We start from the raw sequence: 493,441 nt of genomic DNA on the forward strand, positions 1-493,441 counted from the left end.
GTCACTGTTTAGGGGGGGATCTGTGGATGGCACTGTTTAGGGGAGGGGGATCTGTGGATGTCACTGTTTAGGGGAGGGGGATCTGTGGATGTCACTGTTTAGGGGAGGGGGATCTGTGGATGTCACTGTTTAGGGAGGGATCTGTGGATGGCACTGTTTAGGGGGGGATCTGTGGATGGCACTATTTAGGGGGGATCTGTGGATGCCACTGTTTAGGGGGATCTATGGATGCCACTGTTTAGGGGGATATGTGGATGCCACTGTTTAGGGGAGGGGGAATCTGTGGATGGCACTGTTTAGGGAGGGATCTGTGGAGGCCACTGTTTAGGGGAGGGGGATCTGTGGATGGCACTGTTTAGGGGAGGGGGATCTGTGAATGGCACTGTTTAGGGGAGGGGGATCTGTGGATGGCACTGTTTAGGGGAGGGGGATCTGTGGATGGCACTGTTTAGGGGGGGGATCTGTGGATGGCACTGTTTAGGGGGGATCTGTGGATGGCACAGAGGAAGGGGGGGGTTTACAGAGGAAGGGGTTTGGCCTTGATAGGAAGGGGTGGGTCAAATTTATATTTGTGCTGCCCTAGGCGAGTTTAGTCTCACCTAGGGCAGCACAAAACCAAGATACACCACTGGGCGTGACGTACTGCCAATATACATTAAATTACACTTCATACATGCTATGGTATAAACTACTCCTGAAGAGTTGCAATTCATTTTTTTAATTATAATAATTTTTTTGTTCCGAATCCTGAAAACTTTTTGTAGGAATTACATAATTACAGGTTTTGCAACGCTGGCTTCCACATCTATAAAACCCTTAAAATGTCAGTCATGTTTTGGGGGGACCTTTGGGTGCCGCAGAGATCATTGATGGTGACAGTACGTTGCTTAAAGTTTGTGCTTTTCTAGTTACTATATTACATACATTTTTTTGTATGGTGCGAAGGGCGGGGTCTTAATACAGTATTGGAAGGCATTCCAGTATTGTATTTTAAAAAAAAATTTAATTGACGACTATATGTTAATACCAGGACAGGTTTGTTTTCTTTATGTGCATATCTTTTTGTATTATTGTGATTATTATTTTTATTAGGTCTGGTTTTAAATAGAAGATTCTTCCTATCCTTATTTTTAGCTATTTTAGCCGCACGTTCTAACATCCATTCCGGGTACCCTCTTTTTCGCAATCTCGTCATAATAATCATGTTCTTCTCTACAAATGTCTGGTATGAACTACAATTACGTCGAGCCCTTATTAATTTGCCTACCGGTATTCCTTTAATAGTATGTACTATGTGTTCACTACTTGCTCTTAATATGGTGTTCCCCGTAACTTCTTTTCTATAAGTTTGAGTTTTTATGCTTTCCTGCACTTCTCCAGTTAATTTTATATCCAAAAAACTGATCAAAACAGGATCATAATTGTAAGTGAATCTCAGATTGTATGAGTTGTCATTTAAATACTGTATGAAGTCTGGTATGGCAGGTACAACAGCCCCCCCATATCATCAGCAGATCATCTATGTACCTGCCATGCCAGACTATCGCATCCCCATATGGATTGGCATCAGAGTATATAAAGTCCTGTTTGTATTCAGAAGAATTCATAGATTATATAATAGAAACAACAGAATACTTGCTTACTTATAATTATTTCTCCTTCAATGGTATCTTCTATTTGCAGAAAAAAAGGAGTTTCAATAGGGGCAAAATTCTCCCCATCACTAGCAAATTTAGTGATGTCCTATTGGGAGGAGAAATATACAGTCCTGATCAAAAGTTTAAGACCACTTGAAAAATGGCACAAAAACATATTTAGCATGGCTGGATCTTAACAAGGTTCCAAGTAGAGCTTCAACATGCTACAATAAGAAATGGGAGTGAGACAAAACATTTTTTGAGCATTCAATTTAATGAATAAACTGAAACAGGCTGTTTTTCAGCTGATCAAAAGTTTAGGACCACACCTCCAAAAAAAAAATAAACTCCCCCAAAACAGAAATCCAACTTCCAAACATGAACTCAGTAATGAGTAGCTCCGCAGTTATTATTGATCACTTCAAAAATTTGTTTCGGCATGCTTGATGCAAGCTTTTCCATGAGGTGAGTGGGAACATTTCTCCAAGTGGTGAAGACGGCTGCACGAAGGCCATCTAGTGTCTGGAACTGTTGTCCATTTTTGTAAACTTCCCTTGCCATCCTTTCCCAAAGGTTCTCAATTGGATTTAGATCAGGGGAACATGCAGGATGGGCCAAAAGAGTGATGTTATTCTCCTGGAAGAAGTCCCTTGTCCCCCCGGCATTGTGTACTGTAGCGTTGTCCTGTTGAAAAACCCAGTCCTTACCACACAGACGAGAGCCCTCAGTCATGAGGAATGCTCTCTGCAACATCTGGACATAGCCAGCGGCCGTTTGACACCCCTGCACTTCCTGAAGCTCCATTGTTCCACTGAAGCACCCCAGACGCCCCCTCCACTGTGGCGCATAGAAAACATCTCAGGTGGGATCTGCTTGCCATGCCAGTAACGTTGGAAACCATCAAGGTTAAATTTTTTCTCATCAGAGAATAAAACTTTCTTCCACCTTTGAATGTCCCATGTTTGGTGCTCTCTTGCTAAGTCCAAACGAGCAGCTCTGTGAGAGACCCTGCTTATGCAGTTCAACAACCCGACCACGTTCAAAAAGGGAGAGGTTTTTATGCCTTTGCCATCACAACGTGTGACTACCTGACAGAAAATGACAATGAATCCACATCTTTGCACAGATTTGGCCTTTTAACGGCATGTGGTCCTAAACTTTTGATCAGCTGAAAAACAGCCTGTTTCAGTTTATTTATTGTTCACATTAAATTGAATGCTCAAAAAATGTTTTGTCTCACTCTCATTTCTTCTTGTTGCATGTTGAAGCTCTACTTGGAACCTTGTTAAGATCCAGCCATGCTAAATATGATTTTTTTGCCATTTTTCAAGTGGTCTTAAACTTTTGATCAGGACTGTATATTTCTCCTCCCAATAGGACATCACTAAATTTGCTAGAGATGGGGAGAATTTTGCCCCCATTGACACTCCTTTTTTTCTGCAAATAGAAGATACAATTGAAGGAGAAATAATTATGAGAAAGCAAGTATTCTGTTGTTTCTATTATATAATCTATCAATTCTTCTGAATATCTGCTGTACTTATGCAAATGATACTCTAATGCCAGCATTGCTATTCTATGTGGTATCAAGGGATATAAAGCTGTGACATCACATGTCAATCATACATAGTTACTATACCATTTTTTTTTTATCAAAAAAACTTTTCAAAATATCAGACGTGTCACTAATATACCCTGGGATCCTTTTAACAAGGGGCTGCAAAATTGTATCCAGCCATTCCCCCAATACTTCATTGAGCGACCCTATCCCTGATATTATAGGTTGGAGAGGGGGGGGGGGGGTTGGTGCCTTAATGCACCTTGGGCAGTGCATGAATGATCGGAGTTACTGCTGATTCTATATCCAAAAATTCAGATTGTCTCTGTGTGAATATTCCCCTATTTGTACCTTTGGCTACCAGGTCATTGTAAATTTAGCGAAACCTGATTAGGGGATCACCACTAAGTTTGTCATATACACTTTCATCACCCAGCAGCTCTATCATCTGCTGTTGATAATGTGATTTATTCATCACACCACCCTCCCCCCCTTATCTGCCATCTTGATTATTATATCCCTCATATTGGTTAATTCTGATAAGGCTGCTCTTTGTTTGATACTCAAATTGTGTTTTTTATCACAGTGGAGTCGCACATCATGCAAGGAGAATGCACTGATATGGAACAAAAAATATTTACATTTATTAAAGACCTGGAAGAAAATATAATGTCCACAAAACAAAGCAAGTTTCAGAGGGACTTGTATGACTATTCACACGATCAGGTATATGAGTGGGGCAGAAGAGAACATATGCCTCACACACCAAAGTTTATTTTAAAGAAATATCCCCAAAAAAAGGTGTCACGTGATAGAAATAAATCACAGAAGGATTCAAACAAAGTCAGCTTCTCAGAAGCAGAAACCACAGACACCAACGATGAATCATACAAATCGTTTCAGGAGGACTTGTATAAGGAAATCCCAGAAAGCATAGGATCAGCTGTCTCATATTACAAAAAAAATTATAATCTAAAAAATATTCAAATACGACATCCTCAAAAAACGGAGAAGAGTGGGACGAAAACATAAAAACACCGCACAGCATGGGAACAAGACGCAAGTCTCAAAAATAGACACTGCTTTTCAGAACGCGGAAACATTAGATGTACTGAACCTGTCTTTATAATTTGACACAAGATCAGCAAGAAGTGCTACTATTGGGTCTTCATTTTTTGCTTATTTATGACTTTGATTTGTTTTTTACATTGCTGGACATAAACAAATTTATTAGAGACCTAACGGTTAAAAAACATTTTTGTGAACCGGATGGTCAGGTGGGACATATTCAGACAGATGCTGAAATACAACCACTTCCCAATGAGTTTGTGGGATTATCTTTCAAAGAACAAATAGCACTGCTATGTCTGAATGATCTCCAATCTGAAAACCCGTCTCCTTGCCCTGAAATGACAGGTGGAGGCTTTAGAATTGCCAACCCCAAATTTTATCCACTAGAGTCGCGCACTCCAGGCATGGAGGTTTTTCAAAAGGTATTGGAATGAGAATTAACCTCCTTGCATGATGTGCGACTCCACTGTGATAAAAAAGAACACAATTTGAGTCTCAAACAAAGAGCAGCCTTATCAGAATTAACCAATATGAGGGATATAATAATCAAGATGGCAGATAAGGGGGGGGGGAGGGTGGTGTGATGAATAAATCACATTATCAACAACAGATGATAGAGCTGCTGGGTGATGAAAGTGTATATGACAAACTTAGTGGTGATCCCCTAATCAGGTTTCGCTAAATTTACAATGACCTGGTAGCCAAAGGTACAAATAGGGAAATATTCACACAGAGACAATCTGAATTTTTGGATATAGAATCAGCAGTAACTATGATCATTCATGCACTGCCCAAGGTGCATAAAGGCACCAACCCCCCCTCTCCGACCTATAATATCAGGGATAGGGTCGCTCAATGAAGTATTGGGGGAATGGCCGGATACAATTTTGCAGCCCCTTGTTAAAAGGATCCCAGGGTATATTAGTGACACGTCTGATGTTTTGAAAAGTTCTTTTGATAAAAAAAATGGTATTGTAACTATGTATGATTGACATGTGATGTCACAGCTTTATATCCCTCGATACCACACAGAATAGCAATGCTGGCATTAGAGTATCATTTGCATAAGTACAGCAGATGTTCAGAAAAATTCGAAGGTTATATAATAGAAACAACAGAATACTTGCTTACTCATAATTATTTCTCCTTCAATGGTCTCTTCTATTTGCAGAAAAACTGAGTTTCAATGGGGGCAAAATTCTCCCCATCACTAGCAAATTTAGTGATGTCCTATTGGGAGGAGAAATATATATACTCTGATGCCAATCCATATGGGGATGCGATAGTCTGGTATGGTAGGTACATAGATGATCTGCTGATGATATTGGGAGGGGGGGGGGGGGGGTAACTGCCATACTGCCAACTCATACAATCTGAGATTTACTTACAATTATGATCCTGTTACGATCAGTTTTTTGGATCTAAAATTAACTGGAGAAGTGCAGGAAATCATACAAACTCAAACTTATAGAAAAGAATTTAAGGGGAACACCATATTAAGAGCAAATAGTGGACACATAGTGCATACTATTAAAGGAATACCGGTAGGCAAATTAATAAGGGATCAACGTAATTGTAGTTCATACCAGACGTTTGTAGAGGAGAGCATGATTATTATGACGAGATTGCGGAAAAGAGGGTACCCGGAATGGATGTTAGAATGTGCGGCTAAAATAGCTAAAAATAAGGATAGGAAGAATCTTCTATTTAAAACCAATCCTAATAAAAATAATCACAATACTACAAAAAGATATGCACATAAAGAAAAGTAACCAGTCCTGGTATTAACATATAGTCGTCAATTCGAAAGAAAGAAAAATACAATACTGGAATGCCTTCCAATACTGTACGAAGACCCCGCCCTTCGCACCATACAAAAAAATTGATGTAATATAGTCCCTAGAAGAGCACAAACTTTAGGCAATATACTCTCACTATCAATGTTCTATGCGGCACCCAAAGGTCCCCCCAAAACATGGCTGACATATCAGGGGTTTTATAGATGTGGAAGCCAGTAATTAAAACCTGTAAATATGTAATTCCTACAAAATGTTTTCAGGATTCGGAACAAAAATATGTGTATAATATCAAAAATTACATTAATTGCAACTCTTCAGGAATCAGGAGTAGTTTATACCATAGTATGTATGGAGTGCAATTTAATGTATATTGGCAGTACGTCACGCCGCTTTAAAACTCGGATATTAGAACACATCAACTATGTTAATAATTCCTCTAGTACAAGTATTTCAAATGCTGCAAGGCATTTTATTACAAAACATAACCGCAGCTTGAAATATTTCAGAACATTTGCAATAGAAAAGGTAACTCCACCACCAAGAGGTAAAAACCTGAAGAAAAAAAAAGCTATTTTTTTTTATTTAAGAGAGGCTTTCTGGATATTCTATTTAAAAACAAGATTCCCTAAAGGATTAAATATGAAAAGGGAGCTTTTGTATTTTTACTGAGTCAACAGCTCTGTACCCAGCATATAACCATTTCCAAAGGATGGAACTTAAGATAACATGTATCTAATTGGCAGGTTTATGCACAGTGTGAACAACCATCACCATTGTTGTTTTTAAAAGTTATATATTTATGTTTGTGATTTAGCAACACATGGGTTAATAATGATTTAGTGCAGTCTGTGCAGAGTAAGGCTAATTAACCAACATGCCTAGTGGAGGGGAGGGAGGGGGAGGTTTCAATTCCTTCATCTCTCACTTCCCTGCTTTTAAAAGGATGTGTTCAGACTGCACTTTAGTTTTGAAAAAGAACGACTGTTTGAAACGCGTCACTGTTGTGGTGGAGGTGGAGTTTTTTGTCTGCACTTGCTACTGCTGTTTAGAGAATTGAACAATAAAGTGCAACTACAAACACATTGGAACCGTGCTGGAGTATATTTCCTTCAAATTGCTACAATCAGCCGGAAGGTAGCCAGGAAAGACTGCAGATTAGTGGTCTCTGGACCTCCATATTCCCAAATAGGATTTTCCCAAGCAAGGGCTTCATCAAACAGCAAGGACACAATGAAGGTAACCTTGGACCTCTCAGTGGGAAACTTCTGCCCATGCAACTCCAAGTGGATCAGGCACTGGTTCAGCAATCCATTACAGGTTTTTGGAACTCCATCATAGCGTGATGGCAGAGGGAGTTGAACACCAGCGGCACACAAATCCGGATTCACCTGTATGGGTATTGCAGGGGTAGCAGCGACTGGCGACCCTGCAGTAGGTGGAGAAGAGATAGTATCCAGACGAGCAGCAACATTTTGCATGAACTGCGACATGACATCCTGATGTTCGCTCTGACGCCTCACTTCATGCAACAATTCCTGAATGACAGGTTTGGGGTGACCGGCGGAGTTCATGGCCTCAGAATACTTTCACGAACTAGCGGGTGTGAACCCACTGTGCCACATGTCCTACCCCCTCTAAGGGCGTTGTCTAAGTGAACCCCTCAATCTTCACAGTACCCCTGATGGTGTGGATAGACCTTCCCGAGGGGAGGATTGGCACATGAGGCAACTGGTCCAGGCAGACCAGTAGGTACCTGAGCAAGGTACCAGAAGTACAGACGTAGTCAGCAGGCCGAGTCATAACCAAGAGCAACAGTGCAGGACCGAAGGATGAGGCAGAGGCGAAGTCTAACAGGCAATAGGTCAGGGCAGGCGGCACAGGTACAGGTCAGGTAATCCGGCTCGGCAACAGGAGAGTTAGGGCAAGCAGGCAGGAATCAAACAGGTAGCAGAGTCTAGGAACATAAGTACGAGTCAGGTACACAGGACCACAAGCAGAGATAACACCAACCTTAGCAGCTCACTAGGACCTTGACGCTGAGGCATCTGGGAAGGGGACTGAGCAACTTATATATGTGCAGGAGGGCTAGGATTGGTCAGCAAGGTCACATGATCCAACCCATAAAGCACAGGAAGTAATGCGCCCTGTCCCTTAAGGAAGTGCTGCAGGAAACAAGCAGCAAGCATGCTGTGGCCAGGGCTGAAAGGAAACACTGGCAGGAGATCACCGCTGAACACGGCGCCCAGGACCGCGGTGGTAAGCATGGGAACAGCAGTGCACAGCAGCCACCGGTACACTAATGAAGAAAGTATGCACTTGAAGGTTATTTGTCTCTTTCATCTATACCTGAAAATAGCAAACAGAACTTAGAAAAGTCAACATAGATAAAATGGGAAGCCATGCACAGCATTACTCAAATCTAATGCTCAGATGTAGGTTTCCTTAGTAGGGTGAGAAGGACATTAGACAACCTCATCCATGGACAAAAGTAAGTTGGAATAATTAGACTAAACATAGCAGCTTTCAGCTATATGATGTTATGTTGTGTAATATGTTAAGTATAATGTGCATCGTACAGTTTACATACTCATTTCTATACATGATTGTGATTGAAAATTGTCATCATATGTGCTACTCAGAAATGATGACTTAGGTGTCCACATGAACAATAATCTCACCCAATGAACGAGCATATTGCTCATTCATTGGGTTATTTGCATTAACTTTAAACTAAACAATTATCGTGAATGAGGATTCCTACTAATGTTTATTATGAATAATTGCCCTGTGTAAACCTGCCATATAACTGAGTTTGGAAGCAAACTGGGCAATCCTTAGCACTTTTTAGTAGATGCACTGTACAAACTAATTAGAGATACAGCAGGAAGTGTCTCCAGTATCTTGACAATCAGATCAGTTGTGGACATACAGTACTTTGCAAAAGTTTTAGGCAGTGGGGGAAAAAGTTAATGAACAAGAGAATTCCAAATCAAATGTTTGGTCTGACCACCCTTCGCCATAGTTTTTGAAGGAACTTGGCACACAAGTTGTTCCAAACATCTTGGAGAACCAACCACAGATCATCTGTGGATGCAGTCTTGCTCAAATCATGCTATCTCTTCATGTAATTGCAGACAGTTGATGACGTTGAGTTCTGGGCTCTGTGGGGGCCATATCATCACTTCCAGGACTCCCTCTTCTTTTTTTTACGATTAACAGAGTTCTTAATGACATTGGCTGTATGTTTGAGGTGGTTGTTCTGCTGAAGAATACATTTAAATTATGAACTCTTCTATTTCTGAAAGCATTTTCATTTGCTGTATTTTTTCGACACCTACCTAAACCGTTTTTTACAGTAACGTACAACCCAGCAAGTGTAAAGTGTCTTCATTGTCCGGTCTCAGCAGGTGGCCATCAGGAGTAAGCCGCACTTAGCTGGGGAATATACAGGCAGTCTAGATCATCACCACCTCCTGCATTATTTGTCCAGGCTGTGGCAGACACAAATTGAGCAAATATACATAACAGTAAAGATACACACAGAACATAATTGAAATATGAACACATAAAATCAACATAATAACACAAAATCATCTTTCAAAATTAGCTAAACATAATGCACAATCACAGTAATAACATGTGAAAAGTGAATAAAAAGTGTGCTATAACAGTCAGTAACCTTCATGGAAACCTTTTAAGTCAACATTTGTAGGTTTCTAAGCTAGAGTAAACATGTTTCTCTCATAAACTGATAAGCTGCTGCAACAATTGTAATGAAGGTTTTCTGTTTTGCAGGTTTTTTTGAGTAGTAAATTGTATTGATCTACAGTCCCAATGGTGTCGTGCATGGGATCTCTCTGGGTCACCTTGTCCTTCATTTTGTCCCTCATCTTAGCATTCAGCTTAATGTCCTCTGCATGGTTTAAACATGACAAAACAACCTTTGGCGTGTTTGTTCAGTGTGCTGGGGAAATCAGCTCTCCGTGTAACCAAACTTGCATCACTTTCCGAACCTTAGAGGAAATTCCAGATATGTCTTGGAAGGTAACCAGAGAAATGTAATATACTTTCAATATGTGAAATATGCTAAACTTCGTTTAATTCGACTGTTTATTGTAAGGTTATATGGTAGATATGTTATAGTTGTGCCAGATACTACCCATCAGAACAATATAATAATACAGCATATGTCCCAACTTTTGAAAAGACGGAAGAGGGACACAAATTTGGCGCAGGAAGTACGCCACGGCAAATTTTTTCCACACTAGGCCACACCTCTAACTCTGCCCAAAACATAGCTAACATAAAACTAACATAACACCTAATCCCACCCAGTCCCCTAAATGCCCCCACATAGTAACTATTCCCCCTTTATGCCACCACACAGTAGTTATGCTAGCATTGTGCCCCCCTCACAGTAGTTATAGTCTGATATGTGCCCCTCACAGTAGTTATGGCCAGATATGTGCCCCCTCACAGTAGTTATGGCCAGATATGTGCCCCCTCACAGTAGTTATGGCAGATATGTGCCCCCTCACAGTGGTTATGGACAGTTATGTGCCCCCTCACAGTAGTTATGCCCAGATATGTGCCCCCTCACAGTAGTTATGCCCAGATGTGCCCCCTCACAGTAGTTATGCCCAGTTATGTGCCCCCTCACAGTATTATGCCCAGTTATGTCCCCCTCACAGTAGTTGTGCCTAGTTATGTGCCCCCTCACAGTAGTTATGCCCAGTTATGTGGTCCCTCACAGTAGTTATGCCAATATATGTGCCCTCTGACAGTAATATGCCCAGCTGTGCCCCCTTGACAGTAATTATGCCCAGCTGTGCCCCCTGACAGTAATATGCCCTGTAAAATGCCCCCTGACAGTAATATGCCCAGCTGTGCCCCCTGACAGTAATATTTTGTAATTAGCCCCCTGAGTCAATAGTTTGTAAGACCAACTTTCACAATTACAGCTGCAAGTCTTTTGGGGTATGTCTCTACTAGTTTGTACATCTAGAGGCTGACATTTCTGCCCATTATTCTTTGCAAAATAGCTCGAGTTCAGTCAGATTGGATGGAGAGCATCTGTGAACAGCAGTTTTCAAGCCTTGCCTGTGGGATTTAAGTCTGGATGTTGACTGGGCCATTGAATATGCTTTGAGCTAAACCATTCCATTGTAGCTCTGGCTGAATGTTTAGTGTTGTTGTCCTGCTGGACGGTAAACTTCCATCCCAGTCTCAAGTCTTTTGCAGCCCTAACAGGTTTTTCTCCAGGATTGCCCTGTATTTAGTCCATCCATATTCCCATCAACTCTGACCAGCTTCCCTGCTGAAGAAAAGCATGCTGCCACCACCATGCTTCACAGTGGGGATGATGTGTTCAGGGTCATGTGTAGTGTTAGTTTTCCACCACACATAACATTTTGCATTTACACTAAAAAGTTCAACTTTGGTATCATCTGACCACATCACCTTCTTCCACATGTTTGCTTTGCCTCCAACATGGCTTGTGGCAAACTGCCTGACTGAGACCACCTTGGCGTGGGTAGGCAGGCACAGATTTGTTTTGATAAAAATATATTAGCTGAGAGTCTCAGATTTTATCATTAGAGTAAGGGCTTAGTCTATATATTATCTTTGCATCTATTTAGTGCATTATTGTCCGTGACTTTATAAATGTAGCCATGCACATTCGCATATTTACTATCATATCGTGCAGGATGTTTTGTATCTTTTATCCATGATTTTTTTTATATGTCTTGAAGGAGCGGCACCTTCAGGTGTGAATGTGCTTCTAGCATGGAAGTAGCATTCATGTGCACTTTTGCCCCACCTATCTAATAGGCGACCTTGATTAAGGTGGTACATATAGCTGTGTGTGCTCCACTTCTCATTGGTTGCTTGATGCACAAAGGTGGCTAGGAGCAACACACTATATGTGCAGGGTCTGCTCTCCTGAATATTTATGCCCATATGGTAGGGGTGGGCGATATAGACGATATAGGCGATATGCGATATAAATTTGTGCCACGATATGGATTTTGAGCATATCGCCTATATCGCCGGACCGCGATATGATCGCGCTCTCTGCACGCACCATCTTCTCCTGAGCCGGCACAGTGGAGGAGAGAGTCCCTCCCTCCCCACTGTGCGCGGCTGCCGCTGACCACCAATGACAAAAGCGGAGGAGGGGAGGGACTGACAGTAAATCATTGAGTTTTCACGATCTCAGTGAGCGCGTGAAAACTCAAATCCGTTGGTATATTCTAACCCCCAGGCGTTCCCATGGTGACAGGGACGCTTGCCTGGGGGTTAGAATATACAGGGCCACGCCGCTGACAGTAGAACATTTAAAAACTAATCAGTAACTTTAACTTTATTAATTGGTGATCTCTTTACTGTATACCTTACTAGGTCTTAGCTCCCCGGTAACAGCAGGCAGTGCGGGCGGGCGGCGCTCACTCACTGACGTCACGCGCCTGCTCCTCCCACTAGGCGGCGCAGGCGCGTGACGTCAGTGAGTGAGCGCCGCCCCCCGCACTGCCTGCTGTTATCGGAGCTAAGACCTAGTAAGGTATACAGTAAAGAGATCACCAATGAATAAAGTTAAAGTTACTGATTAGTTTTTAAATGTATTTTTTAGGGGAGGGGGGGGGATCTGTGGATGGCACCGTTTAGGGGAGGGGGGGTGTCTGTGGATGGCACAGTTTGGGGGAGGGGGGTGTCTGTGGATGGCACAGTTTGGGGGGGGATCTGTGGATGGCACCGTTTAGGGGAGGGGGGGATCTGTGGATGGCACCGTTTAGGGGACGGGGGGGATCTGTGGATGGCACCGTTTAGGGGAGGACGGGGGGGATCTGTGGATGGCACCGTTTAGGGGAGGGGGGGGATCTGTGGATGGCACCGTTTAGGGGAGGGGGGGGATCTGTGGATGGCACCGTTTAGGGGAGGGGGGGGGATCTGTGGATGGCACCGTTTAGGGGAGGGGGGGATCTGTGGATGGCACCGTTTAGGGGAGGGGGGGATCTGTGGATGGCACCGTTTAGGGGAGGGGGGATCTGTGGATGGCACCGTTTAAGGGAGGGGGGGATCTGTGGATGGCACCGTTTAGGGGAGGGGGGGATCTGGGGATGGCACCGTTTAGGGGAGGGGGGATCTGGGGATGGCACCGTTTAGGGGAGGGGGGGATCTGGGGATGGCACCGTTTAGGGGAGGGGGGGGATCTGGGGATGGCACCGTTTAGGGAAGGGGGGGGATCTGGGGATGGCACCGTTTAGGGGAGGGGGGGGATCTGGGGATGGCACCGTTTAGGGGAGGGGGGGGATCTGTGGATGGCACCGTTTAGGGGAGGGGGATCAGCTCCCTGCTGCTGTGTGCACAAAGCACAGGGCAGCAGGGAAAGTGTAAAGTCCTATTCACCCTAATAGAGCTCTATTAGGGTGAATATGACAAGGGTTCTACGTTCTAGCCCTTAAGGAGACTAATAGTTATTAAATAAAAAGTAAAAAAAAGTTTAAACACGCCCCCCCAAATATAGAAAACAATATATCGCAATATATATCGCACATGCTTAAAATTATATCGCAATATAGATTTTAGGCCATATCGCCCACCCCTACCATATGGCATAGGTAGGTTTAAAGTAGGACCTGCCTGACTGAGACCACCTTGGCGCGGGTAGGTGGGCACAGATGTGTTTTGATCAAAATATATTGGCTAAGAGTCTCAGATTTTATCATTAGAGTGAGGGCTATATAATATATATATATATATATATATATATATATATGTTTGGATCTATTGTTTTAGTGCATTTTTTTCTGTGACTTTATAAATGTACCCATGCACATCTGCATATTTACTTATGTTTTGTATCTCTTCTCCGTGACTTCTTAGGCCTTCTTTCAAAAGTGGCTTTCTTTCTGCCATTCTTCCATAAAGACCAGATTTGTGGAGTACATGACTAATAGTTGTCCTGTGGACAGATACTCCCACCTAAGCTGTAGATTTCTGGAGCTCCTCCAGTGACCATGGGCCTCTTGGCTGCCTCTCTAATTAGTGCTTTCCTTGCCTAGGCTGTCAGATTTGGAGGATGGCTATGTCTTGGTAGGTTTACAGTTGTGCCATACTCCTTAAATTTTCGGTTGATGGCTTGAACAGTGCTTTGTGAAATGTTCAGAGCTTAGGTATTTTTTATATCCTAACCCTGCTTTACACTTCTCCACAACTTTATCCCTGATCTGGTGTGTTCCTTGGTTTTCATGATGCTGTTTGATCACCAATGTTCTTTAACAAACCTCTGAGGCCTTCACAGAACAGCTGTAGTTATGCTGAAAATAAATTACACACAGGTGGACTCTATTTACTAATTAGGTGGTTTCTGAAGGCAATTAGTCACACTGGATTTTATTTAGGGGTATCAGAGTGCAGGGGGGCTGAATACTAATGCACCAGATTTTTATTTATTAAAATGTTTTAAAACCATGTATTATTTCAATTCACACATACTTTCTACTTTGTGTTGGTCTATCACATAAAATCCCAATAAAATACGTTTAAGTTTGTGGGGGTAACAAGAAAAAAAGTGGAGAAGTTCAAGGAATATGAATACTTTTTCAAGGCACTGTAGCAGCAGCACATACCCTCTAGGATGCAGGTGCCCATTGACTTATGATAATGAATACACAGCACTTTAGTTTGAATGATCTTTGTAAAACAGAATGTATATTTAATATGATTTGTATAAAGCAGATTAGATCATTTTAATAGACACACCTTTTTATCAGTTTTGGTCCATTTACTTATGATTTGGAGGGATCCTACTAATCTGTAGACAATATATAGAGTTAATATAACATTATCCTATAAGTGGAATACATAAAGCATCACCTGACGTTTTGTTGCATTCATCATGATTTGACTGTGTATCTACTTGATATCTCAGCAACAATGTTTGAATGCAGACATATGCCCACTGCAGCCAATCAGTGGTGAGCAGTGGTGACCTCAAAGATGCATATATATATTGTGGGGTTTCGCTCTGGTAGATAGGGTAAGCAGGCGCAGTACAGAGGCAAAATCCAAGTTCTTAATTCACACACAATGGAAAGTTCATATAACACAAGTCACCTTGCTGGCAGTTCTACCTCCAGTAGTCCACAGCAGGCTTTAGTGGCCCTGTTTCCCCAGATTGCGGCTCTCAGCCCTCCAGCATGGCACAAAGCCTCAGATCCAAAAAACTGACCTCTTGAGCTCCACTGTCAGATGGAGGTAATCCTCCTCACCTGGCAGTGCTGGCTGATTTTTATACCTGGGAAAACCCGCCCTGGAATATGGGGAGCAGTCACCTACCCAGCACTTTGACTACTCCCAGTAAGAGCCGTCCCGGATCAGCTATTACAGCCATAATAAGTATAAAGGTGTCAAACAGCAACTGCTGCTGACACAAAAACCGTCTCTTACTCCACCGAGGCCAGGATCCTCAGTGACACGTACTTATAATCCACGATGATTCCTTGTACCTTCTTACAATATATATATTGTGGGGATTCGCTCTGGTAGGCAGGGTAAGCGGACACAGAACAGAGGCAAAAAAACTGTTTGTAAAACAAAACTTCAGTGTTTATTCACACACAAGGCAAAAACAATGCAACATTTTTCAGTCTTAGTGTTAGTTCACACAAAGTAAAGTCCAAAGAACAAAACAATCACCTTGTTAACAGTTTTTCACCAGCGGTCCACAACAGGCTTTAGGGGGCCTGTTTCCCGCATGCGTCTTTCAGCTCTCTAGCACGGCACCATGCCTCAGATCCCAAAACAGAGACACCTTGCTGCTGAGCCCAGCTGTCTTTTTTAAAGGGAACCTGTCACCGGGATTTGATGTATAGAGTTGAGAACATGGCTCTGTGTGATGTGTCCTGTACGTGAGATGAGTCCAGAGTGAAGGAGCGCAGCACGGCCCCGCATCAGACAGCCAGAGAGCCTTAATTTCGCGATGCGCGAGCTAGCGCATGCGCTGTTCCTTCCCTCAGGCTGATGCCAGCACAGGGAAGGAACACTATGAGGACACTGAGCATGCGCAAGCTCGCGCATCGCAAGATTACGGCGCTCTGGCTGTCTGACATCAGGGAGCAAGAAGGAGATTCTGAGGATGCGGGGCGGTTCTGCGTTCCTTCACGCTGGACTCATCTCACGTACAGGACACATCTCAGGGTAATTTGCATATGGATCAAATAGTTTTTTTCCACAATAAAAGCACACAGAGTTATGGGGACTGGGTATTGCGGATGTGCTAGCGGCCATCTAGCAACCCATGTCCTCAGCTCTATACATCAAATCCCGGTGACAGGTTCCCTTTAAGGACAGCGAGGTGTTGTCAAAACACGGACTGGCACTTAAAATCCAGTCCGGTGCTTAACCCTACCTGGCTGCAAATCAGCCCAGCAGCACACACTGGGAGGAAACTACCTGTCCTCCCAGACCATGCCCTTCACTGTGTCACATACCCCCCCCCCCCCCATTTGTTCAACCCTGAGGGGGTGAACACTCGCCAGACAATCTACTTGGGACACAGGGCATCCGCGTTTCCCTGTAACCAGCCTGCCCTGTGTTCCACTGTAAATTTAAAGTTCTGTAGGGACAGGAACCATCAGGTGACCTGGGCATTTCTGTCTTTGGCCTGGCTCATCCACCTGAGAGGGGAGTGGTCGGTCACCGATAGCCAGGCAATCTCTCTCCAATATACTGTACCTGGTCTCAGCTGGGGTGAGCTTACGGCTGAGGAAGACAATGGGATGCTCCTCCCCGTTGACTTCCTGGGACAGTACAGCACCGAGGCCCACCTCTGAGGCATCCGTCTGTACTATAAATTCCCGCTTGAAGTCGAGTGTCACCAAAACTGGGGACCCACACAGGGCCGACTTCAAAGCGGAGAACACCTCTTCCGCCGGATCAAAAGTCCTGTCAATGGCGCGGCTATCGTAGCAAAGTGGCGGACGAACCTCATGTAATAGCCCACCATCCCCAGGAACGACTTTACTTGCCTAGAGGTGACAGGTCGGGGCCAATCCGTATCGCCTCTATTTTGTTTACTTGGGGTTTGATGACTCCGCGCCCAACGACATACCCTAGGTATTTAGTCTCTTCTTACCCTATCGCACACTTTTTTGGGTTAGCGGTCAAGCAAGCCTTCCTAAGGAAGTCCACCACAGCATGTACCTTAGGTAGGTGACTTTCCCAGTCGGTACTGTGGATAATGATAGCGTCCAGGTACGCCGAAGCGTACCGATGATGTGGACAGAGTACAATGTCCATTATCCTTTGAAATGTGGCAGGAGCGCCATGTAGACCAAAGGGTAATACCTTGTACTGATACAGCCCCTCTGGTGTGATGAAAGACATTTTCTCCTTGGCAGACTCCATCAAGGGTACCTGACAGTACAGTTTGGTGAGGTCCAAAACAGAGAAATACCGGGCTTGGCCTAACTTTTCAATAAGCTCAACCACTCGGGGCATGGGATATGCATAATACTTGGAAACCTCATTAAGTTTGCGGAAGTCGTTACAGAATCGTAACGTCCCATCCGGCTTGGATATTAAGACTATCGGACTGGCCTGTTCACTTTTTGAAACCTCGATGACGTCTAGCCGCAGAATTAGCTGCACTTCCTTGGACACCATCAACTGTTCAATATGCTCACACTGTAGTTGATTTACCCGGTACAGTATCTCCTGTTGAACCACAAAATGGGGGAACATAGACTCGGCCCCAGTTGTTGCGGATCACCCTCAACTACTACCACATTTTCCCAGGCCCGAGATAGTCGGGTCCTGGTGCTGTGCGGTACCAAAATTGTCTCCAGAGACGTTAAGGTCTGCCAACTCCGGACCCGGCGGCAAATCCTCCACGTCTCCCACCATTACATTCAGTGGGGTTGGCTCCCCCCCTTCCACCGCAGTGACTTGTGACATCTGTCCAATACCTTCTGTGTGTCAGGGTCAGAGATTGGAGAAATATAAGTGAAAATTACTATATTTTTTCCATCATTTTCAATACTTTTTCTATAGAGGGTGTCTGCAGTGACTTGTGACATCTGTCCAATACCTTCTGTGTGTCAGGGCCTAGAGATAGGAAAAATATAAGTGAAATCTATTTTCTTCTGAAGAAGACGAGCAGTAAGAGACGGGGAAGTGGCCGTGATGCTGATGGTTCACGCAGAGGCTGTGGCCCAGGGTGCGTGGAAACTGTGCCTGCTGCCAGAGCACAAGAAAAACAATCATCCATGATACCTAGCTTCATGTCCCAGTTTGCAGGGCGTTGCAGGTAAAAACTCTTGAAGTCAGACCAGGGCGACCAGGTGGTCGGTTGGATTGCAGCAGATAATGCTTCCAGTCAGTTAAGCACCACCCTGTCTTCCACCAAGTCCAGTCTCAGTAGCCAAGAGTCTGGTCAACAGAATCCTCTCCCTGATCCTCCTTCCTCCTACCATGGAGAGTCTGGCCAAACAAGTGATCCCACACTCAGAAATTCCAAGGAGCTCTTTTCATCGCCATTACTTGAGTTTGCTCTCTCGCCAAGCACACTTGAAGAGGGACATGAGATCTTGTGCTCTGATTCCCAACCTCTTGAGTATCCATAGTCACAAGAACATGACAGTGGGGAACGGCAATTAGTGTTTAATGAGGTGGATGATAATGAGACACAGTTGCCAATGAGTCAACCGCAATTACTGTCTCAAGAGGTTGATGAAGAGGATGAGACACAGTTGTCAATCACTGAGGTTGTGGTTAGGTCAACAAATCAAGATGATGATCAGAGTGAGGAAGTGGAAGAGGATGTGGTGGACGATGAGGTCACTGACCCAACCTGGGAAGGTGAAAAGCTGAGCGAGGACAGCAGTACAGAGGGGGAAGGATCTGCAGCACTGCAACAGGCTGGAAGAGGCAGTGGGGTGGCAAAAGGGAGAAGGCGGGCCACACCAAACAGGCCCGCAACTGTTCCACAGAGCACCCCCTAGTGGAAATCTCCCTTGCCAAGGGGTAGATGTTCCGCAGTATGGCACTTTTTGGGGGAAAGTGTGGACGACAAAAGAATAGTAGTTTGCAACCTGTGCCACACCAAAATGAGCCGGGGCGTGAACACTAGCAACCTCGCCACCACCACCAGCATGATCCGCCACATGGCATCCAAGCACCGTAATAAGAGGGATGAATGCCTAGGGTCCACAATCTGTGTCTGCGATTCACACCACTGCCTCCTCTTCCCCTATGGTACATGCTGGCCAATCACCTGTCGAAGGCGCAGGTGAGAATGCCTCCTGCCCTGCACCTGGACCTTCGCAAGCACCATCAGCGACCACATCCACTTCTTTGTCCCAGCGCAGAGTCCAAATGACATTATCCCAGGCATTTGAACGCAAGCGCAAATACCCAGCCACCCACACACAGGTCTTAGCACTAAATGCGCACCATTCCAAATTACTGGCCCTGGAAATGTTGCCATTTAGGCTTGTGGACACTGAAGCCTTCTGCAGCCTGATGTCTGTGGCTGTCCCACGGTACTCTGTCCCCAGCCGCCACTATTTTGTAAAGTATGCCATGCCCGCCTTACATAAACATGTTTCCCGAAACGTCACACGTGCCCTGACCAACGCAGTTGCTGGGAAGGTCCACTTAACCACGGACACATGGACAAGTGCATTTGGCCAGGGACGCTACATTTCCCTGACGGTACACTGGGTGAACATTGTGGAGGCCAGGAGTGAGTCGTACCCTGGAATGGCACAGGTGCAACCGACGCCGAGGATTGCGGCCCTGATTCCATCAGGGTTTCCGCCAGTACCTATGTTAGTGGCTCTAACCCCCACTTCTCCTCCTCCGCCTCCTCCCCACTTCCACCTCCGAATTATCCACGTGCAGCACCAGTCAGCCATCAACCGGTAGCTGGAAGCAGTGTAGCACTGCAGTGGGGAAGCGTCAACAGACAGTGCTGAAGCTGATATGCTTAGGGGACAAACAGCACACCACCGCAGAGATGTTGCAGGGGATAAGAGACCAGACTGAGCTGTGGCTCTCGCCACTCACCCTACAACCAGGCATGGTTGTGTCTGATAATGGCCATAACTTGGTGGCAGCTTTGGAGCTCGGCAAGCTCAGACACATCCCATGCCCACGTCTTAAACTTAGTTGTTCAGCGGTTTCTCAAAACCTACCCCAATTTGCCTGAGCTACTGGTGAAGGTGCGCCGCGTTTGTGCACATTTCCGCAAGTCATCGACAGCTTCAGCCGGTCTGTCAATGCTGCAGCAGCGCTTTAACTTGCCAGCTCACCGGCTGTTGTGTGACGTGAGCACGCGCTGGAACTCCACAGTCCACATGTTGGCCAGGCTTTGTGAGCAGCAGAGGGCAGTAGTGGAATACCTGCTGCAACATGGTCATCGCCTTTCCAGTCAGCTTCCGCTAATCAGAAGCGAGGAGTGGGCATGGATGTCTGACCTCTGTGAGGTTTTAAGAAATTTTGAGGAATCAACACAGATGGTGAGCGACGATAACGCTATTAGCAGCGTAACTATCCCACTTCTGTGTCTACTCAAACGCTCGCTGCTCACAATTAAGGACGATGCTTTGCATGTGGAAGAGGTGGAAATGGGGAAAGAAGACATTAGACAGGCTGATAGCCAGACCACCCTTAGTTCGTCTTCTCAGCGCGAATTGGACGATGAAGAGGAGGAGGAGCAGGAGACGGTTGCCTCCGCTACAGAGGGTAGTACCCATGGAAGTTTAATTTAATCTGTTCAGCGTGGGTGGGCAGAAGATGAGGAAGAGGATGAGGAGATTGAGAGTGATCCTCCTGATGACGACAGCGAAGTCTTGCCTATTGGTACTCTGGCACACATGGTTGACTTCATATTAGGCTGCCCTTCCCGCGACCCGCGCGTTTTACGCATTTTAGACAACACAGAGGCAGGGCAACACTTTCCAAAGCCTGGGACAGTTTCATGACACCCTGCCAGCACCCTCACCCTGATGTGCGGTCTAGTGTCACAAGGAGGGAAAAGTTTTGGAAGATGGTGAAAGAGTACGTAGCAGACCGTATCAGGGTCCTCAGTGATCCCTCAGTGCCTTAAAACTACTGGGTGTCCAAGATGGACACGTGGCATGAACTGGCGCTCTACGCCTTGGAGATCCTGGCCTGCCCTGCCGCCAGCGTTTTGTCTGAGCAGGTATTTAGTGCTGCTGATGGCATTATAACTGATAAGCGTATCCGCCTGTCAACTGAAAATGCTGACAGGTTGACGCTTATAAAAATGAACAAGGCCTGGATTGCCCCTGACTTCTCTACTCCACCAGAGGAAAGCGGATGAACAAAGGCACTTTAAATGTGTTGTTTAATGTACTCAATACACTGTATTCCTATGTACCCTTCCACCACAAAAAAGGGTATATGGTTAAATCTTCCTTTTCTCCTCCTCCTCTTCCATCATATCAACATGATTATTTGTCGCATATAATTCCCTCGCATATAATTTTTTACAGGATCAGGTCAGCTAATTTTTGGCAGCACTTGCACTTTATATACAGGAAAGAATGTTTCTTAACTATTTTTTTTTTCCGGTTTTGTGCGTATTATTGTCAGTCTGTAAAAGTGGCGTAGTACTTGGACAACATGGTTCACAGCAGCAACCTCAGAGTCCAAGATGCATCTAGACATCCTCCCCATGCTGTTTCTGAACCCTTTCTGTGGTGTTCTCCCCATGCTGTTTCTGAACCCTTTCTGTGGTGTTTCCATCAATTTCTGACCTTTTCCTATGAACCAGGCACTCTCTCCTCTTCAGAGCAGGGGGTGCCTGGTTTAATGCTCGGGTTTTCCTATTGACTTCCATTATACTCGAGCATCCCGATGTGTTCGGCCAGAGCACCCAAGCACTTTGGTGCTCAATCAACACTACTCAGATCCCAAAAAAGAGACACCTTGCTGCTGAGCCCAGCTGTCTTTTAACCACCTCCGGACCGCCTAACGCAGGATCGCGTTCCGGAGGTGGCAGCGCTGCGCAGAGTCACGCATATACGCGTCATCTCGCGAGACGCGAGATTTCGCTCAAAGCAGGCCCGCGCATGCGCATCGCGGGCCGGCAAAATTAAAAGAAGTATTTCGTCACCAGCCTGCCAGCAACGATCATTGGCTGGCAGGCTGGCGATTTTCAAAAAATCCAATCCAAAGTCATATAACAGATCATATTAGTAAATATGATCTGTTATATGGCTTGTCTGCTCCTGTGCTGGTCCTTTTCGTCGGTTGGATCCAGCACAGGAGCAGACTGAACTGTGAGTACACCAAACACTACACCTTAGCCCCAGATCACCCACCTGCACCCCAATTAACCCTTTGATCACCCCTTTGATCGCCCCTGTCAATCACTAGTGAAAGGAAAAAAAGTGATCAGTGTAAACTGTCACTTTTTTTTTTTCACTGGTATTGGCTGTTAGGTTTTAGGGATAGTTTAGGCCCCTTGGTTAGGTAGTTAGCGTCAGTTAGCGCCCACCCCACCGCACCGCAGTCACTTTTATTCGCTGTTTAGCGTATCGCTAATCAGCATTTGTACTTTTATAGTATCTGTAAGTGATCAAAACTGATCACGGTCAGATCTATAATAGTATTAGTGTCACCTTAGCTCGCCCTCCACCCAAAACGCAGTGTTTGCCCGATCAGGCCTGATCGGTCGCCCACACGTGCGTTCACCCACGCCCTCCCCACCGCAGTGACAAAAAATATATATTTTTTGATCACTGCACATTCATTTTACACGCACTGCGGCGATAAAAAAAATCAGTTTTGATATTTTTTATCAACCACAGCAGCCTCCGGTACTTCGCTAGCCTCCCCTTTGTAAGACAGGTTTGCTTTTTTTCTTGGGTAGTCTCAGGGAATACCCCTAAATTTAGTAGTCCAAAATGTCAAACAGGGGGTATTCTTCTGAAGAGGCCTACAGGATTCTGACCCAGTCGGATGAGGAGTGGGAACCCTCATCTGACGAATCTAGCGGGTCAGAATATGAACCTGTGGAAAGCAGTGGCTCTCTGACCCAAAGTTCGGACGAGGAGGTGGAGGTCCCTGGCAGCACCAGGCGTACCCGGCCCCATGTCGCTAGACCACAGGTTACGCAGGATCCGCTTCAAGAGCAGCAGAGTGGGGCTGTCGCTGCCGGATCACGTGGTGAGGCATACACCAGCAGCGCAGCCCTTCCTGGACCTAGTACCAGCACTGCCGTACAACCTGGTGAAGTAGCGAGCACCAGAAGGGCAGTTGAAGCTGGTAAGGTGGCACGTGCAATAGTTACCCCGTCGCAGCCACTGCACAGACAGGCCCGTAGAGCCCCTAGAGTCCCTGAGGTGCTGGCAAATCCTGATTGGCAGTCACCAACTTCAGCCGCACCAGTAGTTCCCCCTTTCACCGCCCAGTCTGGAGTTCGGGTTGAGACGGCTCAAATCGGTTCGGCCCTGGGATTTTTTTAGCTGTTCTTGACTGCGGAGCTCTTGGACTTAGTCGTGGCAGAGACCAACCAGTATGCCACACAATTTATAACCGCAAACCCGGGAAGCTATTATGCCCAGCCTTTCCGGTGGAAACCAGTACAAGTTTCCGAACTTAAAATTTTTTTGGGCCTTCTCCTCAACATGGGCCTGACAAAAAAGCATGAATTGCGGTCATATTGGTCAACGCACCCAATTCATCACATGCCCATGTTCTCTGCTGCTATGTCCAGGACACGATTTGAGACCATCCTCCGTTTTCTGCATTTTAGCGACAACACCACCTCCCGTCCCAGAGGCCACCCTGCTTTTGACCGGCTCCACAAAATTCGGCCCCTCATAGACCATTTCAACCTGAAATTTGCAGATTTGTATACCCCTGAGCAAAACATCTGCGTAGACGAGTCCCTAATACATTTTACCGGGCGCCTTGGCTTCAAACAATACATCCCAAGCAAGCGTGCCCGGTATGGGGTCAAATTGTATAAGCTCTGTGAAAGGGCCACAGGCTATACCCACAAATTTCGGATCTATGAGGGAAAAGATCAGACCCTGGAGCCGGTCGGTTGCCCTGACTACCTGGGGAGCAGTGGGAAGACAGTCTGGGACTTGGTGTCACCCTTATTCGGCAAGGGGTACCATCTTTATGTGGACAATTTCTACACAAGTGTGGCCCTCTTTAGGCATTTGTTTCTAGAACGGATTTGCGCCGGTGGCACCGCGCGAACTAGTCGCGTGGGCTTCCCCCAACGGCTTGTAACCACCCGTCTTGCAAGGGGGCAGAGGGCTGCCTTGTGTAACGAAGAACTGCTCGCGGTGAAATGGAGAGACAAGCGTGACGTTTACATGCTCTCCTCCATTCACGCAGACACGACAATCCAAATTGAGCGAGCAACCCGTGTCATTGAAAAGCCCCTCTGTGTCCACGACTATAATGCGCTCATGGGAGGGGTGGACTTCAATGACCAGATGTTGTCTCCGTATTTAGTTTCCCGCAGAACCAGACGCTGGTATAAGAAGGTGTCTGTATATTTGATTCAATTGGCGCTGTACAATAGTTTTGTTCTCTACAGTAAGGCTGGGAGAACAGGATCCTTCCTCAAATTCCAGGAAGAGATCATCGAGAACCTCCTTTACCCAGGAGGTTCCGTGGCCCCATCCACCAGTGTAGTTAGCCGTCTACACGAGCGACATTTCCCCAGTGTCGTTCCTGGTACCTCAACCCAACCGTCACCCCGAAAAAGATGTCGTGTCTGTAGCAGGAGTGGAATAAGGCGTGACACCCGCTATTTCTGTCCTGACTGTGCTGACCACCCTGCCCTATGCTATGGAGAGTGTTTCCGGAAGTACCACACACAGGTACACCTAGCATAGGGATCACATCTCACCAGGACAGGCACACAGGGCTATTAGGGCCCATTCACTCACAGCTGCTGCAAACCTCTCCTTTCACCTGGGATAAAGTGCATAACGTACTTCGCCACATCTTTGGGCGATTTGCGCTTTGCACTTGTCCCATGGGGAAGGAGAGGTTTGTTCTATAAAGGTAAAAAAAACTAAACAAAAAAAAAAATACCGGTAAGTAAAAAAGTTAAACGTTCAGTTAAAAAAGTTTAAAAAAAGTTTCTATGTTCTGTTCAACAGTTAATAAATTTATTGCGTTGCGGCCTGGTTTTTTCTTTTTTGTTTTGTTTTTTTTACCTTTCAGGTGGACCAACCGATCGACTAGCTGCAGCACTGATGTGCATTCGGACAGAAGCATTGCGCTGCTGTCAGATTACACGCAAGTCGGTGTATGCGGCGCTGCAAGACGAGATTTCTCCTCTGCAGTAAAAGATACGTTTGCCGAGGCATATGAGCTGAGGAGGTGGCGGTGTTCATATACTTTGGCAAACACTTTGTATATATAAAAAGAAAAAATCCCGGCAATGATTTATTCATCCACATCGATTGATGTGAATGGAGAAATCTGGTTTGCCAGGGCATACGAGCTAAGTGGGTATGGATGTTGGGCGGAGCTCCTATGTCCTGGCAGACGCCTTTCCCCTCCTTTTTCTTTTTTTGGCAGAGATTTTTTCATCCACATTGATCGATGCGAATGAAAAAATCTGTGCCGTTCATTTTTTTCTTTCAGCCCAGAGGCTGAACGGAAAAAAAAAATCGCATTACCCGTATGCTCAATATAAGGAGAATAGCAGAAACTCCTAATGCTGGGCATACATGTAATGATTGCGGAGACCCTCAAATGCCAGGGCAGTACAAACACCCCACAAATAACACCATTTTGGAAAGAAGACACCCCAAGGTATTCGCTGAGGGGCATATTGAGTCCATGAAAGATTGAAATTTTTGTCCCAAGTTAGCGGAAAGGGAGACTTTGTGAGAAAAAAATTTAAAAAATCAATTTCCGCTAACTTGTGCCTAAATTTTTTTTTTTCTATGAACTCGCTATGCCCCTCATTGAATACCTTGGGCTGTCTTCTTTCCAAAATGGGGTCACATGTGGGGTATTTATACTGCCCTGGCATTTTAGGGGCCCCAAAGCGTGAGAAGAAGTCTGGTATCCAAATGTCTAAAAATGCCCTCCTAAAAGGAATTTGGGCCCCTTTGCCCACCTAGGCTGCAAAAAAGTGTCACACATGTGGTATCTCCGTATTCAGTAGAAGTTGGTGAATGTGTTTTGGGGTGTCATTTTACATATACCCATGCTGGGTGAGATAAATATCTTGGTCAAATGCCAACTTTGTATAAAAAAATGGGAAAAGTTGTCTTTTGCCAAGATATTTCTCTCACCCAGCATGGGTATATGTAAAATGACACCACAAAACACATTCCCCAACTTCTCCCGAGTACGGCGATACCAGATGTGTGACACTTTTTTGCAGCCTAGGTGGGCAAAGGGGCCCACATTCCAAAGAGCACCTTTCGGATTTCACAGGTCATTTACCTACTTACCACACATTAGGGCCCCTGGAAAATGCCAGGGCAGTATAACTACCCCACAAGTGACCCTATTTTGGAAAGAAGACACCCCAAGGTATTCCGTGAGGGGCATGGCGAGTTCCTAGAATTTTTTATTTTTTGTCACAAGTTAGTGGAAAATGATGATTTTTTTTTTTTTTTTTTTTCATACAAAGTCTCATATTCCACTAACTTGTGACAAAAAATAAAAACTTCCAAGAACTCGCCATGCCCATCAGCGAATACCTTGGGGTCTCTTCTTTCCAAAATGGGGTCACTTGTGGGGTAGTTATACTGCCCTGGCATTCTAGGGGCCCAAATGTGTGGTAAGGAGTTTGAAATCAAATTCTGTAAAAAATGACGAGTGAAATCCGAAAGGTGCTCTTTGGAATATGGGCCCCTTTGCCCACCTAGGCTGCAAAAAAGTGTCACACATCTGGTATCTCCGTATTCAGTAGAAGTTGGGGAATGTGTTTTGGGGTGTCTTTTTACATATACCCATGCTGGGTGAGATAAATATCTTGGTCAAATGCCAACTTTGTATAAAAAAATGGGAAAAGTTGTCTTTTGCCAAGATATTTCTCTCACCCAGCATGGGTATATGTAAAAAGACACCCCAAAACACATTCCCCAACTTCTACTGAATACGGAGATACCAGATGTGTGACACTTTTTTGCAGCCTAGGTGGGCAAAGGTGCCCATATTCCAAAGAGCACCTTTCGGATTTCACTCGTCATTTTTTACAGAATTTGATTTCAAACTCCTTACCACACATTTGGGCCCCTAGAATGCCAGGGCAGTATAACTACCCCACAAGTGACCCCATTTTGGAAAGAAGAGACCCCAAGGTATTCGCTGATGGGCATGGCGAGTTCATGGAAGTTTTTATTTTTTGTCACAAGTTAGTGGAATATGAGACTTTGTATGAAAAAAAAAAAAAAAAATCATCATTTTCCACTAACTTGTGACAAAAAATAAAAAATTCTAGGAACTCGCCATGCCCCTCACGGAATACCTTGGGGTGTCTTCTTTCCAAAATGGGGTCACTTGTGGGGTAGTTATACTGCCCTGGCATTCTAGGGGCCCAAATGTGTGGTAAGGAGTTTGAAATCAAATTCTGTAAAAAATGACGAGTGAAATCCGAAAGGTGCTCTTTGGAATATGGGCCCCTTTGCCCACCTAGGCTGCAAAAAAGTGTCACACATCTGGTATCTCCGTACTCAGGAGAAGTTGGGGAATGTGTTTTGGGGTGTCATTTTACATATACCCATGCTGGGTGAGAGAAATATCTTGGCAAAAGACAACTTTTCCCATTTTTTTATACAAAGTTGGCATTTGACCAAGATATTTATCTCACCCAGCATGGGTATATGTAAAAAGACACCCCAAAACACATTCCCCAACTTCTACTGAATACGGAGATACCAGATGTGTGACACTTTTTTGCAGCCTAGGTGGGCAAAGGGGCCCATATTCCAAAGAGCACCTTTCGGATTTCACTCGTCATTTTTTACAGAATTTGATTTCAAACTCCTTACCACACATTTGGGCCCCTAGAATGCCAGGGCAGTATAACTACCCCACAAGTGACCCCATTTTGGAAAGAAGAGACCCCAAGGTATTCGCTGATGGGCATGGCGAGTTCATGGAAGTTTTTTTTTTTTGTCACAAGTTAGTGGAATATGAGACTTTGTATGAAAAAAAAAAAAAAATCATCATTTTCCACTAACTTGTGACAAAAAATAAAAAATTCTAGGAACTCGCCATGCCCCTCACGGAATACCTTGGGGTGTCTTCTTTCCAAAATGGGGTCACTTGTGGGGTAGTTATACTGCCCTGGCATTCTAGTGGCCCAAATGTGTGGTAAGGAGTTTGAAATCAAATTCTGTAAAAAATGACGAGTGAAATCCGAAAGGTGCTCTTTGGAATATGGGCCCCTTTGCCCACCTAGGCTGCAAAAAAGTGTCACACATCTGGTATCTCCGTATTCAGTAGAAGTTGGGGAATGTGTTTTGGGGTGTCATTTTACATATACCCATGCTGGGTGAGAGAAATATCTTGGCAAAAGACAACTTTTCCCATTTTTTTATACAAAGTTGGCATTTGACCAAGATATTTATCTCACCCAGCATGGGTATATGTAAAAAGACACCACAAAGCACATTCCCCAACTTCTACTGAATACGGAGATACCAGATGTGTGACACTTTTTTGCAGCCTAGGTGGGCAAAGGGGCCCATATTCCAAAGAGCACCTTTCAGATTTCACTCGTCATTTTTTACAGAATTTGATTTCAAACTCCTTACCACACATTTGGGCCCCTAGAATGCCAGGGCAGTATAACTACCCCACAAGTGACCCCATTTTGGAAAGAAGAGACCCCAAGGTATTCGCTGATGGGCATAGTGAGTTCATAGAACTTTTTATTTTTTGTCACAAGTTAGTGGAATATGAGACTTTGTAAGAAAAAAAAAAAAAAAATCATCGTTTTCCGCTAACTTGTGACAAAAAATAAAAAGTTCTATGAACTCACTATGCCCATCAGCGAATACCTTAGGGTGTGTACTTTCCGAAATGGGGTCATTTGTGGGGTATTTGTACTGTCTGGGCATTGTAGAACCTCAGGAAACATGACAGGTGCTCAGAAAGTCAGAGCTGCTTCAAAAAGCGGAAATTCACATTTTTGTACCATAGTTTGTAAGCGCTATAACTTTTACCCAAACCATTTTTTTTTTACCCAAACATTTTTTTTTTATCAAAGACAATAGTTTTTTTTGCTAAATTTTACAACTGAAAGTGAAAAATGTCATTTTTTTGCAAAAAAATCGTTAAATTTCGATTAATAACAAAAAAAGTAAAAATGTCAGCAGCAATGAAATACCACCAAATGAAAGCTCTATTAGTGAGAAGAAAAGGAGGTAAAATTCATTTGGGTGGTAAGTTGCATGACCGAGCAATAAATGGTGAAAGTAGTGTAGGTCAGAAGTGTAAAAAGTGGCCTGGTCTTTCAGGGTGTTTAAGCACTGGGGGCTGAAGTGGTTAAGGATTGCTAGGTGTTGTCAAAACCCGGACCGGCACTTAAAATCCAGTCCGGTGTTTGACCCCACCTGGCTGCAAATCAGCCCAGCAGCACATGCTGGGAGGAAAATACCTGTCCTCCCAGACCATACACTTCACTGTGTCACAATATATATATATATTTGTTTGAAGGGGCTCACAAGCGGCCCCGAACGCATCCGTACTGCCCTAATGCATTCTGAGTGGACGCGGATCCGCTCAGAATGCATCAGTCTGGCAGCGTTCAGCCTCCGCTCAGCAAGCGGACACCTGAACGCTGCTTGCAGCGTTCGGGTGTCCGCCTGGCCGTGCGGAGGCAAGCGGATCCGTCCAGACTTACAATGTAAGTCAATGGGGACGGATCCGTTTGAAGATGACACAATATGGCTCAATGTTCAAACGGATCCGTCCCCCATTGACTTTCAATGTAAAGTCTGGACGGATCCGTTCAGGCTACTTTCACACTTAGATTTTTTTTTAAACTATAATGCAGACGGATCCGTTCTGAACGGATCCAAACGTCTGCATTATAGGAGCGGATCCGTATGTGCAGACATCAGACGGACCCGCTCTGAACGGTAGTGTGAAAGTAGCCTTAAAATGTCAGGTTTCTGTGCTGTAAAAAAATGACAAAGATAAATCATTTCAGAACTTTTTCCACCTTTAATGTGACCAAATTGAAATCTTGAAAAATAATGTGGTTGCATAAGTGTGCACACCTTCTTATAACTGGGGATGTAGCTGAGTTAAGCAATCACATTTAAAATCATGTTAAATAGGAGTCAGCATACACATGCCATCATTTAAAGTGCCTCTGATTAACCCCAAATAAAGTTCAGCTGCTCTAGTTGGTCGCATCCCACAGGAAAAGCTATGGTCCACAGAGAGCTTCCAAAGCATCAGAGGGATCTCATTGTTAAAAGGTATCAGTCAGGAGAAGGGTACAAAAGAATTTCAAAGGCATTAGATATACCATGGAACACATTATCAAGTGGAGAAAATATGGCACAACAGTGACATTACCAAGAACTGGGCGTCCCTCCAAAATTGATGAAAAGACGAGAAGAAAACTGGTCTGGGAGGCTACCAAGAGGCCTACAGCAACATTAAAGGAGCTGCAGGAATATCTGGCAAGTACTGGCTGTGTGGTACATGTGACAACAATCTCCCGTATTCTTCATATGTCTGGGCTATGGGGTAGAGTGGCAAGACGAAAGTCTTTTCTTACAAACATCCAAGCCAGGCTACATTTTGCAAAAACACATCTGAAGTCTCCCAAAAGCATGTGGGAAAAGGTGTTATGGTCTGATGAAACCAAGGTTGAACTTTTTGGCCATAATTCCAAAAGATATGTTTGGCCCAAAAACAACACTGCACATCACCAAAAGAACACCATACCCACAGTGAAGCATGGTGGTGGCAGGATCATGCTTTGGGGCTGTTCTTCTTCAGCTGGAACTGGGACCTTAGTTAAGCTAGAGGAAATTATGAACAGTTCCAAATACAGGTCAATATTGGCACAAAACCTTCAGGCTTCTGCTAGAAAGCTGAACATGAAGAGGAACTTCATATTTCAGCATGACAACAACCCAAAGCATACATCCAAATCAACAAAGGAATGGCTTCACCAGAAGAAGATTAAAGTTTTGGAATGGCCCAGCCAGAGCCCAGACCTGAATCCGATTGAAAATCTGTGGGGTGATCTGAAGAGGGCTGTGCACAGGAGATGCCCTCGCAATCTGACAGATTTGGAGTGTTTTTGCAAAGAAGAGTGGGCAAATCTTGCCAAGTCAAAATGTGCCATGCTGATAGACTCATACCCAAAAAGACTGAGTGCTGTAATAAAATCAAAAGGTGCTTCAACAAAGTTTCAGTTTAAGGGTGTGCACATTTATGCAACCATTTTATTTTATTTTTATATTTTTTCATCCCTCTACCTAAAAGATTTCAGTTTGTTTTTCAATTGAGTTGTACAGTGTTTAGGTCACATTAAAGGTGGAAAAAGTTCTGAAATTATTTATCTTTGTCTAATTTTTTTTACCTCACAGAAACCTGACATTTTAACAGGGGTGTGTAGACTTTTTATATCCACTGTGTGTATATATATATATATATATATATATATACACTGCTCAAAAAAATAAAGGGAACACTTAAACAACACAATGTAACTCCAAGTCAATCACACTTCTGTGAAATCAAACTGTCCACTTAGGAAGCAACACTGAGTGACAATCAATTTCACATGCTGTTGTGCAAATGGGATAGATAACAGGTGGAAATTATAGGCAATTAGCAAGACACCCCCAATAAAGGAGTGGTTCTGCAGGTGGTGACTACAGAACACTTCTCAGTTCCTATGCTTCCTGGCTGATGTTTTGGTCACTTTTGAATGCTGGCGGTGCTTTCACTCTAGTGGTAGCATGAGACGGAGTCTACAACCCACACAAGTGGCTCAGGTAGTGCAGCTTATCCAGGATGGCACATCAATGCGAGCTGTGGTAAGAAGGTTTGCTGTGTCTGTCAGAGTAGTGTCCAGAGCATGGAGGCGCTACCAGGAGACAGGCCAGTACATCAGGAGACGTGGAGGAGGCAGTAGGAGGGCAACAACCCAGCAGCAGGACCGCTACCTCCGCCTTTGTGCAAGGAGGAACAGGAGGAGCACTGCCAGAGCCCTGCAAAATGACCTCCAGCAGGCCACAAATGTGCATGTGTCTGCTCAAACGGTCAGAAACAGACTCCATGAGGGTGATATGAGGGCCCGACGTCCACAGGTGGGGGTTGTGCTTACAGCCCAACACCGTGCAGGACGGTTGGCATTTGCCAGAGAACACCAAGATTGGCACATTCGCCACTGGCGCCCTGTGCTCTTCACAGATGAAAGCAGGTTCACACTGAGCACATGCGACAGACGTGACAGAGTCTGGAGATGCCGTGGAGAACGTTCTGCTGCCTGCAACATACACCAGCATGACCGGTTTGGCATTGGGTCAGTAATGGTGTGGGGTGGCATTTCTTTGGAGGGCCGCACAGCCCTCCATGTGCTCGCCAGAGGTAGCCTGACTGCCATTAGGTACCGAGATGAGATCCTCAGACCCCTTGTGAGACCATATGCTGGTGCGGTTGGCCCTGGGTTCCTCCTAATGCTAGACAATGCTAGACCTCATGTGGCTGGAGTGTGTCAGCAGTTCCTGCAAGACGAAGGCATTGATGCTCTGGACTGGCCCGCCCGGTCCCCAAACCTGAATCCAATTGAGCACATCTGGGACATCATGTCTCGCTCTATCCACCAACGTCACGTTGCACCACAGACTGTCCAGGAGTTGGCAGATGCTTTAGTCCAGGTCTGGGAGGAGATCCCTCAGGAGACCGTCCGCCACCTCATCAGGAGCATGCACCAGCGTTGTAGAGAGGTCATACAGGCACGTGGAGGCCACACACACTACTGAGCCTCATTTTGACTTGTTTTAAGGACATTACATCAAAGTTGGATCAGCCTGTAGTGTGTTTTTCCACTTTAATTTTGAGTGTGACTCCAAATCCAGACCTCCATGAGTTAAAAAATTTGATTTCCATTTTTTTATTTCTGTGTGATTTTGTTGTCAGCACATTCAAGTATGTAAAGAACAAAGTATTTCAGAAGAATATTAAATTAATTCAGATCTAGGATGTGTTATTTTTGTGTTCCCTTTATTTTTTTGAGCAGTGTATATATATATATATATATATATATATATCACATGCTGTAATTTATTTATTTTATCTCTTTAGATTTCGGCTGTGATACTATTTATTGGTTGGCTACTGTTAAGCTTTGGAGCTGTACTTGTTCTGTCATGGACTGTTATTCCAGCTGGTCTATGTCAGAGAAGGCTCTGCACTCCAGCAAGACATACACAGATCATTGCAGGTAAATAAATGTATTCTCATACCCTTTTACATTCAAAAGACCTTGCACTTACCAGGTACCCTTTAAGTACAGGGTGTTTTGAGCTCAGCCCAGAATAAAGTGGAAAGGGTACATGTAGGTGTTATTGAATGTAGATATATGATTTTTGAAAATGTTTTACAGGGAATCTATCATCATAAAACCCCTTTAATAAGAGGTTTGAAGTGACGTGCCAAAGTGATTGCTAACTGCAGAATCTCTCTGCTTAGGCTGCGTTCACACGTCAGTTATTTGGTCAGTTATTTCCATCAGTTATTGTAAGCCAAAACCAGTAGTAAAGCCTACTCAGAGGTAAGGTAAAATGATTTGATTTGCACCTGTACTGTGTTTTTGTCCCACACCTGGTTTTGGCTCACAATAACTGATAGAAATAACTGATCACATAACTGAAGTGTGAACTCAATCACAGAAGGCAAGAATTAAAACGTAATTTTTAATACTAATAATTATAACAAGAGCCACTTCAAAGTACAGGGTCGGCCATTTATATGGATACACCTTAATAAAATGGGAATGGTTGGTGATATAAACTTCCTGTTTGTGGCACATTAGTATATGTGAGGGGGAAACTTTTCAAGAAGGGTGGTGACCATGGTGGCCATTTTGAAGTCGGCCATTTTGAATCCAACTTTTGTTTTTTCAATAGGAAGAGGGTCATGTGACACATCAAACTTATTGGGAATTTCACACGAAAAACAATGGTGTGCTTGGTTTTAACGTAACTTTATTCTTTCATGAGTTATTTACAAGTTTCTCTTTGTTTACAGCCATTGACATGTCGCCGAGGTTAACACGTGAGGAGCGGATAGAAATTGTGTTGATGTCTGGTGAACGCAGTAACCGGGTCATTGCAGCAGATTTCAATGCAAGACACCCTACGAGACCACCCATCTCCCATGCTACAGTTAGCAAACTGCTTGCTAAGTTTCGTGAAACTGGTTGAGTGTTGGATTTGCCAAAATGTGGACGCATGAAATCTGTCTCTAATGAAGAAACATCAGTGGCTGTCCTAGCTTCATTCAGCAAGAGCCCACAGCGTAGCACTCGCCGCATGTCACTGGAGAGTACATCCCTTCGGTGGATATTAGCTACTCACAAATGGCACCCTTACAAACTCCAGCTACTGCAGCATCTCAACGAGGATGACCCAGATCGGCGCACTGAATTTGCAGAATGGGCAAAACAAAAATTGGAACAGAACCCTCAGTTTACGCAGAAGATTTTGTTCAGTGATGAGGCAAACTTTTATGTGAATGGTGAAGTTAACAAACAAAACCACCGCTATTGGTCTGACACTAACCCACATTGGATAAATCCCTCCAAGACTGTTGGAACAAAAAAATTGATGGTATGGTGTGGTATATGGGGTACAAAGATAGTGGGGCCATTCTTCATCAATGGAAACCTCAAGGCCACTGGATATGCGAAATTGCTACATGATGATGTGTTTCCCTCTTTATGCACTGAAGCTGTTACGTTCCCGGAGTTTTTCCAGCAAGATGGTGCACCACCACATTATGGGTGTCAGGTCCGAGCATTCCTAGATGAACAGTTTCCTGGAAAGTGGATTGGTCGTCGTGGGCCAGTTGAATGGCCCCCAAGGTCTCCCGATCTGACCCCCTTAGACTTTTATCTTTGGGGTCATCTGAAGGCAATTGTCTATGCTGTGAAGATACGAGATGTGCAGCACCTGAAACTACGGCTACTGGAAGCCTGAGCTAGCATTTCTCCTGCGGTGTTGCTATCAGTGTGTGAAGAGTGGGAGAAGAGGGTTGCATTGACAATCCAACACAATGGGCAGCCCATTGAACACATTTTATAAGTGGTCAGAAACTTGCAAATAACTCATGAAAGAATAAAGTTACGTTAAAACCAAGCACACAATTGTTTTTCTTGTTAAATTCCCAATAAGTTTGATGTGTCACATGACCCTCTTCCTATTGAAAAAACAAAAGTTGGATTCAAAATGGCCGACTTCAAAATGGCCACCATGGTCACCACCCATCTTGAAAAGTTTCCCCCCTCACATATACTAATGTGCCACAAACAGGAAGTTAATATCACCAACCATTCCCATTTTATTAAGGTGTATCCATATAAATGGCCCACCCTGTACATCAAAAACAAATAAAAAACTAAAAATTATATCATATCCCCTAACACTCTGTTAGTACAAAAAAACAACAACAAAAACGGGGGAGACAGACAGTGGGCACGTGGGAACAAACTATCCCTACGAGGACCCTGATTAGAACCTCAACCCACAGGAACACCCTGATGGTGGGTGGACCGTGGTCTCGTGTCTGCCCTGACTCACCCTCATATTACCCTAAACATCCCAACGCGTTTCCACAAAAATAGGTTCATCAGGGGAGAAATACTAGGTAACAATAAACCAAGAATAGAAAGATTATGATAAATCAAAAATAAACCAACGAAATAGAATGAAAATCAATACATAATTCAGAAATGTAAAAAATTATTATATCAACATGATTGCTAATGTACCAGATGATAAACAGAGGTGATTTATATCAACATGATTGTTAATGCACCAGATAATTAATAAAGGTGATTTCTCAATGCACAAGCAGATTATAGGCCAACATGATTAGTGCCAGACTGATCAAGACTCCATGATTCCTTAAAGATAATTGAAGTAAACCATATATGCATAATTCATGATGTGCATCACTCACAATCAGCCCTCAGATACCTATACATATTGAATGCACATCGCTCCATGCTTTAATGGACTAAAAGTATTTTTCTCTGATTCCTCATGTTTAACTTAGTATTTGAAAAATAAAAAAAAGCTTTAAAAATGGAAAACCCACCTTAAAGGATTTACTGCAAACGGCACGGATACCCGCCACGTATGTTCCGCATTTTGCAGATCAGCATGTCCTGCCCTTTGTTAGAGATGCCTATTCTTGTCCACAAAATGGAAAAAAATAGAACATGTTCTAGGTCCGCTGAACACATCTTTTGCCGACCTATTGAAATTAATGGGTCTGCATCCGATCCTCAAAAAATGTGGATTTAATATGGACAGTAAATTCATATTTGTGCGAGTGCCCGCTTAAACCGGTGGTTTTAATGTTATGATTGATGGTGTATATTAGGCAGATATTTATTTTAAGCCTCAGCAGTTAAAACGAATAAATGGGCTAACAATTTTCATTTCTCCCTCTCACACCATATCTGCAATATATTCTGATTATTTTCTTCTGCTTTCTATTGACAGTGGCTGTTACAATTATTGGGCTACTCCTGTTTCCTGTCAGTCTTCGTTCCACATTTGCAAAACAGATCTGCAACTCTTCCCTGTCCTACAGAAGCGGCAGCTGCTCACTTGGCTGGGGCTACATGATGGCCATAATTACAGTGATGCTCGCTTGCTTTCTTCCCATCATTGGCCGTTACAATATAAATGAAATGAAGACAAAAGTACTGAGGTCCAGATTAACACAGCGTATGCTGGTTTGTGAAGAACATATGTACTAACTTTATCACTGCTAAAAGTGTTCATGCTGGATATTTCGGTTCTATTGCTATAAGAGGGTAGAAGAACTATGTGTGGCAGGTGTGAAGATGTAATTGGACTGTAGTCAATCAAGCATGATATATATTGGCATGCAGTCGAATCCAAAATGATGTCTTATCCTTTTGATTTGGCACTGTTATTCTTCAGTCTTCCTCACTGATCTCTGCATATCATTATTGGTCAAGTGTAGGCGATGCTCCATCCATGGTGACATTATGTGCCAATAACCATGTTAATACCGTATAGACTGCAGTGACATTTTGTGTACAACACTTTCAGTAGATGCAATGGCATTAGGGCCAAGGCACAACACTTGACCGAGAAGTGGTCAAAAAAAATGGTAGTACCAAGTTTGCATTTTTCTCATTTTTGTCTTATAAATTCAAGGGTTTTTAGAAAATATCAGAGACAATCCTTTCAAACTGAGTTTCAGAGGAGCTTTAAATAATTATGACTATTAATGCACATCCCATATACAGCAGGAGCCATAGCATATATTTCCAAGGAGTACATGCGGTTATATTGTACACATCTGGGTATCAATATAAAAATTGCAGATGCAGTTTGATCAAAGTGGTTGTCCACCATTTGTAAAATCCTGAGGGGAACAAGTTCCATCCATTAAACTTCTGCAGGTCTGATTCCTGGGACTTTGGTTCTCATCGGACCAGAAGTGAAGACTACACATCCATCATTCATGTGACCCCTCAACTCAGCCAATCCTTGGCCTCAGCAGTCACTTGTGCTTGAATGACACATGACCGCTGGGGCCAGTGATTCATGTGAAAGATGGATGTGACATCATCATTTCCAATCTGATGGGGACTGAAAGCCGGTGAAACCACAGCACTGGAACAAATGAACCTTTAGCTGCTGAGTTAAGCATTTTTCTTTATTTTGTTTTATAAGCCTACTCCCCTGAATATTTTAAAAACTGCCAGACAATCCCATACAATATTAATAATTCGCCACTATCAATGTAACCAGCTTACAGAGACATGAATATCAACTCAACTACTATAACACATGAGACCAAACGTTTGTTTGCTTTTAATGAAAGGCCCATAACCTTATGGATATTTTTTTATCATTGCATTTTACTCATTTGGGGCTAAATCATCTTTTCAATTGGACTTTATTAAAAGTTTTTAACAGTTTTTCCTCTACATCTTTCAGTTTCTGTGCATTCGCAGACTAGCAGGCTCTTGAAACTCCTGACAGCTCATAAACACTCAATGTAGGCTGATTCTTATCAGTTTGAAAACATTATAACAGCTAGTGTTTTAACTATCTCAAAAACCTGACAGAGACAGAGCCTATAAAGTCATAGAATGGGCAGAAATACTGTGATTTCTCATGTACACACACAGACAGCTCATTCTGAACAGTCACCTGAAATGACAGGTATGCTTTAACTTCTCTAAGCTCTATCCTTCAAAGTAATATCAGCTATTTGTAAGAGTCAATTCTTCGGGAACCATGAAAGATGAATAACTGGAATTGAAATCACTATAAGCATATTAGGCAATGGAGAATGTTCTATATTTCAACAAAAATGTAACTTTATTATGATGTGTTTTTTGTTTTATTTACCTCCCTGACTACTGTTGTCTGTTTAAGCTTTTACTCATTAAAAAAAATCCCCATTGACTCCATAAATGCATAGGCCAAACATGTTTCATCCGGGAAGCATGCTCTGTGTAATGGCTGCATTTCCCTGACTGAACACTGCTCCTGACCCAAACTCACAGCATTATGACAACTTATGATGCTGTCAGTTCCTGCCCGACCGTGGATCTACTGTACTGTAGTCAAAGCATTAGTGGCTATAGTACATGTTTATTTGTTGTTGTTTTATTGTCAAGATACTGTAATGGATCCAAGGCAGGAAAGGATTACTTTTTTTGCCACCCACTCCTTCCCAGAATATACTTTATTAATATAAAAAGTGTCAAACTTAGACCCCCATTTATTAATGTACACTCATTAACAACAACAAAAAATAACACACCCAGATACAAATGTCAAATTGCTGTAGGCTCTCAGGGGCTACTTCTGGGTAGAGTATTTCTAGATGATTGCTAGACATGCCTCTATGATGCACTCGAAGACATTTTGCCCAGTTGATAAACTATGATAGGGAGCGCAAATTGGATTAAGACAAGCACGATGATTGTTAAAATGAATTACCTACCATCTACGCCGTTCTGACCTAGCTATTAGGAGGTGTTGGGAATAGTGGGTACGTGAGGGCATGCACATACAAAGAACAGGCTCCAGATGGCCTACACAGACTACGAGTAGAAAGGATTGTTTGATCTGCTATCAAGCACAAGCAGCGCCCGCAGTTTCATTGTCCACCATCCATACACAGCTGGAGTCTTCACTACACACCCCTGTCTCTGGTTGGACCATATCCAGGTACTTAGAAGAAAGAAATTTAGGGTTATGATGCCCATTAAGTGTCCTGGCATTGACAGCGATCTACTATTGCCTTCATTTGCAGTGGTGTCATGAACGTTAAACCTGGTCTGTTACAGACTGGAATTGTATTGTCTTTGGGATCCGCTGACAGTCAGGTTTGAGTATTGAGACCTCATTGTTAGCACTTCAACCCTGCCTTTGTTGTTGAGTGACACACCAATCCAACTTGGTGTAATGATCTGGGGACCCATCGCATATGACAGTCGGTCACTTATAGTCATAAGGGACTCTAACAGCTTAGTGATATGTGCAGGACATCCTGTAGCCACATGTGTTGCCTCTCAGTGACGGGCTTCAAACTGGCATTTTTCAGGATAATGCTTACCCACACACAGCAAGTGTTTCCTGGGAATGTCTCCACCAGATTGCAAGACTTCCTTGGCCTGCCATCAAGCATTTATGAGAACAGCTGGGATGCCAGGCTCAGCAACTTGAGTTGTGAGTGTGCAGGATCCCCAGGACCTACTGCAACATCTGTGGACAAATGTGTAGCAGGATACCATACAGAACCTGTATGCCTCCATGCCCAAACATATCTCATCTTATATCTAGTCTAGAGGTGGCCCAAAGAGACTCTTTTCAGTTGTACGGTTTTCCCCATTGAACTTATGTTGAACTTATTCTTTTGCTCTAATATTTAAATCATTTAGGCCTAGTTCACATTTCAGTTACTGTTTTGATCAGATCAGTTATTTCCACCAGTTATTGCGAGCCAAAACAAGGTGCAGGTCAAAAACACAGACAACAACAACTTCTTCTTGCTGCATTATTTTATTTGTCTGTGCGTGTATTTACACTTTTGTATAGCACATTTACTTCATTTACACTAGAAATTACTGCCATTTGTGCCAGTTTGTAAAATTGGAGTGAAGATGGATGTGATTTGACGCTGGCAAGGATCTAGACAGAGTTATGAATTCCAACTTTTAAGCTGCTGCAAAATCTTTGCACAATCTCACTCCAGTCCGCTGATGACATAAAAACTGAATAAACCTCTTTTGACAAATTTGCTGTGAATTATGGCAATATTGACTACAGCAAAACTGACTTAAAAAATACCACACATGAAAATTTCCCCACTTAAGATTTAAGCAATTTACGGTCAGAAAATAACCTATTGTTTAAATAAAGCACAGGTCACAGTCTCAGAGCATGCCTAGAAAACTGTAACATAGAAGTTAATGAAAGTCACCCAACTATTTTGTTATGTCCATGTGACTGCTGTAAAACATCTATGAACTGCTGTTAACAGAGCACAGCAGCGACTCAGGTAAGATGGCTGCACAGAAAATAGAATTTTAAAAATCTAATCAGAAAATAAGTACCTGGTTTTAGTTGGTTTTAACTGTAGCAAATAGCATTTATCATGTAGAGAAAATTAATACAAGGCACTTACTAATGTATTGTGATTGTACATATTGCTTCCTTTGCTGGCTGGATTCATTTTTCCATCACATTATACCCTGGTTACGACCACCCTGCAATCCATCAGTGGTGGTCGTGCTTGCACACTATATGAAAAGGTGCCTCTGTGGTGGCCAGGACTATGGAGACGCACATAGGCTGGTGGTTCCTCTCCTCTGCAGTGCTGCACTGTGTTAGTTGATTGGTGGAACAGCAGTGGGCGGATGCTGCTGCTCTGTCAATTGTTTCAACTTTGAAGTTACACAGTGCCCTCCCAAAAGAAACACTATGTGGACCGTCGATGTGGACCCTTATAAGCTATAATGTGCCTCCTAATCTGTACTGTGCCCTCTTATACTCTATACTGTGCTTTTGGTCATATTCTGTACTGTTCCCGCTTATAGCCTGCTATTCTGTTTCTGTATGGCAGCATTATCCATTCACAATATGGTCACTGTATGGTGGTGTTATTTTGTCACTGTAATGCCTCTTGCACACGACCGTATGTATTTTGCGGTCCGCAAAAAATGGATCCACAAAAAATAAGGATCACATCCATGTGCATTCCGTATTTTGCGGAACGGAACAGCTGGCCCTTCATAGAACAGTACTATCCTTGTCCGTAATGGGGACAAGAATTGGACAACTTTTATCTTTTAGCGGAACGGATATATGGAAATACAGAAACGGAATACACACAGAGTACCTTCCTTTTTTTTGGCGGACCTATTGAAATGAAAAACAGAACAGAAATGGAATAAAAATATGTTTGTGTGCAAGAGGCCTAAGGCGGCATTGTCCCATCACTGTATGGCAATGCTATCCAGTCACTTTATGGTGGTGTTATCCAGTCATTGTATGGCAGCACATCATGTTTTTGCCATCTGTTTAATGTATACAAAAAAAAAACGTATGCGTTAACGAATTCCTCAGACAGATGACATACAGTGGTATCCGTCACCATACAGTTCCATTGTAAAAAAAAGTATACGTTAACATATGTTCTTTTTATGGACTCTGCAGGATACAAAAGCGTGGTGTGCTGTCCTTTTTTTCCCAACTTATATGTTATATACTTTGCCAAATGGATGGCAAAAACGTGATGTGAACCCACCCTTACACATGCACCCATGCGATGCCAGGATGGTCATGGGGGTGAGGGGGGGGTGCCCGTACAAAAAATTGTTGTGGGGCCCAGTCAGTATTAGTTACGTCCCGTTTCAGCATCTGTATCACAAACTGTTTGATTTTACCAGTTCAAAACTGGGCCATACAAGACATTTAGGGGGCACTTAACATTATTATTACATTTTTATTTCTCTTGTGACTAGGGCCCCAATTATAGAAGAAATGCAGTCTCCTGGTATTCACTGCAGAGCTGATCTGAGTCTGCTAAGACCCAGTGGCTCCTCCAGTTACCTGACACTTGGTTATCATGTGATCATTAGGACTGGAGCAGGAAGTGTATTTGCTGCTTCCTGATCCGCATACACATGAGTTCACTTGGCGGTGCTATCATGGCAGGTCCTGTCACTCCATGGCGGCGATGCCAGCATTGTGATGTTGCTGTAGCAGCATGCCCCACTGACATGGTAGCTGCACGGCCTATCAGGGAGCAGAGTCGTCGGACCAATCAGGAATTGCCCCGGCGTCATATGCTCTCTGCCATAGGGAGATTTAAAGAGGCAGCTGCTGGCAGCAGGTGCCTGTGATTGGTTTTCTAAGCCTCACTAGTGTGTATGGTACTTCTGTTTGGATCTCTGGTACTCTGGACTTTTGGATTGTCCATGACCTTGGTCCTGACTGCCGTTTATTGCATGACGTGATCTCCTTGCTCTGACCCTATCTTGTCTTGGTTCTGATGTACCTCTCTGGTTTAGACTCTGGTCTGATTTTGACTTTGCTTTTGGATCTGATCCAATCCTGGTTTTGCCTGTCTGTTATTACGTTTAGTATTTTCTCCATTTGTATTTTCACTCATAGGGCCGAGCACCTAGTGAGGAAGGGACTGTCATTCAGTTGTGGGCTGTCGCTTTAGGATGGATCGTGCAATTAGGTAGGGACAGTGGTGCGGGTGAGTTTAGGGCTCCACCATTCCCATAGTGCTCAATCAGCTTTGTGTATACAGAGGTAGTCAGGGTCAGCATTGGGGGGGGGGGGTCAAACTTGGTAAATTACGCAGGGCACCCTGGAAATGTGTGGGCACCAGATGGGGGGGAGCAGCACTTTTAAGCTGGTTGTGCACAGTTTACAAGTGCTGTGCTCACTTATATCCAGCAGAGTCATAGAGAATGAATAGAGCGGCATGGTCCTGTGAATAGGGGTATTCAGTGGAAAACTTGAAATCCCTTTAACTGTATTGGTGTCCTCGGAACACCAATACAGTTGGCACTGATGGCAGAACAACAGATTTCCTGTTGTGCCATTCTCTAGGCCACAGGCTAAATTGGCAGTAGTGTAGGATTGTGCACAGGACATCAAAGTCCCAGCACAGGACATGTGATAATGCTACTGAATTGCGCTGCATGTACTTAACCCGTCTCCAGAGGCTGCAAGATGTCTCAACCATATCATTTGTCGGGGGATGGGGCAAGGTTAGTATAAGATTTATTGTAACCTGTGAAGGGACACTGTAATATGTGAAGGGGGTAAACTGTGATCTGTAAATGGGGCACTAATAACTTCTGTGAAGCTGTGACTAAAATCTGTAAAGACTAGTGATGATTAAGCACCAAAAGTATTCGGGTGTTCGGCCCGAACACATTGCTATATTCGTGTGCTCAGCCGAGCACCCAAGTATAATGGAAGTCAATGGGAGACAACCAGGCACCCCCTCCTCTGAAGAGGGGAGGGTGCCTGGTCCATTGGAAAAGGTCATAAAGTGACAGAACCACCACCGAAATGGATCGGGAACACCATGGGGGACGATGTCTGGATGCATCTTAGACTCCTAGCTCGCTGCTGGGAACCATGTTGTCCGAGTTGTACGCCACTTTTACAGACTGACAAAAATATACACAAAACCCCCCCAAAAGATAAATTTTACAGGAAAAATTGTTAGGAAACATTCTTTCCTGTATATTCAATAGTAAATAAGGTGCAAGTGCTGCAAAGGAAACTGGGCCTGCTGCCGCATTGGTGACTCTAGATAACCTCTGGGCGATTGCACATCCCCGTGACGGCGACGTTCCATTCGGATGTCTGCCCTATCAACTTTCGTTCTTTTTTGCGCCTACCATGGTGATCATGGGTAACGGGGAATCAGGGTTCGATGCCGGAGAGGGAGCTTGAGAAAATACCACATCCAAGGGAGGTCAATGGCTGAAATATGATTAGGTGGAGAGGGTGAGTCAAGTTATTAAAGCAGAAAAATCGAAGGAGGGCAGCAGGCGCGCGGCAATTACCCACTCCCGACTCGGGGAGGTAGTGACGATAAATGAGAATATAGGACTCTTAAGATGCACTGTTATTGGAATGAGTAATACAAAATTACAGGGAATGTCACTGTGGTATTTTGGATGAGGAAACGTTATACAGGAGAGGCCCTGCTGCCGCTTTGTTGACTCTAGATAACTTCTGCCTGATCGCAAGTCCCCGTGACGTCCATGATCCATTTAAATATCTTCCCTATCAATTTTCGATTTTCTTTTATGCGCCTAACATGGTGACCATCGGTAATGGGGAATCATTTTGGAAAGGGAGCCTGATAAATGGCTACGGCTACTACTTCAAAGCAAGGCAGCATGAGTTGTGGGCCTGAAGGTGAGCTTACCCTGTAAAAGATTTTAGGTTCGGGCCGGCTGGTGAGCTGACCCTGTAAAACATATGCGAGGGCCTGCAGCTCAGCTGACCCTCTAAAAAGTTCTATGCGAGGGCCTGCATGTAAGCTGAACCTGAAAAAGATTTAAGCCACGGGCCTGCATGTGAGCTGACCCATTAAAAGATTTTAGGTGTGGGCCTGCTGGTGAGCTGAGGTGGAACCGACAAACCCAACTTGATTTTTATGGCTGCATTAATCTGCAGGTGACCATGATACAGCTCCACAGATTGTTTCCATCTGCATCTTTCTAAGCAATCTGTTGCCTTAGGCCTCATGCACACAACCGTTCAGTTTTTTGCGGTCCGCAAACCGCGGATCCGCACAAAACGGAAGCCGTCCGTGTGCCTTCCGCAATTTGCGGAACGGAACAGGCGGCCCATTGTAGAAATGCCTATTCTTGTCCGCAAAACGGAAAAGAATAGGACATGTTCTATTTTCTTTGCGGGGCCACGGAACGGAGCAACGGATGCAGACACCACACGGAGTGCTGTCCGCATCTTTTATGGCCTCATTCAAGTAAATGGGTCCGCATCTGAGCCGCAAAAACAGAAGCTTGGATGCGGACCCAAACAACGGCCGTGTGCATGAGGCCTTAGTGGCACAATGTCAGAGTCTGGATAAAAGACTATATGGCCTTGCCAATCATTTTTATCACCATGCTGCTGCTGATGCTGCTTAAAAGGCCTTAAACTGACCACCAGGCCCACAATCTAATTAAGGTTTTGTAATCGATAAACCCAACTTGCTTTTGTGGGCTGCATCAGTGGCGTAGCTAGAATTGACTGGGCCCCACAGAAAATTTTTGAATGGGGCTCCATCCCACAGTAATTTTTTAGCGACCCCTTCCTTTTACCGTCCCCATTCCTGTGGCTAGTAAAGATCACTCTCAGACCAGTGCTGGCAGCTGTTCCATCAGTTTTATACACTGTCTATACTGTCACTGTATATAATTTAATTGTGTAATACTGTTGAGGGGGCCGTGACCAAATCCTTTAGTCCTCCTCCTCCTGGATGGGCCACTTCTGGGTCAGGGCCCCAAAGCTGCAGCTTCCTCTGCTTACCCTAAAGCTACTGTAGCGGTCTGAGGAGGAAGAGACCGCAGGGCAGGATTCAAATACAGTGCAGCAGACAAGGAAGCTGAAGCATACACCGGCTTTATTAAAGAACACAATGTAACTGCCGGAAAATCAGATTAACAGTACAGTACCACAGCACCAGAGGCACAATGGATTAATGACAGCAATGGTATAAACAAATTTACATAAATAGGCTAGAATAGTAATAGAATTTTGCATGGAAACAGAATGAGCTAAAACAACAAACACAGCTTACAAGCTACTCTTCACTAATAGTTTCCTATCTACCTCTGCTACCCAGGGTACGCTTCTACAGCGCACCGGTGCCACTCACAGTTCTGCAGATTTTCCTTGGTCCGGTACGCGACGGAAGGTGCAGTCTGGCTCCGGATCCGGTCGCCCTGACCAAATCCTTTAGTCCTCATCCTCCTGGATGTGCGCCTTCTGGGACCAGGGCCCCAAAGCTGCAGCTTCCCCTGATTCTCCTATAGCTACGGCCCTGGTCTGCATTAATCTGCAGGTGACCGTAATACAGCTCCACTCATTGTGCCACTATGTGGCTTCCTCATGCTGCCATCTCCACACCATGTCACCTTGCCACTCATTTTTATCACCATGCTGCTGCTGCTGACGCACAAAACCAAAGTAAAAAAACTATTTTATAGGAAAAATGTATTGTAATCATTCTTTCCTGTATATTTACTTGTATATAAAGTGCAAGTGCTGCCAAAAGTTACAAGGAAGAGGCACTCCGATATAACCTGTATATCACATAAAGGAGGGCCTTATTCACATTGAGTTGTGGAACTGCAGGTGAGCTGACCCTGTAAAAGATTTTAGGTTTGGGCCTGCAGGTGAGCTGACCCTGTAAAAGATTTGAGTTGCGGGCCTGCAGGTGAGCGGACCCTGTAAAAAATTAGATGTGAGGGCCTGCTGGTGTGCGGACCCTCTAAAAAATTAGATGTGAGGACCTGCTGGTGAGCAGACCCTCTAAAAATTTGATGTTAGGGCCTGCTGGTGAGCGGACCCTCTAAAAAATTAGATGTGAGGGCCTGCTGGTGAGCGGACCCTCTAAAAAATTAGATGTGAGGGCCTGCTTGTGAGTGGACCCTCTAAAAAATTTGATGTTAGGGCCTGCTGGTGAGCGGACCCTCTAAAAAATTAGATGTGAGGGCCTGCTGGTGAGCGGACCCTCTAAAAAATTAGATGTGAGGGCCTGCTTGTGAGTGGACCCTCTAAAAAATTTGATCTGAGGGCCTGCTGGTGAGCGGACACTCTAAAAAATTATATTTGAAGGCCATATATGCGAGGGCATTATATGTGACGAATAAGCAATGCATGTTGATATGACGGAAGAGTCTATTAACTACATTAAAAACAACACATGTAAAGTGCCTTTATGTTCATCAGCATTCCTCTGGTGGAGTCGAGAAGTACGGACTCTGCCGCCAGGGTTGTCAGATGTAAAATTTTGGAGCAATTTTCCAACAAGGATCTTCTGGTATTGCACCATTTTGCTCGTCCTCTCCACCACAGGAATGAGAGATGAGAAGTTTTCTTTGTAGTGGGGGTCGAGAAGGGTGAACACCCAGTAATCCGTGCTATCTAAAATGCGTATAACGCAAGGGTTGTTGGAAAGGCAGACTAACATGAAGTCAGCCATGTGTGCCTGAGTACAGGTTAGACGTCGATGTCGACATCAGGATGACTCTCCATCTCCTCATCCTACTCTTGTGCCCATCCATGCTGAACAGATGAAATTAAAGTTCCATGGGTACTACCCTCTGTAGCAGAGGCATCTGTCTCCAGCTCCTCCTTCTCTTCATGGTCCAATTCGTGCTGAGAAGACGAACTGTGGGTGGTCTGGCTATTTCCCAGTGTAATGTCCTCCCCCATTTCGTCATCTGCCACATTCAGGTATTCGGCCGAGCATGCTCGCTCATCACTAGTAAAGACGTATTGTAACCTGTGACGGGGCACTCTTACCTGTTTGGCAGCACAAAGATATATTCATAGTGTGGGGGCACAAAGGAGGTTATTACTATTTTGGATCAGATCAAAGGTCATATTATTAATAATAAAACCTCCTTTCTGCCCCAAATCCTTAATAACAACCCTCTTTAGCCACTGTTGTACCCCACTACTGACTAACACATTTTGAGGATGTACTATTTATGACTCTTTATGCTGAAACGCTCCTCTCTTCATATTCAACTGCATCGCTGTATTTAGGACAGCAATACAGTTGAATGCTGCGACGGGGCACGGGAGCGATGTCTCCCTGGTCCACCATTTCCTTTAATAGGCTTTAGTCCTAGTTCCTGTAGCCTATCAGACGCTAGTGTCATCGTTATTGTGCTGCCTGAGCCGGGCTGCATAGAGCTCAGGGGGCAGACTAGAAGAGGTCTGTATCTTGCACTGCATCGCCGACAGCAGAATGGAGGTAAGTATTTGAGTTTATTATTTTTATTTGGCAGCATGATGTTAGGCCAAAATGGGGTGGGGGTCATTATTCTGTAATTGGAGAAAGCACTATGCTTTAGGTATGTGCATCACAGTATGTATGTATTGTATGTATATGTGTCACAGTGTTAAGGTGTCAGTGTATACGTTTTTGTGTATGCATGCATGTACCTTGTACAAAATCATGCATGTACTATTTACAATATCCTTTATATGCCCCTGAACAAATGTATTCTTAATAATAAAAACATTATGCATAATTCAATAAGAAGATTTAACATGGTTGGGAAATATGTTTCTTAGCTTGCTTACACTGAACAGGTGAAACCCCCTACCTTTTAGCCGTTATTTGCACTGTAGATAATGGAATGCAAACACTGCTGTAAAAACTGATTCATAAAATATGAGCTGTATGGGTGTAGACTAACTATGGCAGAGACTGTCAAAAATATGGAACAGAGGTGAGAAGAGTCAGAAGTCAAACTTTAGTAACAACAAAGTTTTATTTGTTTGAAAATACATATACCATATAGAATATATTCTTATTTTGCCCCTCTGAATAACAGTACAGAGAAATTTACATAATAAAAAATAAAATCTGAATAAAATCATATAAAAAGCATTCACCATGGCTGAGTCCTGGAAATGCAATATTACATGATCATTAAATATACTGTAATACTTTACAGCTTTTTATATTTTGGCTATCACATGGTGCCATGATGAATACCTCACCATGCTGAATAGTTTACGTACGGTTGAAAATCTCACTTTTGTAAAAAGTCTAGCTACAGCTGATAATTATTATAATGACTACTACAGGACCTAAAGAAATAGGACAGAGGTTTTGCAAATAATACTAGTACACTATCATACTGACAAAGAAAGCTCAACACAGGAACGCACTTCCATATGAGATTATTCAGATTCTTATAATGTACTCTAAAAGCATCACACTCTAGAAAACATAATCGCTACCACTTTGGAATGTTTCACAATTAATGCCAAGAAAGTACGCAGTATTTATTTGTTGAATCTTGATGAAACTCGCACTGCTTTATATTAAGGTGACTTCTATTGAAACTGTGAGATCGATGATGTTCCTTTTAATATACAAGTAAAAATAGTATTTGCAGGTGAAGTGATAAAGTGACCCCAATGGTAGCTTGCCTGTAAACTTGCATCATTAAGGCTACTTTCACACTAGTGGCAAGGAACTCCGGCAGGCTGTTCCGGCGGGTGAACAGCCTATCGGATCTGTGCTGCCGCTAGTGCATGCGTTCCCCCAGAGTACCGCACCGGCCCCATTGACTATAATGGGGGCGGGCCGGAGTTCCGGCGGCAGCACGGCAAACGTGCCGAGAGGAATAAAGCTACAACACGTTAGTCAATGGGGCCGGAGTGGTAGTACGGGGGCATGCGTGCACTAGCGGCAGCACGGATCTGACAGGCTGTTGACCCGCCAGAACAGTCTTGCGGAGTTCCTTGCCACTAGTGTGAAACTAGCCTTAGATGTTTGTTTCCATATACAATGGTGGAAAATAATTTAGATATAAGTCAGTTTTTCCCCCCGAAACAACATCACCCTATTCATGGCTGTGTCTGGTACTGCAGTTAAATTAAATAGGACTGAGCCGCAATACCAGACGCATTCCATAAAACAGTGCAGTTTGTGGGCAAAAAGGAGATACTTTTTTCTAATTACAGACAACCCCATAAGGCTTCCATCACACAGAGTTTTTTCTTCAGCGTACAAAACAGAAAAATACATGTTTTATGTGACATGCATTTTTTGTGTAATTTTTGTTGCTTAATTTTTACAAGTAGTAGCCCAGATTTACTAATGTATCTGCTCCAAAAAGCTGTCACAAAAAAAAAAAAAAAACTTTTTCCTTGACATGCTTGAAAAGGTATAGGACTTAGCAGAAAACAGATGGAGCTTTATGGAAAAGAGGGGGTGTCTAAAATGCACCATTTTGTGACAAAATTGGGATGCAATTCTGGCGTAAAAATCTGTCTCAAAGTAATCCAAAAAATTGTTACTATAGAGTGAGTGAAGTGTCTATCTCTGCACCAGTTTAATCTTCCAGCATAAATCTGGCACCATCTATAGCAGGGATCAGCAACCTCCGGCACTCCAGCTGTTCTGCAACTACAACTCCTATAATCCTCTTTTTACTTCTATGGGAGTTACAAGAATAGCCGAGTAAGTGTGCATGCTGGGAGTTGTAGTTTCACAGCAGCTGGAGTGCCAAAGGTCGCTGATCCCTGATCTATAGGCTTAGTAAATCTGGACCAGCATGTTATAGTGAATGTGTTGTTTAGGCTTTTTTGAAAGCCATGTGTTTTTACCCCCTGTAAAGTCACTTCCTCTGTAGATTTCTATTGAAAAGGCCACAGTAAGAAAAAAAAAAAAAGAATGCAACACACGTTGACTTTTGTTTTCAATACAGGGCAAAAAACCAATGCATGTTTATGGCACAAAAAATGCAAGCAAATGAGAAAATGTCATAACCAGAGTATGTTGCAATAAAAAAAAAAAATGACATGGACCCACAAAACACTAGAAAAAAATTATCTGATTGGCAGGGGTCTGACATCCCACTTCCCCACCGATCAGCAGTTCAACAGTAGCTCTTGCGCTGGAACGACACACCTTCATCCACTGGTTAATGCAGAGGTGCTTTCACTGAAGTGAATGGGAGCAGAGCTGCAGTAAGCAGCTCCGTCCACTAAACAAAGGACAGAGCTGTGCAGTTGTGGCGCTGACCGCCAGCACTAGAGCTACTGCAGAACAGCTGATCAGCACGGTACAGAGTTTTGGATCTCCACTGATCAGATAGTAATGGCCTATCCTATTCCCCTTGTAAAATTCTGGACAATCCTTTTAAACATTATTGTGTCACTATGTAAACAGTGCATACAAATATCTAAAATTGCCTAACAGGAACTATTTTCAGGAACATTGTAAAGATCCCTTTTAACTGTTCAACCACACTGGCAAAATGTACATTTGGCAGAAGTAATACAGATATACAGAGAAAAGATTTATGTAGCCCAATTTAAAAAAAAAATTAAAAAATTAAAAATTGATTCTCAGATATGAAACTTCTATTACTGAGTATCTGACATTGCAGATGATAGCGTATATCTAGAGCTGGAAGCAAATCTTGAGGAAGTCTATTGATGCCGGGAGATGGAAATATGAGGGTAGCTAGCTTTTGATCTCAACTATGAGCATATTGTGCAGAGTTTCTGAAGATGCAACAAAATAAACACCAAAAATTATAACACATAGAGAAAGGCAATACATTAAGTATATGTCTTATGATCTGTACCATTCATAAAAACAAAGTTGTCCTTGTAAAAATAACGCCACTCTTTATGTGTAGTCTTCTCTTCACACAAACAGAATTCTCTGAGCACATTTACAAGGTATGTTTGCAACATTTAAGAGATATCTTTACCGGTAAAATGATTCACACACACTGACATTTACAAAGACACACAGAAATGTACAGTAAATAGAATAAATAAATACTTTTTATCATCTTTATAAGTTATTCAAAAACACTGATATCTGAGGACACAAGATGTACTCTTAGTAAGAGCCTAGGATAATTAGCAGACTGTTTTTCAGTATATCATCGATTTATGGAGCCTCTGTAACACTGTTTAAGCTAAGGTGCCTTGCTTGTAAGACCCTGAATTCATGACTGAGATTGATATGTAAGTTCCATCAAGTGATTCCCTATGCTTACTCTGATATTTTAAATTATCTGTTCTTTATAAGTATCCACTCCACTAAGAAAACTATGATGATTTAAAACAAAAATAAAATATACTATACACAACCAAGCACACGTACATGCAGAACCAAAGCTGGCAAAAAGTCAATTGCAAGTCGTAATCAAAACTTAAAAACTAAAAAGTCTTTCTACCTCTTATCAGTCCCAAACCACAGTCAAAATGGATTCGTAAAGGTCACTTCTCTCTACACCACAAAGTAAGTGGAGTAGCTTTAGGTTTTTGCATTAAGCTCTTTACTTCTGAAGTTCCAAAGAGACGTTGCATCCAAGCTTCCCACTGAGCTCCACAACTCCTCACATCTTTAGGCGTCATGCCGTGTGCATGGGGCCTTAGTCCGATACAATCACTACCATTCAATAGCAGAAGGATTGTAGTGCAATATGCCAAATATAGACGAAAGCAGATTATGCTGATAAACCAAAGGGAAGAATAAGGATAGCACATATCACAATGTCCCTGTGCACTGTAGACTGCTATGTCTAAACTCCCCACTGAACACTGTGGTTCCACCCCCGCTAGACACTTGGTAAAGTTGTTAAAGTTAGTAATAGAGAAAACATACTGCAACATATCCAGTAATGATGAATAAAAATCTTTAATATAACAAACTTACTACACCAATCACCCATTACCAGCTTATTCCATGACATACTGGCTTCTTCTGATGGCCCCCAGCAATGCCAGATCCAGTGAGTTGCGGGAACAGCCTGCCGGAGCTCTCCAGCGCTAGTGTGAAACTAACCTAACTTTGTTGAAGATTTGTCATTTGTTGAGTATATTAATAAAGATTTTTATTCATCAGCACTTGATACGTTGCACTTGGTCGTTTACTGCTGAGCTTAAAGGAACCAACCTTTCCAAGCATCTAGCCAGGTGGAACCACAGAGCTCATTGGCAGTTTGGATATAGGGGTTTCCAGCGCACAGGGGCTTTTGGATATGTGCTATCCTTATGTTGCACTCTTGTGAATATTATCAATGTATTCTGCATTCATCTATATTTGCCATATTGCACTTCTGCTACTACGTTCTAGTGATGATATCGGGCTAAAGTTATGAGGCGTTATGGAGCTCTGTGTTAAGCTTAGATGCAATGTCTCTTTGGGACATGAGAAGTAAAGAGCTCAATGCAAATACCTAGAGCTACAAGTCAGATCTATTCCACTTACTTCGTAGTTTGGAGAGGAGTGACCTTTTTAGAATTCATTCTAACTGTGGGTCGAGACTGTTAAGCTGTAAAAGGACTTTGCTTTGTTTTTTTATGATAATTTAAGACAAATCGGTGATATTATCAGGTTAGGTTGAATCTTTAATTATGGCCAGAAGTCCAAATGGAAGCAGTCTTTGCAATATTTTCAGAATTTCATGCTAAGCAGTAATGCCAGACCCTATGACTAATTGTGTTTACCAGGAAACTATTCCACGGTACAACTGATCTTACACAGAAGTGAACTTTATGTTGTATAGTTTTATGTCACAAAGTATCACAGCACATACACTTATATGTAAATCTACAACTGCAATATTTAATCAATGGTTCGCACATTGAAAGAAAGCCTGTGTCCCATAATTATTCTTTCCTCCTTGGTATGATACTTAGTACATAATGTAGCAAAACAATGTAAAGGAAAGCAGATCTGTTGCCAACAGCAACCAGATTTCTGCTATTATTTTTTTAGCGCAATTTAGAAAATGAAAGCACTGACCTACTTGATATTGACAAGTCCTCTTCTTTTCTTGTGCACTAGTTTCCATAAATGAGCCCCATTGTTGGCGTAAAATCTATTTCAAGTTTTAATTTGCTAAAGAAATTACAAATATTATGAATGCTACTAAATGGAGACATGGCGTTGTTTTCAGATTCACGCTCATTCCCAGGTAGCACGATTTGAAAAGCCAGGTATCTGATATTCTGTTACATTTATTCCACTATAATATCTGCACAGTGCTTTTCCCATTTCATTTCACTTTAAAGGGGTATTCCCATCACAGACAATGGGGGCATATCGCTAGGATATGCCCCCATTGTCTGACAGGTGCGGGTCAGAGCGGGGAGAGCTGTGAGAATGGAGTGGGGAGAGCTGTTGCTCCCATAGAAGTAAATGGGAGCGCACCGAGCATGTGCGGCCCCTGCTCCCATTCATTTTTATGGGGCAGTCGGAAATAGCAGAGCCAGCGCTCGGCTATTTTCGGCGGCCCCATAGAAATGAATGGAGGGCGGCTGCACATGTGAAGGGCTCAGGTCTGATATGCTTAACATAACACTGAATGTTACTAGTCTCACGTATTAAAGGCCCTTGTTGCTACAATGCATCTTATTCAAATTAAATGGGTTGTCTCACTTCAGCAAATGGCACTTATCATGTAGAGAAAGTTAATACAAGGCACTTACTAATGTATTGTGATTGTCCATATTGCCTCCTTTGATGGCTTGATTCGTTTTTACAACACATTATACACTGCTCGTATCCAGGGGTTATGACCACACTGCAATCTAGCAGTGGTGGTAGTGCTTGTGTGCTAGAGGTATAGGCGCTGACCTCTCTGGATGCCTGGACCACGGGAGTGCACGCAGGCCAGTGCTTTTTCTTACAGTGTGCAAGCACGACCACCACTGCTGGATTGCAAGATGGTCGTAACCATGGAAGTGTATAAAATGATGGAAAAATGACTCAAGCAAGCAAAGGAGGCAATATGGACAATCACAATACATTACTAAGTACTTTGTATTAACTTTGCCTACATAATAACTGCCATTTGCTGAAGTGAGACAACCCCTTTAATGTAGAACAAGTGCTTCACCATTGTAAACTACGGCTGGTGTCAGTGCTGCTATGTGTCGCAATGGTGCTGCTTTTTGGGTGCAGCAAATAAACACATGTGGTTTTTGCAACAACATACCTGCATTTAGAATGTGTTTTCTTCCAGTAAGTGAAAACACACAGCAAATTTGAATTAAAAAGAAAAAGTGAAAAATGGTGCATCTTATAAAGCGAACACTAGTGAGCACTTCCATTGTTGAAGCGCTTACTAGTATGCATTAGGTGCAGGTAGTGGGTGAAGCGATGATAGCGCTGCTGGTATTTACCCTCCCTTGTCTTCTTCTCTGGGGCCGTGCTGCACTGCAGGTCCTGACCGCGTACAGCGTCAGCACATAGTGCGCACACTATGACCCGACACTGCACGCAGTCAGATGACAGTGCAGCGCGGGCCAGAGAAGACAAGGGAGTGCGATTGGAGGAGTGATTGCTGGATCGGGAGAGGAGCAGCGGAGCAGGAGAGGTAAGTGAAGTTCTTTATTTTATCTCTTGTCTGAGGTCTCATTGGGGTCTGGAATGGAAGTCCGATCTGAGGACTGATGGGGCTCTGGCATGGAAGTCTGATCTGAGGTCTGATGGGAATCTGGCATGGAAGTCTGATCTGAGGTCTGATGGGGGTCTGACATAGAGGTCTGGCATAGAAGTCTGATCTAAGATCTGATGAGGGTCTGACATGGAGGTCTGATGGGGGTCTGGCATGGAGGTTTGATGGAGGTCTGATAGGAATTTGACATGAAGGTCTGATGGGGGTCTGATGTGAGTTCCTGATTTGGGGGTCTGATCTGAGGATCTGATATGGGGATCTGATCTGATGTGACGTCTGATGAAAAATATTTTTTTCTTATTTTCCTCCTCTAAAACCTGGGGTGCATCTTATCATCAGGTGAGTCTTATAAAGCGAAAAATTTGGCAATTCAGTTTTGCTAAGTGTTTTTTTTTTCCTTTGCTGAAAGGAAACTCTGCATAAACTCAGTTTTGCCACATCCAAAACACAGCACACTTGCAATGTGTGGCAGCACTATATCACTGTGGAAGGGTTGTAAAAAAACATTTTTAAATTAACTCCTTATCAGCAATAAGCTTGTGTTTTTTTTTATATAATTTTCACAATCATTCTCATACTGTATATTCTGCAACATAAAACCATGTAAAACAATAAATTCAATAAAAAATATCTATCTATATATACATATATATTTATAAATTTTCTCTGCTAAAATCCAATAGATTGTGCCTATAAATCTTCCCTGTAATGATAATGCTGTGCAGCCAAATAGTAGGAAGTCAAATTCTTAATAAATGCAAGAGCAGGATCTCTAGACAGGCAAAACATAGGCCCCAAATTTGCATACAGTAATAAGCAGCTGGTCCTGGCAGATATTGAGAATAAGGCTACTTTCACATTAGCGTTTTTTGCAGATCTGTCACGGATCTGCAAAAACGCTTCCGTTACCATAATACAACCGCATGCTTCCGTCATGAACGGATTCGGTTGTATTATGTCTTCTATAGCCATGACAGATCCGTCATGAACACCATTGAAAGTCAATGGTGGATGGATACGTTTTCTATTGTGTCAGAGAAAATGGATCCGTCCCCATTAACTTAAATTGTGTCAGGATGGATCCGTCTTCCTCCGCAACACTTGGTGTCCGCATCCAGAGCGGAATGGTGACTGAATGGAGGCAAACTGATGCATTCTGAGCAGAAACTTTTCCATTCAGAATGCATTAGGGCAAAACTGATCCATTTTGGACCGCTTGTGAGAGCCCATGACGGATCTCAGAAATGGAAAGCCAAAACGCTAGTGTGAAAGTAGCCTAACTCATAATGGCAACATCACTGGATAGGAAAAATTGTTTACTCTGTGCTAATGTGTTTCATAAACTGTGGCTATGGCCTTAAGAAATCTGAAGTTCGTAAGGGGTCTTTTACAAGGAACGATTATTGTGCAAAATTTTGTAATATCGACTAAAAGTTCACAATCACTGGCCACTGTAGGCTTGCAGTGACTACACAATCAGAGATAAATTGCTTGTTTATCATTTAAGCAATCTTAAGGGTACAACCACATAGTCCAATTTCCTGACTCAGTTTTGGAAGCCAAAATCAGGAGTGGATCATAAAAGGAGAAAGTACACAGTCGAGTCACATTATTCTGACCACTTCCTACTTTCAATGTCGGCAGCGAGTAGCTCATGAAGGAAGCCACGTGTTGTGATCTGGCTTGGTAGGTATATAAAGGTGTGCATCATGGGTAAAAGGGGCAATTTATCAGAGTTGCAAAAAAGGGATTACTGGGTTTGATGCCAAGGGTGTCATTATTACTGAAACTGCGCAGTTTGTGAACTGTTCTTGTGCTGCTGTGATGAAAGTGTATCATGAGTGGACAAATGGCACCATTGCAAATAAGTGACATGGAAACGTTGACCACATGCTATTGATGTAAGAGGGGAACAATGGCTATGAAGGTACACAAGGGGGGACCAACGCGACAGTGGAGTAACTGACCACCAAAATAAACTAGTGGGCTACCACAAGGGTGTCTAAAACAACAGTTCAGCGGACCCTACTCTGTATGGGACTCTGAAGCAGATAGATGGTTACTGCACCTCTGCTAACGAAGTTGCATAGGCAGAAAAGGCTTTAATTTTCACAGCAGTATTGGAACTAGACCTTCGTTGACTGGCAAAGGGTTGCCTTCTCAGATGAGTTAATTTCTCTGCTTCATGGAACAGATGGATGTTGGCTTGTCAGGTGAGAACAATCAGAGAACAAACAACTGCAACCATTTCTGGAAGAACACAAGCTCGTGGTGGCAGCGTTATGGTCTGGGGAATGTTTTGTGTGGCAATCTCTAGGCCCACTCATCCACGTGGGCGGCATTCTCAACCAATTAGGGTATGAATCCATCTATGCAGATCACGTAATCCATACATGCTGATTATCTTCCCTGGCCCCTTAATGTCCCAGAACTGAACCTAATTGAGCATCTGTGAGACTACCTCAATCGTCATGTTTGCTATATGGATCCTTCCACACACACCATCTAGCAGCTGTGGCATACACTGCAGTCAGCATGGCTCCAGATACCTGAGACAACCTACCAGGACCTTATTGAGTTACTCCCTGCCCATCTAGCTGCTGTTTGTGCTGCACACAGCGGTTACCTTGGATATAACTGGTGCTCATAATAATGAGACTCGACTGTATATAAAGGACATGTATGAACTCTCTTTTTGAATTCCCTCCTGCAAAATTGCATCAGGAAACCTGATCTCTTGGCCGTACTCTAAAAGTGAACAAAATTTAGAAAAAAATAGGATTATTGTTACATATGGAAGTTACATGTAACCAGACCCTAACCCAATTTAAGTTATTTATCGATAGCACATTCACACTATTCTAAAATTTCCATGAGGGTTTTCTGAAATCAGCTAGAAGATCAACCTTGTATTGAGATCTTTGGTTTAACAATAAATTAACAAGGCCAAATGGAAAAAAAGAAACTAAATAAGGAAAAAACAGGAAACCCATTCTGTCAGCAGCGGTTTCCTCTGCTACTACAACTGGCTTCAGTTTCTGGCACTTGTCTAAGTAAATAATCTGGGTGTTACGATATTTTATAACCCTTTCACTTCTGTTGGGACTTGAATGCATTGGTAAAGAAATGAATTTCAGGGCTCCATGGCAGTGGGAGTGTTCGTGCTGCTGTGGATGTGGCTGTGCTTGTTTCTCTCCGGAGGCCCCTTTACTTGTTCTCAATCAGTGTCTGAACCTTATACACAAGATCCCGGGCAAGTTTCAGGATCTGTTTTATGTTGTGTCTCTCTGCCATCTCTGAAAAACAAAATGTAACAGTGAAGAGCTAAAGCAGGCTGCAGGCATATAGCTAATAAATAGCATTCTGAGTCAAGTCATCTAAAACCAGATTCATCACTATGGAGTAATGGTCATACCAGGCCATTACCAATATTTAAATAGTTAAAACCAGATAAAAACACGCAGCCCTTTGTCTATTCTGTTTTTATTTTCTGATTGCAGATTTTTAATCCTTTAAAGGGCTTCTGTCACCCCGCAAAAGTCATTTTTTTTTTTTTGGATAGTTACATTCCTTATAGCGCGATATAGGAGAATATAATGGTATTACTTACTTTCATGCGGCCGTTTCTTTAGAAAACGAAGTTTTATAATATGTAAATGCAGTCTCTACCAGCAAGTAGGGCGTCTACTTGCTGGTAGCCGCAGCAGAAAACCGCCCCCTCGCCGTGTTGATTGACAGGGCCAGCCGGGATCTCCTCCTCCGGCCGGCCCTGTCAGTAGTTCAAAAATCGCGCGCCTCTGGTCATTCGGCGCAGGCGCTCTGAGATGAGGAGGCTCGTCTCCTCAGAACTCCCTCAGTGCGCCTGTGCCGATGACGTCTTCTCTTTCGGTGATGTCATCGGCGCAGGCGCACTGAGGGAGTGCTGAGGAGACGAGCCTCCTCATCTCAGAGCGCCTGCGCCGAATGACCAGAGGCGCGCGATTTTTGAACTACTGACAGGGCCGGCCGGAGGAGGAGATCACGGCTGGCCCTGTCAATCAACACGGCGAGGGGGCGGTTTTCTGCTGCGGCTACCAGCAAGTAGACGCCCTACTTGCTGGTAGAGACCGCATTTACATATTATAAAACTTCGTTTTCTAAAGAAACGGCCGCATGAAAGTAAGTAATACCATTATATTCTCCTATATCGCGCTATAAGGAATGTAACTATCCCAAAAAAAAATATGACTTTTGCGGGGTGACAGAAGCCCTTTAAGTACCAGGCCCATTTTTGGTTTTTTTCTTCCCTACGTTCCAACTGCCATAACTTTAAAAATTTTCCATTCATATACCCCAATGAGAGCTTATTTTTTGGGGGTTATGTTTTTTTTTTTTTTTATAGGCACCATTTAATTTACCATGTCTTGTATTGGAAAATAGGGAAAAAAATCCTTGTGGGGTTAAATTGAAAAAACCCACAATTCCGCCAAGTTTTTTTTTATTTTGATACTATGGCATTCACTGCGCACTAAAAATGACACAACAACTTTATTCTGCGGCTCAATACGAATAAGGCGATACCAAACTTGTGTATTTTTTTTTTACTGCTATAAAAAAATAAAAACCTTTGAAAAAAAAAAAAATTCTTTGCATCGCCATAACTTTTTTATATTTCCATCCACAGAGCTGTATGAGCGGTGGTAACCAATCAGAGCCCTGAAATTTCACTGCAGGGGCTCTGATCGGAAGGTAGAGGGAGCCGCATCCCTCTGCCTTACCTCACAGATGCTGCAATTATGGCATCTGCAGGGTAAAATAATGGGATTCCGCATGATTGCCATTCCCGATTACTGTGTCCGGATTCGTACTGTATTATACAGCTGGCACCCGCCGTGTATGGAGTGAGCTCAGTGCAGCAACCTGCTCCATAAAACCCTGGGTACGTCACAGTGGTGGAAGGGGTTAAATTATTTTTCCTTAACATTATTGTGGGGGCAGCCATCTTGTAAACAGCAATCACAGATATGCTTTACAGCAGTCATCGCGGGCAATAGATATAATGGACAGGAGCTGACTCTTTAATCTCTATGGCAGAGTTTTTTTAGGCATGTTCTGCAGCCTATGTAGAGGTCAAGCGATAGCAGATAAGTTTTGACAATCATCTATTGTCAATTGTCTTCGTATGTCTTCCGTTTCCATATTTCAGTTCCGTTCAAACATGAAACATGTCCTATTATTGCCCACAAATAACGATCCATGGCTCCATTCAAGTCATGGGATCCGCCTAAAAAACTGAGGGTGCTCCGTATGCCTTCCGTTTCCATATTTCCGTTCCGTTCAAACATAGAACATGTCCTATTATTGCCCGCAAATAACGATCCGTGGCTTCATTCAAGTCAATGGGTCCGCAAAAAAAACGGAATGCATCCGTATGTCTTCCGTATACATTCCGTTTTTGAAAATGTTATGCCCAGCCCAATTTTTTGGGCTGGGCAAAAAATTGATAAAAAACAAAGACCAAACGGAACGGCAAAACGGAATGGAAGCGGAAACACTACTGAAACAAAAAAACTGAAAAACGGATCCGTGAAAAACGGACCGCAAAATACTGAAAAAGCCATACGGTCGTGTGCAGGAGGCCTTAGGCCTCTTTCACACGGGCGTTGCGGGAAAAGGTGCGGATGCGTTGCCGGAACATGTGCGATTTTTCCGCGCGAGTGCAAAACATTGTAATGCGTTTTGCACGCGCGTGAGAAAAATCGGCATGTTTGGTACCCAAACCCGAACTTCTTCACAGACGTTCGGGCTTGGGATCGGTGTTCTGTAGATTGTATTATTTTCCCTTATAACATGGTTATAAGGGAAAATAATAGCATTCTGAATACAGAATGCATAGTACAATAGCGCTGGAGGGGTTAAAATAATAATAATAATTTAACTCACCTTAATCCACTTGATCGCACAGCCCGGCTTCTCTTCTGTCTTCTTCTTTGCTGTGTGCAGGAAAAGGACCTGTGGTGACGTCACTCCGGTCATCACATGGTTCGTCACATGATCTTTTACCATGGTGATGGATCATGTGATGACCGGAGTGACATCACCACAGGTCCTTTTCCTGCACACAGCAAAGAAGAAGACAGAAGAGAAGCCAGGCTGCGCAATCAAGTGGATTAAGGTGAGTTAAATTTTTTTATTTATTTTTTTAACCCCTCCAGCGCTATTGTACTATGCATTCTGTATTCAGAATGCTATTATTTTCCCTTATAACCATGTTATAAGGGAAAATAATAATGATCGGGTCTCCATCCCGATCGTCTCCTAGCAACCGTGCGTGAAAATCGCACCGCATCCGCACTTGCTTGCGGATGCTTGCGATTTTCACGCAGCCCCATTCACTTCTATGGGGCCTGCGTTGCGTGGAAAACGCACAATATAGAGCATGCTGGGATTTTCATGGAACGCACAAGTGATGCGTGAAAATCACCGCTCGTGTGCACAGCCCCATAGAAATGAATGGGTCAGGATTCAGTGCGGGTGCAATGCGTTCACATCACGCATTGCACCCGCGCGGAATACTCACCCGTGTGAAAGGGGCCTTAACATGAGCCTAAGCTATGAAGTTCTTAAGGGGTTATCCAGTTTTTATAATGACCCCCAGAATGCCTGGGCCCTTCCTCTAGAGCATAATAGCCTGCTCCCTGGAACCTGCGTCCCTCCGGATTCCTGCACGACAGCCACTGCATCTCCCCGTTGCGGGGATCAAAACATCCGTCGACAAGCGGAGCTGCCAATAACAGGGTGCGACAGTGACCAGCCTCCCTAGCACAGGGATTCTGGGGGTCGTTATAGGGATTGGACAACCCCTTTAACTTTTTTTTATAATGGCACAATTTTGGGGTACATATAATTTATTGATTAGGTTTACTGATTTTTAGGAGGGGAGGGCAAATAAAAAAAAAACAGCAAATCCACCACTTTTTTTATTTTATTTTTTACATATTCTTCCCTATGGTTTGTTATGTGGTAAAAATAAGATCTGTATTTTATGGGTTAGTATAAATTCACTATACCAATTCAATACCAATAAGTAATTGTACATAATAAAAACATGTTTTATGGAAAAGGTAATTTGTTGCCCCCTTATTTTGCTTGGATAAACCCTAATGTCCACAGACCACCAAATTTAATGTATATGTTTTAACTATATGATTAATTCTTGTTTCTACACTGTTAGGCCTCCTGCACACGACCGTATGGCTTTTTCAGTGTTTTGCAGTCCGTTTTTCACGGATCCGTTGTTCCATTTTTTGTTTCTGTTGTGTTTCTGTTTCTGTTCCGTTTTTCCGTATGGCATATACAGTATACAGTAATTACATAGATAATATTGGGCTGGGCATAACATTTTCAATAGATGGTTCCGCAAAAAACGGAACGGAAACGGAAGACATACGGATGCATTTCCGTATGTGTTCCGTTTTTTTGCGGACCCATTGACTTGAATGGAGCCACGGAACGTGATTTGCGGGCAATAATAGGACATGTTCTATCTTTAAACGGAACGGAAAAACGGAAATACGGAAACGGAATGCATACGGAGTACATTCCGTTTTTTTTGCGGAACCATTGAAATGAATGGTTCCGTATAAGGACCGTATACGGAACGCAAAAAACGGCCAGTAAACGGGGGGAAAAAACGGTCGTGTGCAGGAGGCCTTACTGTGCCCTGGCATTGAAACTATGCCATTTCAATAGATGTTCCATTGTCTCTGCATCTAATTTTCTGAAGAAACAGAAGTACTTCTTTCTTTTTTTGGATCATCTAACTTTCAATATATCTTATCTTGTACAATGCCTTTGGAAAACACAGTATAATATAATAGCCACATTAATTACTACATTATCTACAATTACCGCTCTTGAGATGTTTTATATAGAACAGAGTAAAGGAAATGTACGTGACTTACCATTAAAGAACTTTATTATATCAGTAAAGTCCATATTATTTTCCAGGATAATATCACGATAAACTTCCACCAGTGCCAAGGAAATGAAAAGGACAAAGTGAGAAGACGACACTTGCTTAGCAGCCCAGATTGTTTCCCATACGGAGAACACATCATCATACACCAATTCTGTAAAACAGATGGATTGAATTGTAGATGAACAGATATATTACCTTGATTTATTCGTCATTAAAGGAATTAAGAAAATTAAAATGCTTAAATATTACTTTATTATAAATATATTCCCAAATACCGTTCATTAGTTATTAAGGTTCATTTTGTCTAGGGAGTAATCATCAGGGGAAATAAAATGGCCGCCGTCCTATTAGTAACACCAAACCTGTCCTAAACACACAGGAAGATAAGTTACTTCAGAGCACTGAGCTAAAGAGCTGCCTCATCCTCCTCTCCTACTTGTCAGGGATTATGATCCTGAATACAGATGATAAGATCTTCAGCTGAATCGCTGTAGGTCCATGAGGAGACATGAAGTACAGAGCAACACATTACCACAGTCTGTCCTGTCAGTCCTCTCTGTACTTCATGTTTCCTCATTAACATGCAGCATATGTTTACACCATCTACAGGATTTGTAAATCTTCCCAATGTGTTTTGGTGAATTAGTCCATAAAATAATCTTTAAGGTGACATTAGTAGTCAAATAACTAAATAATAAAAATAACTAAAACTTTGATCAGTAGTGAAAACTGGGTGGAATTTTGCATCAATTTTTAACATATACCTTTTGATCAAATTTACTGACAATCAGAAGACCCACCAAACAGCTCTTTGAAGGTTGGCTGCTTACATACATGAGTGACAATATAGGCTTCGATCAAATAACATATTCTGTCAAAAATAGCTATCAAAATAGTGTATCAAGCTGTGCTGTTTTGTCCGGTACTACTAAGGACACCATCTACAGACCACATTGTAGTCCATTTGATCCATCTAACACTGTTAGCGTCCATCACAGTATTGTTTTCAGCTTACATTTATATTTTTCTCTTATGACGGAACAAATGAGCGGAGTGCATGATGTAACCTTAATTGCCTGGGAACTTCTGATTGGCTCTCATGACTGTGGGAACATTTCTCTGATTGGCTGACTATGCTGTATTCTGTGAATAAAACCTAGTTGTTAATGTGAATGGGCAGGGGAGGGCACGTTACTTGGGGAACCAATAAAAACACACCTCCTGGTATAAAAGAATCAGCCAGAAAAGAAAATGGCAGTCCTATTTTGTTTCGGAGCAGGGATGTTGCTCCTTTTGTTTTGTTTTTATGTACCCTGGGTGTTCAGGAGCGTCCCCCTGACCTCCTGGGAAAGCAACTGGAAAAAAGGAACAAAGGTGATACTTGGTTTGACCAGGGGCTGGATGCAGCGATTATTCGGTCCACAACTATCTCAAGCCTCCTGGTAGGTTCTGCTTATGCAGTATTCATATAGTCGGAAATTACATTTAGCGGGCATTGCGCTCTGTGTATATCTTCCCTGGTTTCTCTCTCAGATACTAAGTATAAAGAAACTGCCGAGTGCTTCTAGAGTCACCTTCAGACTGGCTATGCAATTTAGTATGTATATGTATATAAAGAAGTAGCTGGTAGTATCGGTGATTGCCTTTCTAATACAGTACACATCTGTGGTGGTAACTGGAAATTCAGTGTATACACATATATAGGAGTGGCGGGCCAAAGCCTGAAGTACAGTAAACAAAAAAAGGAAGAAAAATTAAAAGTTTACTATAGGATTTCATAAATTATGAAAGAAAGAATTGTAGAGGCTCACCCTCCTATTCACTCTGGACCTGGTGCTCTTGTCAAAGTGACTCACCCCATTGCAAAAAGTGTAATTATGTATGTAGATGACAGGCCCTCATTGTTTGGAACCACTCAGAGATTCTTAACCAAGGTAAGTTCACTGCTCAAAAAAATAAAGGGAACACTTAAACAACACAATGTAACTCCAAGTCAATCACACTTGTGTGAAATCAAACTGTCCACACTGAGTGACAATCAATTTCACATGCTGTTGTGAAAATGGGATAGACAACAGGTGGAAATTATAGGCAATTAGCAAGACACCCCCAATAAAGGAGTGGTTCTGCAGGTGGTGACCACAGACCACTTCTCAGTTCCTATGCTTCCTGGCTGATGTTTTGGTCACTTTTGAATGCTGGTGGTGCTTTCACTAGTGGTAGCATGAGACTGAGCCTACAACCCACACAAGTGGCTCAGGTAGTGCAGCTTATCCAGGATGGCACATCAATGCGAGCTGTGGCAAGAAGGTTTGCTGTGTCTGTCAGCGTAGTGTCCAGAGCATGGAGGCGCTACCAGGAGACAGGCCAGTACATCAGGAGACGTGGAGGAGGCCGTAGGAGGGCAACAACCCAGCAGCAGGACCGCTACCTCCGCCTTTGTGCAAGGAGGAACAGGAGGAGCACTGCCAGAGCCCTGCAAAATGACCTCCAGCAGGCCACAAATGTGCATGTGTCTGCTCAAACGGTCAGAAACAGACTCCATGAAGCTGATATGAGGGTCCGACGTCCACAGGTGGGGGTTGTGCTTACAGCCCAACACCGTGCAGGACGTTTGGCATTTGCCAGAGAACACCAAGATTGGCAAATTCGCCACTGGCGCCCTGTGCTCTTAACAGATGAAAGTAGGTTCACACTGAGCACATGTGACAGACGTGACAGAGTCTTGAGACGCCGTGGAGAACGTTCTGCTGCCTGCAACATCCTCCAGCATGACCGGTTTGGCATTGGGTCAGTAATGGTGTGGGGTGGCATTTCTTTGGAGGGCCGCACAGCCCTCCATGTGCTATCCAAAGGTAGCCTGACTGCCATTAGGTACCGAGATAAGATCCTCAGACCCCTTGTGAGACCATATGCTGGTGCAATTGGCCCTGGGTTCCTCCTAATGCAAGACAATGCTAGACCTCATGTGGCTGGAGTGTGTCAGCAGTTCCTGCAAGACGAAGGCATTGATGCTATGGACTGGCCCGCCCGTTCCCCAGACCTGAATCCAATTGAGCACATCTGGGACATCATGTCTCGCTCTATCCACCAACTATCCACTTTGTTGCACCATAGACTGTCCAGGAGTTGGCAGATGCTTTAGTCCAGGTCTGGGAGGAGATCCCTCAGGAGACCGTCCGCCACCTCATCAGGAGCATGCACAGGCGTTGTAGGGAGGTCATACAGGCACGTGGAGGCCACACACACTACTGAGCCTCATTTTGACTTGTTTTAAGGACATTACATCAAAGTTGGATCAGCCTGTAGTGTGTTTTTCCACTTTAATTTTGAGTGTGACTCCAAATCCAGACCTCCATGGGTTGAAAAATATGATTTCCATTTTTTTATTTTTGTGTGATTTTGTTGTCAGCACATTCAACTATGTAAAGAACAAAGTATTTCAGAAGAATATTTAATAATTCAGATCTAGGATGTGTTATTTTTGTGTTCCCTTTATTTTTTTGAGCAGTGTATTTAATATTTCTAACATATACACAGTAAAATATTTAATAAAACATTCTAGAACGTAATTTTAAATAAAATAGTATAAAATGGAGTATAGATGGCGATATTAAACTGAGAACTGTATTTATGTCAGGTCGACCAACACACGAGATGGCCAAAAATGGAGCTGACCTCTACACAGTTACCAGTTATCACCAAAATATACCGTAATCTATATTACACATGAGATATTCTTTTTCATTAGTAGTGTTTGCTGTTTTTTTTCACTATGGAAAGTACTGTAACAGAAAAATTGTTAGATGTCTCTTATGGATCTTTCAGCATCTTTTAAATGTCACTTTAGATTCTTGCAGTATCATGAAGTGGATACATCATGGTAAAATAGCTTGGTGGATCTCTTATTTCAAACCAATATGATACCTTTGGATATTTATTATTTTAAATATCCGGTGTATGCATTAAATCGTTCCCACCTTAAATTATGCCCACTGTGTGGTTATATCAAATCCTGTGGCAGAGGAAGCTTATTTGTATTATTTGTTCTGACATTTGATTACCAAGAATTGATACCCACATAAGAGAGCCCTGCACATATATGTGCCCCTATTATATTATCCTATTTATTTATGCTAAAAAATTGCAGAAAAAAGATAATAATGCACTTAATAATATAGATGCAAGCATTATATATGGACCAAGCCCTCACTCTGATGTAATAAAATCTAAGACACTTAGCCAATATATTTTGATCAAGACACATCTGTGACCACCTACCAAGCGCCAAGGTGGTCTCAGGTCAGGCAGGTCCTATGCTAAACCTCCCTAAGCATTGGGCTTCTATGTTCAGGAGCACAGACACCACACATATGGTGTGCTTCTCCTAGTCACCTCCATGTGCATCAAGCAACCGCTGGGAGGAGGAGCAAGCACACCTATATGTACCACCTAATCAAGGCGGTCTATGAGATAGGAAGGGCAAAAGTGCAAAGGAATGCTACTCCCAAGATAAAATAGGAGCGCATTCACACTTGAAGGTGCCACTCCCTCAAGCATATACTACACAAATACTCCCGGAGGGAGAGCGTTATAGGGGTATCACCGGATACTTTTATAACCCTTTCCAGCTTTATGCAAGTCAACAATTCTTAATCGTAGGTCTTCTGAGAGCTCTTTTGTGCGAGGCATCATTCACATCAGGCAATGCTTCTTGTGAAAAGCAAACCCAGAACTGGTATGTGTTTTTTATAGGGCAGGGAAGCTGTAACTAACACCTCCAATCTCATCTCATTGATTGGACTCCAGTTGGCTGACACCTCACTCCAATTAGCTCTCGGAGATGTTATTAGTCTAGGGGTTCACATACTTTTTCCACCTGCACTGTGAATGTTTATATGGTGTGTTCAATAAAAAACATGGTAACATTTAATTATTTGTGTGTTATTAGTTTAAGAAGACTGTGATTGTCTATTGTTGTGACTTAGATGAAGATCAGATCACATTTTATGACCAATTTGTGCAGAAATCCATATCATTCCAAAGGGTTCACATACTTTTTATTGCAAATGTATATATATAAATATATATATATATATATATGTATATATATACATATTATACCTACATATACACTATATATTATTATATTTTACAAAAAGGGCAGGCAGAGTAGGAGTGGGGAAGATGTGGAGGGATGTGTGGAGAAAGGTTGCCGGGGAGGATCGGGCATAGTGTAGTGTCATTACGTACTTTAGGGTAACACTGCCATCTACTGGCCTTGTTGTGTATTGCTGTTTGAAAGAGGAGAAATTGCGATTTGTTAGTGACGCTATGCGAAAACAGTGATCGCTAGCGCTGCTACATCTGTAGATGTGAACAAAGCCTTAAAGGGGTTGTCTCACTTCAGCAAATGGCACTTATCTGTCACGGCTGAGGATGGGGAAAATCCTCAGCCGTGCGATGCCACGTGATGTTATGGCTGCTCGGCCAGGACAACAGGATTAGGGAGCAGGTCACCTCCTAAAGTGTCCCTAACCTGACCCTAACTCCTAGCTGCATGGGCCGACCTTTAAGGTAGGAGGATCCATGCTCCGGAACCTCGGATCCCTAACTCACCCTCCGACCGGTCCCTGGACTAGGAGTCAAGGTAAGACGGCCTGTTCCTACTGGACACGGAGGAACAGGGGTCTCACTGGCCAAGCTGCAGGGAAAAGGGGAACACAAACAGACTTACGGATATGGCAGGTGAACTATCCGAGTTCCACCTACCTGCCACAGCCTTGCTGACTGGATCCCTGTGCAAACAGGAATCCAGATCCATAAGCTGCACTAAACAACATAGGAAAATCCCAACAGACCATCACATAGACATCACACATAAAGATGAACATAAACTTAATGTGTGATGTCTATGTGATGGTCTGTTGGGATTTTCCTATGTTGTTTAGTGCAGCTTATGGATCTGGATTCCTGTTTGCACAGGGATCCAGTCAGCAAGGCTGTGGCAGGTAGGTGGAACTCGGATAGTTCACCTGCCATATCCGTAAGTCTGTTTGTGTTCCCCTTTTCCCTGCAGCTTGGCCAGTGAGACCCCTGTTCCTCCGTGTCCAGTAGGAACAGGCCGTCTTACCTTGACTCCTAGTCCAGGGACCGGTCGGAGGGTGAGTTAGGGATCCGAGGTTCCGGAGCATGGGTCCTCCTACCTTAAAGGTCGGCCCATGCAGCTAGGAGTTAGGGTCAGGTTAGGGACGCTTTAGGAGGTGACCTGCTCCCTAATCCTGTTGTCCTGGCCGAGCAGCCATGACATCACGTGGCATCGCACGGCTGAGGATTTTCCCCATCCTCAGCCGTGACATTATCATGTAGACAAAGTTAATACAAGGCACTTACTAATGTATTGTGATTGTCCATATTGCCTAATTTTCTGGCTAAACTCATTTTTCCTTCACATTATACACTTCTAATTTCCATGGCCACGACCAACCTACAATCCAACAGTGATGGCCATGCTTGCACACTATAGGAAAAAGCGTCGGCCTACGTGCACTGCCACGGTCCCAGCCACCAGAGAAGCCAGTGCCTTTTCCCATAATGTGCAAGCACAACCACCGCTGCTGGATTGCACGGTGGTCATAACCCCTGGAAATGAGCAGTGTATAATGTGATGGAAGAATTAATCAAGCCAGCAAAGGAGGCAATATGTGCCTTGCATTAACTTTGTCTACATGCTAAATGTCATTTGCTGAAGTGAAACAACCTCTTTAAAATGTTAAAGCAATTTTAGGAAAATTACACAAAGTAAGCCTTCAAAACAAATAACACAAGAGGTCTGAATATGAGGGCTGTCTCATTAAGAAGAACCTCTTCTATGAGTCAAATTGGACATGCACTTTGGCCCCAGGACTCAAATTGTGATACATCACTCCAGCAGTGGGCTTCCCATGCAAAATCATCTGTTTGCCAGGGGTGTCAGGAATGGGAGCTAGGGTGGTCAGCTGATCACCCTGTTGACTAAATTTTGGGGCTGTCTCTGATGAAAAGAATTGCAAATAGACAAAAATAGCAAGTGTTTGGTATTGGCACTTACAAATGCAAGTTGACAATTATATATGTAATGCAATGATTTCTGTTCACCTCTTTTGAAGTCCAGAAGGAACCAGCGGTAACAGAAGTAGAAGTGAGTATAGTCACCATTTTGATGCATGAGTTCAAAAAGCTCAGAATCCAAAATCTAATAAAAGAAATTAGAGTAAAATAAATCTAAACACTGAAATACTGTATATGCTAAATATAAACTCAAACAACAACTGAAAGCTAAATGAGACACATGCATATCTGGAACAATTTACACATTTTAAATAAAAGATGTAATTACTTATTTATTAACTAGATTTAAAGTGGCTTTCTGTGATTTTAATAATGATGACCTATCCTCAGGATAGGTCACAATATCAGATCGGCAGGGGTCCAACATCCCCGAAGATCAGCCGATTTAAGGGAAGGCCACGCTCCGTGGGAGCGCAGCCTTCCCTTGTTTGTTAACCAGCTCACTGTCGTCAGCGCAGCAGTAAGCAGGTGTAACTACAAGCCGTACCATTCATTTCAATAGTATGGCTTGTCCCTATACACTTAAATAGGAAGGAGCCGTCCTATTGAAATGAATGGAAAGGCTTGTAATTACACCTAGTGAGGACCATAAGGAAATCAACTATATTGAACTAAAAATCATCGGAAGAAAATACTCGCCACCGCGATATTCTTTTAAATTTCCCGCAGCTAAGAAGATTGGCCAATCAGGAACCTACTACCGTGTGACGTCAGGCTGCATCACCATCACGTGCAGCATCACATGGTAAGGCAAGTGATCACGTGGGACGCCACGCAGGTCCTTGCAGAACGGAAGACACCCTAACAGATTGAAGAGGGGTAAAGTAAATTACATCTTTTACTGTTCCTCCATAATACAGCATATGTACCTTGCCCACAATAACGGCTATATGTAACAAGAATATCGGGATAATTTACATCTAAATTCAAGTGAATTGGAAAACTGCCAGGAGAGTCGCTCTCTCTTTAAAAGGCGGACACTAACACTTGATAACCCGGTGAACACAGGACCTAATATTGCTGTATCCATACCAGCAGCTACTTTATAGCGTTATAATATATGAAGACTACCTAAATGGTATATAATTCACGTTTTAAGAACACATTTTTAAGAACACTCGTATGCTAAAAAATCTACTTTGTTGTGCACAACGTATTTTACTCAATTGAGCACTTTTTTTCATTTTTTTTTCAATTTTTTGTACGGCACTTAGTCTTATATTATATTTATTGGATTTTATATGCGAATATACTGCACAATTCTCAAGAACATCACTACCCAACTGAAGACAGTCAACATATACTACTGGGCTTCTTGGACTGTATACCTATTGATTCCAGGACCTTTTTGAAGAACTCTCTGAACATTTGGACATTATTTCCAATCCTAGGGAATCCTATTTCCCGCCCAACAATACCCATTGGAATATATACCTTTATATCAAAGAATACTAAGAGTAGTCACTCTATCGTAACATATATTATATATATTTTTATCTCATCATTTTTATTTCATCATTTTTATGTAATTTAAATCATCCTCAATCAAATATTTTACTTTAAAATAACATTAAACATCCCCTAATTTAATCCAAATGCGAGTGTGCCATCACAATTCTTTTCTAATTTAATATATCCTCACGGTCTTAGGTGTACCGGTGATTGAGCACCATACTGACCGTCTGGTGAGCCCCAGAAACCCTTCTATTTGTAATTACACGTGTTTACTACTGCGCTGTTGACGGCGAGCAGGTAAACAAAGCAGGGAAAGCTGCGCTTGCACTGAGGGTGGACTTCTCTTCAACCAATGGCTCGGTGGGGCTGCCAGTTGTTGGATCCCGGCAGATCTGATATTGTGACCTATCATGAGGATAGGCCATGAATATTAAAATCCCGGAAAACCCCTTTAAGTATATGGAGGACAAACAACGCGTTACTTTCTTTAAATACGGTAACTGCTTTTTATTTTCAAAAAGTTTGGTATGGGGCCATACTTGAGACGCACATTTCTTTCCTATATGGTCTATATAGAATGTACGGCAAGGTGTGTGTTATGGCAGCTGCAATTAACAGGAGTTAATTAGGGTGTTGCCACATGTTGCAGGGGTGCTGCATTTTAGAAATAAAAAAAAATGCATCAAAAACATAACTGCATTAATGCTCAGTTTCCTTCTGGCAAAGGAAAAGAAAAGCAAATCACAAACAGCAGAATTGAATTACATGAATTATGAAACTGATTTCCATTCATTACAAAATTGAGTTACATTAATGTAATTCAAGTTTGCTTTGTGTTTTCCTTTGCTGGAAGGAAAAGCAGCATAAATGCAGATATGTTTTTTAATGTGTTGTTTTCAATGCTGTTGCAAAAACTTAAAAAAAAAATAATGTTTTTTTTTTTTTGTTTTTTTTTTTTGCTGCACCACCGCTGTGTCCTTGTGGCAGCATCCTCAGGCTGGGCTTATAGGTTGCAGTAGTGTGTTGCTGGCTTTGCTGTAAGGTTTTTGGCAAGGTGTAATCTTAGCCGTAGTTTGCTGTGACATGTACTGGGCTGAGCAGACCAATGATATGGTCAAATGCAGCAGGGCCGAGCAGATTACTAAACAGATTCTAAAAAGCCGACAACAGGGAGGACAGGGATGGAACAAAAAGAGTGGACTTTGGAAAGGACTGTAATTGGGACAATGCAAGATACTGTATTGATTTTAGTAGGTTGAGAAAGAAGACTAGAATAGATCATCAGTATCTGATCGGTGGGAGTCTGAAAACCAGGACCCCTGCTGCTCAGCTGTTAGAGAAGACACCAGTGCTCGCAGTTGTGCAGCGGCCTTCTCTCAGCTCACCAAGCACAGTGCCGTACATTGTATAGTGGCCGTGCTTGGTATCGCAGCTCAGCCCCATTCAATTCAACAGGGCTGAGCTGCACCTGGGCCACGTGACTGATGAATGTGACGTACATGGCCTATGCTAAACTGTGAGAAGGCTGTGGCGCTACTGCGAATGCCGATGCTTTCTCAAATAGCTGATTGGCTGGGGTCTTAGGTGTCGGACCCCTACCGTTCAGATACTAATGACATATCCAGAGGATAGATCATCAGTATAAAAGTATCGGAAACCTTTAAGAGCTGCAATGCTGGTTGTTTTTTGTCAATTCATAACTTTCATAACAGAAAGTAGAAACAAGTATAACAGGTAAAGAAGAACGCACAAAAAGTTTAACAGAAACTTTACCAATGGAACAGAGTATTTGTTTTCCAAACCAGGTTCACCGAGAACCTTAGCAGAAAAGCTAGACAGGATAATATGCTCCCAACACTAAGCCATCTGAATAGTTTTATGAGATTTTAGATAAATAGATTCAGTTTACCTGTATAAGAGACCTCATGTTGGCAAAGTGTGTATCCATAGCACCTCCATGGGGAAAATTCTGGTTCATCCTCTTCATAAGCTCTGTAAAGCAGCTGAACGCCAGGGCCTCTGTGGGGCAGATATTTAGAGATGTCCATTATTATCCAAAATCAACCACCATAGCAAAATAACAAACATGCTTTTCTCTACATGCTAAATGACTCATAAAAAAACACACTGGCCAATTAGCAACAACATCATTTTAAGAGCATCTCAAAATTAGGATGTGGAAGCTCTACAGAAACATAACAGTGAAAGATCATCTTACTTTTTATGTCTCTATTAATATATTTCTGCAAACTGTTTAAGAGTTTGTTTTAGGCTGTAATTTTAGCAGTAATTTTAGCTGTGCAGTTCACATATCTGATCTGCAGCAAAAGTCTCTTGCCAGTTTTAAAAGTAATTTGACCTGTCCCTCTAAAGCAGTTGGAGAAAAGCTATACTTTTTCTTATAGCACAATAAGGGTCCATTCACACGTCCGTAAGTGTTTTGCGGATCCGCAAAACACGGACACTGGCAATGGAAACTGTGCAATTCGCCGGCACTATAATACAAAATGCCTAATATCTTGTCTGCAATTGCGGAAGTGCGGATCCGCAAATGCGGATGCGGACAGCACATTCCGGTCCCATTGAAAATTAATGGGTCTGCACCCGTTCCACAAAATTGCGGAACGGATGCGGACCCATTTTGTGGACGTGTGAATGGACCCTAAGGGATATTGTAAGCTTTTATGTGACAATGCCTGGCCACATACTGCCCATGACTTTGTGAAACTTTTTAGAAAGTTAGATGTGGGAAATTTTTATGTACAACAGCCTTGATTTGGAAGCATCCATCGCAATGAATCCTGACAAATAAATTTATATTTTGATGAATCCTGACAAATAAATTTATATTTTGATGAATCCTGACAAATTAATTGAGTTTCTTAACTCCTTAAGGACACAGCCTTATTTCACCTTAAGGACCAGGCCATTTTTTGCAAATCTGACCAGTGTCACTTTAAGTGGTGATAACTTTAAAACGCTTTGACTTATCCAGGCCATTTTGAGATTGTTTTTTCGTCACATATTGTACTTCATGACACTGGTAAAATGGAGTAAAAAAAAATATCAATTTGCAAATTTCCAAGTTTAAATTTCTCTACTTCTATAATACATAGTAATACCTACATAAATAGTTATTACTTTACATTCCCCATGTGTCTACTTCATGTTAGGAGCATTTTGGGAATGACATTTTATTTTTGGGGGACGTTACAAGGCTTAGAAGTTTAGAAGTAAATCTTGAAATTTCTCAGAAATTTTTAAAAACCAACTTTTTAAAGACCAGTTCAAGTCTGAAGTCACTTTGTGAGGCTTACATAATAGAAACCACCCAAAAATGACCCCATTCTAGAAACTACACCCCTCAAGGTATTCAAAACTGATTTTACAAAAGTTGTTAACCCTTTAGGTGTTCCACAAGAATTAATAGAAAATAGAGATACAATTTCAACATTTCACTTTTTTGGCAGATTTTCCATTTTAATATTTTTTTTCCAGTTACAAAGCAAGGGTTAACCGCCAAACAAAACTCAATATTTATGGCCCTGATTCTGTAGTTTACAGAAACACCCCATATGTGGTCGTAAAAACTGCTGTACGGGCACACGTCAGGGCGCAGAAGGAAAGAAATGCCATACGGTTTTTGGAAGGCAGATTTTGCTGGACTGGTTTTTTGACACCATGTCCCATTTGAAGCCCCCCTAGAGTAGAAACTCCAAAAAAGTGACCCCATTTTAGAAACTACGGGATAGGGTGGAAGTTTTGTTGGTACTAGTTTAGGGTACATATGATTTTTGGTTGCTCTATATTACACTTTTTGTGAGGCAAGGTAACAAGAAATAGCTGTTTTGGCACCGTTTTTTTTTTGTTATTTACAACATTCATCTGACAGGTTAGATCATGTGGTATTTCTATAGAGCAGGTTGTCACGGACGCGGCGATGCCTAATATGTATACAATTTTTTTATTTATGTATATTTTACACAATGATTTCATTTTTGAAACAAAAAAAATCATGTTTTAGTGTCTCCATAGTCTCAGAGCCATAGTTTTTTCAGTTTTTGGGCGATTAACTTAGGTAGGGTCTCATTTTTTGTGGGATGAGATGACGGTTTGATTGGCACTATTTTGCAGTGCATATGACTTTTTGATTGCTTGCTATTACACTTTTTGTGATGTAAGATGACAAAAAATGGCTTTTTTTACACCGTTTTTATTTTAATTTTTTTACGGTGTTCACCTGAGGGTTTAGGTAATATGATATTTTTATAGGGCCGGTCGTACTTTTTTTTATTTATGTAAGTTTTACACAATAATATATTTGAAACAAAATAAAAAAAATCATGTTTTAGTGTCTCCATATTCTGAGAGCCATAGTTTTTTCAGTTTTTGGGCCATTATCTTGGGTAGTAATGATTTTTGTGGGATAAGATGACGGTTTGATTGGCACTATTTTGGGGTGCATATGACTTTTTGATCGCTTGATATTACACTTTTTGTGATGTAAGGTGACAAAAAATGGTTTATTTAGCACAGTTTTTTTTTTGTTTTTTTTACGATGTTCATCTAAGGGGTTAGGTCATTTATGTAAGTTTTAAAACATATTTATTTAAGTTTTTTGGGCGATTGTCTCAGGTAGGGGCTCATTTTTTGCGTGATGAGGTGACGGTTAGATTGGTACTATTTTGGTGGGCGTACACCTTTTTGATCGCTTGCTGTTGTACTTTTTGTGATGTAAGGTGACAAAAAAATTGTTTATTTAGCACAGTTTTTATTTTTTAAGGTGTTCATCTGAGGGTTTAGGTCATGTGATATGTTTATAGAGCCGGTCGATACGCACGCGGCGATACCTAATATGTCTATTTTTTTTTTACCCCCCTATTTTTTACCAAATTTTTTTAACTTTATTTGGGGAAAATGAAGTTTTTGTTTATTTTTACTTGAAACTTAATTTTTTGGGGGGAAAACTTTATTTTTTCAACTTTTTTTTCACTTTATTTTTTGTCCCACTTTGGGACTTGAACTTTTAGGGGTCTAATCCTTTACAATGCATTCCAATACTTTTGTATTGGAATGCATTGGCTGTATGAGTAATACAGTGTGTATTACTCATACAGCTTCTGGCCTGTGAGATCCAGGGGGCTGGATCTCACAGGCATGTCACAGGAAGGCAGCGGCGCTGCCTTCCATGCCATCGGGTCCCCCCTACAGCCCCATGGGGACCCGATGGCGCCGCCATAAAAAGCTGCAAACCGCAGGTCTGAATTGACCTGCGGTTTGCGGCGATCGCCGACATGAGGGGGTCACAGGACCCCCCCGCGCTTTTAGCCGAGATGCCCGCACGGCGGTGATCGGAAATACACAGGGCGTACAGGTGTGTCCTTAAGTACCAGGACATCAGGGCGTACCTGTACACCCTGTGTCCTAAAGAGGTTAAAAGAGTTTTGCCCCCAAAAAATTTGCTATATATGCTATATTTTTCAAACCAGCAACTGGATCTGAATGCTTTTGTAATTGCATGTAATAAAAAAAATTGTATAGCCACTGAGCTAGTCAATAAAATGTGCCTTTATGGCGCCACCTGCTGTTCGTTCTTTCCCTCATTTCTCCATCCACCTCACTGAGAAGGTTGCATGCACTCAGTTTAAATCTTCAACTGCCTCCAGCCATATCTTCTGTTGCAGTCACAGGGAAACAGCTGCAGAAGAAATGACACACCCACTGAGCTGTGATAGGGAGAGAGCTGCAGCAGAAAGGACATGACCTCTGGGCTGTGATAGGGAGAGAGCTTCAGCAGAAAGGACATGCCCCCTGAGCTGCCAGCCTGAAATAACTCTAGCAGAACAATTGAAGCAATAATTGGGGAGAGCTTTGGATCCATGTGACGTTTAGGGATGGTTCTAGCTTTGTTAGAAAGAGATTGTCATGTACTATATAGAAACATAGAATGTGTCGGCAGATAAGAACCATTTGGCCCATCTAGTCTGCCCAATATACTGAATACTATGAATAGCCCTTGGTCCTATCTGATGTCTGATTTACATGATGTCTGATTTTCATCTTTTACATCCGTTATCACATAACTTCTTTAAGTACTTTTTTCAGTAGCCCACTAGAAGCAAATAGCTGGTTGGACAATAAACTTGGCTTTCAGTGAATATGTACTGAGCTGAATTATGGTGTAGTATGTTCTGCAGTTTGCTCTTTGCAGGAACTGTGTAATTATTTTTATTTTTCTTGGGAACTAACTTCCAGTAGGGTTTTGGTTAGGCTAGGAAATTTAGCTATGTTATGGGTAGGATGTTTAGTCATTCAAAAGACCCATATCACAACTGAAACAGTGAACAGATTAGAGGTTGGATGAGACAAATTTAAAGGGGTTGTGCTTCTTCAGCAAGTGGCATTTATCATGTAGAGAAAGTTAATACAAGGCACTTACTAATGTATTGTGATTGTCCATATTGCTTCCTTCACTGACTGGATTCATTTTTCCATCACATTATACACTGCTTTTTTCCATGGTTATGACCACCCTGCAATCCAGCAGCGGTGGCCGTGCTTTCACACTATAGGAAAAAGCACCTGCCTATGTAAGCTCCCAGAGTCCAGGCCACCAGAGAGGCCGGTGCTTTTTCCTATAGTGTGCAAGCACGACCACCGTTGATGGATTGCAGGGTGGTCATAACCATGGAAACGAGCAGTGTATAATGTGATGGAAAAATGAATACATCCAGCAAAGGAATCAATATGGATAATAACAATACATTAGTAAGTGGCTTGTATTAACGTCCTCTACATAATAAATGCCATTTACTGAAGTGACACTTCCCCTTTAAATTTCACTCGGTATAGTCGATGCATTCTAGGGCGTATGATTCTCATCCATAATTCAGCTCTATTTGAGTGAATCTCCTCATAACTATGGCTGCTTTCTTGTACTGCAGGATTTATAACATGCTGTGTATAATCGCTGCAATATATAATTCTTGATTCCCAAGGCCTGTGCTGCAATGATTATGATGCTGGTTCTCAGAAACCACCGACTTTTAGCTCATGAATGACACACCGCTGAAATCAGCATTTCTGTCACTAATTTATGCTATCCTCAGTGAGGTCAGCATAAAGTTGATGACAGGTTCCCTTTAATCAACCCTATTAAACCAGACATACTGCCTAGTAGGGTTGATCATGGTGAATTAAATGAGCCCTCTATTGCTGCAAGCAGATGTGCACTTGCAGCACAATATTTACTTTTGATTTTTATGCAGATTAGGCGCTCAAAGCACTGAGGGGCTGACCTAGCTGTCACAACCAGACAGCTGAGAAGCTCTGACAGAAGCCTTTCAGAACCTCCTCCTTGAGTTTTCTTTGTTTTGGTTTCAGTTCCTCATCTCGTTAGCCTCTCTCAGCTGTCATGCAGTTGGACTGATTGCTTCCCTTTAAATTCCTCCCCATAATGCAGTAGTGTGCGGCTTATACAACTTCCTGGAGTGTGTGTGCATGCTGTTCCTATAGCCCAGTCTTCTGCGAGATAAGTGCTGTATATTTATTTGTGATTTTCTGTTTGCTGGATCTTAGGAGACCCTGACTCCCTCCGTGTCTAGTGTAGGGAGCCGGTGGTCGTGTCCCCTGACTATTGTAGGGTCTTCAGGCGTTAGATAGTCGAGGTACGTGGATATGCGACCATCCACCTTTGGGGTGTTCGCATAGGCTGAGCAGTCAGGGAGAGTGTGCCAGGTCTCATGCAGGGGTCTCCCTTTTGTTCCTTAGTTGTGGATCCAGTGAGTCATAGATTATTTTGCATTGTCTTGTTTCCTGTACACCATCCGTGACATTATAAGCCGCCAAAACCGTCTTAAGCATGGATCCGGTTTCACTTTTGGCTGAACGCTTTCAGGGTCTTTCATTGGAGGTAGCTGATCTCCGTAAGACTTTTTCTCAGTTTCAAGTGACCGGTTCAGCTTGCGTTCATGGAGTTTGTTCTGAGCCTAAGATCTCGCTCCCGGATACGTTCTCCGGGGGTAGTGAGAATTTAGTGCGTTTTAGAGAGGCTTGCAAACTCCATTTTCGCCTTCTTCTCCATTCCTCTGGTGATGAGGAACGGAGGGTGGGGATCATTATATCGCTGCTCAGGGGTAACGCTCAGTCCTGGGCCTTTTCGCTGCCGGAGGGGGCACGGCCCCTCTGTTCAGTGGATGAATTCTTTTTAGCCCTGGGTCAGATATATGATGATCCGGATCGTATTGCTCTGGCTGAGTCTAGACTACGTCTGTTATGCCAGGGTAAACAATCCGCAGAGATATACTGCTCAGAATTTCGGAGATGGGCAGCTGATACTGGTTGGAATGATGCTGCACTCCGAAGTCAATTTTGCCATGGTCTTTCAGAGGGATTGAAAGATGCATTTGCCTTTCATGAGAGGCCTATCTCCTTGGACTCTGCTATGTCTCAGGCCGTTCGTATTGACAGGCGTCTTAGAGAGAGAGGAGAGATCTCTCCTTCCTGTCATACTCAGTCCCGGGACAGTGCAGCGGTCTCATTCTGTGCGCAGGGGTCTCAGTCGCTGTCAGCCCCTTCTGAGCAGGAGCCCATGCAGCTGGGGTTGATTGCCTCTGACAATAGAAGATTTAGCCCGCATGGCAGGGTTTGTTTTTGTTGTGGAGGTATAAATCATTTGGCAAATGTTTGTCCCTCTAGGAGATTCAGGCAGTTTTCTGGGAGTAATAAAGAAACAAAAAGGAAAAAATCTTTTAAAAATGTTCCGTCTGTTACTATAGGCAGGGTTGAGGCGGAAATTGAAGGTTTTCCGTTTGCTTGTAGTTCCCGTTTTGTCCTGCCTGCTAGGGTGGCACTAGAGAGCAAGAGCATTTTTTGTGAGATTTTTGTGGATAGTGGAGCAGCTGTCAATCTCATTGATAGTCAATTTGCAATAACTCATGGTTTCCAGGTATGCACTTTGGGAAAGGATATTCCTGTTTTTGCTATTGATTCCGCTCCACTTTCTCAGAGATCATTAAAGGGCATAGTTCACAATATCCGTTTAATTGTGAGTCATACTCATGTTGAGGATGTGTCATGTTTCGTCCTTAGCGGTTTGCCTACTCCTCTAGTGTTGGGGCTACCCTGGCTCACTAAACATAACCCCACCATTGATTGGCAAGCGAGGCAAATAAATGGTTGGAGTGAATTTTGCAGAGAGAATTGCCTCACGACATCTGTTTCTGAGGTTTCTACTAAGATTGTACCACCTTTCCTCTCTGAATTTTCGGATGTCTTCTCTGAGAGTGGAGTTCAGGATTTGCCCCCGCACAGGGAGTACGATTGCCCTATTAATCTCATCCCAGGCGCCAAACAGCCTAAATCTCGTTTATACAATCTTTCCCAACCTGAGAGGCTCGCTATGCGTACTTATATCTCTGAGAGTCTGAGAAAAGGACACATACGACACCTGTTGCCGCTGGTTTTTTCTTTGTTAAGAAAAAAGATGGTTCTTTAAGACCTTGTCTGGATTTCAGGGAGCTGAACAGTATCACTATTCGTGACCCTTATCCGCTTCCTCTGATCCCGGACCTGTTTAACCAGGTTGTTGGGGCTAAAGTCTTTTCCAAATTAGACCTAAGAGGGGCATACAACCTGGTCAGGGTCAGAGAAGGAGACGAATGGAAGACAGCCTTCAATACCCCTGAGGGCCATTTTGAGAATTTGGTTATGCCTTTTGGTTTGATGAATGCCCCAGCCGTTTTTCAGCATTTCGTGAACAGCATTTTTTATCATTTAATGGGAAAATTTGTATTAGTGTATTTGGATGACATTTAAATTTTTTTCCTGATTTCAAAACTTGCTCATCCTGCGGGAGAATAAATTATACGCGAAACTGAAAAAATGTGTGTTTGCGGTTCCAGAAATTCAATTTCTGGGGTTTCTTCTCTCCGCTTCTGGTTTTCGCATGGACCCCGAGAAGGTCCGCGCTGTGCTTGAGTGGGAGCTTCCTGAGAATCAGAAGGCGCTGATGCGTTTTTTGGGCTTTGCCAATTATTACAGGAAGTTTATTTTGAATTATTCCGCTGTTGTTAAACCACTCACTGATATGACCAGAAAGGGGGTAGATTTTTCTTCCTGGTCGGTAGAGGCGCGTAAGGCTTTTTCTAATATGAAGGAGAGTTTTGCTTCCGCTCCCATCCTGGTACAACCTGATATTTCTTTACCCTTCATAGTTGAGGTTGATGCTTCTGAGGTAGGTGTGGGTGCGGTCTTGTCTCAGGGTTCCTCTCCTGCCAAATGGCGACCATGTGCCTTTTTCTCAAAGAAACTCTCCTCCGCATAGAGAAATTACGATGTGGGAGATAGGGAATTGTTGGCCATCAAGTTGGCTTTTGAGGAATGGCGCCATTGGCTAGAGGGAGCCAGACACCCTATTACCGTGTTTACTGACCATAAAAATCTGGCCTACTTGGAGTCAGCCAAGCGTCTGAACCCGAGACAGGCCAGATGGTCTTTGTTCTTTTCAAGGTTTGATTTTGTTGTTACGTTCCGCCCTGGGGTTAAGAATGTGAAGGCAGATGCCCTGTCACGTTGTTTTCCGGGAGGTGGGAATTTTGAAGACCCGGGTCCCATTTTGGCTGAAGGTGTGGTGGTCTCTGCTCTTTTTCCTGAATTGGAGGCAGAGGTGCAGGCAGCCCAGTCAGAGGCTCCTGATCTTTGTCCTCCTGGGAGGTTGTTTGTGCCTCTCGCTTTGAGACACAAGATTTTTAAGGAACACCACGATACGGTCCTTGCTGGGCACCCGGGGGCAAGAGCCACACTGGATCTCATCGCTCTGAGTTTCTGGTGGCCTGCGCTTCGTAAGTCGGTTGAGGGTTTTGTGGCAGCCTGCGAGACTTGCGCTCGTGCCAAAGTCCCTCATTCACGGCCATCAGGTCCTCTCCTTACCTTACCCATTCCTTCCCGTCCTTGGACACATCTGTGCATGGACTTCATAACGGACCTGCCTCGTTCCTCGGGGAAGACTGTGATTCTGGTGGTGGTGGACCGTTTTAGCAAAATGGTGCATTTCATCCCTTTTCCGGGTTTGCCCAATGCTAAGACGCTGGCGCAGGCATTCATTGACCACATTGTCAAATTGCATGGTATTCCTTCAGACATAGTCTCTGATAGGGGCACGCAGTTTGTTTCCAGATTCTGGAAGGCTTTCTGTTCTCGCTTGGGGGTTTGGTTGTCATTCTCTTCTGCTTTCCACCCGCAGTCGAATGGCCAGACGGAGCGCGTCAATCAGAATCTGGAGACATATCTGCGCTGTTTTGTGGCGGAGAATCAGGAGGATTGGTGTTCTTTTTTTGTCCCTTGCTGAGTTTGCTTTAAATAACCGTCGTCAGGAGTCCTCTGATAAGTCACCATTTTTTGGTGCATATGGGTTTCATCCGCAGTTTGGGACTTTCTTGGGAGAGGGGTCTTCTGGTTTACCTGATGTGGACAGATTCTCCTCGTCTTTGTCATCTATTTGGCAAAAGATTCATGATAATCTAAAGAGCATGAGTGAGAGATATAAGCGTGTGGCAGATAAGAGACGTGTGCCTGGTCCGGACCTGAATGTTGGTGATCTGGTGTGGTTGTCTACCAAGAATATCAAATTGAAGGTTCCCTCCTGGAAGTTGGGTCCTAGGTTTATTGGGCCTTACAAGATCCTGTCTGTCATCAATCCTGTTGCCTACCGTCTTGATCTTCCTCAGACTTGGAAGATCCATAATGTTTTTCATAAGTCCTTATTCAAACCTTATGTTCAACCCATTGTACCCTCGCCTTTGCCTCCTCCTCCGATTATGGTTGATGGGAATCTTGAATTTCAGGTCTCTAGGATTGTGGATTCTCGTCTTGTCCGCGGTTCTCTCTAGTACCTCGTTCATTGGGAGGGTTATGGTCCTGAGGAGAGGATGTGGGTCCCAGTGACGGACATTAAGGCCACTCGTCTCATCAGGGCTTTCCATAGGTCCCATCCTAAGAAGGTGGGCTCTGAGTGTCCGGAGTTCACTCGTAGAGGGAGGGGTACTGTCACAACCAGACAGCTGAGAAGCTCTGACAGAAGCCTTTCAGAACCTCCTCCTTGAGTTTTCTTTGTTTTGGTTTCAGTTCCTCATTTCGTTAGCCTCTCTCAGCTGTCATGCAGTTGGACTGATTGCTTCCCTTTAAATTCCTCCCCATAATGCAGTAGTGTGCGGCTTATACAACTTCCTGGAGTGTGTGTGCATGCTGTTCCTATAGCCCAGTCTTCTGCAAGATAAGTGCTGTATATTTATTTGTGATTTTCTGTTTGCTGGATCTTAGGAGACCCTGACTCCATCCGTGTCTAGTGTAGGGAGCCGGTGGTCGTGTCCCCTCACTATTGTAGGGTCTTCAGGCGTTAGATGAATACTGCCTTAATGAATACTTCTGTTCAGTTTTTACAAAAGAAAAAGGAGAAGGACCTCCACTAGAAAGAATGACTAATAAATCGTTTGATGCATGTATCTTTACAGAGGAAGATGTTCTAAGTTTGCTGTCTAAGGTGAAGACAGATAAGTCACAGGGGCCTGATGAGATACACCCAAAATTATTAAAAGAGCTTAGTGGTGAGCTGGCAAAACCGTTAACAGATTTATTTAACCAATCATTAGTAACAGGAGTCGTCCCGGAAGATTGGAAATTGGCAAATGTCGTGCCCATTCACAAGAAAGGTAGTAGGGAGGAATCGAGCAACTATAGACCAGTGAGTCTGACATCAATAGTAGGCAAATTAATGGAAACCCTATTAAAGGATAGGATTGTGGAACATCTAAAATCCCATGGATTGCAAGATGAAAAACAACATGGGTTTACTTCAGGGAGATCATGTCAAACAAATCTTATAGATTTTTTTGACTGGGTGAATAAAATAATAGACGGTGGAGGTGCAGTAGACATCGCATATCTAGATTTTAGTAAGGCTTTTGACACTGTCCCACATAGAAGACTTATCAATAAACTGCAGTCATTGAGCATGGACTCCCATATTGTTGAGTGGATTAGGCAGTGGCTGAGTGACAGACAACAGAGGGTTGTAGTCAATGGAGAACATTCAAAACAAGGTAATGTTACCAGTGGGGTTCCACAGGGATCTGTACTGGGACCGATTTTGTTTAATATCTTCATAAGTGATATTGCAAAAGGCCTCGCTGGTAAGGTTTGTCTTTTTGCTGATGACACAAAGATATGTAACAGGGTTGATGTTCCTGGAGGGAAACGCCAAATGGAAAAGGATTTAGGAAAACTAGAAGAATGGTCAGAACTCTGGAAACTGAAATTTAATGTGGATAAGTGCAAGATAATGCACCTGGGGCGTAAAAACCCAAGGGCAGAATATAGAATATTTGACACAGTCCTGACCTCAGTATCTGAGGAAAGGGATTTAGGAGTAATTATTTCAGAAGACTTAAAGGTGGGAAGACAATGTAATAGAGCAGCACGAAATGCCAGCAGAATGCTTGGATGTATAGGGAGAGGTATAAGCAGTAGAAAGAGTGAAGTGCTTATGCCGCTGTACAGAACACTGGTGAGACCTCACTTGGAGTATTGTGCGCAGTACTGGAGGCCATATCTCCAGAAGGATATAGATACTCTAGAGAGAGTTCAGAGAAGAGCTACTAAACTAGTACATGGATTGCAGGATAAAACTTACCAGGAAAGGTTAAAGGACCTTAATATGTATAGCTTGGAAGAAAGAAGAGACAGAGGGGATATGATAGAAACTTTTAAATACATAAAGGGAATCAACTCGGTAAAGGAAGAGAGCATATTTAAAAGAAGAAAAACTACTACAAGAGGACACAGTTTTAAATTAGAGGGGCAAAGGTTTAAAAGTAATATAAGGAAGTATTACTTTACTGAGAGAGTAGTGGATGCATGGAATAGCCTTCCTGCAGAAGTGGTAGCTGCAAATACAGTGAAGGGGTTTAAGCATGCATGGGATAGGCATAAGGCCATCCTTCATATAAGATAGGGCCGGGGGCTATCCATAGTATTCAGTATATTGGGCAGACTAGATGGGCCAAATGGTTCTTATCTGCCGACACATTCTATGTTTCTATGTTTCTATGTTTCTAGATGGTCGAGGTACGTGGATATGCGACCAGCCACCTTTGGGGTGTTCGCATAGGCTGAGCAGTCAGGGAGAGTGTGCCAGGTCTCATGCAGGGGTCTCCCTTTTGTTCCTTAGTTGTGGATCCAGTGAGTCATAGATTATTTTGCATTGTCTTGTTTCCTGTACACCATCCGTGACACTAGCATCCTGGAGCACCACTTCATCTCCACCTCTCCCATTACCACTCCCCCTCATGGCCTGATTGACAGGACCAGGCATTCTCACTGTTTCGGATGACCAGCCACGAAATATCGTGCAGGTAATCTTTAGTGAGCACGTAATCTCAAGAGGCTCTCCTAACTGAGATCTTGACTGCGCAAGTGCCAATTACTTCAGTATCCTCATAGAAGAGAAGATGCTCAGCTCCCTTTTCCAGGGTTGTTGGGAAATTAATTAATGAAGGTCAAACCAGTTTTATGCTGTCCAAGACTACTGCTGTTAACCCTTTCAGGACGCACAAAACTATGGTGACATTGTAGTTTTTTCTTCCCCATCTACCTAGAACCAAAACCGTTTTGTTTTTTTTGTAGCCACATAAAGGCTTTTTTTCTCTGCATGAGTTGAATTTCTTCCCAACATCCACCCGACAGTTCAGGTCTTTAAAGATAGCACCTGCTAAGGAGATGAACATGTGCCATAGCCAGCAAATGCCTGCTGTTTTACACAGAAAACACCCACTGACAGTGTCTGTTATAGGAGACAACTCCCATCAGGGATATTTATACCCTCAGATGCCATGATCAACTGCGACCACACTATCTGAGCAGTCACTTACCAGGAGTGGGCTGCTCCAAGTGACCGAATTACCTACCCTTTTCCTCCACCCCTCAAGGAGTTGCTAAGGCAACCAAGAGCCCTGTGAAGGCTCCTAGGATTACTTTCCCATATACTGCGTTGGTAAGCTATGTTTATGTGTTTAAGTCTGCTAGGGGGCTAAAAATAAAGTTTAAAAGGAATCTGTCACCATTAAAGATGGTGTCTCATTTTAGCAAATAGTATTTATAATGTAGAGAAAGTTAATACAAGGCACTTAGTATTGTATTGTGATTGTCCATATTGCCTCCTTTGCTGTACATTAACACATTAGTAAGTGCCTTGTATTAACTTTACATGATAAATGCCATTTGCGGAAGTGAGAAAACCCCATTGCTCAGAGTTCTTTCTGCATTCCATGGCTGGTTTGCTGGCAGACAGCAGGGGAATAGGATGAGCATCGATATACAAATTACTGATCTGTAGTCAATGGGAGGTATTCTGTACATATACTACTGTAATTAGTAGGGTTTGTCAGAGATTACAGATTCCCCTTAAAAAAAATTTTTTTAAAAAGTTTGTAAATTATAAAATAAACATTCATATCACCCAGCTTTCGCATTTTACATTATTTTATGCACTAACGAATAAAACAGTATTTATTTCATACAGTGAATACCATAACATCCCCACACGCAATCTCCGATCCCCACAAGACCTCCTTCTCTCCTCTTATCACCTCTTCCCACAATCGCCTCCAAGATTTCTCCCGTGCATCCCCCACACTCTGGAACTCTCTACCCCAGTGCTTCTCAAATAGTGGGGCGCGCCCCCCAGGGGGGGCGCCAGGCTCCGTAAAGGGGGGCTTGTTCAGGGCCGGCCTTTGGGGTGTGTGGGCTGTGCGGCGGGTGCCATAGCAACAGGGGCGCCGGGCGGCCGACAGCTCGCAGTGTAATATGCGGCAGGGAGATGAGCGCTTCCATTGTGGAAGCGCTCATCTCCCGTCTGATCAGAGGCCGGCGCAGGCGCTGGACGCGATGTACGGAGCGGGGGCCGGGGGAGGGACTGGGAGGAGGAGCTGGGGGCCGGCAATAGCGGTGGGGCGGTGCGGTCACTGTACTATAGCCCCGCCCCACCGCTCTCTCCGGTATACTAATATAAAATGTATTATTGAATTAAAAGTTATTAAACATGCCCCCCTCACTCCTAATAGTACCGTATATCCGAATTTCTTCTGTATAATGCCGGCAGGCAGGCCGGGCGGCCGGCGCGTCCCTCAGTGCCGCCTCCTTTATGAATGAAGCAGGCGGCGCAGACAAGTGACGTCACTGAGGGACGCGCCGGCCGCCCGGCCGCCTGCCGGCATTATACAGAAGAAATTCGGATATACGGTACTATTAGGAGTGAGGGGGGCATGTTTAATAACTTTAAACGGCGGCGGCGGGCACACGGAATCTGTGGATGGCACAGTTAAGGGGTGGGGGTCTGTGGATGGCACTGTTATGGGCTGGGGGGGCACTGTGGATGGCACTGTTATGGGGTGGGGGGTCTGTGGATGGCACATATATAACAGTGCCAGCCACAGATCCCCCTGTAACAGTGCCAGCCACAGATCCCCCCATAAGTGTCCGTCATCCACAGATCCCACCATAAGTGTCCGTCATCCACAGATCCCCCCATAAGTGTCCGTCATCCACAGATCCCCCCATAAGTGTATGTCCGATCCACATTTCTTTCTTTTTTTATTCTCTTATACGTTAATAAGGATACAGTGTTATGCAGAGGTGTACTTATAACAATTTTATAGACAAATGATACTATTTACAGTCGCGCGGGGGGCGCGAAATGTTTTCTTCTTCCTAGGGGGGGGGGCATGACAGAAAATAATTGAGAAGCACTGCTCTACCCCAACATATCAGACTCTCACCTACAGTGGAATCCTAAGGCCCTTTCTCCTTCTGTACCAGTATGTAACTCGTCTTGTTCATGCTTAGTGCAATTGTCTGTATTATGTATATACCCCTTTTCATATGTACAGCGCTATGGAATGAATGGCGCTTTAAAAGATAACTGTCACATTTAGACCCTAATTTCCATTTTCATACATGTAGTTACTAATAACATGATATTCCAGAATCAGTTACTATTAGACTGACTTACCTCATATTTAATAAGATTCAGCCCTTAGCAACAAGTCTGCATAAAACTGCAATTTCACTATTCAGTTAAGATGGCCGCCACTGCCCTCAGCCTGAGGCTAATCCCGCCTGCCCTCACTAGCCAGTAACAATAGCCCCCCAAAAGTGTCAGTAACCAGAGCCCTCCCCCCTAAAGAGTTAATCTCCTGCAGCACAAAGGGGTCCTCTTACCACATGTTGCTTTCATTTATACACCGAGCAGACGGCAGATCTCCCTTCCCTGTTCTGCGCTGCTTCCACTCTGCATCCTCCAGCTCTGCTGAGTGAGGGAGCGTCTGCCAAGCGCAGGGACAGGGAGAAGTGCACACAGCCCAGGCACTGTTATCAGCTGCTGGGAAGGACCTGGCTTTAATCATTTACTTACAGTCCCTGGCTGTCAGTAATGTGACCTTGCACGCAGCGTCCTCCGTCCTACTATGAAGGACGGACCATGCCTAGCAACCCTATTTTAAGCACAGGTAAAAGTAGGCAGTACAGGGAACAAAAATGTGGAATTAAGGGGTTATTAAATACACAGTGAAAAGTTGAAATTGGGCCACCAAGGTGATATTAATCACCACAATCCAATACTCCAAAAAAAATATATACGACAGTTATCCTTTAATAATAAATAACAGGGGAAAAAAAGCAAAATGGCTGAATCGCTGTTTATTTTTCGCTTCGCCTCCCAAAAAATGGAATAAAAAAGTCATACATACCCCAAAATAGTATCAATAAAAACTACAGCTCACCATGCAAACAAAGAACATTTACACAGATTCATAGACAGAAATATAAAAATGCTGTGCGTCAAAATATGCAGATACAAAAAAAATTGTTCAAAGTTCTTTTAATTTTTTTTAAGTATTAGACATGACAGAAACTATGTAAATTTGGTATTGCTGCAATTGTGCTGCAAAGGTAACATGTAATGTTTACCATGCAGTGAACACCATAAAAACTAACCCTGTAAATCAATGGTGCAATAGCTTCTTTTTGCAATTTCACATGATTATTTATTTCTAGCTTCCCAATAAATCATAATTTATTAAATGGTGATGTTAGAAAATACAATTTGTTCTGCAAAAAACAAGTCCTCCTCATATGTGAATGGAAAAATAAAAAAGCTATGGCTTTTGGAAGGCAGGGAGAAGCTTTTGGGTTGTGGAAGGAGTTCATGGCACTATTTAATAGTCCATATAAAGTACTGTGAAACTGTAAGAAATTATTTGCTGGGTGGAAAGAAAGCTGTAATTCTGCTATAGCTATGATCTAACTTATTATAATGTAGTTTTAATGAATTCCAATATATATATATATATATATATATATTATTTTTTTTTAATTGCTTTGTCTCGACATATTCTGACATAACAACAGTTATCTACAAGGAGAAATGTAGCTTTTATTAGTACATATGTATGAGTACATATGACTTTGTCATACTTTGTTATTCCATTTCTTTTTTTAGATATGAGGTGACTAAAAACAGTAATTCTAGCATTGGGATTGTTTTTTTTTTTTCACGGTCACCATACATATGATAAATAATGTGATATTTCAATAGTTCAGACATTTTTAGAGGCGGCGATACTAATTATGCTATCATTTTTATGTGCATTTTTTTTATTTCCTAGGGAATTTGTACCTGTGATCATTTGATCACTTGTACAATACAATGCAACACTCCTGTATTGTACTGTATTGTAATTTTACCTGTATTCTGCTAGTGTAGTAAAAGTCTTCACACTGCAAGTCTGTGGTCCTTCACAACCACTGACAATCACTCATCAAGCAGGTAAGTAAAGGAGGATGATCCAGAGACAGGGGGAGCCTCCTCTGTCTAACTGCTCAGATGCTGCACCAGTTGGGTTAATGGAGTTATTCTGAAGGGGTGACGAGATCTGTGGATTTCATTATAGGGATCAAAGTTAGAAGATTAAGTTGGGCGCTTATCAATGGCAGATTATCATATGGTGGTTTGGACAGCCGCCCAGAGCCCGAAGCTTCCAAGGGCCCGAAGTTCCCACCTGATATGACCATATGATAATGCGCCACTGGTTTCCACCTATTTTAACCTGATGCAGCTGATCACCAGTTTAGGGCAGCTGCTGCTTGCTGATGAAAATTTAGAAGTTAAAAAGCCCCCAACTCGTGCTGTGGAACATCTCAGACACACCCTCTCTTCTCCTCTCCTCCTTTCAGCAGAGGGACATGCTGGCCTGTGGGGAGGTGTTGGAGACAGCCGCGGCCAGAGCAGCAGCGGGAAGAGATGCACACAGTGAGTCTGCACTCTCTTCGCTTTGGGAGGGATGGAGGTCAATGAACTCTTGAAGCTGCTGCCTGTCTGTGTTCTGTACAGGAAGCAGCTCCAATGCTCATTTAATAGTTATACTTCTTCACTAAGCACACTTTGTAATCATCAATAGATCCCTAGAAACTGGCTGTATGAGGACCAAAAATCCCCAATTTGCCACGTTGTGCCACTGTACCTGTTTTAAAATTTGGCTGTTTTTTTTTCTGCTGAATTAATCTAATAGCTAGTGACCGACAATACTTACCTTCTTATCTTCCATGTTTATCTTCAGGTTCAGGTACCCATACTTGAAAATAACCCAGGAAGGAGGGTATATATAGTCTGACCTTTTTTTGGGTTCTGGTTTGGGGTTTACCAGAATTAAACCTGGTACCACAGAAAGGTGGCCTTGATGTAGACATAACGTGGTACGGAGTGGGGCCCAAGTTTGGGAAACATCCCAGGGCCTATAGTCTACTTAATCCACCCCTAGTACTGATGATCTAATATATCTTTCTGGAAGATATAGAAGCTTTGCTAAATAGGTCAAAATATTCATTTTTTTTTATTTGGAAGAAAATTTGTGGTCACGAATGTTAAAAAAAATATTAGTTCTGCTACCTTTAAACTCTGGTCCCCCACTTGACTGTGAATTAATAAAAAAAAGTTAAATATTCAAAAAAGTTGAGGATTATGAACAATTATGTGTGGTTCCCCTTATTAATAAATTCAGAGAGAAATGTAAAGCTTGGCATAAGGCTAACTTTAAATTAACTAATAGTTTGACTTTGATTAATTTGATTTGGCTGCCATAACATTTTGGTTTTGGGAATTATCAACTTCTGTTCCATATTGCTGTATTTTCAGTACCGGACCATAAGACGAACCTAGGTTTTAGATGAGGAAAATAAGGGAAAAAACAACCAAATCTTCTTCAAATCTCAGATTCTTATGTTCATCTGAACTCAGATCAGACTACACATCTGTATCAGACCGCCAAATCAGACCCCCAATCTTCATCAGACCTCAGATCAGACCCCTAATCTTCATCAGTCAAAAAAGAATTAAAATAATTTACCACTCCAGCTCCAGACGGTGCCGCTACTAGGGAGATCCAGCGCGCTCTTCTTGCAGTGCTGCACTGTGACCTGGTGTCACACAGTGTCAGGTCATAGTGCGTGCTTTCCTGTCAGGACGCAGCACAATCAGGTGTTCAGAGAAAAATAGGGAGCAGTGAGCAAAGCCAGCACCAGTTATATTCACTGCTCCCTGGTCCTACCGTACTAATGATGGAAAGCACTCATTAGTATTCGCATTATAAGATGATTATATTGTAAGAAATACAGTATCCCTCTCAGTATATGTTATTTCACAGGGATTATACACTGGTTCTACTGAATAAGTTTAATGCTAGGATATTAATTATTTGTGATAACTGTGCTACTAAGGGTACTTTCACACTAGCGTTATTCTTTTCCGGTACTTAAATCCATTAAAGGGTCTCAATACCGAAAAAAAACTAATCAGTTTTGTCCTAATGCATTCTGAATGGAAAGCAATCCGTTCAGTATGCATCAGGATGTCTTCCGTTCCGTCCCTTGTACGGTATTTGACCGGACAAAATACCGCAGCGTGCTGCTGTATTTTTTTCGGTCAAAACCCCAGAACAATACCGCATCCGGTATCAAGTGTTCCGGAAAATGCTGCATCGCCGGATCCAGTTTTCCGGAGGAGGAGCTATTTTTGTTTTTGATCTTTAAATACCATATCCGTTATTCTGGATGATACTGATCCAGATTTTCGCTGGATCCGTCTAACGGATCAGAGAAAAAAAGCTTTCCGTTTGTACAATGCTTGCCAGATCCGGCAAGCAGTTCCGTTGTACCCTAACATGGGTTCTCTGATCTGGAACTGGCCAAAATTTTAAATATTGTGGACTGAGGTGATTCCTATGGTTAAAATGTAATTTCTATTTTGGTTAATTTTTAATATTGTGTTTGGCCCAGGTATGTTAAACATTTATGTAATATACTTTATTACAGAAAAGTGTTTCTCTCAGTGTAAAGAGTCTACTTAGCAATGGGTGTTGCTAAAAAGAGTAAAAATCTTCAGTGCTCTAAAGAGCACTGAAGACAACTATGTGGAACATACAGAGGCAGGCTTCCCAGTCTGCCTCCCAATTCATTAACACAGATCCTGTCTCCCTATACGCGCTCTCTCTGCTTGTTTCACTGCCTATCGCATTATCGTGAATAGGGATCCGCATGCATGGGATTCAGCCAGTTCCCTCCAGTTCTGCAGATTTGGTTGCTAAAATTACAACTGGATTGGAGAACTGTGTTACCGGCTGAGTCCCGATCCGGTGCTCTGGCGGCTGCAGGGCAGTTGGAGATGTTCACTTCCATTGCTTTGCGTGCCGCTGATAGTTTAGCTCCTTATTTGGGTGGTATGTGTGTGTAGTGTATATATGCTGTATTTATGTATATGTACCATGTATATGGTGTATTTATGTGCATGTGTGTTGAATATATATGGTGTATGTATATGTAAACATGTGTCCTGAATGGGGATCCGTAGGGCCCAGTGGGGTCCATCTTTGCCAAATACAGCAAGTGATTTCTGTTGCCATATCTGAAAACACCATAAAATAGAGGGAGAGATGCTGGGTTCTGTGATATGCAGGTTTATATGATTTGGAGTATGATTTCTGAGTAAAAAGCAAAGTAAGTCCTGTCAGGACTCCTAGAAGAGACAACAAGAGTCCTGATAACCCTGTACACATAAAGCAATTGACAGTATATACACACACTCAGATGACAATCCCTAGAAGAAAGGATGGCAGAATATGACTGATCCCACACTTTCAGTTGCAGTTGAATAAATACAGTGCTGCCCATAATTATTGACTTAAATTTACTTTTATTCGACCAGCATGTAATTTTTTGATGGGAAATGACATAGGTGTCTCCCAAAAGATAATAAGACAGTGTACAAGAGGCATTATTGTGGAAAAAAACATTTCTCAGCTTTTATTTACATTTGAGCAAAAAATACAAGATGTTCCGCACTGTGGAAAATCTCAGAGGACGTGGTCAGAAGCCAAAAGTGATACCTGTGCTGGCCAGGAGGATAGTTAGAGAGGTGAAAAAGAATCCAAGTATCACCACCAAGGCCATCCTGGTGTATCTGGGCTCTGCTGGTGGCAATGTCTCAAGGCAGACAATCCAATGTACACTGCACACTGCTGGGTTCCACTTCTCCAGATAAGGCACACAAAAGCTCGCTTGGCCTTTGCAAAAGCTCATCTGGACAAAGAAGACTTCTGGTCTTCTGTGTTATGGTCAGATGAAACAAAAATGGCATTGTTTGGTCACAATGATGTTTCCTTCATTTGGCAAAAAAAGGAGAAGCCTTCAACCCAAAGAACACCATCCCCACTGTCAAACATGGTGGTGGGAACCTAATGCTTTGGGGGTGTTTTTCAGCCAATGGACCAGGGAACCTAATCACAGTAAACGGCACCATGAAAAAAGAGCAATACATGAGGATTCTCAACGACAACATCAGGCAGTCTGCAGAGAAACTTGGCCTTGGGCACCAGTGGACATTTCAGCATGACAATGACCCAAAACACACAGCAAAAATGGTGAAGAAATGGTTAGCAGAAAACAACATTAACGTTTTGGAGTGGCCCAGCCAGAGTCCAGACTTGAATCCAATTGAGAATCTGTGGAGGGAGCTAAAGATCAGGGTGATGGCGAGAAGACCCTCCAACCTGAAAGATTTGGAGCTCAATGCTAAAGATGAATGGGCAAAAATACCTGTGGAGACATGCAAAAAGCTGTTCTGCAATTATAGGAAGCGTTTGATCGCTGTAATAGCCAATAAAGGCTTTTCTATTGATTATTGAGAAAGGTATGAATAGTTTTGGACTGGACACTTTTTGCTCAAATGTAAATAAAAGCTGAGAAATGTTTTTTTTTTCCCACAATAATGCCTCTTGCACATTGTCCTATTATCTTTTGGGAGACACCTATTACTTGCTGGTTCAATAAAAGTAACTTTAAGTCAAAATTTGCCTGGGGTATGAATAATTATGGGCAGCACTGTAGGTGACCACGTCCACAGCAAGCAGTTTAATCTCAGAGGTTCACTATTCTGGCAATAATGTCTGCATTAGACAATCCTGTCAACCAATCTCCATGAAGAAAGCGCAGCATGACAATAATCCACAGGGCAATTAAAAACTAAACTTGAACTATTAAAAAATAAAATAAAATAAATCCCCAAATATAAATTTAAAATATGTGGGTAGATCGAACATGTTGTCCATGCAAGACAACCAAAGAAAACAAGAATACAAAGTGTCGGTGTTTTCTGTAGCAAACCGATCAAGTGGCTTCTGTCATTTTCAAAACTGCTCACAAAATAAATGAAATCAGATTACCATGGGCAAAACTGTGCATATCAACGATTGCAAATTAAAGGGAACATGTCAGCGGCAAAAACCACCCCAAAACCGCCAGCAGTACCTTCAAGTAGCCGGCAGTGTGTTCCTAATGATGATTTTCTTCCTGCAGTCAGTTGCGGTAAAAGCAGGAAAAAACTTTCTTTTATCCCCCGAGCGCGCTATTTTTGAGTCACGCTTGAAGTCAAGCAGGCAGCGGCCTCCTTGCTTCAAGTCAAGGTAACTAACCGCTCTCCTTTCTCTTCCCCTTTGCCTGTAACTGACAGTCAGCTGTTCGGCAAAGCAAGCCGAACTCTCTGCATAAGCGCTGTCAGTCAAAGGCGCAGCGGCAGGGAAGGGGCGCGGTTACCTTGACTTGAAGCAAGGAGGCCGCTGCCCGCTTGACTTTAAGCGTGACTCGAAAATAGCGCTCTCAGGGGAAAAATAATGTTTTTTCCTGCTTTTACAGCATCTGACTGCAGGAAGAAAATCATCATTAGAAACACACTGCCGGCTACTTGAAGGTACTGCTGGCAGTTTGGGGTGGATTTTGCCGCTGACAGGTTCCCTTTAAGTTATTTGTAACTGAACCCACGACAGATAACGATTAGATGTTATAAAGAATGTCATACCATCATCCAGTATTACCAAGAGAGGAGCCAGCAAATCACACATTCCTTGCACATAGCCAGTCTCAATGTGCTGCCACACGTAACTGAAAAAAGTATACATGATATACATAACTTACATTTAAAGTGTTTTTATCAAAACATTGTCAAGATATTTTGGAAGAGTTAAAGGTGTTACTATAACTATAATATAATACAACCTCAACCCCAAAACTTTAATCAAATGGCCCTGCATGGAATTAGGAGAGGCACTTTTTAATTCCCCCCTCAATGAAATGCACAATTACAGTCAGGTCCATAAATATTGGGACAGTGACACAATTCTAACATTTTTGGCTCTATACACCACCACAATGGATTGGAAATGAAACGAACAAGATGTGCTTTAACTGCAGACTGTCAGCTTTAATTTGAGGGTATTTCCATCCAAATCAGGTGAACGGTGCAGTAATTACAACAGTTTGCATATGTGCCTCCAACTTGTTAAGGAACCAAAAGTAATGGGACAGAATAATAATCATAAATCAAACTTTCACTTTTTAATACTTGGTTGCAAATCCTTTGCAGTCAATTACAGCCTGAAGTCTGGAACGCATAGACATCACCAGACGCTGGGTTTCATCCCTGGTGATGCTCTGTCAGGCCTCTACTGCAACTGTCTTCAGTTCCTGCTTGTTCTTGGGGCATTTTCCCTTCAGTTTTGTCTTCAGCAAGTGAAATGCATGCTCAATCGGATTCAGGTCAGGTGATTGACTTGGCCACTGCATAACATTCCACTTCTTTCCCTTAAAAAACTCTTTGGTTGCTTTTGCAGTATGCTTTGGGTCATTAAAATCTGCACTGTGATGCACCGTCCAATGAGTTCTGAAGCATTTGGCTGAATATGAGCAGATAATATTGCCCGAAACACTTCAGAATTCATCCTGCTGCTTTTGTCAGTAGTCACATCATCAATAAATACAAGAGAACCAGTTCCATTGGCAGCCATACATGCCCACGCCATGACACTACCACCACCATGCTTCACTGATGAGGTGGTAGTCTTAGGATCATGAGCAGTTCCTTTCCTTCTCCATACTCTTCTATTCCCAACACTCTGGTACAAGTTGATCTTGGTCTCATCTGTCCATAGGATATTTTTCCAGAACTGTGAAGGACTCCAGGAATTGGTTGACCTAAAAGGATTCTCCCAATGGAATAATAAAGGGGTATGGAATTTAGGCCATATCTATTCTAATGGAATCTTAAAACAATATAAACAATTGTGCTCTGAATTTGGGCTGCCCACTTCACAGTTTTATCGATATCTGCAACTTAGGCATGCTTTAGAAGCTCAATCTAAGATAGCCCCGGTGACATTTATTTCAAATCAGACATTAAATATAGTGGTTGCTGCTGGATCAGTAAAGGGAGCAATCTCCATGGTATATCAAGCCCTATTGGAGGACTTTCTTAAGGGATATCCACTAACAAGTAGACGCCAGTGGGAAAGAGATCTAGGTGAACTCACGGATGAGCAGTGGATGGAGGTAGTGGAACTTAGCCCTACTCTATCCCTTAGTGAGGCAGCACGTCTATCCCATCTGTATTTAATACATAGGGTGTACAAGACCCCAGTGTTTTTACATAAAATAGGTTACAGAGATAGCCCGGCCTGTCCGAAGTGTGGAAGTGCTGAGGCTGATCTATTGCACATGCTGTGGTCGTGCTCATCACTGACATCCTATTGGAAGGCGGTACTGCATCTAGTGAACAAGGTGTATAGTGCTAATCTTAAGTTGGATCCCAAATTGTGCGTACTAGGCTTGATACCAGAAAATAATCTACAATCTGTTACAATTACTGGAGTAGGGAGGATGCTATATCAGGCTAGGAAAACATTGGCAGCAAAGTGGATCCAGTCCATACCCCCTGATATATCAGAGTATGTTGCTAGACTAAATGTAGTGATTCACTTAGAAAGGGGAGTATATCAAAAAAGGAAATGTCTGTCCAAATTTGAAGCGATCTGGGGCAGCTGGATCGACAATTCTGGGTGCTGTAGCTCCTGGTTAGCGCTTACAAGGAGTTTTATATGAAAAGGGGAGTGCAGTGAAGATGGAGGATACATATGATACTGAAGTGAATCTGAGAAGGGGAGAGGAAGAGGAGAGGCCACAGATGGTAGTAGGTGTGTGGTGCATGTACAGAAGCCTGTTGGTAATTGGTTTACTTGGAATTGAAATATGGCTGTATGGAAAGATGGATGCTGGATGGGGATGTTCTATGGACATATCGGTGGATGGAATTTGATGCTGGAGGATAGTTTACTAATGAGTATTATAGGGCCGACACCCCAGGAGTGATGATAAAAGAAGGTTGTTATAAATGTGTCCTGCTCTTGTAGGGTTTGGGAGGGGGGTGGGGTTATGGGTTTATTTGTTTATGGAGGATATTTATAATCACATTGGAGATGTCTTTGATACCTGAGTTTTTATGTAGATTCATGCCATGTCTTTTGTAGATATATGTTTCATAATGTATATATTATATATGACTGATAATGTACATGTCTGCTGTCTACAAAAAATGCCATGTTAATGTTATAAAAAATGACTGAAAACTGATAATAAAGAAACATCTGATTTAAAAAGAACTGTGAAGGCTTTTTTAGATATCGTTTGGCAAACTCTAATCTGGCCTTCCTGTTTTTGAGGCTCACCAATGGTTTACATCTTGTGGTGAACCCTCTGTATTCACTCTGATGAAGTCTTCTCTTGATTGTTGACTTTGACATACATACACCTACCTCCTGAAGAGTGTTCTTGATCTGGTCAACTGTTGTGAAGGATATTTTCTTCACCGGGGAAAGAATTCTTCGGTCATCCACCACAGTTGTTTTCCGTGGTCTTCCGGTTCTTTTGGTGTTGCTGAGCTCATCGATGCGTTCCTTCTTTTTAAGAATGTTCCAGACAGTTGTTTTGGCCACGCCTAATGTTTTCGCTATCTCTCTGATGGGTTTGTTTTGCTTTTCAGCCTAATGATGGCTTGCTTAACTGATAGTGACAGCTCTTTGGATCTCATCTTGAGAGTTGACAGCAACAGATTCCAAATGCAAATAGCACACTTGAAATGAACTCTGGACATTTTATCTGCTCATTGTAATTGGGATAATGAGGGAATAACACACACCTGGTCATGGAACAGCTGAGAAACCAATTGTCCCATTACTTTTGGTCCCTTAACAAGTGGGAGGCACATATGCAAACCGTTCACCTGATTTGGATGTAAATACCCTCAAATTAAAGAGGACCTTTCACTTGTAAAAACAATGTGAACTAACTATACAGACATATAGAGCTGCGTCCGGGGATCTCACTGCACTTACTATTATCCCCGGGCGCCGCTCCGTTCTCCCGTTATGCCCTCTGGTACCTTTGCTCTGTAAGTTATAGTAGGCGGTGTCTTCCCGTGTCCTGTGGGCGTCTCCTTCTCCTAGTCTGCAGCGCTGGCCAATTGCAGCGCACAGCTCACAGCCTGGGAGGTTTTTTTCTCCCAGGCTGTGAGCTGTGCGTTGCGATTGGCCAGCGCTACAGCCTAGGAGAAGGAGAAGCCCACAGGACAAGGGAAGACACCGCCTACTATAACTTAGGCTACTTTCACACTAGCGTTCGGGGCTCCGCTTGTGAGTTCCGTTTGAAGGCTCTCACAAGCGGCCCCGAACGGATCCGTACTGCCCCAATGCATTCTGAGAGGATGCGGATCCGCTCAGAATGCATCAGTTTGGCACCGTTTGGCCTCCGCTCCGCTCAGCAGGCGGACACCCGAACGCAGCTTGCAGCGTTTTCGTGTCCGCCTGGCCGTGCGGAGCCAAACGGATCCGTCCACACTTACAATGCAAGTCAATGGGGACGGATCCGTTTGACATTGACACAATATGGTGCAATTTCAAACGGATCCGTCCCCCATTGACTTTCAATGTAAAGTCAGGATTATACCATCAGATCGGAGTTTTCTCCAATCCGATGGTATATTTTAACTTGAAGCGTCCCCATCACCATGGGAACGCCTCTATGTTAGAATATACCATCGGATTTGAGTTACATCGTGAAACTCAAATCCGACAGTATATTCTAACACAGAGGCGTTCCCATGGTGATGGGGACGCTTTAAGTTAGAATATACTGAGAACTGTGTACATGACTGCCCCCTCCTGTATTTAACTTATTGGTGGCCAGTGCGGGCTTCCCCTCCCTCCCCAGTATTAATTGTAACTAGTGCGGCCCCCCTCCCTCTATATTCATCGGTGGCCAGTGCGGATATTAAATATGACCAGTGCGGTCTCCCCCTCCCTCCCTCCCTCCCCAGTATTAAATATGAGCAGTGCGGTCTCCCCCTCCCTCCCTCCCCAGTATTAAATATGAGCAGTGCGGTCTCCCCCTCCCTCCCTCCCTCCCCAGTATTAAATATGAGCAGTGCGGCCTCCCCCTCCCTCTATTCATTGGTGGCCAGTGCGGATTCAAAGTATTGTGATCAGTGCGGCCTCTCCTCTCTCCCCCCCCCCCATCATTGGTGGCAGCAGAGAGTACCGATCGGAGTCCCAGTTTAAATCGCTGGGGCTCCGATCGGTTACCATGGCAGCCAAGACGCTATTGCAGTCTTGGCTGCCATGGTTACTTAGCAACAAATAGCAGCATTATACTTACCTGAAGAGCTGCGATCTATGTGACCGGCCGGGAGCTCCTCCTACTGGTAAGTGACAGGTCTATAGGCAATGCGCCGCACAGACCTGTCACTTACCAGTAGGAGGAGCTCCCGGCCGGACACAGACATCGCAGCTCTTCAGGTAAGTATAATGATTCTATTTGTTGCTAAGTAACCATGGCAGCCAAGACTGCAATAGCGTCTTGGCTGCCATGGTAACCGATCGGAGCCCCAGCGATTTAAACTGGGACTCCGATCGGTACTCTCCGCTGCCACCAATGATGGGGGGGGGGGGAGAGAGAGAGGAGAGGCCGCACTGATCACAATACTTTGAATCCGCACTGGCCACCAATGAATAGAGGGAGGGGGAGGCCGCACTGCTCATATTTAATACTGGGGAGGGAGGGAGGGAGGGGGAGACCGCACTGCTCATATTTAATACTGGGGAGGGAGGGAGGGGGAGACCGCACTGCTCATATTTAATACTGGGGAGGGAGGGGGAGACCGCACTGGTCATATTTAATATCCGCACTGGCCACCGATGAATATAGAGGGAGGGGGGCTGCCAGTCTGCAGTTAAAGCACATCTTGTTTGTTTCATTTCAAATCCATTGTGATGGTGTATAGAGGCAAAAATGGTAGAATTGTGTCGATGTCCCAATATTTATGGACCTGACTGTATGTTTTCCTTCTCCCCTTTCTGTGCGGATAATGAGAGATTATTGTATTGTAACACTTAACACAGCACAAGGTGAAGCAAAAATAGTGTACTGTATGTCTTTGGAAATTTTAGCTGACAAATCCAAGTTTCTATCTTCAGAGGGAAAAGGGAATAACAGTTGTAAAATAACCATGGCAATTTTGATGGTCTGATGACTGTTACCTGCACATGACATTTCGAAGCTTTTCCAAGTTGGTTGGTGTGAAATACCAAAAGTTGCGATCACACCTCTGGACATCCTTCTCAATACGGTGCAAGTTGATAGTGTACATATCCAGCATTTCTTGCTACATAGTTTTAGAAACCGTGAAATAGAAAGATATCAACAAAATAATTAAAAAGGTATCAATGCAATGAATCATGTCAGTCCAGAAAAAGTGAGGTTCTTTTAGAAGGCATTGCTCACACTTATTGATGGGGGTACTTATACTGCCTGGCAAAAATGATGCCGTTTTTATGGAAAAGTGTTAACTGGTAAAAACTCTAAAGGCTTATTCACACCTCAGTGTTTCACGATCGTGTGCTGGTTGTGTCATGCACACAGATCCACTGAATTCTGTGTATTCAGACTGTATTTTTCAGTAGAACATTGGTTCTCAGGAAGCAAATGGCAAAAGGCAGAATACGTCCATTCTATTCAATGGGTTAGTGAAACCAAAAGATGCCATCCGAGTGTTGTCCATTTTGCACTGATCCCCTGCATAGGAAATTGATTCAAAGATTGTAAAAAAAAAAAGTTCAACCAAACGCTGGGAAAATGCTGACAGAACTTGGACACTCGGACGTGTGAATAAACTTTAAATATGATGATTTCCGAGGCTTGCATTTTTCCCCATTTTAGTCAATGGAGAGGAAAAAAAAACATGACAAAAATGAAAAGAATATGTTATGCTGCAGTCTCAAAAAGCCATTTGCTCAACTTGCTTAGCACAAACTACAGATGTACATGTATTGCAACCATGAAATGACATAAAGAAAAGTATCTAATTTCTCAAGTAAGCTGCACTAAAGTTATTATGTCATATGCAGCATTTTGTTGAATATGTAATTATTTTGCACCTTTTTTGCCAGACTGTAAATTGATGCCCCATAAACGATATTGTTAAATTTCTCCCAATGTCTTCATGTATTCAGTATAATCCATACGTGTCGTTACATGGAACTTATTACACTCATACTTTACTGGTGCGCATTGCCACCAAAAAGGTGATGAGAGTTTCATTGAAAAATGGGTTGTCCCACCATTGAAATTATGACCTCCTGCCCTGGGTCCCAGGTAGTGCAATGACGTAGTCACAAATGCCTGTGTCAGGACACAGGTGTTCATGATCACATCATCATGCTACTCAAGACATGACACAGGAAGCAGCGGTAACAACTCAGGCCATAGGCGGGAAGAAGCCTATAAATGGCGTAAGGGAACGAGTGTCAGGTACACTACTGGGGATCATTAATACAGGTTGGAGAACTACAAGGAGCATTATTATACAGGGGGCTCTACAGGGGGGCATTAATACAGGCCAGAGCAATACAGGGGGCATTATAATACAGATGCAGTACAGGGAACATTATAATACTGGGGCACTATAGATACTTACTGACACTACAGGGGGCACTGCAGGGATCATTATAACTACAGGGAGCACTCTAGGGGGGAGTTATAAATACTAGGGGCGCTACAGTACACTGTTTTGTATGATTGTCCCCGATGACTCCATTTTAATTTAAAATGATTCCAAATGAATATGCCTTTAAAGTATTTAGTGTAAGTGTGGTCTTTTTGTTGTCTTTGGTTTGCTACTAGCATTATATACTAATTAGAATTTTAGTACATGAGTCAGTATGTTACATAAATGCTGCCTCTGCCGTTTTAAAGTGTGCTAAGAGTGCAGTTATATCCTATTTAGATATAGTGTAACAGACTAAATTTCGCCCTATTTTTTCACTCACTAACAAGTTTAAACTTAACCTTTATTCAATTTCATTTTCTAGAATCATCCTTTGAATATAGAGGTAATGGTTCAAACAATCAGTGGGAGACACAGTATTTGCAGTATATATGTTTGCTTGTGTCACAACCATTTGACACAAGCATTTACATATACAGTATACTGAAAATACTGTGTCCCACTGAGTGTTTTAACCATTACCTCTATATTAAAAGGATGATTCTAGAAAATGAAACTGAATAAAGGTTAAGTTTAAACTTGTTAGGCTACTTTCACATTAGCGTTTTTTGCGGATCTGTCATGGATCTGCAAAAATGCCTCCGTTACAATAATACAACCGCATGCATCCGTCATTAACAGATCTGGTTGTATTATGTCTTCTATAGCTAGGACGGATCCGTCTTGAACACCATTATGTTTCTCCGACTGACCTTTTTTGTCAGAGAAAACTGATCCATCCCCATTGACTTACATTGTGTGTCAGGACGGATTCGTCTTGCTCCGCACAACATCGCGGACAGAAAAATGCTGCTTGCAGCGTTATTCTGTCCGCGATGGGAGCGTAACCAAATGGAATGGAATGCATTTTGGTGCATTCCGTTTCGTTCAGTTTTGTCCCCATTGACAATGAATGGGGACAAAACTGAAGCGTTTTCTTCCTATGACGGTTCTCAATAGCGGAATTGAAAACGCTAATGTGAAAGTAGCCTTAGGGCTCTTTCACACTTGCGTTCTTGTCTTCCGGCATAGAGTTCCGCCGTCGGGGCTCTATGCCGGAAGAATCCTGATCAGGATTATCCTAATGCATTCTGAATGGAGAGAAATCCGTTCAGGATGCATCAGGATGTCTTCAGTTCCGGAACGGAACGTTTTTTGGCCGGAGAAAATACCGCAGCATGCTGCGCTTTTTGCTCCGGCCAAAAATCCGGAACACTTGCCGCAAGGCCGGATCCGGAATTAATGCCCATTGAAAGGCATTGATCCGGCCTTAAGCTAAACGTCGTTTCGGCGCATTGCCGGAGCCGACATTTAGCTTTTTCTGAATGGTTACCATGGCTGCCGGGACGCTAAAGTCCTGGCAGCCATGGTAAAGTGTAGCGGGGAGCGGGGGAGCAGTATACTTACCGTCCGTGTGGCTCCCCGGGCGCTCCAGAGTGACGTCAGGGCGCCCCAAGCGCATGGATCATGTGATGGCATGGATCACGTCATCCATGCGCATGGGGCGCTCTGACGTCATTCTGGAGCGCCCCGGGAGCCGCACGGACTCTAAGTATACCGCTCCCCGCTCCTACTATGGCAACCAGGACTTTAATAGCGTCCTGGGTGCCATAGTAACACTGAACGCATTTGGAAGACGGTTCCGTCTTCAAATGCTTTCAGTACACTTGCGTTTTTCCGGATCCGGCGTGTAATTCCGGCAAGTGGAGTACACGCCGGATCCGGACAACGCAAGTGTGAAAGAGGCCTTAGCGAGTGAAAAAAATAGGGTGAAATTTAGTCTGTTCCAACTATATGTAAATAGGATATATTTGAATAATACGCCCATCACTTGCTAAGTGGGTCATTATTTGTTTATGTATTCTATTTAAAAGTGCAATTAAACCCTAAAATGAAATTCACTATTTTAAAATATAATTTAAATAAAATATAATTTTAAAATATAATTTAATTACAAATGTAAAAGTTAGCATCTCATTTAGAGACCAGTTGCTTCAACTTGACCTCTATATGTTTCAACAGCAATAATACATTTCAGCTGCATCAGTTAAGGGACAAAAAAGGGCACAATTTCCTATACAATATATAATCATGCTATTTTCAAAGGCAGCATAATATGAATATAACTATAGTGTTTGCATTTCTTTGTTTCTAGAGGGTGGGTGTCCCTCTAATTAGGCTAGCAGCACCTGTTCCTATATTTCGTTTGGAGTGAGCCACCATCTTTGATTTTTACATAATATGAATATAGCTTGTGTTCAAACAATAGCTGCCTCAGTTTGCTACAGTGTCACGACAGCAGGGGAGGCACAAGGAACAGCAAGCTTTCTTAGAGCTCACAAAGGATCTGAAAGTCTGAGGCAATTGCTTTATGTCGTGGAACAAAACCGGTTTATGTAGCAATTTCACCAATGTTTATATAGATTACCATGTAGTTGGTAATGAACTGTATTATGTCCACTACATTTAAATACATATTTCTAAGTATATTTAGAACAAGTTTCAGGTTAAGAATCATAAAGCATGTATGTTGTCTGAAGATATACAATGAAACTAATTTATCTAGGAGCATCCCTCTCAGCACAAATTTTCCTCCAGTCTATATTAGACATACTAAAAATACAACACCATATAGTAATTGTGGCCACAATGATGCTTGGGAAGCCACAAGCAGCTCACAGGCCTCTTTAAACTGGCACCTGTCCAGGATTCAATTAGACAGACACTCCTGGTCCTGGAATCTTGAACGTCTAAGACCAGAACATATCTACAATCTTTACTCTTACTTGTCTTCCCTAAGGCTGACCACTGGAAAAGAGCTATAGCTATATGACCAAAGTCAGCATAAATGATCTGTAATAAAGTCATAGAACCTGAAGGAAACAAGGTACATGTATGATACTGACATTCAATTCCTTAACATAGCATATGGGAAATATTTGGGTATATTTTCACTATAAATGTTAAAATGAAGCTTGGTTTCTGAGTGAATTGAAAAATATGTACCTAACCAGTCTTAGTATATTTTATAATTTAATGAATGACCATAAATAACATGCTGAAATACCCCCGTGCATTACTTACAGAGTATGTCACTCCAGTGGATGAGACTGGAGAAACTTCAGACATAGTTGCATCAATGACAATCAATGAATCAAGTTGTGGATAAAGACTCTCCATCTCTGGCTCTTCAGATAGGTTGTCTTCACTTCCCACCAGACTCTCTTTCTCAGCCTCACTGTCCGGCCAAGCTTCTACCACAGAAAGCACTGTGGTTTCCTTGTCAAGCAAGATGTCCTCAGTGCTTTCGGTAATTGATAGAAAGTCATCCAAACTTTCATTGGCTGTTGCTTCTGTTTCCATGCTGTCCTGAACTGCAAGTTCCTCTTCTACCCTTTTGTTATCTAATGCACTGTCCAGGCTGCTTTGTTTTTTTCCACTAGCCAATCCTGACTTCATGTGGAGGTAAAGTGCATTTTTACTGGTCTCCATTGAGGTATTATCATCTGTGCTAAAACTATGGTCTGAATACCCAGATGTGATAGAGAAGTTCCTGGAGGATGGGTGGCCTGAATCTGGAGAGCAAGTCCCATTAGGTACTGTTCCATTGGGTATTTTTGAAATTTTACTGTCCTCACTTTTAGGGTCTGCTTGATCAGCTTCTTCTACAGACTCGAAAACCTGGACAGGGAATGAATATGGTGCAGAGTTTAGCTTCTGTATGTCTGCATTTAGATACTTAAGTAAAAAATGTCAAACGGCAGTGATCCATAGATTAATAAAATATAGTATTAAAATATCAGTTTAGGATATAATTCATGCCACTGTTCCACAACAAATACACAAATTCAATAAGTGTTGGATCAAAGAGAACAATCAGGTGTGAGTGGGCAACCTGTTTTATTTAAAGAACAGGGATCTATTAAAGTCTGATCTTTACAACACACTTTTGTGGAAGTGTGTCATGGCATGAACAAAGGAGATCTCTGAAAACTTCAGAAGAAGATTTGTTGATGCCCATCAGGCTGGAAAGGGTTACAAAACCATATCTAAAGAGTTCTAAAGGATTCACAAACGTTTAAGTACCACTGTATTTCTATGAAAGTAGTCTGGTGACACTGGACAGTGGCACAATATACTACATGACTACAGGTATGTTCAGTGCCAGACTGGCGTGCCTTGGACCCACCAGTAAAATTTGTTTTTAGGGCCCATTGTAAAGCTACATCCAAATAGTATTTGCTCACATAGTGGCAGATAGCAGTTGATTGATTATGGGGGCCCCTGCAGCGATTACAAGAAGGCAAATCCCTGATGAAAGAGGATGCTGGCTGGCCTGCCTCTGTACCTACAAGTCATCTCAGCCACCTGATGGACCTATAATAATGAACTGGTAATTTGTAATATAATCTACTCAGCTTTTTATACAAATTGAGGCTGGTTGAGGTGATGTATACTGCCTGTTTATATGTAGTGCAGTCAGTGTACTGTGTCATGTGCCATCTGTGCAAGGAGTGGACTAGGGGCCCAGCTTGCCTCAGGGGCCCACTGGAGCATTCACCTGTTCTCCTACGGGCCAGTCCAAGCCTGACTATGTTAGGAGTTGAGAGGACTGTTTTATTTTAGGATGATTGATTTACTACCTCAACAAACTGTTTTTAACAAGGAATGCAGATACAAGATTCCACTTATGGAATAAAGGCCCTTTCACATGGTTCGATGCCCAGGCAATTATTAGGAACAAACTGAACGGTCCTGATAAATACCTAATCTAATTACCATGAGCGGAGGTGATAGCTGCATTTACATGCAGCAATGATGTCCTCTGTATGGGGACAAGCGATCGCTTTTCCCTATATGTATTCATTCATTGTTTGCCGCAGTACATCTCCATTTACATAGGATCATGTGCTGCCTGTAAATTATGATTTTATGTGCCACATAAAAGAAGCGGTCACCCAATGTACAAACGTTCATCCCCAATAACTGCCTGATCCTTGACCAGCGTGTAAATGGCCTTAACGGGCATCTGTAAGCAGATTTGTACCCATGAAACTGGCTGACCTGTTGCATGTGCACTTGGCAGCTGAAGGCATCTGTGTTGGTCCTATGTCTATACATGTACAGTATGTGCCCGCACTGCTGAGAAAAATTCAAATGAGCCACTAGGAGCAACAGGGCCATTGCCGTTGCACTTAGAGGTTTTACACTTAGATTTACAGGACCAGGCAGTGAAAACATCACGCCTGGCCCTGTCAATCAAAGTGCAGTGGGCACACCAGTTGCAGAGAAAGTGGAGCCTGTAGGCTAAACAGTAAAACCCCGTTGCTCTTAGAGGTTAATTTGCATATATCAAAACATCATTTTTCTCAGCAATGCGGGCACATATGGACATGCGACCAATAGAGATGTCCCGAACTATTCGCCGGCGACAGTTCCCGGCGAACATCGCTTGTTCGCGTTCACCGCGGCGGGCGAACATATGTGATGTTCGGTCCGCCCCCTATACATCATCATTGAGCAAACTTTGACCCTGTACCTCACAGTCAGCAGACACATTCCAGTCAATCAGCATACCCTCCCTTCCAGACCCTCCCACCTCCTATCAAAAAGGAAGGACAGCATCCATCTTAGATTCATTCTGAAGCTGCAGTGTTAGTTAGAGCAGGGAGAGTGCTGCTGCTGCTGAATTAATAGGGAAATCGTTAGCTAGGCCAGTGTTCTGTGACCACTCCAGTCCTCAAAGACTCATCTGCTGTAAGGACAGCGTCCTGACAGCACCCCAAAAAGCCCTTTTTTGGGCTGGTACATCAGTCTGCTTTTTTTTATTTTTATATATATATATATATATATATATATATATATTGCAGTTGCCTGCCCGTGTGTGAGAGGCCATAGGCCCACAGACTGTACTGTGTGCACACCACTCATATCGGGTGGCACAGTACCTTGCAGATGTAATATAATTGCAGTTGCCTGCCAGTGTGTGTCAGGCCCACTGACTGCACTGTGCCCACTGCCAGTGCCCACCACTCATATCGGGTGGCACAGTACCTTGCAGATAAAAAAAGTCATTTAATTTTTTCTCTGTAATATAATTGCAGTTGCCTGCCAGTGGGTGTCAGGCCCATAGACAGTACTGTGCCCATTGCCCACCACTCATATCGGGTGGCACAGTACCTTGCAGATAAAAAAGTAATTAAATTTTTTCTCTGTAATATAATTGCAGTTTCCTGCCAGTGAGTGTCAGGCCCACAGACTGTACTGTGCCCACTGCCAGTGTCCACCACTTATATCGGGTGGCACAGTACCTTGCAGATAAAAAAGTCATTACATTTTTTCTCTGCAATATAATTGCAGTTGCCTGCCAGTGAGTGTCAGGCCCACAGACTGTTGTGTGCCCACTGCCCACCACTCATATCGGGTGGCACAGTACCTTGCAGATAAAAAAAAATCATTACATTTTTACCCTTTAATATAATTGCAGTTGCCTGCCAGTGTGTGTCAGGCCCACTGACTGTACTGTGCCCACTGCCAGTGCCCACCACTCATATCGGGTGGCACAGTACCTTGCAGATAAAAAAAGTCATTTAATTTTTTCTCTGTAATATAATTGCAGTTGCCTGCCAGTGTGTGTCAGGCCCACTTTCTGTACAGTGCCCACTGCCAGTGCCCACCACTCATATCGGGTGGCATAGTACCTTGCAGATAAAAAAAAGTCATTACATTTTTTCTCTGTAATATAATTGCAGTTGCCTGCCAGTGAGTGTCAGGCCCACAGACTGTACTGTGCCCACTGCCCACCACTCATATCGGGTGGCACAGAACCTTGCAGATAAAAAAGTTATTTAATTTTTTCTCTTTAATATAATTGCAGTTGCCTGCCAGTGTGTGTCAGGCCCACTGACTGTACTGTGCCCACTACTCATATCGGGTGGCACAGTACCTTGCAGATAAAAAAGTCATAATTTTTTTTCTCTGTAATATAATTGCAGTTGCCTGCCAGTGAGTGTCAGGCCCACAGACTGTACTGTGCCCACTACCCACCACTCATATCGGGTGGCACAGTACATTGCACGGCGCATGCGCCGTGCCCCAAATTGGAAGTAAGAGGACCGACCAACCATCTTTTTCCATCTCCCAGTTCCTAAAATCTATTCCATACACCGGCCCCTGATAGGGGACGTAACAGGGATTAAAACTGATAGGAATAGTACTACTTAACACACCACTTCTATAGGGTGGCACAGTACATTGCACGGCGCACACGCAGTGCCCCAAATTGGAAGTAAGAGGACCGACCATCCATCTTTTTCCATCTCCCGGTTCCTAAAATCTATTCCATACACCGGCCCCTGACAGGGGACAAAACAGAGATTAAACTGGTAAGAACAGATTTGTTTATAAAAATAAAAAAAAGAGGACAGCCTCTGCGGAGCTGGGTAATTTTTGGTCGCGTTACTGAACGCTCATGCACAATGGCTGTAGGCTCATGCGTCCTTTTGCGGAGGTGACAAACCTGGTCAGTCAAACCCAAGGCAACATCATCGACCTCATCCCATATGCGTTTTTTCTGGAGCATGCCCTGCGAAGAGTGTTGGATCAGGCCGTAGATGAGCATGAAGAGGAAGAGTTGTGGTCACCATCACCACCAGAAGCAGCCTTGTCGTCGTCGATTGCTGGACCTGCGGCAACGCAGAGAGAGGAGTCTGAAGAAGAGGAGTCAGAGGAGGAAGGTGGCTTTGAGGAGGTGTAAGACCAACCACAGCAGGCGTCCCAGGGGGCTTGTTGTCACCTTTCGGGGACCCTTGGTGTTGTACGTGGCTGGGTGGAGGAAGAGACCTTCAATGACGTCAGTGAGGACAAGGAATGGGACATGGCTAGCTTGGTATCCAACCATGTGCAAATGGGGAGTTTGTGGTTGTGCAAATGGACTGTTTGAGGTTGTTTGCGGTGCGTTAAATGGGGAGTTTGGTCTGTCAGAGTTTGGTCTGTCACTGTGAAGCGCGCGTAACCCTTACACTACCTGATCGATACAACATCATACCTGATCGTATACACACACTGGATGTTTTAAAGCACGTTATTCCAAACGATTTAGGAATGTTAGGCGATTTATGCCCTTTATGGATTAAAACCCGACTCTGCGTCAACTACGTAATTTTCCATGGGAGTTTTGCCATGGATCCCCCTCTGGCATGCCACAGTCCTGGTGTTAGTCCCCTTGAAACAACTTTTCCATCACTATTGTGGCCAGAAAGAGTCCCTGTGGGTTTTAAAATTCGCCTGCCTATTGAAGTCTATGGCGGTTCGCGAACATTTGCGGAAATTCGCGTTCGCCGCTCGCGAACGGAAAATTTTATGTTCGCGACATCTCTAGCGACCAACACAGGCGCCTTCAGCTGCTAAGCGCACATGCAACAGGTCAGCCAGTTTCGTAGGTAGAAATCTGCTGAAAGATGCCCTTTAAGTTACTTCTTTATTTAGGATACTGTAGTAGAGAAAGAAAATCATAATCTACAGCAGATCAGAGCTTTTAATTTTCAGACTGTTATGCAAACACTATTTATACGCACACTTAATTTCTTATTCACTCCTGTGTGAATTTGTGCATCAAAGATTTTCAAAGACTATAAATAGAAGTGCCCTTTAAAGTGACCAGGATCATAATGTGATTGATGCACAACTAAAATAATTGCAGCATGCATCCCAGGCACATCAGAAATTGTGTGCAAGCATCTTCTATTTTCCAGCACATTGTTTAAATACTCCTTAATTAGGATAACATCATTCATGTGCAATGAGCTTGTCTCAGGCTAAAGGAGCTCCAAGGCAACAAAGTTAATGAGGATGATGCATTACTCTGGGTAATATTAAAACACAGTAAAATTACAATATCAGTCAAATTGTCTTAACCGGTTCAGGTCCAGGGTATTTGAGGATTTAGGCCCAGAGAAATTTTTGCCATTTTTAGTATATAATAGTTGTCAGACTCTTTTTATTATTACTGATATTATCTTAGCAGTGTTTTTTTTTTTTATCCAATGCAGTTTTCTTTTAATACAGAATGTTTGCTTTTATTAGAACTTTTAGGCTTGTATAAAATTACTAATAATCTTATTAACATTTTAGTTAATTTTTCTGGTAATAATATAATAATACCATAAAATAGACTGTATGCTATACATTTAGATGTATTACATATCCAATTAAAGTTAATTGGGTGACTGCTAGGGCTGAACTTGGTCTAGGTAGACCCATCAACAGCCTCCTGCTACTGGCAACCCTGTGGTCAAGTGATCAATCACGCAAACATCATGGCCAACAGGGTCCAGGACTTATTGTGTATGAGTAGTGCGTGATGAAAACCATTTCAGTCTTCTACGAAATCACTCAGGCAGCCTGCTTAAACCTGCGCCGTAAATATACATTGGTTTAAGATCTAGGGTCAGCCACTGTAAAAATTTAATTTTCATTTGCCTTTGGACAGTCTTCTACCCAAAGTAAAAAAAAATACACTGATCTCCTACCTGCTGCTTTGTTGCAGCACCAAGGCTCCATTCTGTGCTCTTTCCAGCCCCCAGCATGTAAACTCCTGGACAGGGTCATATGCACTGCTGCAAAAATTTTCTGGCCTCAGCTGTGATGTATATCTAAGTGGAACGTGATCCAGCAGTGACATGCTGTGTGGGGACACATCACCACTGAGGCCAGTTAATGACTGGGACATTGGTTTAATATACAATTAGGTGTGGCTTTAGTTTGAATAGATTCCAAAACTATCAGAATGGGGCAGACTTACTAAATGGAAATGAAAATGGACAGGTTTTTGGCGTAAATTCTTTACACTGCATTTATCGCATGTTTTAGACACTTTCTAGCCTTGTCCAAAAAAGTGCCATGGCTTAGTATAGAGGGGAGTAACTTCACAGAAAAGGGCACGGCTTAAATGTGATGCCATGCCACTTTTAAAGTAAATCTAAGCCAATTTATAGGTGTCATAAACTTAAACTAGAAGGGCTACAGATGCGACAGATTTATCATCAAGCATTATAAATTTGGCACAATTTAAGACTGTCTGTCTGAATTTACACTGTTCTCTTTACCTGCGTACTTGAACTGGAATCACTCTGTAGACGAGCATGATTTTGTTGATCAGAACCACAGCTTTGGGAAGACTGAAAAATAACATTCAACCATTGTTTAAATACATACAAACAAAATAAAGTATGTAATATTATAATGGATTGAATATGAACTATATTTCCCATGCAATAAGAAAATAGCTGGAAATGACTGATTTAAAAACACTTCCTGCGTCAAGTTCCTCTTTTTATAGAAAGTATATGAAGAAACGCAACCAATTATTCAATGTTGTTAACATTTTTGAATATAATCAGCACAACTTTAGAAATAGCTTACTTCGATCATATTTGCTTTACAGTGAGAACTAAAATGTATCAGGTATTTTCTTTAAGAAAGGTACACATGTATATTAAACATTTAAAAGTAAATAACAAAGGCAGCTAAGTAAGTGATCGTGTGGGACCGATCACTGGAATCCCCGATGATCCTAGGAACAGGGGTAAGTTTTCCCTGTCCGATGGAGCAGTAGGTCGAGCAGAAGCTACGATCATTCTCTGTAGGATTTCCAGAGATGGTTGAGAATGGCGCTTTTGAATGTTAAAGGGGTTGTGCAGGCAATATACACTCACCTAAAGAATTATTAGGAACACCTGTTCTATTTCTCATTAATGCAATTATCTAGTCAACCAATCACATGGCAGTTGCTTCAATGCATTTAGGGGTGTTGTCCTGGTCAAGACAATCTCCTGAACTCCAAATTGAATGTCAGAATGGGAAAGAAAGGTGATTTAAGCAATTTTGAGCGTGGCATGGCTGTTGGTGCCAGACGGGCCGGTCTGAGTATTTCACAATCTGCTCAGTTACTGGGATTTTCACGCACAACCATTTCTAGGGTTTACAAAGAATGGTGTGAAAAGGGAAAAACATCCAGTATGCGGCAGTCCTGTGGGCAAAAATGCCTTGTGGATGCCAGAGGTCAGAGGAGAATGGGCCGACTGATTCAAGCTGATAAAAGAGCAACGTTGACTGAAATAACCACTCATTACAACCGAAGTATGCAGCAAAGCATTTGTGAAGCCACAACACGCACAACCTTGAGGCGGATGGGCTACAACAGCAGAAGACCCCACCGGGTACCACTCATCTCCACTACAAATAGGAAAAAGAGGATAGAATTTGCAAGAGCTCACCAAAATTGGACTGTTGAAGACTGGAAAAATGTTGTCTGGTCTGATGAGTCTCGATTTCTGTTGAGACATTCAAATGGTAAAGTCCGAATTTGGCGTAACAGAATGAGAACATGTATCCATCCTCTGATGGCTACTTCCAGCAGAATAATGCACCATGTCACCAAAGCTCAAATCATTTCAAATTGGTTTCTTGAACATGACAAAGAGTTCACTGTACTAAAATGGCCCCCACAGTCACCGATCTCAACCAATAGAGCAATCTTTGGGATGTGGTGGAGCGGGAGCTTCGTGCCCTGGATGTGCATCCCTCAAATCTTCATCAACTGCAAGATGCTATCCTATCAATATGGGCCAACATTTCTAAAGAATTCTATCAGCACCTTGTTGAATCAATGCCACGTAGAATTAAGGCAGTTCTGAAGGCAAAATGGGGTCGAAACACCATATTAGTATGGTGTTCCTAATAATTCTTTAGGTGAGTGTATATTGATGACCTATCGTCAGATCGTCTGACCTATTGATTAGATCGGTGGGGGTCCGACACCCAGCACCCATGCCAAACAGCTCTTTGAGGAGGAGGTGGGGCTCCATGTGAGCGCTGCTTCCTGTTCATTACACTGCAAGTAGTCTCGTAAGTTTCAGCAGTGCAGTGTAAGGACAAGTACTCGCTCACTTTAATGGAGTGAGTACTTGTAATTACACTACGCCACCACTCCAGAGGAGACGAAGCGTAGTGTAATAAACCGGAAGCAGCGCTGGCATGGAGCACCGCCTCCTCTTCAAACAGCTGATGGGCGGGGGTGCCAGGTGTCGGACCTGTCAGATATTGTTGACCTATCCTGATGATAGGTCACAATATATGGCCTGCACAACCCTTTAACTCTTTTAATGCCAGTGTGCTAGACACCAACTTGTTTGATGCTACAGAGGGCAGAATGTCTCTGTGTGTACCTGTGAGTTATCAGCAATAGATTCTTGTTGGCTTAATAATATGGCACGTAGTGGCAGCATTTTGCATGGTTGCGTGGACTGGTTTTAGCCTAATACGAATGGTGTATGTAGTAAGAGTGAGCTTGAAAAATGGATTAACCCCACAGTCCAATGCAAGTCCCATGTGCAGTGGCGAGTGTGACAAGCATGTGGCCAGTGACTGGCTGCAGGGGTCTCGTGAGAGGACAGACACATCACTGCTGCAGCAAAATAAACTAAGACAAGCGGAGACCATCAGAGTGCCAGAGCTTGAGTGGTGGGGATTTATCAGGTGAGTATTGGTTCTTTTGTCATTTGTCCAAATTCTTTTTTCATCTCTGAAAACCCCCTCAGATATTGCATATATGTGGAGTACAGGTAAAACATGTAGGGGAGAAGTTATTCCCCCTGTGAGCCAGTTAAATGGTGTCAAAGAGTCACAATTCTTGCGCAAGTACCATGTGTGCATAAAAACGTGCAACTTTTTGGGCTTTTATGCCACTTTCCCATGCATGGGGCACACCGGGACAGAGTGTGCTGTCCAAAGCCTGGCAAGTTTACTATAATTTACACCTGAAAGTGGCATAAATTATAGCTCAAATTTTACTTTCTGGTGCATGGAGTGCAAGGGATGTGCCTAATTTATTATGAAACCTGGTGCCTAATTTATTACGAAACCTGAACCATTTAATAAGCAAGGTGGATCTTACTCCGTACACTTGACTACATTAAGATTGTGTAAGAAATAATAGTCTTGATAAATTCTCCCCACAGATTTCATAATTTTTTACTTTCACTTTAGATGTAAATGGAAAAGAAAATGACACATAGCTCAAAATGAATACAATATCGTCAAAAAGAAGAATTTATAAAACTTTTAAACTTTCTTTGTATATTTTAAATGTGACATGTGAGTTTTCTGTAAAAATATGTATGCTACTTTATTACAGTGCATTCAGAACTCTCTGCAACCAACCTCATTGCTGACTGTGGAGTCTCTATGCATCATTCTCTGGATTTGTATATCTAGACTGGCTCCAGAAGAACACTTCAAGAGAGCAGCTGCATGCGATTCCTTCTCTCTCTGTCGCACAATGGCCTCACAACCAAGCCACTCTGCCATTGTTTGTTCATAGCAGGCACGGATTTGATCATCCACCTAGCCCAAGGACAAACAAATGGAACAGAAAATGTACAGAATAAATTCACATCTAAAAATGACATAAATGACAGGACAGAATACAGTTCACCATGGGTTATTAGTGCCTATAAACCTACTAATTTTCTGATGATCAGGTCTGTGTATCATAGCAATATATAACACATTCCTATATTTGAACAATACCATATGGGCTCATGTATAACAGGAACTGCATAATCAAATCCTGTTAAAGCTTCTGGTTAATCAGCATTTGTCTATTATTAGAAAATAAAACAGAAGGGTAAAATAAAATGAACATGTTTTAAAAGAATGTGATGTAATATATAATAGCAGTCCTTAGTTGGTGTTATAGTTTCACTCTGAAAAATACCTCTTTTCTCTCTGCATCAGTCATGCCAAACTGATAATGTCCAAGAAGAAAAGGCCAGACTTCTTTCCGGATCTCATGCTGAATTCCCCCATAATAAATAAAACGTAAAAGTTCTTGTTCTTCATATCTCTGATTAAATGAGAAAAAATAAAGTTTAATCTTATTATATTTATAAACAGATATAAAGACTGAATTTACTATGCTATTCTTCTTTCCTGTGGTCCAAATAGCAGCACATAGATGTGAAAAGGTAAAACAAATTGAACATACCCTATAATAAGGGACTTTGCCCTTCCCCTTTGTGTATTTTTGAGACTAAAGTGAGAATATAAGAAAACAACAAATCTTTATTAAATAGGGAGGGTCATTTATGGACAACAGGAAAGAAGAATAGCATAGTAAATTCAGTTTTTCCTGGACGGCCTTCACAGTAGCACAAACATATGGTTATGTAGTTCGATCCATTAAAGGTGGATGATACCAGAAATCAAAACTGAATGATCATAGGAAGAATGCCCTCTTGCAGAGAACTCTAGCCTACAATGGTGGATAATTTCGGTATTTAGTGAGATCCAGGATGCAGCCCAGCAGATGCTGTCAGCTGGATTATAAGAATAACCTGCCCATTAAGTGGCTTTGCCTCTAGTGCAGTGAGCATGGATGCTTTCTGTGGGGCTTTAGTTCGCTCTTGTAACGTGAGCTGATAGCATCTCTTGAACACCTAGCTATGGAGTGTTTGGAGGTTTTCTCCTCTACATTAGGACAATGTGTGGTCTCTTTTCCAAAAGCTCTTACTCCGGAATAAGTAGATCTTCAGACACCATACAAGGCCAAGCACTTTTCCTTCTCTGAGAAGTGTAGGCTGGCAGGACCATTTTCTGGTTGATATTTGCAAAGGATGGACAACTGGGCCTGAATGAAGTCTGGGTCCTCAACACAGCTTTAACTTTCTGGAAGGTCATATAAGGTTCTTTGGCAGCCCAACCTGGTAGTTTGCTTATCCATTTGACTGATGTAATTGCCACTAGGAAACCACCTTTTGTGACATGAAGAACAACACTGCATTTTGTAGAGGTTCAAATGAATGTTCACATAACCTCTTAAAGACCAGTGGCAAATTTCATCTTTGAAAAGGGTTGACTATAGCAGGTCAGAGACTTTGAATAGCTACCAGGAACCACTTTATCCAAGGTACTCTAGCACATGATCAAGTCGAAAGAACAGAGACCAGACCCTTTATTGTATTGGGGCTCAGGCCCTTCTCCAATCCATCCTGCAGGAACTAGATGATATCTCATCTGTCAATAGCTTGCTTTTGTGACACCACCTTCTAAAGCAGATCCTGTTTCCAGCTGTTCCACTGGCAGCCAACAGAAAGAAGCCCAATGCAACAGATAAGCCCATGCTGCTTAGCAGTGATCTGTCACTTTCCATGCCGTCAGGTCAAATACCTTTAGGTTCAGAGACTACTCATCCAAGATTGATAGGAACCGGTTTTGAAAACGTGCCCACATATTCATTTCACCAAGAATGTGAATAACTGAGCAGTCTTCTGCATATGACTCTGTTCAGGTCACAACCCTTGCACTTTTTGTAGAAGAAGGGATCTTCTCCCTCCTTGATGATTTATATAGGCCACAAGCTGTAGCGCAATGGAAACAGCCCTCAGTTCCCTGGTGTGGAAGGATAACATGCTCTCCTCAAGAGTCCAGAGACCATGATTTGTAGTTCCAGCAACATGGGCAGCCCATCCTCTGATGGATACATTTGTTGTTTGGATCACCCACTGCAATCTACCACCAAAGAAGCTTGTTCTTGGTTCAATAAGAGACTGAAAGTCCTGTCCAGAGAATCCCCCCTTCTTCAGAAACTCCTTTTGAAGAAGGTCAAGATGCGATATGGCTCACGGGACCTCATCTATGGCTGCCATAGATTAGGTCTAACACTCGTATTGCCTGGCAAAAAAATACTGGTCTGGGTTATAGTAGCATCTGAACTTGGATGTCAATGAGGATACTCTCTGAGGAGTCAGGTTGACAAACATTTCCTTGGAGTCTACTATAATTCCCAGTAATTGGCAAGGTCTAGATTGAGTAGGGTTGAACTCCTTGTTCAGAATCCATCCCTGAGATTACAGAATAGAGATCACTCTGTTCATGTGAATACGCAGGATCTCCTCTGACTCTGCCTTGATAAGCATATTGTCTAGGTATGAGACGTCCTCTAGACAAAAACACCACAATGGTTTAGAGACAATCTTGGAAGCTGTAAAAATACCAGAAGGAAGGAGCTACAATTAAAAATGTTAGATCCTTGAACCCCGTCTGGTGGGTGGCATCTTTCAGATCCACAATATCATGTTGCCATGTATCTGTTCCAAAGTGCATGGTACAAAATAACAGAACATAATTTAAAAACAGGTGAATTTCTGAAGGTCTTATTGGTATCAGTTTATTGTCATCGCTTTTGGCCAGGGCACCATTATTAAGTGCATTTATGTCTGGGGCACCTAATGGGGGCATTCCAGCTGCTTCACCTTTTATTGGGGTACATGCTGGCTATAATTGAAACATTTTATAACTGAAGCAAATAATGGCCGCACCCTGGCTGCACACTGTTACTTGGGGCACTCTCTGTTATGGTTATTGAAGACATTTCTGGTCAGTTTACCATTAAGGAGCATACTAAGACTGATATACTGAGTATGGTAAAACTTTCCGGCGAGGTCACTGCATACTGGGGAACTCTCTGGCTGGGCCACTTTCTATTGGAGCATTTTTTGACAGGCATTTTGCGTTCTTCTCTTGTATGTTTCCAAATGCCCTGTACCAGTAATTGTGTGGGTCCCAACAGAGCAGACCAAAAAAATCTAGGATTTAAATGTTATTTATGGGAAGACCCCTATAACTTTTGATGTGGTCCATTTAAGTAGCACAATATGTGGGGTTGTGCACCCCTGGCCTATATAGTGTACATAAATTCCCCAGTAGAAGTTAAAATGCTATGAAGCTTAAATAATATCTACAATTTGCACTGTGTTCAAGCAACAGGAAGCAATTTTCCATGAAAACTTATTTACTCACCGTACTATCTTCCAAATATTGTTTCCACATATCTGAAGTAAGACCAAAGCTTGCATCAACTGGGACATTATGATACACTATTTTGTGATTTACCAACGCAGATAAATGTGTTCTCACAGTAGACAAATGTCTGCAGTAAGCAAGCCCTATAACAAAAATATAGGATTCATCTCTGAATAAAACAAGCATTTCTAAAATTTTTAGTTATGCATTCATCAAACCATATGGCAGCACACATGGCAAATTAACTACATTGAAAACCTGCCTTTAAGCACCAGTGCAATTAACATACGGCATAGTGATGATAAAAGCACAAAAGCTATGCCCACACCATGATCCAGAGGTAGACAGTTGTGACTCGCTGCAATCAATAGTGTCCACGGCATCTATGTGATCAAACCAAATTAGGAGACTTGTGACACAATTGCAAGGTCAAATGGTTAAATATGGCAATCAGGGGCCTAAAAAAAGCCTATATGTAGTTGCCTATTCCACTGTGCCTTAAGCAAGGCCTAATTGGTGTTTGTTAGTTTTTCACAGTCACTAATGAATTGGAATATGGTAATTTTATGTGTTATTTGATACAAGTTAAAATCATAGCTAGGAGAAGCTTAGTTGATGACTTGATCACCAGTATTTTGGAATTTGTGTAAACGGGGTAGTAATGGTGATTTTTAGTTAAAACTTAACTTTTAATTATTAAAGTAGAATAAGTCCCTAAGTGCTATAATTAGATACAAAGAAAAAGTGCATAATGACACAAGGGATACAAAAAATGCTTGGTGCACGGCGGCACCTTATAGATTCAAAATAAATTAGTGCACGGCGGCACCATAAGTAACCAGTGGTCCTACCGTTTCAGCCACGGTCCTCTGGTCTTTAAAGATGTCCAACGCAGGAAGGTTTGCTGTGGAAAAGAGCGAATGGGGCCCGGCGGGGATGTTAATGGGTTAAGAGTACCTAGACAGCCCTAATATATGGGTGCTATCTCGGCCCTAGCATCCTATTCACGGAGCACCCGTTCTAATAAGAACGACCCCGTCCGGAACCTTGCCCTTTTGCTACTTGGCCCTATTGTGCCCTAGTGTAGCTAGTCCCTAGCTACACTAGGGCACAATAGGGCCAAGTAGCAAAAGGGCAAGGTTCCGTTCTTATTAGAACGGGTGCTCCGTGAATAGGATGCTAGGGCCGAGATAGCACCCATATATTAGGGCTGTCTAGGTACTCTTAACCCATTAACATCCCCGCCGGGCCCCATTCGCTCTTTTCCACAGCAAACCTTCCTGCGTTGGACATCTTTAAAGACCAGAGGACCGTGGCTGAAACGGTAGGACCACTGGTTACTTATGGTGCCGCCGTGAACTAATTTATTTTGAATCTATAAGGTGCCGCCGTGCACCAAGCATTTTTTGTATCCCTTGTGTCATTATGCACTTTTTCTTTGTATCTAATTATAGCACTTAGGGACTTATTCTACTTTAATAATTAAAAGTTAAGTTTTAACTAAAAATCACCATTACTACCCCGTTTACACAAGTTAAAATCATAAATAAATCTTTCCAAGTGGGACGAAATCAATACATTTTAACCAAATTGAATCTAATTGTTAAAGACTATGTACACCTTTGGGGGCAATTTTTTTTAGTATTCTATTATACTAATTTTGAGCTAAATATAATTGTAATAACTTTATTAAGAATATTCAGCCGTTCTGTCACCATGGGTTAACTGTTTGTCTAGCTGTGTGAATTGTACTTTCACTTTGTGCCCTCATAAGATAAGAATTAAGCTATAAGAGTGTTTAGGAGGTCAGAGATTATAGATAAGGAGCTTGACTTAACAGAGTAAAAATATAGAGTCTGCTACTGGATAATCTCAAGGCTCTACAGAGAAAGTTGCTCAACATTTTTAATAAAGACAAATTGAAATATTATTTTTAGCTCAAAATGTGTACAATAAAACAAATAAAGTCCCTAAAGGTGTACATAACCTTTAAAGCAGATAAAATAGAGAATAAACACATTTTATATAATAAAAAGAGCATTTAAAGTGTGTGTGTCTTGTCATTTAGTCTTTTTTTTTATATGTAGGGACAATGTGACATATGAAGTATTTCTCTAATATACTTTACTGGGGAATTTTATTAGAAAACAGTAAAGTGTTCCCTTATCAACTACTAGTGAAGTATTTCTAAAAATTCTGTCTTCATCATTCTACTGAACACTGAAGATGGATAAGTGTATTAACTGGTTTCCCTTCCCCAGCCTCCCTACCTATGCATTGCATGTCTAATATATTTTACTAAAATAATATGCTCTATACTGCATCTTATCTGTTGTCAGCACTGATTGCTGGCAGCAATATTCCCCTCTATCTCTTCCCACTGCCTCTCTGGTTATCTCTGGGAAGATAAGGAAAGGAGTAGGGCTGCAGCTATCAGTGCTGACAGTAAATATATAGGAATATAGTACATGTTCCTCTCCCTATCTTCCCAGCATTAACTAGAGAGATGCTGGGAAGACAGAAGGGAGATGAAATGCTGTATGGAGCATAAAACATACCTTTTTAGTCAAAATAAATTAGACATGCAAGGCAAGGGTAGAGAGTTTTAGGGCAGGGACACCAGAGACAGGCTGGGAAGCATAGCATTATTCTTTTCCGGCATTGAGTTCCGTCCTAGGGGCTCTATACCGGAAACAAACTGATCAGTTTTATCCTAATGCATTCTGAATGGAGAGCAACCCGTTCAGGGTGTCTTCAGTTCAGTCTTTTTGCTTTTTCAGGACGGAGATAATACCGCAGCATGCGGAACACTTGCCGGAATGCCGAATCCGGCATTTTTTCCCATTGAAATGCATTAATGCCGGATCCGGCCCTGAGTGTTCCGGCAAAACGGATCCGGTATTGCGGTCTGCGCATGCTCAGACCGCAAAAAATGTGAAAAAAATAAATGCCGGATCCGTTTTTCCGGATGACAAATGCCATCAGTTTGCATACATTTGACGGATCCGGAAGGCAGTTCCGGCGACTGAACTGCTTCCCGGAATCCTCTACCGCAAGAGTGAAAGTACCCTTACAGTTATCTGTCTACACCGTTCAGTACAATATTGAAAACAAGTTTCTTAGCAATGCTCAGTTAGAGGGTTCGGAGGATAAGGGAACACTTTAGAAGCTGTTTTCTAACAGCTTTTAACAGTATTCTCTAATAAAGTATATTAAAAAACACTTAACATTACTGCCCCTACACAATAAAAAAAATAAACAAATAAAATGACAGTTACACATTAAGAAAAACTATACATATTAGATATCCCCATAAATGCCATGGCCAACAGAATAATGTTAATACAGTATTTGTGCTGCACATCAAATGAAAGCAAAGAGATGTATACCCCAAAATATTGCTATTAAATACAGATGGTGCCATAAAAAGAGCTCTCATGTACTGTTCATATGTAAATGGGAAATTTATAAAAAGTTATGGCCTTCAGAATGCAGTTGAGATACGGTAAAATGAAAAAAATACTGCATCCTTAAAGGGAGTCTTTCACCTATACTGACCATAATAGAACACTAACACCATTATCAGCATATAGTCCCCATATTTGAATGCTACTTACTGTTTAGCTGTCCGTCGCTTATTTTCTTCAAAAAACTGTTTTATTCAATATGCAAATTAGGTCTGAAGGTGGCAAGGGGCGGCGTTCAAGCGACCGGTGCCAAGGTCCCTCGTAGCTATTCATATGAAACCCCTCCCCTTTCACCTCTCTGGCCTGCCCTACGTTCATCATAAATCCAGCACCAGTGCCGTTCACAAGATCCGCCGCGCCTGCGCACTTCATTCCCCATTCTGGCACATGTGCATTAAACCCTCTTGTGCCTCTGCCCATAATGGGGAATGAAGTGCACAGGCGCGGCGGATCTTGTGAACGGCGCTGGATTTCTGAAGAACCTAGGGCGGGCCAGAGGGGTGAAAGTGGAGGGGTTTCATATGAATAGCGACGAGGGGCCTGGGCACCGGCCGCTTGAACCCCGCCCCTGGGCACCTTCAGACCTAATTTGCATATTGAATAAAAGTGTTTTTTGAAGAAAATAAGCGACGGACAGCTAAACAGTAAGTAGCATTCCAATATGGGGACTATAATGCTGATAATGGTGTTAGTGTTCTATAATGGTCAGTATAGGTGAAAGACTCCCTTTAAAAGAACACTAAGGAACAAATGAACAATAAAGTAAACTGGAGATACTATTGCCCCCACTGTTTGTCAGTCTGCAGGTTATTCTGTATATCATGGGTTTATCTTTTCTGATCTGTTCATGAACAGATTCATGTTAGCCAAAGGAGTGAGGCTTAAGTGGTTGTCCAGCCCCTTGAATTTTTTTTACCAAAAACTTTGAACTATAAAATAACAAAGTAAGTATACTTACCTTACCAATTCCATGCCGCTCCTGGCTGACACTTCATGGATCTCCTGCTAGTCCCTGCATCCTGTGCTCCAGTGAAGACGTTTTGACATGGACACGAGACTGCAGCAGCCAAACTCTGATTGTATTGTGGGGGATGGGTAATAAATTACTCAAGTTGCTATTTAATAGCTTGTAAACTTTTGGTAAACTGTTAAACTAAAGTTTTGTCAGTGGCAGTTTGTAGACAGAGTCTGAACTCCAACTTATGTGGCGTATTTCAGCAAAGATGACGGACACACGGTTTAAAGAGGAAATTTAAATTAAATGATCTGCTGACATACAGTATTTAGCTCAGATTAAAGATGCCAAAAGTTTTTTTCTTTCTCCTTCCCCTTTTAGAAATAAACCGAGGGCTGCAAATGTCCTTTTTGTGGATATCCTGCAACTAATAAAAATTATAATAGTGTAAATCCGTACGGTTGTTTTGCCCTGCAGTGCACAGATTGTACTTACACGGCACTCCACCAACAAAAAGCGTATCTACGATATCCTCCGCAGCTGGTTAGATTTTTCGCGGCGAAGATCCACGTTCATACACCACCAAACAGGGCTAAAACCACGGACTTGATTTCAGCACACACCAGATGAGTCTGCTAGTATTCCCAATTTCTTTTCCTTAAAAGTTTCTGTGGATACAAGTGGCTCCTACCATAGTGAAGCTCCGATGACTGTTTTAAAAGGTTTATTTAGTACATACTTACAAACATGCACTTTAAAATTCGCATTAAAAATCCCAGCGTCTTATTCTTTGCCCTCTGTATCCACAGAAACTTTTAAGGGAATACTAGCAGACTCATCTGGTGTGTGCTGGAATCAAGTCCGTGGTTTTAGCCCTGTTTGGTGGTGTATGAACGTGGATCTTCGCCGCGAAAAATCTAACCAGCTGCGGAGGATATCGTAGATACGCTTTTTGTTAGTGGAGTGCCATGTAAGTACAATCTGTGCACTGCAGGGCAAAACAACCGTACGGATTTACACTATTATAATTTTTATTAGTTGCAGGATATCCACAAAAAGGACATTTGCAGCCCTCGGTTTATTTCTAAAAGGAGAAAGAGAAAGAAAAAAACTGTTTATATACTGTCTTTTTATGACACGCGCGGTCCAAACCCTATATATATAGTGCATGAAAGTGTGATTCACCCCACAACACTCCTCGGACCTGAAGCGGAACATTTTTGCGGACTGGTGACTAGATATCTTTCTTTTTTACTAAAGATGCCAAAAGACTGATAATCAGGCTGATTATCAGGGATGAGCATTTCTATAAATGCTTGTTTCCAATAATTGACCAGTGTAAAAGGTAGGGATCGACCGATTATCGGTTTTACTGATATTATCGGCCGATATTCAGGATTTTGACAGTTATCGGTATCGGCATCTATTTTGCCGATATACCGATAACTTATTGGGAACACAGAACGCGCTGCTCTCAGCGCTCTCCATGTTCCCTCAGCAGCACAGGGGAGAAGGAAGCAATGTCTCCCTCCCCCTGTGCTGCTGCTGCCGCCAATTAGAGGAGAGAGGACAAAAGAAGGGGAGGGGCTGTGGCCACCGCTCCACCAATGAAGATAAGTCTTTCATTAATTCATATACCGGAGGCGGGAGCTGGCTGTAGAATCACATAGCCGGCTCCCGACCTCTATGAGCGGTAGCTGCGATCTGCGTAGTTAACCCCTTAGGTGCCACGGATCGCAGCTACCGCTCATAGAGGTCGGGAGCCAGCTATATGATTCTGCAGCCAGCTCCCGCCTCCTGTATATGAATTAATGAGAGATTTCTCTTCATTGGTGGCGCAGTGCGCCCCCCCCCAAGCCCCCCAGAATTAATCATTGGTGGCGCAGTGCGCCCCCCACCCCCATCCCATATTAAAAATGTTGGTGGCGCAGTGCGCCCCCCCCCCCAAGCCCCCCCCCCCCCAGTATTAATCATTGGTGGCAGTGGCCACAGGATCCCCTCTCCCCTGCTCCTCCAATCGGAGCCCCAGCAGTGTAACCCTGGGGCTCCGATCGGTTACCATGGCAGCCAAGACGCTACTGAAGCCCTGGCTGCAAATGTTTAGCTCCATGCTGCTGTGTGCACAAAGCACAGAGCAGCAGGGACAGTGTGAGATCCTATTCACCCTGATAGAGATCTATCTAGTCCCTAAGGGGGCTAAAAGTTAGTAAAAAAAAAAAAACACAAAAATATTAAGTATAAATGAATCAGAAAGATTTACAAAAAAAATAAAAAAAATAAAAAATTCCCAGAATATCGGTATAAATTATCGGCTATCGGCCTGAAAGTTCACAAATTATCGGTATCGGCCCTAAAAAATCTATATCGGTCGATCCCTAGTAAAAGGTGTTGGTGATCACCGATGAATGAGAAAATGCTTGTTCATCGGGCACCAGGCACCAAAAATCATTGTTATTGTGCACCACATTGTGCCGTCTAAAACACGATCTGCTGCCCAGAAACAATGGCTTGAGCCCATACAGCGGAAGTGAATGCTGCGTGTAAATGCAGCCCACATCTCCACTGACGATCAAGCAATTAGTGGGACTGTATTGTTCATTTCTGATCATTTACATCAACATATCTGTCCATGTAAAAGGACCTTGAAAGTCATGTCTAGAACAAAGGAGGTGCAGCTTTACAGAGTGCCTGACCTACTTTTGTCTTGCAATTTCTAGGACTGGAAATCTCTGACACAAAATTCTAGTAAAAGATACACTGACTTGAAAGGCTTTGCTTTCAGAAGTTGTGTCTGAGCAGTGCTAAATGGCTATGACATGTTTTAGTTTTGAAAAAAATGGAAAAGGACTAAATTCAAAAATTCCAACAATGCAATCTTCTGTATATCTATGACAGGTCAGCTATCACATCTAGGTGGATTTCTCCTTTAAGGAGCAACAATAAAGGTGGATTTAGACCCAAATATTCAGGCAGATTATCGGGAACAAACACTTGTTCCCAACAATATGCCCGTCTTAATGTGCAGCAGATCACCCGATAAACACGAAAAACGCTTGTTCATTGGGTGATCCTGTCGTTCCTGCAGGCGCATAAATTATGGCTTCTGAGCAGCAGATCGTGCTGTCTAAACAGAGATCTGCTGCCCAGAAATAATGCAACTGTATGAGGATGAGGGATCGCAATAGCGATCCCTCATTCTCATACTGTGAAGGTGATGCGATTCACCTCCACTGAACGAGCAGCCGACTGTTGGGATGTTCAATTCCAAACTATATTGGTGTGGAGTCACCAATTCTGCAACAGGTGAGTGGATGGATGGATAGTGTAACAAACATATTTCATTTGAAATTGATTATTTGTGTTTCTTATATTCATGCTCAAAGAGTTAATGGCCAAATTGTAGTCTTCTGGCCAATTAAAGACCTCCTAATGGATTATGGCCTCACATTCTTTCTCTGAGACTGGACAATGTGAGTTGAGGCTTATGGGATTGTTACACTCCATCTTGCCTTTGTTTGAAGAGACTGAAAATGAGCCTGGACCCATCTACCTCCGGGCACCAAATGGATTGGCAGAAGGGCAGGAACATCTAATAACATTATATGTTAACCGATTGGGCAAAACAAACATAGAATGTGTTTGCCCAGGAAAAGTAAAAAAAACAAAAAAACACCTGGATATGTGTGGGGGAAAGTCTGAATGTGTAGCTATGCATAATTGTAGCTCCCTGGATTAAAGGTGTACAAGAACTGAACGCCAAGGTCCACTGGCATGAATACCTGAACCACATCTTTTATGGACGCGAGTTCAGTTTTTATGTAAACCCTTTTTATTTTACCTCCCTTTCTATTGGTCTTCTGTAACTGTAACTTGTATGCACTGTTGTTAAATCATATTGAACCATTAAGTTATATAGTTGCTGTATTGTCTTTTTGATAGAATCTAATTATATTTAATTTTGCAATCTACTAAAGCAGTGTATTGGCTTGGTTGCAGTAGATAGGAAAATTCCTAGCATAGGTAGGAGTCCCAGCAGGTAAGTACGGGGTCCCATAGAGTAGAGTACCGCACCCGACTTTGTAAAGCCTGGGGAAGTATGGGCATAGCCCTCTGTATTGACTCACAGGAAAACAAGCATAGGCCTAGCCAAGAAGGAGTGAGTGAAAAGTGGTGTCTGGTGAAATGTGGCCTGACAGATGGATAGATAACTCAGTGGTTAGCAGTGGTGCCTGGCAGCGTGGGGGGCCCTGGGTTCAAATCTGACTATGGGCAACATCTGTATCTTCTCCCCATGTTTGCTTGGGTTTCCTCTTGGCACTCCAGTTTCCTCCCACATGCCAACTCCTGATAGGCAATGTAGATTTTGAGCTTCACTGGGGAAAGTGAGCGATGACAACAAAATGTTGGCACTACATAGGCTAGAAATACATGATACATAGACAGATCGATGAAAATAAAGACTAAAGGTTATAGACAGTCTATATAAACATGCTTAAATAATGCAGTAACAAGTTTCCCCATGTGTTTAAGGATCAAAACTAAACCAAAGGGTCTATTTGAGAACACAGTTGGCTTTTTTTCCAATTACAAATATTTATAAAACAAAACACTGTAAATATACTTACACCCATAGAATGCTCTGGAGACAATCTGATACTTCATATTGTCGCATAACAATTTAAGAGGAGCTCTTAAATGAAAATGGTTTCAAGTTAGAACATTTTTTATGCTAAAATACTAAAAGTCTTTAGTCAACCTACCATCTTTATATGTATATATGACCATGTTTACATTTTGTAAGGTGAAACTTTATAGTAGATACATATATATAGAATTAAACGGGTTGTGCAGGGGGTTTATGTTGATGACCTGTCATCCAACTCCCGGCCCCCTCACAGAGCAGCTGTTTGAAGAGGAGATGGCGCCCATGCAAGCAATGCTTCCCATTCAAAATTAAACTGCGTGTCATCTTGCTTGCAGCAGCACAATGTAATTACAATTGCTGGTCCCATTCAAGTGAAATTTGTACACTGCACCGCCACTACAAGCAAGATGACACGCAACATAATCTTGAATAGGAAGCAGTGATCGCACAAGCGCAACTACCCCTTGAAAGAACGTCGGGGTACAGAGAGTCAAACCCCCGCTGATCTGATAATGATGACATCTCCTCATTATAGGTCATCAATATAAACCCCCTGCCCAACCCCTTTTAATCTTTATTAAAAAATGAGTAATAATCGCCAGGAGCTGCAGGTTTCAGATCTAAAAATCTGCCAGAATTCCTTGTTATTTAAAGGCCCTTTTAAAAGGATAGGGACAATTATCAGCGAGCAATGATTATACGAATGCTCATTTTCAAAAATTGCTCTGTGTAAAGTTGCCACTGTTCACCTGACAAACAAGATTCATTGTGTCCTTAGTGATGTGGCAGCAAAAATCAATATCTGTGGGCAGCACATTGCCCTGTTTAAACAGGGATGTGTTGCTGACAATCAATGAATCTGTGATGAACGATTGCAGTATGTAAATGCAGCTGAGCAAACTGGCAAGAATTGGGTACGAACAATTCATTTCTGAAAACTGCCCTGGGTATGGCGCCATGTGAAAGGGTCCTAAATGCCTTTGCAATGCTTTCTCTAGTGATTTGTATTCTCGGAATTGTAGATTTATATCTATGAAACTGGCTGACCTGTTGTGCATGTGCGCTTTGCAGCTGAAGACATCTATGTTGGTCCCATGTTCATATATGCCTGCATTGCTAAGAAAAATTAGGGTTCAATATATGCAAATCAGCCTCTAAGAGCAACCAGGGTGTTGCCATTACACCTAGAGGCTCAACTCTCTATGTAACTGCCACGTCCTCTCCACTTTGCTTGACAGGGCCAGTGTCACAGCCAGTCAGCTGAGAAGCGCTCACAGGAGCTTCTCAGATCCTCCTTGAATTTCTTTGTTTTGGTTTAGTTTCTCATCTCGTTAGTCTATCTCAGCTGTCATGCAGTTGGACTGATTGCTACCCTTTAAGTTCCTCCCCATAATGCAGTAGTGTGCGGCTGATACAACTTCCTGGAGTGTGTGTGCATGCTGTTCCCAGTTCCCAGTTCCCAGTCCTCAGTCGTCAGTCGTCTGCAAGATAAGTGCTGTTTATGTATTTATGATTTTGTCTTTTCTGGATCCAGGTGACCCTGACTCCCTCCGTGTCAGTGTAGGGAGCCGGTGGTCGTGTCCCTTCACTATTGTAGGGTCTTCAGGTAATAGATAGCCGAGGAACGTGGATATGCGGCCATCCACCTTTGGGGTGTTCGCATAGGCTGAGCAGTGAGGGAGAGCGGCAGGTCTATTGCAGGGGTCTCCCTTTGTTCCTTAGTTGTGGATCCAGAGAGACATTGTTTATATGGTATTGTCTTGTTTCCTGTACACCATCCGTGACATTATCAGCCGCCAAAACCGTCTCAAGCATGGATCCGGTTTCACTTTTGGCTGAACGCTTTCAGGGTCTTTCTTTGGAGGTAGCTGATCTCCGTAGGACTTTTTCTCAGTTTCAAGTGACCGGTTCAGCTTGCGTTCATGGAGTTTGTGCTGAGCCTAAGATCTCGCTCCCGGATACGTTCTCCGGGGGTAGTGAGAATTTTGTGCATTTTAGAGAGGCTTGCAAACTCCATTTTCGCCTTCTTCCCCATTCTTCTGGTGATGAAGAACGGAGGGTGGGGATCATTATATCGCTGCTCAGGGGTAACGCTCAGTCCTGGGCCTTTTCGCTGCCGGAGGGGGCACGGCCCCTTCGTTCAGTGGATGAATTCTTTTTAGCCCTGGGTCAGATATATGATGATCCGGATCGTATTGCTCTGGCTGAGTCTAGACTACGTCTGTTATGCCAGGGTAAACAATCCGCAGAGATATACTGTTCAGAATTTCGGAGATGGGCAGCAGATACGGGTTGGAATGATGCTGCACTCCGAAGTCAATTTTGCTATGGTCTTTCAGAGGGATTGAAAGATGCATTTGCCTTTCATGAAAGACCTACCTCCTTGGATTCTGCTATATCTCAGGCTGTTCGTATTGACAGGCGTCTTAGAGAGAGAGGAGAGATCTCTCCTTCCTGTCATACTCAGTCCCGGGACAGTGCAGCGGTCTCATTCTGTGCACAGGGGTCTCAGTCGCTGTCAGCCCCTTCTGAGCAGGAGTCCATGCAGCTGGGGTTGATTGCCTCTGACAATAGAAGATTCAGCCCGCAGGGGAGGGTTTGTTTTTGTTGTGGAGGTATAAATCATCTGGCAAATGTTTGTCCCTCTAGGAGATTCAGGCAGTTTTCTGGGAGTAATAAAGAGACAAAAAGGAAAAAATCTTTTAAAAATGTTCCGTCTGTTACTATAGGCAGGGTTGAGGCGGAAATTGAAGGTTTTCCGTTTGCTTGTAGTTCCCGTTTTGTCCTGCCTGCTAGGGTGGCGCTAGAGAGCAAGAGCATTTTTTGTGAGATTTTTGTGGATAGTGGAGCAGCTGTCAACCTCATTGATAATCAATTTGCAATAACTCATGGTTTCCAGGTATGCACTTTGGGAAAGGATATTCCTGTTTTTGCTATTGATTCAGCTCCACTTTCTCAGAAATCATTAAAGGGCATAGTTCACAATATCCGTTTAATTGTGAGTGATGCTCATGTTGAGGATGTGTCATGTTTCGTCCTTAGCGGTTTGCCTACTCCTCTAGTGTTGGGGCTACCCTGGCTCACTAAACATAACCCCACCATTGATTGGCAAGCGAGGCAAATAAATGGTTGGAGTAACTTTTGCAGAGAGAATTGCCTCATAACATCTGTTTCTGAGGTTTCTACTAAGACTGTACCACCTTTCCTCTCTGAATTTTTGGATGTCTTCTCTGAGAGTGGAGTTCAGGGTTTACCTCCGCACAGGGAGTATGATTGCCCTATTAATCTCATCCCAGGCGCCAAGCTGCCTAAATCTCGTTTATACAATCTCTCCCAACCTGAGAGGGTCGCTATGCGGGCTTATATCTCTGAGAGTCTGAGAAAAGGACACATACGACCCTCGAAGTCACCTGTTGCCGCTGGTTTTTTCTTTGTTAAGAAAAAAGATGGTTCTTTAAGACCTTGTCTGGATTTCAGGGAGCTGAACAGTATCACTATTCGTGATCCTTATCCGCTTCCTCTGATCCCGGACCTGTTTAACCAGGTTGTTGGGGCTAAAGTCTTTTCCAAATTAGACCTAAGAGGGGCATACAACCTGGTTAGGGTCAGAGAAGGAGACGAATGGAAGACGGCTTTCAATACCCCTGAGGGCCATTTTGAGAATTTGGTTATGCTTTTTGGTTTGATGAATGCCCCAGCCGTTTTTCAGCATTTCGTCAACAGCATTTTTTATCATTTAATGGGAAAATTTGTATTAGTGTATTTGGATGACATTTTGATTTTTTCTCCTGATTTCAAGACTCATAAGGAACACTTACGTCAGGTCTTGCTCATCCTGCGGGAGAATAAATTATACGCAAAACTGGAAAAATGTGTGTTTGCGGTTCCAGAAATCCAATTTCTGGGGTTTCTTGTCTCCGCTTCTGGTTTTCGCATGGACCCCGAGAAGGTCTGCGCTGTGCTTGAGTGGGAGCTTCCTGAGAATCAGAAGGCGCTGATGCGTTTTTTGGGCTTTGCCAATTATTACAGGAAATTTATTTTGAATTATTCCTCTGTTGTTAAACCACTCACTGATATGACCAGAAAGGGGGTAGATTTTTCTTCCTGGTCGGTAGAGGCGCGTAAGGCCTTTTCTAATATCAAGGAGAGTTTTGCTTCCGCTCCCATCCTAGTACAACCTGATATTTCGTTACCCTTCATAGTTGAGGTTGATGCTTCTGAGGTAGGGGTGGGTGCGGTCTTGTCTCAGGGTTCCTCTCCTGCCAAATGGCAACCGTGTGCCTTTTTCTCAAAGAAACTCTCCTCCGCAGAGAGAAATTATGATGTGGGAGATAGGGAATTGTTGGCCATCAAGTTGGCTTTTGAGGAATGGCGCCATTGGCTAGAGGGAGCCAGACACCCTATTACCGTGTTTACTGACCATAAAAATCTGGCCTACTTGGAGTCAGCCAAGCGTCTGAACCCGAGACAGGCCAGATGGTCTTTGTTCTTTTCAAGGTTTAATTTTGTTGTTACGTTCCGCCCTGGGGTTAAGAATGTGAAGGCAGATGCCCTGTCACGTTGTTTTCCGGGAGGTGGGAATTTTGAAGACCCGGGTCCCATTTTGGCTGAAGGTGTGGTGGTCTCTGCTCTTTTTCCTGAATTGGAGGCAGAGGTGCAGGCAGCCCAGTCAGAAGCTCCTGATCTTTGTCCTCCTGGGAGGTTGTTTGTGCCTCTCGCTTTGAGACACAAGATTTTTAAAGAACACCACGACACGGTCCTTGCTGGGCACCCGGGGGCAAGAGCCACACTGGATCTCATCGCTCGGAGATTCTGGTGGCCTGCGCTTCGTAAGTCGGTTGAGGGTTTTGTGGCAGCTTGCGAGACTTGCGCTCGTGCCAAGGTCCCTCATTCACGGCCATCAGGTCCTCTCCTTCCTTTGCCCATTCCTTCCCGTCCTTGGACACATCTGTCCATGGACTTCATAACGGACTTGCCTCGTTCCTCGGGGAAGTCTGTGATTCTGGTGGTGGTGGACCGTTTTAGCAAAATGGTGCATTTTATCCCTTTTCCTGGTTTGCCCAATGCTAAGACGCTGGCGCAGGCATTTATTGACCACATTGTCAAATTGCATGGGATTCCTTCAGACATAGTCTCTGATAGGGGCACGCAGTTTGTTTCCAGATTCTGGAAGGCTTTCTGTTCTCGCTTGGGGATTCGGTTGTCATTCTCTTCTGCTTTCCATCCGCAGTCGAATGGCCAGACAGAGCGCGTCAATCAGAATCTGGAGACATATCTGCGCTGTTTTGTGGCGGAGAATCAGGAGGATTGGTGTTCTTTTTTGTCCCTTGCTGAGTTTGCTTTAACCACCTCAGCCCCCAGTGCTTAAACACCCTGAAAGACCAGGCCACTTTTTACACTTCTGACCTACACTACTTTCACCGTTTATTGCTCGGTCATGCAACTTACCACCCAAATGAATTTTACCTCCTTTTCTTCTCACTAATAGAGCTTTCATTTGGTGGTATTTCATTGCTGCTGACATTTTTACTTTTTTTGTTATTAATCGAAATTTAACGATTTTTTTGCAAAAAAATGACATTTTTCACTTTCAGTTGTAAAATTTTGCAAAAAAAACGACATCCATATAGAAATTTTGCTCTAAATTTATAGTTCTACATGTCTTTGATAAAAAAAAAAATGTTTGGGTAAAAAAAAAATGGTTTGGGTAAAAGTTATAGCGTTTACAAACTATGGTACAAAAATGTGAATTTCCGCTTTTTGAAGCAGCTCTGACTTTCTGAGCACCTGTCATGTTTCCTGAGGTTCTACAATGCCCAGACAGTACAAACACCCCACAAATGACCCCATTTCTGAAAGTACACACCCTAAGGTATTCGCTGATGGGCATAGTGAGTTCATAGAACTTTTTATTTTTTGTCACAAGTTAGCGGAAAATGATGATTTTTTTTTTTTTTTTTTTTTCTTACAAAGTCTCATATTCCACTAACTTGTGACAAAAAATAAAAAGTTCTATGAACTCACTATGCCCATCAGCGAATACCTTGGGGTCTCTTCTTTCCAAAATGGGGTCACTTGTGGGGTAGTTATACTGCCCTGGCATTCTAGGGGCCCAAATGTGTGGTAAGGAGTTTGAAATCAAATTCTGTAAAAAATGACCTGTGAAATCCGAAAGGTGCTCTTTGGAATATGGGCCCCTTTGCCCACCTAGGCTGCAAAAAAGTGTCAAACATCTGGTATCTCCGTACTCAGGAGAAGGTGGGGAATGTGTTTTGGGGTGTCATTTTATATATACCCATGCTGGGTGAGAGAAATATCTTGGCAAAAGACAACTTTTCCCATTTTTTTATACAAAGTTGTCATTTGACCAAGATATTTATCTCACCCAGCATGGGTATATGTAAAAAGACACCCCAAAACACATTCCTCAACTTCTCCTGAGTACGGGGATACCAGATGTGTGACACTTTTTTGCAGCCTAGGTGGGCAAAGGGGCCCATATTCCAAAGAGCACCTTTCGGATTTCACTCCTCATTTTTTCCTGAATTTGATTTCAAACTCCTTACCACACATTTGGGCCCCTAGAATACCAGGGCAGTATAACTACCCCACAAGTGACCCCATTTTGGAAAGAAGACACCCCAAGGTATTCTGTGAGGGGCATGGCGAGTTCCTAGAATTTTTTATTTTTTGTCACAAGTTAGTGGAAAATGATGATTTTTTTTTTTTTTTTTTTTTTTCATACAAAGTCTCATATTCCACAAACTTGTGACAAAAAATAAAAACTTCCATGAACTCACTATGCCCATCAGCGAATACCTTGGGGTCTCTTCTTTCCAAAATGGGGTCACTTGTGGGGTAGTTATACTGCCCTGGCATTCTAGGGGCCCAAATGTGTGGTAAGTAGGTAAATGACCTGTGAAATCCGAAAGGTGCTCTTTGGAATGTGGGCCCCTTTGCCCACCTAGGCTGCAAAAAAGTGTCACACATCTGGTATCTCTGTATTCAGGAGAAGTTGAGGAATGTGTTTTGGGGTGTCTTTTTACATATACCCATGCTGGGTGAGATAAATATCTTGGTCAAATGCCAACTTTGTATAAAAAAATGGGAAAAGTTGTATTTTGCCAAGATATTTCTCTCACCCAGCATGGGTATATGTAAAATGACACCCCAAAACACATTCCCCAACTTCTCCCGATTACGGAGATACCAGATGTGTGACACTTTTTTGCAGCCTAGGTGGGCAAAGGGGCCCATATTCAAAAGAGCACCTTTCGGATTTCACAGGTCATTTTTTACAGAATTTGATTTCAAACTCCTTACCACACATTTGGGCCCCTAGAATGCCAGGGCAGTATAACTACCCCACAAGTGACCCCATTTTGGAAAGAAGAGACCCCAAGGTATTCGCTGATGGGCATAGTGAGTTCATGGAACTTTTTATTTTTTGTCACAAGTTAGTGGAATATGAGACTTTGTATGAAAAAAAAAATAAAAAAAAAAATAAGCATTTTCCACTAACTTGTGACAAAAAATAAAAAATTCTAGGAACTCGCCATGCCCCTCACGGAATACCTTGGGGTGTCTTCTTTCCAAAATGGGGTCACTTGTGGGGTAGTTATACTGCCCTGGCATTTTCCAGGGGCCCTAATGTGTGGTAAGTAGGTAAATGACCTGTGAAATCCTAAAGGTGCTCTTTGGAATATGGGCCCCTTTGCCCACCTAGGCTGCAAAAAAGTGTCACACATGTGGTATCGCCATATTCAGGAGAAGTTGGGGAATGTGTTTTGGGGTGTCATTTTACATATACCCATGCTGGGTGAGAGAAATATCTTGGCAAAAGACAACTTTTCCCATTTTTTTATACAAAGTTGGCATTTGACCAAGATATTTCTCTCACCCAGCATGGGTATATGTAAAATGACACCCCAAAACACATTCCCCAACTTCTCCTGAGTACGGCGATACCAGATGTGTGACACTTTTTTGCAGCCTAGATGCGCAAAGGTGCCCAAATTCCTTTTAAGAGGGCATTTTTAGACATTTGGATACCAGACTTCTTCTCACGCTTTGGGGCCCCTAGAATGCCAGGGCAGTATAAATACCCCACATGTGACCCCATTTTGGAAAGAAGACACCCCAAGGTATTCAATAAGGGGCATGGCGAGTTCATAGAATTTTTTTTTTTTTGGCACAAGTTAGCGGAAATTGATATTTTTAATTTTTTTCTCACAAAGTCTCCCGTTCCGCTAATTTGGGACAAAAATTTCAATCTTTCATGGACTCAATATGCCCCTCACGGAATACCTGGGGGTGTCTTCTTTCCGAAATGGGGTCACATGTGGGGTATTTATACTGCCCTGGCATTCTAGGGGCCCTAAAGCGTGAGAAGAAGTCTGGAATATAAATGTCTAAAAAATTTTACGCATTTGGATTCCGTGAGGGGTATGGTGAGTTCATGTGAGATTTTATTTTTTGACACAAGTTAGTGGAATATGAGACTTTGTAAGAAAAAAAAATAAAAATTCCGCTAACTTGGGCCAAAAAAATATCTGAATGGAGCCTTACAGAGGGGTGATCAATGACAGGGGGGTGATCAATGACAGGGGGGTTGATCAATGACAGGGGGGTTGATCAATGACAGGGGGGTTGATCAATGACAGGGGGGTTGATCAATGACAGGGGGGTGATCAATGACAGGGGGGTGATCAGGGAGTCTATATGGGGTGATAACCACAGTCATTGATCACGCCCGTGTAAGGCTTCATTCAGACGTCCGGATGCGTTTTGCGGATCCGATCCATCTATCAGTGCATCTGTAAAAATCATGCGGACGTCTGAATGGAGCTTTACAGGGGGGTAATCAATGACAGGGGGGTGATCAGGGAGTCTATATGGGGTGATCACCACAGTCATTGATCACGCCCCTGTAAGGCTTCATTCAGACGTCCGGATGCGTTTTGCGGATCCGATCCATGTATCAGTGCATCCGTAAAAATCATGCGGACGTCTGAATGGAGCTTTACAGGGGGGTAATCAATGACAGGGGGGTAATCAATGACAGGGGGGTGATCAGGGAGTCTATATGGGGTGATCACCACAGTCATTGATCATGCCCCTGTAAGGCTTCATTCAGACGTCCGGATGCGTTTTGCGGATCCGATCCATCTATCAGTGCATCCGTAAAAATCATGCGGACATCTGAATGGAGCTTTACAGGGGGGTAATCAATGACAGGGGGGTGATCACCACAGTCATTGATCATGCCCCTGTAAGGCTTCATTCAGACGACCGGATGCGTTTTGCGGATCCGATCCATGTATCAGTGCATCCGTAAAAATCATGCGGACATCTGAATGGAGCTTTACAGGGGGGTGATCAGGGAGTCTATATGGGGTGATCACCACAGTCATTGATCATGCCCCTGTAAGGCTTCATTCAGACGTCCGGATGCGTTTTGCGGATCCGATCCATCTATCAGTGGATCCGTAAAAATCATGCGGACGTCTGAATGGAGCTTTACAGGGGGGTAATCAATGACAGGGGGGTAATCAATGACAGGGGGGTGATCAGGGAGTCTATATGGGGTGATCACCACAGTCATTGATCACGCCCCTGTAAGGCTTCATTCAGACGTCCGGATGCGTTTTGCGGATCCGATCCATCTATCAGTGGATCCGTAAAAATCATGCGGACGTCTGAATGGAGCTTTACAGGGGGTTGATCAATGACAGGGGGGTAATCAATGACAGGGGGGTGATCAGGGAGTCTATATGGGGTGATCAGGGGTGATTAGGGGTGATCAGGGGCTAATAAGGGGTTAATAAGTGACGGGGGGGGGGTGTAGTGTAGTGTAGTGGTGCTTGGTGCTACTTTACTGAGCTACCTGTGTCCTCTGGTGGTCGATCCAAACAAAGGGGACCACCAGAGGACCAGGTAGCAGGTATATTAGACGCTGTTATCAAAACAGCGTCTAATATACCTGTTAGGGGTTAAAAAAAACACATCTCCAGCCTGCCAGCGAACGATCGCCGCTGGCAGGCTGGAGATCAACTCTCTTACCTTCCGTTCCTGTGAGCGCGCGCGCCTGTGTGCGCGCGTTCACAGGAAGTCTCGCGTCTCGCGAGATGACGCGTATATGCGTGACTGTGCGCAGGGCTGCCACCTCCGGAACGCGATCCTGCGTTAGGCGGTCCGGAGGTGGTTAAATAACCGTCGTCAGGAGTCCTCTGATAAGTCACCATTTTTTGGTGCATATGGGTTCCATCCGCAGTTTGGGACTTTCTCGGGAGAGGGCTCTTCTGGTTTGCCTGATGAGGACAGATTCTCCTCGTCTTTGTCATCTATTTGGCAAAAGATTCAGGATAATCTAAAGAGCATGAGTGAGAGATATAAGCGTGTGGCGGATAAGAGACGTGTGCCTGGTCCGGACCTGAATGTTGGTGATCTGGTGTGGTTGTCTACCAAGAATATCAAATTGAAGGTTCCCTCCTGGAAGTTGGGTCCTAGGTTTATTGGGCCTTACAAGATCCTGTCTGTCATCAATCCTGTTGCCTATCGTCTTGATCTTCCTCAGACTTGGAAGATCCATAATGTTTTTCATAAGTCCTTATTGAAACCTTATGTTCAACCTATTGTACCCTCGCCTTTGCCTCCTCCTCCGATTATGGTTGATGGAAATCTTGAATTTCAGGTCTCTAGGATTGTGGATTCTCGTCTTGTCCGCGGTTCCCTCCAGTACCTCGTTCATTGGGAGGGTTATGGTCCTGAGGAGAGGATGTGGGTCCCAGTGACGGACATTAAGGCCTCTCGTCTCATCAGGGCTTTCCATAGGTCCCATCCTGAGAAGGTGGGCTCTGAGTGTCCGGAGTCCACTCCTAGAGGGAGGGGTACTGTCACAGCCAGACAGCTGAGAAGCGCTCACAGGAGCTTCTCAGATCCTCCTCCTTGAATTTCTTTGTTTTGGTTTAGTTTCTCATCTCGTTAGTCTATCTCAGCTGTCATGCAGTTGGACTGATTGCTACCCTTTAAGTTCCTCCCCATAATGCAGTAGTGTGCGGCTGATACAACTTCCTGGAGTGTGTGTGCATGCTGTTCCCAGTTCCCAGTTCCCAGTCGTCAGTCGTCTGCAAGATAAGTGCTGTTTATGTATTTATGATTTTGTCTTTTCTGGATCCAGGTGACCCTGACTCCCTCCGTGTCAGTGTAGGGAGCCGGTGGTCGTGTCCCTTCACTATTGTAGGGTCTTCAGGTAATAGATAGCCGAGGAACGTGGATATGCGGCCATCCACCTTTGGGGTGTTCGCATAGGCTGAGCAGTGAGGGAGAGCGGCAGGTCTATTGCAGGGGTCTCCCTTTGTTCCTTAGTTGTGGATCCAGAGAGACATTGTTTATATGGTATTGTCTTGTTTCCTGTACACCATCCGTGACAGCCAGGCAGTGAAAACATCATCTCATGCCTGGCCCTATCAATCAAAGTAGAGAGGACATGGCAGTTGCAGAGCAAGTGGAGCCTCTAGGTGTAACAGCAATGTCCCCATTGCTCCTAAATGCAAATTTGCATATATTAAAACATAATTTTTCTCAGCAATGCGGCCACATATGAACATGGGACCAACACAGATGCCGTCAGCTGCCAAACACACATGCAACAGGTCAGCCAGTTTCATAGGTACAAATCTGCTGACAGATGCCCTTTAAAAAGGGGTCTCTTAATTAGGCAAGCAAAAATACTGTAAATACAGTTCTAGGTTATAAAACATGAGGTATTTACTTAACAATATAAATCCTTAGAAAAATATAACACATCTAAAATAGAATAAAAAAAATACAGTACATCAATTAAACATCAATTAAAAAAACATGATCATTCCTGATTTTCAAAATGTGTATTCAAAATTAAAATGCTATTTTGCAATTTATAAAACTCTGAATGTAACCTGTAAGTAATACTAAAATGAAAAAAAAAAACAACACTGATGTTAATATTCTGTCCTGGCCTCGCGCATTCACTCCCAACATAAAACTCTACATGATGTGACCATGTGACAATACGTATAAGGCTACTTTCACACTAGCGTTCAGAGCGGGTCCGTCTGATGTCTGCTCAGACGGATCTGCTCCTATAATGCAGACGTTTGTATCCGTTCAGAACGGATCCGTCTGCATTATAGTTTGAAAAAAAAACTAAGTGTGAAAGTAGCCTGAACGGATCTTTCCAGACTTTACATTGAAAGTCAATGGGGGACGGATCCGTTTGAAGATTGAGCCATATTGTGTCATCTTCAAACGGATCCGTCCCCATTGACTTACATTGTAAGTCTGGACGGATCCGCTTGCCTCCGCACGGCCAGGTGGACACCCGAACGCTGCAAGCAGCGTTCAGGTGTCCGCTCGCTGAGCGGAGCGGAGGCTGAACGCTGGCAGACTGATGCATTCTCAGCGGATCCGCGTCCACTGAGAATGCATTAGGGCTGGGCGGTTGCGTTCGGGGCCGCTTGTGAGCCCCTTCAAACGGAGCTCACGAGCGGACACCCGAACGCTAGTGTGAAAGTAGCCTAAGGCATAGTGAATATCCAGGTCCAACTTTGAATTGGTAGTACATGGCCAGATTACTATAACATAAAAAAAAATTTTGGGGTATTTTGTACAGGTTGGTCCTATAAGAGGAACTGAAAACAATATGTACAATAACAAATAACGAGTGAATGGAAGAAATATGTATTGTTTAACCTCTTTGAGAACATTTATTCTATTGTGATGTGATTTTATTAAGGATAAAGATTTCAAACGTACCTCTCATGATTGCACCCATTGGATGGAACTCCGTCTGAAGATCCACTTTGAGAACATGAGGAGCAGGAGGATTTGCGAGTACTGGGCTGCCACACTGAAGGTATCCCAACCCCCTGAGGATCCATAAAATCTTGAGGCACTAAAGAGAAATCAAATATGAGCGAATCCAACCAAAATCCTTCTAAAAAGTTTTTTTCTTAATCTGGAGCAAATTGCAATTCACAGACTTGCTTTAATAAGGTATTCATTATACAATCATGAATGCGCACTGTCCATGAGAAATGGGAAACTGTCACTAAAGCACTATTATATGCCTTTATGTAGCCATAGTGCCTTTTATACAACAGATTGAGCAGTGATGTCAGTGAATCTTTAAGACACCGTATAAATCCATAGCACCTTCAACAGGAACCATTGTGGATTCACTCAATTTATTGTATTATATCAATCGAAACATAACCTTTTTTAACTGAAATTGTGTCCAGGAAATCCATTGAATGTGGTCCCAAATGAGTTTAGGCAATCTTCCAGTCTCAAAACAAAATTTGACTATAGACTAGATCAGGGATCACCAACCTCCGGCACTACAGATGCTCTGAACCTACAACTCACTTCTATGGGAGCTGTGAGAACAGCCAAGCATGTTTACATGCTGGGAGTTGTAGTTTCACAGCAGCTGGAGTGCCGAAGGTTGCTGATCCCTGGACTAGATATACAGTCATAATACCTGTGCTCTCCACTGCACATATCTGATCCTCTTACTCAGTCTTCACAAAATAACCACTAACCTTCCCTGCCCTGGGATCAACTAGTGCCAATGACAACCGCAAGACAGTGGAGGGGGAAGAGGTTGGTATATCTCAGACTTTTTGAGTGCAGTTCCATCAGCAAGCATTTTGTGAAGATGGTCTTGAGAAGTGTTCCTCAATCTGCCTGTCATGTTTTCAGAATTTGCTTAGTATTGAGCAGGTGATATTTTTAGTGTCAATGCATCAGGACTTACCACAGAACAGGTATTCATTCTGTGGGATATTCTAAAATCATGACTGTGGGATATTCTAAAATCATGACTGGCAGGTGGGCCCTGAGGACCAGATCTACACCATAATTTCAACGGATGGTACTAGGTATGATGACTATATATTTCTAAAGTATAATCACATTTTAGTGTGAAAATGGACACTAACTTTAAACATGCTTTTGTGATAATATATTATTTGGGGCTATATAATAACCAAGTCTGGAGGGTGCACATTCAGAGAAGTACAGGTGAAACTCGAAAAAATTTGAATATCGTGCAAAGTTAATTTATTTCACTAATGCAACTTAAAAGGTGAAACTAACATATGAGACTCATTAGACGCAAAGCAAGATATTTCAAGCCTTTATTTGTTATAATTTGGATGATTATGGCTTACAGCTTAGGCTGGGTTCAGACCTTAGTGTACGGGATGGAGCGCTCTGTATGCGCGATTGTACGCGCGCGAACAGACGCGGCTCCGGAACAAACGAACGCCTATTGTCGCGCGTTCCCGCTGAAGTCTATGTACGGGAACGCGCGACAAGGCGCCCCAAAGAAGCTCCTGTACTTCTTGGGGCGTCGGGCGTTTTACAGTGCAATCGTACGTGCTGTAAAACGCTCAGGTGAGAACCCTGCCCATAGGGAAGCATTGGTTCTTGCCTGTTGAGCGTTTTACAGCGCGTAGGAACGCGCTGTAAAACGCTCAGGTCTGACCCCAGCCTTATGAAACCCCAAAGTCACAATTTTGGGGTCCCCTTTGCTCAGGGGGTATGGATTAATTAGCTGACTAGAGTGTGACACTTTGAGCCTAGAATATTGCACCTTTTCACAAAATTCTAATTTTAAGTTGCATTAATGCAATTCCTTTTAAGTTGCATTACTGAAATAAATGGACTTTTGCATGATATTCTAATTTTTCGAGTTTCACCTGTACATAAAATGTTATCTATATACACCACATGCCAGCAAAAACACAAGACAGATTCACAATCAATATAATTTCATTAACATGATTAGGAAAACATATGATCCCATCAAATGCTGTGAATAAAAGCTGTCATTAGGAAATAAACCAGGAGTAGCAATCACTGTGATGCAGAGTTTTATGTTCATAACCATGATAAATATTGATTAAAAGAACCTGTATAACCCACATTTATTTAGAAACAGCTTATTATTTAACCATAATTTCAAGCACTTAAAGGGGTTGTCCAGCCTTTTTAAGCGACAACCTATCCTCAGGATGGGCTATCACTACCTGACTGCCAGGGGTCCTCTGACGGAAGTCAGCGAAGCATCTACACAGAGCTATTAACAGTGTAGTGGAGGGATCGCGCTACTACAGCTGCTCCCAGGACTGACTTCCGTTAACAGTGCTACACAGAACAACTGATTGCCTAGTAATGGCCTATCCTGAGGATAGAAAAAAAAATGGTAAACAGCACAAAAAATCCCACCTTGGGACAATATATACCAATACTCCAGGTACCCAGCGTATAAGTCCAGACGGTGGTGCACACGGAAGGAGACTCGGGCTATGGGTCCCTTCAATCAACAGAATAGTAAAAATGTCCGCAGCACTCTTCAGTTTGTGCAAAAGATCACCGCTTTTTTTATTCCATAAGCAGCATACAATGCAACGTTTCGACTTAAACAAGTTTTTATCAAGCAATTCCAATCATCATTATCAATTGCTTGATAAAGACTTGTTTAAGTCGAAACGTCGCATTGTATGCTGCTTATGGAATAAAAAAAGCGGTGATTTTTTGCACAAAGTCAAGAGTGCTGTGGATATTTTTACTATTCTATCCTGAGGATAGGACATCACTTAAAAAAAGCTGAACAACACCCTTATACATGAGCAAGTGTAAAAGCAGATGGAAAGCAGTATGAGCTGGTAGCCAGTATATGTCGCCATATATATATATATACGGAATTGTATATTCCATGATAAATTACAATACTGGATAAAATTACATGCCCATGTTAACAAAAGTTATCAGATATATTTGGAAAGTTGGTGGTACCAGCACACACAGTTAAAAAAGTACGCTAAGGCAGACCCGGCATGGTAGGGGCATGGAAGAGCTTCTCAGAACGTGTTTGGACCACTGAAGTCTGACTTGCTGGCATCACATGGTAAGTGGAGATGGAACATGGGAGATGTGTTAATGAAGGATGAAAATGATGGTGTACAGTAACTACAAACAAAGGAAAAGTACAATGAGAATACTATACATTCATGGCAGCTATACCACTCATCGGTGTTGTTTACTAAGTGACTAGTCTTCCTTCAGGCCAAATTCACATTTCCATGTTCTGGAACGTATTATACATCTGTATTATACGTATGTCTTAAATCGCTGTTAGTTTGGGTCAGACATATAACATGTCCAGAACACAGATGTGTGAATCCAGCTTTAGGCCTGATTTTTAGACTTTTGAAAATCAGGCCTAAAATGGGATTTATCTGGTAACAGTTTGTTTCTCTCTCCCCACTGAAAAAAAAACATTTATTGGCTTAGCTGAAGGTGCATGTTTATGGGGGAGTCAGGAGCAATGAACATTGGTCAAACAGTTATTTAAAGGAATTCTCCGTTAAACCACAAAAAAATATGAAAATACTGAAAAAACCTGCAAGACGTCCTAAGTCAGAATGGAGAGTATGGAGCAAATGCCGCATGGAAGCTCCATTCTCCGTCTGTATCAGCCCTGTAAAGCACTGTATTATGTACAGATCACAGCTGACATACTGACGAGCTGAAATGAGGGACCTCATTCCACGTCCAGGAATTTGACAGCAGCCATTTTAATTTCTCCAATAATTGTCTCTTACACAAAACAAGACATTTTATATTAACAGGTTTCAATATTTTTATTGGAGTTTTGTTCCCTGGAGAACCCCTTTAATGAATATGACCACCTTTAAACAAACTATAAGAAAACTGTTTATATGCACATTACTTTAACACAACATCTACAATTACGTATTTTCTATTGTTTCGCTTCTACACTGTTTATGTAGTTTAATTCAGTCATCAGATTATTACAATTAAAATTACTAAAATGCTAGTGGACAGGAATGGTATCAGGTAGGAAATGGATAAACCATAATAATAATTGGAAATTATAAAAAGATGTATAAATAGTAAAAAAATTGAGGTGAAAATTATTGTGTGGAGTCACAACTAATATATATATATATACAGTACAGACCAAAAGTTTGGACACACCTTCTCATTCAAAAAGTTTTCTTTATTTTCATGACTATGAAGGCATCAAAACTATGAATTAACACATGTGGAATTATATACATAACAAACAAGTGTGAAACAACTGAAAATATGTCATATTCTAGGTTCTTCAAAGTAGCCACCTTTTGCTTTGATTACTGCTTTGCACACTCTTGGCATTCTCTTGATGAGCTTCAAGAGGTAGTCCCCTGAAATGGTCTTCCAACAGTCTTGAAGGAGTTCCCAGAGATGCTTAGCACTTGTTGGCCCTTTTGCCTTCACTCTGCGGTCCAGCTCACCCCAAACCATCTCGATTGGGTTCAGGTCCGGTGACTGTGGAGGCCAGGTCATCTGGCGCAGCACCCCATCACTCTACTTCATGGTCAAATAGCCCTTACTTTCAAAGTTTTCCCAATTTTTCGGCTAACTGACTGACCTTCATTTCTTAAAGTAATGATGGCCACTCGTTTTTCTTTCCTTAGCTACTTTTTTCTTGCCATAATACAAATTCTAACAGTCTATTCAGTAGGACTATCAGCTGTGTATCCACCTGACTTCTCCTCAACGCAACTGATGGTCCCAACCCCATTTATAAGGCAAGAAATCCCACTTATTAAACCTGACAGGGCACACCTGTGAAGTGAAAACCATTTCAGGGGTCTACCTCTTGAAGCTCATCAAGAGAATGCCAAGAGTGTGCAAAGCAGTAATCAAAGCAAAAGGTGGCTACTTTGAAGAACCTAGAATATGACATATTTTCAGTTGTTTCACACTTGTTTGTTATGTATATAATTCCACATGTGTTAATTCATAGTTTTTATGCCTTCAGTGTGAATCTACAATTTTCATAGTCATGAAAATAAAGAAAACTCTTTGAATGAAAAGGTGTGTCCAAACTTTTGGTCTGTACTGTATATATATATATATATATATATATATATATACACATTTCTATTTATAAAACCTAATGAATTTGTCCATACTCATACCAAACTCAGATTGACTCGCTGGATATATTATTCTGAATACATAGTCTGTTGCTTCATCTTCTTCCTTGTCTGAGGTTGACTCCGAAGAACCCTGAGGACTTCTCTTTCTCAGCTTGGGAAACACTTTGCCCTATGTTACATAAAAATTATAAAACTTTAGATATAATTTGAGAACAAAAATAGTGTTAGTAGTCATGTTAGGCCCCGTGAAAATCAAATCTTGATTTTACTCTTTTCAACTACTGTATACAGTGGCATACATAGATAAGTAAGGGCCCCATAGCAGGAATTAGACCAGACCCCCCACACAGGACAGAAGGGTTTCTGCCTAAACCCTTTTCAATGACCCTTGGGCCTTTTTTTATACTGCCTCATTTGCTAAAAGTTGTTCCCTTAGAGGGTAGAGTCCTGACCAAGTTTTCACCCCCAGTAGAAGAGGGTATAATCCCAACTGGGCCCCCCTCTTGCCATGTGCCCCATAGCAGTCGCATGGTCCGCCGCTATGGTAGTTACGCCCCTGACTGTATATAAAGAATATAGTAAAACAATGAACAAAAAACAAGGTAAACCGTGTACAGAGATAAGCAATCTGTTAAAATGCACTATGCTGGTGCTTCAACAATTCCTGAGCCATATTTTTGCATTTTTCAGCATTTCGGCCTCTGCAATTTTGGCATTCTTTTTAATTCTTGTTTTAATGCTCACCATTTGGGATAAACAATGTGGTCACGTCATTTGATTGCATGGGTAGATATTAAAGAAGCAATGGCAGTTTTGTTTTTTTGTTTGTAGTGTTCTACAAAAATAAATACGGTACATTTGTATGTTTTTTTTTTACTAGAATCTTTTCATTATTTTCGAACACTACTTTCTACTTTACCTGTGATCCTCTGCTTGCCAACATAATACCCTGCAGTACTACTGACCATTACAGTAAATATGACAATACTTATTAGGCATCGATCCTAATAGGCATCAGCACATAACAAGCTAGGAGGTCATTGTTTTGCCCTAGACTGGAATAGCAATTCCAAAATCACATCTGAAATGAGCATGATGGGGTTGGAGAGGAAAAGTTCTCCCTCTCTCTTTAACTACTTAAATGCCATGGTCAGCATTGAATGTGGCTGTGTATGAGGAGGAAAGGGTCACAAGGAATGTTAAATTATAGCCACCTTAATGGCAGGAGGTCTTAAAAGGGTTTTTTGAGATTTTGCATTGATGACATCCTTAAAGGGGTATTCACAGGATATAAGAAGTCCTGTGGTTATAACAATCTCCTGTGGATAGTAGTTAACTATCAGATTGGCATGGGTCCTATGGCTGTAACCCCACCGATCACGAGAAAAGGGGCAGAGTACCCCGTGAGCCCACCTGAAATGGACGGAGCGGCTGGTTTGATAAGGGCTCAACCACTCCAATAATTTCTATGGGAGTGCCAGAGATAGCCGAGTACAGTGTTCGGCTATCTCTGGTGCTCACATAAAAATGAATGGAACGGCTGAGCCTTTATCCGACCAGCTACTTTATTCATTTCAGGTGGTTGCAGGGGCTACATGTCAACCATTCTCGAGATTGGTGGGGGTCCCAGCAGTAGGATCCCCCCAATCCTATAGGTATCCCCTGTCCACAACTTGTTATAACTGGAATACCCCTTTAATGGATGGGCAGCACGGTGGCTCAGTGGTTAACGCTGTTGCCTTACAGCACTGGGGTCCTAGGTTTGAATCTGACCATAGACAGCATCTGCATGGAGTTTGTATGTTCTCCCCGTGTTTGCGTGGGTGTACTCCGGTTTCCTTCTACACTCCAAAAATATACTGATAGGGAACTTAGATTGTGAGCCCCATTGGGGACAGTTGGATGCTAATGTCTGTAAAGTGCTGCGGAATATAGTAGCACTATATAAGTGCATAAAATAAATAAATAAAATGGATATTAATAGCAGTTTGATTAGAATGTTGTGTTATAAGATTTTTATTAATGAAGTGAGGGTGGAAACCCACAGCTTTAGAAATCAGTGAAGGGACACATTTACAAACTCCAGGATATAAACATACATTTTAGGTTGATTTTCCCTTTAATATTATGTAAACAGCAGCAAATACTGTGGTGTTTCTACTTAAAACACAGCTGACTGGAAGCCAGGGAGCCTGATGAGTTCCCTTTAAGAAAATCTCCAGAATGGACTGATCTAGAATACCTTTCCTCTTTGCGACCACAATGGAGGATCAAGTTGTCCGTGTGGAAGTAGACCATTTTCAAGACAGGAGAGAAACTGGAGGAGATGCCCTCCATGGGGGAACCTGAGAGGAGGTCTCTGTATTCCATCCTGACTGACTAATACTACAGTGCCACCACTGTCCACTGGATAATGAAAAGAAAGCGCATATTAGTATCTTCACTACTGTTGCATGACAACAACATGTTAGATATGAGGTTCTATCATTTCAGAAGCAAAATATCTAGGTTGAATACTAAGGCTACTTTCACACCTGCGTTAGGTGCGGATCCGTCTGGTATCTGCACAGACGGATACGCACCTATAATGCAAACGCTTGTATTCGCTCAGAACGGATCCATTTGCATTACGATGAACAATGCATGATAATGCAAACGGATCCGTTTTGACTTACACTGAAAGTCAATGGGAGGCAGATACGTTTTCAATTGCACCATATTGTATCAGTGAAAACGGATCCGTCCCCATTGACTTACATTGTAAGTCAGGACGGATCTGTTTGGCTCCGCAACGTCAGCGTTTTGGTGTCCGCCTCCAGAGCGGAATGGAGGCTGAACGGAGGCAAACTGATGCATTCTGAATGGATCCTTATCCATTCAGAATGCATTGGGGGTAAACTGATCCGTTTTGGGCCGCTTGTGAGAGCCATGAAACGGATCTAACAGGCGGACCCAGAAACGCCAGTGTGAAAGTAGCCTAAAGCTGCCGATACACATAAGATTTGAAGTAGCAGGCAGTGGTAACTTTGTCAAAGCCATCACAAACATACATGAAAGGATCTTCTAATTCTGCAAAACTGCAGTAAAATTTAAATCCAAGCCACTGTATATCTTATGGCTGACTACTGGCTAGAACAGCCATTGCCATGAAAGATTGTGCCCTCCCCCTTTTGCCTCTCTCATACTTCCTGCCACTCGGTTCCAGCTCCTTCAGTCCACCACTGTGTTTGCCGGGCTCGAGTCACCGCTTGTAAACTTCCAGCATGGATGGGGATGTGACACTGCAGTAAATGGCTGACTGCAGTGGTGATGTGTCCCCCAAACAGGAACTGGAGTGCCACGAATTTAGGGGTGGACTAAAGGAGCCGAAACCAAGCGGCGGGAGATCAGGTACAGTAAGTATGCTTCCCTCCACATGTCCAAAATTGGGAAAGGATGGGGGGGGGGGGGGGTTGAAACTGTTAAAAGCTGGACAACCCGTTGCCTTTAAATTTCTTTAAGCTGCCATTTTTTACACTTGGAAAGTGTAATTAATAATATTACTTTACTACTTACTTTATATTTACTTCAGAATTATAAATCATGAAATGGAAATAAAAGAAGAAAACAACTGGAAGAAAACAGGGTATTAGAGACAGAATATTCATGACAAGGTGTCATTAATATTCTGTTATTTTAAATGTGACTTTATTTTAAACACAGATTTAATGGCCATATAATTGCATCTACTGGTATACCAGCCCACTAAAGTAAATATCACCCAGTGATGTGGCAGCATGGAATAACTGTGCCAACTATGGTGGTTTTCAGTTCTCCCGGCAATATGTGTCATAACAGCAAAAAGTGTTCAGATACATTCTTACAGGCTCACTTAAACATCAGAAGTTAATATCGAGGTGGCCTCATAGAGCCAGAGTTAAGGGCACTCTGCTGAGAACAGTGCCCCTTTGGTTTCAGTTAATTTTCAAAGGGGGAGTATGAGCTGTAAACTGGAAATAACCATGTGTTAAGGGGATGGCAAAATGGTGGGATGTTTTAATGGCATAGAAGTATTGTTTTCTTGGTGTACATTAGCCCGTATTCACCAACTTATCGCCACAGTCTATGTATATCCTAATGGCTACAGAAAATTCAATATGTTACAAAGAACAGATCATCATGGTTGGATTTAGAAGCACGTTAAAGGGAATCTGTCACCTAGTTTGAGCATATTAAACTGTTACCATTGCAATGTTCAATAAACTACCTTCATTCCAGCAAGGGTCTTCTTTCTTTTATTCATGTTGTCACTTAGATAAAAAAAGTGATTTTTTTCAGATATGCTAATGAACCTTCAAGGTGCCCAGAGGGGCGTTATTCCTCTCCTCTAGAGCCCAGTAACGCCCCCCTGCAGTGCCCAGCCCGCCTTTATTTCAAGCCCAGCACGCCTCCTCATAAATAAATTTCCTCCCCCAGCCGAGCAGAATGGCGCCGCCCCCTCCGCTACGTCATATAATTTATTCAACAGACGAACCTTGCTTCATCTTTTCTTGCCCATGAAATCTCGCGCAGCCGCAGTATTGCCAACAGCCTGCGTCTGTCTGATCCTACGGCTCCTGAGGGCAACAGCGCTCTGATTAGTCACTGGGCTCGGCGCATGCCCAGTGACACTATTGAGGCTGTTGCCCTCAGGAGCCGTAGGATCAGACAGGCACAGTCAGTCGGCAATACTGTGGCTGCGCGAGATTTCATGGGCAAGAAAAGATGAAGCAAGGTTCATCTGTTGAATAAATTATATGACGTAGCGGAGGGGGCGGCGCCATTCGGCTCGGCTGGGGGAGGAAATTTATTTATGAGGAGGCGTGCTGGGCTTGAAATAAAGGCGGGCTGGGCACTGCAGGGGGGCGTTACTGGGCTCTAGAGGAGAGGAATAACGCCCCTCTGGGCACCTTTAAGGTTCATTAGCATATCTGAAAAAAATCACTTTTTTTTATCTAAGTGACAACATGAATAAAAGAAAGAAGACCCTTGCTGGAATGAAGGTAGTTTATTGAACATTGCAATGGTAACAGTTTAATATGCTCAAACTAGGTGACAGATTCCCTTTAATGAGTTCACTGTATGGCAGTGACCTTCACAGTAACCAGATCTAAATAAGAACATCTTTAGGATATGACAGAACAGGAAATCTCCGTCAAATACACAATACTATCTTGTCAACATGGACCACGACTTTTAAGGACAGTTTAAAAAACATTATATTATCAGTTGCATTAGGTGTTTTAGATTCTATAAAAAGTATACAAATGCATACCTTGTTGGTGACAATGGAGATACACAATTTCCTCAAAACGAATAGTCATTGCATAGTCCCAATAAACACTAGAAAATATTACCACAAAGAGGCAATAATATAGAACATGAATATATTTACTCTCACATCATTACACATATCTAACAAATTTTGTACAACATAATCCCTTAAATGTGTTCACCTCATGTTTGGTGTGTCTGCAGTACCCAGAATAGGGTACTTGCAAATTGGTCTTATTATGCAATGTTATTTAATATTTGAATAGCTTGTAATGTTCCAGCACATCTCCATATGGATCAATTGGAGTTGATAATCCTGACTCTGCCCCTGTAGTGGCTGGCTGATGGTCTTGGATCCACCTCTAGTTCAGTCTAGTGTTATGAGTTACGTAGCTGAGAAAGTGAGATGAAGCTACATGGCCCGAACTCAGTATCACTATGTCTAAGAGATCCATAGAGAGAAAACCATCTCTACTTCACAGTACTCCAGGAAAAGAGAAAGAAAAGAACTAGAAGGTCCAGAATCTGCATGGCCAAGTATTGGAGTCAGTCAAAAAGGTATTTGCTGCTTATGGCTGATAGAGACTTTATTGCAAATAGAGGGACATTGCTAAGACACCCTTTACGCTTGAAAATGGTCTGGCCCACCAGATCTTAATCCTGTACTCCCAACCTACAGCCACCACTGCAAGAATACTATTTCCAGTCTTAGATTGTGCAGAAAGATACTTCAGAGAGATAGAGGGAAGGAGTACTACAAACCGGTAAATGTACTACAACTCCCATTCTGCACTTAGACTCATTTTCTACAACTGGCCTGTTTACTGACTCCAGCACCATTCGCCAGCCACGACACCTGCATCTCCTGCCCTGCACCCACACCAAACCCACAACACCAAGAGCAACAATTAGGGTGTGGCCCGAGAGAAGAAAAGGTGCGCCCTATAGGCTTCAACAGAAGCCCAAAAAGTATTGTTTTGGCACACGTGAGTCAGGTAATTGTTGCCATTCCTTTTATTAAGTGCATAGAAGAATGCAGCCTGGGCATATGCCAGGAGGACAGTGTATATACCGGGAGACTAAGGCTACTTTCACAGTAGCGTTTTTTGCGGATCCTTCATGGATCTGCAAAAACGCTTCCGTTACAATAATACAACCTCATATATCTGTCATGAACGGATCCGGTTGTACTATGTCTTATATAGCCATGACGGATCCGTCTTGAACACTATTGAAAGTCAATGGAGGACAGATCCATTTTCTATTGTGCCAGATTGTGTCCGAGAAAACAGATCCGTCCCCATTGACCTACAATGTGTGTCAGGACGTCTTGCTCCGCACCACGTGGCGGACAGAAAAATGCAGCAAGCAGCGTTTTGGTGTCCGCCTCCAAAAAAGAATGGTGACGGAATGGAGCCAAACTGATGCATTCTGAGTGGATACTTTTCCATTCAGAATGCATTAGAGCAAAACTGATCCGTTTTGGACTGCTTGTGAGAGCCCTAGACGGATCTCAGAAACGGAAAGCCAAAACGCTAGTGTGAAAGTAATCTTACCTGGACTTAGCCCCATAATGCAATGTTACCAGGATCGACACGACACACCCAAAATGATCAGCTTATCTGCAACTGATCTGGCACCAGAACTGAGTGCGAGAAGTGCACAGCTCCATCCACTGTATACAGTGGACAGAGGTGGTCACTATAGCGCTGCTACCATTCACTTTGAAGAGAGCACCCCGGCTACAGCTGATCGGCGGAGGTGTGGGGTGTCGAACTGATAGTGATGGATTCTGAGGGTTGATCAACCCCTTTAAATAGGTTGCAATGCGATCACAGAATTTAATTAAGCCCAACAAAAACACTGAGGTGATCATAATCGGATGAGAATAGCGCTTAAACTGACCCAGAAATGTTGGTTTGTTTAAATATCAAGCTGTCATTTTCAAATCCCTTCTGCAATGTCCTGAGTTGTCATTTTACAATCGGTTTAAAAATATCAAAACAAGTTTCCTCAAAAGTAATATAATTGCAAAATTGTCAAAATGAATGGTTATTCATACAAATCATACAATGATAGCTTATCCTAAGGGTGGAAACCCTGAATAACCCCCTTACATTAGTAAATGTTTTCATTTTACAAGGTTCTACACATGAGAGGAACACATTTATTGTAAAAAGAATCACACAGATGCTCACTATGAACTGCTAGTGCGCCTGAATCCCTTCTTGTTTCATACATCTTTGTAGAGGGCTACCATTAAATAAGGGGAAATCCTAAAAGTCTCATAATTATCAAATACCACAAGCAAGGTTACAAAAAGATAATTAATAAGGATAGATTATTAATATCCAATCGGTGAGGGTCTGACACCACGCACCCCCACCAATCAGCTGTTACCTGCAGCCTCCAGGTGCTGGAACTAGCACTTTAAAGGGGTTTTTCGAGATCTTTATACTGATGATCTATCCCCTGTGAGAAGGCCACGGCGCTACTGCAAGCATCGGTGCCATCTCAAACAGCTGATTGGTGGGAGTCCTGGTTATCAGACCCCCATGATCAGATACTGATGACCTAGAGGCTGCAGGGAACAGCTGATTGGTGGAGATGTGAGGTGCTGAACTCTGACCGATCAGATAATAATGCCCTATCCTGAGGTTAGGTCATCAATATCAGGAGTCTGGAAAACCCCTTTAAATCAAAGGCAAATAAGCATTTTAGTACCAAAGCAATGTCCTATGGCATAAGTTCTACAATACCCTCTTTTTATTATGAATGTCCTTATATTACTGTAAGGCCTCATGCACACAACCGTATCCGTTTTCCATGTGCTGTTCACATACATATGTGTGTTCCGCGAATTATAGATCATGTCCTCTTCTGGTCCACAAAATGTGGCCCGCAGACCCATTGAAGTCAATGGGTCTGCTAAAAAATCCAGATGGCACATGGACAGTATCAGTATTTTATAGATCTATGGTTTGCAGACTGCAAAACGGATACTATTGCGTTCATGAGGCCGAATAGTAATTCTTTGAAATCAGGGCTGTATTGATGCTTTCATTCTGCATATTTTATGGCAAAGCCATTCACTTAATATATGTCTATCTACTTTGCTTCTATTTCAAAATTATAGTGTTCTCAGAATTTGTGAATATCACAAAAGATCATTCCTCCTTATTAACACTTTCACTCATATTGCCTGTCTGTACCAGGATAATGTCAAGAAACCTGCAAATTTTTAATTTTGTCTACATTCCCTTAGCATTAACATGTGGTTATTCATAGAGCATTACTTATGCAGACTTTTCATTAACCTTTTCTTTGAAAGAAGTGCAACAATCTTACAGTACATCACCAGACTTAAGTGCACATTAACTCCTTACCAGGGTGTTCCACATACCCTGTGTGAGGCAGTGACAGGCCTCATATATGAGGGAAGATATGTGTCTCCTAGAATGGTGCAGGAAACCTATTAGAGGAGTGTACATTATATTTGCTGTGTTTTCCCCACGATCACCTGGCCTGAGGTGAGGTCAGGTGCGATAGTCACTTGGGGATAAAGGAATCCTCAATGTGTGAGAGAAGGAGAGTTAATGTGATGAGTAATAGAAAATACTATAATATATCATACCTTGTGTTTATTAACTTAACTTAATTATTAACTTAATTATTAATTACTGAAATAAAAAAGCTGCAAGAAATTAAAATGTACTCACCTTTTTTCATAATCTAAATTGCCCACAGAGCCATTCATAAGTTGGTTTGGGGTCCATTTTAAGGTCATTGTATCTGCAGTTTGATGAAGAGACAAATATCCAGGGATAGCTTCCATATCATCTCTCTAGAAAGCAATGAAGGAATTTAGACTGAGCATTTCTTTATCTGACACCAACATTTTCATTTATTTTGCTGCATCAAACCAATTCGCACACTTTTCATCACTTTAAATATGTTGCCAATGACCCTTTCTTTACCTGAGTAATTTGAAAGGAAAAACTGCACATAACTAAACCAGCATGAAGTAAGTTAGCTATAATCCCCAGCTTTCCAATCAACTGGAGTGGAAACCCAAGCAGAACTGCATACTCACATATAAAAGGACTATTTTTTATACAATATTGCAGAACTATATACCAGTGGCATACGTGGGGGGGGGGGGATTGCCACTGGCGCCAAATTGCAGGGGGCGCCAGGCAGCAGGCATTTTATGGAGGGCCACGGGAGCCTATGGCTCCCATCCCCTCCGTTCTGCCTCATAGGCTTCAGGCCAGGCCTGAAGCCTATGAGGCAGTAGAACGGCGCAGGAGATCGCGATTACCTCATCGTGACCTCCTGTGTCGGGTCTCGCGAGATGACGTGATGACGCGGCACGGGAAGGCACAGTGAAACGTCCGTGTATCTACCCTAAGGCAGGCCATACTGGGGGCACTATGGAGGTGGGGGGCATTATCAGTTTAAATAGAAGAAAAAACAAAGAAGGCAGTTATATATTATACAGAGGGGCCACATTATATATTATACAGAGGGGCCACATTATACAGAGGGGCCAGTATACATATAAATTTTACAGAAGGGTCATTATATATTATAATTATACAGAGGGGCCACATTATATATTATACAAAGGGGCCAAATTATACAGAGGGGGCCAGTATATATATAAATTTTACAGAAGGGCCATTATATATTATAATTATACAGAGGGGCCATTAATAATGGCCCCTCTGTAATATTAGGATATACAGGGTGGGCCATTTATATGGATACACCTTAATAAAATGGGAATGGTTGGTGATATTAACTTCCTGTTTGTGGCACATTAGTATATGTGAGGGGGGAAACTTTTCAAGATGGGTGGTGACCATGGCGGCCATTTTGAAGTCGGCCATTTTGAATCCAACTTTTGTTTTTTCAATAGGAAGAGGGTCATTTGACACATCAAACTTATTGGGAATTTCACAAGAAAAACAATGGTGTGCTTGTTTTTAACGTAACTTTATTCTTTCATGAGTTATTTACAAGTTTCTGACCACTTACAAAATGTGTTCAATGTGCTGCCTATTGTGTTGGATTGTCAATGCAACCCTCTTATCCCACTCTTCACACACTGATAGCAACACCGCAGGAGAAATGCTAGCACAGGCTTCCAGTATCCGTAGTTTCAGGTGCTGCACATCTCGTATCTTCACAGCATAGACGATTGCCTTCAGATGATACGAGATGTGCAGCACCTGAAACTACGGATACTGGAAGCCTGTGCTAGCATTTCTCTCTGCACACAGACTCCCATACTAATCACATCACCTGTAGTTACCCTCTCCTTATCCGCAATGGTTTCAGCTGTGGTCCGCGTCCTCAAAACCACACTGCGCATGTCCATGTACCGACTGGCCCCACTCCACGTCACACACGCGTGCCCGGAGCGAAGTCCCGCGATAGCCGACATCAGAAACAGCTGACCACAGCATCATAGAGACTCCGCCCCACTCGCCCGTGCAGACATGGAGCTAGGCGTCGCGTTACCTAGGGGATGCAGCCGCGTCAATGAGTAGGGACCGCGTTGAGTGCTGCTCCTGCACTTTTGTTTCTACTACTTGATCCAGGGAGCATGCACCGTGGTGGGATACATCTGAATATACAGGGTGGAGACCCCCGCAGGTCCGGGTAAGAACAATGAGACTTCTATCAAGCATGCTTATGTGTACACTGATGAGGACATTCACCGCCTGATCAATACTGGGGAGGGAGATGCATCCTTCCTGAGTTCACCTTCCATTGATATGCTTAAAAGCAAATATGGTAAAACACCAAAAAAAGAGAAATAGGGCTCGCACTCAATAATATTATGAATATATAAATTTTATTAGTGTCTCCATATGAGACAAATCACAATAAAAACACATAGAACACAGTAGATGGTGAAAAAATGAGCACACAGAATGACACGGAGCACAACTGATACCTAAAATGGCAAATAAATAGGAACAAGAGGCTAAGAGACTTAGCACCATGGAGCTACACCTCATTACCTTGAGGGAATATTTTAAAAGTCAAAGGATCCTAAGGGGATTAAGATCCCATCTGCGCCCTAATTTGTTCCCCAATAACGCTGAATTTGGCAAAGCATTTAAGGCGGTGAACAACAAGTATTCGTTCGAACTTATGTTATTGAACATTGATTATTTACAAAAAGAGGTGGACACCATAAAGTTATCCTTAAATGCACTGGAGTGTCAGATCCAGGGTCTTCTGAGTACAGAGGACTTTGCTGGACAGAAAGAAAAAGTGGCACAGCATGTACAGCGGCACAGGTCAGAGGTTGAGCGCATGAAAAGGGAAAATCAGTCTGGTAAAGTCTATAATTGGCAATCATCACAGACACAGAATGTATCCAGGCGGAGAAAGGGCAGAAGATTTGATCATGGTCGATTTGGGTTCACCACAGGAGAATCAGATTCAACGGATGAATCAGTGTCATCTAATTTTTTAGGGGCAGCAAGAAAACCAGGAGAGGTGGATATCGAAGGGACAGAAAGAAACACCACCGGCCTCTTAAAAGTTCTACCACCGACACAGTCTGGGCCCCACAAAGGCAGACTGACAAGACGCAACCAGAGGAAATAAGGGATCTGGTAGTGAATATCTCTTCTGTTGAATTAAGTCATGACCAGACATGTGTATTGAGCCGTGGCCTTACCTTTTGTCCTACAGGTGATCGGGACTGGTTTGAGTTTGAATTAGACCTACTGTACAACGCTTCTTTAGGAGATTAAGATTGAAAGCATTTTTTTCTATGACTAATACTGTTAATGTTGGGTCCAATATGGATGATGTAAATGGGGAACTGTCATGTAAAACATATGGGTTGAGGAACAAAAGTAGCTTTTCACCCCCACAAAATAACCATGTGGTGGAAACATGCATCGCTATTGTAAAATGAAATATTTTAGAGTTACAAGGTACCAATTTGAAACAACACAGGTCCAACTTATCCATTGTAGAGAGGCATGCCATCAAAGAGTTGGAGTGCAATAAACAACTTACTATTAAGCCAGCAGAGAAGGGGGGAGCCATGGTTCTCATGGACACAGACAGGTATATTGGGGAGATTATGAGACAGTTAGGTGATGTAGAGGTCTATGAGGTTTTGGGAGGGGATCCCAAGTGGGATATTATGCGTATCATAGGCCCCCTATGGATAAGGCAAGAGATGAAGGGATCATTGATGCTGATCTCAATGAGTATCTCAGAGTCAGCCAACCGATTACCCCTGTGATATACATACTCCCCAAAATACACAAGAGCTTGGTGGATCCCCCTGGCCGGCCGATTGTGTCGGGCAGGGGCTCTGTCTTCAATACTGTCTCTATATTCCTGGATAGGGTCCTGCGGGTCCATGCAACCTCGGCTCCCTCATACGTCAGGGATACTGGCGATTTTCTCTCAAAATTAAAAGCAATTGTATTACCTAGTGAATTTAGGTTGGTAAGCTTTGATATTGTTTCACTTCATACCTCTATTGACCACACTTATGGTTTGAATGTCGTCGATGTGGCCTTGGCCGGCACGGGACTGTCCCTGGGCGCTTGCCATCTGATCCTCAACCTCCTGGAGGTGGTCCTGAGGAGGAATTATTTCCTCTTCAGGAACACCTTCTATCAACAGAAGCGGGGTGTGTCCATGGGGTCTAATGTGGCCCCCATTTATGCTAACATCTTCATGGCGGAGGTTGAGGACAGATTGGTTTATTGCTCCCATTTTTCTGGGAGGGTCCTATGCTGGTGGCGCTACATCGACGACATTTTCATGATTTGGGGTGGGACTGAAGATGATCTTAAGCGATTCCACCTCCATTTGAATAGTGGTGTTCCGGGGTTGGAATTCACATTGATGGCATCAATGGAAGAGTTATAATTCCTTGATGTACGTGTATACATTGAGAATGGAGAAATCAGGACTGATCCAGGACTGATCTCTTCCAAAAAGTGACCGACAAAAACACATTATTGATTTATGACAGTAATCATCCCCGACGCATGGTTGATTCTTTACCATGGAGCCAATAATAGTATTACGAAGAATAGTATCCGATGATGACAGATTCCTTACCATAACAGATTAGATGTGCAGGAAGTTTATGAGAAGGGGTTATCCTCGCACCATACTGCAGAGGACTAGGAGTAAAGTTTTGGCCGTCAATCGTGAAACGGTTTTGAGTGGATCCACACGGACAGGGACTGAGAACAAGATTCCTTTTGTGTCCATCTTCGGTGGCGATAGTGGTGCGATAACTAATATCCTCAGGAAGGATTAGCATATCCTCCATCGAGGAATGCCTGATACGAGGGAATTTGCATCGCCGCCGATGATGACATACAGAAGGCGTGTCTGTATACGGGACAGACTAGTCAAATCCGATGTGGGCGGAGCTAGTACAGAAAAACTGACTTTATTGGCACCTAGGAAAACGGGTATGTAACGGAACGCCTAGCACCCCGACCGGGTACCTCCGTTGATAGATGCTCCTAGTGCTTCCAGAGGACTCCAAGCACTCCACTTGACACCGTCAGCACTGCAGACTCCACGAACCGCCGAAGCTTGGTGGAGGTCTCGCCGTCTCCTACCCACCCTGGACCTACGACAAGGCTTCAGGCTCCAGTGGGTGAACCTCTCCTAAATGCAGAGAGCAGGAATCATGAACAAGCTCTTACAAGAGCTTATACTCAGGGGAGTATTGTGATATAGCAATCCCCAAGAGTGTAGTTATCCCATTTACCAAACATGAGCCAAAACTTCATGAAGGTATAAAAACAGGAACTCTTTATTTTTAACACACAAGCATTTTATACACATCTTCCAACAAGGTTACCACCCACAGGGTTTTGTAAAAACAGCCAATAACCACGTACAATACACTCAGACACTCCCACCCAAAATCCTCCCCTCTGCCTGTGATAGAATTACCTCACACTGGGTTGATGCAATCATCACAGGCAGGTGAATACACAAAATCCTCTGTCCTGGAGACAACCGAGACGTAATTCAATTATCTCTCAGGACAAAGGACATCGCCAATACACACAGAGAGACAATGGAACAGACCTCCCTACTCAACGTATACAATGTCCCACCCTTTTCAATACACACAGACATTTAACATCCCAAAATGGCACGAATTAGACCAGGGTTTCAAGTTAGTCCAAGTCCTTTGTGAACAAATGAGGCCTGGCTGATGAGAGGGCCCATAATCCTGGGGCAAGAGGCTGGTAAACAGGCCCCTCCAAAACCCAGTGGCGAGGTTGGTTTCGCCACAGGGTAATTTTCCATGTTTATCATGTTGTAACTGCAGTGGGATCATGAAAGGTGATGTATTTACCCATCCATATAGTGGGAAAACCTTCAGGATTAGGGAATACTACACCTGTAGATCCAGAGACGTAGTCTACATTATACAGTGCCCCTATAGCTACATTTATGTGTGAGAAACCACTATGGAGGTCCGGGAGCGAATAAATAAACACAAGAGTACCATTAGGAAGGCCATGATAGAAAAACCGGTAGCGAAACACTTTATTGACTGCGGGCACTCCATTAACCAGCTCCGTTTTCGTGCAATAGATTCTGTGGGGCCATAAAGGAGGGGAGGTGATAAGAATAAATTACTCAGGAGAAAGGAATTGAAATGGATCCATACTTTGAGATCGCTACAGCCCTATGGGCTGAATTTAGAGTTTAATGTAGCCAGTATTGATTAGGTTGGTGGATGATCCTCATCAGTGTTCTATATGGATAGTGTTTTTATGATATTCTATAGGGGGCTGAGGTCCCACCCATGCTAGGATTCTTTTTTTTTTTAAATGGTCAGATTTGACTATATCATGCATCACCATTTAATATATCTATGCACACAGACAATACACCTGTTGCCTGGTGCAGTGTAGTATGTTCTATACAGCGCCCAATCTGTATGATAATAGTATAAGATGACAGTTATTTACACTGCATTTATGGTTTGATCAGTATCCACTGTGATACGCTGTGGATATCAAGCATATATGTTGTCCCAGTGTGTTTCAGTTCTGGCCATAAATTATGGTTGCTTCATACGCGGTCCCTACTCACTGACGTGGCTGCATCCCCCAGGTAACGCGACGCCTAGCTCCATGTCTGCACGAGCGAGCGGGGTGGAGTCTCTATGATGCTGTGGTCAGCTGTTTCTGACGTCGGCTATCGCGGGACTTCGCTCCGGGCGCGCGTGTGTGACGTGGAGCGGGGCCAGTCGCTACATGGACATGCGCAGTGTGGTTTTGAGGACGCGGACCACAGCTGAAACCATTGTGGATAAGGAGAGGGTAACTACAGGTGATGTGATTAGTATGGGAGTCTGTGTGCAGAGAGGTAATGGGATGGGTGGATGATATGGCTATGATTAATTGGTTCTGACAATTGTGGGTGTTCCTTGGTGTGGGTATTTATATGCAATTTTGCCATATGTTTTTTATGCTTGACAAAGGCTGTTGTACAGCCGAAACGTTGGTGATTTTTTGTATGCTGTGAAGCTCTAATAAAGATGGAATGATGGGAGATGCTGCCACCACTGTTTGATTTTCTCATACATCACAGATGTCACTGGATGGATGAGGTATGTGGTGCTGTATTCTACTGTATATAATAATGTCCATCCACATATTTGTTTCACGGAAGGGTTGGATTGAGAATATGGCCCACCCTGCCACATCCTGGCCCCAGACTTCAGGTCACACTGTTCGTGTTCTGAATTCTGGGGCCTCAAACCTATCTACTACATTATCTGTACTCAGAGAGTTATCACTGTGTTATCTATGGTGTTACATAGGACTGCAGGTGACATCTACTACATTATCTGTAAAAAGGGACGTGTCCACTGGTTGGGGGGCGCAATACATGGCTTGCCCCAGGTGCTGGCAACCCACGCTACGCCACTGCTACACACTGACAGCTCATGAAACTGGAGTCATAATATCTGCTCTCAGACTGAAAAGGTTTTCTAATCGCAGACAGCATCTGCTTTCTTATCCAGATACAGCACACCACTGTAGCCCATGGGTCATGCATGGTGCTGCACACTGGAACAGGGCTTAGTTGCTAAAGACCACTTTTATTTTCCTCAATATTTGTAAGTTGAACCGAGGAGTGAACCGAGTACAAGTCATTCCATAGGTTCCATTCCCGGTTTTGGCTTACAAATACTGATACTAATTAATGACCAAATACTAATGACCAAATACTGTGAAAGTAGCTTACCACACACAGGCATACACATTAGAGCAGGGATACTCAACCTGCGGCCCTCCAGCTGTTGCAAAACTACAACCCCAAGCATGCCCTAATAGCTGTAAGGCTATCCAGGCATGCTTGGAGTTGTAGTTTTTCAACAGCTGGAGGGCCGCAGGTTGGGCATGCCTTCATTAGAGCAAACAAACATCTGGTGAACGATCATTTCACATACACGGCCATATACATTTTGGTATATATTGGCCGTTACAGTTGTTCAGATTGCCCATACAAGTTCAATAACCGGGTGATGGATGAAGGATCTTTCTTTTAAAGAAAGATCTTTCATCCACAAACAATCTTTCTTTGAACGGTCAGTTAAAACGATCATTTGTTGTTAAATGTCACCTGATGAATGTTCATTTTGGTTTAAATCGTCCATTTTGAACAACTTTAGACTATTTGTATGGCCACCTTTAGACAGGAGGGGGAAAGAGTGGAATAAAGCAATAATAGTGGCAGACACCCTCTCAAACATCTGTCTCAATCTCTCATTGTAACTCCTCTATTGAAACACTTAAAGGGGTTGTCCGCTTTTGTGACAGTATAACGTGCAACCACTCAAAAGCCACTAGGGCATCAATAACCCAATTTCCACTGTAGCCTAACAGCAGTAATTCATTCACAAGTGCACATATCAAATTTCACTTTTATTAACCATCTAAAACCTACAGGATAAAAATCCCAACCTATCACTGTTTGTTGCAGACCAATAGTTGTTTGTAATAATACTGTGATAAACTGGTCATTAAGTATAATGTGGATGCGTGCTGCTATATAGCCACTTCAGAATGCTAATGCGCCTGCAGGCCTCTATTAGCTAACACAAATATGCACTGTAAGGGATCGCTGTACTTGGGGGGTCATTCTCACAAGAATCGTCGTCCACCGCAGCTTTCGAGGCCAAACATTGCATTTATTGGGACATTTTTCATACACGGAACAGTCCAGTTAATAATCACTGGGGTGGTGAGGTTACCGCATACATCAAAACAAAACAAATACCTGCCCGGCTGGGCTCTCACTACACCTGTTAACGTGGCCCTGATTTTGTCTCAGCCCGTAGTTCCCCAGCCTCTCCGGCTGTAATCAGTCCCGTACCTGTATGGGGAAGTGTGGCCCAACAGTCCTCCCGACTCCGGCCTTGTGACCCTTGAATCCCGGCGTCACGGCGTTCCCCAAACTTCGGGCTGTCACAGTGCCCCAGGGTCTCTCAGCCTGGCGAGCTGAGACCACGCACAGAGCCTCTGCTCTGGGTCTCTGTATCTCACAGCGTATCTCTCCCCAGACTGACCTACTCTGAGGCGCTTTATGCCAGCCTGATTACAGCAGGCCTCACCTGCGATCACCTCAGGTAGAAAGGAAAACCCATACTGGAAGGGTGTGGACTGGCAACTCCCTCTACCAAGCCTAGCCACCAGTCCAAGTAAAATCCAGCCCAGAAAATGTATACAAAAATGTCTCAGCAAACTATGCTTTGATGAGACTACTGCCACTCTCTGGATTTTATCTGTCTGAAGTGGGACAACACACCTTCCAGCACTGTTCACATTACCACAGCACACAGTGCAAATCGCTGTTTGAACAGCTAAACACAGTGCCCCCCCAACATGTTTACCAAAGACCTGGCCTCTTCAGGGGTATGGGCCAGTGATACACAGAATCACCGTTCCAAAACGTGTAAGACCTTACATTAGGGGGCATTCACACAACCATATTTGCATACTGTCTCTCATAGACGTTTAATAGGTAAAGTAAGGTCTATAGGCTTGGAAAGTATAGTTTGTAATTGGATTGAAAACTGGCCGAAGAACAGTGCCCAGAGTGTTGTGATCAATGATTCCTATTCAGATTGGTCCCAGGTTATAAGTGGTGTACCCCAAGGTTCAGTGCTGGGCCCTTTATTATTTAAATGTATTTATTAATTATATCGAGGACGGGATAAATAGCACCATTTCTATTTTTGCAGATGACACTAAGATATGTAGAACTGTACAGTCTATGGAAGATGTCCATAAACTACAAGCTAACTTAAACACTCTGAGTGATTGTGCATCAACTTGGCAAATGACGTTCAATGTGGATAAATGTAAAGTTATGCATCTTGGTAGTAATAATCTCCGTGCTTCATATGTCCTAGGTGATGTAACACTGGGAGAGTCACTTATAGAGAATATTTGGGTGTCCTTGTAGATGGTAGATTAAATAACAGCATACAATGTCAATCAGCTGCTTCTAAGGCCACCAACATATTGTCATGCATTAAACGAGGCATGAACTTGCGGAGCAGAGATGCAACACTACCACTTTACAAAGCGCTGGTGCGGCCTCATCTGGAATATGCAGTTCAGTTCTGGGCACCAGTACATAGAAAGGACGCTTTGCAGCTGGAAAAAGTACAGAGGAGAGCGACTCAACTGATAAGGGGCATGAAGGGTGTTCATTATGAACAAAGATTAAAATAATTGAATTTATTTAGTCTTAAGAAGAGACGTCTAAGGGGGGACATGATTAACCTATACAAATATATAAATGGGCCATACAAAGAATATGGTGAAAAACTGTTCCATGTAAAATGCCCTCAAAAGTGGGCTCTGCCTCCGACTGGAGAAGAAAAAGTTCAGTCTCCAAAAACGTCAAAGCTTCTTTACTGTAAGAACTTTAAATCTGTGGAACAGACCTCCTCAGGACGTGGTCACAGCAGGAACAGTGGACAGTTTCAAAAAGGGTTTAGACAAATTCTTAAAAGTAAATGACATTAATGCCTATGAAAACGTGTAGAAATCTGACACCCACACCTATCCCTTGGTTGAACTTAATGGACTTATGACTTTTTTCAACTGTATCAACTATGTAACTATGTTTTGCGATCCGTAAAACACGGGTACTGGCCATGCGCATTCTGCAATTTGCAGATACGCACGTCCCACCCTTTCTTAGAAATGCTTATTCTTGTCCACAAAATGGACAAGAATAGGACGTGTTCTATTTATTTATTTTTTTGTAGGGCTCCAAAACAGACATATGGAATACAGTTTGCTGTCCGCATCTTTTGTGGCCCTATTGAAATGAATGGGTCCACATGTGATAGGCAAATAATGCGGATCAGATGAGGACCAAAAATACAGTCGTTTGAAAACCCCCTTAACATCACAACATGGGAGGCCCTAACTGAGCCATTTAAAACTAGTAACGTCACCTACTCTGCATCCTGGATTTAATTGACAGGCGAAAAAGCCAGTAGAGACCAGTGACTTCTGGTGTACTCGCAAGCTCTCTGTAAGTCAGAGCAGTCACAGGACTTAGAATCCCTATCAGTAACCATCGTTACAGGACTTAGAATCCCAGTCACAGGACTTAGAATCCCTATCAGTAACCATCGTTATTGTGCATGCATTCATACTTAGGCTCCGAGCAAGAGAATGTCAGCACTGCACATATATTATCACCCACTGTGCTATTCAATGCATACTGATCTATGAGAGGTGTATGCTACAGAGAAGATAGACTAACATTAAAGGGAGTCTGTCACCAACTTCAGTCATGTCAAGCTGTTAAAGGGATTCTGTCACCTCTTTTTACCCTATAGAAATGCGGACATGCACAGCTAAATCGCCGCTAGCATGTCCGCAATATACCTGTCCCATAGCTCTGTGGGGTTTTATTGAGTGTAAAAAATGATTTTATATATATATATATATATATATATATATATGCAAATCAGCCTGGTAAGGAGGCCAAGGGGCTGTACTAACTGTTCTGGAGCCCAGCCACGCCCCCTGTGAAGGAGCCCAGCACCGCCTGTAACCAGGAATCTCCTTCTTGCTCATGAAGTCAGAACGCTGTAATCTAGCGATGCGCGAGCTCAGGGAAGGAACGCTATGCCAGCACACTGCGCAGGCGCAAGCTCGCGCATCACAAGATTACGGCGATCTGACTTTGTGAGCAAGGAGGAGATTCCTGGTTACAGGCGGTGCTGGGCTCCTTTACAGGGGGGCATGGCTGGGCTCCAGAACGGTTAGTGCAGCCCCTTGGCCTCCTTACCAGGCTGATTTACATATATATAGAAAATCATTTTTTACACTCAATAAAACCACACAGAGCTATGGGACAGGTATATTGCGGACATGCTAGCGGTGATCTAGCCGTGCATGTCCGCATCTCTATAGGGTAAAAAGAGGTGACAGAATCCCTTTAATACCATGTTGTAGGTCACACACACAGATAACACATGGTACCTTTTTTTGCCACTTCTGTAGCTGCAATGTTCCAAAAATGAAGTTTACACCATATGCAAATAGGGTTTGCAAGTGCCCAGGGGCGGTGACTGCTGCTCAAAGTGCCCAGGACCCCCACGCTACTCAGAGAAACCCCCCCCCCTTCCTATCGCAGTTCGCCTGCCCAATATCCATGTGATGTGCCTATCAAGAACACCAGCACCGGCCCGTGCATGCACACCAGGATACCCACTTTCAGCAGCGGTACTGTCGACTGCTTCTACAATGAAGGTCAGTAAGTGGCACATGCGCATTAGGTTGAAGTATGCCGCTGCCCACAGTGGTTGTCGTGCGGTGCATCAGCAGGCCAGCGCTGGTGTTCGCAGGCACATACTGAAGACATACATGTCATACGGACACTGGGCAGGGGAACTGCGATAGAGGGGAGGAGTTTTCGCTGAGTAAAGCTGGGGGGCCTAGGCACTTTAAGCAGAAAACACCGCTCCTGGGCACTTGCAAACCCTATTTGCATATGGTGTAAACTTCATTTTTGGAACATTGCAGCTACAGAAGTGGCAAAAAAAGGTACCATGTGTTATCTGTGTGTGTGTGACCTACAACATGGTATTAACAGTTTGACATAACTGAAGTTGGTGACAGACTCCCTTTAAAGGGGGTTAGTATAACCATTATGAGGGGCTCGGGCATTTTGGGGGTTGTAAACCCCTTTGATCCCAAAAATATTTATAGAGGATGAATTCATGTAATTAGAGAAATTAGGTATATACAACTGATGACTGACAGAAAGATATATTTTAGAGAATTACAATTGCCATGCGTGGGGCCTGCAAAGGAGCAGTGTAGGTGGAGAGGATGGGAGTGGTGGCAGAGTTAATAAGGGTGTTGTAGTCCTTACTGAAAGGTAAGAGAGAAGAAGGTCTCAATACATATCACACCATAAAGCAGAGTTTAAGAACAGATATTTTACTTTCTACCTGAACTACCAATTCCGATAACACATCCATTCCATTGTTAACACTAATGCTAGCTGCTATCTAACATTCCATGATATGAAGTTCCATAATATGAAGACCTCTACTTACAGGCTGAACCATAACATTGTTTTTGCCATAAAGAAGAGTTGCCCTTGAATTCTGGTGTAATGACTCCACGTAGTCCCGCGCTGACAATGATGGTCTATCATCCATACTACCACTTGAGTGTCTTTTCTGAATCTGTATAGAAATTTTACATTTTAAATCTTTATGTCTCTCAAATGTATATAATCTACATATATATAACATACAAACACACACACATGCAGTATATACATAAAACTATATGGCATATGATTGGAGATTCCTGAATTAAAGTTCAATAATGGTTTTATTACAGGGGTTGTTGAACCCCAACATAAGCTTTAATGAGGGACAGGAGAGCGTCTAAATTAAAGAAAAAAAGACACTCACTTGCTCAATACCGCTCTGTTCCAGCAGCGAAGCTGCTGTCTCCGCTCCTTCCAGTCCCCTGTGAACTAGAATTGTAATGTCCTGTCTGTGGCCATGTGCAGTGCTGCAGCCCTTCACCTGCTTTAGCGGTAATGGGACCCCAGAAGCTTGGCAGTCACATATTGCTTTGGGACAGTGAATGGCTGCAGCGGTAACTATGACCATGGATGAGACATCACACTTCTTGACCACAGGGGACTGAAAGGAGCAGAAATGATGAGTAGGCGAGTGCCTTTTTATCTTTCATTTAGATCATCTTCCGGGCCTCGTTTAAATTTGTGTTGAGGTCGGACAACCCTTTTACTTCCTTCACATGACTAAAACAAATATAAGACATGTCATTTTAAGTTATCACCAAGCTTACTCACACACAGGGCAGGCCTCTTTGTGGGAGAGTCTTGTCGGCAGTGAGAACTGTGAATGCGATGTCTCTGAACAAGCTCATCTGCTGATGGGTCAGTCCAGAAATGGTCTGCTGTTTTCATTTTTGTATACTCCAGGGCACATGGACCAACTGAAAGGCATTGACAATATAATACAATTTACAGCAACAAAATAATAATATCAAAAATGTAATAATGAAAAAAAGCACATGAATGTGTAAATGATAACGTTTAAAAAAAAAATACCACTGGATAATCTCTTTAACCCCTTCAAGTGACAGCCTGTTTGGACCAAATGCCGGAGTCCCATTTTTCAAATCTGACATGTGTCACTTTATAACTTTGATACACTTTTACTTATCCAAGCCATTCTGAGATTGTTTTCTTGTTACACATTGTACTTCATGATAGTGGTGAATTTGAGTTGATACGTTTTACCCTTATGCATAAAAAAATCCAAAATGTGCTGAAAATTTGGAAAAATTCGCTATTTTCAAAATTAGAATTTCTATTGCTTTTAAGACGAAAAGTGACATTTCATAAAATAGTTACTTTACATTCCCATATGTCTACTTTATGTTGGCATCGATTTTGTGAATGTCCATTTTATTTTTTAGGAAGCTAGAAGGCTTAGAATTTTAGAAGCACATTATAACATTTTTAAGAAAATTTCCAAAATCCAATTTTGTTAAGGACCATTTCAGTTATGAAGTCACTTTATTAACCCTTTAGGTGTTCCACAAGAATTAAAGCAAAATGGAGGGGAAATTTTTAAATTTCATTTTTTTGAGGCAGATTATCTTTTTAAATCCAATTTTCCTGGAACACATTAAGGGTTAACAGCCAAAGAAACCTCAATATTTATTACCCTAATTCTGATATGTGGTCGTAAACTGCTGTATGGGCACACGGCAGGGCTCAGAAGGAAAGGAGCACCATATTGTTAACACAGGGCAGATTTTGCTGGAATGGCTTTCAGGTGCCATGTCGCTGAGGTACCCTGAGGTACCCCTAGAAAGAAAACCCCAAAAAGTTACCCCGTTTTGAAAACTACCCCTCACAAGGAATAAATTTAATGGTGAAGTGAATGCTTTGACCCAACAAGCGTTTCATACAATTTAGAAACAGATAGCTGTGAAAATGAAAAATTACTTTTATTCCAATATAAAGTTGCTTAGCCGCAATTTTCTTCATTATCACGAGGGGTAACAGGAGAAACGCACACCCACAATTTGTTATCCATTTTTTCCCCTGAATACGGCAACACTGCATATGTTGGTCATAGACCACTGTTTGGGGGGAACGGCAGCATTCCGAAGGGAAGGAGTCGCATCAGGATTTTCTAACATGTAATTTGCTGAAATTAATTTAGGGCCCATAACATTTGTATTTTTTCAACCAATGTAGCTGTGTGGGGGACTTGTTTTTTGTGGGACGGGCTGTATTTTTTTTTTAATTATGTCTTTTTGATCACTTTTTATACCAATTTTGTGGAGATGAAGTGGGCAAAAATGGCAATTCTGTCAGTGTTTTTTATTTTAATTTTTTATGGGGGCTCCTCTTGTGGTAAATATTAGATGATTATTTTTATTCTGTGGGTTAATAACGGTTATGGTGATACCACATTTATATAGTTTTTTATGTTTTACTACTTACTCAGCATAAAAATCACTTTTGTGTTAAAAATAAATGATATTTTGCATCACCATATACTAAAGTCCATAACTTTTTATTTTTTCACCAATGTAACTGTGTGGGGGGTTGTTTTTTGCAGGACAGGCTGTAGTTTTTATTTGTATCATTTTGGGGTACATATTTCTTTTTGATCACTTGTTATTTTTTTTTTTGTGGACGTGAGGTAACAAAAACAACAATTCCGTAATTTTTTCTACATTATTTTTTATGGCGTTTACCGCACGGGATTAGTAATATTATACTTTTATAGATCAGGTTGTTACAGACGCAGCGACACCAATTATGTGTATTTTTTTTATTTCATTTTTTTAATGACATAAATGAACGGATATGAGAAAAGACAATTTTTATTTTATTTTTATTTAAATTAAAATCTTGAAGATCCAGTGGGCCTGATGGCTATACAGTGCATTGCAATAGTCATCTCTTCTGATACCTGTACATCAGAAGAGACATCACTGGATGTAGGAGGTATGTGGCACTGTATTACCCTGTATGTTTTGTAGCGCTGTATGTAATGTTTTCCAAGTATGTTTTTAACAGTAGAGCTGGAGGGAAGGGGTTAGGTTGAGAATCTGGCATAGGGGGGTGTTCAGGCAGCAGAAATGCTAGGAGGTGCACCCCTGCATCTTGTCACAAAGCACTGAGGGAAGGGGGGGGGCCAAGCTGAACTTTTGCACCAGGACCTATGAGCCTTTAGCTATGCCCCTGCGGAGAGCTGATTATAGGGGTCGTCTTAGGTTAGAAATAGCAGAGATATAAATGTATAAATTACAGGTTTTATGGAATATTTTTTCCATAAATTATATATCACTCTCCTATGCTCCTCCTGCTCTATAAGATGCTGCCTGCAGATTGCATTGCACTTTGTGGTGACAGGTTTCTTTTTAAGGGCTGTCCCAGGATTTTTTAACCCCCCCCCTCCCACACGCACACACACCTGTGAAGAGATCTATACTTACCTGTTCCCTGCCTCTCTGTTTGGTATCCGTGTTTTGCGGATACGCAATCTGTGGATCACAAAACATTTACGGTTGTAGCATGGAGAGGGGGTATGACTGGCAATTATAGGGGGCTCTGGCTAATAGTTATAGTGCTGGTAGTCATGGGTACAGGGGGCTTTTGGCTGGCAATTGTGGGGAACTCTGGTTGAAAATTATAGGGGGGATCAGTGACTGCAGTTATGGGGGGGGAGGGGGATTTGCCTAGTAAAACTGTGGCTGGCAATCATGAGGGTGAACTGTAGCTGATAATTATGAGGGTGAAATTTGCATGGCAGATATACGACAGATTGGCTGGCAATTAAGGGATGTGAACTATGGGCTGATAATTATGGTGAACTTTATATGCAGAATGGGGTGACTGGCTGGCATTATGGGTGTAAAGTGTGGCTGACAATTATGGGAGTGAAAAATTATTGGGGTGCACTATGGCTGAGAATATAGCAGTAACCGAGTTTGTATCAGGTTCCTGTGGCCTGATACAAATGGGACAACTGTTCCATATAACTCCTATGTAACTATCCACATGTGGCCACATAATTGATAGCAACAGATTTACCTATAGTTCTTCATCTATGGTGGCACCTAAAGATAGCCATCTATGCAAGCACTGTGACTGGACAATATGAGGAAATCTGTGGTTGGACATATGTGTGTGTCTATAATAATGCAATTGACATTTTAAAAATGTTATTGAACGAATAAGCCTGTGTATGCTATTAAGCAATTAATGTATGCCATAGATTGCAATTTGGACCTTGTCTGGAAAAAAAAATCCTCACCTCGACAACAAGTGGGAGCATTAAACAGATACTGAGCACATACAAATGTACGTCTTATTGTACTGTGTGTGTGTGTGTGTGTATGTATGTATATATATATATATAATATATATATATATATATATATATATATATATATATATTGTGATAAGGTGGACAGTGCGGGAAGGTGTGTATATCCCAGGGTGTCAGTCTGGGGAAGAGAGAGTGACTTGGAAGCAGAGACCTGCCGAGGCCTGCGTGGTCTCAGTCAGGAGGACTGAGGGGGCCACAAGGCTATGCGACACCTGATCACTTCCCTGGGTGGACTATTTGGCTGAGAAAGCCGCACCGACTTGCACGTGTGAACGGTGCTCTACAAGAGAGGTAGGGGCGTAATTTGTATAGGTAGTGCCCAGACAGGCAGGTGTTTATTTTGTTTTGTTGATACTGAAGTGCCATAATAATCACAAGTTTGGAACTTAAACTTGGTGTCTGGCGAAGAAGTCTGTGAGTGTGACCCCCTGAAGTAAAGCGACCCCTTACAATATATATATATATATATTGTGACACAGTGAGGGGTTGTGTCTGGCAAGGCAGGTAATTTCCTTCCAGCATGTGTGGCTTGGCTGGTTTCCAGCCAGGTGAGGTCAAATACCGGACCGGAGTTTAAGTGCCAGTCCGGGTTTTGGCAACACCTGGCTGTCCTTAAATACGCAGCTGGGCTCAGCAGAGATGTCTCTGTTTTTGGGATTTGAGGCTTTGTGCCGTGCTGGAGGGCTGAGAGCCGCACGCTGGGGAAACAGGCCCCCTAAGGTCTGCTGTGGAATACTGGAGGCAGAACTGCCAGCATGGTGACCTGTGTTATATGAGCTTTCCATTGTGTGTGAATTAACACCAAGACTGCAAAGTTACATGCAATTGCCTCAAGTGTGAATAAACACTGAGATTTTGAGTTAAGAACTGGTATTTTATCTACCAGATTGAAACCCAACAATATACAGTGAGGAACAGAAGTATTTGAACACCCTGCGATTCTGCAAGTTCTCCCACTTAGAAATCATGGAGGGGTCTGAAATTCACATTTTAGGTGCATTCCCACTCTGAGAGACAGAATTAAAAAAAAAAATTCAGGAAATCACATTGGATGATTTTTAAAGAATTTGTCTTGCACTGCTGAACATAAGTATTTTGAATACCTGAGAAACAGCAAGAATTCTGGCTCTCAAAGACCTGTTACTGTGCCTTTAAAAAGTCCACCTCTACTCCACCCATTAATCTAACTTAGCGGCACCTGTCTGAGCTCTTTAAAGACACCTGTCCACCCCACAGTCAGTCAGACACCAACTACTACCATGGGCAAGACCAAAGAGCTGTCAAAAGACACCAGAGACAAATTGTGGACCTCCATAAGGCTGGAAAGGGCTACAGGGCAATTGCCAAGCAGCTTGGTGAAAATAGATCAACTGTCGGAGCAATTGTTATAAAATGGAAGAGGCTAAAGACGACTGACAGGCTCCCTCGGACTGGGGCTCCATGCAAGATCTCACCTTGTGGGGTATCACTGATAATAAGAAAGGTGAGGAATCAGCCCAGAACTACAAAGGAGGAGCTGGTCAATGACATGAAGAGAGCTCGGACCACAGTTTCAAAGGCCACTGTTAGTAGAACACTACGCCGTCATGGTTTCAAATCATGCATAGCACGGAAGGTTCCCCTTCTCAAGTCATCACATGTCCAGGCCCGTCTGAAGTTTGCCAATGACCATCTGGATGATCCAGAGGAGGCATGGGAGAAAGTCATGTGGTCAGATGAGACCAAAGTAGAACTTTTTTGTCTAAACTTCACTAGTCTCGTGTTTGGAGGAAAAAGAAGGATGAGTTGCATCCCAAGAACACCATCCCTACTGTGAAGCATGGGGGTGGTAACATCATGCTTTGGGGTGCTTTTCTGTTAAGGGGACAGGACGACTGCACTGTATTAAGGAGAGGATGAATGGGGCCATTTATTGTGAGATTTTGAGCAACAACCTCCTTCCCTCAGTCAGAGCATTGAAGATGGGTCGTGGCTGGGTCTTCCAACATGACAACGACCCGAAGCACACATCCGTAAGAAGCATATCAAGGTTCTGGAGTGGCCTAGACAGTCTCCAGACCTAAATCCAATAGAACATCTTTGGAACGAGCTGAAACTCTGTGTTGTTCAGCGACAGCCCCCCAACCTGACAAAGCTAGAGGAGATCTGTGTGGAGAAGTGGGCCAAAATCCCTGTTGCAGTGTGTGCAAACCTGGTCAAGAACTACAGCAAACGCTTGACCTCTGTAATTGCAAACAAAGGCTTCTGTACTAAATATTATCACAGATTTTCTCAGGTGTACAAATACTTATGTTCATAGGTGCAAGACAAAAACATTTTTGAAAAATCATACAATGTGATTTCCTGAAAAAATATATATATTCTGTCTCTCAGAGTGGGAATGCACCTACAATGTGAATTTCAGACTCCTCCATGATATCTAAGTGGGAGAACTTGCAAAATCGCAGGGTGTTCAAATACTTCTGTTCCTTTACTATATATAGACAAAGCACAGGTGAGGACTGAGCTACAGGAAGTGTGTCTACTGTTAATGTTCCAATAGCCAAAGTGAAAACTATGGGTGGGAATTAATCACTCCCTGTACTCCAGAATTCTGGCTTCAGAAAGTTGCAAAATAGGTTCTTTGTGACTTTTTGGGATCACTTGTACACAAATTTTGGGACTTTTTACATTTTTATACCACTCACTCCAGTTTTGAAACGTAGGTGGGAAAGTGGGCATGGTTATGATAATGAGTTTGACTTGAGATTTTTTTTAAAAGCTGAAAAAAAAGTTACAAACTCACTCTGTTAGGCTGATGGCATAGAACAACAGTAGTTGCATTTATAGACAAAAGTGTTAGCTTTAAAGACAAAATTTAACAATGTGCAACATTTGATGAATTTGGCACAAAGTATGCCTACACAGACTTAACCATAACTGATTTCAAATGTTACGGTCATGATAAATTCCATTCTATACTTAAAACTACCACCTGTTAGTCTTAATACTTTTGTATGCTTTATACTGAAAATTCCCTTATACTGCTCTAATTCCTCTAAACTTAAAAGAACCACCTGTTAGTCTTAATATTTTTGGATGCTTTAGGGCTCATTCAGACGGCCGTATGCTGTCCGCAAAAATACTGAATGCTATCCGTTTTTTTGCGGATCCGCAAAAAAACGGATCTGCAAAAAAAACGGATAGCATTCAGTATTTTGCGGACCATAGACTTCAATGGGGCCATGTCCTGATTTTCACGGACAAGTATAGGACATGTTTCATTTTTTTTGCGGATCCGCAAAAAAACGGATAGCATTCAGTATTTTTGTGGACAGCTTACGGCCGTCTGAATGAGCCCTTATACTGAATGTTCCTTTGGGCACACTTTAATGAAGACATCTAATTAGCATTTATGAAAACGCCAAATGCATCAAACAGACTGTTTACCTAGCAAAGAGGCAAGGATCGGTCCTTCCACGGGATCCATTAAAAGTGCTTCCTTCTCATAATACTTGCTGTTAAAAATAAAAAAAATAAAAATTTGATTACAGAGAATTCAGAAGCAATCTGAATAGAAAATATACTCACACAGTCTCTCATAAGGCTATGTTCACACTAGCGGCAGGACGGATCCGACAGGCTGTTCACCCTGTCGAATCCGTCCTGCCGCTATTTCGCCATTCCGCCGGACCGCCGCTCCGTCCCCATTGACTATAATGGGGACGGAGGCGGAGCTCTGGCGCAGCACGGCAGTGCACAGCGAAAGGCTGCCGGACTAAAAGTACTGCATGTCCCACTTTTTAGTCCGGCGGCCTCTCGCCGCGAACTGCCGCGCTGAGCCGGAGCTCCACCCCCGTCCCCATTATAGTCAATGGGGACAGAGCGGCGGCGCGGCAAAATAGCGGCAGGATGGATCCGACAGGGTGAACAGCCTGTCGGATCCGTCCTGCCGCTAGTCTGAAAGTACCCTAACTTCCAAGCCTACTCCTACAACGAAAGGTGAAATAAAATATGTATTATGGCTTGAGTAATCACAAACATAACTAATTATCACTGTATAGACTGTTATGTAATATATAATAATTCTTTTACCATACTGGTATCATTTGGAAAGATGACTGTGTTTTACTTTGAATGTTATTTCTACATACAGTAAGATGCAACTCATCACAAATCAATTGATCAAAGTTATACAAAAGATACTCACTATTAATTGGTCTCCCCCTCACCAGATTTTCCCCTCTCCAATCTATTCTTAATGCAGCAGTCAGGGTCACCTATCTGTCCAACTGCTACTCCGATGCCTCCACTCTGCTGCACCCCCCTACATATCTTCCCTCATATCTGTCTACCATGCTACCCATGCTCTCCGTTCAGCCAATGACTTACGACTGACTTTCACCATATTCTAAACCTTTCACTCCCGGCTCCAGGACTTTTACCGAGCTGCAACGGTTCTCTAGAATGCCCTACCCCAAGAAATCAGGTTAAATCACAATATACACAGTTTTAAGTGCTCCCCAAAAATACATCTTTTTAGGCTGGTCTATCACATCCCCTGATCTAACTCCTCTCCATATAGCCCATTTATCATTTCCTGAACCTGATCCTCCACCAATATCTCCACCGCACCCATGCACCCAGAAGCACTTCATATATTGGCTGCTGACCGGCTCATATAGCTTTATATCTGCTCCCCAACATGGCTGGACCATTGTACAAAACAAGCACTTTTACCTTTTGTGTCACCCCTATCTCCTCATAGATTGCAAGCTCTTGTGAGCAGGGTCCTCATTCCTCTTGTTGTAATTATTGATTTGTCTGTTGCTATGTTATTTATGACTGTCTGTACATGAACCCCTGAACTGTAAAGCGCTGGAATATGTTGGCGCTATATAAATAAAGATTATTATTATTATTATTAAAAATTTTAAAAACATGTGCAAAACTCAACACCAGTACCTAGGTAGAACAAAGGAAAATCATGCCTTTACCTGGAATTTTCCACTAAGTGAAGCACAATTTTATCTAGCACTTTCTCTATAAGTGCTGTACGAATCCATAGATGTTTGATGGCCTGTGGTGATAGATTAGGAAATCTCTGGTTCTTGCGAACAGTTTCCTGGGCACCTTGCATTTGATTCTTTCTAGAAATAAATTTTGGGCAGATCAGTGAGAATAAACGGGATAGAAAAATGATGAACAGTTTGCAATAGTAATAATGCAGTCTATCATGAGACCCTTTATGCTACCTAAGCCTTGGTTTTAGCCACTTATTTGGTGTATGTGTGTATATCTATATCTATATATATATATATATATATATATATATATAAATCCGGAAAAACCAGCAGCACTCCAATGGATAAAAGTAAGTGAATCTTTATTCACCCAGCTGCACCACCTGGGTGAATAAAGGTTCACTTACTTTTATCCATTGGAGTGCCGCTTGTTTTTCCGCATTTGTACATCGGGGTGAGAAGCCTATCCCCCTTGGGACGTGCACCCTATTTTTGTATTCATTTAAACCAGTGCCGCCATTTTTCTTGAACTATATATATATATATATATATATATATATATATACACACACACACACAACCCCTTTAATTTGTATTTTGTCTGAAGCAATGGAAAAAGGCTATGCTGTCATATGGCATGCGCTCCTTCTCTAATGGTCCTGATCGGCAGATGTGCCAATCCAGGCCATTTAACCCTTTAGATGCCACGGTCAATAACATATTTTTTTTTTATTTTCAAAAAAAAAAACTGTATAATAAACCAATCAAAAAGTGTTATGTGATCCGAAATAGTATCAATGAAAACTGCAAGTTGAAATGCAAAAATAAAGTCCTCACAATAACCCTGTAGAACAAAAAATGAAAAAGTCTTGGGATCTGGCAATGCAAAAACATTTAATTTTTTAAAATGCTTTTTACTGTGCAAAAGTAGAAAAATTAAAATAAATAATATTTGGTATCACTGTAATTGTACTGACTAGGAGATTAAAGTTATTATGTCATTTGTGCCCCAAAGTGAAGGTCACAAAATGTATAACATAAAAACTCAGTGGCGGTATTGTTGTTTTTCTCATCCCCAGAAATAGCTAAAAAAAAGTTAACCAGTAAATGATGTGTACTCCAAAATGGTACCATAGAAAACTACAACTTGTCCCGCAAAAAACAAGCCCTCATACAGCTACATTGATGGAAAAATAAAAAAGTTATAGCACTTGGAATGCAATAATGAAAAAATGAAAAAACTGCTTGGTCACTAAGGCCCCTATGCATAGGAAGGAAGGGGTTAGCATTCTGTAGATTCAAATAAATGCAAAAGTATTAATATATAAAAACTGCTGGTGATATTTATCAAAACTGGTGTAAAGGAAAACTGACTTAGTTGTCCATAGAAACCAATCAGAATCCATGTTTCATTTTCCAAAGTAGCCCTGAAAAACGAAAGGAGGAATCTGACTGGTTACTATGGACAACTAAGTCAGTTTTCCTTTACACCAGTTTTGATAAATCTCCCCCTGTATATTTTACCTGTAGGTAATTCCCAGAAGCACGGATAACATCTGAATCGGCTGTACCAATTTTGACACAAAAATATGGAGAAATCCAGCTTCCATAAAATTAAGTAGTTTATTTATGCAAAAAGATAAAAAGCCATACAAACAGACAACAGCATCTACTCATTTCAGGTCATTGCATACAGACCCTTACTCATGTCATGAGTAAGGGTCTGTATGCAGTAACCCAAAACGTGTAGACCCTGTAGTCTGTGTGTAGGTTTTTTTAAAAAATCTTTTTGCCTAAATAAAGTATGTATTTTTATAGAAGCTGGATTTCTCAAAATTTTCCTGTATATTTTATGCAATAATGTGCTGGCATACTGTTAAAGGAGATATTAATTATTTCACACCTATTTATGAATATTAATTATTGAGATTTGCATAAATATCAATAATTAATATCCCCTTTAACACATACATATACACTTACATGCTTAACCCCCTAAGTATGCAGACTAGCTCATTTTAATGCAAAGCCCTAACTTTATCTGTCCATAAAACTGTAAGAAAGTTTGTTTTTTGTATGATGAGTTGTATTTGTTATGGCATAATTTTAGGATACATCCAATGTACCTCAACAGAGATGCATGAGGGCTATAAAGGAATATTTTAAAGTTAATTTTGCCATTTACCGCATGATATAAAACAAACAAAAAAAGAACTGTTTACTGTACATTACTGGATAACAAATAAATAACTAAAATAATGACCCGTTGAAGGATGATGAGTAAAAAGTCAGTCTGAACCCAAGACCAAAATTAGTCCAGTCAATGCAGCAAGTTTGTAGCATGTATATCTGGTACCATTTTAATTGTAATACTGCTCAATAATGTCATGATTCCCTTTACTCAGCTTCTTGGGGCTCTTTTGATATTGCATGAAAGGAGTGGGCAATTTAAATTAGGTTAATGGGAGGTGCATGTCCACAATTTTCTACAAAAAGGTAAATTTCTTACTTGCTTTCCAGTAGTTGTTCAAGTTCCTGTACCTTCCTGCAAAGCTCTTCTGCAAGAGGAAAGCTTTTTCCCACCTTCATAAATAATGCGGCAATCTTGTTGCTGCGCAAAAACCCGGCAGCCCTGCGTCTCAGACCATGAAGTACACATGCTTCCACTGCAGCTGTAATCACACAAAGGAAAATGTTCAAGAAGTTGTACGAAAATACAATACGTGACAAATACTTTACTTTGTGTGTACCGTCTTTTTTCATTCTGGCTCATAATGTATGTTTTGTACTATTTTTATACACAGTGAAAGAGATGCAAATGAGCAGTAGAAGAGAAGACAACAACATTAATCCCATATGTTCAGATTGAGTTTATTTGAATTATTTTAACACAAATACTTTCCTAATCACCTTTAACAGATGCTGACACCCACATCCTAGTTATATATCAAATAGGAAAATTATGAATCATAGCAAAATTTTTGTGATATGATTCATTCATAAATTTGTATTAATATTTGTCAAGTGGAATTTCACAGTTTAGCGGACCAAAACATGAAAGAATTAGAGCCAGCATCAAGTCTAACATTATTACAAGTGGTGGGTTTAAAGGCAAACATTAAAAAACACCTCAATGTCCTTGAAAATCTACTCAATCTACTCACTCATCAACCACCTATCCTTAATGAACAAGCCTTGATTAGATCACACAGATGACACTGTATATTTATAAGGTCCTCATACTTGGGCCTCTATCAACCAGATGGGAGGGTCACTAACAAAGAGAAACTTTTGTCCTGCTAGACCCGGCTCATCTATGTATTACATTCAGCCATTCATATTATAGTTACATACAGTTTAAACCAGAAGTTTACATACACTATATAAAAAAAACACATATTCATGTTTTTCTCAATATCTTACATGAAATCAGAATAAACCTTTCCTGTTTTTGGTCAATTAGGATTACCATAATTATTATTATTTGGCAAGTGCCATAACAATGAGAGAAAGAATGTTTTAAGGCATTTTTAATACTTTCTGCAATGTCAAAAGTTTACATACACTAAGATTACTATGCCTTTAAACAATTCTGGACTTCCCATATGATGTTGTCATGTATTTAGAAGCTTCTGTTAGGTTTGTTGGCAACATCTGAGTTAATTAGAGACACACCTCTGGATGTATTTAAATGCAGACCTGAAACACACTGCTTCTTTGTGTAGCATCATGGGAAAGTCTAAAGAAAACAGCCAAGATATCAAGAAGATAATTGTGGACTTGCACAAGTCTGGCTCAACGTTGGGTGCAATTTCAAGATACCTGAAGGTACAAACAATTAAACGCAAGTACAAACAAGATGGAAATGTCCAGCCATCATACCGCTCAGGAAGGAGACAAGTTCTGTGTCCTAGAGATGAACGTGCTTTGGTCCAACATGTGCATATCAACCCAAGAACAAAAGCAAAAGACCTTGTGAAAATGATGGCGGAAGCTGGTAAGATTGTGTCAATATCCACAGTGAAACGAGTACTGTATCAACATAGGCTGAAAGGCCACTCTGCCAGGAAGAAGCCATTACTCCAAAAGAAACATAAAAAAGCCAGATTAATGTTTGAAAATGCACACAGGAACAAAGACTTACATTTTTGGAGACATGTCCTGTGGTCTGACAAAACTAAAATTGAAATTTTTGGCCATAATGACCATCGTTACGTTTGGAGGAAAAAAAGAGACGCTTGGAAGCCTAAGAACACCATTCCCAACTGTGAAACACGGGGGTGGCAACATCATGTTGTGGGCTTGTTTTGCTGCAGGAGGGTCTGGTGCACTTTACAAAATTGATGGCATCATGAGGAAAGAAGATTATGTGGAAATACTGAAGTAACATCTCAAGACATCAGCCGGGATGTTAAAGCTTGGGCGGAAATGGGTCTTCCAAATGGACAATGACCCAAAGCAAACTGCCAAACTGGTTATTCTGACTCCGATTGTTGTGATAGCAATCTATCCCTTGTAAGACCTCTATGCCTGGCCTGTATAAGCAGATATAATCACTGCGAACAATCCTCATCAGATAGCCGAACTCACCAATACTGGTTCATCAAAGTTGCTTTTTTCTGTACATCAGAAAACAGGATACAGCAGAATGAATGGATCTCAGTATTGTGCGGTCAAAAAATTATACTTTCTTTAGCGTACCATGCAGAATACATGTGTCCCTGTTACACGAGGCTTGTTAGCTGCATCCATGACACAGGAAGCGCTGTACTCAAGAAGAAGGGTGGAGCATCACACAAAGGAAATGTGTCATAGATCTCAGGGAGGGAACATGGAAAAAACAAGTGCATTACCAAAAAAAAGGCCACTAGATGGCAGCATATAACTAACCACTGAAATATCCATGGAAAATGGTACAAAAGAATAAACTATATAAATTCCGCTCTACATTAATGTAGATATTAACTGTGTAATAGCATACTCCCCGTCTGGCATTGTAAATGTCACTATTTATACCATAACGGTAGTTATACAAATGCAAATAAACAACAGTGCAATACAATTTGCTTTGATGTCTGAAGACCTGAAAGACATAAAAGAGATCATGCAATAATGCAACAACTATAATGTAAGCTTCAAGTTGTATCAAATAAAGTTCAAGACATTTCCTTCTTGAAGTCACAGGTAGAATCCAGCAGCTTACGCAAGCAAGTTTATTCTCAAAGGGAAAGAGCAGAATAAGTTCTGTGATACGTCTGATGAAAGTCTTTAAAGTACTTTGTCTTGCAATTTTCACCTTCACCTTGCGTACCTTACCGTCATCACTAGGAACGCTCTTTACAATAAGTCCCATAAGCCATTTGATTCTTTCGACTTGCTGGTCCTTGAGCAGAACGAGATCTCCAACTTGTATGTTAGCGTTCAGGCGTTGCCATTTCCTGCATCCTTGCAGAGTAGAAAGATACTCCATCTTCCAACGATTCCAGAAGCAGTTGGCGAGGTGTTGTACTCGCTTCCACTGGTCATAGCACAGATTTCCTGCTTTAAAGTTTCCAGGTGGAACAGGAACGGAACCAAGCTTCTGGGTAAGCAGGGTAGCTGGGGTAAGTATAGTTGGGATCTCTGGATCTGTAGACACTGGAAAAAGTGGTCTGGAATTGATAATGGCAGATGCTTCTGCCAGGAAGGTGGTTAGAATCTCGTGGGTGAGTCTTGTGGAGTTAAAGTCCATAAGCATAGAGTCCAGTATTTTACGTGTGATGCCTATAATTCTCTGACTTGTAGCAAAGGAAGCTGAAGTGTAGCAGCGTGGTATACGGATTTCATCTAAGGCATGTAGAGATTGTTTCCAGGACACCCACTTTGAAAGCTTGTCTGATGGCAGTGCAGCGTCCCAATCTTTAATAGACTCTGAGAGCTGTCTAAGTAATGCTTTACCTTGCATGGTGATGGGAGCCACAAATCCCCTTGGGTAGTATAGGCTGTTCACCACTGACAGAATACCACGCTTGGTAAATAGCTTGTCTGCAGAGCTGACTTAAAAGCCGAAGGTGTCTTTTAATAAGTCCCACCGTAGGCCCAGACTTCTCTGTACAGGTGGCATGTCCATTCCCAGATTTAAGTCTTTAAACCCTGTGGTATAATCGCCAGTTTGAAAGGCTTTCATAACGGCAACACTATTTGAGGCAATCTTGTGTAGTCTGAGGTTAGCCTCAGAAAGCATACCTTGTGTCATTTGGAGCAGGTCTATGGCTTCTTCGTCTGTAGGTAAAGACTTAAGTCCATCGTCAACATAAAAGTCTCTCTCAACGAAGTGTCGAGTATCCGTGCCATACTCCTTTTCTCCATCAAGGGCAGTCCTTCGTAAACCATATATTGCAACAGCAGGTGAGCGACTATTTCCGAAAACATATACCTTCATGTGGTATTCAATAATCTCATTGTCCATGTTGTTGTTACGGTGCCACAGAAATTTTTGGAAGTTCCTATGGTCTTCGCATACAATGAAGCATTGAAACATTTGCTCAATATCAGCAGTTATGGCAACTGGTTCTCTTCTAAACCTCATAAGTACACCTACAAGGTTGTTGGTTAGATTCGGGCCGGTGAGAAGAACATCGTTTAGGGATACGCCTTGATGCTTGACACTGGAGTCAGATACTACCCTGATTTGTTTTGGCTTACGTGGATGATACACTCCGAAGAAAAGCAAATACCAGCACTCATCAAGTCTTTGAAGTGGTGGCGCTGGTTCGGCGTGATCATTGTCAAAGATCCTTTTCATAAAAGCGATGAAATGGTCCTTCATTTCAAGCCTGTTCTTTAGTGTTCGTTGAAGTGGGTTGAATATGGATAGAGCCTGTTCACGATTGGTTGGGAGTTTGGCCTTTCCAGCATGAAGAGGTAATGGAGCAACCCAGCTGTTTGACTCATCTTGGAAGAATTCATTGTCCATTATTTTGATGAACTCTCTGTCTTCAACTGACAAGGCTATTTTGTTGTCATCACTTGTAGTACAAAACACTGTGGTACCTAGGTTGCCATCACAAAAGGACAGGAGTAATATCAGGTACTTGGATGATGTCAAGACGCTTCTCCTTTACTTCATAATGGTGAGGCCACTGTTTGAAGTGGGATGCACGTCCATTTCCCAAGTTTTGAAAGAGTGGATCTCAGATGACGTACGCATCCTGGCCAAGCATACATTGCCCACTATTACCCAGCCTAGGTCAAGTCTTTGTGCATAACGGGCATCGTCAAGTCCATCACACTGGTCGCGTACTTTATGTATTCTGAGAACATCCCTTCCTAGCAGGACCAAGATTTCAGCACTCATGTCCATTGCAGGAATCTCATGAACAAGGTGCCTTAAGTGAGGCTGGTGATATGCAACTTCTGGAGTGGGAATCTCTTCCCTTTCATATGGTCATACTCAACTAATGTTGGTAGGGTTACGCCCTCGTTGATATGAGAGACCATGTACCCATCGACCCTTCTGCAGATCAAAACAGGTTCTGAGAGTATACGGTGTGGTGTGACCCTCTATGCCAAAGATCTCAAAGAATTTAGGCTTAACCAGGGACCTGTTTCTCTGTTCATCTATTATGGCATACATCCTAGCAGCTTGGCACAGCATGTGTCATCCAAGCCTTCTCCACAGATTTCTGTGAATGAAGAAAAAACATTCACTAGATGAAGTACCACACTCCATTTCGGCTGGTGCCCGCAAGGACTTTGTAGTCGTAACACAATAGTAGAGAATTGCGGCACACAGCTTCTTAGATTTGCAGCCAGCCACCTGTGATCCAGCGTTCTCCACCACAATTGCTCCCAGATTTTGACCATTGTGGCCGAAACGTACGGTCATTGTACTCACCGATTGTGACTACCATTGTGATATGGGGATTGTAACTGGATCATGATGATGTAAAATTATACCATTAAAACTTGATTAATTGCAAATCTAAGAAGCTGTGTGCCGCAATTCTCTACTATTGAAGAAAAAACATTATCTTTGGCTGGAGCATGACTTTATTGCACCCCGCCATGATTTGAGACAGGGGTTGAGGTAGGTAGCTGCTGTGGGTTGTCTGGAAGTGGAGTAGGATGCATAGCAGTAATATATCTGTCGCTACTGCATTCTGTGCACTAGATGACAACTTTACAGTCTTTAGCAAAATGGCTATATGAAGCACAGCACTTGTAGCATATTCCAAGTTTCTGGAGAATCTCCCTGCGCTCTTGTAAAGTCTTTGCCCTAAGCCCACGACATTTTGTAAGAGGGTGAAGCTTCTTGTGAATAGGACACTGAGGATTAGGGTCTTTATCTCTGTCATCCACAACGCCCTGATCAGTAGGTGAGGTTGTGAAGGGTGAAATGTCTGTCCTTTTAACAGATATTGCTTTATTAAAATCTCTATGTTTAGCTGCTGTGCTATCATACCTTGATGATGATGAGGATGAAGCAGGCAAGTTGGGTTTACTGAAGCTGAAGCTGGGATCGTTTCTCGTCCAGGCTTGATCACTAATGAACTTGCAAAAGTATGAGAATGGAGGAAAGGATACATTATAGTCTCTTTTGTACCTTGAGCCCTGTTGTGCCCATTTCTCTTGCAGGCAGTGTGGCAGTTTAGACACCACTGAGTTGACACCATGAGCGGTGTCGAGGAAGGTTAGTCCAGGTAGACGTGGGTCTGTCTTTGCTAACTCTAGCTCCATGAGGTGGTCACTTAGATCTTGGAGCTCGCGATAGTCTTTGTTCCTTATTTTTGGGAAATTTTGCAGTCACTTGAACAGAGCACTTTCTATGACTTCAGAGCTACCATAGGCTTGCTCAAGTCTTGCCCATGCCGCAACAAGACCTGCATCTGGGTGGTCAACATGTACTGTTCTCAGTATTTTAACACGATCTGCAGATTCTGGTCCCAGCCCACTTATGAGCAAATCAAGTTCCTCCTTAGCAGTAAGGTTGAGATCAGCAATAGCAGCCTTGAAGGTTGTGTCATGGTGGGGAGTGGGGGAAACTCTCCATCGTACAATGTTGGGAATGGATGCTAGGATCAGGGAGCAGGTGACCTCCAAAAGCGCCCTTAATCCTCGCCCTGACCTCCTAACCGCATGAGCAGACCCAGATGGTAGAAGGGCTCATGCACCGGAACCTCGGACCCTAACTGGCCTCATGATCCGTGGGATAAAGGTCAGGAAAAGGAGACGACCAGTTCATCCACAACACAGATGAACCGGAGTCTCCAGCAGGCCTAACAGCAAGGAGAGGAGCAGACAGCAAGCAGAGGACAATCTTGACAGGTAACTTACCTGCTCACAACAATGAGTTGTCCGCACTACAACCACTGGATCCTATGAAAAGCACTGAAGCCCAAACACACAAATAAGGACTGAGTACCAACCCCAAACACAGGAGCAGTAGTAACTGCCTGGACCACCATGCTGCAAGATGCATGGGGGACCCAGACAGCGCTGCTTAACTGAGGTGTAGTTCCCACTCCGGGGAACCCCAGGGACCCGCTTCTGGAGGTACAGACAAACAAGGGAATGTCTAGCATACATGCTGGACAACAACAAACAACAGACCAGACATGTAACTACAAACTAGACATAACAACAAATCTCCAAATCAAACCCACACCAAACATAACAACAGATAAGGTAGGGAAAGGACAAGGAGGAGACAAAGGGATGACATCGCAAATTACATCGATGTCCCATAAGGTGGCCCTCAAGGACTGGGCAGATGGAAAAGCACCAGCTCCTCAAGACACTGAAGACAATCTGACCCCAGGCTCACAACTCAGAACAATAAAAGCCAAAAGGCCACACCCAGCTCCACCTTGCACACACCTTAACTCCATACACATCAGAAATGGGAAGGGAAACAGCCTTAAAGGGGAAGTGCACACGCATGCATAACAAACAACACGTTGCCACCGGCAACCATCATGCGTGGATAAAGTGTCACGGTCCACAGACACCAAACCATGACAGGTTGATCTCCAGACCCTGTAGCTCTCTGGAGAGTCATTAAACCTTGAGAGGCTGGTGTTAATGAGTTGAGAGTACTATATATCTGAAAAAGTCATTCAAGTCTGATCTCTCACTCTTTGGTCCCAAAGTAACTTGTGGAACCCCTTGGGTGTGAAAGTTCTCTGGTGATATAGGTTGAGGTTTACCAGGGTAAAATTATGTTGCTTGAGTGTTTAACTGTGGTGTAGTCTCTAGGGCTTGTGTTGGCTGTGGCTTGAGCTGCTGCTTGTCACTGGTAGTCACCTTGTTGTTGGCAGGAGTTGATGTGGTTTGCTGCGTAGCTGTACTTGTGTTGTAGACTTGAAGAGGCTTAGGCATATGGAGCTGAGAGGTCTTTGTGTTGAGAGTCAGAACAGTGTTGCTAGTAGGAGGTAAAGGAGATGACTCTGTATCTTTGCAAATGTTATGCTTTAGTACCTATTCACTGGTGTGTTCAACTGGATCTTCCAATTCTGCTGGGATAAGGCAGTCTGAATTAGTATTTTGTCCCACTGCTTGTTCAAGGACTTTCAGCCGTGCTAGGGAAGCTGCTTCCTCCTCTTCCATTTGCAGAATATTTATTTGCGAATCTGCCTCTGCTTGTTGAGCAGCCATTTGTGCTTGGAGAGCTTTGCTTTGAGCTTCCCTTTCGGCTTGATGAGCTACCATCTTAGCATAGCGACCTGCCTTGTGTGCTTCTACCTCTGCTTCCTTTCTGGTAAAAGAGCTTTGCGCTTTTTTTGATTCTGTATCAGCACGGGCCTCTATTAGCTTGTTGCTTAATGTTGAACTTCTGGAGCAAGAGTTTCTACAAGAAAGTGCAGTGTGCTTGGTTGAGGTGGATCTGTGAGATCTGGTCTCCTGCAGTTGAGTAATGCGGAGTTCTGCCTTAAGCTTAGCATTTTGCACTGCGAGATCCCTTTGTTGGTTCAGTGCATCAGTCCTGGTCAGTTCTGCTGAAGAATCCTCTATATAAGCCGCTGGTAGCGTTCATATGCAGCAAATAGGCGATTTATAGAGTCTCTTAATTCAGCTGGTTGATCATTAAAGTTTGACAAAACTGACATGCAGTGTGAGGTTCTGTCCCAGAGGTCTGACAGATTACTAGAGAACTAATGTCTACTGTAGTGGCTTCATAGTTTTCTCTGAGTTTCTGTGTCGGTTTTATTGTACGCTTGGGTCTTACACTCTGTTCGGTAATATCCAGGGCTGTGGAGTCGGTAGATAAATGGTCCGACTCCTCAGTTTTTGGTAACTCCGACTCCTCTGTATTTAATATGCAAATGTATTTTATACTATAAAATACATTTGCATATTAAATACAGAGGAGTCGGAGTTACCAAAAACTGAGGAGTCGGACCATTTATCTACCGACTCCACAGCCCTGGTAATATCTGCAGAATCTGCTCCCTGTACTTCTGCCATTTCAGAGGCATGATGTATCTGCTTTGGTTCGGCCATAAAAGAGTGTTCATAACCTTGTCTAGAAGTTTTTTACGGTTTTGCGGAAAATGGTACTGTCTCTTTAAGAAGACGAACAGCAGCTTAGACAGGTGAGGTAACACAGTTCAATGTAGAGAAACAACAGTTTTCAACATTCAAGTTTGTGCGACCATGTGCTTTCACAAGAAGGCGGATGGCACTGAGCTTAAATGCAGATTAGGCACACACATATACACAGCTGTAGGAATTCTGTGCATCTTTTGACTATTTTGACTCCAATTGTTGTGATAGCAATCTATCCCTTGTAAGACCTCTATGCCTGGCCTGTATAAGCAGATATAATCACTGCGAACAATCCTCATCAGATAGCTGAACTCACCAATACCGTGTTCATCCACAAAGTTGCTTTATTCTGTACATCAGACAACAGGATACAGCAGAATGAATGGATCTCAGTATTTTGCAGTCAAAAGATGATACTTTCTTTAGCGTACCATGCAGAATACATGTCTCTGTTACATGAGGCATGTTAGCTGCATCCATGACATAGGAAGTGCTCTACTGAAGAAGAAGTGTGGCGCATCACACAAAAGAAAAGTGTCATAGATCTCAGGGAGGGAACATGGAAAAAACTAGTGCATTACCAAAAAAAGGCCACTAGATGGCAGCATATAACTAACCATTGAAATATCCATAGAAAATAGTACAAAAGAATAAACTATATAAATTCCCATCTACATTAATGTAAATTTTAACTGTGTAACAGCATACTGGTTACAAAATGGCTTAAGGATAACAAAGTCAATGTTTTAGAGTGGCCGTCACAAAGCCCTGATCTCAATCCTATTGAAAAGTTATGGGCAAAGCTGAAAAGGCAGGTGCGAGCAAGGCGACCAACAAACCTGGCTCAGTTACACCAGTTTTGTCCAAAGAAATGAGAAGCTTGTGGAAGGATATCCAAAATGTTTGAGTTGCTATGGCTTGTCTGGCTCTGGCTAAGAAGACAGGAAGACGGAGGAGTGGTCCTTCACACTGCGTGCTTGCATTAGGCTTCAGAGTGAGGAGGCGTGTCTCTCAGTAATCCAATCTGATTGGCTGCCAGGGAGCTGCTGGCTACAGAAAATGTGTATGGAAAGTGAGGGAAAGCAGTTTTGGCCTCAGAGAACTGAAAGAGGAGCCATCTTGAGAAGGTACTCATATTGTAAATGTTTAAACAGCCGTCACTAAGGGAAAAACTCAAGGAAAACAGTGATATGTGAAGAAACAAAAAATTGCTTTATGCATAATGCTGCTGCAGCAGTAACATATGCTAAAATAGATTTTTTGATGAAAACATGACAGTTACCCTTTAATGAAATGTATGTAAACTTTTGACTTTGCAGAAAGTTATAAAAATGCCTTAAAACATTCTCTCTTGCATTATTCTGGCATTTGGCAAATAATACTAATTATGGTAATCCTAATTGACCAAAAACAGGAAAGGTTTATTCTGATTTCATGTCAGATATAGAGAAAAACATGCATATGTGTCTTTTTATATAGTGTATGTAAACTTCTGGTTTCAACTGTAGTTGATGTGGCTGAAAAAGAAAAAGGTCTATCAAGACTAACATACTAACTGCTGTGTTGAAATAGAGGAAGGCAAAACCCTACAGGGTGGTCGCCAATTACCCCATATTAGAAGAACATTTCAGTTCAAATATAGCAATCACAATAAATCCACGGATAAACATCCCATGGTCAGAAATCTAGAATTAGTGACTTCTAGGCCCCTGTTGAACTTGTTCAATGAACCAATCGTTACAACATCTTGTAGTGTCACTGATCTTACAGTAAAGAATCTCCATCCACCCAGTAAAGAATGCTCTCCTGCAATGTCAAGCTCATAGAATAGTTAATTCATATATTGTAATTTTATCCCCGCAAAGTTGTTGTTTTTTCCAAAATGACTACCCCACAGTTTAATAATCTGTCTTGGTACTGTTATCCTATTCCCTTAAATGGAGTCTGTCATATCATTTTCAGGCAATTATCGTGAGGGAAGCAGTCCTTCCCGGCAATCGCCCGCTCATTTGTGGAGGAGACCGCTGCTATTATATACAGCGATCTCCTCTTCAGTATGGAGAGGAGCGATCACTAATGCCGTCCCCATAATGGCAAGTTGTTTGCTGGCAGCAGATCCTGATTATAAAGTTCAATCTGCCCCCCTGAGGCTAGTATCGAAGCATCTCATGCTCCGATGCGCTCCCTTGCCCTGTGCTAAATCGCGCAGGGCAAGCGATCTTTTATTTACAATAACACGCTGCCGGGCAGAGGCTTCCACCCGGCAGTGTTTTCGGTGACGTCACCGGCTCTGATGGGCGGGCTTTAGCGCAAAATCCTGTCCATTAGTGCCGGAGACGTCACCGGGCTTCCTGGCAGCCCCATGGAAAGCCCCGATACGTCACCGGATCTCCAGAAAAAGCCTTTGCTCCGCTCTGAACCCGGACAACCCCTTTAACTAACAGCATTGCCCCACAGAAAATTGCAAACGCATTCCAAGCATACCTGTGTGTACTTTGTGTCTTTATTCCATGTCGAGGAAAAGCACTTTTATTTTGCTGAAAAACGGCTCCCAAGTGCCCGACTGGGTAGGCTTTAATTTGCTTTGGGCAATTGGAACAGCAAACCTGTCCAGCTGGGCACTTGGAAGCCGTTTCTGAGTAGCAGAATAAAAGTGCTATTCCTGGACATGGAATAAAGACACACAATACACACAGGTATGTAAGGAATGCGTTTGCAATCATCCGTGGGGCAATGCTCTTCATTATATTGGTGAAAATGACGTGACAAACTCCCTTTAATAACCATGGTCACCCTACTCTGCACAGGCTCCAGCTGAATCCTTCTTATTAACAGGTGTCCAAAATTGTGCAATTCATTCTGTGTGGTCGGACTAGTGATTTGTATAGAAGCAAGACTATGCTCTGTTCTTGTCAAAAGCATTTATGCCTCATTTTATGCATACCACGATTTTGATAGTATTGGCGGCAGCAGCTGCTTGGCACTGGATGTTAAATTTAGTTATTAACTTATCAAAGCAATTATGAGATAGTTTTTTTTGTGAAACATTGTGTTAATAGTAAACTTGGGTTGATATGTTGTGCCTTTATTTATTCAAGTTTACAAATAATTTGGAAAAAAATATCAATTTTGTACATTTTAATTTTTCTGCTTTGAGGCAGATAGTGATGTCACAAAATAGTTAATAACTGACATTCACAATTATGCTAACATAAAGCAGACATTTTCTTTTTTAGATACATTTTTATTGAGTTTTCATATAATAGTAAAACAAGGATTAATATTACATGTATGCATTGCAGAGTTTGCAAAAATGTACAATTGACAGAATACCATCAGAATGTGATCAATAAGGAGATATTCATTACAGTAATAGATCTGTACCCTACAAAGAACTGTATATATCAGCAAAACAAAAAAAAACAACAAAAAAAACAAAACTGACCTACTTTGGAAGGATAGAAATAGGGTACTGATGGGAAAGTGTCCAGATGGGATCCAGAGAAACATATATCAGGTCACCAGGATACATCATAGTATTCTTTATCAGTAAAGCAGTATAAAGAGTGACTGCAATATGAGACTTAGCATACCATCAAGGGAGACACTACATTACATTGTTAGTCTGGGATGTAGAGCCTGCCAAAGATTCAGTTCTGAAGTGACTTCTACTTCATAGACACCACCCACAAATGACCAAATTTTAGAAACTGTACCCCTCAAATTATTTAAAACTGGATTTAGAAACTTTGTTAACCCTTTTGAAAGCAAAATGGAGTGAAAGCAAAATGGAGCTGAAATAAAAAAATATATATATCATTTTATGCAAATTTTAAATTAAAATTTTTACTATAATACCGCAAGCCTTAAAAGCACAAAACCCTCAATCTTTACTATCCTGATTCTTCAGTTTATAGAAATATCCCATGCGTGTCTTTAGTGTGCTAACTGACTCAAACCCAGCCATCAGAAATAAAGGGGCACTTATGCATTTTAGGGCCTTGATGTTAGTATGATGTTTTTCAGGTACCATGTCAGGTTTGTAGAGGTCTTGAGCTGCCCAAATATAAGAAACAACCCTCAAAAGACTCCACACTGGAAGAGATCCATGAAACTTTTCCAGTCTACATTACAAAGCTAACAAGCAAATTGAAGTAAATGATATCTTACTGTTCCAATGGCTAGCATGAAAACAGCAATATTTTACATGGCTAGTTAAAAAAAAAAATATTAATCACCAACAACATAACAAAAAATGTACAGGAGTAGTGTGTTTTTATGCAGGAGGAGTTGAAGACATACACTCACCTAAAGAATTATTAGGAACACCTGTTCTATTTCTCATTAATGCAATTATCTAGTCAATCAATCACATGGCAGTTGCTTCAATACATTTAGGGGGGTGGTCCTGGTCACGACAATCTCCTGAACTCCAAACTGAATGTCAGAATGGGAAAGAAAGGTGATTTAAGCAATTTTGAGCGTGGCCTGGTTGTTGGTGCCAGACGGGCCCATCTGAGTATTTCACAATCTGCTCAGTTACTGGGAATTTCACCCACAACCATTTCTAGGGTTTACAAAGAATGGTGTGAAAAGGGAAAAACATCCAGTATGCGGTAGTCCTGTGGGCGAAAATGCCTTGTGGATGCTAGAGGTCAGAGGAGAATGGGCCGACTGATTCAAGCTGATAGAAGAGCAACGTTGACTGAAATAACCACTCGTTACAACCGAGGTATGCAGCAAAGCATTTGTGAAGCCACAACAAGCACAACCTTGAGGCGGATGGGCTACAACAGCAGAAGACCCCACCTGGTACCACTCATCTCCACTACAAATAGGAAAAAGAGGCTACAATTTGCACGAGCTCACCAAAATTGGACTGTTGAAGACTGGAAAAATGTTGCCTGGTCTGATGAGTCTCGATTTCTGTTGAGACATTCAAATGGTAGAGTCCCAATTTGGCGTAAACAGAATGAGAACATGTATCCATCATGCCTTGTTACCATTGTGCAGGCTGGTGGTGGTGGTGTAATGGTGTGGGGGATGTTTTCTGGGCACACTTTAGGCCCCTTAGTGCCAATTGGGCATCGTTTAAATGCCACGGGCTACCTGAGCATTGTTTCTGACCATGTCCATCCCTTCATGACCACCATGTACCCATCCTCTGATGGCTACTTCCAGCAGGATAATGCACCATGTCACAAAGCTTGAATCATTTCAAATTGGTTTCTTGAACATGACAATGAGTTCACTGTACTAAAATGGCCCCCACAGTCACCAGGTCTCAACCCAATAGAGCATCTTTGGGATTTGGTGGAACGGGAGCTTTGTGCCCTGGATGTGCATCCCTCAAATCTCCATCAACTGCAAGATGCTATGCTATCAATATGGGCCAACATTTCTAAAGAATGCTATCAGCACCTTGTTGAATCAATGCCACGTAGAATTAAGGCAGTTCTGAAGGCAAAAGCGGGTCCAACACCGTATTAGTATGGTGTTCCTAATAATTCTTTAGGTGAGTGTATATTATACACTACTCAGAAAAAGTTAAGGATATTTGGCTTTCAGGTGAAATTTATGGAAAACATAAAAAATTCCTGCTAGAGTGATATTATATCATGAAAGTAGGGCATTTAAGTAGAAGCATGCAATGGTGATTTCCTCATCTCAAACAATTTATTGAAACAAAAGCCAACAACAGTGGTGGGTATAACCCCACAGAACTCTCCTTGACGTCTCCAACATCATTGGCGGCTATAATTTCTGCTCAGCATGAATCGACTTTCATCAATGAACAGCACTGAGGCCCACTGGTCTATCGTTAAGCGTAGATGCTCCTTTGCAAGACGATGATGCCTGTGCCTGTTGGTGTGGTCAGATACCCTTGCAGGCCATCTAGTATGCAGACCACGCTGGTGTAAACGGTTTCAAATGGTCAGGCGTGGCACTTGGGTGCCTCTCACCTCCCTTATATGTGCCTGGAGTTGTGTGGCATTCATCACCCGGTTCCGCAGGGCACTGTTCATAATGAAACGGTCATAAATGTGGATAAGTCATCAGTATCAAAATCCCGGAAAAAAACCTTTAATAGTGAAAATGTCAACAAACCGTGCATTTTTATTTTTTTTTTTATCTAATTTTTGGTGTGCTTTCATGAGTCCATAGGTATAGCAGTTTTTTAAAGCACATGTCAAAAATGTCTGTCTAAAAATTCATGATTTTTTTTTACAAGCCAGAAAAAAGACACAAAAAGTGAGTGACAGAAGACTACATCTTGCTTTTGCATTTGTGAATGTGCGTCTTTGACAAATCAGATTGCAATAGCAAGCTAATTCAAGTGTAAAGATTACGTGAGTCACTATCAGCAAGAACATGGACTATATAAGTGATCTTAGGAATGATCCGTTAACATTTTCTCTAATCAACTATTTACCGATTTTAAAAAATGTATTAAAAAAATGTATTTCTCCATTTCTCTAAAGCCTCAAAGCGAAACCGTCACCATGAAAGTGCAGTGCAGTCTGCAGCCAGCATGTTATAGAGCAGGAGGAGCTGAGCAGATTGATATATAATTTGGTAGTATATAGAAGTTTTGTGGGAAAAACCTTTCCTCTTTCTATACTTAGGATTAATGTGAGCACTTTTATTGATAGTGATTGATAGCTAACACTGCATGATCAAGCATGCAGGGAAGCTCAGCCACGCTTCCTTTTCAAACATGCTCACTCCTCACTGCTCCTTTTGGCTGTCCCTAGTGTTGGCCAGCATACTGTCGCTATTCGACACTTGTTCATTATATATGTGTGCAGTGGGGTATAGTAAAACCAAGCATGCAGGGAAGACGGTCAGTCACTGAGTACTGTCCACAGGACTCCGAAGCACAGAAAGCGCCAAGGTTTCAATGAATAATTTACATGTTTTACTGAATCTATTAACAGAAAAGTAAATAGCGACCTGCACAGCTCCTCCTGGTCTATAACATGTTGTCTGTATATTTCACTGCATGTTCATGATGACAGATTCCCTTTATGTTTTGCATCAGACACTTCAATACACTATAAAAAGGCCTGTTTACAGTAACTGATTATTGTAATAACTCATTTGTGAGATCATAACAATAATTGGCCTTAGCAAATTAGCTACAAATGTTTTATTGCTATTGCTAATTTTGGTCAATTGTGCCAGCATTAAAATTATTACCGATTGGTAAATGTAAATTCTACTTATAGACAGACTGCTAGGTCTCATCTCTCATTAAAGAGAAGATTAGATAACTGATCATAGTATCACGGTGAAATCTCATGGTGCGGTTGCAGAATAGACAAACAGTTTTACTGCACAGTTGTCAGTTACTGACCACTGCGGATGGGCATAGCTTGCCTAATTAAAGGGGTTGTCCAAGTTATATTTATTGATGACCTATCCTCAGGATAGCAATAAACAAATGTAGATGTTGATGTGTTATTGTAGATGCAACAGCCTCACCAATGGCCCTGGATTGAACGGCCAGAACATATAGATGAATGCAAACAGTATCAGCAGCATCTCACATCATCGACTTGGGGTGTATTGGGACTTCAAAGCAACAATACACATAGCAGCAACGTTTCGGCTGATAAACAGCCTTTGTCAAGCCTGTTCACATTGTATTACATCCACATATTTATGGTAAAAACAAGCGCGCCACCCCCATCCAGATTATCCAATTACAGGTACTGGTATAATCTAACCAGTGAATATACACCTTTTTTCCAGCCCCTCCTTAACCTAATATGCATCCATGTCTCACCTGAGTGACAGCCAATCACACTACAAGCCAAAATGATCATCGCATGACGTCCGCCATCACTGAACCATGTGTGTAAAACATTACATCAATTAAACCGTTCGGCGTCCCTCACTGCTATGTGCGCATGTGCGCACAGCTGTCCAATCAACTACGTCATAATCTATGTTACCTCTGATGCGTCCATGGGTCCGCCTCCCCACTGCTCCGTCCCCTGCTGCCGACGTCATCGGGCCGCGACAAGCGCTCCCGGCCACATCATCACAGCACTGACGCGCAACCATCTAACCTCACAGAGGGCAGCCCGAGGTTGCCGTGGCAACCCAAAACGCCATCAGAGGCATCCAGGAGTCTGTAAATGCCTCTTAATCATGAACACCAATCAGCCACCTATGTATATATACCCCAAAGTTGTAGCAATCCACACTATATAATATAGATTGAGGGACATAAATGCCAAACTGCCCAAATAATTGTTCCACCTAATCCAGCAATGTCGGACCCATGAGTGTGATCAGGGCACGCTATTTATGTCCCAATATCAGGGGGCATTATATACATTCATTTATATATAGTAGGGATCGACTGATTATCGGTTTTACCGATATTATCGGCCGATATTGAGGATTTTGACCGTTATCGGTATCGGCATCTATTTTGCCGATATACCGATAACGTATTGGGAACACAGAACGCGCTGCTGTCAGCGCTCTCCGTGTTCCCTCAGCAGCACAGGGGAGAAGGAAGCAGTGTCTCCCTCCCCCTGTGCTGCTGCTGCCGCTGCCGCCAATGAGAGGAGAGAAGACAAGAGGAGGGGAGGGGCTGTGGCCACCGCTCCACCAATGAAGATAAGTCTTTCATTAATTCATATACAGGAGGCGGGAGCTGGCTGCAGAATCACATAGCTGGCTCCCAACCTCTATGAGCGGTAGCTGCGATCCGCGGTAGTGAACCCCTTAGGTGCCGCGGATCGCAGCTACCGCTCATAGAGGTCGGGAGCCGGCTATGTGATACTGCAGCCAGCTCCCGCCTCCTGTATATGAATTAATGAAAGACTTATCTTCATTGGTGGCGCAGTGCGCCCCCCCCCAAGCCACCCAGTATTAATCATTGGTGGCGCAGTGCGCCCCCCACCCCCATCCCAATAGTAAAAACATTGGTGGCGCAGTGCGCCCCCCCCCCACCCAGTATTAATCATTGGGGGCAGTGGCCACAGGATCCCTTCTCCCCTGCTCCTCCGATCGGAGCCCCAGCTGTGTAATCCTGGGGCTCCGATCGGTTACCATGGCAGCCAGGACGCTATTGAAGCCCTGGCTGCCATGTTCAGCTCCATGCTGCTGTGTGCACAGAGCACAGAGCAGCAGGGACAGTGTGAGCTCCTATTCACCCTGATAGAGATCTATCAGGGTGAATAGGACAAGGGTTCTAGTCCCTAAGGGGGCTAAAAGTTAGTAAAAAAAAACAACAAAAAAAACAACAAAAATATTAAGTATAAATGAAAAAGATTTACAAAAAAAAATAAAAAATACACGTTAACAATAAACATATTAATTTTCAGCAGATTTGTGTAGGAAATTTTTTTTTTCTCAAAAATAAAAATACCCAGAATATCGGTATAAATTATCGGCTATCGGCCTGAAAGTTCACAAATTATCGGTATCGGTATCGGCCCTAAAAAATCAATATTGATCGATCCCTAATATATAGCCTCACAAATGTCTTAATTCTGTACTGCCGAAAGTGCAAGCGAGCATAATCATCTGCTCCGCCATCCCAGCAAGACAGAATTACCATACACCCCCCTCAGATAATCATGGATGGGGAAAAGGCCACTGTATGTAAAAACAATATACAAAATTGTACACCAACAAAGACATTACACAACAACATCTCAATCAGTGGTGAAAACATTAAACTCAATGTTTAATCGATAGGGTATGTATCCATTTGAGTTATTTTTTCCTCAGAATCTTATTTTTGTCACCCCCCCCCCCCCCCCCCCCCTTCTAAGATAACCTACACTATCTATTGCCCGGAAACACAATTGATTTAACACTGTCTCCATCTTTCTGGATAGAATCTTACGTGTCCATGCGACCTCGGCCCCCTCCTACATTAGGGACACGGGACACTTCCTGACAAAATTGAGGGAGATCTCATTGCCCAATGAGTTCTTGTTAGTTAGCTTTGATGTTGTATCATTGTATACATTCATTGACCATACATATGGGCTTAATGTCATCGATGTGGTCCTGGCCACATCGATGTGGGATTTATTTTTAAAGCATTCACTATGTCTTATAAGCAGTATGATAACTATTTTGTGGGATTTATTTTTACAACGTTCATTAAATGTTATAAGCAGTATGATAACTACCATATTTGCTGGACAATAAGACTTACCGAACCATAAGACACACCTAGAATTTAGAGGAGGAAAATAAGAAAAATTTTTTTTCATCAGACCTCAGATCAGACCCCCAATCTTCATCAGAACTCGGATAAGACCCCAAAATCAGACCCCCAAGCCCCATCAGAAATCAGATCAGATCCCCCAAACCCCATTAGCCTCAGATCAGACCTCCATCACCCTAAGATCGGACCACCATCAACCTCAGTTCGGACTCCCATCAGACCTCAGATTAGATGTTAAAAAAAAAAAAAAATGACACAGTGCAGAGCGGAGCCCGGAAGAAGACCAGGTTTGGTGAGTACAGCCACCCATAGCTTTCCTTACTGCTCCTAGTGCATCCTGCATAATGGAAGCAGTCATAATGATTCGGACTATAAGAAGCACTGCCAATTTCCCCCCAAATTTGGGGGGAGAAAGTGCGTCTTAAAGTCCGAAAAATACTGCTATATATATTTTGTGGGATTTATTTTTACAGCGTTCACTATGTGTTATAAACAGTATGATAACTATTTTGTGGGATGTATTTTTACAGCATTTACCATGTCTTATAAGCAGTATGATAACTATTTTGTGGGATTTATTTAGAGTACGCTGTGTCTTCTAAGTAATATGATCACTTATTCTGTCAGTGTGATTATGGCAAATTCAGGTCGTTTTTATTATTTTATAATACTTGTATAATAAAAACACTTATTTTTACAAAATTATCAGTTTTTGTGTCGCTGCATTCCAAGACCCAGAACATTTTTATTTATCGGATGACATAACCATGTAAAGGTTAATATATTTGATGTAAAATGATAATTATTAGAGTTATTACTGTATCGTGTAACAGGTATCGCTAGAAAAGCAGTCCACATATTGTGTGGTAAGGGTAGGATATGGACAAGAGGAACAGCCTAAAATGGAAACTTTATTGATATTTGTGTGTATGGGTACACGTTTTTGGCATGATTTATTTGACTCTGTGATCTGGACGCTAGTAAACGTCTGGGTCATGGCATTAATAAATGGCCTAATTTGGTGAAGATGGCTGATTAGATGGCAAACACTTATGTTCTCAATTCTTTACAGGAAAAAAGACAACTATATATGACAATCAGAGAGCCAATATTCTGTCTGATAGATGAAGAGAGGGGGATAGGTAACATAGTAAGAAGTTTATGTTACATTCTCCCTGGGGTCATAAGAGATGTTTTTTCTCTTCTACTGCAGGCTATCAGCTCCCCAACTGCCCCTCTCCTCCAGGCCAGGCTGAGAACACAGCCAGAAAGGATGTGGGCTGATTTAACCATTTATGGTCCTGGTCTTGTTTGAAAGCTGACAATCTAAGCTTTATAACAAGGCAAGGATTGCAGCATTAGATATAGCCTTTAGGTACTGGTTCAGGATTGAAAGCAGCTGAAACCTGGCAAAACTGTCAGGGGGTTAAAACAAAGCTACAATTTTAGGCTGGGGCCACATGGCAACCTAGGACACGCTACCAAAGATTGCAGCACTGTGATGCCATTACACTGTACATTACAGAATAATAAAAGCCAATAGGGTAGCATTGCAATGTGTAAGTTGCACCAAACTTTGGAAATTGCCAGAATTCCTGCAGGTTTGGAATCCTGGTGACACGTGTGCCATGGTAACATGTGAGTTGCAACATGACCTTGTTCATTTTGTTAGTCTGCAATACACAATACAAAGTACAGTTGCATTGTCATGCTGGAATCTTTGTCCACATGAGGTGTGCCAAAGCCAAAGTTGCCATGCACTATCAGTCTTATAGATTGTATGTCACTGGTGTGTGCCCATCTACATACTTCAGTTCCCCACTCTTGCTACAATATTCTTATACTGTTCATTTTACAGAGTACTCTAATAATACACTAGCACACTAAAAGGGATTTTTACACTCTCTATTCTACTGTCAGCAGTATAGAGGCACCATTTATGCACCTTTGTTCCAGCAGATGGAGATATTAAAGGGTTGATATTTATTAAGCATTGTGCTCATTGTGTCTATACTATTAAAGGGGTTCTGCAGTTTGTTTAAACTGATGATCTAGCCTCTGGATAGATCATCAGCATCTGATCGGCGGGGGTCCAACACCCAGGACCCCCGCCAATCAGCTGTTTGAGAAGGCAGCGACGCCCAGGCCAGTTGATACTAGTCGTGACGTCACTGGGCCTGCAGTAAACAGTGAGAAAGCCGTGGCGCTCCTGGAGCGCCGCTGCCTTCCCAAACAACTGATCAGCGGGGGTCCCGGGATCAGATGCTGATGATCTATGTAGAACCGCTTTAATATTATAGACACAATGAGCACAATGCTTAATAAATATCAACCCTTTAATATCTCCATTAGAGATGTCCCGAACATAGAATTTTCAGTTTGCGAACGGCGAACGTGAATTTCCTCAAATGTTCACGAACGGGCGAACCGCCATAGACTTCAATAGGCAGGCGAATTTTAAAACCCACAGGGACTCTTTCTAGCCACAGTAGTGATGGAAAAGTTGTTTCAAGGGGACTAACACCTGGACTGTGGCATGCCGGAGGGGGATCCATGGCAAAACTCCCATGGAAAATTACATAGTTGACGCAGAGTTGGGTTTTAATCCATAAAGGGCATAAATCACCGAACAATCCTAAATTTTTTTGAACAACGTGGTTTAAAACATCCAGTGTGTGTATACGATCAGGTATGATGTTGTATCGATCAGGTAGTGTAAGGGTTACGCCCGCTTCACAGACATTGACAGACCAAACTCCGCTTTTAATGCACCGCAAACAACCGCAAACAGTCCATTTGCCCAACCGCAAACTCCCCATTTGCACAAGGTTGGATACCAAGCTAGCCATGTCCTGTTGATGTCATTGAAGGTTTCTTCCTCCACCCAGCCACGTACAACACCAAGGGTCCCCGAAAGGTGAATTGAATAGATTTTTCGAACGGAGAGATGGTTAAAAAACGCTGGCTCCCTTCCCTTTGTTTGAATCCACGGTCACTGCGTCTGCACCGTGCAATTTACTCTCACACCCGATATGAGTGGTATTTTCTGTAGTTCTCTTCTCATCAGTTTAATCCCTGTTATGTCCCCAATCTGGGGTCCATTTATTGAATTGATTTTTCGAATGGGGAGATGGTTAAAAAAACGCTGGCTCCCTCCCCTTTGTTTGAATCCACGGTCACTGCGTCTGCACCGTGCAATTTACTCTCACACCCGATATGAGTGTTATTTTCTGTAGTTCTCTTCTCATCAGTTTAATCCCTGTTACGTCCCCAATCTGGGGTCCATTTATTGAATAGATTTTTCGAACGGGGAGATGGTTAAAAAAACGCTGGCTCCCTCCCCTTTGTTTGAATCCACGGTCACTGCGTCTGTGCCGTGCAATTTACTCTCACACCCGATATGAGTGGTATTTTCTGTAGTACTATTCTCATCAGTTTAATCCCTGTTACGTCCCCTATCAGGACGTGTATTGAATGGATTTTAGACAACCGTAAACAGTTGTCAAAAGTTGACAAACTCCTTGCAGAATGATTTATCTGTGTGCGTCCTTCTTGTTACTTCCTATTTGGGGCACTGCGCGTGCGCCGTGCAATGTACTCTGCCACACGGTATGAGTGGTGTGTTAACTATTCTTATCAGTTTAATCCCTGTTACGTCCCCTATCCGGGGACTTGTGTTGAATTGATTTTAGGAACCGGGAGATGGAAAAAGCAGCTTGGTCGATCCTCTTACTCCCAAGTTGGGGCACTGCGCGTGCACAGAGCAATGTGCTGTGACACCCTATATGAGTGGTGTCTTAACTAGTACTATTCCTATCAGTTTAATCCCTGTTACGTCCCATATCAGGGATTGCCTTTTGTGAAAAAAAATTTAGGCCGGGTACCTTCGACTGCCTTCACAGTGACAGACCAAACTCTGATACACCAAACTGAATTGATTTTAGGAACCGGGAGATGGAAAAAGCAGCTTGGTCGGTCTTCTTACTCCCAAGTTGGGGCACTGCGCGTGCACGGAGCAATGTGCTGTGACACCCTATATGAGTGGTGGGCAGTGGGCACAGTACAGTCTGTGTGGGCCTGACACACACTGGCTTGCAACTGCGATTATATCACAGAGGAAAAATAAATTTACTTTAGTTTTATCTGCAAGGTATTGTGACACCCTGTAACGGTATGAGTGGTGGCCTGGCCAGTGGCCACAGTACAGTCTGTGGGCCAGACACTCACTGGCTTGCAACTGCGATTATATTTATTACAGAGAAAAAATAAATTGACTTTAGTTTTATCTGCAAGGTATTGTGACACCCTGTAACGGTATGAGTGGTGGCCTGGCCAGTGGCCACAGTACAGTCTGTGGGCCAGACACTCACTGGCTTGCAACTGCGATTATATTTATTACAGAGAAAAAATAAATTGACTTTAGTTTTATCTGCAAGGTATTGTGACACCCTGTATGAATGGTGTGCACACAGTACAGTCTGTGAGCCTGCAGCCTCTCACTGTCTGGCAACTGCGATTATATTTAAAAAATAATAATAAATTGACTTTTTTTTATCTGCAAGGTACTGTCTGTGACACCCTATATGAGTGGTGTGCACACAGTACAGTCTGTGGGCCTGCAGCCTCTCACACACGGGCAGGCAACTGCAATATATATATATATATATATATATATAAAAAGGCAGACTGATGTACCAGCCCTAAAAAGCCCTTTTTAGGGCTGGTACATCAGTCTGCCTTTTTATATATATATATATATATATATATATATATTGCAGTTGCCTGCCCGTGTGTGAGAGGCTGCAGGCCCACAGACTGTACTGTGTGCACACCACTCATATAGGGTGTCACAGACAGTACCTTGCAGATAAAAAAAAGTCAATTTATTATTATTTTTTAAATATAATCGCTGTCCTTACAGCAGATGAGTCTGTGGACACAGAACACTGCCCTAGCTAATGTTTTCCCTATTAAATCAGCAGCAGCACTGTCCCTCCTCTCACTAAGAATGCAGCTTCCGAATGAATCTAAAATGGATGCTGTCCAGGAGGTGGGAGGGTCTGGGAGGGAGGGTCTGCTGCTGATTGGCTGGAATGTGTCTGCTGACTGTGAGGTACAGGGTCAAAGTTTGCTCAATGATGATGTATAGGGGGCGGACCGAACATCGCATATGTTCGCCCGCCGCGGCGAACGCGAACAAGCCATGTTCGCCGTGAACTGTTCGCTGGCGAATAGTTCGGGACATCACTAATCTCCATCTGCTGGAACCAAGGACCCCCGCCGATCAGATTGATGATCTATCCAGAGGATAGATCATTAGTTTCAACAAACTGCAGAACCCCTTTAGGTATGATCATGAAGAGCAATTAAATAATTTCCCTTATGATTAAAATTCACAAAATTTTCCATACTAAAGCTTTAAAATTGACCCAAAGTGTTCCTTCTTTACTTTAATCAAGACCTAGCTGTCCATATAAAAATGTGTCTGACAACAAGATATGACCTTGAACGTGGCATCTGTCAAACTTTTTATTTATTTAAGGCACTCAAGCTTTAAAATAGAATTTTCCAGTAATCACATTTCAGGAGAAGCTTGGCTGCTTCGATTAATCTTTACAGCCTTGAGATCGAGAAGGCATACAGCCCTGTTTAATAAATGTTCAGTAATAAATCTAGTCATTAATGTCAAACTGCACCATGGAACTCTGCATTGTCTCACGGGTTTTATGCATAGCTCAGCAGGAAATCAAGCATTATCAACTGTTTTACTATTATATGCATAATTTACAAAACAAATAGTGCGTGTCCCTAAAACTACCACTTTATTTGCTTATCGATTTGTCACTCATATGTACAATTTATAAAATACCTCCCTTATTAATTTTCTAGGTTGTAAGATTTCAAAAGCTACAACCATTTCATACTCATATTTCTCTGGCACATTTGTGGATGCAAGGAGAACAATGACATGGCTCCTGTCTCCCATTATCACGACTCATGCATTTAATTGCTTACTTTGTTTCCTGGCTCCTCTAATATTTCCAGTTCTGCAGAAAATCCCATCGGCAAACAGGATTAGCTGTACAGATGCTGTGCTGTTTAACAAGGCATGGAAATGTTTTCATTTAGAGGGTTTTCCAGTAGGATTCAATGTAACAGTTAATGCAGGATTAACTGACTTTATTTTGTACCTGGACAAGCACACACCACAACTTTAATGATTTGCAGATTATCATTTTTATTATACTGATATATTATTATTTATAGACTTATTATATTGATACTGACCATTTTTGTAATATACTTTAATTACCGAAATCATACATTTCAATTAGAAAATAGCTCAAAAGTGGACAATTTTGAGCCTTAGCAACGCTTCTGTTTACATAACAGTGGAGACTTGCTAACTGCAAACAGAAGCGTTGCTAAGGCTCAAAATGGGCCACTTTAGAGCTATTTTTCTAATAGAAATGTATGACTTCAGTAACTAAAGTATATTACAAAAATGGTCAGTCTCACTGCACCAACACATTATACAAATAAAAATAGAACAGCAGTTAAACTTTGAGGATCTGTCCATGACAACAACACACGATGCTGAGATAACAGCAGATGTGCTCTAATATCATATCACTGTCTGTGCACTTTAATAATCATGTTGGAGAGATGCCAACCACACCCCTACCAATTAACCCCACCAACTTTTTAAAAGTCACACATTTTATTGCAAAAATGCCGACTTTTCTCACACATGAGATAATTCGCAACCTGTGATAAAATCTCTACCATTATTTCTGTCCTTGTGGGAGGGTAACACAATTGACTCTGAATGTACACAATGCAAGCACCCTTCCACTGACAGCAAGAAAAAGTCTTGAAAATGGTGAGAAAGTAAAAGAAAAAATATTAGAAAACATACATGAACATGTCTAACACTAATTTTAAGAATTTGTTTGCCTTAATAAAAATTCACTTGCCAGTGAGAAAAAATGGCCATTAAAAATGGACACACTGTCAGTTTTTCATGGTCGTTTTTTAAACATTTTGTGCATCCATTTTCTGTCCGTCTGTATGTTTTTAACAGCCATTTTGCATCCACTTTTACCAGCCGTGAAAAAATGGAAAACAAAAGCTGATGATTTTCATTGGGTTTTTAAGTTAAAACCCCAACCTCTGCAGTGCCCTCAGTATATATATAAATATATATATCTTATGGTTCCCCCCATGGTGACCCGGTATAAATAATGTACTCATTTGTACCCCTGTAGTTATAATGGTCCCCAGTTGTACCCTCAGTATAGATAATGGCCCAAAACTTTTCAACTACAGGCTGTCAGATGCCTTAGAAATAAAACCGATGAACTGGAAATAATAATGTATGTATGAGGAAAAATAAGATATAGTGGTAATAACTGAGACATGGCTGGTTAACTTACATGGTTACACTTTATTTATAAAATATTGTAATATCTGGAAGGGGGGGTTGCCTTTATGTAACATCCTGTCTGAAGCCCATACTATAGAAAAAAAAATAACATATGGAGTCGCTCTGGGTAGAAATACATAGAATGAAAAATAATGAAAAAATACTGATAGAGTCCACAGAAAATTAACAACTACAGCAAATAGATGAGTCAGCAAATTAAAATGTGGTAGCAAATCACAATTAGGAAGTTATTATGGGGAAAGTCAACTACTCATATATAAACTGGGAAACAGAAACCTGTGGATCTCAGAAACTGTTTTTGTCAATAACGAAGGATTACTGTAACGGCACCCCGGGCATAAAAGGGGGTAAAAGCCGTTTATGCGATATTCCCTTTGCAGATGCACAGGCAGCTACTAAATACTAAAGACGCCAATCTCGCGAACTGGAAACCATATGAATGCTGCATACAGCCGAATAGGAAAAACCATATGAAAGGTTTACACTCGTAGCAGTCAAACTAGAACAGCATACAATCCCCCCCCCCCCCCCCCAAGAATGAGACCAAGCTCTGTGTTGAGGGTAAAGCAGTGGACCACCAGAGCTGTGTGTTTATTGTTCTTATATACACATTCTTACACATTAGTACCACCCACAGGGTTTTGTAAAACAACCAGTAACCCCGTACAATACACTCAGACACTCCCACACAAAATCCTCCCCTCTGCTTGTGATACAATTACCTTACACAATGGGTTGATGTAATTAACACAGGCAGGAGAATACACAGTTTTACACAATGTCTTCTGTCCTGGAGACAATTGGGAAGTAATCCAATTTATCTCCAAGGGCAGAGGCAAAACTCCATTAGCCACATGGTAGCAAAAGATAATAAAAGACATAAGAATATTTAACTGTGCAGCTATTGCATAAAACATAGACATTTAACATATCCCCAGATAGCACCGGTCTGAGTGCATATTATTAGCTGAATGGCACTCAGACTACACGAATACAGTTCAATTGCCATGGAGCCAAATTCTTTCACATAGTCTTTGCAGGGGAAAATCAAGAGTTTCAACATGGGGCCATAGTCTAAAGGAAGCAGGCGGGCAACCAGTCTTTTCCAATGCAATGTGGCGAGCATGGTCTCGTCACAATTACCTTTCCCAACTAGTGCAGTAGTATATGCCATCAATGTCAGATAGGAGCAGGTCCCAGAGGTGGAACCTGCACCTATCTCCATAACGGGTTCCCTGAAGTGAAGGATCGACAGATCTTACTGCGCATCATCTAGCATTTGGGATTGTTTATGTCTATTACTTCATATAATAAACTCAGGAGATACTGAACCACCAGGGACCTGCATGTACATATTTTTCGCCCCATAAGACGCGCTCCCCCCCCCCACCAAAGTGGGGGGAAAATGCCCCTGCGCCTTATGGGGCAAATACTAATGAAGCGCTTCCATTATGGAAGCACTTCATTAGTACCAGAGGACCAGGAAGCAGTGAAGGCTCTGTACTCACCGCTTCCTGGTCCTCGGATCAGCTATCGGCTGTGCCGTGCTGCGCACAGCTTGAGGGCGCTCTGTGACCTCACACTGTGCACCGTGATACACAGCTGACAGCAGGATGAAGAGGATCACAATGCTGAGAGGCAGTGGCATCCAGTAGCAGGAGAAGTAAGTGAGTTTTTTTTATTTTATTTGCACTTGGGGCTGATATATGGTGCTTCTGGCTGACATATGGGGGCTGATGGCTGACATATAGGGGCTGCTGGCTGACATGGGGGTTGATGGATGACATATAGGGGCTGATGGCTGAATATATGGGGCTGATGGCTGACATATAGGGGCTGATGGCTGACATAAAGGAGTTGATGGCTGACATATAGGGGTTGATGGCTGACATATAGGGGCTGCTGGCTGACATATGGGGGCTGATGGCTGACATATGAGGGCTGATAGATGGCTGACATATGGGGGCTGATAGATGGCTGACATATGGGGGCTGATAGATGGCTGACATATGGGGGCTAATAGACGGCTCAAGGTTGGGGGGGTTGATCTGAGGCATTGGGGGTCTGATTTAAGGTCTGATTGACATTGGGGGTCTAATCTGAGGTCTGATTAACTTTGGGGGTCTTATTGCTGGTCTGGCCTGAGGTGTAATGGAAAATATTTTCTTCTTATTGATCTCCTCTAAAACCTAGGTGCATCTTATGGGCCGGTGCGTCTTATAGGGTGAAAAATACGGTAATTATTGTACCATCTGCTGCTCTGTTTACATATACGGCATATTTACTATCACAATTCAGTGTATTATATAAAGATATTACAGTTCAACAAATAAAGGTTATGAAAGGTACCTTAGTATGTGCTTACTGTATGTTGCTTGCTATCATCGTTCTGCCGAAAAACACTTTTAATCCATATGCAAATGAGGCTGTGAAGGTGACCAGGGGCGGCGTTACAATGGCCGGTGCCCAGGCCCCTGGGTCATTTTCATACGAATCCACTCCCCCTCCGCTGCGTCTGCCCGCCCTTGGTCTCTGCTCTAACCTCCCTCCTCCCGTCCGTAATCCCGCACATGCGCCGATGACCGCGATATCGGCGCGTGCACATTGAATGACCACAGTCTGGCCGGGGCATCACAGTTTATCGTGCTCATGCGCCGGCCCGGGCCTAATTTATGTTCTTGTCGTGATCACAGCATCAAGGCAAGAACGTAAGTTAGGCCCGGGCCGGCGCATGCGCACAGTAAACTGTGATGCCCCGGCCAGTCTGTGGTCATTCAATGCGCACGCGCCGATATCGCGGTCAGCGGCGCATGCGCAGGATTAAGGACGGGAGGAGGGAGGTTAGAGCAGAGACCAAGGGCGGGCAGACGCGGCGAAGGGAGAGTGGATTCGTATGAAAATGACCCAGGGGCCTGGGCACCGGCCATTGTAACGCCGCCCCTGGTCACCTTCACAGCCTCATTTGCATATGGATTAAAAGTGTTTTTCGGCAGAACGATGATAGCAAGCAACATACAGTAAGCACATACTAAGGTACCTTTCATAACCTTTATTTGTTGAACTGTAATATCTTTATATAATACACTGAATTGTGATAGTAAATATGCCGTATATGTGGGGGGGAAGGTGGACATGCGTCTTATAAAGCGAATAGAGCAGTATTACATGGCCAGCACATCGCAGGCCGTGCTTGAGGGCGCTCTGTGACCTCACACTGTGCACCGTGATACACAGCTGACAGCAGGATGAAGAGGATCACAATGCTGAGAGGCAGTGGCATCCAGTAGCAGGAGAAGTAAGTGAGTTTTTTTTATTTTATTTGCACTTGGGGCTGATATATGGTGCTTCTGGCTGACATATGGGGGCTGATGGCTGACATATAGGGGCTGCTGGCTGACATGGGGGTTGATGGATGACATATAGGGGCTGATGGCTGAATATATGGGGCTGATGGCTGACATATAGGGGCTGATGGCTGACATAAAGGAGTTGATGGCTGACATATAGGGGTTGATGGCTGACATATAGGGGCTGCTGGCTGACATATGGGGGCTGATGGCTGACATATGAGGGCTGATAGATGGCTGACATATGGGGGCTGATAGATGGCTGACATATGGGGGCTGATAGATGGCTGACATATGGGGGCTAATAGACGGCTCAAGGTTGGGGGGGTTGATCTGAGGCATTGGGGGTCTGATTTAAGGTCTGATTGACATTGGGGGTCTAATCTGAGGTCTGATTAACTTTGGGGGTCTTATTGCTGGTCTGGCCTGAGGTGTAATGGAAAATATTTTCTTCTTATTGATCTCCTCTAAAACCTAGGTGCATCTTATGGGCCGGTGCGTCTTATAGGGTGAAAAATACGGTAATTATTGTACCATCTGCTGCTCTGTTTACATATACGGCATATTTACTATCACAATTCAGTGTATTATATAAAGATATTACAGTTCAACAAATAAAGGTTATGAAAGGTACCTTAGTATGTGCTTACTGTATGTTGCTTGCTATCATCGTTCTGCCGAAAAACACTTTTAATCCATATGCAAATGAGGCTGTGAAGGTGACCAGGGGCGGCGTTACAATGGCCGGTGCCCAGGCCCCTGGGTCATTTTCATACGAATCCACTCCCCCTCCGCTGCGTCTGCCCGCCCTTGGTCTCTGCTCTACCCTCCCTCCTCCCGTCCGTAATCCCGCACATGCGCCGCTGACCGCGATATCGGCGCGTGCGCATTGAATGACCACAGACTGGCCGGGGCATCACAGTTTATCGTGCTCATGCGCCGGCCCGGGCCTAACTTATGTTCTTGTCGTGATCACAGCATCAAGGCAAGAACGTAAGTTAGGCCCGGGCCGGCGCATGCGCACAGTAAACTGTGATGCCCCGGCCAGTCTGTGGTCATTCAATGCGCACGCGCCGATATCGCGGTCAGCGGCGCATGCGCAGGATTAAGGACGGGAGGAGGGAGGTTAGAGCAGAGACCAAGGGCGGGCAGACGCGGCGAAGGGAGAGTGGATTCGTATGAAAATGACCCAGGGGCCTGGGCACCGGCCATTGTAACGCCGCCCCTGGTCACCTTCACAGCCTCATTTGCATATGGATTAAAAGTGTTTTTCGGCAGAACGATGATAGCAAGCAACATACAGTAAGCACATACTAAGGTACCTTTCATAACCTTTATTTGTTGAACTGTAATATCTTTATATAATACACTGAATTGTGATAGTAAATATGCCGTATATGTGGGGGGGAAGGTGGACATGCGTCTTATAAAGCGAATAGAGCAGTATTACATGGCCAGCACATCGCAGGCCGTGCTTGAGGGCGCTCTGTGACCTCACACTGTGCACCGTGATACACAGCTGACAGCAGGATGAAGAGGATCACAATGCTGAGAGGCAGTGGCATCCAGTAGCAGGAGAAGTAAGTGAGTTTTTTTTATTTTATTTGCACTTGGGGCTGATATATGGTGCTTCTGGCTGACATATGGGGGCTGATGGCTGACATATAGGGGCTGCTGGCTGACATGGGGGTTGATGGATGACATATAGGGGCTGATGGCTGAATATATGGGGCTGATGGCTGACATATAGGGGCTGATGGCTGACATAAAGGAGTTGATGGCTGACATATAGGGGTTGATGGCTGACATATAGGGGCTGCTGGCTGACATATGGGGGCTGATGGCTGACATATGAGGGCTGATAGATGGCTGACATATGGGGGCTGATAGATGGCTGACATATGGGGGCTGATAGATGGCTGACATATGGGGGCTAATAGACGGCTCAAGGTTGGGGGGGTTGATCTGAGGCATTGGGGGTCTGATTTAAGGTCTGATTGACATTGGGGGTCTAATCTGAGGTCTGATTAACTTTGGGGGTCTTATTGCTGGTCTGGCCTGAGGTGTAATGGAAAATATTTTCTTCTTATTGATCTCCTCTAAAACCTAGGTGCATCTTATGGGCCGGTGCGTCTTATAGGGTGAAAAATACGGTAATTATTGTACCATCTGCTGCTCTGTTTACATATACGGCATATTTACTATCACAATTCAGTGTATTATATAAAGATATTACAGTTCAACAAATAAAGGTTATGAAAGGTACCTTAGTATGTGCTTACTGTATGTTGCTTGCTATCATCGTTCTGCCGAAAAACACTTTTAATCCATATGCAAATGAGGCTGTGAAGGTGACCAGGGGCGGCGTTACAATGGCCGGTGCCCAGGCCCCTGGGTCATTTTCATACGAATCCACTCCCCCTCCGCTGCGTCTGCCCGCCCTTGGTCTCTGCTCTAACCTCCCTCCTCCCGTCCGTAATCCCGCACATGCGCCGATGACCGCGATATCGGCGCGTGCACATTGAATGACCACAGTCTGGCAGGGGCATCACAGTTTATCGTGCTCATGCGCCGGCCCGGGCCTAACTTATGTTCTTGTCGTGATCACAGCATCAAGGCAAGAACGTAAGTTAGGCCCGGGCCGGCGCATGCGCACAGTAAACTGTGATGCCCCGGCCAGTCTGTGGTCATTCAATGCGCACGCGCCGATATCGCGGTCAGCGGCGCATGCGCAGGATTAAGGACGGGAGGAGGGAGGTTAGAGCAGAGACCAAGGGCGGGCAGACGCGGCGGAGGGAGAGTGGATTCGTATGAAAATGACCCAGGGGCCTGGGCACCGGCCATTGTAACGCCGCCCCTGGTCACCTTCACAGCCTCATTTGCATATGGATTAAAAGTGTTTTTCGGCAGAACGATGATAGCAAGCAACATACAGTAAGCACATACTAAGGTACCTTTCATAACCTTTATTTGTTGAACTGTAATATCTTTATATAATACACTGAATTGTGATAGTAAATATGCCGTATATGTGGGGGGGAAGGTGGACATGCGTCTTATAAAGCGAATAGAGCAGTATTACATGGCCAGCACATCGCAGGCCGTGCTGTGCTGCATAGGCATAGCGGCCTGCGATGTGCCAGTGACATGTAAACAGGGGCACTATCAGGGTAGTAGCGGGGCCTGGCGCAGTCACTGAACTTCATTAAGCCTTTAACCGGTCAGAGCAGCCATCACATATAAAGTGTATGCAGCAGCCCCTAGCAGCGCTGCTTTGCTAAACTAGCTGTAATCGCTTTTCTGCAGTACTCACTATGCAGGCAGCAGGCAGGCCGGCAGCGCACGTCACTCACTGAGTCACGCTCCGGCCCCACCCACTTCATTAATGAACTGGGCAGGGCCGGAGTGTGACTGAGTGAGGGACATGCGCTGCCAGCCTGCCCACTGCATGCATAGTGAGTACTGCAGATAAGCGATTACTGCTAGTTTAGCAAAGCAGCACTGCTAGGGGCTGCTGCATACACTTTATATGTGATGGCTGGGCTGCTATAAATGGGGCCCAATGTAATGGTGTCAGATCCCCCCATAACAGTGTCCACAAATAAGTGTCCTCCACAGATCCTCCAATAACACTGTCCTCCACAGATTCCCATAACAGTGCCTCCATCATACCACAGACGCCATCATGCCACTGCTGCAGCCTGCCAACCATCATGTCCTGTAAGGCTGCTTTTGCCTACATCTTGCCACCGCCATATGCGCCAACGAATGGACAGAGTTTAGATTGGCCTGAACCTCGGCGTTAAGGTGGTGTCACGGATGGTATTGCAGAAAACTGGAAGTTATAAATAAACATCCGACTGACTTGATCCCAAACTAAGGAACATTTGGGTGAGCCCCATAAAACCCCTAGAGCTCTCCCTGACTGCTATGCCCATGCAAAGATCTTTATGATAGAGGATTGCATGCCCTCGTACCTAGACTGTGTGACACCTGAAAACCCTATAATAGTGAGGGGACACGACCACCGGCAGCCTGCACTTAATACGGAGGGAGTCAGGGTCACCTAGAATCAAGCCAGCACGGAAAAACAAATAAAGGAAAAAGACTTATCTGAGGAACCAGCAGTTGTAGTCCAGGAAGTAGTATAAACCGCAAAGTGAGGCAGTATGGGAGGGAATATAAAGGGAGGCAATCAGTGTAAATAGGTGACAGCTGGGAGAAGGAAAAGAGATGACAAAGTGAAACCAAAACAAAGAACATCATGCAAGAGGTACAGAAAAACGTCTACCAGAGCTTCTCAGAGAGCTGGTGGTGACAGGTGGGAGTTGTCGTCTTGCCTGGCATGACATGTGAAAAAACTGCTCCATCATGTCGAGGAGACTGAAATGGTTGCTGCGGCTTCTACTGTCTGTGGCAACAGGAGGGGGGTGATTCTGTGGGGGTGGAGAGGGGCCTCCCTTTAAGACACACAGGCGGCAAGTGTCTGTATGCTGTAAGCTGTGGCAAGCTGCATACACAGTGTTTGCTGGTAATAACGTAATTTGTCCTCCCTTTGTGCAGGAAGAAAACATTCCACCATTTTTCCTTGATACTGAGGATGTAAAAGCATGGGGTCTAGTAATCATCAGACTGCTTGATGTCAACGATACGCCTGTTACTGCATAAGCAAATGAGTATGCAAGTCGCCATTCTGGCCAGTGTGCCCGAGGAGCTGTTTCTTTCCGTCTCCGCCCCCATTGAGATGGTTAGGTGTCCAGGCCAGTGCCATCATCATCATCGTTCTCTTGCTTGCCCACCTTCGTCTCCTCCTTTTGCAGAGGCAGCTACTCCTCCTCCTCCTCCATGGCAGATTCCCTTTGTTTGTCCCAACAGCTATAGGGCAGACAGAAAGATGCGTTAGCTGTTCTTCTCCGCCATTGTCCCCTGTTGCATGAGCGTCAGCCTCTGTTCTGAGATGCCTCAGTTGTCCCTGCTGACAAACGTTGTGGCCTCTTCAAAGGGCTTCAGCAACCAACATGTGTCTCGGATGAGCTGCCACTGGCTGACCTTGAAGCAACACATGCTCCCTGCTGCTGAGGCTCTCTGATGTATGACAAAATCATTCACCGCTTTCTGCTGCTTATACAGACGTTCTAACATGTGCAATGTTGAATTCCGATAAGTTGGCACGTCGCGGATTAAGCTGTGTAGCAGCACGTCATTCTGTCACTGCAAGTCCAGGAGAGTGTTCCTTGTCAAGTAAGAATGACTGAAATGCTTGGACAGTGCCTTGCGCAAGACAGTTGGGGTAATTTATTATACTGAAATACGCCTATTAGGCGTATTGCAGGCAAAGATTTGTTGCGCCGCTATCTGTGACTTTTTCCCGCTCAACCCAGGTCTAAAATTGTGGGCGTGATGTGGGTGGGGAAGGAGACGGGCCAGCAGGCCCGTATCATTTATCATTTTATACGCCTATTTTAGAAAATGGTCTAAATGTAAGACAGCTTTTCATAACTTCAGCAGATACTCTGCCAGCTATGGGGCTTTTACCGCCATCTAAAACTCCAGTCTTAATAAATGTGCCCCAGTGTACTTATTTACAAAGCGTTGCACGACTAGGTTGATGACATGCGCCATGCAGGGAGCATGTGTTATTTCCACCAGGTTCAGGGAGGCCATTGTCGCTGACCACCTTGAACAGTTGGAGTTGGCAGGGTGACAGCCAGTGGGATGTTTGCTGCTTGATGTATATGCTCGCCAGTGTGGCTACTCTCACCCAGGCTGATCAGCTCCAACACAGCGTAGCAACACTTGACTTGACACATGTGATGGTAAGGAGGGGTAGTGTGACAGACCCTGTGCCCTACTGCTGTTGGAGGTGGGGGAGTGTCCATGGTGGAGGAGGCCAACACAATCGTGGGGGGTCAAAAGGACCTGGCTTCGTTGCTGGGGTGCTTTTACGCTTTTGCCGCAAATAACATTGAGCCAGTGGGCCATGAAAGACATGTAATGTACCTGCCTATAAGAAATGCTACAGGTGTCTACCGTAGTGTCAACCTTGCCGCATAGCAAGAATCACAGGGAGTGCCCAGGTTCTCTGCCATGTGAGAGTACAAGGCAGAGATCGCTTTTTGGGAGAAATAATGCTGGCCAGGTATCTTCCAGGGAGGATAAGCGCACCCCATTAGCTCCCTAAAGGCAGCAGACTTGACTAAATGGTATGACAGCAACTCCACTGCCAGAAACTTGGCCAGGTAGGAATTAAGCTTGCACACCATCGGATTGCTGGGCATGTCGAGTTACTTCCTTGCCATGCATTCTGTTATCGATGGCCAACGATGGAGCAGAAGAGGAGGAGGAGTCTGAGCGTTAGAAGCAGAAAGGGATGATGACAATAAGAAAAATACCGTACTTCTCATAGATGCGACTTGGCTACTGCAAGGGGGATCGGGAGGAGGAAGAAACTCCTGCTGCGGTAGGTGACTGCCAACTTTGCTTGCCCACGTGATGAAGTGATGCTGCTTGTGTTTGCCTGCCTAGGTCTTGTTTTGCTCTTGTACATCTTGCACATTGCAATGCTTCTGTTTTCCAGCACCGTGGAGAAAAACTGCAACTTGCACAGAGGTAGAGTCAGCAGAACTCGGCTTAGCTCTGGCACATTTTGGGTCTAACCCACCCACAGTGTCAGCTGCATCATCAGATCCAGATCCTGAAGAAGATGTGGTCCTGACATTTCTTTATTGCAGCTCCTCCTTGAATGTTGCCTCCTCATCGCCACCCCGATCCGGCTCTAAGGTCCTGTCCACCACACAATCGCCATCAGAGTCCTCACACTCCCTGACGATTCTATCAGCCAGACGCTTCTATTGGATTGATGTTCTTTGGCCCCCCTCCCCTGCGCTACATTTTTCCCGACACTGTCGCTGCCTCCAATGTCAATACCGCAGCTACGGGTGCCACTACTACCAGCACCAAGACAGCTATGCCTGAGGTCTGCAGCCTCCTCCTCAGGGCAGAACAAATGCTGGATGCTCTCACATAAGTCGTCAACAGGGAGAATCTCTTGACTATGTGTTGGGTTTTCTTGCCACTTCCTAGGAAAAAGAATGGCTCCCCACTAGGAAGGTGCAGTGAAGACTGAGACAACTCCACTGAAAGCCTTCTCTGGGGCTGCAAGGAGAAGCAGGAAGAACGCTGTGACTCCTGGCGTCATGGCATGGTGTCAGACTCCTCCAAGTCAGTTCTATGTCATCCTGCTGCGACTGAGATGAGGTACATTATCCAATCCACAATCTCATTCTCTTTCTCCTCAATGATAATGTTGTACCTTTCCGAAGCCAGCAGGGACAACTGCAGCCAATTACTAGTACGAATTCTGGCCAGATAGCTGGTGCTGCTACTATCCACATCCTGGTCTTTCGCTTGGAACCCTTCCATATCCCTGACATTTTTGGGCCTCTCGGATAATATTGTGCACTACTCTGTTTAAAAACGTCATCATGCCTAGCCCTGTCAAAGTGTTCTTTTTTGTCTGGTATTTTTAATGAAATTTTCAACGGAGGCTCCTAGTATTCTTTACAGCTTGATGGTTTTAATTAATCAACTGGTTTATCATTAATTAGTCCGCAGTGATAACTATGATTGACAGTAAAAATTGGCATTTATGCTTCAGAAGGCAGAAAGTTAATTGAAGTGGCTCTGTTTTAGCTTTTAGCTCTAGAATGATTTTAAGTGAGTTATAAAAGCTACACATTATTCACCCCAACTTCTATACTTTCTCTATATTGCCCCAGAAAAAAAGAAAAAATGGGTAGTTATGATCAGAACTGAGAAATTAATCATTCATATTTAATTCTATGCAGGATCAACCAATCTCACTCTTAAAGGAGTGGATCATAACAAAACATTATTTTAATTGTGTTTTATTACAATTTTTTTTATTAGTTTTTTTATTTAGTTTTTCATTAAAATATCTAGCTATAAAAAACTGAAACATTCCAGTTTTCACACTAATCACAAGGGCAGGCATAACAGGCTGAAATGTCCTGCTTAGCATCTCAGCTTTTCTGTGTAGACATGGACAGATTGAGCAGAGGGTGGGGAGTTAAAGGGGTTCTCTGGGAATTAAGAAAATGAAAATACTTAAAGGGGTATTCCCATCTCACCACTTTCATTTCCTGCTGTCTACTTTTGCTCCTCCTTGTTTCCCAGCTCTGAAGCTATGTGGGAGGTACTCTTCCCCTTTCATCACATGACATGTGCACACTCCTGATGCTCCTACAGAAACTTGTAATAGCAGTGCTTTAGGAGATGCTGCTCCTTGTAACCCTTGATAATGTTATGAAAAGAAGAACTTTTTGTGTGTGTGTATGCAGTTAGTAGGAGGTTGGAGAAGTGGCACTGCACATCACCAGTGTTATCTGCAGCCCAGGCAGCATCTGTTTCAGTGCTTATGGATGTGACAGCTCAGGAGACCTGAGCAGTAGGAATGCTTCAGACTGTTATCTCGGAGCTGCTCTCAGGTTTCCACTACTGTGTGCTGAGCCATCTTGTCTCTTCTCCCCAACCCCGTTCATACCAGATACAAGGGAGGATCCTGCAGTGCACTCTGCCGTCCTACAGACCATGATTCTGGATTACAGCATTGCTGTGCCTCCATGCTTATATGCTGTGTCTCCTCTGCTGCTCACCTCAATAAGCGCTGACGCTCCAGTGAGAGAGTTGCAGTGGAGTATGGCATGAAAGCTGTGACAGCGGGTCCCTGCTCTGTGCATGATGCTGGAGGCAGCAGAGGCTGCCCTATTTACCTGCACAGCAGAGGATCAATACAGAGCAGCTTCACAGTTTAGGGACTGAAAGCCGGCTGTTCACTTCTACAGCAGAGTGGATGGCCTGGGAGCTAGTGCGCATGAGAAAGCCATGCGTGGCCCCGTCCGCCTGGCCAGCCACATAGAGACAAACAGAGGCATTTGCCCAAGCGCGGCCACCAATGTAGCAGTAGCGCAATGGTGGACGTAACTAATGGAAACAGAAGATAAACATAGAAGAGGAAGGAGGAGGAATACCTAGAAAACAATTCAGAAAAAAAAATAAAAGGTAATTGCAAAAGTTTATAATTTACCATTAGGAACAAGTTTAACTATGATAATCAAGATTGAAATACCCTTTTAAATATGACTTTATTATTAATATATTGCCTTTCATTAGTTATAATGTCTAGGGAGCAATCATTAAGAGAAATAAAATGGCCGCTGTCCTACTAGTAATCACAAAACCTGTCCTAATCACACAGGAGGACAAGTTACTTCACAACACTGAGGTAAAGAGCTGCCTCATCCTCCTCTCCTATTTGCCAGGTATTATTATCCTGAATACACATGATGATCTGAGCTAAACCTCTGTAGGAATGGGAGGAGACATGAAATGCAGAGAGGATGGACAGCACAGACTATGGTAATGTGGGGCTGTGGTAATGGAGACTGCATACAAGTGCTGCTGCAGATCAGTCACATCTCCACCTCCTCTCTGTACTTAATGTCTCCTCATGAGCTCCATTCCTACAGAGATTCAGCTGAAGATCATATTAAACTGTATTCAGGATCATAATCCCTGACAAGCAGAGCAGAGAGGAGGATGAGGCAGCTCTTTACCTCAGTGCTGTGAAGTAACTTGTCCTCCTGTGTGATTAGGACAGGTATTGTGTGTACTAATAGGACGGTGGCCATTTTATTTCTCATAATGACTGCTCTCTAGACAAAACAAGAAGCCACTATAACTAATGAAAGGTATTTGGGAATATATTTATAATAAAGTAATATTTAAGTATTTATATTTTCTTAATTCCTGGAGAAAAAAATAAAAATAAGAATAAATTTTATATATATAATACATATACACCCCCAAATGATATATATACAGCTCCAAGTTATATATCAATATATATATATATATATATATATATATATATACACCCAAATGATATATAAAAACTGCCCCAAATGTTAAAAAAATGCAACTTACCTCTCCACTTTCCCACCAATCCAGCGCTGACACTCGGGAGGTTCCCCCAACTCTTTATTTAGAAGTGGCCAGCACATGACCGCTGCATCCAATTAGTGGCCTCAGTGGTCACATGCCATATGACTGGCATCATGGTTCCCAGACATCTAAATAATGAAACTAAAATTAAATACAAGAGACATTCTCCTTCGGGGTATTGCCATACGTGCCATATTTTCAGTGGAAAATCCATGACTAACCCTCTGCAAAATTCACCAGAGTTACATATGGATTTTGCCATGAATTTCACACAGATTGCAACCCCTGCATTGCAAAGGGTGAAATCCACCATGGCAATCTGCAGCATAAACTGACAAGCAGTGGTTTTAAAATCTGCACTGTGTGCCAAGTTACATGTAGGACATTTTCCAAAGAGTGGAAGAGATTTCTTTATAATCTCATCCACTATGGGGCATTTTCCACACTTGAAATGCGTAGACATTTGTACAGTTTTTAAACCAATGTGTATATGTCTTTAATAAAATATTGAATTTTACCCACCAAATTTCAGACTACGCGCATCTTCATATCCGCAGGAAAATAAATTGCGGAAAATCTGGTCCACTACACTTTTTGACATCTCAGAAGCGTTAATTCGTGAGGGTCCAGATGCTGAGACCCCAACTAATTGCTGAAATAAAGTGGCGGAAGCAATTACATGAGCAGTGTGCTCTTTTGGCTATATTATTATTAAAAATCAATGTATAATTAGTTATCCAACTTTTGATCTACAGTACTTGTGATTCATGCAGCTCCACTGTTATATAAAATAACTACGCAGAGAATAAACTATTGCATATTAATAAGATATTATTTTCACTAAACATATGTATTGTATTTAATTAATGAAAGTTCAGCTATTATGTTAATTTACCTACAGATATAGTGCCAGCTCTTTTGAAGTAACGGAAATACTGCTGTGGTTATCACTTTAGCTTTCCAAAAAGTAATGACCAACTATCATTTTGCCAACATGCTCAATCAAAAACAAAGTCACAGTTGTACATCAGTTGCCAGGGAGCCAAGCTCATCTTTCTAAAAAACTGAAGACATGTCCTTATCAAAGAACGTTGAAATTTGCTGTTGGAGTTGTAGTCACAGCTACCATACAGGGGTCTCTCCCACAGTCCCCCCAAATCTCTTGAAGCTACGTCATATTGCAACGCCAATGACACCGCAATGTGACATGCAATGACTATGACACAATAGCCACAAAATATATTGTCCCCTGATCTTGTCAAAGAGAGCTGTATAAACTGTATAAATGGTAGCTCCTTCAAAAGAAATAATGATTTTTTTTTTGTTCTGTTCGAAAACTAAAGTAGCAAGAACTCACAATTAAGAAACGTCTGTCCACTGAATGATATTTGATTGCATAAATGCTTATCACAACTGCCTTTGTGCGCTGGCAGTCCTGACAAAGAGATTTATCTAATGGGAAAAGATCATTATGTCACACAAAATTAATGCATAAAAATCTCACATCATATTATTTTAATGGTACAGAATCTGGTGCTGGAACCACAGTTTAGTCTCTATTCATAGGCGGAAACATTCTCAGACTTAGACAACAGAACACATACATTTATATATATATATATATATTTGGTGTACAGCTTTTTACTTATCCTGTGGAAATGCATAGTATGCCAATGAATACCCATATGTTTGGATACATCTGCCATTGATTTCCTTATTTTAAAAAAAAGTGTAATAGCTTATGCTTTTCAGTATTATAAAAAGGTAACCGGCTATGAACCTAAAATGCTGAACTGAAAATATGGGGGGCAATCGTGCTACTGATCATTTGCTCCCATCCTAAAAAGAACTGCCGCGTGCAGATAACAACTACTAATTGGCATGCTGTTATCGTTGATCAGTTCTGGTTACTGGGTAGAATATCTACCTGTGTAAAAAATCCCTTTGTAATGACAAGAACTACGTCTACCAATAAAGAGGGTCATATACGAACAGATATACGCCACTTTCTTGTATCTGGTGCAGATTCTGTTGCACTCCATGCGGCAGAATCTGCGACTTCTTCCCTGCTCATGCAAGGTCTAAAAAAGTGGGTGCGGCATGGCCGGGGAAGGGCCGGCAGGCTAGTCTCATTCATCATTTTCGCCTGGTTTAAGCATAGAAAATGGTCTAAATGTAAGACAGCAACGAAGCTGTCTTACATTTAGAATCAGCGGAGAATACGCCGCAGTTATGTATAGGCTGGCACCTCTACAAAACTTTGGCGATCCACCGCCAGTGCAGGGCCTTATTAAGACAGGTGTCTAAAACACCGGTCTTACTAAATGTGCCCCAAAGTCTTTTCATGCAGATATGAAAATATTGTGCATCTTTTTGGATGGCTGGCTGTGCAACTTCAAATACTGTCTGCTAAAACCATGACAATTAAAATATGGCATTGCAGCATTGCAATAGCATTGAAAAGTGGCATTCATGCTGAATAAAGTCAATGGAGACAATCTGAGAAAACGGGTGACAATTCTGCATCAGAAATGAACACGCTATGGATTAAACAATTTGCACTACGGGTCAATTTATGCACAGAAAATGTATGCAGCATGCATACGGTATCTAGACAGAAAATCCACAGCAAATCTGCTGTGTGGATAAGCCCTTACTAAAACATACTGAAAACTGGGCCAGTAAGGTTTTAGGCCTGATTTAATGCTAAAAATGTGTATGTTTGATACAAGTAAACCCACACGGCGTGCCTATATAATTTCAGATTTGTAGTGTGTCTATGCTGTAGCTTTTAACGATAAAATAACCACTACACTGTGTAGTCTATAGCACAGTAAATAAAATGTATAGAGTTGGAAGTCACAACAATTGTATGCATGTATATAAAGTATATTTGAACAGATTCAAGTGTTGAGGGAGAACAGGAACATTTTTAATAAAATGACAGCCTAATAATGCATTTTAGGGTCAAAATGTATACTCTCCATATATATATATATATCATATGAGCATCAAGGTATATTGAAAGGAGTCAATGCCATCTCCTACCCGATATGGTTTACATACATTTTGTGTGTACCGTATGTCCTATCAATCTGACAAAGGGGCTTGACCCTGAAACACATCATTATTGGATTTTCATTATAGTTAAGGTAGCTTTTTTACATTTATATATCAAACAGGTAGGACCACATCGCATAGGTCCATCCAGAAATATAGTGCAGGCAGGTAAAGAAGAGAAAAGCATTCCATTAGAAAAAATGCCCTATCCCCTCAAAAAGAACCCCCACCTTCACCCCAGGTCTGTGATCCGCTCTCTTACGCTCTGCTGTATAGTAAATCCATGTAACTCCATACATAGCCTGGAGCTCAGTTTTGGCGGAGCTCTTTCCAGCTCTGTGCACTGGAGTTTCAGCCATTTGTTCTTATTTCGACTCTTCATTTTCTTGCTATTACCCAACCACTGAATTTAGAGTAATTTTTTCCAATGATTCTTGACTTGAACCACTGATGGAAGGTGTCCTGCAGCATCTTACCAGCAGTTTGCAGTGTGACCAAAAAAAGGTTCTATTGTTTGTTTGTTTTTTGCAAATTACCACACCTGTTGTCAAACATGATAAAAATCACAGGATGAACTGGAAAAAGAAATCACATGTAAATCACATTCAGTGACGCTGTACATTATTTGACCAAGAGGCAAACTACTGCTGTGCGTAAAGAATTAGTATTCCTACAAATGTTATAGACATAACCACAAAAAGGAGCTTGAGGCCTTACCACAAAAAGAGATGATGTGGCTGCTGTCTTCATGGACAAATTTCCTTGTAACTGCTTCCTCCATAATCTGTTTAACCTATAAAAGACCAAAAACTGTTGAATTAAGGTGATGGAATAGCCTGCCCTATTATACCACAATAGTTTTTTCCACATGCATCACTCCATATAAACCAATCTTTAACTTCAGTGAAATAAATAATTGTAGCAAACTTTAACAAGTTAACGATTGTTAAATTTTGCATGGATATTTGGCTACTTTCCCATCAGTGTTGTGCTGTCTGGTTTTGAGATCTGGCACAGGGTCTCAAAACCACAGAAGAACGCTTCAGTTTTGTCCCTATTCATTGTCAATGTGGACAAAACTGAACAAACCTGAACGGAGTACACCAGAATACATTCAGTTCTGCTTTGTTGCGTTCCCATGCAGGACACAAAATCGCTGAAAGCAGCGTTTTTGTATGTGGCATGGGAAACTGAACAAGCTGGAACCGGCATCGAAAAACATGTAAGTTAATGGTTTTAGTGCCGGAATCCGTTTCTTCATTTTTAATATAATACAACTGGATCTGTTCTGAATAGAAGCAGCCGGTTGAATTATTAGTATGGAAGCGTTTTGCTGTGATTTTCAGATCCCCTGCTGGATCTCAAAACTGTATAACAATAATGCTGATGTGAAAGTAGCCTTATAAAAGTAGAATGCACAACACATATATTTTTTATAACATGGGTCCTAACTGAGATAGTCAGATGACTAGTGAAATGTATTTAAGAGGAAATACAAATTCAGTTGCTCTGATTTATTACTACTGATATACGATGACCTGGATGAATGAGAAACTTCACAGACATGGGTCCTCAACATAGATACAAAGTTATCTAAACACTTTCATTTCTTGAGGCTGTAACCAGGGATTATTATAGAGGAGAAACCAGTAGGGATGAGTGGACCCATGGATGTTCAGTTCGCCAGGTTCGGACAAACTTCGGGTCAAAGTTCGGGCTCGGGAGCCGAACTCGAATCCCATTGAAGTCAATAGGGACCTGAACTTTGGTGCACTAAAATGGCTGTAAAATCATCATAGTAAGGGCTAGAGGGCTGCAAAAGGAAGCAAAATAAGGGTAAGAGCAGGACAATTGCCCTGCAAGCAAATGTGGATAGGGAATAACATAGAATATAAAAAAAAATATGTAATAATAATCTTGAACTAGAAGGCGGAGGTCAAAGTGGAGTAGGACGTGGCGATGTAGGTGTAAGCGGCAGTTGAGGAGGAGGAGGTAGTCAAGACAGTTTTTTCTTTCCCCTTTATTTATTTATTTTTGCAGATGACACTAAACTGTGTAAAGTAATTAACACTGAAGTGGACAATATACAGCTACAGATGGATCTGGATAGATTGGAGGCTTGGGCAGATAAGTGGCAGATGAGGTTTAACACAGACAAATGTAAGGTTATGCACTTGGGAAGGAATAATGCAAATCACCTGTACACACTAAATGGTAAAACACTGGGTAACACTGACATGGAAAAGGACCTAGGAATTTTAATAAACAGCAAACTAAGCAGTAAAAACCAGTGTCAGGCAGCTGCTGCCAAGGCCAATAAGATGATGGGCTGCATCAAAAGGGGCATAGATGCCCGTGATGAGAACATAGTCCTACCACTTTACAAATCACTAGTCAGACCACACATGGAGTACTGTCTACAGTTCTGGGCTCCTGTGAACAAGGCAGACATAGCAGAGCTGGAGAGGGTCCAGAGGAGGGCAACTAAAGTAATAACTGGAATGGGGCAACTACAGTACCCTGAAAGATTATCAACATTAGGGTCATTTACTTTAGAAAAAAGACGACTGAGGGGAGATCTAATTACTATGTATAAATATATCAGGGGTCCGTACAGAGATCTCTCCCATCATCTATTTATTCCTAGGATTGTGACTGTGACGAGGGGACATCCTCTGCGTCTGGAGGAAAGAAGGTTTGTACACAAACATAGAAGAGGATTCTTTACGGTAAGAGCAGTGAAACTATGGAACTCTATGCTTGAGGAGGTGGTGATGGTGAGTTCATTAACCTCTTGCGGACACGGGGCGTACAGGTACGCCCTGATGTCCGAGTCCTTAAGGACACAGGGCGTACCTGTACGTCCTGTGTATTTCTGATCACCGCCGCGCGGCGGGTGGTGATTGGAACAGAGTGCCTGCTGAAATCATTCAGCAGGCACTCTGTGACAATGCCGAGGGGGGTCCTGTGAACCCCCCCCCCCCCCCCCCCCGAATCGGAGAAGTATTTGAATGCATTGTAAAGGGGATCAGACCCCAAAAGTTGAAGTCCCAGAGTGGGGCAAAAAATAAAGTGTAAAAAAAAAGTAAAATAAATAAAGTTTTACAAAAAAATTTAAAGTTTCAAGTAAATAAAAAAAAGTGTCCTTTTCCCAAAACAAAGTAAAATTATTATTTTTTTAAATTAGGGAAAAAAAGAAAAGTACACATATTAGGTATCGCCGCGTCCGTATCGAACGGCTCTATAAACATGTCACATGACCTAACCCCTCAGATGAACACCTTCAAAAAAACTAAATAAAAACGGTGTCAAAAAAGCAATTTTTTGTCACCTTACATCACAAAAAGTGTAATAGCAAGCGATCAAAAAGGCATATGCATCCTAAAATAGTACCAATCTAACCATCATGTCATCCCGCAAATAATGAGCCCCTACCTAAGACAATCGCCCAAAAACTTAAAAAAAATATGGCTCTCAGACTATGGAGACACTAAAATGATTTTTCTTGGTTTCAAAAATGATATTATTGTGTAAAACTTAAATACATTAAAAAAAGTAAACATATAAGGTATCCCTGCATCAGTAAGAACCTGCTCTATAAAAATAGCACATGATCTAACCTGTCAGTTGAACGTTGTAAATAATAAAAAATTTAAACGGTGCCAAAACAGCTATTTTTTGGCAAATTTTCCATTTTAATCCATTTTTTCCGGTAACAAAGCAAGGGTTAACAGCCAAAAAAAATCAATATTTATTGCCCTGATTCTGTAGTTTACAGAAAAGCCCCATATGTGGTCGTAAACTGCTGTATGGCCACACGGCAGGGCGCAGCAGGAAAGGAACGCCATATGGTTTTTGGAAGGCAGTTCTTGCTTGACTGTTTTTGAAGCCCCCCCTGATGTACCCCTAGAGTAGAAACTCCAAAAAGTGACCCCATTTAAGAAAATACACCCCTCAAGGTATTCAAAACTGATTTTACAAACTTTGTTAATGGCAAATGGAGATGAAATTTCTGAATTTCAATTTTTTGTTACTTTGCCTCACAGCAAAGCAAAAGCATGGTCATTCTGGAGGAGCTGCAGAGATCCACAGCTCAGGTGGGAGAATCTGTCCACAGGACAACTATTAGTCATGTGCTCCACCAATCTGGCCTTTATGGAAGAATGGCAGGAAGAAAGCCATTTTTGAAAGCAAGCCATAAGAAGTCCCTTTTGCAGTTTGCCACATGCCATGTAGGTGATACAGCAAACGTGGAAGAAGGTGCTCTGGCCAGATGAGACCAAAGTTGAACTTTTTGGTCAAAGCGCTATTTGTGGCTTTCCGCTAAGGCTACTTTCACATTAACGTTTTTTGTGGATCTGTCATGGCATCTGCAAAAACGCTTCCGTTACAATAATACAACCGCATGCATCTATCATGAATGGATCCGGTTGTATTATGTCTTCTATAGCCATGACGGATCCATCTTGAACACTATTAAAAGTCAATGGGGGACGGATCCATTTTCTATTGTGCCAGATTGTGTCAGAGAAAACGGATCCGTCCCCATTGACTTACATTGTGTGTCAGGACATCGCTGCTTGCAGCATTTTTCTCTCCGCGATGGGGACGCAACCAAACGGAACGGAATGCATTTTGGAGCATTCCGTTTTGTTCAGTTTTGTCCCCATTGACAATCCTATGACGGATCTCAATCGCGGAATTGAAAACACTAATGTGAAAGTAGCCTTACACTGCACATCACCCTGAACACACCATCCCCACCGTGAAACATGGTGGTCATGGTGTGAGATGCTTTTCTTCAGCAAGGACAGGGAAGCTGATCAGAGTTGATGGGAAGATGGATGGACCTAAATACAGGGCAATCCTGGAGGAAAACGTGGTAGAGGCTGCAAAAGACGAGACTGAAGCAGAGGTTTGCCTTCCAGTAGGACAACAACCTTAAACATACAGCCAGAGCTACGGATGTAGCAGTGTTAGCACTCAAACTCTTAACTCAAATTTCTTAACTCATTGTGATATCCTGAAATAAAAGCCACTGAAAAGCAATTGAAAGTGAAGATAACACGTCTCCTTAAGCATACAATGGAACGGTTAAGATCAAAACATATTCATGTGTTAGAATAGTCAGTCAGAAAAGTCCAGACCTAAATCCCATTATTGAGAATCTATGGCAAGACTTGAAAATTGCTGTTCACAGATGCTCTCCATCCAATCTGATTGAGCTTGAGCTATTTTGCAAATAAGAATGGGCAAAATTTCAGCCTTTAGATGTACAAAGCTGGTTCAGACATAACCCAAAAGACATGTATCATCTTGTTTTAACTTTCACTTGCTACTTTGTGTTTTGGACTATCACATAAAATCCCAATAAAATACACTTAAGTTTTTGGGTGTTGTGCTAAAAATGTCCGCCCCAGGTGCCCGCTGTCAGGAGGGTGCCAGAAGCAATGAGCGCTTCCATCAATACAGATGGGAGTTGTGGTCCTGTCACTCACTGACTGCTCAGCTCCCGCGCTCCTTCTCTCCTTCAGGCCGGCTGCACACAGAATGGTGAGGTAGGGAGACTTCTCCCTGCTCCACCATTCAGCCTGCAGGCACAGATCGCGTTGCCGGCCTGTGTAGGAGAAGCCTGTAGCCCGAGAATCTGTCTAAGCTCCTCCCACACAGGGTTGCAGCGTGATCTGTGTCTGCAGGGGATCCCGGTGAGTAGTTACTGTGTTTCTTGTGCATTGTTTTTTTTTTTTTTTAACACAGCGGGCATTACTACTACAAAGGGGGCACAGAGGAGAGGACATTACTACTACAAAGGGGGCACAGAGAGGGCATTACTACTACAAAGGGGACACAGAGGAGAGGATATTACTACTACAAAGAGGGCATTGCTACTATAAAGTGGGCACAGAGGGCATTGCTACTATAAAGGGGACACAGAAGGCATTGCTACTATAAAGAGGGAAGAGAGGACATTGCTACTATAAAGGGGGCACAGAGGGCATTACTACTATAAAAGCGCACAGAGGGCATTATTACTATGAAGGGGCACAATGGGCATTGTTACTATGATGGCGGCACAATGGGCATTACTACTATGATGGGGCACAATGGGTATTACTACTATGATGGGGCACAATGGGTATTACTACTATGAAGGGGGCACAATGGGTATTACTACTGTGAAGGGGCACAGAGGGCATTACTACTGTGAAGGGGCATAACTGTTATGGGGCACAGAGTGGGCATTACTACTGTGAAGGGGGCCCAGAGTGCATTAGTAATGTGAAGGGGGCACATAGAGGGCATAACTACTGTGAGGCAGAATAACTATTATGGGGGCACAGAGTGGGCATTAATACTGTGAAGGGGGCACAATGGGCATTACTACTGTGAAGGAGGCACAAAGGGCATTACTACTGTGAAGGGGCCACAAAGTGCATTACTACTGCGAAGGGGGCACAGAGAGGGCATAAATTCTGTCAGGGGGCACAATGATGGTATTACCACTGTGAAAGGGGCACAGATAGGGCATTACTACTGTGAAAGCGACACAAAGAAGGGATAAGTACTTTAAGATAGGCACAATGTGGATTGCATTATTGTGAAGGTTGTACAATGAAGGCAATGCTATTGTGAGGTGGTACAATTGTTTAAAGTATTTGGGGGAAGGGGTGCCAGAGAAGGACCCACCCCGGGTGCCAAAGCAGGCACTACTCCCTAGGCCCTAAGCTGGCCCTTAACCCTTTAAGAGTATTATTAGTGTGCTGTCTTTCTTTTGGAACCTATACAAACTGTAGAAATGTTTATTTTCAGTGCTTCATTCCAGACAAATATGCATCAGCCAACAAGCATTTCTCATTGATGCAAAATGGCGCTAGAACAGTGCATACAGTATGTGTCTGTCTACCTGTGATGAAGCATGGACAATTAAGACTGGTCCATAGCGGTGAGTGCTGTGGATTTCACTTCATTGTGTTTTGTTTGTTGTTTGACACTATGCACCACCAATGAATTGGCATTAGTTTCCTATGAGTAGTGCCAGCTGGAATAAAATGTCAACTGAAAGACTTCAGCAAAATGACAAATCTACATACATTCACATGATCGTATCCGTTTTGCTGTCTGCAGATCGCAAGTCGGCAAAATATGGATGCATCCCACACTTTTCGCATGCCCTATTTTAAAAATGCCTCTTCCTGTCCGCAAAACTGACAAAAAGAGGACATGTTCTATAATTTGTGACTCGGCCGGTTGACATCCGTGTGCTGTTCGTATTTTTGCGGTCCCAAAAAATGAATTGAGTGGGTGTGTGATCTGCAAAAAAGTCGGATCGGAAGTGGATAAAAAATACAGTTGTAGACTTGGAGCCCCTGGGAAGCCTTTCGCTCCTCAGCCTCATTTCGGGATGCGCAGGTCTAACCTCTTCTAAAGAAAATGTAAACCTTTCCCTTCTCCTTCCTTTCCTCCCCCCTGACCCCTTGTCTAATGTCTCGTCTGTTTTTCCACTATCATAAGCTACATGTCCACTTGGGCATTTCTACCTCATATTATTCCGTGATTTATATTGCCTTATGTCGGGTTTTATATACCCACTATAGGTATAGAAGGAGATCATACTTGAAATGTTCATTGCACTTGAATTTGCAATTGTTTTATATTGTTATACTGCAAAAACTTAATAAAACCTAAATTAAGAAAAAAATATACAGTTGTGTGAATATTCTTTATTCTTGTACAAATGCACATATGTAATTATAGTTATTTCTACTTGTGTGTCACAAAAGTTTATGTTGTCACACACATACAGTACATAGAAAATACAGCAGAAAAAAATTGCCTTTACAGTCTTTACATGATTTGCACACATCAAGGCTGTATCCTGCTTTATACCATAGAAACAAAATTATGTAGAAGCTTTCTGTAACACAGGTGTCTTCACAGATGCACTTGAACCAATTTGCTTTGAGCTACTGCTTTGATTAAAGCCACAAAGGGAAAAAAAAATATGAAAAATGACCGGTTTTAGAACCATGTAATAGACTAGTTTTATTACAAGTAGAGAGCGGGCACCATGTTTACACATCACTCCAGCGCCGTAGCAAACGGGTTAAAGGGTTTACCCCATGATTGATGTAAAAGATGAAAATTAGAGATCATACCGTACATGACAATCTATTTCTAACAAAGCTAGAACCTGCTTTGTGCAGGTCAAGGGGAGTGTCTTTTCTGCTGCAGCTGAGGGGCGTGTCCATGCTCTCCCTATCACAGCTCAGGAGGCAGTTGAAGGATGAAACTGAGCATGTGCGGCCTACTTAGTGAGTCGGACAAAGAAATAAGAAAAAGAACAAACAGCAAATTGCGCTATACAGATACATTTTATTGAATAATTCAGTGGCTATACAAAAAATTTTATTACATGCAAATACAAAAGTATTCAGATCTAGGTGCTGATTTGAAAACTGAAGAATATTTTTTGTGGGACAACCTCTTTAACTGGAATATTGACAGCAAATGACTGTTATTCCCAAGTCAGCATCATGGCAATGGATACAAATATTATGGAGGGAATGTATCATTGTAGTTGTATTTTAGGTTAGTTTTTACATTGGAGTTGCTATGCGCACCAGCACAAAATTTTTGAAAATGATGTACAGTAATAATAAATTTGGTGCAAGTGCAATGTGGTTGCACCTATTTCAGTAATGGGATGCCTGGGGGATGTTTGGTGTGAAGTTGTGACTTCTTATAAAGGTGGCACTTCATAAATGTGACACAAAATTGATCTACTCTGTAATTCTGACCAAATTTTTACTCCAAATCTGTAAATGGCACTGGTGCTCAAAAAGTTGCTAAGTTTTTATGGAAGTAACTCATAAAAGTCACAAAGCCTCTTTTAGAAGCCAGAAATTCATCGCTATGCGCAGAGTAAAATATCACACCCTGCACTCCAGAATTCCGGCTTCAAAAAGTCACAAAATAAGGGTTTATTGGGGGAATTTATCAGAAGGGTAATATTTGAAGTCAATATTCCTTGGGTCTGCATTGGCCTATTTTGTGACAAATTTATCAAATAGCACACGTTATTTGTTACATTTGGCACATCTTTAAACCTATCACTTTTGCCTAGAAATGCTACTTCAGTGTTCTGCACCATATTCTTATTGAGAGGCTTTGGTACTTTTTTTGCGACTTTTATTTAAAAAAAATCCCAGTAATAAATCTCATTAACATAGCCAACTACACCCACTTTCTCACCGACTTTTCAAAAACTGGAGTGAGAGGTATAAAAATGCTAAAAGTCATAAAAATGTAATCTGGCCCTTGAAAATCAAGCTAAAAAGATCTCATGTTGGACCTCAGGAGCAGGCATACAGCTACCAATAGTTACTGCTTTTGACTGAGATGGGCCACTCTCCTCTCTGGCCTCCTGTGCAAACCTGCTGCACAGATTGTATGTCCACACTGCTCCATTAGCAACCACTGATGTGAAACTTGGCAAAATGGCACCAGTGCCACCAAGTAGGCAGGTAGAGACCTAGTCAGATGGGCAGAGGCCAGGGTATGCAAAGTACTTTTCTACAAACAAAAAAAAGGCAGGGTCGGAACCAAGTTCTGGCAGAACTGTACACATGTGAAAGGTCCTGGCAGGTGGTGGACATTGTCAGCAATAGGTCAGGAGAAAACCAGTTTATCTTGGACAGAAGAACAGCACAGCACTGTACTGGAACCTAAAATGATTTAATGCTCAAGGAAAGGAAGCCAATGATCACTGGATATTTGCCAGAGGAAAGGCATCTCCTTCACAGAAGGCACAGTCATCGGAGTAGTACTGGGCCTCTCCACTTCACACTGGGGATGGGGCCTCTCACTTCCTGCTTGCAGTCCCCTCTGCCAGCAGGGTGCATATGAAATCTCTCTGGCACTTAAAAAGCAGTACACGTCCTAACCAGTCCCAAGCCTATAGCTGCCATTCCCTGGGTATTATAAAAAGGACATTTAATGGGATTATGTGTTACAAACTGGTATGCTTACCAGATAGGCTGGCCCCTACAGATGAAAGCACTTCATTTTTTTCTAAAATACCCCTCCATTCCGCCGCTGTGTCCCTGCTGTTTTTGGCGCCTGATATGTTAATTTAGACCATCGGTACAGGGAGAAGGAGACATTTGGTTTTCTCAATGGGCGTCTCCTTCTCCCTGGCTGTAGCGCGGTCCAATCGCAGCAGAGAGCGTCATAGTCAGGGAGAAGATGAGCTGTTTTTTCTTCTGCTGCGATTGGACAGCGCTACAGCCAGGGAGAAGGAGACGCCCATTGAGAAAACCAAATATCTCCTCCTCTCTGTACTGATGGTCTAAACGAACATATCAGGCGAGATAAACAACGGGGGACAAAGCGGCGGAATGGAGCGGTATTTTAGAAAAAAAAAGTGCTGGCATCTGTAGGAACCGCCCGATATTGATTTTTTAGAGCCGATACCGATAATCTGTGAACTTTTAGGCCGATAGCCGATAATTTATACTGATATTCAGTGAATTTTCATTTTTGAAAAAAAAAAAATAATTCCTACACAAATCTGCTGAAAATGAATAGGTTTATTGTTAACGTGTAGTTTTTTTTTGCTGTAAATGTTTCATTTTCATTTATACTTAATATTTTGGTGTTTTTTTTATATTATTATTTTTTTACTAACTTTTAGCCCCCTTTGGGACTAAAACCCTTGTCCTATTCACCCTGATAGAGCTCTATCAGGGTGAATAGGACCTCACACTGTCCCTGCTGCTCTGTAATTTGTGAACACAGCAGCAGGGAGCTAACTATGGCAGCCAGGGCTTCAATAGCATCCTGGCTGCCATGGTAACCGATCGGAGCCCCAGGGTTACACAGCTGGGGCTCCGATGGGAACTGCCACTGAGGAGGAGGGGAGAGGGGACCCTGTGGTCACTGCCACTAATGAATAATACTGGGGGGCTTGGGTGGGGGGGCGCACTGCGCCACCAATGTTATTAATACTGGGGTGGGAGTGGGGGGGGCGCACTGCGCCACCAATGATTAATACTGGGGGGCTTGGGTGGGGGGGGGCGCACTGCGCCACCAATGTTTTTAATACCGGGGTTTGGGGGGGTGCTCTGTCCCACCAATGAAGATAACTCTCTCATTAATTCATATACAGGAGGCGGGAGCTGGCTGCAGAATCACATAGCCGGCTCCCGACCTCTATGAGCGGTAGCTGCGATCTGCGGCAATTAACCCCTCAGATGCGGCACCTGAGGGGTTAACTACCGCAGATCGCAGCTACTTGTCATAGAGGTCGGGAGCCGGCTATGTGATTCTGCAGCCAGCTCCCGCCTCCTGTATATGAATTAATGAGAGAGTTATCTTCATTGGTGGCGCAGTGGCCACAGCCCCTCCCCTCCTCTTGTCCTCCCTGTTCTCACTGGTGGCTGCGACAGCAGCAGCACAGGGGGGAGGGAGACACTGCTTCCTTCTCCCCTGTGCTGCTGAGGGAACACGGATCGCGCTGACATCCGTGTTCCCGATTCGTTATCGGAATATCGGCAAAATAGATGCAGATACCGAAAACATTCAAAATCCTGAATATCGACCGATAATATTGGTAACATCGATAATCGGTCGATCCCTAGTAAGCATACCAGTTTGTAACACATAATCCCATGAAAGTCCCTTTTTAATGCATCTTCCCTTGTGGGAGAGTGCCTGAACAAAAAGGTTCCGAGCTTGCTAGCCTCTGCAAAGGTGTTTAGTGTTGTCTGATCTTCCTTGCTTGTCCTCTGTGTATTGACCGTACTGTACTTGTTTCGCCCACCCTGACCTCTGCCTGTTTATTTTACTGACATTGTGCTGTCTGCTGCAAGCTATATCCTGTTTACTCGATGACCTCGACTGTCTAGGCTTTTGATGCCATGCATCACTTTCTCTTGACTAGCCTTTGTCAGTAGTCACTGAACAGAAACTTCGCCAAATGGTGGTTGCTCGGTGGTTCTCCCACTGTGGAAACCAGATCCCTGTATGGGTTGAAAGGGTGTAGTTGGATATCTAAAATCTTTCAATCAGTCATATGAAGTATTTCAATCAGTTATATGTAAGGTAAATAAAATCCATATTTCACAGCATCTCACAATGAAACAAATAAAAGTCAATGTTGTATGGGTGCTTTATAAGTTAAAGCTGTGCTCAGTTTACATGCATATGAAGGATATGGTGAATGCTATATGCTGTATAATGTTGTGCTGTGTATGAACTCATAATGATCTAATCAGCGACTAAAAATAGAATGAAATTAAATCTGTTGTTAAATTGCCAAAATACTCATGAAGCCCATTACCAAGCTGTTTCAATGGGTCAGTGTGTCTGCATTGTGTGCAGATTGTCCTGAACTGCGGCACTGTAGTGTGGACTGGTTTGCATGCGGATTTCATCTACCATGACCCATCACCTTATGTGGGAGACCCCAAAACCTGCCTTGGCTTCTTGAACTAATGCAGAACACCTTTTGAATTACATACCCAACAGTTCCCTACAAATTGTGCCAACGTTGCCTTCCTAAGGCCCCTCCTACCTAGGTCACACCCCTCTGTCAATGAGGAGACTCCCTAAATTTTTGTTGACCTTGCGTAAGTTCTATGAGGAACCTGACCAGATGGCCTTTGCAGCATTTTCCTTGTCATGCCTTCACTAGGGCAACTTAATTGGCAGGCAGTATGCAATCCAGTTCCGTACCCTGTCTTTGGAGTTGCCCTATAACAATGATGACCCAGTGGGCCTTTTTTGGGGAGGGTCTGGCAGGCCAAATCAAAGACAAGTTGGCAGGTTGGAATTTACCATCTCTTTTGACGAACTGATCACGCTGGCCAGTCGCTTAGATCACCGCTTCAGGAAACTTCTCCAGTAATCTGTTCGGGAGAGAACTTCACTACTGGCACATTACTTCTAGAGGCCAATGCTCCCCTCCTCATCAGCTTCTCCAGATAGAGTTAAGTTGTGTATAGAGGAGCACCAGCACAGATGCTGCAACAACTTGAACCTATACTATAGTTATTGGGTAACATATACCCACAGTATGCCTTGAAAAATCCTTGGCTATAGTTTCCATCAACTGAGTACTTCTCTTAAAAGCTGTCCTATATGCTACTGTACCTATGGATCTCCAGGTGGGAGTCCTGCATTCGGAGATATCAATCTGAGCACTGGAGTTAATATGGCTTTGCCACCGTGCTCTGGTGATCGACTAGGACAGGCAGGTCCTACATTGGGTGTCCAAATGTCATGGTGTCTGGCTACAGTTCATCCTGTCCTGAGGCCTCAAATACCGCAAAAGTCTCCAGGGATTAATTCCTTAACATAACAGTTGTGTGGATGTTTTAAACAAGAAGGAGGCAGAGAAATATCTCACCTGATCCCTGCCTGTTCATTGTACTGGCCATGTGCTGCCTGTCAAAAAAATTTAACACGGTTACAGGATTGAACAAATTCTGCCAACCCTGATCTTGGCTTGTCCACTGACTGCCCCCTTTGGTGCCAAGCACTGCTGTCTCTTGACCAGCCTGGGTCAGCTGTCACTGAACGGAGACTACTCCAAGAGGTGGCAGCCTGGTAGATTCCCTGCAGCAGAGACCAAATCCCTGCATAGGGTGGAAAAGGTGAAAACCAGGGGCCACTTAGATAACAGCCTTAAGTTTCTGATTAATAGATATTTTCTATTGATGGGACTAAAACAAATTTAAACACTTTTAGACATAATGTAGGCAAGGGTATATTAGAAATTGTTCTGAAATGCACCAAAAGATTAAAAGTGAAATGTTTTTAAAGGGGTTTTAATTTTTTTTTTACCTGATGATCTATCCCCTGGATAGGTGATCAGTATCCGATCAATGGGGATCTGAAACCCTGTACCCTCGACAATCAGCTGTTAGAGAAGGAACCAGCAGTTACAGTAGTGCCACAGCCTTCTCTCAGCTTTGCCGTGACATAACGTTCATCAGTCACATGGCCTAGGCTCAGCTCAGCCCCACTGAAGTGAATGGGGCTGAGCTGCGATACCAAGCACAGCCGCTATACAATGTACGCCGCTGTGTTTGATAAGCTGAGATAAGGTCGCAGTGCTAATGAGAAGGCCCCAGTGCTAACAGCTCGGGACTCCCACTGATGACCTATGCAGAAGAGTGGTCATCAGTTAAAAAATCTTGGAAAATCCCTTTAATGGTTACACGCATAGTGGTTACATGTTCACAAATGCCCCAACATGAAAAAGATCTACTTCTAAGAAACCTTAATAGCATGGCAAAGAAATGTACACATTCTGCAAAGTGTAAAAAAGTATGTTAAAGGGTACCTAAAGCTTTCCAGAAATGACAAAGATTCACCAGCACATTGGGATTTCATTGTCTATGCTTGTCTTTTCCAATGTGTGGAGTATGGATCTCATATACTTTCTATGGGTCCGTACTTCTCATGCTATAAAATCTGGGCAGAGGCGTTGAAACCTAAACATGTAGAGTGCTCTGAGACGCACTGCTTCACCATCAAGGTTTTAGCAAATGTTTAGGTCCCCTTATAATGGTCACTGTGATTTCAACCAAGTTTGCATAAATCAATAGTACAGGTGAATATAAGTAACTTTGCAATATATCTTAACATAGAAAAATTACTTTCTCTCTAGCAGCATTCTTTCTCCCTCCTCATAGACTCTTTAAATAAGCTATTTGTTTCTTCTCTCTTACTGCTGCTCACTCCTCCTCCCACTCCCCTCTCCATAGTCTTCTATGTAATCTGATCCTTCAGTGAGCTGACAGCAGGAGAACTTAGCAGAGAATGTTAGTTTAGGATGGGGGGGATGAATAAGCATTTTCCTCTAAGATATATTACAAAATGTATTATATTCAACTGTACCACAGATTTATGTAAAGTTTGTTGAAACAACCATCACCATTAACGTTTAACCCCTTAACGCCCAGCAGCGTACATGTACGGCGCAACTGGACGTGACTTAATGCCCAGCGGCGCGCTGATCGGGCGGCTGCAGGAGCTGCGCCCGCCCAATCCGCGGCAGAGGTCCGGAAGTCACTGATAGCCGGATTCCTGCTGTATGCGCCGGAATCGGTGAAATCACCGATGCTGGCGCATTAACACCTGCACGACCGCGGTCAGCGCTGACCGCGGCACATGCGATGTCCGTGCAGGGAGGAAGCAACCATTTTTTTGTCACCTTACATCACTAAAAGTGCAACACCAAGCAATTAAAAAGGCATATGCCCCCCAAATATATGGCTCTCAGACTATGGAGTCACTAAAACATTAACAACCTGCTCTATAAAAATACCACATGACCTAACCCCTTAGGTGAACACCATAAAAAAATAAAAATAAAAACGGTGTCAAAAAAGCCATTTATTGTCACCTTACATCACAAAAAGTGTAATAGCAAGCAATCAAAAAATCATATGCACCCCAAAATAGTGGCAATCAAACCATCATCTTATCCCCAAAAAATTATACCCTACCTAAGACAATTGCCCAAAAAACTGAAAAAACTATGGCTCTCAGACTATGGAGACACTATAACATTATTTTGTTTTGTTTCAAAACTGATATCATTGTGTAAAACTTACATAAATAAAAAAAAGTATACAGATTAGGTATTGCCACGTCCGTAACGACCTGCTCTCTAAAAATATCACATGACCTAACCCCTCAGGTTAACACCGTAAAAAAATAAATAAAAACGTTGTAAAAAAAAAGCCATTTTTTTGTCACCTTACATCACAAAAAGTGTAATACCAAGCGATCAAAAAGTCATACGCACCCCAAAATAGTGTCAATCAAACAGTCATCTCATCCTGCAAAAAATGAACCCTACCTAAGACATTCACCCAAAAAAATAAAAATAAACTAGGGCTCTCAGAATATTAAGACACTGAAACATGATTTTTTTTAAATTCAAAAATGCTGTTATTGTGTAACACATAAAAAAGAAATAAAGTATACATACTGTATTAGGTATCGCCGCAACATGGTTATAAGGGAAAATAATCGCATTCTTAATACAGAATGCTTAGTAAAATAGTGATGGAGGGGTTAAAAAATATTAAAATTAAACATGGTGATGGATCATGTGGGGGACCATGTGATGAGCGCAGTGACATCACCACAGGTCCTTTTCCTCAAAGAAAAAGAAAGAAGAGAAGCCGGGCTGCGCGAACAATTGGATTAAGGTGAGTTTCATTTTATTTTATGTTTTAACCCCTCCATCACTATTTGACTAAGCATTCTGTATTAAGAATGCTATTATTTTCCCTTATAACCATGTTATAAAGGGAAAATAATAAAATCTACACAACGCCTAACCCAAACCCGAACTTCTGTGAAGAAGTTCGGGTTTGGGTACCAAACATGCCGATTTTTCTCACGCGTGTGCAAAACGCATAAAAACACTTTGCACACGCAACGCCCGTGTGAACCCAGCCTAAGGCTTCTAACGTCCCCAAAAAATAAAATGGCATTCACAAAATGATTCAAGCATGAAGTAGACATATGGGGAATGTAAAGTAGTAACTATTTTTGGAGTTATTACTATATATTATAACAGTAGAGAAATTGAAATTTGGAAATTTGCTAATTTTTCCAAATTTTTGGTAAATTTGGTATTTTTTTATAAATAAAATTTTTATTTTCTGACTCAATTTTACCCCAGTCATGAAGTACAATATGTGACGATAAAACAATCAATGGCCTGGATAAGTAAAAGTGTTTTAAAGACATGTCCTGGGTATGGCCTGGGTATAAAGGTGAAAAATGGCTTGGTCCTGAAAGGGTTAAAGATCTGCATAACAAAGTTTAAAGCTGAGCTACTATAACAACATAAGGAAATTAAGCTGTCAGAAGAATTAAATCACTGCCAAACATTCTTTATTCAAACAACAGTTAATGTGCCTAAAGTAAAATGACATTTGAATAAAGTAGCCCATGCACTGCAACTTCCATGTACAACAGAAATTACTACTAAAGACCAAGAATCATATAAAAATAGAACATTAGAGCTAAGCTAAACAGGCTACTTAAAGACAAGAATGCTTGTAAAAAGAATGGAATTTGAGCTCCAATGCATCACCAAGGCCACTGCACAGTGTAAGGAGCCTTCTGCTTCTGGCTCCATCCACTGTTATGTTTCCAGTGCCACATAAACAGCTGATTAGCGGGGGTTCCAGGTGTTGTACCCTCACCATTCTGATATTAATGACCTATTGGGAGCATAGGTGAGCAATATATATATATAAGGTTGAAAACCCTTTAATACTTTCCCTGTCAAGGACTTATGTCATATATCCTTGCGGTGTGGTTATTCGTAGCCAAGGATGTATTTCATATGTCCTTGTTAATGATGGCAGGATCTAAGGCTGTGTAATTTTTTTTTATTTATTTTTTTCATCAACAAAACATACAAAACATTCAGAGTATACATCTCTGAACACAGACTGACAATATGAGAGCAAAAGAAACATTTTAAAAGCAAACATAAGGGCATATAGTATACACTGATATAGTGCAGATCAAATACACAATCAATATATAATAATATATTAAAGCACCACTCCCACGTAAAGTTATGAAGAGTTCACAGACCTGAGCGACAGACGACCTAGTGTTCCCTTCAATTGTCCCACTAGATACCATTCTGTAAGTGTGAACGGTTTTATAATCAGCTGAATTTCTGCACTTGACATACAATGTTCAATAAACGGTTTCCATTTCTGAAATAACCCTTTAGCCTGTTTTTCCTTTGTCGCAAGAGAGTTCAGCCTTTCCAGAAAAAAGACACGTTTTAATTGTTCTATTATAACCTGTAACCCTGGAGTGTCAACTTGAAGCCAATGCTGCAGAGACTACGTTTCACTAACATACATATCGTATGAAACAACCGGGGTAACTGTCCTACCTCTCCCTCCTCATAATGGAATAAATATAATTTGGCAGACAATGGAAACTCCCTTCCCCAGATCCCCCGGATCAAGCTCCCTACGTCCTTCCACAACCTTTTACTCATGGGACATGACCAAATTCCATGGAATAGATCCGAGAAACTTAGTCCACATTTAGGGCAATTTGTAATCCTGTCTGGTTTAGCCGGATGAGGCGGGATATTAAAGCCATAAATAGCCCTATACATAAGTCCCTCCAAGACTCATTAACTACATGTCTCCTAACCACCTCCCATCCTTTTATTATCTTCTGCTCAATATCCCCATCTTCTAATTGCTCCGCCCATTTACCTAATGAATTATTCCTATCCACAGTCCCATCCTCTCTCCTCATGTCAGCATAAATTGTAGAAATCGAGATCTTCCCACCTCCCAAGTCTAAAATCTTATCCAAAATATTTTTGCGAACTTCCTTCTGCACCAACACCAACTGATTTATTACTGACACCTTCACTTGAGACCACTGAATAGTTTGAAAGGAAGACAAAGAGAACTTAGTAATCAATTCCTCTCCAGATAGCCACCTAGGCTCCGATTCATGTAATAGATGCTTCACATACAGAATCCCTTTCCGTCTCCATTCTTCAAACTGTTTATTCCTATAACCCTGCGGGAATTCAGGATTATTCCATAATTGAAGATGCTTGGAAATTCTGTACGACAACCAGAAGCCAGGTCCTGTTTTAAAACTGATATTCTCAGCTTCAAAACAATACCAGGCGCATGGGTAATAAACTGTGAGTTAAAAACCTTATTAAGGGGTCTCAGTGAAAGCTGCATATACATGCAACTTTTCCTCCAAACCCAATTTCTAAGTGATCTAACTCACGATTTATATAGTCCCAGATATGCCAGGAGAAAGCAGCCCAGCCCCCCTTTGGAGGGCTGAGATATCAGATTGTCTCTCTTTGTGTGGCTGTACATGACTACAAGAGAATTACATGGACTTCTGTGATCAACCTCCTTCACCCATCACATATGGAGGTCTTTTTTCTCCAAAATAAAATTGTGAATATGAGCTCTTGCTCATTAAACACCCCTCAGTGCCTAAATAGGCCATTAATAGACACCATGACCCAAACATTTACCAGTGTCGAGATCACAGAACAAAATAAGTCATACCAAACACATCACAAACACACAAATAAAATTTACATTTTACATCGTCCCTATCCTTTTCATACCCTTAACATAGAGTAAAATATGAAGTCCAGTAGTAATACTGATAACAATTATCACTAGAGAATAATATCTAATATACATTCACTGACAAAAAATAATGCACCAAGGGGTTGTTGGAATTGAATTCAACTTTGTGTGAATGTAATGATGATGTACAGTGAATTTAGAAAGTCTTCAAACCCTTTAACTTTTTCACATTTTATTATGTTCAGCCTTGTGTTAAAATAAAAAAAAATTAAATCTAGTTTTTCCTCAACATTCCTAATAATGACAAACTCCTCTTGGGTATGATGCCACAAGGTTTGCATACCTGGATTTTGGGATTATCTTCCATTCTTCTCTGAAGAACCTCTCAAGCTCTGTCAGGTTGGATGAGGACCGTTGGTGGACAGCCATGTTGAGGTCTCTCCAGAGATATTCGATTGGGTTCTAGTCAGGGCTCTTGTTGGGTCACTCAAAGACATTCACAGAGTTGTCCCTAAGTCGCTCTTGTCTTGTTTTGGTTGTGTGTTAAGGGTCATTGTCTTGTTGGAAAATTAATCTTTGGCCCAGTCTGAGGGCTAGTGCATTCTGTATCAGGATCTCTGTGCTTTGCTCCATTCAGCTTTCCCTCAATCCTGACCAGTCTCCCTGTCTCAGACACTGAAAAAGAACCCCAAATAACGATGATGCCACCACCATATCTTACGGTAAAGATGATATTGGGCAGGTGATGAGCAGAGTGTTTTTTTCCAGAGATGATGCTTAGAATTAAAGGATAACTGTCGTATTATTATTTTTTTGAGTATTGGATTGTGGTGATTAATATCACCTTGGTGGCCCTATTTCAACTTTTCACTGTGTATTCAATTACCCCTTAATTCCACATTTTTGTTCCCTGTACTGCCTACTTTTACCTGTGCTTAAAATAGGGTTGCTAGGCATGGTCCGTCTATCTGTTGAAGGACGGAGCACGCAGAAGCAGGCTGCTCGCAAGGTCACATTACTGACAGCCAGGGACTGTAAGTAAATGATTAAAGCCAGGTCCTCCCCAGCAGCTGATAACAGTGCCTGGGCTGTGTGCACTTCTCCCTGTCCCTGCGCTTGGCAGACGCTCCCTCACTCAGCAGAGCTGGAGAATGCAGAGTAGAAGCAGCGCACAACATGGAAGGGAGATCTGCCATCTGCTCAGTGTATAAATGAAAGAAACATGTGGTAAGATGACGCCTTTGTGCTGCAGGAGATTAACCCTTTAGGGGGAGGGCTCTGGTCAGGGGCATAGCTATAGGGGGTGCAGAGGTAGCAGTCGCTACCGGGCCCAGGAGCCTGAGGGGGCCCAAAGACCCTTGGACCACATAAGAAGACATTGGTATTATAGAAAGTGCATGCTGGTCAAGTTACACCTCTGGCTGGGGGGAAAGGGTTAGGTCAAGAATTTGACATGGGAGGAGTGCTGTTTCAATTTTTGCCTCAGGGAGCACAAAGGCTATGTGCTTCCCTGCTCCTGGCCACAAAGCACTGAGGGAAGGGGGACCCAAGCTGAACTCTCGCACCAGGGCCCATGAGCCTTCAGCTACACCCCTGGCTCTGGTTATTGACACTTTTGGGGGGCTATTGTTACTGGCTAGTGAGGGCAGGCGGGATTAGCCTCAGGGTGAGGGCAGTGGAGGCCATCTTAACTGAATAGTGAAATTGCAGTTTTATGCAGACTGGTTGCAAAGGGCTGAATCTTATTAAATATGGGGTAAGTCAGTCTAATAGTAACTGATTCTGGAATATCATGTTATTAGTAACTACATATATGAAAATTGAAATTAGGGTCTAAATGTGACAGTTATCCTTTAAGGCCAAAAAGTTCAATCTTGATGGTCGACCTTCTGGAAGTTTCTCCCATCTGCACACAGGATCTTTGGAGCTCAGCCAGAGTGACAATTGGGTTCTTGGTCACCTTCTCCTCCAATTACTTAGTTAGCTAAGGCTTCGGCCAGCCAACCCTAAGAGGAGTCCTGGTTGTTCCAAACCTCTTCCATTCAAGAATTATTGAAGACACTGTGCTCTTAAGAATTTTCAGAGCAGTAGAATTTTTCCAGATCTGTGCCTTCATACAATCGTGTCTTTGAACGCTACAGGCACTTCTTTCCTCCTCATGATTTGGTTTTTGCTCTGATATGCATTGTCAGCTGTGAGGATTTATATAGACAGGGTTGTGTCTTTCCAAATCATATCAAATCAACTGAATTTACTACAGGTGGACTCCAGCCAAGGTGTAAGAACATCTCAAAATAGATTACAAGAAACAGGAGGCCCCTAATGATAGATTTCAAGTGTCATAGCAAAGGGGGTGAATACTTAGGTCCATATTGAATTTTAGTTTTTCTTTTTTAACACATTTGCAAAAATTTCTAAAATTCCATTTTCACTTTCTCATTATGAGGTACTAAGTGCAAATTCATGAAGGTAAACTTGCATTTTTTATTTTAGCACAAAGCCACAAAATAACAAAATGTGAAAAAAGTGAAAGGGTCTGAGGACTTTCCGAATGCACTGTAAGTGATTACAATATTAGAGCAAAAGGATAAGTTTATTGGGGAAAACGGTACAATTGAAAGGAGGCTCTAGTACCCTGTTGGGCCACCTCGCCTGGATACAAGATGAGATATGGTTGGGCATGGACGCCAATGCCCAACCTTATGGTGTATTGTGGTACATTTGCCCACAAATGTTGCAGCTGGGCCTGTACATCCGGCACACTCGTAGGTTACCAAAGCTGGCCTCCCAGCTGGTCGCATAAATGCTCGATTGGCGATAAATCTGGTGACCAGGCAGGCCAAGGAAAAGTTGTAATCTGGTGCAGACATTCCTGTGAAACCCTTGCTGCATGTGGGAAAATATACTGCTGAAAAATGAGAGTTGGAAGCTCGGCCACGAGAGGCAACAACACATGTGTCCTGCACTAATTGGTGAGCTGTTAGCGTCTCTCATATCATTACTAGGGTTGACCGACTGGCATGCTGTGTGCCAGAAACTGATGTCTATGCCAGCTGCAGGCTAGCATAGACTTTTACTATAACTTTCGCCAGAAAGTCTTGACTGCAGACTATAGCAGATGTGGCGGGTGGCACAAAGCCCCACCCGCTGCAGCTAAGTCATGCCCCCTTTCCTCAGCACTTCAGAAAAGTGTTGAGAAGCTTAAAAAATCACAGATTATGGTGCATACTTGGCATGTGCCTTGATCTGTGAAAGAGCTTAATAAATGTCCCTCAGAGTGTTGGTCACATGACACAGCTGAGGACCAGAAGGGAGAGAATAACTTATAACTACAGTCACCTGTAAAAGGATTTTCTTATCTACAATTTATGTCATGTAGCTTTCTAACAGGCCAGAGAATAAAAATGTTTGTGGAAGTGCCTCTTTAATAAAAAAAAAGAAATGAATCTAGCTTTACATGCCTCCACATTAACTGAATATCTTAAAGTGCAGCATATACTATTCCAAAGAGGTGTACTTCAAGGTTCAGAGATGGGTCCACTATTATTTAAAGAAGTGGCCAGCCCAATTCTTTAAACCTGTGCCCAATTAAAAAAATAAAAACAGCACCTGTCTGCAGTCAATCACTGACCTCAGCAGTCTTATGTGCTAGAGTGGCACTTTTTTGGGGAATAATACACAGGACCCCAGCAAGATAAAGCCACAGTGCTCACCACAGACTCACCAGGCTGCCAAGAGGCTACCTGGCTACAAGCTGCTATGTAATTCATGCTGCTTGGGGTTCTGGCAGAATGAAGCTCCTGACATGTCCGCTTTAAAGTGTAGTGAATAGACTAAACAATTATTATCCAAAAGACCCAAAATCCTCTGTCTGCGGAACAATGACGAATCTGCTTTTCATTTCCTTCTGTCATATTGTAATAACTATGCTGATTACTTTTAGCCCGAATACCTGATTCTACTTACTAGAAACATTCCTAAAATTAAATATGTGCATCTACAAAATATGATTGTAAAGTGAAGTCTAGACAGTGAAAGCACTGATGCCTTGAATAAAGAAGCAAAGAGAAAGTTTTTCTCTTTATCCCTTCAGTACTGATTTGTGAAATTGCTAACAGACAGGGTTCACAAAGGGATCTCACTAAAAGAAGAGGCTGTTAAATGGATTCTTGCCAAAGTAATTGCAAATCACAGAGGTCAGACCCCCACTAACCCTAAGAACGAAGATGCTGTGGCGCTAAATTAGCTCTGTGTCCTGTTACTTGTTTTCCCTGCACAGCATCACTCCTGATCACCCCCTTCCCCATGCATGGAAAACTTGGAATGATGTTGCACTCTGTCCTTATCACGACTTTCTAGCTTGTAGGGTGGCTTGCGAAAGGTCCGCGAATACTTGAATGTCCTGGAATGGAGCTGGCAAACTTTGGTTTTTTCCTGATGTAGGTTACCAGATCTTCTTTCACACAATAAAAGTGGAATCGCACAATAACATCTTTAGGCGATGATGGTATATGCTTCGGTTTGGGCAAATGATGGGCCCTATCAATCAGGAGCAACTGGGGATTTTTGTCTGGAAATATCAGCCTAAGCATGTCTCCCAGGAATTGCTGCAGATTGGCAGGGGGTACTGTATCTGGGATTCCCTTAAGGGTCCATTCACACGTCCGTTGTTTCTTTCCTGATCTGTTCCGTTTTTTGCTGAACAGATCTAGACCAGATCTGGACCCATTCATTTTCAATGGGTCCTGAAAAAAAATCAGACATTGAGCTGTCCGTTTTTTTTCAGGACCCATTGAAAATGAATGGGTCCAGATCTGGTCCAGATCTGTTCAGCAAAAAACGGAACAGATCAGGAAAGAAACAACGGACGTGTGAATGGACCCTAAATTTTAGGTTGTTGCGTCTATTTCTGTCCTCCAGGTCGGCCATTTTGGCTTTCAACCCTGCAACCTCATCCTCCAGAGAGTAGTGAGCATCGATAAGCTCATTGTGGGAGTTGGCTAATTCACCCGTCTTATTTTCAATATGGTTCACCCTTGAGCCCATGTCGTCCACGGAAGATGTAATGGAAGCAGCAACTTGTTGCAATTGCGAAATAAGTGAATGATGGACGGCCGTCATCATGGCCTTAAGTGTATTCTCAGATACTGTTTGGTCGGTACATGAGAAGTTCTGCAGTGGGTCTGCCACAGCTGCCACATTAAATATTGCCTGGTCTAAGGCAGTACTCTGAGACCTATCTGCAGGACCTCTAATGATTGCAGCTGCGCCGGCTATAGTGTCACTCACCGGCGGCGTGGTCATCATGGCGTCCCCTTGTTCAGGCCCAGGGGAGTTGCGGCTGTAGAGCTCTTTGTCCTCTGGAAGATGAGGGAGAGCCGTCCTCGGCCGCCTGCAACGGAGGTGGAGAGGCCGCGTGTGCTGGTGGGAGGCCGCCATCAGACTCCTGTGTCGCGAAGAAATCTGTGAGGCGGCGGAGACCCGGACGGGAGGCTTTCTTTCGGGTCATCATGATCACCTCAAGGTAGAAGGAGGTTTGCATAGCGCTGTTACTCCTCTGCCAAGTGCTTATAGTCGCCTTCACAGGAATGGTGAAGCTGGAGCTCTCTCACCAAGCAGCCATCTCGGTTGGCAGAAGGCCACGCCCCCCCCTTATCACGACTTTGATCCCCACTAATCATAATGTGATTGCAATACCAATTTAAAGTTGTACCTCATAAACTCATCATTGACATTGCAACACCTAGAAGGACAAGCTGTAGGTTATACAAACTGAGGAAGTAGTAGGTGCCGCTAAAATCTGCAAATTATCAAATTTTCAAGCATCTAGTTCCAATGTGTGGCACGTGGGAAGGCATAAAAGCCGGATTGAAAGCAAACTTTTTTTATCCACATGAAACTTCAAAAATAGGATCAAGTCTTGTGGATGATTGTTGAGCATTCTGTTCCTGGATGTGGCAGTTATTGCCACTTGTCACAAACTAAGGCCCCTTGCAGACGAGCGATACGGATTAGCTCCGGATGCGTTCAGTTAAAAATGCGCAATTTTGCAAGCAGTTCATTCAGTTTTGCCTGCGTTCGCGTTCAGTTGTTCAGTTTTTATCGCGTGGGTGAAATGCGCATTGATGTGTTTTTTAAAAAGTGCTTGATAAAAAAACTGAAGGTCTACAAACATCTCTTAGCAAACATCCGTGAAAAAACACATCACTATCCGCACTTGCTTGCGGATGCAATGCGATTTTCACACAGCCCCATTCCCTTCTATGGGGCCAGCGTTGAGTGAAAACGCAGAATATACATGCTGTGATTTTCACGCAACGCACACGTGATGCGCGAAAACAAACGCCTCATGTACACCGACCCATTGAAATGAATGGGTCCGGATTCAGTGCGGGCGCAATGTGTTTCCCATCACGCATTGCACCCATGTGGAATACACGCTCGTCTGAAAGGGGCCTAAGAGAGACGGAATCCTTGAAACTGAGAGACCTTGGTTAGATCACTACGATCCTAGGCCCAAGACTTTTCAACGTTGTATGTCCTGGTGGCTTGGGAGAACAACGATTAAACTGGAATGACAGCAAGAGGTGCACACAGGTGAAACCTCTGCATGGACGGATCGTCTGATTAGAAGAATGGCGGGTAATGATTAATTTTATACTGCAAGTGAAATCGGGTGTCACATCCCAAGCCAAGGGCTGCAAACTCTATACAAATCATCAGAAGGCATTTGCACGACACTGGGCTATGAGCCAGACGTCCAGCAACTCATGCCACTGCTTTTAAAGCCTATCACAGTGCACAGCGAGACAGCAATGGAGGCTGAAATGGAGGTCTACCCTCTTCAGTGATTAGCCCCACTTTTGTCTCAGACACAATATTAGCTAGGAATTAGGTTCGAAACCACTTGAACAATGCCATGAAGTGGCCTTCACAAGAGATCCTACTCTCGGCTTGATTATGGTGTGGGGTGGCACAATATAATAACCCAACCTCTCTTACGTTGATTTCAGGTACATTAACAGCTCGGCATCACATCTGTCTGGTCTTGGAACCAGTGGTACGGATATTCTCCAAAGTGTCCCAAAAGCCGTTTTTTAACAGGGCAACTCCACATAGCATGTTGCTTGTGCTACTGTGAGCAGCCTTTGTGGCCTAAATGTGCTACCATGGCCTGCAGCATCTCTGGACTTGTCTGCCATCGAGCACATCTGTTATTGTCATTGGTTGGCAATTGCAAAGGGAGCTGCCATTAGCGGATCTTGATGATTTGTGTGCCCAAGTGTATTCAGCATGGCAGAACATTCTCTAGGCAACCATTAATGAACTCACTGATAGCATGCCAAGACGTGTAGGTGTGTGTATTTCTGCGCATTGCGCTCATATTGAATAAAACTAGATGTTTTGAATATTTTGCTTCATTTTTTCATCAGTTACATATCGCTGTTATTCCTGGTTGTCGTACCAGTGCATTACCCTCCGGATCCCTGTTGGTTTTTTGTTGTCCGCTGTTGTCGCCCACCTTTAGGCACGTGATCGGCGTACGGGTGAGGAACCCGTCTAGGGACGTCAGGGCAGTCAGGTGCCAGTCGCAAGGTGAGTCAGGGGTCACCACCTTTCCCTCTCCCTTGGACAGGGCCTTCCCATTTCCCTCCCTTTGCGTGACGCCGGTCATTACAGTATATCACCACAAACCTGCCAATAAGATGACTAAAAATATCGTTAACGAAATGTTGGAAGACAGCGGTAGCATTGGTCAGACCGAAAGGCATGACTAGATGTTCATAATGCCCCTCCGGGGTGTTAAAGGCTGTATTCCCACTCTCCCCTTCCTTGATACGAATCAGATTGTAGGCCCCCCTAAGATCAAGTTTGGAGAACACCTAGCACCCGCAATCTGATTAAACAGGTAGCACTGTCCTTCATTTGTTTCTGGTATATCCGGGGTCTCCCCCCTTTTTTCTTCTGATTAATTTTGTACTGTGTATTTCACAGATCCATTGACCTGCACGAACCATGGACTACAGGGCCAGAGAATTGTCCTGGCTTTCCCAACTTGATGCCGTCTTCAAGGATGAGGGAGCAGTGGGTGGTCCCAGCGGTGGCACAACTAAAGAGACCCAGAATTCACTCCAACAGCTTTTACATAAAAGAGCACGCACGTGGTGGAATAAGGCCATTTTGGAAAAATACCTCCAGAGAGGCCTTATACCGCGTGGCCTAAGGATACAAGTTTTTCCCTCTTTTCCCATTGAGGATGACACGTTTGCCTCTAAATGGGAGGAGATTTGCAACCAGAGCTCTTTTAAGTTTATTGAGCTTTTGATTGGCCACAATAAAAAGAGCCTGGAGCAAATGGACAGTGATATTGATTCACTCCAAGCATGTCTGTCCAGTAACTGCAGCGCAGATAATCAGAAAAATTTTCAAGAGCATTTAGATACACAATACCCAATTTGGGAAAAAGAGATCCAGGAAGTTAAAATTCAGAAGTTCTCCAGGGATAGCAACGACCTACAACAAAACCGTGTCTATAAATGGAAAAATAGAGAATTTAACAACCAAAGAAATAAGAACAGGTCCCGCAGTAGATCCACTTCAGTGTCCTCCGTATCATCTGCTGGAGATCTCCAGTTACAGGACATCAACCCCACCCGTCCATGACTCGTAACAAGGAGAAAGATGAAAGCATGGAATGTCCTGGGAGAAAGAGACAACCTGAATCCACCGCGACTGCGAGGCCACCCCACAATGAGCCTAAGGTAATTAATTTATCTGGCCATATTTTTTCCAAAATAGACATTTCTCTATTGGAGAAAGGTTTGTCGTATGCACCCAGCTGTGGTTTTGATTGCTTCACCGCCATCAAGGATCTGCACCTTTTTGGGCGTTCCTTGATGATGAAGAGGTGGTATGCTAGAGGTGATTCTATGGGAGCCCTCAACACTGAAGATGAGCAACGTGCTCTCCGTGTGTTGGAGGACCTATTAGTGGAACAAGAAGGACCAGCCACCAATGTTACCAATGTGATACCTTTGGAGATAAAAAAAAAAGTCTACAAAATTTCCCCCTCTGTCCTTGTGCCCGGCGATAGACCTCTTTGTCAAGACGGTCTGTAGGGATTTTAAACAAATACCCACGTCAATACGACATGATAACCTTCATAGGGATCAACGGCTTAGTCTTGACAGAATCAAAAACATCAAAGATGTGATCTACAAACCGGCTGACAAGGGGGGAAATTTGGTGGTTTGGCCCAGGAGTATGTACCTAGCAGAAGCATATCGACAGCTTAATGATCCAATTTGCTACCAGAAACTAACTTTTAACCCCTCCATTTCATTTAGAGGTGAACTGATGAAAATCCTGGATATTGGTTTGGAGAAGAACATCATGTCCAAACAATTGTATGAAGCCTTAATTATCCAGGAGCCATCTATCCCTACTCTGTACCTTCTACCTAAGGTTCATAAGAATACATCTGTACCTCCAGGTAGGCATTATTCTCTGGGTGCCAATGGCCTGGAGGAAAGTGTTGTAAACTATTGGATTTCCATCTAAACCCCTTGTGGAAACCTTACCATCCTTACGTGAGGGATACCTCTTGATTTCTTGAAGAGGATACAGGAATTCTCCTTGACGATGACAATTATCATGCAACATGTGATGTGGAATCCCTCTACACTAGTGTGGCGAAACCAACCTCGCCACTGGGTTTTGGAGAGGACTGGCTGCTGGCCTCTTGCCCCAGGATTATGGGCCATATACTAACTTTTAAACCCCTGAACCGATTCAAGTGAATTTTGGATAGGTTTGTCCCCACGTTATACTGTTTGAATTAATGTAAGTTATATGTATGGCCAATGTAAACTCACAAAGTTGTAACAATCTATAATAATGTAACTTGTCAGCTTGGGAGGAAAATGCTGGTGTGTTTCTATTGTGCCATTGACCCATTGTGTGTTAAATGGTGATGTCTGTCCTGTTGTATCTACATGTGTATTGGCGATCTCCTTTGTTCTGAGAGATAATTGGATTGGCTCCTCTGGTTGTCTCCAGACAGAGGGAGGAGACCATGATTGCATTTTGGGGGATATGTTGTCCTATGTCCCCAGTCTTCATTCTGGTCCTCTGGGGGCGTGAACGATGGTTGCTGTAGTGGCATTGTATGTGTGTTAATTACTGCTTGGTTGTATTTCAAACCCTGTGGGCAGTACTATGTTTTTGGTTTGTGAATAAATGAGGCTGTACGTGAAGTACAGTCAGTTCTGTTTCACCTTCAACATAGAGACCTCGTCTCATGTGTGTGGGGATTGCTATACCGTGTATACTCCCCTGGCTATAACTACTAGCTCTTTTAAGGGCTGTTCCTGATCTCTGGTTTTAGGAAAGAGGTCCACCCACTGGAGCCTGGAGCCTTGTCGTAGGTCCAGGGTGGGTAGGAGACGGTGAGACCTCAACCAAGCTTCGGCGGTGTTCGTGGGGTCTGCAGTGCGTACGGCGTCAAGTGGAGTGCTTGGAGTCCTCGGAAAGCACTAGGAGCATTCATTCAACGGAGGTACCCGGTCGGTGTACCAGGTGATCCGTTACATTGGTGGCAAGCAGTGGGATGGCGTCCTAGTGTGAGGAGAAGCAGCTCGGAGACACCGTTCGTGGAGTTACAAATTGAGGGCAACGCTAGTATCCGTACAGCGCCCCTGGGAGCAGAGGTATCCAGCGACTTGGAGCAGACAAGTATGGAAGGCTCTGAAGATGACTGGCTGGCCGAGGTGAGGCAGCGAGTGGCCCAGTATGGAGGTAATGTGTCCATGGATATATACCAGGCCATCTGGAACCAGGTCACAGCCAAGCGACATGCAAGGATGGAACGAGAATTCCGACTGGCGAAAGAGAGCGAAATTGCCCAGCGGAAGGAGTGTTACAGCAGCCGAGCAGAGGCTGCATCCGAGGAGGTTAGCAGTCTCCCCCTGAGGCGGCCAGAGGAACCCGAAGTAGGGGTCCTCATAGACTGGTCCTGTGAGGAACCACAACAGGCAGGTGGAGACGGGACCGAGGTCTCTCCACCGGGATGCTGGGCAGCTGGCCCAGACGCTCAACAGCAGCCGGAGTTGCCAGGTGTGGACGCAGGTGGTTCTTACTCGCAACTGTTGAGGGGACCTCACAGACTGGTCCTGGGAGGACCCACAGATGGCAGGTGGAGATGGGACCGAGGTCTCTCTACCAGTCCTACAGGTATGCTGGACGGTTGGTCCAGATCTCCAGCCATCTCCGCAGGGATACCAGGAGGAGGAGGTAAGCGAGCCCTCCCCTTCCCAGGTACTTCCCAACCGAGTTCTGGGGGCAGGGGATGAGCCTGCGATATCCACTGATCTCTCTCCCCAACCACAGGGGGACAGCACCCCCTAACTCGATGGCGCAGATGGGACCACGGTCCTCTGCACCAGACCCTACCGAGATACTGGACGGGCCGGTTCAGATCCCCCACCAACCCTGCAGGAATGCCAGGAGGAGGAGGTAAGCGATTCCTCCTCTCCACAGCCGATCTGCAACCAAGGTCCTGGGGATAGGATTCCCTGACCACATCCCAGCGGAAGAGCTGGCATCTGGGCAGAGCGCAGTCGGCCTCTGCCCTCCCCTATCCTCTTCTCCAGAGCCGGACTTCCCACAGGCTACCCCAGCAGAAGAGCTGGCATCTGGGCAGAGCGCAGTCGGCCTCTGCCCACCAAGTACCTACAGCTCCAAGCTGGAGAACCACAAGGAAGCGAGGAGTAGCAGATGCCCACTCAACAGCTGGGGACATACAGAACAGAGCCAGGCCCCAAGATTCAACAGGTCCAGTATTGGGTTGTGGTTGGACTGCCAGACTAACTCCGGTACTGACCGTGAGGTCAGGTATCTGGTTAGTCTTCCCTGGGAGGGGGAGATGTGTGGCGAAACCAACCTCGCCACTGGGTTTTGGAGAGGACTGGCTGCTGGCCTCTTGCCCCAGGATTATGGGCCATATACTAACTTTTAAACCCCTGAAACCGTTTCAAGTGAATTTTGGATAGGTTTGTCCCCACGTTATACTGTTTGAATTAATGTAAGTTATATGTATGGCCAATGTAAACTCACAAAGTTGTAACAATCTATAATAATTGTAACTTGTCAGCTTGGGAGGAAAATGCTGGGTGTGTTTCTATTGTGCCATTGTCCCATTGTGTGTTTAAATGGTGATGTCTGTCCTGTTGTATCTACATGTGTATTGGCGATCTCCCTTTGTTCTGAGAGATAATTGGATTGCTCCTCAGGTTGTCTCCAGACAGAGGGGAGGAGACCATGATGCATTGTGGGGATATGTTGTCCTATGTCCCAGTCTTCATTCTGGTCCTCTGGGGGCGTGAACGATTGGTTGCTGTAGTTGCATTGTATGTGTTGTTAATTACTGATTGGTTGTATTTCAAACCCCTGTGGGCAGTACTATGTTTTTGGTTTGTGAATAAAAGAGGCTGTACGTGAAGTACAGTCAGTTCCTGTTTCACCTTCAACATAGAGCCTCGTCTCATGTGTGTGGGGATTGCTATACGTGTATACTCCACTGGCTATAACTACTAGCTCTTTTAAGGGCTGTTCCTGATCTCTGGTTTTAGGAGAGGTCCACCCACTGGAGCCTGGAGCCTTGTCGTAGGTCCAGGGTGGGTAGGAGACGGTGAGACCTCAACCAAGCTTCGGCGGTTCGTGGGGTCTGCAGTGCGTACGGCGTCAAGTGGAGTGCTTGGAGTCCTCGGAAAGCACTAGGAGCATTCATTCAACGGAGGTACCCGGTCGGTGTACCAGGTGATCCGTTACAACTAGTATTCAACATGTGGATGGGTTGAGGGCAGTTGAGTTTTTCCTCTCTACCAGCAACCTACCTAGGGATTTTTCCACATTTCTGTTACAACTTTTGAAATTTGTACTCACAAGGAATTTTTTCTCCTTCAACGGGTCCTTTTTCCTGCAGCTCCAGGGGACAGCAATGGGGGCGGCTTGTGCGCCCGCATATGCCAACCTGTTCCTGGGGCTGTGGGAGAGGGACCTATTCCTGTCAGACGGACACGTCGTCATGGACCGCGCCATCTGGGAAATGGAAACATATTTATGTATCAGGGCTCCAGATGGCGACCAAAACGGTCGCCAATGCGCCTTAAAATTTGCAGATGGCGACAAGACTTTTTAGTCTTGTCGCCATTTGCGACTGTCCCGCCGCGATCCTGCGCAGCCTACGTTCCCTTCAGTAGCACACGGCACAGTGGAGAAGGAAGGAGTCCCTCCCTCTCCACTGTGACGCGGCCGCCACTACCACCAATGGGGATATAGCAGGGAGGAGGAGGGGAGGAGCTGTCGCCACTGCGCCACCAAGGAATGTAAAACATAAGTGTCGGCAGCGGTATCACAGACCGGGCACCCGGCCTCAATAACAGGGCATGCGATCCGCGGCCATTAACCCCTCAGGTGCCCCAGATAGCATGCCCTGTTATTGAGGCCGGGTGCCCGGTCCGTGATACCGCTGCCGACATTTGTATAAATGAGTCAAAGAGGACCTTTCATGGGTCCAAAGAATATGAACTAATTAGCAGGCTGCATAGAGCGGCGCCCAGGGATCTAAGTGCACTTACTATTATTCCTGGGCGCCGCTCCGTTCGTCCGCTGTGGCCCCCGGTATTTTCAGCATTCAGAGGAAGGAGGAGGAGACGCCAGTGTCTGTCCTTCTCCCTGACAGCAGCGCTGTCCAATCAGAGCGCAGAGCTAAGAGCCAGGGAGGTTTTTTCTCCCTGGCTCTGAGCTCTGCGCTGCGATTGGACAGCGCTGCTGTTATGGAGACGGAGAGACACTGGCGTCTCCTCCTCCTTCCTCTGAATGCTGAAAATACCGGGGGCCACAGCGGACGAACGGAGCGGCGCCCAGGAATAATAGTAAGTGCACTTAGATCCCTGGGCGCCGCTCTATGCAGCCTGCTAATTAGTTCATATTCTTTGGACCCACGAAAGGTCCTCTTTAAACATTCATTGGTGGTGCAGTGCGCTCTCCCAAAGCCCCCCCCCCCCCCCCCCATTATCACTGGCCACAAGTCGTCCCCGTCTCCCTCCCATTGTTATATGGTGGCCACAGCGTCCCCATCCCCTCCAGTGGTGGCAGTGGCAGATTACACTGCTGGGGCTCAGATCGTTACCATGGCAGCCAGGACGCTACTGAAGCCCTGGCTGCCATGTTCAGCTCCCTGCTGCTGTGTGCACAAAGCCCAGGGCAGCAGGGAGAGTGTGAGGTCCTATTCACCGTGATAGAGATCTATCAGGGTGAATAGCACAAGGGAAGAAAAAATCCAGGTTCTAGTCCCTAAGGGAAGAAATGGTTATTAAATAAAAAGTAAAAAAAAACACCAAAATACTAAAAGTTTAAATGGCCCCCTTCCCAGTTTTACATATAAAATTTACAAACAATAAAGAACATATTACATATCGCCACGTCCCAAATAGTGTGAGCTATTCAAATATTAAAAAATATTTCCGCTCGGTGAAGGCAGTAACAGAAAAAAAAAACTCTAAACCACGCAATTCGCCATTTTTAGTCATCTTGTCCCCCAGAAGAAGTCCCTGGATGTGAGAGGCATGTGCTGCTGTATTCTCCTATATGTAGTGCACCTGCGTCTCATCTTCTCAAAGTCCTTTTTTTTTTAATTACATGCATTTTAAATTTGGCGACTAAAAAATTTAATTTGGCTCCTAAATTTTTTAGTTTAGGAGCCAATGGCTCCTGGTCATTTTTTTTTGTCTGGAGCACTGTGTACTGTGGTACTGTATTGAATCTTTTGCTCTACATAATCATTACTAATTGTTACGATCACGATTTGGATTTAGTATTATTTCCAATCATGATGCGTTTCTGTGTTTACTTTAATTATGTTTTTATCTCGATTCTAATTATTTTAATCATGGACTCCAACCATACTCGGGATCCTACCATTATTCTTTGCCTTAATCATGATTTGTTTTGTACTCTAATCATGTTTATATTTAATCATGGATTCATTGCCCATTTGTATACTCTGTAAATGTCCATATTTATATGTTGAGCTACTATAAAAATCTGACATCATATGATAAGTGGACGGTTGGCTCTCATAGTATGGATATATTTGTTGAGGTGCCGCATGCATTATTCCGCCAATGGAAAGTATGCACCTCATTGCCGGGAACTAGTTCCTGTTACATTATCGTTCTGCTCCTCCTCCCCTTCTGTGATGCGTGCGCGCGTCATTCGGCACTGCCTCCGGCGCCTCACGCCTGAGCGTCCTCACGTCATGCCGCCCGATCAGGTGACTTTGTCACGTGATGTGGGCGTGTCGACGGGATGCCGGCCGTGGGGCTGCCTGATGCGTTAGTGCTTGACTTACGCGCGCCGGTCAGCAAACACACCTGGGGACGAGTAAGTGCTGCTCTCCTATTGGTCTAAGGAGACTTTAAATATCTGGTTCACAGTGATGGCGTTACCCCCTGACGAAGGCACGCCGAAATGCGCGTTGGGGTAGCGCCATCCTGGTTCTCTGTGTCCACACCAGGTCTACTTCTTAGGTAAGCACTAGGTCATTGTCTTCCCCCCACGGCTTTGTGCCGCCGATGTTGAGATTCCTCACTTGGCTTCTCTCACTGTTTTGCTGGTTCCATACTATCTCTGTATTACCTTTGGTCAGCATACCATGCACTACAGCCGTGGCTGGTCTTTTCATTGAGCTGGTCTTTTCATTGATCCCTACCTTACCTCATACCATTACTTATATATATATATATATATATATATATATTTTGTATCTGGTTCATGAGTTAGTCATTGTACCTTATATATTTATCTTTCATGACCCTATTATTATTATTTATGTATTTTGTGACCTGTGTGTACATCCAGGGTGGCGCTTGTTTTCTCCTCCCCCTGTTCCTCCCCACCCTGTCTTTGGCATCAAGTGTATATGTGTCTTTTTATTATGTTCTTGATTCAATAAAATATTAATTTTATTATCATTTTTGGTACTCTGAGCTTCCCTCTTTTCCTTTTCTGCTATTGTACTCGGAGTTTGCACCGAGTTATCTGTTTTTACGGATACTCCAGTACATTTACACTGTTAGGCACTGTCCTTCATTTGTTTCTGGTATATCCGGGGTCTCCCCCCTTTTTTCCCCCTAAGATCAAGTTTGGAGAACCACTTAGCACCCGCAATCTGATTAAACAGGTCAGGAATGAGAGTAAGAGAGTATGGGTCTCGGATGGTTATCCGGTTTAGTTCACGGAAATCTAGGCAAGGACGCAGGCCCCCATCTTTCTTTTTAACAAAGAAAAACCCTGCAGCCACGGGTGATGAAGAGGGTCTGATGTGTCCCTTAGCCAAGCTCTCGGAGATATAATCTTTCATGGCTTGTCTCTCGGGACCCGAAAGATTATATAACCTGGTCTTGGGTAATTTTGCAACGGGAATCTGGTTAACCGGGCAATCATAAGGGCGGTGAGGTGGTAACTTCTGACACCCCTTTTCAGAGAAAACGTCCTCAAAGTCCGAAACAAATGTAGGTAGAGTAGCTATGGAGAAATCTAAGCAATGGCTATTTAAGCAATTTTTTCTGCAATGCTCACTCCACTCCAATATCTCCCTGGCCTGCTAATCCACCACTGGATTGTGCGCTACCAACCAGGGAGGACCCAATACCACAGGAGAGGGAAGGCCCTCCAGAACATAACATGAAAGACACTCGTTATGGTGGTCCCCTACCCGAAGGTGTAAGTTATGGACAATATGAGTAAGGTTTCTCTGAGACAGAGGAGCAGAGTCAATAGCGAAAATGGGAATAGGTCTCTGTAGCGTACAGAAAGACAAACCCATAGTCTGGGCAAACTGTGCATCTATCAAATTTACTCCTGCTCCACTGTCTAGAAAGAAAGAAATAGTCTCCGTCTTAACACCAAAAATTACAACCGCTGGCAACACAAATTGAGAAGTTCGTATGGAAGAAACGTATACCCCCCTGCTGACATCCTCCACACAGCCTGGGGTTAGTAGTTTTCAGACGGTCTTTTGTTTTTGAGTATGGAAGGACAGACATTAATGAAATGACCCCTCCCCCCACAGAAAAAACTAACCCCACGTCTACGGCGAGCCTCAGGAGGACGGACCTGACGAGTGGCTCCTCCTAGCTGCATAGGCTCGTCTAGGTCCGTACAGACTAGCTGCTGCTTGGGAGGGGTTACTAATTGCTCAGGATCTTTCAATCTGTCCCTAAGACGTCTATCTATTCTGATAGGAAGCCACATAACAGCATCAAGGGAAAAGGGGGTCTCATACAGCGAAAGCGCATCCTTAACCCTTTCGGATAACCCAGAGCAAAACTGACTCCTGAGAGATGGATCGTTCCACTGGGTATGTGTAGCCCACCTACGGAACTCTGAGCAATACTCCTCTACTGGCCGCTCTCCCTGTAGGAGTCTCCGTAAGTTCGACTCAGCCAGGGCGACTCGGTCAGGGTCATCATATATGAGACCCAAAGCCCCAAAAAATTCCTCCACAGATCGGAGAGCCGGAGAATGGGTGGGTAAAGAGAACGCCCAGGATTGCGGGTCCCCCTGAAGCAGGGAAATAACAATCCCCACCCGCTGTTCTTCATTACCAGAGGAGTAGGGGCGCAGCCTAAAATATAACTTACAGGCCTCACGGAACGTCACAAATTTGGCCCTTCCCCCAGAAAATCTGTCAGGAAGAACAACCTTGGGTTCCGGAGCAACCTGGTTACCCTTAGCAACTGCTGGACTTGCGGTCTGCTGCAATTGCTGCTGTTGCTGGAGGACCGACGCCTTCAATCCTGCCACCTCCAAAGACAGGCCTTGAAGTTGCTTTGTCAAAGCAGCAATAGGATCCATACTGGATTCTAAATAGGCAGAAAATAAGGGCCAGTTATGATATCACGACCGGAGAGCCGATCACATACGTGACGCAAAGGGAGGGAAAAGGGAGGCCCTGTCCAAGGGAGAGGGAAAGATTGTGACCCCTAACTCACCTAGAGGCTGGCACCTGACAGCCCTGACGTCCCTAGACGGGTTTCACACCCGTACGCCGATCACGTGCCTAAACCCTGGCTTTCCTTAAGATGAGCCCTAAGTAGTGAATAGGGCGGTGGGAACACTAGTCCGCACCACTAACACTAAAGGGAAACACCAGGGAGAGGACAGACAATACTGACAAAACATATAATCCCAGGTGGGCGACAACAGCAGACAACAGCGGACAACAAAAAACCAACAGGAATCCGGAGGGTAAAGCTCTGGTACGACAACCAGGAATAACAGCGACACAGCTCCAGTGGGTCAGTATAGAAGTCCAGGCAGGAAGCTCTACAAAAGAGTTCTTAATCTTTTTGATTTGAGAAAAGAGTATGCCCCGAATGAATGCTTTCAGTGCATCCCAAACATAATGTACATGTGTAGAATTAAAGTTCCAACCCCAGAATTCCTGAATTTCGTCAGTTATTTTGTCATGTTCCTTGATTAAGTTAAACCAGTGGGGATTTACTCTATAACCTCTTGTCTTGGCAACGCCATCAAGGTCCTTTAACGTTAGCAAAATAGGGGTGTGGTCAGAGATGCTCTGAGCTTCGTATTTAATGCGCACAATTTTGTCTAGAAATTCGGGGCTAGCTAGTGCTAAATCAATTCTGGACATGGTTGAAAATGAATGACTGAAGCAGGAGAATACGGTTTCCCCCCATATAAATAGCGCCAGATATCGATCAATGACAATTTGCAGCATACATTATGTAGAATAGTATTGCCATTAGGTCTAGTCCTTGATCCGGTTGTCATTGATATCCTATCTTTCTCCTGGTTCATCACGTTATTAAAATCGCCCATAACCATTTGCCCCTCTTACAAATTCTGCCAGACAAGAAATGACATATAAGGAGAATGGAGGGGGAATGTTTGCACTCGACCCCATTCCAGTGACAGTGTAAAAAAACAAACCTGCCTTCCCCATCAATTTTTTGTCTGACAGGTTCGTACTCTACACCTTTATGTATGAGCACACTAACGCCCCGAGAGTAAGACGATAGACAGGAATAATATTCATATTTTATTCAACTTTTCCTTATACATTTCGCAGACTCTGGGGTAAGGTGGGTTTCTATTAGTCCGAATATTGCGGGGAGATGGATTCTGACTATATCATTAACAATAGTTCTTTTAGTTCTATCTCCCAGGCCTCTGACATTCCATACCAGTATTCTGTTTATCATTGTTGCGGTTCCCGGTGTGATAAGTCATACTAACGGCGAGTTTCTACACGTCTCTCCCCCCCCCCCCCCCCCCCCGCGGCCCCCAAGACAGCGAAACCCCCTTCCCCCACCCTCACCCCCAAATGGCTCGCAAGAGTGTGCATCTTGCAGGCCTCTTACAATCTGCCCTCCCCTCCGAACAGCTTTCATTTATGTCTCCTGTCCCTTTCCACTACTCCCTTAAAAGACCGTTTCTAGGGCTTATCTGTCTCCCAACTTAATGTAAACATGCGACAGAGGGGCGGTCCTTCACATTGCATGCCTGCATTAGGCTTCAGAGTGAGGAGGCGTGTCTTTCAGTAATCCAATCTGATTGGCTAGCAGGAAGCTGCTGGCTACAGTAAGTGTGTATGTGAATTGAGGGAAAGCAGTTTTGGCCTCAGAGAACTGCCAGAGAAGCCATCTTGAGAAGATCCTCATATTGTAGGATTCAAGACAGCCGTAACTAAGAGGAAAACTCAAGTAAGAAACTAATGATTATGCATAATGCTGCTGCAGCAGTAACATATGTTAAAATTGATTTTTTTATGAAAATATGACAGTTATGCTTTAACCTCTCACTGTTAGGGCTCATGCACAATGCTGTTTTTTGTGGTCCGCATATAACAGATTTGAAAAACACGGATACCAGCCAAGTGCATGCCGAAATTTCAATTTTTTTTCACTGCTGCAGAAATGTCCTGTTGTCCGCAAAATAAACAAGAATAAGACATGTTCTATTTTTATTTTTTTGCTGGGTCGTGTAATGAACTTACAGATGCGGTTATGACTTTTACTGCCCAATTGAGATGAATGGGTCTGCTTCCGATCCACAAAAAAACGCGACCAAAACTACTCCTGTGTGAGTGAGCCCTAAAACGGGTTGTCTGGTCTAATTAAAAAACTAATGACTGTCAGGACTGTGTTAAAAGGGTTATCCTGGAAAATATAATTATAACTTATCCTCAGGATAGGTCATTATTATCACATCAGCGGGGGTCGACGTCCTGGAATCCCCGCTGATCAGCTGTTTCCGGGAGCTGCGATCATCGAAGTTCTGGTGAGTGATGCGGGCTCCCGACACCTTTCCAAGGACATCGCCGTACATCATATAGTGGCAGCGTTTGGTATTGAAGCTCAGCTCCATTAACTTGAATAGGGATGAGCTGCAAATAGACCATGTGACCAAGATACAGTGATGTCACTTGCCAAGGAAGAGGCTGCAGTGCTCAAGGCCTCTTCTAACAGCTGATTGGTAGGTGTCCCAGGTGTTACGGCCCTGCAGATCTAATACTGATGACCTATCCAAAGGATAAGTCATAAATATCTTTTCCGGGATAAGCCCTTTATAAAAAATAATCAACTGCTAGTGACATGCCGTTCTTGCACACATGATCGCTGAGGCAAGTGAATGCCTGTAGTGGACTTGAGATCAAAAACGTGTCACATTCAGTCTGAAGGGCACAGCTGCCATGGAATGGAGAACACTTTAAAAGGTGTTTAGTTTTTTGAAAACCGTCCTGCTGGCCATATATTTTAATTATCAATGACAACCCCTTTAAGTGGCAGAATTATAGGAGGAAGCTAAAGTTCTTTCTATCCTTATGTTTTCCACAATCTATGTAGCTTTTGTCTTGCTTGGACTTTGATGATTACTGCTGAGAGGCAGCAGCGATACCCACTACCGTAAAAGAAAATCACATCTACCTGAATTTTGTGGTTGGATTTGTGGTTGGATTTGAAATGCTATTTATTTTTGTTTTTTTTTAAGGGTTTCTCTGAGAAGTGACTGCTGGACCGCTGGACGAGAGAAATGACTTGCTGTCTAACACGCATGTCACTACTGCTGGCTAATGAGTGGTGATGTCTGTAGGCACAACATGCAACCCCTGCCACCGCTCAGGCCACCAACAGCGATGACTTACCTGTAGATGAAGCCTGCTTGCCACTATCCTGCACATACGAAAAGGGGCCCCTAGTATTGTAGAACCAATTTATTTTTACTTACTAAAATATTTAATTTCCTGTCTAGTTAGGTATATAGTAAATCAGGAAACGAATACTTTATACGTAAGGACTGACGGCTGCAAGATGATAACATGTCTATGGGGCAGATGTCTGACACAGTGATATTTAATTTTATATACCTGTTCGTCACCAGGCAACTGGGGGTCTTTCAGTACTTGGCGGATGTGTGTTTGATTTAATGGCATTGATGAGTGTTGCTAGGAAACACTACTTATCTAAAAATGCAATGTTTCACATTTAAAGGGATCTGTACAGTTATAACATTTCTACCAAACAACATGATATAATTTTTATTAAATAGCCTGTTCGAAACAAGGTGAGATAATCAGCAGCTGCACAGCCACTAATCTGGACACTGTTTTCACACTGGATGTTACAAAGGTTATATATATATATATATATATATATATATATATATATATAGAAGACTTGTAAATGCACTCACTTTCAAGATAATGGGCAGTGTAATGAACAGGAAGCAACGCTCGCATGGAGCACCGCCCCACCGATCAGATATTGATGATTGATCAATGTATCTGGCCTGCACAATCCCTTTAAAAACTCATGCTATGCAAACAGAAAAAATATACACTGCTCAAAAAAATAAAGTGGACACAAAAATAACACATCCTAGATCTGAATTTATTAAATATTCTTCTGAAATACTTTGTTCTTTACATAGTTGAATGTGCTGACAACAAAATCACACAAAAATAAAAAAATGGAAATCAAATTTTAAACCCATGGAGGTCTGGATTTGGAGTCACACTCAAAATTAAAGTGGAAAAACACACTACAGGCTGATCCAACTTTGATGTAATGTCCTTAAAACAAGTCAAAATGAGGCTCAGTAGTGTGTGTGGCCTCCACGTGCCTGTATGACCTCCCTACAACGCCTGTGCATGCTCCTGATAAGGTGGCGGACGGTCTCCTGAGGGATCTCCTCCCAGACCTGGACTAAAGCATCTGCCAACTCCTGGACAGTCTGTGGTGCAACGTGACGTTGGTGGATAGAGCGAGACGTGATGTCCCAGATGTGCTCAATTGGATTCAGGTCTGGGGAACGGGCGGGCCAGTCCATAGCATCAATGCCTTCGTCTTGCAGGAATTGCTGACACACTCCAGCCACATGAGGTCTAGCATTGTCTTGCATTAGGAGGAACCCAGGGCCAACCGCACCAGCATATGGTCTCACAAGGGGTCTGAGGATCTCATCTCGTTACCTAATGGCAGTCAGGCTACCTCTGGCGAGCACATGGAGGGCTGTGCGGCCCTCCAAAGAAATGCCACCCCACACCATTACTGACCCAATGCCAAACCGGTCATGCTGGAGGATGTTGCAGGCAGCAGAACGTTCTCCACGGCGTCTCCAGACTCTGTCACGTCTGTCACATGTGCTCAGTGTGAACCTGCTTTTATCTGTGAAGAGCACAGGGCGCCAGTGGCGAATTTGCCAATCTTGGTGTTCTCTGGCAAATGCCAAACGTCCTGCACGGTGTTGGGCTGTAAGCACAACCCCCACCTGTGGACGTCGGGCCCTCATATCACCCTCATTGAGTCTGTTTCTGACCGTTTGAGCAGACACATGCACATTTGTGACCTGCTGGAGGTCATTTTGCAGGGCTCTGGCAGTGCTCCTCCTGTTCCTCCTTGCACAAAGGCGGAGATAGCGGTCCTGCTGCTGGGTTGTTGCCCTCCTACGGCCTCCTCCATGTCTCCTGATGTACTGGCCTGTCTCCTGGTAGCGCCTCCATGCTCTGGACACTACGCTGACAGACACAGCAAACCTTCTTGCCACAACTCGCATTGATGTGCCATCCTGGATAAGCTGCACTACCTGAGCCACTTGTGTGGGTTGTAGACTCCGTCTCATGCTACCACTAGAGTGAAAGCACCGCCAGCATTCAAAAGTGACCAAAACATCAGCCAGGAAGCATAGGAACTGAGAAGTGGTCTGTGGCACCACCTGCAGAACCACTCCTTTATTGGGGGTGTCTTGCTAATTGCCTATAATTTCCACCTGTTGTCTATCCCATTTGCACAACAGCATGTGAAATTGATTGTCACTCAGTGTTGCTTCCTAAGTGGACAGTTTGATTTCACAGAAGTGTGATTGACTTGGAGTTACATTGTGTTGTTTAAGTGTTCCCTTTATTTTTTTGAGCAGTGTATATTATTAGGCTTCCTGCCCATAGCTGCATAAAGTACATGATGCCTTACTGTACCTCTGTATGCCTCCATTCCCAGACAGAAATTAGGAATGCTCCATCAGAAACAATGGTTTGGTGTATATTATCTCGCTAATAGGGCACCCGGGAATAGCATCATACAGAATCTATATGACAACTTGTGTCGCTGTGCCAAGTGCGCAAGGCATTAAAGGAACACTTCAATCAAAATCATTTGCATTGAGATTTTATCTTATCCTGTGGTAGGAGTTAAAGGGGTTGTCTCACTTCTGCAAGTGACATTTATCATGTAGAGAAAGTTAATATAAGGCACTCACTAATGTATTGTGATTGTCCATATTGCCTCCTTTGCTGGCTTGATTCATTTTTCCACGTATTATACACTGCTCATTTACATGGTTATGGCCACCACTGCAGTGCAGATACGAGTTGGTTGGGATGTGAGCTGCTGCCCATTTGTGCTTATGCGCGCTCCCACGGTCTAGCCCACCAGAGAGGCCAGCGCGTTTCCTACAGTTTGTAAGCATGGCAACATCTGCTGGATTTGTAGGGTGGTCGTAACCATTGAAAATGAGCAGTGTATATAGTGATGGAAAAATAAATCAAGCCAGCAAAGAAAGCAATATGGACAATCACAATACATTAGTAAGTGGCATGTCTATACTATAAATGCCATTTGCTGAAGTGATACAATCCCTTTAAGGTTTTTAGAGGAGAAAAAAAAATTCTGCATGCAGGACTCTTTTCTCCACTATTCTTAATAAAGGGAACCTGTCACCGGGATTTTGTGTATAAAGCTGAGGACATGAGTTGCTAGATCGCCGCTAGCACATCCGCAATACCCAGTCCCCATAGCTCTGTGTGCTTTTATTGTGTAAAAAAACGATTTGATACATATGCAAATTAACCTGAGATGAGTCCTGACCCTGACTCATCTCAGGGACAGAACTCATCTCAGGTCAATTTACATATGTATCAAATCGGTTTTTTTACACAATAAAAGCACACAGAGCTATGGGGACTGGGTATTGCGGATGTGCTAGCGGCGATCTAGCATGTGCTAGCTAGGCCATCTAGCATGTCCTTAGCGCTATACCCAAAATCCAGGTGACAGGTTCCCTTTAATAAACCCCACCAATGCACATGTGAAATAGAAAAAGGGGGATACTGTTAGGCCCCTTTCACACGGGCGAGTATTTCGCGCGGATGCGTGAGTTGAACGCATTGCACCCGCACTGAATCCTGACCCATTCATTTCTATGGGGCTGTTCACATGAGCGGTGATTTTCACGCATCACTTGTGCGCTGCGTGAAAATCGCAGCATGCTCTATATTGTGCGTTTTTCAAGTAACGCAGGCCCCATAGAAATAAATGGGGTTGCGTGAAAATCGCAAGCATCCGCAAGCAAGTGCGGATGCGGTGCAATTGTCACGCACGGTTGCTAGGAGACGATCGGGATGGAGATCCGATCATTATTATTTTCCCTTATAACATGGTTATAAGGGAAAATAATAGCATTCTGAATACAGAATGCATAGTAAAATAGCGCTGGAGGGGTTAAAAAAATAATAATAATAATTTAACTCACCTTAATCCACTTGATCGTGCAGCCGGCATCGCTTCTGTCTTCTTTTTTTGCTGTGTGCAGGAACAGGACCTGTGGTGACGTCACTCCGGTCATCACATGATCCATCACATGATCTTTTACCATGGTGATGGATCATGTGATGGACCATGTGATGACATGGAGAGCGGTGCCCAGGGATCCCCCTGCACTTACTATTATCCCCGGGCGCCGCTCCGTTCGCCCGGTATAGGCTCCGGTATCTTCATATGTTCGGCTCCACCCAGTTGAGCCTGCCGGCGTCTCCTTCTCCTATAGCCTGAGAGTTTTTTTTTTCTCTCAGGCTATGAGCTGAGCGCTGCGATTGGCCAGCGCTACAGCATGGGAGAAAGAGACGCCGGCAGGTTCAACTGGGTGGAGACGAACATATGAAGATACCGGAGCCTATACCGGGCGAACGGAGCGGCGCCCGGGGATAATAGTAAGTGCAGGGGGATCCCTGGGCACCGCTCTCCATGTCTGTATACTTAGTTTAGATTTTCTATTCTAGTGAAAGGTCCTCTTTAAAAAAAAAATATTTTCTTTTAACCCCTCCAGCGCTATTTTACTATGCATTCTGTATTCAGAATGCTATTATTTTCCCTTATAACCATGTTATAAGGGAAAATAATACAATCTACAGAACACCGATCCCAAGCCCGAACTTCTGTGAAGAAGTTCGGGCTTGGGTACCAAACATGCGCGTTTCTCACGCGCGTGCAAAACGCATTACAATCTTTTGCACTCTGGCGGAAAAATCGCGCATGTTCCCGCAACGTACCCGCACCTTTTCCCGCAACGCCCGTCTGAAAGAGGCCTTAAATGGAACAAGATCTTCTATAATTATAAACAATTTCTGTATTCTGCATTTCTTTATATATTGGCATCTATATTAGCTGGTTTAACAGCTAAGGCTACTTTCACAATAGCGTTTTTGCTGGATTCGGCAGGGTTCAGCAAAAACACTTTTGTTACTGATAATACAACCATCTGCATCCGTTATGAACAGATCTGGTTGTATTATCTGTAACATAGCCAAGACGGATCCAACATGAACTCTACTGAAAGTCAATGGGGGACGAATCCATTTTCTAATGTGTCAGATTGTGTCAGAGAAAACGGATCCGTCCCCATTGACTTGCATTAGGGGTAATGCCGGATCCGTCTTGCTCCGCATCCCAGGACGGAAAGCAAACCACAGCATGCTGCGGTTTGCTTTCCGGTATGAGAACGGAACGGAATGAATTTTGGAGCATTCCGTTCTGTTCAGTTACGTTTTGTCCCCATTGACAATAGATGGGGACAAAACGGAAGCATTTTTTTCCGGTATTGAGACCCTATGATGGGTCTCAATACTGAAAAATATTAACGCTAGTGAGAAAGTAGCCTAACATACACTGAAATGCAGAGTTCTGCATGGATGTGAAAGTAACCCAGTAGGAGGTAGATGTAACCCAGTAGGTGTGAACCTGAACAGGGTTTCTCCTAAAGGCATTGTATTAGGGTGGGTCCATGTCACATTTTATGCCTCCGTTTGATGTATATGTTAGGAAAATAAGGTTAAAAAAATGCAGCACACCATATTCTTGTATCCTGCAGAGTCTGGAATGGAACTCTATGCTATGGCATCAGTCTGAGGCAGCCGTATAACCAATGTGATTTTTGTATACGGTACGTTAAACAGATGGAAAAAACTAAATGTGAACCCTTCAACCTTTAAGGCTACTTTCACACTAGCGTTTTAGTTTTCCGGTATTGAGATCCGTCATAGGGGCTTAATACCGGAAAAAAACACTTCAGTTTTGTCCCCATTCATTGTCAATGGGGACAAAACTGAACAGAACGGAGTGCTCCAAAATGCATTCCTCTCTGTTTAGTTGCGTTCCCATACCGGAGAGAAAACCGCAACGTGTTATAGTTTGCTTTCCGTCCTGCAAAGTCAATGGGGACGGATCCGTTTTCTCTGCCACAATCTGCCACAATAGAAAACGGATCCGCCCTCCATTGACTTTCAGTGGAGTTCATGACAGATCTGTCTTGGCTATGTTAAAGATAATCCAACCGGATCTGTTCATAACCGATGCAGATGGTTGTATTATCAGTAACGGAAGTGTTTTTGCTGAGCTCTGACGGAGCCAGTAAAAACACTAGTGTGAAAGTAGCCTAACCCTTGTACAGGGATCTGGACTACACCGCAGGGAAACTATCAGGTTGTTACCCCTTGAAATAATCTCAAGAGAAATAACAGAGAAAGGGCACAATGCAGAGTTACAGAATTGTTCTTTTTTCTATGTGGGACAAACAAGTATTTACAAGATCAAACATGTCAGGGACAACCAATTTAAGATCCCGCCACTACATGTCATATTCATTTGCCATTTTACATGCTGTGAAAAATGACCCAGTATAGAGTTTTAATATTTTCATAGACAATGTGGTGCCACTGGGTGTTCAGAGTGTACAGCAATGTGCACGTCCATTTACTGATGGTCACATAAACCAGTCATTCTCTACACAGCCAGGTCTTTGCATAATAATCCCGTGTTTACTGCAGAAGCATATAATACAAATAGCTTTCCACATAGAAGAGAGCCATTTTTTTTTAGCTTCTCTGGGGGGATTACACACTCCTCAGCATCAGTGTTTAATCAGCAGAAGGAAGAAGATATCCCAAACACAGTACAGGCATGAAACTGTGCTGATTCATGAGAGATGAGAGCTAGTGAAGGCAGCAGCACCAAAGCCTTCACAGTAACCATATCAAATTTTACTTTGACTGACTAATATGCAACAAATGAGAGAAGTTTCGCCTTCACAGCTTTTTCAAGGGTTAAGAGGATAATCCCCACTCCCCCTTCATTTTATAGTCAGCAAATTGATTAGGACACCTGTTACATCACAATGCTCCTCAGGGTGCTTCTTCTCTATTGTCTTGCCTCCTAAATGCACATCAAGGATAATATCAGTGACCATCCAGAGGAACTACATTGAGTACATGTGTTCATAGAAACCAACTGGTGGCCATACGTGTGTACAAAAGACTGTGGTTCAGCTTGTATGCTGCGCTTCAAGCTCATTGCTAGGAAGTGTTTGGCATCCATATGCAGTGAGATAGATTTACTTAGGACTTAATACAAAGTCGTGATTGCGGAGACTTTTTGGAGAATTGTGAGGGTGTTTACACCAGAGTACGACGTCAACATTTCTATACTTTTTATTTTTTAGGAATTAAATGCGCCTATGGCTGTGGTATACTGTCAAAACATATGCCAGGCACATCTAATGAAGACACATGTAGAATTTAATGGGCAAAGAGACACCATAAGGCCCCTTTCACACGGGCGTTGCGGGAAAATGTGCGGGTGCGTTGCGGGAACACCTGCGATTTTTCCACGCGAGTGCAAAACATTGTAATGCGTTTTGCACTCGCGTGAGAAAAATCGCGCATGTTTGGTACCCAAACCCGAACTTCTTCAAAGAAGTTCGGGCTTGCGATCGGTGTTCTGTAGATTGTATTATTTTCCCTTATAACATGGTTATAGAAGTGAATGGGGTTGCGTGAAAATCGCAAGCATCCGCAAGCAAGTGCGGATGCGGTGCGATTTTCACGCACGGTTGCTAGGAGACGATCGTGATGGAGACCCGATCATTATTATTTTCCCTTATAACATGGTTATAAGGGAAAATAATAGCATTCTGAATACAGAATGCAAAGTAAAATAGCGCTGGAGGGGTTAAAATATATTTTTTTTTAACTCACCTTAGTCTACTTGATAGCGCAGCCGACATCTGCTTCTGTAATCTTTCTTTAGGACCTGGGTAAAGGACCTTTGATGACGTCACTCCGGTCATCACATGGTACGTCACATGATCTTTTACCATGGTGAATCACCATGGTAAAAGATCATGTGACGTACCATGTGATGACCGGAGTGACGTCATCAAAGGTCCTGTAACTGTATTTAATGCTCACCATAGGTCCTTCAACAAAGGAGACACAAGGAGATGCCGCCGGGCTACGCGATCAAGTGGATTAAGGTGAGTTAAATTATTTTTAATTTTTTTTAACCCCTCCAGCGCTATTTTACTTTGCATTCTGTATTCAGAATGCTATTATTTTCCCTTATAACCATGTTATAAGGTAAAATAATAATGATCGGGTCTCCATCCCGATCGTCTCCTAGCAACCGTGCGTGAAAATTGCACCGCATCCGCACTTGCTTGCGGATGCTTGCGATTTTCACGCAACCCCATTCACTTCTATGGGGGCCTGCGTTGCGTGAAAAACGCAGGATATAGAGCATGCTGCGATTTTCACGCAACGCAGAAGTGATGCGTGAAAATCACCGCTCGTGTGCACAGCCCCATAGAAATGAATGGGTCAGTATTCAGTGCGGGTGCAATGCGTTCACCTCACGCATCGCATCCGCGCGGAATACTCGCCCGTGTGAAAGGGGCCTAAAGGTATCCTTTTCACATACATCTTGCAGAGTAGGATCCGATAGCCCCAGTTGTGTTGCATTGTGTAGTTAACTGCACATTTCAATGTAACTCTATATAGAACAAGTAGTAGATATAAACAATAGCATCTGACTGTATGCAGAATTCAATCTTTATTTGTAAGGCAACTTCACAATAAAGTGACGTTTCAGTCAAATATGACCTTTTTCAAAAACAAGTTGCCAGAGAAGTGAAGTAGTAAATGGGAGAAATTTCATATAGAAAGATCGAGCTTAGGAATGATGTATACACTTCTACGTGTAAGCTGTAGAAGATATGTGTAAGATATAGAACAAACAAGTTTTTGCCACTAACTGACAAAAAATAACGCACCAAGAAGGAGTTTTTAGAATTGAATGAAGTTTTCTATATGTGAATGTGATGATGATATATGTAAGTGATTACAATATTTGTACAGTTGGAAAAAACTGCACAAATGAAAGGATTCTCCAGTGCCTTGATGGGCCGCCTCTAGCCTGGATACAAGATGAGATACGGTTGGGCATGGAGGCATGCGCATGCCGTATGATATCCTGCGGAACATTTGCCCACAGATGTGGCAGCTGTGCCTGTAGATCCTGCACACAGGGCTGCCAACAGAAATTTTGGGGGCCCTTACAAAGCTCAAGTCCTGGGCCCCCAAACCCCCCCCTAGGTGAAAGCTAATTTTGCTGCCCCCCTTGACTCAGCCCATTGACCACACCCTTTAACCCGCCCCTTTTTGTCGGCCACCTATTTGATGATTGTTTCATGCAACTTTTTACTTGACCAGCTAATTTTAGATATTCTAGATATTCTTGGTGGTCATCTGTGCCATTTTGGCCTCAAAACATTACTTGGCCCCCTACACTACATTACATTATTGACAACTGTAAGTTTTTACCTTGACTGGTGGTGGCCTAGGTGTGTTTATCAGCAGGTCTGCTCCAGTCACTGTTATGGGGGGATCTGTGGATGACACACTGTTATGGGGAATCTGTGGATGACACACTGTTTAGGGGGCGATCTGTGGATGACACTGTTATGGGGGATCTGTGGATGACACTGTTAGTAACATAGTACATAAGGCCGAAAAAAGACATTTGTCCATCCAGTTCGGCCTGTCATCCTACAAGTTGATCCAGAGGAAGGCAAAAAAAACCCTGTGAGGTAGAAGCCAATTTTCCTCACTTTAGGGGAATAAAAAATTCCTTCCCGACTCCAATCAGGCAATCAGAATAACTCCCTGGATCAATGACCCCTCTCTAGTAGCTATAGCCTGTAATATTATTACACTCCAGAAATACATCCAGGCCCCTCTTGAATTCCTTTATTGTACTCACCATCACCACCTCCTCAGGCAGAGAGTTCCATAGTCTCACTGCTCTTACCGTAAAGAACCCTTTTCTATGTTTGTGTACAAACCTTCTTTCCTCCAAACGCAGAGGATGTCCCCTCGTCACAGTCACAGTCCTGGGGATAAATAGATGATGGGATAGATCTCTGTACTGCCCCCTGATATATTTATACATAGTAATTAGATCTCCCCTCAGTCGTCTTTTTTCTAACGTGAATAACCCTAATTTTGATAATCTTTCAGGGTACTGTAGTTGCCCCATTCCAGTTATTACTTTAGTTGCCCTCCTCTGGACCCTCTCCAGCTCTGCTATGTCTGCCTTGTTTACAGGAGCCCAGAACTGTACACAGTACTCCATGTGTGGTCTGACCAGTGATTTGTAAAGTAGTAGGAATATGTTCTCATCACGGGCATCTATGCCCCTTTTGATGCAACCCATTATCTTATTGGCCTTGGCAGCCGCTGCCTGACACTGTTTTTTGCAGCTTAGTTTGCTGTTTATTAAAATTCCTAGATCCTTTTCCATGTCAGTGTTACCGAGTGTTTTACCATTTAGTATGTACGGGTGACTTGCATTATTCCTTCCCATGTGCATAACTTTACATTTCTCAGTGTTAAACCTCATCTGCCACTTATCTGCCCAAGCCTCCAATCTATCCAGATCCCTCTGTAGTAGTATACTGTCCTCTTCAGTGTTAATTACTTTACACAGTTTAGTGTCATCTGCGAAAATTGATATTTTACTATGCAAGCCTTCTACAAGATCATTAATAAATATATTGAAGAGAATAGGGCCCAATACTGACCCCTGAGGTACTCCACTAGTGACAGTGACCCAATCTGAGTATGTACCGTTAATAACCACCCTCTGTTTTCTATCATTGAGCCAGTTACTTACCCACTTACAGACGTTTTCTCCGAGTCCGAGCATTCTCATTTTATATACTAACCTTTTATGAGGTACAGTGTCAAATGCTTTGGAGAAGTCCAGATACACGACATCCATTGATTCGCCGCTGTCAAGTCTAGTACTTACCTCCTCATAGAAACTGATTAAATTAGTTTGACATGACCGATCCCTCACGAAGCCATGCTGATATGGCGTTATTTGCTTATTTCCCATAAGATGCTCTAACATAGCATCTCTCAGAAAACCTTCAAACAGTTTACCCACAACAGATGTTAAACTTACCGGCCTATAGTTTCCAGGCTCTGTTTTTGGACCCTTTTTGAATATTGGCACCACATTTGCCATGCGCCAATCCTGTGGGACATTCCCTGTCAGTACAGAGTCCGCAAATATCAGAAATAAGGGTCTGGCTATGACATTACTTAATTCCCTTAGGATACGGGGGTGTATGCCATCCGGTCCTGGCGATTTGTCTATTTTGATTTTTTTAAGTCGCTGTTGTACTTCTTCCTGGGTCAGACAGGACACTTTTAATGGCGAATTTATTTCAGCATTCAGCATTTCATCTGACAGTTTATTTTCCTCAGTGAATACACTGGAGAAAAAAATATTTAACAGCTTTGCTTTCTCCTCGTCGCTCTCTGCGACTCCCCCCTCATTACTCTTTAAAGGGCCGACACCTTCAGATTTATACTTTTTAACATTTATATAATTGAAGAACATTTTAGGGTTAGTTTTACTCTGTTTGGCAATTAATCTCTCGGTCTCTAGTTTGGCCGCTTTTATTTGTTTTTTACATGTTCTGTTTTTTTCCTTATAGTTTTTCAGTGCTTCCGTGCTACCCTCCTGTTTTAGGGTTTTATATGCTTTCTTTTTGTCATTTATTGCTTTCTTTACAGTTCTGTTTATCCACATTGGTTTCTTTTTGTTCCTTAACCTTTTATTCCCATACGGTATGTACCTCTCACAATGAGATTTTAGGATGTTTTTAAAGATATCCCATTTTTTGGCTGTATTTTTATTTTTGAGGACTTTGTCCCAGTTAGTTAGGCCTATGGCCTCTCTTAGTTGGCTAAATTTAGCTTTTTTGAAGTTTGGTATTTTTGTTTCTCCCTGTAGAAACGCTCTTTTGAATGATAATTGGAAGGTTATTACTTTATGGTCACTATTTCCCAGGTGTCCCCCAACCTGCACGTCTGTTGTTCTGTCAGGTCTATTGGTTAATATTAAGTCCAGTATGGCCGTCCCTCTAGTCGGGTCCTGAACCAGTTGGGAGAGATAATGGTCTTTGGTTATTGCCAAGAATCTGTTTCCTTTATGAGATATACAAGTTTCAGTTTCCCAGTCTATATCTGGGTAGTTGAAGTCCCCCATAATAACCACCTCATTATGATTTGCCGCCTTGTCTATCTCGTTTAGTAGTAGATTTTCTGTGGACTCTGGTATATTAGGTGGTTTATAGTAGACTCCTATTAGTAATTTATTGTTGTTTTTAGCTCCATGTATCTCTACCCACAGTGACTCCACATGTTCATGTCCCTCACTTATATCTTCACGGAGTGTGGGCTTTAGACAAGATTTTACATAAAGGCAGACCCCTCCACCTCTCCGGTTTTGACGATCCTTTCTGAACAGACTGTAACCTTGTACATTAACTGCCCAGTCATAGCTATCATCCAGCCATGTCTCAGTTATTCCCACTATGTCATAGTCCTCCTCACACATCACTAATTCCAGTTCACCAGTTTTATTAGTCAGACTTCTGGCATTAGTATACATACATATGAGAGGTTTATGTATATTTTTTACCCTACACCTTTCCTTCTGAACTGTTCTTGTCCCTCCTTCCATTTCTCCCCCAGTCCCACTACCTGTTATGGGGGATCTGTGGATGACACTGTTATGGAGTGGGATCTGTGATCCACAGATCCCCCATAAGTGTCATCCACAGATCCCCCTCCCCATAACAGTGCACAGATCCCCCTCCATAACAGTGTCATCCACAGATCCCCCCCATAAGTGTCATCCACAGACCCCCTCCCCATACCAGTGTCATCCACGGATCCCCCTCCCTATAACAGTGCCGTCATCCATAGATCCCCTTCCCCGCCGCTCACAGTAGTATACATTTATAAACTGTAATCGGTATCCTGCAGACAGTAACTTTAACTTTAAAGGGACACTGTTAGGCCCAATAAGCAGTTTTAGCTATATATATGCAAGCATAGGTCTTCTAATGTGTATTAAAAACATATAAGTATACCCCCTGTCCACCTTATAAATACATGTTTGATAACCTGATAGAATCGCTCTCCTTTGCGCCCAAGGGGCGGCGTTTCAGCCCCACTTGTGCCCAGCCACCGTTTTCAAGCGCCGCCCAGCTCATCAATATTCACTTCACTGGCTGGCTTCTGCTGTCCCCGACGCAGGCACTTTTTCACACATATCTGCTGCAAGATAGTAGTGGCTGTGATCACAAAGCCGGCGCAGGCGCAGCTGAAGCCGTCTCAGCGATGTTTATGGGACGCAGGCGCAGTATCAATGTGGCCACTGGGAGTGCCGGGCAAGGTATCCCGCGCATGCCCAGAAGCTGCAAGTGAGGACGATGCCCATAGCTTTCTATTGGGCATGCGCGGGATCTCGGAGCATCGGGGACAGCAGAAGCCGCCCAGCGAAGTGAATATTGATGAGCTGGGCGGCGCTTGAAAACGAAAGTTAACACACTGACAAAAAAATATATATATATGGCTCGGGACCGGCCAGGCCCCCCGGGGTCCGGGCCCCTTACTGGGGTATCGGCTTTACCCCCTGATGGCGGCCCTGCCTGCACACTTCTAGGCTGCTAAAGATGGCGTCCCAGCTGGCCTATAAATCCTCAATTGGCAATAAATCTGGGAACCGGGCAGGCCAGGGAAGTGTTACATTCATGTATGTGGATGGGCATTAGCCTATTGAAAAATGCCAGTTGGAAGCCCAGCCAAGACAGGCAACACACATGGCTGCAAGAGGTCCTGCACATCTCTGAGCTGTTTGTGTCCCTTATATCACTACTATGGGTGACTGACTGTTATATGTGATGGTTCCTCAGATCATTACAACAGCAGTTGGGGCAGTGTGTCGCTCTACAGCAAAGTCTGGTTTAAAGGGCTCACGACATGGCCTTCAAACTCAAGCCCAACCATTATCATATCCCCAAAAGAACCTGGATTCATCGCTAAATGTGATACAGTACCAGCCCGTAGCAGTCCAGGTTTCTTATTCACGACATCACTACAAATAAAAAGGTAATGGCAGATGGCCATCAATGGCAGGACCTACAGTATAATGGGTGCCTCAACACCAAATATACTTCTGTTAAACGCCTGAAAATGGTTCAGCAGACACAGGGGTGTGTAATGGAGGTTTCACCTGTGTCTGGATGGTGGACAAGCATGCTTATTGGCAGATCAAACCATCTATTGGTAGTGTGTCTGGGCCGTCTGGAGCCAGTTTGCCATGTGTGCATGCCCTCATATAACCACACCTCCTAACAACTAGGTCAGAACGGCCTAGATGGTGGGTAATTCCTCGAAGCAACTATTCTGTTTGTCTCAGTCTAATGATGCGCTCCCTCTCAAAGTCTATGTACAGGGCAAAATGTCTGAGTGCGACCTAAAGATATGTCTACCAGTTAATGATCTCTCACCAAGAGGTACACTAGCCTTAAGAAGCCTCTGTGGGCCTTTTACAGGGCATCTAGGGAAGCACTTTTAAACATTCGTGAGATCCAGTGTCTAATCAGACCACAACTGTAACCATTTACATAACTGCATGCTGTGTTTTGCAGCAATCCGACATTTCTATCTTGGTACGTTTTTTTGTTTTTGTTTAATGAGTATATGTTGCAGATGTGTGCCACTGTAGGCACACAATTGGGTAAGTCTGTTTATCCATTTGGCAGGACTATTCCAAATAGTTATGCCTAATATAACCACTACGACAGAGCTGTGTGCATAGAGCCTGTACATACAGAGATGTCCTACTAGAATATACCTTCTAGCAGAGAATTCCTCCTTACAAACAGAGTCCTATGTGCCATGTCTCATTATTATTCAGTCGGAGTCAAATACATTCTGACAGAAAAAAACTCTAGATGTCTCCATGCAAAAGGTACAAATAAGTAGAGGCCTCATGCACTGCCTTCCCAGTACTAAGGGTATGGCTACACAATGATTTTGGGAGTGACACATGTCATGCACCAAGTATCGCTATGTAGCAGGGCAGACATAGAAATTAAGAGGGTCGCAGCACGGGTGTTTGCTGCAACCGTGACCCCAGAATCGCAAAAAATCCAACACAACTGGATTTTTTGCAATTCTGGGGTTGTGGAAAATCTGTGAGTTGTAGTGTGAACCTATTCATTTCTATTGCTGCCCTGCTACACTGCGATACTTGGACGTGTGACACGTGTCACGCCCAAAACCACCATGTAATCGTACCCTAATAAGAACCATAATACGACCATATGTATGAATTGTAAATGTGACTGACATCATGCTTGAAGTAGCACCTGGAAATGCATTAGGATACTTTCAGATGTGTGCGCTTTCCCTTTCCGCTATTAAGATCCGTCATGGGATCTCAATAGCAGAGGAAAAATGCTTCAGTTTTGTCATTCATTGTCTAAGGGGACAAAACTGAACTAAATGAAACGGAGTGCACCATAATGTGTTCCGTTTGGTTGCGTCCCCATCGCGGACAGGATAACGCTGCAAGCAATGTAAGTCAATGAGGACAGATCCGTTTTCTCAGACACAATAGAAAACGGATCCATCCCCAATTGACTTTCAATGGTGTTTATGACAGATCCGTCTTGGCTATTTTAAAGAAAATACAACCAGATCCGTTCATAATGGATGCAGACAGTTGTATTATCATGACGGCAGCGTTTTTGATGATCCATGATGGATCCAGCAAAAACGCTGGTGTGAAAGAAGCCTAAGTCAGCTTATTTGTTTGGACATACAGGGGAGGGGACCTTCTAAAATATACACTCACCTAAAGAATTATTAGGAACACCTGTTCTATTTCTCATTAAGGCAATTATCTAGTCAACCAATCACATGGCAGTTGCTTCAATGCATTTAGGGGTGTGGTCCTGGTCAAGACAATCTCCTGAACTCCAAACTGAATGTCAGAATGGGAAAGAAAGGTGATTTAAGCAACTTTGAGCGTGGCATGGCTGTTGGTGCCAAATGGGCCGGTCTGAGTATTTCACAATCTGCTCAGTTACTGGGATTTTCACGCACAACCATTTCTAGGGTTTACAAAGAATGGTGCGAAAAGGGAAAAACATCCCGTATGCGGCAGTCCTGTGGGCAAAAATGCCTTGTGGATGCTAGAGGTCAGAGGAGAATGGGCCGACTGATTCAAGCTGATAGAAGAGCAACGTTGACTGAAATAACCACTCGTTACAACCGAGGTATGCAGCACAGCATTTGTGAAGCCACAACACGCACAACCTTGAGGCGGATGGGCTACAACAGCAGAAGTCCCCACCGGGTACCACTCATCTCCACTACAAATAGGAAAAAGAGGCTACAATTTGCACGAGCTCACCAAAATTGGACTGTTGAAGACTGGAAAAATGTTGCCTGGTCTGATGAGTCTCGATTTCTGTTGAGACATTCAAATGGTAGAGTCCGAATTTGGCGTAAACAGAATGAGAACATGTAGCCATCCTCTGATGGCTACTTCCAGCAGGATAATGCACCATGTCACAAAGCTCGAATCATTTCAAATTGGTTTCTTGAACATGACAATGAGTTTACTGTACTAAAATGGCCCCCACAGTCACCAGATCTCAACCCAATAGAGCATCTTTGGGATGTGGTGGAACGGGAGCTTCGTGCCCTGGATGTGCATCCCTCAAATCTCCATCAACTGCAAGATGGTATCCTATCAATATGGGCCAACATTTCTAAAGAATGCTATCAGCACCTTGTTGAATCAATGCCACGTAGAATTAAGGCAGTTCTCAAGGCAAAAGGGGGTCCAACACCGTATTAGTATGGTGTTCCTAATAATTCTTTAGGTGAGTGTATATACAGTACAGACCAAAAGTTTGGACACACCTTCTCATTTAAAGAGTTTTCTTTATTTTCATGACTATGAAGGCATCAAAACTATGAATTAACACATGTGGAATTATATACATAACAAACAAGTGTGAAACAACTGAAAATATGTCATATTCTAGGTTCTTCAAAGTAGCCACCTTTTGCTTTGATTACTGCTTTGCACACTCTTGGCATTCTCTTGATGAGCTTCAAGAGGTAGTCACCTGAAATGGTCTTCCAACAGTCTTGAAGGAGTTCCCAGAGATGCTTAGCACTTGTTGGCCCTTTTGCCTTCACTCTGCTGTCCCGCTCACCCCAAACCATCTCGATTGGGTTCAGGTCCGATGACTGTGGAGGCCAGGTCATCTGGCGCAGCACCCCATCACTCTACTTCATGGTCAAATAGCCCTTACTTTCAAAGTTTTCCCAATTTTTCGGCTGACTGACTGACCTTCATTTCTTAAAGTAATGATGGCCACTCGTTTTTCTTTACTTAGCTGCTTTTTTCTTGCCATAATACAAATTCTAACAGTCTATTCAGTAGGACTATCAGCTGTGTATCCACCTGACTTCTCCTCAACGCAACTGATGGTCCCAACCCCATTTATAAGGCAAGAAATCCCACTTATTAAACCTGACAGGGCACACCTGTGAAGTGAAAACCATTTCAGGGGACTACCTCTTGAAGCTCATCAAGAGAATGCCAAGAGTGTGCAAAGCAGTAATCAAAGCAAAAGGTGGCTACTTTGAAGAACCTAGAATATGACATATTTTCAGTTGTTTCACACTTGTTTGTTATGTATATAATTCCACATGTGTTAATTCATAGTTTTGATGCCTTCATAGTCATGAAAATAAAGAAAACTCTTTGAATGAGAAGGTGTTTCCAAACTTTTGGTCTGTACTGTATATGTATAGCAAAATACACTGCCTGTCCCAAAAAAAAGTCACCACCAAAAAAAAGCCTTTAGCTTTGATTACGGCACACATTCGCTTTGGCGTTGTTTCGATAAGCTTCTGCAATGTCACAAGATTTATTTCCATCCAGTCTTGCATTCATTTTTCACCAAGATCTTGCATTGATGATGGTAGAGTCTGACTGCTGCGCAAAGCCTTTTCCAGCACATCCCAAAGATTCTCAGTGGGGTTAAGATCTGGACTCTGTGGTGGCCAATCATTTGTGAAAATGATGTCTCATGCTGCCTGAACCACTCTTTCACAAGTTGAACCCAATGAATCCTGGCATTGTCATCTTCAAATATGCCTGTGCTATCAGGAAAATCCATTGATGGAATAACCTGGTAATTCAGTATGTTCAGGTAGTCAGCTGCCCTCATTCTTGGAGCACATACTGTTTCTGAACCTAGACCCGACCAACTGCAGCAACCCCAGATCATAGCACTGCCCCCACAGGCTTGTACAGTAGGCACTAGACATGATGGGTGCATCACTTCATCTGCCTCTCTTCTTACCCTGATGTGCCATCACTCTGGAACAGGGTAAATCTGGACTCATCAGACCACATGACCTTCTTCCATTGCTCCAAAGTACAATCTTTATGCTCTCTAGAAAATTGAAGCCTTTTTTCTGATTTGCCTTACTGATTAGTGGTTTTCTTAAGGCTACACAGCTGTTCAGTCCCAATCTCTTGAGTTCCCTTCGCATTGTGCGTGTGGAAATGCTCTTACTTTCACTATTAAACATAGCCCTGAGTTCTACTGTTGTTTTTCTTCGATTTGAAGAAACGATTAAGTGATTGACGATTACGATCATTCAGGATTTTGTTCCCGCCACATTTCTTCCTTGAATACGATGGGTCCCCACTATCCTTCCAGTTTTTAATAATGCATTGGACAGTTCTTAACCCAACTTTAGTAGTTTCTGAAATCTCCTTAGATGTTTTCTCTGCTTGAAGCATGCCAATGATTTGACCCTTCTCAAACAGACTAACATCTTTTCTACGACCACGAGATGTGTCTTTCGACATGGTTGATTAAGAAATGAGAAGCAACTCATTGCACCAGTTGGGGTTAAATAACTTGTTGCCAGCTGAATGTTAATCGCCCATGCAGTAATTATCCAATATGAGGCTCATAACTATTTGCTTAGTTAAATCCAGGTGGCGACTTTTTTTTTGGACAGGCAGTGTACATATTATCAGACAGTCAACATTGCTCCATTCATTTTTATTACTTTGACTCAGTTAACAGTTAAAACAACGCATAATATCAAAGACGAAAGTAACTACAATACCTGTTAAAATATGTTAAGGCTACTTTCACACTTGAGGCAGAGTGATCCGACAAGCAGCTCCGTCGCCGGAACTGCCTGCCGGATCTGGCAATCTGCATGCAAACAGACAGCATTTGTAAACGGATCCGGATGCGGATCCGTCTCACAAATGCATTGCAAAAACGGATCCGTCTGTCCGTTTGTCATACGGACAAACTGATCAGCTTCTATTTTTTTCACATTTTTAAAGGTCTGCGCATGCGCAGACCGGAAGGACAGATCCGGCAATCCGGCATTGCAGTATTTTTAATGCCGGATACGGCACTGATACATTCCTATGGAAAAAAATGCAGGATCCGGCATTTAGGCAAGTGTTCCTTTTTTTTGGCCGGAGATAAAACCGCAGCATTCTGCAGTATTATCTCCGTCCTGAACAGTAAAAAAGACTGAACTGAAGACATTCTGATGCATCCTGAACAGATTGTTTTCCATTCAGAATGCATGGGGATAAAACTAATCAGTTCTTTTCTGGTATTGAGCCCCTCTCAACTCTATGCCGGAAAAGAAAAACGCTAGTGTGAAAGTACCCTAAAAAAAAAATTCGAGAGCAAAACGTGTGCTAAATACGTTTGGAAGCTATCTGCCTGTTTATGCCCCCCAAAAAAACATAATAAAGCCTATAATTCTCAAGGGAACGTCTCCACCTGGAACTAATTATTATAGGACACACACTTCAAAGTCTGAAAATGCTCGATAAAGTTTATTTGTCTTTTAAGATACATTCACATGCACATTTTCTGCCACTGCTACAACGCTGTAAGGCTACCTGCACAAATTGCAGATTACACATGTGCAGATTTTTGTGCAGATTTCACTATTATCAATGCAAATTTTAGTGCAGAAACACGCAGAAAACCTACAAAAAACTGCATGGATGTTCTGTTTTAAAACCAGTACCCGTGTGCAGGTAGCCTAAGGGCTGTTTCACATGAACGTGACCGACACAGGAAAAATGGGCCGTGTGTTGGCCGGATCTCCTGAGTCAACCGCACTCCCTTGACCCGAACTGACTGTATCATAGTGTTTTATGATACAGTCAGTTCATGTCTGATCGCAGAAAAAACACAGTTTTGACCCTAATGTTGTTTGGACAAAAAAAGCCTCAAAAACATCTGACTCAGGCCTCTTGCACACGACCGTATGCCTTTTTCAGTATTTTGCATTACACAACGTCTGCGCATTCCATTTTTTGCGGAACGGAACAGATGGCCCCTAATAGAACAGTACTATCCTGGTCTGTTATGCTGACAATAATAGGACATGTTCTATCTTTGAACGGAATACGGAAGGCATACGGAGTACCTTCCATTTTTTTTGCAGATCCATTGAAATGAATGGTTCTGTATACGGAACAGAAAAAACGGAATGTAAACTGAAAAAAAAAATTCGTGTGCAAGAGGCCTCAGGGAGCCTTCTCAAAAAACTGATCGGCGAAGGTCCAGGGTGTCAGACCCCCACTGGTCAGATACTAATGACATAACACAACAAAACCCGTAATAGAGCCAAAAAATACCTATGTAGTATCAATACCTGATCATGAGGGTCAGAGGAAGAGGCTGCAGCAAACCACAAAGCACAGTAGCCTCTTCAAACAGCTGATCATCAGGGGTGCTCGATTCAAACCTCCACCAATCAGATACTGATCCAGAGGATGGGCCATAAAAATCTAAATCTTGGACAACCTTTTCAACACAGCACACATTTTAAACCTGAGAGACCTGAGAGAATGAGCTTTTTTTCATTGTTAAATTCCAAAAGCTATAATTCTTAATTTTTCCTCCCTCTATCTGGCCATTGGCACCCCCAGTCATAGGGTAATGTTGCAGTACCATGGCAGTCAAGGGCCAAACAAAGGCCTCCAGGCCTGTCATCAGTATGTATCCATTAGGCCATAGTTGCCTGTCAGGCTATAATGCTTTTGAAAACTATGTACTCCAAAGCATTAGAAAAATTATCAAAATATGATTACTTAAAATAAAAATATACATATGGTATTTGTCTATAATTGTGACTTAGATAACTGACCACATATAATCAGTAATCAATGCAGAAATCCAAGTAATTCTAAAGGGTTTATTTATTTTTCTTGCAACTGTATTTTCTAAAGAGGGCCTCACACATTAGATTAAAGAGGACCTTTCATGGGTCCAGACTATATAAGATAAGGAGCACGTTAGGTAGGGCATAAAGCAGGGATCCTATAGTGCTTACTATTATTCCTTGGCGCCGCTTGGTTCGCCCGCTGTGCCCTCCAGTATTTTCCCTGCTCAGTATGCTAATTACTAGCATCGGAACAGGGAGGAGGAGACGTCAGGGTTTCTCAATGGGCGTCTCCTTCTCCCTGGCTGTAGCGCTGTCAATTCCTGGCTGTGACGCTCTGCGCTGCAATTGGACAGCGCTACAGCCAGGGAGTAGGAGACGCCCACTGAGAAAAACTCAGTCTCCTCCTCATTGTTCTGATGCTCGTCATTATAATACAAGGCGCCAAAATCAACAGGGGGCCACAGGAAATAAGGATTCTATGAGTCTGACCATTTGGTCAATTTATTCTTCAATTATCACTGAAAGAAACATGCACACATGACCAATCTCGTGTGGCAGGTCTGGCTGTGTATACAGAGATAGCTGTCATCACTGATAGGACCGCCTCCTTGACTTCAAAGCCAAGAATGAGCAGGAATTTAAAGGGGTCTTCCAAGACTTTTCTACTGATGACCTATCCTCTGGATAGGTCATCAGAATCTGATCGGTGAGGGTCTGACATCTGGGACCCCTACCAATCAGCTGTTTGAGAATACACCAGCACTTGCAGTAGCGCCACAGTTTTCTCCAAGCTTTGCCTAGGCCATGTGACGTTACCTTCATCGGTCATATGGCCTGGGCGCAACTCAGCCACACTGAGGTGAATGGGGCTGAGCTGCGATACCAAGCACAGCCACTATACAATGTACGGCGCTGTGCTTGGTGAGCTGAGAGAAGGCCGCAGCACTACTACAAGTACCAGTGCTTTCTCAAACAGCTGATTAGTGGATGAGATACTAATGGCCTATTCAGAGAATAGGTCATCAGTAGTAAAGTTTTAGAAAACCCTTTTAAATGTATACAACTTTTCCATAAAACTTTATATCAATCTGCTCAGCTCCGTATGCAGCACAGACACCATGTTCAGCGTGACAGGTTCCCTTTGAATAATCAATACATTTAAAGGGTAACTGTCATTTGTTTTTTTATTTGCTAGTTTATTAGAGCTAGGCATGTATACCTGAGTTAGTCTGTCAATGATTGTCAAAAGATCTGTAATTATCTTATAATAACAGCTTTCATTAATGTCCTCTGTCCCTTTCCACTGCTCCCTCAAAAGACCGTTGCTAGGGCTTGTTTGTCTTCCTTTTAGTATAAACAGAAGACAGAGGGAGGGTCCTTCACACCGCATGCCTGTATTAGGCTTCAAAATGAGGATGCGTGTCTCTCAGTAATCCAATCTGATTGGCTGGCAGGGAGCTGCTGGCTACAGCAAGGGAAAGCAGTTTTGGCCTCAGAGGACTGGCAGAGGAGCCATCTTGAGAAGGTCCTAATATTGTAAATGTTTAAACAGCCGTAACTAAGGGAAAAACTCAAGGAAAACAGTGGTATGTGAAGAAACTAAAGATTGCTTTATGCATAATGCTGCTGCAACAGTAACATATGCAAAAATTTATTTATTTGATGAAAACATGACAGTTACCCTTTAAAAGCATTTTCCACGAGTTTAATACTGATGACCTATCATCTGGATAGATCATGAGTACCTAGGCCACGTGACTGATGAACGTGGCATAGGGAAAGCTGAGAGAAGGCAGTGACGTTACTGCGAGTGGCACTACCTTCTCAAACAGCTGATCGGCGAAGTTCCCAAGTGTCGGACCCCCACGATCAGGTACTGATGACCTATCCAGAGGAAAGGTCATCAGTATTAAAGTCTCGGAAAACCCCTTTAAGGCTGCTTTCACACAGTGTTTGACCGCGATTGTCATCAGTGTGAGCCAGAACCAGGTCCGGGTCAAAAACACAGAACCGATGCAGATCTTTCCATTACACCTTATCTTCTCTGTGTAACCTCCACTTTTGGTTTTGGCTTACAACCACTGATGGAAAGCACTGATCAAATACTGACTGTGTAAAAGTGGTTATAGGAGACAGAATAATGTAATTTTAGTCTCGGCGCACTGACCTATATCAGAGACTGGCAGAAAGAGCGCTAATAGATTAGTGCACTGCATACTGCCACTTCAGAAAAACAAATTAATAAGCAGAGAAAAGAGGGTCAGACATTAGGATCCACTCTCACTTGTACATGCTGAGTGCTCTACATTGTAATATGGGCATTTATCTGAAATCAATGTTTCTTCTTACAGATCCCCAATTCAGGATGCATCTGTAACCTTTCCTAGGGTGCCAATCATTTCTTCATGTAGCTGTCGAAATGGGGAAGCATCCTTTATTGTTCACAATTCTCAGCAGTTGCAAATGTATAGTTAATAGTACCCAACATCAGAAGATCCTCTAAAAAGAATCAAGGATGCATGGCAGCAGCAGGAAATGAATCAGTCGCTCCTGCCCCAGTCGTGTTCAGTCATAATACACAGGCACCACAAATGACGAGGCATTACAAATAATAAGGTGTGATCTCAAACCCTGCCCACAGGAAGGCAAACCTCGGAGAGAAACAAAGACAAAAGACTCCCAAGGCATGAGTCACTCATGATTACACGGATGAACTGTATCAATGCTGTGAGGCGGCGCACCATGAGCCTCAATCTACTTTCTTCCCATTAAATAATGAAATGTAAAAAACAAGCAATGAGAGAATGGATGTATAATACAAAGGCTTGCTTCATTTTGTGACATGAAACGTCACAATCTATCCAACCTTCAGTTCAAAATAGCCTCCATTCAATAATACAATATGTTTAATAAAGGCGTACATCCTCAATACAACAATATACACATCCAATTTTTAGGTGCCCTCTCTCCCAAATCACGTACCAACAAAAAGACACTTAGGAAATTTCGTATGAGCATATTCAGTCCGGGAAACCATGCTCTATGTGACGGCTGTATTTCCTGGACTGAACACTGCTCCTCTGACCGAACTCACATCATAATGATTTATGATGCATTGTGTCCCTTTCTGTAATCGCCGTGAGTACGGTTCAGTAGACGTGTGGACATACAGGAACACACTGCATCATCAGTCATTATGATACTGTGAGTTCGGTAAGAGGAGCAGTGTTCAATCTGAGAATTACACCCGTCACATGGAGAGTGTTTTCCAGACTGAATAAGGCCTCCTGCACACAAACGTATTTGTTCCGTTCCGTGCATTGGGGATCGCAATTTGCGGTTCCCAATGCACAGGCAACCTCCGTGTGGCCGCTGGGACGGATCCAGACCTATTTAACTTGAATGGGTCGGCATCCGTCCCTTCCGCAAAAAGACAGAGCAAGTTCTATTTTTTTGCGGAACGGAAGTATGGAACGGAACCCCACGAAAGCACTCCGTAGTGCTTCTGTAGTGTTCCGTTCTGCGCTTCTGTTCCGCATCTCCGAATTTGCGGACCCATTGAAGTCAATGGGTCCGCATCCGTGATGCGGAAAGCACACGGAACGTTGCCCGTGTATTGCCGATCCGCATATGCGGTCTGCAATACGGCAACTGGACACCTACGGTCCTGTGCAGGAGGCCAAAGCTAGTGTGAAATTGGTCTTATGATGGTTTCACAGTAGGCTTTTTTTGCACCACTTTTTGTTCACTTTTTTGGGGGGGAGGGGGGACTTAAAAACACAGCAACCAGATGTTACAATCTAGCCAAAAGGAAAATATAACAAGCCCTGCAAAATTGCTTTATTTCTAATGCTCTTTCATGGCTACTTTCACACTTGCGGCAGTGTGATCCGGCAGGCAGTTCCGTCGTCGGAACTGCCCGCCGGATCCGCCGATCTGCCGCTGACTGAAAGCATTTGTGAGAAGGATCCGGATCCGTCGCACAAATGCATTGCAAGGACGGATCCGTCTCTCCGCTTGTCATGCGGACCGACGGATCCGTCTTGTACATTTTTTCACATTTTTACCGATCTGCGCATGCGCATGCCGGAACGACGTATCCGGCATTCCGGTATTCTGAATGCCGGATCCGGCGCTAATACATTCCTATGGGAAAAAATGCCGGATCCGGCGTTCAGGCAAGTCTTCAGGTTTTTTTTCGCCGGAGAGAAAACCGTAGCATGCTGCGGTTTTCTCTTTTGCCTGATCAGTCAAAACGACTGAACTGAAGACATCCTGATGCAAACTGAACGGATTACTCTCCATTCAGAATGCAGGGGGATAAAACTGATCAGTTCTTTTCCGGTATAGAGCCCCTGTGACGGATCTTTATGCTGGAAAAGAAAAACGCAAGTGTGAAAGTAGCCTAAGAACAGTTTCCAATTCCTAGCGTTTTGTGCTTCCTTGGAAATAATTTTTTAAATCACAACATGCACTGGTGTAGAGCTTTTTCAGATGATTTCCTATTAAGCAAAAAAAAAAAAAAAAAGAAAGAAGTAGTCAGGCAGCAGCCTTACATTAGTTTCTACATTATTTCAATTTTCTCATATTTTAAAGGTGCTATCTGGGGCAATATTAAGAAAAACTGGTGTGAAAGTAAAATCCTCCGTTACTTCTGCACTGCGGCTTTGGTGATTTGGCTAGTCTCTGTCCTATAGTGATGATGTAGCAACTACTAGCAAATGACTGCAGCACCCAATAGGCAGACATCACAGCAAAAGAGTCAGGCGGGAACACCCAAGCGTTGGGGCAGCTGGGGCTTAATGTTTATTTTATTTTATGCCATCTCCTGTAAATTTTTAAATGTCTTGGATAAGCACTTTAAACCCTTCCCATCCAGCGATATAATAGTATGCTGTGTGAGAAAGGTAGTTCCTCAGAGTGGATGTTCTAGTACAGCAGAGTGAAAGGTCTGGGCTCAGGAGCTGTTCCTATGTCATCACTTATACAGCTGGAACACTGCTCTCACTACTGGGATTGGCGTGATAGTAAGGGCTTATGCACATGAATGTATTTTTCGTCCACATCCAGTCAGCATTTTTTGCAGGTCAGAGGTGGACCCATCCACTTCAATGGGGCCGCAATGTGCGAAGAGCATACTGTGTGCTGTGCGTATCCGTATGTCCGTTCCATGCTGTCTGCAAAATGATAGAACATGTCCTATTATTGTCCGCATTACAGACAAGGATAGGACTGTTCTATTAGGGGCCAGCCGATCCATTCCGCAAATTAGCTGCAGGCCACAACATCTAACAAAGAGATTGCAGGAGAAGGATCCATACATGTACAATGCTCCAGATTAAAACCCAGTACCTAGCGCAGTACATGTACGGCGCTTAGTCGTTATGGCTAGAGATGAGCAAAGCGAGCTTCGGATGTTACATCCGAAGTTGTTTCGTTCAAAACTTCGTAATAATACTGTACGGAGATCTATAACTTCGGTAATTGATTTTTAAAGTGGAAAACAGCTTTAAAACTTGAAACCTAACTTGGCTTTGGTTCTGATTGTGCATAACACTCAATGGCACTTCCTCTATTGGACCCGAAAGCGAAAGCACTGCTCAAACATACATGCACAGGACAGCAGCAGCAGGATGAAACTTTCCTGGATCGGGGACATCGGATACAAGTAAATTTATATCTCTGCATTGGCATAATATTTTTAACTAGACATTAAGTCCGTTACAATAACGGGCACTAGAACAGTAGTGCATAAACATTAGTAGGAACAGTCTATATTAAATGGCAAGGGGACTTGACCACACTGACTGGTGGCTGAGACTGGTGGCTGTGGCTGGTGGCCGAGACTGGCGGCTGTGGCTGAGACTGCTAGCACTGACTGATGGTTGAGATGGCTGGCACTGACTAGTGGCTGACACTGCTGGCACTGTGACTGGTGGCTGTGGCTGTACGACTGGCACTGACTGCTGGTGCCGAGACTGCTGGTAGAAACTGGTAGGTCAGACTGCTGACAGGGGATCCTCTCTATATGGCTGATAGTGCTGTGATTGATGAACAGAAATGGCGGTTGCGACTGACGAAGAGAAATGGTGGTGCTCCGACCTGCTTGATGGCGCGCAGGTGTGGGCGGTGCAGGCGTGTGGAGCGCCATGTCCTGATTGGTCGGTGTATTATTATTAGGGTTATTCCTGCAGTATAGAAATCTTTTGCTAGTGGTAGTTGTGCATTGTGTGTGTGTGCATATATATTAATCTTTTTATGAGTCAAGGTAACCAAAAAATGGCTGTTCTGGCACAGTTTTTTTTTTTTTTTTACAATGTTCACCTGAGAGAGTAGATAATGTGATATTTTTATAGAGCAGGTGTCTTAACGATGCGGCGATACCTAAGTCTATTTTTATGTTTCAAAAATTCGGTTTTATTAAGGCACAAAATAAGGCAAGGTTACAGAAACCAAAAACAGTATTAAGGCTGATGTTAGCCTGTATTTGTGGGCAGGGCGTCAGTGCCCTATATATACCTACCACCCCTATCCACCGGTGGTGTGTCTCACTTACGTCCGTAGGAGGAGCCACATCTAGCTGCCGGCACGAGCAAGCTTCACGTTCGTTCCCACGTGCGACTCGCTATACGGTATAGCGCTACGATTCCATGAGAAGTTTGTTTCGGTCTCCAAGTAAGTATCTGGAGTACGGAGCATACCGCATACTCACGACCACGCGTAGGGCTCTCTTCTCGCGAGAGGTCAGAGCGGATAGCGTGCGGTCCACGGTGGAACGCACACACGTCCGCCGGCCCTCCACAGGCACTTCCAGCCGAGCACCGAGAGAGAGACCTCCCACACACGTCCGCCGGCCATTCCTTTGGGGCAGGGGGTAGGCAAAAAGGGGGGACAGCACTTCCCTGTCAAGGCAAGGGCGCAGGCTCTGGGTCTCCCCCCCCCCTTCCCCCGAAAGCGGCCAGGGGAGCCGCGCACGCCCAAGCACAAGCCATCCAGACCTCCCTTAAACTTTGTCTTAGACTGAAAAAAAAAAAAAAAAAAAAACAGCAGAGAGGCGCAATGTAGCAGAAGCGGCACAGGTAGGAAGTAGTGGGCACATCAGGTACCGGCAGCGAGTCGGGCAGTGGCAGCCCGGCACCCAGCCTGTGTTGGGGGGCAATATTGCATGCAAAAAAATAAATAAAAAATATATATATATATATTAACTTGGCAAGCACAACGGGTTAGTTAAGGTTTATTTGGACCATGCAGGCCGGGGCTGCTTCATGATATGGAGGAGGGGCCTCACAGTGTCAACAGGTACCAGGGGTCCACAATTGCGCGTAACAGGCTTCATCGCTTTCCAACGCATGTCCTAGCTGGGAGGAGTTAACAGTGGCGAGTGAACAGTTTTTAAACAGGCCGTATGTTATCTGGTCCGTCCAGGTTCAGCCGCTGCAGATACCGGCTATGTCATTCGATGTCACCTGGATCGCCCAGGCCGAGTTAAATGTTGTATGTCACCTGGATCGTCCAGGCCGAGTTTAATGTTGTATGTCACCTGGATCGTCCAGGCCGAGCTAAATGTTGTATGTCACCTGGATCGTCCAGGCTGAGCTAAATGTTGCATGTCACCTGGATCGTCCAGGCCGAACTAAATGTTGTATGTCACTTGGATCACCCAGGGTCAGCCGCTGCAGATACCAGCTATGTCAGTTGTTTGTTACCTGGATCGTCCAGGCCACGGAAAAAATGTAGTATGTCACCTGGATCGTCCAGGCCGAGTTTAAATGTTGTATGTCACCTGGATCGTCCAGGCTGAGTGTAATGCCGTATGTTAGCTGGACCACCCAGGTTCAGCCGCTGTAGATAGCAGCTACGTCATTTGTTTGTTACCTGGATCGTCCAGGCCACGGAAAAATGTTGTATGTCACCTGGATCGTCCAGGCTGAGTGTAATGCCGTATGTCACCTGGATCACCCAGGTTCAGCCGCTGCAGATACCAGCTATGTTTTTGTCTGTTACCTGGATCGTCCAGGCCATGTTAAATGTTGTATGTCACCTGGATCGCCCAGGTTCAGCTACCGCTGATACCATGCCATGTCATTTGTCTTGTCTCCTGGGTCGTCCAGGACAAACTAAATGTTTGGGGACAACTGGACCGTCAGGTTCAGCACCCGCTGTTACCACGCTATATGTCATGTTGAGTCTGCCACACCCCACTTCAGTCTATCCAGGCTCGGCCTTTAGTTAGGAGTCTCCCGGATGGTCAAGGGGTCTCGAGGTCCTCATCCTATTTCCACGGTTATGTTATTCAGTCTACTTAATGTTCCCCTCAGATTCCTAGAAGTGTCTTCCGGCCACTATCGTTCTCAAATAAGGCAAAGCCCCATAAGGTAAGAAATGCGCAACAAGGGTAAAGGCACCAGTAGGTTCTATTCATGCATACCCCAGTCTGTATATACTTTGTTAGTTCTTATTGTTGGTTTTTCTGATAGTGGCAATCCGGAACGGGTCATTCGACAATCTAGGAACAAGTCTGGGTTCGGTTTAAAGGCTGATTCACGATGTCACAGGTGTCCGACATAGAGGACAATGTCTCTACGCTGGGCTCATCGGTTTCGGGCCGGGTCAACAACAGGTCTCTCCGGAGCTGGACCATCCCAAAACTGATCGCCGAGCTGAACAAAAAAGGGATCCGGTATCCAGCATCTGCAAGAAAAGCAGAACTTTATAGACTACTAATGACAGAGGCCGGGCCCTCAGGGGAACAAACTTCCCTACCGTCAATTCAGCTTTCGTTGGCCCAACTCCAATCCTCCATTAGCGGCTTAGTTAGCTCCGTCTCAGACATCCAGTCCAGGGTTGGGGTCCTGGAATCTCAGCCATCAGAATCCGGTCAAAGCCAGGCATCAGCTCCAACTCTGCCCTCCCCACAGCCTCTCCCAGGTACTTACATGCCCACCCCCCAAATTGCCCCATCTCATTTTCTGGCAGACAATCTCAAGAAGGATATTGTGGCAGGGAGGGATATAAATTTGGCATCTATCCTTATAGCATCCCAAGAAGTGATCAATTGTGGGGATGTGTCGATAGTCCTGAAAGCAAAAGACGCACGCCTGAATAGGAAATTGTCCCTTCCTGAATTCGTGCTAGCTTTCAGTATATACAGGGACGTGGTCTGTTCAGCCCAGCCGGATAGGAGGGAAGAACTGGATAAATATCTATATCGGGTCACCGACCTGGGTCAGAAATATGGTGGATCGGCTTTCTGCGATTACCACCGGTCCTTTTCCGCCAAAGCAGTAGCGGCGCTCTCACAATTTCAGTTCCCCACTAATTGGGCGGAGATGGACATGGAACTATTCTGCCGGCATTTTGCGGGTCTCCGGGCTCCCACCTGCTCAAATTGCCAATCCATATTCCACTCCACCGAATGGTGCCCGAACTCCAATTCTGCTATCCTGCAAGGGGCGTGGCCCGGCCCCTCCGGCACTCAGGGGAACTCTAGCACGGTTGACAAACTAGGCAGACCCATAGTGTACCTCGGCAAGAGCCAACTATGTAACAATTTCAACCTGGGAAGTTGTGCATTCAACGCGTGCAGAGCTCTCCATATTTGTTCACTATGTTTTAGAGTCCACCCTCGTTCCACGTGCCCTAGGAAGGCTTCTAAACAGTTATGACTAACCGACGTCAATGTCGAACTGCTGTCGGTACTCCTAAAAAATCACCACGACCGAGTCTTCATAGATTTCTTGATCTCTGGCTTCCATGAAGGTTTCCATACAGGGATAATCACTGTTCCTCAAGCCAATTGGGAGGGTAGTAACCTGCTATCAGCTAGTCATTACCCAGAAACGGTCGAGACACTGATCCAGGCAGAGGTCAGCAAGGGTTTTTTGTTGGGCCCCTTCACTGATATTTCTTTCCAGCACTGGCGCATTAACTCAATTGGCATCGTGTCTAAACAGTCGTCAAATAAAAAACGCCTAATTTACGACTTGTCCGCTCCGCATGCTTCTTCGACTCCAAGCCTGAATTCGCTAATACCATCAGACGAGTATTCGATGCGATATTCTTCCATCGACCAGGCAGTACAATTTATCTTGCTCTCAGGCAAGGGCTCTTGGCTGACGAAGGCAGACATTGCCGACGCTTTTAAGCTGTGGCCTATCCGGCCGCAGCTTTGGGGTTATTACGGCATCAGATGGTCCAACAAGCTTTACTTTGCAAACCGTCTCACCTTTGGCTGCAAAAGCAGTCCCTGGATTTTGACCAGCTGGGTCTTGGTCCACCACGGTGATTTGCCAATGGTTATCCACTATCTGGATGACTTTCTGATAGTCGAGAAGCAGCATCCTCACCCGTCCGGCCTAGCTACGTTAACGGAAACCTTCAACCAATTACAGGTCCCGATAGCTTTGAAAAAGACAGAAGGGCCAGCCACCCAGGTCACCTTCCTAGGCATCATTCTGGACACGGTTCGGATGGAGGCCAGGCTTCCAGCAGAGAAGTTAAAGGGGTTGTCCGGGTTCAGAGCTGAACCCGGACATACCCTTATTTTCACCCCGGCAGCATCCCTGAGCCTAGCATCGGAGCATCTCATGCTCCGATGCGCTCCCTTGCCCTGCGCCAGATCGCGCAGGGCACAGGCTCTTTTGTTTACAATAACACACTGCTGAGCAGTAACTTCCACCCGGCAGTGTGTTCGGTGACGTCACCGGCTCTGAGGGGCGGACTTTAGCTCTGCCCTAGCCGTTTTACTGGCTAGGGCAGAGCTAAATCCCACCCATCCGTGCCGGTGACGTCACCGGGGTTCCTGTCAGCCCCATGGAGAGCCCCGATACGTCACCGGAACTCCTAAAAATGCCTTTGCCCTGCGCAATTTAGCGCAGGGCAAAGGAGAGCATCGGAGCATGAACTGCTCCGATGCTCATGTCAGGGGGGCTGCCGGGGTGAAAATGGAGGGATGTCCGGGTTCAGCTCTGAACCCGGACAACCCCTTTAATCAAGATCCGAGCAGCTATAGCCAAAGCCGTGTTTGCAAATTCCGTCACCAAAACGGAACTCCAGTCTCTTTTGGGGATGCTTAACTTTGCAACCAGGGTCATGCCTCAAGGCAAATCATTCATGTCGAGGTTACTTCAGCTTCGGCCCGAAGCTCAAGATCAAGACAGCACCATTCCCCTAGATAGTCATGCCAGAGCAGATCTGTCCATGTGGAAATCTTTTTTAGCAGACTGGAATGGCGTTTCGTTATTCATTCCCCCGCTCTCACCCATTGTTTTTTCGGACGCAGCAGGGTCAGCCGGGTTTTCAGCCATTTTTGGTAACCACTGGCTGGCAGATGGGTGGCCCCTAGAGCTGAGCTCGGACACAGAAGCATTAAAATCATCTCCTCTCATAGAGCTCTATCCAATAGTCACTGCTGCTCAAGTCTGGGGTGAACAGTGGGCTAACTCCTCCGTCTTGTTTGTCACTGATAGTCAGGCATTAGTCGACATCCTTGACAAACAAAGAGCTAAATCACCCAAGATCATGTCATTACTGCGCAGACTAATTTGGTTATCCCTTTCTCTCAATTTCCGTTTTTCAGGTGAACACATTCAGGGTCAAAAAAATATAGCAGCAGATGCACTGTCCAGATTTAATTTTCCGGTTTTCTTTCAGGCGATGCCCGACGCGGATCCCACGGGAGCCTCAATCCCAGCATACAACACCCTAGTTATGGGTTAGAATCTTTGGTTTCAACAGCGAAACACCTCATAATACAGTCGTTAGCTCCAAATACGACCAGGAATTACAGAGCTGGGTTGAAAGTGTTCGATAGATTTAGACTTCTCTATCCTCAGGGCGGCTGGGACGAAATATCTTACATATTGGCGTTCATAGCCTTCTGTTACTCCCATCAAAAACTTTCGTATAATACCATCAAATTATACCTAGCTGGCCTCCAACACCACTTCATACTTAGCAACCCAGGTCGCTTTTCCATTTTGTCCAACTAGGCCATCAAGGCGGCTCTCAGGGGAATCCAAAAAAATGCAAAACAGGCTTCCACCCGCAGACAGCCAGTGTCCAGCGAGTTGTTTAGGGAATTTTCTTCTACTCTTGACGGCAACCCTTTTGGGCCCTTTACCAGCACGGTAATACAAGCGGCCATGTTTCTATGGCTTCCTCCGGCCAGGAGAGTTCACTAGCAGCTCTCTGGGACACGGCTGTCTCCGCAAAGAACAACTGTCTTGGCATAACAACTACTACATACTCAGCATCTCGTTGACCAAGACAAGCCAGCCCACGGAAATAAAATATTTCCCCACCCAGAATAACTGGTGCCCAGTCCAGATCCTCAATAAATTATTGTCCCTGCTGCAAACGGCACCTCCTGACAGTACTCTCCTGCCCTTCAAGAACAAGCCACTCTCTTCAAACCAATTTATGTCCCATATCCGCTCCCTGGCAGCAGGTCTTGGGTACGACCCAAGAGTCATTTCGGGCCATTCATTCCGCAACGGGCCAGCATCGTCAGCTTCAAGACACCAAGTCACCGCTCATGTTATCCGATCTATGGGGTGCTGGAGATAGTCTTGCTTCAGCAGATACATTCCCAATCCACACAGGGAAATCTCCCAGGCTTTTCAGTTACTGGCGTTATAGGTCATGCGTGTTGGAAGAATACAAATAAACTGGTCTAGTCAACATAGTGTCCTTGACTTTTTGCCCTCTCCAGGCCTACCCATGCCCGTGGCTCCAGGCACAACTCAGCCATATAGTTCAGGTTTGGCATGCCTTGCCCACGACCAAGACGCGTTCAGCCCTGCCCATAAGTATCATTTAAATGCACGAATGCAGGAGGTGGTTAATGACAGATACATAGTACAATGGACGTAATATCTAACAACCAAAAACAAGTTTCACATACATCAAGGAACAAAAACATGGTATCCTTATGAGTGCTAAGTTGTGGAGTTCTCAGATAAAGGTATAGGGCAGGTGTGGCGGACATAGAGTATCTCAGGCAACCCGAAAAAGACTGTAGGAGAAGCCAATAACCTCTCAACAAAGTTACATTGACAAGTAGAGTATCCTATGACAAGTGTGGGAGGAGGCCAGCCACGGCTGCCAGAGTTTTAAGTAAGATTCAACCGTATCTCTGATAGTAGCTGTAATATTTTCATATATGGCCATTCTATCCATCCGTTGCACAACCTCAGCAAGGCCAAGGGCGTTGGAACACCATTTGGCCGCGATGTGTATATGTGCCGCTAGCAAAAATTATTGGGCCAGTTTAAATGGGGCGTATTTTAAGCTTACAGGTTTATCTCCAAGGAGACATACCGATGCGGTGTTATGAAAAGTGGTGCCCAAAACGTTTGATAAGATTGCGCATATTCCTGACCAAAAAGAGCTTGCTACAGGGCATGGCCACCATATATGGCACATTGATCCAATAATAGGTCTATTTTTTTTTATTTTTTTGGGATTTACGCAATAAATTTCTTTTTTTTTCAAATCATGTTTTCGTGTTTCCATTTTCTGAAAGCCATATCTTTTTTTATTTTTTGGGCGATTGTCTTAGGTAGGGTCTCATTTTTTGATATTATGGTTTGATTGGTACCATTTTGGGGCACATATGAATTTTTGATCACTTGGTATTAAATTTTTTGTGATGTAAGGTGATAAAAAAAAATAGCTTTTTTGGCACATGTGCATTTTTTTTAACTTTATTTTATTCAATCTAAGTATGTTTGAAAAAAAAGAAATCATGTTTTTGTGTCTCCATTTTTTGAAAGCCATATTTATTTATTTTTTGGACGATTGTCTTATGTAGGGGCTCATTTTTTGTGGGATGAGGTCACGGTTTGATTGGTGCTAATTTTGGATGCATATAATTTTTTTGATCACTTTTCATACCATTTTTTGGGAAGTGCAGTGGGCAAAATTGCAACTCCAACATACCGGTAGTTTTTCTTTTTTTTTTTATGGTGTTCACCATGCGGTAAAAGTAGCATGATCCTTTTATAGATCAGGTCCTAACAGACGCGTCGATACCAAACATGTTTAGTGGTTAAGATTTTTTTTTGGACCCAGACCCACTTGGTTCTTGAAGATCCAGTGGGTCTGATGGCTTACAATACACTGTAGTACACTGTACAGTGTACTGCATTGTACTGAACTCACACTAAGGCCTCATGCACACGACAGTATTTTTTCACGATCCGCAAAACGGGGTTCCGTTGTTCCATGATCCGTTTCCGTTTTTTTTTCCGTGTGTCTTCCTTGATTTTTGGAGGATCACCAGACATGAAAAGTGAAAAAAAAAGTCAAGTTTGCCTTGAAAATGAGAGGAAAAAAACAGACACGGATCACGGACGCGGATGACAATCTTGTGTGCCTCCGTGTTTTTTCACGGACCCATTGACTTGAATGGGTCCGCGAACCGTTGTCCGTGAAAAAATAGGACAGGTCTTATTTTTTTGACGGACTGGAAACACGGAACACGGACGCGGATGACAAACGATGCATTTTCCGAGTTTTCAACAGACCCATTAAAAGTCAATGGGTCCGCAGAAAATCACGGAAAACGGATCAACGGACACGGAACCCAACAACGGTCGTGTGCATGAGGCCTAAGCCTGATCAGGTTCCTGCCTTTAGCAGGAGCTTGATCAGGATATACCACGGCAAGCCAGATGCCTGTGAAGGCGTCCGGTTGCCATGGTAACCACCGGGACGCTGCCACGCTGCAGCGGCCCAATGGGAGAGGGAGCTCCCTCCCTCAGTTTACCCTATAAGCATCGGCCGCTGCCACAGCAGAGCAGGGGCCTGATGGTTAGCCCCTCCATACAGCGGTCCCTAAGGACCACTGCATGAAAGGGGTTAAACAGCCGACATCGGTGCCAGCACCGGTGTCGGCCGTTTCAAGCAGAGTTTTAGCTGTTAGCTGGGGGCGTGTGCTGCGCGCTCTGCCATCTTGAAAGGGGGGGCAGGAGTGCTGCACGCTCTGCATCTTGGCATCTTGAAAGGGGGGTGGGAGGGGTGTTGTGTGCGGGGGGGGGGGGGTCATTAACCCTTCAAGCAGCGGCTCGATGGTTAGCCCCTTCCAGGGTGTCTCAGAGATATCTATGGGCAGTCAGACTGCTGACACCCTGCAGGGAAACTTGTGTGTAGCGCTGTGTCCGTGTGCAGCGCTGTGTCCTGATTGGACGCCTCGCCGCGCATGCCCAGTGCAAAACTAGTGACACACACACGTACACAGCGCACTCACACAGGGATTTTATTATTATAGATAAGCATATTAGATATGTAAAGTGTATAATATATAGTGTTCAGCGAAGTGAGCTTTAGATGCTTCATCTGAAGTTGCTTTGTTCAAAACTTTGGAATAATACTTTACGGAGATGTGTCTCCGTATAGTATTAGAATGTATGGGCTCTGATGAGTCGAAGTAAGTTATTCGCGAAGTAGCACATGACTTCGTCGAATAACTTTGGTAGTTGATTTTTAAAGTCGAAAACCACTTTAAAACTTGAAACCGAACTCGGCTTCGGTTTCGACTAGTACCTCAGAAAAGAAGCACTTCGTCTCATCGGAGCCCATACATGAAAGTTTTGAACGAAGCAACTTCGGATGAAGCATTCAAAGCTCGCTTCGCTCAATACTAATAATGTATATTAAAAGTATATTAGAGAGTTGTTTCACTTTAGACAATGTGTTAGGGTACTTTCATACTAGCGTTTTTATTTTCCGTTATTGAGTTCAGTCACAGGGGCTTAATACCGGAAAAAAAACTAATCAGTTTTATCCTAATGCATTCTGAATGGAGAGCCTTCTGTTCAGTACGCATCAGTTCAGTTCCTCTTACGTTTCTTGGCCGGAGAAAATACCACAGCATGCTGCAATTTTCTCTCCGGCCAAAAATCCTGAACACTTGAAGGAATGCCGGATCCGGCATTATTTTCCATTTAAATGCATTAATGGCCAAGTGTTCCAGAAAAACGGATCCTGTTTTGCGGTCTGCACATGCGCAGACCTTTAAAAATGTGAAAAAGATAAATACCGGATCCGTTTTTTTCGGATGACAACCGGAAAGACGGATCCGGTACTGCAATGCATTTGTCAGACGGATCCGTAAATCCGCATACGGATCCGTCTCACAAATGCATCTGTTTGCGTCCGGATTGCGACGGAACTGCCTGCCGGAATCCTCTGCCGCAAGTGTGAGAGTACCCTTAAGGCCTATTGCACACGACCGTATGGCTTTTTCAGTGTTTTGCGATCCGTTTTTCACGGATCCGTTGTTCCGTTTTTTGTTTCCGTTGTGTTTCCGTTTCTGTTCCGTTTTTCCGTTCCGTTTTTCCGTATGGCATATACAGTATACAGTAATTACATAGATAAAATTGGGCTGGGCATAACATTTTCAATAGATGGTTCAGCAAAAAACGGAACGGAAACGGAAGACATACGGATGCATTTCCGTATGTGTTCCGTTTTTTTGCGGACCCATTGACTTGAATGGAGCCACGGACTGTGATTTGCGGGCAATAATAGGACATGTTCTATGTTAAAACGGAACGGAAAAACGGAAATACGGAAACGGAATGCATACGGAGTACATTCCGTTTTTTTTGCGGACCCATTGAAATGAATGGTTCCGTATACGGACCGTATACGGACCGCAAAAAACGTCCAGTAAACGGGAAAAAAAAACGTCCGTGTGCAATAGGCCTAAGGGCAATTATGCTAAAGGTGTTGTGTCACCGAACACCACAGAAGCCCAGTATCACAACTCCTAATTACGAGATACTGAAAAACAGCTCCCCATACCAATGAAGTTACCCAACTAGTGAATTCAATTTGCTACGGTACTTCTAAAAAAAAATAACATACCAAAATAACAGATCTGCATTATACAAAAACAGTTGGACTATTTGGATAGAAAGTAGATATTTCCATTAATGATCATCAGCTATTATTGAGAATCTGGACACACACATATCCACCAGTAGACTGTTGTATTGCACACAGAAGTTCTGTTGCTGTTCTGAATTTTGGTTTTGTTTTTTATTTTTTTCCTATCATTTTATTTTTATTTTTTATGGTTATTTTTTTTTTTATATACACAATGAGCTTATGTGGAATCAATCTACTGATTAACCAACTAGCAAAACAACAAAGCAAGAGCCTTTGAAATAAAGGTCAACACCATGCTCTGGATTAAGTACACTAATACCATTGTACACTAATTAAGGTTGTTAGAAATAATTCCGAACTATATTGCAGATTGCAATGTATTATATATTCTCTTTAGTATTCATTTCATTTGAAAAATTTATAAAAATGTCTATGTCTCGCAAAACCCCATCCAGAAACCTAATCGATTAAATCACTTTTCAAACAGCATTTAAAGGGAACCTGTCACCAGGATTTAGTGCATAGAGCTGGGGACATGGGCTGCTAGATGGCCGCTAGCACATCCACAATACCCAGTCCCCATAGCTCTGTGTGCTTTTATTGTGTAAAAAAACGTTTTGATCCATATGCAAATGAACCTGATATGAGTCCTGTGTCCGGGGATGAGTCAAGCGGAAAGGAGCCCAGCACCGCCCCGCGTCCTCCGAATCTCCTCCTTGCTGGCTGACGTCACAGAGCTGGAGCGCCGAAATCTCGCGATGCGCGAGCTAGCGCATGCGTAGTTCGTTCCCTGTGCTGATGCCAGCACAGGGAATGAACATGATGCCGACACTGCGCATGCGCTAGCTCGCGCATCGCGAGATTTCAGCGCTCCAGCTCTGTGACGTCAGCCAGCAAGGAGGAGATTCAGAGGACACGGGGCGGTGCTGGGCTCCTTTCCGCTTGACTCATCTCCGGATACAGGACTCATATCAGGTTCATTTGCATATGGATCAAAACGGTTTTTTAACACAATAAAAGCACAGAGAGCTATGGGGACTGGGTATTGCAGATGTGCTAGCGGCCATCTAGCAGCCCATGTCCCCAGCTCTATGCACAAAATCCTGGTGACAGGTTCCCTTTAAATGGTTCTCCACATAGCAGCTGCAGGGCAGCAGTGTGCCACGGAGCACTGCAGAGGTTGCATTTAGGCTTCGTTCACATCACCGTTCAGCCTTTCCATTCTCCTGCTCTGTTATAGTAGCAGAAGAATGGAAAGGACGGATTCGGCGCATAACTGAACCGAACGAACCTAAGGACCCCATAGACTATAATGGGGTGCGTTAGGTTTCCGCTCAGAGGAAGATTTTTAAAGCGGAGACAAAAGTCCTGCATGCACTACTTTTGTCTCCGCTCCAAAATCATCTTCTGAGTGGAAACCTAACGGACCCCATTATAGTCTATGGGGTCCTTAGGATCCATTTGGCTCAGAGCAGGAGAATGGAAAGGCTGAACAGTGATGTGAACGAAGCCTTAGCTTTCTGTTCTTCTGATCCATCAAGAAAAGAATGATTTTTAAAAAAAAGGATCCGTTATTTTGAGCATCAGTTATGATCAGTTTGTGTCACTTTGAGATCAGTTATTTTTGACATGAGAAAAAGTACTACATTCAGGACTTTTTCTATCGTCAAAAATAAATGATCTCTAACGGAAGTGACACAAACTGATCATAACTGATGCTCAAAATAACAGATCAGTTTTTTTAAATGTATCTTTATATCTTTCTTTTCTGACGGAAAAGCTAAATGGTGATCTCAGACTGAGAAGGTTAGTCGCCTGTACCAATCAACTGTTGCTAAGAGGCTGTCCATTGCCTAGAGAAAATGCAGTTTGCAGGTCATAGATTCCTGCAAGCTCGGTCTTGGTTTGGATAGACTGCATGCATCTTTAGCTGCCGATGTAGTTTCCTCAGGCTTCATAAAATAAAACTGGTGTGAAAACTAGTACCGGGCAAGTTATATAAGCATACATCAACTCTTATTTCTCATCATGGAGACCCACAAGCTTCTGAAAACACTGTTAAATAATTATCAGCATTTTATCCAATTTGTAGGTTATGTCTCATGTATTCAATACTAGTTTAATTACCGTACAAAAAAAAATAATGGGAGATTTATGAAAACTGTCTAAAGGACAAACGGTCTTTGTGGCCCATAGCTATCAAAGCAATTTTCATTTTTCAAGAGAACTATTAGAAATGAATGCTATGGGCAACCGTTTTTTTTTAACCCCTTAAAAGGTTGTTCTGGGAATAATGAGTTTTTAGCAAGTGCCCACAGCCTGCCTCTCTTAACAGAAGATTCCTACTTACCTGCTCCCTGTCGTTCTGGTCTTCAGTGCTGCCTCTGCTGTATCCTTGTTCTGGTCCCCATAGTGTTTACATCCAGTGATGCATGGACATAGTCACATGCTCCGCTGCAGCCAATAACTGCCTTTATCTTGGTAGCAAGCAGCACGTCACCACTGAAGCCAGCCATTAGCTGCAGCGGAACATGTCTCTGACCCCTGTGGGTTAGCTGCCAACTACTCTGGAACTTTTCAAGAGGTAGTGGTCTGGTGGTTCTCTGCAGCAAAGTTCAGATCTCTGCATAGGGGTTAGAGGTTGCATACCAGGAGACCATCAGGAAAGTCCCCTTAGGCCTAGTCCTAAGTCAAATTGGTTGGATTGGCATAGTGGTTCCACACCCACTGCTGTAACAGCCATTACACAGAAAGTGCTATGAATCACTGATAAGACAGCACCCATGTAGAAATGAAGTCAGAAAGAGCAGAGATTTAAATGTATAAATATACTGAATTTTCCCCCACAAAATGATATATCAATCTGCCCTGCTCTTTTTGCTCTATAGCATGGTGCTTGCAGATTGCACTGCATTTTATGGTGGCAAGTTCTCTTTAATAGGAAAGAGCTCTCTCCTCAACACTGTGCACAATATAGTTCTGTATAGTGCACGTTATTATAGGCTGAAATACAAGCTGAAGCCATCAGATGGGTTGATTGCAAGTGCTGCTCTGATTGTTCAAAAAGCCTCTACAAATAAGTGGACATTATGATCAGATCAGAAATCCTTTTTTGACAAACTATGTGACTATTAATGTAAAGCCCCACAAAGACAGGCAAAAACTACAACTCCCACTGTGCACTGCTGTAGGCTGTCTGGGCATGCTGGGAGTTGTAGTTTTGCAACAGCTGGAGAGCCGCAGGTTGGGCATCGCTTTAGAGCGACCGTACACCGAGCTACAGCAAAAAGAATAGAATGGATTGTATGAAAGCGTGTACACTGCAGCTGTCACGTGTTAGTTGAAGGCTATGTACACTTTCACAATCATTTTTTCCAATTATCCCAATACAACTACAATGAAATAATAAAAAACATTACAAGAGGTCTCAATTAAAAGTGAGTATTGTTTTTCTTCTACAGCTCCTTTGCAGACTATGGGTCTACATAGTAAGGGCTCGTGTACACAAACGTGTTCAGTCCATGCCCGTATTGCGGCCCGCAAACACCGGATCCGCAGTGTATGGGCACTGACCAAATTTTGAGGATCACTGACCCATTCAAGTGAATGGGTCCGCATCTGCAAACGGCGGGAACACAGTCGGTGCCCGTGCATTGTGGACAGCTATTTCTGGTCCCAGGGCGCATGAGCCCTTGCAAAAAGCAAACAAATTCTGTGTAGCCTAACCATGCAGCATTGCAATCTCATGCTTATTGCATACACACACACAGGATAAGGGGAATCTTCTATATATCATTACAGGGTGGGCGAATTAAAGACACATCTGTTATACCGCAGAAAGCCGAGATAATGCAGTACAGTAATACTAGACAAGCATCTCTGTATGTATGGTCTCTGAGGGAGGGGACACTACTCCACATTCTGTAGACTGAAATAATCAATGGCCATTTTTCTCAATTGACTCCCATTCACTTTAGCTAGCATAAAGCCCATATACCCTTGCTATACTCTCCTATACAAGAAGGACGTGTGATAATTCAAATATGACTACCTTCAAGGATGGTTTTATAGATAAACATAAATAACTATGTTTTAACAAAGACCAATCACATAATATAACATCCATATACTAATTAATAAAGCCAGAATGAAAAACAGAACACATTCCCTTTAACCCCTCAAGGACTCAGCCCTATTTCACCTTAAGGACTTGGCAATTTTTTGCAAATCTGACCAGTGTCACTTTAAGTGCTGATAACTTTAAAACGCTTTGACTTATCCAGGCCATTCTGAGATTGTTTTTTTTTGTCACATATTGTACTTCATGACACTGGTAAAATGAAGTCAAAAAAATTCAGTTTTATTTATAAAAAAATACCAAATTTACCAAACATTTTCAAAAAATTGCACATTTCCAAGTTTCAATTTCTCTACTTCTATAATACATAGTAATACCTCCAAAAATAGTTATTACTTTACATTCCCCATATGTCTACTTCATGTTTGGATCATTTTGGGAATGATATTTTATTTTTTGGGGATATTACAAGGCTTAGAAGTTTAGAAGCAAATCTTGAAATTTTTCAGGAATTTTCAAAAACCCAATTTTTAGGGACCAGTTCAGGTCTGAAGTCACTTTGCAAGGCTTACATAATAGAAACCACCCAAAAATGACCCCATTCTATAAACTACACCCATCAAGGTATTCAAAACTGATTTTACAAACTTTTTTAACCCTTTAGGTGTTCCACAAGAAGTAATGGAAAATAGAGATACAATTTCAAAATTTAACTTTGTTGGCAGATTTTCCATTTTAATAATTTTTTTCCAGTTACAAAGCAAGGGTTAACAGTCAAACCAAACTCAATATTTATGGCCCTGATTCTGTAGTTTACAGAAACACCCCATATGTGGTCGTAAACCGCTGTACGGGCACACGGCAGGGTGCAGAAGGAAAGGAATGCCATACGTTTTTTGGAAGGCAGGTCTTGCTGGACTGTTTTTTTTTTACACCATGTCCCATTTGAAGCCCCCCTGATGCACCCCTAGAGTAGAAACTCCATAAAAGTGATGCCATCTAAGAAACTACACCCCTCAAGGTATTCAAAACTGATTTTACAAACGTCGTTAACCCTTTAGGTGTTCCACAAGAATTAATGCAAAATAGAGATACAATTTCAAAATTTCACTTTTTTGGCAGATTTTCCATTTTAATAATTTTTTTCCAGTTACAAAGCAAGGGTTAACAGCCAAACCAAACTCAATATTTATGGCCCTGATTCTGTAGTTTACAGAAACACCCCATATGTGGTCTTAAACCGCTGTACGGGCACACGGCAGGGCGCAGAAGGAAAGGAATGCCATATGGTTTTTGGAAGGCAGGTTTTGCTGGACTGGTTTTCTGACACCATGTCCCATTTGAAGCCCCCCTGATGCACCCCTAGAGTAGAAACTCCAAAAAAGTGACCCCATTTTAGAAACTACGGGATAGGGTGGCCGGCAGTATTGTTGGTACTAGTTTAGGGTACATATGATTTTTGGTTGCTCTATATTACACTTTTTGTGAGGCAAGGTAACAAGAAATAGCTGTTTTGGCACCGTTTTTTATTTTTTGTTATTTACAACATTCATCTGACAGGTTAGATCATGTGATATTTTTATAGACCAGGTTGTCACGGATGCGGCGATACCTTATTTGTATACTTTTTTTTATTTATGTAAGTTTTGCACAATGATTTCATTTTTGAAGCAAAAAAAATCATGTTTTAGTGTTTCCATAGTCTGAGAGCCATAATTTTTTCAGTTTTTGGCCGATTACCTTGGGTAAGGTATGATTTTTGCGGGATGAGATGACGTTTTTTTTTGGCACTATATTGGGGTGCGTGTGACTTTTTGATCGCTTGCTATTACACTTTTTGTGATGTAAGGTGACAAAAAATGGTTTATTTAGCACAGTTTTTATTTAAATTTTTTTACGGTGTCCATCTGAGGGGTTAGGTCATGTGATATTTTTATAGAGCCGGTCGATACGGACGCAGCGCTACCTAATATGTATACTTTTTTTTATTTATGTACGTTTTATACAATAATATCATTTTTGAAACAAAAAAAAAATCATGTTTTAGTGTCTCCATCTTCTGAGAGACATAGTTTTTTCAGTTTTTGGGTGATTATCTTAGGTAGGGTCTAATTTTTTGCGGGATGAGATGACGTTTTTTTTTGGCACTATATTGGGGTGCATATGACTTTTTGATCGCTTGCTATTACACTTTTTGTGATGTAAGGTGACAAAAAATTGTTTATTTAGCACAGTTTTTATTTTTTACGGTGTTCATCTGAGGGGTTAGGTCATCTGATATGTTTATAGAGCCGGTCGATATGGACGTGGCGATACCTAATATGTCTACTTTTTTTTTCTATTTTTTACCAATTGTCTTTAACTTTATTTGGGGAAAATGAAGTTTTTGTTTATTTTTACTTGAAACTTTAAATTTTTTGGGGGGAAAATGTAGCTTTTTTTTTACGTTACTTTTTGTCCCACTTTGGGACTTCAATTTTTGGGGGTCTAATCCCTTTTACAATGCATTCCAATACTTCTGTATTGGAATGCATTGGCTGTATGAGTAATACAGTGTGTATTACTCATACAGCTTCCGGCCTGTGAGATCCAGGGGGCTGGATCTCACAGGCTCGTCACCGGAAGGCAGCGCTGATGCCTAAGGAAGGCATCGCGCTGCCTTCCATGCCATCAGGTCCCCCCTACAGCCAGCTGCCCGCCGGATAAGGTAAAACCGCAAACCGCAGGTCTGAATTGACCTGCGGTTTGCGGCGATCGCCGATGCAGGGGGGTCACATGACCCCCCCGGCGTTGTGACAGGATGCCCGCTGAATGATTTCAACGGACATCCTGTTCCGATTAACCCCCGCCGCGCCGCAATTAAATTTTAAAGTTATGACGTAACGGTACGCCCTGGGTCATTAAGGACTCGGCAAACATGGCGTACCGGTACGTCCTACGTCCTTAAGGAGTTAAAGGAGATTAAAACAGCATGCCCTCTAAAATACTTGATGTTCATTTTGTGACAATTGGAACAAATTTTCTCCTCCCTATTTGAAGAAAGAATTAGGCTAAGGGCTCATGCACATGAATGTAAGGGCTCATTGCTTCCCTGTTATGGATGTTGACCCACTGACTTAAATGGGTCCACGAACAGCAAGACACGACCAAAGATAGGACTTCACCTATCTTTTACGGAGTGGAGGCACGGATCGGAAGCCCACGGAAGCACTACAAAGCTCTTCCATGTCGGCTTCTGGTCTGTGCCTCAGCACTGCAAGAAGAAAGAAGATGCTCTATTTTTAGCTATAGGTTATGGATCGAGAACCTTTCAAGACAATGGGTCTGCATCCACACCATAGAGTGCACGCGGCCAGTGCCCATGCATTGTGGACCGCAATTTGAAGTCCGCAGCACGGGCACTGAGCCATCACTGTCATGTGCATGAGCCCTAAGTGGTACCAATCCTCTGTTCACTTATCTAGACCCATTTACAAGATTTTATAAATGTTTACTGATAATTTTCTTCTTAAAAAACATTGTAAAGGGTGTAAAATGTAAAACTTTCCATTATAATTTATTTGTTCACATTTTTCATTAGTTTTTTTTTTTCAATTCAGCCATTGCTGCAAAAGTGACAACAGGAAGTACAGCAAAATTTACATGAATAGGGCTGGGCTCATGGAGCGCACAGCCTCTTCTAACAGCCGGTCCGACACCAGGGACCGCTGTTGATCTGAAATCCTGAGGATGGGTCATCAATATTATTTCCCGGATAACCCCTTTAATGGGGAGAGAGGAGAAAGCTGCTGCTAGACACCTCTGGCTTATCTCCATGGAGAACAAAAGGTTGGGGGAAAACTCACTTTTCCCCATCCTTCTCTCTAAACTGACTTGGGCCTCCTGCAGAAGACCGTATGGCTTTTTCAGTGTTTTGCGGTCCGTTTTTCACGGATCCGTTGCTCCGTTTTTTGTTTCCGTTGTGCTTCCGTTTCTGTTCCGTTTTTCCTTTCCATTTTTCCGTATGGCATATACAGTATACAGTAATTACATAGATAAAATTGGGCTGGGCATAACATTTTCAAAAGATGGTTCCGCAAAAAACGGAACGGAAACGGAAGACATACGGATGCATTTCTGTATGTGTTCCGTTTTTTTGCGGACCCATTGACTTGAATGGAGCCACGGAACGTGATTTGCGGGCAATAATAGGACATGTTCTATCTTTAAACGGAACGGAAAAAACGGAAATACGGAAACGGAATGCATACGGAGTACATTCCGTTTTTTTTGCGGAACCATTGAAATTAATGGTTCCGTATACGGACCGTAAACGGAACCCAAAAAACGTGTGCAGGAGGCCTTAATCAGTCAGAAAAGTCAGAAAAGAGTCATGAAGTTGAGGAAGGCTGGACGGGCCGAAACGCGTCCTGTGTATGGATCAATCTGTGTATGGATCAATAAAGCATTGAAGAAAAAAATCGATACGCCTGCTGGGATTTTATTCCGATTTTATAGTGGGAGCGATCCCTTCCCGTGCAAGCGAATTTACAAGGTGGTGAGCTGTCTTTCTTCTATATAGAAAAGAGTCAGGAACTGTGCTATCACTGTTCCCAGAACCGGCCAGGAACAGATCAGTGGTGCAGGCATGGTGCGACAGGTGACAGGTAAGGCCTCTTTCACGCGAGCGAGATTTCTGCGCGGGTGCAATGCGTGAGGTGAACGCATTGCACCCGCACTGCATCCGGACCCATTCATTTCTATGGGGCTGTGTACATGAGCGGTGATTTTCACGCATTACTTGTGCGTTGCGTGAAAATCGCAGCATGCTCTATATTGTGCGTTTTTCACGCAACGCAGGTCCCATAGAAGTGAATGGGGCTGCGTGAAAATCGCAAGCATTCGCACGGTTGCTAGGAGATGATCGGGATGGGGACCCGATCATTATTATTTTCCCTTATAACATGTTTTTTTTCTTAATACAGAATGCATAGAACAATAGGGCTGGAGGGGTTAAAAAAATAAATAAATAATTTAACTCCTTAACCTTAATCCACTTGTTCGGGCAGCCCGGCTTCTCTTCTGTCTTCATCTTTGCTGTGCAGTAGGAAAAGGACCTGTGATGACGTCACTGCGCTCATAACATGGTCCGTCACATGATCCATCATCATGGTGATGGATCATGTGATGGACCATGTGATGAGCGCAGTGATGTCATCAAAGGTCCTTTACCCAGGTCCTGAAGAAAGAAGAGAAGTCGGGCTGCGCGAACAAGTTGATTAAGGTGAGTTCAAATTTTTTTTTTTTTTTTTTTTAACCCCTGCAGCCCTATTGTACTAAGCATTCTGTATTAAGAATGCTATTATTTTCCCTTATAACCATGTTATAAGGGAAAATAATACAATCTACACCCGAACCCGAACTTCTGTGAAGAAGTTCGTGTTTGGGTACCAAACATGCCGATTTTTCTCACGCGAGTGCAAAACGCATTACAATGTTTTGCACTCGCGCGGAAAAATCGTGCATGTTCCCGCAATGCACCCGCATCTTTTCCTGCAACGCCCATGTGAAACCAGCCTAAGGCCCCTTTCACACGAGCGAGTTTTCCGCGCGGGTGCAATGCGTGACGTGAACGCATAGCACCCGCACCGAATCCTGACCTATTCATTTCAATGGGTCTGTGTACATGAGCGTTTTTTTCACGCATCAGTTCTGCGTTGCGTGAAAAACTCAGCATGTTATATGTTCTGCGTTTTTCACGCAGCCCTGGCTCAATAGAAATGAATGGTGCTTCAGTGAAAAACTCATTGTATCCGGAAGCAAGAGAGGTTGTTTGTAAACCTTCAGTTTTTTATCACGCGCGTGAAAAACGCATCAAAACGCATTGCACCCGCAAGGAAAAAACGGAACAACTGAACGCAATCGCAGACAAAACTGACTGAACCTGCTTGCAAAATAGTGCGAGTTTCACTGAACGCATTCGGAGCCAACCCGTGTGAAAGAGGCCTAAGGCCGAGTTCACACGAGCGTGTGTGACCCGTGCCCGTGCTGCGGCCCGCAAATTGGGGGCCGCAATGCACGATCGCCAGCCGTAGGTCAGCCGCATCGGACATTAGATTGCGGACCCATTCATGGGTCCGCGATCCGCCCGTTCCGCAAAAAGATAGGACATGTTCTATCTTTTTGCGGAACGGAAGTACGGGACGCAACCCCACGGAAGCACTCCATAGTGCTTCCAAGGGGTCCCGTTCCGTGCGGCCGTTCCGCAATTTCGGATTTGCGGACCCATTGAAGTGAATGGGTCCGCATCCGTGATGCGGAATACACACGGAACTGTGGCCGTGTATTGCGGCCCGCAAAATGGGTACCAGGTTCGCCCCCAGCTATGCAAATTTATTCATGGCACAGTGGGAATGTGAGAACATCCTGCCTAGGCTGGTGTCGAGCCTGGTACTCTGACACCGATTTATAGATGATGTTCTATTTGTCTGGAGAAACACTCAAGAGGAATTGGATCTATTCCTGGAAGACAAATACGGCCACGGATCACACACGTTCGTGTGAACTAGGCCTAAGTGTTTTTGTTAATGGGGCACAGGTTAGGTGCATGGGGGTTGTCGACACCTAGGGCGGAAAACCCATTTAATATAGTATACAATAGCCTTTAAATGGTACCTGTTAGGTTAAACATGGTGTCTGAGCTGTAGGCAGCATGTTATAGCACAGGAGGAGCTGAGCAGATTGATATATAGTTTGTAGAAAAAGATTCAATAAAACTTGTATTTCATTCATTTATATTTCTACCCATTCTGGCCTTTGAAGTTAAGGAGACGGTCCTATCAGTGATTGACAGCCTTCCCTCTATAAGGGATATGTGTATACAAAGACAGCTGTCATCACTGATAGGACCGCTTCCTTGACTTCAAAGGCCAGAATGGGTAGAAATACACTGCTCAAAAAAATAAAGGGAACACAAAAATAATACATCCTAGATCTGAATTAATTAAATATTCTTCTGAAATACTTTGTTCTTTACATAGTTGAATGTGCTGACAACAAAATCACACAAAAATAAAAAAATGGAAATAAAATTTTTCAACTCATGGAGGTCTGGATTTGGAGTCACACTCAAAATTAAAGTGGCAAAACACACTACAGGCTGATCCAACTTTGATGTAATGTCCTTAAAACAAGTCAAAATAAAGCTCAGTAGTGTGTGTGGCCTCCACGTGCCTGTATGACCTCCCTACAACGCCTGTGCATGCTCCTGATGAGGTGGCGGAGGGTCTCCTTAGGGATCTCCTCCCAGACCTGGACTAAAGCATCTGCCAACTCCTGGACAGTCTGTGGTGCAACGTGACGTTGGTGGATAGAGCGAGACATGATGTCCCAGATGTGCTCAATTGGATTCAGGTCTGGGGAACGGGCGGGCCAGTCCATAGCATCAATGCCTTCGTCTTGCAGGAACTGCTGACACACTCCAGCCACATGAGGTCTAGCATTGTCTTGCATTAGGAGGAACCAAGGGCCAACCGCACCAGCATATGGTCTCACAAGGGGTCTGAGGATCTCATCTCGGTACCTAATGGCAGTCAGGCTACCTCTGGCAAGCACATGGAGGGCTGTGCCACCCCACACCATTACTGACCCAATGCCAAACCGGTCATGCTGGAGGATGTTGCAGGCAGCAGAACGTTCTCCACGGCGTCTCAAGACTCTGTCACGTCTGTCACATGTGCTCAGTGTGAACCTGCTTTCATCTGTGAAGAGCACAGGGCGCCAGTGGCGAATTTGCCAATCTTGGTGTTCTCTGGCAAATGCCAAACGTCCTGCGCGGTGTTGCGCTGTAAGCACAACCCCCACCTGTGGACGTCGGGCCCTCATATGACTCTCATGGAGTCTGTTTCTGACCGTTTGAGCAGACACATGCACATTTGTGGCCTGCTGGAGGTCATTTTGCAGGGCTCTGGCAGTGCTCCTCCTGTTCCTCCTTCACAAAGGCGGAGGTAGCGGTCCTGCTGCTGGGTTGTTGCCCTCCTACAGCCTCCTCCACGTCTCCTGATGTGCTGGCCTGTCTCCTGGTAGCGCCTCCATGCTCTGGACACTACGCTGACAGACACAGCAAACCTTGTTGCCACAACTCGCATTGATGTGCCATCCTGGATAAGCTGCACTACCCGAGCCACTTGTGTGGGTTGTAGACTCCGTCTCATGCTACCACTAGAGTGAAAGCACCGTCAGCATTCAAAAGTGACCAAAACATCAGCCAGGAAGCATAGGAACTGAGAAGTGGTCTGTGGTGACCACCTGCAGAACCACTCCTTTATTGGGGGTGTCTTGCTAATTGCCTATAATTTCCACCTGTTGTCTATCCCATTTGCACAACAGCATGTGAAATTGATTGTCACTCAGTGTTGCTTCCTAAGTGGACAGTTTGATTTCACAGAAGTGTGATTGACTTGGAGTTACATTGTGTTGTTTAAGTGTTCCCTTTATTTTTTTGAGCAGTGTATAAATGAATGAAATACAAGTAAGGGCTGCACACAAACATATTCTTTTCTGCATCCGATCCGCATTTTGTGTGGGTTGGATGCGGACCCATCTACTTCAAAGGGGCTGCAAAAGATGCGGAGAGCACACCATGTGCTGTCCGCATACGTATGTCCGTTCCGTGGCACCTGCAAAAAAACCGAACATGTCCTAGTCTTGTCCATTTTACAGACAAGGATAGGACTGTTCAATAGCGGCCAGGACGTTCAGTTCTTCAAAATGGGGTATGCACACGGCCAGTATCCGTCTTTTGCGGACCACAAAACAGACTACGGTAATGTGCATGAGTCCTTATGCAGAATTTTCTCTCACAAAACCATATATCAGTTGGCCTTTAACATGGTGCCTGCAGATTAATTTCCATTTTCATGGAGACAGGTTCCCTTTAATATCTCTAAGGAAAACTGAAAATGTGTAGTGACTCTATGGAAAGGAGAACGTCATCGAATGTACTGTTTCTGTGCTCTTTTGAAATTCAAAGGTGAGTGGCTCCCAGGAATAATATTTTCCGTCCTACTGTAATAATGTTGCATGAGAAGCATTAGACAGGTGCTATATGCAGCACACACGTGACATACTAGAGTCTCATCAGCAGTTACAGTCTGCAATCAAAGATATCCAACACTGTAGACCTTTCTTGTACTGAAATGTGTAAGGGAGTCAGCTCACTATTTACAGATATTAAAAACTGTTTATTTACTACATTAATACCCTTGGAGTATCACAAATGTCGTATCTGAAAAAATGAAATAAATAAATAAATAAATCGTTCATATTTCGGGAACATGTCAGAAGCCAAGCTGTACGGTAGCTCCTGGGATTCTCTGGGAATAATGACTTTTTATCTAATGCCTGCAACCTGCCTCCAGAAAGACGAGATTCATATTTGCTCTTTATTGCTCCAGTCTTCTGCGCTGGCTCCCACATGTCCATGTTCCAGTCTGCAAACTATTTACATCCATCGCTGCATAGGCATTGTCACGTACTGCACTGCAGCCAATAACTGGCTTCAGCGGTGACATGCCGCTTGTGTGCAAAATCAGCAGTGTCAGATAGTACCAGCTAAGTATACAGTACATGAGGTTTTCAAAATCTCAAGTACATACAGGGTCATATATTAAAGGGTTTCTGTCACCAGATTTAACCCTATTAAGCTAGCTGACATTAGCGATGTGCTAACGGCTCGGGCGTGGTGAGAAAGCTGGCAGCCTGCGAGCATCTTTCCCTCACCGCGCCTGCGCCGAATGCTGAACAGCGAAAGATTTCACCAGAGCACAGGGCTGGCAGACAGATGCGAGCGCTGCCTGGCCCTGTCAATCAGGACATGGAGGGAGGCGACAAAGGTGGGAGAACGGAGCCTCTAGGAGCAGGAACAACGCCCCCCCCCCCCCTCCATGCTCCTAGAGGCTAATTAGCATATTATAAAAGTTCGATTTCTGGCATAACGGGGCATAAATAAAAGTAGGAATAGGCTAGTTTGGTTCAGCTGACATTAGCACGTCAGCTAGCTTAATAGGGTTAATTCTAAACCCTTTAAGACCGGTGTTTTAGACCATTTTCTACGCCTAAAACAAGCATAGAGAATTATGAATGAGTTTTGCCTGCCTCCTTCCCCATCCACGCCACTTTAGATCTGATGTGAGCGTGGAAAAGTTGCAGACTGCAGCACAAATAACCTTTGCGCTGCAATCTTTGTCTGAAATACGCCTAATATAGGCTTATTTTTTATAGTAAATGTCCACCATAGTGCTGAAATAGTCCGCAAGAAATTAGCCTGCATTACAGATTTTGAAACTTGCAGCATGTGATTTGTTTAGGCAGATTTTTAGTACAGATTTTACCCTTAACAATGCAAAGGATGAGATCTGGGGCAAAGTAACACACACAGGTATTGGGGCGGATTTGGCGCGGAAGCGCAGTGAAAACAGCACAAAAAGCCACGTAAACTATACTGCCTTAGGCCTCTTTCATACTACCGTATGGCTATTTCAGTGTTTTGCGGTCCGTTTCTCACGGATCCGTTGTTCCATTTTTTGTTTCCGTTGTGTTTCCGTTTCGGTTCCGTTTTTCCGTTCCGTTTTTCCGTATGGCATATACAGTATACAGTAATTATATAGAACAAATTGGGCTGGGCATAACATTTCAATAGATGGTTCCGCAAAAAAACAGAACGGATACGGAAGACATACGGATGCATTTACCGTTTTTTTTTGCGGACCCATTGACTTTAATGGACCCACGGAACGTGATTTGCAGCCAAATATAGGACATGTTCTATCTTTGCACGGAACGGAGATACGGAAACGGAATGCATACGGAGTACATTCCGTTTTTTTTGTGGACCCATTGAAATGAATGGTTCTGTATACGGAACGCAAAATACGGCCCGCAAAACAGAAAAGTGTGAAAGAGGCCTTATACATATACCCTAAGATGATATTATTCCTCAAGCTGTTGTCTTAACACCAGGGTACTGAACCATGTATTTTCTACTGATATGCAAGCGTGAGCATGGTATTGTATTGTGGAGCCTACAAATCAGTACATCTGCTTACTGTCAAGTTTTAAATTTGTAAAAACATATTGTGTCTTTCCAATTTAAGGACGGTAGTCAAGGCAACGAGAAGTCTGTCTTTTCACACTACAAATTTACCAAAGGAGCAGCGCATAAAGGGATATGTCTTCCTGGCATATTTAATGCTCTGTAAAATGTCTAGCTGGTTTAGCTGACGCATTTATTCAATTCAATTGTCTAAACATAGAAAATGTAACTGAAATCTATCCTCAACAGTAATATTTTTTTTATTCAGTCTCATACACACAATACTGCAAACTCATCAGATGCACAGAGAAATGCGACAATTCTGTTTATCGTGCTTAAAAATGACAGCTTACGTCCTGGCGTGTTTTACGAATAACCACGTTTATCTGCAGAGCTGCTCTATCTGGCCGACTACCTACCTGGATTCAGCCTAGTAACATCTTTATAAAAATAACAGAAAGAACAGCATTGAACAAACAGACAGTAAATGGAGGTTGCATGATATTCACCGTCCATGGGTTGAATGCTGTGCTATTGTTACAGTAAATGGCAGGTTATTAGCCATGTTGACAGCTGGCCATACGTATCGTGCAGCCATCATCTAATCCTTGAATGAAACATCTGTCTCAATGATACAGCTCTCCCTTTGTACCTACATCACGTTTATGCAAAGCAGCCTTTTTTTTCCCTTGTCCTCAAGATGTAATCATTTCTAAAATGCTCAGAAACTCATAAGCAAGTCTTTTCTATAATAAACAGCTAATTGCAGCGCCAATAAACCACTCCTTGCATGATCAGGTGCTGGTTCCATAAAAGGCTATGTCCTCATTGACATTTTTGCAGTTTTAGATGAATCGTGTCGGCTGAACACCCTGATTGCAGGACTAGTAACCTACGAATGTGGATGGTGGTGTCCTGACTTCTGTCAGAAGAAAGAAACATCGGGCATGTTGGACTGTAATGTGCCCACCCTTTTTGTTCTCAAGAGGAATAAGCCACCACCAGAAGTGTATGCTTGTGGCTTATTCCCCTGTCCCTACTAAGAACACTTGACTAAGGCTAAGTTCACACGAACGTGTGTGATCTGTGGCCGTATTGCGGGCCGCAAATCGCGGGCCGCAATACACGGCCACAGTTCCGTGTGAATTCCGCATCACGGATGCGGACTTATTCACTTCAATGGGTCCGCAAATCCGGAATCGCGGAATGGCCGCACGGGACGGGACCCCTCGGAAGCACTACGCAGTGCCTCCGTGGGGTTACGTCCCATACTTCCGTTCCGCTAAAAGATAGAACAAGTCCTATCTTTTAGCGGAACGGCCGGATCGCGGACCCATTAAAGTGAAAGGCTATTTGCGGGCCGCAGCACAGGCACGGGTCACATACGTTCGTGTGAACTCGGCCTAAGCCAGGCATACATGTCTCTAGGGCGTGGAGAAGAGCGGCTGTCGGCTGAACAAGTGTTTGGCTGGCAGCTATCTGAGGCTGTGTTCACATTTTTTGCCACGTTTTACACATTTAGGGGGGCATTATTAAGACTGGTCACGAAGGCCTCAATTCCCTATGTGGTGCCTGAGGAAGCGCCAAAGTTATGTAGAGGTGCAGGCCTTTACATAAGTTTGGAGCTTTGTCCAGCAGGCTTTAAGCCTCATTCACACGCCCGTGCTCAAATCCGTGAAAAAGTAGTCAGTGATGCCTCCATGAAGACATCCGTGAAGGATCTGTGTTTCCTTCATGTGTCCGTTTTTTTTTGCTGTCTGTGTGTCATCAGTGTTTCGCAGACACTGTGCAGCTGAAAAATTATTTTGAAAAGCATCTCTTCCTAATGATCCGTGAAACACGGATGGTATCCATGTTGCATCCGTGGTTTTCACAGACCCATAGACTATAATGGGCATGATGGATCTGTTAACGCGGACAGAATAGAGCATACTTCCATGCTAAAACCATGGACCGCGATAAACCACAGATGTGTGAATACACACATTAAAATGAATGGGTACGTGTGCCGTGGAGAACGCGAATAGTACACGTCCGTGGAACACGGACGTTTGAATGGAGCTTAACTCTACCCCAGCCGTCTTGTCGGCGAAGATTTAAAGGTGTTGTCTCACCTCCCGCTTTCCTGTCTTACTTTCTGCTCTGTGACCCAGTTTTTGAGCAGGAGCATGGCAGAGGCAAGCAGGGCTGGGAACAAGTAAACCCGCCCCTTGCCTGTATGTGCATGCTCCTGAGGTCCTGAGGCTCTCCCGAGCTTAAGCATTAGAAATATGAGGTGGTCGGGGCCACCAGAAAAGCCAGCAGTATCAATCCAAGTGCATTGAAGCGGTTGCCGTAACCCCTAGAAACTAGCAAAGTCTAAAAGGCTGGAAAATGAAAGGTAATGGGTAACAGAAGCATTATTGAATATAGAAGAACTTTAGTAAATGACTTAAAGAAAAAAAAAGCACCTTCTGCCTGGCTCTGACGCTCTCCACTGTGATTGGACAGCGCTACAGCCAGGGAGAAGGAACGCCCACTGAGAAACAGGGCAGTCCCCTCCTCCCTGTACCGATGGTATGAATTTACATACCAGGCGGGAAACCAGTATGGGAGCACAGTGGGGCGAACGTAGTGGCGCATAGAGAAAATAGTAAGTGCTGTAACATGACTTCACTATGCCCTACACAGCCCACTACTTATATGATAATGTCTGGACCTATGAAAAGTCCTCTTTATAATATGATTATACACATAATAAATATGACATGATGAGGTGAGACATCGGAGAACGTCACAGCATAAACACTTGATTTAAACAGTAGGTAATTCTCTGATGACACACTCCCTTTAAAATTCTCTTTCCTTTTTTGTGTGTACCATATTCTGCAAAATGACGCAAAACACTAACAGAATACAGCTTACATTATGCAACTGTTATATGTGAGGTGATTATGAAAATTCTCGTCAGTAGTTTATATGCAAATCCACTATAGTCAATGGCCGATCAATAAAGCAGCCTCCAGTAAAGGACAAGCAGAGGTGACGAGACACAAGGTGGAATGGTTGTTGCTACTTTATTACAGTGATCATGAGGATCACAACAGTAAGACTCCCATAGGGCAGATATTGATGACATATCATAGCAATGTGCCATTAATGTTTGTACTAAGGAAACTACTTAAAGTCTGGTTTCTTCCTACAGTGGTTTTTAAGTAGTTTGTGGGGCTTTGCTGCTGTTTTTATGGTCAGTGGGGTCTATTCAAAACACATGCTTGGGGTATGCTTTTAACTTCTGGTGCTTTTCCCACGGGCTTCTGTATTGGGCTTGGAAAACATCAGAAAAAAATAATGTTACAATCATGTAACAAAATTAACAGCGACATAAAAAACACTTGAAATTCCTGGTCATTTTTTAAAAGTAAAAAAAAATAAAAACAGAACAAAAAAAAAAAAAAAAAAGTACGTGAAAGAGACCTAAAGCAGAAATGACAATTGTCAGAATTGATATAAGAATTTGCATTTGAAACTATATCTGTGTGGATGCATGCAGAACAGTAGCTATAGGGGCAGCTGGGCTAGCAGTCGCACCCAGTGCCTGGTGCCTGAGGCCCTCTGCCATATAAGAAGATTACAGATAACGCACTGCAGTCCAGGAGGTACTCGTTATTAGTCTCACATCCACAGTGCAGGCAGAAGTAAGTGAACCCTTGAATTTAATAAAATGAACATCCTTTTTTACCCCTTTAGCAACAATCACCCCCAACAAATGTTTGCTGTAGCTGTATATAAGATTTGCCCTCAGGTTATGCTACAGCATCTCGATAGGGTTGAGGTCAGGACTCTGACTTAGCCATTCCAACACACAAATCTCTCTCAACCATTCTTTAGGAGATTTACTTGTGTGCTTTGGGTCACTGTCTTGTTGTGTCACCCCCATATCTCTACAGCTTGAGGTCATGGACTGTTGCCCCTACATACTCTACAGCTTGAGGTCCTGGACTGTTGCCCCTACATACTCTACAGCTTGAGGTCATGGACTGTTGCCCCTACATACTCTACAGCTTGAGGTCATGGACTGTTGCCCCTACATACTCTACAGCTTGAGGTCATGGACTGTTGCCCCTACATACTCTACAGCTTGAGGTCAGGGCTGTTGCCCCTACATACTCTACAGCTTGAGGTCAGGGCTGTTGCCCCTACATACTCTACAGCTTGAGGTCAGGGCTGTTGCCCCTACATACTCTACAGCTTGAGGTCAGGAATGTTGCCCTTACATACTCCTGAAAAATGTTTTGATACAACTAATTGTTCCCTCAATGATTGTAAAAGCGGTCCCCAACTATGATGCTCCCACCACCACGAATCACAGTTGGGATAAGATGTTCTTGAAAGAGTTAGGCCTCTTTCACACAGGCGAGATTTCCACGGGGGTGCAATGCGTGAGGTGAACGCATTGCACCCGCACTGAATCCGGACCCATTCATTTCTATGGGGCTGTGCACATGAGCGGTGATTTTCACTCATCACTTGTGCGTTGCGTGAAAATCGCAGCAAGCTCTATATTGTGCGTTTTTCACGCAATGCAGGCCCCATAGAAGTGAATGGGGCTGCGTGAAAATCGCAAGCATCCGCAAGCAAGTGCGGATGCGGTGCGATTTTCACTCTTGCTAGGATGAAAGTCTATTCACTGTATTATTTTCCCTTATAACATGGTTATAAGGGAAAATAATAGCATTCTTTAATACAGAATGCTTAGTAGAAGGTCAACTGAGGGTTAAAAAAATAAAATAAAATTAATTCACCTCCTCCAATTGATCGCATAGCTGCCGGTCTCCTGTTCTTTCTTCAGGACCTGTCAAAGGACCTGTGGTGACATCATTGTGCTCATCACATGATACATCATATGATTCATCACCATGGTGATGGACCATGTGATGAGCATAGTGACGTCACCACAGGTCCTTTGACAGGTCCTGAAGAAAGAACAGGAGACCGGCAGCTACGCGATCAATTGGAGGAGGTGAGTTAATTTATTTTTTATTTATTGACCTTCTACTAAGTATTCTGTATTAAAGAACGCTATTATTTTACCTTCTAACCATGTTATAAAGGGAAAATAATAAAATTGACAGAATACAGAACCCAAACCCGAACTTCTGTGAAGAAGTCCGGGTTCGGGTCTGGGTACCAAACATGGCGATTTTTCTCACGCGCGTGCAAAACGCATTAAAACGCTTTCCACTCGTGGGGAAAAATCGTGCATGTTCCTGGAACGCACCCGCATCTTTTCCCGCAACACCCGTGTGAAAGAGGCCTTAGGGTACCAAGCAAACTCTGTGCCACACAAGTTCACAATCAGCTATGCAGACAGTGGTGAATAATTCAAAATAAAGTCCCATTTTTTTTACTTTATAAGGATGGGGTGTTGTTGTGCAGTGGTCTTTATCCTCAAAACAGCATTGTGCATTTGCGCTAAAAAGCTACAGTTTAGTTTCATCCATAGATTTTTCCGACAGCATTGTGGAACTGGACGTGGACTAGAGCAAACTTGAGACCTACTACAATGTTTTGTTTTTTGGCAACAGCAGATTTCTTTTTATTGTCCTTTCCATGAACACCATTCATTTGCAGTGTCTTTCTAATAGTGGAAGGAAGAACAGAGGTGTTTTCAATGTATTCTGTAGTTTGCTGTTAGGGTACTTTCACACTTGCGGCAGAGTATTCCAGCAGGTAGTTCTGTCGCCGGCAATCCGGACGCAAACGGATGCATTTGTGAGACGGATCCGGATGCGGATCCGTCTCACAAATGCATTGCAATACCGGATCCGTCTTTCTGGTTGTCATCTGGAAATACGGATCCGGTATTTATTTATGTGTTCTTGAAGTGATCTTCACAGGACACCCACTTCTAGGGTGAGTGGAGCTTATTTTCAGTTGCAGAACATTTTCTGGAACAAAAATCTGCAGCACGTGAAGGTTCCCAAACTGTGGATTAGTGTACACCCAAGTACAAAATGTTTTTTTTTTTGCATTTTCCAGCATCATGTGTCTCTTTAACACATTGTTTGAGGTCTTCTGAAAGTAGTTTGCTGGGTTCGCATTAACCAGGCTTTCTTGAGTCAGTAAACAGGTTGTGTGTTTTTTTTATCGGGCAAAGTGATTCTGAAACCTATAATTCCAGTCTTATTTCCTTAAAGGGGTATTCCTGGATTTTGTGATTGATGGCCTATCCCCTGGATAGGCCACCAATATCTGATAGGCCCTCGTTGCCACCCTAAACAATCTTCTCTAGTGCTGAAGCTGGGTACTGCAGTCCTGCTCCCACCGACTTCAATGGGAGCAGTGGCAAAATGACCAGCTCCACCACTACACAGTGGGTGGAGCTATGTCGTTCTAATGCCAAATTCTGGTGCTGGAGTTACACTGAAACAGATGATCAGCGCAGGTGTGGAGTGTAAGAACCTCGACAATGAGATACGGAAGGACTATCTTGAGGATAGTTGATCAAGAAAAAAATCCTGGAATACCACGTTAATTGAAATACCTTTTGTCAATTACGTAGGTCTTGGAGAAGTAATTAATATATAGGTTCACTTCCTTTTTCTCCCTGCAGTGTGGATGTTTACTTGATGTGTTCAATAAAATAAATGAGAAGCAAAACTGTTTAGTTACATTGTGTTTGTCTATAATTGTGATTTAGATAAAATCACGTCACATTTTGTAAATAATCAGTGCAGAAATCCAGGTAATTCCAAAGGGTCCACTCACTTTTTACACAGAAACACAGAAGATTGAGGTCAGAAAAAGTCCTCCGGGCCCATTTAGTCTGCCCTTACATTATATATCAGGTACATTTTAATTCATTTACTGTAGATTTCCCAACCACGTCTGAAGTTTGTTCCAAACCTCAACTACTCTTTCAGTAAAATAATATTTCCTGACATTTGTTCTGATTTTCCCCACAACTGTTTGTGCCCCCTTATTCTTGTATTAAGTTTTTTTTAATTAAAAACACTTCCTTTCCAAACCTTATTTATGCCTAAAATGTAACCCCTACATGAAGCAGCGGTTTTCAGTTTTTTACTTCCTGCTTTCCCAGAGCCATAGCTTTTTTATTTTTCTGTTCACATAGTCGTATGAGGGCTTGTTTTTTTGTGGGAAAAGTTGTACATTCTAATGCCAAAAGGGGTGGAATTAGAAAAAACACAATTCCCTCACAGTTTTATAGGTTTTGTTTTTATCGGCATTGGGGCATGTGGTAAAACTAAACAGTGCGCTTCAATCTCTGTGTCAGTGCAATTACTGCAATACCATATTTATATAGTTTCTATTGTGTTTTAATAATTATTCTTAATAACTTTTTATATTTATGTCTACGGAGCTAGGTGTGGGCTAATTTTTTGTGGGGTGATTTGCAGTTTTCAGTGATAACATTTTGGGTGTGTTTGACTTTTTGATCACTTTTTATTCCATTTTTGGGCAGGTGAACTAATGAAAAATGGCGAATTTGTCACTGTACAGAATAAATATGATTTATATTTTAATAGTCTGGGTGTTTTGGGACGCAGTGGTCCAAATGATCTTTATTTTTTATTGTTTATTTTTTATTATTGGACAAGGGGGTGATTTTAATATTATATATATATATATATATATATATATATATATATATACACTGCTCAAAAAAATAAAGGGAACAATTAAACAACACAATGTAACTCCAAGTCAATCACACTTCTGTGAAATCAAACTGTCCACTTAGGAAGCAACACTGAGTGACAATCAATTTCACATGCTGTTGTGCAAATGGGATAGACAACAGGTGGAAATTATAGGCAATTAGCAAGACACCCCCAATAAAGGAGTGGTTCTGCAGGTGGTGACCACAGACCATTTCTCAGTTCCTATGCTTCCTGGCTGATGTTTTGGACACTTTTGAATGCTGGCGCTGCTTTCACTCTAGTGGTAGCATGAGACGGAGTCTACAACCCACACAAGTGGCTCAGGTAGTGCAGCTTATCTAGGATGGCACATCAATGCGAGCTGTGGCAAGAAGGTTTGCTGTGTCTGTCAGCGTAGTGTCCAGAGCATGGAGGCACTACCAGGAGACAGGCCAGTACATCAGGAGACGTGGAGGAGGCCGTAGGAGGGCAACAACCCAGCAGCAGGAGCGCTACCTCCACCTTTGTGCAAGGAGGAACAGGAGGAGCACTGCCAGTGCCCTGCAAAATGACCTCCAGCAGGCCACAAATGTGCATGTGTCTGCTCAAACAGTCAGAAACAGACTCCATGAGGGTGATATGAGGGCCCGACGTCCACAGGTGGTGGTTGTGCTTACAGCCCAACACCGTGCAGGACGTTTGGCATTTGTCAGAGAACACCAAGATTGGCAAATTCGCCACTGGCACCCTGTGCTCTTCACAGATGAAAGCAGGTTCACACTGAGCACAAGTGACAGACGTGACAGAGTCTGGAGACGCCGTGGAGAACGTTCTGCTGCCTGCAACATCCTCCAGCATGACCGGTTTGGCATTGGGTCAGTAATGGTGTGGGGTGGCATTTCTTTGGAGGGCCGCACAGCCCTCCATGTGCTCGCCAGAGGTAGCCTGACTGCCATTAGGTACCGAGATAAGATCCTCAGACCCCTTGTGAGACCATATGCTGGTGCGGTAGGCCCTGGGTTCCTCCTAATGCAAGACAATGCTAGACCTCATGTGGCTGGAGTGTGTCAGCAGTTCCTGCAAGACGAAGGCATTGATGCTATGGACTGGCCCGCCCGTTCCCCAGACCTGAATCCAATTGAGCACATCTGGGACATCATGTCTCGCTCTATCCACCAACGTCACGTTGCACCACAGACTGTCCAGGAGTTGGCAGATGCTTTAGTCCAGGTCTGGGAGGAGATCCCTCAGGAGACCGTCCGCCACCTCATCAGGAGCATGCACAGGCGTTGTAGGGAGGTCATACAGGCATGTGGAGGCCACACACACTACTGAGCCTCATTTTGACTTGTTTTAAGGACATTACATCAAAGTTGGATCAGCCTGTAGTGTGTTTTTCCACTTTAATTTTGAGTGTGACTCCAAATCCAGACCTCCATGGGTTGAAAAATGTGATTTCCATTTTTTTATTTTTGTGTGATTTTGTTGTCAGCACATTCAACTATGTAAAGAACAAAGTATTTCAGAAGAATATTTAATTAACTCAGATCTAGGATGTGTTATTTTTGTGTTCCCTTTATTATATATACACCTACAGAAGCAATTATGACAAAATCGATCGGCATTAATACAGAGTTGATCCCCCATTGCAGCTAAAAAGGCCTCCACTATTCTGGCAAGGCTTTCTACAATATTTTGGAGCCCGTGGAAATTTTTGCCCATTCAGAAGAACATTTTTGAGAACAGACACTGATGTTGGATGTTAGGGTTTGGCTTGCAATCTCCATTGTAGTTCATACCAAATGTGTTTGATGGGGTTTAGGTCAGGGCTCTATGCGTTCCAGTCAAGTTCTTCCACACAAAACGCATCTAACCATGCCGTTATGGACCTTGCTTTGTGGCCTTCCCCAAACTTTTTCCACAAAGTTGGAAGCATACAATTGTCCAAAATGTCTTGGTGTGCTAAAGCGTTAAGATTTCCCTTCACTGGAAATAAGAGCCTATGCCAACCCCTGAAAAACAAGCCCATGTTATCCCTCCTGCACCAAACTTTACAGAAGCACAATGCAGTCAGCCAGGTAACGTTCTCCTGGCATTTGCCAAACCCAGACTGCCAAATAGAGAAGTGTGATTTGTCACTCCACAAAGCACATTTCCGCTGCTCAAGAGACCAGTGGCGGCATGCTTTACACTACTTCATCCAATACTTGGCATTGTGATTGGTGATGTGAAGCTACATGCAGCTGCTCAGCCATGGAAATTCATGCCATGAAGATGCCAGTCCACAACTTTTATGCCGATATTAATTCCAGTGGAGGCCTGGAACTGTGCGGTTATGGAGTCAGTAAAGCGTTGGTAACTTTTATGCACTTCTGCACTCGAGGACCCCGCTCTGTAACTTTACGTGATCTGCCACTCTGTGGCTGACATGCTGTGGTTCATAAATGCATCCACATTGAAATAATGCCACTCACAGATAATGGTGGAATATCTAGGAGGGATGAAACGTCACAAACTAACTTGTTACAACGGTGGCATCCTATATTATACACCTGTGGCAATGGGACTGAATGAAACTCCTGAATTCAGACATTAAGAGGTGTGTCCCAATATTTTGTCCATAAACTGTAAATATATACTTACATACAATGAATCCCCTCCAAAAGTCCACCTATTTGAGAAGACCAACCCCCTACACAGACTAGATGTTCTGTGGCAGATTTTGTGTTCCACCATATATTATGCATACTGGCCATCTTTTTTGAGAAGACCACTCCTCTAGAAGAATTTTGGGTGGTCATCTGAAAGAATTTTCATTGTATTTACATTTATCTGATGAAGACGCCTCTACAAAAACAAGGCTGATTATGATGTGTTTAATTAACATTTTGCACAAAATTGAAAGCTTGAACCACAACACTCATTTCTCCTTCTAAATTTACCCATTTCAGTTGTTCTTTCATGTTGGTAGACCCGGATCTCGTTAATAGTCTGACTTCTATACGACTATGTTTACACTGACATCATAGCTTTCGTTTTTACAGTAGGCAGGGCAAATCCATAGGGAACCATTTGGTAATTATTTTGAATCCCATTGACCTAAAATTCCATTTTTTACTGAATACAATATAGACCATCATATTACATTACTGAGGCTGTCAAAGAGCAACATAAGCTCAAAGGAAAAGAACAGAATATCATCTCATTTATAGAAATATAAAGCATAAAACAGTCAGTAATATATAAATCTCATTTACAGTGGTTTTCCAAGACTTAAATACTGATAACCTATCCTCTGGATAGGTCAACAGTCCCTGATCGGTGGTGGTCCAACACCTGGGACCCCCTCCCATCAGTCGTGGCCATGGCCTTCTCTCAGCTTTCCTTAGGCAGAGTGACGACACGTTCATGTCACTGCCTGCCCTGTGAGAGATCTGAGAAGATCGGATAGACTTGCAGCATGTGAGTCTATCTGACAGGTCTTTCTGTGTTTCCTTTCTGTTTGTTGTTGTGGGCTGGATTCCACCTCTCCACAGGTTCTGCTCGTTAGCTGTTTAAGAGGTTCTATTTTAGTCCGCCTCTTACTGCTGACTTTGCGGTTGATATTTTCCTTCTGGAGTTCTGTACTGGTTGTTTGTGGATCCTCTACTTCCCGCTCGTCTCAAGCTAAGTCCTCCTGTTTTCTCCTTTGTGTGTGAGTTGCTGCTAGGTCTCAGGGAGACGCTGGTCCCTTCACGGTGGAAGGTACCTGTTGTCTCATTCCCCTCTCCCTAAGTTAGGGTTTGCTACAGTGTCAGCAGGGCTTAGGTTCCAGCGTATGAGTTTGTTCACCATCAGGACTTGCTCATAATGTCAGGGAGAGGCTCAGGGATTGTTAGGAGGTTACCATTCCCTTCTCCCTAGTTTTGGGGCCTAGTCTGTTTACCTATTGATGTTTGTTACTTGGTGTTCCTCTTATCCCCACTTGCCGTGACAGTTCATCGGTCATGTGGCCTAGGAGAAGCTCAGCCCCTTAGAAGTGAATGGGGCTATGCTGTGATACCAAGCACAGCCGCTATACAATGTACAATGCTGTGCTTGGTGAGCATGGAGAAGGCCGTTGCGCTCACAGGAGTGCTGGTGCCTTCTCAAACAGCTGATCGGCAGGGGTCCCAGGTGTTGGACCCCCACCGATCTGGTCTGAGTATTTAAATCTCAGAAAACCCCTTTAAGGCCTCGTTCACATTTCCATGTCAGTGTCACGTCTGTGAAAAAAGCATACGTGTTTCATCCGTGAAGATGTCTGTGAAGGATTCGTGGTTGGTCCGCGTGTCCGTTTATCCCATCAGTGTGTCATCCGTAATTCACGGAAGTTGCTCAACTGAAAATTTATTTCCAGAAAATCTTCTATTGGTCTTCAATGAAAAACAGACACAACATGGATGTGTCAGTAATTTTCACGAACCCATAGACTTCAATGGGCGTGCTTGGTCCGCATCACGGATCAAAGTAGTGCATGTCCTTGTGATTTTTTTTACTGACCTATGGTCAGTAAAAAAAATGCTGAAGTGTGAACTGACACATAATGGGCATATGTGCGGTCCGTAAAAATTTGGACAGCAGTGAAAAACGGAAATGTGAACGAGGCCTTAAAGGAATCCTGTTACCATCATAACCCCTCCTCCCGAATGCCCACAGTACCTTACAGCTGACGATATCATGTCTCCCATGCTGTCTTTTGCTATTGGCCAAGTTTGCAGTAAAACCATTTTATTCCCCTCCCTCCGGTAATGTAAATGTACAGCTTGAAGTCAAGGGGGCAGCGGCCTTCACGCTTCAAGTCAAACTCAGTGCGCACCCTTCCTGCCTCTTCACTCTTGATGGCCACCTCTGTTTTCTTTCTTTAGGCGCATGCGCTGTCCTTTATCGTTTTCTGCACAATGAGCCTCTGAAGCTTCAATCTGCACATACTAAGCGGAGCGGGGGGGGGGAGGGGTAAATAATATTGTTTTGCTGCGAACTTGGCCATCAGATCAAATGGCAAAAAGACAGCATGACCGACAAAATGAGCTCAGCCGTAAGGTACCGCGGGTGGCTGGGGGGCAACATCTTGGTGACAAACAGGAAGAACCTAACTTTTGCAGTATATCTTTCTTACTGTACCTGAAAGCCGTAATTTTGGTGCAAATACCTGACATGATGCAGTGATACGTATGTTGCAACAATGTGACTGATTGGACACATCCCCTACTTAATAATACATCGATCCGCCCAACGCGTGCCCTTGGCACCTGATTTCCTCACATTTCTGCACAGCCTTTATAGCGTGCTACATAAACCCAATGACCTATATAATAAGTGAAGCCAGCAATTCACATGCATTAAATGCATGCTACACACTGCAACCCAGGGGAATAAGAACTAGGTGGGCTCCACAATGATCGATCATCTCTGCACTGCCTGTGCCAGGCTCTCATTGCACCCATGGGGACAGCTGTGTTGCACTGTACTACAGCGACACAAGTGACCAGAAGCTGCCAGCTGTGCAAATGTAACACACCCTCACAGGCTGCTCCGTACACGTCCATAGGAAAGCAGAGCGAGAAGATGCTGTGGTGGGGTCACCTACCTCCTTCTTGACAGTCTTCAGCAGCCTCTGCCTGGTCTCTGCCTCTGTGGACGACAGGCATGTTGGTTATTACGCTCACAGAGCTCTCATTATGTCACCATACGATACATACAGGCGGGCTATCGGTGCTTCTGCTCTTTTGCTCACCTGTCCCCGTTGCCATGTTTGCAGCTTCCCCGTTCCTGTCCTCCGCAGGCTCGGCTCTAGGAGGCAGTGGCACAGCTGCTCCTGCGCGTGCACGGTGGCTGCCGTGACGTCAGAGCGCTACCCCGCGCACTCGGGAGCGCGCGCCTGACTGGACGTTCACGCGCCCTGTTCACTGTATGACGCTGGTTGATGCGCTGAGCGATACTCGGGTGCTCAACGCTGTGGTGCTCCTACATGGCAGACATTATCATTGCTCTGTAGGATTTGCTCCTTCGTCAGCCACTGATGCTGAGTGAAAGGAGGAAGATTCTCTATGCACTGTATGCTTTGTGCTTCAGCTTTCTATGCAACGTATTTGCATTAATAACTCCAGTGTTCCTGAGAATAATAAGACCCTGTTCACACAGGATTGATGATCTCTGTTGTAATCTGCAGTGAAACTTTGTTTTCTGTTCCAGCTTAGAATTATTATTACTTATTCCATGGTGCTGTACATTAAGAGGGGGTTACCTATACATAATCTAATGGTACTTTCACACTAGCGTTTTTCTTTTCCGGCACTGAGTTCCGTCCTAGGGGCTCTATACCAGAAAAGAACTGATCCGTTTTATCCCAATGCATTCTGAATGGAGAGGAATCCGTTCAGGATGTCTTCAGTTCAGTCACTGAACTGCGTTTTGGACAGAGGAAATACTGCGGTATTAGGCTACATTCACACGTCCGTGGTGTGTTGCGGATCCGCAACACATCAGCCCGTCACCCCCATAGAAATGCCTATTCTTGTCCGCAAGCTGCGGACAAGAATAGGACATGTTCTATCTTTTTGCGGAGCTGCGGACCCAAAATCGGGGCCGCGCTCCGCAAATGCGGATGCTGACAGCACACTGTGTGCTGTCCGCATCCATTCCGTTCCCATAGAGAATGAATGGGTCCGCACCCGTTCCGCAAAATTGCGGAACGGATGCGGACACATTTTGCGGACGTGTGAATGGAGCCTTATCTTCGTCCAAAGTTCCAGATCAGTTGCCGGATCCGGCATTTATTTACATTGAAATGTATTAGTGCCGGATCCGGCATTAAAAATACCGCAATGCCGGATCGGTCCTTCCGGTCTGCGCATGCACAGATCGGTAAAAATGTGAGAAAAAAATAGAAACTGATCCGTTTGTCTATATGACAAATGAAGAGACAGATCCATTCTTGCAATGCATTTGTGAGGCGGATCCGTCTACAAATGCTGTCCGTTTTCATGCAGATTGCCAGATCCGGCAGGCAGTTCCAGCAACGGAACTGCTTGCCGGATCACTCTGCCGCAAGTGTGAAAGTAGCCTAAAAAATACAAGAAACTATTAACAGACTGGCAGAGAGGGGGTGAGGACCCTGCCCCCTAGAGCTTACAATCTACAAGGGAACGCGGAAGAACACAGTAGGAGAGGGTAAATGCTGCTCATGTGGCTGTGTGGTGGCAGCATTCTTAAAGGGGTTATCCAAGACCTATAATGCCCCCCCAAGTGCCCGGCCTCCTCACATAGATTGTATTTACCTCGCTCCCAGAACCCGCGTCGCTTCTGATGCCGGCACGCCCGCCACTGCATCTCCCCGTCACGCAGATAAAAACATCATGGGGGGGCAGCCAATAGAAGGTAATGTGCCAAATCCGTTCTTTCCGTTCTCCTGCTCCTATAATGGGGCTGAACGCTGATGTGAACTCAGCCTAACATCTATTACATAATTTGCACTGGTTGTTACCACTTTGTTAGATGATGTTACCTGCCGTATATACACTGCGTGCAGAATTATTAGGCAAATGAGTATTTTGACCACATCATCCTCTTTATGCATGTTGTCTTACTCCAAGCTGTATAGGCTCGAAAGCCTACTACCAATTAAGCATATTAGGTGATGTGCATCTCTGTAATGAGAAGGGGTGTGGTCTAATGACATCAACACCCTATATTAGGTGTGCATAATTATTAGGCAACTTCCTTTCCTTTGGCAAAATGGGTCAAAAGAAGGACTTGACAGGCTCAGAAAAGTCAAAAATAGAAAGATATCTTGCAGAGGGATGCAGCACTCTTAAAATTGCAAAGCTTCTGAAGCGTGATCATCGAACAATCAAGCGTTTCATTCAAAATAGTCAACAGGGTCGCAAGAAGCGTGTGGAAAAACCAAGGCGTAAAATAACTGCCCATGAACTGAGAAAAGTCAAGCGTGCAGCTGCCAAGATGCCACTTGCCACCAGTTTGGCCATATTTCAGAGCTGCAACATCACTGGAGTGCCCAAAAGCACAAGGTGTGCAATACTCAGAGACATGGCCAAGGTAAGAAAGGCTGAAAGACGACCACCACTGAACAAGACACACAAGCTGAAACGTCAAGACTGGGCCAAGAAATATCTCAAGACTGATTTTTCTAAGGTTTTATGGACTGATGAAATGAGAGTGAGACTTGATGGGTGAGATGGATGGGCCCGTGGCTGGATTGGTAAAGGGCAGAGAGCTCCAGTCCGACTCAGACGCCAGCAAGGTGGAGGTGGAGTACTGGTTTGGGCTGGTATCATCAAAGATGAGCTTGTGGGGCCTTTTCGGGTTGAGGATGGAGTCAAGCTCAACTCCCAGTCCTACTGCCAGTTTCTGGAAGACACCTTCTTCAAGCAGTGGTACAGGAAGAAGTCTGCATCCTTCAAGAAAAACATGATTTTCATGCAGGACAATGCTCCATCACACGCGTCCAAGTACTTCACAGCGTGGCTGGCAAGAAAGGGTATAAAAGAAGAAAATCTAATGACATGGCCTCCTTGTTCACCTGATCTGAACCCCATTGAGAACCTGTGGTCCATCATCAAATGTGAGATTTACAAGGAGGGAAAACAGTACACCTCTCTGAACAGTGTCTGGGAGGCTGTGGTTGCTGCTGCACGCAATGTTGATGGTGAACAGATCAAAACACTGACAGAATCCATGGATGGCAGGCTTTTGAGTGTCCTTGCAAAGAAAGGTGGCTATATTGGTCACTGATTTGTTTTTGTTTTGTTTTTGAATGTCAGAAATGTATATTTGTGAATGTTGAGATGTTATATTGGTTTCACTGGTAAAAATAAATAATTGAAATGGGTATATATTTGTTTTTTGTTAAGTTGCCTAATAATTATGCACAGTAATAGTCACCTGCACACACAGATATCCCCCTAAAATAGCTAAAACTAAAAACAAACTAAAAACTACTTCCAAAAATATTCAGCTTTGATATTAATGAGTTTTTTAGGTTCATTGAGAACATGGTTGTTGTTCAATAATAAAATTAATCCTCAAAAATACAACTTGCCTAATAATTCTGCACTCCCTGTAGGACTGCGGGTAATATCTACCACATTATCTGCAGTCATAGTTATCACTGTGGTGTCACATAGGACTGCAAGTGACATCTATTACCAGATTGCCCACCTTTCTCTATGTATGGCTCTGCTACCTATCTGCTCCGCTCAGCAGCTGCAAAGGCTTAGAGGGAACATTGGAGACAATGACAGCATAGTATAATGCAATGGCAAACAGGAGCAGGCAGTGGGTACGAAGACTCATTTGGTTTTAAGGGAATTTGTCATCATGGAAAACCCCCCTGAGCTATGGTAAGGACTGTATAGGTAAAAGACACATTCACAGTATGTAATGTTTCTGCTTATGTGCATTCTCTTGCAGTGAGCCCTCAAAGGGTTTGCCCTCTATGCTAATGCATAATGAGGACTCCTAAGGTTTGCAATATAATAGAGAGTACTTGGTAAGTCCACTGCAAAAAGTCTGCCCAGTGTGGCCGTGCCCTTCGAGTGACTGTGCTGTCAATCATTGGCCACTGTGGGGAAGCTAGTAGGTTTGACACATAACTGCTATTGCCATGGGTTTGTGAAGCAAGCTGCTGCAAAGTATCATGACACTGGCACAGTGCCTAATTTGGAACCCAGTTTGGGTTAAATTATAAGGGCTCATGCACACATGGGCCCGTATTATGGCCTTCAAACAGCGGGTCTGCAATATACAGGCACCGACATGTGTGCTCCATATCACGGCTGCGGACCCATTCACTGAAATGGGTCCGCAAGATGCAGAACGTAGGTACAGAGCGGAAGCACTATAGAGCGCTTCCGTGAGATTTCAGTCTGTGCTTCCGCACCGCAAAAAATGGACCCAACTAAAACTTGCGGATCGGGGACCTATTCACATCCGCAAACGGCGAGCACATGGCCGGTGCTGTGCATTGTGGACTGTGCAGGGAATGTATTATACCACGTACATCAGTTTTCTGGTGTCAAAAAAGTCGCAAATTGTGGTGCACACTTCACTTACACAAAAGCACACAAACTTTTGTGTTTTTTTTTTTTTCCGGGGATCTCGACACTTTTCATAAAAAGGGTGGGCATAGGCAGTTTGGCACATTATTATTGGCAGTAAATAATAGTGTTGATCGTGTACCAAAGTGATCTGGTGCTTACGTAGAACACTTTGGGATTTTTGGGTGCTCTACAGAGCACAATGGAAGTCAATGGGAGAACCCGAGCATTAAACCAGGCACCCCCTGCTCTGAAGAGGGGAGGGTGTCTAGTTCATAGGAAAAGGTCAGAAATTGATGGAAACACCACTGAAATGGTTCGGGAACAGCATCGGGAGGATGTCTGGATGCATCTTGGACTCCCAAGTCGCTGCTGGGAACGATGTTGTCCGAGTAGTACGCCACTTTTACAGACTGACAATAATACGCACAAAACCGAAGATAAAATCGATTTTAGAGGAAAAATTGTTAGGAAACATTCTTTCCTGTATACTTACTTGTATATAAAGTGCAAGTGCTGCCAAAAATTACAAGGAAGAGGCACTCCGATACAACCTGTATATCACATAAAGGAGGGCCTTATTCACATTGTGGTACAATTGTTCAGGTAGTGGGACTCCTACACTCATAAAGCCTATGCACTAAGTGAAAGGGCTGCCAAAAATAACAAGGAACCAGCTTTCCAATACACCCTTTATTATACACAAAGGAGGGCATCATACACATCCTTGAAAAATTAAGATTGATTGTCTGCTGGTGACCCTCTAAAACATTAGCGGCGAAGGTCTGCTGCTGATCTGACCATCTAAAACATTAGGGGTGAGGGCCTGCTGCTGATCTGACCATCTAAAACATTAGGAGTGAGGGCCTGCTGCGGATCTGACCATCTAAAACATTATGGGTGAGGGCCTGCTGATGACCCTCTAAAACATTAGGTCGTGAGGGTCTGCTGCTGAGCTGACCCTCTAAAACATTAGGAGCGTGGGCAGCCTAATAAGCATGTTGATATGATGGAGGAGGAGGACAAAAAAAGGAAGATTGGACCATCTACCCTTTTTTGTCGTGGAAGGGGTGTATGGGCATACACTATAAAAGCCACATTTGAAGTGCCTTTATGTTTAGCCGCTTTCCTCTGGTTGAGTAGAGAAGTCAGGGGCAATCCAGGCCTTGTTCATTTTGATAAGAGTCAAACTGTCAGCATTTTCAGTTGACAGGAGTATGCACTTATCAGTTATTATGCCCCCAGCAGCACTAAATACCCGCTCAGACAAAACGCTGGTGGCAGGGCAAGCCAGCACCTCCAAGGCATAGAGCCCCAATTCGTGCCACGTGTCCAGCTTGGACACCCAATAGTTGTAAGGCACAGGGGAATCACTGAAGACGCTGACACAGTCTGCCATGTACTCCTTTGCCCTCTTCCAAAACTTTTCCCTCCTTGTGAAACTAGGCCACGCATCAGGGTGAGGGTGCTGGCGGGGTGTCATGAAACTGTCCCAGGCCTTGGAGAGTGTTGCCCTGCCTCTGTTGAAACTGCTGTGTGTTCCCCTTGGCTCCCCTCCTTGGTTGCCCAAGGAACTACATACTCTGCCGCCAGCGTTGTCAGCTGGAAATGTTTGGAGCAATTTTTCCACAAGGACCTTCTGGTATTGCACCATTTTGCTAGTCCTCTCCATCACAGGAATGAGAGATGAGAAGTTCTTTTTGTAGCGGGGGTCGAGAAGGGTGAACAACCAGTAATTGGTGTTAGCCAAAATGCATGTAACGCGAGGGTCACCAGAAAGGCAGCATAACATAAAGTCAGCCATGTGTGCCAGAGTCCCAACAGACAAGACTTTGCTGTCCTCATCAGGAGGATGACTCTCAATCTCCTCATCCTCTTCCTCCTCTTCGGCCCATCTACGCTGAACAGATGGAATAAACCTGCTATGGGTACTACCCTCTGTAGCGGAGGCAACCGTCTCCTCCTCCTAATCATCATCATCATCATCCAATTTGCGCTGAGAAGACGAACTGAGGGTGGTCTGGCTATCACCCTGTGTACTGTCTTACCCCATTTCCACCTCTTCCACATGCAAGGCGTCCGTCTTCATTGTGAGCAGCAAGCTTTTCAGTAGACACAGAAGTGGGATGGTTATGCTGATAATAGCGGCATCGCCGCTCACCATCTGTGTTGATTCTTCAAAGTTGAGTAAAACCTCACAGAAGTCAGACATCTATGCCCACTCTTCGCTTGTGAAGACTGGAAGCTGATTGGAAAGGCGACGACCATGTTGTAGCTGGTATTCCACTACTGCCCTCTGCTGCTCACAAAGCCTGGCCAACATGTGGAACGTGGAGTTTCAGCGCGTGCTCGCGTCGCACAACAGTCGGTGAGCTGGCAATTGCAAGCGCTGCTGCAGCATTGCCAAACCGGTGGCAGCTGTAGAGGACTTTAGGAAATGGGCACACACACGGCACACCTTCACAAGTAGCTCAGGCAAATTGGGGTAGGTTTTGAGAATCCGCTGAACCACTAAGTTGAACACGTGGGCTAGGCATGGTATGTGTGTGAGCTTGCCGAGCTTCAAAGCCGTCACCAAGTTACGGCCATTATCAGACATAACCATGCCTGGTTGTAAGTTGAGTGGCGAGAGCCACAGCTCAGTCTGGTCCCTTATACTCTGCCACTGCTCTGCGGCGGTGTGCTGTTTGTCACCTAAGCAAATTAGTTTCAGCCCGGCCTGTTGCCGCTTCCCCACTGCAGTGCTACACTGCATCCAGCTACTGACTGGTGCTGCAAGATGAGAATACAGAGGTGGAAGTGGAGGAGGAGAAGGAGGGGTTGCAGCCACTAATGTAGGTGGTGGCGGAAATCCTAATGGAAGTAGGGCCCGCAGTTCTTGGCATCAGTAGCACCTGTGCCATTCCAGGGTAAGACTCACTCCCGGCCTCCACAACGTTCACCCAGTGTGCCGTCAGGGAAATGTAGCATCCCTGGCCAAAAGCCCTTGTCCATGTGTCAGTCGTTAAGTGGACCTTCCCAATAACTGCGTTGGTCAGGGCACGGGTGATGTTACGGGACACATGCTGGTGTAAGGCGGGGACGGCACACCGGGAAAAATAGTGGCGGCTGGGGACTGAGTTTCAAAAGCATCAGGCTGCAGAAAGCCTCAGCGTCCAGCAACTTTTCCAGGGCCAGCAATTTGGAAAGGTGCGCATTTAGTGCTATGCTCTGTGGGTGGGTGGCTGGGTATTTGCGCTTTCGTTAAAAGGCCTGGGGTATGGACATCTGTACGCTGTGCTGGAACACAGAAGTGGATGTGCTAGCTGGTGGTGCTTGCGAAGGTCCAGGTGCAGGGCGGGACGCATCCGGGCCTGTATCTTGGACAGGGGATTGGCCAGCACGTAACACAGGGGAAGAGGAGGCAGTGGTGTGACCCGCAGACACTGATTGTGGACCCAGGCTTTTGGCCCACCTATCATTGCTTTGATGCCATGTGGTGGATCATGCTGGTGGTGGTGGTGAGGTTGCTACTGTTCACGCCCCTGCTCATTTTGGTACTGCACAGATTGAAAATGACAATTGTTTTATCGTCCGCACTTTCCTTTTAAAAAAGCGCCAGACTGCGGAACACCTACCCCTTGGAAAGGGAGATTGCCACAAGGGGGTGCTCTGGGGAACAGTTGTGGGCCTGTTTGGTGTGGCCCGCCTTCTCTCTTTTGCCACCCCACTGCCTCTTCCAGCCTGTTGTGGTGCCTCCCCCTCTGTATTGCTGTCCTCGCTCGGCTTGCTACCTTCCCAGATTGGGTCAGTGATTTCATCGTCCACCACCTTCTCTTCCACTTCCTCACTCTGGTCATCCTCCTAACAAGAACCTCACTTATTGACAACTGTGTCTCATCCTCATCATCAACCTCTTGAGACACTAATTGCCGTTGACTTACTGGCAACTGTGTCTCATCATCATCATCCACCTTGTGAAACACTAATTGCTGTTCCCCACCGTCATCTTCTTCTGACAGTGGATGCTCAATAGTTTGGGAATCAGTGCACAAGATCTCCTCATGTCCCTCTTCAAGCTGGCTAGGCGAGAGGCCCAAATCAAGGAATGCCGCTGAAAAGAGCTCCTCGGAATATCCGAGTGTGGGATCATTTGTTTGCCAAGACTCTCCATGGTGGGAGGAAGGAGGATCAGGGTGAGGATTCTGTTGACTAGACTCTTGGCTACTGAGACTGGACTTTGTGGAAGACAGGGTGGTGCTTAACCGACTGGAAGCATTATCTGCTGCAATCCAACCGACCACCTGGTCGCACTGGTGTGACTTCGAGAGTAGTGTCCTGCGCCGCCCTGCAGACTTGGACATGAAGCTAGGTATCGTGGATGAGTGTGTTTCTTGTGCTCTGGCAAAAGGCACAGTTTCACCGCTCCCAGGGCCACGGCCTCTACGTGCACCATCAGCAGCACGGCCACTTCCTTGTCCCTTACTGCTCGCCTTGAGCATATTAAATGGTATATATGCTTGCAAGTATGTCACACGTACAGTAGCACAGGTTTTGCAAGTGTATGCGCAAATAAATTACACTGAATGTCACAGATATTTAGGATGCGCAAACATTGTACAGGAGATGTAGCGCAGGTAATGTCACTGTCACCAGCGGCTAAGAAAAAATGACACTAAATGTCACAGATATTTAGGATGCGCAAACATTATACAGGAGATGTAGCGCAGGTAATGTCGCTGTCACCAGCGGCTAAGAAAAAATTACACTGAATGTCACAGATATTTAGGATGCGCAAACGTTATACAGGAGATGTAGCGCAGGTAATGTCGCTGTCACCAGCGATTTTCCTCAGGACGATGATACAGTTTCATACTATGGCATGGGTGGCAGTATTTTGTGCTGCACTGCGGTATTTGTTCTCGCAGAGGCAGTATTTTGTGCAGCACTGTTTTGTTCTGCACTACAGTATTACTGGCCTACTTCTGCCAGTTTGAACCCCCCTACAAAATGAGGCCACTTTATAGTTTTTTTTTCCAGGGCTACTTTCATTTCCCAGTCGGTCCCTGTGTGAATCACTTAATAATTGTGGTGCATCTGACGCCAATAGGACAGAGACTAGGGTTGGCATATAATACCCCTATCCTAATTAATGTTCCCCCATGTGCTTCTGCCGTAAAGTTGAGACATACATATTTTACTACAACGTACACCCCTATAAAAGAGTTCAAATGGATTCATATATAGTTGTGTCCTGTTGCCATTAACAAGCATTGTAAAAAAAAACTATAACATATCTGCATACTGTTTTTTGACAGGACAATTTTCCATATTCTTTTATTGTTAAAAATTCTCAGGTTTCTACTGGTGCTTTCAGTCCAATTGTTTTAGCTCTTTGGTCCTCAGTATCTTGGTTTAGGACGTCATGCAGACAACAGTAGCAGGTCCATGTCCATATTGTGGGCCGCAAACAGAGGGTACGCAATATACAGGCACCGGCCATGTGCGCACCGCATCACAGATTCAAGTGAATTCGTCCACAACCCAGAAGATACGATGTGGAACGGAAACACGGATCGGAAGCCCACGGAACCACTACAGAGTGTTGTAATGTTTTGCGGTGCGGACCATTGGATGCCAATCGCGGACCCCATTCAACTGAAGGCTGTAAAGCAGCACATAGTGAGGCAGATGTATTAATACTGTCTAATAGACAGTGTAAACTTAGAGTAGACAGTCTTAAATTGTGCCAGATTTATCAAAATGGCTTCTGCTGGATGATAAACTTGGTGTGCCTGATTGTCTAGTCTAACTTTACACCACATATTTGTTGGCTTAGTTCATATCAACAAATTTTTGGCTCACGATGGCACATTTTAGGGGTCATGCACACGGCCGTTGATCGGCCGCTCTGTGCATTGGGGACCGCAATTTGCGGTCCCCAGTGCATTTGCAACATCCGTGCGGATTCCTCAGATGGATCCAGACCCATCGAATTTGAATAGATCCGTGATCCATCCGCACCCCAAAAAGTTGTGCATGCACTACTTTTTTGCGGTGCGGAGGCATGGACAGAAACCCCACTGAAGCACCTTCCCGATTGCGGACGCATTTGGGCAATATGGACATGGCAAGGCAATGGCCGTGTGCGTGAGCCCTTAGGCTCCTTTCACACGAGCGAGTTTTCCGCGTGGGTGCAATGCGTGACGTGAACGTCTAGCACCCACACTAAATCCTGACCCAATTCATTTCAATTGGTCTGTGTACATGAGCGTTTTTTTTCATGCATCAGTTCTGCGTTACGTGATAATCACAGCATGTTCTATATTCTGTGTTTTTCCCACAGACCTGTCCCCATAGAAGTGAATGGGGCTTCAGTGAAAAGCGCATTGCATCCGGAAGCAAGTGCGCATGCGATGCATTTTTCACTGATGGTTGCTAAGAAAGGTTGTTTGTAAACCTTCAGTTTTTTTATCACGTGCATGAAAAACACATCAAAATGCATTGCACCTGCGCGGAAAAAACTGAACGCAATCGCAGACAAAACTGACGGAACTTGCTTGCAAAATGTTGCGAGTTTCACTGAACGCACCTTGAACGCATCTGGAACCAATCTACCACGCTCGTGTGAAAGAGGCCTTAGTGTGCACCTTTTCCACAAAGCCATGCCCTCTTTTTACTAAGCCACAGCCCGTTGTCAGACAAGACATAAGCAAGTGTCAACAATAAATTTGGTGCAAGGCATGTATGTCAGCTTTTTTGGTGCTAATTGCGCCACAATTCTACCACATTTTAAATAGTAAATCTGCCCAATTATGCATATGTAAATATAATAACATTTCACATGTTTGTAGGTATCTATGTGGCATCCCGGCAGTTTAGATCACAGAGCATTGGTTAGGGATTTTTCAAATAGCGGGTCCACAATATACAGGCACTGGCCTGGTTTGTGCACCGCATCATGGGTGCTGACCCATTCATTTGCAATCTGAAAGGAGGCACGGAACTTGCTCTATTTATTTTCCGTGTGGATGGATCATGGGACCCATTGAGGTTGAATGGGTCTGCATCCGTCTGCGCCAGCCACCCAGACGCAATTTGTGGTCCCCAATGCATGTAACGTACGGCACACATTCATGTGCATGAGTCCTAACTAACAGGAATGGAGCCTAACAGATCCCATTGACAATAATATTATCCATTTTGGTTTCAGTTTGGGATAACTTTTTTTGGAAGAGAAAAAAGTTTTGCATGAAGGGCTTTTCTCTCCACTATTTTTTTGCCGGAGGTCACGAATGGAGCCTTCAACGCAGATGTGATCATGCCCTCAGAGTGGATACAATTGAGTTCACTTTTCAGCTTAGGCCTCTTTCACACTTGCGTTGTTGGGATCCGGCATGCACTTCCGTTGCCGGAGGTGCCTGCCGGATCCGTAACAACGCAAGTGTACTGAAAGCATTTGAAGACGGAACCGTCTTCCAAATGCTTTCAGTGTTACTATGGCACCCAGGACGCTATTAAAGTCCTGGTTGCCATAGTAGTAGTGGGGAGCGGGGGAGCGGTATACTTACAGTCCGTGCGGCTCCCCGGGCGCTCCAGAATGACGTCAGAGCGCCCCATGCGCATGGATGACGTGATCCATGTGATCACGTGATCCATGCGCTTGGGGCGCCCTGACGTCACTCTGGAGCGCCCGGGGAGCCGCACGGACGGTAAGTATGCTGCTCCCCTGCTCCCCGCTACACTTACCATGGCTGTCAGGACTTTAGCGTCCCGGCAGCCATGGTAACTATTCAGAAAAAGCTAAATGTCGGATGCGGCAATGCGCCGAAACGACGTTTAGCTTAAGGCCGGATCCGGATCAATGCCTTTCAATGGGCATTGATCCCGGATCCGGCCTTGCGGCAAGTCTTCAGGATTTTTGGCCGGAGCAAAAAGCGCAGCATGCTGCGGTATTTTCTCCGGCCAAAAAACGTTCCGTACCGGAACTGAAGACATCCTGATGCATCCTGAACGGATTACTCTCCATTCAGAATGCATTAGGATAATCCTGATCAGTATTCTTCCGGCATAGAGTCCCGACGACGGAACTCTATGCCGGAAGACAATAACGCAAGTGTGAAAGAGCCCTTAGGGCAGGACTTGTTATGCTGCCTCTGGAGCTAAAGAAAACAACTACCTTAAGAACTGTGAGAATTCAAACAAAGTAAATTACAAAGTTTTATAACTTCTCATCTAGATATTATACACATGTTAGTGTTTGGTCAATCATTTCCATCAGTGGTTGTGAGCCAAAACCAGAAGCCGGTCAAAAACTCAGAAAAGGTGAAAATGCCCTGTCAAAGGCCTCATGCACACGACAGGGTTTTTTCACGGTCAGTGATTTGGCTTCAGTGGTCCGTGTCCGATTTTGCTTCAGTTGTGTTTCCTTGTGTCTTCCTTTTTTTTTTGTCTGACGGGAAAAAAAAGGAAGGTTAATGAAAAGTATAATTTTATTGCACCAAGGTCTTGTAGAACAAAAACGGACAGGGACGCGGACATGAATGACATACCAGTTGTGCATACGTTTTTTTTGACGGACCCATTGACTTGAATGGCTCCGTTCTCCGTTTTCCACTGGCAAGAATAGGACAGGTTATATTTTTTTGACGGACTGGAATCACTGATCACAAACGCGGAGAAAAAACGGAGGACTATCAGGTTTTTTTCACAGCTCCATAGAAATGAATGGGACCTCCGCTAAACTGTGAAAAATGACGGAACGGACGCGGATGCACACAACGGTCGTGTGCATGAGGCCTTACTGTGTGAATAAGGCCTCATGCACACGACAGTGTTTTTTTTACTGTCAGTGATTTGGCATCAGTGGTCCGTGTCCGATTTTGCTTAGTTGTGCTTCCTTGTGTCTTCCTTTTTTTTTGTCTGACAGGGGGGAAAAAAGGAAGGTTAATGAAAAGTGTAATTTTATTGCACCAAGGTCTTGTAGAAAAAAACGGACGCGGACACGGATGACATACCAGTTGTGCATCCGTTTTTTTTGACGGACCCAAGGACTTGAATGGGTCTGTCCTCCGTTTTCCACTGACAAGATTAGGACAGCTTATATTTTTTTGGTAGACAGGGGCAGGGTAGGAAGGGTAGTGGCAGGGGACTGTGAGAGTGTCTAATATGTTTTAAGCACTTCTGAGCTCACTGCCACCAATTTTTATTTGGCTGGAAACCTCTCTAACAGCCTGGACTTCAGACAAATCCACAAACAGCAATCAATACAGCAAACTGTGTGAGAATTGTGCAGCTGCTGCCTGGACTGGATTTAGTTGTATCTACAGTAATTCTCATCTGAAAGCGAGACTAGATATCTACATGCGCGCAGCTATGTCGCCTGTGAATACAAACAAGAATATTCTCATTCGACAACAGCAAACAATCTATTTTAGCACAAAGTATGTTAGCAAGTTGTGTAACTTTTCACTAAAGCCTCATTCACACGTCCGTGTCCGTTTTTTATCCGTGGTAACACGGACCATCTTCAATATGTGTTTCTTCCCTTTAAACAGCTTTCAAAGCTGTTTAATTGACTAATCGCACTATACTTTACTAATGCAGAGACGGTTTACTAGCGGATGTATGGACGTATGAACTGGTGGAACCAGTTAATCACTTATTTGAACGCTTGATTAATGCATTGTCGTTTAGGAGCTTGCCTCTCTGATCCTTTACTTGATAGAATACTGTTGAGAGTGTTAAGGAGAGGGGTGTGAGGGAGAAGGAATGTTGAGAGAAGTGTTGGATTTAAATATATATGTATATATGCCCTTACATATATGCATATATATTGGCCCTTTTGCATGGGCCAGTCCAGGTGGTATGGGTGTATACATGGAGATGTATGTATGCCCCCTTGTCAGCATACATCTCTATGTATAATATATCCATATGCAGGTGGGCTTATTACTGCCCATTTATGCCCCAGAATTATATTGTGTATACCGTATATACTCGAATATAAGCCGACCCGAATATAAGTCGAGGCCCCTAATTTTACCCCCAAAAAATGGGAAAAATTATTGACTCGAGTATAAGACTAGGGTGGGAAATGCAGCTATAATGCAGAGTGTATGTGTATATAATGCACACACTCTACATTATATACACACATCTGCAAGAGGGTGACTCAGATTGATGGGAGTCTGACACTGACAGGCCCAATAAGCATATTTAGGTATATATATGACAGTACAGGTCTTATCAAGTGTATTAAAATCATCTAAGTATCCCCCCTGTCCACCTTATAAATACCGAAAACTAAAGTTTTATAACCTGCTTGTCTCGTCTCCAATCTGCCCAAGGGGCGGCGTTTCATCTCAAAATGCGCCCAGCCAGCCGCTCCCAACTGCCGTTCTGAAGCCCCGACCAGCTCATTAATATTCACTTCGCTGGGCGGCGGCTACAACTCTCCCCGACTCAAGATCCTGCACATGGCCAATTCAATCCTCTGGGCACGTCCTCCGTCTAATCTTCAGCGCATGAGCTCGGCCGGGGTCACATCGCGCCTGCGTACAGACAGTCTGCGTCTTAGAGGCCGCTGCAGCCTCTGCTTTATGCGCATGCACCTGGCACTTGAGTCGGGGAGAGTTGTAGCCGCCGCCCAGTGAAGTGAATATTGATGAGCTGGGCGGGGCTTCAGAACGGCTGGATGCTTATTGGGCCTGTCAGTGTCCCTTTAACAGAGGTGCCGCGTGGATGTGCTGGGAGCTGACCGGAGCAGCTGTAAAGGTAAGTAACAGCTTCTCCGGCCTCCAACATGTCATGGTCTGTATTATGGCAATGTAAGTTGCCATAATACAGACCTAGACTCGAGTATAAGACGAGGGGGCTTTTTGAGCACAAAAATATGTGCCATAAAAACTCATCTTATACTCGAGTATATACGGTATATACGTGCATATAGATGTGCCCCAGACATCTATATGGATGTATATACCTAAATGTGGGCCCAGTATATGGATCTGTCCAGGTTGTATGTATGTATATACATGTATACCTAAGTGCCCCCAGGTTGTGTGGGTATATATGTACAGTACAGACCAAAAGTTTGGACACACCTTCTCATTCAAAGAGTTTTCTTTATTTTCATGACTATGAAGGCATCAAAACTATGAATTAACACATGTGGAATTATATACATAACAAACAAGTGTGAAACAACTGAAAATATGTCATATTCTAGGTTCTTCAAAGTAGCCACCTTTTGCTTTGATTACTGCTTTGCACACTCTTGGCATTCTCTTGATGAGCTTTAAGAGGTAGTCCCCTGAAATGGTCTTCCAACAGTCTTGAAGGAGTTCCCAGAGATTCTTAGCACTTGTTGGCCCTTTTGCCTTCACTCTGCGGTCCAGCTCACCCCAAACCATCTCGATTGGGTTCAGGTCCGGTGACTGTGGAGGCCAGGTCATCTGGCGCAGCACCCCATCACTCTCCTTCATGGTCAAATAGCCCTTACTTTCAAAGTTTTCCCAATTTTTCGGCTGACTGACTGACCTTCATTTCTTAAAGTAATGATGGCCACTCGTTTTTCTTTTCTTAGCTGCTTTTTTCTTGCCATAATACAAATTCTTACAGTCTATTCAGTAGGACTATCAGCTGTGTATCCACCTGACTTCTCCTCAACGCAACTGATGGTCCCAACCCTATTTATAAGGCAAGAAATCCCACTTATTAAACCTGACAGGGCACACCTGTGAAGTGAAAAACATTTCAGGGGACTACCTCTTGAAGCTCATCAAGAGAATGCCAAGAGTGTGCAAAGCAGTAATCAAAGCAAAAGGTGGCTACTTTGAAGAACCTAGAATATGACATATTTTCAGTTGTTTCACACTTGTTTATGTATGTATATGTGTATATATTGGTCAGCCTAGTTCTGTTATGACGTAGGCATGTGAGGTGCTATGTTGTGGCATCTGGGTGGATGCTCTAATTTACACCTTGGGCAGGAAGTCTTTTGATTCCTAAGCTAACCTCAGGGGGGGCCAACTGATTCAGTTCAAGCATTCCGTCACACGCCCATGATGATGTCATCACCCTCCTGTTGAAGGAGGAGGGGGCTGCTTTTGGGCTATATTAGCCCAAGCAGGACAAAGGTGTGGCCTCTTGCAACTGGACTACAATCAGAGACACATGGGAACAGCTCCCTGAAGGAAGAGAGGCCACATGCCCCTGGAGATGGCTGAGTAACCCTTTCCCTCCAGACCCCTAAATACTCCTGCCCTGATTGACCCCTATTCCACCGACCATCCCCTAACCCCAGCTGCTGAACTCCTGCAGCATTAACCTCAGCCCTGTTCCCCTGCTCTGCCCTGACACCCCTGCAGTCTGCCCTGCAAGTCCCTGCAGAGCATTAACCTCTGCATTGCCCTGTCCCTGCAGAGCCTTGACCATTAACCCCTTCACTGCATACTGCAGAATTAATCCCTGATGAGCTCCTGTACCCTGGCAGACCTCTGCAGCAGTCCCTGTGTTAACCACTTCACTGCCTGATCCCTGCTGCAGTCTGCTGCCCTGATAACCCTTGACATACCAGGTGTTAACCCTTTCCTGGGTTACCCCTTGCCCTGCCTTTCCCATAGCCCTGTGGTCCTTGGCCTGCATGTAACCCCTTGTACCCCGTAGGGACAGTGAGTAGCCAGGCGGGTGGGTTACTGATATTTGTGTGAATGTAAGTGTATTATTGTAATTGTAGTTAGATCCTGGGGAGGACTTAGGACTGTGTTAGCGTAGTTAGGACCGTATTAGTGTGTTGTTATAGTGTGTTTACTTATATTGCTGTGTGCTGCTATAAATATATATCTATTCCATTGATATAGATATATATAATTATAAGCAAATATTAGACTGTGACGTATATAGTGTGTTAATAAATACCTTTTATTTAAGCACAGTGTGTAGTCTTTTGTAGTAGTAAGGCGCCGTAGTGTAGTTCAGTGGAGTGTATAGGTAACAGAGGTAGTTAGCTAGTTAACCTAGCATAGCTAAATAGGTTAGTTATTTATATATGATTTAGGCATAAATAGGCGGAGTCATCACTAGACGACTCACGCCTATTTATGAATATTAATTATTGAGATTTGCATAAATATCAATAATTAATATCCCCTTTAACAAGGAAAAAGGGGGCTTGTAGATAGCAGGGGAATCTTTAGAGATGGATAGACAGGGGGTAGGGAAAAAAGGCAGGGGCCAAGTGGAGCTTAATACCTCAATTTCCCCAATGCTTAAAAAACCAGAAAGATCTAAGCAACTATTCCTCACTAATATGCGTGGACAGACTAGCCCTTTAAAAAAAAAAAAAAAAAGAGGATATGTCTCAAGGCCAAGAGGGTGAGTCTGTGGTAGAGGAAAACCCTGGCCTGGGGATATCTGAGGTGAGTTTCCAGACTGAGGAGAGAGGCAGTAAACCGTTAAAGGAGCTGGAGGAAAATGCCTCTACAAAAGAGCAGCAGGTTCCTAGTCTGCAAGATATATTCCAAGAAATAAAAAAATGTACAAGGGTGGGCCATTTATATGGATACACTTTAATAAAATGGGAATGGTTGGTAATATTAACTTCCTGTTTGTGGCACATTAGTATATGTGAGGGGGGAAACTTTTCAAGATGGGTGGTGACCATGGCGGCCATTTTGAAGTCGGCCATTTTGAATCCAACTTTTGTTTTTTAAATAGGAAGAGGGTCATGTGACACATCAAACTTATTGGGAATTTCACAAGAAAAACAATGGTGTGCTTTGTTCTAACGTAACTTTATTCTTTCATGAGTTATTTACAAGTTTCTGACCATTTATAAAATCTGTTCAATGTGCTGCCCATTGTGTTGGATTGTCAATGCAACCATCTTCTCCCACTCTTCACACACTGATAGCAACACTGCAGGAGAAATGCTAACACAAGCTTCCAGTATCCGTAGTTTCAGGTGCTGCACATCTCGTATCTTCACAGCATAGACAATTGCCTTCAGATGACCCCAAAGATAAAAGTCTAAGGGGGTCAGATTGGGAGACCTTGGGGGCCATTCAACTAGGAATGCTCGGACCTGACACCCATAATGTGGTGGTGCACCATCTTGCTGGAAAAACTCAGGGAACATGTTAGCTTCAGTGCATAATGAGGGAAACACATCATCATGTAGCAATTTCGCATATCCAGTGGCCTTGAGGTTTCCATTGATGAAGAATGGCCCCACTATCTTTGTACCCCATATACCACACCATACCATCAATTTTTTTGTTCCAACAGTCTTGGAGGGATCTATCCAATGTGGGTTAGTGTCAGACCAATAGCGGTGGTTTTGTTTGTTAACTTCACCATTCACATAAAAGTTTGCCTCATCACTGAACATCAGCGCGCCGATCTGGGTCATCCTCGTTGAGATGCTGCAGTAGCTGGAGTTTGTAAGGGTGCCATTTGTGAGTAGCTAATATCCGCCGAAGGAATGTTCGACTAATGCCACTCTCCAGTGACATGCGGCGAGTGCTACGCTGTGGGCTCTTGCTGAATGAAGCTAGGACAGCCACTGATGTTTCTTCATTAGAGACAGATTTCATGCATCCACATTTTGGCAAATCCAACACTGAACCAGTTTCACGAAACTTAGCAAGCAGTTTGCTAACTGTAGCATAGGAGATGGGTGGTCTCGTAGGGTGTCTTGCATTGAAATCTGCTGCAATGACCCGGTTACTGCGTTCACCAGACATCAACACAATTTCTATCCGCTCCTCACGTGTTAACCTCGGCGACATGTCAATGGCCGTAAACAAAGAGAAACTTGTAAATAACTCATGAAAGAATAAAGTTACGTTAAAACCAAGCACATCATTGTTTTTCGTGTGAAATTCCCAATAAGTTTGATGTGTCACATGACCCTCTTCCTATTGAAAAAACAAAAGTTGGATTCAAAATGGCCGACTTCAAAATGGCCACCATGGTCCCCACCCATCTTGAAAAGTTTCCCCCTCACATATACTAATGTGCCACAAACAGGAAGTTAATATCACCAACCATTCCCATTTTATTAAGGTGTATCCATATAAATGGCCCACCCTGTAGTTTGGCAATACAGGGCCTCTCTATTCAGACTGGAACTATCAGGGAGTCGGTGGGGTTCCTCAAAGCGGATTTACAAAAATATAAAGACAGGTTGATAGAAATAGAGAAAAGAACATCTGAGGACCTCCTGCAGATGATGACTAAAGAAAAAAACTCCCTAAAGGAAGAAAACAGGGAATTTAAAAATACACTACTTGATTTAGAAAATAGATCCAGAAGGCCTAATCTGAGATGTCTGGGAATCCCAGAGGGTGTGGAGGGGCAAGACCCCAGTGTTTTTATACAAACTTGGCTTATGGAACAACTGGGCCAGGACATCTCGGAATATAAAAACTTTGTGGAACTGGCCTATAGACTCCCTTCAAAGTTGCCCCCAACCGGAATGAGACCAAGACCAATAATTCTCAATCTATTATCGGTTAGGGATAAGGAGGAGATATTGCGCAGGTCCAGGAAGAGAGGGAAGTTGGAATACCTAGGCGCAACAATAATGCTATTTCCTGACTACGCAAAATAAACGGTAAAAGAAAGAAGCCGGTTTATTGATGTGAAATACTCGATGATGTTTCCGGCTAAATTGAGGATTGAATGGGAAAGTAAAAATTGGCTTTTTGATACACCGAAAGCGGCTGGAGTATGGATTAAAGAAAAGATAAGGAGTTGAGGGGCACTTGGGCTGGGTGTGGGCTGGAAGGGGGAAATGCCAAGATAGAGAACCAGGAATGAAGTATCCTGGATCATTCAGAAGGGAGAGGGGGTGGGTAGGGTGGGTATTCCGATGCGCTGCTTGTTCTAGTTTTTTATTTTTTTATTCTCTTCTTCTCCCTTTCTCTGCCTTCGCTCCCCCTCCCCCCCTGGGTTTCACCCAAATATATTTGGAAATGGGTAGATATACAAATAGGCTGCTATGAGAATTATCTCATGGAATATTAGGGGTATGAGTAGGGGCCCAAAGAGAGTCGAGGTTTTTGATGCGATACATAGGACCCTCCGTGTGTCACGGCCATGGCTATGACCGTGACTCCTGAACCGCATGCGGTTGTCAGCGGTTTTCTTTGGTGTTCAATCACAGGTGAGGGCTGTGGTATTTGCCTCACCTGTGGTTGCCGCTGGCAACAGTGTGTATGTGGCAGCGTAGCAGGCTGAGCTGTGCCATTGCAGCTCGCTACGTTGCGCATGCGGTTTTGTGTGAGGTGTGTATGTGTGCACTTCCTTTTTATGTTATTGTGTGCACGTCTCCTTAAGTGGTGTTTTCCCTTCCCTGGTGTTGGAAGGGTTAATCTCCTTCCTAGTGTGTGTGTGCACTGGGTGTGTCCGACTGTGGGGTGTGGCTTCTTGGCCTATAAAGCCTCACTGCTTTTGCAGGCCTGCAGGTTGCTTCAGCCATGCTTAGCTGAGAGCAGCCTCATGTCTTTATTACCTGCCAGTAAGAGCCACCCCTGTGGTCATAACCATAATGTCGCTTTAAGTTATTTCTAGTTATGTGTGATGTCCGTGTGATGTTTTATATGTGATTTTGTGCAGCTATGGATCTGGGTCCCTGTGTGGGGATGCATTTGTGATCTGCACCCTGCTAACACAGGGATCCAGTCAGCAAGGCTGTGGCAGGTAGGTGGAACTCTTTGTTCACCTGCCATATCCATAGAGCTGTTTTATGTCTCCCCTTTTCCTGCAGCTTGGCCGTTGAGACTCCTGCTCCTCCGTGTCTAGGAGGAGTGGGCTTGTCTTACTCAGCTCCTAGGTGAGGGTCATCTTGAGGGCTAGCAGGGACTTTTAGGTTCCGGAGCATGGGCCCTCCTACCATCAAGGTTGGCTCATGTAGCTAGGAGCCAGGGTCAGGTTAGGGATGCGTTTAGGAGGTGACCTGCTCCCTAATCCTGTCTTCATGGCCAAGCAGCCGTAACATCACCGGGCTTCACACGGCTGAGGATTTCCCCCATCCTCAGCCGTGACACCGTGCTATAGTTTGTTTACAAGAAACACATTTGACAAGTGATACAACAAATGGGGTGCTTAGACCGTGGATACAGCACTCCTTTTACTCAGTCTATTCATCATATGCCAGAGGTATGAGTATATTAATACACCGCGATATAGATATTAAAATAGTGGAAACGGCTGTAGATAGGGAGGGCTGCTATGTCTTGATTGATTGTTTATTGGAAGGAAGACAATGGACAATAGCAAATGTCTATATACCGCCACCTTTTAAAACAGATGTCCTATAAAAAATTAACGATTTTGTGCTTAAGGTAGGGATAAACCACTATATAGTAGTAAGATAAATAAGAACTTGGCGCAAATACAACAGTTTCTGGATAGAACTACTATTTACAGGCTAACAATAGAACAATGCGAAACTTTGGAAGCCCCTTTAAATCCCCCAGAAGTGGATAAAACTCTATCTAGGATTACAAAGAATAGGACCCCAGGAATAGATGGCATCCCGTTTGAAGTTTATGTTCAATATAAAGAAATACTAATTCCGAAATTATTGACAATGTGGGATGATTCGAGGAAGGCAGGAAAATTGCCAGATTCTCTGAGAGAAGCTTTAATTACGCTGATTTTAAAACCGGGAAAAGACTCAGCTTTTCTGGATTCATATCGTCCCATTTCACTAATTAATACTGACAATAAAATATTAGCTAGGATTTTGGCAGCTAGACTCAGGAGTGTGGTCTCGGTGCTTGATCATGAGGATCAGACGGGATTTATGTCAGGCAAAACTACAACTGATAATATTATGCTCTACTTCGTGAATACCCAGCTTCAACCTACAAACTGTGGCGAACGATTGATTGTTACTATAGACGCCTAAAAGGCGTTTGATACTATAGAATGGCCTTTTTTGATTACAACACTGAAGAAAATAGGATTCGGTGACAACTTTATTTCATGGGTAAAGTTGTTATATACCGAAATCTCGGCAAGAGTGATATTAAACGGGGACTACTCCGACAATATATATATTCGCAGGGGGGTTAAACAGGGGTGCCCCCGTCCCCTCTGCTATTTGCTATAGCCATGGAGCCGTTAGCTGACATGATCAGGCAAGACGAAGAAATTGTGGGGTTCAGGTTTGGAGAGCACAAGGAAAAAATTGCTTTATATGCAGATGATATTATGCTGTTTGTAGGCTCACATAGATCACTTACTAAGATTTTCCAGGTATTTGACCAATATGGTAGGTACGCTGGGCTCAATATTAACTGGTCTAAATCGGCCTGTGTCCCGATTGATCCCTTGAACAACTTTACACCGGGACCACTGGAAATTAAGACAATTAATGAACCCGTCAAATATCTAGGCATTCAAATAACTCCAAACCCCAAGGATTATGTTCAGTTGAATGTGGCCCCCAAAATACAGGAGATTAGGAAGAAAATAGAGGTATGGAAAAGATTATATGTCTCGATGGCAGGTCATATCTCCTTGGTTAAAATGTGTCTACTACCCCCCCCCCCCCCCTGAATTATATCCTGTGGAACTCACCGGTAATAATCCCCCAAAAAACATTTAAAATAATAGCTAGCCTCTTAATGGATTTGCTATGGCGTGGGAAAAAACCTAGGATAAAAGCACAAATACTGTGCATCCAAGAGAGGGAGGGCGGACTGTCAGTCCCAGACGTGGAACTTTATTTTATTTCCGGCCATATAAAAAACATGATAATGTGGAGTAATACGCAAAGATACAAGTCCATGGTTACATGGATAAATAATAGGCTGGATAACTGCACTATCTTCCAATAATGGAAGCTGGTGTCTTGGCACAACAAGAAGGTAGCAGGATACCGTTATTTGAGTTGATGGACAGGGTCTGGAAGGAGGCAAGAGCACTGTGGACCCAGACTGGATTCCATGCCGACACCATAATGTGGGATAATACCCACCTTATAGAACTAAAGACAATTGAACAGACAATTTGGTGGAGACATGGAATCTACAAACTGGGCCAGGTATGGAGAGAGGGGGATATAGTAACATATGAAGATCTTAAAAAGGAATACAGACTGGGTAATATAGAACTGAGTTTCTTCTATCTATAAATAAAACAAGCATTGCGCACGACGCTAGGGAAGGGTACCCAAATTGTTACCCTTCCGCAGCCGCTAGTCAATATCTCTAAATTAGCAGCAGGGGGGAAATTAGTCTCTAAAATATACCAATGTCTGTTACATCAAAAGACTAAGAAAAGAGCAATTATTAGCTTAATGTATAAATGGCAAGACATTTTAAACCCCCAGCGAGAAGAGTTTTGGGAACTAGATATACAGGAAAAAAAATAGGGTTTCAAAAAACTTCTCCCATAGAATTATTCAATTTAATATACTATATCGTCTTTACTACTCCCCCAAGATTCTAATGAAATGTTACAAACTTAAAGCTTTTAGCTGTCCAAAATGTGGGGTGGTAGGTGTGGACGATGTTCATATTTGTGGACATGTATAGAGATTCAAGAGTTCTGGGAAAAGGTTAATGATAGAATAGAGCAATACCATCGGTTCAAAGTACCCAGGCAATTTGAAACATGTATATTGGGGGTGATGGATAAAATGGATACCCCCCCAACATCGAGAGATAGTATCCAAACTTCTATTTCAAGCTAGGAAATGTATTATTAGACATTGGGGAGGAAGTGCGGTTCCCACGGTCAGGGAATGGGAGAAGCTTACCAGAGCCTCGCTTGCCAGTGAGAAATTTCATCTGGCAAACAGTAAGAGAAAACATAGATTTGCCAGTATATGGCAGAAATGGCTAATATAGTGTTCTTCTGGGGACAGCGGCTATCATGAGTTGGAGCCATGGAGTGATGGGGGGGGGGGCGGAGGAGGAGAGAGGAGAGGGAGGAAAGAGAAAGAGAATTTTTTTTCCCCTTTTCATTTTTTATTTTTTTTTTTCTCTCCGAGAGGGAGCAGACAACGGATAGAGGAAGGTGGGTGGGGAATTGTATACACAATGCTATGTAACTAAAAGACTGTTAAAGTTTTTTTCTATAATATGTTACAAATCCGTGTCAGCTCTGTGAGTCCGTGTTGTACAATCCGAGTGCTGTTCGTGTTTCACGGATCGGAATGTGTGCTTAATAGAATTATTTTTTTCCCCTGACCATGTATGCTCTATTTAAATCCTGTTCACCTGTGTCTTGTGTGTTTTTTTTGGATGGTGTTTGGCAGTATGTTTAAAGGAGTTGTGTCTGTCTGTTGTAAAATGTCTGTGATGACTTTTGATCGACTTGCTCTACAGTGGCTCATTTCAAGGCGTTTTGGGGAGCGGCGTTTAATGTTGCAGGAAGATCCGCAGAGGCGTAAGAGGTTGTGGATACATCCTATTGTGGCTCAGCGGCCCAATAAAGGACTATTCCATCTGCTTTATGGGGACCTGCGCCGCCACCTGGAGAAGTTTGTAGGCTTCTGCAGACTCTCCATATTTTCATTTGACCGGCTTCTGGAATTGGTTCGTGCTGATTTAACCTTTCAAAATACCAGGATAAGGCGGTGCATATCTGCTGAGGAGTGGCTTCTTGTGACGCTTCGGTCATAATAGAAGTCTATGCGCTGCAAAATGGATCCGTTCCATTTCCGTTATGCAAGGGAGTTCTCTCCTGCATAATGGAAACGGGACGGATCCGTTATGCAGCCCACTGACTTCTATTATGATGAAATGAATAATGGAATGCCTCTAAAGGCATTCCGTTATGCATTCCATCATAGAATTCCGTTATGGTCCGTGGTAACCTGAAATTCGCTTATCTCTAATTATATATATCTAATTTTTTTTTATGGGTATCTTGCAACTGGAAACTCCTTTGCCTCTCTTCATTTAGTTTTTTTGCTTGGAACCTCAACCATTGCTGGCATTGTTCGTGAAACCTGTCATGTAATCTGGGCTCGTATATTAAGTCCATGGTTATGGCACAGGGATCTACTGACATGTGGCTTGAGATAGCGAAAGGGTTTTTGAATAATGCACAGGTCCCTAATTGCATAGGGGCCTTAGATGGGAAACATGTGTGCATCTAGAAGCCGCCAAACTCATGGTCCCATTTCTATAACTACAAAAGTTATTTCTCGGTAGTTCTGTTGGCATTAGTAGACAGTAACTACCGTTTTGTATTTGTAGACATTGGGGCCAATGTGCAGCTGATGCTCACGTATTTAGGGCCTCCCGTATGGGTCGGCGGCTTCTTGATAACCAGTTGGCCCTGCCTGCACCATGTGTGCTTCCCAGGTCTGCTGGCCCCCCTCCCCCTTTTGTAGTAGAGGCTGATGAGGGTTTTGCCCTTATGGAGAATGTCATCTTGCGCCCCTTTGCACTGCAGTTGTTGGACACCCGTAGGCGCATTTTTAACTATCGCCTTTCGTGAGCCAGGCGTTATGTTGAATGTGCCTTTGGTATTCTTTCGTCCTGGTGGAGTGTTTTTTTGACAAGCATTCAGTTGTCCCCCACCAGTGTGCAGTCAGTCATCAAGGCTTGTGTTCTCCTCCACAATTTTGTTTGGATCTATGATGCCACAATAGATCCCCTGGAGGATGATGCATCATTTTTGGACTCTAATATAAGTGATGGGATGCCAGTAGGAAGGCCCAGCCATTCTGGTCTTCGAGACCGGGACCAGTTTGCTGATTATTTTGTTTCCTCACAGGGTGCATTGCCTTGGCAGCAAAGTTGTCTTTTTTGGGGGAGGATAGGGATGTCCCCTTTTTATATTTTTTGTTAAATTCTAAAAATTACATTAGTTTTTTATTTAGGGACTCGCAAGTTGACCCTTGATGTGGGTTTGCGGGCTTATGTATTTTGCACAAAATATCTGTCATTTTAAACTGTATCTTAATTTTGTTCAAACTACAAACCAATACCTCATTTTTAAAAGAAAGCAATCTCTTACAGAGTTTTTTTTTTTGGGGGGGGGGGGGGGGGGTACTACTATCTAGAGACAGTGTGGATGTTTAGACTTTTTCTTTTTAAACACCGTATATTTTCCCTTTGAAAATATAATTATTTTAAAAAAATTAGAACTACCCTGTTTTATATATGCACCAGGTTTCATTATGGTATTTACTATGGGCAACAAAGCAATGTTTCACATAATACATTTATATACAGTCAGGTCCATAAATATCGACACAATTCTAACATTTTTGGCTCTATACACCACCACAATGGATTTGAAATAAAAAACGAACAAGATGCGCTTTAACTGCAGACTGTCAGCTTTAATTTGAGGGTATTTACATCCAAATCAGGTGAACGGTGTAGGATTTACAACAGTTTGCATATGTGCCTCCCACTTGTTAAGGGACCAAAAGTAATGGGACAGAATAATAATCATAAATCAAACTTTCACTTTTTAATACTAGGTTGCAGATCCTTTGCACTCAATTACAGCCTGAAGCCTGGAACGCATAGACATCACCAGACACTGGGTTTCATCCCTGGTGATGCTCTGCCAAGCCTCTACTGCAACTGTCTTCAGTTCCTGCTTGTTCTCTGGGCATTTTCCCTTCAGTTTTGTCTTCAGCAAGTGAAATGCATGCTCAATCGGATTCAGGTCCGGTGATTGACTTGGCCATTGCATAACATTCCACTTCTTTCCCTTAAAAAACTCTTTGGTTGCTTTTGCAGTATGCTTTGGGTCATTGTCCATCTGCACTGTGAAGCGCCGTCCAATGAGTTCTGAAGCATTTGGCTGAATATGAGCAGATAATATGGCCCGAAACACTTCAGAATTCATCCTGCTGCTTTTGTCAGCAGTCACATCATCAATAAATACAAGAGAACCAGTTCCATTGGCAGCCATACTGTAACGGTCGCGTACACATACACACAGGGGGGAGGGAAGTGACCACTGCGCTCCACCCTTACCCCTGGCCCTGCCTACTTGCCTCGTGAGTCCTAATGACAGGGGACAACTGGACGGCAATCCCTAGCTAGAATAAGTGCAGGGATGACAGACAGGCAAACAACAGAACGTGAACGGACCGAGTCAATACCAGGAAAGCTACAAAGTACAAATGGAGCAAGCAGAGAATTGTCAGGAGAAGCCGGGGTCATAAATACCAGGAGAGTCGTGAAGTACCAAAGGAGTCAGCAGAGGATCGTCAGGAGGATGCCGGGGTCAGAATACCAGGAGAGCAGCAAAGTACACAAGGAGCAGGCAGAGGATCGTCAGGAATTCAGCAGGAGGTAAGTACGCCAGGAAAGACCAAATCACAGGTGGAACCTAAATTAACAGGCAACCTGTGGCCAGCAGGCTGCCTGTATTTATAGTGGGGAGTGAGGGTCATGTGACGTGGCCAGCGTCACATGACCGACAGACCAACCAATCGAGCACCGAGTGATCAGCTCGGCGCTCAAGGCAGACTTAGGAGCAAGGGGCCTCCCAGCTAGCAAAGCCGCCCTGGGAACGAGGTCAAACACAGATCCTCGCTCCTGAAGCTAAGCAGCAGGTCTGCGGCTAATGGGAGACCGTGTGCACCTTCGGAACCCCGTTACACATACATGCACACGCCATGACACTACCACCACCATGCATCACTGATGAGGTGGTATGCTTAGGATCATGAGCAGTTCCTTTCCTTCTCCTTACTCTTCTCTTCCCATCACTCTGGCACAAGTTGATCTTGGTCTCATCTGTCCATAGGATGTTGTTCCAGAACTGTGAAGGCTTATTTAGATGTCGTTTGGCAAACTCTAATCTGACCTTCCTGTTTTTGAGGCTCACCAATGGTTTACATCTTGTGGTGAACCCTCTGTATTCACTCTGGTGAAGTCTTCTCTTGATTGTTGACTTTGACACACATACATCTACCTCCTGGAGAGTGTTCTTGATCTGGCCAACTGTTGTGAAGGGTGTTTCCTTCATGAGGGAAAGAATTCTTCGGTCATCCACCACAGTTTCCGTGTCTTTTGGTGTTGCTCAGATCACCGGTGCGTTCCTTCTTTTTAACAATGTTCCAAACAGTTGTTTTGGCCACGCCTAATGTTTTTGCTATCTCTCTGATGGGTTTGTTTTGTTTTTTCAGCCTAATGATGGCTTGCTTCACTGATAGTGACAGCTCTTTGGATCTCATCTTGAGACTTGACAGCAACAGATTCCAAATGCAAATAGCACACTTGAAATAAACTCTGGACCTTTTATCTGCTCATTGTAATTGGGATAATGAGGGAATAACACACCTGGCCATGTAACAGCTGAGAAGCCAATTGTTCCATTACTTTTGGTCCATTAACAAGTGGGAGGCACATATGCAAACTGTTGTAATTCCTACACCGTTCACCTGCTTTGGATGTAAATACCCTCAAATTAAAGCTGACAGTCTGCAGTTGAAGAACATCTTGTTCATTTCATTTCAAATCCATTGTGGTGGTGTATAGAGCCAAAAATGTTAGAATTGTGTCCATGTCCCAATATTTATGGACCTGACTGTATAGTTCTCCACCATTATCTTGAAGGATAGTCATTTGCCACCACAAAATGTTTAAAGCGGTTTTCATGACCAAAAATTACCTGACCTAGCCTTGGGATAGTTCCTCAATATCATATCAGTGGTGGTCCCTGGTGTTTGACCTCCACCAATGTGATATTGATTTCTTATGCTAGGTTATTCAATATAAAATGTATCCTTGAAAATACCACCAAGACATAAATTTTAGTTAATCCACATTTGGAAGAAACATACACTATAATTGAGTTGCCTATAGAGCAGCAATGTATTTTGGGCAGTCCCATAATATTTGAACGCTACACATTTATTTGAATGTGGAAAACCTAAAATTAATAAATACTGTTCATGCTGACCACAGTACACATTACATTATTTTAAGTTGAATAAAGTTTATGATTTATGTTTTGGAGTCATTACCTGTGTGTTGGAATATTGAAAACAGTTGAAGAGGATATTGCACCTCAAGTTCTGGACTGGCTAGGGTAATTTTAAATATACTGTATTTTAAAAATGTTAATCATGCCATTACTATCACTGTTGAGATTAGGTGCAGGTAATGAATACAAAATACTTTTCATCGGTATAAATCTTTTATCAAATAAAAAATAATCATTAAACACACAATGTGCTTAAGAAAAGTGCACATCCTGGGATGTGGGGCATAGTGATATTCTAAATTGTACAATCAACATGAGTCCTTCAAGGTCAATATTTGGCTGTTGCCATAATACACCAACTTCAATAAAGTGTTTTCAAATAAAATATAAACATTAACATTAAAAAAATGAAGCCCACATTATAAGTGCAAAATATCTAGCTCGCCACTGGTACCCACATTTCCAGATGACAAGCGTTCTGGGGCAGGAGGAGGAGCAGAGGCATATGTGTTCTGGGGTTGAAACTGTGTGGGAGGGGGCACATATGAAGGGCCATGGTATGGCTGACCATAATACTCTGGAGGTCTTTAACTGGACACTCCATAGGCATAATCCTGGAAATACATAGGCTAGGAACCATGGAACTGGAAGGGCAGAGAAGAAGGGGGGTGAAATATTGGGCCCGGTGGTGGGGGATTAGCTGGCCCATTCCTATTTATACGCCACTCATCAATAGCCCGCAGAATACTATTGGGGTTATTTGGTGGAGTCGCAGCTTCGAGAAGGGTCATAATGCCACAACACACTCTTGTCTGCATGGACTCCACGTAAAAGGGGGCCAGAGTACAGGCAAAACGGTCATACTCATCCTCTGAGCAGGCCTCATTGATGTATTGCAGTACATGCTCATCAATTACTGATGCATTGCTTGCAACATGGATGCGACGACGACTTCATGCAGAATGGATGGATGCACGTCCACTCTGACCAACTAATCTGGATAGTAGAATTTCCTGCCCAGATGTTAATGGCTGCTCTTCCACCTCAGGACCTTCTGACTCTGTAGCCACAGGAAGGTCAGATGTGGCATGGGGAGTGTCCTCAACCACCTCCTCATTCTGAAAACTGTCTTCAGTGCTGAAATAAAAGGCCGATTACACATCACATTATGACCCAAAAACAGCCAAGGTTTGACCATAATTGTTAGCACATATTTACCTACTTACAATGCCTTCAGAAACAGTTTGAAAGGTAAAATCGTTGACAAACTACAAAACCCAACATGACTATACATAATCGTCCAATCACAACATGCTGGAACTTGAGGGCTGGAGTTTGAGACATGTGATGAAGATAATGAGAAATTACATTAACATTTAAAAAAGAACAGGAAATCCATCCACAAGAAAAAAAAACTACATGTTCAGCTCCATCACATCACAAAGGAAACGTAGTTGCTGCAAATAAACGTAGGGTTTCTTCTTATGCCCACCAGAACCACTACTTGGTGCCTGTGTCTCACTCCGGAAGGTGTCCCTACACGTACGCCAGCGTGTTTTTACTACATCCACTATGTGACAACTAAAATACATATGATTACCCTATGAAAAGTAACACCACAAATACAGGCACATTAGTACCACTATGTAATATTTCTATGAGCTTGTGTGCCTTGGAATCTCTGAACAGTACTCATGTGATAACTGCACTGGCTACATTAAAAACGTATCATCTAAAGAAAGGGGTGGGCCAGAGGGTACGGAGCGGAGGACGGACATAGCCTCTTGCTCAGTCAGATAAGCATTTAGGAGTGGAACATTGGTTTAATTTATGAAATGCTCCACTCGTACATGCTAAGACAAAATAAAAGGAACTTAGCAGAGGAGATATGTGTGTTCAGCAATGTCTACTTGCCTACCACTTGAAAAGCCAATGGAAGAGAGTAGACATTTCTGTACGCAAAAAAGTCAATTTAAAAAATGCGCATTATGAAAGATAAAGGTGCAAATGTACAGGGTGGGCCATTTATATGGATACACCTTAATAAAAAGGGAATGGTTGGTGATATTAACTTCCTGTTTGTGGCACATTAGTATATGTGAGGGGGGAAACTTTTCAAGATGGGTGGTGACCATGGTGGCCATTTTGAAGTCGGCCATTTTGAATTCCAACTTTTGTTTTTTCAATAGGAAGAGGGTCATGTGACACATCAAACTTATTGGGAATTTCACAAGAAAAACAATGGTGTGCTTGGTTTTAACGTAACTTTATTCTTTCATGAGTTATTTACAAGTTTCTGACCACTTATAAAATGTGTTCAATGTGCTGCCCATTGTGTTGGATTGTCAATGCAACCCTCTTCTCCCACTCTTCACACACTGATAGCAACCCCGCAGGAGAAATGCTAGCACAGGCTTCCAGGATCCGTAGTTTCAGGTGCTGCACATCTCGTATCTTCACAGCATAGACGATTGCCTTCAGATGATACAAGATGTGCAGCACCTGAAACTACGGATACTGGAAGCCTGTGCTAGCAGTTCTCCTGCGGTGTTGCTATCATTGTGTGAAGAGTGGGAGAAAAGGGTTGCATTGACAATCCAACACAATGGGCAGCACAGTGAACACATTTTGTAAGTGGTCAGAAACTTGTAAATAACTCATGAAAGAATAAAGTTACGTTAAAACCAAGCACACCATTGTTTTTCTTGTGAAATTCCCAATAGGTTTGATGTGTCAAATGACCCTCTTCCTATTGAAAAAACAAAAGTTGGATTCAAAATGGCCGACTTCAAAATGGCCGCCATGGTCACCACCCATCTTGAAAAGTTTCCCCCCTCACATATACTAATGTGCCACAAACAGGAAGTTAATATCACCAACCATTCCCATTTTATTAAGGTGTATCCATATAAATGGCCCACCCTGTAGTTTTAATGCTTGACACTGTTTCTTTAAATACACTACTGGTATATTGGTTAAAAAATATTCATTACCTTTGAACATTCCTATAGACACATTGTTCCTGGCCTGGTCATACAAGCTAGTAGACAACTTAGCAAGCAGCAAAGAAGACAGACAAATCATGTCCAAACTATGCCCCTAAAAAAATAACTATATGCTCTTAGGCCACTTTCAGACGAGCGAGTTTTACGCTCTGGACTCGCAGTGCAGTACCCGTCCTGAACTTCCAGCACTGCCGGGGTCATATAGCATTATATTGATTTATGCTAGGTAACCCTTACAGTTCTGGAATGTATTGGATAACACTGACAGCATTATGTCAGCGTCATCTAATACATTCCAGAACTGTAAGGGTTAAATAGCATCAGAAATCAATATAATGCTAAGTGACCCCAGCAGTGCTGGGAGGTCAGGACGGGAGCTGCGTGGAGGCTGGAGTGTGACACTAGCTTGTCGAAAAGGGGCCTTAGTGTATTATAAAAGTTCAATAAACACACACATGCTATAAATAAAGGTGCATAAACAAATTTACCTAGGGTGATCCGCTCCTCAGATCGACTTGATGCCCAATCAGACGCCAGAAGCTCGGCCCTTAATAACGCATTTATTAAGGGCCTGTTGTGCCTGTTGTGGTAGCCCTCAATGCGGTTGTCCCACAATTTCGGGGCGGTCCTGCACTAAAGTTATTAATTGCTCCACATTTAAAGGACGCATGGCCAATGAAAATACTATTTTCTTTAGAAAAAATAATAAAATAGTCTCAAAATTGGAGCTCCTAAACTGCATCGAGCAGGCTGCACTTGCAGAGAAAATCAGCAGGAACTAGTTCCACCTGCTACTGCTGAGGCAATAGGGAAATCCCCAGAGTATCCCTAGCAACCATCTGTGAAAAACTGACCCGACACGGATGACATTCGTGAGGGATCCGTGGTTTTCATGGACTCATTGACTATAATGGGCATAAGGGATCTGGGAACATGGATCAAGATAGGACATGCATCTGTGCTAAAAAAAAACGGAACCACGGAAGTGGTGAAACACTGATGCCTGAACACACACATTCAATTGAATGGATCCGTGGCCTGTCCGTGCTACTGCGCAGCCTAGTATCAGAAAACATGACACGCGCCGCTTTCAGTGCGCATCATGTTCTCCTCAGCAGCACAGTGGAGAAGGAGGTAGTCCCTCCCTCCCCACTGTGCCCCTGCTGCCGCTGCCACCAATGAGAAGAGAGGGGAGGAGGAGGGGCTGTGGCCACTGCACCACCAATGAAGATAATTAACCTGTTAATCCAAATGTAGGATGTGGGTGCCTGCAGTATCATATACCCGGCACCCGCCCTCTACGAGAGGGCGCTGCGATCCACCGTACTGCGGCAATTAACTCCTCAGGTGCCGCACCTGGGGGGTTACTTGACGGGGATCGCGGCACCTTGTCATAGATATCTATTAGGGCGAATAGGACAATGTATTAAAAGATTCTAGCCACTAAGGGGTCTAATAGATATTTAAATCACCCCCTTTCCCAATTTTATATATAAAATATATAAACAATAAATAATAAACATATTAAATATCACCATGTTCGAAAAAGTCCAAACTATTAAAATATAAAAAAATATTTCCTATACGGTGAACGTTGTAACATAAAAAACAAACACGTGATTCGCCATTTTTTTGTCACCTTGTTCCCCCAAAAAATAGGATAGGACTGTTTTTTATTATGGGCCGGATGTTCCATAAAATGCAGAATGCACGTGGCTTTTTTGTTGTTTAATTTTTTTTTTGGTATCGAGTATCGCAATACTTTTTCATGGTATCGAAATCGAATCAAAATGTTGGTATCTTGACAACCCTACTCAGAAGTACTCACTCGCTCCATTCACTTGAATATGCGCAGTGCAAGGCCTGTTTGTTGTGAGCCGGTGACTTCTGCCTAGCAGGGAGCCCAGTGATGTCACTGGCTCAAGTGGGCAGTGTATAGCGCTCTTCTGGGAGGTTTTAGGGGCGAGTATCACTAGTACTAGTATTACTCGGAAGATCCCACCTAGCATAGTGTTGTGAAGCCTGATACGTAACCGGCTCACAACAAACAGGCCTTGCCCTGCACAATGCAGTGCAAGGGGTGCATCGGAGCAAGGAAATGCTCCGATGTTCCTATACTAAATTCTAAAAGGAGTGACGAGGAGCTTATGTCCGGGTTCAACCTGAACCCCAACAACCCCTTTTATCATTTCTGGTGGCTGTGAGATCAGGCCATCCACAGTCCTGCAACCGATCACTCTGCAGGCAACACTAGGAGAGAAAACACACAGTCAGGCAGCATAGGTGCCCTCTCAAATGTAGGTGGGTCTTTTTTTCAACCACATGGCTGAGAAGATGAGCAGTTGTACATATCATGGCACATAATCAGGACATTTTTCAACTCATTTTTTGCAAGTTTACGGCCATTTGGCTTACGGATTCTTGGTCTCTGCACATTCTGAACTTCCCATCTCAGGCACATATAATATGATTTTTTTTTATTTTATAATTCAGGTTTAAATGGGTCTGTACTGCTAATAAATTGAAGCCGTGGAAGCACACAGCAGACTCCTATGTCGTCATGAGTCCACTGTGTTCATGAAGAGGGCACCCCCTTCACCCCCCTGTGCAGTGGCTGACAGGTTGCTGTACCAGTTACCAGAGAGAGAGAGGAGAAGAGCACTCTCCACATGAATACAGTGGACTGCTGTAATCTTTAATCACTCCTATTAGCCAAATGGCAACTTTGTGTCATTTTGGCTAATAGGAGAATGGACCTGTATCCGTTATACGTGGCAGTTGCATAGGGCAGTTTATTCAGCTGACAAATCCACTTTAAAAGCAACTGTTACATGTCTTTTTGGAAACCGGTTCTACAGATTCATGTCTTAGTACTTGTAAAATCATATCACTTTCTTAATCTTTGTAGGGAGGATCCTTCTGACAATAAAGAAATCAACATTATGAGGGTTCGTGAGTGTAAGTTACATTCCTTATTCCTTTAAAAGCTGCAAAGGTCATGTACTCTTAGATTAACCCCTTCTCCCCCAGAGGGTTTTTGGTTTTAGCATTTTTGTTTTTCACTCCCAGCCTTTCTGGGGCCATACATTTTTATTTATTTTTCCTTTCACATAGATGTATGAGGGCTTGTTTATTGCGGAATTTAATATTGCATACAATGCAATGGGAAGCTGGAAAAAAATTCTAAATGGGATGGATTTGGAAAAAAAACAAAACGCCATTCTACCCAGTTTTATAGGTTTTGTTTTTACTGCGTTCCCTATACAGTAAAACTGACCTGTTACCTTCATCCTTTGGGTCAGTATTAGCGTTGAGCAAAGCGAGCTTTGGATGCTTCATCCCTAGTCACTTCATTTAAAACTTCGGAATAATACTGTACAGAGATCAGTCTCCGTACAGTATTAGAATGTATGGGCACCGGTCAGCCGAAGTAAGTTATTCGCGAAGTCGCGTGTGACTTTGTTGTATAACTTCGGTAGTTGATTTTTAAAGTGGAAAACCACTTTAAAACTTGAAACCGAACTCAGCTTTGGTTCTGAGGTATCGGTCGAAACCAAAGCCAAGAACCTTTCTGAAGTAGCCTCGGATCATTCAGCATGACCGAGGTCGCCACACACATCATCCAGCACCCCTCATCACTGGGAGCTCACTAGGGGGAGCTGTTGAATCCATATGGTCACATTAGCCCTGGGTGTCTGCTGCTCAAAACAGCAGGCAACCAGCAGCTATGGCGCTTGCAAGCTGGCTCCATCTTTAAAGACCTGCCCAGCATAGTACATTTACAATTTTGGGCAGGAAGGGGTTAAGTTATCAATTATTTCTGCTAGCAAACTTGTACCATTTTATCAGATCTAGAAAATATTAGTAATGTTAGGGTAAGTACTTACTGCAGCTGAAACAGGTGAGTGTTATTTATTTTACTCACTTTATTGTGATGACACATTCCACAGCACTTTACAGATAGTATCATCACTTGCTGTCCCCAGTGGAGCTCACAATCTAAGTTCCCTATCGGTATGTCTATGGAGTGTGGGAGGAAACCAGAGTACCCGGAGGAAACCCATGGAAACAAGGGGAGAACATACAAACTCCATGTTGTCCTTTTTAGATTCCACCCCAGTGCTGCAAGGCACCAGACCTAACCACTGAGCAGTGGTGCTGCCCCTTTATGACTCATTCTGAAAGTGTTTCATATTGGAAAAGTTATGTTTACTAGGTAAACAGGGAATGTGGATTAGTTTATACAGGTGAAACTCGAAAAATTTGACTATCGTGCAAAAGTTCATTTATTTCAGTAATGCAACTTAGGCTACTTTCACACCTGCGTTCAGGTGTCCGCTCGTGCGCACCGTTTGAAGGAGCTCACGAGCGGTCCCGAACGCAGCCGTCCAGCCCTGATGCATTCTCAATGGAGGCGGATCCACTGAGAATGCATCCGCCTGCCAGCGCTCAGCCTCCGCACGGCCAGGCGGACACCCGAACGCTGCAAGCAGCGTTCAGGTGTCCGCCTGGCCGTGCGGAGGCGAGCGGATCCGTCCAGACTTATAATGGAAGTCAATGGGGACGGATCCGTTTGAAGATGACACAGTATGGCTCAATTTTCAAACGGATCCGTCCCCCATTGACTTTCAATGTAAAGTCTGAACGGATCCGTTTGCATTATCATGAAAAAAAAAAAAAAAATTTTTTTTTTTGTTTTTTTTTGTTCATGGTTATGCAAACGGATCCGTTCTGAACGGATGCAAGCGTTTGCATTATAGGAGCGGATCCGTCTGTGCAGACACCAGACGGATCCGCTCCTAACGCAAGTGTGAAAGTAGCCTTAAAAGGTGAATCTAATATATGAGAGAGACTCATATTATGTAAAGCGAGATAAAAGCCTTTATTTGTTATAATTTGGATAATTATGGCTTACAGCTTATGAACACTACGCTTCTGACGTTTGTTGTTCAAGAGACGCTTGACAAAAGGAACACGACATTTGAAGCCCATGTCCAGGATCCATCTGTGTGTGGTGGCTCTTGATGCACTAACTCCAGCCTCAGTCCACTCCTTGTGAAAGCCCCCAACACTTTTGAATGGCCTTTTCCTGACAATCCTCTTCAGGCTGCGGTCATCCCTACTGCTTGTGCACCTTTTTCTTCCACACTTGTCCCTTCCACATAACTTTCTATTAATGTGTTTTGATACAGCACTTTGGGAACATCCAACTTCTTTTGCAATTACCTTTTGAGGCTTTCCCTCCTTATGGAGGGTGTCAATGATGGTTTTCTGCACAACTGTCAGGTCAGCAGTCTTTTCCATGATTGTGATTCCTACTGAACCAGACTGAGAGACAATATAAAGGCTCAGGAACCCTGTGCACATGTTATGGATTAATTAGCTGACTAGAGTGTGACACTTTGAGCCTAGAATATTGAACCTTTTTACAATATTCTAATTTTCTGAAATTGTGAATTTAGGGTTTTCATAAGCTTTAAGCCATAATCATCCAAATTGTAACAAATAAAGGCTTGAAATATCTCGCTTTGCATGTAATGAGTCTATCACATATATTAGTTTGACCTTTTAAGTTGCATTACTGAAATAAATGAACTTTTGAACAATATTCAAATTTTTCTAGTTTCATCTGTATAAACAAACCTTAGGAGACGTCTGCCTTATTGCAGAAAACTGGTGTCAAAAAGTTTCAAAGTTTGACACATTTCTAAAAAATGGATGGAGTGGGTAGTAGATGGTGCAGAGGCTGCAGGCTGCACAGTAATGGTACGGCCACACAGTCAGGTATCCTGATGCTGTTATGTAAGCCAAAATCAGCAGATCATAAAAAGAAAGAAAGTATAAAGGACAAATATGACTTCTCTTTTTTTAATTCATTCCTGGTTTTGGCTTCCAAAACTGCATCAGGTTCCTTGACCGTGTGGCTGTACCCGAAGATTCTCATATTGGTGATAGGTGTCACGGTTGGGAGTGGGGGAAACCCCCCCACCGTACGATGACTGGGGAATAAGGTAAGCAACTAGGCCTGAACACAAGGATAAGGGAGCAGGTCACCTCCTAATGCATCCCTATACCTAGCCCTAACTCCTCACCGTATGAGCGGACCGGGATGGTAGGATGGCTCATACCCTGGATACCTGAGGCCCTGAGAATCCCTCACAAAGGAGCTGAGGAGAGGCGCCCTGTTCTTCAAGGACACGGAAGAACAGGAGTCTCAAAAGGCCTAGAAGCAGAAAAAGGAAAAGACCATATGCACAAAGAGAATCGGCAGGTAAGAAAACAAGACAACACACCTACCTGCCGCTGCCACCACGACTGGAACCCGTGAATACGTATCGGAGCCCTAACACCAAACAGGACACCATACCAGCAACTCACACAGGTATCAAGCACACCAGACTCCGCTAGGACCCTCATGCCGCAAGGTGCATGGCAGCCCCAGGCGGCACTGCATACAGGCTAGTGGTTCAATTACAACACACCAAATCATAACCCCACACCAAACATACAACACATGTAAGGGAGGAGGACATCGCTGGAGACCTCGATGTCCCACTAGGAGGTCCTCACTCTGGAAGATGGAACATGAAGACCAGGAGCATAACTCCAGCACACACCATGGCTAGAGTACCACTGACCCCTGGCATCTAGCCACAGGTAAGATGAAGCACCTAGTGACCACGCCCAAGAAGGTGGTTAACCCCTCCAGCACCAGACAGAGGAGGAAACAACTGACAGGGGAAGTGCACACACTAGCATAAAAAGCTACACTGCCCCTGCATGCTGAAACAGCAACACGTTGCCACAGGCAACAGCAAGCGTGGCATAAGTGACAATAGGCCTCTTAATTGGGACAGATTTACTAATCCTATAGATCAGTGGTCCACAACCGTTTTTGTGCCAGAGATAGGGTTGAGCGATATACCGCTGTCCACGATATACAGCGGTATTAGGAAACAGCAATATCACTGTTTCTATGTGTGCTGACCGCTTCTAAAATGTCTATGTTCTGCCGCCTGCATACATTGCATGTCAATTCGCACAGTGGCCGCATCCTCCTATCTCCTACTTTCACATGACCCTGCCCACCGATGTCTGGAAATGGCCACGCACACGAGCCATGCGACCAACGTCAGCAGCCAGTGAGGGAGGCTAAGCCAGTCTCTCTCAGGGAGTTCTGGTCCTGGCCTCCACTGTCCAAGGCGTGAGAAGTGCGACAGCAGAGCAGGATGCAAGATAGTACTTAGGTACTCATGAATAAAGGTGTTACTGTCTAGATCTGCTCAGGCTTATCAGCGGCCCCTGCATAGGGAAGTCCCATTAGTAGAAGCCCCATACAGTATAATGTTTCCCTGTTGCCCCCATACAGGAGCTGTACTGTATACTGTATGGGGTAACAAGTAGACACTATACTGATGGGGGAAGGGGGGGGGGGGGTAAAGTTGTTGCCGCATGCACTATAATGTCACCATGTGGCCCACCCGATGCAGTGTAAGGTCTCCTTGGTCCCAGCCACCCCATTCAGTATAATGTCTCCTTGGCCCCAGCCACCCTATGCAGTGTAAAGTCTCCTTGGTCCCAGCCACCCCATGCAGTATAATGTCACCTTGTGGCCCGCCCCATGCAGTATAATGTCACATTGTGTCCCGCCTGGTGTTGATCGAGCACCAAAGTGCTCGGGTGCTCGAGTAGAACACTTTGGGATGTTCGGGTGCTCTACAGAGCACCCGAGCACAATGTAAGTCAATGGGAGAACCCAAGCATTAAACCAGGCACCCTCTGCTCTGAAGAGGCGAAGGTGTCTGGTTCACAGGAAAAGGTCAGAAATTGATGGAAACACCACTTAAATGGTTCAGGAACAGTATGGGGAGGACGTCTGGATGCATCTTGGACTCCTAGGTCACTGCTGGGAACGATGTTGTCCACATAGTACGCCACTTTTACAGACTGACAATAATACGCACAAAACCGAAGATTAAATCGATAAAAATTGTTAGGAAACATTCTTTCCTGTATATAAACTTGTATATAAAGTCCAAGTGCTGCCAAAAATTAAAAGGAAGAGGCACTCCGATACAACCTGTATATCACATAAAGGAGGGCCTCATTCAAGTGGCGTACTAAGGGGGGGAAGGCGTGGGAGGTGGTCCGCCCCAGGTGCCGTCTCTCAGCGGGGTGCCAAGAGCAATAAGCGCTTCCATCAATACAGATGGAAGCACTCATTGCTGGAGTGCAGGTAGCTGATGTCCTGTCACTCACAGCTCAGCTCCCGCGCTACTCCCCTCCTGCAGGCTGGCGGCGCACAGAATGGTGAAGCAGGAAGACTTCTCCCCGCTCCACCATTCAACCTGCAGACATAGATCATGCTGCCAGCCTGTGTGGACGGAGCCTGCAGCCCAGAAATCTGCATAAGCTCTGCCCACATAGTGCTGCAAAGCGATCTGTACCTGCAGGGAGGAGAGGTATGTGAGCTTCAGGAACGGGACAAGGTAAGTAGTTACTGTGTTTTTCTGTTTTGTTTTGTTTTTATACAGAGGAGATAAAGAGAGCTTTATTACTATGGAGGGGGCACAGAGGACTTTATTACTGTGGAGGGGGCACAGAGGACTTTATTACTATGGAGGGGGCACAGAGGACTTTATTACTATGGAGGAGGCACAGAGAGCATTACTACTATGGAGGGGACACAGAGGGCATTACTAATGTGAAGGGGGCACAATTAGCATTTCTACTATGGAGGGGGCATAGAGCCAAATGGCATTACTACAATGAAGGGGGCACAGAGGGCATTATTACTGTGAAGGGGGCACAGTGGGCATTATTACTGTGAAGGGGGCACAGTGGGAATTATTACTGTGAAGGGGGCACAATGGGGATTTCTTCTATGGAAGGGGCACAGAGGTCATTACTAGCACAGTGGACATTACTACTATTAAGGGGCACAGTAGGTATTATTACTATAAAGGGGGCACAATGGGGATTATTACTATGAAGGGGACACAATGGGGATTATTACTATGAAGGGGGCACAATGATGATTATTACTGTAAAGGGGGCACAAAGAGGGCATTACAACTGTGAAAGGGACACAGAGCGGGTATAACTACAGTGAGGGTGGCACAATGTGGGCATAACTACTGTAAGAGGGCACAATGTGGGCATAACTACTGTGAGGGGGCACACATCTGTAAAAAACTACTCTGAAGGTTGTACAATGAGGGCAATACTACTGTGAAGGGGTACAATTTTTTTAAAGTATTGAAGTGGGTGCCAGAGAAAAGACCCGCCCCGGGTGGCAAACACCCTAGGCACGCCACTGCCTCATTCACATTGTGGTACAATTGTTGAGGTAGTGGGACTCCTACACTCATAAAGCCTATGCACTAAGTGAAAGTGCTGCCAAAAATTACAAGGAACCTGCACTCCAATACACCCTTTATTACGCATAAAGGAGGGCATCATACACACCCTTGAAAAATTTAGATTGATGGCCTGCTGGTGACCGTGAAAAACATTAGGGCCGAGGGCCTGCTGCTGATCTGACCATCTAAAACATTAGGGCTGAGGGTCTGCTGCTGAGCTGATCCTCAAACATTAGGGGCAAGGGCCTGCTGCTGATCTGACCATCTAAAACATTAAGGGTGAGCGTCGGCTGCTGAGCTGACCATCTAAAACATTATGAGCGAGGGTCTGCTGGTGACCCTCTATAACATTAGGGGTGAGGATCTGCTGCTGAGCTGACCCTCTAAAACATTAGGCGCAAGGGCCTGCTACTGATCTGACCCTCTAAAACATTAGGGGTGAGGGTCTGCTGTTGAGCTGGCCCTCTAACACATTAAGGGTGAGGGCCTGCTGCTGATCTGACCATTTAAAACATTAGGGGTGAGGGTCTGCTGCTGAGCTGACCCTCTAAAACATTAGGAGCGAGGTCCTGCTGCTGATCTGACCCGCTAAAACATTAGGGGTGAGGGCCTGCTGCTGATCTGACTATCTAAAACATTATGGGCGAGGGCATGCTGGTGACCCTCTAAAACATTAGGAGCAAGGGTAGCATAATAGGCATGTTGATATGATGGAGGAGGAGGAGGACGAGAAAACAAAGATTGAACCTTATACTCTTTTTTGTGGTGGAAGGGGTGCATGGGAATACAGTGTATTCAATACACCATAATAGCCACATTTAAATTGCCTTTATGTTCAGCCACTTTCCTCTGGTGGAGTAGAGAAGCCAGGGGCAATCAAGGCCTTGTTCATTTTGATAAGAATCAACCTGTCAGCATTCTCAGTTGACAGGCGAATGCGCTTATCAGTTATTATGCCCCCAGCAGTACTAAATACCTGCTCTGACAAAACGCTGGCAGCAGGGCAGGCCAGCACCTCCAAGGCGTAGAGCGCCAGTTCATGCCACGTGTCCAGCTTGGACACCCAATAGTTGTAAGGCACACGGGGAGCACTTACGACGCTGACACGGTCTGCTACGTACTCCTTCACCATCTTCCAAAACTTTTCCCTCCTTGTGACACTAGGCCGTGCATCAGGGTGCGGGTGCTGGTGGGGTGTCATGAAACTGTCCCAGGCCTTGGAGAGTGTTTCCCTGCCTCTGTTGGAACTGCTGTCTGTTCCCTTCGTCTCCCCTCCTCGGTTGCCCAAGGAACTACATACTCTGCCGCCAGCGTTGTCAGATGGAAATTTTTAAAGCAATTTTTACACAAGGACCTTCTGGTATTGCACCATTTTGCTAGTCCTCTCCACCACAGGAATGAGAGATGAGAAGTTCTCTTTGTAGCGGGGGTCGAGAAGGGTGAACAACCATTAATCAGTGTTGGCCAAAACGCGAGGGTCACGGGAAAGGCAGCATAACATAAAGTCAGCCATGTGTGCCAGAGTCCCAACAGACAAGACTTCACTGTCCTCATCAGGAGGATGACTCTCAATCTCCTCATCCTCTTCCTCCTCTTCGGCTCATCCACGCTGAACAGATAGAATAAACCTTCTATGAGTACTACCCTCTGTAGCGGAGGCGACCGTCTCCTGCTCCTCCTCTTCCTCATCATCCAATTCGCGCTGAGAAGACGAACTGAGGATGGTCTGGTTATCACCCTGTGTACTGTCTTCCCCCCATTTCCACCTCTTCCACATGCAAAGCGTCCACCTTCATTGTGAGCAGCGAGCGTTTCAGTATCATCTGTGTTGATTCCTCAAAGTTGCATAAAACCTCACAGAGGTCAGACATCCATCCCCACTAGTCGCTTGTGAAGAGCGGAAGCTGACTGGAAAGGCAACGACCATGTTGCAGCTGGTATTCCACTACTGCCCTCTGATGCTCAAGAAGCCTGGCCAACATGTAGAACATGTAGTTCCAGCGCGTGCTCACGTCGCACAACAGTCGGTGAGCTGGCAACTGCAGCTGTAGATGACTTTCAGAAATGGGCACACACGTGGCGCACCTTCACCAGTAGCTCAGGCAAATTGGGGTAGGTTTTGAGAATCCGCTGAACCACTAAGTTTGAACACGTGGGCTAGGCATGTGTGTGAGCTTGCAAAGCTCCAAAGCCGCCACCAAGTTACAGCCATTATCAGACACAACCATGCCTGGTTGTAGGTTGAGTGGCGAGAGCCACAGCTCAGTCTGGTCCCTTATACCCAGCCACACCTAAGCAAATTAGTTTCAGCACGGTCTGTTGCTGCTTTCCCACTACAGTGCTACACTGCTTCCAGCTACTGACTGATGGCTGACTGGTGCTCCAAGATGAGAATTCAGAGGTGGAAGTGGAGGAGGAGAAGGGAGGGGTTGCAGCCACTAATGTAGGTGGTGGCGGAAATCCTGATGGAAGTAGGGCCTGCAATCCTTGGCGTTGGTAGCATCTGTGCCATCCCAGGGTAAGACTCGCTCCCGGTCTCCACAACCTTTACCCAGTGTGCCGTCAGGGAATTGTAGCGTCCCTAGCCAAAAGCACTTGTCCATGTGTCAGTCGTTAAGTGGACCTTCCCAATAACTGCGTTGGTCAGGGCACTGGTGATGTTACGGGACATGCTGGTGTAAGTCGGGGACGGCACACCGGGAAAAATAGTGGCGGCTGGGGACTGAGCAACGAGAGATGGTCGCCGCCATCAGGCCTCAGTGTCCACAAGCCTAAATGGCAACATTTCCAGGGCCAGCAATTTGGAAAGGTGTGCATTTAGTACTATGGCCTGTGGGTGGGTGGCTGGATATATGCGCTTTCGTTCAAAGGCCTGGAGTATGGACATCTGTACGCTGTGCTGGGACACAGAAGTGGATGTCCTAGCTGATGGTGATTGCGAAGGTCCAGGTGCAGGGCGGGAGGCATCCGGGCCTGCGTCTTGGACAGGAGATTGGCCAGCACGTAACACAGGGGAAGAGGAGGCAGTGGTGTGATCCGCAGACACTGATTGTGGACCCAGGCGTTCGGCCCACCTATTAGGGTGCTTTGATGCCATGTGGCGGATTATGCTGGTGGTGGTGAGGTTGCTAGTGTTCACGTCCCTGCTCATTTTGGTATGGCACAGGTTGCAAATGACAATTCTTTTTTTGTCCACACTTTCTTCAAAAAAGCGCCAGACTTGGCAAGGGAGATTGCCACAAGGGGGTGCTCCAGGGAACAGGTGCGGGTCTGTTTGGTGTGGCCCGCCTTCTCCCTTTTGCCACCCTACTGCCTCTTACCGACTGTTGCGGTGCTGCATATCCCTCCCCCTGTTGCGTCAGCCCTACACCCGGGAGAGAAGTCTTCTCTTCTGGGTGTAGGGCTGACGTCATCAGAGCAGGCGCACTGAGGAAGGAGCAGCCAAGCGAGCATCCTTCTCTCAGAGCACCTGCGCCGAATGACGACCGGTACGGCGCAGGCGCGGGATTTGAGCTGCAGGCCGGGCCAGCTGGAGGATGAGAGCGCTCGCTGGCCCTGTCAATTAAGTGGAGGAGGGGGGAGTTTTTTCAGACAGAGGATGCGGCGGCTAACAGCAAGTCCGCCAACTTGCTGGTAGTGAAAAAATTTACATATCACTAAAGTCCGATTTTTACTGAAATTACACCACAGCCTGAGGTAAGAGGGGTATATATCGAATCTGTAAACATTAGCAAATATATTAAGTCAAAAACTGAAAATTGGTGTTTGGGAGGTGACAGAAGCCCTTTAACCGACTGGAAGCATTATCTGCTGCAATCCAACTGACCACCTGGTCGCACTGGTGTGACTTCGAGAGTGGTGTCCTGCGCCGCCCTGCAAACTGGGAAATAAAGCTAGGTATCGTTGATGAGTGTGTTTCTTGTGCTCTGGCTACAGGCACAGTTTCACCGTGCCCAGGGCCATGACCTCTGCGTGCACCATCAGTAGCACAGCCACTTTTCCGTCCCTTACTGCTCGCCTTGAGCATATTAAATGGTATATATGCTTGCAAGTATGTCACGTAAGTACATGACGGGGTATTCGTTATTCTCCTCTCGCCCTCCTTGATCCATCACTTACTAACCCCTGACTCCCCCCACCCCCAGCCCGATCCCCATAAGCTGGCCTTGTCAGAACCCCAATAAGACACGGACACCAAGTTGGATTATATCGGCCACAGCAGCCGTTTTATTACAAACACATACATAAATAAATAACCTTAAGATATATCCAACTTATTCCCAACATATCCCTGAGTAACACGGGGGAGGTCCTGGAAGCCCCAAACCTAGGAATTTTCGCCAGTATCTTTGAGCCGACTTGCCCCCAGCCGTTAAGCGCCAGCTCGGAGGCACCACTGATGGCTTTCCCAAATTCCGCCACAACTGACCACCAGCCATAGGAGTCCAGCCCCAACCGTGGAGCCCTCCCATCCTCGTCACCTGAATCTCTCCAACTTCAAGGACCTCCCACCGCCACGAACACACATGCTTGACCCTTTAAGCCTGTGCGTCCCTCCACATCCGTAGAGCTGTCTCTATGCCCTCCTGTATCGCCAGATAGCACATGTCTATCCCCACTGTGTTCAAGTGAACGCCGTCAGACCGCAAAAAAGCCCCGACCCCTTTCTCCAGTTCGGTATGCCTTACTACCACTGCCCCATTCCTTGCCATGAACCGCCCTATGGCCCGGTTAGCTTTTATCCTAGCTTATAGATCCCTTCCACAGATCGTGCTCCCCCTCCACACTTTGCGGGGAACGATGTCCGACCAAACGGAAATTAAACCCGGGAACAACGCCCACAACCGGAGCAAGTCAAACTTTACATTCTTCACTAATTCCCTCAACGGCTGCACTCCCAAATCGTTGCCCCCCACGTGCAACACCAACACATTCGGCGCCCTGTCCAACCTAACAAACTTGTGGACCTCAGGCAACATGCCCCCACACACCATTCCCCTACGCCCCAACCATCTTACCAGCGCTACCGACCGATCAAACCCCAACTATTGACCATCCGGCCGAACTGCTGCTCGGATGGCTCCCCAGAAAACGTACGAGTGACCCATTATCCAGATTAGCGCTGGGTCCGAATCTGTAACGAAATAATAAGATCAAAGAAGCATACCATACGGGATGAAATTAAGTAAAACGCAGTATCACAATCGATCTGGACGTATATATGATCTAAAACGAATCGTTTCCCACCTCCCTATACGCTTTATCACGTCCTGCCCCAGCCCCCGTCTAGCTGCCTCCGCCGCTGCCCCGATTCTAAAGGAGTGGCTAGAGTAACCCGCTAGCTCTATGCCCAACTGCCCTAGACACCGTTTGAAGACGGCTGTGAATTGGAAACGGGAAAGGAAAGACCCGTCCGCATGCACCAAGAGAGGGGAAGTTGTCCCCCTCACCTCCACCCCGTACTCCCTCAAGCAGTATACCGGACACATTGAACAACCCGGGACTGCGAAAAGAACAACTTTGCGACCTCTTCCCTCCCCATCAGTTTTTGATCTTCTAATACGAAATTCCACCCTATCCGGAAAGAGGTCCACATCATCCCTGAACAGGCCTCCCTGTCTCTTAACCGATGGACAAGCGAATTCGCCCAAACGCAATGCCCCGAAAAATGCCAGTGAAAAAGCCAACCTAAACAAACGCAACTCCCACGGCGAGGCACAGACGTCGACTAATTGCTCCCCCAACCTTAAAAGCAAACCAAAAGACACTTGCCTACGATCATCCACCCCCGACTGAGAACGCCGCCAACCCTTTAAAGCCCTCACCACCAGAAAAGACTTGGTGATGTCCGGCAAATTCCTGAGGCGAAAACTGAAAGCCAAACCCGAAACGCAACTATTAATTCTAGAGATAGACCACCCCTCCTCTCTACAATGCCCAATGAACAACAGCATGGGGATTTCGAAGTCATCTGTCTCAACACCCAACCTGGTCTTCCATTCTTCCCAGCATTGCCATGCCACGTACCGGGTGCGAGTGAAGCCTGTATAAGACCCGCTACGGTGTCTCCAGGAGTTCCCACAGGCAACTTGGGCAGTCCAGCCCGCGTTCCTCTGCCTCTGGGGCCAGCTGGCGGAAATGCTCCCACTGTCAACGAGAGAGAGCATCAGCAATACAGTTGTCGACTCCTGGTACGTGCACTGCTACCACCCAAGCATTGAGTGACAAACACTCCAAGACTAGCCTCTGTAATAGGCGCACCACTAACGGTGAAGAAGCCGACAACCCGTTAATCGCCTGTACTACCCCCATGTTGTCACAGTGGAAACGGACCTTCTTGTTCCTAAAATCCCTCCCCCATAGCATTACCGCCACTACAATGGGGAACAGTTCCAGTAACGCTAAATTCTTGACCCAGCCTCTCTCCACCCAGGTATCGGGCCAACCCCCCCGCACACCATTGACCCCCACAGTAGACCCCATAACCGCCTCCCCCCGCAGCGTCGGAAAAAAGGTCGAAATCAAAGGTGTCCACCACGTCACCCATAAACATTTCCCTGCCATTATAACATTCCAGAAACGATGCCCAAACTTGCAGATCCGCCCTCAGCTCTTTTCCTAGCCTAATGTAGTGGTGCGGTGCCGCCACCCCCGCCGTTGCCACCGCCAAACTCCTACTAAATATTTTACCCATGGGAATGATCCCTGGAGTGACTGTAGGTTTCGCAATTGTATTTTTTGCAGTCGCCGCACCCTGTCCACTTCCTTTTTCAGGTCCTCAACCTTGTCCATGGGCAGCCTACATTCCATCCTAACTGAGTCAATCACTATGCCCAGGAAGCTCAATTCCGTGGTTGGTCCCACCGTTTTTCTGCCGCTAGGGGAACCCCGAAGGAATTAAACAACGCCTCCATCGTGTGCAACAGTAAAGAGCACACCCTGGATCCAGGGGCCAACACATAAGAAATCGTCCAGATAGTGAATAATTGATTCACATCCGGAGGAATCCACTACCGACCATTCTAGAAAAGAGCTGAACTACTCGAAATACGCACATGATAAAGAACACCCCATTGGTAAACAACGATCAACGAAAAATTTACCCTCCCAAAAACATCCCAACAAATGCAGGCTATCCGGATGCACCGGCAACAGTCTAAATGCTGACTCGATGTCCGTTTTTGCCATCAATGCCCCCCTCCCGAACTTCTTAACCCACTTCACTGCCGCATCAAACGAGGTATAGACTACCGAACACAGGGTCGGGTCAATACCGTCGTTGACCGACGATCCCTTTGGAAAGGATAGATGTTGAATCAGGCGAAATGTATTCGCCTCCTTCTTTGGGACCACCCCCAGTTGCGACAAACGCAAGTTCTGCAAAGGTGGTTCCAAAAATAGGCCAGCCATCCTTCCCCGTCTAACTTCCTTTTCCAACTTTTTTGTAACTACATCTGGGTGCTCCCTTGCCGACTGCAAGTTCTTTCAAAGCAGCACAGGCCCAGATGGAATAAACTGAATTTTAAATCCCACCGAAAAACCTTCCCGCAACAATTGTGCAGCCCCCCTAGCCGGATATCTAGCGAGAAACCAGTCCATCTTTTGCAGACGCACTGGTGTCTCCCCCTTTTCCAGAACCCTCGCTCCCCCTCTGCTTGGCCCCTCTAAAACACCGCGTGGCTCCGTGGGACCCACCACAATTGGAACATTCGTGCTTGAATTTGCACTTAACTCCAAATTTACACCCCCCTTCATTGAATAGGAAGCACAATCCCTTCACGGATGCTGCCGTGAATCCGGATTGTCCCTCCGCCCCCGATTTGCTCCGAAAGGGCTGGCCTGACCTAATCGGCGCCGTCACTTTTAGCCACAAAGCGATGTCTTTGTGGTCCCATTTTATATTAGGGCGTACCGCCTTCCGCTGCCTAAACTGCTCGTCGTAACGCAGCCAGGCCATACCCCCATATACACGGTAAGCTTCCCCGATGGCATCCAGGTAACAAAAAAGCGCGGAGCAGCACAGCGCTTTTTCCCCTATCACACTGGCCAATATCGCGAACGCCTGCAACCAGTTAGGGAACGTCCGCGGTATCAGTCGGTACCTACGCTTCTCCTCGTCCTCCCTCTTGCCCTCATCCTTTCACGCCCTATCCAAATTGAATTTGTCCAAAGGGAGAAGGGAAAATATGTCCACATACTCCCCTTTCCAGATGCGCTCCCTAACCTCCTGCTTCAAATGTGCCCCCAACGGGCCCTCAAAACAAACATAGACTTTACCCTTTGCCCTATCGTCTAACTCATTATATCCTCCTGTTCGGACCCGCCTGCTGCGTTTTGCACTGACGCCGAAGTACCCCTTGAAACCACCGTGGATGTCCCCGAAGCTGACGGCCCCCCCGTGGCCACGCCCACGCCGGCAATGGCCCTGATGTTACCGACCCGCCGATGCCCCCCCAGGCCCCCCAACGGTAATGCAGGATTTCCCACCGGCCCCAAATTCGCTAGCAACCCCACTAAACCCCCCCAAAAACTGTCCCCAGCCCCTTAATTAAGTCTGACTGGGGCCCCCAACCCCCCCAGACACTAACTGACATAAAGGTCCCCATGGTGTCTCACCTGGCTGCCTGGGTGCTGTGACCCATCAGCGAATGGTCCTTAATCCCAACGCTCGGTCCTCTGCGACGGTCCTGGCACAGCGAGTTCCCACGGATGTCCCCTGGCCCGGCTGGGACAGGGACGTAATCTTCCGTATCTTCCCTGGATACCTCTTGCGCGGCGAAAACCTTCTTCGTCAACTTGCCTGGCCAACGAGGGCCTGCTGCCGTGTGGGTCCGCAGCAGCCCGTGCGCTCTTGGGATACTGGTCAAGCTGAGGGGCCTCATCCACATCCTGATTCCTGGAGAGGGCCCGCTGTACCTGGTCCTGAACACAAGGTGGCTCTGCTGGGCTGCTGAAGAGGCCTCCTGTGGCCTGCACATGGGCTCCGCTACTGGCCGGATTCCTCCACGCTCGGGCGCACGGGCAGGAGCGGCAACCCGGCGCCTGCAGGCGTGAAGGGTCCTGGGAAGCAGGGCTCCGTCTTCGGCGCTGAGCCCGAGGGGAGGAAGTTCTGGGCTGAGGCGCGCCGACTGCCTGGACCGCCGCGGCCGGGAAGCAGTTGGCTGAGGCGGAGTGGGTGCCTCAGCTGCCCCTCTGAGACCTGCTCATCATTGTCCATCTCGCAACTGTGAAGCGCCAGTCCAATAGAGTTCTGAAGCATTTGCTGAATATGAGCATATACTATTGCTCGAAAGATTTCAGGATTCATCCTGCTGCTTTTGTCAGCAGTCACATCCATCAATAAATACAAGAGAACCAGTTCCATGGCAGCCATACATGCCCACAACCATGACACTACCACCACCATGCTTCACTGATGAGGTGGTATGCTAGGATCATGAGCAGTTCCTTTCCTTCTCCATTACTCTTCTCTTCCCATCACTCTGTTACAAGTTGATCTTGGTCTCATCTGTCCATAGGATGTTGTTCCAGAACTGCGAAGGCTTTTTTAGATGTCGTTTGGCAAACTCAATCTTGCCTTCCTGTTTTTGAGGCTCACCAATGGTTTACATCTTTGACACACATACACCCTACCTCCTGGAGAGTGTTCTTGATCTGGCCAACTGTTGTGAAGGGTTTGCTATCTCTCTGATGGGTTTGTTTTGTTTTTTCAGCCTAATGATGGCTTGCTTCACTGATAGTGGACAGCTCTTTGGATCTCATCTTGAGAGTTGACAGCAACAGATTCCAAATGCAAATAACACACTTGAAATGAACTCTGGACCTTTTATCTGCTCATTGTAATTTGTATAATGAGGGAATAATACACACCTGGCCCATGGAACAGCTGAGAAGCCAATGTCCCATTACTTTTGGACTCTTAACAAGTGGGAGGCACATATGCAAACTGTTGTAATTCCTACACCGGTCACCTGATTTGGATGTAAATACCCTCAAATTAAAGCTAGAGAGTCTGCAGTTAAAGGACATCTAGTTCGTTTCATTTCAAATCCTTTGTGGGGTGTATAGAGCCAAAAATTCAACACACAGAACACAGATATTTAGTATTTTTTTAAATCAGATATTTTTATTTGATTTTCACAAGCATATTAAGAACAAAGGTAACCCTACCTCCTTTCCCACCTCCCTCCCCCCCCCCCCTCCCCCTTTCCTCCCATTCCCAGAGTCTCGTGACCAATTGAGTCCAAAGTCCTCGGATCTTGTATTGAGTCCGGCAGTAAATCTTCATACACTCATCATGCATACATCGTTTTTCATATTCCAGGTCATATATCACATGTTTGTCTCATACTCATATTCATCCCATCAGCATTTATCATCCAAACACTCCATACTCATATCCTCCCTGCTCTTAATATCTAGAAGTATCAAGACAATACTGTACAGCATAACTGGCCTATGGGCTAAATATACCACTGTAATGCTGCATCCAGGAAAACCACACTGTCTCAAATTTTTTTATGGACCCTCTCTTCTGATAGACGTATTTCTCCAAATGAACCAGATTATGGACCCTAGCCTCCAGTTCCCGCACCGTCGGTGGCAATATATCTATCCAGTGGAATGCAATACCTTTCCTAGCTTGATATAAGACCCGTCCAATAGCCAGGTTCTTTTTTGCCATGCCCGGCAATATCTCAAAATGCCCTAATACACATATCAACGGTGCAACGTCAAGGCTTACTTCAAAAACAGTGTTTATTAGTTCTATGACCTCTGTCCAATACCGCCTTAGTCTTGGACAATTCCACATGAGATGAATAGGTCCGCCATGGATATGTCGCATCTTGGGCAGAGGTCATTGTCCCTATACCTCATTTTTTTCAAGACCACTGGCGTTCTGTAAACCCTATGCAATAAGTATAATTGGGAGACTCTCTGTGCTCACTAACAGCTAACAGCGGGCAGTCCTCTAACACTTTTTCCCACTGTTCCTCAGTGAGGTCCGATATATCCGATTTCCACTTGGCAAATAATTGTAAAGGTGTGCTTTTAACTTGCATATCAATAAATACATTGTAGTGAAGTGAAATAACACCATTAGTAGTACCACTTGTCGCTGTGAGATCTATAATACTGTGCTTTGGTGCAGGGGCAACTTTTTCAGTCTTATCTTGCGTTTTTATGGCGTGTCGGAGCTGCAAGTATAAATAAAAGAATTTCTTCGGGATATTAAATTCTTGTTGTAGCTGTGCAAATTCTTTCAATATACCCTCCGAATACAGCTGAGTCATTCTATTAAGGTTATACGAGTTCCACACCCGTAATTCCGCAAGTTTGTCCAACTCTTTGTACATATAATTAGGCCAAATTGGGGTATACGGCGTATACCCAGAGATCTTTGTTACATCCCTGGCCTTCCACCACACCCTGTGAATGGTGTTCAGTACTCCATAGCGACCCCCTTTAATATGAAAGGTACCATCTTCCAATGCAGACATCAAACATGTCCGTCCTACAAGAAATCTCACTATTTTCCCTACCGTATTCACTTTCTCCTATATCTCCCCATCCTCTAATATGCTGTAACTGACTCGACAGATAGTATAGCCACGGGTCCGGTAGGGCCAGACCTCCATTTGTTTTAGGTCGCCGCAGAGTACCAAGTTTAATACGAGGGACCCCCTTCTTCCAAATTAAGTCCCTAGGGCATTCACTTTATAGAAACACCGAATCGGGACCCAGCAAGGAGCATTATGGAGGAGATACAGTAACTGTGGCATCAAAATCATTTTTATAAGGTTGGTCCTTCCTACCATGGAAAGCGGCAGCTTGATCCACGTGTTCACTTTATCTTTGAATCTATTTAGTAATGGCGTTAGGTTTAGGTTTTCATAATCCCTAGTATCAGGGGTTATTTGGACACCTAAATACTTAAAGGATGTTACTATCGTTAGGCCCATGGCGTCCTCCGTGGTCGGAACATCTCCGTTAGTTAATGGCATTACTACAGACTTCGTCCAGTTAATACTGAGACCAGACATTGCTCCATAATCATTAATAATCTGCATGGCTTCTTTAAGGGAATTTCTCCAATCCTCCATGAACAGTAATAGATCGTCAGCATAGAGAGCGACTTTTTCAGTCAGCTCCCCATATTGAAAACCCCTCATCGAGATCGCCTGTCTCAAAGCCTCCGCCAAGGGCTCCACCGCCACCGCAAACAATAGCGGGGACAGGGGACAACCCTTGTCTTGTCCCCCCTATTGTAACTCAAAGGGATCCAACTAGCCCCTTTAATTCGCAGCACAGCCTTCGGGGATGCATACAAAAGTTGTATCCAATCAATGTATTGGCGCCCAAAGCCCTTCCATCTCCAGTACTAGCCATAAATATCGCCATTCCACACAGTCGAATGCCTTGGCCGCATCAAGAGATGCGACCGCCGCACACGAGGTGTGGACCTGACTCGCCTGAATATTTATAAAAAGTCTTCTGACATTGACAGCAGTGGAGGCATTTGGCATAAAGCCTGCTTGGTCTGTAGGAATAAGCATCGTAATAACCTGATTTAATCTGTTAGCCATCACTTTCGCCAGCAGTTTCACGTCAGTCTGCAGGAGCGAGATAGGTCTGTAGGAATCAGCTTCTTTGTCATCTTTACCGGGTTTCGGGATAAGCACAATGACAGCCTCATTCATCGAGGCAGGTAGGCGCCCCGTTTCCTTCGCCTCCTTACAGACCTCCAGCAACTGCGGCAAGAGTATGGCCGAAAACCTTTTATACAGTTCAGGTTGTATCCCATCTCTCCCTGGTGCCTTATTATTGGACATGGATCCCAAGGCCTCCTCCAGCTCCTTAATGGTTATTGGGGCATCTAACATATCCCTGTGTTCTCCCGACAGGGTATGCAGCGGCAACTGTTGTAAAAATTCACGAATTTCCTCATCTGAGGCAGTTATCTTAGATTCATACAATGAGGAATAGAAGGACTGCATAATATGAACTATCATGTCAGGGTCGTCCCTTAGTACTCCCTCGGAATCCCTAAGTGTCGCTATATATGATGTCTGCTGTTGGGCTTTAGAGATTAAGGCCAGCATTCTCCCCGCCTTTTCACTCTCCTCGTAGTAGGACTGCTTTTGAAAGAATCTCCTATTCTTTATGTTCTGCAGCAATTTCTCATTCAACTTTTCTTGCGCCTCTTTCCACTGCGCCTCAGTGTCCGCTGTTGGAGCAGCAACATGCGCTGCCTCCAAGAGCTCCACCGCGGTAGTCAGTTTTTGTACTGTTAGTTTAGTCTCAGTCTTTTTAGCATTGATATCCACTATTAGCAGCCCTCTTAGATAAGCCTTCATGGCATCCCATACCACTAATTTAGATGCCGATGGGAGATTAATGTCAAAATATTCCTTCAGTTTATCCCCTATTCCTCCCATGTCTGGTAACACATACAGCCAGTGTGGGTTAAACTTCCAAACCATATTTTTCCTTACCCTGCTGGGCTAAAAGTCAGCAACCGCCAGAACCGGAGAATGGTCCGATAATTTACGAGGTAGGTATTTGACATCTCGGATAAAGTGTCCCATGCTAGCATTCCCCAATATGAGGTCTATCCTTGATAAGGAATCATAGGTAGAGGAGACACATGAATATTGTTTTATCAATGGATTTTTCAATCACCAGAAATCTAACAAGAGGGACTCCTGCAGAAGCTTTCCAAACGGCGAGAGGCCACACCCAGGAGAGTGTGATCCCCCTCCCATCCTATCTAGTGCAGGGTTAACAATATTATTAAAGTCTCCCATAACTATGACCGGGACGTCCGGTGCTTCCGTCAGGTAGCTCAAAATAGCCTTAAGCACTTGCGGAGAGTAAGGCGGAGGGATGTAGACCCCTATTATTACACACAAGACATTATATAGCGTGCAATGTAGGCATATATATCTACCCTCCTTGTCTATCTTATTTGAGATGCATTTAAATGCTATGGATTTATGTACTAGAATACTCACTCCCCTCGCATATGTAGAGTATGTAGCATGGTAACAATGTCCAGCCCAATGCGGACTGAGCAGTTTTGTTTGGTCCTCTAGTAAGTGCGTTTCCTGGATGCAGCATATCACAGGGCAGTGTTGCTTGACATTATCTAAAATAGCCCTCCGTTTAATACACTCTTTCACCCCTCTGGTATTCCAGCTAAGGAAGTGGACTATCCCTGCCATAATAATATTTTAGTCATCAGATCAGTAAGACGGATGTAGCCTCGGGAATCTATTATTAAAGGACACAATAAATTCCACTTTTCATGCTTTAGGACTCTATCTGTAAAACTTTGAGAAATCATGGTCACACCTCACAGACTCTAACTATTAGAAGTAGGAACCCCCCCTTCCCTTCCCTTGTCAATAGACTGAACAAAGAACTAAACTATACCCCCCCCCTTTAAAACGGAAGGGGGCACTTTAGCCACCACAGCGGGGCCCCACTAATGACACCTGTATTATCAGGTACGTGGGATCCAATTAACACCCGCCGCAGAGGCCAAGAACCTATGTAGGCCTATTCACCCTAGATGTAGGGCAGAATCTGCAGTACCTATCTCTATAGGAAAAAAAACAGCAGCAACAGCGATAGAAACCCCCCTCCCTCCAAAGTGTACGTTAAACTTAACAAATATACGACATACACCATCACTCTCTGCACCTCACAAAACAGTAGGTATTGAACCCCATACAGGATGTCTCCCCCATTATCACCCAGCTTTTTAGACAGGAGTGATTACATTCTATACATTTGAACCCCTAGCAATAATAACAGTTTGCCATTCACACTGCCACCCATATCATCCAGCACATCACACATCCTTGTCAATGACTATGCCGATATCACCGCCTCTTCTGGTCATCAGTTCCCTTCTGCCGCCAGCTGTCCCCTCGTGTCGGTCCAGCCATTTCCTCGCCTCTTCCGGATTTTCGTGGAAAGTTGTAGTCCCCAGGGCCACTATCCGCAATTTGGCAGGGTACATCATGGAATACGCAACCTTCAAGGATCACAGTCGCTTCTTTATGTTTAGGCATTTCGCTCTCCGTCTTTGCACCTCTTGAGAGAAATCAGGATACAGGGACACCTTATTTCCATCAATCTTAAGATCCTCCATCTCCCTGGCCTTTCTCATAATAATGTCCCGATCTCTGTAATGCAGCAATTTTACCAGCATGGGTCTCGGAGGCGCCCCCGGTGGTAACGGTCTGGTGGGAACTCTATGAGCTCTCTCTATAGCAAAAAACTGTTGTCAGCACCCTCGCTCCAAACTGATTCTTGAGCCCTGCTTCAAAAAACTGTGCTGGACGATTTCCTTCAGCTTCTCAGGTATGCCAACTATTCTAATATTATTCCGGCGGGCCCGGTATTCCAGGTCATCTTGTTTGGCAGCAATTACATCCACCTCCTGGCGTACTCTCTCATGTCCCTTCTCAGGGGGGCAAAATATCTTCCACCGCGCCCATTCTGTCTTCAGGGCTGTGGTACGCTCTGCCAGTTTTCTATATCATGGCGGACAATGGTAACGTCCTCTTTTATGGCTCCCACCTTTTCAGTAAGAGTAGCCAGTGACTTAGCTGCAGCTAGTTATGGCTGCCATCACATCTTTCAGAGTGGGTTCATCCGCATCAGACTCTGCAGCCCCCATAGTGTTTGCATCTTGTCAGGGCACAGTGGAGAAAATCTGTTACTCCGGTCAATGCACTCCCCAGATGATTCCTCTATTTCAGGGTCAGAGTCCATTTTGTATGTCCCCCTTAACAGCCGCTTGCCTCTTTTGGGACCCTTTGCTCACCGCTCCGCAGAGGACCTGGCAAATCTTTCAAGCCTGGCCGCAGCGTCCCGCTGTGTCTCTGCTACCCGGCCCTGTCGGCCTGGAGTTGCCGCGCCGGCGCCATCTTGGGCCTCTCTCTCCCCAGCTCTCCCGTCCTTTTTCAGCTTCATCTCGCAAAAACGCAGCGACCGATGCGATCCAAAGGTCGGCGGTGTATTCAGGAGCCAATCCGGAGCCTTCCCCCAGTATTTGGTAAAGCTTTTGTTGGGTTTTCAGGATATTAATCAGATATTTAGTATTAATGCCTCCTTTTATGCCCCTATTTAATAATCATCCCTATTTAGACCTCCAGTAATGCCCTATGTACATATAATGCCCCTGAGTAGTACCCTCTTCATATCAAATGCCCCCCAGTAGTGCCCCTTCAAATATAATGCCCCAAGCAGTGCCTTCATCACATATAATGCTCCAGTAGAGCCCTCTCGCATAAATGCCTCCCAGTAGTCGCCTATTTAAATAAGGTGCCCCCTATAGTGCCTCTTTACATATAGTGCCCTCCCAGTAGTGCCTCTTTACATATAGTGCCTCCTCTCAGTATCCCAGTAGTGCCTCTTTACATATAGTGCCATCATTAAATAATACATCTAACAACTGCTCCATTATTGGCCCAAGTAGTGTTCATAACAATTTTATTTTTTTAAAAAGAAGCAAAATATTACCTCCCTCTGGCAATGCATGCTTCTTTCAACCTGCTGCCCCAGCTCTCTGCGTTACGGTACAGGCGGTCACGAACTTCATTACGTCCTCCTGTGCCGGGTCTCTTGGCAGCGTGATGACGCCAACTGTGAGCTCTGGTGCAGGAGGTCGTGATAATGTCATCATTGCGACTATCCTGCACCCTTAGGCACTGCTTCATAGGCCTCAGGCCTAGCAGCTTTCAGTCTATGAGGTCTAAGTGGTGGGGCACAGGAGCTAATTGTTTCCTGTCCCTGCCGTTCAACACCGACTCTCCCCGCAGACCAGTACCAGAGTGATCCACGGCCTGGTACTGTGTTTGCGGCCTAGTGGTTTGGGGTGCTGCTTAAGATGAGGGTAATATATCAAGTGTACTGAAAATTGGATGGCGAGTGAACCGCTGTAAAAGATTGTAGGTGAAGGCCTGCTGGTGACCCTCAAAAACATTTGGAGCAAGGGCCTGCTGATCTGACCATCTAAAACATAATGGGCGAGGGCCTGCTGCCGCTTTGGTGACTCTAGATAACCTGGGGCCGATCACACGTCCCCGTGACGGCTACGATCCATTCGGATGTCTGCGCTATCAACTTTCGATGTTATTTTCAGCCCAAACCATGTAGACCATGGTAACAGGGGAATCATGGTTCGTTTCCGGAGAGGGAGCCTGAGAAACATCTTACGGCTACCACATCCAAGCAAGACACACCAAAAAATAGGACTAAACGCATACATTGTTATAACATTAGAAAGTCTTATATTAAATTAGACATTACTTGTAACATGTAACAATCTGACATGCCCTTGTGTGTTGTGACACCCCGCCAGGGCCCTCTCTAGGGTTGGTTTTGTTCCTCATCTGAAGGTTTCCCCCGTTCCTTGCTGCTGTTTTTATACAGGTTACAAGTAATGTACATTTAATAAAGGACCTTTCTATTGTTTATACATGTATGGCGTTTATGTTCAATTTTTTGGTGTGTTTAGTATATTGAACTGTTTGGGCTGATCTCAGCACTATATATTTTCTACAACTCGGTGATCAAATCTAGTGGGCACAGCCAAGGAAGGCAGCATGCGCGCAAATTACCTATTAGGTATAATTAGGTGAGTTCCTGCAGGTGAGCTGACCCTGTAAAAGATTGTAGTTAAAGACCTGCTGGTGAGCTGACCCTGTAAAAAAAATACATGCAAGGGCCTGCTGGTGAGCTGACCCTGTAAAAAATTATATGCGAGGGCCTGCTGGTGAGCTGACCCTGTAAAAGATTTTAGGTGCGGGCCTGTTGGTGAGCTGACCCTGTAAAAGATTTTAGGTGCAGGCCTGCTGGTGAGCTGACCCTGTAAAAGATTTTAGGTGCGGGCCTGCTGGTGAGTGCACCCTGTAAAAGATTTTAAGGGCGGGCCTGCTAGTGAGCTGACCCTCCAAAACATTATATGCGAGGGCCTTTAGGTGAGCTGACCCTGTAAAAGATTGTAGGTGAAGGCCTGCTGGTGAGCTGACCCTGTACACATTATATGCGAGGGCCTGCTTTGAGCTGACCCTGTAAAACATTGTAGGTGAGGGCCTGCTGGTGAGCTGACCTTGTAAAACATTATATGCGAAGGGCATATATGCGAGGGCATTATATGTGACAAATGTGACACAGGCATGTGTTGATATGATGGAAGAGGAGAAGGAAGATGAGAAAAGGAATATTCAACCATATACCCTTGTGTGTGGTGGAAGGGGTGCATGGGAATACAGTGTATTCAGTACATTATAAACAATACATTTAAAGTGCCTTTATGTTCATCAGCTTTCCTCTGGTGGAGTCGAGAAGTCATGGTTCATTTTTATAAGAGTCAACCTGTCAGCATTTTCAGTTGACAGGCGGATACGCTTATCTGTTATAATGCCACCAGCAGCACTAAATACCCTCTCAGACAAAACGCTGGCGGCAGAGCAGGCCAGCACCTCCAAGACGTAGAGCGCCAGTTCGTGCCACGTGTCCAGCTTGGACACCCAGTAGTTGTAAGGCACTGAGGGATTCTTAAAGACACTGAGACGGTCTGCTATGTACTCCTTCACCATCTTCCAAAATTTGTCCCTCCTTGTGACACTAGGCCGCGCACCAGGGTGAGGGTCCTGGCGGGGTGTCATGAAACTGTTCCAGGCTTTGGAGAGTGTTGCCCTGCCTCTGTTGGAACTGCTGTATGTTCCCCTTGTCTCCCCTCCTCGGTTGGCCAAGGAACTACGGACTCTGCCGCCAGCGTTGTCAGATGGAAATTTTTGGAGCAATTTTTCAACAAGAATCTTCTGGTATTGCGCCGCTTTTCTCGTCCTCTCCATCAGAGGAATGAAAGATGAGAAGTTCTCTTTGTAGCGGGGTCTAGAAGGGTAAACAACCAGTAATCTGTTTTGTCTAAAATGCGTATAACGCGCCGTTTGTGGGAAAAGCAGACTAACATGAAGTCAGCCTGGCCAACATGTGGAACGTGGAGTTCCAGCGCGTGCTCATGTCGCACAACAGACCGGCTGAAGCTGTTGATGACTTTCGGAAATGGGCACACACGCGGCGTACCTTCACCAGTAGCTCAGGCAAATTGGTGTAGGTTTTGATAAACCGCTGAACACACAAGGTGTAACACGTGGGGTAGGCATGGAATGTGTGCGGTACGCCAGACCTGCAGGGTAATGGCGAGATGTGAGGTCACGGTCGTATGGGCAAGCGAGGGTCACTCACAGTTATTATATTGGAGCCCCTGGGCAGGCATACAGCAGTGAAGGAGAGGCTGGCATACAAAAGTCCTCTGGGGTAGCACACTCTGTGTTTAGGGACCAGGCCTGGTGGTGGTTGAGGTGCCCTGGGTGTTGCAGGTGTTTTATGTGCCTGGGGCAAAGGTCCCTTTGAAGTACGTGACGCCCAGTTGCCTGTAACGGTGCACACCGGTGGAAGGTCTTAAAAAGAGGAACACAGATGGCAGGGTGAACCAAACTTTGCTTTACTTGAATAAATTCCACTTGTACAGTTAGATGGCAACTCAGTTCCACATGTCAAACACACTTCACAAGCAGGTTTCACAATTATGGCAGGTATATGGTGGTTAGGCAAGATACACAGAGGTGAACATCCACATGCGCAGAATCAGGCTGTACAGACTCCTCGGAGATTAGTGTACACTGTCCCTTTCGACTCCTGTCTGGCTTTAATCCCAAGCCCAGATACCTTATGTAGGCTTTTATTCTTGGTAAATAATCCTCCTTAGGTGCTCATTCTTGCTGCCATACCTCTATTCTCTCTGCCCTTCAGCTTACTTGTATCAGCTGGACCGCTGGCTCTGCTCGACTTGGTGTGAACTACAGGGTTTCTCCCAAGAGGCAGCCTCTTCCCCTGGGTTAGATCTTCTGAGCTAACCATGGCTCTGTGGATCAGGAGTAGACTAGGATCCCTCAACTAGTCTCCTGGTGGCAACTAGAAGCCTGGGCTGTCTAGTTTGCATGTCAGTAGAAGGCCCTGACTGGTGCCTTCCAGCTTGTCTTTGCAGACTCCTGACCTTCAACTCCCTTCCCTGTCTGGGGGCCTGAAATACTTATACTAGGGGTACCCTAGCTCCCTCTAGCGTCTGGGATGACTAACTACAGGGCCAGGCCTGATAATGCCTATAACAGGGAAACATTGCACAAATACAAAAACAATACTTTACAATACAATACTTTACAATTTACATAAAATATGCACAATTGGAAAATGACACTCCTATACCAAGTGAAGAGAAGTCACACACACCCCAATTGACCCTCGTGTAGTGCCCACGCTTAGTCCGTGAGGCCACTACATGTGTCTGAACATGCTGAGCTCCAAAGCCGCCACCAATTTACAGCCATTATCACACATAACCATGCCTGGTTGTAGGTTGAGTGGCAAGAGCCACAACTCAGTCTGGTCTCTTATCCCCTGCCACAGCTCTGCGGCGGTTTGCTGTTTGTCCCCTAAGCATTTCAGCTTCAGCAACGGCCTGTTGTCGCTTCCCACTCAGTGCTACCTGCTTCCCAGCTACCAACTGATGACTGACTGGTGCTACATGCAAATAATTCAGAGGTGGAAGTGGAGGAGGGGGGCGGTAGGAGGAGAAGTGGGTTTGGAGCCACTAACGTAGGTGGCTGACGGAAACCCTGATCGACGTAGGGCCCACAATCCTTGGCATCGGGTAGCACCTGTGCCATCCCAGGGTACAACTTGCTCCCGGGACTCCACAACAGTCACCCAGTGTTCCGTCAGGGAAATGTGGCATCCCTGGTCGAATGCACTTGTCCATGTGTCCGTGGGTTGAATGGACCTTCCCAGTAACTGCATTGGTCAGGGTACGTGTATGTTACGGGACACCTGCTTGGTGTAAGGCGTGCATGGCACACCTTGAAAAATAGTGAGGGCTGGTGTGACAAACTGCCATTTGCCACTGGGCATTGTATAAAACTTATGGCTAGCCTCCTGCCCTACGACTATGGCCCCGGGACATATTACCCTTCAAGAACAATGTAACGGATCCTCTTCCGTTAATGGATGCTTCCTAGCTTGCGCCGAGGACCACAAGCACCGCACTGGACACCACAACCACCGCAGACTCCACAATCGCCGAGCTTAACTGGAGGCCGCGCCGTCTCCTTCCACCCTGAAAGAACCTCCAGCATTCAGGACCGTGTGGGAAAGATCTCTCCTCCAGGGAATATGCAGAGCAAACTATGCCTAATGTCAGGACTGTTAATAGACCGAAAGCGGTCAGCGGTGTATACGTAAAGATTCTGTGTAACTAAAATCGGATGCGCAAATACACGAACACCTCGCTGACCCTTACCTTCTTCCATACTGAACTTTCAGCTCCAGAGACTAAGTCCCGTTCGAAGATGGGACTTAAGTCATTTTTCTGTATGAAATTGACCGACCGCACAGCCCAAAAGCTAAGGAACTGTTTTGGGCAGGAAATTGTGCTTGCGTCGGTCAAAAGGGACTTCCACTTAACTTTTGATCCGCTGGAGGGATTTGTGTGATTTTGGAAGTGGTTATGTTTGATGTATTCTGAGTTTAAATATGTAATTTTTTATGGAGATGGAATGTATGGTTTTAAAGTTACAGTGTATGTTTAAAAACTGTATTTTTACTGTCTATGATAGTTTATGTTAATCCATAATTATATCACAGACAGAAGGGAGGATTTTTTGTATTTGTGGTGTGATTCCTGCCCTGTTGTTCCACATGTGTATTGGTGATTCCCTTTGTCCTGAGAGATAATAGAATTGGCTCTTCGGGTGTCTCCAGGGCAGAGAGGAGGAAACCATGATGCATTGTGGGGATGTGTTTGTATCCTGAGTGCTACGTGTCTGTCCTGTATCACAGTCCTCCTTCTGTCCCCAAGGGGCGTGTACACCAGATGGACCTGCATAAATACGGGCGGTAGCCCTCAATAAACAGGTCCAGTTCAGTTCATGTTTTTTCTAACCCTTCAAAACGAGCCTCGTCTCGTTATTGGAGGTAATTGCTGTAATCACGCTGGGGATTGCTATGCTCTGCATATTCCCTGGAGGAGAGATCTTTCCCACACGGTCCTGAATGCTGGAGGTTCATTCATTGTGGAAGGAAGACGGGCACGGCTCCAGTTAAGCTACGGCGGTTGTGGAGTCTGCTTGGTTTGGTGTCCAGTGCGTGCTTGTGGTCCTCGGCGCAAGCTAGGAAGCGTCCATTAACGGAAGAGGATCCGTTACAGCTGGGGACTGCTTATGCAAGACTGCCGCCAACATCAGGCTGCGGAAGGGCCTCAGTGTATACAAGCCGAAAAGTCAACATTTCCAGGCCAGTAATTTGGAAAGCTGCACATTATTGCTATAGCCTGTGGGTGGGTGGGGTATTTTCGCTTGCGTTCAAAGGCCTGGTAAAGGATATTGATTTGCGCTGGGAGAACGGAAGTGGATGTTGTCACTGATGGTGCTTGCGAAGGTACAGTGCAGGGCGGGAGGCATCCGGGCCTGCACCTTCGACAGGGATTGCACATAACATAGGGGAAGAGGAGGCAGTGGTGTGACCCGCAGACACAGATTGTTGGACCCGGGCGTTTGTCTCACTGTATTATGGTGCTTTGATGCCATGTGGCAGATCATGCTGGTGGGTGGTGAGGTTTCTAATGTTCACACCCCGGCTCATTTTGTATGGCACAGGTTGCAAACTACTATTCTTTTTCCGTCCGCACTTTCCTCAAAAAAGTGCCCATACTGCGGAACATCTACCCCCTGGCAAGGTAGATTTCCGCAAGGGTGTGCTCAGGGAACAATTGGTGGGCCTGTTTGGTGTGGCCCGTCTTCTCCCTTTTTGCACCCCCTTGTCTCTTCCAGCTTGTTTGCGGTGCTGCAGATCCCTCCCCCTCTGTACTGCTGTCCTCGCTCGGCTTTCCACCTTTACAGGTTGGGTCAGTGACCTCATCGTCCACCACCTCCTCTTCCACTTCCTCACTCTGATCATCCTCCTGATTTGTTGACCTAACCCCAACCTCAGTGATTGTGTCTCATCCTCCTCATTAACCTCTTGAGACAGTAATTGCGGTTGACTCATTGGCAACTGTTTCTCATCATCATCCACCTCATTAAACACATGTTCTTGTGACTGTGGAGGCTTAAGAGGTTGGGAATCACAAGATCTCATGTCCCTCTTCAAGCGTGCTTGGCGAGAGGGGGCCAAATCAAGTAATGGCGATGAAAAGAGGTCCTCGGAAAATCCGAGTGTGGGGATCACTAGTTTGGCCAGACTGTACAAGGTGGGAGGAAGGAGATCAGGGTGAGGATTGTGTGACAGAGACTCCTGCTACTGAGACTGGGACATGGTGGAAGACATGGTGGTGCTTAACTGACTGGAAGCATTAACTGCTGCAATCCAACCAACCACCTGCTCGCACTGGGATGACTTCGCGAGCATTGTCCTGCGCTGCCCTGCAAACTGGGACATGAATCTAGGTATCGTGGATGATTGTTTTCTTGTGCTCTGACAGCAGGCACAGTTTCTCCGCACCCTGGGCCACGGCCTCTGCGTGCACCATCAGCATCACGGGACACTACCCGTCCCTTACTGCCTCGCCTTCTTCATTTTAAATGTGATATATGGTTGAAAGTATGTCACACGTACAGTAGTGTAGGATTTGGAAGTGTATGCGCAAAAAAATTTACAAAGGTATTTGTGATGAGGAAACGTTATACAGGACAGTTACCACAGGTAATGTCACTGTTCACAGTGTCTACGGAAAAAGTACACTGGATGTCACTGATATTTTAGGGATGTGCACACTTTAAACAGGAGATGTGGCGTGGATAATTTAACTTTCCCCAGCGGACACCGTTTACAGAAAAAGTACACTGGATGTCACTGATATTTTAGGGATGTGCACACTTTAAACAGGAGATGTGGCGTGGATAATTTAACTTTCCCCAGCGGACACCATTTACAGAAAAAGTACACTGGATGTCACTGATATTTTAGGGATGCGCACACTTTACCCAGAAGTCGTGGCGCGAATAATTTAACTGTCCGCAGCGGCCTATTTCACGGTATTTATCGCAGGATGCGCTAAAAATATATATTGCGCTTGTCACACACACAATAGTCCTTAAAAGGACGTTTTGGTCTCTGAAAAGTGTTTTTGTATAAAAATCTTCCTATTACACTTCCTACACTGTCTTGTCCCTTCCTATGCACAGCTCCCCCTAACACTGAGCAATTTAGCGCAGGTTTGCGTTAACAAACATATATTGCTGCCGTCACACACAATAGTTCTTACAAGGACTTTTAGGTCACTGAAACATTTTGTACAAATAAAATATACAATACACTCCCTACACTCTCTGTCCTCTTCCTAGCTCAGCTCTCCCTGACTACGAATGAGCCGAACCATGCGTCATCGGGTGCTATATAGCACCCGATGACGCGGTTCTAGCCAGCCAATCCTGTATTGCCAGTGTAATGGGCATTACAGCGAGGGCAGTACTTACCTGCACATTTATTGGCTGCGTAGCAGCCAAGAAACGTGCGGGGAGGAGACTCAAGCACATGCGGTACTCAGCTGAGTACCGCATGCCTGAGCATCGGGATGCTCGAGCCAAACAGGTGTTTCGGCCGAGCAAGCTCGATCAACACTACCTATAATTCTATGGGGTGAATCAAGTTGTGTTTAGAAAAAAAATGCTCCTGCCATTAAAAAAGGGTACAAAAATGACAAAACCCCAAATGTTTCAGTATTTGATTATCGACTTTAAAGTAACATTTTTTACCTAAAAATGCAGCCAAATGTTGCCTCATCTGTCATAATAATAATAATCTTTAATTATATGTCATGGCTTACTTATGGCATTAAAATATGCAGGATTTATGCCATCGTCGTATGTAAACATACAAGTTATAAATCCAAACAGATGACTGTTTGACCTTTAGGCTGAGACCTAAATGGTGACAAGCCATGTGACAGCAAGTCTCAGAAAAGCTGCGCAACCAAAAACATTTTTGTGACTTGTCTGTAACTTGCTGTTGCACAACTCTTAAAGCTGTCACTTTGCAAATTGAAGTGCGGGTCTATGATACCACAGTGTGATTTGTGACCTGTAAACAAAATTTAAACAGCGTTAATTTTTTTCTTGCAATGGTTGCATTGCAGCAGGATGCATCCTGCATCACGACTCCATAGACAATTACATAAAATGCAACATCGCCATTTCTATGTCTCTCGCTACATGGCCATGTAGCCCCAGCCATATGGATTATATTCCCCTAACCAATTCAAGATAATGAACCACACATGCAATATGGACAAAATCTTCTTTATTAAATATATCAAAATAATATGCAAAGTATCAATATGACATAATAAAAGCGATGCATATGGAAAACAGATAATAGTTGGGGTATACAATCAATGCGCTCTATATATCATAGAGAAGGCTCAAAAACAAACCCAACCAAAGTACTGTACAAAGGTATAAATCAATCAGATATACAGACAATCATATGGGCAAAATCCCAGGACCAGGGAGGAACCAGTATTCCCCGACGTACGTTTCCTCAGAATTCTTGCTCTTCGATATGTTACAGTGAGGAACAGAAGTATTTGATTTAGGTCTGGAGCCATGAATGGGGCGATTTATTGTGATATTTTTGAGCAACAACCTCCTTCCCTCATTCAGAGCATTGAAGATGGGTCATGGCTGGGTCTTCCAACATGGACAACGACCCCTGCAAATCTCTCAGGAAGAGCGACTTTAGGCTCCCACAAATTTGACCTGCACCTTATGCCAGAGCATTCTGACACTGTGTGACCGAACTGCGCAGATCCGCAACCTCTAGAGATAATCCCTGCATGCGGTCAACTAGCGCATCAATTGACGCATTACAAAATCGCTGAGCAATGGCAGTCCACAGTCTGGTGGGTTATAATGTCACGGTCGGACAGGATATAAGATACACAGATTACCAAACAAACAAGTTTCTAGGCGAGAAGCTGAGGATATGTCACCTCCTAGCCAATCCCTAAACAGCTCTCCTATTCTGCTAAACCCACATTCAGACCCTGAAGGTGGGAATAATGTGTCCTCGTGCCTGGGCTGAAAATACCCTAGAATCCCTGAGATGTGAAAGGGGAAAAGGGGCAGCCTGCTCCCTCAGAACCAGAGGGGACAGACAACACTCAAACAGCCTAGACAGCAAACCAAAGAAATCTGAAACCAACTTATCTTATCTGAGCAGGAACAGACACCTTCCTTCCTTGCTACCACAGCCTGACTGAATCTATAACCACACGGCACACTGGGAGTGCGAGTAATTTAAAACCAACGACCCCACCCAGTGCACCTGAAGGGAGGGCGGATCTAGCACGACCCAAACAAAACAAATGACTAAACACGTGCTTGCCAATCTGGCAGACCTCCGCACAGAGTCTGAGCAGGGCATGACAGTACCCCCCCCTTCTACGGGTTGACCTCCGGACACCCCGGACCAACCTTATCAGGGTGGGATCTGTGAAAAGCCTAACCAGTCGCTGCACTGACATCCAGCGCCGGAACCCACATCCTTTACCTCAGGGCCGTATCCCCTCCAGTGTACCAGGTACGAAGGGAGCCCCGAAGAACTCTAGAGTCAAGAACCCTGGAGATCTCGAACTCTAAATTTCCATCGACCAGAACAGGAGGAGGGGGCATTGGCGATGGTTCCCACCGCTCCTCACATATTTTTGTCAATAAAGACCTGAGGAACACATCATGGATCTTCCAAGTCTGGCGGAAGATCCAGCCGAAACGCTACTGGATTGATCGCCGCAGATATTTTGTACGGGACCAATAAATCTTGGACCCAGTTTCCAAGATGGCACTCTCAGTTTAATATTTTTAGTGGACAACCACACCAGATCACCCACACACAGGTCCGGACCAGTCACACGTCCTTGTCATCCATTTGCTTATACCTCTCACCCATCTTCTCCAAATTCACTTGGATCCTCAGCCAGATAGAAGACAAGGCAGAAGAAAATCTCTCCTCCTCTGGCTCCCAGAGGAACTAGTCCCCAGAAAAGGGTACCAAACTGAGGATGAAAACCGTATGCCCAAAAAATGGTGACTTACCCGTGACTCCTGCCTACGGTTATTCAAAGCAAACTCTGCTAGGGACAAGAAAGAGGGTACCAGTCCTCCTGATTCTCAGCCACAAAGCACCTCAAGTAGGTCTTCATGCCTTGATTAGTACGCTCTGTCTGTCCATTCGACTGCGGATGAAAAGCCGAAGAGAACGAAAGTTGAATGTCAGAAGCCGAGAGCAAACGCCCTCCAAAACCTGGAGACAAACTGCGTGCCCCTATCAGAAACCACATCCGAAGGAATACCATGCAATTTCACGATATTATCAACAAAAATCTGCGCAAGAGACTTGGCATTAGTCAGACTAGTTAACGATATAAAGTGAGCCATTTACTAAAACGGTCAACTACCACCAAAATTACTGTTTTCCCCGGAGGAACTCGGCAGATCCGTAATAAAGTCCATAGACAAGTGCGTCCAAGGACGAGACGGAATAGACAAAGGAAGAAGTGAACCAGCCGGTCGAGAATGAGCAACCTTTGACCGTGCACAGGTTTCACAAGCTGCCACGTAATCCTCAATGCTCTTACGTAACCCGGGCCACCAGAACTCTCCGGGACACAAGTCATAGGTGGACTTACCACCAGGATGTCCAGCAAGGACAGTATTCGTGATGCTCCTTGAACACCTTGTATCGCAGTCCTTCAGGAACAAACAACCTCCCTGGTGGACAAGAATCAGGAGCCCCCTCCTGGGCTCCCAACACCTCCATCTCCAATTCAGGGTACAGAGCGGGAGACCACCACCCCATCAGCCAAAATCGGAGCAGGATCCTCTGAACCACAACCCCCAGGAAAACTGCGAGACAACGCATCTGCCTTGACGTTTTTAACCCTGGGCGAAAGTCACCACAAAATTGAACCTGGTAAAAAACAGTGACCATCTGGCCAGTCTAGGGTTCAGACGCTTGGCAGATTGCAGGTAAGCCAAGTTCTTATGATCCGTATATACAGTAACGGAGAGACGCCCCCTCCAACCAGTGACGCCATTCCTCAAAAGCCAACTTGATGGCCAGCAACTCTCTATCTCCCACATCATAATTCTTCTCGGCGACCAAGAGCTTCTTGGAAAAAAAAGCACACGGGACCCACTTGCCAGGAGATGAACCCTGCAACAGCACCGCTCCAACCCCCACTTCTGATGCGTCAACCTCCACCACGAATGGCTGAGAAACATCAGGCTGCACCAAAATGGGAGCAGACGCAAAACACTCCTTAATAGTCGAAAAGGCCTGCAATGCCTCATCCGACCAGACAGAGACGTCGGCGCCCTTCTTAGTCATACCAGTCAGAGGTCTTACAATGGTAGAATAGTTCAAAATAAATTTTCTATAATAATTAGTAAACCCCAAAAACCCTATCAAAGCTTTCTGATTCTATGGTCGGTCCCATTCCAGAACCGCCCGGACCTTTTCGGGGTCCATACGAAAACCAGAGTCAGAAAGCAGATATCCCAAAAACGGAAGCTCCTGCACAGAAAACACACATTTCTCCAATTTGGCATATAATTTATTCTCCCGAAGGATTGTCAAAACCTGTCTCACATGATCCTGATGGGTCTTCAGATCAGGAGAGTAAATTAAAATGTCATCCAAGTGAACTACCACGAATCTCCCCACCAAATGATGGAAAATGTCATTGACGAATCGCTGAAATACCGCTGGCGCGTTCGTCAACCCAAAAGGCATAACCAGATTCTCAAAATGACCCTCGTGCGTATTGAAGGCCATTTTCCACTCATCCCCTTCCTTGATTCTGATCAGATTGTAGGCCCCTCTCAAATCCAACTTGGAGAACACCTTTTCTCCAACAATCTGATCAAAAAGGTCGGAGATCAAAGGAAGGGGATACGGATCCCGGACTGTAATACGGTTCAATTCCCGAAAATCCAAACACGGTCTCAGCGAACCATCCTTTTTCTTTACAAAAAATAAACCTACTGCCACCGGAGACTTAGATGGCCTGATATGACCTTTTGCCAAACTCTCGGCGATATACTTCCGCATGACCTCTCTTTCGGGTTGAGAAAGATTGTAAAGCCGAGACTTTGGCAACTTAGCCCCTGGGATGAGATTAACTGGACAATCATAGTCACGATGAGGGGGCAATTCGTGAGCCCCACCCTCAAAATGAGTGAGACTCCTTTGAGAAAGAGGGGAAGAATCAATTGCAAAAACCGGAATCCCTCTTTCTAAAGTGCAAGTACTTAGGCCCAGATTTTGAAGAAAAAGCAAGTCAATAAGGTTTACCCCAGCACCACAGTCAATGAATACTTCAACAAAAAAATTTCTTGAGTCTAGCGCCACCATAGCTGAAAGGAGAAAACAGGGAGCTTGCATACCTGCTTGTTCCACCACTCTATTCACGCTACCAAGAGTCAGGACGGTTTTTATTTTCTCTTTCTTATCAACATGTGGTTTAACAAAAGGACAAACAAAAATAAAATGACCACTTTTCCCACAGTAGTAACATAGTTTATGCAATTTCCTAAAGTCTCTACAACCAGAACGGAAAGATACCTGACCCAGCTGCATGGGTTCCTCCCCTACCCCAGAGTTACCTGTCACATCACCCTGGGAAGCAGTAGAGACGAAACCACTCACAGAAGGGATCCCTTGCACAGAGGGAGCCTTACACCTCTCCCTAATACGTCTATCTAACCGTACTGCCAAAGACATAGCATTCTCCAAAGAATCTGGGTACTAATGAAAAGCAAGGGCATCTTTCAATATCTCAGATAACCCCTGACAAAACTGACTACGTAACGCGGGGTCATTCCACTCTGACTCGGTGGCCCATCTCCTAAACTCAACGCAGTAAACCTCTGCAGTATGTTCACCCTGTAATAAACTACGCAATTTAGATTCCGCCATCGAGACCCGATCTGGGTCATCGTAAATTAATCCCAGGACTTTGAAAAATTCTTCCACCGACCGGAGAGCCAGAGAACCGGGCGGCAGAGAAAAGGCCCAGGATTGCGGGTCCCCTTTAAGCAGAGAAATGATCATACCAACCCTCTGACTTTCATCACCTGACGAAGATGGACGCAGCCGAAAATACAACTTGCATGACTTTTTAAACCAGATAAAGTCATCCACACCCCCTGCAAATCTCTCAGGAAGAGCGACTTTAGGCTCCCCACAAATTTGACCTGCACCTGATGCCAGAGCATTCTGACACGTGTGACTGAACTGCGCAGATCCGCAACCTCTAGAGATAATCCCTGCATGCGGTCAACTAGCGCATCAATTGACGCCATTACAAAACCGCTGAGCAATGGCAGTCACAGTCTGGCGGGTTATAATGTCATGGGGGACAGGATATAAGATACACAGATTACCAAACAAACAAGTTTCTAGGCGAGAAGCTGAGGATATGGTCACCTCCTAGTCAATCCCTAACAGCTCTCCCTATTCTGCTAAACCCACATTCAGACCCTGAAGGTGGGAATAATGTGTCCTCGTGCCTGGGCTAAAAATACCCTAGAATCCCTGAGATGGTGAAAGGGGAAAAGGGGCAGCCTGCTCCCTCAGAACCAGGAGGGGACAGACATCACTCAAACAGCCTAGACAGCAAACCAAATAAATCAGAAACCAACTTATCTTATCTGAGCAGGAACAGACACCTTCCTTCCTTGCTTCCACAGCCTGACTGAATCTATAACCCGCACGGCACACTGGGAGTGCGAGTAATTCAAACCAACGACCCCACCCAGTGCCTCTGAAGGGAGGCGGATCTAGCACGACTTCAAAACAAAACAAATGACTAAACACGTGCTGCCAATCTGGCAGACCTCCGCACAGAGTCTGAGCAGGGCATGACAGAAGCACACAGCCAGGATAACCAAGGAGTGGCTCTGTAAGAAGCATATCAAGGTTCTGGAGTGGCCTAGCCAGTCTCCAGACCTAAATCCAATAGAACATCTTTGGAGGGAGCTGAAACTCAGTGTTGTTCAGCGACAGCCCCTAAACCTGACAGATCCAGAGGAGATCTGTGTGTAGGAGTGGGCCAAAATCCCTGTTGCAGTGTGTGCAAACCTGGTCAAGAACTACAGGAAACGTTTGACCCCTGCAATTGTAAACAAAGACTTCTGTACCAAATATTAACAGTGATTTTCTCAGGTGTTCAAATACTTATGTTCAGCAGTGCAAGACAAATACATTCTTTAAAAATCATACAATGTGATTTCCTGTTTTTTTTTATTTATTCTGTCTCTCAGAGTGGGAATGCACCTACAATGTAAATTTCAGACCCCTCCATGATTTCTAAGTGGGAGAACTTGCAAAATCGCAGGGTGTTCAAATACTTCTGTTCCTCACTGTATACGAGGATAAGGTGGAATAATTCTACCAAGTAGTGGGTCAATCAAGATTTCCCAATATTTGTTCAGTGCTTTACGAACTTCTCTCCATCGTGAATTATATGCCCCAATGAAACGTATTTCCTCTGTCTCATTTCTTTTCTCTTTTTTTTTATGGAGAAGATCTGCTCTCTTTGATTCGCGGGCCCTCCAATATCCCGCCTCAATAGATTTTCCACCGTATCCTCTTTCTTGGAATCTCTGGCAAAGTTTATCCTCTTGAAGTTCAAAAGATTGTTCACGTGAACAGATTCTGCACAGACGAAACTGTCCAACTGGAATTCCCTTAATGAGATTACCTGGATGTGCTGATCCTTCTATATATTTATAATTCATGTTATACTGTATATATTTTAATTATATGTGTTCGGTTCCAATTATATTTGACCCCTTAACATGATTTATGTGGGCATTTTTCCCTCTACTAAGATGTCGGTGTTGATAATGAGATACTACGATGGTGGCATAGTTGCCCGCCCCCTATTTCGGGCGGATGTATTGCTTTGTTATGGTGTGGATAGATTAGGATTTTATCTACAGATCATGTGAATTGATCACATGGTCGGGACTCTGGGCGTGACCCCGCTTGATATCACAGGATCGCGCCGCCATCTTTGGGTACGGGTTTAGATCACATGATCGGATCTCCGAGCGTGTTACCGCTGCGCATCGCGAGATCTTGCCGCCATCTTGAGGGATGAGATGCGCAGCGGCATATGTGGCGCACCATCCCCTTTTACTCACAGGTAATTTAGTGATTGGATATGAGGGGGAATAATCTTCAGCTGTTGTGGTGGTATAAATAAGTTGGGTGTAACTCAGAGGGAACATGCCCCTTTGAAATAGCAAGGCGAAACGTACATCGGGGAATACTGGTTCCTCCCTAGTCCTGGGTCAGTATATTATTTGATTTTGCCCATATGATTGTCTGTATATCTGATTGATTTATACCTTTGTACAGTACTTTGGTTGGATTTGTTTTTGAGCCGGCTCTATGGTATATATAGCGCATTGATTGTATACATACCCCAACCATTATCCGTTTTCCTTAGTATGATACAATCAATCTTAGATTGTTATACTATGTACTCTGCATTAGGCTACATGTTTTTTGCGTCCGCAAATTGTGAGTCTGCCAAAAAAAACTGATGCGGCATCCGTTTTTTTTTTGGAGGATCCGTTTTTTTCTACAGATCCCTTGTAATAAATGCCTATCCTTGTCCGCAAATGTGAAAAAAGTAGGACATGCACTATTTTTTTTGCTGAAGGGAAACACGGACAACGGACATGGAACACAAACGGATGAACTATCAGCATTTTTTTGCTGACCCATTAAAATGAATGGGTCCCCATCCTATCCGCAAAAAAAAACGGAACGGAGGCAGAGAAAAACAACTGTCGTGTGCATGAGGCCTTATTGGGCAATATATCATATTGTGTGTTACACCTTTTCGGCTTGTTGAATATACTTACAGTATAAATAGTAAGTTGATAATTTATACTAATATCAAGCCGTTATGTTTTCAACATATGCAACATATACTACCCTTGGTCTTTTGGGGGGACTATGTTTCATAGCATCTATCTGCATCGCTTTTATTATGTCATATTGATACTTTGTATATTATTTTGATATATTTAATAAAGAAGATTTTGTCTATTTTGCATGTGTGGTTCATTATCTTGGATTGATTAGTTGATTATGGTTCCACACATGATTAATTTTGTTATGCTTGTTGTTTTTAGTATGGAATATATTGCCTAACAACAATTGCTTTGTCAGTTGATAGTAGTCCATTTAGTTACAGAAGTAAATTCTGAAAGTAAACTGTAAGTTTCCATCAAGTGTTCTCTATTCTTTTATCACTAGAGGGCACTTAAGACCATGTAATACACATACATATTTATGCTGCTTGTCATGGAGATGAATTATTTTAATATTTGCGATAATGTTAGCTAAATCAGCTGTTTTTATGTAGTGCAAACAAAAAAGGTGTGAAATTTATATTTTTAATCATGATTTTTTTGTTTTAAGATAAATTTATGTGTTTAATTGCTGTAATGTGTTGCTATAATCTATAATATTCCTTATTTTACTTGATTGAATACCTTTTGCATTATAACGTATAGGCAAAAAGACATTGCAATCCAGTATTAGTAAATGTGGGCCACAAAATTCTGGGACTTTGCAAAGGTGTATGAGGCGTACTCAGATCCCATGGGGCCACATAGCAAAACTTAGTATGGGCTTCCTGCACCTAGTTTCCCAGAATACATGCTTTAGTCACTCCCAGACAATGCAGAACATGTGCAATGCCCTAGATTCCTGACAAATTTACCTGTTTTTTCTTTTTTTAATCAAGTGGAAGAAATTGTAATGAAATACAAATTGTAATTAATAACGTTTCCTTTGGCTCACCCACTTTATCTGACTTTTAGGTGCTTTTCATATATATGGTGCTCATTCTGAACACCATATTTCTCAATGTATTTACACAAAAATGCATAGATAAATCTCCTGCTTCTCTTCTATTAACAAGCTACCTGCTTGCCTGCAGCCACCACTAGGGGGAGCTCAGTGAATAGGTGTTAATACAATGACAATGGAAGCTGTAATAATCTCTTTGCATCGAGCCTCCCCTCCTGGCAGCTGACTGAAAATGCAGTGTTTTCAATTAGGGAAGAGAAGAACAAGTTCTGTGCCAGGAAACCCCCCCCCCCCCCCCCCATAGCAGTTGCGTGGTCTGCCTCTATTCCAGGTACATGACAATGTCCTTCAAGGATGCCTGTGTAAATTGAGAGGCAATTATGGATTCAGCAACAAAAAAATGCTATTTACATTGTAAAGAAAAGTTATATCATTTTCCAATATACAGTACATCCAATATAATTTTCCATAGTTTTCAGTTATTTAGTAGGAATCTTCATTGTTTTCTTCCAGTGAATACAGATGTGTCCTGGTCATGTGATGGACACACAGGTGGTCTGCTCTGTTCAGTGGCGTACACACAATCCATGGGGCCCCGGTGCGAAACTGATCCATGGGCCCCCCCCCCCCCCGGTCTCGGGAGGGCCATTTCCCCGGGCAATAGGAGATTATGGGGCCTCTGTGTCCCCACCCGCCCTCAAACCACACCCACACACAGCCCCACCCATAAATTGCGCCCGTACCTCTTACATCCAGTGACGTCTCCGATGTAGATGTTCTCTGTCCTCGCCTTCTCCTTTCAGACCAGACCACCATTTTTACGCCGTTTTTAATCTCTGCAGTTTGACAAAAAATAAATCTTAGTTTACTACTTTTCCATCATCCTACCATCTTCTGGACAAAACATCCTACTACCCCAATACTGTGCCCTGTGGTCCCCAATAGTGCCCCCAATAATGTGCAAATAACAAGTGCCTCTCTCCCCCCCATGTGCCAGTATCAAGTGCCAACCCCCCATGTGCCAGTATCAAGTGCCAACTGCCCCATGTGCCAGTATCAAGTGCCAAACCCCCCGTGTGCCAGTATCAAGTGCCAACCCCCCCGTGTGCCAGTATCAAATGCCAAACCCCCCGTGTGCCAGTATCAAGTGCCAAACCCCCCATGTGCCAGTATCAAGTGCCAAACCCCCCATGTGCCAGTATCAAGTGCCAACCCCCCTTCATTTGCCAGTATGAAGTGCCTCCTCATGTCCCAGTAAAGTGTCATGACCGGCGTCACGCAAAGGGAGGGAAATGGGAAGGCCCTGTCCAAGGGAGAGGGAAAGGTGGTGACCCCTGACTCACCTTGAGGCTGGCACCTGACTGCCCTGACGTCCCTAGACGGGTTCCTCACCCGTGCGCCGATCACGTGCCTAAACCCTGGCTTTCCCTAAGATGAGCCCTACGTAGTGAACGGGGCGGTGGGAACACTAGTCCGCACCACTGACACTAAAAGGAAAACACCTAGGAGAGGACAGACAACACAGACAAAACATATAATCCCAGGTGGACGACAACAGCAGACAACAAAAGTCCAACAGGGATCCGGAGGGTAACGTTCTGGAACAACAACCAGGGAACACAGCTACACAGCTCCAGTGGGTCAGTATAGAAGTCCAGGCAGGAAGCTCTATATCTGGCAACCAGAGAAGTGGGAGAGGGGAATATAAGGAGGTTGGGAGTGGCCGTTTTTAATCTCTGCAGTTTGACAAAAAATAAATCTTAGTTTACTACTTTTCCATCATCCTACCATCTTCTGGACAAAACATCCTACTACCCCAATACTGTGCCCTGTGGTCCCCAATAGTGCCCCCAATAATGTGCAAGTAACAAGTGCCTCTCTCCCCCCCATGTGCCAGTATCAAGTGCCAACCCCCCATGTGCCAGGATCAAGTGCCAACTGCCCCATGTGCCAGTATCAAGTGCCAAAACCCCTGTGTGCCAGTATCAAGTGCCAACCCCCCCCCCGTGTGCCAGTATCAAATGCCAAACCCCCCGTGTGCCAGTATCAAGTGCCAAACCCCCCATGTGCCAGTATCAAGTGCCAAACCCCCCATGTGCCAGTGTCAAGTGCCAACCCCCCCTTCATTTGCCAGTATCAAGTGCCAACCCCCCTTCATTTGCCAGTATCAAGTGCCAACCCCCCCTTCATTTGCCAGTATCAAGTGCCAAACCCCCCCTTCATTTGCCAGTATCAAGTGCCAACCCCCCCTCATTTGCCAGTATCAAGTGCCAACCCCCCCTCATTTGCCAGTATGAAGTGCCAAACCCCCCTCATTTGCCAGTATGAAGTGCCAAACCCCCCTCATTTGCCAGTATGAAGTGCCAACCCCCCTCATTTGCCAGTAAGAAGTGCCAAACCCCCCTCATCTGTCAGTAAGAAGTACCAAACCCCCCCTCATCTGCCAGTATGAAGTGCCAACCCCCCTATTGCCAGTAAGTGCCAAGTTGCCAACCCCCCCATTTGCCAGTAAGAAGTGCCAACCCCCCTCTATTTGCCAGTAAGAAGTGCCAACCCCCTCCCCCTCATTTGCCAGTATGAAGTGCCTCCTCATGTCCCAGTAAAGTGTCATGACCGGCGTCACGCAAAGGGAGGGAAATGGGAAGGCCCTGTCCAAGGGAGAGGGAAAGGTGGTGACCCCTGACTCACCTTGAGGCTGGCACCTGACTGCCCTGACGTCCCTAGACGGGTTCCTCACCCGTACGCCGATCACGTGCCTAAACCCTGGCTTTCCCTAAGATGAGCCCTACGTAGTGAACGGGGCGGTGGGAACACTAGTCCGCACCACTGACACTAAAAGGAAAACACAAAGGAGAGGACAGACAACACAGACAAAACATATAATCCCAGGTGGACGACAACAGCAGACAACAAAAGTCCAACAGGGATCCGGAGGGTAACGTTCTGGAACAACAACCAGGGAACACAGCTACACAGCTCCAGTGGGTCAGTATAGAAGTCCAGGCAGGAAGCTCTATATCTGGCAACCAGAGAAGTGGGAGAGGGGAATATAAGGAGGTTGGGAGTGCTGGACAAGAAACAGCTGAGGAGAAGGAGCTACGGATCCCTGAGTAAGCCCAAAAGGGTTGCAAGGCAAACTCAGAAAGCTACCATTAAGAATCAGCACTATCTTTATACATAGAGCGTGCAGCCACCCGCTGGGACTTCCTGACCCCGGGTATAACAGAGTCAGGCGTGGCTCTTGACACCCTTGTGACATAAAGTCAGGTATTAAAAAATAAAAATAAACCCTTTTACTTACCTCCTTAGCAGCGATGCGATGCAGGCCTCTTCTGGCCTGTGTCCCGCGCTGTACGGCTCAGGTGGCGCGATGACACCTGCGCAGTTCCATCCCAGTGCACACCGATGGAGAAGAAAATTTTTGAAGTTGACGCACATGCGCGAATATACACAGGATATAGCGAGACATAGCGGTCACCGGTAGAACACACCCCCAGCGCGTGACAGCCTATAGGAGTGATAGGGGTATAGCAAGAAGCGAGGGATGCAAGACTGAACGCCATCCCATTGGCAGTGGTGATCCCGTCACTGGAGTACGAGTCTTTAAGAGATGGTCTCCACCCCCAACACTCATACCTGCACGATCCCCTGAAGACGCTGGGTGACCAGTGAAACATGTTGGGATGCAGGGTGCATGAGTGTGTGTGTTTTTAGGTTCAGTGGCAGAGAGGGAGCTCCGCAATAGGAGTCAATTATAGTTAGTTGAGGTACAAGGATTAAACAGCTGATAGCCGCAAGACAGGCAGTTCGTATCAATACAATATAAATGCTGTGAGGTAACAGCAATAATACTGTGACATAGAATAAAGAGGGAGCGACCCATGTCACTGATAGTTTTAATTTGTCCTGTCGCGTAGCATTGACATATAAGTGTTCTTAAAATAAATAATAAATAAAGATAATGTTTTAAAGTAACAGCACATGACAAAAGACGTATATGGGTCCGGTTGGACCACCAGTTAGTTCACTAATTTAGTAAAACGTCAACATGTGCTGTGAGGTCATATAAAATCCTACATGTTAACTTATGAAGAGGCGCAGGCTTCAATATATATATGGCACATCGTCTGGCAGACCGTTCGCCAGAATGAAATCTATGGCAGTGCAAAATTTGTTGCAAGTGACATTTAAAAAGTTGCAAACATAATGTTTGGTCTTTATATCGCCACAAAAAGTGGTGCAAGGATTTGACAAATCTCCCCCTATGTATCCACTGGGAGTAAACAATAAAGGTTTCTATTGCATGACTACCAGCGATGATCTTGCAAACTGTGAAAAATTAATACAGGAAGGAGTTCATAAAATTATTAACATTTACTTGTTGAAACATACTAAGGCCTCTTGCACACAGTCGTTGTGCGGCCGTTCTATGCATTGGGGACCGCAATTTGCGGTCCCCAATGCACGGGAACCATCCGTGCGGCTGCCACGACGGTTCCAGACCCATTCAGGTTGAATGGGTCCATGATCCGTCCACACCACAAAACAAGTTCTATTTTTTGGCGGTGCGGAGGCATGGACATAAACACCACAGACACCCTCCGTAGTGCTTCCATGGGGTTCCGTGCCTCTGTTCCCCACCACAGCTCCGGATTGTGGACCCATTCAAGTGAATGGGTCCGCATCCGTGATGCGGGGAGCACACGGCAGGTGCCTGCATATTGCGGACCCGCTGTTTGCGGGCCGCAATGCAGTCTGAGGCCGGTAACGGCCGTGTGCATGAGGCCTAAAGGTACATCCACATGGTCAGGTTTCCGGATGCAGTTTTGAAAACCAAAACCAGGAGTGAATTAAAAAAAGGGTCCTTTATACTTTTTTTATGATCCATTCCTGATTTTGGCTTTCAAAACTGCATCAAGAAACCTGACCGTGCGGCTGTAACCTAACCCTTTAAGATTTATTGATTTAGAAAGTAATTGTAATAGTTTGTAGTTTGTAATTAGATCTACAACTGAAAAGGTGTATCCAGAGAGTTGTGGTCAGAGATTCATATTGTGGCTGCCAGTTATAAATAGTCATGGTTCAGCCTGGGACTGCTTATTTATAAATTATATAGAGGTTAGGAATAATAGCATTGTCTCTGTTTTTACTTATGACACCAAGCAATGCAATGTAATACAGACTATAGAAGATGTTTGTTAATTAAAATACTTGGTAAATTAGATTTAGAATGAATATGTGTAAAATTATGCATCCAGTGACTAATAATTTTACTAGTAAAAAAAAGATCTGGGTCAATATAGGCTATGTATCATAAAGGAAGCATCATGGACTGGAATAATAAGGATCTAGTATTACTTCTATACAATGAATTAGTGCTGCCTCATTTAGGATATGCAATTCAGCTTTAGGAAGCAGTTCGTAGTAAGTATGCCCTGGAGTAAGAAAAAGAACAAAGAAAAGCTACAAAAGTCAGTCTCCCGTTATAGAACACATTATGTTTTAATACATTTTTTTGTCTCTCTTCATGGGACACCAAAGTATTTACTAGTTTCTTTTCTATTTCCAGTTTAAATGCACTGGCTTCATTGTAAACATGTAAACTAATACAGGCATAAAAGTTTGTCCTCATACATTAACTGATTCAGAGCAGGCCAGTTATGGTATTAATTATGGATTTATTTTTCCTGCTCACCTTACAAAGACCATAACTTTTTTAATTTTTGTTTATGAGGGCTTGTTTTTCTGTGGGATAAGTTGTACTTTTTATTGGCAAAGTTTAATGTTCCATATACAGTAATGTATTGCAAAACTGTGGGGTGAAAAAAAAACACAATTCCACTCTTGTTGTTTGGGTTTAGTTTTTACTGCGTTGACTCTCTAGTAAAAATGACATGACTAGGGTTGAGCGAACCCGAACTGTAAAGTTCGAGTTCGTACCGAACTTTAGGATTTTTGGACCCGGACCCGAACACAAACTTTTCAGTAAAAGTTCGGGTTCGTTTTTGGTGTTCTGCAGCCTTTCAAAAAGTGCCATTAAATCGCCGAGTAGCCATTCGACAAGCGTTTAACTTGTGTGCCCTTAGAAGCCATCACAGCCATGCCTACTAATGGCATGGCTGTGATTGGCCAGTACAGCGTGTGACCCAGCCTCTATATAAGCTTGGGTCACGTAGCGCTGCACGTCACTCTGCTCTGATTAGTGTAGGGATAGGATGCTGCTGCTGTGAGGCAGAGAATAGGACAGAATCTTTAATCTTTAAACTTTTATCCATCTGTTAGTTAGGTGGGCGGCCGCGGCCATTTTATGCAAGTTCTGTGCACCAGCAGAGCATATGTGCTGGTGTCACAGTCAAATACAAGCAATACTGCAATTACATTCCGGGTATAAAAAAAATCAACCATTTTTGGCAAGACCCTACATTTGTGGCCTTTGCAGCATTTGTCAGTGTGCAATTTAAGCTTGAAATACTGCAATCATTTTCTGGGTTTTAAAAAGCACTCTTTTTGGGCAAAATACAAAATTTTACAGCCCTTGCTGCATCTGTCAGTGTGAAATACAAGCGTTATATACTGCTGTCATATTCTGTTATTAAAAAAACACCCATTTAGGGCAAAATCCTAATTTTGCGGCGTTTGCTGCATCTGTCATTGTTAAATACAAGCTTGAAATACAGCAATAATTTTCTGGGTTTAAAAAAGCACCCATTTTTGGCAATACCCTCCATCTGGGGCCTATGCCGCATTTGTCAGCGAGCAATTTAAGCTTGAAGTACTGCAATAATTTTCTGGGTTTTAAAAAACAACAAGTGTAATAACAAGCGATCAAAAAGTCATATGCACCCCAAAATAGTGCCAATCAAACCGTCATCTCGTCCCGCAAAAATTATACCCTACCTAAGACAATCACCGAAAAACTAAAAAAAAATATGGTTCTCAGACTATGGAGACACTAAAACATGATTTTTTTTTGTTTCAAGAATGCATTTATTGTGTTAAATGTAAAAAAAATAAAAAAAAGTAGACATATTAGGTATTTCCACGTCTGTAAGGACCTGATCTATAAAAATATCACATGACCTAACCCCTTAGGTGAACATCGTAAAAAAAAATCTAAACGGTGCCATGAAATACATTTTTTGGTCACAAAAAGTGTAATACCAAGCGATCAAAAAGTCATACTCACCCCAAAATAGTACTAATCAAACCATCATCTCATCGAGCAAAAAATGATGTCCTACCTAAGACAATCGCCCAAAAAATAAAAAAAAATATGGCTCTCAGAATATGAAGACACAGAAACATTATATTTTTTTTATAAAAAAATGGTGTTATTGTGTAAAACATAAATAAATAAAGTATACATATAAGGTATCGCCACGTCCATAAGAACCTGCTGTATAAATATCACATGAACTAACCTCTCAGGTGAACATTGTAAATGACAAAAAATAAAAACTGTGCCAAAACAGCTATTTTTTGTTACCTTGCCTCACAAAAAGTGTAATATAGAGCAACCAAAAATCATATGTACCCTAAAATAGTACCAAAAAAACTGCCACCATATCCCGTATTTTCCAAAATGGGGTCTTTTTTGGAGTTTCTACTCTAGGGATGCATCAGGGGGTCTTCAAATCTGACATGACAGCTTAAAATTATCTCAGTTGAAATCTGCTTTCCAAAAACCATATGGCATTTCTTTCCTTCTGCGCAATGCCGTATGCCCGTACAGCAGTTTACGACTACATATGGGGTGTTCTGTAAACTACAGAATCAGGGTAATAAATATTGAGTTTTGTTTGGCTGTTAACCCTTGCTTTGTTAGTGGATTTTTTTTTTATTAAAATCAAAATCTGCCCAAAAAGTTAAATTCTGAAATTGAATCTCCATTTTCCATTAATTCTTGTGGAACACCTAAAGGGTTAACAAAGTAGAGTTGTTGCGATACCAATTTTTTTTATTTGATTTTGATACCATAAAAACGTATTGCGATGCTCGATACAATTCGATACCACGCGAAAAAAATAAACAAAAAAAGCCACGTGCATTCCGCATTTAAAAAAAATGGCGAATCACACAGTTTTTATTAATTTTTTTCTATTCCGGCGTTTTAAATATTTTAATAGTTTGGACTTTTCGGACGTGGCGATATGTGATATGTTTATTTATTGTTTATATATTTTATATGTAAAATTGGGAAAGGGGGTGATTTATACTAGAACCTGGGATCTTTCATCCCTTGTCCTATTCACCCTGATAGATCTCTATCAGGGTGAATAGGACTTTACACTCTTCCTGCTGCTCTGTACACAGCAGCAGGGAGCCAACAATGGCAGCCAGGCAGTGGCGTAGGGATCGCCATAGCAACCATAGCAGTGGCTATGGGGCCCTACGCCACTGGGAGCCCGTCCGACCGCATTCAGTTTTTATTTTTGTTTTTTTATTATTAACACGCACAGATACTACACACAGGCAGCCAGGAGGTGGCGTAACTACCGGGGAAGCAGCTGCTTCGGGGCACGACAGTTTATTTTCAATTTAGTTAAATATCGATGTCTTAATGTTCAGGGCCCCCTTCACAGCAGCGGTCTTAATGTTCAGGCCCCCTCGCTAATGTGATCTAATCTTACTGTATTCTAAAGTCTCCTGATTCGAACCCACAACCTCCAATGTATCAGTGGTGAAGCATTTACCCTCACAACCATAAAGGCTGCAATACAACTGATTGAAAAAATTTGACACTTCTACTGTTATAGCTGGCTAAGTGTACATCTATACATATGACAGCTGCCCCAACACACCCAGCACTGCTATATCTCTATATGACAGCTATCCCAGCACACTCAGCTCTGCTATATCTCTATATATGAGCAGCTGTCATGTGTATAGATGTACACAGCCAGCTATGACAGTAGAAGTCTCATAATTTTTCAGTCAGCAGCAAGGCAGCTCTTATGGTCTTGTGGTTAGATGCTTTGCCTTTGATACAGAAGGTTGTGGGTTCAAATCCCAGCAGAAACCTTTTCTGTAATACAAGCACTGACTCCATATATGGACATACAGGGCGGGACACAATACAGGGAGGGACACAGGAAGAGGCTGCATCGCATCGCTGACATGGAGGTAAGTAGAAGTGTTTATTTTATTTTTTTAATACCCGACTGTTACTGCCATGGGGAGGAGCGGGGGGCACTTGATACTGGCACATGGGAAGGGGGGTTGGTACCTGACCTGATACTGGCACCTGGGGGGGGGTTGGCACCTGATACTGACTGGCACATGGGGGGGAAGCACCTGATACTGTGGATGGCACTGTTTAGGGGAGGGGGATCTGTGTATGGCACTATTTAGGGGAGGGGGGGTCTGTTGATGGCACTATTTAGGGGAGGGGGATCTGTGGATGGCACTGTTTAGGGGAGGGGGTTCTGTGGATGGCACTGTTTAGGGGAGAGGGATCTGTGGATGCACTATTTAGGGGAGGGGGATCTGTGGATGGCACTATTTAGGGGAGGGGGATCTGTGGATGGCACTATTTAGGGGAGGAGGATCTGTTGATGGCACTATTTAAGGGAGGGGGATCTGTGGATGGCACTGTTTAGGGGAGGGGGATCTGTGGACGGCACTTTTTAGGGGAGAGGGATCTGTGGAAGGCACTGTTTAGGGGAGGGGGATCTGTGGATGGCACTGTTTAGGGGAGGGGGATCTGTGGATGGCACTATTTAGGGGAAGGGGATCTGTGGATGGCACTATTTAGGGGAGGGGGATCTGTGGATGGCACTATTTAGGGGAGGGGGATCTGTGGATGGCACTGTTTAGGGGAGGGGGATCTGTGGACGGCACTATTTAGGGGAGGGGGATCTGTGGATGGCACTGTTTAGGGGAGGGGGATCTGTGTATGGCACTGTTTAGGGGAGGGGGGATCTGTTGATGGCACTGTTTAGGGGAGGAGGATCTGTGGATGGCACTATTTAGGGGAGGGGGATCTGTGGATGGCACTATTTAGGGGAGGGGATCTGTGGATGGCACTATTTAGGGGAGGGGGATCTGTGGATGGCACTATTTAGGGGAGGGGGATCTGTTGATGGCACTATTTAGGGGAGGGGGATCTGTGGATGGCACTGTTTAAGGGAGGGGGATCTGTTGATGGCACTATTTAGGGGAGGGGGATCTGTGGATGGCACTATTTAGGGGAGGGGGATCTGTGGATGGCACTATTTAGGGGAGGGGGATCTGTTGATGGCACTATTTAGGGGAGGGGGATCTGTGGATGGCACGATTTAGGGGAGGGGGATCTGTTGATGGCACTATTTAGGGGAGGGGGATCTGTGGATGGCACCATTTAGGGGAGGGGGATCTGTTGATGGCACTATTTAGGGGAGGGGGATCTGTGGATGGCACTATTTAGGGGAGGGGGATCTGTGGATGGCACGGGGGAGGGGGGGCCCATAATTTTTTTTTTGCTATGGGGCCCATGCATTTCTAGCTACGCCCCTGCAGCCAGGGCTTTAGTAGCATCCTCTCTGCCATGGTAACTGATCGGAGCCCCAGGATTACACTGCTGGGGCTCCGATCAGAAGCTGCCACTGCACCACCAATGAGAGGAGGTGACGGGACTCTGTGGCCACTGCCACCAATGATTTTAATACTGGGGTGGTTGGGGGGGAGGGGGCATTGCGCCACCAATGATTTTAATACTGGGGTACTGGAGGGGCGCACAGCGCCACCAATGATAATTAACCTTTAATACAGGTGGCGAGTACTGGCAGCAAATCAGCGGCAGTTAACCCCTCACATTTCAAGATTTGCTTCTAAACTTATAAGCCTTCTTACGTCCCCAAAAAATGAAATGGCATTCACAAAATGATCCAAACATGAAGTAGACATATGGGGAATGTAAAGTAATAACTGTTTTTGGAATTATTACTATCTATTATAAAAGTGGAGAAATTGAAATTTGGAAATTTGCAAGTTTTTCCAAATTTGTGGTAAATTTGGTAAAAATGTTTTTTTTTTTACTCAATTTTACCATTCTCTAAGGTGTTTGGCCCTTTTTCTTTTTCTTTTTTTTTACATAGTTCAATCTATTACTCCTCCTTATTTTCTCTGTTTTGATGTGAAGGGGTTTTGCAGGTGTAATGACAGTGCAGGTCTCAGAGCCTCTTATTAGTGGGTGATAGACAGTCCAATACCTTGTCTGTGGGAGGAGCTTTGACACAAAGACCTCCTCCCCTCACTGGTCTGCAGATCGTTGCATCAGCTCTGCTGGTTGGTCAGGAAGTCTTGGACCGCCATAGTATAAGCATGTTCAGCCTGACAGAACAGTGGTTGAAGTGTTTTCTTGTTGGGTGACAGTCAGGTCACTGAAATCTGTGTCTTACCACACCTGGTGTCGTTGACTTGGACAACCCCTGGACTTTTCTGAGGTTGCCAGTCCCTACTTTGTTTAACAGCTGATACAGCCTGCACTTAAGGAAGATATATTTGGAACAGTCTTTAGTTTTAAACTCAGTCCGTGTCAGGAAAAGCCATTAATGGGTCGGTTTCCTCTCCACCTCTGCATCAAATGGATCTGATTAAACAAAGAAAAACTCCTTGGACTTTTGTCGGTCCAAGACTGTATTTAAATAACACGTTCCAATGGTACCATAGATTTCCTCTGCCAAAGCAAAATAACCTTTCATAAAACCCTAATCTATATATTAAGATTAATATTACTCAATGTGTAATACTACTTTAAACCCAAACTTATACATATCAATTTTACAAATGGAGATCCTTGTCTTCATACTTCAACACTATAAACAGTCACATTAAACAGTCACTTGTAGGAAATAAAACACAACACCATTAAAATCACATTTATTTGTGAACCTTCTAAAATACCCTATGTTGTTTTGTGGTTTTCTAGTTTGTTATATTGTGTATTCTGCACTTAATATCTTTTGGCATTTTGGTTTGCAGAAGTACCCAACTTTTCTTGATGTTGAAATAAGTAGACAGTTTTTTTTTTATGAAGGAACAGAGGACTTCTCATGTTTCATGAGGGTGTCTTGTAACTAGGGGATGGGCACAAGGGCTGTCTTTGTGTTTGTGACGTCCACCTTGTCCTCCCCTCTAAGTCATCTAAGTCCACCCCTTCTGGTCGGACGGTGCGATCCTCCCTCTTTAAGTCAGTCTACTCTTAACTGTTCATGAGGACAGATCTCTGGTGTTAGCAGTACATTTACTGTATAACACGTAACCACAAACATTGAAATGAACAGATCTGACAATACAGACATGAACATATGAAGGGCCCATTAGAAACGTTCAATTAAAAAATTTAGAGCTCAATCAAAAATGTTGTTACCAATAAAAACCAAAAATTTTCCAAGAAAAAAAAAATCCCCAATGCGCATTATAAAAAAAAATAATATTGTACTCCATACACATTCACATTTTCATTTGCTAATTTCTTGCTACAGTATCATTTATTCATATCCACACACAGCTCATAACCATAACCTTATTTCTGGAGTACAGACTGCGCACACAGCTCTGCTGAGCATCCATCAAGTTCTCCCCAACTTCACACATATTCAACTCAACTACAACTTAAAGCCACACCCATTCACATTCTACCAAATGATTTATGGCTGTCATACCAGATACACAGCTTTCTCTGTTTCATATTCCTGAAACTTACAGCACAAACACACACAGCTTTTCTGTAAACATATAAACATACCACACCCAGAATTACTGATAATCTCTGTTGCTGTTCTGCCATTCTTTCCAACACCTTCTGGTCTTCAATTTGTAATCAATCAAAATCTTATAACAAGACAGCATACGAATTATGATAAGAAATTTTTGTTAAAACTGAATCATTTTATATTGGTGGTGACTCAATTGGTGGTGCACATATACAATAATTTTCCTTTAAGTCTGGGTTCCCATATTACACTTAGCTGCTTGGGAAAGAAGAAAGAAAAATTATTAGATAATATTCACCTTTCTGTGTCTTGTAAAAGGTATTACATATATCTAGGGTGGCCAGAGGTCCAGTTTTAGGCCGGACAGTCCGGCTTTCAGACTCTCTGTCCTCCGTCCGGCCCAGGGCCTGGAAGGACACAGGGATGTCCTTTTGAACAGCTCACACTCAGACAGCAGCACTGTGCTGTCTGAGCGTGAGCTTTAGGGAGAAAGTCAACCTCCCTCCCACCCCTGCAGCTGACCAGAAGTTGATTTTTACCTTCATTTTTTCAATCCCCTGGCTGCGGAGTGGGAGGGGGTCTGGCCTAACCGAGTCAGGGTGTGGCTTAGCTGGACCAGGGTTTTTAAGTTCATCTTTCAAGGGTGGCCTGAATGGCCACCCTACACATATCACATCACTTACTAAACACATCCTAAACTCTATTTGTCTTACTCCTCTGTCTCATACTTCATACCCCCTCCACCTCCAATCAAAAACAGTCACTTTCAGATCTTTCTTAGCAAAGCAATCAGAATCCAAAATCCCTTATCTAAGGAATGTACAGTGGATATAAAAAGTCTACACACCCCTGTTAAAATGTCAGGTTTCTGTGATGTAAAAAAATGAGACAAAGACAAATCATTTCAGAACTTTTTCCACTTTAATGTGACCTATAAACTGTACAACTCAATTGAAAAACAAACTAAAAGAAAAGAAAAAAATATAAAAATAAAATAATATGGTTGCATAAGTGTGCACACCCTTAAACTAATACTTTGTTGAAGCACCTTTTGATTTTATTACAGCACTCAGTCTTTTTGGGTATGAGTCTATCAGCATGGCACATTTTGACTTGGCAAGATTTGCCCACTCTTCTTTGCAAAAACACTCCAAATCTGTCAGATTGCGAGGGCATCTCCTGTGCACAGCCCTCTTCAGATCACCCCACAGATTTTCAATCGGATTCAGGTCTGGGCTCTGGCTGGGCCATTCCAAAACTTTAATCTTCTTCTGGTGAAGCCATTCCTTTGTTGATTTGGATGTATGCTTTGGGTTGTTGTCATGCTGAAAGATGAAGTTCCTCTTCATGTTCAGCTTTCTAGCAGAAGCCTGAAGGTTTTGTGCCAATATTGACTGGTATTTGGAACTGTTCATAATTCCCTCTAGCTTAACTAAGGCCCCAGTTTCAGCTGAAGAAAAACAGCCCCAACGCATGATGCTGCCACCACCATGCTTCACTGTGGGTATGGTGTTCTTTTGGTGATGTAGCCTGGCTTGGATGTTTTTCTTCGTAAGAAAAGGCTTTCGTCTTGCCACTCTACCCCATAACCCAGACATATGAAGAATACGGGAGATTGTTGTCACATGTACCACACAGCCAGTACTTGCCTGATATTCCTGCAGCTCCTTTAATGTTGCTGTAGGGCTCTTGGTAGCCTCCCAGACCAGTTTTCTTCTCATCTTTTCATAAATTTTGGAGGGACGCCCAGTTCTTAGTAATGTCACTGTTGTGCCATATTTTCTCCACTTGATTTTCTTCACTGTGTTCCATGGTATATCTAATGCCTTGGAATTTTTTTTGGACCCTTCTCCTGACTGATACCGTCTAACAATGAGATCCCTTCTGATGCTTTGGAAGCTCTCTGTGGACCATGGCTTTTGCTGTGGGATGCGACTAAGAAAATTTCAGGAAAGACCAACTAGAGCAGCTTAACTTTATTTGGGGTTAATCAGAGGCACTTTAAATGATGGCAGGTGTATGCTGACTCCTATTTAACATGATTTTGAATGTGATTGCTTAATTCTGAGCAAAGCTACATCCCCACTTATGCAACCAAATTAATTTAGTTGTTTTTTTCCTTCCCTCCACCTAAAAGATTTAAGTTTGTTTTTCAATTGAGTGGTGCATAGGTTTATAGGTCACATTAAAGGTGGAAAAAGTTCTGAAATGATTTATCTTTGTCTAATTTTTTTTTACAGCACAGAAACCTGACATTTTAACAGGGGTGTGTAGACTTTTTATATCCACTGTATATGACAGGCATGGCCAACTTACGGCTCTCCAGCTGTTGTAAAACTACGACTGCCACCATGCCCTGCTGTAGGCAGTCTGCGCATGCTGGGAGTTGTAGTTTAGCAACAGCTGGAGAGCCTCAGGTTGGCCATCCCTGGTATATGACTTAGCAAACTATATGTCTCTTAACAAGTCTTCTCTGTTAAGGCTGGGTGATGGGATCAGCCCACTGCAGCCACCCATCAGCCTCCCTTTCCTGACTCTTATCTATCAAGAATTCATCCAACTTTCCTGAGACTTCAGCAAAGGGAGAGAAAAACAGAGATATGCAATCAGACCACTATCTGTGTGAGCCTATATCCCTTAACAGCCCAGACACACCAACCCTTGTTTAAAGGTAGGGCTTTTTCAAGGATATGTTTCTTCTCTACCCTTAGGGTCCATTCAAACGTCCATAACGTCCAAACGTCCATAACATCCATTTGCGGATCCGCAAAACATGGACACAGCAATGTGCGTTCCGCATTTTGCGGACCGCACATAGCCGGCACTAATAGAATATGCCTATTCTTGTCCGCAATTGCGGACAAGAATAGGACATGTTCAATTTTTTCCGGGAAAGGAAATGCGGACCCGGAAGTGCGGGTCTGCATTTCCGGAGCTGGGCCGCACGTCGTGCTGCCCCATAGAAATTAATGCGGAACGAAATTGCGGACATGTGAATGGGGCCTTATTCAACTTTATACATATAGCAGACAATACTTAATCTGTCTGATCAACATATCTTCTCACATTCTCAGAAACCAGAACTATTTTCAACAGAAATATTTTCCTAACACCTTCATATTCTTAGTGCTAGCCATAGATCTATTGACACACTCTAGGTACAATATTTATTCATTAATAACCCCTTCACTACCGAGCCACTTTTCACCTTAAATCCCAGGCCGATTTTTGCAAATCTGACATGTGTCACTTTATGTGGTAATAACTTTGGAACGCTTTTACTTATCTAAGCCATTCTGAGATTATTTTCTCGTGACACATTGTACTTCAGGGCAGTGGTAAATTTTAGTCGATATATTTCACATTTTTTTTATTAAAAAGCCCAAAAATTACCGAAATTTTGGAAAAATTTAATATTTTCTAAATATGAATTTCTCTGTTTTTTTGGCAGATAGTGATACCTCACAAAATAGTTATTACTTTACATTTTCCCTATGTCTACTTTATGTTGGCTTCATTTTGTAAATGTCATTTTATTTATTTAGGACGTTAGAAGGCTTACAAATAGATGCAATTGTTCAAAATTTCAACAAAATTTCCAAAACCATTTTTTTAAGCACCAATTCAGTTATAAAGTGATTTTCAGGGGCTTATGTAATGGAAACCACCCATAAATGACCTCATTTTAGAAACTACACCCCTTTGTTAACCCTTAAAGTGTTCCACGAGAATTATTGGGAAATTGAGGTAAAATTTCTAAATTTCAATTTTTTTTTATTAGAATTTTCCATTTTCTTCTATATTTTTGCTGTAACATATGTGACACAGTGACAGATCTCACACAGGTTAGAGGAAGGGGTGGATAGTGTGTCCCACACTCACAGGTGAAACCAGCTGGAGGTACTCAGGCTGGCATAAAGTACCTCCCAGGGTGTCAGTAAGGGGGAGTGTGCAAACAGAGGCCTGGTGAGGCTCTGTGAGTGTGGTCTCAGCTGGGAAAGGCTAAGAGACCACGAGGCTGGGAGATATTCTGACCGTGCTGCAGCCTGGGGATTGGTGGACTATTGGGCTGAGAAAGCCACACCTGAAACAGTGTGTGAACTGTGATGTATACTGTAGGTCAGAGAGACACGTCTTATGTTTTAGTTAGTGCCCAGACGGGCAGGCTTTTATTTTTATACTGTTTATATTTGTGCTTTTGCCACAATAAAGCACAGTTTGAACATGAAAATCCGTTGTGTGTGAAGATATATGTGAGCGTTACCCCAGTGAAAGAGAACTGCCCCTCACACATAGCAAGGGTTAAAAGAAAATTAAAACTCATTATTTATTACCCTGGTTCTTCAGTTTACAAACCAACGAAAATCTTTCTAAAAAACGGATGCATGAGCGCATGGCAGGGTTCAAAAGGGAAGGAGCGCCATATGGCTTTTGGAGGACAGATTTTGCAGGATTGGCTTTTGGGAGCTATGTCGCATATAAAGACACCCTGAGGTGGCCCTACAGTGGAAACCCCCAGAAAGTGACCCCATTCCAGAAACTAGACCCCTCAAGGAGTATTTCAAGGGGTATAGTGAGCACTTTGACCCATCAGGCGTTTCACAGAATTAGGAAACTTTTGGCTATGAAAATGAAAAATTACAATTTTTTCCAGAAAAAGTTGATTTACACCCACATTTTTCACTTTCACAAGGAGTAACAGGACAAAATGCACCCCACATTTTGTTACCCCTTTCCCCCTTAATATGGCAACACCCCACATGTGCTTTTAGCCTGCTGTATGGGCACACATCAGGGCTCTAGAGGCAAAGTGCAAAATATGTTTTTTGTAGGCTTGAATAAACACACATGGATTTTTTTATTTTTTTTATTTTTTATTTTAGAAATCAAGATATTAGTACATAAATCAGTATTCAACACATTGGCATAAAATAGTGTATCAATTACAAACATCATTATAAACAAATTATGTACGTCAACTTAAGTTCACATCTAAGATAATAGAAAATCTGCATATATATATATCCCACCCCACCCTCCCCATTGGCTGTCGACCATGCCGTATTAAAGTTTAAATGTCATACATATCGCTACGTAGTTATGCGTGTACCTCTCCGCTTTCTTTCAATATTCTCAAAAATTCTAATTTGTTGAAGGGATGAAACCCATTCCCTAATCGAGGGAGGGGAGACAGAGCCCCAATACTTAACCAATATAGCCCTAGCCACCATCAATCCCCTCATCCAGAGCTGTCTAACCTGGCGTGAGACTTCAATTTCAGGCGAGTCATATCCCAAAATCACTGTCGTAATCCCCGGATTATGGTTCGTTAAAGACTCCTTTTGTAAGGTACAGAAAACCTCATCCCAATATTTTTTTATTTTGCTGCAGCTCCAAATCAAATGGACATAGTCCGCATTAACATAACCACATTTAGGGCAGAAACACTCCCGGTCCCTATTTTGGGGAAATTTTCCTTGAATTTTAGGGGTATAGTACAGTCGATGAAGGATCTTAAATTGGATTAGTCTATGAGCACTAGAAACTGTCGCCTTTCTCACATTCCTATAAATAGTGGACCATGCAGTGGAGAACAATTCAACTCTTGCTCCCACTTACTTGGGCTTTTAAAAGGTGTTACAGTTGCCAATGCTGTTCGGAGTTTAGCATATAATCTAGATAACTTCACTTTCTCGTACTTCAAATATGTGTTTTAATCGTGTATACATAAATAAGTCTAATGGTGAACTATCTGTAGAACCAAATTCTGAAAATGACTTAAAATGGCCCAAAAAAAAAAGGTGAGAGACCCTATTAATACCCTTACGTGCCCAGTAACCAAAGTCTGTAACTTTAAAGAATTCCTCTAGCCCCCTATTCTCCCACAGGGGGGTGAAGGCAAACGGATCTGAGACTTTGAGAATCTCCTTCAGCTTGTTCCACACCCTCTGTAGTGAGTAAGGGATCAGTAAGGACTTCCTTGTTGCCATGTATCCCGTCTCCAAACATGAAAAAACATTCTCTATTGGTTTATCCATTACTTTAATCAAATAGGGTGACAGTAAGTTCCCTTTCCAATAACAACAACGCTGAATCTGTGAACATAAAAAATAACCTTGAAAAAAAGGAAGTGACAGCCCACCATCTGCCTCTGACAACCATAAGTATTTCTGCTTTATCCGCACCCTCTTCCTTCCCCAAATTAAATCGTTAATCAGGGACTCCAGTCTATAAATGAAGATGTCATCGATCCAAATGGGGGAAGCACACATCGGGAATAAGACTATAGGTAATATAATCATCTTAATCAGTGCTATTCGATCTGTCTGTGCCAGTATCAATTTCCGCCAGGTGCTTATTTTAGCCTTAACTTTATTCAGAACCGGGGCCAAATTAAGCTCGTAAAATCTATTTATAGGGAGCCCTATCTTAACCCCCAAATAATCCAAGGTGTCATTGGGGATCAATACCCGTACTCGCTTCCCCTCATCTACAGCTTTCCGGTTCAGTGGGAGAAGCGATGACTTTGACCAGTTGATCATATAGCCTGATAATTTACCATAGTGCTCTATTACCTCCATCACATATGGGAGAATTTTCCAACCCTGGTCCAAGAACAGAATCACATCATCAGCATATAGGCTTATTTTGTCATTCACTCCCTCCACCCCAAAGCCTTCTATACAATTATCTGATCGAATCCGACAAGCCAAAGGTTCAATAAAAAGGGCGAAGAGGAGCGGTGACAGGGGGCAACCCTGCCTCATCCCCCTCCGCATCATAACAGGTGGAGAACTAATACCATTAATATTGATGCGTGCGACCGGCTGTTCATATAGCATTTGGGTCATTTCCAAAAATATATTCCCGAGGCCAAAGTGGGACATCGTGGCCCACAAAAAGGGCCACTCCATCCTGTCAAACGCTTTTGCGGCGTCCAGAGACAGGATGGAGTGGTCTATACTACCCCCAAGAGACAGATTCAGATAGACCCTATAAAGACTCATCTGGATTTGGCGGCCCAGGATAAACCCCGTCTGATTGGGATGTACCAGAGAGGCTATAACCCTCTTCAGGCGATTAGCCAAAATCTTTGCAAAGATCTTATAGTCCGTATTTAAGATCGATATAGGTCTATATGACCCCATATCACATGGATCCTTCTCCTTTTTTAAAACCAGGGTAATAACTGCCTCTCTAAATGATGGAGGTAGAGAGCCACATGCACAGGATTCATTCATAACTAGAAGTAGAATCGGCAGGAGTGATTTGGCATGGTACCTATACAATTCAAACGGCAATCCATCTGGGCCTGGAGATGAATTATATTTTAGGGATGGAAGGGTCGCTTGAAGTTCCTCCAGAGAAATGGGAGAATCCAACTTCTCTCTATCTTGTAAACATAGCTTGGGGAGCTCCAATTGTTGAAGATATTGGTCCATGTCAATACGGCTAAACATAGACTCCGATTTATAGAGGGTGGAATTGTATTTAACAAATTCTTCCCTAATCTCCTCTGCGGATCTTAACCCAACCCCCTGAGAATTCCTAATTTCTATTATACTAGTAACCTCTCTCTGGTTGGCCACCAAGCGAGCCAAAAACCTGCCCGTTTTACCGGATTCACAAAAGCGATTCTGGCCTTGAAATAGGAGCTTATGTTGGGCTTTATTATACAAGAGTGTCTTAAGCTGTGAATTGGCCTCCTTTAACTGATTAATGTATTGCTCCTTATGGGATTCAATTAATGCAGCGCGTAGTCTCCTTATTAAGTCTGTCAGATCTTCTTCCCTGCGACGCGATTCTTTTCTAAACCTATTAATTTTATTAAAATATAAGCCTCTTATATGGGCCTTCAGAGCGTCCCACACATAATGAATATGAGTTGAGCCTACATTAATGTCCCAGAATTCCTGTATATCCTGGTCTAAGCGGGGTTGCTCCCCTATCACCTCAAACCAGTGAGAATTCAGTTTAAAGATCCTTCCTGCAGTTGGAGCCTCAACAAACGCGATCAGTACTGGGGAATGATCTGAAATTCCATGGGGTTCGTATTTCATTCTCAGGACGCGGCTGCACAAATCCCGGCTTGCAAAAGCCAGATCAATACGGGACATTGACCTGTGTGCCTGACTAAAACATGTAAAGATTTTTTTGCAGCCATAGAGGTGGCGCCAGATATCAACCAGCGCCAGTTCCTGGCACACAGCAGTTAAAGGGGACCCAGTACGACCGCGTCCAGAAAGCGAAGAGAACCGATCCAGCTCCGGGTCAGGGACTGCATTGAAATCACCTGCCAATAATAACGCACATTGATTTTTTGTGGATATATATTTAGCTAACTGTGAAAGGACCATTGATTTAAATGGTGGGGGGATATAAATAAAGGCCAATATCACCTCCTGCCCTTTCCAATACCCGTAAAGGAATACATATCTCCCTTCTTTATCGATCAAACTATCTAGTGGTTGAAACTGCATCCCCCGATGGATATACACACTGACGCCTCTTGAATAAGAAGAGTAGCAAGCGTGGTACTCAAAAGAAGCCCATTTCCTTTTCAGTGTATAGATCCTATCTAAAGTTGCGTGGGTCTCCAATAGTACCACAATCGCAGGAAGATGACGGACCACAAGATCAAACACAACCGTCCTCTTCACTCTGTCTTCCAGCCCTCTCACATTCCAAAACAAAATATTACACGGCATATCCTATGAATAGAGGTAATTCCAGATCCCCCATCTTAACAGAGAGGCACGCACAACTACGGAGCAAACGACGGCAGCCAATCCCTCCCTTACTCCCACCCCGAAAAAACCCTCCTACTTGGTTGATAGTGCATTCCGCAATACCCATCAACCTCTTTCCTACCTCCAAACCTCCCCCCCACCCTCCCCCCTCATCAATCCCATCCTCGACACCTTTCCATCTTATTTCATAAACCTATCGAGTCCAGCCATTGCACAGCCTCTGCCTGAGCGGAGAAAAAGAAACGGAGTCCCTATAAACCACCCTCAACTTGGCCGGGTATAACATAGAATAACTGATCTTGGCTGCAACTAATCTCTTTTTCACATCCACAAAAGATCTCCTTCTGAGTTGGGTCTCTCGTGAGAAGTCCGGGAATATTAATATGGGATTACCGTCAAAGTAGATATCTGCCACTTCTCTTTTACGTCTGAGAACCCAATCTCGATCCTTTGAACAGAGGAACTTTGCCAAGATAGCCCTAGGTGGGGGTTTTTTAAATGGTATTCTGTGGGCCCTTTCCACACAAAGGGTAGATGATTCATAGCCTGGCCCAAAATTTTCAAGGAACCATTTTTGGATAAAATTTACAGGATTTTACGTGCCATGTCGCATGTTAAAAAATTCCTGAGATCCCCAGAAATTAAAAACCCCAAGAAGTGACCCCATTTTGGAAAGAGCACGAACATTTTAGGGAGTGGAAAGGGCACTTTTGACCTAACAGGTGTTTCACAGAAATGAATATGTAGTGGTTGGTGAAAAGTGGATATGTAAGCTATGCGGACTAAATCAGAGATATAAGGTGGTAAAACTATAGGGTACATCAAGGATGATTGTAACGGCACCCCGGACATAAAAGGGGGTAAACGCTGTTTATGAGATATTCCCTTTCCAGATGCAAAGGCAGCTTCTAAAGACACCAATCTCCCGAACTGGAAACCATATGAATGCTGCATACAGCCGAATAGGAAAAAACATATGAAAGGTTTACACTCGTAGCAGTCGGCTGGAACAGCATACAATCCCCCCAAGAACTAGACCAAGCTCTGTGTTGAGGGTAAAGCAGTGGACCACCAGAGTTGTGTGTTTATTGTTCTTATATACACATTCTTACACATTAGTACCACCCACAGGGTTTTGTAAAACAACCAGGAACCCCGTACAATACACTCAGACACTCCCACACAAAATCCTCCCCTCTGCCTGTGATACAATTACCTTACACAATGGGTTAATGTAATTATCACAGGCAGGAGAATACACAGTTTTACACAATGTCTTCTGTCCTGGAGACAATTGGGAAGTAATCCAATTTATCTCCAAGGGCAGAGGCAAAACTCCATTAGCCACATGGTAGCAAAAGACAATAAAAGACATATGAATATTTAACTGTGCAGCTATTGCATAAAACATAGACATTTAACATATCCCCAGATAGCTCAGGTCGGAGTGCATATTATTAGCTGAATGGCACTCAGACTACACGAATACAGTTCAATTGCCATGGAGCCAAATTCTTTCACATAGTCTTTGCAGGGGAAAATCAAGCGTTTTAACATGGAGCCATAGTCTAAAGGAAGCAGGCGGGCAACCAGGCTTCTCCAATGCAATTATGGGTATCACTAGGGCGAAGTCGATCTAATGACCGGTCTAGAGTCGCATTGTAATCCCCAAATGCAATCAGAGGCACCGGGGGCATAGATGCTACTCTTCTCATAATCTCATCCAATATTTCCCTCCAAAAGGGGGGGGGGGGACATAAATACCCACCACAAGGTAATCAATGCCCCTAATTGCAACGTGGAGAATCACAAAACGCCCCATCGTATCAGTATGCACAGAGTATGACATCATGGCGGCTTGTTAAGACAATAACCCCAGAAGTAACTGCACCACCCAAGCTATACACTCACACATTCATACCAACTTCCCGAATTTAGATCAAGAGCCCCCAAATAAGCCCGTAACATCAGGCAATGCCCCCCACCCTGCCCAGATGACCCCAACTTATCCAAGCTTAATAACCCTCCCCCCATTTGCCTCGTTAGTAGAAAAAGGGGAACGGGAAACCCGTTTTTAACCCCACTGCTCTAGGTAAACCTAAACTGAACCTATGCAGCAGGTTACCTCAACCATCACACATTCAGCTCCATTGATATTGCGATCATCTGAAAACATATGATGAGACACCCCAAAACATCAGATATGTAGCATTCAGCCCCTGCGGTCAAGCCAGTCCGATGCTTCCTCAGGGGTGGCGAAGAATTTCACCTGCTCTCCCTCCTGTACTCTGAGCCGTGCCGGATACATCATGGCATAAATAAGTCCCTTCTCTCTTAGTCGGGTTCTCACCGCCGTGAACTGCCTACGTTGCTTCTGCACTTCTGTAGAAAAGTCCGGGTAGAAGGAAATCCGGGTGTTGTCAAAATGAATGTCCTTTAGTCGGCGAGCTGCTGCCAGAATAGCATCTCGGTCTCTATAATTTAGGACCTTAAAGATGAAAGGACGAGATGGGGCTCCAGGAGGTAGGGGACGAGTGGGAATCCTGTGGGCTCGTTCCACCGCAAAAGACCCTGAGAGATTTATAGGATCAAAGACTTGCTTTATAAGACGTTCCACAAACTCCTCAGGAGAGGGCCCCTCTGCTCTTTCAGGTAAACCCATAATGCGGATGTTGTTCCGTCTGTTACGGTTCTCGGCGTCTTCTACCTTCGCCATCAGAGTCTTGACTTGATTCTGCAGAGCGTTTATCGCAGAGTCATCACGCTGAACCCTGTCCTCCACGTCACTCACCCTCCTTTCCACCTCAGTTGTTCTCTCTCTCTAATTTTATCAATATCATGTCTGAGGAGAGTAAGATCAGCCTGGACATGGTCAATTTTGACCGTGAGCGCCGTCTGACAGTTAGTGATGGCCGCCATAACTTTTGCAAGGTCCACTTCTGGGTGCCCAGAGGAGGTCCAACCTCCCGATCTTCTGTTTGGCTCATGTTATCCAGCATTAGTTTAGGTGGAATAGCTGGCCCTGAGGTGCCCGTTTTCCGGCCCATAAGGTGATCACCCTTTCACCAGTAATAGGAATACTGGCCCTTTAATCAGCACCCTCACTCAGGGGTAACAGGTCAGCAGCTGCACCCCTCACTAGAAACATTATTTTCCTTGAATCAGGAGGTACTTGCCCTACAGCTTCAGACGAGCCGCACACTCCACCCGATATAATCCTCCCAATCGTCAGCTGGGTGTAGACAGGAGAGCTAAGATCCCGCGCCAGCCCTGGAGCATGAAGATGACCGTCCCCAGCGTCACAGGTAAGATGGCGCCCGCACCGCCAGACACGTGGGGGACTTCAAGCCGGCAGTCCAGCAGGGAAGCAGGGAGAGAGCCCGGGGGTCACACCGACACGCAGCTCCAGACTCCACCCGACCACCAGAATCGGTGAGTATGATATTCTTGCGTCCCCACTTCTCCCGCTCTCACCGAGGGGTCCGCAGTGCAGGGTGCCGCTCCGTTCACAGGCCTCGCTCAAAGGGATCAAACAGACAGCGACCGCAGCAGCCACAGAGCAGAAGAAAACGGTTACCGGTAAACCGTGAGGCTGTGGATCACATAGGGGTGTTTCTATCCGGCCAAATGATCAGACGATCAGGATAATACAGGATAGTGTCGGAGCTGAAACGACTTGCGTCCTCACACCATGACAGTTAGGCCACGCCTTGTGTTGCACTTTTATTTCCTTTCTTGTATTAATGGTTTACATAGGGGCATGACCAAGTAAAACAAAATTCACCTGCAGTGTCCATTGCGCACCATTATTTTTATGCAATATCATACGTGACTGGTGGGGTTTGTGTGCCAGGGCTTTTTTTGTAATCCCAGTCCGGCCCTGATGGCGCACTATTTAACACGCAGCAAGCGAGCGAGGGGCCAGTAATGGGTAGTGGAAGGGGCTATGGATGGCCCAAGTTGCTATGGCGCCCAGTGATTTCTATGCATGCCCCTGAATAGGGCCCTCTATAGTGATTTATATGTCTGAATCAAAGCACTGCTCGTTTTTAAGATCCTGATAAATATAACAATACACATGGCCACAGATTTACGTTATACCGTTCTGATTGCCTGCAGTGTAGCTTTCACTAGTGAGAACATACTGCATGTGAATTTATACAGTTCATATTGAACTCCATAGTAATAAATAAATCCATGTGGTGTGAACCTCCATTGCAGGCAGAAACAACTGTATCGTTCAGTATGCTGCTTCTTTGGTCAGGTCCTTGAAGGCAGTAACACTCATATTGCCCTAATGAGACCCTACATACAAACATATTATTTATATTACATCTTTTATGATCATTTTATAATGTTAAAAAAACTGAATCATATTCAAATTCTGGTTATTACTTGGGTGTGTTTGTTTCATTTTAGTATGAAATATGCAATTTTCACTCTTGTCAATCTGGTTCTTTGGCTCAAAGCAAAGTAACATTGGATGGACAGGTCTTGCTTTTCTGGCATTGATGGTCTCACAGTTTCTGTCAGCTCCTATCTTTCATATGTTAGAGAAAGAATTAGCTGGTCTGCCTTGGAGAGGAATTCATCTGGTGAAAAAAAGTTCAGAGGAAATATTTATTGGTTCTGTTTCAGTAGTTTATAGCTATACAGTGAGGAAACAGAAGTATTTGAACACCCTGCGATTTTGCAAGTTCTCCCACTTAGAAATCATGGGGGGGTCTGAAATTCAAATTGTAGGTGCATTCCCACTCTGAGAGACAGAATAAAAAAAAATTTTTTAAAAATCAGGAAATCACATTGTATGATTTTTAAAGAATGTATTTGTCTTGTACTGCTGAACATAAGTATTTGAACACCTGAGAAACAGCAAGAATTCTGGCTCTCAAAGACCTGTTACTGTGCCTAAAGGCCACCTCTACCCCACTTATTTATCTAACTTAGTAGCACCTGTCTGAGCTCTATAAAGACACCTGTCCACCCACAGTCAGTGAGATGCCAACTACTGCCATGGGCAAGTCCAAAGAGCTGTCAAAAGACACCTTAGACAAAATTGTGGACATCCACAAGGCTGAAAAGGACTACGGGGCAATTGCCAAGCAGCTTGGTGAAAATAGATCAACTGTTGGAGCATTTCTTAGAAAATGGAAGAGGCTAAAGATGACTGTCAGTCTCCCTCGGACTGGGGCCCCATGCAAGATCTCACCTCGTGGGGTATCACTGAAGGTGAGAAAGGTGAGGAATCAGCCAAAAACTACAAGGGAGGAGCTGGTCAATGACATCAAGAGAGCTGGGACCACAGTTTCAAAGGTCACTGTCGGTAGAACACTACGCCGTCTTAGTTTCAAATCATGCATTGCACGGAAGGTTCCCCTGCTCATCACATGTCCAGGCCCGTCTGAAGTTTGCCAATGACCATCTGGATGATCCAGAGGAGGCATGGGAGAAAGTCACATGGTCAGATGAGACCAAAGTAGAACTTTTTGGTCTAAACTTCACTCGTAGTGTTTAGAGGAAAAAGAAGGACTAGTTGCATCCCAAGAACACCATCCCTACTGTGAAGCATGCGGGTAGTAACATCATGCTTTGGGGTGCTTTTCTGCAAAGGGGACAGGACGACTGCACTGTATTAAGGAGAGGATGAATGGGGCCATTTATTGTGAGATTTTGAGCAACAACCTCCTTCCCTCAGTCAGAGCATTGAAGATGGGTCGTGGCTGGGTCTTCCAACATGACAACGACCCGAAGCACACAGCCAGGATAGCCAAGCAGTGGCTCCATAAGAAGTACAGTACAGACCAAAAGTTTGGACACACCTTCTCATTCAAAGAGTTTTTTTTATTTTCATGACTATGAAAATTGTAGATTCACACTGAAGGCATCAAAACTATGAATTAACACATGTGGAATTATATATATAACAAACAAGTGTGAAACAACTGAAAATATGTCATATTCTAGGTTCTTCAAAGTAGCCACCTTTTGCTTTGATTACTGCTTTGCACACTCTTGGCATTCTCTTGATGAGCTTCAAGAGGTAGTCCCCTGAAATGGTTTTCACTTCACAGGTGTGCCCTGTCAGGTTTAATAAGTGGGATTTCTTGCCTTATAAATGGGGTTGGGACCATCAGTGGCGTTGAGGAGAAGTCAGGAGGATACACAGCTGATAGTCCTACTGAATAGACTGTTAGAATTTGTATTATGGCAAGAAAAAAGCAGCTAAGTAAAGAAAAACGATGCTGCTAGTAAACTCTATATTCCAATCATTAATATTCAGCTGTACAATTAGTTCTTCTAAGCCTCTTTTTTCTCCTTCCCATATAAGGAAACATTCATCTATGAACCTTCGCCATACATTATGCTTACCAAGCTCAGTCTCTTTTCCAAAAAGGGGGTAATTCTCTCTTTTTCCATGCCGACATAAACAAGTTGGCGAAACTGGGGGCGAATTTCGCCCCCATCGCCGTCCCAACCTTTTTTTATTGGTGCCATTTGACTATTCGTAAAGTACTTCTCTATATTCAACTTCCTAATATACTTCCTAACATCCAGGAAAACTTCTAACTTATTCATCCCACTCGTAGGTGCAAATTTGAGACCCTTGGCTCAGCACTCTTTTTTCTTGTTCAGACAACGTATGTCCACTCAAGTTGAAGATCCTAATTTCTCCCCTTTGCTTTTTTTGGTGGTTGGTTCTGTGTTTTGCTCCTCCCCTTTTTCCTCTCCTAGTGTTCTTTTTTGAGGGGTCATGTTCTTCTGCCTCTCTCTCAATTTGTCTCCCATCACACTTTCCCTCTGTATTCCCTTTATTGCCTGGTGAGGAAAATTTTGTTTCTCTACGTGATTAAATTGCTGATTGCCTGATTGTATGTTTTCTTCCTTTCTCCCATAACTATTTCCAGAATTCCTATACTGATTATCTATAGTATATTTCTGCCTATCTTCAGAGGGTCTTTGTTGGTATATATTTCCATTCCCACCATATTGCTGGTACTGCCGGGGAGCATAACTTCCCCTGTTATGGGGATAGCAATTGTCAATTCGCTGGTCATATCTCCCTGTTCTAAAACCATTATTTCCATAAAATCTTCTCCAAGGTCTAAAGCCCTGTATGTCCCCATTCACATGTTGCGGTTTTCTAAAATCATCTTATTTCCCACCATTTATAGAGCCTCTATAGGAGTCACCTGTATCTTTCTGATTCATGATATTCCCACCATAGTTAGTTATGCCTGTGTCTTCATTGAATGTTTCTCCTTTGATTTGGTTTACCTTCTTATCCTCCTTAGTTTTCCATTTATACACCTTATTATTTATTACTATTAATTTTTTTCAGCTTATTCCTCCTTATACCAATTATAAAACTAATAGCACGGAATCCAGATTCATTCATACGTTTTTCATGGAAAAAACTTATGAATGAATGAATGTGGATTCCGTGCTATTAGTTTTATAATTGGTATAAGGAGGAATAAGCTAAAAAAAATTTATAGTAATAAGGTGTATAAATAATAAGGTGTATAAATAAAAGCTTCAATACATTTATTATTTCTGTTCTTAGGTAAAAAGTTAGACATTAAAAGAAAAAAATGCCTTCTCGTGGTGTGGTTTCTGTCCCCCATTTAGGAATAGAAGTAATGATAAAAAACAAATGAGGACAACGGTGATCCACTCAGTTAAAAGAAATAAGGATTTTAAAATTAAAGGACAAATTACATGTGATAGTGTAGGAGTTGTATACATGCTGGAATGCTCATGTGGCCTCCAGAACGTAGGACGTACAATGAGAAAATTAAAAGTTCGGATGCAGGAACACATTAATAATATTAAGAAGGGGCTGGAGACCCATGGGGTATCTATGCACTTCAAAAAGGTTCATCAGAAAAATCCGAAGGGACTTGCATTTGCTGGATTAGAAGTGGTTAAAAATGATTGGCGAGGAGGAGATGCTATTAAGAAGATAAACCGGTGGGAGATGAGATGGATCTATGAGCTTGATACCATCCAACCGCAGGGACTTAACGTCGAATTAGATTTAAAATCCTGCTTGGGCGAATAGAGTAATTTGAATACAAGAGTGGTATGTGGCCGCTCAGTGCTAGCCAATTAGGAGAGGAAGGTGTGTGCTGTGGGAAGGACGAAAGGCACCACTTACCAATCAGAATAGGGAGGTGTGTACTGTGGGAGTGAGTAGGAACGGCCATCTACTAATCAGGAAAGAGGGTGTGCACTAGGGGAGTAAATATGAGCAGACTCATGAACGAATAGCTATAAGAATGTGGAAAGTAAGAAAAAGAATGCCTAAAAGGTCATTTGAGGTACTGAAGGGTATTGTCTGGTTAAAAGTGTTTTATGAAGTTCTATTTTCATTTTATAAGATATATTTTATGGGGGAGGGTATAAAACATATGTGAGCAAGATGATGGTGACGCCCCTGACGAAGCGTGCAGCGAAACCCGGGTCGGGCAGAATTGTAAAGACAGCTCTGACTGCTTGTTTTATCTCATGTTTGTGAGTATAATAAACTATTTTTGTATGCCGACCTTGTTTGCGGTGCTTCACTATTAGAGAGATTATATGTTTTAGTGGTGGTGAAGGAGGACGAAAAGGAGGAGAGTCATGGAGTATATGATGTGCCTATATATCAAGCTGCGCTTATGAGTACAATCACACAAGAAATTTCTGGTGATCTGCAGTGCTTCACTATTTGCGTATTTTCTGACATCCCATAGGAGCCCTGGTTTGGTGACAGTGGGACCTGATGACTTGCTTGTGTCTTAAGTATTGGATGTTCCGAGATTGAAGAGGTGTAACCTTCTGGATAGGAAACGCGTGGTCCCTCAAAAATGCATGTTCATTATCAATACTTCTGTTCCTCACTGTAGATGTTGGCTTAATTTTTTTCAGTCACACTAAAGGAGATTTTTTTTATATTGTATTTAGATTTTCAACCAAGAACCCAGTGAGGCACATTTATAACGAGTGGCATGAAAGTGAGGAGTATAACTGTCTAAAAGAACTAGTCTACCTTGGGCTGTATTGCCCAACAAGACACACACCTGCACAGCACTGACTAATATCAGGCTTTTACTAAGAGTTGTTCAGTGCATGTGAGCAGTCTGCACTCTCCTCCCTTCATCTGCCATGGCTGGCCAGCAGCCACTTTACTTTAATATACTGGGGTAAGAGGACCACAACCTATCAGGTGCTTGTGACATTTTCTACAGAAATCCCATAAACTCGAACTCTGGACTTCCCTATATGGGAGTCTTATTTTGTCTAACTTTGCTCAGCCATGTATTTCCTACATACAGTGATTAGCAAATGGCTGTACTTGGTCTGTGGCCAATCACAGTAATTGCTGTCCTAGATTAACCCAGAACTTCCTGTACTTTCTGTGTCTGAATATTCTGGGGGAAATTTATCTTCGGGGGGAATATTTGAAGTCGGTTTTGCTTGAGTCTGCGTTGGAGTACTTCATGCCACATTTGTCAAATGTTGCATGTTGCTTGATTAATTTGTTTTATCCTTTAACCTAGCACTTTTGTCTAGAAAAGCTACTCCAGTTTTCCTACTCCACTTTACTAATGCAGTAGGTTTGCAACTTTTAAAAAAAGTGATAAACCTCAGTGAAATTTATTTCAGTATTGGAGCGTTCTCAAAGTGCAGCATTACTAAGTGCATCTGAGATATTCAGGAGATACACATGAGGTAATCTGGAGGTGGATATAACCTAAAAAAGTAAGAATTGTTTGTTTAAAATCTTTCCCCTCTTTAAAATGGCAGACCTAGTTCTGTGCAGGAATTGTTGTTCTTTTATTTCAGATTCCACTCTTCGGAGGTTTGGATGCTGTCTGATCTGTAGACAGCTCTTCATAATGCAGCAGGAAAATGTATTTTTAAAATCTGAGATTTGTAAATTAACAGTTAAACAAACTCAGGCTGGGAATGTTTCAATGCCACTGCCACAGAGGCCCCCTAGAAATGGAAGATGGGTTACTGCAGGTTCTGGTAGACTTGTAGTTGTTGATAGAAGACATGTCCCACAGTCTGTGGCTCTCCATAATTCATTTGCAGCACCTTCAGTGCGCAAGAGCAACATGGAGGATGGCTCAGGCACAGTGGGTGAGGAACAATCATCTCCTATGCCTAAAGTATGCAAGACTGCAGCCAAAGACAAAAAGGATACTGCTAGTAAGCAGCTGTTGGTGGGCGATTCTATCATAAGAGGTGTGAAGTTTGAGGAAAATGGTTTTGTGAGATGTCTCCCTGGTGCTACCGCTAGCAGGGACAGACGACGTATCCTAAATATTGTTAGGCAAGTAAAGCAGGGAAATGAGGTGGATGTTATTGTCCATCTTGGGACAAATGATCTGGTTTGCAATGAGGTTTCAAAGGTAAAGGAAGCTTTTCACACACTTGGTAATGATATACGGGAGGTTGCATCGACTGTTTCATTCTCTGCAGTTTTGCCTGTGCATAACCTTCAGCATGACAGATAGATGTGCATTAAGGAATTCAATGTATGGCTTGGTGAATGGTGTCTGAACCAAGGGTTTGGCTTTGTGTCTCATGTTAGCCCTCGTTGGAATGGAAAAGAACTGTACAAGAAAGATGGTTTGCATCTTTCTCTCAAGGGAACGAATGTCCTCAGTGAACAGTTCAAATTATTTGCTAAGGAGCATTTAAACTAGGAAAGGGGGGCAAAAGAGTGATAATCCAGCAGTCTGACTGCCCCCCGGAACAATGCCAGAAGATGCCAGTAGCATATAGGTTAAGAAAGGACAAGCTCAGAGTCTTGTCTACAAATGCTCGCAGTTTAGAGAATAAGATCAATGAACTTGAGTCTATAACGGCATCTGAGAATATAGATTTAGTGGTTGTTACTGAGACATGGTTCAATGGGAGTAATGACTGGTCTATAACAATACCAGGGTTCTCTCTATATAGGAAAGACAGAGAAGGCAAGAAAGGGGGAGGGGTGGCCCTGTATGTGAAAGATAGCATAAAATCTAATACAAGTTACAGAGACCAATTTAGAGTCAGTTTGGGTTACGTTGCAGCTTGATAATCATAAGGTAACTCGTGTAGGTGTGATATATAGACCACCTAGCCAAGTCAAAGAATTAGATGATCTACTAGTTGAGGAAATAGCTAAAAATGACATTGAAAGGGGAAGTTATCATTATGGGAGACTTTAATCTTCCTGATGTAAACTGGAAAACCAAAATAGCTAGTTCTGCCAGGAGTACAGATATTCTAAATTCCCTACTGGGATTATCTCTACAGCAAGTAGTGGAGGAGCCAACCCAGAAGGAGGCCATTTTAGATTTAGTATTCACAAATGGGAATTTTGTATCTGATATTACTGTAGGGGAAAGGTTGGGATTTAGTGATCACCAGTCAGTGTGGTTTACTATAAGTACACAAGTACACAAAAAGAAAAGTTTTATATTTTAGAAAAACTGACTTTTCTAAAATTAGATTAGAGGTATACGAGTCCCTATCAGATTGTAATAGTTTCAATGGCGTCCAGGAGAAATGGGACTACTTAAAAGTGGCACTATTGAAGGCAACAGATAATTGCATTAGGCTTGTCAGTAAAAGCAAAAAAAGGAAGAGACCACTGTGGTACTAAGCAGAAGTGGTCAAAATCATTAAAAACAAAGAGATAGCATTTAGTAATTATAAAAAAAAAATTAAAAAAAAAAAACGAGGATGACAGCCAAATTTATAAGATTAGGCAGAGAGAGGCCAAGCAAGTTATAAGAGCTTCTAAAGCACAGGCAGAAGAGAAATTAGCTCAGTCAGTGAAAAAAAGACATTCTTCAGATACATAAATGAAAAAAGGAAACTAAAACAAGGAATTACCAAATTAAAAACAAAAAAAGGAAGGTACATGGAAGAAGATAAAGAACTAGCTGACTGCCTCAATGAATACTTCTGTTCAGTTTTTATAAAGGAAAATGAAGGAAAAGGACCTCAGTTAGGAAGGAAGACTAATGAATCTTTTGATGCATGTGTCTTTACAGAGGAAGAGGTTCTAAGTCAGCTGACTAAAATTAATACAAATAAGTCACAGGGGCCTGATGGGATACACCCAAAGCTATTAAAAGAGCTTAGCGGTGAACTAGCAAAACCATTAACAGATTTATTTAACCAATCACTGGTAACAGGAGTCATTCCAAAAGATTGGAAATTAGTAAATGTTGTGCCCATTCACAAGAAAGGTAGTAGGGAGGAATCGGGCATAGTTGCCAGTAAGCCTGACATCAATAGTGGGGAAATTAATGGAAACCATACTTAAGGAGAGGATTGTGGAACATCTAAAATCCCATAGATTGAAAGATGAAAAACAGCATGGGTTTACTTCAGGGAGATCATGTCAAACTAATCTTATAGATTTTTTTGAGTGGGTGACTATAATAGATGGCAGAGGTGCAGTAGACATCACTTATCTAGACTTTAGTAAGGCTGTTGATACTGTCCCATATAGAAGGCTTATCAATAAAATGTAGTCTTTGTGCTTGGACTCCCATATTGTTGAATGGATTAGTGGCTGAAGGGACAGACAACAGAGGGTTATAGTCAATGGAGTATATTCAGACCATGGTCTTGTTACCAGTGGGGTACTTCAGGGATCTGTTCTGGGACCCATATTGTTTAATATCTTTATCAGCGAAATTTCAGAAGGCCTCGATGGTAAGGTGTGTCTTTTTGCTGATGACACAAAGATTTGTAACAGGGTTGATGTTCCTGGAGGGATACACCAAATGGAAAAGGATTTAGGAAAACTGGCAACTAAAATTTAATGCTGATAAGTGCAAGATAATGCACCTGGGGTGTAAAAACCCAAGAGCAGAATATAAAATCTGTGATACAGTCCTAACCTCAGTATCTGAGGAAAGGGATTTAGGGGTCATTATTTCAGAAGACTTAAAGGTAGGCAGACAATGTCATAGAGCAGCAGAAAATGCTAGCAGAATGCTTGGGTGTATAGGGAGAGGCATTACCAGTAGAAAGAGGGAGGTGCTCATGCCGCTCTACAGAGCACTAGTGAGACCTCATTTGGAGTATTGTGCGCAGTACTGGAGACCATATCTCCAGAAGGATATTGATACTTTGGAGAGAGTTCAGAGAAGAGCTACTAAACTAGTACATGGATTGCAGGATCAAACTTACCAGGAAAGATTAAAGGACCTTAACATGTATAGCTTGGAAGAAAGACGAGACAGAGGGGATATGATAGAAACTTTTAAATACATAAAGGGAATCAACAAGGTAAAAGAGGAGAGAATATTTAATAGAAGAAAAACTGCTACAAGAGGATATAGTTTTAAATTAGAGGGGCAAGGTTTAAAAGTAATATCAGGAAGTATTACTTTACTGAGAGAGTAGTGGATGCATGGAATAGCCTTTCTGCAGATGTGGTAGCTGCAAATACAGTGAAGAAGTTTAAGCATGCATGGGATAGGCATAAGGCATTCCTTCATATAAGATAGGGCCAGGGGCTATTCAGTATATTGGGCAGACTAGATGGGCCAAATGGTTCTTATCTGCCGACACATTCTATGTTTCTATGTTTCTATGAGCGAGTGGTATAAAAATGCAAAAAGTCACACATTTTTTGCACAAGTGAGTTCAAAAAGTTGTTAAAGCCCTATTTTGAAACTTTTTGAAGTAAGAATTCTGGAGTTCAGGCATGATAAATCCCCCCCCCCCCCCTCCATCAAACTTACAGTACCATGCATCTGACCACTTGTCGTACTCCATCTTGCAGCTAACCACTGTTTGAAGTACATCTCCTTATAATACAATTAATCCAATTGATTCATATTCTTCATTTCTGCTGAGTATTATAGAGAGCTGTGGCAAAACTTTGCCTATTGGATTCCAGACCTGATATAAAATATCATTATAGGACATCTTCCAGTGTGTCAAGAGGGAGACCAGTGAGAACAGAAGTTCAAAAATGGGAGCAGCGGAGGATTGGTGAGGTATTGCTTCTTTTGTTTTTTTTTATTTCAGACCCTTTTAAAATGCTGACTTGACAACCCCTGTTATGGTTAGACATTTTTAAATATCTAAACGGACCATGAATATTGCCAAACATCCACAGTAAGCAAGTTATAGGGCTCTTTGCATGAACCGTCCTCTGATACCAGAAAATGACAAGCAGGCATTCTTGCTGTATATACATCTATGGACAGTTTGAGGATGGACTGACTCATACATTTAAAGAGGTATTCCAGTATACAAAACCTGATTTCCCCTAAAAATATGCAATTAAAGTAAAAAATCCTCTATATATAGTGATTTACATTCTTCCAGTAGTTCCTCACATAATAACTCACCAATTACTGGCAGAAAATGTGATGTTTATAGTTCTCTGCCAAGGGTGATGACCTGTAATTCAGCCTCAGCTCACTGGTCGAGCATGCTCAGTTCCAGCACTAGGAGTTATAGGGGATTGTAATGAGCACTAATGTGAGAAGGAGCGCAATATAAAATGCACAAAAGGGGGAGAATCGCTCTACAGTAGCCAGGAGAATATAGGGGGGTGGGACAGTCTGGAATAGATATCAGCAATGCAAGATCGGAACTGTAGTCTGTTATTAAATGGGCTGCTGCTAAGTACATAGGGAGTAACATTGGGACAAAAAGGCAATTATACATATTTAGGATGTGGTATGTTACCTCTGCTCTCTGTGTGAACACCCTTGTAAAGAACTTATTATTAATTGTGATAACAGCAGTAATCCCACAACATTGGGCTAGCAAATGAATAGGATATTACCTTTAGTGACCATAGCATGTAAGTGGTTTCAGAGGGAGGAGGGTCCCACTGTCACCCCTGCAAGTGCAGTTAAGGGGTGCCGATACCTTTATGGCAGCCAGGGGTCTAACGAAATACTCCAGGTTGGTCTAATAGTGTGCCTCCCAGTTTTCTACTGATAGCATTATACACTGCACTACATTATCTCATGTCAATGTTCACTTTTTTATGTTTTGTTTTTTTAAAGAAAAATCCCAAAGTTAAAAAAGTCACTTTTTTGCCTGAGTTGCTGGTTTTGTTTATCCGCCAACCAAAAAGTGAAATAAAAAGAGTTTTAGGTACCTTAAAATGGTACCATTGAATGTTACAAGTCGTCCCAAAAAAATCAAACCCTCACAGAGCTCCGTCAAATATAACATTAAAAAGTTGTTAATCTTGGGATGCAGCAATGCAAAAACATATTTTTATTGTGCAATAGTAGTAACACAAAAAAAAAAAATCATTTTTGATCATTGTAATTGCACTAACCCAGATAATAAACTCATGATGTTATCTATGCTGAGCAGTGAACGTGACAACATTTAGAGGAAACCTGACATCCTACATTTCTATTTTTTACTATGCCCACTACCTTATTACTTTTGTCATGTGTTTCCTGAGATGGTCCTTCTTCTGCTTTGGTTTAGCATGGTAGTCGTGAAAAGCTGCGGCTATTGGAATGTGGTGAGGAAAAATCAAAAATGCAAAAATTAAAATAGGCCAAGTCCTTAAATCTAAGGTCTCCAGTGTTCATTAATACTGGAGTGCTGGAGACCTAGGATTTAATGGAATACTTAGGGCACTTTCACATGAGCAAGTTTCCACAAGCATCCGGACTGAATCCTAAACCATACATTTCAATGGGTCTGTGTACATGAGCATCATTTTCACTAGAGGACACAAAAAAACACAGAAAAGGTGCAAATCTTTACATTGTTCATTATCTCTGAGAAAGCTTCACACCTGGTTTTAGCTGACTATCACTGATGGAATTCGCTGACCAAAACACTGAAATGTGAACTAGGCCTTAAGCGCGTTGTCCGGTTTCATGATATTGATGACCTACTTAGTTGTTTGATGGGGCCACAGTGATCCTACGAGTGCTGCTTCCTCTTCAGTAGTTATCTGCACACTGTCTACAATGTAGCAATGATGCAGTGTAATTGCAGTTGTTGTCACTTGAATGGGAGAGGTAGCTATAGTTGTCCTACACCACCACTACAGTGTGAACAATGTGCAGGTGAACATTGAAGTGAATGCAAAATTCGCACAAGCCCTGCTGTCCTTCAAGCAGCTGATCTGATATTGATGACCAGTCCTGAGAACAGGTAATTAATATAATGAAACTGGAAAACCCCTTTAACTGGTCTCCCTTCAGAACACAGAAAACAGTAGACATATTTAGTGAGATTTGTATGATCACAATATACCCATTGAAAATAAATTCTAACTGCTTGCCACCAGTTCATGAAAATGTTTGCATCAGTTATCACTCTACTTTCATAATTTTACTATGCTATCACTTTTATTACCTAGGGGATTTTCTTGCTATCCTTAAAAGCCATGTACACCTTTGGGGGCATTTTTTAATGATTGCATTTGACTAAAAATCATTTTGTCCATTTTCCCAAAAAATATTGAGCCGTTCTGTCACAAAGGGTTAACTGTTTTTCTAGCTGTGTGAATCCTTTCACTATCAGTATTTGTCAGTCATCTAATAAGCCTTATCTCTAAACTACTATGAGGTTATAAACACTTATTTAAGCCGCATTCTTATCAGTAAGATAAGGATTGAGTTTTAATGAGCGTTTAGAATATCAGAGAGCAGAGATAGGGAGCCCATCAGCTAGCTGTCTGACGGAAAAGAGAGAAAATTCCCTGCTAATAGAGCATCTCAGCTCTGTACAGAGAAAAGGACTCCATATTTTTAATAAAAACCAACTGAAAAAATTATTTTTACCTCATAATGAATACAATGCTACATTGACCAAAAAAATAAACGCAACACTTTCGGTTTTGCTCCAATTTTGTATGAGCTGAACTCAAAGATCTCAAACATTTTCTACATACACAAAAGATGCATTACTCTCAAATATTGTTCACAAATCTGTCCAAATCTGTGTTAGTGAGCACTTCTCCTTTGCCGAGATAATCCATCCCATCTCACAGGTGTGGCATATCAAGGAGCTTATTAGACAGCATGAATATTGCACAGGTGTGCCTTAGACTGCCCACAATAAAAGACCACTCTGAAATGTGCACAGTTTTGCCTTACTTGGGGGGTGGGGGCAGAAAACCAGTTAGTATCTGTCGTGGCCACTATTTGCCTCATGCAGTGCAACACATCTCTATCGCATAGAGTTGATCAGGTTGTTGATTGTGGCCTGTGGAATGTTGGTCCACTCCTCTTCAATAGCTGTGCGAAGTTGCAGAATATTGGCAGGAACTGGAACACGCTGCTGTACATGCCAATCCAGAGCATCCCAAACATGCTCAATGGGCGACATGTCCGGTGAGTATGCTGGCCATGCAAGAACTGGGATGTTTTCATGGGGCCGTGCATTATCATGCTGCAACATGAGGTGATGGTCGTGGATGAATGGCACAACAATGGGCCTCAGGATCTCGTCACGGTATCTCTGTGCATTCAAAATGCCATCAATAAAATGCACTTGTGTTCGTTGTCCATAACATATGCCTGCCCATACCATAAACCCACCGCCACCATGGGCCACTCAATCCACATGGTTGACTTCAGCAAACCGCTCACCCACACGACGCCACACATGCTGTCTGCCATCTGCCCTGAACAGTGAAAACCGGGACTCATCCATGAACAGAACGCCTCTCCAACGTGCCAGACACCATTGAATGTGAGCATTTGCCCACTCAAGTCGGTCTCAGATGATCATGGAGGTGAACATGCTGGATGTGGAGATCCTGTTGTTCAAATTCTTTTATTAGGAAGAGCCAAGAAAAGATGTGATACAACAAAAACAGACCCCGATTGCAGGTCGAGGCTGTGTACATATATGAACATACAATCAGAGGACCATAAAATTAGCAAGTGGTTACACTGTCGATTTATAAGACAAACCAATAAATCAACTTCAGGTATATATATGCAATGGAACCCCGATGGGGACAAAACGACATAGAAATACAAGATGTTAGACATAAGACACATAAGGGGGAAGAAGGGAGGGGGGTAAAGATGGTTCCTGACAAGAATTGTAGTGAGGGACTGGACAAAGTAATAATAACTCCAAATCTACCCAAACATAATTAGAATACCAAAGAACTCAAGTACAACTACCCAAAAGTCCTGAAAACCCTGTAGGGAGATATGGTCTTCTTAAGAACTGGCGCCAACCCTGCTCAACCAATTATGAAAATCATTAGATCCCTTGAACAAAATCCAAGGAGTCCAAATTTTTAAGTATTTGTTGGAATTGCCCGTATCCTCCGCCAAGAGCTCCTCCATTCTGTGAATTTTCTCAAAGGTGAGGAGCCAGTCCTTAAAAAGTGGGGCAGTGGTAGATTTCCAAAATCTAGGTATGACCAGGCGAGCGGATGTGGAGGTCCTGGGCTGGTGTGGTTACACATGGTCTGCGGTTGTGAGGCAGGTTGGATGTACTGCCACATTCTCTGAAACGCTTTTGGAGACAGATTTTGGTAGAGAAATGAACATTCATTGCACGGGCAACAGCTCTGGTAGACATTCCTGCAGTCAGCATGCCAATTGCACGCTCCCTCAAACGTTGCAACATCTGTGGCATTGTGCTGTGTGATCAAACTGCACATTTCAGAGTGACCTTTTATTGTGGGAAGTCTAAGGCACACCTGTGCAATATTAATGCTGTCTAATCAGCGCCCTGATATGCCACACCTGTGAGGTGGGATGGATTATCTCGACAAAGGAGAAGTGCTCACTAACACAGATTTAGACAGATTTGTGAACAATATTTGAAAGTAATGGGTCTTTTGTGTATGTAGAAAATGTTTCAGATCTTTGAGTTCAGCACATGCAAAATGGTAGCAAAACCGAAAGTGTTGCGTTTATATTTTTGGTCAATGTAGCATTGTATTCATTATGAGGTAAAAATAATTTTTTCAATTGGTCTTTATTAAAAATATGGAGTCCTTTTCTCTGTACAGAGCTGAGATGCTCTATTACCCCCTGACGAAGGCACGCCGAAACGCGCGTTGGGGTAGCGCCATCCTGGTTGTCCCACTCCTGGTCTGTTTTTGGTGAGTCTCATCTGCATTTCCATCCCCAGGTTTTTTCCTATCTGGATGTCTACTTACCTGTTAGGCTTATATCTAGTACGGCCTGGTGTTTATTCTGTTTTCACCTTACAGCCCTTCCTTCATTTACTTTTGTTCATGCCCGTGCTTGGTTTTTGCAGTTATCTTGCGACTCACCCTTTACTATGTATATATAGTTGGTCTGCGGGTAGGTTATTATTCCATATACATCCCGCTGATCCTATACATTCAAGCATTTCTGACCGGAGTGTTCCTCCCAGGGTGGCGCCGTTCTTCCCTTTCCTTGCCCCTTTTGTTCCCTGTCCTCCTGCATCTTATGTATGTAATTTTTATGTTTTGCTATGCTACAATAAAATTCTATATTTACAACATTTACTATCTGGCACCTTGAGCTCCATTTTCTTTGCCGTTCTGATGCTCTATTAGCAGGGAGTTTTCTCTCTTTTTCGTCAGACAGCTAGTGTATAATTAAAAATAAAATTGCACCCCAAGTTGTGCATAGCCTTTTAGAAGACTAGCTGTGTATGGAAACTTGAATGAATATTTGGCTTGGCTATTTTCCCTTGCCATACTCCAAGGCTTGTTAAAAAGTCAAACACTGTCTCATAGGGAGCCACTTCCAAAAGGTGTCACAGGAGACAGTTCTCTTTCTCTGGCAGGTACCTCTTTGATTTTTTTTATTCCTTAAAAAACTGCTGTACAAATGTAATGTCAGTAGGTTGGGGCAAACATGGACAGTGAGCCCTAACTAGATCCCTGCCCACCTCCCCTGCCTACTTGCAGTGCAAGCCCTAGGTAGCAAGTCTGCAACTGGTCAACATTCCCTACTCTGCTAGGGTGCAAGACAAACAAAAACAAGGGACAAAACAAGACACAAAGACAGAATTGTACAGAAATGGGTCAGAACCAGAAAGACAGCAAAGTACCAAATCGAGTGACAGAGAGTAGTCAAAAAGCCAAGCCGAGATCTGAACCAGACTAGAAGCTCAGTACCAATACGTTAGACAGAGTGGTCAAAAAGACAAGCTGAGGTCAGAACACAAGTAATCCAAAAATACACAAACAGGAACCAGGAAAACATCTAGTGAGTCAGAGACTATAACTGGCAAAGGTGTATTGCCAGAAGGGAATTTAAATAGAGAGCCGAGTCCCTGGATCAGAACCTGATAGGTCCATGGACTCGGCGATCCATAGGACAGTATACAATCTTTACAGCAACTGGGCAGCTGGGCTGTCACTCAGCCTGCACGCTGCAGGAAGAAACAGAGCATTGCGCTCTGTTGCTAGGGATACGACCACGTTACCAAGGGACGTGGCCTGGCAGCGCGCCCCAACTGGCATGGCTGCACCGAGGCCAGACAGGTAAGTTCGTAACTAGAGATGAGTGAATTTCTTAAAAGTTCGATATGGCTGATTCGCTGAATTTCACACAAAAAATTTGTTTTGTGATGAATTACTTTGTCACGAAGCGCATTTTTTAGTAAGTAGCGGGTGCAATGACAGGGAGTTGCAATAGCGCCGCCCCCGTGATTGTACCCCTCAGATGCCACCTTCATACATGATCACGGCATCTGAGTGTAAAATTAACAATACAATTTTTTTTAATCAAACTTAACGCCGGCTGCTGCCATCTTGCTTAAAGATCTGGGCCGAAATCCTGTGCGGCGCGAGATTACATCATCAAGCCGGCTAGCGTGGTGACATATGACATCATCACGCCGGCCGGTGTGATGATGTAATCTCGCGCCGCACAGGATTTCGGCCAAGATCTTCAATCAAGATGGAGGCTGGCGGCCAGTCGCAAGCAAATGGAGGATGTAAGTTAGAATTTTTTTGTTTTTTTTGCACTATTTCAGGTTAAATCGATTCGCTGACACGAAGCATGAGGAAATTCAGCTTTTAGGCGAATCGAATTTATCCTGAAATTCGGATCGAATTCCACTTTTTGGGATTCGATTTGCTCATCTCTATTCGTAACACAAGCCATTTAGAAGTCACTTATTTCATGTTGTTCTCTGATTCACTTCTTCATATACATTTCATTTTCTTTCATCTTTTAGGATATATAATTGCATTTGAAATATTCTCATAAATTTGATTTGATGATACAGAATTGATTATAAAACTTTAAGTACGTTATGCTGTGTTTGCTGGTTTGTTTCAAGTTTTGATTGGACTGTTTTATTTTTAGGACAAGGCGTTGTGCATGTTGTTGATGATAATCCCCAAACCTGCAATGTGTTTCAATTAAATTCTGACTCGAAAAGCATCTTCAGCAGCGCGAAACATCCTGCTTGTATATTTCCGTTCATTTTAGCAGTTTATGTCCTGAGCACTAAATTGACAAATCTTTAAGTAATACAGATCAAACTGTGTGTGCAGAAAGGTTTGGATTACACAAATTAATTATAATGCAATCAAGGCTCTAAGTGGCACAAAATGGCCATGGATTTTACCTCTCGATGATATGTATGTTTCTAGAAATCGTTTTTGGTGGGTGTAAAAGTAAAACAGTATTTACAAGTAAGCCTTTCAAAAGACAAACCACATTTAATTAAAAGATATATTATTTAGACAGTTTAAAGCAATATCTCCTTATCAATGGCACAGCAATAAAACTCCCATTTCCATTAGTCTCTGTACGATAAAACTGAAATACATCTTGGGGATGCAGATGCTGCACCTGCCATATATAGCAATATTAATTATTCAGGGTGTATAGGCAATAATCCCCTGTTATAAATGGATAAAAATGTGGCTATATCAATTTGATGTCTGACACTTCTCAGACAGTCTCTGTAGCAGATGGGGTAGGTTTACTATACTTATTTGTAAATAGAAGTGAGAGCTTATGCCAAACACAGCACCAATGCTTTGTAAAAAATATTTTACAATAGCTGGGTTGTTCATTTATGGTAATCTGTCACTTTGGACTCATCCCATAAGCTACCATAATAGACTGTTTCGGGCATTGCATCAACCAACCAGTTTGACTTTGGACTAATCCAGTCCCCTGCTTTTCACCCTTTAACCCCTATACAGGGATCTGAAATTTACTGTAGGGGAGCCACCAGACCATTACCTCCTGAAGTATTCCTGATGTGGTTGACAGTTGACCCACAGGGGTCAGAGACAGCGGTGTGAAGCACAAGGGATCAGGCAAACTTGTAGTCAGAAACAGGCTAAGATCAGGGCAGCCAGGGTTTGTGTGAATCTGTGAAACAGTCCAAAGGTTAGGGGAGACAGTCTAGGGTCATTATGGTGATCAGACATGGGTCAGATCAGAAGGGAGAAATTCTGAATCCAGGAATCAGGTATAAAATGATACATGGGCAGACAAGCAGGCTATAGCAAGCCTTCACATGATCTATCAAGCTAGTAAAACTATTTCTCAGGCACCTCTCCCCAGATAAAAGGGATTTACGTACTCACAGGTGTCTGGCCATAGGCACGCATGTCCGGGGAGCGCACACTGTACAGGCCAAGCAAGGGGGCCTAGGTAACAAGTAGAGGCTGCAGCCTGCTACAGAGGACACAGGACCTTGGTGGTCAGGCCCACTGCTGGATGGTATATTTGTGTGTTTTGTTAAAAGATATCAACAGTATCCCTTCATAACAGTGACCTCTACTGTACCCCGCCCCTTTAACAGTGAACTCCACAGTCCCCCACCCCCTTACACAGGGCCCCCGCCCCCCCCCACAGTGCCCCGCCACTTTAAAATGGGACCTCCACAGCAGCCCATCCCTTAACTTTGGACCTTCACAGCAGCCCGCCCCTTTAAACAGTGGAGTTTCCACAGCACCGCACTCCCTTGACATGAGCACCTCAGGGGGCCCACCCCCCTTGACAGTGACCTCCACAGTACCCTGCTGCCTTAACAGTGACCTCCACAGTGTCTGCCCCTTTAACAGTGGACCTCCACAGCGGGCCTGCCCCCTTAACAGTAACATCCACAGTGAACGCTTCTTTAACAGTGTTGTGGAAATTTTATTATGCAGACATTTTATCTAGATGTGGTGTGTGTTTTATATAGATTGTCATCTGTCTCCCTTTGTCCGATTTAACCGAAGAAAACGCTCTAGCAGAGGGTACTTGGGTTGAATCGGGACAGAGGTAAAAACCGTCAGTATGAAAACCTTCTCATGGCTTGGAGACGTGTTCTCAGTGTGTAGGAGGAGCGTTTGCCGGTTTGTGAGCACTAAGTGCAATGCACTGTGCTTCTTCTCCCTGCAAATGTCTATAAAACATTAGAGAAGTTGAAGTCTGCATAACGAAGAGATACATATTATACCTCTGCTGCGGCTTCGCTATCCCTTTCTGGATACATATCTGCTTTTAAGATATGCATATCTGCCTTGTCGGTATACTCGACCGTATACAGACAATAGCCGTAGCAATGTCTCACAGATGGTCTCAAACCTATAAGAACCAGTAGAATGATCTTCACTAGATACTGGTCGCTTTGAGCAGTATTGAATGGGATCCATGCTGACAGTGGTGGGGTATGGGCGGCCACCTGGCTGATCAGACAATGGACATGACTCATCCTTCCTTATACAGGATGGGTGTGTGCATTGTCTGTCTTGCCACGTTGATGCCCTTCCCTGTCCTTTGACAAGTCTCACTTCCTGTATGTCATCACTTCCTGCATCCTTGCTATGGGCCAGCCCCTTTTACACCTTTTGTGAGTAAATAAAAGAAACAGACTGGGCAGGGGAGGAGGAGGAGTTGCTCAGGAGAATTCAAGCAAGATGGTAACACCTGTGTCTGCCTCTGACTGCGGCTGAGGGAAAGGGGGTTTACATTTCCTTACACAAAATTTTGATGCGAGCATATTACAACTATTAATATTCTATGACAACAGTGACCTCCACAGTGCACGCCACTTTAACAGTGACCTCCACAGCACCCTGCCCCTTTAATGCTAGAGCTGCACGATGTGTCGCGCAACATTTGTCTAATTTTTTTTTATAATGATAGGTTATGGTGTTGCACTGCGACATGTGACATGCTGCGACTGCAGAGCGACACCATAGACTATCATTATAAAAAATTGTTGCGCCACATTGGTGCGACATCAATGTCACGCGACACATGTAGCAGTGTAGTTGTGCCCTATACTTATTGTCACGCGACACATGACGTCGTGTAGCCCTAGCCTAAAGCTGACCTACAGCAGTAAAGAAAAATGGCTGGGTAGTTATGGAAACCTGGTGTAAAACTGTGTGTATGTGGAGACTAAGGACCTGCGAGCTTCTATTGGCTGATAAGGGACATGTGACCGTGTGTATGGCAGTTGGGATATGAAGAGAAAGACTTGCAGGCTTGTATTGGCTAATGCAGGTAGTTTTTGGGGAATATCCCAGGAACGGTACATCCTAGAGAGCTGTGACCCCCACAAGCTTTCTTTCCAGGTAGCAAGGGATGTGTATACCAAGTTTCATTAAAATCGATGGTTGCGTTTTTGAGTGATCGCGGAACATACACACACACACACACACACACGTATATACATCCTTCTTTATATATACATATATATATATATATACACACACAGTCAGGTCCATAAATATTGGGACATCAACACAATTGTAAAATATTTGGCTCTATACACCACCACAATGGATTTGAAATGAAACGAACAAGATGTGCTTTAACTGCAGACTGTCAGCTTTAATTTGAGGGTATTTACATCCAAAACAGGTGAACGGTGTAGGAATTACAACAGTTTGCATATGTGCCTCCCACTTGTTAAGGAACCAAAAGTAATGGGACAATTGGCTTCTCAGCTGTTCCATGGCCAGGTGTGTGTTATTCCCTCATTATCCCAATTACAATGAACAGAAAAAAGGTACAGAGTTCATTTCAAGTGTGCTATTTGCATTTGGAATCTGTTGCTGTCAACTCTCAAGATGAGATCCAAAGAGCTGTCACTATCAGTGAAGCAAGCCATCATTAGGCTGAAAAAACAAAACAAACCCATCAGAGAGATAGCAAAAACATTAGGCGTGGCCAAAATAACTGTTTGGAACATTCTTAAAAAGAAGGAATGCACCGGTGAGCTCAGCAACACCAAAAGACCCGGAAGACCACGGATAACAACTGTGGTGGATGACCGAAGAATTCTTTCCCTGGTGAAGAAAATGTAACAGTACAGCCTGGATCACAGCGGCTCCCTGTGACGATACGCTGACTTGTGCTCCAGCGTGGAACGCACCGGCCGTCTGCGATGATACGCTGGCTTGCGTTCCAGCGTGGAACGCAGCGACCGCCTGTGTGTTACGCTGGCTTGCGCTCCAGCGTGGAACACAGTGGCTGCTGGGCCCTCCTGTGACTTCCGCCCACTTACCGTCCGGGGCCCTTAAATAGAAGACAGGTGCTAAGCAGGGTGTTCCACTAATGGAGTGCGCACCCTGCTAGCTCCACTGCATCTGAGGACTCTGTCCACATATCCAGACCTGGATCCCTAACAACAGCGTGAAGGACTGTCTACCTTCTTGCCACTGGCCTCCCCACTGCTGGCTTCCTAGCCAGGACCAACTAAACCGCAAGTATATGCCTGTTACCTGCTCTGATTAATGTCCTGGAACTCTGAGTGGGGGTGTTCCTGACTGGTGTGAGACGATACTCCCAAACCAACTCTGAACCTACTGCATACTATATACTAAACTGTGGACATGCTCTGAACCTACTGCATACTATATACTAAACTGTGGACATGCTCTTGAACCTACTGCATACTATATACTAAACTGTGGACATGCTATACATGCTCTGAACCTACTGCATACTATATACTAAACTGTGGACATGCTATACTAACTCTGAACCTACTGCATACCATATACTAAACTGTGGACATGCTCTGAACCTATGGCATACAATATACTAAACTGAGGACATGCTATATACAGTACTAACCCTGAACCTATTGCATACTAGATACTAACTCTGAACTGTGCACAAGCTTATACTAACTTGTGACTCCTGTAATACTGGGAGACCTTCCTCTCCAGCAGTAATACTAAATAGATGGATAGCGGTAAATGATTTTGTTACCCCCAAACTCTCCGCCAAGACTGAGAGAGACGCCTGGGGTACATACTGAGTAACCGCGAATCCCACAGCCAAGAACAAGGGCAGTGGGATAATAGTGCATGTCTATTGCTTCCGCAGTTGAGATCCTAACTGATCAACTAGGTGCGTTACATATTAGTGGAACCTACATGGATCCAGCGGAGGTTGCAGGTCACCTCGTCACCCTCACTAAGAGGGTGGAGACGCTCAATGTGACTATACAACATCTCCAGCTAGAAAACCAGGCAATACGGCAACTTGTCACTCAGGGGCCGGGACACCCCCGTGATGGACCAGAACCCAAGGTCAGCCCACCTGAGATATTCGCGGGTGACCGAAGGCAGTTCAGGGATTTCCTGAACGCGTGCAAACTAATGTTTGAGCTGCAGCACCGGACTTACCCAACTGACAGAACAAAAGTACTTACCATGATCTCATACCTCAGGGGGGAGCCCAGAGCATGGGCCAATACTTATTTAGAAAAAGAAGACCCAGTCCTGGAATCCTTCCCTCTGTTCCTTGAAAAAATGGCCCTTCTCTACGAGGACCATAGTAAACAGCTGACCGCTGAGACCGCTATACGCAGCCTTAAACAAGGGAGACGACCTGTAGAGGACTTTATTGCGGAATACACTCGCTGGGCCCGGGAGACTGAATGGAATGACCTCACCCTTAGGAATCAGTTTCGCCTAGGTCTTTCCGAGGCCCTGAAGGACGAATTAGCCCGAGGAGAATTACCACTTACACTTAATGCCTTGATGCAGAAGGCCACCACCATTGACAGACGGCTGAGGGAACGCAGAGCCGAGAGAGTCTCAGGCTTCACACCCAACCCAAGACCGTCCAGCCAGGGTCCTGCTGTAGAGATGATGGAGATTGGGGCGATCCGAGGTCCTCTGACCGAGAGAGAGAAAGCCAGGAGACGTAACCTCAACCTCTGTTTATATTGTGCGTCTGCTGACCATACCGTTGACGGATGCCCCGCGATACGTAAGAAGTGCGAAGGTAAGAGCGGCACGTCTTGTACCTTAGGCAGTACAAAAAATAGTACTGGTGGTTACATATACACGTCTCTCACCTTACAGTGGGACCAAAACCGGATTATCGTTGAAGCCATGGTGGACACGGGAGCTTCGGGGAATTTTATCCATATGCATCTGGTTGAGCGAAATAAAATTCCCCACATGAGAAAAAACGTTCCGATATCCGTGAGTTTCATTGACGGTACCACTTCTTGTCCTATCCACAGTCAGACTCAAGCCCTCATGGTGACATGTGAAAATAACCACACAGAATTCTTATCCTTTGATATCATACACTCTCCATTGTTTCCCGTGATTCTTGGGTTGCCATGGTTGCAAATACACCAGCCAACCCTCCTATGGAAACAGGGGAGAGTTCAGTTTACATCACCTTATTGTATGGAGACCTGCTTTCCTCTCAAATCTCTCATGCACGTGGGAGTGAACCAGGTCCCCAGCCAATACGCAGACTTTACTGAGGTATTCAGCGCAAAGAAGGCGGAATCTCTTCCGCCCCATAGATCTTACGATTGCCCCATAGACTTGCTGCCGGGTAGTGAGATACCCACGGGTAGAATTTATCCATTGGCACAACCAGAACTTGTTCACCTCAAACAGTACCTAGAAGAGAACTTACGAAAAGGTTTTATTCAGCCTTCAACCTCCCCGGCAGCAGCAGGGATGTTCTTTGTGAGAAACAAAGACTCAAGCCTAAGGCCCATTATAGATTACAGAGCCTTGAACAAAGTAACAATCAAAAATCGGTACCCCCTGCCACTAATATCCGAACTCATAGAAAGATTACAAACAGCAACAATCTACACCAAGCTGGATTTGAGAGGCGCATACACTTAATTAGCATCAGAAAAGGTGATGAATGGAAGACAGCTTTCCGCACTCGGTATGGTCTCTTCGAGTATACAGTGATGCCCTTCGGGTTGTGCAACGCCCCTGCCACATTCCAAAATTTTATTAACGACATCTTTAGGGATCTACTGGACGTATGTGTAATCATCTATCTTGATGATATACTAGTGTATTCCGATAACTTACACGATCACAGGAAACATGTCCGTTGGGTTCTCGCACGGTTAAGTGTTCATCGCTTATACATCAAACAGGAAAAATGTGTATTCGAGACTACCTCTCTTCCCTTCCTCGGATACATAATTTCACCCAAAGGTATCCAGATGGATCCCTCAAAAATCACTTGCATCCAAAATTGGCCGATTCCAGATTCCAGGAAAGCTCTTCAACGGTTCCTGGGGTTCTCAAACTTCTATAGGAAATTCATTAAAGATTTCTCCGCTACCACTAAACCACTAACCCACTTAACTAGTGTCAACACGAAGTTCGTTTGGTCCAAGGACGCTAAATACCGCCGAATTCAATTACCCCATAGGCGAAAAGGAACTCCTCGCCATAAAGTGCTCCCTGGAAAATTGGAGGCATTTACTTGAAGGATCAATACACCCCATCACAATTTATACGGATCACCGTAATCTGCAATACCTGAAAACCAATAAAACATTATCAGGCCGTCAAGTACGGTGGAGTTTTTTTTTTGACAGGTTTAACTTCCAAATTACATACCGACCAGGCTCAAAAAATGGGAAGGCCGACGCCTTGTCACGACTGGCTGAAATTCGCACCTCAGACACGGCCCCCACATGGATCATTCCACCGAAGAAACTCGTCCTTGCCACCATAACGTTGGAAACCCAGCTCAAGGATGCTCTAATTAATGACCATGCTAATACCCCCCCTGGTCTTTCGCAGAACCAACAGGGTCTCCTTTACAAGGACAGCCAACTGTACATACCACCCTCCCTCACCAATCAGGTGATCAAACTTTGCCATGATTTACCCCTCGCGGGACATCCCGGCATTGCTAAAACCACAACCCTGATACGCAGGAACTTCTGGTGGCCAAAGATGACAAAACAAATTGAGGAATACGTTTCCACGTGCGAGACCTGTGCCTCATGTAAAACTGACAGAAACCGACCTTATGGTCTCCTAATGAGTCTTCCCATCGCCAACAGACCCTGGGAATGGGTCTCGATGGATTTCATAGTTGAACTTCCCCTTTCCAGAGGAAACAACACCATCATGGTGGTAGTGGATTTGCTGACTAAGATGGCACACTTCGTGCCCCTCAAGAAGTTACCCTCCTCCAAGGAAACGGCCGTGGTATTCCTGTCTAATATTATTAAGTTACATGGAATTCCTAGCCAGGTCATATCAGACAGGGGTTCGCAATTCGTATCCAAATTCTGGAGAGCACTTTGTTCCAGACTTCAAATCGACCACAGAATGTCTACCGCCTATCACCCCCAAACTAATGGGCAGACTGAAAGGGTGAATCAGTGTCTGGAACAGTATCTCAGATGTCACTGCTCATTTCTCCAGGATGACTGGGAGGGCCTACTTCCTCTCGCTGAATTCGCCTATAATAATTCTACGAATTCCTCCACATTACATACTCCATTCTTTGCTAATTACGGATTTCACCCTAGGTCTCTTCCTCAAACCAGCCTTCCCACAAACGTTCCAGCCACAGACGATTATCTGACCACTTTGCAAACTACCCTTAAGACGCTAAAAGACAACCTTCAACGGGCAAAAGAAAGACAGAAGTCTTACTACGACCGTCGTAGGAGAGAAAGTCCTCCCTACAAGGTCGGGGACTCGGTTTGGTTATCAACAAAAAACCTTCGGTTGGGGGTACCTTCCAAGAAATTGGGAAGACAATTCCTGGGTCCTTTTCCGATAGAAAGGATTATTAACCCCAACACGGTGAGACTCACCCTTCCTCCGCGATTACAGGTACATCCCACATTCCACGTGTCACTACTGAAGCCGTTTAGATCTAGGCCGTTCCCATCAAGTGATCCTCGACCCTTGCCTCCGATAGAGGTCCAAGGAGAAGAAGAATTTGAAGTTGAGCAGCTCATTGATTCCAGAAGAAGACGGGGGAAGATCCAGTATCTCATTAGATGGAAGGGGTATGGTCCCCAGGTTGACTCTTGGGAAGATGTGCAAAACGTTCATGCTCCCAGACTCCAAAGATTGTTCCATAGAAGATTTCCCAACCGACCCTCTCCTAGTGGGGTACCCCGGAGGGGTCCCTTAAGGGGGGGGGTACTGTAACAGTACAGCCTGGATCACAGCGGCTCCCTGTGACGATACGCTGACTTGCGCTCCAGCGTGGAACGCACCGGCCGTCTGCGATGATACGCTGGCTTGCGTTCCAGCGTGGAACGCAGCGACCGCCTGTGTTGTTACGCTGGCTTGCGCTCCAGCGTGGAACGCAGTGGCTGCTGGGCCCTCCTGTGACTCCGCCCACTTACCGTCCGGCCCTTAAATAGAAGACAGGTGCTAAGCAGGGTGTTCCACTAATGGCGTGCGCACCCTGCTAGCTCCACTGCATCTGAGGACTCTGTCCACATATCCAGACCTGGATCCCTAACAACAGCGTGAAGGACTGTCTACCTTCTTGCCACTGGCCTCCCCACTGCTGGCTTCCTAGCCAGGACCAACTAACCGCAAGTATATGCCTGTTACCTGCTCTGATTAATGTCCTGGAACTCTGAGTGGGGTGGTTCCTGACTGGTGTGAGACGATACTCCCAAACCAACTCTGAACCTACTGCATACTATATACTAAACTGTGGACATGCTCTGAACCTACTGCATACTATATACTAAACTGTGGACATGCTCTGAACCTACTGCATACTATATACTAAACTGTGGACATGCTATACATGCTCTGAACCTACTGCATACTATATACTAAACTGTGGACATGCTATACTAACTCTGAACCTACTGCATACCATATACTAAACTGTGGACATGCTCTGAACCTATGGCATACAATATACTAAACTGAGGACATGCTATATACTAACCCTGAACCTATTGCATACTAGATACTAACTCTGAACTGTGCACAAGCTTATACTAACTTGTGACTCCTGTAATACTGGGAGACCTTCCTCTCCAGCAGTAATACTAAATAGATGGATAGCGGTAAATGATTTTGTTACCCCAAACTCTCCGCCCAAGACTGAGAGAGACGCCTGGGGTACATACTGAGTAACCGCGAATCCCACAGCCAAGAACAAGGGCAGTGGGATAATAGTGCATGTCTATTGCTTCCGCAGTTGAGATCCTAACTGATCAACTAGGTGCGTTACAGAAAACACCCTTCATAACAGTTGGCCAGATCAAGAACACTCTCCAGGAGGTAGGTGTATGTGTGTCAAAGTCAACAATCAAGAGAAGACTTCACTAGAGTGAATAAAGAGGGTTCACCACAAGATGTAAACCATTGGTGAGCCTCAAAAACAGGAAGGCCAGATTAGAGTTTGCCAAACGACATCTAAAAAAGCCTTCACAGTTCTGGAACAACATCCTATGGACAGATGAGACCAAGATCAACTTGTACCAGAGTGATGGGAAGAGAAGAGTATGGAGAAGGAAAGGAACTGCTCATGATCCTAAGCATACCACCTCATCAGTGAAGCATGGTGGTGGTAGTGTCATGGCGTGGGCATGTATGGCTGCCAATGGAATTGGTTTTCTTGTATTTATTGATGCTCTGACTGCTGACAAAAGCAGCAGGATGAATTCTGAAGTGTTTCGGGCAATATTATCTGCTCATATTCAACCAAATGCTTCAGAACTCATTGGATGGCGCTTCACAGTGCAGATGGACAATGACCCAAAGCATACTGCAAAAGCAACCAAAGAGTTTTTTAAGGGAAAGAAGTGGAATGTTGTGCAATCACCTGAGCTGAATCCGATTGAGCATGCATTTCACTTGCTGAAGACAAAACTGAAGCGAAAATGCCCCAAGAACAAGCAGGAACGGAAGACAGTTGCAGTAGAGGCCAGGCAGAGCATCACCAGGGATGAAACACAGCGTCTGGTGATGTCTATGCGTTCCAGACTTCAGGCTGTAATTGACTGCAAAGGATTTGCAACCAAGTATTAAAAAGTGAAAGTTTTATTTATGATTATTATTCTGTCCCATTACTTTTAGTTCCTTGACAAGTGGGAGGCATATATGCAAAGTGTTGTAATTCCTACACCGTTCAGTTAGAACAACCAATTAGAGAACTCCAATACCGTACATATGATGCACTGGGGTCTAGTGTGCAATACTATAACCAAAAAAAACAACCAATTACCCCCAAAAAGTTTGAAGAACACTCATAAAATATATGCAGTTTTATTAATACATAAAATACACAAAAATAACATAAGGCACACGGTCATGGAAAGACGGGGAACCCCGTGTAGTGGGGAAAAAAAATCGCACGTACCCTCGCATGTGTGATCTTTTAAAAAAACGTATTAAGCTTTGGTGGAATAAAGCGGGTCTGGAAAGTTATTTGAGTAAGAACATCATTCCTAGGGGTCTGCGGATCCAAGTTTTTCCTACTTTGGAAACAACGGATTCTGTGTTCACTGGCAGATGGGAAGATTCCCTCAATAAGTGTTCCAGGACCCTTATTGAGCTCCTGATTGGATTGGATCGTGGGTCACTTGAGCAGATAGAGAAAGAGATTGATACTGTCAAAGAAAAGCTACAAGAAACCGTTACAAAGGAAGACTTTGATAGTTTTGATACGAAACTTGGGGAAGAATTGGAAACCTGGGAAAGAAACATCCAGGACCAGAAGGCCAAAAAGATCCTCAAATTACAGTCTAATAGAGTCTATAGGTGGCAACAAAGACGTGATAGGAGTGGCTCAGTAACAGCATCTTTATCGGGCATTTCATTGGCTTCTGAGGAAGCACGTGAAGAGCCTTTTTTAGGAACACGGTGGGTGTTAGAGGGTGGTACAGAAAGAGCTGGACACCAACATAAATTGAGCACCCTCAGACCAAAAAGGAGAATCAGAAACATGGAGGCGACCGGCAAATGATACAGGAAATAACTATAGGTAATTAATTTATCCTCACATATATTAACAAAAATACAGGTTGAAGTTTTTCAAAAAGGCCTCACATTTGCCCCATCAGGCAGCTTTGATCTATTCACGGCAGTGAAGGATTTAGAGCTGTTTGGTAGAAAACTCCTCCTTAAGAAGTTCTTTTGGAGGGGTTTTATTGAATCTAACTTCACAACAGTTGCAGAGAGACAGGCACTTGAGGATCTACAGGCCCTTCTTGATGAACAGGAGACATCATCGTCCTCTAGCAAGTTGCCCTTACATCTGTGCCGCCGATCACAGCACTTTCCCCTGAAAAATCTATCCCCAAATGTAGACATCTTCATCAAGTTAGTCAAACAAGATTTTGAAAAACTGGTGGGACAGTCTGGTCATAAAAATATTACTAGGGACCAACACTAGGCGATTAAGGAATTGTGTGGTCTGAAGGATGTCGTAATTAAACCAGAGGACACTAGAGTGAATAAAGAGGGTTCACTACAAGATGTAAACCATTGGCGAACCTCAAAAACAGGAAGGCCAGATTAGAGTTTGCCAAACGACATCTAAAAAAGCCTTCACAGTTCTGGAACAACATCCTATGGACAGATGAGACCAGGATCAACTTGTACCAGAGTGATGGGAAGAGAAGAGTATGGAGAAGAAAAGGAACTGCTCATGATCCTAAGCATACCATCTCATCAGTGAAGCATGGTAGTGGTAGTGTCATGGCGTGGGCATGTATGGCTGCCAATGGAATTGGTTCTCTTGTATTTATTGATGATGTGACTGCTGACAAAAGCAGCAGGATGAATTCTGAAGTGTTTCGGGCAATATTATCTGCTCATATTCAACCAAATGCTTCAGAACTCATTTGTGAAATGTTGGGGAATGTTGGGGAAATGTTGTGATATGGCCGGCACAGATGTATGAAAAAGAAGCATTTCGACAATTGGGCCAAAAGGAATGCTATAGACGTCTAGAGAGTAATCTTACTATTAGGTTTAAAATGGAACTAGACCAGATTCTTGAATCTGTGGTCGAAAGATGTGTACTTACACCAAAACTTAAGGACGGCCTGATGGTAGATCATCCTGTAACACCTACTCTATATCTCTTGCCCAAAGTTCATAAACAGCTGACTAGTCCTCCGGGGTGCCCTATAGTGTCTGGGGGGGAAAGTCATTGTGAACGTGTGAGTAGGTATGTTGATTTTTATTTGAGGGGGTGCGTGATGACCCTACCATCCTATATTAGAGACACATCTGATGTTTTGAGGAAGTTCAATGGTGTGTCGCTCGAAGAGGACATGTGGTTCATCACTTGTGATGTGGAAGCCCTGTACACGTCGATATGCCACGATCACGGGACCAGGGCTTGTAAATATTTTATGCAGATGGCAGATTTAGATCCGAATGTTATTGATTTTGTCATTGAGATTTTGGACTTTATATTGAGACACAATTACTTTACATTCAAAGATCGCCTCTTCCTACAGCTCCAGGGAACCGCGATGGGGGCGACTTGTGCGCCCTCTTACGCAAATTTGCTCCTCAGGCTGTGGGAGAGGGAGATACAGTAGTCCAGAATCTTCCACATTATAGCTCTGTGGGCTCGTGGTCGCGGTATATCGACAATGTTTTGTTCATCTGGCAGGGCACTGAGCAGCAGCTTCTTGTCTTCCTCTAGTGACTTAATGACAATACTCTTAACATCAGGTTGACATGGCATTATAGCCAGGTAAAGATAGAGTTCCTGGATATCCTTATGAATAGAGAAAAGGGTGGGTGGGTCTCCACGGACCTTTATAGGAAACCAACCTCCACTAATACCCTCCTACATGCTAAATCATCTCACTACCCACAGACTGTCAGGGCGATTACAGTTGGACAGTTTTTACGTCTTCACCGCATCTGCTCAAGTGACCAGCGATTTGAAGTCCAATCGAGAGAGCTTTCTAGGAGATTCTAAAACAGAGCATATAACCAACGGGATGTTATGAGGGGCTACGCGCGAGCTAAATCTACAACCAGAGATTCCCTTTTGCTAAGTAATAAGAAAAGGATTGATAATATGAGCTGCCGCTTTATTACGTTTTTCAATACACAATGACGAAAAATACGCCAAATACTTACCAATTACTGGCCCATATTGCTATCGGATAATAATGATCTACGGGCAACACTCTTGCATTATCCACAAGGTACATGGCGACGTTCTAGAAATTTGGGAGTTCTGCTTACGAACAGCCATTATGTTTTTCCCCCTCCATCTTACATCTTTGGCAGCAAGGGTCCTAGGTGGGGCTCCTTTCCATGTAACAATTGTCAGGCGTGTAGATACATGATCAGGACCTCCACGTTTACCGATACAGAGGGCTTACGTGATTATCAAATTTTGCATCATATCACATGTAGAACTACATCAGTGATAAATTCGCCAAGCAGCTACTATGGAGACTGAGTAGCTGAATAAGCTACAACCCATAGCTTTACACTTCAGGGAAAGACACAATTGTGATCCCCAACATTAAAAAGTTAGGGGCATTGATAGGGTTAAAATGGGTTGTAGAGGAGGCGATATTAAAAAAAGCCTCCTGCAGCGTCAAACGAAATGGATAGTGTTACTTAAAAGTGAGATCCCAAGAGGTTTAAACGACACAGTTAGCTTCAGGTCTTGTTTGTTCTTTTATAGTACACATAATTGTGCTATGATGATGTGAGGTCTAATTGGAGGTACAAGAAACATGGACTTTGTGAAGAAACATTATAAAGTGGAACAACCGAAAGCTGGCAATATACATGGCACTTCCTATTTGGCAGTATATAGCATTCCATGCATTATATATGTATAACATATTTGGTTTTGCTCTAATATACATTGGTTCGTAAATTATTTGTTGATCTTGATATGTGCACTTTTTATGAATCCTTTTTTTTATGTGCATCATGTCACTCTTTTGTATGAACTAGTTTTTGAATGTGTTTATAATTGGTCATGCACTCTTGCACTTTATATTAGCACACTATATATGTATATTATTACATTAGATGCACTATTTTGTATTGGATTTTTTATTGCACAGTTTTTTGCACTTTACTAGATGAATTATGTTGTTTTTTTTATTGTAACACCTGCTCCTTTATTATATGAATTGTCCTTTTTATTGTATATTTTGCACTTTATTATATGAATTATGTTTTTCATGGTAACACTCAGCACTTTTTATATGTTGTTATCGCAAATATTTATTCACATATTCAATATATGATTAAGTGAGGAGCACTTATGTATATTTTGTATATTTTTAATATGCATGTGTATTGGATACAATGTATGTTTATATATGATTTCAATTGATATTTATAATTTTGTAATATTTGTAAAGATATATAGAATTGCATCAATTAATTGTACTAATTATATGTGGGGTGCTAACATATAGTATTGTACCAATTATTTGTGGGGTGCCGAGATGATATTGTGATGGCTTTTTTTTACATCTGTTTAATCTCTATGACCTCCACCAGGTATTAGCGCATCACACTGGTGCGCTGTGGCATGATGTCATGGGAGCGCTCCTTTATGCTGGTCTTTATGGGAGTCGGGTGGAGCTCCTGGGCTGTACGAGCAGGCTAGAGGGTGTTGTGCCGCGCATTGCTTGTGTGTGGCCTCACCCTGCGGCTGGGTCGTGCGGCGCATGGGGTGCGCTATACGTGGCTTTTTGGTGACTGGCGGCGCGTTCCCGTGACGTCGGATCTTCATTCACCATGCGCATGCGCACTATTATTACCTGGCGTGGACCTCACTATTTAAGATGGACAAATTTTTTACCTCCTGACAAAGCCTTTTCGTGGCGAAACGCGCGTCGAGGTACTGCTCTGCCCAGACATCCGGCGCTTCCACACATCATGGGTAATTGATACATTCCTATGTTTGTCTTATGTGTGATTATGTATCAGTGATTGTCACAGTATACCTACCATTGCCGTGCCTTTGCTCTGTTCATATTTTTGCACAGCTGTGACCAGACCTCTTGCTCTTTAGTAATTGTAGGCTGGCCATTGTTTTTTATGGGTTACTGAGAAACGGCAGTGGTAGCAGTGGATACAATTCACATCTATTTATTTGGATATGTATCTAGTTATATGTTATGTTTGGTTGTTTTTTTGGTTATATTCCTACACCGTTCACCTGATTTGGATGTAAATTCCCTCAAATTAAAGCTGATAGTCTGCAGTTAAAGGACATCTTGTTTGTTTCATTTCAAATCTATTGTGGTGGTGTATAGAGCCAAAAATATTAGAATTGTGTTGATGTCCCAATATTTATGGACCTGACTGTATATATATATAAAAAATGGTTGAATAATATCCCCTACGGTCAGTATATTAGGGCTCGTAGGAATTGCACTATAGACACGGATTACCAACAGGAGGTGGCAGATCTAAATTTAAAAAAATTGGAAAAAGGGTACGATTCAAAAATATTGATCCCAATCACTAATACTGTTAGTAAAATGGACAGGAATTTACTATTAAAAGAAAAAATAACAGATAAGGACACATGTGCCAGTGAGGATACCAACCAAATCAAGGTCCCTATTATCACTACATATAGCGCGGGGGTGGGCACCTTTAAAATAATTATCCACAAACATTGGGATATTCTCAGTACGACAAAATCATAGGGGAGAAGATCCCGCCCAAACCCATATTTATTTTTAGGAAAGCCTCTAATTTAGCTAACCTAGTAGCTCCATCCGACAAAAGAAACACACTGGGGAATAAAATATGTCTCAAAAAAGGCTTTTTCCCATGTCGATTGTGCAAAAATTGCAAAACAGTGAAACATCTAATCAAACCCATATTCGAATTAGATACCCCACAAGGTAAATTTACCATTAAGGATTATATTTCCTGCAACACCAAAGGGGTTATTTATTATATCCAGTGTCCTTGTAATAAAATCTATGTTGGACGCACAAAAAGAGAACTAAAAATCAGAATCAGGGAACATATCAATAATATCCATAAAAAAGTAGACCACCATCCCCTATCCCGCCACTATGTGGAATTCCATCAAGGAAAGTTCCTGGGATTTAAATTTGGGGGCATAGAGAGAGTCAAACAGGACAGTAGGGGAGGGGACTACATCAAACTTATGTCCAGAATGGAAACTAAATGGATTTTTAGATATAACAGTCTGGCACCAAATGGGTTAAACCAGGAAATAGAACTTTTTGCATTTCAATAGAATTGCACCTATGAGGACATCTGGACTACTAAGGAAACAATTAATCATTACCAAAACATATATACACACGGTGCCCTTTGGACAGCTAATGCAATAAAGAAATAATGAACATAATTGCATGAATACAAATCAGGATCGTATTTATAGCACTCCACAGAGGTTTAGAAAATCGCATGTCCGTTCTTATAGTTACTTGTTGACATGGTTGCCATGGAGACCGAACAAGCTATTTAACCTGCATGGACACTGAGAACAAACCATCCCTGACGAAGGAGCCCGCAAGGTCCCGAAACGCGTAGGTAGGTTTTTTGTCCCACGGAGGCTACAGTATCTCTAGAGGTGACGTCACCGAACCGGTTTCCAGGACAACCAAAGTAACCAGCCACCTCACACCGCGCTTGCTTCCGGCCGGGGCAGCGCTCGTGCTAGAAGGTGAGCGAGGAGGACGCGCTTATTCGAAACGGAGAAAAGAAAGAAGACCCCACAAAAGACGGAAGGCAATCACAACTAATACAAGGACGCACACCAGGCAGAACCTTCTCCAGGTACGAATCACATTAGCACTATCTTTATGTCCTCAGCTTTAGTAAATTTACTGACACCTTCCCACTGAGAGAGTCGGTGGACACAACAATCTGCCTGTGCATTCTCCCCCCCCCCTTTTTTCCGTGTCCCTGATTTATTCAGTGCATTCATCCAGCAGGCAGTAGCTGTTTAGACTGTAATTCCAGCGCTAATGTCCAGCACCACCTACGGGTTACTTATTGTATATATATATATATATATATATATATATATATATATACAGTACAGACCAAAAGTTTGGACACACCTTCTCATTCAAAGAGTTTTCTTTATTTTCATGACTATGAAGGCATCAAAACTATGAATTAACACATGTGGAATTATATACATAACAAACAAGTGTGAAACAACGGAAAATATGTCATATTCTAGGTTCTTCAAAGTAGCCACCTTTTGCTTTGAATACTGCTTTGCACACTCTTGGCATTCTCTTGATGAGCTTCAAGAGGTAGTCCCCTGAAATGGTCTTCAAACAGTCTTGAAGGAGTTCCCAGAGATGCTTAGCACTTGTTGGCCCTTTTGCCTTCACTCTGCGGTCCAGCTCACCCCAAACCATCTCGATTGGGTTCAGGTCCGGTGACTGTGGAGGCCAGGTCATCTGGCGCAGCACCCCATCACTCTCCTTCATGGTCAAATAGCCCTTACTTTCAAAGTTTTCACAATTTTTTGGCTGACTGACTGACCTTCATTTCTTAAAGTAATGATGGCCACTCGTTTTTCTTTACTTAGCTGCTTTTTTCTTGCCATAATACAAATTCTAACAGTCTATTCAGTAGGACTATCAGCTGTGTATCCACCTGACTTCTCCTCAACGCAACTGATGGTCCCAACCCCATTTATAAGGCAAGAAATCCCACTTATTAAACCTGACAGGGCACACCTGTGAAGTGAAAACCATTGAAGCTCATCAAGAGAATGCCAAGAGTGTGCAAAGCAGTAATCAAAGCAAAAGATGGCTACTTTGAAGAACCTACAGTTGTGTTCAAAATTATTCAACCCCCAATGCTGTAAAGGGTTTTAGGGAATTTAGTGTACATTTGTAATTGTGTTCAGAATGAAATCTTGCAAGGACTTTTTAAAGAACCAAATGCAACTAAAATGACATCAATTGTTTTTGTAATACAGTATTAGGCTACTTTCACACTAGCGTTCGGGTGTCCGCTTGTGAGCTCCGTTTGAAGGTGCTCACAAGCGGCCCCGAACGCATCCGTACTGCCCTAATGCATTCTGAGTGGACACGGATCCGCTCAGAATGCATCATTCTGGCAGCGTTCAGCCTCCGCTCCGCTCAGCAAGCGGACACCTGAACGCTGCTTGCTGCGTTCGGGTGTCCGCCTGGCCGTGCGGAGGCAAGCGGATCCGTCCAGACTTACAATGTAAGTCAATGGGGACGGATCCGTTTGAAGATGACACAATATGGCTCAATCTTCAAACGGATCCGTCCCCCATTGACTTTCAATGTAAAGTCTGGACGGATCCGTCTGAAGCTACTTTCACACTTAGAATTTTTTCTAAGATATAATGCAGACGGATCCGTTCTGAACGGATCCCAAGTCTGCCTTATATGAGCGGATCCGTCTGAGCAGACATCAGACGGACCCGCTGTGAAAGTAGCCTTAAATGTTTTTTTTGTGATTTCTTCATTGACACAATTATTCAACCCCTTAAAGACTACCACTCTTAAGAACAGAGGTTCATTCAAGTGTTTTCGATCAGCTATTGAAAACACCTGTGGATGTGAAGGAGCAGCAATCAAGCATAATAAGCACCAATTAGGCAGATTTAAAAGGACTGTGATACTCAGCTCCTTCTAGACATTTACTGGTGTGTTTACAAACATGGTGAAGTCAAGAGAATGGTCCAGGAAGACAAGAGAAGAGGTGATTTCTCTTCACAGGAAGGGCAATGGCTATAAGAAGATTGCAAAGATGTTAAACATACCAAGAGACACCATAGGAAGCATCATTCGCAAATTGATGATCAGTATAATCCGCTCAGAGCACTTAGCTGGAGGCCAATTAAACTAATGACTCCACCCAGTGCACCTGATGAGAGGCGGATCCAGCACGGCACCAAAACAAATACTAAACTCGTGCTGCTATCCTGGCCGACCTCCGCACATCGTCAGAGTGGGGCATGACAGTACCCCCCCTTCTACGGGTGACCTCCGGACACCCTGGACCAACCTTATCCGGATGGGAGCTATGAAAGGCCCTCACCAGTCAGCTGGCGATGACATCTGACGCCGGAACCCACATCCTCTCCTCAGGACCGTATCCCCTCCAGTGCACCAAGTACTGGAGGGAACCCCGCAGAACTCTCGAGTCGAGAATCCTGGAGCTCTCGAACTCCAAGTTTCCCTCGACTAGAACAGAAGGAGGAGGCAATGGCGATGGTACCACCGGTTTAACATATTTCTTTAGTAAAGACTTGTGGAAGACGTCATGGATCCTCCAAGTCTGCAGCAGATCCAGCCGAAACGCCACAGGATTGATCACCGCAGAAATTTTATACGGACCAACAAATCTTGGACCCAGTTTCCAAGATGGCACTCTCAACTTGATATTCTTAGTGGACAACCACACCAGATCCCCCACACACAGGTCCGGACCTGTCACACGTCTCCTGTCAGCCATTCGTTTATACCTCTCCCCCATCCTCTCCAAATTCCCTTGAATCCTCCGCCAGATAGAGGACAAGGCAGAAGAGAATCTCTCCTCCTCTGGCATCCCGGAGGAACCAGACCCAGAAAAGGTACCAAACTGAGGATGGAAACCGTATGCGCCAAAAAATGGCAACTTACCCGTGGACTCCTGCCTACAGTTATTCAATGCAAATTCTGCTAAGGACAAGAATGAGGACCAGTCCTCCTGATTCTCAGCCACAAAGCACCTCAAGTAGGTCTCCAGGTTTTGATTGGTACGCTCCGTCTGACCATTCGACTGTGGATGAAAAGCCGACGAGAAAGAAAGTTGAATGCCAAGTCGAGAGCAGAACGCCCTCCAAAACCTGGAGACAAACAACCAAACTAGAAATGACATTTATCTTCAGAGAGCAGGAACTGACAGCCAACCTTCCCTCCAAACTTCCCAGACCAAAATGATCAGTATAATCCGCTCAGAGCACTTAGCTGGAGACCATTTAAACTAATGACTCCACCAAGTGCACCTGATGAGAGGCGGATCCAGCACGGCACCAAAACAAATACTAAACTCGTGCTGCTATCCTGGCCGACCTCCGCACATCGTCAGAGTGGGGCATGACAGGCACACCCCCTTGCTGTCTCCAAAGAATAATAAGAGTCGACTGCAGTATGCCAAAAGTCATGTGGACAAACCACAAAAGTTTTGGGATAGTGTTCTGTGGACTGATGAAACAAAATTAGAACTGTTTGGGCCCATGGATCAACGCTATGTTTGGAGGAGGAAGAACAAGGCCTATGAAGAAAAGAACACCTTGCCTACTGTGAAGCATGGCGGGGGGTCAATCATGCTTTGGGGCTGTTTTGCTTCTACAGGTACAGGGAAGCTTCAGCGTGTGCAAGGTACCATGAATTCTCTTCAGTACCAGGAGATATTGGATGAAAATGTGATGCAGTCCGTCACAAACCTGAGGCTTGGGAGACGTTGGACCTTTCAACAGGACAATGATCCCAAGCATACCTCCAAGTCCACTAGAGCATGGTTGCAGATTAAAGGCTGGAACATTTTGAAGTGGCCATCGTAGTCACCAGACTTAAATCCAATGGAGAACCTCTGGTGGGACTTAAAGAAAGCAGTTGCAGCACGCAAGCCTAAGAATGTGACTGAACTGGAGGCTTTTGCCCATGAAGAATGGACGAAGATACCCGTAGATCGCTGCAAGACACTTGTGTCAAGCTATGCTTCACGTTTAAAAGCTGTTATAACTGGAAAAGGATGTTGTATAAAACTGGAAAAGGAGGTTGAATAAAACTGATAATGATGTGAGCACAGAAAAGACATTTGTGGTTATTTCATTATAAATGTTATGTTATACTTGTCTGACTTACAAGTGCCTCTTTGATTTAATTGTAAACAAGATGACTGAAATTATCAAAATCAATGTCAAACTGGCCAAAACACTCAATTTCAGTGGGGGTTGAATAATTTTGAACACAACTGTAGAATATAACATATTTTCAGTTGTTTCACACTTGTTTGTTATGTACAGTATATAATTCCACATGTGTTAATTCATAGTTTTGATGCCTTCAGTGTGAATCTACAATTTTCATAGTCATGAAAATAAAGAAAACTCTTTGAATGAGAAGGTGTGTCCAAACTTTTGGTCTGTACTGTATATATATTTAACCCCTTCTACCCCGGCCAGATTGCAAATCTGACATGTGTTACTTTATGTGGTAATAGCTTTGGAACACTTTTATTTATCCAACCCATTCTGAGATTGTTTTCTTGTGACACATTGTACTTCATGATAGTCATAAATTTGAGTCAATATATTTCACCTTTATTTATGAAAAAATCCCAAATTTACCAAAATTTCAATTTCTCTGCTTCTAAAACAGAAAGCGATACCTCATAAAATATTTATTACATAACATTCCCCATATGTCTACTTTATGTTGGCATCATTTTGTAAATGTCATTTTATTATTTTAGGACGTTAGAAGGCTTAGGCTACTTTTACATTAGCGTTTTTTGCGGATCCATCATGGATATGCAAAAACGCTTTCGTTACAATAATACAACCGCATGCATCTGTCATGAACGGATCCGGTTGTATTATGTCTTCTATAGCCATGACGGATCCGTCTTGAACACCACTGAAAGTCAATGGGGGACGGATCCTTTTTCTATTGTCAGAGAAAACTGATCTGTCCCCATTGACTTACATTGTGTGCCAGGACGGATCTGCCTGGCTCCGCACCACATCACGGACAGAAAGCATTTTTGAGATAAAAATTATGTTTTTGTGTCTCCATTTTCTAAACGCCTTATTTTTTTATTTTTCTGCCGATCGTCTTGTGCAGGGGCTCGTTTCTTGCAGGAAGAGTTGACGTTTTTATTGGTACCATTTTTGGGTACATATGATTTTTTGATCATTCATTATTACACTTTATGGGGCAAGGTGACCAAAAATTGGTTGTTTTGTCACAGTTTTTATTTATTTATTTTTGCAGCATTCACCTGAGGGGTTAGGTCATCTGAGATTTTTATAGAGTAGATTGTTACGGACGTGGCAATACCTAATATGTATAGTTTTTCTTATTTATTTAAGCTTTACACAATAATAGCATTTTTGAAACAAAAAAATGATGTTTTAGTGTCTCCATAGTCTGAGAGCCATAGCTTTAGCATTGGTACTATTTTGGGGGGCATATGCCTTTTTGATCGCTTGGTGTTGCACTTTATGTAATGCTACGTGACAAAAAATGTCTTAGTTCTTTGTCAGTATAGATTTTTTTAATCATATGGAATCAGTGTCGGACTGGGGTACTTAGGGCCCACCAGTGTAACTGATTCTGGGGGCTCACCTTAGGGCTCCTGCACACAAACTTTGTTTCCGTGTCCGTACCATTTTTTGGTGTGACCTGTATGTGAAACCATTTACTTCAATGGGCCCGCAAAAAAAAAAGAAATGACTCCATGTGCATTCCGTGTCTGTATGTCCACATGTCCGTTCTGCAAAATTATAGAACATGTCCTATTATTGGCGGCATTAGAGACAAGCAGGGGCGTACAAAGAATTCATTGGGACCCATAGCAGGAATCTAAATTGGGCCCCCATGGACCTTTCCAAGCCCAGCTGACTATCCATCCCTGGTCCCTCCAATCTTCTACCCCAGCCCCTCCCCTCCCTCACCCATCAACTGCAGGTACATTGGTGCTATATTACACATTACTACTGTGTTTGATCACCTGGGGGGTGCTTATGAAACAACATGTACACAAGGGGGGACATTAGAAGGTACAATGTACAGTTGTACAGTATATAGCACTACCGTCCAAGCCCGCGTTCACATTACTGTTAGTTTTCCGTTCTTCTGATCTGTCAGAAGAAAAAAAAAAAAGCAATAAAACAGATCCTGTTAGTATTTTAGCCATTTCCATCTGAGATACGTTATTTTAGACAGTAAGAAAAAAATACTTTGTGTAGAACTTTTTTTTACATAAAAAAAAATGATATCAGACGAAAATGGCTAAAGAGGATGTAAAATGTGCGTAACTGAGCATAATGGATGCTTAAAATACAGGATCTGTGTTTTGTTTATTTATCTCTTCTTCTGACGGATCAGAAGAACGGAAAACGGAACAGTGATGTGAACCCGGCCTAAGGCTTCATTCATATGTCAGGTGACTGTATCCCGCAGGCTGTTCCGACAGAGAACATTCTGCCAGAGTTGACTGGATCCAGCATTGCTAGATTCTGCCGTTCTCCAGGGATGCCCACCCAGCACCCTCCAGCTGTTACAAAACTACAACTCCCAGCATACCTGGACAACCTAAAGCTATTAGGGCATGCTGGGAGTTGTAGTTTTGCAACAGCTCGAGGGCTCCAGGTTGAGCTTTCCTGCCATAAACTATGGCAGACTACCAGCAGGGTTTCGGCCTGACAAAAACTGTTCTACTGGTGAAGGCCAGAAACCAGCAGTGGTGGATTAGTGAACTCTGGCATGATGTTCTCTACCACAGGGATCAGCAACCTCCGGCACTCCATTTGTTGTGAAACTACAACTCCCAGCATGCTCCACTCACTTCTATGGGAGTTCTGAGAACAGCCAAGCAAGTGTGCATGCTGGTAGTTGCAGTTTCACCACACCTGGAGTGCCGAAGGTTGCTGACCCCTACTCTACCAGATGCCGATCACCAGAGATGTGAACGAAGACTAATACGGCATCAAAGTGCAGCAATCAGATGTCTTTATTTTGTCCAGGTTCAGAGCTGAGCCCCGGACATATCCCCTTCTTCCCCCACTCAGCCCCTGTGACATGAGCATTGGAGCATTTCCCTTGCCATGCGCTGAATCTGGAGAACTTTTCTGGAGATTCGGTGACTTCACCGGATCTGCAGAAAAAGCCCTTGCCCTGTGCAATTCAGCGCATGAAATTCTCCGATGCTCATATTAGAGGGGCTGAGTGGGGGAAGAAGGGAATAGGACAACCTCTTTAAGGCCCCTTTAACACGAGCAAGTATTCTGCACGGGTGCAATGCGTGATGCGGAACGCATTGCGCGTGCAAGGAATCCGGACCCATTCATTTCAATGGGTCTGTGTACATGAGCATTGGTTTTCACGCATCACTTGCGGGTTGCGTGAACATCGCAGCATGTTCTATATTCTGCGATTTTCACGCAACGCTGGCCCCATAGAAGTGAATGGGGCTGCGTGAAAATCGCAAGCATCCGCAAGTAAGTGCTAAGAATTCTGTTATGGATTCTGCTACCACGGACCATAATAGAATTCTATGACGGCATAGCATGGCCAGCATAGACTTCTATTATGATGGAATGCAATATGGAAAGCCTCTTATAGGCTTCCGCGGTGCATGCTGTCATAGAATTCCGTTGTGGTCCATGGTACCGGAATCCATAACGGGATTCTTAGAAAACCCAAACCTTGTATGCTGAACTTGAAACATAAGTTCGCTCAACACTACTCATAACACATTAGGCTACTTTCACACTAGCATTTTTTGCGAATCCGTCATGGATCTGCAAAAACGCTTCCGTTACAATAATACAACCGCATGCATCCGTCATGAATGGATCCGGTTGTATTATGTCTTATTTAGCCAAGACGGATCCGTCATGAACACCATTAAAAGTCAATGGGGGACGGATCAGTTTTCTATTGTGTCAGAGAAAACGGATCCGTCCCCATTGACTTACACTTTGTGTCAGGACGGATCCGTCTCGCTCTGCATCCCAGGACGGGCAGAAAAACGCTGCAGGCAGCATTTTGGTGACCGTCTCCAGAGGCGGACACCATTCAGAATGCATTAGAGCAAAACTGATTCGTTTTGGACCGCTTGTGAGGGCCCATGACGGATCTCAGAAACAGAAAGCCAAAATGCTAGTGTGAAAATAGCCTTAGCTAAATGTGAAAAATCATCTGCTACATCTGTGTGTGTGTGTGTGTATATATATATATATATATATATACACACACACAATACACACAGACACACACATCATATATACTGTACATATAGTACACACACATATATACAGTCACATATATACAGGTACATTAGACAATTACACACACATATCACATACATATTTACAGAATACAGTACAGTACACAGGCATAAGTACATATATGTAAACACACACATATTACACTGTCACACACCTACCTTCTGAGCAGGTTTCCAGGGTGAACAGTCAGGATTGATGGGAGGACATCTTGTCCTCAGCAGGCTCTCTTCCCCCCTTCCTCTGTCCCGACTGCTGCACATGGTTTATATAACAGCAGAGGAGGACTCTGCAGTGTGCCAGGACAGGGAAGAGGAGCACTGGGGAGGCTTCTGATGGCAGCAGCATATCCTGCTGTAGCTTCTGAAAAACGGACCACTCCTCAGCAGTGCAGCCCCTGAGGACATGTGCAGGCTGCTGCTAGAGGCATCTCCTCATGGTATGATCGGGGCCTTACTGAGGGGAGGGGGAAATCCAGAGCACGGCCTGCTGAGGAGAAGCAGTGAGGGGAGCTGGAAGGCGGAAACAGAGCCCATGGCAAGTACTCTAGACCAGAGCTGTTGTACTAATGGTAATAAGGGGCATTTCCTCCCCAGCCGGGCCCCCTTCCCCTACGGGCCCCATAGAAGCTGTGTGGTCTGCCTCTATTAGAGGTATGCCACTGCAGACAAGGAAAGGACTGTTCTATTTGGGGCTGGCTGTTCTTTTCCGCATAATGTGGAATGGACACTCCCGGTATCCATGTTTTGCGGTCGTGTTCATGAGCCCTTACAATGCTAAAATACACAAACATACACATGGCAGAATTTAGGCTACTTTCACACTTGCAGTAACAGGGTCCGGCAGGTTGTTCCGGCGGGGGAATGGCCTGCTGGATCCGTGCTAACGCTAGCCCACCATGCCGCAGGAAGTCCGCTGTAGTTTTTGTCCAGCCGCCTTTTGGCAGGTTTGCCGTGTTGAGGACAGACCTCCGGCCTTACCCACATTATAGTCTGGAGACTGGAGCGGACTTCCGGCAGCACGGTGGGCTAGCATAATCACAGATCCGGCAGGCTGTTCCGCCGTCAGAACAGCCTGTCAGACCTTGCTAGCGCAAGTGTGAAAGTAACCTTACACATATATGGATATCCTGCACTTAAGTCAGTCTGAAACAAGACACATGCAGCGCACACCAATCATTCATTGGACACATGTGGCACACAATACACTTATACATGGGTCACATGTGTAACACCCCAGAGTTGTGTTACAAAACTCTTTTACCCTGCTACAACCTGTTAAGGGCATTAACATTGTCATCTTGTGTAATTTCATGTAATTTCCTCACAAATGTGGATTCTAAGCCTTGTAAATCTATATTGCTGTAATTTCTATGTTCACCAGCAGGTGGCAGCAATGTGTTCAGCAAGGAGTTAGCCAGTTTAGTGTTTCTGAGTTGGAAGTACATTCCAGTTCAGCAACCCCTTCTATGAGCAGAAGTGGGCTGGCCCATGTCCTGCCTCATGGGGAGGGAATTATGTTAGAGTTAGTGTGCCACACACCCCTGCTAGGGGAAGGCAGTGCGTGTAGGAGCTCCCAGATATAGGGATCCAAAGCCAGGATCTTGTCTCGGCTGAGACATTGATCAACATCCCCAGCCTGAGCCCTTCAGCCTCAGCTGGTAGAAGCAAGCAGATAAACTGCAGAACTCCAGAAGCATACCCTGTGAAGATTACTGTGAGTACCGTCCAAAAACCCAGGAGAAGCCAAAGACCAGTTTGAACATTACCTAAGGTCTGGATCTCAATTACTGCTGAAAATCCCTCTATTACTCCTACTAGCACCACACTCATATTGCAAGTGAGCTAGGATCCAGGAGTCCAGCCATACTCAGGTAGGAGACACCGTTGACACTATTACCACCACCATACAGAGACTTTACACCACTCTGGCATTTCTAACCTGGTACGTGAGTTACAACACCTTAAAGGGCCCTGCGTCAGTACCCTGCGCACGCTGCAATTGGCGTCACGAACAAAACTATAAACTATCACCTACACCTGACCCAGCCATTGCATAATTGGGCATCAGAGTGCATACCCCGGTCCAGCTCACCGCATTTTTGGCGTCACTGGAACGGGACCGGATTGAATTGTGTGCCTATCCCTGCATAACAGGATACGAACTGAATTGTGTGCCATAAAAGCATATGAACTGAATTGTGTGCCATAACAGGATCAAATTGCATGTTTCACAGTACTGCAAGACCTGAGAATTGTGCCAAAACCCTGAAAATTGAATTTATTGCTTTGTTGCTGTGCCAGAAAGCACTATTCAGTGCGCCCCAGCACTCAAAGGGTTAATTCGCCATATTCGCAAAATGGCGCTGCTTCTTCATGCCCAGAAGTGGGAAAAGTCAAGAACTCCCTCTCAAGAGCACGAAGATGCAGAATACGCCCCCCTAGAAGCGGGAACTCTAAAGCCTGCCCACCAAGAACTTTGCAATGCGAGCCAAGGGAGTGAAGTCTCCTCCCTCTGGGCTCCACCCTCACTTCCTGAACGCACCCTGACACAGGAGCCAAGGAAGATGGCGCTCCCTTCACCAAAATGGAACCAAATGGTTATCGGAGGAGACCCCGTTCATGAAGACCACCCGCCAGAGATTCAAGTCTCTCAACTGGTGAAGAGAAGTGGTCCCTCCGTCTTTGCCGCAAGCCTGGAGGCAGTGGATCCCTCCGCGGCTACGGATCCTGCAACCCAGATTGCTGCCAGTGACGAAGAAAAGATGGCCACCGCACTCCAGCCTGCTCCCGCGGAAGCAGATGTCAACCCTCTCAAGACACAGGAGGAGATGACTGACGTCCCGGACCAGAAGCAAGCCGCGATACCGGCCAAGCGGACTACAGCTTCGGAGACGGTCCTGATGACATCATCCACCGCGGAGGCCCCCGCGCATCACCAGGAGGCATCGGAACAGGCCGCGACACCAGGTAGGAGCAGACGCGCTCCCTGAGACCCAGGCCCGATCTGTAGCTACCCCTGCACCGCTCCATGTGGGTCCTGATACCCAAAATAGGCCTAAGCCAGCTCCGCTAAGGACACCTACTGGTGCGGCAGAGGCGGATGGAACTTCCACTCCGCTGCCCAGCGCTACTACTGCCAGAGAGGGACGCTTAAATCCAGAGGTCCCCACAGAGATCACTACCCATGCCCAGACGGCCTGGGAATACAAATCAGCCGTGGAAGAGTGGGTTAAACAAGTCATAGATGACCCCCAACGAGGAGCCCCTAAATTGACCAGACGCACTGGGACTGTGCTCTGGTTCTCAGTTGAGAGAGGAGTGGGCTTACTCCAGGACAATCATTCTGGGTCTGAGATATTTGTGGGCCGCCGCTCTGTTAAGCGCCATTACTTGCCCCAGGCCCGTCACAACCTGTACGCAGGGGACCAAGTGGAATACACCCCCATGCGCTCAATCCAGGGCCCATTTGCTGCCGGTATGACCCTGCTGGCCAAACCTTTAACCCCTGCTGTTACCCCAGAGACCTGGCAGGAGGACCCAGGCTCTGCAGGGAGAGTGAGATGCCTTCAAGAAACTCAGGATGGCAGATTGCGTTTTAAGGAACAGCCCCAGCCAGAACCGGAGCCCCTCATCCCTTATCTGGCTGCCCCACCAACACTACTGGTGGGCCAAATCAACAATTCAGTGCTGACATTCAACCCCAGGGTGCAGCCATATGTGCTACCATGGAAGCAGCCCCAGGTACCCTCAAGTTGCCTTCCAGAACCCCTTCCGCCAGAGGTATTAACCGCCTCTGCACCGGCTAGGGATCCCGGCTTACAGCATGTCACAGCTGCATTCAACAGGCTGTCTGCTCAGCCACCACCAAAGGACACAACTAGAGGGCAGTGGCGTACCACTACTGCTGCAACCCTGAGCTACCAAAGGCAAGAGCGCCCCCTGATGCGCTTCGGTAGCTCTAGCAGCGATGAGGACATGGACGTCCTTCTCTAAAAAGTCATCCTCTTCTAAAATAAGGACTTATAGGAGCCACGTCATGGACTGTTCCTGACGGGTGAGGACCCGTTGGCATTGTTTTAAAGTTTTCTCTTTCCAGGTTTGTCCTTACCCTGATGGTCATGTATTGTAAGGACTCGCCCCATCATCATTTAACCCCTTACATCCAAGTTTACATAGTTTTACCCCCTTTCTCAGTTTACATGGTAACCTCATGGAACTATGGTTCTTAAATATGCTGCTTTTACATAACATTTTATACTTCCCTTGGATTACAATTAACTTTTATTGTCCTGTGGATCACAATTGACTTTTTAAAGTTTCCAGAAGATTCTATGTCAAGCACTTCAAGTCAAAGGACCCAAGCCTTATTTGAGCCTACTCTTGCATTAATAAAATTTGCACTATTTTCTAAAAAATGGTTTATTGCAACGTTAAAAGCTTGCACCCAAAGAAAAGACCCAGACGTATACCTAAACTCTTTGTGATCTCAATTGCACTAATTGTACCAGTTTACAAGTTATTTAACGTTCAAGTATAACATTCCCATTGTGTGTATTCTCTTCTAGGTGCCGCAATGTGACCTTCCTGCACTATTTGTGATGATTGCACTTAACATTGCACTTAACCAGAAATGTAGCAACTTACGCCAGTGTGCCTTACTTTACAGCTCATGTTCTCTCACGCTCTTTAAACAGACTGCCTTTATGCGGATGCTTAATACTAATGGCCTACATCTGGAGTCATATATCCCGGGTATCCATGTAGGACCAAGTGGTAAGTCCTGGCAGGTCCAGTAACTACACGGGTAACCCCACTGCTTCGGGAATGGTTAGAAGTCATAGACTTACTTCCAGGAGTTCCATGGAATTATACTACCCTACTCCTGTGACATTGCCAGAAGTGTATGGAGACTCTAAATACCTCCCCTTCTGAGCCTTTGCCTAAGGTATGGTGCCTCAAACCTTAAAACCACATTTAGCTACCCATAGTCACCATAGTGATCGTGCTATAAGCCATATTTTTCTGACTTTGGTGCAGGGAAGGGAATACAGGATAAAGCCACCCTTTCATTTGCGGGCATTCCATTACATAATGGTGGGACTACAGAGTAAAGACACCCCCATGCTTTCTTTGGTGTTAGAGCTCAGAACACTACAAAGTTAGTCAGTAATGTTTGCTTAGTGTAGTACTTGGTTCACTGGTTATACCGAGAGAGGGAAACTGTTAACTAGGACACCCTACTCATGCGGGAAGGAACCTTGGGATAGCCACTATATGTTTTGTCTATGTATGTCTTTATATGTAATACATGCAGCACTTTGTATTTATTTGGGTACCCCAGAGCTGGTTCCTCTCCCTCCTAAGCATAAGCCGAGGGCTACTTAACTCGAAGTAAGGGGGCATGTAACACCCCAGAGTTGTGTTATGAAACTCTTTTACCCCGCTACAACCTGTTAAGGGCAATAACATTGTCATCTTGTGTAATTTCATGTAATTTCCTCACAAATGTGCATTCTAAGACTTGTAAATGTATATTGCTGTAATTTCTATGTTCACCAGCAGGTGGCAGCAATATGTTCAGCAAGGACTTGTTTAGTGTTTCTGAGCTGGAATAGTACATTCCAGTTCAGCTCCCCCTTCTATGAGCAGGCTGGCCCATGTCCTGCCTCATGGGGAGGGAAGGAAGTTAGAGTTAGTGTGCCAGGCACCCCTGCTATGGGAAGGATGTGCGTGTAGGAGCTCCCAGATATAGGGATCCAAAGCCAGGATCTTGTCTCGGCTGAGACATTGATCATCATCCCCAGCCTGAGCCCTTCAGCCTCAGCTGGTAGAAGCAAGCAGATAAACTCCAGAACTCCAGGAAGAAGCATACCCTGTAAAGATTACTGTGAGTACCGTCCAGAGACCCAGGAGAAGCCATATTTCCTCCTCAGCTAGTCAGTCCCCAAGACAGCAGAAGATAGTCAGTGCAGAAGCCAAATTCCTGCCACATTACAGAGCTACAAAGCAGACGTCCTTTTCCTGCAAGCTCCAGGCACATGATAGAGCAGAAGATAGATTCCTGCCACACAGTGCCAATACCTGCTGGGACCAAAGACTATTGCTGTACCTTGCTTGGATGAGAATTACTACCAGTAAAGACCAGTTTAAACTTTACCTAAGGTCTGGATCTCAATTACTGCTGAAAATCCTTCTATTACTCCTACTAGCACCACACAAATTGTATTGCAAGTGAGCAAGGATCCAGGAGTCCAGCCATACTCAGGTATGACACACCGTTGACACTATTACCACCACCATACGGAGACATTACACCAATCTGGCATTCCTAACCTGGTACGTGAGTTACAACACCTTAAAGGGCCCTGCGTCAGTACCCTGCGCATGCTGCAATTGGCGTCACAAACAAAACTATAAACAATCACCTACACCTGACCCAGCCATTGCATAATTGGGCGTCAGAGTGCATACCCCGGTCCAGCTCATCGCACATGCCACTGACACATATGTCACATGCTGAACATACACCACTGATACATAGAACATATATAGCACACACCAATCGCCCATAGGAAACATGCAATGCACACACCAATACATGTATGTCTAACTGTATTAAGTGTAGCACACTTAAAGGGGTTGTCTCACTTCAACAAATGACTTTTATCATGTAGAGAAAGTGAATACAAGGCAATTATTAATGTATTCTGATTGTCCATATTGGCTCTTTTCCATCACATTATACACAGCACATATCCATGGTTTTGACCACTCTGCAATCCAGCAGTGGTGGTCATGCTTGCACATTATAAAGTATAAGGTAAAGGTGTTGGCCTATGCGCGCTTCCAACCTTTCCCTATAGTGTGTAAGCACGGCCACCACTGCTGGATAACATGGTGGTAATAACCACGGATACGTGTTGTGTATAATGTGATTGAAAGGAGGCAATATGGAGAATCACAATACATTAGAAAGTGCCTTGTATTAACTGCGTGATAAATGCCATTTACTGAAGTGAGACAAACACTTTAACACCTTCAAGCATAAATGTCTAGCATGAAATTTACCATATTGTACATAATCTACATTATATTTAAAAGGGTTGTCCTACCATAATGACCTATTGCCTATCTACAGGATAGGTAATAAATATCAGATTGCTGGGGTCTGACTGCTGGAACACCCACTGATCATAAAAAAGGGGTCCTAAAACATTCAATTACATTACTACCAATCTATGTACACAAGGGTCAAGACCACGTTTCCTTGATCATGGGGGTCCCAGCAGTCTGACCCCCACCAATCAGACACTTATCACCTGTCGTGTCATAGCTGTTTTACCTTTTCACTTTCCCTATCCTTAAAGGTTTTCTTTGGGTGTAAAAAATAAAATAAAAAAGACGTCATCGGCGCAGGCGCACTGAGGGAGTGCTGAGGAGGCGAGCCTCCTTATCTCAGAGCGCCTGCGCCGAATCAACACAGGCACGCAATTTTTGAAATGCTGACAGGGCCGCCCGGAGGAGGAGATCGCGGCTGGCCCTGACAATCAACAAGAGGAGGGGGCGGTTTTCTGCGGCTGCTACCAGCAAGTAGACGCCCTACTTGCTGGTAGACAGGTAATTGGCATATCATAAAAGTAAGTTTTTTGCCAAATCTACTGAACGAAAATTATTAATAACATAATGTATAGCAATATCGCAGGATAGGGATTATAAGTACACAAAAAAAAATATGAGTTTAGTGGGGTGACAGAAGCCCTTTAAGCAGGGAGGAATCATGACTTCAGATGGAAAAAAGACGAATATTCTAAAAAACAAATATATTCGATATAGTGCTATATATTAGTTTTTCGAAATTTCCTAATATTCTAAAACAAGAATATATAGCAATATAGCGAATATTAGAAAAAAAAGGAATGTAGAACAATTTAGCTAATATAGTGCTATAATCTTTTTTTTAAATAGTTGTAATTTTTTTCCAATTTTTTTATTTCTATCTGCACAGTTGTTCCACTTTGGCATACTCCTCCCTGACAAGAGTCCCCGTCACCAAGGGAATGCCTGGGGGTTAGAATATACCATCGGATCTGAGTTTTCACGATCCCATTGATTCTCATTACGAAGATTTGCATTACGAAAATTCTCATTATGAAAATTCGCAATCAACACTACTCCTAAAGTCAAAGATATTGCAGCCTTCTCATTGGCCCACAAGCTAGAAGCAGGGAGGGATCATGTGTACTGATTTAAAAAAAATCTTGAATTTTCGAAATTGCGAATATATATCACTATATTCTAAATATTTGCGAATTCTCGAAGTGCCGATATTCGTGATAAAAATTTGCAATTCGAATATTCGTGAGCAACACGAGACAGCAGTGATGCCTGTAAATACGGAATATCATCACTGCCGCCATGTAAAACATACGTGTCAATATTGGAGAATGTGACGCACTGTGCACAATTTTTCAGGGCATAAGTCCAACCCCTTTTGCAGGTCACAACCTTTAACAAAGCCCAAGCAAAGGCGCTAGAGGAGCTACTTGAGCAAAGGGCACAAACGGAGGGTCATAACTGAAGCAGAGGCATTAGGGTCACCTGAGGCAGGGTAATAGTAGGGATCCTGGAGCAGAAGTAACTGGAGAAGAGGCAATATTAGTGGTGCATTTAGAGTGGGGGCATCTGGAGCTGGGGCACGTATGGGGGTAAACCTAAAGCAGAGGCATTAGGGTCACCCGAGGTAGGGTAATAGTGGGGATCCTGGAGCAGAGGTATTACAGGGGCAACTGGAGAAGAGGCAATATTAGGGGGGCATTAGGGGGCATCTGGAGCTGGGGCATTTATGGGGGTGCACCTAAAGCAGAGGCATTGTAGGGGACCTAGGGCAGAGTCCCCCCAATGCCACTCTGAACTCTGCAGAAAGAAGCACACATACACAGATCTGAGTCTGCTATAAACAAATCCCCTATTTCCCCCTTACCATCTCCTACAGTTCACTACTGTCACACACCTGAGAAATCTGCCCAGCACCGCAGAGGAGTCCTTCTCTCCAGCAGCCACAGTTTTATGACAGCAGGGAGGGCAGAAGGATGGCCAGACATGTTCTCTCCTCCTTCACTGCCAGCAGCCCGGGAGGTTTAGAAGGTATTGTGGGGCCTCCTGTACAATGTACACCAGTAGGAGGCTGCATCGCTGTGCGATACTGCCGCTTAGTGGCTACAATAATTATCTCTCCTGAGAAAGGAGAAATAATTATTCCACCATCTTATCTCTGGGCGCAGGAGACTGGGGGCCCACCGAGGAATCCCCCGCCTCCCTGGTGGGCCAGTCCGAGCCTGTATGGAATACCCATATCTGTAAAGTGAACTCATTACCTAGAAATAGTATCATGCCAGATATTGTATAGCTAACGATTTTAGAAAAGCATAGCATACAATGACAGGCACATTTTTATGCAAGCCCTGCTTCAGCATTACTACCAAATTATTTGTACATACCTCCATCAGTAGCAGAGTGTATTACTGTACTGTGGCGGCGGCACAAAGCGCATGGCGCTCCTGCACTAAGCAGGATGCCAGTCTGGTATCTCACGGACCATGTTCCACGAACGTGTGAATGAAGCCTAAATTTCTCAATTTGTTCTAATTCAAAGCAGAAATACAATGTGAGATTTGTTCCTTAATAACTTGGCAGTTGAAATTTAGTCCAGAGTAAAGATAGGTGTGACATATTAATCAATGCATAGACTGATCTGGTTAGCACAGAAACATTCAGATCAGTAGAAATTCTACTCTTGCTCCGTCTTTCTGCTTGCTTGGCATAAACACCCCAGGGATACTTTCCTTCAAGGAAGAAGAGTAAACAAAAACTTTTATTTATTCAAACTGACACAAAAAATATGCTCATAACAAGAATTCCACTTCTATGCTCGACTAGCATCCTTAGGGCAAGCAGTTTTCATTTTACTCATGAACCTGATTTTTCATTTTAACTAAGACTTTCACGTTGTTATAGCGATATCCTCCTTTATTACGCACGCTTAGGAGAAAAAATACTACAAGATTCATTTTCAGATAAATTTGTCATATAGTGTATGCATAATTCTTCTTATTATCATCCTAGTATTATTACCCTAAACTCACCTCTAAATGACAATTTTTAAACAATACAAATATTTGTATTGATAATATGCATTGCACATTGCATCTTTAAAAGGGTTATCCAATATAAAAAATATCCGCCCCAATGCCCGGGCCCCTTGTATGGATTACACTTATCTGCTCCTCAGCACCCGCATCGTTCCAAATCCCTGCACGGCCAATGTCGCTGCATCTCCCCGCCATTCGGATCAAAACAGCCGGTGACGGGGGGAGCAGCCAATACAGGCCACCACAGAGACGAGCCCCCTTGAGGCTGGTCACCGTTGCGGCCTGCTATTGGCTGCTCCTCCAGTCGCCGGATGTTTTGATCCGGGGAGGTGTCGTGGTGCAGGTAAGAATAATCCGTACAAGGGGCCCGGGCATTGGGGGGTGGGGATATTTTAGATATCGGATAACCCCTTTAAGGTAAGGCTCCATCATTATTACAATTGGAGTATATACATTACATCTTTAAGGTAAAGCTCTACCATTGTTACTGTTAGAGTATATACATTACGTTTTAAGGTAAAGCCCTACCATTATTATAATCAAAGTATATTAAATATTTACTGAAATAAAAATGTCATAACTATAATACAGGTTACTCCCTTACTGGCCAACAGTAATGTGCAGATATGCAAGGAATGCAATGATATCCCACTTTGTTATGCAACCCTATCAGCAGAAAGCAGGTTGCTACCTGCAGTACAATAGTCTGTATTCTGTCAATGACTGCATATTCTGCTACCCTAAAACATCCAGTATCTGTCTACTGCAAAAACTGTAATTCATAGTTTTTCAGCTGGCAAAAAAACACATGCAGACAAAACAAATATGAGTGGATAATAACTAGAGATGAGCGAAGTTTTGGAGAATTCGATTCGGCTGCTTCGCTGAATTTCACCCAAAAATTTGCTTTGTGACGAATTACTTCGTCATGGGGCACATTTTTTGTAGGTAGCGGGTGCAATGACAGGGAGCTGCGATAACGCCACCCCACGTCATTGTATCCCTCAGATGCCGCGTTCATACATGATCGAACCATCTGAGAGTAAAAACTGTGTAAAACTAACAGAAGAAAAAATTTAATCATACTAACCACCTCCATCTCGTGACGGGCCAGCCGCCGCCATCTTCCTTGAAGATCTGGCACGAAATCTCGCGTGGCTCAAGATTACATCATCATGCCGGCCGGCGTAGTGACATCATACATCTCCGCACACGGGATTTCGGCTGAGATCTTCAATCAAGATGGCGGCGGCCAGCCTTTCACGAGCAAATGGAGGAGGTAAGTATGTTTTTTTTAAACTATTTAAGGTTAAATCGATTCGCTACCACGAAGCACGAGGAAATTTGGCTTTCTGGCGAATTGAATTCATCCTGAAATTCGGATCAAACTCCACTTCATTGGATTCGATTCGCTCAGCTCTAATAACATAAGCCAGTTTTTTTTTACTGATGAACACAAGCTTTTGTTATGACACACTTTTATATTTAAAGGCTATGTACACATTTAGGGGCAATTTTTTTATTTATTATTGCATTATACTCATTTTGAGCTAAAAATCATTTTTCAGTTGGTCTTTATTAACAATATGGAATCCTTTTTTCTGTTCAGGGCTGACATGCTCTACTAGCTGCCTGTGGATTTTCTGTCTTTTCTGTCATCTGAGGAGCAGAGGACTTCTTATCTGTGTTCTCTCACATTATAAACACTCATTAAAGCTCAATCCTTATCTTACTGATAAGAATGTGGCTTAAAGGGGTTGTCCAACATTTGTTTTACTTTTTGTAATTTTCCAGCCTAGCCTGCACTTCCTGTGGAAAAGTCTATAGTAATTGTTCCAGGTCTCCCTTTACTGGTCTTCTAGTACAGAGAAATCGAGATAATTAGTGAAGGGTAGGGAACAGGGGGTAGTCACCCACCCCGAGTTTTAACCGATCACTGTAAAAATAAATGAACAGTTGAGCGCCAAACTCCCAAGAGACAGAATAGAGGTGTTGGAAAATCGTTGACAATAGCAAAGATCACCAAACTCAAGTGCTATAGGCTGGTATGTAGAGCACAATTGAGAATAGGTGCTAAAAAATATAGGATGATGCTTGTGTATTATTAGGTCAAGTCATGTAGCAATAAAACTGAATAGATGCATAAAATAAATATTTCAAGAAAGTTAAAAATATTAGAACTATGGAGACAATAATAAAGTTAAAATCATTGGTAAAAATCCACTCACTTCACAGGGGGGGCGCCACCAGGATAAACTTAAAACACCTGTGGCAGGTCACCCCCCTAAGCCGGGATCGCGTGTAAGTTGTTAGAGGTAGACGTCTACGTCCTGGGTGTACAGCCTGGTTGGTAAAGCAGCAGACAAATCCAAAGGTACGTATTCGATCCTCTTTAATGATAAAACGTAAGGCTCAACGCGTTTCAGGGGTCACAATACTCCCTTCATCAGGAGCAGGATATACAAAGGACATAATGTATGGGCTTTAAATACATGTGGATGTGCCGTTTTGGCGCCAAAAAACAAGTGATGACATCATCGTTATGGGAATAAGAGTATTTTTGTTATAAAATACAGATACATTGGTGGTGCTTGTAGTAGGTGAAAGGCTGGACACCTATATACACAAAAACTATATGAAACTATATAAAAAAATACCCTCAGATCGTTGGTATTTCTATATTAGAATCGTATAACCGGAAGTCAGGTGGGTGGAACGCAGCGTGCGTTCCACCAGACCATATCCGGGATAGAGTAAGCCGTGACCGGAAGTGGGCCGCCACCGGAAGTTGCTATATTAGAAGTGGGTGGAACGCACAATGCGTTCCACCTGCTACATATCCGGAATAGAGAGACCGGAAGTTGGCCTGTGGAACACACAGGTGCACAAGCAGCTATAGTAAAAGCGAGTGGAACGCAGTATGCGTTCCACCTGGCGCATATCCGGATCGAGGAGACCGGAAGTGCGCGTGTGGGACGCACAGGGATCCACCCATGTTGCAAATGCCTACTAGACATATGAGAAATAAGTACATAAATATGGAAATACATCTGGCCAATCAGTGAATGGCCTTAAAAATAAGTAATATAACAATAAAAGGATCAATAAAATAAGGAAATGTGCGTACCTTGATTCACCCTATATATAGCTACAGGGATAATGTCACTCATAGTAATAATATTTGTAATAATATAAAGAAATAGATGGGTATCGACGTTAAAATCGGGTCGCATAAAAGAAATACATAAAAACTGGTTTATATTGATATCTGTGGTGAATAAATATGCTACTGTTAGACAGTACTGGTATAATGTCTCCAGAAATGCCCATTTTGCCCCAACTGGAATATAATGATGGGTGGTGTACAAAATACTAATAGTAAAAGTGTAAATAACGTAGTGATCATACCACAATAATGTAAGGAAAAAAAGGTATATCGATGTATAGATGAATGGATATTTATTTATTTGAGTAGTTACCATTGAAAGATTAGGTATATGGTGGTATGTGGTATATGGTGATATCGTATCTGTAAATGAATCAAGATCTTATATAGGGAGCTAGTAATTTTAGTAGTTGGTATATTCAAGAGATTCATTGAGACCGAAGGGTATGAGGGTGTTTAGCTTGAAGATCCAGAACATTTCTTTTCTGCACAGTGTTTGGAATGATCGGGGAACCCATTCGAGTGGCGTAACTGACAGAGATGCGGGGTCGCCTTCATGATGAGAAGCGTAGTGTCGGGATACACTGTGTGTGCAAATTTTGCGTCTTATGTTAGAACGATGCTCTAGGAAAGACTATCCTCTAGATAGAGGTAAGATCACTGTGGACACCATAGACTGTGTCGTAGTTCTATTAACAGAGGACAGACAACGGACCACATTGTTTGTTGCGGTTTATTGAATATACAGTGTCCGGGACGTTTTCGGTTGCTATAGGCAGCAACACAACTTTATTAGCGTGCATCCACACGCAGCTCTCCATCTGGTGCCCTCGTTTTGTGTTTTGTGTTTTATTTATCACAATTTTTCACATTGTCAGCACTATTGTTGAATATGGATATTAATTTATCACTATTCTTTTACTAGTAATATTGTTATCACCTTATTGATTCACTTATTGGTCTTTCACCTATGAAATTGGACACCACTGGACAACTGTTTATGGTTGAGTCTCCTATATGCTTGAATAAGCCCCTTATATGAAATAGCACCAATCTCCAATCTGTATTTGGTACATGGTCGACCTTTTAATCATATAGTGTTTGAAATTATTGCATTTTATCATTGTATTATTGTTATTCATTATTTCACATTTTAAATATTAAATTCTGAGTATTGCCATAGAGCGAGTGCTCGCTTCATTACTTTTTACGATGCTCATTCATACGTTCCTTCAGAGATTGAGTTGTGCGCCCAACATACAGAAGGTTACACGGACATTGCAGTAGGTAAACCACATTTGTAGTGCTGCAATTCATAGGATGGTGTATGGAAATTGGTTTCATAGGGTGAGGTAAGATCACCCGTTCGCCGCAACAGTTTATGATGTCACAGCACATACATCTTTTTATTCCGCATTTGTGTGAGCCTATTTTCTGTAGGCTCTTGTTGGGACCCGATTTGGGACATCGTGGGTTAATCTCAAGTTTGGGACACGAGGGGGCTAAAATGTTTTTCAAGGTCTGGGCACGTTTAAAAATTAAATTAGAAGTTTTTGGAATAGTCTTGCCTATAATAGGATCCTTTAATAAAATATTCCAGTGTTTATTTATTAGATTCCTGATATCCATGTGTCTGGAGTTGTAACGTGTGACAAAGTGAAAATTAGATTGAATATTATCTGTAACTGAAGTTTTATTTTTCTTTTGGCCACTGAGACTATCTTTTTGGGATATTCCTAAGGCTCTCTTTTCTGAATCTTTTATGAGTTTGCTCGGGTAACCTTTATCGTGGAAGCGTTTTTTCAAAATGGAAAGTTGTTCTCTACAGACCATGTCATTTGAGCAGTTCCTGCGAATTCTGCGCATCTGACTGTATGGTATATTATTTAACCATTTCTTGTGATGGCAACTCTTAAAGTCTAAATAACTGTTTGTGTCCACTTTCTTAAAGTGTGTTCTTGTGGTTATTTTGTTATTGGAGATTGAAAGATCTAAGTCTAAGAAAGTTGCTTCTGTAGGGTGTGTCTCGAGTGTGAAGTTGATGTTCCCACCGTTGGTATTGATGTGGTTGATAAGACCCGTTAGGACCTCGGGGTTCCCTTCCCAGATTAAGATGATGTCGTCAATGTACCTCTTATAAAATTTTATGTTGGGATGGGTGATAAAGCCGTGTAGTTCCTCGAATGCCCCCATGAACAGATTGGCGTAGGCTGGGGTGAACTTAGTCCCCATGGCTGTTCCTTTGCATTGCTGATATATTGTGTCCTGAAACATAAAATAATTGTGATGGAGGATGAAGTTAATGGAGTCTATAATGAAGGTTCATTGTGTATCAGGTAATTGAGGGTCTTGACAAAGAGTTTTGTCTACAGCAAAGATGCCGAGAGAATGAATGATATTGCTATAGAGGGAGGTGACATCTAGTGTCACCCAATGGTAGGTTTCTCTCCATTCAAAAGTCTCCAAGGCATTAATAAGATGGGAAGTATCACGTAGATACGAGGGTAATTGCAGGATGTATTTCTGTAAAATACTGTCCACATAGTCGGACAGGTTGGAGGTTAGTGATCCAATACCAGAAATAATGGGTCTTCCAGGGGGGTTTGTTAGTGACTTATGTATTTTAGGTAGAAAGTAAAAACGTGCTAGGGACGAATGTGGTGTTTTGAGGAAAGTTCTTTCTTTTTTACTAATGATACCTGACTTAAAACCATCGTCAACTAAGGATATCAGTTTTTTCTTATAGTTATTCGTAGGGTCGGATGGTAAGATTTGATAGTATTCTTTGTCAGAGAGAATTCGTAATGATTCGGCTAGATAGTAGGACGAGTCCATGACAACGATTCCCCCTCCTTTATCCGCACTTTTAATGACCATATCTCTATTATTAGTGAGGGTTTTTAGAGCTCTAGAGTGGTCTAGGTTTAGATTATTTTTCCCAGGTAGGCTGGGTGGGGTTGAGAAGTGGTCTTTAAAATCTGATAGTACTATATTAAAAAAGCTCTCTATGTGGGGGCCTTTGCTTTGGAGGGGGTAAAAGCCTGATTTGATTCTGACATTTGACAGGATCGGTGTTGGTTGTAGGGGAGCGATCGTATCCTTTAAGTGGTCATATGATAGGTACATATCTAACATAGTTTGCTCTTTTTCACCCAAATCAGGTAGGTGGGTGGAGCAATCTTCTAACATGTTGGTGTCTGTACTAGTGTTCTCTGGTTGGAGGGTGGGTAAAGGGACAGGTAGGGAGACGGACGAGACACTGTTGCTTGGTCCCTGAGTTAGATTTTTTATGGTGAAATGTCGGTGGAGGGTGAGTTTTCTAGCAAACTGGTTTAGGTCTACAAACAGTTCGAATATATCTGGTTGGTTTGTGGGGCAAAAAGAGAGACCTTTACTGAGCAGTTCGATTTCTTTTTTCTCTAATGTATATTTGGAAAGATTGAAAATTCCCATTTTTCTTTCTAGTTCAATGGTATTTTGAATGGTTTCTGCAGATGATGTATTAGTTAGGTTGGTTTTTGCTGTTTTAGTTTTTTGTATTTTTTGTTTAGTGGAGCGTTGTTTTCCACTTCCCCTACATCCTCTGAATCTATATTTGGTCTTTTCTTTTTCATACTGGACAATGGGGTGTAGAAGTGGGTTATTTTTAGGGACTGCGATGTGGTTGGTGTTCTTAGCTGAGGGGAATCGGCTGGACGTAGGAGGGGACTTAGTGCTAGGAAACTGGTGAGTACTTGTCTTGATGGAGGGGCCGGTGGTCCTCTGTGCGGGGTAGGGGAAACCTGCTCTAAAAAAGAGTTCTCTGCCAAGTTGGTGGGTAGAGCAAGGAAATCATCCGGACTGGGTAGGGAAACTGGGTATGTTGAGATATTGGAGAGGTTGATTGGAGTGGGGTCGGATTGAGAGGTCGATGGTGGCGTGGAGATATTCGGAAGTACATCACATTCTTTCCGCAAAAATGGGTTAGTAGAACTAGTATTTGGAACTTCCATTAGTAATGGTGATGTAGTATTATTAGCCGGCTGATCATGGGCAACTGGGTCTAGTTCGTGAGTTCGTGAGTGGATTTTTACCAATGATTTTAACTTTATTATTGTCTCCATAGTTCTAATATTTTTAACTTTCTTGAAATATTTATTTTATGCATCTATTCAGTTTTATTGCTACATGACTTGACCTAATAATACACAAGCATCATCCTATATTTTTTAGCACCTATTCTCAATTGTGCTCTACATACCAGCACTTGAGTTTGGTGATCTTTGCTATTGTCAACGATTTTCCAACACCTCTATTCTGTCTCTTGGGAGTTTGGCGCTCAACTGTTCATTTATTTTTACAGTGACCGGTTAAAACTCGGGGTGGGTGACTACCCCCTGTTCCCTACCCTTCACTAATTATCTCGATTTCTCTGTGGTGGTTGGTTTCATCCCACACCAGAGCTGCCTCTCCAGCAAACATTTTTTTCCTTTTTTTCCTTGTTCAATCCCTTTATCATACTATCCTTGTGGCGCCCCTTCTTTATCCTTTTCTTCAGGGACAAAGCACAGTCCCTGGCAGCTTTTGGATAACCCTGTTTCTTTTCTTTCTCTACTTCTGCTCCTTCTAGTACAGGCAGGGGTCGTGTGCAGCCAAAGCCAAAGACTGCGTCAACGGTGACTTCCCCAAGCAACATGTGACCCAGTGACATGGGGCACATGTAACCCCGTCC

General features: G+C 43.7%; 2 protein-coding genes across 2 annotated transcripts; one reads left to right on the forward strand and one right to left on the reverse strand.

Annotated features, from left to right (window-relative positions):
• The first annotated feature begins 9,866 nt into the window (after positions 1-9,866).
• Positions 9,867-38,176, forward strand: TMEM211 (transmembrane protein 211). The gene is made up of 3 exons (XM_040416573.1): positions 9,867-10,109; positions 33,372-33,510; positions 36,797-38,176. The coding sequence occupies exons 1-3, from the start codon at positions 9,900-9,902 to the stop codon at positions 37,054-37,056; spliced, it is 609 nt and encodes a 202-aa protein (XP_040272507.1). The 5' UTR covers positions 9,867-9,899; the 3' UTR covers positions 37,057-38,176.
• A 19,826-nt stretch (positions 38,177-58,002) lies between these two features.
• Positions 58,003-331,272, reverse strand: SGSM1 (small G protein signaling modulator 1). The gene is made up of 26 exons (XM_040419686.1): positions 331,257-331,272; positions 331,110-331,153; positions 225,085-225,160; positions 181,273-181,435; positions 178,737-178,889; positions 177,190-177,257; positions 170,193-170,338; positions 169,420-169,551; positions 156,503-156,627; positions 152,785-152,852; positions 149,734-149,897; positions 147,531-147,660; positions 145,372-145,509; positions 142,288-142,426; positions 129,473-129,537; positions 120,423-120,568; positions 117,340-117,468; positions 116,784-116,966; positions 113,669-113,740; positions 106,647-107,243; positions 102,058-102,182; positions 96,495-96,577; positions 73,950-74,059; positions 70,613-70,709; positions 63,459-63,626; positions 58,003-58,811 (listed from the first exon to the last, which is right to left on the reverse strand). The coding sequence occupies exons 1-26, from the start codon at positions 331,270-331,272 to the stop codon at positions 58,723-58,725; spliced, it is 3,426 nt and encodes a 1,141-aa protein (XP_040275620.1). The 3' UTR covers positions 58,003-58,722.
• Positions 331,273-493,441: the final 162,169 nt, after the last annotated feature.

Source organism: Bufo bufo, chromosome 2 (assembly GCF_905171765.1).
Source record: "Bufo bufo chromosome 2, aBufBuf1.1, whole genome shotgun sequence".
Lineage (NCBI taxonomy): Eukaryota > Metazoa > Chordata > Amphibia > Anura > Bufonidae > Bufo > Bufo bufo.

Bases quoted from the DNA above. Each gene is read 5' to 3' on its own strand.
- TMEM211 (XM_040416573.1), top strand. From the start codon at position 9,900: ATGGTGTCGTGCATGGGATCTCTCTGGGTCACCTTGTCCTTCATTTTG. The intron at 10,110-33,371 runs GTAACCAGAGAA...TTATCTCTTTAG, and splicing joins TTCCAGATATGTCTTGGAAG to ATTTCGGCTGTGATACTATT. The intron at 33,511-36,796 runs GTAAATAAATGT...TTCTATTGACAG, and splicing joins ACATACACAGATCATTGCAG to TGGCTGTTACAATTATTGGG.
- SGSM1 (XM_040419686.1), bottom strand. The intron at 149,898-152,784 runs GTATGCATTTGT...TTCATTATCCAG, and splicing joins TCTCCATTGTCACCAACAAG to TGGACAGTGGTGGCACTGTA. The intron at 113,741-116,783 runs GTTGGTTGCAGA...GTTATTTTTCAG, and splicing joins ACTCCACAGTCAGCAATGAG to TCTTCCCAAAGCTGTGGTTC.